A 457,169-nucleotide genomic window follows, 5' to 3' on the forward strand; every position below is an offset into this window, starting at 1 on the left:
AAAAATGTCTAGTGTTAGGTAGGTACCTATTTTAGAAGAACTGGATTACACGTTGCAATTCTTCACAGTAATCGTACACAGTACACACTATACCCATCAGTATGTCTATTAAGTATGTACATACATTGGTAATGACCTAATGACTAATGATCCTTTTCAACCTTTGGATACTGTATGCTGATTATCAGATATTTTCATAACAGTTTTTTAATCAAGTAACGCTGAGTTAGGACTGTAGCACTATCGCCTGTTTACAAAAGGCTCACTATTTCAGGAGGGGAAAGGAAATGTTACTTGACGACACTAACGCAATAAGCTAATGAACTGCCACGAAAAAAATTAAAACAGTCTCAGTTTGTTAGTCTTCTGTTCTCTGCATCTATTTTTCATTTATTACCTACGTGTTTTTTCAAACATGGTGAAAATGATTTGTTTTAATAATGGTATTGTGCGTGTTTTCACCTGTTTATTTTTATTATATCTTAATCCAAACTCCACAAGTAAGTTTTAAGACAATGTGACCTATACAGTATGACACAAAAGTAGTCCCCGGTGGCTTTTATTTCTAAGTGAAAAGAGCTAGAGAGATGAAGATGAATGAAGCGGCGTTGAGTATTGGGGAAAAATAAGGGCTTTCAAAAGCGACATTGAAAATTTCAGGCCCATGCACAGGGTGTCCACAAGTTAAAAAACCGGTTTGGTCAAAAAATTCAAATTGGTTTTTACTGGCGCGATGTATTCTACACATTGAGACGACAAAAACGTGATATGAATTTTTTGAAACCGGTTCATTAATTTGCAACCAGTTAACAAAAAATACCCAAAAATTGTAGATAGAGGAAAAAGTTTGAAACAAAAGTTGTACTTATAGAGCGTGAAAAATTACACAATTCTGTCTAATCACATTTTGAAACCGGTTCATTGGTTCGCATTTAGCAACCAGTTTTTGACAATCACCTATAAAAGTTGTAGATAGAGAAAAAAGCTTGAAACAAAAGTTGTGGGGCATGAAAAATTACACCATTCTGTTCAATCATATATTTTTAAACCGGTTCATTGGTTTGCATCTAGCAACCAGTTTTTGACAATCATGCACCTAAAAATTGAAGATAGAGAAAAAATCTTGAAACAAAAGTTGTAGCGCGTGAAAAATTGAACCATTTTTGCTGATCGGATTTTGAAAATGGCGAATTACCCTCCAACTAGGTAGGTAACTTTTGATGGCTTGCTGCGATTTAATGAACCGGTTTCAAAATCTGATCAGCAAAAATGGTTCAATTTTTCACGTGCTACAACTTTTGTTTTAAGCTTTTTCCTCTATTCAATTTGTAGGTGATTGTCAAAAACTGGCTGAGTGATAAATGCAAATTTAGAAAAATGATATATCTACTTTAATATTTTGGCATCAATTATTCAGACACCTGGTATACGAGTAATAACAATGGTTTCCGAAATTGATTGAATTTTTTTCATAAGTAGGTATCTATATTATCGACTCGAAAACCAAGATAGGTAAGTAGGTACCCTTATTAATGAGTTTTCTGCATTTTTTTGACCTCACGAAAACAAAATTTTCGCTATAAGTACCTACCTAAGATACAGCAGTGAGGTAGTTGTAAGACGAATTGACAGTGTATTGTGTATTTCAAAATTTTTTTATTTTGTACGACAAAACACTGAAAACAGTCATCGCAAGAATAGGAAAAAAACAAGAAATCATAGTCGAAAAAATTAATCATAGGAAAATGAGGTACCACACGAAGTCCGAGAAAACAGTATTTTTATTTTTCATGCTGGTGGTACAGGGAAAGATGAGTACAAGGGGAAACACTTTGGCATATATATCGAACTTCTTTTTCGTCTTGTTCTGCATTCCGAGAGATAGGTAATTTTGTGTGATGCAAAAAACAGCGTTGACACTTTTGATTATGTGAAAAAAATCATTTTCTGCTTGATTTTTGATGAAATTGTAGTTCATTCAACTGGAGAGTAAAAGTGATTTTTAACGAATTTTGAGGTTTACTGCGCGAGTGAAGCGAGGGAAGTAATTTAAAATCGTAAAAATCACTCTATACTCCCATGGTCGAATAAAATATTTTTCGTTATGAGGGAACGATCAGAAGCGGGAGCAAAAGTAACACTTTTTCTCCCTTATAACGTAAAATTGTATTAATGCTCTATTTGGAGGAACTTAGGTGTCACATTCCGATTTGAACGGGACGAAGCTTTTTGGAAAGAGCATAGTCTAAAACCCCCAAAACCAAATTTCCAGCTGCCCAAGTTCATTTTTCGATTTTTGGCGAATTTTTGAAAATTCAAAATTGACTGTTTTTGGCGATTTATGCTTTTTTTAAAAAAAAATTAGTACGTACTTGATCAGTAAAAATGGTCAAAATACGTCCCAAAACTAACACAAATTACCCAAATCCAAATTTTACCATTTCCCAGCCATTCTGGAGCCTCTAGCGCGATTTTTCAATTTCTCCAGAATTTTGAATTTGCTCCAGAAGGCGTGAATATGAAGTTGGTCAGCTAAAAATCGAGTTGTATATTACACTCGACCTGTTTAACGAGTTTATCTACATTTGAGTCGATTTCGAGAGTGACACCTCAAGAGTGGTTTTTTGACCAGCTTTTTTCAAAATTAAGAACTCTAAAAAATCAAAAGATAATCGTTTGTGAGGAAATTTTTTAAATTCACGCAAATCACTGTATTTTGTCCAAAACTAACCCCCCAAATCCAAATTTCACAATTGCTCGCCATTCTGGAGCCTCCAGCGCGATTTTTCAATTTCTCCAAAATTTTGAATTTTCTCCAGAAGGCGTGAATATGCAGTTGGGCAGCTAAAAATCGAGTTGTGTATTATACTCAACCTGTTTAACGAGTTTATCTGCATTTGAGTTGATTTCGGGAGTGACACCTCAAGAGTGGCTTTTTGACCAACTTTTTTCGAAATAAAAAAATCAAGAAAATCAAAAAATAACCGTTTGTGAGGAAATTTTTAAAATTTGCGTGAATCGTTGTATTTCATACGTAACTAACCCCACAAATCAAAATTTTACAATTTCCAGCCATTCTGGAGCCTCCAGCGCGATTTTCAATTTCTTCAGAATTTTGAATTTGCTCCAGAAAGCGTGAATATGAAGTTGGGCAGATAAAAATTGAGTTGTATATTACACTCGACCTGTTAACGAGTTTATCCACATTTGAGCCGATTTTGAGAGTGTCACCTCAAGAGTGGTTTTTTGAGGTGTCACTCTCGCTCCAAAACGGCTGGAAATGGTAGAATTTGCGCTCCGGGGGTTAGTCCTTGAAGAAATACAGCGATTTGCACAAATTTAAAAAATTCCCTCACAAACGGTTATCTTTTGATTTTTTGGATTTTTTAATTTTAAGAACCACCTTTGAGGGGTCACTCTCGAAATCGACTCAAATGTAGATAAACTCGTTAAACATTTTTAGCTGCCCAACTGCATATTCACGCCTTCTGGAGCAAATTCAAAATTCTGGAGAAATTGAAAATCGCGCTGGAGGCTCCAGAATGGCTTGGAAGTAGTAAAATTTGGATTTGGGTACCTAATTAATATTAGTTTTGGGATTTATTTTGACCATTTTTACTGATCAAGTACCTACGTACTTTTAAAAAAAAAGCATAGATCGCCAAAAACAGTCAATTTTGAAATTTCCAAAATTCGCCAAAAATCGAAAAATGAACTTGGGCAGCTGAAAATTTGGTTTTGGGAGTTTTAGAATATGCTCTTTCCAAAAATCGCCGTCCCGTTCAAATCGGAGTGTGACACCTCAAGAGGTTCCCTTGTTAGTTTACTTATCCCAATTTGTGGTTTTACAAACTCATGCTTATCAATTTTTCTTTTCAGTCTTGTGTGATGAAGCAAAAGAGCTAAAAAGTACACCGTAAGTAACAACTTGCAAATAAGTATTTACACACTTCTGAACATAGTACCTATAGCCTACCTACATACTAATATTCTTACTGAGGAAATATTCCAACAAGAACAAACATTTTTGGGCATGGCTGGACTGTTAGAGATTCGACCAAGTACTTAAGTACCTAGCTACTTGACAAGATTCGTGTAAATTTACCTAAAATTGAAACCATATCCATAATATCATAGTAAGCTAAACAATAGTTGACAAGGCTCAGTCTTCAACGGATTTTCGGATTCTCTATACGTAAAATCTGCTCGAGGTTGCACATTCCATTCAAATTCATCACCAATCTACTCGCGCGGGAGGTCGGAAATAGGGTACAAACCAACTTTCAGCTTTTTTCGGATCTACGACCTATCAAACATGTTGGAGTTTTTGAAATTGCGGCAATGGGGGTCAAAAAACCGGCATCACTGCATTCCAAAATATTCCCCTAATTTCTAAATGGCAAGTGTTCTTTGGTTTTCACGGAAATGGCCTAGATAGACGCAGAATCTCAAATACTTCTTTTGAAATTAAGCTCTTTCTACCAAAGCAGGATGGATATAGTTACCAGAGGAGAAAAATCACAATTTTTTTGAAAATGCCCTCTCTTTGAGGATCTATTATCTCTCCTCCAGGAGTACCACCGGATCTAAAACATTTTCTAGTCGACCTTCAAGTCAAAATGAAGGTCTCCCCTGAATTTGGCCAGAATCATCCTTCAAAATTTTGTTTTGCGATCCACCCTCATAAATAGCGTAATGTATTAAAAATATAAAATCATAATATACCTAAAATCTTGTGTTCTTACCTGCAGCAACATTTGTGTAGTGCCTACCCTATCACCCCATACAAATAGTACGTACAAATGTATCGGAAACATCAAGAATCAATCAAAATCTTGTGTTTCTAACGGAACAGTTTTCGAATCGACGGTGATAAAAATCACTTGCGATGCCGGTTATTCAGTTAATGGTGAAGATACGTCGGTATCGGTTTGCTATGATAACGAATGGGTTCCTCCCGTAAAAGGGTGCATTGCTAGTAAGTATAAGCATTATGTAGTTCCTTGAGTATTACATATGTAGTAAGATTCCTTCTTCATTTATCACACGTTCTATACCTATCTAGAGACAGTACATGTTAATTTCATTTATGGGCTACCCTCTCATAGATTGCGGCCAATTACCAAAAAACTCAGATGATCCACAAACCTCGGGCTTGCCATGGAATGTCGCAATTCTCCGATCAGATACAGGAAACATATGCTTCGGCACCATCATAAGTTCCAGAGTAATTCTAACCTGTAAGTTGAAACTACATAATAATATGTTCTAGACTTCTCAAGGAAATTGCGAATTTTGGTGGTAACATGTACCTAACTACTGGTCTCTTTTATTTGACTCTAGGGGGAATTTTCCCATCCCTTTGGATTGGTGCTTAAAATACCTACTAAGATTCGTATGTAATTTTTTCTTATTGTTCTTTACAGCTGAATTCTGCATGCTCACCAGCGTTTTTGCTATACCTGACTATGCATCTATGAGCAGAAACCCCTTGGATCCCACAATTTTCAAAGTAGTAATTGTGAACGATGAATTCAACCCTTTTAACAAAAATAAACATTCTACACCACTAATGGTAAGATATACCGCATTGTATTAGTACATAACTTTTAATCAAAATTCTCAAGATAATAAGTATACCCAGGCAAGAAGGCAAAAGCACGTTTGAATGCCTACATTGTTTCAGTGCATAAAATAAAAAATTTTCACTGAAAGGCATTATTTAGCCATAATTTTTCAACATCAAACAATGCTTCCCTCTGCACATAAATAAAAAATTTTCAAACAATTTCTATACAGACATCAAATTTATAATATTTTTTTTAATTCTTCCCAAAGATGAGGGGCTCCATGCAAGAGAGCCAAAATCATTTGGGGGTCCAACAATGGTTCTTTCTTGAAAAGGGGCTTATGTAGAACAATTCTAATGTGGAAATGAGATATTTTCATCAAATTTTCCATAACTTTGATTTATTATTATTTTTTGTGATTTTTTTCAACTTTGAGGGGCTCCTTACTAGGGGGCCAATATGGTTTGAAGGGCCTGGGAAATTTTTTTCTTAAAAAGCTGGGATTATTTAGAAACATTCTGGCGCAGAAACAAACAATTTTCATGAATGGAACTTTTTTTTTTGATTTTTTTGATTTTTCCCCACTTAGGGGGCTACCGGCACCACTTTTTTTTACAGATAGGGGAAAAATAAAAAATAGGGAATTATTTCTCACCAGAGGTCATGTTTTTGGGGGGTGGAAGCTACAAAATTCCAACTTTTCAAAATAAGGAGCACCCTAATAGGTACCTACCTTATATTTATATTCTTCCCTGTGGACATTTTAACAATCAATTTACTTGTAATGACCAATGTGTGGTTTCAAAATTTCTGATCAAATTGCTTCAGTACTTAGTCTTTAAATAAAAATCAATAATAGATAATATTTACCTACTTACTGTATTATACTCGTAATGTTATAGATTAAAGAATTTCGTTATTTCAAGCATGGAAATCAAGACAAATCCCTCCTTCATGATGTATTAATAGTAATTATGGAAAAAGGAATCAATTTCAACTCGCATGTTTACCCAGCTTGCGTTGAGTGGAAAAACCCCAAAAGACTAAATATTACTACTGGAATAGCAAAGGTAAAGTTCTTTAATAATTTTATACCTACCTATTCAAGTACATGATTACAACACATTCTTCTGGAATAAGATTGTGCAACATTATCTGTAGTGGCGACTCCAGACAATTACGGTTGGTTGTTAAAGTTGTAAAAAAGATACAGAATTCATCCAAAATTGTAAATTTTCCAGATATTTTGTCTCAAATTTAGTTCAAGAAAATACAGAAGTCCTCACTTCGCTTGGACTGCTTGTTTTTTTTCTTCAATTTTTTTAAAACGATTGTTCAAAAACAGTGAGATAGTTTTACAAAATCTTGAGTAAGGAAAAAAATTAAAATTTTGCAGGTCATTGCGCTGAATTTTTTTAATTCAAAGAACTAGTCCAAAAATCACAAAAATCATACATATTCGATTGTACCTATTTGTATTACCTACCTACAGTTCAATCACTATACCCAACTGTCTACCTACAGGGTGCCCAGAAATTTCGAGTACCCCCAAAGAAAGTTTTTCATTAAAAATATAGGTTGGCAACGTGAAATAGATGCATTTATGATTGATCTCCTTTCCACTGACCAAATCAAGAGGGTAGAAAAATTGACTTCTATTAAAAATAATTTCTCAGAAATTGCAAATTTTTGAAAGCTTTTGGCAAAATATGAAAATCAACTTTTGCATAAAAAATGACGTTGTTTTATGTTTTGAATTATAAATTTTTCACAGCTTTCGCCCTCGCTTTTATCGGACAGATTTGAATTCTACGGTAACAATTTTCAAACATTTTCTAGAATGGAAAAATCAACCCAAGAAATTCCGAATACATAATCCGATCGATGAAAAAATTTAAATCTTATTTATTCTTAATTTTGTTTTCAAGTTCCCTTTTTAAAAAATGGTTTGAACTTCGAACCATATCTATCGAATTAGAAGGACAAATGGGGGAGGGGGGAGGTCTGGAGTAAACAGTAGTCAAAATCTAGCGAGAAAAGTGGACAGAATTTAGTTTCACCCTCTCCCCCTCTCCCCCTCTCCCCTAACGACACATCGTTTCGTCACGTCTCGCCTCTGGCTTTATCATCTAATGAGCATGAGCATTGAGCACCACTCATTTGAAATTGGTCTTATTGCAGCTAAAAATTCGACGAGATTATAGTAACTATTAGCAGGTCTCTCAAATCCCAATAAATCATCCTTTATCCGGTTTGCCTTGATACTTTGAGGAATGCAACTTACTCATTTAACACCGTTTTTAATCTAATTTTTTCCATTTTTTTTTAGTATTTTTGTGATTGTGGTGACTACTGACTAACAGCAGGGATTTTTTTTGAGAATTAAAGATTTTTTGTATACAGCTTCAAAATTTTTATTTTTCAACAGTATTCCGCTTAGATTTTTTTGATAATTTGGTTTGAATTACTTTTAAAACGCATCTAACTGTTACAGTTTTAAAATTTAATTTGCATTTAATTTTTCCTTTTTGAAATTTGAGATGACAGTGGAGAATTTTTTCAGAAGTTCGAAAATGATGAACACTTTTTTTGGTTAAAAATATCTAAAATCATGCCCATAACATTCAGTTTTCATAGTGTGTTTTTTTTTTAAATTTGAACGACTGCGATGAATTTAAATATCTCAAGCAGAAACTACTCGAAACGTGGGATTTTCAACGAATATACTTTTCAAGAAATTCTATTGAGGAATACTATTTTGGTGTCAAATTACACGTTTTGTGTTCGTAAAAGAGAGTCTAAAATTTAAGTAGAGAAAAACAGGAATACCTGCATTTAATTGTGTCGAATAAGTTGCCTATGCCTATACTCTCAAGGCGCAGAAACTATGCAAAACATGGAGTTTTTCAACGATTATGAGTTTTGAGAGATTATAGTCGATTAGTTGAATGAAATGAATAAATTCGGAATTTCTATAAATTATGAATACGTGAGATAGTTTTATTTTTGTTGGCTTGTTGTACTAAATTTTACTCGTACGAATTTTGGAATTTTGTTTCTTCAATCGGTAGGTAGGCAGGTACATAGGTAGGTAGGTAGGTAGGTAGATGAGTAATTTTGTCGATGCAAGTAAGTATTCAAAAAAAATGTCGCAACAAATTGTTTTCTTAAGAATGTCATTACAATTATCTATGAGTAATTCAGAAGATACCTATTATGGTAAAATAGCAAGTCAGTTTGCCGGAATACATGAATACCTACTTTTTATGACTGCTATAAATGTAAATTTCAGGTTCAACAATTTATTTCATACAAAGGAGGATACCGTAACAAAAATTATTCTTTCTTGAGTCACGACGCCTGCCAAGAAAACCCAGCATATCCTTACTTGGTGTTCATCTGGGCAAATCTGATGTACGGTTATGATAAGACAAACGAAGCCCGCTATGATACTAAAATATTCAGAAAAAGCGATGAAAATGCACTTCACGAAGGAAAACTGTTTTGTCTAGAGCTGAAGCAAAACGAATTGAACGGTTCTCTAACTATAAGCGGTAGCGGTGTTGTGGTTGAAAAAGATTATCGCTATTATATTCGAGGAATTGCAGGAAAATCGCTCGTCAGAAATCAATCACACGATGATGCTCGTTTCAAAGATTTCATCAATATATTTCGTATCATTGCAAACACTTCATCATTTGAACACTTTTCAAATTATCCTAAATTTGTTGATCAAGCAGACTTCTTACTTGATTATAACTTTACAAGTCTTCTGCGAAATCATCTTAAACGAGGCGAAGCTGAGTTGGCGAATCACCTAGAACAGTTGATTCCTGTTACAGATATAGCTGACTATGTAGATTGGATCAAACATGTTGTAGCTGAAGTTGATCCATATTTTAATACTAGCACATAGAGAGCGAATGTTTTTTAATACCTGTTTAGATTTTTTAAGAAGCATAACTTTTTAAATTTTTTTCACATCAGTTGAGTCAAGTTACAAGTATACTTAAGTACTCATGTTGTAGAAATGGCTCCGGTGAATGTGAAAGTGTTGTAATCCAATTCGCCTTATAATCCATTAAAATTCTGAATTTCTGTTGTTTTAAATTCATTTCTGAGTAAAAATTATTGATTGGGTACAGGAATATTCATTACGCGAAAATCACCGCGCGAAATTCAAATACCTATTTCAACAAAAATGTCTTTTAACATTTTGGAAAAATTTTTAGCTCAAAAATGGGAAGATGATTTTTTGGAGAGTTTTTGAAAAAATTCATGTGTCACATCAAAGTTGGTTGAATGGTTGTAGTAATTTTGTAATAAATGCAAATATTTTGACGTAAGTACCTAAATATTCTTGAACAATTGTTGAGGAATTTGAGTTCAACATTGAGACAATATGATTATTGAGATTTCTGAAAAAGTGTCAACTGTCAAGTAACGTATCAAATTTTGTTAGAAATTCGAATATTTTAGCAAAAAAAAAAAATTGAAGTATTTTTGAGATTTTTGATGAAGATGTTATAGGTATACTTTTCCTATCAAAATGAATTAAAATTTCGGCGGAAAATCGGAGTTTTCTATCAAAACTCTTTTTGAGTAGTCCAAGCCCCGAGATACAGGGTGTTAATCAAGTTGCATGCCAATCTGGCAAAATGCAAGGCTTTATAGGACAACTTTTAAAAAACAATGAAACTTTTTGGTATTTTTGGCGGAAAAAAAAAATATTTTATCCTCCTAACAAACAAGATTTTTTGTCAATTTTTGGAAAAAAGCAAGATTTTGAAAATTTTATCACAAAAGGAGGATTTTTTTAGCAATTTGGTGAAAAAAAAAGATTTTAGATTTTGGCAATTTTAGCATTAAGAAGGATTTTTTTGGCAATTTCTGGCATAACGCGAAACTATAATTGGACAATTTTTGGAAAACAGTAAAACTTTTTGGTTATTATTGAGAAAAAAGTGGAATTTTCCAGCACTGTTACACAAAAGCGAGAATTTTTGTAATTTTTTTAGTTTTTAATTTTAATCAAGACCAACAATTTTAACATAAAGTAAGACTTTTTGACAAAATAATGAAATTTTTAGCAATAATTACATATTTTCCAAAAAACGAGATTTTGATAATTTTTGCATTACGAAAAAAGTTTTTGTCAATTTATGAAGAAAACGCGAGACTTCAGAATAATTTTTCAAAAAAAAAGTAAAATTTTTCAGTACTTTTGATAAAGAGCGAGAATGTTTGTCATTTTTTTTAAAGCAAAATTTCGACAACTAAGCAAAAATTAAGATTTTTTGACAATATCTGCAAAAAATACGAGATTTTAAGAAATCAAAATCTTGATAATTTTAACAAAACGCAGAATTCGCAACAAAACTATACATTTTTGTTGAAAAAATGAGTTTTGGATTGTTTTTGGAAGAAAGAAAATGTTTCAAATTTTCTGTACCTACTTGAAAGATTTTTGTCAATATTAGGAAATATTGGCAAAACAATGATACCAACTTTTAGCGATTTCTGGCATAAAAAAAAACAAGAATTTTGGGATTTAATCTCTTGCAAGAAAAATGTGACAATTTTAGCAGAAAAACAATAATTTTGGATGACAATTTGAGCAAGAAATACCTTATGCCTTTTTGGCAAATTATTGACAAAAAAATGTTTTTTGCAATTTTTTGTAGAAAGAAGATGAAAGACATAGAATGGGATTTTTGCCCAACTTTATGAGGATAGAGATAGAGAACGACTTTCAGGAAATTTCTAACAAAAAACGATACTATGGGGAAAAAATTTAAGATTTTTTGAAATTCTTTTCAAAAAAGAGACAAGTTTTTAGAAATATGTATGTATTTTTAACAAGATTTTTTTTTTTTGGCAATTTCGATAAAAAGTAAGATGTTTTCCTGGTTTCTTGCAGGAAGTGACACTTCGATAATTTTAGCAAAAAGCAGGGATTTTCAAATTGCAACCGTAAAGTTGAAAAGACAGTATAGCCAGGAGGAAAATAATAAAACAGCGAACACTTGTAAATTCTTCACTGTAAGCAAAAATTATTTTTCAACACTTGAGTACCCAACTTAATTGTAGTTATGCACTTGGAAACTAAAAATAAACCTAGTCCAAGCTCTGTCAAAGCAAACTTTTTTGATTTAGACAATTAAAATCTCACTTTCAACCTCGTATCAATTTTTTATACCCGAATTATTGAGAAAAGAAAAAAATGAAAAAGTCCAGTTTAAAAAAGAACAAACGATGAAAAATATATTCGCAAACAATAAAAAAAAATTAAAATTAAAAATACAACAAGCGAAAAACAAAAATAACACTAAAACAAAAAGATAATGAACGGGGAGATTTCACTGTTGTTTACATCCATCTTTGGGCTTAGCCTTTTTTTGTTTTTTCTCAACGGGCAAAGGCGGATTACGACGCTGTCCTTGGATTGGCATATAAGGTGGCGCCGTGTTATCTCCCTCTATTGAAAAGAAAAACAGCTCTTATTAGATTTCTCAATAATAAACCACACACTTAATTTCATTCAAATCCTCAAAGTGATCAATTTACCTTGAAAAATTAGCGAATTTGGCATACTAGACAATTGTTGGGATAAATACGTGGGGTCGATATGCATCGCAACGTTTTGTAATACTGGCGGGGTACGACTGGCAGCGTTCAACGAACGAAACTGCGGACGTTCTTCGACCGAAGATTGGTGTTGAAGTTGATGGCTTTCCGCATTTTCGTGAAGACTCGTACACGGAATTGGTTCAGTCGAAGAAGAACACGACGGCTGTTCTGATTCGTATTGAATTTCTGGCACTGGGCAAATTGGTTTGGCTGAGATTGCATTATTCGCGGTATCCGCATTCGGGGTATTTTGAGATTGCTTTTTTAGCAAAGCTCGTTGTCTAGCTCGTTCCTTGGCACGTTTCAATTTAGCTTTTTCCTGCAGAAAGAAGGTTGAAAATAAAGCGTGTTATTATGGCCAATTATAAAAACCAGGTAGGTGGGGTGGGAAGATAACGAAAACCTACTTTTTCGTAAAGTAGTTTTGCTAATTCTTTATCTTGGGCTTCGATGGCCATCAGTCTATCTCGATCGATTTCATCGTTAATAATTTCTTCTTCTTGTTTTTGCAACATTTTAGCGAACTCCTGTAAAATACAAAATACAACGAATTCTATTGTAATTAATGTTGAAATGACAACTTTATTCTCAAAGTATTTACCCAAATAAAAATCTACTACATTCTTAAAAAAATATAAAATTTTTTAAATTCTATTATCATTAATTTTACATTATTGAAGAGCAAAATTATCAAACATTTGAATAAATATTCAATCCCACAATTCAATGAGAGAAGTGATTTTGTAATTTATTCGATGTAATTTTATTGGTCTTAGGAAGTGAAAATTTTCTCTTCAATTTGTGATCAACACTGCTATTTTTCATAATTTTACAGTAATTTCGAAACAGATTAGTGCAATTTTTCAATACATATTATTTTTAAAATTTTTTCCAGTTTCTAAATTGAACTTTTTGTCAACTTTGTTGAATTTGATGAATTTTGACAAGTTTTTCGACTTTTTGCATATTTTTTGTTAAAATTTTTATATTCAATCATATTTCTTGTTTCAATTTTAAACGAATACTGCAACTTTATTTTCAACAATTTGAACAATTTTAAAATATTTTACAAATTGTTTCATAATTTTAAATGAATTTCTGTCAATTTCGTAATTATTTTGTCGGATTTCAACAGTTTATTTTTTAACTTCTCAAAAAATCTTTGCTTCATTTAAGTACATCAAGTATTTTGAGGATTTTATTTTCAATTTTTGTTCAATTATTTGAGATGAACAATGCCACTTTCATTTTGTACAGAATTTTAAAATATAAAAAAAGATCATAATTCGGACATTTTATGAATTTTTTGTCAATTTGCTCAAGTTTGACTGGATTTTAATGTTTTTCTTTTTTTTAAACTTCATGTTCAATTTTTATATTATTTTCACAAATGTTTAGATATTTTTTCAATTTTATCCAATTTTAAATAATTTTGAGCAATTTAAAAATATTTTTCAAATTTTTTCATAATTTTTAACGAATTTTTTGTCAATTCCACAAATTTTTTGCAAAATTTTGGGAGGAGTTTTGAATTTTTAGAGATTTTTTTTGCTTCGTTTCACATTCATTGGATATATATTTTTTCAATTTTCTCTTTAATTCACGATAAATACTCCTGCTTTTGATGATTTTTCAGTAATTTAAAAATATTTCGATAAATATTTGTACTTTGTTCAATATTTCATGCATTTTTACATCTTTCTGAATGATTTTTTTTTTGGCAATTTCGCTCAATGTTACCTGAATTTCAGCAGTTTTTTTTCAACTTTTTGTTCAATTTTCACATTATTTCACAATAGTTGGATATTTTTTCAATTTTATCCAATTGTAAATAATTTCGAGCAATTTTAAAATATTTTTCTATTGTCATAATTTTCAACGAATTTCTTGTCTATTTTCTATTTTGGGAGGTGTTTGAAATTTTTTTTGCTTTGTTTCATATTCATTAGGTAGTTATTTTTTAAATTTTCTCTTCAATTTGTAATAAATACTCCGGTTCTGATAATTTTTCAGTAATTTTAAAATATTTCGACAAATATTTGTTTGCACCTTTGTTCAATATTTATGTATCTAATACCTTGTGACTGTTTAAACAATGTAATAAAAAAAATATATGTATTTTATGAATTTTTACATCTTTCAAAATGAATTTCTCTTTCCAATTTCACTCTAATGTAGTCTGAATTTTAGCAGAAATTTCAGCTTCTTGCTCAATTAGTTCATTTTACAATATTTTGATATTTTTTTTCCAAGTCTGCAAATGTAAAATTATAGAATCTAATCAGCTCTGAATAGCTCTAATCCAATCAAAATTCTGATCTGATGAGATATAATTGAACGTGGGGAATGCTCGGATTTCATCAAATCAGTCAGATTTCTCTCATTGAATCCGATCATGACTGAACGGATCTAATCAGATCAACTCAAGTCAAATTAGATCCATGAAATGTTCAGATTTGATCAGAGATTCCATCATTTTCTGCTAGATTATTTTGATTTGAAGCAAATATAGCAACTTTTACAAATTTTCTACTGAAATGAACTTTGTCGACAATTTCAGCAATTTTTCAATATTTTTTTCGAATTGCTGCGAATATTTCCAATGAGTTTACAGTGAATTTTGCTAATTTTCCTCTAAATTTTGTAATTAAGGTATTTTTCATTTTTTGAAGTACCTACCCAGTTTTAGAATTATTATTTCAAGCGGTTTAATATTTTATTCATTTCCACTCAATTTTCAGCGAATAAATTCTGAAGTACAAAACTGTAAAAAAATCATTAAAACGTGTTTGGGTATTTTTTACATGAATTTATCTGGCTTTGAAATTCTATCAAATTTTACAAGAAAAAAATAATCGTGCAATTTCAACAATTTTCTGTCGATATTTTTATTACTATCTGGCAATCCACTCGATTTCAACGATTTTCAAGTCTTTTGTTGATATTTTGGTAATACTGTAGCAGTCTGCTTGAACTAGGTAGGGTAGAATCTAAATTAAAAATTCACCACTTTCCTATATCTATTCGAAGCAACAGTCTTGCCCTGAATTTTCGATATTTCAAAGGAACTGGATTCCTTTTTTCGAGCTCTGATTTCGAAATTTAATCACTAAAGTACATAAAATATTCTATTCTAACACGAGAATTATTTTTAAAAATACGGTACAATAATTATTCTGCATAGATTTCGTAGATCGTGTGATCGTATCTGACGAGTGTTACTCTAGTCACGTGATTATGAAAATTGAACCGTGCACTAAAATATCACTCGTCAAATATGGTATCACTGAATTGTCGTCGTACTCCATTATCCGTAGCCACGTTCGACTAATTAACTTACAATTACGTAGCACGTCCTCACATCGTCGACTCGTCGTAGTAGAGTAGAGTGAAATGAGTGTACGAGTACGAACATTGACATGTCAACCAGACAGTCTCGTACTCTACACATCAGAGAATTCTTTGCCATCTTCGTCCAAGTTCAATAATACACAATATAAACAATATTACAATCTTACTAAATAAATAATATAATTTTTTACACAAAAATACTTTAAAAACAACCCTTCTAACGCTAGACAAAAATAATCATCACCCCTACCTACCGCATCTTTCTCTTCTTGTAATCGTTTATTAGCTTCTTCCTGCAGATCGGCGTCCGTTAAAATTTCGTTCAAATCTTCCGGTAATAAGGTGGCCGGCGTGGGAGTCCGGTTCACACGTACTACGTTGCTGTTGTAGTTAGCAGAATAATTACTACCGCTCGAACATGACTCGACATTTTCCATTTCCGGCCCATGATTTCCGTTGCAGTCGTTCAGTCGGAGATTCCTATACACGCAAATACACTTCGATTACTACATAATACATACATACATACTCATAAAATATGGCCGAAAAAATATGTACAAATATAAACGTACAGTCGCGAACAGTTCGATAATTAGCTGTTGTTTTTTTTTCATTTTTTTTTATTCGTCGCATTGTTCGCGGTCTCTCTCGTTAATTGACGCAGCAGTCGACGAGCTCCTCGTTCGCGTCATCGTTAACTCTCTTCGCAACGCACACTTTTTTTATACGAGTATTTTTCAAACGAGTTTTCCACGACATAATAAATTTTCCATCTTCGCGACATCGACACCGAGTCGAGATTCTCCTTCTTAAAACCGTACTATCGATACCAGAATCGCGAATACACACACGCGGAGACAGACGTTAATCGTAAACATGTCCAAGTGCCAAATACGAACCTACTGCACGTATATATTTTTTTAAATAACAAACGTATTCCGGTGGTGTGGTGTAGGATTGGAGGTATTTAATTGATACCGCGATCTAAGACCTAACACAGAGAGAAGGGAGGGGCCTTCAACCAGCCAGGTGATTAGTGTAGCTACACCTGCCTCCTTTTCAACAGGAATTCCAAGTCATGGGAAGCTAGGCTAGTTTTTATACCTTTTTAAGGGTGCTCAGCGTGTCCCTTTTCTTTTGCTCAAGGGCTTCGGCAACCTGCGTCGAGATATAACGGTCGACGAGGTAGAGATCTAGTACATACAATGGGAACAGGGTTGCCCATTTTAAGCATTGGAATGCGTTCGGATATCAAAATCAGCTTTCTCGATCACATTTTCGTTTTGTTGGAATATTTTCGAAAAATTGAACCCAAAGGAGGGTGGAAGGGGAAGAGTATGGCAACATTTTTCAATTTTTTAGGGTTTTCAGCCAAATGATACATTGGGAATAATTTTTTCGATTCATTTGACCACACAATTTGGAAAAAAGGTCACTTTTCAAACTTTCAAGTCCACTCTTAACCCTGATTAAGCATTAACAGCAAAAATTGAACAAATTTTGGCTCCAGCAACACCTCGTCAATAATTCTACGAGAAATCGAAGGGGGGGAGCGTTGAAAAAAAATGAATTTTCTCTTCACACTCCTCAACCTTGCACATCCAGTTGTTCAATTTCATCCAATTGGACGCACAATTAAATTTATAAAAATATACAGAACACCAATAACAAAAAAAAACCGAACTAAAAATATAAGGGGAAACTAATCCGGTGGTTGCGATAAAAAAAACACACCCCTTTTTCGTCTCTTTCAATCATACGTACATTCGTGTAGATATTTCTACAAGCGAAGAGAATTTTCCATTGAAATAATAATCACGACAAAGAAGATTAGACCGAAAGCGGAATGGAACAGGCTTATGTGTTACGTATATCTCACCCTTATAAGCATTTTTAAAAGGTACCTTTGTTTAGAAAACTTCAACAAAGATTACCAAATTTTGAAGAATAAAATGGCGAATGAAAAGGGTAATCGATAGAGTGGGAAAGGGGAAGGGGAGCCATAACGTGTTTTTACTCAATTTTTTTATGCATTTTTCGAGAGGTACCGCGAGGTAAAAGTTTTCCATTGCTTAATATTCTTATAGAAGTTCAGATCTGAATAATTGTATGGCCGATATTTCGGTTTGAAATGTGGGGGGGGGGGCAGGAGGGAGGAGAGAAGAGAGCAGAATGTTGAAATTGAGCTCCAGTTCATCAGACAAAAAAGCCAAGGTTTTTTTCTAACTGATTTTAAATGGAATTGGTTGAAAACAGAAGAACGAAGTGTATACAAAGTCGGATTGAATTAATCGAAAATCGTTCAAAATCGATTTTCAGCACCCCCTTCCCCTCTTCTTCTGATAATAAAATTGAGAATACAGGAATTTTCAAAAATAGGAGAAAAATCAATGTTTTCGATAGTGAAATCGATAAATCGATTAATCGAATAATATTGTCTATCGATATCAATTCAACGTTAAATGAAAAATCGAAATCAAAAAATTGAATAATTCCCCCTAAAAAAATGAAAAAAAAATTCCGAAATTTTTATTACAGAATACATTTGATGAATGGGAAAATATCGATATTAATCGATTTTCATTCATTTTTTCTAAAATTATCGATTTTTGTGGACACAAAAAAATTTAAGAATTTCATGAAAAAAAAATCATAGAAAAATTAACAATAGCGATTCGATTTTACATACATATCGATTAATCGAAAATCAAATACCAGAAGTATCGATACCGATCTTGATGAACGAAAGGATGAGATTTTGTAGTGAACTGAGAAAAAAATTGTCAATTCTCGCTATTGTTGATTTTTCTGTGATTTTTTTTTCATGAAATTCTTGATTTTTTTGTGTCCACAAAAATCGATCATTTTAGAAAAAAATGAATGAAAATCGTTCAAGTAATATCGATATTTTTCATTTCGGATTTTCATTTTTTTCATTTTTTTTGGGGAGGGGAATCATTCAAGTTTTCAATTTTACATGTAAAGTTGAATTTATTAGAGTTGATTTTTTTTGATTTGAACATTTTTTACAGATGTTTAGAAAGTTCAAAGTTAAAAGACTAAAACAAATAGGCACGAAGATGTCTCTGCCTATTTATTTCAACCATATTATGTAATTTGTAGTTCACCAACCTAGACTGAAAATTTATATTTCTATTCAAAAATTAGTCAAACAGTTTTGTGATTTAACAAAAAAAAAATATCACAATTTCTTCAACTCAAGGTTCGTTTTTTCAACACGATTAGTCATTATTTACATTTTTAGCCTTGAGGGAAAGAGCGAACAGGCCCCCTCGCCCCTCGCTAGCAACGACCCCGGATGACATAATTGATCAATCGAAAATTAAATAACCGAAATGAACGATTTTAGCCATTAAAAAAATTAATTAGTCGACATGAAAAATTGAGAAAAATCAGACACAAAAAAAATGTTAGGTACAAAAGGGCTTTTAACAAAGTCTCAAATAAAGAAGGAAGACTCTGGAACGTCCATTAAAAAGTGACATTTTCAAAATGAAAAATGGGCCAATTTTACTCCCTTCTCTCCAAAAATCTCACGTTTACACATTTCTGCTATTTCAGGGTGTCAAAAAAAGTTTCCAGACAAAAAAATCATAACTTTTTCATGACCTATTTTTCACATTTTTACCGCATAGAAATACCCCCCCTCCCCAAAAAAATTAAATAACTTGAAACTGCGAATAATTTTTCCTCAATTTGTAGTTTTATTTTTCTGATGTTTTGAACAAATTTTCAATTTTTTCAATCTTTTTTTTCATTTTATAGGGTTTTAAAATTTTTTCAGGTGTGTTTCGAGCAAAATACATAACTTTTTCACGACTTATTTTACACATTTTTACCGCATAGAAATACTCCCCCCTCCTCCCAAAAATTAAATAACTTGAAACTGCGAATAATTTTTCCTGAATAAATTTGTAGTTTCATTTTTCTGATTTTTTGAACAAATTTTCAATTTTTTTATTCTTTTTTTTTCATTTTATGGGGTTTTAAAATTTTTTTAGGTGTGTTTCGAGCAAAATTCATGACTTTTCTATGACCGTTTGACACCCTGTATTTTAACGTTCAAAAAATGAAAAATTGAGATTTTCGTCGCTCAATTCTAACTGAAAATGACAATTTGTAAATTCGGAAAGAAATACTTTTTTTGACCTTTTTGAGACAGAAGGATTGTCGAACAAAAATCACTATTTTTTCTAACCGAAAGGACCACCTAGACACTCCTTAATCAGCTCTTAGAAGTTTTCAATCAAAAAGTCAACCAATTGAAAAAAAATATTCGATCCTATTTCAATATGATGAAATTTCTCAACCAATTTTGCGAATTTACTCATCTCTTCGTAGAATAAAACCGACATCTCATTCGAAATCACTCACTCAACTCCACAGTTCACACATTCCAACACACCGAGCAATCCATTTTATTCATCATCATTCGCATCGTACTATAAAAACTCAAACTAACGGCCAATTCACAGCAGCAGAGTTCATCGACAAGACGTTATGTTCACTCGACGACGACGACAACGACGTTAATTACGTAATTTCTACAACCACCAGTCACCACCCATCGGTTAAGTCGAGAAAAAAAAGAGCTTAATTTTGAGGTCACAAGTCAATTATACGAGATCCTACATTTATATACTCGTACTCGTACACTTAAATACACGTGCACTCTTCAATTCTAGTACACTCCGCGATAAAACATCTCAAAACACGACACACGCTCCGGAGATTATTGTAACGCAACGAGGAGCGTCGACCGTGGTCATTTGACCAACGTTTCGTCGGAATTGAAATAAAAAAAAAAAAAACATCTCATCGTATTTAAAAATCTAACTCTCAACGTACCACTACATATAGCTTTACACTTATACACATAAAAATGGGGAGTAAAAAAAAAGAGTAAAAAATTACCTCAAATTATGGGCGATTTTGACGCTCGCATGATGTCTTGCACCGGCAGATTCGTAATGCGCATCCTCAATTATAGGTAAACCGACTCTATTTACATCCGGTACGAATGGCGATGACGATGGCGTAGCGTTTATCAATGCGTTTCTATCGACATGCTGAGCGTGGTTATTTTTTACCATTTCGTAAGCCTAAAAAATTATTATGGTGGCAAAAAACGCCCGCATTTAGCAAACTAGGCTACTAAAAATGTCACGTTAATGGTCCTACATAAGTCTACGGGTAGGTAAAAAATATCGAGTAGACATACATACGCATGCATATCAAATTAAAATACAGAAAGATAAGCTAGACGAAGAGATCTCTCACCTGCATTTTTTTCGCCACGAATTGATCTCGTATTTCGGCTCTTCTTCTCTTTTCTACATCATCTTTTTCAATTTTTTCAGCCACTCTGCGAGCGTACATCGAATCGATCATCTCTCTGCAGAACAGACATCAACGTATCAAGACATTTGAAGCAATTTTGAAACCGAAGTAACGAGATGAAGTGTAAAGCTCTCTAGAATAGGTACTTACTGCTGCCTGACCATTTGTCTGTATTTCTCAGCCGCTTCGACGATCTCCTTCTCTTGTTCTTCTTTAGCTTTGGGAAAATCTTCTCGAACGCGTGCATTTCGCTCTTTGTTGCCTCCATAATGCTGTTCAACTGTCAACCATCACAAGGAAAGAACAAACATACTATAAGTACATGAAGAGCACAACTACGAGTAAGAACTAAGAAGCGAACATGAAGCTAGGCTACGCGAGGCGCGCACGTATATGGCGGCGGTCGCAGCGGCGCCGCCGCCATTCATCGTCTTTTTCTTGGCTGCTGCTGGCTTATTGCTGTGCTGCTGCTTCCCGGCGCGGCCAATAAGCCAGGCCAGTGTAGTACATAGGAGAAGAAAAAGACCAAGACAGACAGAGATAGAGGATACAGATAGGTAAAGGTAGGTACAATATACAGAGAGACGAGTATCTCTCATGTACGAGTACAACAAAGCGAAAACCAGTTTTAGGAAAAAGTCCGTCGACCGGCTAAAAATATTTATCGTCTATCAACCTTGAACCAACTCCTAATCGAGGACACACGATAAACCAAGCAAGACCCTCGCGGCCATACCTAACAAAAGAACGTATCTCGGTCAATTCTACGTACCTATATCTACAATACACACCACCATCTCACTGCCTCTACTCTATAGGTACTCTTGGAACAACAAGAAGAGAAGAAGAGAACGCTGAACGCTCCTCTTCGGTGCTCCTGCTCCATCGCCGAAGAGCTCGGCGATGGCGGCGAACCGGCGATCGTGTTGTTGTTGATTGCTACGCCGCCGCTGCCAACAAACACTAAATCTTCATCTTAAAGGTCATGTACATATTGTGAACGCGGCGGCGGCGGCGACGACGACGACGACGACGACGGGCGACGATGTGGAAGAGCAAGACACGCACTCGCAGCGCAGAAGAGAACAGAACAGAAAGAGGAGAGAAGACTGAAGATGAAGAGAGGAACACTCTCGGTAAAAGATTACTCGACAGAAACGACTTTAAAATTACCGTATAAATAACAAGTAGAGCACTACCAAGAGAAAAGTTAACGCATTTACAACATGAACACTGAACAGGGTCAACAAAGAACGGGTCATCGGTTCCGAAACAAGAACACCCATCTCTTCCAGTCTGTGGCTGGGCTGCAGTGGATAAAGGTTGCCCTGTCTCTAGATATCACTTCTTCTTCTTGGTGCAGCATCCACGACTGCAGTGCACGAGAATGAGATGAGGAAAAAAAACACAATCACGTATGTATCTTTATGAGTGTAGTTGAATTGGTTTTCTTTTTCTAGCTCTGGAACTAGCAACTAGCGTCTGGTCAGATCGTGGTTGTTGGCAATATCGAGATTTTTCAAAGCAGCTAAAGCCAGATCTACCATCATCTGACACTATTCAAGGCATCAAAAGAAATTTAGGTGAACTAAGAGGGTTGATTTTGCTGAGGAAACCTCCAGGTTCGAACTCAAAACTTGAGCCAAAAGGCAAGGTTGTCAGCATAGAATAAAAAATGTTAAATAACCCCAATACGAGTAAGTAACAAAAAAATGTAAAAAATATTCTGATTGGTTGGAAAATTGAACTTTACTAAGCTTTTGGATCGTAAACTGATTGCGTTTTCACCATTATGATGCTAAAATTCTTCAAAAAGGCTCAAAAAAGTTTTTTTTTTCATCCCTCCCCCCAAAAAATACCCATCATAATATTCTGGTTAAAAATTCAATTATTTGAATTCCTCGCGTAATTTTATTCAATTTTGATTAGATCACCTGACACTTTCTCAATTAACTCGAAATCACGACTCAATTTTGAGCTCAAAATTCCCCGGAAATGTTTAAAACATATTTTCATCAAAATACATATTTGAATTCCTCGCGTAATTTCGACTTATTTTAATAGATCACCTGACCCTTCCTAAATTATCTCAAAATCACGACTCAATTTTGAACTTGAAATTCTCCAGAAATGTTCAAAACATATTTTCATCAAAATACATATTTGAATTCCTCGCGTAATTTCGACTTATTTTGATAGATCACCAAACACTTTCTCAATTAAGTATCTCAAAATCATGACTCATTGAACTCAAAATTCTCCCAAAATGCTGAAAAAATACATTGGCAATTTCTTTTGCCATGACAAAAGGCGAACAAATGGCAAAGCTACAGCCAATGAGCGACGAGCACTTGAATTTTGCCTGTTCAATTGCCACAATGGCAAAAATTTCAGCCAATGAACAAAGAGACTGACAAAAAGTGAACAAATAGCAAAAAAATTGTAGTTTTCAAACTTTTTGGAGAACTCGAATTTTTCAACGGAGCGCAGGTATTTTACCAAAAAATTCTATTTTTGGACAATTTAAACAAGTGGAAGGGCTTTTGGTAAATTTTTTGGCAAAAAAGCAAACGTTTTGCTCAATTTTTGAGAAAACAATGAGAGTTTTTGGATTTTTTTTTCTTCAAAAAATAATCATTTTTAGCAACTTTTGAAAAAAAACGAGATTTTTTAGCTACTCAGACAAAAGTCAAGATTTTGCTATTTTTGACCGAAAGCGAGACTTTTAACAATACATAATTCTAGCAAAAGGCAACGCTTTTTAGCAACTTTGGGCGAAAACTTTTTGACAATTTTTGCATATTTTTGAAAAAGCCATAATTTTTGACAATCCTTGGTAAAAAGCAAAACTTTGACAATTTTGAGGATCGTTCTCAATTTTTTCCGAAAAAAGAGAAAAAGTCCGAAAAAGTAACCAAAAAGTGACTAAAAAACTAATAAAATGTCTGCAAAACATTCTACCCAATGCAGAAAAAAATCTCAAAAACGTTTTTAATTAAATTAAATTAATGAACTTATATAAAACATTTTTTTAAAATTGATTCTTAATAAAAATAAATTTAAAAAAAATCAAAATTTATTATTTAAAAAAAAACAAGCAAGGTCACAGGTGACCTGGCAACGGGTTCCCCTTAAAGTTGATACCATAAAACAAATTTTAAAACTCCTTTTTATTAATTACGACGAGTACTACTTTTTAAAATTAAAAAAACGATGAAATGTCAAATGAAAATTGAAAATGGTATTTCAAAAAAAAAAAAAAAAATTAAGTTATTAGGTATGTAGGTACCTCTTCTTAATAATAAATTAATAATTTCATTCGGGAATTAAAAATTAAAATTAATCGTAGTTCATAGTTGTATCTTGTATTGTCTCATTTCTGACTTCACCAATAGAAGGTGTTAATTTACATGAAAAATAATTCTATTTACGCGACACCAGACAGCGCTAGTCTACGTTACTGAAAACCTGATGAGCCGTAGCGATTCTAATAGGGTTTCCCGAGGCGGGGCTCGGGGAACCCTAAAAATTGATTTAATTTTTTTCAATTAGATAAATTAATTTGAAAGAAATTACGAAACAAAACGTTCCTATAAAAATCTGATGATGAAACTCAATCGAGATTTTGGCAGTTTTAGAAAAAATCAGGACTTTTTGACAAATACGAGTACGAGTGACAAAAAAAAAGAGTTACAGTTTTACAATGTTTCTCAAAAAATTGAGATTACTTCGCAACTTTTTGAAAAAAGGCAACATCATATTTTAAAATTTTTGATAGAAAAGTCAAACCTCTTGCAGTAAAAGACAATTTTAACAAAATGAAAGAATTTTTAGCCAGTTTTGGCAAAAAAACAAAGACATAAGAAATTTAATGAGGAAAATTGAAATTTTTCTCAATTTTTAATAAATAGGGAGACTTTTTAGCAATTTTGGTAAAAAAGAAAATGCTTCGAATTGTTGACAAAAAGCAGAACGTTTTGGCAATTATTGGGAAAAAATGTATGCTTTTTTGCAATTTTTGCCAAAAAAGCGAGATTTTTTCGTACAACTTTTTGTAAACAAACAAGATTTTTAAGCAGTTTTTAAATCTGAGATTTTTTTTGGAATTTTTTGGCAAATACGAAAGGAGAAACTTTTTTTTTGCAATTTTTGACAGAAAGCAAGACTCGAACAATATAAAATTTCGAACATTCTTTTAAAAAAAGTAACCTCTGAAACCGAAATCTAAAAAAAGTTGAGTAACCAAAAATTGCTGTTAGTAACATTTTTTGAGAAAAAGCGACACTTTTTTTTCTGCAAGAAACGAGACTTTTCAAGGCAGAAGCGTGACTATTTCATTGAAATTTCATCCTTTTATGACGATTCTCAGTGATTTTAATACTTTTAAGAGAGCTTTCATGTCATCTTAATAAGTTTTCAACGCTTTTTTCTTATGGATTTATGATAAGTTTTATTGGATTTTATTCATTTTTGACGATCTATGGTACCTTGTAAAGTTTTTACTCGAGTTTAAAAGAAGTTTCAACTATGTTTATGCAATATTCTTGTTCAATTTAAGTAGTTGAATTTTACTGAAATTTCATCCCTTTTTGGAAATGACGAATGTTCAGTGATCTTAATGCATTTTTGAAAGGTTTTTACCCTGATTTGAGACGTTTTCAACACTTTCGTTCACATTTTCAGGATTTTTACATCACTTCAAGATACTTTTACGACTGATATTTGACCATTTTACACACCAATTGTGAGTGTATGGAGCTCATAACACCTTACATTTTGATTTTGAGCTGAATTTCAACCATAATACAGTTATGTAGAACTTTAAGAGTTTGATGCTTGACCCGACGATCCTCCAAGTTTACCTGGCTCAAGTTCTAAGTCGAATTGCTACTCTATACTATATTGAACATGAAAGAACCTGAGAAAAACTGCTGATGAGGTGAGAGAAAGGAGAGGCAAAAAATTGAAACTTTCATAGACTACAACTTCTTCGCTGAAAATTGAGATTTTTCTGATATTTTCAATCACAATTTCAAATGTATTCAACTCGAGTGAATTTTTCCAATTTTTCACACGAAAAGACATATTTTTAGTAAATAGTAAATGTTACTAAACTGGAACCGAATTTTTTCAAACTTGAAAGCTATCAACACTGAGGAAGGAAAATGGCCTCTTTTGACCCTGGCTTGCAAAAAATACTACCCTTTTTCCTACAAAGGTGCCCAATTCCTCCACTCTCTCTAACGAATTTCACACACATTTTCAAAGAGGTTCCAAATTATGAAACGATAATGACTTCCACTGGAACTTCATCCTTACCCATTGTCACCTAAATTTTTCCCCAAACAAACACACAATATCTTCTTACTACGTATTTTTCACTATTAAATTTTCAAAACAGAACAAAAAAACTGCACGTAAATTCATTCCTCATCTTTATGCAGCGGCATGACTTGCACACAGCGAATGACGCATTATTCGAGGTAAATATTTGTCAGAAATTTTCACGAGAAGAAATCGTCACCACGAGGTAGGTATTTTTTCACAATTAGGTATTTATCTTCGATCGTGAATTCGTGATTCGTTTTAGGAAATCGAAAGGGAAACGCGTCACAGAAGTCTGCATCATTTCTTGCGGTTTTTTTTTTCTTACTCGTAATCCATTCGACGGTGGTCAGGAACCGGCGCGGTGGCGCGGCATCGTCGCACACTCTAAACCGGTGACCACCGTGACCGGTGACGTGGTATGGAAAATTTTGCCAAACGAAATGCGGCGCAAAGTAGATTTATTCGTCTGGACACTTTCACTACTCGTATCATCATTTTTCTTTTCACACTGCCGTATATTTTTAGAGAAAGGAATAGAGGTACCAGACAGACATCGATGCTTCGGATGCCGAAGGCCAAATACGAGTAGATTCCGCATCTTATTTGTGATGACGGTGATGACGATACGATCGATGCAATCGACCCGGTTACCTTATCGAAGATGTTTTTTTTTTCGTTATAGGTACTCGGTACTTTTACTTTTTTGCTTTTCTCGTGCTGAGAGAAAATGGCGAATTCAGATTTCTCTCTTTCATCGAAGTGCACGATTGTTTTTCAATTAGCAATTCGACGAAGAATGGACGAGAAACTTGGCAGAGAAATGAAAGGGCAGCTGGCAAAGTAAAAATGCAGCAGTGTTTTCGAAAAGATTATGTAATCAGAGAGTTTCAACTGAACTGATGATTGTTTTCCTCAAAATTGACTTGAAGCAAACCAATAGACCATTAAGGTGGAGTGGAACAGAAGTCCGAGGAAATAGCTTTCAGGAGAGCCTAAATTTTGATATTAACATTACTGATGCTAAAAAAAAATTGATCACACTGCAGCAGAAAATGAACAGATTTGACTAAAACCTTCAACCACACAAACCAAAACCGAACCCATGAATCATACAACCAGAAAAAAAAATGATTTCAAGAGTGATCTCTAGTCTGAAATAAACCACGAGGAAAAACCTCCAATTTCCATCTGCATGAAAAATCCATCCAAAATGGTAAAAATTTCTAAAAAAAATACCATAAATTTCCCATACAAAAAGAATCACGAATCAAAAAACCAGATTCAACCGCCATAAAACCACCAGAAAATTGGCAATCCTGGCTAAACTGGGCATTGACTTCTTCGATCGGATTCTATAAACTCTCACACGTCAAGTTTCATAGCAAGGTTCGTGAAAGCAAAGCAAAAAAAAAAAATACAAGATAACCTTGATGATGAGACGGTTTTTTTCTTCTAAAAAAAAAAAACTAGACGTTCTTTTCGATTTTATATAAGAACAAGTACCAAGTACCCACTCCACGTATGTAGTACTAAGGTACATGAAAATGAGTAAATAACACATCAAACGAAGGGGGTACAAGGGGGGCAAACACGCTCTAATCAAATATTATACAAACGAGATACCTGAACCTATTACCTAGGCACATATTTGGCAACGTGTAGTCGTAATAAAACGACCAGAACCATTTTTGCGAATCCGCACAACCGGCATCGGCACACAATGCGAAAAACCGGAGTGGTTTTGAATCTGAAGCGACGTTGCCAAATCACCCGGTCAGTAAATTTTTCGCTACCAAGTACCAGGATCGCGAAAAAATAACACATTGGGAAACACGACCGACGATCGTGTATGAAGTAGAAATTACGAAAGAAAAAAATAATTGCCAACGACTTGCGGAAAGAAGCGCGAAAAAAATCCAAGACTCCCACAATGTACCTTCGAATCGTGTAAATGGTAATTTTCCGAGTCATTATTTCAAGCTGCCGACTACCTGGCTACCTATCTCTCTACCTTACTTATACCTACACCTACAACAAGTACATTATTGTGTTTCTTTTTTTTTCACCATTTTATATAGGTAGGGGTACAACAATGAAACACCGGTTGGTATACCGGCTAGAAGCTATTACAATCGGATATGAAGTTAATAAACTATGAAATTTATTGTGTAACCAGGGATGATGTGGTTTTCAAGTTGGTTATATTTGAGAGGTACGAGAGGAGGAGATGACGAATAATTGAGCAGAAATACCGAGAAATGAATTTAAAGCATGTTGGACGAGTGGTTTTAAAATTGAGGGGTTCCGTGGAAAAAGGGCCTTAGTCATTTTTTTTTTTACTGATTTTTACATGTTCAAAAAGACTTGCAAATTTTTTTCTATAAGAAATTATTTTCCAATTCGTTTTTTTTTTCATGGAAGAACACTTAAATATCACTGAATGTGGTGAAATTAATTTAAAAAATTTTGTTTAATATATTCAAAATTGTAAAAATCAAAAAAACAAAAAAAAATGGCAAAGGCCCCTTTTCCAAGGAACCCCTTGAATGATTTATGAAAAAAACCAGAGCATGATGGCATTTTTTTAAGAACCAATTTTTATCAAAAAAATGTCCCTTTTTCATGCCCCTCAAATTATTTATAAAAAAAAACCAGAACACGATGGCATTTTTTTAGAACCAATTTTTATCAAAAAAATGTCACTCGAAAGTCAAATATTGGAAAAATTGATGAAATAATAATTAAAAACCGGGTTCATTGGAGAATAAAATAAACTTTTTGATTTTTTGTTCAAATTGCAGACAATTTTTTGGAAAAATTAAAGAAAATGAAACCAGAAAAAGAGTCGAAGAGGCAGATGCGATGAATAGTCGCGAAATTCAATATTTTTGAGGCAATTTACCAACAGGCAACGAATGTAATATTTTCCATCAAAATTCAGAATGAAAATTTGAACAAAAGAAAAAAATAATTTTTTGGATATTTTTTGAATAAAAAAATTGAAACAGCTCCACAAAAACATGAAAATTAAGTGGACTTCATTCGCGAAGATTTTTCTCTTTCTAATTTCCATTTTCAAAAATATTTCACTCAAAAAAGCTTCAATTTGATATTCTAATAAAAAAAAATCATTAAAAATTGTTCGAGATGCGTTGAAAAAATCACTACTCGATCAAATCCAAGAAAACCATCACTATCCTCTCTTCAACAACTCCAACTCGATAAAAAAAAAATCACCCTGCACATCCAGCAAAATCAACAGCCAGCAAACCACCAAAACACAGTTCGAAATTCAAGCTTTAAAATTAAAAAAAAAAATAATAATCATAAATACACCGCTTACCTTCTTGCTTCTGTAACTGATACGCGAGCGCTTCGTCTTCATGGACGACCCATTCACGACACACTGAAACATAGGAATTTTTGCAAAAATCAACTCTCGGTCGAATTCAAGCCAAGGTATAGAGGCTAAGCCAAGGGAAGGCACACAGTACTACAATCCACCTACACGACGACGACTTCGATATAGGTACTCGAACCTCTCAGAGAGATGGAATTTTTCGACTATAGATAAACGCTTTTGGACCACCCGCCAATTACCATTGTTTCCAGCATATACTTAGAAATGGGAATACGCATTTTAAAAGGTCTACACGACATTGACATGTTACCCACGGAGTCTGCGAACAATGCTGCCCATTTTTCAACTCTTTTAAATGTCCGCTATAGTAAGACTATTTAGGTAAAATGGCATAGAAAGAGACAGCCAGGGTCTATTATTTAGCGATGAAATTCGCAATAGCTTGACCATTCGAGGAGCCGGTTTAGGCTTTGGCTTTTGTATGGTGTTATAGAAATTCGCGGACTTTTTACTCGTACCTATTTGGCGCCTGAGTCTGTTCGATTCGTTTCCTCTTCGCAGGTTCTTTTCTTTAGGGGTATTATTTTTTTTTGGCGCGATAAACCTGGTGTGAGGATATGGGAACGGTTTCAGAAATACGAGTCGTAGATTGTGAAGATATTTTATCGACGTGAGGTATTCGAGGAATGGGGGGGGGGGAGAGATTTTCAATGTCGAAATTAGAGGAGTCAAAGGCTAGAATTATCGAGAGAGTAAACGGTTCCAGAAATAAAGAGTCGTCGATTGTGAAAATATTTTATCGACGTGAGGTATTCGAGGGTGGGTGGGAGGGGGGTGGGGTAATTTTCAATTTCGAAAGTAGAGGAGTCAAAGGCTAGAATTATCGAGAGAATAATAAATTTTGAACTTGATGATCATTTGGTGGATTCTGTAGTTTTAAAGCTGGATCATTTTTGTCTTTAGAAGTCACACCTAAATTGATGCTCAAAATGAACGAGAAAATAAATGATTTTGAAATCTTGGTATTTTATGAATTTTTTCAGATAATTTTTAGATAATTTTCAGCTCAACACTTCAATTTTGCAGATACACCATTTTGGCAAAAGACCATTTTTGTCGTCTCCAAAAATTATGCCAGAATTCATTTTAAAAGTTTTCATTTTTTTCCTATTTTGAAGCAACGACACCAACAACTTCAGAAAAAATCAATTATGGGATCATAAGGATCTGTTTGGGTTCGTGGCAAGAGGAAAATTTCGTTCTGATTGAGGATCATCAATTTTAATCGTTTTTTCGTGAAATTTGCTAAAAATATAGCCTCATTCAAATCGTTCATCTTCAAAAAAAAAATCACCAACTTCTTAATTTCAAATTAAGCAAATTTAAACCTCATCGATAGAACCTTATGTAGGCAAATTAACGATAAACTCTTCCGATCACTCGCTTGCGAATCAGTTTTTCCAATTCCCATTCAAGACTTTCAAGATTCAAGACGAGGCCGATTGTCGAATGAAAAATCACACCGTGCATATAGTTATATGTGTAGATAGTTATTCGTGTCCAAGGCCATCGTCAGCATGGACACGTGCAATCACGTAATCGAGTGTTCACATCGATGGTAATTATCAAGCAACATGTTGCCGGTATATTCGAAACGGCCGATTATAATTCGCGGAACTTATCCGGGTTAGTCAATTGCTGACTCGATAAAATCGCCTTCAAGGTTGACCATACAGGCATACACACACACGATGCGTAGAAAAACGTCATGACAAGAAAAAAAATTGAGTAAAAATGAGGAAAAATCATAATAATTCAATTCAACTCACCAGCTACGCAATCCAAATGAATGGGAAAATTGATGAGAATTTCCAACTAATACCAGCTAGTTCGCACAACCGACATAAAACCGTAAACGAAATCGAATAAATAACATGGTCGTCGTCAAAATGGACGCCAGCATCGGCTTTTCCATTCTCTCCTCCTTTTCACCACCTCTACCAGCAGCAGCATCGAAGCTAACATGAGAATAAGACGCGGCCACTGCCAGCGGCACGCCGACTCATAAAAGTACGCCGGACATAGCATCAACGGTCATTTTTCCCAACTCTGCGGCGTGGCGTCATAAGCCATCTTTTCCTCCTCATTTCCACCAAACCAAAACCAAAACCAAAGGAAACGCGAGCGTGTGTGTAAAAAAAGCCACACATGGATCGTGGACCGGATAGGACGCGCAGCGCCGGCGCGACGCAACCGCGAACGCGCATAAAAGATCGACGATAAACCGGTTCATGCGCGTTCGACGACTGCGCATCGCGTTTGCACCGTCCGCGTCATACGCTCATACCACAAGCTTTGTACTTATGTATATGCTGCGGTAAACCTGCGTGGCGTGGAATGCGGCTTTGTGTCGAGCACACCACACAGGTAAGATAGAACGGAAGACGGGTTACATCTATCTACCTATGATACGGAGAGAATAGGTAAAAAAAAAAGGAGAAGAAAAAAGATCAACAGGTAACCCAAGACTATATAAAGTGACTAAACCAAATAATACCCAGAAAAACGACGATGTATAGAAGTCTGCGTTGCCAAATCTCGAAAACGTCCTAAGAAACGATCGCGAATGCCAATTTTTTTACCTGCTCGAGATGAGATTGGTTGCAGCCCGCCCTGAGAGTGAGAGACCAGGGAAGCTGACGTCGATTGTCCCGAGTTCCATTTCCATCCCATACATACACATAATACGTATACTCAGCAGAGTCTACATATAACCGAATAATTTAGCGCTAAATATTCATTCCTTTCTTAACGAACCGATAATACCTTGAACTTGAACACGAGTACGAGTATTTTCGCGTCGATAGGTAAAAGTATAAGGTACGCGAACGTGTCCAGCAGCGAAATCATAACCGCGAAGTAAATAACGAAGCGTGCTTTTATCGCTTCTGTACGTATTTATATAAGAACAACTCTACGAATCGCGAGTAAGAAAACTACATATACGAGTATTTATTGAACAGAAATCATATTGTTGAGCTGAGCTTTTCTTTCTACTCGTAGTACAACGATCCGATGTCAAACACATCGTTTAATAATTTATTAATTTCGCCAATAAAAAACGTTCGTTAACGAGGTAACGAACCGTATTCGTTAATTGAGCGTTAAATATAGTTATTTATTTTTACGCGTTCGCATTTTTTTGATACGAATAAGTACACGAAGACATGCCTCACATAAATTTCCGTTCAACTAAACTCATCTGTTATTTCTAATAGGAGCGGGATGCATATTTACTTACTCCATCTTTAGAATCGAATTCAAGATGAAACTTTTACTCCATACAAACAGGAGAAGTTTTCTTCGAATAAAACACAGAACTTCAGTGTGCTTAAACCACATAAGTAAAAGAATTTACGATAAAAGACTTCGGAAAAGGATTCCCAGCAAAAATTTAGAATGGAATACATTCGTTCAGACCGGATCAAATTCGAAAATCCTCCAAATTTTGTTAGACCTGACCAAATCCAATCTGATCCAATCATTTTCCTCGGGGTTTTATCAAGTCTCAAGAATGGAACAAGAAAATCTGATCGATACAAATTGCAGACAGAAACAGAAGAGCTGAACACGAATATGACATTTGTTTTTTAATTGGGACATCAACACATCAATCATCATCTCGTAAAATTGAAATAATTTTATTTCAAATTTGATCGAAGGGGGAGGGAGGATATTCGTAATTGGCGCCCTCGAAAACGTACTTACTCCGGGGTGTCCACTCATTTCTGGAAATGATTTTCCCTGACTTTTCCAGGTTTTCCAGACCATTTTTAAAAATTTCTTATGCTTACTCATACGCTTCTCTTTGAACTGGATACTTCTTCGAATAAGTATAAAAAACAGCTAAACTGTGATTATTAACTTTTTAAATAAATAAATAAAACATGCATCAAGTTTGGCCAATTGATACAATATTCATATGAATGACTTATGAAAATTTTTCTTTTCTGTTTTGGATTTTTGGAGGTCTCAAAATGTGGAATTTGTTCATGTCAAAGAGAGGAACAAATTGACCTGAGCGAAGCGAGGGCGAAAGCTTCTGAAAATTTGCATTTCGTGAGGCATAAAAACGAGGTTTTTTTTATGTAAGGACGAGTAGATTTGGCTTTTACTTAAGATTTTAGAATTAAAATTTTTTTTTTGAAGGAATTTGATTTTGAAAAAGAAAACAGGCCAAAGTGAGGGCGAAAGCTTTTGTAAATTTGTATTTCGAGATGCATAAAAACAATATTGTTTTTTTTCGTGAGGAGTTCATTTATTGGCTTTAAAACGTGATCTAGAAATTTTCATCTTGCCTTTGAAAAAAAAAGAAAACAAGCCCGAGCGAAGCGAGGGCGAAAGCTTTTGAAAATTTGTGTTTCGAGAAGTAACAAATAATGGTTTCCTTTCATCACAGGTCCTTATCCAAATATTTGCAATTAATCGTTTTTTCAAAATTTCAGGGATTTTGCGTGAAAATTACAAAACTTCCTGACATTTCCAGACCGACCAAATTCATTGACTTTTCCAGGTTTTCCAGGCTTGTGGACACCCTGCTCTATCATGTGGCACGTTACTGGAACAATTTTTTTGGAATTTGATCCTTTTGGAGGTGCTGAAGAGCTTTTAGATCACGTCTAATCAAAAAACAAAATGCCAAATTTGTGTTCAGCACCTCCGAAAATATACCAATAAATATTACACGCTTTTTTATATTTTTTTTTGAAAATTTGACTCAAATTTGAGGAGGACATAGCTCCCCCTTGGCCCTTATCGAGAATATTAATTTTGAAAAAGCATAAAAATTTGAAAGTTCAACGTTCATCTTTTGAAAACTTTGATAAACGTTTTTGAATCTAATTTAAATGCTCTTTCGAATTGTGAAATCAGTTTCGAGACAAGTTCCATAGAGGCGAAGGTAATACACTCTTAAGCCTTTAAATTGGAGTATTTCGGGCTCGAGGAATTGCAAAAACAGAAAATGTCTTTCCCGTTCGTCCATCGAGGGGGCTGGGAACAAACTAATGGCGTTTATCTGAGTTGTTGGGAGGGTGGATTTGTGAGAAAATTAGAATAACATCAAAAAGACTTGAAATCAAAACCTTGGTTTAATTGACATGGAAAGACCCAAAACAAGTCACAAAAATATTTTGTTCAAACATTAAGACTGTGAAAAAAGAAAATTTTCAGTTTTTAGCAAAACCCCCAAAGAAAGGCTTTTTGCCAATTTTAGACAAAAACGTGAGATTTCAGGACACGATCATGCAAAAAAGTAAAACTTTTAGGAATTTTTTGCAAGCAACAATTTTTAGCAGTTTTGTTAAAAAAACAAAAATTTTTGACAAAAAGCAAAACTGACAATATTTTAGCAGAAAACAGGACTTTTTGGAAATTATCAATTTTTGGCAAAAAAGTGAGACTTTTGAAATTTTTTTTAGCAATTTTGCTGAAAAACCAGAACTTATGGGAAAAAGCAAAAATTCGAGGATTTCAACAAGAAGTTTTGGGAACTATTGGCAAAAAAATTGTTTATTTTTTCGCGATTAATTTTCAAAAAAGGAGACTTGTTTGGTAGTTTTTGGCAATTTCAGGTGAAAATAAAGTGAGAGGAAACTTTTGAATTCAGGGTGTCCGCTCATTAGTTGGGTTTTTGAGAACTCTAACCAAAAAGCTTATGGACATTAAAAAAAAAAATGATAATAATAATATTTCTAAGTTGAAAAAAAAAAACCAGAATTTATTGCAATTTCGGTGAAAAAGGAGATTTGTGTCAATTTTGATGACGATGATTCGTGTATTATTTTTCAAGTATCGAGATTTTTGACATTTGAGCGCGTCTAATTTTTCAAGAATTTTTCAAAGTGAAATTAATTTTCAAAACTCAAAATTTCTACTTACGTGTTTAAATTTGTTTTCTTTTCAACTTTGATAAATTAAAATTGCGAGAGAACGAGAGAGGGATCAAAATTTGTTTTCGATTGTTTTCTTTCAATTATGGCCCCTGCCCATCCCCAAAAAATTAAAGTTCCTAAAAAGGTGTAAAAAATGAATAGATAATATCAAAGTTGAGAAAAATGAAAAACTCAGAAATCACAGGTACTTTTTTCAAGAAAGAAAATGTAGAAAAATCGAAATTTTGAATGAAAATAGAGAAGGATAGTAAGTAATGAGAATGATGAATCTCAATGATTGAAAAATCTAAAAAAGAACAAGGTGTCTAAAAAGTGGGAAAATACGAAAAAACCAGGGATGGAAAGCTAGCTGAAAACTGAAAGCTGAGGAAGTTTGAGATTTTTGAAAGCTAAAAGCTTAAGCCAAAAGCTTCATTTATTCAGATTTTTTACAAATTTATTTGGTTCGTTCAGTTTCTGTTTGAGTTCTTTTTTGATTTTCACATTTTACTTATCTCAAGTTTCAGTTTTTTCGTTTTTCAACTTTTTTTTTTTTTTCGTTGTGGTTGAGAGTTCCCATTTTCCTTTTTATTCACCTCATTAAAAAAAATTTGAAAAGCTGACAAGCTAAAAGCTGAAAGCTGAGAAAGTTTGGGATTTTTGAAAGCTAAAAGCCAAAGCCAAAAGTTTGTTTTTTCAGCTTTCCATCCCTGGAAAAAACAGCACAAAAGCAGAACTTTTCATAAGGAATTCCCTTCAAATATTTCAATTTTTGTGCAATGGAAGGGGAGGGAGAAAGAAAAACAGCCATAAAAAATTATCAGATCTTAAAATATTGTAAAAAGTATACTTTATTGGAAATTTTGGCAAAAAAGTAGCACTATAGGAGCATCATAAATGGAAATAGTTGCGAAATAGCCAAAGAAATGAGTTTTATTGAAATCTTAGGACTGTTTCTCTAACCTTTTTTTTGATGAAAATAAGACCCAAAAATGAGAATTTTTGAGTTCATTTACAAAAACGTCCCAAGAACTTTCAAACAAGCATCCATCGAGTGTCGAGTGTTCAACTGTTTAGATTCATTTTCAGTCACTTTACAGCTAACATTTATCAAGGAACTCTACGATTACGATCAAAACAAATCGCGTATTTTAGCTCCCCCCTCCCTCGCAAAACCCCAAAATTCGGTCAGTCGATGAAAATGTTGAGTCACAAAGAACGAAAATTACACAGTAAAAATATTCGCAAACAATACCTCAATAATATTTTCTCGTTCACCGTTATGGTTATCATAGCTTGACATTCGTAGAAAATTTCACGAAAACACCTCACTTATTGACAAATTTTGATAGTTTTCCCCCGATAAAGACTTTTTCCACGCAACGCAATACAGTCATTCGATTTCACTATTTTCAACAAAATATTCAGCCCGATAATTCTTATCAAATAGAGAAAAAAACATTTTCTCTTTACGAGGTAGCTATTTTCAAGGCGACGAAAGTTGCTAAAAAAAAAACAGATACGTGAAATATCGAAAGTTTACAATGAGGGCTCAATCAGGCGATACATATTCATAAAAAAACATCTCTCTATAGCTGTAAAACAGCCTGTAATTCAATTTGTTGAGTAATTAAGTAGTCTATTGTAAAGAAAAAAAATGGCATTTTAACAATATCGCCTTGAAACCAGCTCAATAAATCATGGTCATTATCAACGCGACGAATACCTTAGATGGTGATCGAGCAAGGCACACTTGTGTGTTTTGAAATGAAAGTGCAACTACCGTTACAGAGTTGCATTTCCTGCGATAACATCGTACTATAAGAAAGCGAAGGCTGTATAGAAATTTCTAAGGCATTTCATAATTGGATACAATAATATGTAGGAAGTGTACACTGATACCTACAAGAATGTCAGCATGATTACACCAAAGGGTACAAAGTATACGTACTGTACATATTAATATAGTATATTATGGCAGATAGGTAGCTTCGGATTCTACCACACTGTGTGGAGTGTACAGCCTGCCTGAGTCAAACTTTTAAATACCGGATTGACACGTTTGCCTTCGAAAAGAAATTTACGTTTTAGTAAAATTGAAACAAAGGAATGTCAACGTGTGTTGTTAGTTTTACGACAGTGAATTTCTACGTAACTGCGTAAATACTCGAACAAAATACACAAAGTACTTTCGTTAAATGTACTGAAAATGAGATGATCTTACTCTTAGATAAAATATTATTGTAGGTGAATCGAGAGAAAGTAGGTAGGTACCTCGAAGATTTTGGATACTTTCAAATTGACTAATTGTACGAGTACTTTCTTCGTATAGTCATTAAGAAGAGTACATTCGTACATCAAAAAACCACTAAATAATATCGAAGACCAGAGAACTGGAGTCTTGAATTGCACCCAAGATTTCTCTTTTTTGGCAAAACTCGAGTCATTTGGTTAATTTGGCAACGTCGTCGTGTCGGGGAGGAAACAATCGAAAGGAAAAGAAGACGAGAGGATGGATTGGAATAATGATTATCGCGAGAATCAACTTCGCGTATCGGCGAGGGGTGTGCATAGAAACGGATGTCGGCCAGGTGTAATGCATGGGTGAGTCAAGATTACTCAACAGGTGTCCCTCATTTAGAACATCGAAAATACATAAGCATAATAAGAACCATGAAGAATAATAATACGTACAGGGATAGGATAATAACAATGATGGAATGTAGGGAAAAAAACCGCGTTCAACAGGCTGCCCATAAAATCTGTTCCTCTCTAACGAGCTCGAACAATAACTCAACCCCTTCATTTTCACTTCCCTTTTCGGATTCAGAATAAAATAAAATTTTTCAACCTTAAAACGTGGGAACGTCGTCTTCACATCGTCGTCGTGTTTTAACCGAAGCAAAACTTATCAATTTTTTCATTATCTTATACAATGGTGATTTGTAGCTTGGAATGTAACTATATCTTATTCAATTAAATATAAATCACCGAGTTCATTGTTATCGGTATTCGATTAAAGTAAAAATTTACACGCTTTAGCGTGCGTGTTGATAAAGCAAAATGAGAATTTTTAATTATTTTTCAACGATAATGATATCGAGTGAATTTGTATATTACAGCTATTGTGCTGTGTAGGAATTTTTCAACGTTAATCTCGAGATATCGAAGTATATCTGGTGAAAATAGCAACTACATATATCTAAATCTAAAACTAAAACATATATTTACATAAATGAAATTTAGGAATAAAAAATGAACGAATAATGCTTACCTTCGTTGACTCGACCTCTTTTGGGCAACGTGTCACTAACACGAGGGTTCGCATCAGACATTCCTCGTACTTCACACTGCATTTCTTCTACGAAGCTCGATTATTAAATATTTGGAAACTATGAACTTTTGATCATTTTCGATAATAATGTGAAATTCATATTTTCATAAAATAGAAAGATCACAGAAGAACCGGAGCACGTTGGAAACGAATAGCTGAAAGAATACGTTCCTAACTTAGGATTGATTGAACGGTATTGAGTAGAACATTTTACAAGTTATACCACAAAGTATACAGATTTTAAATCACTAACAATCCACTCCTAGAAACTAAATACTTTCACAAAGAAAATGTACATGCAATGTAATTATATATGTACATTCAAATACCGTTTGCCCACGAATAAAACAAAACAAGGCGTTACATGAACGTACGTTGCTATCAACAGTGCAAATGCAATAATCGTAAATTAGATCGTTGATTGGTTAAAAATCCATGATCGGAAGGAGGGACACATTCAGACGCTAGGAGCGCACGTGTTGTTTGTGTTTGGCGGTGGCCGTTATTCGAATATTTTCTGTAGTATTCATTCGCAGTTATAAATTTTATCAAGGTTTAGAGAATTTTCTACGCAGAAAAATAAATACGATATTGGGAAAAAAAGAGTTACTTTTGAATCAAGAAATTTTTTCAAGTTCTCATTTTATTTATGAATGAAAATGACGAACAGAACAGTGGAGAGTGATCCAGTCATTGATTGAGTTTGAACTTCGATTGATTTGATTGAATGAGTTCAGACTTCAGAGTTATGAATAACATTTCGATTTTTGTCCTTCTCGTAAATTTTGTCAAAGCCATAGATCTATTTTATTCATTTTTTTGAGCTTACAACGAAATTAAAAAAATAAAAATAAAAACGACTCGAGAGAATTTCACTTTGGGTCCACAGTACTGTACTCATTCATCTTGCCTACCTTAGTTCGAGTTTGGATTTCTGATATTAATCGAGATTAATCATCAGGACAATAAACATCTTGTTTCGTCAAAGTTTAAATCATGAATGGGGTGCAAAAGTAACAAAAGGCTAATTCAAATGACATGCAAGAATGGTCTACGAAATAAATTGACACTAAGCAAATACTCACTTACAAGCGCAGGATCTCTTGAAGTGCAATTTTTTTTACAATCTTCTTGAATAATGAAGTCATCGCTTTTCAATTTAAAAAGTTTCAGCTCGGAGATTACGGACATCGATGGATACGTGCTAGGAAATTGAATAACATAGTCATGAGTCACACGTCGTAAAATAAAGCAATATTCATAATGATTATGGATTGATCCAATAATACCAGAGAGAACTTTCCACCGATAAATTTCATGAATTTCAACTAGAAAAGTAGGACTGAACAATCAGATTGTGATATTAGGGGGGGGGGGGGGGGTGAATTTGAGTGATCACTTATTTCAGAAATTGAGGATTTTCCTCAACTTTCTTCAAAATATTATGTTAGTTTTAAAAGCCAAATTTAGATTGTTTGGCACAATTTTTTTTCAAGACCCACACAGGAAAAATTTAACTTACCAAAACACAAAATTTCAATCCCTTTTTCCAATACCTTCGACAGCTTTCAAGGAAAAAATTTTAGACCTTAACAAAATTGCAATAAATAAAATAGAACAAAACAACGTCTGTGTTTTCAATTTTGGTCAAATTTTGTTTCGGAATTTCATTTTCTTTTTTTTTTATTTAAAGTAAAAATTGGGAATTTTTAGAAAATTTATAAGAATTCAATTTCCAGCATAAATAATTCTCTCAAAATTTACGAAATGATTAACATAATGCACATAAAGATACATCTTGCTAAAACTTTAGCATTCAAAAAATGAAAACGTACCACATTCAAACTGAATTTCTATCAATGGAAAATCTAATTAGCACCTTTGGTTTGGTTTTCTTTTTGGAATCGGGTTGTTCTCAACGAGATAACTCGAGTTGGGCCTTTTCTGTGAATAAAAACATGAAGTTGATGAAGAAAGAAAAATTGCAGAGGAATTCTTTCATGTTAACTAACTGCTAGGTCCAATATTCTATTTCTGCTATACCTTCGATTAATTAGAAAATAGAAACAGTGAAATTTCAAACTAGTACCTGATCTTGAGGTAGACACAAGATTATTCATTGTTCTCCCTCTAACGTTTCCTTTCCTCAGACTTGCCTTGCTGTAAATTGAATCAATGCAGTTAAAAATCAAAGTAAAACAAATTTTATTACAGATCAAATTAGGTTGAAGATTTTTAGGGATTTTCTCATTTCTCTTTCAAAGGATTTGTTTCCTTTCTGTGGTCGAACCAGAACCTTACTTTGATAAAACGACGTTGGTTGTACATTCTTCTCAGATCCATTCTCTACTTAAGGAAGTTCAATATCTTCACCGGTATTTTTCATCTTTCTTCTCATCGTCGTCATTTTCGTTTTTTCACCATTCTTTCTGGTTTCATACGAGTGAAATAAGCTTCAGGAGTCGACCATCAATCAGAATCATCGATATCTTTCGCTGCATTACTACTGTCCTATAATATAAGATAGTTTTGAATTAAGGGCTGAAAATACAAGCGAGTGAACATTGAAACAAAATTACGAACTGATTTACCTCAGTTTTTAACAATAACGTTAGGAAAATATTGTCAATGAGAGCATTGGCCGAATCTAAACTCTGAAGCATTGGCTAACTCCGAAGATGAAGCGTGAAAACCCATTTCCATCAAAACGAAGGCGACTTGAGCTGTTCTGATGTGCCTTGATAATGAGATCACCCTCAGTCCTCAACATTCCTATTTTCAAATTTGATTTGTTAGCGGTGGGAAACAATAGTAATGATGTAAATTTCGTTCCGGCAAAACGTTGTATCATATGTACATTAACGCATACTTACTTTCGCAAACATCAAACGACTCAAACGAGTAAAAACTTCTGAGAAAAGAAAAATATGAAGAAAATCAAGCAGTTTGCAGAAAAACATGCGGCATGGCGGCATCCGGCGAAAAAACAATGTGATAAGAAGAGAGAAACTATAGCGATACTACCAGAAATTTTTCAAACTACATAAAAAAACAAAAAACTGATAAGATAAGAACTTGGTAGAATTTTTTAGAAAAATGTCTTCATTTTCGAAATTTTCTAAAATCCTTTTCAGTCTTTACTTTTAATAATTGGTGCACTTATTCATTGATGTAATTCGATATTGATTTCTGTATTGAATAAGTTTTTATCATAATGGTTTTCCATACTTTGGTTTTGGCTGGCAGGGCGTTTATAAGAAATCCGATACCGGGTCCAGATATATTTTGGAAACGCCGAAGAATATTTCGATTAACCAGCGTACGTTTTTATTATAATAATGCGTAATTTCAATACTCCTGTCAACTCGCTCGATACACTCAACTTATTTATATTTTATGTGAAAATTTCAGTACCTTTACGGACGAAGAAGAAATTGTTACCGTACTGCGATTCGGGCTCTACATCATGTTCTCGAGGATTGTACGAGAGGACGGCGTGTTAAAAAACAAGATATGGCTATTGTAAGCGTAATCATTGTTTTGGATCAACATCACTTTCTGGCATTTTTAAACCTTATATTAATTTACAGTTATGGGAAACGAGAATTGATAGTGCAGCTCGCGAACATGGCATATCTGGTTTAACTATGAGAGAAGCTTTGCCAAGATGCAATATATTTCTCGATAGAAAAACTCTCGCTGATTTAGCGATATGGGAACCCCGCACTTTCAAAGTTGGTTTAATTTTTTCGTACTTATATCGTTTATTTTCAAGGGTAGTGATAATTACTTAATGTGTGTTTTGTAGGCAGTGACCGATGTTGCTAAAGGCAGAGCTGCAAGTGATGAAGATTTGACTTACCCTACGAAAGATAAAGAAGATCTTAGTCATTTTGCCACCAAAGGCATGTTAAAAGATCCGAAATAGGACTAGCGTTGAATGTATTTTGTTGTCTTTAATATAGTGTTAATTTGTATCAACGGTTTCGTTTTACTTTTTTTACCTGCGCAAGTGTTTTCTTAATTTTCGAAGATAACATAATATAAGACGTAACTTGAAGATATTTCGAAAAATAAAATAAAGAAAAATCATTGAAAATAATACACACGTTCGTGTTAAGTTTATTACGCAACTACATCTCAGTACAAAAAAACAAGATTACAGAACATTCAGCAGATTTACAGTTGAATGCCAACAGAAAAATACCAATTACAAAAAAAGAAATGGAATAACATACAAAAACACCTCAAGAGTAAGTTCATCGATCTCATATTCGTTCTTCAAATAATACTACTCTACGGATTTTTCCCTTCGTAACGCCATCGAATTATTCTAATTTCGCCAATAAGTCGGTTTCACGGAATAAATGATATTCTTTTTCTTCTAATTCTACCTTGGTTCCACCGTATTCTGGTAGTAATACCTTATCACCGACTTTTAATGCGGGAGTAATGAATTCACCTTGCTGAAAACACACAATGTATTAATAATATGAAATCACACTTAGAAGACTCAGAACATCAGAACTTATTCTCATACCTTATTCCGAGGACCAGGACCAACGGCTACAACAGTTCCTTCCAATACTTTACCGACAGCTTTTTCAGGTAACATTATTCCACCTTTCGTGGTAGTTATTTTCTCAGCTTTCAATACCAAAACTCTGTCGAATAGAGGACGCAATCGTGATACTAGAGACTGAAACATAATGAATTACTTATTACTACTTCGAAGAACCATTTTATACATTGAGATTTCACGCAAAAATAAGGAAAGTCACTTGATATTGCACGTGAGAAACCGGCAACCGTCAAGTTCATAGGTATCACACGAAAGTTGCAATTGCTTACCATTTTTGCGATGAATTGATTTGAAATGAAGAGAAATTGGCAGTTGCTGTCCGCAAGGCACAAGTGAGCAGGAAAAAATTTATTCACCGGAGATCAAACGCAAAGAAAAGCTGTAAAATCGTAACACAGTGCACATCCAAAGTTCATAAAACACCACGAGCTTCCGAAAGTTTGGAAATTGATTACAATTTCAATGTTACCAACGTTCTTTGCAATGTTACCAAATAGCTTTTCGTTCAAATCTGAGATGAAGCAAAAAAGTCAAGTTTTGTGGAATTAATAGCATATTCTTCATTGAAACTTTGCCTCAAAAAGCAATAATTGTCATTCACCACAATAATGCAATAATTAGACGATTATTTCACTGATTCTGATTCTATATTATTGGAAAGCTGAGAAGGGAATTTGGGTGATAGATGTTGATAATGAAAAACCCTGAGAAATTTCATCATTCCGTTTTTTTGCACCAAATTTCTAGATTGTTCTACCTAATTAGTTATTTATTTTTCATTTTATTATACAATATTCTGAAAAGATGAGATGGTTTTTAGTTTATTCCGTCTCATTTACTACAAATTGAGATTTTTTCTATTTATTCTTTCAGAATCACGTAATTTTAATTCAAATTTTTCACTTTTTCAGTTATCTTTCCATTTTTTTTCACTGGTAAAAAAAATAAAAAATTCAAAAAGTTCTCAAAGGAGTGCTGGCTGAAAATCCTGCGTTCGATTTTTAAAAATTAAAAACGAAAAATTTTTAATTTTTTTTTCCAAAAAGTTTGAAAAGTTTTCCGCGCTTTTCTACTTTTTCTTTCATCACTTTTTTGCAATCTTGCATTATTTTGTAATACGAGTAGTTCTGTTCTTCAATTTGATGATAAATCGATCTGTTTTGAGTTCATTTTCCTAACTAACCTCTCATCAGTTATTTGAATACCTCACTATGGAACCCGAAGAAAGAATCGAAAAGCTAAAGTCACAAGTTCAGTTATCCCAAGTCGCTGGTAAGCAGAATTTTCGCTGATTTCTTTCTTCTCTTGTCAAGTTTTATATCAGTGTAATTAGATTATTGATATTTGTATTTTGTTCACATCTAGCTCAAAATACCGAACTAACTTCAGCGCACCTGAATAAGATAAAGAGTATCTGGGAAACGCAAGAGGATTTGAAAAGTCAAAATGAAAGAAGTGAGTGTTTTCTTGTGCATTTCTCACCTTTATCCAACCATTCATTATTATCGTATACTATACGTCTTTTTTACATTTCAGATATGACTATACAAGAGGTGCTGTTGGATTTGGAGGTATTGGAGACAACAGGCTCCACATTGGGGCATTACATCAAGACAGTGAAGGCAAACGTAAATACTTTTTCGTTGTCCGAATTCGCCGATAAATTGGTATATTTCTTCTACAATCCGTCTTCCATCAAACAAGTTGTTCTGGTTTTATTTTAAATATTTCATTTGCAGAACGCTAAATTCTTACAAAAAGGTAAACACAATTGGCTCAAGTCTTCTGAAAGAGCTATCCCAATCATCAATCGTTTACCTGGATTTCCTCTGCTTTTGGGAACTTTCAAACCAAACGCTCCTTTCGTGGTGCCGGAGAAAAAAAGGAAAGTTACCGTCCGACAAAAAGATGTACTCGCTGCTAAGCAAAAAGCAGAAAATGTTAGTTGATTTTGTAAACGATTATTTTACCAACACTTGAAATATTATCTTTATATGTTCTAATTATTACATTTCAGGTCGTGATGACAGAGAAAAATAACGATTCCATTGATGTGAAAGTCAATTTCGTTATTAAGAATTTGAAAAGATGTTTCAAAGAAAATGAAAAGCAACCTATTCCGTTGTATGATTTCATCATCCATCCGACCAACTTTACTACGACTGTCGAAAATATTTTTTACCTGTCTTTCGTTATTAGAGATGGATTGGCGTTAATTGGTAATGTGTTTCTGTTTCGTGTTTTCATTTTCAATCGATCGAATTTTTTACACGTGATTTTTTCTTTTTTTTGTAGAAGTGTTCGACGATGAACTATTCATTTCACCGATGGAACGCGAAGAACACGAGACCAAGAAAATATCTACGAAGAAACAGTTCATATTTAATATTACTATGCAACAGTGGATTGTAAACGTTCATTTTTAGTACATTGTAGAGTTGAAAAATTCCGGTGATTAATGTAGATTGTATTTCAGGACAAAATCAAAGAGAAGAATATTCAAGAACCAGCTATCGATTGGGGGCTCAATCAATACACTCCGAAGAATGTCTAATGCTTATGAATTAGATGTTATTCATTTTTGATACACGTGTGATTCTTTTGTTACATTTTATCCTTTATTATTGTTTTGTAAGATTAATTTGTAGGTTACCCAATCGTTTCAGTACCTCAAAGTGATTACTGTTCTTATTTCCAAGTTATAATCATGTTGCTTGTTATAAGTTTTTCTATGTATGTTAAGATTAAGACATGTAATTTTTTACGCAAAAGTCATTTTTGTATGAAGTAAAATTTGTTTTTTTTTTTAATCGGTTGCTTTTGTCATGAAGAAATCTGCTCCGGTTTTTTGCAGTTGGTCTACGGTATCATACTGCCACTGAACTTTCAAAATGATGCTTAACGGTGAAAAATGAGAGATGAAATATCTGACAATGAGATGTGAAAAAAAATGAAACTTGTAATAAATTGTTGATCGTAAAAAATCCCTTGATAGACTCGATGAAAATTATGAAAGCAATAAATGGAACATAATTTTTCAAACTCTTATGAAAAAAAATTTTTCCAAGTGGATTTTGATGTAACTTTTCATTTTGAAGACGACCAGCCAATGCTAAAAATTTTTAAAACTTTGGATTGATACACTGTAATTTTTTAAGGGAGCATCAATTTTTTTTAAATTATTTTGGGTTATTAAGTAGGTATTTGTTACAAAAGAAAGAATTTGATCAAAATCAGAAAAAATCAAATTTGAAAATATTTTGTTAACTGGGATTAGACACTTTGATTTTTTTCTATAATTTTTACTTGTCTGCAACTCGAATAATTTTTAAGGTAAATCATTTTGGTGAAGAGCTTTTCGCATCTGTTTTCAAAAATTATTACATGACTCATTTTTTTCGGTAGTTCAGCCCTTTTAAACTGCGACTGAGAAAAAACTTTCAGTTGGACACTAACACTCGACCCTCGAGGTTGGACGGAGAAGGAGGAAGGATACTTCAACAAACTAAATTTTTCTTTAACGTTTTTTTTCTTGTCTACTAAATTCTCAAATCTGATTCCTCAAATAACCATTCTCTCGGAAGAATTTCTTGCAATTTGAGTTGTTGAATATAGTGAGCCTTCTCTGCAATTTTGATGAGAAAAAAAAAATATTTTGCGCAAATCATGACGAGAAAAAAAACGGTCCCTCTGGGATTTTGACAAAATAACCAGACGTTCTGGAAACTTGACCAAAAAAACGTTTTTTTTTGGAGAAATTTTGACAAAAAATTGCTCTTTTTTACAGTTTTTACAAAAAAGTAGAATTTTCTGTAGTTTTGGCCAAAAAATAAAGTTTTTTTGGTGATTTGATAGAGAACTGTTTTTTTTGCAATATTGAAAAAGCAAGCGAGATGACTTCTTCGGAAATTTTTACTAAAAAAACGATGTTTTTTGTTGCGTTCTTTTGATCGTTATAATGTCTTGTTTATAAAAATAGGTACCGATACGATTCAGAGTTAAGGTTAACGAACTCTAAATATGAAAAATAGCTACGAAATTTCGTAACTATTTTTCATTTATTTTGTTCGAATTAATTTCGTTCAATTTTTAATAAAAACGTTAATTTTGGTATAATTTTTCCAAAATTTTGCCAAAAACCGGACTTTTTAGCAGTTTTGATTTTAAAAAAATCTTTTTTGAATTTTGATTCGACAACTTTTAAGGAACATGGCTCTATTTGTATTCTATAGTGTTTATTCTGACAGAAAAAAAACAGACTTTAAAGCAAAAAAGCAATATTTTCTGGAAATTTTAATCAAATAACAAAAGGGGTTTCCAGAAATTTTGCGAAAAAACAGGAATTTTTTGGCTATTTTTACCTGTAAAAGAGAAACAGTCTTGCCTCTGATAATTCTGACAACAAGCAGATTTTTTCTGGGCAATATTAATAGAAACCGAATGGTTTTTTCGTTGCAATTTAGGGAAAAAACCGAACTTTTACCCACGATTTTCAAAAAAGCGAAAAAATTGAATCGATACCTACCTATACTTGCATGAAGAAAACTTCATGAAAATCACTCAGATCGTTGAATTTCCATCCCTATTATCTATTTAATGCTCATTTTCCTTTCACTAAAAGCTGGGCGTTGAACAAATTTCATTGGTTACTTGTTAAGGGTAGCGTTGTAACAGCACCGCCCTTATTTACTCTTCATGATTCTCTCTGAAAAAAAAAGTGATAACGGTACATGACCCTTTTACCCTTATCATCACTATCAGTATGGTTAAATGCGCGCACGTGTATAAATCAGTAGTTTGGCCATCGTTAAGTACTCGACAATTCGTAAAAAATAAATTCAATTGCGTATGAATTTTTCATAGTATCAAGTGGTGTAACGTTGTAATATGGTAAGTTGTGATTTTCTGTTTTTTTTTCTTAATTTTTAGCCTATAATTTTCAATTGGTGGGTTAGGTTTAGCACAAAAGATAATTATTTTACCTAATTATAATGCTAATAATTGAGTAGGTACTTTTAATATTGATACTTCATCGATGGTTTTTTACACGAGAGAGATCATTTGGACTTACAAATTGAAGAAACTTTAATTTTTTTTAAAGTGTAAGCAGTAAGAGGTGTTCTCATTTTTTTTTCAACACAGAACCATCGATTTTTTAACTTTATAGGTACCTAAATGTTGTTTTTTTAATTTGCATTTTTTTTGAAAAAAAATACTTACCTAGTTACTGCAGTACCTAGATGCTTATTAGATTAGAATAGAAATTAAGATGGTCAAGTAGGTATCTAGATATTTAAGTACGAAAATTCCATCCAAGATTCCATAAAAATACACGATCCTTATGTTGAAATAAAATTCGTATTCTTTTCAAAGATAGAGCCCATTTGGAAAAATGTTTGAAACGGACGTCTTTGGATTTGAAGCAATGAACAGAAGATTCATGTACGAATTTTCTTCTTCAACTGCACTAAACGGTTTCATGTTAGGGGGCAACATCGGCGATCAAAACGTAACAACCGATTCGCTATTTTACGACGACAGTTTCGAAGACGCAGACGAAGACGATGGGTCTATTTCTGATTGTTCTACCAACTACAGCTATGGAAGTGATCCAGAAATAACTGGTGGGTTTTCACTTACCTCTTACCTATACAATTCCATTAATACCTACCTTCATCTTCTTGCAACTCACCCGATGATTCCCTTTTCAGGAAATGGTAAATTCAAAAGACATTGCCGCAAAAGCAAATGCCCTCAGCAGCAAATTCAGCAACGTCAAGCGGCCAATATGCGCGAAAGACGTCGTATGCAAAGTATAAACGATGCATTTGAAGGGCTCAGAGCTCACATACCTACTCTACCTTATGAAAAAAGATTATCCAAAGTAGATACGTTGAAATTAGCCATAGGATACATCAATTTTCTCAGCGAACTTTTAAAATCTGATAAAAACTCGTGTAATCCGGATGGATCCATCAAGATGCCTACCGTTAATGGAAGAATTTACAAACAGACACCTAAAGAAGAACCTAGGAAAATTATTGTCAGAGGTGAGTACCTACTTTGTTTCTATTATTTTTATCTACTGTGTAGCATCGTTTTGTAATTAGAAATTTCCTGGTATGAGGCATGAAGTAATTTTCTGCAAAGTAGACCAACTTACATACCTACTTATTCACGTATAGCCAGGTGTTAATTCTCTCACCCTCCGTGAACCCTCTTCTTTGATTAGGTCTATATATTATTTTGAAATGTGCAATTGAAAAATACTACTACTGTTTGTATGTGTAGTATATCTATGGTGTATGATTAATGAGTCTCATCCTTCGGTACCTACCTTAATGATGGAGAAAATTAAAAATACTTCGTAGGTGGATGTACGAGTGTAAATAAATTGTTTTATTCGAATTTCATACGTAGACAAGGGGCATATTGGTGGTGATAAAATGAGGTAGGTTGGTTTATTTTATTCAAAGTATAAAAATTCAATTAGAGTTTAGTACCAGGCACCAAAGATCCCTGAATTTCGATAGGTATAGGTGACAATTTAATTCTACCAAAAGTTCGATGTTCTTAATTGATTAGGACTGTGGAATCGCGAATCAGAATTTCAGCCAAATCGAAGGTGTTTCAAAAAAACTCAAGAATTCAAATTTTTTTAAGGTCCCAAACTTCTCAAAAAATTGTTATTCCTACAAAATTTCTAAAAATGAACAACAAAAATCTGTAATAAATTAATGCATTTTCAAAATTGATGGTGAACTAAAACAAAAAATTGATTGAAAAAGTTCCATTTAAAAATTGAAATAAAATTTGAAAAACCCGCTAATTTAATTTCTGTTCCTTTTTTAAGCTTAATCTGAATCAATATTAAAAATTTGATTTTTTGAAAACTTTTAGCGCCTTCAAATTAATGGAAATCAAAACTTCCATTAAAAAAAATTGGTGTTCAAAAAAAAAGTATTTTCAGACTTTCTCCAAAAAAAAAAAAAGTTGAATCTTTATAAACTTACCACAGGAAGAAGTCCAGATATACACTCCTTCGATTTGAATGGGATCATGATTCAGTCACCAAGAAACTTCAGTTGCCCAAATTGATTTCAGATGAATTTTTAAAAATCCTGAAATTGACCCATTTTAGTGACTCATGCTTTAAAAAAAAAAACATTAAAAATTTATTCATTTCAACAAAAATGATTACATTTACTAAATTTCACCATTTTGGGCCATTCTGGAGTCTCCAGCAAGATTTCTGATTTCTTCGGAAGACGCAGAAATTAATTTAGGCAGCTGAAAATCGAATTGTGGCTTATTCTTGACCTGCTTGAAGATTTTCTCCATATTTCAGCCGCTTTACAGACGAATATTTCCAGCGCTTCTTTGATCAGCATTTACGAGGAAAAAATTCCAAATAGGTATAAAAAAAACACACTCCAGATGTTCACCTAAAAATTGACCAAAATGCAGATAAACTCACCGAATAGGTCAAAAATAAGGCACAACTGGATTTTTAACTACCCAAATTAATCCCCTCCCCTCTCATCTGGAAAAATTTAAAAATTATGGAAAAATTGAAAAAAAAACGCACAGGGAGGCTCCAAAATAGTATATTGAAACAGTGAAATTTGAATCGTGATAGTTACGTTGAATAAATAAAATTGAAAAAAGCATAAATTGTCGAAAATGGTCAATTGGTATATTTAAAAATTCGTCAAAAATTCGTCAAAAATTCGTCAAAAATCGACAAATTCATTTGAGGAGCTGAAAATTTGGTTAGGGGTTTCAAACCACGTTCTTTCCAAAAATCGCAGTATACCGTTTAAATCGAAGGTGGACACCTCGTCAAGAGGTTTCTTTATTAGGTACCTACTTGTCAGTATTCTTGAAAAGTCAACAATGACTCGTCACAACTCATTTTTCATTTTTTTGGGAATATTTTTACCATGTTCAATTTGGTCATTAACATATTTAAGAGGAGAGGATTCAGAGAGGAAGGAAGAGGGATTTGAATACAACTGAACTAATATCCAAACTCAGCATCTTCAAATTACGAATAATTAGGTAGCATCTCTACCTATACTTACATTACTTTATATTTGGAATATTTTGAAATTTGGATCAAAACTGAAGGCTCTGAACCCTCTTCTCCCTTCCTCACACACAGTGGCGTAGCCAGGATTTTCTCAAGGAGGGGGCAAACCCAGATTTTTAGGCATAAAAAATCGAAATGAGGGGTAATTTTCTGGAAATCTATTGTAATGTGTGGTGATTTCATGAAAATGAAGGCTAAATTACTGCTCGAGCGAAGCGAGAGCGAAAATTTTCGAAAAAAATGGGTCCAAACAACGAAAAAACGTCCATTTTTGCATGTTTTCTTTCAAATTTTCGCTCTCAAGGGGGAGCATGGCCCCCTTCGCCCCCCCTTGGCTACGCCACTGCTCACACATTCCAGGTGTATTGAGGTACCAGTACCACATTTTGAAAATTATTCAGTTAAAAATAGGGCAAAGAAGAACTTAAAAAGTTGAGCTTTCACTTTAAAAAAAATATATCATTGTAATTTTAAGAAATATTCAAGCCAAAAAACGATCTTTTCACCCGAAAAAACACTTTTTTTTAACTTCTCGAAACAAAGCTTCTGACCTTGCTTCACTCATGGTCTGTTTGCTTTTTATTTTCAAAATTGAAATTTTCAAAAACTCATCATTAAATTCTAAAGTTTTGGATCAAAAGAAATAAACAAATTTTTAAAACATTGTTTTTTACCTCTCGAAATCCGAATTTTTGAAAGCTTTTGCCCTTGCTTCGGCCGAGCCAATTCATATAGGTATCTAAATTTAAAAAATCATTGCTTGAAACTTCCATAAATTCAAAAAGGAAAATAACAATTTTTTAAAGAAGGAGCTTTACTCGTCATTTTATTCGGCAAAAGTCGTAATTTTTCTTATAACAATCGACAAATTTTCAGCCACCCCCCCCTCCTTCCAGTTTTTTCTTGTCAAGTTGCCTTATTTTCGCGAAATTTGATGAAAAAGCAAAACAAATTTAACTGTACAACTCGCATTCAAGTATCAGAACTTGGAAAAAACGGTGGGGGGATTGAAATTTGGAGGGTCCCATTTAGTGCATCGGCCAGGAGCCCCCAGCCAACTCCTACTTAAAAATGATTTATTTTTGTAACTAAGGAATAAAGATAGTTCGTTTATTTTTTTTAAGGTGTAAAATTTGTCACGTTTAACAATTTTTTTTTCAAATTTTTCAAAATTTTAAAAGATGCGACGAGTAATCAAAAATCCAAAAATAAATACCTACCTATCTGCATTTAAAATTTTGGTTACAGGAGTTTTAAAATATTTTTTTCTGATCTAGCTTAGTCTCATTCAAATCGAAGTGTGCCAAAAATAAGATTTTTAAAAATAAATGAACATTTTTGCTTCTAACATTTCTTTAGGTAGGCACCTTCCTATATTAAAAATTACTATTTTCAAAATATCAAAACTGATGGAAATTTATTATCGTGAACAATTCGCTCCCTGATACTGCACCAACATATAGTATAACTATACTGAAAAATTTGCATAAAAACGTAAAATGACAAGTCATTGGTATGACAACCTTATATACAACACTTACATCATCACACCTCATACATCACAATACGTTCATTAAACTCTTCGACCTGTTTTTAATCGACATCCACACGAAAACTAAAACATAAAGATGAATTAGGTTTACTCAAATTTGAACCAAGGGTCAGAGCTGAAATGCAGCTGTGTGTAAGTTGATAGACCGTGACGCCAGTTCAACCCCTAAATTTAAAAATAAATGCGTTTGTTCAACCGCATTCGGGGGTGCAGAGTTTACCTAATAACCGCGACAACAATATAATGTACAAATCATTAATGGACTCCCTTACGCTATTAAACCTCACACGTAGTTTCTAGTGTATATCGTTTCGGTACCCTGGGTTAAATGAAGTGTGCCAAATTACCCAATAATTTTTACACAATACTTTCGTACTTGCATGATGGAGATGTAGTACTTGTACCATTGTAAGCCTACATGTAGAATTTTTTTTTGCAAATTTGCATCGAAACGAATATTGTAGGCCTGTATAATGTTATCTAAACGTAGGTGAATTGGTACATTGACACGTGATACTAGCTTCACCGCTGATCAGGTGTAACTGTAGATACCTAGGTAAAAAAAAATACAAGTTCGAATATGTTTTTAATTGTCCACAGGTGCTTATGGGTCTCCCTATGCGATACATTCTTTGTCGTGGTCACGCAATAAGGAAAATGTTGGAAATGGAGTGATGCACGCCAAAGTGTGGACACCTGAAACACCATCAGATGTGTCGCTTAATCATTCTCCTAATTATTCTGTAGATAGTCGTAGCAGTAGTTCGCAGTTTGAATAGATTACCTAATACCTACCGAATTGATCGCGAGTATTCGAAACGTCCATTTTAATTCCATGCAATTCTGCATAATGTATGTTTTGTGAAATGTCGATGAAAATGCCGAGCCTTTGAATAGGTACGTACCTTTCTACCTATAATACTTACGTAAGTATAGGTACTGTTGGCATTTTGTAGAGCTATAGGAACATGCATGTAGCTGTATGATGGAACGAGACAGATTCATCAAGATTTCTTGTAGGTACCTATGTTTTTTTTTCAATCAGAATTTTTTGTAACGATGTTTTTAAGAATATTTTATGATTAAACTATACGTAGAATTTTTCAAATAGGCAAACATCCTTCTATTTCTTTTCTAAAAAGGATATTTGAATGCTCGAAATAGAATTTGAAATTATTTATTTTGAAACGTACCTTCTAAAAAAAAATAACCTAAACCTACAAATTATAAATTACCTGCACTTGTGATTTCTCAAGCATTCACTTGTCTTAGCTTACCAAAAAATCAATCGATTCAAGGTGACATTTTACCCCAATTTTAACATGTTCAATAAGGCGGATCGGTGAAAATACAAGCGGAAAGATTTTTATCAAATGCAGTGGAGATCTTTATTTTGAGTTGAAAGATACTTGAGAAAAATTGTAGCTTCAAAGGTGCTCCTGTAGAAGAAATTTGAGGTATCAAAGAGAGGGGAATATTTTTGAATGGAAATCCTATTTTTTCGCTCCAGCCCCCCCACCCCACCCACCTAACCCGTTTTGGGAAAAATTGCCCAATTTCATGACATATGCATTTGAGATTCTATGTCGATTCAGACCATTGTAATCAAAATCCAAGACCACTTTTAAGGTTTTACCAACTTACTAAGTGGTTGAAAATTTGCAAGTCGCTTGTTTTTGGGTAAATTTGTGTTTTGAAAATTTCTTGATCTCAAAAATATTACTCATATAGTCATATTAATGATGACAAAACGTAAAAAGATATCATTTCTGAAACTGAGAGAATATTTTCTTAAATTTTTTGAAATACAATAGTGCCAATTTTTTGCTCACTGTTGCCAATTTCAAAAAAAATGAGAAAGACAGCTAAAAAAATTATAGGTAAAAGTATAAAATTTTTTCGAATTCTTGAAATTGACAATATAATGACCGAGAATTGCCACCACTGAATTCCAGAATATTTTCCCAATTGCAGAAATGGTATCTTCCATTCTTTTGGCATAATTCACGCTAATAATATTCGAGAAGAAATATTTTCAAAACACGATTTACCCAATAAGCGATTGGTAAATTTTTAGCCACTCACTATATTCAGTAGAACCCTAAAAGTGGTCTTGAATTTTGATGAGAATGTCTATATGATCGACTCAGAACCTCAAATCTTCTACCTTTTGTAATAGGTCCATTTTTTCGAAAAATAGGTTGGGTGGGGGCTTGAGCGAAAAAACCACGATTCTCTCGAAAATACTCGCCATTCTCAAAGGCCCATATCTCTTCTCTAAAGATAAATTGAAAGCTGAAATATTTTCTAGGTGACTGTTTTTTTTTCAAAATTGGGGTTCTCACTGAATTTAATAGTCAAAAATCTTCCGACATTTCCAACGTTTTTTTCGCGATACGTTTGATTTTTTTTACATTTCAGCAAAATGATTGAAACATTTCCAATTTTTATTTCTGGTTCTTTTTTAATTTTAAAAACAGTCGATGAATTGAAAAAAAAATACAAGAAAAATTCGATGGAGTGGAATTTTGAGAGAGAGGATGAATAGAAATTGGAGTTTTTGAGAAAAAAAAAATATATAATATTCAGAATGAAAATGATTTTTTGCTAAAATGTGCAAACTCAATTGACTTTCAGACTTAATTTCAACATTTAAGTATGTCAGGAAACGAAGTGAGTCCTATTTCCTCATGTCTTTTGTTACCAAATCATGCAAGTAAAAAATCGAATGGAAAAATAATAAAATTGAACCAACACGAAAATTTGTGTCACGACTTTTGCTAAATGGAAATTGGATTTTTTTATAAATAATGTTTTGTAGAAAGATAATATTTTTTTAAATGGGAGAAAATTTGAAAACAATAACGTCAGTTTGTGTGTTTTTTAGAATTAAACCTAAAAAAAATCATTTTTTCCAACTTTAACTTTCAACTTTTGAAATATTATTTCGCATTTACTTACTTCAGTTTTAAGACAAGTTAAACTGGATTTTAAAATGTTTGGGAATTTAATTTAAAAAACAAAATCATTGGAAAATTCCATTTCATTTGAGACTTTTTTCAAACCTAGATTAGATAATAGGCTACTTACCTAGGTAATTGAAATTGGATGTGTAATTGATTGGGTAGTTTGTACGAATAGATTCAATTTTCTGAATACTGATCTACCTACTCTAGAACACATTTTTGTGAATCCTGAACCAGTAATTACCTACCATTTTTCTGCCTGGTAACATTTTTGCCCCCCCCCACACCAAAAAAAACAGCGGATGAACTCTTTTTTGCACTTAATAGTCCTTAGACTATAGATGCGTTCTTTTTACACGGATTTTGGCAGATTTAGAATCCACGAGAATCCATTATAGTAAGTAGTAGGTTTTAAAAATGGATTTTGGATTTAGAAAAATAAGATTTTTAAGGTTTTGAAAGTTGGTGAATGGAATCTAAAAAGTGCTTAAAAAAGAGATTTTAAAACACGTCCAAAATCCTGATTCTCGAAAATCTGCCAAAATCTGTGTAAAAAAAAACACGTCTAATAACCTTTGTGTTATTTTTTCTGTCATGAATTTTTCAACTTTGGATATTCAAGCAGAGTCCTCTCTCCCTTGAATTTAAATCTGTCAGATTAAGGCAAGTTAAAAGTAGTAGTAGGTACCTACTTAATTTATATCACTTTTGATCTTTGAACGAAAATTACAATTAATTTCATACACATGGTTTTGTATACAATTTCGTTCTATTTCGTGCATCGAGATATGTTCTTCAATACAGTACTCTTTTTGATTACCTAATAGCTGCATAAATTTATATTCTTCAAATGTCAACTCGAAATTATTCTTTCAGGTGCCTAAAAATTATTAATCAGATAGCTAGTTTAACGTTTAGAATCTCATTTCTACGTCATATCTACATTTCAAAGACTCTTTATACAAATAGGCAACATATATTGTTGCAATATGTACCTATTTATTTATTTATTGTTTTGTAAAATAATTTATTTTTGGTTTTTGTATCTACCTTTTTTTTATCTTTAATTTTGCATCTAGTCTTATTTTTTAGAAAAAAGTTGTTACCGTTCAATTCTCATTTACCTATGATGTATTTAAATATTAATGACGTGCTCAGTATCAATGAATTTTTCAACGAAGGAATGTAAAATGTTCTTCTTGATGTATCAAATTTTTGGCCCATAAATGGCCATAAATATTTCGTCTATTGGTTCCATTTTATGGAATCCATCTTCTTTTTCTGTCCTGTTTATCATTTTATTTTTGCTTTTTAATTTTTTCCGTTTCTATTTGTAATTCTAAGGGCTTATTCAATGTTTGAATGCTTTCCTATGTTGCTTCATTACCTATTAAATTTTTTGAAAAACAATTTGTTTCATTTTATGGATTTTTCAACAGAAAAAAAAAACTGAAATAGTTAGAATAGATTTTCTCGAAGTAAATAGGTAGGTACCCAGGTATCTGTATATTTTATATTTATTTCAGTTTTTACACCAATTTAAAATGTATATATTCAAGCCAGCAAGGAAATAGAAGTTTTTAGTTACAAATGCACCAATCAATAAAAAATTACACCCTATTATCTTTCGACAAAAGAGGGCGGGAATTTGTCAGAAACGCGAAACGAGGGCAATACCATTCGGGCGTAAGTGTTGAAAAACATGCGCGGTATTTGTCTTGTGTACTCCGCTGCTAAACAGGTGTAGAATTTCCCAAAGGGACTGCGATCTCTGTGCAACACCGAAATGATTGATTTTTCTCAAGAAAAGCACCCAGAGCTCGACGTTGAACGTTTTGTCGTGAAAATTGCACTGTATAGGCCGTGTCGTCATTTGTAGTAATAATACGAGCAAAATGGCTGCAATTATTAGGCCTATTCTTGGTTTCTATGATGTAGAAAAATACTCTGGGGGTGTAAATTGAAAGCTATAAATGTGCTGAGGGTGAATTCTCGTTCGGTTCTATATGGTGAAGACCAATTTTTCGTACACCTATCGCTTATTGATTATTGACCAAAATTGTGAAATTTTTTTACCTCTCTGTGTTAGCTCGATGCTTGGGTAATTTTCCAACACGAATATATCGAACCCCTTAATAATTCGACTTCTGTGATTTTTCGTTAAAATAACAAAACGTGGCACACACACTTCGCAACGACACGTGACTATCACTTAGTCGCACGTGTCACCATTTAGTGTAAACAGGTAGCGAACAAAATTAAGTGTTATGTAACGTATGTCACACTTGTTTATAAACCACTTATCAACAATGTTGTTTTAAAAATTAGCATATTGCGTTCCCATCTCACACATACCATATACAGCGAATCATCAGCATCGAGACAGCTGATTCTTTTCCTGTTATCTGTCCTATTGTAAATAAACGCAAAAGCTGTGGCCTGTGTGCGAATGACGTTTACCTTCCTATATACCTACTCGAATACTTTCTGTCTTTGGTTTAGCTAAAATGGCGAATTTTTTGTGCGATTTAAAAACCTCCCTCCCTCGAGGATTGAAAATCTTGTAAACAATTGACTTCTGTTGCGTTGAAAATTAGCTATATCTTGATTAGGTACATCTCAATACATCGCTGCCTGATTCTAGTTCGAGGGATAGCTGAATAGGGACAGGGAAATATTTACTACGAAGCCCTAATACCACAATAATGTTATCTTAATCGCTGATCTATGGAGTTGAAGCGAATGTAGAGATTTTGTACAATGGTAAGGTGAATACTGCGGTCGATTGGATTAAAACTAGGCCTATATTATGTTTTCGATGATTCGGTAGTATGATTAGAATTGCGTATCATCTGCTCTCATGCTCTGACGTAAGACTATACACATATCACCTGTCTTGACAGTTAGTTAATCGAGTTAAAATGAACAAATATTTAAATTTTTCATCAGGTAGGTAGGTAGGTAGGTAGGTAGGTAGGTAGTAGGTACTTGGATACTTACTTCAATAGTCCTTATATACTCGTAGATGAAACTCGAACCAGGTAATCGATAAAATAAGTTGATAAGTAGGTATCCATTAATTCCATTATTATACGTAGGATTAAAAATTTACAGATACGTAGACATTTAGCTACTATTAAATTTTTATGATAATAGGTACCTATTGAATTACCCACGTATTTAATCAACTATTTTTGAAGACTTTTGTTGGAACTTTCAAACATGGGTAGGTATACGTTTTTCATTCAAAGTAAGTTCACTGTTTTGACTTACTTATCCAAGATTTAGAATAAAACAGGTACCTAGGCTTAGTATGAGTGTGTTTTTTGTATTTGTGCATTTTTTTTGGCATAAAATACCGAGGAGCTTATTTGAGAAGTCTTCAAAAAAATTTTCAATAGGCTCTGTAATTTTTGTTCAAAATACCTATACTCAAAAACAATGTTAGAAGAAAAACCAATCAAAACCCAAAAAATTTAGGATTATGTTCTGCAATTTTGTTGTTCTGTTCCATGATCTTGTAGGAAGCTTAATTTCTTTCAAAAATCAATTAAAACAGAAAAAATGAAAAACTCGTCAACTTTTTTTTTCAACAACTTCAAGTTGCACTTTAATTTTGCTTGAAATATCTTATTAAAAACAAAACAAAGTCTTTCTGGAAAAAGCTAACTGTACTCTTTAGTTTTTCTACGAGTACAAGAAAACCTATCAACTTTTAAAAATGTCTAATGCAGAGAAATTAAGGTCTTGTAAAAAAAAAAAATAATAATTTACCTACTCCTTGAATATTAAACATTTTCAAATACATTCAGGTTACGTCTCAAGTCACGTGACACTACTTGAAATGAAAATCCCACAAATCATGACCTAATTTTGTGCTTGAAATTCTTCAAAATTGCCCATAAAGCATTTTTCTCCAAATATTTGGATACCTATCTCGCAAATTTTCAACCAGTTTTCATAGGCGGTCTGACCATTTTTCAAAATTCGAAAGACCATGTCTCAATTTTGCGCTCTAAATTTTTCACAATTGCTCTAGAAACCTTTTTTTCTATAGGTAATATTTATTCGAATTTATCGCAAATTTTATAGCCATTTTGATTGGTCGCATATGACCCTTTTTCAAAATCCTAAACAAGTTGGACTTGAAGTTTTCAGGTGTCCCTTTCCTCCCCCATTTGGCATTTGTGAAAATCCAAAATGTGTATTGTTCGCCTGTTCGGCCTCAATTTAGACCCATAACTGGAGAATGCTGGCTGAATTTCTTACGCCGCAAATAATTCGGCCAAATTGGTCGTTAGAAGTGTTTTTCATCATGTTGCTGTTGGACGAAACAGAAACAGAGAAAAGGAATTCTGGGAAATTTGCAGCAACGACTGCAGTATCAGCTTATCTTATCTAGTACTTTCTCGTAAGTCGTACTCATAGATATGAACCCTTAAACAGGATCGGCCACTTACATTCAAAAAGTACAGGAAAAAGTGAAGCAAAAAAATCAACTAATCCCAAATCGAGTTGACCACGTGTTTTCCGGGAGGTGAAGGCTCTGAAGCTCTGATTGATCAGTTGCCGGGAGGTGAAAACTCTGATTGGTCGAATTTCTCCGGAGGTGAAGAATTTTTGCTTCACCCGCTTCCGATCCAGTTTAGGGTTCATATCTATGGTCGTACTGGAACCGAACCGAACCGAACCGAACCGCTGTTGAGGATTGTTGACGCCATGACGTCATAGTCTTCCTTCACATGGTCGATAGGGAATTATTCTTGATAAAAAAGATTAAGAATCAGTGCCCATCTATAGTTTGAACTTTGAAATCACTCACATTCACATCATGTCACATTCGCAGTCAATCAGTCATAGTGCTACTACTGGCTAGTGCTCCAGTGCAAATATGTACGTTATTAATCACATATCTCGTGTATCTTGTTAACTAGTTCTGTTGGTGATTGACGTATTTTCATTGTGGTATTTTTAAATCTTAAATCGGTGCATTTTAAATAAGTACAGACCTTTGTAGTAGGTACTTATCGTGTTCCGTGACTCCGTGTTGTTCCGATCTTATAAGTGGTTTGATATTTTCCTTTAAAATCGCCATCGTTAGTGCTCAGTGTTGGGTGCTGAGGTATGTACAAATATACGTAGTTATTAAAGTTATTAAGTATTTATATGTATTCTGTATGCATTAGAGTGTCCCGAAAAACGTGGCCAAGATTTGACGTAGGTATTTCTTTTAGAAACACTGAACACTGAAAATACTTTCATGTCAGTGTCACGAACAGGGCTGTAAGGGGTAATTTTAAGTTGGCAAATTGCAGCGGTATTTTACCGAAAGTTTATTACCGTAATTTACCAAAAAGCTTTTGCGTTGAATTATTCATCATAAAACTTGAAAGTTGAAACAATAAGTAGAAGTACATCATCTCAATAGCTGAAGAAAATTGACGTCAAAATTTACAAAGAATATGCTAGGTACCTACCTAAAATAAGTGAGGAGCTGAAAATCAAAACTCACATTTCGTCGCTGACATACTAATTCCACGTAAGTCCAAAAAGTGAAATTTTTCAGGAGACACAAAAAACTGTTTAAAACGTTCATTTTATAAAAATTCCAGCAACTTTTCAATTTTATGTTTTATGGCAATACCTGGATGGTATTCGTCACACATATCATTACTTCAACATCAGTTAATTCAATTTTATTTAATGAAATGTGGACATACGAGGTTTTCTTGTAACAAAAACCTCGTATGTCCATGGTAATTCATGGCAAAAACCTCGTAAGTCCAGAGGACTTACGAGGTTTTTGTCCTAAAAACTTTGGACATACGAGGTTTTGTTTATTTGAAATTTTAAAACGGTCCGGTAGGAGCGCTTGTGGGTTGTTTGGACTTACGAGGTTTTTTCCATTCGATTCCTCGTGTTTTTTCCTATAAGAATATACAAAAAAGTGATTTTCGGTAAAAGCTGGACTTACGAGGAATTAGTATGTCAACGACGATTTGCCAAAAAAAAAAAAATACCGTTTTATGGCAAATTTGGATGTACCGTTTTACATTCTAAGTATAATGTGACATATGCGGTTTTTTTTGGATCAAAGTCATTTTGGTGTGAAATTCACTTTCAAAACCAAAGTTTCGATGAAAACTTAGTTTTGTTTGCAAAATTCCACAGGGAAAAGTTTGATAACAAGCTGACTTTTGGTAGACGGGGTTTTTTTGATACGCTGAACACGAATTTGGGGTGTCCAGGTGAATCCGGTGTATGCTTCCCCCTTTTTTGTGGACCTTAAGCCCCCAAATTTGTTTTTATGCGTTCAGGTCCGAAAAATGCAATTTTATGCAAAATGCTTCTCATTGATTTCGTTTTACTATTCCACGTCGAATGAAGAGTCAGCGAAGTTTCCCACCCCAAAGGGGGTGGACCTATGGTCACTCAAAGTAGGGGTGCACAGTGGACTGTGAGCACCCTCAAAACGGGTGTAATTCAAAAACATACAATGAACCCTAAAAAAATGGTACAATGGTATCCTCCCTTATGTTTTTTGGGTTGCAGAATACGAATTTGACAATATTTTTTTTGTAGGGGTGGGGGATGAGGGGGTAAGGGGGGCGAGAAATTCAAAATTTGACTATAATGATGTGTGATATGTCGAAATGTATGTTTTTGAGGGTGTAGATCACGAATTTGACAATATTTTTTTCGTAGGGGGTCAATGGTGGGGGCTGAGGGGTGAAAATGGTTAAAAATTCAAAATTTGACTATAATGATGTTGTGTGATATGTCGAAATGTATGTTTTCGTGGTTGTAGATCACGAATTTGACAATATTTTTTTCGTAAGGGTTAATGGTGGGGGATGAAGGGGGTGAAAAATTCAAAATTTGACCATAATGATGTGTGATATGTCGAAATGTATGTTTTTGAGGGTGTAGATCACGAATTTGACAATATTTTTTTCGTATGGGTGAATTGTGGGGGATGAAAGATGTCATTTGCCATTTTTGCCCCCGAATGCCCCGGCGACCACAACAGTCAATTATAGTGAAAAATCATGGTGAATTTTGTTTAAATGTTACAAATATTTTCTTACCGGGACTTTGACGACTCCCCAACATAAAATTCTTCATCCCCCACCCTTCACCCTTCCTTAACCTTCGAAAACGTACATTTTGACATATCACACATCATTATGGTCAAATTTTGAATTTTTCACCGTTTTCACCCCCTTCATCCCCCACAATTCATCCCTACGAAAAAAATATTGTCAAATTCGTGATCTACACCCTCAAAAACATACATTTCGACATATCACACATCATTATAGTTAAATTTTGAATTTCTCGCCCCCCTCACCCCCTCATCCCCACCCCTACAAAAAAAATATTGTCAAATTCGTATTCTGCGACCCAAAAAACAGAAAATTGCATATTTTCGGACTTAAACGCAAAAAAACAAATTTGGGGGCTTAAGGTCCACAAAAAAGGGGGAAGCGTACACCGGATTCACCTGGACACTCCAAATTCGTGTTCAGCGTATCAAAAAACCCCCGAGTACCAAAATTCAGCTTGTTATCAAACTTTTCCCTATCGTCGTAATTAAAACAGTGAAAAAAAATTTGATCGCAAATCTTGGAGTCAAAACTCACATTTGCCATTTTTTGTCTGGATATTAAAGCAGAAGGGAGCTAGGTGAAAATCAGCCAACACACGGAATCGTGTGCTAGTAGCGCTATCTAATGATTCATTTTGGTATTATAAGTTTTTTCAACTGGCAACACTACTAACTCAGTTTTTCGCGTTTTTCTCAAAATCGTTTATGGTGGCAAATGTGAGTTTTGATTCTCAGCTCCTCAAGTACATTATACACTTTGACGTCAAAATTAAACATGAAAATACTTATGTACTTATGTATCTTTAAAATCATCACAAAATTTCCAGAAATTTCATCATAATTGGCAAAAATCAGAAAAAATAATTGCATGCATGTTGCGATAACAAGTTGAAAATTGCATTAAAATTTCCAAATTTAGTAAATTTTTGGCAATTTTAAATGATTTTAATGCTTGCTTTTCAGTTTTATACAAATTTTCTCAATATTTCGTCACTTTTTGGTAATTTTCAATGACTTCGATGCTTTTGAAGTGTTGTCACCTAATTTGATTTTTAACTTTTTCGTACATGTTTTCAAGCAGAACGTTACTTAACACGGTTTTACTCTAAACACGCTGATGTCAGCGTTTTTACGTAAAACGGCGGCGTGATCGTCTCAAGGCTCGAGCTCAGCATAAGCCATTTCCTTCCCATTTATCCGTTTATTTTTTTTTCTCAGAATGGAATTCGACTCGAGACTCGAGTCGAATGATGCGATTTCCATCGCCACATTTGTAGATACCTACATTAAAATTTCACTCATGTTTGATACCGCCGCCGTATTTTAATATCGAGTAGTAGGTAAATTACCTCAATTCAACAGCCCTGTTCACGAAACACTGCTAAAATCCTGAGCCAAATTCAATCTCAAAAGTGATCCAATTTAGGGTCCAAAATTTTTCAAAACTGCTTGAAAAACATTTTCGTTGAAATATTTGGTTTCCCACAAAATGTTTACCCATTGCACCCGGAGGTTTCCTCAGTGATGTCAGCTCTCAAGGCATACAGTAATTCTGTTTGTTTTTACCTACTATAGAAATTTTTATAATTTGCACGAATGTCTTCGTCTTGTATAAAATCAACCCCTATCCAAATTTTAACATCTCATAGTCACTCTGGAGTCTCCAGGGTGATTTTCAATTTCTCCAGAAGGCGAGGAAATGTGCATGCACATCGCCTGTTGGCTGTTTTTCTCTTGTAAACAATTCGATTAACACGTTTTCAGGTTCAAGACTTCAAATGAAAGTTGGACAACGCCATCGTCAAGGCCTAGAAATGACTGAAGCAACGCCAAAAGTATGTGTTGGTGTATATGATATTATTCATCCTAGTCCACCTTCTCTAAAAAACTTGTCAGTAATGGCAATTAATGTCGAATTATTGCGTGATAAAGTGAATCAATATCGCACGAGTCTGCAATTATTGGAAGAATTCAGAGTAAACGGTCGATTGGGAATAGAAAATACCCGGATAAAAAGTATACTTCTACCTTCCACGATATATGAGACGATCGACAATTTTTTTAGAAAATTTTCGAGTTCAGTCGACTTTTGGATAGATGAACATTATAAACGAGTATTCCATTGTTACCGTCACCAGAACTATATTTTACAATGTTTCGATGATTTTGTATGCGACCATGACGGCTCTGTTCATTACGCTAGGACAGCCGAACGCATGATGCGTTGTGTAGGATTCAATTCGGAGATAAAGTTTAAAATTGCCTGTTTGTATTTCTTCGAAGAGGATATCAGACTAATCTGGCCGAGTGTATCAAGACATTTGAGCGTGGAATTGATAAATTTTTACGAATCCCCACAACTGTATTACTGGATTTGCCGTCTAAGGAATGAATTAAACAAAATACCAACCAGGTGGGATGAAATTGTTGATGAAAGAATGTTTAAGGAGTCCATGCCTTATAATAGGCCTTCAGTGGAATATTTTTGGTATAAGATACCTCTCGAAAAACAAATGCTGAATACTGGTTACCTTCACGAGATGAATCTTCTTAGATTTATTTTACCAAAACTGAATGAACGGCAGCTCTATGAATTCGCAAATTTTACGGCTCGCGGAGGATTTTATGCGATGTTCCTTCATTTTTATTCACGTGAAGGGGTGACCATTTTAAGAACTTGGCAGTACATCAAAAACCTTATGAATGAACGTGCTTTTAAACTTCTTATCGTTAATTTGATAGAATTGGCTGGATACAATTGTGATTTTTGGATTGAATTATGGAACGATACTCCGCTCACTCTCACACAATCGGTGATTCGACTCATTTCATCCGAGAGTAAATGGTTGGATGATATGAAATTGAGTATCACCCTTGGTGGTGTTACAAATAATCTGATACACGGAAAGTTCCTACATCATATTCTTCAAGCTGCATCTGTCGTAGAAAGAAATTCATTCTGGCATAACTGCTGGGAAACTTTGATTGAAGCTCTTCGAACAAAAGATTTGCAACGAATAATGCAACTGTGCTTTGAAAACGAAGATGATATTACCCAGTTTAAACAAAACGTCATGGTTAATAGTCCAGTTGCTCTTCGAGTCTGCGTTTTACTATTGGAAGGAGCGAATTTCGACGAATTGAATGCCTTGGTGAGTTTTTTTCATCTCGAATCGCAAATAGAGACGCATTTTAAGCAACAAATATTGCAGTCAGCTTTTCACGATGAAGTTCTTAAATTCAGTCGACAGATTTTCTATTCAACCAAGAAATTTTATGACTTTGTTAAGGATATTTCCGCCGAGTTTAAAATTAATCTGCTCGTGTCGTCGCCTTCATTTTTGAAGCGTTTATCAATCTTTATTTGCGGTGGAGGTGGTATTTCTTTGAAAACGCTCACTGAATTTGTTGATACCTTTATTTCAACGGAAGTCTCGGAAGAAGATTTTACACTCATCAAAACAAAATTAATCCAATCCTTGAAAGATTATATAACTCTTGTTGTAACAACAGTAAGCGACCATGATGATTTATTTCGTATGCCTAAGTTCAACTCCATTTTATTATGGTGTTTGGGAACTAATGAGGCAGTTCAAGAATTCAAATTAACCTGTGTTTTTGGTTTATCTAGAATCTGAAAACTTATGTCATAGAATTCGTTACATTTAAAAAACAATTCAAGTTGGTGTACGTTAGGTGTTTGTTTTATTGTTATTTTCTGTCAATTCTTTATTCTTTAATAAAGTATAGGTACCTACCCAATGTACTCGTAATATAAATAGGTAAGCGTATCCTGAGTGGATTAGTAGATATTTGTTATGATTTATGATTATTCTTGTTGGCTGTATTTTTCATTAAAAATAGGATTCTTATCGTCATAATACGCTTGCGAATAAAATTACGCAAATACTAGTAGTCCGGCATATGACAATAGGAGTAATTGCACCCCCCGCCGATCCAACGGGACAACTTTTTTCTTAAAGGGGACATCCTAAGGAACATTTTAAAGCAAACTTGCCCAAAAAAAAGTTGGCCTTACTTACAAAATGGCCGCCATTTTGATTGACAGGTCAGCCGAAATCGTAGATTTTGCGTTTCAACATAGGACTTGCATGAAAATTTTCAAACTTTACAAAGGTAGATCGAAAGATCATTCAACAATTTATCACCTGTCAAAATTTCAAGTGCTAAAGTACGTTTTTTGATTTTTGGCGAATTTTTGAAAATCGAATTTAGGCCAAAAATGAGGGAAAAAATCAAAATTTTACCAAATTGACCAAGAAAGCTGAAATTTGGGATATACCCTATTTTCGACATGACAAATCGATTGGAAACAGTTTCAACCCGTTTTGAACAGTTCTGGAGCCTCCAGCAGATTTTTGAAATTCGAAATTCCCACAAAATTCCATAAAATTTAAGTTGTTACTTGTTAAGCTGAAATTTATTCTAAAAACTAATTTCAATACGCTACGAAGTACTGCAGGTGAATTTCAAGTCGTTTTGGAGCCTCCAGCAACTTTTCGAGAATTTGTAAAGCCTCCAGCATGTTTTTGAAATTTTAAATTTTCAAAAAATTTCATCAAATGGAGATGGAAAGCTGAAATTTACCCTACACTCCAATTTTAACACCCTCCGAAGACGACTTCAGGTAGGTTCAAGTCATTTTAGAGCCTCCAGCGACTTTTTTGAAAATTACTGGAGCCTCCAGCAGATTTTTGAAACTTTAAATTTCCCCAAAATTTCATCAAATGGAGATGGAAAGCTGAAATTTACTCTACACTCCAATTTTAACACCCTCTGAAGACGAATTCAGGTGGGTTCAAGTCATTTTAGAGCCTCCAGCGACTTTTTGAAATTTACTGGAGTCTTTAGTAGATGTTTGAAACTTGAAATTTCCCCAACGTTAATTTATCAAAATGGAGTTGGCAAGCTGAAATTTACTTCGCAGACTACATGGTGGTTTCAAATGGGTTTGAAGCTTCCAGCTACTTTTAGAAAATTTCAATTTTCCAAAAAAACGTCATACAAACCTTTCAAAAAGTCGCTGGAGGCTCCAAAATGACTTGAAATCTATCAGCAGTCAACTTCGTAGCGTATTGAAACTAGTTTGCAGAATGCATTTCGACTCTCCATCTCAGTTTGATGAAATTTTGGGGAAATTTAAAGTTTCAAAAATCTTTTGGACGCTCCAGTTATTTTCAAAAAAGTCGCTGGAGGCTCTAAAATGACTTGAACCCTCCTGAAGTCGTCTTCAGAGAGTGTTAAAACTGGAGCGTAGAGTAAATTTCAGCTTTCCATCTCCATTTGATGAAATTTTGTGTGAAAATTTAAAGTTGCAAACATCTGCTGGAGGCTTCAGGAATTTTCAAAAAGTTTCTGGAGGCTCCAAAACGACTTGAAATTCACCTGCAGTACTTCGTAACGTATTGAAATTAGTTTTTAGAATAAATTTCAGCTTTACAACTTCAATTTGATAAAATTTTGTGGGAATTTCGAGTTCTAAAAATCTGCTGGAGGCTCCAGAACTGCTCAAAACGGGTTGAAACCGTTTCCAATCGATTTGGCATGTCGAAAATAGGGTATATCCCAAATTTCAGATTTCATGGTCAATTTGGTAAAATTTTGATTTTTTCCCTTCATTTTTGGCCTAAATTCGGTTTTTAAAAATTCGCCAAAAATCGAAAAACGCACTTTAGCACTTGAAATTTTGACAGGTGATAAATTTTTGCATGATCATTCGATCTACCTTTGTAAAGTTTGAAAAATTTCGTGCAAGTCCTATTTTGAAAGGCAAAATCTACAATTTCGGCTGACCTGTCAATCAAAATGGCCGCCATTTTGTAAGTAAGGCCAACTTTTTTTTGGGCAAGTTTGCTTTAAAATGTTCCTTAGGATGTCCCCTTTAAGAAAAAAGTTGTCCCGGAGGATCGGCCGGAGGATCGGCCGGAGGGGAGGGGGGGGGGTGCAATTACTCCTATTGTCATATGCCGGACGATAGTATTTATGAAAATAGTGAAAAAAATTGCTCATGCTATCGCATATTTTGAAAAAACTCTGAAATTATGATACTTGGCTTAAATGTTGAATTGCAAACATTTCGAATTTAAATCAACCCAAATTTTTGAAAAAATTTTCAAAAAAATGCTACAATTATTTCTGGAATATTGTAGAGATGAATTTTGCTCGATTTTTAATTTAATTTTATCATCTATGATTTTTAATTCGATTTTCGCACCTTTTCAAGAAATTGTTTGTATTTTGGAGAACAATACCTTATGTATTTTTTAAATATTTTTTACAGTACTTTTTTATTTTATTTTAATTATTATTATTATTACAATTATTGTAAAAGGTTTGTAGCAATAAGTATTCAAATATTTTTCGTCCGAGTTTTTATATGTTCATTTCGGGTATTTCTATCTAATAGTTTTAAGAGATTCGAACGTTCATTCATGACAATATCAGCTGTTTTCAATAATTTTCACGATATTTTTTTGGTGTGTATTACTTTGAGCTATGGTGAGTGATTTCCGTCGAATTTGCACATTTTTTTCTCGCTGATTTTAGTAATGAAAGATAATTTATTATGTAATGTAACCTAATGCTTTGTGAATTTTTTATTATACTATGATAATTTCTTATCGTTTTTCCATACTAATCTACGAATTTCAATGACATGTCAACGATTTTTGTATCAATTATACCTTTTTTTTGAAGCATGAAGCGTAGTATTATTGTGGTACCTACCTACATGTGTTGAAAATTATCCATGTTACCTATTTGGCACTTCATTTATATTGATTCTATTCAAGTTTAATCTCGTCCTTGGGCGTGAAATTTAATCTCGTCTATTTGAATTTTTATTTTTTCTTATTTTCGACCCTAGACCTAAATTTAATTTTCAAAAAACCTAAAAATGCGCCTTGCGACTTGAAATTTTGAGTATTATGTTCTTTCCATTTAGCTTCGCCAGGTTCAAAAATTGTTGTCGTCAAATTATAAGCTACATACGTATGCATTAGAATCAACTTGAATCAAACCACCTATATAGTACAGTCCACGAACATCATCATCGAAGATTCCACATACATATGTCTTTTACTCTTTGCCTTATATTATGTAGCATAGTGCACGTTTAACAAACGATTAAATACTCTCTACGTGTATTAATTATATCATCAAACACGGTGTAAGATTAAAATCAACAATAACAGCTGAAATCGAACGACTTTTCAATATCGAATTAATATCCACTTATTCGCACAATGGTACTCTTTTTTTACGCCAAGTATTGCAAGGGTGTTAAGCCCTGTACGCGTATTTCCGTTTATCTATACTCTCTGTACCCGTACCCTCCCCCATCTGGTCGATGGTTGATGCGGTGTACATTCTATACGTAGATGATAATTCGACCTCAGTGTATATTTTTAAGTAGTATATAATCCATACCCTCTTTTTTCTATCGCGACGACAGATAGAGGATAGTCATTGCAGCACATTATCCGTAGTTGTATTTACAGCTGCCCTTTACCGACGGGCATATAGGCTACACTAAAACCTCCTCTAGCCAACTCCCTATCTATTTTCCCCCTTTTTCGTGACAAGTGCGACGAGTGAACACGGAAATTGTTGCAAATCTTCCTTAATTGATAGGTCAATGAAAACGCTTTCGTCAAAAACACAAATTATTTACATATATTTTTTCTTTTTTTTTTTTACTTTTACAATATTTTTTTCAAGTAACAAAAATAAATATTTCGAAACAAACATAATTTGGCGAAAAAATTAGTCTGTAATGAATATGAGAAAAATACATTCAAATTATATCGTGTATAGCGATGATTGGTACAGTCAACAGGCTTTATAGAGAGGAACTTTATTATACTGTCGATTAGCGAGGATGTATTTTTTCTTTCAAGTTTTTTATTTGGAAGGAATAGGTAATTGCAACTTTACGTGATTGCTGCCATTATACTGACCGTACCTACCGAATCTGAACATCAATAAAATATATCAAAACAAATGAAAGTTGAATTAATGAATATAGGTATAGGTAGTATTAATTACATTAAAATACAAGTACATCTTATTACAATAATTGGAAATTCAAACACATAATTGTCATTTTTTTTGGACTAGTGTGTCGTTCAAATAAAATGATCGCGGTATAAAAATTATAAAATAAAGATGTAGGTACGTAGTTGATGTGAAAAATATTCGTTTTTTATTGTGTTTTAATTTACCCCCCCCCCTCCTTTTATACTTCGATGAATGGAGTTATTTTCTCGTAATATTAAATGGAACGAACTTGTTTTTTTTTGTTTTTTTTTTCAAAGAATGGAAACAAATGAAGGAAATTTTGCCGATGTTGTTCTATGTAAATCACGTTAATGGCCCAAGGCTTTGAAACAGACTGAAAAAGATACCCCGCACGAATCAAGCATAGGAAATTTCAACAATACTTATCTACTTACATAGATCAAAATGTAAAACTCGATGCAATGTTGCCAAATGTACATGTATATAAATTTACGTGAAATTAAAATTCGTTCACTTCTTACAAGGGAACCTTTCAAAGTGTCCACCTCTAATTTGAATGAGACAGCAACTTTTGAAAAGATCATGGTCTGAAACCTCTATAACCAGTGTTGCAGCTACCCAAATAAATTTTTGAAAATTCAAAATTGGTTATTTTTGGGAGGTTGTGTTGTTTTTTTTTCTTTTAAAAAATTAGATTCAGTCAAAATGCTGGAAATTAATTCTGAAATTAATATCATCAACTCTTTCAAACAGAATTACATCGTTTTCGGTTATTCTAAAGCCTCCAGCATGATTTTTGATTCCTCCAGAAATTCAAAATTTCTCCAGATTGTATGAAAATTAATTTGAACAGCTAAAAATTGAGTTGTGGCTTATTTTAAAACTATTAGAAGTGTTTTTTCCTGATTTGAACCGATTTTTAAGTGAACAGTTGCGGGTGTTTATTGACCAGAACTCATAATTAAAAATATTTTGGTAAAAAACGCACTGGGGATGTCCGCCTGGAAATTGGGGCCAAATTCAAAATAATCTCGTTAGATAGCTCACGAATTAGCAGCAATCTCAATTTTTAGCTGTCGAAATTAATTTCCAAGCCTTCTGGAGAGATTTTCAAATTCTGGAGAAATCGAAAATCAGGCTGGAGGCTTCAGAAAGCCTTGAAATAGTGAAATTCGGATGAGGTAAGGGGGTGGGGGTAGTTTTAAATCAAGCACAGCCATTCGAGTAAATTTTAAAAACTTTCCTCAGATCATAAAATTTTTGAATTTTTGACCTTTTTCCTTAAAATATTCTGGTTAGAAAAAAAACTGGCTTGAAGCCTTCGCCTGGAAATCGGGCTAAATACGAATAAACATGTTAAATAGCTCACGAATAAGCAACAATCTAGATTTTTTAGCAACCAAAATGAATTTCCATCCCTCCTGGAGCAGTTTTATAATTCTGGAGAAATCGAAAATCGCGCTGGAGGCTTCAGAATGCCAAAAATAGTCAATTTTGAATTTTCAAAAATTCGTCAAAAATCAAAAAATCAATTTGAGCAGCTGAAATTTTAGGTATAGCACCTTCAGACTATGATCTTTTCAAAAATCACAGTCTCATTCAAATCAGAAGCAGACTCCTCTAGAAGTTCCCTAGTTAAAACTACTCCCCCCCTTTTTCATCTCACTATAATCGATACGAGAACATTTTTAAAAAAAAAGAATACTTTAAACATTCAACCACGAAAATATAACCAAACGAATTTTCACAAAAAGCTTCGAATAAATTAAAAAGGAATGTACATCGTTACATCAAAAGAAACAAACGAGTAATACCGCGAAAACAAACAGAAAAAAAAAGGTCATCAAAGATTATTAATAATCACACCACAGTAACTTCAGCCTTTCCATAATTCTTATTGTGCATATCGGCAGAATTAACCTTAAACATGACTATTTGCCTAAGCGAAGTACCAGACGTCAACCTGGATCTTTTCGAAGATTGCGTTATGGTCTCAGTCATAGTGGTACTATTTTCACCGTATCTCAAACAGCCTCGATTGAATCGTCTTTTCGATCCTTCAGCTAACCCCGGAAAGCAAGTTGACAGCCACGATACGATCCATTTGAATGGTGGTAATTTCCTAATAATTAAAAAAAAATCGTGTAAATTAAAAATGTACAGAAGGAGGCTACTTAGGTAGGTGTTTTTTGATAGGTAAGTAACAGAAATTCAAATTCATCATACCATAAAGTAGAACAAGTACGCGTTGAAAATAAACAATAGATTACTGGATTAGCTGCGGAATTTAATGGAGCTAGGCTCTGAATAAATGTAGCCAAAGCGTAAGTCGTCTGAGTCTCAGGTATGTAACCGTAGACTTGAAGGAGATCAAAAATGAAATACGGACTCCAGCAGATTATAAATACTGAAACAGATGAATCAGATCATATGTGAGTTACATTTATGCACTTTTTTTTTCATCAACTCAGTAAGTACATAGGTAGAAAATAGGTATGTAAGAAATCTATTAATAAACACACCGAATACTATGACGAAAGTCATCTTGATCGTTTTGACTTTGGCTCGTGGTATCAATCCTCTTGAACTGGCTCGTCGTGATTCGTAATCTTCTGGGTATTTACGTGGTCGTGGATGGATCATGGAACCTATTTTTAGGAATAAAAAAATAAATAAGTAAGTGTTGAAATTTAATTTGATTTTTCATTTTTAATGATATTTGATAAATTTTATTGATGTAGGTACCTACATTTTAATAATAATCTACGCAATGTTTTCAATATTATTTTAGTTCCATTTTCAACAAATTGCCTTTAAAATATTTTGTTCATTTTTTTTTGTTTTTTTACTAAAATTTCATCACAGTTTTGTTATTTTTATAACCTAAACACGTAAACAATATTTTAGTTCATTCTTGGCAACAGTGGCCAAACATCATCCTCGTATTTCCTAATTTTCATTCATGTTAATGTTTTCTATTTATTTGGTAAAATTCTTTCTTTTCACGATAATTCATGGAAATTTTTCTAAATTTCGACAAATTTTGCAGAAGTTTCTTCAGTTTTTGAGATTTTTAACCATATTTTATGAAGTTTTATCTTGACAAATTTTGCTTGAATATTAGGTAAATTTCATTAATTTGGTGAACTTTAATGATTTTATACTTAGATAGTTATTTTTACATGTTTTTGCAATTTTAAATACCTACGTGTTCATAATATTTCAAATGATTTTAATGATTTTTAAAATAGTACGATTTTTATACCTAGATACCATTTTGAACATATTTTCATGATGTTTGATGAACATTTTTCCTACTTTTGACAAATTTTCCTGAAGTTTCATCACTATTTTGGTAGTTTTGGACGATTTTAATTTTTAATGTTTTTTAAGTGTTGTATAATGTCAATTTTAATATTTTTCAAAACAATGCTTGTACGATTTTTATTACATTTGATTAAATTCTACCAAGTGTTTCATTTTATAAAACTGTTGAAAAAATTACAGGATTAAAATCATTCAAAATCAAAAAAATGATGAAGTTTCACTAAAAGTTGCTAGAATTTAGCAACATTTGCATAAAGTATCGTGAAAACATGTTGAAAATGACATAAAAACGCTAAAAAAAACAACATTTAAATAATTATAAAGATTATCAAACACCGATGAAATTTAGACAAATGTAGCAAAAATATCACAAAAGTCTGATATCTTGAAAATGAGTTTAATTTTGAATAATTTTTGCGTTCTAACGCCATATTTAACGTGTTTTTACGATACCTACTTTGTACGTAGAATTTTCACTACCAAAGTGTATTAAAATTTCATCGTTTTTTTAAAATTTTTAATAATTTTGATCTTTTCTTTATTTTTTTATTTTTTTGAACATATTTTCATAATGTTTTGAGGAAATTGTGCAAAATTTTGTTAAATTTTGTCATTTTTTGATAGTTTTGAATTACTTTAATGTTTTGATGTTCTTTAAAGTTTCATTCAATTTTCGTCATTTTAAAAAATTATTTCATAATTTTTTTGTAATTTAAGAATAATTTCAATGTGTTTTAAGAAGCACTTTAGTATCGTTTTCAACGATTATTATTTTTATGGCATTTTATGCAGTTTCTGTTGAACTTTGTCACTAAAAAATATATATTTTTTTCAAAAAAAAAAACTTGTGGTGGGTCGTGGTCAAAAATTAAAAAACGTACAGAGGGGGTAAAAATGGATTCTGGTGTAAATTATTGTTTTTGGTAAATGAGGTATCGTTTCCCACATGAATCGAACCTCCCGAACACGAATATGACGTCCAAATTTATGCTATCCTTAACCACACTCCTCCAGTGCCTCTGCCCCCACCTCAATTTTTACTATTATATTAAAAGTTGAGCTATATAATTATATTGGTGTCGTTTTCATACGAATCAAACACCCCGAACACGAATATGAAGTCAAATTTTATTCTACCCTCATCCACACTCCTCCAATGCCTCTGCACCCACTTCAATTTGTACTAATTGTACTTATTATATTTTAAAAGTTGTGATATTTTCATAATGTTGGTGTCGTTACCATATGAATCGAACCCTCCGAACACGAATATGAAGTCAAATTTTATGCTACCCTAAAAATTGAGGTGGGGGCAGAGGCATTGAAGAGGTGTGGTTGAGGGTAGCAACAAAATTGGACGTCATATTCGTGTTCGGGGGGCTCGATTCATATGGAAACGACATCTCGTTTACCAAAAACAATAATTTACACCAGAATCCATTTTTACCCCCTCTGTAAGTTTTTTCAATTTTTGACCACAACCCACCACAATTTTTTTTTTGAAAAAAATATATGTTTTTTAGGGGTCAAAAACACACTTGAAAATGCTATTCTCATTTTTGTGCCGAATCATGGTCATCACTAAAACAGGCAAACAAAGCTAAAAACCGCCATTTTGAGGGGAAAACATGGAGGAGGGAGGGGGTAAAAATTTTTGTGGGGATACCTCTTATGGATGTTTACAACATTAAAAAATCGGTTCACATGGGGCTGAGAAAATAATTTTTATTGTAATTTCAGAAAAGGGGGATTTCTCAAAAACGGGGGGGAGGGGGTCTGGGAGTCAGAAACTTTCGTTATTATGCTTTTTTATCATAATTTTTCAACTTCGTTCTATGAAATTTTGGGTATTTTGCCAAGGTTTTGATAGAATTTCGTCAGTTTTTGGCGAGTCCCAATCTTATAATAATGTTTTTGTATCATTTTATGTTTTTTTTTTCTTTTTTTTTGTAATCATGTGTTAAGAAATTTTTGTTGAATGTTGCCAAATTTCACTGGAAATTCCTTAGCTTTTCGTAATTTGAAATGGGTTTTCAAGTTTTCATAATTATTTTAATGTCATTTTAAGTACGTTTTAATAATATTTTGAGCAATTTTCGATGAATTTTTCCTAATTTTTTCAAAATACATATTATTGTTTTTTAGTGGTTATTTCGAGCGATTTTGTATCTTGTAAAATGTTTTTAAGCCATTTTCAAATGTTTTAACAACTTTCTATGTGATTTTATATAAATTTTGAAGAAGTTTCGTCAGTTTATGGCAATTTTCAATATTTTTAATGATATTTTCGTGTTGTTGCATCTCTTTAAATAAATTTTTAACCATATTAGCTGTCAAATTTTCATATTTTTCAGTTTTCTTTCACCAAAAATACATACTTAATGATAGGAATAACAATTTTTGGTGAATCTTATAATTTTTATACCGACCAAAAAAGCAATAATTTTTTTGATACCTACAAAACTGTAAGTACGTAATTTTTTCAACACTTCAAATTTTGGATTTCGAAATAATCTAAAATAAACTTCATACTTCATGATATCAAAACGAAATCTACGCGCCGTCAGTCACCTTCTTCACTACTAAGGGTGCTATCTACAGAACATAACTCCAACAAAATAACAAAAATATCGCCATCTGAAGAACATCGTGAGAAGTACTAGTTGATGAATGAACTTTTAGGGTGTTCCGCAGAGCCATAAGCGAAAAAGTTGTTTTACTATTCAAGTTGATAGTACATCCACATTCGCACAGAGTGATCCTGATCCTGTGTATGTTAAATTGATAAAATTTCCATCATCCTTCCTTTTCGTCCCTTAATTCAATCAAATTACATACAGTTAGGAAAGGTGGACTCATTCTATAGGTATTTCTAAGAATTTTGAAAATTACATCAAACAGAATTCAAAACCTGAGCCCACAGTTTGGTTGCTGAAAATTTAAAACCAATTAACCAGTGTAATTTACATTTTCCTGGAACGAATTACTATAATTGCTTTATGGCGTTATGGCTTTTCATCATAAAGTTTGAAAAATCAAGGCCTAAAACAAACGATAAAATTCACTTAATTTTTGCGAGCTGGTGAACTGATGAAAAATGAAAGATGAAGGACCGTTCTCTTATTACTCATACGGTAAACCCGCGTTAACGAGACAAATAACGATTGAAATTGAACCAGAAACATGTGGTAAATGAAATTTTTCAGCGGTATCACACACGTAATTGAATATGACATGCTTCAAACGGAACGGAACGGAGCGGAGCCTAAATAATTTTGAATTTTCCCTCAAGATTTTGCCGGTTAATTTGTAATTACATCGGATTACTAACCTCGGGTGCTTTTACGACGTTGCTGAGGATTTATAATAACTATGGTGCTGCTCTTACTCCATATAGTACATACGATAACCGTATAACAGATGATAATAATTAAAGCTGGTATTATGAAGACGGCGCAAGCTACCGATGTCATGTACACTTTCCACTGCCACTGTTGTGCGAAGTCTAGCCAACATTGTGTTCTGCCTGTAAAATTTGATAACCGTTAACGTAGTACATATTACACAATAATATTGAAAGGGTTTACTTTATATATTCATCGAGTACCATAATATAAGAAGTAAAATCATCCTTTATATGCGCCCACCTGAGAAGTGCACATAATGTCGCGTCTTGTTTACATTTTATAATAATATCTATGTACCTACTCGTAGAAGTGAAAAAAGGGAGTATGGTTTATGGAACAAAACTACAAGCTAGATGAAATTTAATCCCTAAAAAGGATCCTGTAATGGAGATAAGATTTTAACTCGACTGCATGGCGGTATATACGAGTAAAATAAAGTTGACGACTTTAATGTTTAAAAGCTATTCTTTATAGAAGTTTTTTTTTCTCGATGCGTTCTTTTGCTATATTCGATAAATCCAGGTGTTTCTTTTAATAAAAACAATTTTGAAAAAATTTGAATAATTAACGAATAACCATCTCGTTTGAGGTCGTTTACGCGTTCGTTCAGGTGTAAGTTATGCGAGAAAGTTTTCAACTCAAAATAAGTTTAAAGAAATTGCGTACAGAAAATACCTACCTACTCTTGTATTTTCTAACACTCCTTCGATTCATTTTCGTGGTTTAATTTCAAAGGAAACTTTCAACTATGAAAAAAAAAGTGTTGTGTTTCAATACTCAGGGATGTCAATTGACCCTTGAATTTTTTTGTGTGTGTTTTTAGACTTAGAGAGAAGAAAATGTTGAGATCCAGGTAATTTTTTTTGGAATGAAATTTGTATTTTGGCCAGCTAGTATATCAAAGAACGTTTATTAAACTCTCCCAGTTAATTAAGAAGGTTGCATTTTTTGTTTTAATAAGTTGTTTTAGACTTCAAGGGAAAAATATGAGATAGTAGAATTAAAAAAAAACAAAAAAAATAGCAGGTGTTTTTCTCCAGCTGGCGATTTTAATGCTTTATTGAAATGTTTTAGAATAATGGATTAGGCACGTATAGGCGATTATTTTTTTAAATCTCAATTTAATCGAAGTTGAAAGGGATTTTTGTACCTACCTAATCCTAAAACCGTCGTAGGTACACTTTTTTTGTTTAGCAAGAAGGAACTTGAAAATTTTGAAAAAAAGAAATACTAAGTTAGGGTATTACTTCAAACTATGAAACTTTCGCATTTAAAGTTCGATTTTAGACAATTTTTGGTTCATAAAAATACTTATGGCTAGCAATATTTCAAAATAAAATGCTCTCACAACCTTTTCTGATCTCTAAAATCTGATTCTGAAATTTTAAAAATGACTTTCACGAATTTCACTTTACAGGTCATAATTAGGTATTGGGTCATTCCATGCCAAATCGGCGGATTTTTGCACGAGGGGTCTTCGATTTTTTTCAAATTCAGATCATGTGTAGAGGTCATCAAATAATGACGTGACAAAAAGTTCGATTTTTCGTGCTGTAATTTTATTTTAAGAGCGGAATATCTGCATTTTTCGTCAATTTGTTGACAAATTGCGGAGGAGGGGGATTTTTTTCACAAATTCGTCTACACATTGGTAAAATATTTTAAAAGTGCAAAAATTTTCAATTTTTAGGTTTCTGATGGTACTTTAGCAACAATTGTAAAACTTGTAATTTTTTTTTCTCGAAAATGAAAAAAAAGGCCCCTCCAATTTTTTGATATGTTATTCTACTTGAAAAGGACTAAAACTGAGAATTTTTTCAGAATTTTTACTGGTGGACATCGTGGTTATATTAAAATTATAAGTTTTTAAATCGATTTTTTTAGGTTTTTGAAAGTGGCAACACTGATTTTGACATCATTCGTCGATTACCCTCTCAAAGTACTACAATTTGAAAAAAAGTTCAAAATTCTATACCACGTACAACCGGAGCAATTTGCAACTGAAATTTTCCATTTTCGGCCATTTTGCAGAACTTTGAAGCGCCACAGCTCCGTCAAAAAAAATCGAAAAAATGTCCGGTTTGCGTCATTCGTCATTATTTGATGACCTTTACACATGATCTGAATTTGAAAAAAATCGAAGACCCCTCGTGCAAAAATCCGCCGATTTGGCATGGAATGACCCATTGCAAAATTTTCATTTTTGCAAAATGTTTCTCGATCTGTTTTTCACCTTTCACTTTTCAGCCAAATTTCAGTTTTTTATTAGCTGTGAAATATATGTCTAAAGGATCATAAAAAAGTGAGTATTTTTATACGTAGGAATAATTTTTGGCCCCAAGAATGACCCTTTTTGGTTCATTTTTTTGACCGATAGACAATTTGATTCAGCCATTCAAATTATGAGAATAATTCCAATTTTTAATAAAATATTTGAATTCTTGTTTTAAACCCAAAATTTAAAATTTTAAAAATCTGATGAAAATAGTCAAACTTTGAACAATTGAACGAAGTAATTGCGAAAAACGAAGTAATTGCGAAAAGAGTCGATTTCATGGCAAATTAACCTCCTTTGCCATACATTTATTGCAATTGAGTAGGTACATACCTATTTTAAGAAATTTTCAACTTGAAACAAATTTTAGTGAATTCATTTCAAGAGACTTTTCATTTTTAGAAGAGGAAAAGAGATCGAAATTTGGTGAGCTATAAAAAATGTTCCCATTCGATTGAGTTGTGCAACTAAATAAATCTTACTAGGGAGGTATCCCAATCATCTGAAATGTTTATGAACTGGACAAAGCTGAGTTAAAAGAGTAGGCAAAAATACATATATCATCAGTCAAAATTTTAGGGGTTCGTTCGAGTGCATTTCTAGATTTTTAGCGAATTTTGAAAATTAAAATTATTGAGATCAACGAAAAAATGGAGGAAAATCAAAATTTCACCAAATTGATTTGTCAGGATAAAATTTGGTACATACTCTATTTTTGAATCCCCAAATCAATTGGAAATGGTTTTGAACCATTTTGAGCACTTCTGGAGCCTACAGCAGTTTTTTGAAAATTGAAGTAAGGTTCACCAAACCAAAAATCACATCATATAGAAAAAGTAGGAGAGAAGAAGTAGTGTCAACCAGATTACGAATTGGGCATACAGCTTACACCCATTCTCCTCTTTTCAAAAACAAGCAACTGGAACAATGTGACCCTTGTGGAGTGCCGATCACCATCATGCACTTAATAAATCAATGTAGCAAATATGAGAATGACAGAGAGCAGACCCTAGGAGAGCTTACCTACGAAGATGTGTACAAAGATGATGAAGATATTTGTCAGGCATTTTTCACTTTTTTGAAACATACTGGAATCTATGACCTTCTTTAAAACTTTATTTTTTCAATGTTACTTTATTTTTTACTTGTTATGTTATTTGTGCTTGATTCGTTTGTTTGTTTATTTGCCTTTTTAATTTATTGCCTGATGGCCCATATAGTGTAATGTATTGTGGACGCAAAAAAGCCTATGATGCTGAAGCGTCCTTAAATAAATTATTTCATTCATTCATTCAAAAACAAGCAGTGGCTCTATTTGAGAAATTTTATACACCAGGTAGCTTCTGGTGAATCTTGTTGATTGATTCACGAGAAGTCACCAGGATTCACCAGAACATAGAAAAGTCATATTTTATACACTGGTGACTTTTTGGTGGCAAATTCAACTGACACTGGCCATACACCTGGCGACTTCTGGTGAATCATGGTGACTGATTCACCAGAAGTCACCAGGATTCACCAGAACATAGAAAAGTCATATTTTATCCTCTGGTGACTTTTGGTGACAAATTCTACAGGCACTGACCATATTTGAGCGATTTTATACACCTGGTGACTTTGGGTGAATCCTGGTGACTGATTCACCAGAAGTCACCAGGATACACCAGAACATAGAAAAGTCATATTTTATCCTCTGGTGACTTTTGGTGACAAATTCAACAGGCACTGACCATATTTGAGCGATGTTATACACCTGGTGACTTTTGGTGAATCCTGGTGACTGATTCACCAGAAGTTACCAGGATTCACCAGAACATAGAAAAGTCATATTTTATCCTCTGGTGACTTTTGGTGACAAATTCAACAGGCACTGACCATATTTGAGCGATGTTATACACCTGGTGACTTTTGGTGAATCCTGGTGACTGATTCACCAGAAGTTACCAGGATTCACCAGAACATAGAAAAGTCATATTTTATCCTCTGGTGACTTTTGGTGACAAATTCAACAGGCACTGACCATATTTCAGCAATTTTGTACACCTGATGACTTCTGGTGAATCTTGGTGACTGATTCACCAGAAGTCACCAGGATTCATCAGAACACAGAAAAGTCATATTTTATACCCTGGTGACTTTTGGTGACAAATTCAACAAGTACTGGCCATATTTGAGCCATTTTGTACACCTGGTGACTTCATGGTGAATCTTGGTGGCTGATTCACCAGAAGTCACCAGGATTCACCAGAACATAGAATAGTCATATTTTATCCTCTGGTGACTTTTTGGTGACGAATTCAACAAGCACTGGCCATATTTGAGCCATTTTATACACCTGGTGACTTCTGGTGAATCCTGGTGACTGATTTACCGGAAGTCATCAGAATTTACCAGAACATAGAAAAGTCATATTTATCCTCTGGTGACTTTTTGGTGACAAATTCAACAAGCAGTGGCCATATATATTTGAGCGATTTTATGAACCTGGTGACTTCTGATGAATCTTGGTGACTGATTCACCAGAAGTCACCATGATTCACCAGAACATAGAAAAGTCATATTTTATACCCTGGTGACCCTTTGCTGACAGATCCACCAAGCAGTGACCATATTTGAGCGATTTTTACACCAGGTGACTTCTGGTGAGTCTTGGTGACTGATTCACCAGAACATAGAAAAGTCATATTTTATCCTCTGGTGACTTTTGGTGACAAATTCTACAGGCACTGACCATATTTGAGCCATTTTATACACCTGGTGACTTGTGGTGAATCTTGGTGACTGATTCATCAGAACTCACCAGGATTCACCAGAACATAGAAAAGTCGTATTTTATCCTCATGGTGACTTTCTGGTGACAAATTCAACAAGCACTGGCCATATTTGAGCCATTTTATGCACCTGGTGACTTCTGGTGAATCCTGGTGACTTCAGATTTACCAGAAGTCATCAGAATTCACCAGAACATAGAAAAGTCATATTTTATCCTCTGGTGACTTTTTGGTGAAAAATTCAACAAGCACTGGTCATATTGAGCGATTTTATACACCTGGTGACTTTTGGTGAATCTTGGTGACTGATTCTCCAGAAGTCAGAAATTTATTCTGACCATTATTTTTCTTGTACAAATTTATAAAAAATTCAAATTGCGCTAATAATCATTTTAAAAGAATTATTAAAAGGACCAATAAATCATTAAGGAGGGAGCGGGGCGTCGTGCGTTGTTATAAATCATTGCAAGTATGCAGGTGAACAATTTGCATCAACATTATCAGTAGGTAATGAGGTAATGACCAAAAACAACTAATAATTTTGGGATTTTCCACATGAAATACAAATTTCAGCGATTCTTGGATGCCAGCTTGGTTTCCATGGAGGGGGTATATAATCTTAATGAGAATTTATTTGACCCAATAAAAACTTTTTAAAAATAATAGAACTTAAACTTTTACAGTGTACATATTTGTATTTTTTTCAAATTTTTGAAAATAGAGGGACTCATTGCAGCCTGTTTTTTGAAAATGGAAAAAATAAAAAAAATAGAGAATTATTTTCTCACCAGAGGACACCACCGGGGGGGGGGGGGGGGTAGGGAGGGGGAACATTTTAACTTCGAAAATAAGGGCCACCCTATTGCACATGTGTTAAAAAATAAAACATATTTTTAAAAAATTTGGTTGAAAACTCTCAAAGATGGACATTTTTATCAGAAATGTGACAGACATTTTCGAACATTGTACCACGAACTTTATGTAATTTTCTGAAAGTTTCACTTCCCATGAGATTGTTTGCTGGACTGAAATACACACTCCCAGCCCATAAAACACAACACTTGAACAATACGTCATTCCCAACCTTATATTTTCAAAGTACGTAGGTGAATATTTATTTGTCAACATAGTTATATTGTACTTTTTTCCTTTATCGCGCCGTAATTGCAACTAGAACTTACCTCCGATTTCAGCTTCTTCGTATAAAATTGGAATGGGTATCGAGAACAGAGCACTGAGACCCCAAGCACTGCCTACCAAGAATTTCGCTCTTCGCCCTGTGAAAAGATATGAATGAGATATCGCATTATAACGGAGAGTATGATGATGAATGGATTTATTCTTACAGCTGCCAGAAAATTTCATCGGTCTTGTGATAGCGTCGTATCTGTCTATACTAAGAGCAACCAACACATATGTTGAAGAGAAGGTAACCAAGACCTGAAAATTTCAAATTCACCATTAGAAAAGAAACAAGAAGCAAACTTTTCTCATATGTAAAGTACAGGGTGTTCCAGAATAACCTTTCACATTTGTTTTTTTTATTACTCTGAGAGAAAAATGTTTACAAAAATTCTTTTACAACCAAAATGAAGTAGAAATATGCCGTTTTTAGACCGTATATTTGAGTTTTCATTAAAAATGAAGTTTTAAAAATTTTTCCATCGAGATATTTTCCTTCATTTTTGACACATTCAACCGAACATTTTTTCAAATTATTGAACACTTCTCTTCCAATCAGTTGCGACTCATGAACCTAGAAGCTGTTTCAGAGTCCTAGATTTATCTCGATACACTTTTGACTTGGAATAACTCCATAAAAAAAATCGCAGGCTGAAAAGTCAGGGGATCAAGGTGGCCATTAAATTTCTGGTTCAACACGTCGACCATAACAAAATTATTTGATGACTGAAGTGCTCACGCGCTAAACATATGTGTACATCCCTGGTAGTTCCAACATGTTGGAAGGAAGTAAGTAACTCTATTACGTCGCGTCTGTCTTTTAGTTCGGAACAAGAAACTCGTTTAACATTTTGCCTTACCCCTCACTGTTACTGTTTCATTAAACACACATGGTCCCACTATACCGAATTTAGCCACGCCCAACCAAACAGTCAACTTGGCGGAGGTTTAGATGTTTCTCAAGTATTATCAACTGATTCTTTGTACACTAGAAGCGCACATTCCAATTATTCACTTCACCATTTAGATAAAAATGAGCTTCGTTACTGATGAATAAGGAGTAAAGAGTTACAGGAACCTTTATTTTTAAAAAAGGCCTTCACAGTAAAAGCACACTGTACAGCCATCTACTTCTCCAGGGCAAAAAATAACTATTGAAACATAATTCGGCATGCTTTGGCTACCTAGAACCGCCTTTACCATTCCCCTAGCTCCACTTGAACACAGATCAGTGGTTACCAAAATGTGAAAGGTTATTCTGGAACACCCTGTATAATAGATTATTCACATGCAATGCATCCTTCGTATTCGCGATACTTTGACGAATGCAATAAAATCTCATTTCGTCGTTTTTCGCGCGACACATCCTCGCGATATAAAAATCCAAAAAAGCACAACGTATATAAGTACGTGGTACGTATCTTATTGTGTAAGGACGCGACGACTTACTCTAAACCCCCATTTGAAATAAGAGAACCGAAAGAAGACACAAAGAGAGGAGGAAAAAACGCCAAACTTTCTCAATATCCTTCGATATCTTATTTTTGCAAACGAGTCGATACAATTTATAAATATTTCGCCAAAGAAGAAATTTCATTTGACTCCGATACGTACAGAGGCTATTGATACGTCGCGAAAATTTAAATTATCTCATTTCGACGAAAAGATTTGACGAAAAGTTTTCATTTTTTTATACCAAACGCGTAACTCGATTCCCTTTTTTTTCCAGATTCATTAATGCGAGCTGAAAATTCCAAAAATGAATAGACCAAGAACAATGTAGAAAAGTTTGACGCGAAATGAGATAAGATAAAACGCGAGATGTCTACTTGAAAATTATTATTGCGAAGAAAAAGATCAAGTGAACGAATATCGCCCTTTTACAATTAGCTTTTGCGCGTTTAAACGTCGAAATGACTTCTCATTTACATCGGCGGTCAGGGTTATAGAGAGAAAAAAATTGAATTTTTGATAAGAACATGCCATATTTTAATGCGTTAAAAAGTTTCAAACATCGTCGTTGTGCTGCTTTTATACTAAAGAAAATCTTCCGTCATTATACCTAATAAAAACGATATCGTTCAAAGTGAAAAATTAGCTCTCGGCGATACCATAAGTAAGACTTTTCCATTTTATAATCATTCGTCGTTGATGAAGAAAACAACGCAATTTTAATGAATTTTTAATGAAACAATCCTCTATATACTACTCGCTATGTATAACAAACCATACTTTTAGAAATTAAATCCTCCAACAGCTAATGTAAGATTTTGGCTTTTTATATTTTACAAATGAGCTTAATTGCCCGTAAGTTACATATTTCTTCGACAATTCGGTTCGTCGAAGAAATCCGAATGTAAATCTTAAACCGTAAGATGGTTGTTTTTTGCCCGAAGGTCCTCCTCCCTATGGTTAGATTTCTGCTATACGAGTAGTTGTTAAATTTATATAGCTGTTTGGCTGCTAGTGCCAAATACGGCGAGTTATTTTCCCTTCCTCTCTCTTAGCAGTGGTCTGTTTAGAAAACTAGAATAATTACACTGTGTTTGTGAGAGAAAAGGTGAAGAATTAATCGAGTGTTTCCTTCCTGAAATATGTTTCTTATTTAGTTATTTGTTTAAAGTTGTTAGTCGTAATTTCTTTCCTGAGGTTTGCAAAAGAAAAAAAAGCCAGCTCGTAATGTTTATTTTATTTACCATAAACTGTCTCGAATTAAAGTATGCGCGTGTAAAGTGAAAAAATTGAATAATTTGCCTCGTTATTTTATGCTAAAAATCTCGTTCAAATTCATTGTTTTGAATTTTTAGCCTTGACCCAGCATTACTCGAAAAATTTGAAATAAAATGCTGAAAATGATGGGCATTTTTTGAAACTGACAATTCGATATGTAATTTTTCCACCTGCGACACTTTTAATTTCAGAATTACAGCGATTCAAAATTTAATTCTAAGATACGGAAAAAACGTAGACAAAATTTCGAAGTGTCTCGAAGTAATTCAAAAATTTTGGTGATGAATATCTATAAATTTTTTCAACCAAAAATTATGATTTCTTCCCAAAGGGACGAGAAGATAGGTGGGCAAAATTTGTACCTATAGCTCAATTTTTTGGCTCTTCCAAACACAAGTATCTTTTCAAATTAAAAAAAAAAGAAAATATTTTTCATGTGGCACAGCTTCTTCTCAATAAAATAAAATAAAAATCAAACAAAGAAATTATTTTCGAAATTTTTTTGGAAAAAATCAGGTAGGGGAAAGAAAACGTTCCATAAACTTTGAAATCTCTCCGTAAAAGAAAGTTTTTGGATCTTTCTGTGACAACTACGTATTTACGGCAAACTGGGTAGGCAATTTATTCAACATAATTTTTCCAGGATACTCCATATTTACGGCAAACCGGATAGGCAACTTATTTCACACATGTCCCACTCAGTATAATAATAAATACTTCAGTAGAGTACTTAACGATTTTTTTAATGTAATTTTTTTGAAAACTGTTTTTATTAAGTTGCAATTAAAGATTTAAGATCAAAGGTCACAGTTTTAATGAGTCGTTTACAAGTTTTTAATGATGCGATAAAATGGCAAAATTAATCCAAAAAACGTTCAAAATCACAAAAATTGCTAAAGTAAAATAGAAAAAAACGCTCACGCATTGAGCGTGAGAAGACCGACTTTTCGTAAAATAAAAATCTTTTACGAACGAATTGATCCACTTTTATTCAAACATTCATTCGCGAACGAACTGATTCGTACAAGTGACTCGTTCGCGAACGAATCGATTTGTACAAGTGACTCGTTCGCGAACGAATCGATTTGTACAAGTGACTCGTTCGTGAACGAATCGATTTGTACAAGTAAATCGTTCGCGAACGAATCGATTTGTACAAGTGACTCGTTCGCGAACGAATCGATTTGTACAAGTGACTCGTTCGCGAACGAATCGAAGCATACAAGTGACTCGTTCGCGAACGAATCGATTCGTACAAGTTAATCGTTCGCGAACGAATCGATTCGTACAAGTGAATCGTTCGCGAACGAATCGATTCGTACAAGTGAATCGTTCGCGAACGAATCGATTCGTACAAGTGAATCGTTCGCGAACGAATCGATTCGTACAAGTGAATCGTTCGCGAACGAATCGATTCGTACAAGTGAATCGTTCGCGAACGAATCGATTCGTACAAGTGAATCGTTCGCGAACGAATCGATTCGTACAAGTGAATCGTTCGCGAACGAATCGATTTGTACAAGTGAATCATTCGTGAACGAATTAATTCATACAAGTGAATCGTTCGCGAACGAATCGTTTCATACACGTGATTCGTTCGCGAACGAATTGATTCATTTACTCAATTTTCGATGAATCATTCACGAACGAATTGAATTATTTTTTCTGAATCATTCGAGAACGAATTGATTCGTATTAGTAATTCATTCGCGAAATACAAATCTATTTTTAAAAAATCGAGTTGATTCGTTTGCGAACGATTTGATCAGATACGATAAATGATTCGAGAACAACTGAATCAATAGGAAATCTAAATCAAATACACGACAATGACCAGACAAAACGAAACATTGTTCATTCACCAGAAAAAAATTGTGAATGATTCGTTCGCGAACGATTTTCTCAGAAATGAGAACGTAAAATCATTCGCAAATGAACGAATCACTTAAAAATAAAATTAGGTATAGATAACATGACAAAACTCGACAGTTTCGATTAATTATCAGAAACTGCACTCAAGTCGTTCGCGAACGATTCGTTCAGAATCAACAATAAAATTCCAAACAAAATTCATTTTAAAAAGTTTATAAAAAATTCTAATGATGATTTTATTCTATTTTTTTTCATTTTATAAACGTTGTTTTCAGATTTGTTGAAGTTCATTCAATTTTTTTCTGATGACTTGAAAATTCTGCCTTTCTTTTGATTCACGAATTGAATTAATTCTTGTTTACCTACGTAAGCTGATATTTTTTGATTGAGCACTTTAAAAAAATGTCAAGTTTTGTAAAATAAAAAATAAAAATCTACTTTTTGGTCAACTTTTTTTACCACCAGAAAATGCTTTAATTTTTTTGAAAATTTTTAAAGAAAATCATTGTTTTACTTTTTTTTATAAATTTACATCTTTCTTTTTTTTATGTTTTTTAAAGTCATTTTTTGATACGTTTGTTTGTGAAAATATCTAGGAATTTTATTAGTAGGCACCAAATTTAGGTACCTGCATCCCATATAAAGTACATTAAAAAAGTCGTAGCAGTCTGCCGCTACGTAAGAGCCAAATTTTTGTGCCAGAAATATTGAGGGCTCTTGAACTACTCGCACCCTCGCTTCGCTCCTGTGCTTCGCCTGTGGTAGGGGGGACATGTCCCCCCTGTCCCCTGGGCTTCGCCCAATTACCTCCAGCAGATGTCTTTTTTTCATGTTCTATGCTTCATAGTGATGGCAAACTATCGATAGTTTTTCAATAGTATCGATAGTTTTTTTTAACTATCGATAGTTTGACCGATAGTTTTTTTTAAAAGTATTGAAAAAACTATCGATAGTTTTTGGATGCTATCGAACTATCGAAAATCCAATGTTTTATTGAATTTTTAACCAAATTTTTGTAAAAAAGGATCGCTATTGTTCATGTTTTCAATAAAAAAAAGTATTGTTTCTTTTTTTCTCTCTCAAAATGATGTCCCTTGATTTTTTCAGATAAAAAACGTAATAATGAACCTCCAAACTCGTGGAATCACATCCATTATCAGTTTTTAATGAAAATTGAAAACTATCGAAAAAACTATCGATAGTATCAATAGTTTTTGTTACTACCGAAAAAACTATCGATAGTAAAAACTATTGAAATTTTCACTCGAAAACACTATCGATAGTGAAAACTATCGATCGTTGCCATCACTAAATTGCTTCAGTTGAACTACTCGCACCCTCGCGCCCTCGCTTCGCTCCTGTGCTTCGCCCTTGGGCTTTGCCCAACTCTCTCCTTTCACTGTTCCCTTCTTATATTCGCGGGGGACTCCGTCCCCCCTGCGCCCCCTTGGGCTTCGCCCAACTCTCTTCTTCCTCCTTCAAAAAATGTGGTAACAAACCTGTCTTGACCCTGAAACAGGTCAAATGGGGTTGGAAGGTTTGAACCGGCAAAAGGCACTTCCGGTACATTCTCCCAATGCACTGTGAAAATTTGGACCCTCTAGGTCAATTTAGAGGGGCTGTAGGCTTGGCTAAACTTCAAAATTTTCAAAAAACCCGTATAATTGATGAAAAACTCCACTTTTTTGACCCTGGAGAGGGGTCTAATGAGGTTGGAAGGTTGAAACCTACAAAAGGCACTTCGGGTACATCCTCCCAATGTACTGTGAAAATTTGGACCCTCTAGGTCAATTTGGAGGGGCTGTAGGCTTGGCTAAATGTCAAAAAACACGCAAAAATCTATTTTTTTGACCCTGGAGAGGGGTCAAATAGGGTTGGAAGGTTGAAACCTGCAAAAAGCACTCAAGGGGCACCCTCTCATTTTATGCTTAAAATTTGGACTCCTAAGGTCAATTTTAGGGGTGAGGGGGTCAAAAATAGGGGTCAAATGTGGTTTTCCCCACCTTAATCAGAGTGTGGATGACCTAGGAAACTGAAATTTGGATATGTTGATCACAATAAGAGTACTGACCAATGGTATAATTTTGGACTCTTTTCACCTTTTTGGGGTCATATTATGCCCCTCCAAAAAAATGACCTTTCTGTAAAAATGGGGTTGGAAGGTTTAAACATGCAAAAGGCACTTCGGGTACTTCCTCCCATTGTACTGTGAAAATTTGGACCCTCTAGGTCAATTTGGAGGGGCTGTAGGCTTGGCTAAATGTTGAAATTTTCAAAAAAACACGTTAAATGGATGAAAAAATCAACTTTTTTGACCCTGGAGAGGGGTCAAATGAGGTTGGAAGGTTGAAACCTGCAAAAGGCACTTCGGGTACATCCTCCCAATGTACTGTGAAAATTTGGACCCTCTAGGTCAATTTGGAGGGGCTGTAGGCTTGGCTAAACGTCAAAAAACACGCAAAAATCCACTTTTTTGACCCTGGAGAGGGGTCAAATGGGGTTGGAAGGTTGAAACCTACAAAAAGAACTCAAGGGGCACCCTCTCATTGTATGCTGAAAATTTGGACTCCTAAGGTCAATTTTAGGGGTGAGGGGGTCAAAAATAGGGGTAAAATGTAGTTTTTCTCACTTAAAATGGGGTGGGGATGACCTAGGAAGCTGAAATTTGGATATGTTGATCATAATAGAGGTACTGACCTATGGTATGATTTTGGACCTTTTTGGTTCATTTGGGGCCATATTATGCCCCTCCAAAAAAATGACCTTTCTGTAATTTTCAACTTTGACCCTCCCCACTGCAGGGGTCAACTCTAACTCCCAAAAGAACCCTATTCTCCAAGTTTTATTTCATTTCATTCATTAGAACGTCTCTTGATTGAAAAAGTAAAAAATTCAATTTTCGGTGAAACTTCTATATAAACATATAAATACAGATACGCTACAGCTTATACAGGCCCGTTTCTGGAAGTGACATCGACTATCCGAGACCCGAAGCGACGTTCCGAGGCCCGTTAGCGGGTCTCGGAACGTTTCTCAATTAAAAACTATATTTTTATGATGTACGCACCTTAGGGATGCTATAGACAAATTTTTGTCTGGGACTCACAAAGTAGGTATAATATGTACCTACAGTATATACAGCTTACCTTACTTCACCCCACACAGAAACTTCACACTCGCGCCATTCGTATAAAAATCACTCGTTAGAGATCGCACCAACGGCTCTAGGCTCGGCTTATCAGCCGCTATCAAGGCGCATGCGCGAACGAATTTACCAGGCACTCTTTAAAATTTTTCTAAGTGTCAAAGACGCGGGCCTCGGATCGTCAGTACGATGTACCGGGTCTCGGATAGTAAGCAAGCTCCATATATATATATATATATAAAAACTGACACACCGGGAATCGTCTAGTCTGAGCTCAAAACGTCGAGAACTATCAAAATTTTTGACCCCCGACCTTTTTATCCAAAGTTGGGCCTACCGCAATAGCCATCATTTTTTACAAAAATTTGGCTAAAAATTATCGCTCATAACTAAGAAAATTACCTGCAAATATCGAATTAATTTGCATCCAAAATTTCCAGCATGCCATGTGATAGTGATTCTCCACATTATATCCACTAATACGTTCACCAATCCGACTAATAAATCTGAAATGAAAAAATAAATAAAATGCAATTTGATTAAAGTAAAATAATCTTATAAACTCTCAAAGTAAATTTTTTATAAAATGTATGTATCTATGCATTTGACCAAACACCAATAAATTCATTTTTTTTCACCCTAAAAACTGGAAATTGAACTTCCAAAAACACACGCTTTTATACATCCTAAAGATATTACCTACGTCCTATACGTGGGCGTCTAAAAATATAGGCAAAAAATTCATATAATTTCCTAAAAATCAAACGCTTCAATCTGAAAAATATTTCGACGATTTTTTTCCCTGCGAAAGTATCCTTTGAATGGCTCAGACAGGTAGGTATAAGTATTACAAATGGCAGTATCAAGAAACTTATAACTTAAACGTGAACCATGCTCATAAAAAACCCACTTTAATCGAACATCATTTTTGAACGTTGTACTGTGTAAAAATGAAATTGTAGGTAACCTTACATGAAAAAAAGTTTCCAAGTTGTTGTAGGTAGAGGTTCACTGCACAGCACCTTTAAAATAACATTTTTTCGCCAAGAGCACAGATTAGATTTCTTTTCAATTCAACATCAAATTAAACGAAAGGTGGTTTTTTTCACTCGCAGTTCTTCTTCCATTCTCCCTTCACCCAATTTATATATTTTTTCATGGTATAACTGGACGTTTTACTCGAGTAATTGACAAGATAGAAACGTAGAAAAATTTGCAATAAGTTCTCCAACAACTCGAGGTATTTATAAGGAGGGGGGGGGGCGTTGGGTTCATTGAAACATTGAGAGAGCTGCAATATTATTACGACTTTTTTAAAATATCATTTGGCAAAAAAAATTTGCAACTGAAAAAATCATTCCACTCACTGAACGTTCTGCAGTTGAAAATCACGCTTATATTTTCATTATGGTTCCAAAAATTGAAGTAAAAAAAAATCATTCAAAAAGTTACTTTTGCGAGAGAACCTTTGAACAGGCACTCTTCGATTTAAACAGAACCAAGCTAGATCAAAAGACGATATCCTAAAATCCTCGTAACCAAAATTTCAAATGCTAAAGTTCATTTTTGAATTTTTAAACAATTTTTAAAATTCGCTAAAAATCCAAAAATAAACTTGATAATTTTAAATTTTGATTATTTTTTGATTTTGGGACATTCTCTTTCGAAAGTCTTTCAGTACTTACCAGAACTTCATTTGTTAGAAACTTTACAAAAATTTAAATCTCGTAAAAGAAAAGGAAACAATTTTGAAAAAAAATCAATAATTTTCATACGAGTATTCGTATTTAAAAAAGTCAACAATTTCAAAATTCGTTTTTTTTCTATCTTTCAGGAAATTTTTAGTCCACTTTATCGTTTTGATCACCCCTCATCATTCGATCACTTTTTGAACATACTAAATATTCACTCAAAGTCGAACCGAACTCGACTCAATAACTCTTTTATTATTTTTTGCGTTTATTGAAACACCCATATTAGAAACCCAATCAAGGTGTAAAAGAGCTCAGCTTTCGATATGTATAATGTACAAAGCGTAGCAGTCTACATCTTAATTACACCCTCAAAAAGAAAATTACGACTGGAAATTTCCATCATAAAGCTATATTAATTTTGAAAATTAGCGAAATATTTTGTTTTTTGGAAAATCAACCCTTCACCGACAACATCGTCGAGCAGTTAGTTACACAGGTAGGTACCTCAATAACAAAATATTAACAATAATGAGAAAAAGTTGTACAGTGTAGAATTGTAATTCTCAACTATAAAAGTAGGTACTCGCAAAAACCGAACAAAAAACCCCATTTACGAGGAATAATTTCACAGCTAGTCTTTTCTGAACCGTGATAACCACCAATCACGCTGAAATTAAAATATTAGCTAGGTACCGAGATGTTATTTTCATTCAAAAGAATACTACTCCAGACGTGCTAACGAACGTCTCGAAAGTAAAAAAAAAAAAAAACTTTAATTACGTAGTGAAAAATCATCATCGTGGCACTGTTATACAAAAGCTACCGATCTTTTTTCCAATTACCAAATCCATTAGGAAGACGTAGGTAGGTAAACCGCTCGTACACTTGGAAAAATCTCATCCCATCCTCGGACGCCTCCTGCAGCAGAAATTCCAAACCAGTCGACACTCCAATATTTCATCAAAAAGCACCTGTTGCGCGACACCTTAATTAACCAATAACTGCGCTCTATTTTTTATAACCGCGTAGACTTTTTACTACCTACTAATATTCAACCGTCAATGTATAAGTATAAGTATTCAACTTATAGAATCAATCGTTCGCAGACAAACGTGAAGCTATTTTTAAAATCATCGAAGAAATGTGAAAACGGTCGAAAAATCGTTCTTTCGAGACGTTTGAAATAGGTATGCGGCGGCTAAAAAATTCGTCACTCGTGATGAAAATAATTCACGTCGACAAATTAATTACGTAACGTCTGGACTAATATTTTCAAAATTAATCAACGCCTTAGTTTAATGTTTTGTAATTTGTAAATAACATTATATTTTAATAATACTCGCTATTTAATATTTTTCGTAACCATGGTTACCTATTTGTACCTGTTCGCCTGCATGCACATAGGTAAGTATAACGTACGTAAGCTTTAAATAAGAATTACTCCAGCATGCTGGGTAAAAAACGACACCCACGGCGCTAATTTGCACCGAGCTTGCATTGTTATTTTGATTTTGTTCCAAATCGTAGATACGTGTAAACGTATGTGTGTAATTGTATATGCCATTCGGATTCGCGTAGAAAAAGATTAATTCATTTCCAAAAATATACCAACGAAATACAAATAGTATTGCGTATTGTTTACAACGATTGTAATTTATTTCTTGCATCGTGTTCAGGTTAAAGGTTACAATAGAGTACGTAGACGTAGAACGATACAAATTCAAAACAAAAACAAACACATTGTAAGGAAGAAAAACGTAACAGGTATGTATTTTCAATGTACATATTTTACGTTGAAAATTAGTGATCAAGGGAGGGGGGATGTGTATACGTTCTGAGGTAATGTCAGGAGCTGTTGAACCTGCATGAGAAATTTTTTAACCGCAGACTTGGGCTTTTCGTCACTCAAATGGGGCTCGAAGAATTGAAATTGAAAAATAATGCATCGTAAAATTGAGAAGAAGGCAATGTTGAAAGTGTCTGTTGTGGGTCCCTCCTCGCCCGTCCCTCAATTTTTTTGAATTGAGATAGGACCTGAAAAGGCACTGATGGATTAAATTCAAAAAATACTCAAATTTTGGATTTCTGCTTGAAATTTTTATTTCAGTTTTCAGTTTAATTTTCAGAGTTTTTGTTTTTACTTTTGCTTTTTGATTTCGTTTCGAATTTTTCAAACTTCAAACACCTAATTTTCAGAATTTTCAATTTATATATTTCTAGTTTTTAATTTTATGAGCAGTTTCCGATTTTATTTTCAATTTTGAATTTGAATTTTATTTTTTTATTTGATTTTATTTTCAGAGACTTACACTTTGGGCATTTTCAGGGTTTTATGTTCCATTCTTGGAGTTTTCAACTTTATGCTAGGTATTTAATTCATTTTCAGAATTTTCAATTTCATTTGCAGTTTTTGATTCTATTTGCAAAGCAATCAATTTTATATTTGATGGATATACATATTTTCAGAATATTCATATTCATTCAACATTATTTTAAGGTTACTGATTTTTCCGTGTTAGGTACTTTCAGTTTTTGATTTCATGTAATCACGAATGTATTTTTATGTGTGCTTAGTTTTTCACTCGATTTTATGTTTTTGATTCAATGTTCAGGATTTTCAATTTTATTGCCAAATTTTGATTTGTTTTCTTTTTGTTCCGGATTTTCAATTTGATTTTCGATTTTCAACTTTTTTTTCAGCTTCAAGTTTTCTCATGAAATCATTTTCAGAGTTTTCAATTTTATTTTATCTTGCCAATTTTTGTTTGGAATTTTCAATTTCCTTTTCAGCTCGTTTTCAATTTTATTGCCAGTTGTAGGTTTTATTCCATGTTTTTAGTTTAAATGTTCGGGGCAGTTTTCGATTTAATTTCTAGTTTTCAACTTTATTTATAGGTACCTAGACCTACCATCGAGTTATTAATTTCATTTTCATTTTTTTTTTCATCTTTTACAATTTAATTTACCCACCTTTTTCGTTTTGTCTTCTGATATTGATTTCATATCCACAGATATCAATTTTATTTTATCTTTTCAATCAACTCGTATTCTCAGAACATCCTAATTTATTTTCAGTTTTTAATTCAATTTTTTTATTTCGCTTACATTCGGGTTTCTATTATATTTTTGGAATTTCAAGTTTCATTTTATGTTTTTTATTCAATGTTCAGAATTTTCAACCTTGTTTTTTTGATTTCAAGAATTTTTTATTTCATTTTCAGCTTTTTTAAAGTTTTTGCGTTTATTTTTGGCTTTTTAAGGTCATTGACTCGTCTGTCTGGCTGTTGAAGGATGTCTGGAAACCTTTCTAGCTTCCGAGGTCAGTGAACTGTCTGTTAGGCATGTGAAGGACGTCTGGCTTCCAGTCGGGGCTCCTAAGGTGACTGACCTGTCTGTCTGGCAGGTCATTGACTTGCCTGGTGGACTGTTGAAAGCCGACTGGCTTCCTGTCTGGCCTCTCAAGGTCATTGACCTGTCTGTCTGACTTCTAGAGACCGTCGTCTGTCCTCCTAAGGTCATTGACCTGTCTGGCTGGCTTTTGAAGACTACGTGGCTTGTAATCTGACCTCTGAAAATCCTTGAACTGTCTGTGAGGCTTGTGATGGCCATCTGACTTCTAGGCTGGTCTCTGAAGGTCATTGACCTGTCTAGTCTGAATTCTGAAGCGAAGGTCACCAAGAGTCCTGTTTGAGTTTCAACTTTATTTCATAGTTTGGATTCAATCTTCATAATTTTCAACTCTATTTTCAGTTATCAATTTCATTTTCAGTTTTCGATTTCATGTTCCGAATTTTTAATTTCAATTTCTGTTTTCAACATTATTATGTTTTTGATTTCATTTTCAATTTTTCATTAAATTTTAAAAAATTTAAATTTTACTTTCAATTTTTACTTTTATGCTTAGCTTTTAATTTCATTTTATTCTCAATAATGTTCAGAAATCCATATTTCCAATTTCATGGTCATTTTCAGTTTCATTTTCAATTTCAGTTCTGAATTTTGATACGTATTTAGGATTTTTTGTTTTGTTTTCAGTTTTTAGTACTTGACTCTATTTTCTGTTTTCAATTTTTTTTTCAATTTCATTTTCCGGTTTGGATTTTATTTTCAGTGTTTTCAACTTCACTTTAATATGCTTTTAGTTCAAAGTTCAGATTTTTCAATTTCGTTTCAAGTGTTCAATATTCTTCAGTTTTAATAGCAGGTTTTCATTCAGTTTTCAGGACTTCTGATTTCATTTTCAGTTATTATCAAGTTTTGAGTTTATTCAGAGTTTTCAATTTCATTTTTGGTTTTTGATTCGATTAACACATTTTTCAATTTTTAATTTTCACTTATTAATTTTGCTTTGTGTTTTTGATTCAATGCTCGAAATTTCCAATTTAATTTTCAGTTTCAATTTTATTGGTTTTTGATTGTGTATTTCAGTGTTTTTCATGCAATTCTCAGGATTTTAAATTTTATTCTCAGTATTTACCCTTCAAGATTTCTGGTTCATTTTCAGAGTTTTGAAATCTTTCAGGTTTTTAATTCGATGTTTACAACAAATTTTCAGTCTTATAGTCGGTTCTTAGCTTGGTTTAATTTTCAGCTTTTCATTCGGTAATCTGGATTTTTTAGTTCCGTTTTCAGTTTTTAGTTTTTTTTTCAGTTTTCAATAGGTATTTCATTTTGGGACTTCAAATTTAATGTTCAGAATTTTCAATTTCGTTTTTAGTATTTCAATGTTGAAGGCCAGTTTTTAATTCCATTTTTATTTTAGATTTTCTAACAATTCAATCTTCTGGATTTTCAATTTCATAGCCAGTTTTTGATTTTGTTTTAAGAGTTGTCATTTTCAATTCATATCTACTTATTTTCAAATTTAATGATCATAATTTTCAATCTCAATTTCCAATTCTATCGTCCAATTTTCAGCTTATTTTCAATTTTTTATTAAATTTTCTCGATTTCAATTTCCATATATTTTGAAGAAATTTCGCATTAGAGACTCTAGAATGACTGGAAACAGTGAAATTCGGTTCGGAGGAGTTGATATTGCTAAAAATGATCAATTTTAAATATTCAAAAATGAAAATTTGGCTTTGGGAGTTTCAGGTTATGCGTTTTCCCGAAATCACAGTTCTGTTCAAATCGAAGTCGAATACTTCTGGAAATTTCCTCGTTGGTTTGTAAAATTTTAAAACTTACAGGCATCGAATTGAAAAAGTGAGCAGAAATTCAACCCTTTCCTACAAACAATCATTCACTCTAGTTCCATTAACCTTTTCCATCTGAAAAAGAGTTTTAAAAAAAAATTGTAATCGAGTTCCTTCGTTCGATTTTGTTCTTTGAATTTCTCGCGGTTATTTTCATCGCAAGAATAGGACGGAGTGTGATTGCGATTTTGCCTAAAATAACATATCCTCAAGAATAACACTTGGCGGTATTGTCTTTCTTTCGTATCGGACCGAGAGAGAGCAAGTAAGTACGAGTATATAGTAAGAAAGTTGAAAAGCGAAATAAAATTCGTCTCGAGACACGCCTGGCAGCAATCAAAGCGCGCTTCCGGTTGTTTGTTTTATGACGGCGTTTGCAACATGGAGCAGCAAAAATCGAGAAAAAACCATATCTTTGAGAAGAACCAACTACTATATAGCGAGCAAGGGTGAGTTGTGATGGGAAAAGGAAAACCGTTCTCGTAAAGAATTTCTTTACCACACAATTCTCACGAAAATGGGAACATAGTTCGGCTATTAGGCGAATTTTACACGACCAATGAAAAGTAAAAAAAAAAAAATCCGGCCGACGCACCCGTACCCGGCGCCCTGCACTTCTTCCTTTGTCAGACCCTTCGAGCTACCATCATCGCCGTGATTTTCTCTACATGGAATATACGACTATTGTTTTCTTTTCAAACGCACGTGTTTTTCGGTACAATAAAAGGCATATAAGGCTACTTTTACACATTTCTTAGGCAACCATCATATTAACAAAAATAAAAGCCTTGTAAGATTTTCAACAATACGTCATCTCTTTTTTTCACCCTTCTACGCTGCTCTTTTTCTATCGCAACTCGTTTCTCTTTTTCTTTTTTCGCTTTTTCGTCCAAATATTACCTAATCCGCGTATAAAAAACTTGTTCTTTGATGATGGGTTTCAAGAGTGTGTATTTTTTCTGCTCGAAATAACAATAGAATAAAGGTAGGTAGATACTAGATAGGTTATCAAATTAAAAACTTGTTTAAATCAAGCCAATCGATAGTACTCGTACTCGTCCGTAAAATGAATTTCATTTAACATTAGGGGTACCTACTTTCTGCTTGCCTTTTCAAATCTCGATTCTTACCCCCTCAAAAAAACTACGTTCCTGGTGTTCGGAATCTGACATCGAGTCTTGTTTCTTGGATATTATCCAATTAAAAAACACGTACTACAAATGCGTTACGTCCTTTCAACATGTTTATGTTTCGGTTATTCGTTGTTTTCGTTTTAATTTGCGAGTGCATTTCAATCCGACATTAACGAGAGGAAATAAATTTGGAAAATTAAAATACCCCGATTGTCGCGCTACGATACACTCGACCAATAAAAGGGTGTCTAATTTTTCGCGAATGATTTCTATTTTAATGATATATTCATTTTTGATGAGCTTCGCGGTGTGTAGTATTTTATACTTTATTAAATTCTTTCCAGTATACGCGTCATTTTTTTTCTATTTTACCCACATTACGAGACGAGGCGAATTTCAATTCCGCATCTTCTACACGTTGAGTTTTTTTCATTGCGAGATATTTCAGCTCGATTTGAATTTCGCTACGGAGTATTTTGTTTTAATAAAATGATGCGGATGGAACCTTCAAACGTTCGTATATTTTCATACTTATTATTTGTAGGATACGAGTACCTACCTGTGCATGGTGGTTTATATCGAAATCAATTCAAATTCTGCGTAGTAGCCTTCGAGCAAGGTGAACTAAATGCAATTGCTTCCTTCATTGATACCTATCTAATATTTTGATTCTCCATGAAATGTTGAGAGGAGGGGGAGAGGGATTCAAAGCGAGAAGTTCCCTGGCCTCGTAGGTATACAAATTTTTCAAATTTATTGTTTGATTAATGACTCAATGTGAATTGAATTTCAATTGTTTTCAAGCGAATCGAATCGAATCATTCACAAACGATTGGTATTTTAACAAATTCATTGATTTCTAGGTAAATCATTTGCGAACGAATTGAATAATTTTTTAGTGAATCATTCGCGAACGAAGTAATCAATTTTTGAGGGATCATCCACAAACAAATTGATTGATTTCCAAGTGAATCATTCGCGAACGATTGTTTAATTGTTGGCGAATCACTCGTGAACGAATTGAATAATTTTTTGGTGAATCATTGGCGAACGAATTGATTAATTGTTACTTTATTGGTGAATCATTCGCTAACGAAATATTCAACTTTTAGCGAATCGTCCACGAACGAATTGATTAATTGTTGGTGAATCATTCGTGAACGAATTGAATAATTCTTTGCTGAATTATTCGCGAACGAAATGATTAATTGTTGGTGAATCATTCGTGAACGAAATGATCAATTTTTAGTGAATCATTCGCGAACGAATTGAATAATTTTTTGTTGAATTATTCGCGAACGAAATGATTAATTGTTGGTGAATCATTCACTAACGAATTGAATAGTTTGAAATAATTAATTTTCATTGAATCATTCGGGAACGAAATAATCAATTTTAGTGAATCATTCACGAACGAATTGATTAATTGTTGGCGAATCACTCGTGAACGAGTTGAATAATTTTTTGGTGAACCATTTGCGAATGAAATAATCAATTTTTTGGTGAATCATTCGCGAACGAAATAATCAATTTCTAGTGAGTCGTTTGCGAACGAATTCTTTAATTGTTGGTGAATCATTCGCTAAATAAATGATTAATTGTTGGTGAATCATTCGCGAACGAAATAATCAATTTTTAGTGAATTATCCACGAACGAATTGATTGATTGTTGGTGAATCATTCACGAACGAATTGAAAAATTTTTTGGTGAATCATTCGTGAACGAATTGAATAATTTTTTTCTGAATCATTCGCGAACAAAATGATTAATTATTGGTGAATCCTTCGCGAGCGAATTGAACAATTTTTTGGTGAATCATTCGCGAACGAAATAATCAATTTCTAGTGAATCGTTTGCGAACGAATTCTTTAATTATTGCTGGTGATTCATCCACGAACGAATTGATTGATTGTTGGTGAATCATTCGCGAACGAAATTATCAATTTTTAGTGAATCATCCGCGAACGAATTGATTGATTGTTGGTGAATCATTCACGAACGAATTGAATAACTTTTTGGTGAATCATTCGCGAACAAAATTATTAATTGTTGGTGAATCTTTCGCGAACGAATTGAATAGTTTTTTGGTGAATCATTCGCGAACGAATTGAACAATTTTTTGGTGAATCATTCGCGAACGAATTGAATTATTTTTTTCTGAATTATTCGCGAACAAAATGATTAATTGTTGGTGAATCTTTCGCGAACGAATTGAACAATTTTTTGGTGAATCATTCGCGAACGAAATAATCAATTTCTAGTGAATCGTTTGCGAACGAATTCTTTAATTGCTGGTGATTCATCCATGAACGAATTGAATAATTTTTTAGTGAATCATTCGCGAACGAAATAATCAATTTTTGATGGATCATCCACAAACAAATTGATTGATTTCTAAGTGAATCATTCACGAACGAATTGAATAATTTTGTTTCTGAATCATTCGCGAACAAAATGATTAATTGTTGGTGAATCTTTCGCGAACGAATTGAATAGTTTTTTGGTGAATCATTCGTGAACGAATTGAATATTTTTTGGTGAATCATTCGCGAACGAAGTAATCAATTTTTGATGGATCATCCACAAACAAATTGATTGATTTCCAAGTGAATCATTCACGAACGAATTGAATAATTTTGTTTCTGAATCATTCGCGAACAAAATGATTAATTGTTGGTGAATCTTTCGCGAACGAATTGAATAGTTTTTTGGTGAATCATTCGTGAACGAATTGAATATTTTTTGGTGAATCATTCGCGAACGAATTGAACAATTTTTTGGTGAATCATTCGCGAACGAATTTAATAATTTTTTGCTGAATAATTCGTGAACGAAATAAATAATTTTTAGTGAATCATTCGCGAACGAAATGATCAATTTTTAGTAAATCATTCACCTTCACGAATGAATTGATTAATTGTTGGTGAATCATTCGCGAACGAATTGAATAATTTTTTGGTGAATCATTCGCAAACGAATTGAATACGTTTTTGGTAAATAGAAAAGTAGGTAAAATGATGAAATCTCATTCAAGGCCGTCTAAGGACAATGCCTTTTAACACACACGATTCGTTATCTTTTGATATGTACTTAGACTTACGTTCCATGCACATGCCTAAGCTCACATTTGCTTAATAAAAAGATTCGAAACTAACTCGTGTCCAAATTACGAGTATCTCCATTTGAAAATTACTTTTCACAGAAGATGAAACCAAACACGCGAGAGACTTTAAGTACATCGTTGGCTGGTGAATTGATGGATACGCTATAGGTACCTGATGCTATAGTAAAGCAAAAAAATAATCCCAAGCCGCTTAACTCGATGACACGCGTCTATCCTTATTGCTCTTCCAATACACCTAAAGCTTAAGGGAAAAACATGGTGATTTGTCCTAGACGATAAATTTTTCGGCCGTTAGTCGTATTTCCACCGTATACCAGAATTTTATAACTATTAGGGTGATTGTCCGTTCGGTCGTAAAGGAAAAACTTTTCATTTGGCAGTTGGTTCGCGATAATGATGTTATCGTGTTCTTCGGTCTGTCGCCAAAATTCACTAGGTACGTGCATTTGGCGTACCGTATTCAAAAGTAGTAGCTCTAGCTTCATCGACGTTTAGTTTTTTTTTCCCTTTGAAATACAATTCGACGAACGATGATTCTCTATGTATCTGAGTTAGGTATATCATATAAGCTCGTGTTACGAAGAGAAATTTATTTTGTATTTTTGTAGTTACACAAATGTTATTTTCAATGGTTTGAAAGCTTGTGAAAAAAACACACACTCGACTTCAACGCTGCATGAATATTCAAAGTATCAGTCGCAGCTTATCACGTTATGTCTGCTGCTAATGCAGCAATTCAAACCGTACAAGTGTAAGTAGGCTCGTCGATGTTGAGATTTGAAGGGAGAATTCGATTCAATATCAAACTCTTTTCTTTCGTATGACGACGCAGCTTTTTCAATAAAATGGTAGGTATTTTTTTTTTTTTTGCATTATTACCACTTATTTCTCTACCTACAAAACGTTACTGCAAAAAGAATCATATTTCGTTTAAAATTACAATTGGAGAAGCCAGAAAAGCTTACACCTACCTAAAAATTTACTCAATCTGGTGAGTATAAAGTTGCTTCTTATTTTGCTGTAAGAGGAATGAGAGGAGCGGAAAAATTTCGATATTTGAGACAGTGAGACAATCCTAAGAACTTTGAAATTAAAAAACATTTATTCACGTATGTCGTATACTAACAAAGAAACCAATCTAACCCTACACCCCAGATTTGATAAATTCTTAGATGTTTAAAAAGAGCACGTCAGGAAATCTTCAAATCCAAAATTTCAGCTGCTCAGCTCAATTTAATTTGTCAATTTTTAGCACATTTTTGAAAATAACAAAATAGGTAATTCAAAATTATCTAAATTGTAACATAATTGAATTTCAAAGCTGAAGTTTTATAAATTCAAGTACCCAGGACATGAAAAATTGAAAAAAATTCATGCCTATTGATAATCTTGATTTTGAAGTTTTTTTTCATTTTATGTGAGAATATTCCTCTATTTGTTTGAAAAATTTCCTCCAAGTCCATAATAAGACATAATATTATATGATATGTAATAAAAAAAACTATCCTAAGTTGAAAAAAAAAATCAAAAGATATAACGAATCTTTTTTTATTTTTTATCACGAATGTTTTTTTCTCAAAAAATGGAAGGAAGGGGGTCTGCTCGAAATTTTTATAACGCCAATCCGCGTCACATTGACTTAATTTTGAAATATTGGAGAAAACTTTGTTGAATTCTTCTTACAATATTATTATTTCAGATTTTTCAAAACTTGGGAAAAAATGGGCTAATTTCTAACACTTGAAGTAAGTATTTGTATTTGATCTAATTTTACGAAATGACTCCGTTCATGAATTTTTGATAATTTTTCGCGAATTACAAGTTATTAGTTGTTTTTGTACTTCTATTGTCGAGGGGGGGGGGAGGGAGGGCGCTAAATTGAAGTTGCAAGTCCCCAATTTTCATACCCCCCTGCCACTGTGTTTTGAGAAAAAATCAAAGCACCTAGCTTATTAATTTTTTTTTGGAAGTATAAAAAAGTAACTTTCGTTTTAATTTAAGTGCAAATCTTCATCAAATTTTCGTCGTAATTCTAATCTTGTTTTCGATAATTCAAAAATTTCAGTGTTGCAACCTTAATAGATTTTATATTTGGGTAATTTTGACCAAAAAAAAAATTCAAAATTTTTTGAAATAGGTAATTACCAAAATTTATTTATTTATTCATATTTTTTTTCTAATTCTTTCATTTTTTTTTAGTTTTTATGGTAATTTTTTGATTATTTCAAACTTTCCTTTGAGAAGACTGCGTCCCCCCGCGCCCCCCACACAAATTTCCTGCACGTAAGTAATTATTGATAAATTGAAACTTTTTGGTGAACTACTATATCCAAGTAATTTCTGGAACTCATATGGTGATTGTTGGTAATTTACTGGTTACTGGTAATAATTGGAAAATTACTAGTAATTTTAGATAAAATACCACCTGCAAGCAGACAGCCTTGAGAGGCCAGACAGCAAGACAGACGGCCTTGAGAAGTCAGACAGACAGGTCAGTGACCTTCAGGGGCCGTACAGGCAGATATACGACCTTGAGACGCAAGATAGATGACCTTCAGAAGGTAGACAGACGAGTCAATAACCTTGAGATGTCAGACAGGCAAGAAGACGACCTTGGGAAGTCAGACAAACAGGTAAGTGACCTTGAGAGACCGTACAGGCAGACAGACGACCTTGAGAGGCAAGATAGATGACCTTGAGAGGTTATAAACAGACGAGTCAATGACCTTGAGACGCAAAGAAGGCAGGAAGACGACCTTGGGGAATCAGACAGACAGGAAAGTGACCTTGAGAGGCCAGACAGACACATAAGAGTTGACCTTGAGAGAACAGAGACAGACGACCTTGAGAAACTAGAAAGACAAGTCAATAGACTGAAAACCCGGTCCGGATGATCATGTCTGATTTTATTTATTTTGTAAATTACTTATTGATAATTCTGGCCATTTTCTTAGATAAATTACTATACTTATAGTAATCTTTTGCCAATTATTAGGTATTAATTATTTTTTGGTGAATTACCAAATAATCTTTAGTAAGTTATCAGTCATTTTTCGAGGTAAAAGTTGTTGAATTCTTAATAATGCCTAGCTTTTGAAAATTTTGGAGAAAATTCATGTTTTGAGTACAGACGATGATACAATTTTTTGCCTGCATCAAGAACTCTGATAAAAATATGACCAACTGCTGACTCCTCAAGTTACAATGGAATAAACTTTCAGATTATAGAGCTTGATTTTTGTGAGCTTGAAAAAAAAATCAATTATTTGTTAAGATTATGTCAAGCTCTCAAAAATTTATTTCTGACATTTTGTCAGGCTCAGGCTTTTAATTTTCTTAACGTACCTACAAATGCGTTGAGGTTTGATTTTATAAAATGAATAAAATAAAGAAAAATCGCTGAAAATTTAAGTGAAAAATTCAATGTACAAAATAATTTTCGCAATTAAAAAACCATCTCATTAAATACAAACAAAATACCTACGTACAAAGAATGCACATTAAGAATACTGCTTACATAATGTAATACTCACCAGCAAATGCCAAGTGCATAATGAAAAAATTCATTCGGGATTTCCTTCCCTTATGTTTAAGCAAAGCTATCAACACGGACGAGTTTCCAACCACAATTAAAATAAATAAGACCCATAAAACGATGAATTGAGGAGTCTGAAACAAACAAACAAAACGCATAAAATTGTTAAATTATTCCAAAAAATTTACAACACGGTTTATCGCCGTATAACGTCACTCCATTTATACTTATGCAAACTTTTCGCCATTTTTTACTACCCTGGTGCGTTCCATTGTAACAATACACCACACACATATGCACACATATACGAGTATCTCACAAAATATCCAGAGTTATTCGCAGTATACTCGTATGTATATCTCAAGTACGCAGCAATGATGTACGTATAGAAAAATATCAAGAAGTTGTAGAGAAACCCTAGACGAAGAAGAAATAGAAAAGGTTTTATATTTTTGTTTAACTTGACTTTGATTGATGCTTTTTGAAATCCGAGTGTATTTTTATCCCATATCTATAAGATTATCATGCATGTTGGTGTACCTACTTTTATATGTGTACCAAACGTGAAACGAGATGATGTAAATTTGATGAGTTTTCCAATACAAAGTAAAACTTTCGAACCTATTCGAATATTAATTGAAGTCGTGTGAAAAAATTCCTACTGGTTAGGCTCACCATCGCAGTTTGAATGGAACTTCATGTTTAACGTGTAAAGTTTACGTGACAGGTCGACATTCCTGTTTTCGTATTCGTACTCCGAGAATGGCGGTAAATCATCTCGTGTTTGTGACTGTTGCGATGTTCATCGAAGGTGTTTTTCTACCCCTTGGCCCCTCTCGTATGAGGGCTAGGTATAGGTATTAGTTTTGTTTACGATTGAAGTCTCATTTGAGAGATATCCTAAGTGACGTTATGGACGTACAAACAACTCCTAATGTAGTCCTTCTGTTTGTGTATCTATCAAGTAATGTTGTGTAAGATGTAATATACAAGGTGTCCTATCAAATACGAGATGTTATACTTCATATTTGGATACGTCCAATTAGACAAAGAAAATCATTTTCCCTCTTTCAGCAAAATTAATCGTTGGTTTTGAAATTTTCTGAATTTCAAATTCTTTCGCAAAATCACAAAATAGGTACCGAATATAATGAAAATAAAATGAAAAATTGGCAAATTTTGCCAAAAAAATCTAAAACATCAAAAAATGTAATTATTCAGGTGGTTTTTAAAAAATAATTCAGATTATCGAAGGGACACCCTGTATACCTACATGTGCTCATCTCATAGGTATCTCAACTTACTAATAGCCAAAAACTATTCTAATTTAGTGATAGATTAATTAAAACCGGAGAATAAACGTTTGGAGTATAAAGTTTCACCCAAACTATTTTAGATTAAAATTCACGTAGAAAATTAAAAGTCGAAAGCTTTCGTTATTGATGAATTTAACTCGCGGCTACAGGCTTGGAAAAAAACGAGCGATATTTTACCAAACATGAATCTCAAACTTGACTCCAAATTTTCGAACACGTGAATATCGCAGATTTACTTACACAGAAAGGTACGAGTAATTGGTATAGGTACATCTACCTTCATTTGATTCGCGTGTATGTAGGTTCGATTCTAAGAAACCTACTTACACGATCGAGAAACTCGAAAGCATTGGAAATAATTCATCATTACTCGACGGAGGGAATCATAATTTGAGGAAAATTGCGACAACGTTTCATTAGCGACGAGAAACGACTGATGATTTTAAAGGTAGAGAATTTTTTCCCTGCTGAGTTCTTCGTCTCTCGCTTTAATTGCGAATGAAATCGTCGCCGCTTGAAAACTGCTTTTGTTGTGCTCAAACTTTGGAAACGTTTTCTGAAGTTTATTGTTTGTTTAGTTCGAGTTTTATAGATTAATGGATATTCGAGGCGGATTTGTCATCTCTTCTTAGACGATGTCTCGTTAGCGCGTTTTATAAAATTGCCGCGTGTTCTTCGCACTCGTCGTCGCAAAATTATCGAACAAGATGTGTATACGAGTACCTCCGGTGTTGATTAAATTATATACGTACGCGAGAATGAGAAATTTTTCACTTCTGACGTGAATTATTCATCTCGAAAGGTTTTAAAATATCGACATGTTACGATATAGAGCATGTATGTAGGTACTAGGTAGGTATAAAAGTCGATGGTTTTCATAGGCTTAAATACTGGTACCTATCTAACATCATCTTTCAATTTAGTCAATTTTTTTCTCTTCATTTTTTTCAGACATCGAATTTAGCTGAAAAAGAAGTGTTGGCGTATTAATTTTACAAGGAAGATAATTCCATGACAATTTTTAGTTTAAAAATCTAAAACACGTGCCAGGAGATCTGGGAAGGTAGAGTTTTCAAAATTGAAGTAAAATATAGAAAATAAGTTGTCAATTCATAAAATTATGATCTCATTACTTGTTTTGTGACCGTAAAACTTTAACATTTTAAAATCAACATCGAGACAATGATTTTGAGCTTATGGGAGAGTCTATTTGAGGAATTTCATGATGAACAGCATTTTTTAAAATATTGTTCGGGTACTTTTTTTAAATATAAATAACATGTTTGGCTCGTTTTGTGTAATTTACCAACATTTTTCACCAAATTCAGTACCCACCTATTTATCTCGTACAACATTGAAAATTTTTCGTACTCTTTGATAACGTTTGAGTCAATTTTAGCAAATAGCTGTCAATTTTATATATTTGGTGCACAGACGTATTGCCTAAATTTTGATTAGGTAAGCACATTTTCAATAATTTTCATGATTTACCAAACATTAAAAATCATCATACTCATCAAAAGTATTAAGTGTAAGGTGGCGCTTATTCTGTGAACATTTTTTCAATTAATTTTTTTTCTCATTTCCTAAGTTACAGGCTTTTTTGAATAAAAACGATTTGGTTCTGTAAATTATGACTGCCAACAGTAAATTAAGTTGTGTCAGGAGCTCTCACTGCTCCAACTAGAAAAAAGATCAAAAAATTGTACGCTATATAAAATTTTTGTGAGGTATAAATTTTCAACTTATGCATCACAACTTTTCTAAATAAGCCCGCCTCCCATTTTCAAGAAAAAAGCACCATTGTTCTGCTAGCAATGTTGACCCCTGTCACAAAGTCATCTCCAAAATTGAAAACCAAAAAAAAAAATTAAACATCTCAAAAAAACTGGTGAAAGTTTTAAATTTCTGCGTCAAAATTCCTTTAAATAAACGCAGCTATCTTCCATTTGGAGAAAACCCCTTCCAGGGGTTCCAAGTGATTTTGCTCCTTGATGGTCATACTTACCTTCCTAAAGTTGATGAAAAAAATCAAAAAAATAAAATAGGTAGAAATTTCAAAAAATGAACAAGAAACCTGACGCCACATTCTGGCCTAAATCAAACAATCAGAATTAAAAAAAAAACTGTGGTTGACACAGAAAGTGTTTCAATCAGTGGGTGTTTTCAGACCCAAGGAAGGACCTGTGTTTGGAACAGACACTGTTTCAATCAGTTGGTTGGTTTTTTGAAACTACAGTAAAGGTCGCTTAATGTTACCTATAACGTTTGTCCCAACCCAATTTAATAACATTATCCGACTTATAACACAAACCGATAAAAAAGTAATTTTTTTGCCAAAAATTTTTATATGGTCAATTTTTTACCAAATACGTAGGTAGTCATTGAACTGAAATTTTGCAAAAATTGTGAGAAAAAGTGTTGAAAATAGGTTGAAACTTCAAAAAGTTATGAAAAAAGTATTAAAATGATGCCAATCAGAAAAAAGTCTGAAATTTTAGAAAACTTAGGCAGAAACTGGGTGAAAAAGTGTTAAAAACATTTTAAAATTAGGTACATAAAAATGCAAAAAACGCTTAAAAATCACTTAAAAATTATAACATTATCCAATGTTCTAATTACAATAACCGATGAAATTTCAATGTAATGAGATATACAAGATCAGGACCAAACAGTTTTAATAACATGAAAAGCGATTTATAACATTAACCGTTATAATAATAAGCGATTTTTTACTGTATTGGTATTTTTTTACATGGGCATCTTTCTCTCTTTTCCTCTTTCTGTCATTTTGTCTTCTTGTTGTTTTGTCTTTTTTTCTTTTTGTCTTTTCATCTTCTCGTCTCAACGTTTTGCGCACTTTTCACAACATTTCATTAGGTAAAATTCCATCAGTTCTTGGTATTTTTCAACATATTTATATTCCATTTTAAAGAGGTTTAAATGACATTCTATTCAATTTTTTGTGATTTCATTCATTGTAAAATTATGATAAAATTCCATTACTTAGATTTTGGTAGGTATGGTTTGGTCAATTTTGATTGGTATTTTTTTCTCTCAACATATCATAAAATTTGCCCAACTGCACCATCACCCCGAATTTGGATGGAATAAGACTATGGCCAATTCTGGAAAATAGAAGGCTGAGATACCAGACCACCAATTTGGATTTTGTTTGAAACACAATACTATTCAGTAAGTACATTTCATCTCATCAAAAAAATTAACAACTCTCTTGAAGATAAAAAAATTTGCGCTGCAGCTTTCATCGATGTAAGCCCAGCTTTCGATTGCATATGGCATGCTGGTCTCTCAAATCTCAATGAAACTTGAAAACCATCTTCCAGACATAAGATGGCTTGGTTTAAATAGCACGTAAGTCCAGATTTTTTGAAAATGCTTTTTTTTGTGGTTTCTTTAGTAAAAAAATTGAGGAATCTAAATTTAAAAACTTTGTAAGTTGAAAATGCACCCTAGCGCTGTAAACGGTGAGAATCTAAGATTGAAAAACACGTAAGTCTGACATACGAGGTTTCTATTATAAATGAAAAATATGTCCCAGTAGGTAAAACAGAATTTTTCAGACAGTGCACAATGACTGTGGATCTGACTGGATAGCAGTCAGAATGTATTTTCTGACTGCCAAAACGGCAATATCTGACTGTGCTTCTGTGTTGTGATTGGTTGATTGTAGTCAGACTGCGAATCTGACTGTCAAAACGGCAATTTCTGACTGCATAAATGAGCAGTCAGCTGGGTAAGTCCGACATACGAGGTTTCTATTATAAAAACCACATAACTACAAGAATTTCATCAATTTTAAATTTGAAAACCTCGTAAGTCCTTGTTAAAAACCATTTAAGTCCTATGTAAGTACTAGAGCTGAAAACGGTACTCGCTGACAGCGGGTAACTACTGTACCCGTACTGTAAATTCTCGCTTCTTGCTAGTAGCAGGTAGTGAGTTGAAAAAATTTCACACCAGTTCACATTATAACTAGTAGTGAGTTGAATGCGTTGCTGGTGTGCCGGCATGATGTCATCATTGTCATCAAACACTGTCAAACGTCAATCACACATATGAACGACATGTGTCGAAGTGTAACTCCAAATTTCATCTTTGAGGGTCAATTTGATGAAATGTCGATTTTTTTCTATTTTTGATAAAATAATTGATTTTTAAGAATTCGCCAAAAATTTAAAAATGCACTTCAGATTTTGAAAAAAAAGATGTTTAAAATTGAGCTAAATTATTATGAAAATAGTGAAAATCAGGTTGATTTGACCATCCGAATACAAATAAAAGGAATGGCGATGAAAAAATGTTTCGACCAAGTGGGACTGTTGAGATATTGATTTGGACCGATTTGAACATAAGTGTATTTATCAATTCTGCTGTTACTACCTACAAAACACATTCCCCTTTATTCCGAAGTTCAACTGAAGCCAATTTATGCCATCGTTTTCACTTAAGATATACATACATTTTTTTCCCACCAACGTCGTCACAACTTATTAAAACGTCTAGAATCTTATCCATGGCTTCAGACATTGAACACCTCATCTGTAAAATTTGTCTGAGAATTTTAATACTCGAATTGGCAGATAACAATAGTCATAAAAGCCAAAAAAAAAGAAAGAGTATAGGTACATCGTGAACCTTCTCCACCATTAAAAAGGCTTTCTTTCTATTCATTAAAAATATTCCAAGATGAAAAATTCATCTCGTGAAATAAAATAGCTTTACTTACTATTTTTGCACGAGTAAAAAGCCGATAAATCAAGCTAAAAAGATCACCTATAAAGGTGTATTTTGAAATTAACTCTTCAGCGTACAACTCGTGCCTCGTTACGACATTTTCTCTTTATCAAAAGACTGCGAGAGGGAAAAAAAGGCTCTTCTATACAAATGTCGTACAGTGTGAAAGATTTATCGAGTTTTTGAATAGTACACTAGAATTTGCCATATACTTTGTCATTTCTTGTTAAAGCCATTCATACGTTTACAGAACAACGAATACGACACGAGAAAAAAAAATTACGCGAACGTTTTAGGATACCGTGTGTGTGCCCGTCCTCCTTCCCTCTGCTACACCACTTCGTCATTTATAACCGAGTTACGCGTGTTTGTATGTTAGGTATCAAACATCCTACATGGTATACTATAGAGTTGTCTGAAAAAGTGACAATGTGATGTTCAAGGTGTACTACCTACTGTGATACAGTGTTGCCAATGCCATATTGAAAAATCCCGCCAGATTGATCCTAAAAAACCGCTAAAAACCGCTAAATTCCCTATAGCAAAATCGCTAGACTTCCCGCTAGATTTTCATAATTTTTTTAAAACCTCAAGTCATGTAAAAAATACAAAACTGATGAAGATTCAATTTGTTGAAATTTTAAAACTGTACAAAAATAACTAAAAATTAAAAAGCAGTGAAATCATTCAAAAATTACCACAGAATTGATGAAATTGAGTGGATGGCTTTTACAAAAATTGAATTTCATTGATTTTTTTTTTTTGAAAATTCAATATTTTTTAGCTGAAATGCTGAATTTGTGAGTTAAAATGGTAAAAGTGGCCATGAAGTCAAAAACGCTAGACTTCCCGCTAGCCGCTAGATCGACAATTTTTGGCGGTTTTCTATGTTCAAAATCGCTAGGAATGGCGGGAAAATCGCTAAATTGGCAACACTGCTGTGATATTTCAGATTTGAGATTTTTTTCTCGCCTCAACGACCAGACCGCCGCTGTTGCTTTTGATACTGTATCGAAACGTACGCTGGAGTAGGAGAATTTCCCCTTCGTTGTGTGAAAACTGAAAAGTGTCGTTCAAAAGACGACGAGCTTGATGATGTGACACGATGGTAACGAGCAGGGTAGCGAGATTTTTTTGCCACCGATGTGGTAACAGATGATAACAATATGGGGTTTGTTACCTACTCGTATTTATTCCGAGACTTCGTCGCCTGTGACCTGAGTGTAAATAATCTTTCGTAATTATGCTGGATTAAAATATAGACTAGCAACTTACGGATCGTGTAGCAGAAAATAAAGAAGCGAAGGTAAATTGGCATTGTTCGAAATGTAATGAAACTCTAGAAGAGACGATGTGTCACTTATGTCTTTAAAATTAAAAGAGTATGGATTCGAAAAGTTGCGCCATTGTTCGCGATGAAGGATTTTAGTCTGGAATGAAGAACTAATAAGAGTTGTTATGTCGTCGGCTCGACTTTCAAGAGCTGTAAGTTGAAAATTAGGTTCTATTCTGCGATGAAGAAATATGTAGAGATGGATATTAACGTAATATCTAGGCGCCTATTTACTTTTAAAGAAACACAGCAGCACATATAAACGTTTCTTTTTACGAGTAAAATGAAATATGTAGTATCAAGCTGGCAGGTGACAATGAAATTAGTTCTTTTGAAATTGACGTGACTCAATTTGAAAATTTTAAACTACCCGAACGAAAAATTGAGAATTCATTCAACTTGTTTTGATGAATCGCATTCAAAACCACGACTCAAGTTTTGGATCAAAATTCTTCAAAAGTGCTCAAAGAACGTTTTGACAGAACTTTTTGATCTCGTGCAAAAATTTCAACCTGTTTTGATAAATTGTATGACACCTTCAAGAAAAATTTCACAAAATTATTTGGGCTCAAAAACTTCAAAAGTGCTCATTTTTGAATTTCTGCTGAAATTTTTACCTTTTTTGATAAATATTGGAAGGGACCTTTTTCAGAAATCTTTGCAATCGTCCAAATTTGAGCTGAAAATTTTTCAAAAGTGCTCAAAAAAAGTTTTGATTTTCCACTGAAGGAGATTCCACGCATTTTTATAGATCGAATACCTTTCTTAAAAATTCTAAAAGTAATAACTCAATTTTTAGCTCGAAATTTTTCAAAAATTCTCAAAAAGCATTTTTGTCAAAATATGCATTTTGAATTTCTTCATGATAAAAAACAAAATGCTAATTCTTTTTATTTTTCTCATTTTTAAACAATATGTTCTTCGATAACTCACTTCGAACTGTGCTTTTTTGGGCATCGAGTAAACCCCATACATTTCTGCATTTCACGTAAAATCCTCGCGCGATTAATTCTTCCCTACTTATCACTCAAGTACACAATACGCCGTGCAAAAAAAAAAAAGGCCAAAAGCGCGCGATCTTAACAATACAAAATATTTCACGTTTTGAAAACACGCTTCTCGATTCTAAAACCAACTCTAATCGAAATTTTGGTGAATTGAAAATTCGACTGGAATTAATGAAAATATGTACGTATGAAGGTATAAGGTATAGCGATAGGTATTCTCGCATTCATATCAATTTCTTTGTGCTTTTGTTAGCATAAGCAAATGCCAGAGCGATTCTCAAACCTGCCTACGCATTTTATCATCCGACAGAAGACGCCATGCCACGTCGGAGAGTGAGCCTCGACTAGTATTTTTCACGGTCAATATTCATCTTATTATGTTTATTGAGCCGGCAAATGTGTATTTCAAAGACGAGAATTTTTCTAATTTTGGAATCTTCAATCATATTCTGGAGAATCTTGGGTCTTAGGAATTTTCTTTTTTGCTCAGTCAAAAATATATAATATAATCGCAATTGCTGTCTACCTATATACCTATAATATTTTGCGTTCAATTTTTTTTAGGTATTTCTTGTTTTTGAAAACATTTGATGAAAAATTTTGCCACAGGTATTTCTTAGAAGTGAAAAAGAAATTCATCGTAAAAGAAGGATAAAAAAAAGCTAGGTACATTGTCGACTCGAATAAAAATTATTTTTCGTTAACATTAAAATCTGCTGGGTTCAAACAATAATAAGAAACCCGTGTTACAGATAAGACGCGAAGAATGGTCAAAAATTCTCATTACTTTAAATTTGTTTCTAAATCTGGTATTATGAACGAATCCAACCACATAATGAAAAATACAAAAAAAATAGAATAAAAATTTCCCTCGCTAAATTCGCCTGCCAGAGTAAGTAAATAAAAGAGTTTAAGAGATTTTATATACGTTCATAAAATACAAAATATTTTCAAGTACTTAATTTAGTTAGTACGAAGAAAAGTAAAATTTTATTGCATTTCAGACGCGAGAGTTCGTTAATGGCAGATACGACGTAGACGTAGGTGAATTACGCGGCTCTATGAGCTTATACTTTTCATCCTGTCACAAACGAAACGAATCTAAACAACGAAAAAAAAAAGAGTAGCGCAGAAAAATAACGAAATTTCAACTCACGTGGCTGACGTTCCTCGTCATTCGAATACTAAATCGTCGACTAGTAGCATAACTATAGGTACCTAGCTGAAAATATAAAAATGATTCGCTAGGGTATCGATTTTAAATTATGCAGTCAAATTGTGGAGATTGTTTTCGCTAAGCAATATCATAGTCGACCGTGAAATCGCGTTCTATGAGCAGAATCGAATCCAACATGAATTTCATTTCAAGTGCTGCATTATAAATTTGTTGAACTCTTAACCTTTCACCATTAACGAGAATGTTAAACCTTCTACAGATTTATTTCATAACTCGAAATATCGAATTTCTTATATCACTGTGAGGAAAAAAATATTGAAATTTCATTTTTAGTTTTTTTTTTCTCCATCTAATCTCGTGTTTCAAAATCTAATAATAAGCTTAACGATTCGTAGAGTGGTAAGATTTACGAGCGAAATTAGAAAATCGAGCAATTTGAGTATAGGAGTTGACTTATCTTACGTCAGATGCGAGTATCAACGAGTAAAAAATATATATATATGCGTCTTCGACTAATGTGTTATACGCCTTTATTACCAACAAAAAGCACAAAAATATCTCATTGTGAAAATAACTAAGTAGATACAGATAATAGATTTCACCTATTTATGTCTGGATAGGATTTTCTTCAGTTGATGAAAATTCAACGTACCTAGATCTCATTATAAGCGAAGACTTACAGTAAATTGCATATCGAAATAGAAACACATCCAAACAGATTTCTTGAGTACTTTTTGTCATTTTGTAATAGTCTATTATAGCATTACATACGCCAGATGTGTATTATATACGTACAATTCACGTACTTAATCCTCTCTAATGCTTTATTTGTTTTTGTATTTATACCTACTTACTCAGAAAGAATAATTCTATAAGTTCATATCTCAGATACTAATCCATTAAAATCGAGTAAAAATGGTGAAAAAAAATTGAAAAATAATGTAATCATCGTGACTTATTACCTACAAATAGAGAGTTATTAATGTTTCGTGTATGAGTTATTGGTCTCTTATGGTCAACTTCGAGGGGACTTGGATAGAAAAGATTTATTTTTTGTTTCGAGTTGAATAGCGTTACCTATCTCGTTTAAAAGCTCGTCTAGACTTCGAAACAAATTTTACACGAGTTCTTTCTCTCCCTCCCTCTTCCCAACTCAGTTTACAAACACAAATCATCTCTTAGATTTCTCAAATCCACGATATGAGGACATTTTTTCGATTGACGTTTTAATTTTTCAAGAATTCTCTTCTTCAGAATATGATCACTCCATGTAAGATGGTTACCTATCAAGATGTATAATCCTAGATATTTGACGACGTTTGTTGATTCTACTCTTCTTCTGGTAAATACATACATAGGACATAGCTCAATTTTTCGCCATTGATTTTGATTCTCCAAGTTTGACACCATTCATGTATTGTATTTAAGTTGTTTTGTAATTTGTCCATTGCAACATCTGGATCAAAATCTTGTGTGGTAATTGCAGTGTCTTCAGCAAATGTCGCCATTGTGATGTCGCTTGTTAAAGGGATGTCACCCATGTAGAGAAGATATAATATTGGGCTCAATGCACTTCCTTGTGGTACTCCTGCTTGGATTGTTCTGTGTCAGAGAAAGCATCATCGTATTTGACGACGAATTTTCTATCACTTAGATAGTGAGCCAGAAGATTGTGTAGCTTGTTGATGGCTTGGTTTAAATAGCATGCAAGTACAAAATTGTAAATTTTTCAGGAGAGCAAAAACATGTTTAAAATATTCAGATGTATTTAAGGGGTCTTAACGGTATGGCCTGATGATATTTTATAGGTTGATTAATGTAAATAGTAAATTAAAGCGCTTTGAAAGGACATACAAGGTTTCTAAAGATGACATACCAGGTTTTCATTGTGCTTACTAGAGCTGAAAATGGTTATGCTACCCGCTAACCGGTATCTGGTGAAAATACCGGCTAAGTATCGAGTTGATTTGGGTGTAGATAGTAGTGTATAGCAAGCACAACCCGATTGATTTTGAACTTAGTCTGCGCACGCACCCCAAAACTTGATAATGCGTAAGTGGGAGGAACCGATTTACTGTACTTTTGCCCCCTCCCCCTCCAGCCACGATTTGATTATGAAATTGCTTCGGACCGTTTTAAGAAGTTCAACATCTTCAAGTAGGTACCTAAACTTTTTTCATTTTTTGCCCAAATTTTACCCCATTTTGGTGAATTGCATGACACCTTTCAGGAAAATCTCAAAAATCGTGGCACAAGTTTGCGCTTTAAATTTTTCAAAAATGCTCAAAAAAAGTTCAGATGGAAAATTTGATTTCTTGCCAAAACTTTAACCAAATCTGATTAATTGCAAGACATTTTTTTAAAAAATTCAAAAATCAAGACCCATTGGCAATAAAATACGTACTAGAGCTGAAAATGGTACTTGCTAACTGCGGGTAACTACTGTACCCATACTGTAAATTCTTGCTACTTGCCAGTAGCTGGTATCGAGTTGAAAAAATGTCACACCGTCACACCAGTTCACATTGTAACTGGTAGCGTGTTGTATGCATAGTGGTTGTACCAGCATTACATCATCGTTGCCAACAATCACTGTCAGACATCAATCACACATACAAACGACAGGTATCGAAGCGTAACTCCTCCCACTTACATATTATCAAATTTTGGGGTGTGTGCGCAGACTAAGTGCGAAAACGATCGGGCTGTGCTCGCTATATGCTACTATCTGTACCTGAATCCACTCGATACATCCACTAGCTGGTTTAGCCGGTATTTTAACCAGATACCAATAAGTAGGTAGCGTAACTGTTTTCAGCTCTGATACGTACAATTAGCAATTTGGAATGGCTTGTTGTAAGCTAGTGCTGACACCGCTAGTGAAATGACGTACAATGTCAGACATCCAGAAAAGGTCTGCTTTTCCCTACCAATCGGCTTCGGCAGTTGGCACTCTGCTGTACATCGTCAGAAGTACCCGATTAGATATTTCATATGCAGTCAGCATATTATCAAGATCTCTGGAAAATCCAACACCCTAAGACATTGGATGTTTGAAATGAAACATGTGATTTGTTACTTGAGCGGTACAATCAAGTTTAAGTTGGTTTATGTATAAACAAGATCCAAATGTCAAACAGCTTGAATGTTACAGTGTCTCAGATTTTACCGGCTGTCCTTTTATATCTCGATTGACAACACTGGTATTCTGATTGAATATGTTATAATGCTGACTCAGTGATATCCTGGATCAGTAAACAACAGCAGTTGGTAACTGACTTGAGTTGTGAAGCCGAACTTATCACCTCTAACAAAGCCTTGAAGGAAGCCATCTGAATATCAAAATTGTTTTGAGAGTTGGTCAATTTAACTGAAATTCCAGTTTTTTTAGTGGGTAAGGTGTACCGGGGTAAGTCCGAATTCCTGCGCTAGCGCCTAGAGGTTTGCACATTCCGAAGCACTATCCATCAGTGCCTTGAGGGTACTACCCCTTCTTTTCCATGACATAAAAATTTTTGAAATTCAGTTCAATTTAAGATGTTTTTGATTCAATTGTACATATTTTGTTGTTGTTTTGAATTTATTTTGAATTTGCTTTCAAATACAGATTTTCTATCTTTTAGTTTTTTGCATATTATACTGGACGAACCGTACACAAAGCCTTTACTGTGTCCGAGATCATCAATTTCATGAGAGCAATCTGGACTGATGTCATTGATATAAGACTTAGATATTGCTGTATATTTAATTCTTGAATTTAGGGAAAGTGTTAAAAATAATGAAATATTGCGTCATTATAGGTACCTACCTAATCATTTATTTCGTTTGTAATTACCTGTAAATTGTAATTCTTCGAACTATTGAGATTGTATGGTATGTACATATTCATGAAGTCAATTAAAATTGAACATGACTTTGTAATATTTTTACTTGGGATCTACGTATACTTACCTATTTTTAATTTGCTAATTATTACTAGTCTTATTCATAGCCTACTCGCTAACGTTCGCTAATTATGCGGTTTTCACATATATTTTTCAACAGTTTGGCCTTAAAATTCTTTAAAAATTCCTTTAGAAAAAGTTTAGACAGTACACGTTTAGATTTCATACAAAAATTTCGCACTGTTCTGATGAATCACACGACACCTTTTTTAAAAAACCTTAAAACCGTGGCACAATTTTGAGCTCAAAATTATTCAAAAGAGCTCAAAAAGAGATTTGATTGAAATAATTTATTTTCTGAAGAAATTTCAATCTATTTTGATGAATTGCATGATGCCTTTTTCAGAAATCATGGAAATTAAGGTCCTACTATAAACTCAAAATTCGTCAAAAGTGCTCAAATCTTTTTTCGTCAAAATATTTGATTTTCTCGCAAAATTTCAACCCATTTTGATAGCTTACATGATATCTCTTTCAAAAATTCCCAAAATCATGACCCATTTTTGGGCTCAAAATTCTTTAAAAATACTTAAAAACATTTCCGTTGAAATATTCGAGTTTCTCGCGCAGTTCTAACTCATTTTATCAGCTCGCAAGATCACTTCACCGTAGACCACCTTGTCAGTCGAATTTTCAATCCCAAAATATTATTTACCAGACAAAATCATTATCTAGCAATTTTCATATTTTCTTGTACAAAATAAAGAAGCCCACTCCTACCTACCAAATAATGAAAAACACACAAACAAAAAATTGCCCAAAGTAGCTCCAATTCACGATAATTGTCAAAATATAAAAATAAATTGAATAAAAAACGAACAGTAAGTAAATATTTACATCATTTCTCGTTCACTACCTACTACCTACATTTTCTTCCAGGAAGTTCTCCCGAATGAAACCATATCGAAAGGTAAAGCGGCGAAATAAGCAAAAAAAAAAAAAGAAGATAGAAGCAAACGACACAAATATAACAAATTGAAATTGATCTCGCCTAACCTATAATTGATCATGGCAATGGCATTGAAATTCATACCTAAAGGGAAAAACAAACAATGTCTTTATGGTTGAGAAATCTCGAAGCGTGAAAAGTATATTATAAATAGTGTTTCAAAGAAAGGCCAAACAAATATAAAAATAATCGCGTAGGTTTTTGAATTTAGAAAAAAATTTCCTCTCGTTGCTGAGGGCGCGCGAGAAGAAAAATAAATATATGATAAACCGAAAAAACCTTTGATTTCTTCTGTGGAAGCGTAAAACTGTGTAATTCGTGTTACGCCTCCGAGTATTGTTTAGAAAACCGTGAGATTGCGCTTCTATACGGTGAAAATTTCGGACGAGTTGTCAAAATGAAAACGGAACATGGTTGGTGTTATTGCATTTATTAATTTTATTCTCACAAAAAAAGAGGGTATAAAAGTTGGGAATAAAAGAAAGATGTTCTTTTTAATAATATTTTTTTAATATATTATTTTACTCCTGAAAAGATAAAAGTAGGTAGTTAAAGAACGGTTTCGAGAACAGTTTGAGAAAAAGTTTTGAGAAACTGGCTAATTTAAAAATCAACATGGTGCAGATTTCTTGGATGAAAAAAGTTAAAGGTGAGATTAGAACAGAAATGGCTTGGGAAAAAAATAAACAGCAGTTCAATCTGCGGAGACGTACATTGAAGTTTTCAAGATTTATTTATTTATAATAATTCCGTACCTACAGGGTGAAAAGTGACGAATTGAAATCATTTTTTTCAACTGAAAAGAAAAAAGATACCTAAGAGAATTATTTTTGTTTAAATCTGAAATGAATCAAAGAAATTTAGCAACCCCATCAAAATATCAACAAAAAAAAACTAAAAATTGAATCATTTTTATAATTTTATTATTTTTTATTGATTTTCATTTTCATAACAATGTAGGTGGAAAATTGGGGGAGGGGCGAAATGAAATATTTTTCAAAAAAAAAAAAAAAAAAAAACTTGGACATAACTTAAGATCCTCGTGTTTGCACATAAAAATAAACAATATAGGAGGTTTCAAACGATATCTATTATCTTCTATAAACGAGTTATAAGTATCATCAATTCAATTTTGACAAGTAATCGTTTTTTTTCAATTTTTTATAGCATAACGATTGACCTTTCGTCATACACTCGGCAGTGAGAAAAACGACACCAGAAGAATGTTTCAGAATGGGTTCGATAAATGACAGTTATATGTTGCTTATTATGAAAATTTTAGGATTATATCGCGTTCAACGAAAAAAAAGAACGAAATTAGCGGCAATTTATCTCGCGATGTGTTTTTGTCTATGTATAATTTGCGTGTATCATGGTTGGACTTGGTCGATCAATTTTAACGATTACTCGTTTCATTTACGTAATCTATTCGCATTAGTCCACATGGGTATTTTTTTCATCAATCCTTTTGTCAATTTAATCCAGTTCGGTTTAATCAATAAGTTCGATTTCACCTCGTGGCATAAGGACATGATTAACAATTTGCTAAGAATGAGAATCCGCGTTCGCTGCGAAACTTTCTACGAAAGGACGTTTGGTTATTTTTGTATTATTTTGACGATTTTAATTAACGAAATTATTTTGTATTTTTTGCATATAGAGCACATATACGACTATTTTCCGATACTTTTCATCGAATTATGGGCCCTGGTACCGGTTCTGGATTATGTTAGGATTGTATTCGCGATTTTGAAACTACACGAGACTGTGTTGAGAAGGATACTGTTGACTAAACGAATTTCGTTGGCTTATGGAAGCCATAATAAACGACGCTTGCCTGTGTACTTTCGAGGGTATTGTTCAACGAGTGGCAGAAGTTTGAAAAAATTGAAAAAAATTCATAAAGTTATTTTGAACGTTTGTTACGATGTGATTCCGTACGAGTACGGGTTTAGTATTATGTTTTTAATCGTTTCGTATGTTTTGAGTTTTTTACACGATGTTGTTACCTTTTTACCAGTTATGTTCGAAATTAAGATAGCTGCTTCGTTTACTACTAGAACGATTTTTAAATTCATATTTTTGATCATTTTTTTCACCATTGGAGAAACTAGCACGAAGAAGGTTTGTATGAATATTTTTCGGTTTGTTATTTTTGATTTTTAATTTTGTAGTGTGTAATATGTTTGTGTTCGTAGTGTTTAATACCCTCCCCCCCATCACTCATCTTTTTTTTTTAATTTGAAGAGTTCGAAAACAATTTCAATCAAAATTTTTTGGTTTTGAACTCTTCTTCTGGCATAACTTTTGAAGATGAAAAAAAATCAATACCTAACAAAATGATTTATTTTTAAAACTGTGGAATCTGCAGGCATATGAAATCATTGTATTTTGCGGCTCAATTAGAAAATCGAGATTTCTTTCTTAATTTCATAAATTTTGAATACAACCAAGTATTCTTTTAGACTTGATTTTATTACATTCAGTGGTGATCCTTTTTGACCAGTTCTTCGTAAGCATAAAAAATGATTTGAGTAAAATGAAACATTGGTCATTTAAAATTTGAAAAAAAAATGGTCAAAAAATGTTCGAGGATTTTGGCCAAATTCAGTAGAGACTTCATTTTCAGTCGAAAGTCTCCCATACAAAGTTTTAGCTCCGGAGATACCCCTTCAAGGGAGATGTGGGTCCTTAAAGAGGGGACATTTTGGAAAAAAATCGTGTTTTTTTCGCTCCAGCCCTTACCCAACCTGTCTTGAAAAATGATGACCTTGTTGGTTATACTTTTCTCAATTTTCTAAAATTTGCAATAATGATCGAAAAATTGGCACCACTGCATTCCAAAATATTTCCCCAGGTTCAGAAACCAATTATATTTCGATGTTTTGATTTAATTGATGCGAAATATTCGAAGATAAAATTTTCAAAGCACGAATTCACCCAAAAATAAGTAATTTGCAAGTTTTCAACCTTTCACAAGAACCTGAAGTAGTCTTGGATTTCGATGGCAATGATCTAGATCAGTGCATAATCTCAAACACCATCTTCTAGAACTGGACCATTTTTCTAAAACAGGTTGAATAGGCACTGGAGCGAAAAAAACAAGACTTTCTCTATAATGGACCCACTTTGAGAACCCATATCACTCTTCCAGAGGTACCTCCGAAGCTAAAATTGTTTCTGAGAGAGTTCACTCAAAATGAGGATTTCTGAATCGGATTGAGAAGGTAAGTCAATATTTGAATTCAACACCTTTAATCAAGTATCTAACAATCGATGACCAAAATCTGGGGACTTTGAGTCCAACAGGGATGTTTTCAACTCCTCTTGAAAATTAATTTGAGACGAAGGAGATTGAATTTACCTTTTTGGTAGTTTTTTCACATTTTTAGACGAGAATCTTCAACTTTTGTACCTACTCATCATGAAAAGGTGTGCTTCCATTTCCAAAGTTCAAATTTGAACTTTTCCGGTTTTAATGGCGAAGTTTTCCTTTAAAATTTATTCCAATATTTCTCAAACAGATTTGTTTCAAGTACGAGTACAACTAGTTTTGAGGAACGAACCTTCGAAGTTTGGCAGTTTCACCGAACCTACGTACGTTAAAATTATGAGATCCACGCTCAATGGGGGGGGGAGGGGGTTAAAATCAAAATAGGAATAATAATTTTTACTTTACTAAGTCATCAAAGGGAACTCGTGAAAGAAATCGAGCGAAATCGAAGGACCAGACTCTTCATTCTACGTAATTATGTTCGAGTTGGTGTGAAATTAGCCTGTATTAAAACATGTTAATTAAATTGCATACTCGGTTCGCCGTAAATACGTCTTCAAACATGAGACTTAATTTTCATCGATTCGAACGAAAAAAGGTGCTTTGATTTCGTCCTATTTTTTTTCAGGTTCTTCCTGATGGTTTGATAAGATATTCTGCGTACCCACAGGTAACGAGGGGGGAGGGGAAGTCTCGTAATTTTTAGGATTTACGAGTTTTGGCGAAACTCCCTTTTGTGTTTCATTCATGCAAAAATTTAAAAAGTTTACAGCAATAATACTCGTACGTTTTTTTTTTTGCAACAATCTAATAATTTTAATAATGAAATTTCAAAATCTCCATCAGAGGCACAAAGGCCCTTAATTTTGACCAAAGTTGAAGAAAAAAAAATGAAAAGGTACATCGATTTTTTTTCAATTTAAAGACATTATGTTCGGATATGGGCTCATTTTTTAAAATTTGGTCCCTCGGATCCCTTCTTCCTCCTCTTTTATTAGAGCCCTCAAATATAGTCAAAATTGCAGAGTTACAAATATTAATGGTCTCATCACAAGATAAACTTTCATCTGTCAACAGTTATTTTGACTCAACATTACTTTTGCATCATGCTGTACATTCACTATTTACCAACCCTGGAGCAAAAAATACTCATCATTGGAATTTTTCATGATCTCAAATGCTTCGACATCTTTATTTCGCGAAAAAAAAATGATGATGACGTTCAAGATTCCAAATGCGAAAGTTTTCTTCATATTCTAAATTCGTCATTGATTTTCATACCATTATAGAGGTAGAAAATTAAAAAGAGAAAAAGAACGAATATTTTTCAAAAAGCAACGTATACCTAACTTAAGTCTTCGTGTTTACACGCAAAATAAATAATGGAAGATTTCAAAAGATAGCGATCATCTTTCATAAACGAATGAGAAGTATCATCAATTCCGTTTGACAAGTAATCGTTTTTTTTACTTTCATTTTTTTGTCGCATATAACGTTTGACCTTTCGTTACCTATCCTATACCTACCTATACTTCAACAGTGAAAAAATAACATTTTATGAGAAATGACGGCTATATACCTACCTAGATAAATATGTTACTTATTATGCGGATTTTGGGATTATATCGCGTTCGAAGAAAAAAAATACCAAAATTAGCGGTTATTTATTTCGCGATATGTTTTTGTCTAAGTTTAATTTGCGTATACCACGGTTGGATTTGGTCAGCCCATTTCGACGACTATTCGTTTCAATTGCGTAATTTATTCGCATTAGTGCACTTGGGTGTTTTTTTCATCAATCCTTTGGCCAATTTAGTCCAGTTCGGTTTTGTTAACAAGTTCGACTTCGCCTCCTGGCATAAAAGCGTGATTAACAAGCTGGTGAAAATGAGAATTCGTGTCGACTGCGAAACATTCTGCGAATGGATGTTCGGCTACTCGTGTATTATTTTAACCATCGTTATTAACCAGACTATCTTGTACATTATGAATATAAGGAACATATACGACTATTTTCCTTTAATTTTGGTCGAATTATGGGCTCTAGTACCGGTCCTGGATTATATTAAAATCATATTCGCGATTTTAAAACTACACCGGACAGTTCTAAGAAGGATATTGTTGGCTAAACGAATATCATTGGTTTATGGAAGTCGCAAACGACATCAGCCTGTGTACCTTCGTGGGTGTAGTTCATCAACCAATGTCAAAAGTTTGAAAAAATTGAAAAAAATTCATAAAATTATTTTGAACGTTTGTTACGATGTGATTCCGTACGAGTATGGGATTAGTATTGTACTGCTGATCGTGACGTATGTTTTGAGTTTTTTACACGATGTTGTTACTTTTTTACCCGTTATGTTTGGAATACAAATTGTTGCATCTTATACTGCTAGAACTATTTTTAAATTTGTATTTTTGATTATTTTGTTTACCATTGGAGAAACTAGCGCGAAAAAGGTTTGTATACATAATTATTATTTTTTAGATAGGTACCTATTATTATGTTCTGGAATCACAGTGTGCTGTCATGGCTTTGTACATATAAGTGTTGTACCTACTCACTTATTTCAAATAGACCAGCACACCCATTCACGCATTTATTAGGTACCTGGTACCTACTAAGTATAAGAAGACACAGCACGAGCACAGTCAAACTTCTGGATCTGAAGAGATCTCTTTTTTTTTGTTGACTTTTTGTAGGTGTTATTTTCTTATCTCCTGACTTGGCCAGTTCATGGATTCATGGAAGATTACTAATCTCCCAACAAACTCTATGTCCTCAAAAAATCACAAATAATTTCTTATTGATTTAGAACTGACAAGGGAGGTGCCCCAGGTGACATGCATCGATTTTAATGATTCTTGCACCATTGAATAGAGGACATCGAACATAGTCTACCACAAAATTTTCAGCTGCTGAAGTTGATATTTGAGCCTTCCAGGGTGATTTTTCTATTTTCTCATGGGAATTTTGAAAAATTGGCCAAAAATAGTCGGCGGAGGTCGCATACCGAAACCTCTCATATTATTTTGGCATTTCAATACATATGATGAGACTAGCCCATGGTGAAATTTTCAGCTGCTGAAGTTGATATTTCAGCATCCCAGGACGATTTTTCGATTTTATCAAAATTGCTATATGTGAAAATCGAAAAATTGCTCTGAAAATTCGAAATATCAACTTCAGCAGCTGAAAATTTTATGGTAGACTATGTTCGATGTCCTCTATCCAATAGTGCAAGAATCATTTAAATCGGTGCATGTCACCTGGGGCACCTCCCTTGTGAGTTTGAATATCGGCTAATATTGTTTTAATCTTTCTTGTTCTGACCCACCTCTCCGGATACCTACCAAAAATTTAAGAATTTGTTTGATTTGACCCCAACCCTCAGGTTTCCTTATGCATCCATCTAAGGATGGAATCAACTTAAGAAATTGGGAAAATGACTGCTGCCAATCTTAGGAAAATGACTGGTAATTGTTTGGTAAATACTGGCAATTTTTTGGTAAATTACATGTAATTTTTTGGTAAATTACTGGTAATTTCTTGGTAAGTTATTGGTAATTTTTTGGTAAATTACTTGTAATTTCTTGGTAAATTGGTGGTAAATTACTGGTAATTTCCTGCTGAATTGTTGATGAATTCCTGGTAATTTCTGGTAAACTGTAGGTAATTTTCTGGTAAATTCCTGGTAATTTCCTGGTGAATCACTGATAATTTTTTGGTAAATTACTGGTATTTGTTTGGTATGTTTGGTAAATTACTGATGATTTTCAAAAAAAAAAACTAGTCAAGAAAATTATTGGTAATTGTTTGGTAAATTACTGACAATTTTTTGGTAAATTACAGGTAGTTTCTTGGTAAGTAACTGGTAATTGTTTGGTAAATTACAGGTAACTTTTTGGTAAATTACAGGTCATTTTTTGGTAAATTACAGGTAATTTGTTGGTAATTATCTGGTGAATTACTGATAATTTTTTGGTAAATTACAGGTAACTTTTTGGTAAATTACTTGTAATTTTTTGGTAAATTACTTGTAATTTCTTGGTAAATTACTTGTAATTTCTTGGTAAATTACTTGTAATTTCTTGGGAAATTACTTGTAATTTCTTGGTAAATTACTTGTAATTTCTTGGTGAATTACTTGTAATTTCTTGGTAAATTACTTGTAATTTCTTGGTAAATTACTTGTAATTTCTGTAATTTCTTGTTGAATTGGTGGTAAATTACTGGTAATTTCCTGCTGAATTGTTGATGAATTCCTGGTAATTTTCGGGTAATTTCCTGGTAAATTCCTAATAATTTCCTGGTAAAATCCTGGTAATTTTCTGGCGAATCACTGATAATTTTTTGGTAAATTACTGGTATTTGTTTGGTATGTTTGGTAAATTACTGATGATTTTCAAAAAAAAAAACGAGTCAAGAAAATTATTGGTAATTGTTTGGTAAATTACTGACAATTTTTTGGTAAATTACAGGTAGTTTCTTGGTAAGTAACTGGTAATTGTTTGGTAAAGTGCTGGTAATTTTTTGGTAAATTACAGGTAATTTTTTGGTAAATTACTAATTACTGGTAATTTTTAATATATCACTGGTAAATTCTGAGTATTTTCTGGTAGAATATACTATAGTGAAAGTATCTGGAAACTACTGATGTCCTTTGTGCTCTTTACTTCACATGGATGAATGGAAACTTTTTGGTAAATTACAACAACTTTTCATTTTTGTCAAGTGAGTGGTCAACATTTTTAAATTACAATTTTGTAAAGACTTTTAGAATTTTTAAAAAAATTACCATAGTAACTCTGACTTTTGAGAACTTGAAAAAAGTTATCAGTGAATTGCTAAAATTATGTCAGACTCCCAATATTAGGTCTACTTTCTAACATTCTATTAGGCTTATGAAAACTTGGAAACAATTTTGTGAAGTTCCCATCAAAGACATTTCATAATAAAGTTTCAATAAAGAAATATAAATTCACCTATGATATAAAACTTTCCTTTCTGAGGAGACTTTACTCACTTGATGAGGGGGAAATCTTGAAATCAATGCTCTGTTCATGAGGAAGTAGATTTTGATTTCGTCAAGAACTGAAACAAGTTACAAGGTAAAGCAATTACCATTTTGGCTTCCCTCCTCTCCCCTCCCTGCTAAAAAAATTACAAAGTTCTAATTTTCTAAATCAATTTTTTCGTTAAAAAAATCCTAATTGAAAATTTCCCATCAACTTGGAAAGTTAAACGTTTGGGTAGGTACCTATTTGATTTGTAACTCATGTTTCCATTATAAAGGCTTGACCTTGATCAATAAGCAAACAATTTCTCACAGCTGTATGGTTCATTTCAGTCACTAAATTTTTGGATACATATTATTTCTGAAAAATTATGTATTATTTTACTCAAAAAAATTATGACACCTAAATTCGTCATTGAATTTTATGATATGTACTTGAGGTGAAAAATTGAAAAAAAAAAATAATTGAAGTCCTTCTATTTACACACGAAAGTAAATAAGTAATGGAAGATTTCAATGAATAAGAAGTATCATCAACTTTTTTTGACAAGTAATAGTGTGTTTTTTTGTCGAATGTATAACTTTTGACCTTTCTTAACACACTCAGCAGTGAGAAAATGACATTATAGATGGGCGTTTTATGGAAATAAGCTCGATGTATGTCGGTTATATGTTGCCTATGATGAAAATTCTAGGATTATATCGCGTTCGACGTAAGAAAATGACAAAATTAGCAGACGTTTATTTCGCGATGTGCGTTTGCCTAAGTTTAATTTGCATATATCACGGTTGGATTTGGTCACCCCATTTTGACGACTATTCGTTGCAATTACGTAATGTGTTCGCCTTTGTCCACATGGGTGTTTTTTTAATCAACCCTTTGGCCAATTTGATCCAATTCGGTTTAATCAATAAGTTCGATTTCACGTTGTGGCATAAGTGTATGATTAACAACTTACTAAGAATTAGAATTCGAGTTCAATACGATACATTTTATCAATGGGTATTTTCCTATTTATCAATCACTTTGATAATTTTAATCAGCCACAATGTTTTGTATGTTAACAATATAAACAAAATTTACGATTATTTTCCTTTAGCTTTTTTGGAATTATGGGCTTTAGTACCAATTTTGGAATACATTAGAATTGTGTTCGCGATTTTGAAATTACACGAGACTGTCCTCAGAAGGATATTAATGACTAAACGAATACCATGGGCTCGTGGAAATCGTAAACGACGACGTTGGCCAGTGTATTTTCGTGTATACAGTTCAACTAATAATGGTAGAAGTTTGAAAAAATTGAAAAAAATGCATAAAGTTATTTTGAATGTTTGTTACGACGTGATTCCGTACGAGTACGGGTTTAGTATTATGTTTTTGGTCATTTCGTATTTTTTGAGTTTTTTACACGATGTTGCGATATTTGTACCCGCTGCGTTGGAGATAAAGATAGCTGCCTCGTTTTTTTCTAGAACCGTTTTCAAATTTGTATTTTTGATTATTTTTTTCACAATTGGAGAAACTAGCACGAAGAAGGTGTGTATGATTATTTTTGGACTTGATGTACGTTTTAGAAACGTTTTTCTATGTAGTTTTTTATGCACCTGTAGTAATTTAGATGGGTTGGTGATTGTCTCTTAATGTTCTGAACGATTTGCAAATTTTCGACCACTGAGTAGAGCTCCAAAACTAGTCTTAGATTTAGACAGAAATAGCCCAGATCGACGTATGAATCTCAAACACTGGGGGGTTAGTGTCTACTTATATGGTAAAGATTCCGGATAGGTAAAGGGATTTCTTCATTTTCTGAATTCATCATCGATTTTTATGCTACTTGAGGATGCAATAAAAAAAAGTATTTTTACACTCTAAAATGGGTAAATATAAACTCTGAAGAAAAATTACAAAAGGTCGCCCCATCTTGAATAAACAAAATGGAAAGTACCTATCGTCAATTCCATTTGACAAATTATCGTTTTTCCTTTCATTTTTTTTATCGTGACCTTTCGTTATATGCTCAGAATTGTAAGACAGATGTTTCAGGATGGACTTGATGAATACCGATTATGTGTTGCTTACCATGAAGACTTTAGGGTTATATCGCGTTCGTCGAAAAAAACACACAAAATTGGCATCTATTTATTTCGCGATGTGTATTTGCCTAAGTTTATTTTGTTTACATCGCGTTTGGTTTTTCTCGGCTCATTTGGACGATTATACATTTCGATTACAAAATCTATTCGCACTGCTGCACTTGGGTGTTTTTTTAACCAACCCTTTCGTCAATTTGATCCAGTTCGGTTTAATCAATAAGTTCGATTTCATCTTATGGCATAACTGTATGATTAACAAGTTACTAGGAATGAGAATTCACATTCGATGCGAAACACTCTGCGAACGGATCTTTTGTTATTTTTCCATCACATGGATAACTTCAATTAGCCTCGTAACATTGTACTTAATGAATATTATAACCAACATTTACGACTACTTTCCCTTAACTTTGTTCGAATTATGGGCTTTGACACCAGTTTTGGATTATATTACAATCATATCGGCGATTTTAAAGCTACACGAGACTGTTCTGAATAAAATATTGTCGACTAAACGAATACCATGGGCTCATGGAAATCATAAACGGCGCTATTGGCCTAAATGCATTCGTAGGTACAGTTCGACAAATAATGGTCGAACTTTGAAAAAATTGAAAAAAATGCACAAGGTTATTTTGAGCGTTTGTTACGACGTGGTTCCTTACGAATATGGATTCAGTATTGTGTTTTTGATCGTTTCGTATTTTTTGAGCATTTTACACGATGTTGCGTTGTTTTTGCCTTTTGTGTTCGAAATAAAGATAGCTGCCTCGTATTCTTCCAGAACCGTTTTCAAATTTATATTTCTAGTTATTTTTTTCACCATTGGAGAAATTAACACGAAGAAGGTGTGTATGGTTATTTTGCATTTGTTGTTTTAGAATCGATATAGGTATGTAAGTATAATGGGTACCTAAACCTTTGTAAGTCTAGGTAGTTTTATACGCACCTGTAGCAATTTAGATTGATTCGTGATTGTCCTTCATTCCTGATATCTCGTTTAGTTTTTGACTTTTAGTGAATTGCACACTTTTTTGAAGTGGACATTCCCTCTCTCAATGACCACTTCTATCAATCTTTTGGTTTATTAGGACTATTCGGCAAAATGAAATCTCCCATACTTACGTATCTGGTGGCAGGAGTAGGTATACTTACACAGAAAATAGGAAATAAACAACTAGGAAAGTTCTAAATCACTCTGTCACTGATTTTGATCATTTGTATAGCTGAAACATCGGAAATTGGGAACCCTTGGGATTAAGAACTTGAAAAAAAAATTGAGCAGCCAAATCGGAAAATTGAGGCTCTTAAGGGGGTTTGAATTTTCCAAAATGGTTCAAAAATGCATGAATTCGTGAAAAAATATTTGTTAGAAAATCAAATCTATTATAGTGACATATTTGAATTACAATTATCTACGTTAGAGGCTCAATTTTGATGTAAGTGGCAATATTAGTATTTTTTGAAGACTCGCAATTGAAAAAAAAATCCAAAAATGAGCGATTGGGCGACTGGACAGTTACAATCCGAGGGATCTCGTTTCTAACTCATATTCCAACATTCAACGCGTGTTGAGGACCAATTTGAACATCAAAGAAAAATTTTTATTTTTGATTCCAAATTTTCTTTTTTAGAAAATGCCCCAGCTGAAATCTGAAAACAGGCGTTCTGAATCTACAACTTTTTAAATCTTTCATAAAGGTCATATTCCAATCACCAACGCGTTTTGAGAGTAAATGAGTGAAAAAGACTGTATTTTTGGGTCCAATTTTTTCAAAAAAAAGAAAAAAAAATCCGAAACGTGGATTGAACAGTAAAAACGTGGGAAATTACTTTTTATAGCCGTAACTTTTCCATTCACCAGGGGTTTTGAGGGAGCTGAGTGAAGAAAGTTTATTTTTTGGTATAATTTTGTAGAAAAATGTCCCTTTTCTCGGTGGGGAAACATGAGTAAAGAGAGGTATTTCTCGGTTCAATTTTTTTAAAAAGAAATCCTAAAATCTTGAAATGTGAGAGAGACTGGGCAGCTACACAATATATAATTCTATCAATGTCCGTTTCCAGATCATAGTCCAATTGATAACTCGTTTTGAGAGAGAATGAGTGAGAAAAAATGTATTTTTTTTACCCAATCTGTTTCAAGAAAGTGTCCAAAAATCTACAAATTTACAATTGGGAAGCTATTATGCCCCCATCTGGAAATCTCCTTTTTACGTACCTAAAATTCTAACCACCAATGTGTTTCTAGAAAATATGAGTAAAAAAAAAAAGTATTTTTGAGTCAATTTTTTTTTTTAAAATGTTCTAAAAATGTCGAAATGTGTCATTAGACAGCTACAATTCTGGTAATTTTCCTTCTGAGCCATATGTATTTTAAGCCACCAGCGCGCCCTGAGAGAGTGGAAGTATTTTTTGGGCTTGATTTTTTTCCAAAAAATTCTGTCAAGACTCGAAAAGTGCAATTGAGCTCTGGGAATCGCCATTCTAAGTCATATTTCAATCACTAACACGTCTTGAGGGAACCATGAAATTTTTTTAAATTTCAAAATGTGCTATTGGGTAGTTACAACTCTAGAAATCTCTTTTTTAGGCCAATTCCAATCATAGGAGAGTTTTGAAAGAACACGCGTGTGAAAAAGTGTATATTTTTGAATCCACAACTCTGAAAATGTTCTTTGTAGGTTATGTTCCAATTACCAGCAGGTTTTGAAAAAATACGAGTAAAAAAAAATTGTATTTTTGGGTACTATTTTTAGGAAAATGCTCCAAAAAATCTCGGAACATGCGGTTGGGTAGCTACGAATTCAAAGAATCTCCAAATTAATGTCCATGCTTTGATTTGAAAAAATGAGTAAAATCAGCCACTGAGTGATCCATAAATTCCCTTGTACAGTACCACAATCCCTCATAATATATTTTTTTCTCATAAGGAGGTAGGTACATATTTAGGTGTAAGTTGACGAAAATTATGAATCAAAAAACCATAATGTAGGTACTTATATGTGCGGCTATGCTGAACACTCTGAATGAGAAGTTTTCTTTATTTTCTAAACTTCATCCTTGACTTTAATAAATACGTGAAAGAAAATTACAAAACATGGCCATCATCTTGTACAAACATGAGAAGTACCTTCCATCAATTTCCATTTGACATTTCCCTTTCATTACTTTTTTTATCGTGACCTTTCACTATTCACTCAGCATTGTCAGTCTGATGTTTCAGGATGAGCTCGATGAAAGCCAGTTACATGTTGCTCATCATGATGATTTTAGGATTACATCGCGTTCGCCGAAAAAAACATACAAAATTGGCAGCTATTTATTTCGCGATGTGTATTTGCCTAAATTTAATTTGTGTGTATCATGGTTGGATTTTGTTTGCCCATTTCGACGACTATTCATTTCGATTGCGTAACGTATGCGCATTGCTGCATATTGGTGTTTTTTTATTCACTCCTTTGGTCAATTTGATCCGATTCGGTTTAATCAATAAGTTCGATTTCACCTCGTGGCAAAAGTGTATTATTGACACGTTATTAAGAATGAGAATTCGCGTTCGACGTGAAACCTTCTGCGAACGGATCTTTTGTTATTTGTCTATGACGCTGATAACTTCAATTAACGTTGTTGCATTGTATATTATGAATCTACCCAACATTTACGACTATGTTCCTTTACTTTTATTCGAATTATGGGCTTTGACACCGGTTTTAAATTATATTACAATTATATCCGATATTTTAAAACTACACGAGACTGTTTTGAGAAGTATACTGTTGACTAAACGAATATCATGGGCTTTTGGAAAGGGTAATCGACGTTACCCTTTGTGCTTTCGTATGTACAGTCCAACCAATGGTACAACTTTGAAAAAATTGAAAAAAATGCACAAGGTTATTTTGAACGTTTGTTACGATGTGATTCCTTACGAATACGAATTTAGCATTGTGTGTTTGATCGTTTCGTATGTTACGAGCTTTTTACACGATGTTGCGTTAATTGTACGAGTACCTGTTATGTTCGATATAAGGATAGCTGCATTGTCTCTTTCTAGAACCGTTTTCCAATTTACATTTCTGATTATTTTTTTCACAATTGGTGAAATTAACACGAAGAAGGTGTGTATGGTTTTTTTTGGATTTGTTGTTTCAGAATTTATAAGTATATTTATGCTCTTAGGCATTTATTTACATATGTAGGTAATTTAGGTAGATGTTTACTTATGTAAGTAGTTTTTTATGCACCTGTAGCAATTTATATTGATTCGTGATTGTCTTTCATTCTTGATATTTCATCTAGTTTTGACTTTGAGTGAATCTTTCCATATCTGGAAGCTGGAGTAGGTACAAAATAGGAAATAAACAACTAGGAAAATTCTAAGTCACTCGGTCACTGATTTATGATCATTTGTTTAGCTGAAACATCGGGAATGGGGAACCCTTGGGATAGAAACTCTGAAAAAAAACTTGTGCAGCCCGATCGGAAAATTGAGGCTTGATCTAAGGGGTTTTGAATTTTCCAAAATAGTTCATAAACGCATAAATTCGTGAAAAAATGTTTGTTATGCTATAAAATCTCATTTATTATAGTCACATTTGAATTACAATCATCGTTTAGAGGCTCAGTTTTCATGTAAGTGACGATTGATGTTTTTTGAAGACTTTGCGTTTTCAGAACCAATTTGAACTTCAAAGAAAAAATTTTTGGTGCCAAATTTTTCCCTTGAGAAAATGCCCTAAAATCTAAAAATGTGCGTTCAGAATCTGCAACCTCTGAAATCCTTTACGAAGGTCATATTTTAATAACCAACGCGGTTTGAGAGTAAATGAGTGAGAAAAGCAGTATTTTTGGGAATCAATTTTTTCAAAAAAAAAAAAAAAAAAGTACAAAAATATTAAAAATAATGATTGGAGAATAAAAACTCTGAAAATTACCTTTTTTTTTAGGTCGTGTTCCACCCATAAACGTATTTTCAGGAAACTCAACAAATAATGTTTTTTTTTGCAAGGACTAATTTTTTTTTTTTCAAAAAAAGTCCTAAAATCTTGAAATGTGAGATTGAGTAGCTATAATTCTATCAATATCTTTTTCGAGATCAATATATTCCAATTACTAACTCATTTTGAGAGAACATGAGTGAGAAAAAGGGTATTTTTGGACCCAATCTGTCTCAAAAAAAGTGCCCTGAAATCTAAAAATTTGCAATTGGGAAGCTACATCAAGGAATCTCTTTCTCATGTCAAATTCCAAGCACCAACAACCAACATATTGTTTCGAGAAAATATGAGAGAAAAAAGTGTATTTTTGAGGTGATTTTTTTCTTCAAAAAATGTTCTTAAAATGTCGAAATGTGTCATTTGACTTGCAATTTTGTTAACATTTTTTCTGAGCAATATTTTAGCTATACCAACGCGTCTTGAGAGAGTGGAAGTATTTTTTGGGCTTGTTTTTTTTTTCTAAAAAATTTTGTCAAGTCTCAAAATATACAATTGAGCTCTGGGAATTGCCATTTTGGGTCATTCCAATTACCAACACGTCTTGAGGAAACCACGAGTAAGACACCTAAAGTGTATTTTTGGGGCCAATTTACTTTTAAACTAGGTAATTTTTTGGAATTCCAAATTTTGCGATTGGGTAGTTACAACTCTGGAAATCTTATTTTTCAGGCCAATTCTAATCATTGACGAGTTTTGAAGGAACACTGAGAAGTAGTGTATTTTTGGGTTCAATTTTTTTTTTTTTAATTTCGAAATGAGTGATTGCATCAACACGTTTTGAAGAAATTTGAATGAAAAAAGTGGATTTTTGAGCCTAACTTTTTTCAAAAAAAATTTCCAAAGTTTTGAAATGCGTGATTCGAGCAGCTACAACTCTGAGAATGTTCTTTGTAGGTCATACTCCAATTATCAGCACGTTTTGAAAGAACACAAGTAAAAAAATTATATATGTGGGTCCAATTTTCAGGAAAATGCTCCAAAAAATCTTAGAACATGCGGTTGGGCAGCTACAAACTCAGAGAATCTCCTTTCTACATTTTCAACTACATTAGGAACATGTTTTGAAGACCACTTTCGATACGATAAGAAAAAGTGTACTTTTCAATATTTTTTCACATTTTCTAAAAAATGTGGGCTCCCCAAAAAAACATTATCTATTTCCTCTACCCCCATCAAAATTTTCCGTTTAAATATGATTGTAATTCAAGTCTGGCTAGGAATAATGTTAGTGACCTTTCTAGGGATTACAATATTGACCAATCAATTTTTTTTTTATCAGAGTATGCAATTTTTGGATAAACTTTGCAGAAACCTTAATTTTCTGCGTATGAAAGCTGAATTTTTTTTGAAAGCTAACAAATTAATGTCCATGCTTTGATTTAAAAAATGAGTAAAATCAGCCACTGGGTGACCCAAAAATTCTCTTGTACAGTACCACAATCACTCACATATTGTGGGGTAAGTTAACGGAAACCATGAATCAAAAAACCATAATGTACGTACTTATGTGTAGGTAGGTACTTATGCTGAACGCTCCAAATGAGGAGTTTTCTTTATTTTCTAAAATTCATCCTTGACTTTAAATAAATACGTGAAGGAAAATTACAATAGATAGCCATCATCTTATACAAACATGAGAAGTACCTTTCATCAATTTTCAATTTGACATTTCCCTTTCATTTTTGTTTTTTGTCGTGACCTTTCACTATTCACTAGCATTGTCAGTCTGATGTTTCAGGATGAGCTCGATGAAAGTCAGTTATGTTGCTCATCATGATGATTTTAGGATTATATCGCGTTCGCCGAAAAAAACATACAAAACTGGCAGCTATTTATTTCGCGATGTGTATTTGCCTAAGTTTAATTTGTGTATACCATGGTTGGATTTGGTCGGCCCATTTCGACGACTATTCATTTCGAATACGTAATGTATGCGCATTGCTGCACTTTGGTGTTTTTTTATTCACTCCTTTGGTCAATTTGATCCAATTCGGTTTAATTAACAAGTTCGATTTCACCTCGTGGCATGAGTGTATGATTAACACGTTATTAAGAATGAAAATTCGCGTTCGCTGCGAAACCTTCTGCGAACGGATCTTTTGTTATTTGTCTATGACGCTGATAACTTTAATTAGCCTCGTTATATTGTACGTTATGAATATAACCAACATTTACGACTTCTTTCCTTTAGTTTTATTCGAATTATGGGCTTTGACACCAGTGTTAGACTATATTACAATTATATCGGCGATTTTAAAACTACACCAGACTGTTTTGAGAAATATACTATTGACTAAACGAATATCATGGGCTTATGGAAATCGTAAACGACGTTACCCTTTGTGCTTTCATAGGTACAGTCCAACCAATGGTAGAACTTTGAAAAAATTGAAAAAAATGCACAAGGTTATTTTGAACGTTTGTTACGATGTGATTCCTTACGAATACGAGTTTAGTATTGTGTGTTTGATCGTTTCGTACGTTACGAGCTTTTTACACGATATTGCCTTAATTGTACCTCTTTTGTTCGATATAAAGATAGCTGCCTCGTATTTATCTAGAACGGTTTTCAAATTTACATTTCTGATTATTTTTTTCACCATTGGAGAAACCAGCAGGAAAAAGGTTTGTGCGATTATTTTTATTTGGTAAAAAAATAATGTTCCATCAATGTTCAATCCTTCCTCTAGATCCCCCCTCCCTCTTGTCTGATCCACATCCATCGTAAACAGGAGCATCTACTTACATTTTATGCTTCCTTCGATTCGAAATATACTATTAAAAATTACTCAAATTTGTTTACGACTTGTTTGGCGAGACGATACGAAGCTATACAAGTACCGCTGTATTTATAAAGACCCCTTTTTGAATTCTAAATTTTTTTTTGGTCGCTTAAAATGATACGAAAAGAAAAAAGATGTGTACATATCAAAAGAAATATGTTAAAAATTTCAATTTCGCGACTCGTAGATATACTCATATCTGTGGCTTATACTTACGTCATGTTTTTTAGAAAGAGAAATACAAGCAAATTCGATTTCACTTTGTTTCGTAGAAATAGTGGTATGCTTGTAAACATTGTATAAAAAAGGAATATGAAATGTAATAATATCGTTTATAAGCATTCCATATGACCTTGAATTTCCTTTTTTATTTTGCGGTGGCGTTATTTGGTGAAATGAAATTATGAATAAAATCGAGTGGCCGTGACGATAGGCTAAGAATGAGCTCTGAAGTGTGCGGAGGTCGGTGTTTTTCTTTTAACAGTGGCTTTTTAAAAAAAATAGACGCATATCGGGTGCTTCTGCTTAGATCGTGAAATTAATTTAAACGTAATTTAATCGAGGGATTGCTTTATATGCTTGCAGATTAGAAATGGTATTAAAGATATTCACAAGGCGATTATCGTCGAGACTACGTTCCCGATTGATTATCAGGTAAATACGCTCTGTACACTATATCTATGTACCTCTAATACCTACATAGTGTATGGTTTATTTTTCAGCTTAAAATGGAAATCTTTTAACGCGGTGACTTAAATTAATTTGTTTCTGTTGCAGTTGAAAAATGTATCTTTGATTTATTTACCTCGTGATTTAACTTTTAGAGCTGGCTCATTAATGCGGATTAGCTGCGAACATTATTTATCGGTGAGATTTTCAATCGAGTAAAAGTCTTACGTAGTATACAAAGTGTTTTAGGTGTAGATTGATGCAATCGTTTCGAAAATACGAGTACAAGCTCGAAAAAAATCTTGCTTGAAGTAATCCTCAGTCAGTAGTTGGCTAATCACCGATTGATCAACTCGTCGTAAATTTTGATGTGCGGTTTTTTTATTTGAAAAAAGAGAAACAAAAAAAACTAGTTGAGAGCTCATTTTAAAAAAAAATACTCTATAACAAAGGCGTTGGATAGGCACGAAAAGTATGCATGTACTTATACTTATTTAACACGTTTTCTCTTATTTTAGAAAGGACTGTGTTTGCTCAAGTGCCACTTCTATCATTTATGTGAATAAAACGTTGTTAGGAAAATTATTTCATTTGATTTTATCGTATTTCTAGATCATTTCCATATTGACTGGATACGTGATTTTGCAAATTCAAGCTCAATTGTAAGATTTTCCAAGTTGTAAATTGGTAATTTTAGTATTTAGTATGATTTTTAAGTGAGACTTATAACGTGTGTTTTATTTACCAGGGTTTGGCATTATGATTTTTAATGAAAACGTCCAAACAAGCTAATGGTCTCTAGATTTCAGAATTCAAACAAGAACAAAGCAGAGGAAGAGACAGTGAGAATTTATCCAGAGACAGTAAAGTTTTTATTAATAGGTACATATTCTGTAATATTTTATATTGATATTTCAAACTTGTTCCTAATTTGTGACAATACTTAATATTTTTACTTAAATAGAATAATAGTGTTGAATTTTTTTTTGTAAACAGTTAGATTTTTCGCTGGTATCTTGAAAAAAATCGACAAATTTTTCAGCAGAATATATCGGTAAAATTTGCTTGAAATTATCAGAAAATTATCACATAAAAATAGTAAAGAAATAAGGGAAAGTAGATAATCACAATTAGGTACTTAAGATTGACTGAAATGTTAAGCTCGCAAAATTGATAAAATAAACTTAAAATTATGCGATGTGATTGTAAAGCTTTTCCAAATCTGATGAAAAATGAACTTCAAGTATTTGAAAATGATTAAACATGATGTAAGAATTCATAAAAATTTCAAAAGATGTTCAGAATATCAAAAAAATTAGCTTAGTAATAAGAAAAATTGTCGCGAAAATTTGCTAAAAATTGCATGAAATAAAATTAGCAACATTTCCACAAAAATCTGCTAAAAATTGGCTGAAATTATCAGAAAAAAAGAAAATTGACATGAAATGTCGAAAAATGAAGAAAAAGTCCATCGAATATGAACAAAATAATGCAAAACAATAGGTAAGTAGGTAATAAAAGTCCATACAAAATTAGCTCTATCTACACGGAAAGTATTGAAAATGAAGTGTAAATTTTTTCAAAATGTAAAATATCAAAAATTTATTCAAAAAGAAAAAAAACAGCGAGTAATTGGCCTAGTCCAAAAAATGTTTGAAAATCAAGAAAAAGAGTTGGAGTAATCTAAATCAAATCTTGTTTTCATGAAAAATAAGTAAATTCATAAAAAATTCATTCAAAATAAAACGAAAATTTGCGAGAAATAATTCAAAACAAAAATCAAAATTTGCCTAAAATATGGCACAATAATTATTCTAAACTCAACAGCAAATTAAGAAAAATCGTCGGGAAAAGAAGAGAAAAATATCAGAATATCGATGCTTAAATTTGCTGAAAATTGTGTTAAAAATTGCCCAAGATAGATACAGAAAAATCACTCGAAATTGCTAAAAAATTATCTAACAAAATTTATGAAAAAATGATATCACCCATACCTTCAAGTCCCTTAGGAGGGGGAGAGGGCGAGGAGGGTTCAGAGGGGTACGATCGAAAAAATGAGCCAGAATTGGAACTGAGAGCCTTCATATGTATCAATAACAAAAAATATGCATCTTGATTTTTGATTTTTTTTTGACAAGACCATATCTCATTCCAAAAATTAGTTGGTGGTAAAAAAATGAAAATTTGTTGCCTGCTCTGTTGTAGGTAATTTTTTCAAATTTTTAAATGGTTGCTTTAGTATGTACGGTCTATGTACTCATTACAAAGAGTTACGCTTCATCTTAAAAGTTATATTCGAGCTTTTCAAACTTCAGAGACTAACTTAGACTTTCCCATGTATTCTCTTCAAAATCATGTAAACTGACAAGCTCCAATAATTCAACCAGTCCTCGATTTTTAGCTGAAATTGACGAAAAATACCAAATCTGTTCCAAACGCGTATTTACGGCGAACCGAGTATGCAATTTTATTAACGCGTTAATAAAATTGCATACTCGGTCCGCCGAAAATGCGCTTTCACGAACATAGTGATTTTTGTGAGTTGGAAAATCTGCTCGCGAACCCTTTAAATTGATTTTCTTATTTTACTCGCCAATTCACCTTCACATTTTCGAAAAAAAAAAACAAAAGAAAAAATTAAACTCGAGAGAATAAAACGCAATAGCGAACCGATCTCGTGAAAAATCTACCTCATATCCGCGAAAAAACAAAACCTTCTCATCGACATTCACGAACACGAGTCATGAAATCTTCATCGAGAAAGTCGCTATTCGAGATTCAAGATTCAAGTATCAAAAATATTTTCCGAAGAATTACGTCTTCCGTTCATTTTGCATTGAGCTAGCGAAATAAATAAAAATACACCCGATGTGATTATTTATTATATACGCTTTCCTAAAAAGCTATTTGAAAATTTCAATACGTAAATGAATATTTTTTTCGTAGGTGCTCATATTTCGCTACCTCATTGCACAATATGATGAGAATATTATAAACGTACCTATTTGTAGTTATATGAGCGTATATTACGTATAAGCGACCATGTTGCGAGGTAGATTCATTCCCCAAACTCTATAGTTATGGCACACTTTATAAAGTTGAAATCGTTAAAGAAAAAAAAACCATCACGTATAAAGTTTATTAAGAACGAAAACACCATGAATTGTGAAATCTTTCCGCGTTATTGCTTCATATACAAAGTAAATCGAGTACGATGCTTATGCAAGTAAACTTTAATGGAAATGCATTTCGCATTATTCCTCTCTTCTTTACGAAAACGTACGTGTATCAGAAATCTTCGGTCAATAGCTCGACGATACATAAGTTGGAAATTTCTTCGTGAAAGAAACATCGCGTATGGTTTTTAAATTTATCGAAGAAAAGCAATCAGGTCTCAAGAAGAAGGTACCTAGACCTACATATTCTATTTGTGAAAATCCATACAAATATAATGACCTGGAATTATAAAAATTGTTGGTCAATAAATAAGTACAACTTACTACATAGCTTGCATTTTACAATATAGTACGTTGATAAATGAAATTAAGTATAAAAATTTAACCCCCCCCCCCCAAAAAAAACAGAAAAATTGATTGAAAAATATGGGATAAGATTTTGAAAATTGATTTTTGTTTTCAAGATACAGAAAATGGGTGCTATTTTTGAAAAATTTCCATTTACCCTACTTCAACTGCATTCTGGGCTAACTGTTTTTTGCTACCCCCCCCCCCCCACCATCACAAAAAAGTATCCCTATAACAACAAAAAGGTCGTGAAGAGCAAACAAATATATACACAAACAAATGGCATTTATGATGGAGAGTAGCAGGTTCAGTGCGTGGCTCATTAATGCGGTGGTTCTATATTCAAAGCATTTTTGTGTGTAGTTCTTTTTTGGTATTGGTACAAAATTTACTGTTTGGAAGTCCTTAGGCAGTGTACCTTCATCATATATTTTGTTTATTATCTTCAACAGCTCCTTTTCATACTCTGGTGTTAGATGTTTATCAAGCCCTTACAACAATGACCATGCTAATTTTGATGTGAATGTCGACCCATCCACATCCGTCACTTTTGGATGCCGCATGTCGACATAAATTTCGACTCTGTGTCGAGCCAATTGCTGATGTAATCAGGGATGCTAACCTTAATTATTTTAATTATGATTATGGTTTCACTCCAATTTTTCCGTGAAATTTTTTGGTTTTCAGTTTGGTTTTGAAATTCAAAATTTCGGTTTTTGGGTTCGGTTTTGATCTTATTTACAAAAATTTTGGTTTCAGTTTCAGTTTTTGGTTTCTTTCGGTTTTACATAATTTTTTTTTTTTTCAAATATCTTCAATTCAAAATCTCTCAATTTCAGGAAACAAAGTAGGTAAGTATAGTAATTTCATAATAATTTTAAAAAAGTAAGTATATTATATTTTTCAAGAACAATAATTATATAATTTTTTTAATACATAAATTTGTAATCAAATGTCAAAAAAGTGAAAAAATCGCAAAAAATGAATGGCAAAAAAATGTACCTAATAAAAAAAACTGAAAAAACCCAAACCAAAAACCGAAATAATGCTTGTTATGGTTTTTTACTGTTTTTAAAAAACCTATGAATGACACAGGGGCGAAATTTACATTGATATGTGGGACCAAATGTGACATTTCTTGGCACTTCTGCTCATACCACTTGTTTTTGGCCATTCTACACATTCCCATGATCTCATTATTTAGCACCGTGTACTCACTACTAGGTCTGATTGCTTTTCTTCATTCTTCCATCAAATCCAGTATCTCTCGAGTCATCCATGGTTTGTGTTTTCTACTTTTCTGCTGCTGTTTCAACCTTTCACTTCCATGCTTGCCACTTCTCCTCAATACCTTGTTCTTCTTCCAACTTGTCTTCCTTTTGCTTTCCCAGTTCTTCTCAGAATTTCTTTTGTACATCTTTTGATTTGATTTATGCAATGTCAAGTTGTTGTGTAAGAGGGTAAAATGGCTTAAAGACAGTGATAGGAAGGTACCTATAATCCGTTGTGTTGTTTCCTGGAAATATCCCTTGGAGCATTTTTCTTCTAAATACTCACCAGAATACCTCACATGCTCGGCTAGGGTGTGAGTAGGAAAGGTTGCTTTTACACTCTTAACAGATGTTCACACACACCATAAATAACAACAAGAAATACATGATGAAATAATATAATGAGTGTGATATTAACAACACTGTTACATGAGCTATCTAATTACATACTTAGATGTATTCGGATAGGTTAACATGACACTTTTCTTAACCTAATTATACACTCAACGGTGTAGGTGGCAGTAAGGTATCCTTCAACGAGGAGTCCCGATAATGTTCAATGACATATTCTAACCGTGATGGCGACGAGTAGATCACTAATCCTTCTCGCCTACTCGCCTCAAACCTAATCTCAGCGCATCGATCCTTGATAATAACTAAACACTAACTAGAAATAACTGAAGAATTAATACTAACACTTGACACTCGAGAGTAATACTTATACTTAAATGACTGCATTAACCGATTAACTGTGAATAACATACCCTTGTGCACTCGGATACGTTACTGGTGTTCTGTACTCTCGTCGCTTGGCTCATATGGCTAGCTGACGAGAATACAACGCAGTGTTGCCTCCGTGCAACGCAGTGTTACCATGTGGGCGCGCCCTAAACATACCACGTACGGCATAGTAGTATATCACAGTTGGTATTGTTCTTTGCTATTCTTCTGGCTCTTTATTTTGCAGCCAATAGTTTGTGGTCAGAGTTGCAGTCAGATCTTTCTTTTATAAGCATAAGTATACTTAGTCTATCTGGTTTCTGACTCGATCTCAGAAAGTATCCGCTTTTGAGATGTGGTGCTATGGAAGGCTACTATGGATCTCATGGAAGGACTTCATTACCAACAAGGAAGTATTAGCAAGAATAGAAGAGGAGCAGAAAGTCGTAGGTAGTTGAAGGTATCAAAAACAGAACGCTAAAGTATTTAGCTCATAAAATACAAGAAAACGGTATTTTCATGCTAGCAGTACAGGGAAAAATCCAAGGAAGAATGATGAGAGGGAGGAAACGATCGGAGCTGTTAACACAAAAAACTCACCGGCCAACTCTCCCTGTAAGACCCTGAAATAAACGATCAGATACGCTAGATACCAGCTAATATATAGATGGAAATAGTATACGCTGCATGAGAAATCGCAAATGTGTATGTACAATTTCCAGTCTACCAATTCATTTAACAAATTTTAGAAATCTTGATCAAATACTCATCTTGAACAAGTTTTTCATTTTTCAACAGTAAATTGCGTATTTTATTTGATGGGTAGGTGCGACACATTCATTGTTCATCCCACGTTTTGTCTTTTTTCAACCATACCCAGTCTCGATTGTACTCAAATCTCCTGGCCAGTCTTCCTCTTATACCAGACACTCGTACTGAAAAACAAAAACTACTACCGTTTCGATTGTTTTTACATTCATTAAGCATTTCAAGTAGGTACGTTATGGATATATTTTGACCTTATAACATACGTCATATCATATATTATACTTTTCTTCCTTTGTTAAACTAATTGTTTTGACTTTCAAAGCGCAAGATAATTACGGTCAAAAAAGTTTCTCTATTTATAATCAACTTGAAAGTCATTACGTCGATATTGGGAATACTTTTTTAGAAATTAAAACGAACACCTCGGAAATTGATGCTCAATACTCGGTATGTTTAGTAATAAACGAATATATTTCGCGAAAAAAACATAAAACTGATCCTACTTACGCGTAAAATGAAAACTTTTTTCAAAAAATTCTACAATAAATTTCGCAAAAGTAACGTAACATTTTCACAATGCATTAAACCGGTTCATTATTTATTCAAAATGTTCGGAATGTCGTACATCGAATACAACGGTTGGATTCAATTCATACTGGAAATAATCTACATTATCATCCAATACTCGATGTACTTAGCATTTGTGTACAATTACGAAGTATGGTATTTGCAACATTATCCGAAATTTTTCAAACTCGAGGTCCTCATCACGTTAACAGCGTTCCAAATGTCGCTCATTGTACCGGCGATATGTTTCATTAAAATGAAACTCAAGAATAAAGAAATCAAAAGCATGATCGTCGAATTGGAAAGTATTTGCGTTAATGATACGATTTTGAAGAATATCGAATTTTTTACCATCGGTGTCGTAGGCTTCGCTGGTATAGCACTATGTATGAGTATCTGGATGTATTTTCAAATATCGTATATTTTAAATTACAGCGAGAATTTGGAGATTTCGCTAAAACACACGGTTAGAATTTTATTAGATTTTTGGATTTTCTCTCCTATGGTACAGTTCGTCTGTTGGACTATGTTGATTCGAGTGCTGTATGCTAAAGTTGCGAATCAGATGAACGAAGATATTGTTTTGTGGTCCTGTTTGACCAAACGTGTCAGCAGCCAGGAAGATATGCAGCTTAAACGCTACATACGTACTTTGAAACGTTTACTGTTATTCAAGTCGCGATTAACCGATACGTACGGATTATGTGTGGCTTTGTTTATATTCAACTCGACGATTTTCATGGTCTACGGTGTGCTGGTGGCGGTATTTAGGTTCTATAAGCCGCAATATTATTTGACTTTTGCCAAGTACCTGACTTTTCTCGGATGCACACTGGTGGGCTTGTTCTGGAGCGCTAATTCGTTCACTTTGAGAGTAAGTACAGTTTATTTTCTTCAAATTGTACTGGGCTTGATACGTTGATCTAATTTCATTTTATATAAATTCAAATTCTACTTTCAACTGTTTTATTCATGGCCTAGAATTCTAACAAAAGTGCGAAGGAAGATGAAAACATATACGAGATACCTACTAATTTTATTTATATCCAACTCAAATTTGAATAGTAAAGGGCCAAGAGTCAAAATATACTTAAGACCGTCTGAGCCATTTCAATTCAATACCACCCACTTAATTCTGAAAATCTCAAGCCTGTTGCTACACATCGAAAAGTGATCTAATTATACAATGACCAAGTTCGCCCTTATCTTACATTTCCATTACCTATTATGTACTGTACTTACTTGCCTCGAAAAAGAAAGAATAAAAATAGGTAAGTAATTCTATCCTTTGACGTAGGTTGGTTTTTTCACACGTGATATTTTCTCGCATTCAAGGTTAAATAGAATAGAACTTTCGGTTCAATTCACCGAAAATATAACGAAAAATTAAAAACTTTTGGCGAAAATGTGCGTGAAAGGGAATTTAATACGATATTTTTCCAGCATCATTCATAACTTGGACAGCTTTCAAAATGTTAATCGAGACCAGCCATCGATGTATGTATTTTTTTCTAAAGAAATTTTCAAAATTATATAGGTAGGTAGGTAGGTAGGTAGGTAGGTAGGTAATAGCAACTTATAGCCATAACTTGAGAAGTTGAGATCGATTCGAGAGGGTAAAATTTGATTTTCATTTGAGTCGATAGATATGTATATCTTCATTGTCAAGGTCAGATTTCAGCTCCGATGTGGAGAGCCAAGTTTTGCTTCCAACAAATGCGAACCTCAGAAATGTAGAATTATTAGAACTTGTATTTTAGAGGGGGGGGATCGTAAAATATAGTTCAATTGCGAGGAAACTGAATTTTCGAAGATTTTAAAACAGAGAACCTCCAAAAAATACATGACAATTTCTTTGAAAAAATAGCAATTTGTTTCCTTAAGTATGAACAATATACACAGGGACGAAGCGACGGGGAGGGGGGCAGAAAGATTCTACCATCTGGGCATACTAAAAGTTGGAAAAAGTTGGCAATTTTGAGTGACAAGTTAGCAAGTTGGTCATTTTGAATGTTCAATGATGAACTGACAATTCTAAAATTTGTAAATTGTGCCTAAAATTGTTAAAAACCACTATTTTTTAAGCGTTATTCCTCAAATTACTGATGATTTTTGGAAAAATTTGAAATTACAGGTATTTTTTGGTAAATTACCGGTATTTTTGCATAATTTACCGTCAATTATTTGGCAAATTATCGGTATTTCCTTTCGGTAAGTTACCAGTAACTTTTTAAAATAAATTACCGGTAATTCTTGGGTAATTTACCGGTAATTCTTGTGTAATTTACCGTAATTTTTGGGTAAATTACTGGTAATTCAAGAGTAAATTGGTCGTAATTTCTGAGTAAATTAATTTTACTGGTAATTTCTGAGTCAATTACTTTTACTGGTAATTTCTCATGGTAAATTACTGGTAATTTCTCATGGTAAATTACTGGTAATTTCTCATGATAAATTACTGGTAATTTCCGAGTAAATTTCTGGTAATTTCCGAGTAAATTACTGGTAATTTCCGAGTAAATTTCTGGTAATTTCCGAGTAAATTACTGGTAATTTCTGAGTAAATTACAGGTAATACAAATTCAAATTGATTTCAATTTCATATTAATATTTCACAGCAACGTATATGCACTACAAAAATTAACGACACCCCTATGCCAAGGGCGAGCGGGAGCGGGTAAAAAAATAGATAAGCAAAGATAACAAAAACAAAAAACAAAAAAAAAATCAAAAAAAAATTAAAGAAAATACAGTTGAGTAAATTATTCTGATAATTTCTGAGTAAATTATTCTGATGATTTCTGAGTAAATTATTCTGATAATTTCTGAGTAAATTATGTACTTTTACTGGTAATTTTTGAGTAAATTACCGGTAATTTTCAAATAAAAGACTAGTTAATTAAATTCCTGGTTCCTGGTAATTTTTGCATCGAGTACTGTCAGTTTTTGCGTAAATCACTGGTAATTTTAGGTAAGTTATTGGCATTTTTTGTGGGTTGACTACTGGTTATTTTTGGTAAATTTTCCCATTTTGTTTCGAATCTTGAAAAAGGAGTCTTCCCTGCAATTTTGGTATAAAAAGACGATTTTTTGCCATTTTGACCAACAAAAAGTCGGTGAGAATTTTCTAGGCAAATCTTGACCAGAAAAAAACAAATAAGTCTTTTTGGAAATTTGGTAAAACAAACCAAAAGACTTTCTGGAAATTTTGACAAAAATTGGGTTTTTTCGCAATTTTAACAAAAAAGGGAGCCTTTTTTATAATTTTTACCAAAAATTAGCATTGTTTTTAGAAAATGTACCAAAAAAGTGAAATTTTTTGGTAACTTTGATAAAAACTGTGATTTTTTTGCGATTGAACTGAAAAAGATTTCTTGGCACAAAAAAGCAAGATTGTCTGAAAATGTTGACCAAAAAAAGGTTTTTCTGGTATTTTGGCAAAAAAGACGTTTTGGCAATTTTTTGATTTTAAAAAAAGGATTTTTTGTAATTCTGACAAAAAACAAGACGTTTTGAGAATTTTGACCAGGAAAAAACGGAATTTTTCTATGTACAATTCTGAGAAATGTCCGGATCTGATCGGATCTGATCATATTCATCGTCAGATCTGATCACTGATCAAGTGATCGTGCAGTGATCAGGTCTGAATAGAAATTAGAAGTACTTCGATCAAAATTTTGGATCAGGTTAAATCTGGCCAGGTCAAATTGAATCCATGGAATGTCCAGATCTGATCGTGAATCCAATCATTTTAGATATTTTTTTTGAAGACTCTGATTGTAATTTTCAAATTTGTTTATGACTTTGAAGCCAATAAGAAGCTCCCTCGAACGAGCTACACATAGACAGTGACTAGAGCCATATCTTGAAAAAAGTCGATGTGGGTGTCAAAATCCAGTACAAATTTCTGACCTGGAGGAACAAGTCTATTCTAATGCTGCTATTCTCTCATTAAAATCAAAGCTGAACGCCTCTGAAGCTGTATTACAAAAAATGGAATAAATGTTTAGGAATTTAACACCTTCGAGAAGCCCGATTTTCAGTCTGTGATCAAACAGTTTTCAAAATCAGAATCAGTGCATTTGAAAATCTACAACTTGATAGCAATTTTTTTGAGTATGGAAATTTTAAATGGTTTCTATTCTTTCAATTTTTTTCTCCCTTTCTCTAGGAACAATTTTTCGAAAATATTAAAAAAAAAATACCTAACAAAATAAAATAAAGTTCCTTTCAGTTTTGTATTTCTGATTTCTGGAAAAACATGCAAATCTGCTTACGGAACTTTGAAGAAAATGAATACCATACTTCACCATGACAACGTTTACAGTCGTAATAATTTGTCATTTCGTTGCAGTTTGCCTTTCTATTGCGAGGCTTAAGCAGTTCACGATTTACTCGAGATAAAACCATCGCAAACGTGCACAACTTGATCAAAAATAGCTCTAGGTACCCACCATGGGGAAATTCTCGTCGACGTTGACCATATTGTACATTTATAATCCACGGATTTCATTTCTATATGATTAGGGAATATAGTGTAGGTAGATGGATAAATGGTGTTATGTGTGTGTGTATGTTTGAGTTGAAAATTAAATATTTAATCGTTTCTGCATATAGAGCGTATTTTTTCATTACTTTAGTTGGTGGCATTAGGGGATATGGAGAGCTTATAATGGTACAAAGTGATGGTATTTTTTGCGAGGAAACATATCGTATGTAGAAATGTACAAAACGAGGTCATTTTTAATGATGTGGTAATACCTTACCTACCTACGCGGATTAAATTCATTTCTTAGCCACATCATCGTACCTACATAATATTTTCAAATGATAATTAAAGAGATTGGTTTTTATAAAATTGGGGCGGAAAATTGAACGTCAAGTGTCACTTTTCGAATACTTATTTGCCATATACTTTAAAATAATAAACTCAAAGACGTTTGCTTTTTATCGAATCAGTTATCGAATTACGTAATTCCGCGAACGAGGATGAAAAATGGACGCTCGGTTGAATTCATCAATGAGTTTTTCGCGCGCACAACTAACAATAATAATACTCGTACCATTTCATTCTCACAGAGCATTAAACCGTTGCATTATTTCTTCAAAATTTTCGGCTTATCTTATACAGATTGCAGCACAAGAAAACGACGAATATTCGAAATATTTTACAATTCTATTCTACTCTCGATGTATTCGCTTTCGATGTCTTTTTCAGAAACGTTTAATTATAAAAGAGCCACGATGGTGTTCAGTTTGAGATTTTTAATTATTTCTGTATCCTTTCAAATGGCTCTAGGAATGCCTTTGATATGTTTCGCTAAAATGAAAATAATGAGTAGAAAATTAAAAAATATTATCTCAGATGTGGATATTTTTTGCAATATGAACGATTCGTTGAAAAGTATTAAATTTTCAATAATTACAACGCGAGTTTTTGTATCGGTGATCGCGTACGCTGCATTGTGGACATTTCTATTCGGTTCTTACGCTTATTACGAAAGTCGCCGAGGAGAACCTTTTCGTATACGAATATTTCATTTAATTTACGAATTTTGGATTTTTTTCCCAGTCGTACAATTTGTCTGCTGGGTGCAGCTGTTTAGATTCATGTATGGTAAAATACTGCGAGAGATGGAGTACCAGATGAATCCTACATTGGTGATTTTCATCTCGAAACGAAATACTCGTAGGCCCACTTCTTTAAAAAGTGCGCTGTTTTTGAGCCAGTTACAGATGTTGAAACGTTTGTTGAAATTCAAAACGAGAATAATCAACATGTACGGAATGTTTGTCGTGTTATTCATGTACAAGAGTACTATTTTCGCCATTTATATACTCGTGAAATTGATTAGGATGAACTCGTACGAAATCAGGCGGGTTGTAAATTGCGTTCAGATGCTCGTGTTTTATACCGTTTCGATGACGGCTGTATTTTGGAGCACTGATAGCTGCAGTGTGCAAGTAAGATGCATAAATTACTGGGTAGATATTTGTTTAAGATTTTGAATCGTATTGCGGATGTATTATTCTAATTGTTAAAGAAACATTGCCTAGGCTATAGGTAGGTAGTTATTTATTCGTGAGTTTTGACTCTCCACGTGACATTTTCGTGTTCAATAGAAAAATTGGTAACACTGTAATTCTGGTTGTACCAGGGTCCCATAGAAGGGTGATTTCAAATTTAGAGAGTACATACTCGAATGAACCTCCCCCCCCAATCATAATGTGTAGGGGGACCAAAAAAAAAAAATCGTATGAACAGATAAAAGTAAAAATTGCCAACAATTATTCTCACAAGGGAACCTCACGAAGTGCAATCTCATGATTCGAATCATTTTTCAGACATGATTCAAGATTTACAATAAACAAATTGAATTCAAGATCTATGATTCGAATCAGTTTTTTAGACATAGGTCTATTTTGGTGTTCATTTTCTCTAATAAACGACAATACTTCTGATTTTTGCAAAATTTTCACTCAAATTTTGAGACATTTAGGCTTTTTTAAAATCAACTTCGAATGATGCTTCAAGCAATTATTGCAAAATTGATCTCAATTTTACTGAAATCTTATCAATTTTTGGTGATTTTCACACATTTTCATGTCTATTTTTGATACCTACCTACTTCACGTAATTTCTGCTAAATTTTATTCCACTTTGATGATGTTTGATTAATTTTATTGGTAGGTGTACCTGATAATTCACAGTGGGTATAGGTACTTACGCAATTTTCATCAAATTTTGCGAAAATATTGAGATATTCGACAAATTTTTGATCACTCATTTGTAATTATTGTTTTTATGTGATTTAAACAAGTTTATACCCATTTGTCTAAATTCATCACTTTTTAATTAGGTACGTCTGTAATTTTCAGCTTTTTTTTGTGCAAATTTTACAGTTTTTTCTGAGATCCTTTTCAGACATTTTTTTTTTTTTACAAAATTTCAATTAATTTTGACTTGTATTTCATCAATTTTTTGTCATTTTCAACAATTTGTCTGATATTTGAGAATTTTGGCTACATTTTTTTTAAAACCAAATATTTGATTAAATTTCAGTAATTTTCAAATCATTTCTATGACATTATTTCAAGTAAATTTTGAAGCAATTTTTGCCCAATTCAGCTGATTTTCAATCATGCAATTTATGGTATCTACTTAATTTTCAGTAATTGAAAAAGTGATAACAATACTTAACATTCTCTACAATTTTGACAAAATATCACTCAATATTGAGAGAACAGAATACATTTTAAACAGGTAATCCAAATTGACTTTTGTCAAGATTTTCCACTTCAAGGTTGTGGCATTTTATGACATTTTAGTAATTTTAAGATGATCTCATGCCGATCAAACAAACTTTTCTGCCAACGTATGAAAAAAATGAGCTTTCACCAATTTTAATTAGGTATAGGTACTTAAGGATTTTGATTCTTTTATTAATTTTCTTCATCTTCAAAGTGTTATTCAACCAAACTTGAAATATGGAGCCTTCAAAGTTTGGAAATTTTGCCAGACTTTATGCAACTTTCCGAGAATTACATTGCCCCAACATTAATGAGTAAAAATAATAAAAATATACCAAATTGACACATAAATATTCTCAACTGCTAGGAAAATGACAACGTAGTCTAATTAATAATTATGAATCAAGTCAATAGCATTGCCAAAAAATTATCATCAAGTCGTAAATTAAAAGCAGTCATAATTACTAAAAATTGATGGAATATTGAAAAACGAGCAAAAGTACTACAACTTGATGAAATACATAATATGCCAAAACACGAGAAAAGTTATTGTAAAATGCAATAAGATGTATTAAAATACTGTCAAAATGAAAATAAAAATTCCAAAATTAGCATTAAAATTATCCAAAAATAAAGGGTAAGAAATTGCCAAAAGTTGAGAAAACATCTCAAACTTGGACGAAATTTCCCATAAAATGCTCAGATTATTAAAAATTACCAAAAATAATCAAATACATAAGTACCTATGTAAGTATTTAAAAAATTGAATAATAACTTATCAAAAAGCATAAGTACACAATAAAAATTGTTTAATTGAGCTCCCAGTAAATGAAAATGGCCATAAATGGAAAAAATGAGCATAATTCAGCAAAATTTTGTTAAAATGTCATCAAAATAGTTGAAATTAGGCAACTGAATATCAATGAAACATCGCGAAAATTGAGCACAGTATTTCAAAAGTGCTGAAATATGAAAAAAATTATTGAAAATTATGGAAAGATCAACCAAATATTATTTACATATCTAATCGGAATGAACTATGAAAAAGTATCATTTAAGTCTTATAATATGTATAAACTATAGAATTGTTGTACAAATAGGGAGATATAATACTTGAATGTTTGCAGAAATTGCGTAAAACTGGGCAAAAATAGTATGTATATAAGATCATTTAAACTTGTTTGATTGGTATAAAAATATTTTTAGAAATTTTAAAATTTTAGTAAAATCTTATTGTAAAAGGCATCTAAGATTATTGAAACTTGGGAAATTCAATATTCTCAAAATCGCATAGAAATTCGTCGAAATTGTAGAACGTACCTATCATAAAATTTGCCAAACTCACTCGTTAGTTTTTAAAAATTTATATAAAATGAAAAATTAAAAAATATTTAATTTTTCGAAAATCTGTTTAAATCTCATGGAAATAGTTGAAATTGAGGATCAAGTGAGTCGAGATGGGGGGGGGGAGGGGAGAGTGGGAAAAGAAATTTATTAATTTGAAAATTTTTAGCTGAAAATTCCTGTTTTGAAAAAGAAATAGGAAAGGGGTTGATATGCCCATCAGGAGGTCTAAAAAAAAAATCGTTTTGTAAAATCGAGCTTTTCGAAGCTTACAAAAAGTACATCAGAAAAGTTCTCAAAACAAAAACAATCAAACGAAAAGCTTTCAAGTAGCAAATTTTTGATCACTTATGCTCCGCAATTTTGTTGCTTTTTATTTTTATAGATACGTATTTTATTTAATTTTTATTGCTGAGTGCCCTTGGTTTTTTGAAAAAAAAACAAGTATCTTAGAGAGCAAAAAATTGGGAAAATTTAAAAAAAATTAATAGGATCAAAATTGTGCAGCTTGAAATTTTCCATCGGTGGTTTTTTGTGCAATAGACTTTGTTTTTGAGATATTTTTTTAGAAAAAGTTGAAAAGCTCTAGTAGAATATTTCATGAGGCTGTTTTGAGGGGACACTTCTCGTGAGAACTTCGCTTTACTAGCTGATTTTTGGAATTCAACTTCAACGATTCTTGCTACGAGTAGAAATATTTTAAGCATAGATTTATCATGAACAACTGGATAACTTACACATTATCATATTCGCCAACTCTATTGACAAAAATTGGCACTCACCTAAAACAAAAAACAAAACAAACAGTCGATTAGTGGATGGTCAATGACCTTATAGAGAACAGACATTGAAAAAAAAATCCAAAATACATCAACTAGAAGCCCCTCCAGTCACTGCTCTACTTGATCCAGATTTTAAAATTTGGATTCAAGTTGTGATTGAACTCATTCGATTCGTTACAATGTCTCCATTTCACCCCTCAATCGGAAACAGGGTTAGGTACCGAGCAATCCTCTTAAGAGATGGTAATCGAAGCGAAGTATCGTTCTTAAAACCTAATTTAATAAGCTACAAATTTCGGCGTTTTATTTTCCAGAAATGAATGAATGATGTATTCGTTACGTCATAAATTTTCATTTCTCAACACTTTTCTGGTCTCGTTTTCAACCGAAATGGCCGTGAAATTTCAGCCTTGAATGAATTCTGTGAGAAGGGTAGCCTACTTAAGGTCATTCGTTATACTTACCCGTAGGTAGAAATTATCGTCGAACAACAGGTGCTTATTACGTCAATGCCGAAAACTTGGAAATATCAGCAAACGTCGCGTCGTCAGTTGTTGGTAAAAATTTATAAATGAAATTACCACCCGAATGGGGAATTTTTCGAGCTAATGCCGACAATGAGTTTGCTCTGGAATAGATTATCATCATCAAATCGTGATTCGAGTTTTTTACAAAGTGTCAAACCTTTAATTTATTTTTTCAAAATTTTCGGCTTATGCTACGTGGAATATGTAAATTGTATACAATTCGCAGTCGAACTGATTCTGGCATTTGTGCTATATTCGTTTTACGCTTACTTCGTATACGATTACGTAGTATGGAATTTCAAAACATACGAAAAGTTTTACTCCCTCAAACGTATGGTAATCTCGATAACGCATTCGTTATCTTTGCTTATACCCGGAATTTGCTCGGTCAAATTGAGGCTGAAAAATGGCGAACTGAGAAGTCTGATTTTCACCATTGAGGAAATATGCGAAACCAGAAGATTATTACGAGATATTAATTTCTCATTCGTCGCGAATTGGACTCTTATGGCTATTTTATTATACGGTTGTGCGTGGGCTTGTATCGTTATCATTTTCATAAGTCATTATTGTTGTAGTGTGGGGCTTTTTTTAAAACACTCGTTTCATATAATAATGGACTTATGGGTATACTTTCCAACGATGCAGTTTGTCTGCTGCTCTATATTGTTTCGTTTCTTGTGGGAAAAAGTTATCGACGAGATGGCTTACGAAGTTGTACCTGGCGTGTTACGTAGTAGAAGATTAGATACCAGGCAATTTCGTCGAAACATTCGAACACTCAGACAAATACTGAAACTGAAATCTCGTTTGACTCGTGTTTATGGTTGCTGCGTCATAATGTTCATTTGCTATTGCGTGATTTACTCGGTGTACACGGTTTTGTCGGTGGTGTTCCAGAGTTACAAGTCGACTCCGTTACATGATAGTATTAGGACTTTTGCGTTCTTGCAGTTCTCTATGGGGATCACATTTTGGGCGACTAACTCTTTCAGTGTTCGAGTAAGATTTGTATTTCTTTTATTTTGACGTGAATTTCATTCGGGGTTTATTTATGTATTTGGAAACCACCTGGGGTGGGGGGAAAGGTTTTTTTGGCGAATATTGTCTAGGGTGGTGCGGTGAACAACATACTAAAATCCTCCGCCCCTACCTTAGCAGCTAAACCCCCCCCCCGGGACAGCGGATTAATGTCCCCACCCCTAAAATAAGTTTTTTTTGGTCAAAAACTTGGAAAATATCAACTTTTGAGTAAAATGAGCTCAGTGGTGATTTGATTTCCTCTCAAATACCTATCAAATGAGCTAACGAGCAACTTCTTAGTTCCAAGGGGGTGGCGCTATGACCCCTCAAAGAAACGTGATTTTAATAATCTTACATTTTATGACTTGGGACTTGTAACCTGTTCTAATTGATCGAATAAAGTCAAACTTGGGGAATGGAATTGTTTTGGGACCTATAGTTGACCCCTGGAGTGGGGATGGTCAAAGTTGGAAATTACAAAAAGGTCATTTTTTCGGAAGGGAATATAATAATGGCCCTAAATGGATGAAAAGGGCCCAAAATCATACCATTGGTCAGCACTCGAATTGTGATCAACATATCCAAATTTCAGTTTCCTAGGTCATCCCCACTCCTTTCAAGGTGAAAAACCCCGAAAGTAGAGGTAAAATAAGGTTTTATTTCCACTTTAAAAGGATTATGTCATCAAGAGCAATTCAAAATTGTTGAAGAATTGGGGGGGGGGGGGGTGGGGTGGGGGTGGGGAAGTTCCAGATTGGTTTGAAAGTGAAAGGTTATTTATGCAAAATATGAACTTCAGATCATGACGCTCCAATTTCCTCGAGCTTCTTCTTCATTGTATTCTTCCACAATTTAGTTGAAACCTTCATAATGATGAATGAGAATTTTTATTGAACAATAAATCTAGCTCTCTTAAGTAAATTGTGATATTATAGGTATGTATTCACATTCCTAATTTTCTAAATTTTGATGCACACTAAGTTGTACCTAATTATTTCAAGTTTTAAATTGAATTGCAACTTTAGGTTAAAATCAGAAACAATTCAGAGCCAATGATTCCAAAGGTAATCAAATCTAAACTTTTGAATTTTGAAAAACCTAAAAAATGATAAAAATATTAAGAATGGGAACCTACCTACTTATTTTAATTTACAAAATCCATGTATGAGAATGAGCGATGTGTGTCAAGTTCTAATTTTTCTAAAAAGCTTTCAACCTCAATGACACTCAGGAAAAATGACAAATTCTTAGGTAAATTCCCAGCCTCCTCTCATCTGCGAAAATTCAAAGTTTGAATAAATTTTGAAGTTTCATGTACTAAAAAATTTTTTTTCTATTTATTTCCTAAATTAAGGGTTTTATGAAAGTACTGAAAGCATACCCACTTGACAAGAGATTTGCTGTTTAAGCCGAAATGCTGGTTGATTTTTGTAAATTTTCCGTTTAATAGGCCGCACGCAAAAATGACAGTAAATTTGCCGTAGAAAAAACACCGGTTAGAAAAAGCTACTTTTTATAAAAACAGCCATTTAAACAGCCGTTTTTGACCAGCGAATGGCAGAATTTTTTATTTGCCGAACTGCCGGTTCTCACAAATCAGCTGTTTTTTATTCACCGATTATAGTGCACATGCGCAATGGGTATTCACAACTTCTTTTTGAAACATTGAATAAAAGTATGAAGTGCGGTAAGTACATGTATACCACTTGAAAACAGAAATATTCACCTTGCAATGATAGCTGCGTGGTTAGAGCATTGGATCGTCAAGCGGGAGTCCTGGGTTTGATCCCCACTTGGGCTAGAAATTTTTTGTAGATTTCAGGTTTTTATTCAGCGATTTAATATATTAGGTATTTAAACAGTTGATTTTTTCCTGGCGTTTTTTTAATGGCAAATATACTGTCATGTTTGAGCCGGCTTTTTTTTATCGGCGAATCTATTGTCAAGTGGGTAAGCAAAAATCCAGATTAAAAAAAAAGGAACATTTCAGTTGGTATTGAAGGTCTAAGGTGCACCGGGGCAAGTCAGAATGATTTTTTGCAATTTCAACTTTGACCCGCTGTTACACCCCTTCTAATGAACCAATATGGATCAAATTTATTATGTAGGTTCCCATAAGGGTTCTTAACCTATGGTAAAAATTTGAGCGCGATTGACACAGTAGCTTTCGCTCAGTGGAATTGTAAGGTACAGGTATGGCCCAACCGCGTAAGGGGAAATTGCTAGAAGCTTCTCCATACCGGTTCTAATGTATTCTTCTCGAGAGAGGAGAAATAAGATCCACCTCTTTATGGTCAAGGTCTACGTGTTAACTCCAACGATGATCCGGGCGAGCGCCTCGACGGATCATCGGATGAGAAAGAAAAGAGAGTTCGTTCAAGTCTTCCGAAGTGGTAACATCTTCTTAAGAGCCTTCTCACGTCGTCGTTATGCACCGGACCAGAGGTCCAGTGTGGTGTCGCGGTTGTCGAATCTCCATCTTAACAGACAAAGTTCTTATTATTCGCGATGATAGGATCTAGTCAAGTGACATTCAACCCATCTAATTTAGGTTATGCCGTATGTTCCTCCCCCGTTGTAACCCCCTTGAGGGTTGATATAATCGTTATTAACTTGGTCCCCCGTTATGTCGTTGTGGGAACGAGGTATCTTCGACTCGCAGCTAATGATTCCGGACATTATGCCGCGTGATCCGGTGACAGTGCAGAGTAGGATATGTACACACCAATAAGGCCTAGTATTAGTGAGCCGTTCAGTAGGGGTGTGAAAGTGTACAGTGTTTTGCCGTAATTATCGCAAGGTAATTGCCGCCCATTCTTTTCTGGGTTTTATGACGTGATCGTCATAAAATCATGTGCAGTAAGCCTAAACAGCTTACACAGACGCAAGGACTGATTTATCGCTCCTTCATTAGGGTAAGTATATAAATATTCTTACGCACCAGGCCTTACGCCTCTCGAGTGACATAATGTAGCTATTTCTCTAACACTAGTGTATTAATAATTGCCTAGTTGTACGAAGTACGTTAAATAGCTTGTAAAAATATAACTCTTTGAGTATAAATTTGTATAATATGTAAAAATTAGAATAAACCGAATGTACATATTATATCGGAGGTATTTCTTTATTTCAACCTCTTCTTTTAATGATGAATAGTCAATTTAGGAACGATAGACACTCATTCTCTAGAGCTAGCAACGACCAGGGAAAATCTCCTTTCCCTGGAAGTGATTTTAAACGTATTCCCACGAACATATTAGTCTATCCAACACCATTAATGTTTTATCCCACTACTACATTATATGGCCAGTCATTCTTAATGTCACTATTACATTATTTGGCGCCTAACTCGGTGGGGCCTATCTCAGTTTATTCGATGTAGTGATGACTATTAACCCAGGGTGTTCCATGAAAAACTGGAACATTAACGAATCCATGTCTTTGGAACATTAAGGTTCGATTAGAAGTCTCATTTATGGTGGCTTGACCGCCTACTTGTGATGGAAAATCGTCCTTAATTAACTCCATTGTGGCGGTGGATTTGATTGTTTAACCGCCCCGTAAAGTAAAGGTCCGCCAGATCTGTAGAGTGGCTTGCCCGCTTACGATAGATCGTACATGGTCCTTCTTTCACGAAGGGGTTAAGCACTAAATTTGCATAAAACATACCTCAAGGCTTCTTTGACCGAGGGTGGCGGGATTTGATTGCCTGAACACGCCTGGAAGTTACCTTGACTCAACTCAGGACTCACGTAACACGAGGCGATGAAAAAGTAGTCTCATTTATGGTGGCTTGACCGCCTACTTGAAACGAAAAAGTAGTCAAATTGATTTACGTGTGTCGTGTGTATAATTTGCCTTCTCTCACTTTCGAGTGAGGGAATTTAGGGAAATTCTCCAATTGCTTGAAACACAAGGAGTAGAGGATCCTCATGGTGGCTTGAGGGACCTCGAAAGGGAGTAAAATTCTTCTCCTTAATGCGATGGCAATTGGACATAAGGATCTACTTAAGCGATTGATGTTAACGTACCTCTTTCGTGTAGATCACCGCATTGATTCTTACCATACGCTGCTTCGGTGGTAGGTAAGAATCTTTGGTTTGGCCTTATGTAGGGAGACCTACCTTAACGATTGATGTTGTAATTCCCATCTTTCGGGTAGGTCGCACTCTCATTGATTCTCCTCATGGCTGCTTCGGTACCAGATGAGAATCTTTGGTAAGCCTGGATTTCGACCTGATTGAAACACTACAGAGATACGAACTGATACTGATAGGTCCGACGAAGATCCCATCCTAAATTCCATATTAACAAAGTCTTTCCTATTGAAAGTCTTTCCTTAATCCAAAATTAATCTAATACAGAATCTATTCAAATCTGGACATAAAAGCTCCTTCAGAGCACCGTCCAGAACAAAAATATACAACTAAATTCGTTCGTATATAGGCGAGAAAGTTCCTTTCGAACATGACCTATAACGAAAGCCTGAAATTTATCTCTAAATTTAATATCTAAAGCTCGAATACGAGCACGTTTCGATTCAAACTTTACGAAAGTAGGTTTTCTCTCAGTCATTTGAACTCAAAAAGCTTCAAAAATAAGCACTGTTCAAATCTAATTTACTCTAAGATACAGTAATTTACCTTAGATTAGCTTTGCTTTACTAATCTCATGACCAGTTAAGTTAGAGGATCGTAATTTTGGTACCCTTACTGTGACGTATTTGACATTATTTCTTCAAGGTACATAGGAGTAGAGACAATATCTTACCTGTGACTGAATATACATAGGTGAATGAAGGGGGCTAGGGGGCTACTTTTCGGAAAACTAGGTGAATTCGGAAGACCTCCTGTAGCTTATTCTTGGCAACAAGAGTGGCAATATAGCGAGACATTCTTTTGATTACCGAGTGCCGAAGGGGGCCCATTGGCATCTGGAATTCGCTGACGTGAATTTAGAAAGATCAGGGAAGGATGTTTCGAAAATATGTAAATTTGGGGAGAGCCATACCTGTAACCATGTCTTGCTTAGATAGGACAACGGAATATTGGCTCAACTCTCTCCAAAAACCATGTGATAAAAGAGAAGGTAACCCTTCTCCGGAAGCATGAGTGTACTTATCCTCAACATCACATAAGGACCGAAAAACGCGATCCTAACAACCCCCCTACTTTCGAAAATGCATGTAGATCTTATCAGACCGCATTCCTTCCATCAAACGAAAGAATTTGCACCTGCTGAGCTCGCAAAATTTAATCCCTTATCTGTAATCCGCCACCTGCTGTTAACTGCACCTGCACTTTTATAAAATGCACCGCATCTAACACTTGCCTGCCTTTTGTAGTCAGGGATCGCTTTGGTTTCGTAAAAAGTGATACCACTGAATACAAATAGCCCTAAAGTTAATTACACTTACGATACATTATATGTTCTAAGCTCACTGACAAAATACCTCTCATCTCTGTCCAAAGCACAGAGCTTGGAGGCTAATTATGTTAATTTACTCAGTGTCCTCCTTTCTCCATACGAAAATGTACCATTATAGGTTGTATTCTAATGAGAGGTCTCGAATAGTTTACCCTTAGCTCAGACTCAAATTTCTCCCTTGAAAACGCATCCATCTTTCGAAAATTTTCCCCTCAGGCAAAATTCAAGAGTCAAAAATCTATATACCATGAGGATTTTAGAATCGAAATTCATGAAAACGTGCTTCTCTGGAACAGAAAAATATCCCATTTTTGGCCTCCCAAACCACGTTTTCGTCTTCAGAACGTATTCTTTCGAGGTAGAAAATCACGCCACATTCGTATCTCCGGATGCGAGCGAGGTCATTTCGAACTGCGCAAATCACTTCAAGGATAAATTTTCGGCATCTCAAAAGGAAAGAGCCTATTAGCATAAATTTTACGACTTATTTTACGAGTTAGAATAATATTCTCGCTAATTTAATCAGTTTCAAGGTAAAATTTATCCTCTCAAACAGATCCAAGGTTACATTTTCGGCATCTAGTAAGGAAAAAATCTATTTTAAGATCTTTTACGACTTGATTTTCATGCTAAAAAAGTGACTGTCGCCATTTATGACAGCTCAGAGCAATAAATTTGTCTAGCTCTTACGAATTTTACGACTTTGCCCTTGAGTTAGAGAAGAATAATGCGCAAATTATTGACAGTTCAAATCGGATAATTTACGGCTCTCTCTTGATGTTCTATTCATCTGAGACCTTGAGCCCACCAGCTCACTAAAATTCTGTCACATAAATTTTAGAATTCGTACCTCAAATGGCCTCGAATCTAAAATCTCAAAGAAGACCGCCAAGCCTTGGCAAAATATTCTCTCTCTCTAACCCATAAATTTAGTCGTAAGAATACAATGTCTGACAGTTTACAGTCATAAAATTATTAATTTTGTGCAAAACTGACCAGTCATTAAAATTCGGATGTATTTTCCAAGGATTTTCTTTCCCAATACGTAGTTGATTCTCGTCAGGCATACATATTCGCAGTAGTTATTGCGCAATAGATGCCTCTACTAAGATCAAAGGAGATAGGATGCCGACCCCCGCTTCCCCACCTCTACCCATCATATTAATTACGTATTTTTTGAGTTTTATGATCGCAGCTTCTAGAAACCAATAGCTTCAAGGTAAAACAGCTTTGAAAAACGCCGAGATGGACCAACTACAACCTTGAAGAGCTTGCTTCGAGATTCACCACGTTTATAGCAAGGACACCCGGCTCATCTTCCCGCCATTTTCATGATCAAAAATCGCATCAGATCCTGGACTTGGAATCATTTATGGCAAAGCGCTCGTACACAGCAGAACGTTCTTCGTGACTTTTTATGTATACTCCGCCAGCTTTAAATACTCGCAGTCGGGTAAGTCAACGTACTAACAACTCTTCAAAGATTGATAGACCTGGTCGATCTTTATCCTGCGATCCCCAATTAACACCAAATATGGATAAGAATACCCAAACCAATACACCCGAATCCGACATCTCCTCGATTAGCGATAATTCCAACGTCCATGACAAGGAAAGTGCATCGGAAGATGACACTCCCTTAACAGACGAAGGAATCGCTACCCAAGACTTTGTGTCCCCAATCGATATAGAAAACCTTCGCGATACTCTCGACGATGAAGTATACAAAATTTTTCGGAAAACTTGGGATTGGAACAAAAATCTACAAAAAGAAGTAAAAACCAATCACCAAGTCCTTAAAAATGAAATTTTGAAAGCAAATCAAATGGCTTCAGAAGCCAAAAATTTCACGAACCGCCTAAATTCAAAAGTTTTGGAACTCGAAATTAAAAACGATATTGATTCAAAAAATACTAAAGCGTGGTATGACGACCTAGCTGAAAAATTGAACGCGACCCACATTTCGATTTCGGAAACTAATAATAAACTTTTTGAAAACAAAACTGATATAAAAACCCTTTCTGATACGATAATAGAAATTCAAAATGAAACGAAAAAACGTGATGAGGGATGTGCCCAATTTGTTCAGGAAATCAACAGAATTAAGGAAACCCTACGTAGAAACCCTTACTCACATTCCCCAAATGGAAAAGTTAAGACCCTTGCGATCGACGCCGGTTCCATTAAAAATGCAGGAATCGCGTTTACCAACGATCAACTTCATTTCCCCCACAAATTTTTGGAACAATTTGATAGTTATTTCGCCCATGCAAATGCGGTAGAAATGCACAAAATTCTAGCGTTCAAGGGCACCATTTGTACTTCAAATCGAGACGCATTTTTAGAAACCGTTCGAAATATTTCCGATTACGCGAGTTTAAAACGTAGTTTTCTCGATTTCTATTGGGACCGCAGAGCTCAAAACGAAGCTATGAAATTCTGTAAATATTCTTTTAACTCCGCAGCAGACGCTAAAGATATGGCTTTTCAAATGACTCGATGGGCTAGATCGTTAAGACACCATCGACATGGTAATGAACAGGAAGTTATCGAAATGTTAATAGGAAAAGCCCCCGAAGAATATTAAGCCAGACTCATACAAAGAAACCAAAGTTTAGACGACTTTATTTTTAAATTAGCCCAACTTACGAATATTCAACGTGACCCCGATAATGAGGTACCGATCGTATTCTGTCGTGGTCAAAAACGTACTTATGACGATAATTTCAAAAATTACAACAAAGCTCCCCCCAATTATAATTTATCCCCTAAACAAATGGTCGATTTATACAAAATTTTATCAGAAAAATATGCAGGTGAAAGTAAATTCAATAGTACCCCAAATCAGGCAGAGAAACCTTCCACCAACTACCCTTCAAGAAATAAACCTGACCCGAAAGAACCAGTTCAAAACCCCACTCAACAGCCCAAACCTCCTGCTACCAACCAAGGTGCCACTCAGTACCCGAAACAATTCAACATCGATAAGAATGGCAATTTCGTAATGAGAAAACCCATTTTGAAAAACCCAAACCCCACGACTCTGCAAGTGCCTCCAGTACAAACGGTAGAATTCGACCAGGAATCGGACCAATACGTCATCGTTCCAACGGCTCCAGAAGACCTGGCAGATACTGTATCTACATGTAATTTGTTGAATGCGTTATTTCCGCCTGAAATACCAGAAGAAAATAATGAGCAAACAATAACTGCAGCACTCCAGATGATTAAGGCATCCATCCAAGAAGCTATCGACGATGAAGATTTCATTTCGGGAAACGAGAGTCACTAGGCAGCCGAGGGGCAACTCCTAGTGTACTGAAGGCCCCAGAGGAACAAGCTTTGAGCAAATACACATGGGTAGGCGATGGATTGAGCCATTATCTCGCAAGAGGCGAAGTTTCAATCAATACTCAACTCCCCGACTACCTTCGTGATCAAATAGCATTGGAAGAACTCGATTATCGATTGTCCAAAACAGAATTCCCAGAAAATCTAAATTTTATTCTTTCGGCCGGTCAACTTGAAATTAATTACTCAAGAAAACCCTACCACGTAATTGAACGACAACTTCGAGCAGTCATAGCGACTCTAATGAAAAAAGGAGCAGCTAGCATCATTCTGCTTTTCCCTCTCATCAAACCTCGTTGTCAAAACGATCCAGAAATCAAACTACACCGATATATAGACTTCAAAAACCTATACATTCGTGTAGCCCGACACACTAAAATCACCCTATGGCGAAATCCTTCATTGAAATTCCTGGAAACGGAACTGTCTCAAAAGGACGGAAGAACTTACATAAGACCAAAAGTAAGCAAATACAATGACGTCGTCCCCATTTTGCGAAAATTCCACTATATTCCAGCCATCCAGAGATACTTCCCATCGATCACCGAATATCGAGATCTACGCAATTACATGATAACAGCGGCGGAAGGTCTCGACCAATTCAATACAAAATCCGAAACAGAAAAAGTCACAATACTCAAAAGAGAGAAAAACAACATACATGATGCAGACTCGATAGCTGAAGACTTTGAGACCCTCAACATAGCTCAAATTCCAGAAGTCTACGAAGTCCCACACGTTCAATTACGCAACCCAATTCAAAAAGTTAAACAAGCTCTTCAGGAAATCAAAAATGACCCATTATTAGAATCAGATTCACCATCTCATCAAAATTTAAGCAAATCTTTGATCCTAAAAATGAACGAAATGAAAAGAAAACATTTTTTGACCAGAAAACAACTAAAACGCGAAAATCAGAAAATTCGGAAATCTAAGAAAAACAATAAAGTAGAATTCATCGATGCTATCGATAATGCATCTATTGAAATCACAGACCCCGACTTTTCGACATCTTTGCAACTTGTTACTGAAAAAACTGATGACCCTGCGTGTGTTATACCTGTCATTATTGGCTCACGCAAGTTTGCAATGCAATTAGATTCTGGAGCTCTCCCTAATGTTCTTACGAAACTCATGGTTAAAACTTTTCTTGAAGAGGCACCTGGCTGGATAAAATTCATAAAGTTGAAACGGAAAGTCCAACTCAAATTAGCCAATAACGCACTAGTCCCAGCCTCCACTCATATCGTAGAGCTCCAAATGATTCTAGGTCCCAAGGCCATTAAAAGTCCCTTTTACATCTTAGACGCTCCTGATCAAACTTTCATCATGGGCCGAATTTCAATGGACTATCTACGAATGACCTTAAACATACACCAACGAATAGCAGAATGTGAACCTGTATCATACGATAAATTTACCATCCCATTCATGCACCCTGACGAATTCCAAAGTGCCCTAAATGTCTTCTCAGTCTCGATCGACAGCGATGACGAAAGCTCGTATAATGACATATCTGAAGATATGTCAGAAACAAAATATACGATTGCAGAGCAAGAAATTTATGAAGAAAGAAAGCTTGCCCATAAGACCTTTAGAGATAACTTAAGGAATGACCTTCAGGAAGCTTTGGATAAGGATTGTATCTCAGAAGAACAGGCTAATAAAGCTTTTGATAGGCTCTCACTTTTCGAAGATATTTTTGACCTAAACCCCGGAAAATATAGCGGAGAAACGGTAAAGTTCACCTTTGAAAACAATGACCATCTAAACCCCTGGAGAGGCGAAAAATTTCGTCCCAGCAAGAAACTATTACCCGCCCTCCGCAAGGCTATCACTAAAATGCTCACATTAAACATCATCCGTTATTCCCATTCATGTTACATCAATACCCTTGCACCAGTAGTTAAGAAGAACGGAGACATTCGTCTCTGTCTTGATGCAGATGAATTGAACAAATTTCTGACTAACGTCCTCACTGAACCCAATACTATCTCGAGTATGCTTTACGATAATGCAGGAGACAAGTACTTTTGCACGCTGGATTTCACAGCAGGATTCTGGCAGCTAGTACTTGACCCAGAATCGCGAAAGTTCACTGCCTTTCAAGTCGAGGGGCAAGTTTACGAATTCAATCGGTTACCATATGGACTTAAAATCTCATCTGGCGAATTTGTCCACATGATAAATCAAGTAATCGATAATGAGGACGGTATAACGAAATATGTCGATGACATCAAAATTTCAGGAACCACTTTTGAGGAAACTATTTCTCGTCTTGAAAAAGTCTTTAATCTGATCCGCAAATATGGCCTGAAACTAAATCCCACAAAAACCCAATTCTTTAAAAACTGTGCAGACCACCTGGGATTCATAATCTCTGATGGTGGTATCGGTAAACAGAGTGATAAAATAAGGAAATTACACGAATTCGAGAAAAAGCATACGAAACGCGGTAAATTTTCACTTTCAAAAAAGAACGATATCTTAGCACTTGTTGGCAACACTGGTCTCTATCGCGACTTTATCCCCTATTATTCCCAGATCGTAAACCCCATCTACGAGCTTACAAAAGGCGATGTCCCGGTAGAATGGACTGAGGTCCAACAAAAAGCTTTCGAAAAACTTAAATCGGAATACTGTAAGGATTTTAAACTACAACAAGCGCCAAAGGAAGGTGACCTTTATTTAAATACCAAACTATCCGAAAACTCCATGAACGGAGTATTATTCTACATGGAAGGCGAACACAAACGAATCATCATGTTCGTCTCAATTGCCTTTAAGGACCATCAGTTAAATTTTACCCTTTTCGATCGCGAAATCATGTGCCTTGTAAAATGTATCCAAAAACTTCAGATCTGGTTACATGCTCGTCGCGTTCATGTGAGATCCAATCTTTTACCTATCGTGAATCGTTTCCGAGAAATCGCGCAAACGCACCGCAAGGCAGCTCATTGGATCACAGTATTGAACTGCTATGACCTTATTTACGATATGCATCATTCCAATAATGCGTTATACAACATCAAAGCGCCCGAATTGGAAGTGCATTCGTTTAGCACCCAGTCCACCTCAAAAAATAATTCTTCTGGTATAAAAATTTCATACCATGGTCACCTCAGGACCATTACTTCTAATTCTGAGGATTCCATCTTATTAGACACCCCACCAGAAGAACCCACTTCAGATTTACCCAATCCCGATCCATTATCGGATGAAAACCCATTCCAAACAGCTATGCCTCCCCTCGTCGTAAAATTCATAGCTGAAAACATTTCTGAACTTCACCATCGTCTGCGCAATATCGCATTTTATCAAAAATCAGACGATATGTGCAGTCGACTTTTCGAAATTCTTGAGGAAAAAGTCCCTGCTAATAACAAAAAACAGAGAGACATTCAAAAACTAAAATCTACTAAATTCGAAATTATTTACACTCCCAATAAAGAAAAAATTCTGTACAAAAAACTCGAAAATGGCTATAAAGTTCCTTGCCTCCCCAACGAGTTATTTTTTGATACAGTCGACTACCTGCATTGTGCTTATGGACATGTAGGTGCCGCTAAATTAGACGTCATCTTTCGACGCATTTTTTATCATAATAATTCTCTTGCCTACATTCGCGATATTTGCAATATGTGCATTGTCTGCAAGGTGAATAAAAATTATGCTAACCACAAAACAATCGAATATGCGCAAATAGAAGCCTACTCCCTCGCGGATGTGCTTTCGGTTGACCTTTTTGGACCTTTACCAGCCCTCAAAAATGATCCCAAATACCTTTTAGTCGTGAAGGACGTCTTTACAAACCGCACTTGGCTTCGAACCCTTTTTAACATCAAAAAGCGATCAGTGTGTCAACAAATGTTAACTGTCATCCATGATATCGAAAACCATAAAGTGAAAATTAAGAAAATTATTACCGATAATGGTTCACAGTTCATGTCAGACACGTGGAACGATCTTCTCGAGGCCAATAACATCAAAATAGCCCATACGAACGCTTACAATCCTCAATCTTCCTCGGTAGAAAGAACCATGCGATGCATTGGTGACAAGCTACGAGTAAAAATCAATAAAACATTTGACCCTCATCGTGTCCATAAAGATTGGCAAGACTTAATAATTGAGATTGAGGACGAACTCAATAATACCCCGACTTCTTTCGGATTCAAACCCAATGAGGCCTGGGGCATTTCTGATACAATCAGTCTTCAATTACCATATTCTCACGTTAAATTCAATTTCCCTTCCGAACTCAAGAAGATTCGCGAAATTATGTCTCGACGCGACATTCCATCAGTCACTTCGCAGCAATGCCTAGAAGAACGTTTGAACCCAGATATCGATTTAATTTTCGACACAGACGGTTACGTACGTGTTACGGCTGACGGAGCTTGTTCAAAGAACGGCGACGCAGACGCTATAGCAGGTATAGGAATCTGTTTTGCACCCGATTCGGTCCTTAACATCTCGGAACGAATAACGCATGCCCAATACCCCATTTCGAATAATCTCACTGAACTGATAGCCATTAAAACTGCCCTCGAAATTCTTAAAGAAAACGAAATTCAAAAAGTCAAACTTTTGAGCGATTCAAATTACGCCATCAAAGCTTTGAACAACACCTGCTCATTCTGGCAGTCAAACAACTGGAAAAACTCCCGTAATAAGCCTGTACATCATGAGCATCTCTTTAAAGAAATCCTAAAATTGCGCAAAGAATTTGAAAATGTTGAATTTATTCATGTTTTCGCAAGAAAGCATGAATTTACGAATATCATTGCAGATTCTTTGGCAAAGAAAGCGGTCTATACTGTTGAACAGAGCGAAACGCGAATCGATGACATGACTCCACGTCAAGCTATCGAAACATTTATCAGAGAAAAACGGAGACTGAAAAAGATCAATGACGAATATGCCTTTAACAAATGTCACCCCGATCCCACCTTTTTCCAACCAGGCGATTGGGTGTTGATGGCAAATCATAAACAGTCGTCTTATGATAAGTATACCTCGGGTAAACTTTATCAAAAGAAAACCGGTCCCTTCGTCGTAATCCAACGCAACGGTCATAATTGTTATTTATTAGAACCGACTAATGACGACGAAGAAGAAAATAGAGTCGCAAACATTCGGCAGTTAACGCTTTTTATTACTAAAGAGAACCTGGAAAAATTAAAGAAAGAAGTTTGCTTGAAGTCCAGTATTGACTCGCGTTCCCTCGAACAGCGAATCAAAGAATTCCTCACTGATTATCAAAACATCCCCGATGATGAAACGGATAATGACGAATCTCAATATGATTCTGACCAGGACAACCCTCCAGAAATCATAATCAGTAGACGAGACTTCACACAGGCTTCCCAGGCTGTTCTTAAGGAGATTTCGAAATCCGCACGTGAACAACGATTCGCTACGCGAAATGAAAAAAGAGATTCTCAAGATCATGACTCGGAACCACCGGATGAACCAGACAATCCACCTACCCCTTCAGACCCTTCTACATCAGCTGGGGCACAAATCACCTCTCAGATTACGAAGAAGAAAAGGGGCAGGCCACGAAAAACTCAATCCGAAATTCATAACCCAGACACTCCGTTAACCGACCTGGACTCTCCCGATTCAACTCAAAACATTCACGAAACCCCTTCAGGAACCCAAAATTCACAAAGCCTACTACAGGATTCAGGTATTGATTCTCTGTTACAAAATTCTCAACCAATAGATTCACAACCCATAGATTCTCAGGAGTTAATTGTCATAAAACCAACCAGAACTGGGGCAAAAGTTCAACGTCCTACTTCTTTACCTACCCGAAAACGTTCCGAAAGGATTCAAGCACGCTCATCGCAAATTGGTCTTGTTACTTTGGCTACAAAACAAACCAAACTGAAATCTATAAACAACACCTCCGATGAAGACTGAGAACCATCCCATTGATTTTATGACACAAACCCTGATAAGAATCCGCTAAACTAGTCATTCTATTTTGTAGAAATCGTCCATTCAAATGATTCTTAGTATCACCCCACCTCACTCCACACTCTTTTTATTCTTTTACGTTTGATTATGATACTAAGAACAAACCAAAAAATGATTCGATCAGGCATACATTACTCAAACACCGTACGTTATGCTCTAAAAAAAAAAAAATCGGATAGAATCAACCAAACATTCTTGAAAACAAATTTCTTCTAATGTCATTAAGCATTCAACCCTTACGTTATGCCCCCTAGTATAACAATATTAATGACACTAGAAGAAAAGTCAACTCTCTTGAAACCGAAATACCTTTTCCTGATGTCATTAGACATTCAATTACCTTACGTTATGCCCCCCAGTATAACAGTCTGGTGACATTGGAAGAAAGATAATTCCTGAGTGTATGACCACCTATCAAAATTTTCAACAAAAGTCGTTTATAGTTTGGTAATTTGAAAAATGGTTTGATATTCATAATACTATACCTGTGATGCCCTAAAATAGACATAATAAGTTTCGTTAAAATATCTCGTAAAAATGGTTACTTCTCATCGCAGATTTGAACCGAAATAGGTGAACAAACTCGTAATCGGTACATTACCCCTTGTAAAGTATTCGTGTCGACAACCCTAAACTCGTAAGATGCACCGACCGTCGCAGCACGCGACCTTGATACAGATTCAGTCATACACGACATACCGTTACAAGGAAATCGTCGCGCGCCGCCGCATTCCAATCCCTCACGTGGATAACCGAGTATCAGACTGCGCGTCGTCGATCTAAAATCACCTTTTCGTACCTATTTTTCGTTCAAATATACTTTATCCCATGAATGTTCATAGGAACACAATACTCAGCTAAGAAATTCGTCCATTTTTATAAAGGACAACTTTACGAAAAAATTTGTAGCAATACGATAAAAATAACGACTAAAAGACAAATGCTTTCAGTTCGATAAAAAAAAAAGAGTACAAAAATACAAAATAAAAAATATACCAGATCGTCTGTAACCTAGCTAAAACTGTCAATGTATGACGACGTAAATAGGAAAAGAATAAATTTTCTTGGTTGAACGATGATCCACATCGATAATTCTCAGGATCAAAAGATATCTTACGTGCCAAAATTGATCAAGAAATTGGTCTGGCGCCTGACGTGGTATAACCCCCTTTCGGCTTTCTCATGCACTGTCAGGTATCTTCGGATCGTTATTATGCTCTTAGTGAGAATCGAAATCCGAGTCTCAGTAACCATAATTCGCGTAATTATTTCGGTCGAATGCTAGTCCACCGACTCAGTATTGTCTTCTCTCTCTTGCCTATTACGTTCACATATACACGACACATGTATATCACCACACGCCTGTGGAGATCTTCGTCACTCATCTACGCATTCGTACTAGCGGTATCCTCGTTCGAGACCGCGAGCTATCTCTCTCATACACATGGCCAGCCGTGGTATCAGATTACAACGCCGCTACTCTCGATTCTAACGCCCGCTATAAAACAAAACAGACCTTTTTGGCCGAAAATACGAATGTAAACAATTCGATATGCTCGTAAAATCTTTGATAATTATTCAACGAACTCTGGTACTTCTCAGATCTATGCCTATTCGTCGCGAGAATCGTCAACTATGTACTCGAGTATGTAAAAATACACTCGATGCATTGTATAAAATGCACCTTTTTGCAATTCAAATATCTATAGAATCGAATGTAAATTTCTCGGGTATTCACCTACAATTTTCTCCGTTCAAAAATCGGTCAAATACATGACGACATCGATAGGAATGGACACCTACTCGACGGATTCGTTAAGTAGGTATCGTTTGTAGTTTGTCAGATCTTTCGAAATCATTGCGTTCAAGTGACAGTTATGGGCATAAATCTCTAAGAAAATTTTCTCGCTCGTTTTAATTACTCTCACGCACACGAATACGACTATTTCCAAAAACTAACCACTTCCCCTCCCGCCTACTAACTCGCCGATGTCCCAACATATCGCTGCGTAGTTCACATGAAAAAGGTAGCGACAATATTTTCTTCTCGCTCCTTTTTGTACGTCTTCTCTCTCACTCGTCGTAAAATTCTCTCTGGAAATCAGAGCTGGATATTCGACTTGGTACGAACCTCTAGTTATTCTATAAGTGACCGAGCTTCGAGTAGGATCTCTCCAGCCCAGGCTAAGGATACTGTATGATAACCAGATCTATAGGGTAAGTGAAGTGTTAAATAATCGTAATTCGCGTTCTTTAATCTGCTTAATATTTGTATATTTCGAATATCTATTGACACTGATCGAGCAAAACTTCAGTGGTCAATATTCAAAATCGCTATTTTCACTGAAATGGAATCTCGTAATATCACCATATCAAAAATAACATGTGAACATCGATTCGAGCATTCATCCATCAGATGAAACAGACTCAATCGACATCAATAGCTACAGACATTTTACGCGTATACATTTTTCTCTGTAACCTCGTCCTCGTACTATAGCAATGGTAATGTGCATCGCATGCTGACATCGCCGCCTACGCTGCTGCGTATTTCTTTTCTTTAGCCAGTTCCTCGAATCCATCAATATGCCAGCCTTTGAATGTTCACACCTCACCCTGTATTACACCATCGTCGTCTTCACGCTCCTTTTTTACCGTTACTTTCTTTCCTTTCTCTTACGTAAACGCTACAACACATTCCTATACAACGAATTAGTTGTTATAGTTTCGTTCTCGTGTACACATCCACGAAGGTACATTATGCAACTCCAGCCTAGCCTCAATTTTCCTTAATCCGCGTTGTCCGTTCGACACTACATCTGAATTCGGGATGGAGGGACGTATTGCAAATTGTCATTAATGTGTAATTCACCATCTGTTAGTAGCACAATGTTATCAACATCGATAAATCTTTCGAACACGACTTGGATAGAAATGATGGAGAAAATGGTTTTGTTTAGTGACGACACAAAAGCAGGACGAACCGTATATTTCAAAGGAGCTGGAAAAGATGGAATTCTCAAGTTCGATGTGTCATTATATTTATCTTTAACTAGCTATATCATAACCGTGCATGATGCTTTTACTAACATTGTTCAATCAGATACGTACAACCGAATCGTACGTTTTCTGACGTAATTTTGCAACTTACTAATGTCTCATTTCGACAGTACGTGTCTAGTAATTGCGGAACATGTGGGAAATGATATTAATGGAATTGATACGTAGTAATACTGATCCACAAGCTACACCTACGATCACGACGAGATTACGACGAATCAACATCCATCGACCAACGTAAAAACACCAACAAATCGACACATCACTGTAAAAAGTTGTATATTTCACACAGACCTACTTCATAAATTCGTGCATTATGTTTTGTATATACTGTAAAATTGCATTTATTACCTTTGCTCAGTTCATTCCAAATGAACACAGAGGCATTTATATGTAACATGTAAACCCCATGCCTAAAATATGCCAAATTTTAAAGAGAAACTTACCAATCTATAGAATAGTACGATCGAAACTTTATGATATACGTAGGAAATTTCGTGAAATCGTTTTAATTACAATTAAAGAAAACTTACTAAATTAAAAACTATAACCGATCGAGTTCGGATCGAAATTATCAGGGCAATATCTGCTCGAAAAATGTTATCATTTTTTCTAATTATTACTATAAGATCGAAACTTCTGTGATATTATTTTAAATCAAGAGTCAATGTAAGTGCGTGGAATGTTTATATACTGTCTAAATTTTAAAGACACTGTGCAATTTTTCACTCCTAATTTCAAAAGTAAGGCCCAGGATGACGTAAAATTTTCGATTTCTTCAAACCTTTCTTTTGGTTGTAAACGCGTCACCTGAAAAACCATAGTTAAACGAAATAATCAAAAAGCTAGTGATATGACCTGACACAAAAGTCATAAAAAATAGACAAAAGAGCTCAATTTCAAGAAAATTTTCGATTCAAAAGAATCCGGAACACTCTGATGTCATATCACAGCACAATGTGAGAAAGAGGCACACCTAATAACAAAAATTTATTTTCATCCAAATCTTAGGCTAAATTTCATGTACTTGACGACAATCTTACTTTGCGTTTTCGTAATTTCTCATTGACGTAACCCTGACCATTCCCCAATCTACCATCCGTAAAGCGCTACATCGATAGGGGATAGTCCCTTAAGTTTTCGTCACAGTAAAATGTAGTACTTAGCTAAAAGAACACAAAAAATTAATTTTTTTTTTGAACAGATAGGAATTTTCATTGCTAAAAATGGTATTATTAATTTTTCATATTTCATCAAGGAATAATGTGCGTAAACACACACATATCCTCAAAATGATAGGATCTCATAGGTGTAGGGAACCTATCAACCAAAACAAAAGATTACTTACTTTCATTTTCTAGTTAGTATTTTACCAAACAAATGGTTATCCTTCGCAAAAATGTACCTGCCTTTCACCACCAACCAAAATATCTAAAGAGTGGTTAAGTCTCGATTAATTTTTCAATGAGTTTTAATTTCTTTCGAAAGTTGTACATCGTGATCGCTTTATCGTGAATTTTCGAATAAAAAATACATAATATTGCTTTGAGTAGGGTACACGAGTTAACTAACTCGTTATAATGTGCTTTCAAATCCGAACATAATACACCCGATTCGTTTATTAGCTTTGACCACAGGTTCTGCGTTTAGAATGCTTTGAACACGACGCTTCTTAGCAGATATGACGTGATTTTCGCTAAACATACACAGATAATGTAAAATTTTGTAATTAAAACACTGTCCCAGTTTAAATAGACAACAGAAAATATGTAAATTTTAAAATGCCAATATAACAGGACAGTTTAAACAGTAAAAGCAAAATATGTGTAAACGATATTAAACGATTATGGAGTAGCAAATGTTTTGGATTTTGAGCATATTTTGACTTAATGATAACTTATATAGCCGACGTGCCTTCGCATGCTTATAAAGCCTCTTACAGGCACGCTGTCCAATCTTATATATATAAAAACACAGACAATTTAAACATTAACAGTGCCTTACCAATTGGACAGCACAACGTAAGATTTATTGGATTTGAAATCTGTTCCTGGTAGTAATAACAAAACTTAATCCACACTTAGTATGCTAAAGAATTTCTTATTAAAACATACTTAAAACAACACACAGTACTACCAGGTAATACAATAACCCATCAGGCTATTGTACCAAAATCATGTGGAAAGTCCAACTTATTGTCGTTATACAAGTTTAATCCGATTATTGTTTTCTTGATTGACTAATTCAGATTGAGGTTCTCTTTCGCCAGTAGCTTGATAGTCGTTGTTCCACTTTTCCATGAGATCCGCTGTCTTTTGCAACCAATCACTTTATTATACGCTTTTCATTTCAAAAATACGCACAAGACAGAGGAACTATTTGAAAAATGAGAACAAATACCAAGCATTAAGCAATTTTCTCGCGCCATAATTTCACAATGAATGTTTACCATTTACATCGCATTTTTCATTAGTCAAATAAAAAAGGATACGTTACCAAGCAATTAAATCTCAAACCCCAACAAATTACTTTACAAACCTCAATTTGTTAGTTTCTTTCTTATCTAGTAGAATATGAATACGGCATAGCACCCATCCTTTTCACGGCCTTGTTACACATCACTTGGATACGGATCACTTGATTCGTCTTCACGTTCATCTCCAGCGGCTATACATGGTGTCTGCATCGTCTCCATACATATATTTAAATTTCTATTTCATTTTTTACTTAAAAATTACAACTCTTATGGAAGACATATGTGCACCACCATCATGCTTTAAATCAGTTTTAACACTGAGAGCACACAAATACGCTACAGAATATTACTTAAACAATTAAATACACTGCTGGAGATTTCTACCAAGTGAGTGTACAAAATTAAATATGATAGGGCTATGCCAAAAAAAGTTATTATACATTGCTTAAATCAGGAAATCCTGAAAATTGCTTACTCAGTTATTACAAACCTATACAGACATGGTTTGTACATGAACTGGCCATTTTCTCGAAAGCCTCGTTCATTTCTTTTCCGTCTTCGTTCTCTAATGTTAATGGTAGGAAGACATTGATGGCTATAGCTTTTCTTTCGATTGTCTATCTCCATTTTAGGCTATAAGCATTGATCGCATATAATCATTTTCATTTTCATAATATTGTACATACACATGTAATAATACCGTTCTTTTCGGTGTATTGTGCTATCGCTATCTTACGGCTTAGAGCCAATTCTTGATTTTTGGTATTACTCTCTCTGAAAACGCATTCTTGCCCGATGATTTTCTCTCCGAAATTGTGGGCGAATGCCTCTGGTACTTTTCTTATGTAGGACCTGAGCCGTCAAAAGTCGATATGACACACCAAGGTCACGAGCGCAATACCATCGTTACTTAACATAGCTAAAAAAAAAAAAATACTTAATTATTCTCCTGACTGACTGATAGGTCTTTCATCTCTTGATTGTGACTGTGGTACCCCAGAACTTGTCTCAAGTTGTGCACCCAGTCACGTTAAAACATTACATTACTACAAAATCTTTATTTTTTTTTTTATATATATATATAAATATTATCTCTCTTTTTATTTCTCATTTATTAACCTTTGGCCAGGTCAGTGTCGCTCTTAGCGCACAAGTCCGGTGGGGCAGAGGCTCCCCTTAGGGGATGAATACATTAGATAGCCGGGGAAGAGGGGGTACATTAGCATACCTGTATCTTCTTAAAAATTTATCCGCACTTGTCCCAAAGAGTGCCCTTTTTGACCCAAAGTCCGAAGGGGCATAATGTAAGGTACAGGTATGGCCCAACCGCGTAAGGGGAAATTGCTAGAAGCTTCTCCATACCGGTTCTAATGTATTCTTCTCGAGAGAGGAGAAATAAGATCCACCTCTTTATGGTCAAGGTCTACGTGTTAACTCCAACGATGATCCGGGCGAGCGCCTCGACGGATCATCGGATGAGAAAGAAAAGAGAGTTCGTTCAAGTCTTCCGAAGTGGTAACATCTTCTTAAGAGCCTTCTCACGTCGTCGTTATGCACCGGACCAGAGGTCCAGTGTGGTGTCGCGGTTGTCGAATCTCCATCTTAACAGACAAAGTTCTTATTATTCGCGATGATAGGATCTAGTCAAGTGACATTCAACCCATCTAATTTAGGTTATGCCGTATGTTCCTCCCCCGTTGTAACCCCCTTGAGGGTTGATATAATCGTTATTAACTTGGTCCCCCGTTATGTCGTTGTGGGAACGAGGTATCTTCGACTCGCAGCTAATGATTCCGGACATTATGCCGCGTGATCCGGTAAAAGTGCAGAGTAGGATATGTACACACCAATAAGGCCTAGTATTAGTGAGCCGTTCAGTAGGGGTGTGAAAGTGTACAGTGTTTTGCCGTAATTATTGCAAGGTAATTGCCGCCCATTCTTTTCTGGGTTTTATGACGTGATCGTCATAAAATCATGTGCAGTAAGCCTAAACAGCTTACACAGACGCAAGGACTGATTTATCGCTCCTTCATTAGGGTAAGTATATAAATATTCTTACGCACCAGGCCTTACGCCTCTCGAGTGACATAATGTAGCTATTTCTCTAACACTAGTGTATTAATAATTGCCTAGTTGTACGAAGTACGTTAAATAGCTTGTAAAAATATAACTCTTTGAGTATAAATTTGTATAATATGTAAAAATTAGAATAAACCGAATGTACATATTATATCGGAGGTATTTCTTTATTTCAACCTCTTCTTTTAATGATGAATAGTCAATTTAGGAACGATAGACACTCATTCTCTAGAGCTAGCAACGACCAGGGAAAATCTCCTTTCCCTGGAAGTGATTTTAAACGTATTCCCACGAACATATTAGTCTATCCAACACCATTAATGTTTTATCCCACTACTACATTATATGGCCAGTCATTCTTAATGTCACTATTACAGAATAAAATATAAACTGTCCTGACTTACCCCAATTGGGGGAAGTCAGAACAGGCTAAACTTTGCAGAGGCGTAGATCACAAACCGAGCGTCCTAGAAAAATTGCATAGAAACAAAATTGTAGAAAATTTAATTCTCTTTGAGATCACTTTCATCAGATTTTCACTAGGACGCACGGTTTGTCCGCTATATGCGAAAACCCAAGATATAGAAAGTCTGTATTTTAGACCAAATTCAAAATAAGTTCAAAACAACAACAAAATACAATTGAACCAAAGACATCTAAAATGAAACTGAATCGCAAAAATTTTTATGCCGTGATGAAGTAGGGGTAGTACCCTCAAGTCACCTTTAGTACCTCTAAGCGCTAGAGCAAGTTTTCTAACTTACCCCGAATTCCTTATATGATCGAAAACATCACAAACTGTACCAAAGAGGTCTTTTGGTTCTTTTTTATAGGTTTTTTTTTGTTGGAAATTTAGGGAGTTAGAGGGAGGAGGGAAACATTTATATCTAAGAATTAAGTTGCTAATCATTGAAAAAGTCCTACAGATAGAAGAGGATGTAGAAATAGGAGTGGGTATGCCTGAAAACTATTGTACAGAGAGCAGCAGAGGAGGCACTAGGAAAAAGATCAAGTAGACAAAACCACAAAATGCTGAAAATCTGGAACAACAAACTATCAAGAGAAGTGAAGAGGAAACAAAACCTTTTCCGGAAGTGGATGAGTTCAAAGAATGAATAAGACAAAGGAAGCCACAAAGAACAGTGCTGCAAGATAAGAAAGATGATAAGAGAAACACATCAGACACAATACAAAAGGTTTGTGGCCAACATGGGGAGGGATACATATAAACTGAAACCAAAAGTGTACACAGTAATCAAAAGGATATCGGAAAATGAGGTACACAGAGCCATACATTGCCCCACCAGATTGTAAAAAATGGTAGAATACTACACAAACCTTTATGGAGTGATCCCAACAATGAAGTCAAAGCAGCAAACCATGAGGAGTACAAGTATGAGCCATTCTTTTGGGAAGAGCTAGATGGAGCCTTGAAAAGCTACAGAAATGGAAAAGCCCTAGGCAGTGATAAGTTTACTAACAGACTTATTCAAGAATGCCACCATAACCATTAAGAAGAAACTACTAGCTTTCTACAATAAAATACTAACTATTAGGTGCTACCATACCCGAAGACTTCCATACTGCAATTGTAATACCCATTTTCACAAAAGGAGACCAAAATGACCCAGGAAACTACCATGGAATTAGCCTATTAAAGGCTTGTTCATATTGGCCACAGCCTGGGTTGTGGATTGACATTGCGGAAAGTAAATACCATGTGTTGTAAGCAGGCAGTTCATAATGTCTGCTGCTTTTTCCCTGATTTTTTATCTGGAAAGTAGACAATTTTCTACTTTCTGGGAACAATCCGCGGACATTATGAACAAACCTTAAATGCTGCTTACAAAATACTTGCAAAGATGCTAGTGAGAAGAATTGAGAGCCATGCGGAGCCAATAATATTGGTATGCCAAAATGGATTTCAAAAGGGAAGATCATGCATAGATGGGGTATACACAACAAAGCTGCTGATGGAGAAGACACAAGAATATAACCTAGAACCACACATGTACTTTGTTGATCTGGAGAAGGCGTATGATTGAGTACAAAGGAAGAAGTTGTTTGAAATCGTCAGGAAAATCAAAGTGAACAAACAAATAGTACGCTTAATTGAAGAAATATACACAGATAATGTAACAAGAGTAAGATCAGGAAACATGTCGGAAGCAAAGAAGAAAGGAAGAGGAGTAAGACAGGGATGCCCAATGTCATGTAGTCTGTTCAACATCTACTTCAATGACATGATTAAAGAATCGCTGAAAACCAAGCCAAAAGGGCTAGACATCAATGACACCCATGTCAATACCCTGCTATTTGCTGATGACCAGGTGGTCTTTGCTGACAACGAAGATGACTTGCAGAGAGCAACGCACAACCTTCAGAAAGTAGCTGATAAATACAGAATGAGAATCTCGTCGTCAAAAACAAAAGTGATAGCCTATGAGGGGGAAGAGCCAATACGCAGTCAATTTTCCATTCGTTTTTATACAAATACAAAGGAACGACATCCAATCCAATTACATTTTGTAAAATAAACAGATATATCCAGTAACAATGTACCCATGTAAGAAAATTTCGTTCATTCATCCAACGTGCGATATGCGTTTTGAAAAGAGCAGGTTAATTTACTGCAAGAATAGGTTACACTTTGCGTGTAAACCAAGAGTTGAAGCAATTCTATTTTCTGAAGCAGATACGAGTAGTTTTTGGTCTTTGTCATTTTTTCTTTTCTTCAAAAAAAAAATCCACAAAGTACTTTTTATGGCGAGAAAAATTGCGCAGTTGTTCATCTCGTTGTTCCGACGTCATTAAGTAGGTACCTACACATTTTTATGAAATAGGTATGTTTCATGGAGTTTGATCATGCTAAGATCCTCCCTCCTATTCCAGAACTTTCTGACATCGCTGAAAATATTCCTGACTCGTTAGAAGTCAAATCTAAACCATTCGATTTTTATTTTATTCCTGCTTAAGGTTTTATACGTAGTTTTGTGAACAAAAGATTTCTTTTTTGACGAGGCCAAAGTAGGACCTATAGGACATTATTTAACGAATAATATAAGACAATAAAACTGGCCTAAAAGTTTATACAGTTTTTTTTTGTCCTTCTTTTTCCAAGTTGTTCGTTACGTATTTTAAAAGAACGCGATTACCAGTACTAAGTAATTATAATAATGAATTTAGAGTGTTTTAAGAAGGAACTTTTAGTTGCATATCTAATGCTTGTCTCGCTTAAATCTCGTTGATGGGGCATGATGTTACAAAACGCGCGTAATAATCTGCGTGTTTAAGGAGATTTTAACGAAAACTCAACTTTTAATTAGCATACCTACTTACCTATACTTGGAAATTAAGAAAACTGAAAACTTCGTACTGTATACGTATTTTTGAAAATAACGCGTTGCTTATTTCGAAAATTTTTCAAGTGGAGTGTAATGTGTAAAATATGAATTCTACTGACAGAGATTTTGATTTTCGCAGATGGGAGAAAATTTTTTCAAAAGTTATTTCAAAATTTTGAATATGTACTTCATCAACAAAGTTATAATTTTTCATTTGAAAAAAATGCAGAAAATATCACATTTTTATTTTCCCCTCCTCCCCATCTCAGTTCAAAAGAAATAAACTACTTTACTGGAAAAATGTGAAAAAATTTAATTCCTAATACTAATTACGTAATTACGATTCCTTTTCAATAAAAATAAAATATTAATGAAAATACAAAGTACCTATTTTTAATTTTTTTAAAACAATTTTTATTCTACTTATTACCTGTAGACATCTTTAATCTGATTTGAAATTTTTTCATTTTCACTCAGATGGGGGTAAGAAGTAGGACAGGGTAAATTTTAACAAAAATATTTCCTCGTAATTAATATTCAAGGTTATTGTAATTTAATGAAGGTTGAAAATAAAATTAAACCGTCACTTGATAAGTTTCTTATTAAAATTAACAACTTGAAATAATTGCAGCAGAAAAGAAAAAAAAAACTGAAAAAATTCTCACTTTAACAATTTTGAAGTCGTTAAGATCAATCTTCAAATTAGACCAAAGTATTTTCACTTAGGTATATCGAGTGTTTTATTTTTAGAATGAAATTAGTAATAATTTTATTTCAATGTGGGCTATTATCAAGTTGTAGAAAGACAGGAGTTCAAAAAAAATTTCAAGTATTTGGGCAATATATAAATTCATTGTCGTTATTATTATTATTTTTTAATCTCAGTAAAATGTGTTTTTGATAAATTGGCATTTTTAATCGATTTGCGAGGAAAACGATAACACAGTTTGATATTTTACGTGATGATAGTTTGCCCTGATTATTTTTCTAATTATCGATGGAATCTGATTTTTTGGTTTCGATCAAATGGTTCCGTTGTTTTTTCAAATTATTCGCGTTTTCGTATTTCGCGTCATTCAAACGATCAATCTCAGACATCGTGGAAGTTATTTACATTACAATTAATTTACTATTCATGATACTTTTATTGTTAAATTTTATGTTTTATTCGTGGCAAAGGCAGACTACTTTTTCCTTAAATGGTTCAATTCTGGTTGGTTCGTTCCAAATATACATAATTTTGCCGCCAACTTCTGCCTTATACTTCAGATACCGCACGAACGGTTTAAAAAATTTGATCGAAAACGTGAACAATAAATTAGCCAATGAGGAATGTTTCAAAAATGTGGATATTTTGTTACTTTGTCGTCGCGGGTTATTCGGTATAATATTATTTTTGACTATTTGGTTACTCATTAGACTATATTACATGAGACAAATGGTTCGAAGAACGAAGAATTACTCGTTTGGAATTTTTGTTTTGATGAACGATCTGTGGATTATTCTACCGGTGATACAGTTCGTATGTTGGATAATACTGATTAGGATAATGTCGCGTAAAATAATAGAAAACGTGGTGAATCTGGTGGCTCGCGATTTGTCGACAGTATGTGACAAAGAAATCGCGTGCTTTTTGACGGTGTTAAGTCGATTGTTGAAAGTGAAAAATAGCATTGTCGAAGTGTACGGGGAATGTGTTACGATTTTCGTGTACCATGTTACGATTTCAATTGGGTATAGAGTTTATGTTCTGATACGTGAAGATTTCCGCCATTTGAGGATCGAGTGTTCGTTTCAACTTGGATATTTTGTTTTCAATTTTGACGTTGTTTTGGAACGCTCAGTATACTTCGGATGTTGTAAGAATGTTATTTAATAATTCAAACTATTTTTAAAGGATTTTAGAACTGACGTTTTTTTTGCAAAACATTTCATTTCCTTGAAAAAGACGAAAAACATCATAAAAAAATGCTCTTTTTTAAAAACAATTTTTTGATCCAATTTTGGGCACAAAAATGGACGATTTTCTGCAGTAGGAAGCGCTATGCTAGAAATCTGACACAGGAAACGAATTCTCCATGCTGAAAAACCCCGCCCTGAATTGAATTTCGGTTCGATTCGTTCTTGTAAACGAGGTTTCTATTTTACTAAAAATATGCACATCGTATTTACGGCAAACTGGTTATGCAATTTTATTACCACATCTGTCGTACATCCAGTGATCGTTTCAGAAGTAATTTCTTTTCCCGTTTCAGATGGTGATTTCCGACTAATTCGGGGTCGCCAAGTTCGAATCCGGTGTCAGTTTTTCTTAAAAGGTTGCTCCGTCATAGGAAAATTTTCATTCAATTCCGAAAAATTGCAAATTTTTCACAAAAATATTCAATTATTATTCGAAGTAATTCGATACCTCTTGAAAAATTTTCTGTTTTCTCCTGCACACAATTTAGACGTCATTTTTGTGCTCAGTGACCTTAAGTCAGTCAGAAATCATCGTGCAAAATGCAAAATTTGATGACTTATTTTTTGACCAATTTTGGGCCTCAAAGTGGGTCATTTCTGAAGAAAGGGAGTTTTCTGGTGAGAATCCGAAGTAGAAAATTAATTCCAACGTTTCAAAAATCCCCCACCCCAAATTTGGACTTGATTCGTGACCAAAAGTTTTCACCTCCAAAAAATCCACGAACTAGGTTTATGAGAATCATTTTGTTTTGAAAATTTTTCACGATGAATTTATTTCTAAACATGTGAGCGTTTAAATTTCCTAAAAGTACACTCTTTTGAATCAGGCACTAAATTAGAGAGTCGAATGATATAATTATGTATTGGATAACGAGATTTTTGGTCACTAGACTGGCCAGAAAAAGCCTTCGGAGAATGATGAAGCATTAAAACTCATTCGTGCAACAAATGTCTATTTTTTATAAAATGCGCAAGAATGGGAAGACAATTTTTCATGGAAACTTTTAGGTGTAGATACCATTTCCGCATACTGACCAAAATGTTGTGAAAATTGCTCAAAAAATTGTTAAGAATGTCACGAAATTGTTGGAAATGTCGAAAAGTTGACAAAATATGTTGAAAAATAGGTACATTTGCAGAGAATGTGTAAGATAACAGAAAATTTTTGGAAACCACCAATAAGGGTATGAAGTATTTTAATTGTCAAAGTTTTGAATTTATTTTAAATTTCAAGTCATACAAAATGTCAGGAAATTATTTTTTGACAGAATTTCGGCAATTCAATAATTGTTTTTTTCAAGCTGTTAAAAACTGGACTTCGTATCTAAAAGTCCACTTTAATGTAACTTTAATTGACAAAATTGATCGTTAAAAAAAACACTCACGTATTAAGCGTGAGAAGACCAATTTTTCTTCAAATACAAATCTTTTACGAACAAATTGAGTCACTTTTTTGAAACATTTGTAAAGCAATTGATGATTAATTTCTAGGTGAATCACTCGAGAACGAATTGATTAATAATTGACGAATCATTCACGAACGAATATAATTTTTTAGTGAATCATTCGCGAACGAATTGATTCGTATAAGTGACTCGTTCACGAACGAATTGATTCATTTACTCAATTTTTTCCAGTGAATCATTCGCGAACGAATTGAATAATTTTTTGTGAATCATTCGCGAACGAATTGATTCATAAGTAATTGGAGAACTGATAAATTCGTTCGCGAATGGTTCTTTCAAGTTCGCGAATGATTCATTGGAAAAAATTGAGTAAATGAATCAATTCGTTCGTGAACGAGTCACTTATACGAATCAATTCGTTCGCGAATGATTCACTAAAAAATTATATTCGTTCGCGAATGATTCGACAAATTGATTAATTTCTAGGTGAATCACTCGAGAACGAATTGATTAATAATTGACGAATCATTCACGAACGAATATAATTTTTTAGTGAATCATTCGCGAACGAATTGATTCGTATAAGTGACTCGTTCACGAACGAATTGATTCATTTACTCAATTTTTTCCAGTGAATCATTCGCGAACGAATTGAATAATTTTTGGTGAATCATTCGCGAACGAATTGATTCATAAGTAATTGAAGAACTGATAAATTCGTTCGCGAATGGTTCTTTCAAAAAATTAATCAATTCGTTCATGAATGATTCCCTTAAATGAATTAATACTCTCACGAACAGTTCACTCAGAATTGAATCAATTTAATACGTAAACAATTCGTTTGAAAACAGATTCACTTGTTAATAACTCGAAAGCTGCGAACGTTAGGACCGTGCTGATTGTGTTCTCTAGTAGGAATGGTGGAGGCCAAGTGAGATTTCAAGTTTCATCGATAAAAATTGCCTGTTTGTTAAAATGCCATGAAAATAGTTGGAAAGTGCCTGAAATTAAAAAAATATCGGTGGGAAATACTTAACAGAAAATTGGTCAAATAATACTTAATTGAATGAAAAGTAGCAAAAAATGCATGAAGTATCATAGTATAAAATTATAAAATTCGCCACAAAGAAACTATCAAATTCAGTTCCTTTTGCATCGATCAAGTTGACGAGAAGTGATCTGAAAAGAATGATGAATTTGAACTAAGTATACCTACCTAATTCAATATGACTTTTTAAAATTGTGACCTGGACTACGCTAGGGTACCCGACGTCCGAAACGTAAATTCCGAGAAATACGCGCTTGAAGTTTACGTACCCGTTTTGCGCGTGCGTTCGAATTCTCACATGCTTTTTCATCCTGTTTCTTACTTCTCTTTGCTCTCTACCTCTCTTTAGACCTCCCACTATGCAGGGTTGCTTTTTCAAGAAATATTTCATCACTTTTTTCAAAAGAATTTTATAATAAACAGCTGATTTTTCGCGCTATTTGCATGTGTGCGCGCGTTTGTACGAGGGGAATAATTTCCATCGTTGTTTGGCAACATTGGCAACTTGTATACTGTTCGATATCGCTGGAATAGAGTATTGCAGTGCTAGCCGCGAGGCACAGAACATGGCTTCTCACGCGGGAAGTACCCGGTTCGAATCCCTCCACCGACGAATCTTTTTAAAAATTTTTTTTCTTCATTTTTATTTTTACGAGTTATTTTCGACAGAAATCGTAATTTAATTCATTTTTTTCACTTTTGAACATGAATATCGAATTTTTATACAGAATTTAAATTATCAAAATGATTTGATTTTTTTTTTCAATTTAACAAATTTCACTGTTTTTCAAAACGCTGCTACAGCTATACCGCTAGAAATTTTGAAAAAAAAATTATTGTAGGTGAAAGCCCTATCCTCTAAGAAAATTTTGATGTGTTGGAACCAAAAAAAAAAAGTTTTTTAAAGCTCACAAAAGCTGACTGAAAAAAACATGAGAAAACTCACAGTGTTTTAGTTTTACGCATTTACCGGACGAACTGTGCGTCCTAGTGAAAATCTGATGATTAATATGCTGAAAGAGAATTAATTTCTCTACAATTTCGTCCACGAGAAATTTTCGTAAGACGCTTAGTTTCCAAATGACGCGTATTTGAAGTTGAAGTGACGAAAAATTGAAATTTTGAAATTCGAGTTATGAAAAGTTGCAAAATTCAAAGACGCGTCATTTTGAAACTAAGCGTCCTACGAAAATTTCACGTAAACAAAATTGTAGAGAATTTAATTCTCTTTCAGCATAATCTCATCAGATTTTCGCTAGGACGCACAGTTTTTCCGCTAAATGCGGAAAACTAAAAGACTGGAAATTTTCTCATGGTTTTTTCAGTCAGCTTTTGTGAGCTTTTGAGAGGTATTAAAAAAAATTTTTTTTTGGTTCAAACACACCAAAATTCTCCTAAAGGATAGGGCTTCCACCCACAATATTTTTTTTTTTTTAATTTTTAGCGGTATAGCTGTAGCGACGTTTTGAAAAACAGTGAAATTTTGCGATTTTTGCTGTTGTACCACAATAATTTGCCCCCTACACACTCTCGTTTTCGCGATTTTTGAAGATGTAAGGAAAATGTCTGCGATTTGCGGTCTGCCTCATTGGAAAGAGCGTTAAATTTCATATAAAAATAGCCAATAAAACGAAAAACGATTTTTCGGACGTCAGGTACCTTTCCATAGACCAGGGCACAATGATTAAATACACTTCGACCTTTTCACGTCTTGATGAAAACGTTTCAAAAACAAACAATTATTTCTTCCATCTTTTCTAAATGCTGACAGTAATGTTTAAGGAGATGAAATCTCGCATTACGGAAATAAGTACACTTGGTTTCATGTAAATCGAATGATAAATGCATTATTATGGCATGACAATACATTATACTTATTTTGTGCAATTGTGCATGGGTAATATAAGGCGTTGGTTACAGTGTTTCAATTTTAATGAGCAGATACGTAGAGAGTAGATACCTAGATGCATTATGGGAGATTTGATTACCTCAATGTCTCATTTACAACTCGTTATACTGATGAGTGATGATCTACAATTTCCCATGCTTACATATTTGACGTAGGATATCAATTTTCTTCATTTTATGGAAAATAATTGCAAATTTGCGATTTGCAGTTATTAGATGATGCAGTATGATACGATGACGATGCACTAGGTACCTATTACTCGTACCTTGTATGCATTCATATACGAAAGGTGTTCGTTTTAAATTACAATTGATTGATTATTGTTTCGTTTTGTGTGATACTGGATGAAAAGTGTCAATATAAAACTTGAATTTTACTGATCGTCAACTAGTTACTGACAATGTTATTAGATAGATCGAAGGTTAGCTATACAATTTTATAAACATACTTTACCTACGAAATCTTGGATGGACGACTGAGAAACCTAATTTTAGATTACCTTTCGTTACCGCCATCCAGTAATTAGCTTAATTTAAAATACCAGCTCACTTGACTTATTCTCACCGTACCTATTAAAGATAAATTCAAATTTATTATTAAACTTCGAGTACATAGGTACTTCCACTTCACTTCAAAAATGAAAATTTTCTATCTCTTATACATACAAAGAGCAGAGACATTGTACTTAGGTACAGGTCCTTCATTAAAGAACGTGATATTAATTTACGTACACTTGTGTAGGTAGCTAACTGCGAAGGAAATTAAAAATAATTTTTTTTACAATTTTCTAGCAGGCTAATATCGAAGTGTATTCGTTCGCGTATTTTTTTCTAGTGATTGTTGCTTCAAGATGTGAAATTTGTTGTATGTATCTTGCCTTGACTTTCCATAAAGCATGCGTGAATTACGTTATCTGTATGCAATTTTTGGGATTTCATACGAGACTAGTTCAACTTTACCTAATAGATTCGTATGGAAAACGTGTTACAACACTTTTATTTTTTCGGCTCAATTAATAAACGTGATCTACTTTGATATAACAATTCTGCAAAAACAAAATTTCCGCTTTTATCGCATTGATAATTTAATTTTAACAATTTTTGTACAATTTTATCTCAACATGGGATGGATGTCTTGGTTGATATTGAAATACAGAACTAATAAGATCAGACAGTTGCACGACAGACTTGATCACTTGTGTAATAACGAGTACTTCAGTGAGCTAAAATTTAACGTAATCAATTTTAATATATTTCTTGTAATAATTTCGTATTCGGCGATATACGCGACTGTACGATTATCATTCATGATTTGGTTGAATGGATTCGAGAAACACCTAATATTTCTGATTATACTTGATCAGTGGGCTGTGTTATCCGTGAGTCAATTTTTACATGGCATATTCTTGGTGAAAATTATGTTCACCGAAGTGACCAGTGAGTTCAAAACGTACTTCGATAGAATGAAAGAACTCGAAATTTGGACTAATGGTGTAAATAAAGAAGAAGATACGAAAAAATTATTTCGATTGGTCAGGCTTATGATTGGTATCAAGAAGGTTATCGTGAAATTGTACGATTTCAGCGTGCTGACATTTCTGGTGTACTTTATGTCTGGAGCCGGAGGTCGACTGTATGATATGATTTACATTCGACCGTATTATCTGTTCTCTTGGGATCAGGTGGTATTCGTGTTTCAAAGTGTTAGCGTTTTCGTGTTTTTCAGCATCGTCGAAAATGCAAGTTTGACTTTTTATTTACTTTTTTTAGATTATGTATCTAAGTACTCATTTTGAACTTTGCAAAACTTTATGTTGCTGATAGCTTTGATAAGAAAGAAATTCCGCGGGATTTCTCAAAGTATTGAGTCTGTCAAAACGTCTGGAAGTTTTTTTTGAGAGTTATTTTGGTATCATTTTAGCAATTCACTGATTATTTTCCAAGTTTAGATGGTCATTAGGCCCACCCATGAAATAGTTTACTTCAATGCAACTCGGTTCTTGAAAGTGTTTGAAATAATTGACACAAAATGTTAGAAAAAGGCGCCATTTTTAAAAAAATAAGTAGTAGATCAGATATATTTCAATATGCAATACCTATAACATTAGGGTGGATCACGAAAAAAAAAAAACAGTCGGCGGATCTTGACCAAATTCAGCAGGAATCTTTATTTTGAGTTGAAAGTTGATGAAAAAAAATTATAGTTCCAGGGGTGACCCTGGAGGGAAGATGTGAGCTCTCAAAGAAGGGACATTTCCGAAAAAATTGTGGTTTTTTCGCTCTAGCCCTTACCTAACCTGTTTTTGGAAAAATGGCGCAACCCATGAGAAAGTATTTGAGAATATGCTTCGATCTATGCTGTTGCCTTAAAAATCGTAGACTACTTTTAAAGTTCTACAGAACGGTTGAAAATTTGCAAATCACTGATTGGATAGATTTGTGTTTTCAAAATTGTTTTCTTGCAATATTTCACATTACCTATGTAATTACACCTACATATAAACATTGAAAAATATCATTCCTGAAAGTGGGGAAATTTTTTGAAACGCTGAAATGCTGAATTTTTGGTCGAACATTAAGTATTGCCTATTTCAAAAAATCGAAAAAATAGCTAAAAACATAAATTTTAAATTACCAGTAATTTATAAAAAAACTGCCACTAATTTACCAAAAATTACCAGTAATATACCAGAAATTACCAGTAATTTACCAAAAATTACCAGTAATTTACCAGAAATTACCAGTAATTTACCAGAAATTACCAGTAATTTACCAGAAATTACCAGTAATTTACCAAAAATTACCAGTAATTCACCAAAAATTACTAGTGATTTACCAAAAAATACCAGTGATTTAATAAAAATTACCAGTAATTTTCCAGAAAATTTACCATTGGTTTTCCAGAAAAATCTCCAGAAGTTTACCAAAAATTACAAGTAATTTACCAAGAATTACCACATTATCAGTAATTAATCAAAAATTTCCAGAAATTTACCAGTAATTTTTACAGAAAAATTACTAGTAATTTACCAAAAAATTTCCAATTTTTAACCAACAAATTTCGCGAAATTTACCAAAAAATTACCAAAATTGCCAGTTATTGTGGTAGTTGCACTTCTTTATACAGGAGATAGTGTATACCTATACTTCTATCTGTATTAGTCGGTTTCTAGTGTATCTGATAGTTTCTTTCAGGGTCTTGCAAGGAGAGTTTGCCAGTGAGTTTGTTGTTAGCAGCTCCGATCATTTCCTCCCTCTTGTCGTTCTTCCTTGAATTTTCCCCTGTACCTCTAGCATGAAAATACCGTTTTCTTGTATTTTATGTGCTAAATATTTTAGCTATCTGTTCTTAATATCTTCTACTACAACTTTCTGCTCCTCTCCTATTCTTGCTAATACTTCCTTGATGGTAATGAAGTCCTTTCATGTGATCCTTAGTAGCCTTCAATAGCACCACATCTCAAAAGCAGATATGTACTTTCTTCTTACATTCTGCACTCATGGTCCATGTTTCACAGGAATACTTCAGAATGGTCCATACATAGCATCGCATAATTCTCTTTCTCAGACCTAGACTCATTGTTTGTTTTCCCGGCACATTGGCTAGGTTATTGAAAGCACTTTTTTCCATTCCAATCTGTGATTTAATTTCTTTACAATCTCTACCATCATTGTTAATCAGCGCTCCAAGGTATCTGAATTGATTTACATTTTCAATTTCTTGAGTTCTGATGTTGATTTTGACCTCTTTATTGCCTACTTTTGTAAATCTCATAACCTTGGTCTTGCCTGCGTTTATTTTCATTCCATATTTTAATTCAGCACTGTTAATTCAGTCGATCATTTCCAGGATCTGCACTTCTGTCCATGCAAGGATCACTTTGTTGTCTGCGTAACTTATTTTATTTATTCTCTTGCCGTTGATCTTCAATCTCATTTGTTCAATTCTCGCTTCTCTCATTATTTCTTCTGCGTACATGTTGAACAACCTAGATGAGAGGAGGCATCCTTGCCTCACACCTCTCTTTATACCACGTCAGTTCTCTGAGTACTCAGTTCTAATCAGGCTTGTAGGACCGCTCAGGTTTTGCATTTGCTCCAAAATCAAGGCCCCAGTTTAGAGCTTTCAAACAGTCTGGTCGGGCCATTTTGGTTCTGCATTTTTTGTCTTTGTAGGTCGGTCCAGTGTGGTCCTGACCAGAAATTTTCATCATGGTCATGGGTCAGCCCAGGTCCAAAAAACGGTCTTCATTTTTCAGAAAGAAAAAAGCTTCCTAACACATAAGATGAGTTGAAAAATGGGATTTTTACTTTCAAAACATTGAAACTTCAAAAGAAATTGAATCACAATGGAAATTTATTTGAAATAGGCATCTAAAATGGCATTATAAATTTGAAAAATTGGACATAACTGAGGTCCAAACCGTGGTCATTGGTCTGATTTTTTAGAAAGGTCTTCGGTCTCGGTCTTTCCCTGTTATTTTTTCTGAAAAGTGTCATCTGTTCAGTTTATATTTACATAATTTTTTTTAGAGGTCTAAGGTCTAGTCCAGGCCAGTTCACTCGGTCTTGTGTGCATTTTTGGGTTTGGTTGCGGTCATCGGTCCAGTTTTTTGGTCTGGTCCAACAAGCCTGGTTCGAATCTTAATGTTTTGCACTCTACTCCCAGTACAGGTTCTTCATTATTCCCAGTTTGCCAGAAACTACCAAAAATTTTCAGAAAAATTACCAGAACTTTTTTTGAAAAATGATCAGAAGTTTACCTAAAATTACAAGTAATTTATAAAAAATTTTAGAAGTTCACCAAAAATTACCAGAAGTTTACCAAAAATTACTAGTAATTTATTAAATAATTTTCAGGAATTTACCAAAAAATGACCAGTAATTTATCAAAAATGACCAGTAATTTACCAAACAAATTACCAGTAGTTTACTCAAAAATCACCAGTAATTTATTCACTCATATAGTGGGTATAGTAACTTATCAATTTGTGAACAATTTGAACAAAATTCAGGATTTTTGTAGAGAGTGGAGCATCATGGATCTTTTTGCAAGTGATTGAGACCAAATTTTGTCAGACCAACAAAAAATCTCAATAAGTTGTTATTAAGTAGGTAGGTATGTAAATACAGGGTGCCCAGAAATATCGTAAACGCCTAAAAAAGTTTTCTGCCAAATGTTTCAGTTGATCACACTGAATGATAATAATGATAGCACATGATTGTTCGTTAGACTGAGGTGATAACATTCCACCAATCATATGCATCTACTTCACCTTGCCAACCTATATTTTTAATAAAAAACTTTCTTTGGAGTTCACGATATTTCTGGGCACACTGTATCTAACGACCAATAATTTCAAACTGATACATATGTAATCGCCTTCTTTGCCTACCTATTAAATTCTCAAATTCTCAGAATTTCCACTTCATTTGAAAAATGAAATTTCCTAATTTTTCATATGAAGTGGTGAAACACGTGCACCCATCCTAGACCCTTCATTGAAGAGCATGTTAATAATTCGGTTGTGACGTAGTTTCCAATGAATAAATACTTTTATGAAGATGAATTTTTTCCTCATAATTTTTCAGTTCTCGATACCTACTTATCGAAGTGCGCTTGCTTTATGTAATATTTTACCAATAAACGTTTTTTTAAATTATGAAATGGACTTACAAGTGTTCAATGTTGATGAATTATGCGCGAATTATGTTATTTTTATGCAATTTTTGGACTTTCTTACGGAACTAGTTCGAATCTACCAATATTTATATTGAAAAAGTGTTATAATATCTTCATCTTTTCGGGGCAGATAATAAATGTGATATATTTCGATGTGATAGTAGTGAAAAAAAATAATTTTCGTTTCTATCGGCTCGATAATCTAATTTTAACAATTTTCGCACAATTCTATCTCCACATGGGATGGATATCTTGGCTCATACTAAAAAACAGAAGCGATAAAATCAGACATTTGCATTACAAACTCAACCATTTGTACAACAACGAGTACTTCAGCGAAGTAAAGTTTAACGTAATTAACCTCTACATATTGGTGGTAATAATTTTATACTCCGCGGCATATGCCACTATACGACTTTCATATATGGTTTGGTTGAATAGATCTTTCGAGACACACATAGTATTTATGATTTTACTCGATCAGTGGGCTGTGTTATCAGTGAGCCAATTTCTGCGCGTGATAGTCATCGTGAAAATCATGTTTAAAGAAGCCATCAGAGAGCTTCAAATGCGAACAGTTGGAATAAACGCGCTTGATATTTGGACTAGTTCTGTGAATGTTATTCAGAGTAGGGAAGATGCGAGAAAATTATTTCGATTGCTCAGACTGTTAATTGGTATCAAGAAACGAATCGTCAAATTATACGATTTCAGTTTGTTGACATTTCTGATGTATTTTATGTCTGGAACTGGAGGTCGAGTGTACGATATGATTTTTCTGCGACCAGTAACTCATCTGTTTACTTTGGATCAGGCGTTATTCGTGTTTCAATGTGTCAGCCTGTGCGTGTTTTTCGGCATCGTCGAAAATGCAAGTTTGATTTTTCATATATTTTTATTCTTTTAAAATAGGCAATTTATAATCATTAGTATAGGTAAGTCTAATTTTGGGCAAAACGAATGGGAGGCAGCCCAATCCTGAATTTTTGCATCAAATCCCTCAAAACCCTCAACCCTCTCCTAAAGACGACCACCCGAATCGATTGTCATCAATTTTGAGTCGATCTGGAGCCTCCAGAAAATCAATATACCAACAGACTTTTTTGGCCATTTTCAAAAATTCGCCTAAAATCGAAAAATCAACTTTAAGAGCTCAAATTTGGTTCTAATGAGATTTTGGGTAGCAGGCTCTTTCAGTGAGCCAAATTTTAGCTCAATTGGAGTTGATTAGTTGTAAAAGTTCTCTCGTTAGTGATATTGCGTCAAAATTTTCAGTTTGGTCTCATTTCCTGGACACTTCGTATACAACACGTGTTTGTCAATAGAGCACTTGATAAAAAGCCACAATTAGGCATGTTGACTCTTAAACTTCAAGTGGAAAACTCATTAAAATTATAAACTGTATAGTATCCTATAAACTTTTTTCAGTTTACGTCGATGAGATGTGGAAACGATCGCGTTTGCGTGTAATTTTAGGCTTAGTATGAAATGAAAATAGGATTTTTGCGAAGCATGAGAACATTGATTTATATTTACGAAATTTTTGGACTTTGGTACATACCTGCCTCGACTTTGGCGAAATTTGTATTGAAAACTGTGTACAATTTCGGTTTGTCTTTGTTACAATTCACGAATACACTTTTATTCGAATTTGTAATCATGCAGAAGCCACGTCATTACCATTTATTCAGTATCGATACGTTGATTTTAACTGTTTTAACGCAGTTTTACATCAACATGGGATTAATTTCTTGGTTGATATTGAAATACAGAGGTACGCAAATCAAACAATTGTTTTACAAACTGGATTCGTTGTATCACAATAACGATTGCTTGAAGGAATTGGAATTCGATGTGATAAATCGTAAAGCTCTAATGGTGGTGATCACTTATTCGTCGTGTTACGCGATTTTGAGACTTTCATTTTACATCTCGATGAATGGACGTAATTTCGAGATTCATTTACTGTATTTAATAATACTGGATTTTTGGTGCGTATTGGCTATTAGTCAGTTTCTCCATATACTGGTTGTTTTGAAACTTATGATTAAAAAAGTAAACATCGCGTTCGAAATATGGCTGAATAGAATGACTATATGTGAATTGAAAATGTCGGCGAATCCTTTAGAAAATGTGCTCAATAAAAGCTGCCAGTCTCAGAACTACTTTCGCTTGTTCAGAAGCATCTTGAAGACTGAGAAACACGCTGTTAAATTGTACGGATGCAGCGTGTTGACTTTTTTATTCTATTTTATGGCCGGTGCAGCGTGCAGAGTTTACGAAATCGCGTATTATTTTAGACCTTTCATGTTGTTCTCGTCCAGTCATCTCGTGCTCATGTTTCAAGCTGCCAGCATTGTTGTGTTTTTCTGGATCGTTGAAAATGCAAGTTTGATTCGATTTTTTTTTCTTTTTCAATTTGATATTTTGTTCTGTTTTGTGTGTAGGCATATTTTGAAGAAAAATGTGCTTATTTATTTGTGTGATAACTATGACTGAATTTTTTATTGCGATTTTTTTGGTCATAGTTACCCACTTGAAAATCATTTTTGAGTGTTCAACCAATGGAGTTCGATACCTACTAGCTATTAGGAATCCACTATTCCAACATTTTGATGATTTAATGACGTATTTTACTTCTTGAAAATGAAGTACCTACCTTAAATAGGTAAGTACCTACTTATTTGACCAAACAAAAAAAAAATTTACTCTCAAGAGTCATTTTAAGTAGGTACCTTTCGTGCAAACAAAATATTTTATATCACATGTATGTGTAGCCATGAACTAAAATTTATAGTCGTTTGACGTAAATATGTACTCAATTTTTTTTTTAAATTTCAAGTTGATGACGATTTTGAATTTGATATAATGAGAACATCATCGAGGGTTTATCAAGATATTTTGCATTATTTGGGGTGCCCATAATATTTTCAAGTTGTGACTAAGCTGTTATTTCCTTTATGGTCTGTTTATGACGGATGATTTAGTAATATTTACCTACTCACGAGAAATGTATCCTAATCTACAAAAAAATAAATAAATAAAAAGTCAATACACATGAAGTATTTAGTAAATTTTTCAAAAATTGAAATCTGGTTCATGAAAAATGAAAAATTTGATCTAAATGAAAACTATTTAGCTTAGCTGCAAACAAGTTTATAGCTTCAACTCAATTTATCCAACCAAAATGAACAGAAATAAATAAATTGGAATCGACTCCTCTCCCCCCCCCCCCCAAATCAGAAATCAACACTAAGAAATCCCATTTGAAGTCATCCTTAAAACATTCATACATATGTAAAACAAATACCTTGAAATTTCATCAAAAAATTTGAAAATGTGAAGAAATTGTACAGTGAATAAAAAATGAACTGAAAATTGACCAAAAAAATGCTTTAAGAAGTATTATGAAAAAGTTCCAAACCAAATAGCCACCGAAAAATTTATTTCAAATCAATACGAAAAAATGTATTTAAAAACACCAAAAATTCATTGGTGAACGATTCAAAAAAGTTCATTATTCAACACCAAAAAAAAACTAATTTGAAATCAACACGTACGAAAACAAAATCAATTTGAAAACATGAAAAAAATACAATCATTTAAAATCACCGTAGAAAACGTCCTTATTAATCGAAAATCGAATTCAAAATCACTGCCAAAAACTTCTGCCCAAACCCTCGAAAAATGTAGGTACGTTAAAAATCAAGAAAATTGTTACGAAAAGATTCATTTTAAATCACGAAAAAATTCCCAATTGAAATTGCCAAAAACTTCTCCCAAAACCCTCGAAAAATGTATGTTAATAATCAAGAAAATTTTTTTTTTTTTTGGGTGTTTATAATTACAAGATTATTACACTCGTAAGGGGGGGGGGGTAGATTTGGTTTCTGAGGTTGATGTTTTTTATTAGGGAGATGAATTTTTGAATTTCTGAGGGTTCGTCAGGGATAGTAGGTGGGTTTTCTTTTATCTGTAGTGTAAGTCTGTTTTGTTTTAGTTGGGGACAGTTGAAAAGTATGTGTTGGATGGATGTGGGTTCGTTTCTGTTACGAAAAGATTCATTTTGAATCACGAAAAAATTCCCAATTGAAATTGCCATTGAAAAATGTATGTACATTCTAAATCACCACGAAAAAATGTATTAGAAATCATCACGAGAAAATTCATTAATGAAGTATACGTTTGCAAAACGCACCAAGTCCATTTTCAAAGATTCTGAGGTTGCAAGGCCATTTAGCATAAAGTTGCGGCCCAAAATGGCTGATTTTTTGATATGTTGTGCCCAAGGGTCTTGGCTACAACATATCAAAAAATCAGCCAATCTGGGCCATTTCTACGTTTCCAAATTGTACTAAGTACCATGAATTTTTTATCAATATTTTTTTGGACTTGATGGAAAAATTTAATCTATTCAACTGCAAAAAATTAATTCGAAATCATGCAGAAAATCCATTCGATATCCCTTTAAAAATTCTTTATCGTTGAATCGAAAATCGAATTCTAAATTTCCATAAAAAAATTAATTTCAAATCATCACCGAAAAAAAGTTTTTCAAAATTGCCATCAAATAAAATGCATTTGAAATCATTTCACGAAAAATTCATTAAAAATTATAGCGAAAAATTCGGCGAGAAAGGAATGATCTTCCAAATTTTTCAATCATTGGCTATCTGTTTTTTTGTGAGGGAATTTTAGAATTTGATACGACTCGATTCAGATAAAACATTTTGTCTTAAGTGGTTTATTTTGGGTGAAAAATCCACTCAGTTTCAGTTTAAAATAAAAATTTGCCTCAAACTTTGGTTGAAATATGATTTGATCGAAACAGAGTCATCTAAAAACTGCCACAAATTCCACTTGAATACTCGCAGAAAAATTAACAATTTAAAATTTTTATTGATTATTTTTTTTCAAATTTTTGTCAATTTATTTTGAAAGTTTTGCTCTAATGCCACTTAATTGTCTAAGAAATCTACCTCATTTTTTGAGACACGATTAAATCGACTCAGGGGTTAATTTTCACCCATTTTTTCTCCCCTCTACTTTCTCTATTGACTAAACAGGATTTCAAATGAAAATTCATCCCCACTTAATTGTGTAGAAATTCGATTTTGTAACTTTATCAAAGTATAAAAATTTTCTGCAGACATTAGAATGGATCAAAAGCACCCTAATCACTTCGAAAGGTTGAAATCAGCTACCTACCTTAATTTAACTGACATTTGAGTATTTCAAGGAAAATGGGCTGGATGGAAATTTTCTAAAAATGCATCAAAATGGAATATATCTAAGATACTTTGCAGGATTTTTCATTAAATTTCGAACGTCAGAAAAACGTTAAAAAATCTTTTTTGAAAGTTTGACATAATTTTGGTATCTATTTCATTGTTTTTTTTTCAAGTTCCTAAAAGTTAAACTTATGAGAAATCCAGTTCAATGTTACTCGAGATGTCAGAAATCATTAATTTCGTTAATAGTTTTCAAAAGACTCACATGATGTCGAGTTTATCGCAATTTTTTTCACGTTCTCAGAATTTAGACAATAAGGTATGTAGGTATTGTAAAATTAGATATTATCAATACTCTTAAGTTAATTGTAAAATTTATCAAATTTTTTTCAAATTTTCAAGAGTTGGGAATTTATGTTTTTTTTCACTATCTTCTTTTCACTCTACAATATATTGCAGTAAAACCTAATTCAAAACAATCGATTTGTTTATTTCGCACCACACTAAATCTTTCAAGTCAAGTGTCGAAACATACGTTAAGCGTAAGCACCTACACTTTTAGACCCTTCATTGAAGGGCATGTCAATAATTCAGTGTGACAATATAGTTTTGAATGAATAGGTCTGAATATTTTTACGAAGATGGAATTTTTTCTCGTAACCTTTTCAGTACATTTGGAGCCTAATATCGAAATGTGTTCATTTACGTTTTTAAAGATCTTATGAAATTACAAGTGTTTAATATAGACGAATTATGCGCGATTTATGTTATTTATATGCAATTTTTGGACTTTCTTACGCGACTAGTTCAACTCTTCCCATATTTATATTGAAAACGTGTTATAACATCTGCATCTTTTCGACGCAGATATTAAATGTGATATATTTTAATTTAGCAGTAGTGAAAAAAAATAATTTTCGTTTCTCTCGGCTCGATAATCTAGTTTTAACCGTTTTCGCACAATTCTATCTCAACATGGGATGGATATCCTGGCTTATACTAAAATACAGAAGTGATAAAATTAGACTTTTTCATCACAAACTCGACCATTTGTGCAACAACGAGTACTTCAATGAACTGAATTTTAACGTAATTAATCTCAATATATTTGTCGCGATAATTTTATACTCTGCAGCATATGCCACTATAAGACTTTCGTATATGGTTCGATTGAATGGATCCTTCGAGAAACACTTATTACTTTTGATTATGCTCGATATGTGGACGGTGTTATCCGTGAGTCAATTTTTGCGAGGCATATTCATCGCGAAAATCATGTTCAGAGAAGCCATGAGAGAGCTTCATATGCGCACAGTTGAAGTAAATAAGCTTGACATTGGGAGAGTTATTCAGAGAAGGGAAGATACGAGAAAATTATTTCGTCTGCTCAGACTGTTGATTGGTATCGAGAAACGTATCGTGAAGTTATACGATTTCAGCATCGTGACATTTCTGTTGTATTTTATGTCTGGAACTGGAGGTCGAGTGTACGATATGATTTTTCTGCGACCAGTGACTCATCTGTTTACTCTGGATCAGGCGTTATTCGTGTATCAATGTGTCACGATCTGCGTGTTTTTTTACATCGTTGAAAATGCAAGTTTGATTTTTTATTTTACTTTTGAAATAGGTACATACTTGATAATCATAATCGAAAATAGGCTCAATAGTAGGCAAAATGAACGAGGTATCAGGCTCTCTATCTGCAAAAAAATACTAGGTATTTTGAATCGAATTTATTTTAGTGTTTTGATATAAAATGTTTCAGTTTCATAATTTTTATTAAAATAGTTTTTAGAGACGGTATTGAAGTGTATTAGAAACCATTTTTGAACCAATTGTGTTTCAAATCATTCCAAAATATGGTTCAAATTCAAAAACAATGAGTTCATTTATTACAGGTACCTACCGATACTACTCGAATAATATTATTATGATTTGATGACGTATGAATTACTTTTTTTAAATGAAGTACCAGGGTACCTTCTACATATATTGACCACGACAAAAAACACGTACTCTCAAGAGCTATACTGAGTATCTTGACACAAACAAAATATTTCGTATCACGTGTGAGTATGTGTAACCTTGAACTGAAAGTTGTTCCTACTCGTAGTAGGCACCTAGTTTGACGTAAACATGTACCTACTTCAACTTTTTTGTTGTTGAGAATTTAAAGTTGACAATTCTGATGTAATGTGAAAAACACAATTTTAATGGTTCAAGATAGGTACCTATATAATTGTAGATAATTTATATTACTTGGGGAATTTTTTCGAGCAGAGAGCTAGCTGTTAATCCCTTTCAGAAGTAGTTTAAAAACATTTATTTATATGCAAAAAGAAAAAAAATTACCATACCACGATCATGCAAAATTTTTCATACGGTTTTGAAATATCAAACCTGGTTCATTGAAAAATACAAAAATTGATCTATCTCTCAAATTAATGAATGAGGCCCACGAAATGTTCTAGCACCTTCAGCAAAACGACATTTTTTTTTTTCGTTAAAAATTTACAATGTTTAAATTAGTCAAAGGGTTCACGATGGTAATTGCTTTGAATTTACAGACTAAAAGAAACACACGAACCTACTTAAAAATAACTTGTAGACTTCAGAATCATTTCAAATAAGGATTTGAATGTTGGAATACGTACTAGAAGTAAGAAATGACTGGTAAATCAATTTTTTACTTTCCAATACCTTTACTCCATCACATTTCACATTCATAAATTTTTGATGAAACCAGTAGGTGAAAAAAAAAACTTCAAACTTGATTCCAATTTCAACTTTTTATAAGTAGGTAGGTAGGTAGGTACGAATTGCTTGCTATTTGGTTCATAAAGTTGATAGAGTGAGATCTGGCGTAATTGGGATAGAGGGAAATTACCATTATTCCTATTTATGTGGTTGAGTCAATAAATATTCCCTTACGTAGTGAATATTTACCTTGCCATGGATAGCTCAGATCATAGGAGAGGTTTCAATCAATACCATCTACTCTTCACATTAATCATTCTAGGATTATTTTATAATAGATACAAGCTCTGGCTTCTACCTTACGACTCGCGTAATTTACTAGAATAATATTAATAATAATGAAAAAGTGTTATTATTAATTAGCAATGAAATAAAATTATAGATATACTTTAATGGGTCGTAGGGGGTAATTACTTACCCTTGAAACTGTACGCATTTTCTGTCTCTTTCGGTGGCTGTACCCCAATAATAGTCAGCATCAACAGAAATGTATTACATGAAGCACCTTTTCAGACGAGAAGTATTTCCAATGGCTAGCAGGATTGGAGAAATACCCAATGGTACCGCGATTTATCAAGTACTTTTATTTAAATCACAATATAAATTCAAATTAACCACTTTAATGTAGTGGGCAACATCGGTAAAAAATGGGAAGAGGCACCCAAAAAGGGGTCCTCTTCTGCCTATCACATCTAATAGATTTCATAATGCTACATATTTACAGAGAACCAGCCTTCGCGATGGCTGAAACTAAGTGAAGTTGCTGGTAAAAGGTCCGATGCACGAGCCTTTGAGCTCTGTGCTGCGGATGACTACGTCATTGAAATGTCATAGATGTGTTATAGAAGTTCTCACATTACTGTACTTGCAGTCTTAGGGAGATATTAATTTAATCATCGCTAAGGCAATGAAGGCATATTTCCTCATATCAAAGTACCCTATTGACCAAAATTATGCATACAACATGCTGAAATGCATGCTTTTTTGCATATCACACGCATGGGTGAATTTGTACTTTTTCAAAAAATCACATGCTATTCAGCCAGTGAATAGCATGCTTAAAAGTAAACCAAAAGTATGTACAAAAAGTGCGGAAATTTTAGCAGAAAAATTGCTCAAATTCACAGGCAATACTATCTACCGATTGATTGTGAATTTTGAGACATTCTAATAAATAATTTTTTCAAAAAAATTTGAAAAAAATTGAAAAATTTCCGGCGCATGCGGGGATCGATCCCAGGTTCCTGCTATGTGCGACTGTTTAACTCACTCAGCCACCTCACAGCCTAATAGATTAGAGGTTATTTTTGCATAAATGTTATCAATTTTTGGACTTGGAAACAATTTTACTCACTGGTGCATTTTAGAAAATATACTTAGTTGCCAGATTGCTTCTGTTTAGCATGTGAAAATGTACATTTTTAACGCGATAATGCACGCTTTTACACCAGTCCAAAATCACGCACTGTTATGCATGCTTTTCAGCACAATTTTGTCAATAGAGTAAACTACAATTTCGTCAAAAGAATAACCAACTGGAGCCAAAACGTGTTTGCAAGAAATGCTATTTTGATCCAGGGCAAGGTGTTCTCCCCCCTCCACCGAACAGAACTGACATTCAAGATACGAGTTAATATAACCACTATTTTTCAAACAAAATTCCACAAAAAATGTTTGCCTTCGCTCTGATTGGGCAATACTTTGGGCTTTTCTTAATATTTCTGAATTTCAAACAACTCTTCAAATTAAAATTAGCCTAATTACTCATTTTTCAGCCATATTTTTCAATTTTTTGAGCTTCTTACTTTTTCGCCCCTTCACAGTATCATGTTGGGAAAGCATCACAAAATCCAGGGTTTATCTAATAATAATAAAAGTAGTAACATAGCTTAATTGTCGGAAAATTTGCGATTTCGTAGTTGGTATTTTCAAGATCCCCCTTTAGTAAAATTCGCTTGCTTCGCTCCTGTTCTGATCGTATTCTATAGAAAAATCAGCTCGTGAAAAAATAACTAAGTTACTCCTTTTCACGTACTGTTGTTGTTGTTGTTTTTCAATGAAACCAAAAGCTTTCCATTTTAGGTCATTTTGAAATTTTTTATCATTTTATTCATCTGTATAAATGTAGTACCTCATTTTTCAGGGTTCAAAAAAAATCCGCCATTTGTTCTCCTTTCTCATTATGCTTTAACAAAATTAAAAATAGAAATTAATTTTCAATTTGTAGAAGTTTGATTTGGTTCATTTTTCAAAAAAAAAAAAAAAAAAAATGGGCCATTTTAAAATTTTGCAGTTGGTTTATAAATATTTTTAAAAACCAACAAAAATGGCAAACAAACAAAAATTTTGAAAATTTGTGCTTAAATCAATAGAAGAGGTCACATAGATATTTGTATGTATAGTATAATATCTAAGCTAGAAATAGCAGATAAATTCAAGGTTTCATCATACAGGTTGCCCTACTTGAGAGTAACATTCTTTCACTAGTAGCATAGGCAATTCGTCTTGAATTCATGTTTGAATGTTTGCCTATTCCCGAGCTTGCAGGTACTGAGGTGTACTTTGATTAATTTTATTTTTTCTCATTGTTGCCACTAAATATGTACTACAAAAAATTAAAAAACTGTCTAAATACAATTTATAGAGTATACCTAAGTAAGTATTAAAAATATTGACTGACCAATTAACTAATTGAAATTAAAAAATGGATGAGTACTCAAAAAAACGAGTAAGTTTTTACGCAAAACCAACGTACGAAACGTCAAGAGCCATCTGGAAGATGATAATTTTAGTAATTTTTTCGTTTCAGTTCAGAACCAAAAATATCAGTAATGGATTCGGATTTCACGCGTTCCATCAAACCGTTACATTATTATTTCAAAATTTTCGGAATTTCGTACATCGAATGCAAAAACGTGCTGCAGTTGACAAGTGATTTAACGTATTTATCGACGTTTTACGGATACCTAGTCTACATAAGTGTCAAAATCCAGCTACGGTTTCTCGTCTATCCGAGTACCTATTTCGATATAAGAACGCTTGTTTTAGCCATTTGCCATCAACTGTACGCGTTGTTGCCACTTTTCACCGTGTTTTGGTTCGTATGTCAGAATAAAAAGATGAAAGTGATATTACGCGAGTTCGGTGAAATTTGCGAATCTGAGAAATACTGCGAGAAATTGAATCTTTCCAAGAAATGTGTTCTATTTTGTAATTTAATAGTGCTCGTGACGATGATTTGGATTTCACATACGGTCACTTATTTGAATTACGTTTGGAGTGTAAAATTCGATAAGTTTGATTACTATATTTATCTGTATCTAGTAGTGCTGAGGATATGGATTCTGTGTCCGATGATTCAGTTCTCTTGTTGGACTTTATTGCTCCGTGCTTCATTTAGAATCACTGCTGAAGATTTCATCGATCATTGGATGTTCGCGATTGCCAATGAAAGCGTTGTTACGTATGATTTTCGAAATCGTTCTCGAACTATAGTGAAAGTCATGAAAAACTTATTGAAGCTGAAATACGTGTACATGGAAACGTACGGTTTAAATGTGATTTGTTCGTTATTCTGCGAGATGATCGCTATGGTACATGCGCTCTATAGGATGTTCATATCGAGTACCTATAATCACTTTGAATGGTTCATTTCGACATTGGTGATGAATATCGCGACTGTTGTTGGATTTTTTTATGTATCAGAAAACTCCACGAATAATGTACGTACCTTAAAGTAGGTATATATGTATATCTCTCCACTAAAAAGTCTGCACGGAATTATTATTATTTTTTTCTAGAGATATGAGTTTTACCAACTCATCTCGGTGTCAGCAGGCTTTCGAACTGGTTATGATTTTTTTGAATCTATCAATAGATGGGGTGCGTTTCTCTTTTAACACTTTCTGGCAGTTCCTTTGCAAATTGCTTCAAAGTTCAATGATATAAGGCGCTAAATTAAGCAGATTAAAAATGTATAGGTCTATGGTCTAACACGAGAAACATTTGTAGGTGTACCTACCTATCTACATACTACAAGGACACCTACAACATCAAGTGGCCTACACTGAATAAATGGGTAGGTACTTAAGAAACGAACCAATTACTCTAATGACAGGCGTAGGTACCTAATTATCAAAACGAAAATTTTATTTGTCATTTTCTTCTTCCAGTAGGTAGTTTCAAACTACCATACGTATCAAATGGATTCGGATTTCCTCCGTTCAGTGAAACCTTTACATTATTATTTTAAAATTTTCGGTATGTCTTATCTCGAAAACAGAAACGTGTTGCAGTCCGCATGTGATTTCGGTTATATATCAATACTATATGGTTTATATTTTTTCTTAACTGTTGTTGTTGAAATGGCATTTTTCTCGGGTAACACTCTGTATTTTAATATTAAATCGCTGATCTTATTAATTTGCCACGTAATCGCCACATCATTGCCGATTTTTGCCACATTTTGGTACTTCTGTCAAAACGAAAAATTGAAAGTGATGCTACGCGAGTTCGGCGACATTTATAAATCCGAGGGATACAGCCATAAGTTAAACCTCTCTAAAAATTGTTATTTAATGTTTAACGCGATCGTGATCTATTCGATAATTTGGATCGTTCACACCGTTTTATATTTATATAAAGGGTGGGGATTAACACTTAGATTAAATTATCATATCTTTATATGGTTATTAATGATGAAAATGTGGGTTTTATGCCCCATGATGCAGTTTTTTTGCTGGACTTTGTTACTCCGTGCTTCGTTTAGAATCAGTATTGAAGATTTGATCGATCACTATAGAAATGCGATTAATAATAAAGATATTGTTATGTGGGATTTTCAAAATCGTTCTCGAACCATAGTGAAAGTGGTGAAAGAATTATTGAAAATGAAGCAAGTGTATATGGAAACGTATGGATTAAATGTGATATCTTCATTGCTGTGTATATTGGTCGCCATGATACATGCACTGTATAGAATTCTGGTACCGGATTATGGTAAACGATTTCAATGGTTCTTTTCTGCGTTGTTATTGAATGGCTCGGTTATTGGAGTATTTTTCTATTTATCGGAAAATTCTACCAGACATGTATGTAAAATGTATCTAACTACCTATGATTTAAATAATACCATAAAATCTTATGATTTATAGTTTTGGTACATTTTTGGCAATTTTGGTACTTTACTGATAATTATTAGGTATATTACTAGTAATTTTTGGTAAATTACTGGTAATTTTTGGTAAATTACTGGTAATTGTTGGTCAATTAGGTACTTACAAGTTATTTTTGGTAATTTATTTGCTGTTTTTGGTAAACCAACAACTAATCAGTAATTTTTCATGATTCAACTACGTATTGTCAAATGTCATAACCTGTGTAGCACAATCAAAGACCAGAAGCTGAAAAATAAAGCTAAGCTTTTCGCTTTTAGTTTCTGATAAAATCATAAAGCTTTTTGCTGGCATCTGCTTTTAAATGTATGAAGCTTAGTTTTCTATTAGCATCCAAGAATTTTGAAAATACATATTATTGGGATTTAAAACCAAAGTGGCTGACATCTGTTGGCCAAAGGTAGAACTAATGAAACCATGATGATGGTTACATTTTAAATGCGTTCTTATGAGAAATTTCACAACAAATTCACCAAATCAGCTAGTGATGTTTTTAGTGTGCGTAGCACACTATTGGTTTTGCTTTGAGAAATTGAAATTTCAATTACAATGAATGTTCTCTTAAGCTATCCAACCGTTTTTTGTACCTATTGGACACCATTTGAGAATCATTAAGGCGGAGGGTATAGATTTATTTTCATTCAATTCGGATGGGTAATTGCTGAGTAATTGCAATTTTAGTTCATTATTTTAATGCATTAAATCCTAAAAAAAGGGAAAAGGGGACTTGTAGAACACCTGCCGCTCATTGTACCCTGCTATACCCCAGTCTATTCCATTACCAGCTGTGTTTCATTGTACCCTGTTACACCCCTGGTCTGTTAGCTGTAAATTCCAAGTGGGAGTGGTTTGGTGGGGCGTTTACTAAACAAATATATTATTTTAATGCCCTAACCCTCGTAGTGAATTCGTGGCTGAGTGGTTAGGGCATGTAGGTAGGAATAGGAAATTTAGGGACCCAGGTTCGAATCCCCGTGAGGTAAGTAGGTAGGTGACAGATTTTTCGTAGGAAAATTGGATAGGTAAATGCTTTGGAGTTACCTATGTAGTACATGATAATGGGGCAAAGATAATGCTGAAATTGAGTTATGAATTATGATATCATTTGCTAACTAAAAATTCATTTCATTAATTTTTTGTCTACCTATAGCCATAAGTATACGCTCAGTAAGTTTGATCACGTGACTCCCACGTTTTGGAGCTATTCTCGTGATAATGATTGCAAGGAAACAGGAATTTTGCCCGTTTCCCTGCAAATGACCAAGTTTCGACTACAATTATGAACGATCTACGGTGAATTTTTTTAGTGTCGAAGTTTCAAATTGTTATTTGTGTTGTCCTGAAGAACAATGAACTGAATTGAACAAGCTAAGTACTTACAGACGGATTTTACGATCGTTTTAGTCATTTTAGTGTCTCTGAGAGGTCGAAATTTGGTAAAAACTCTCCAAATAACAGCGCAAATGCTTCATTTCTTGTGATATTGAATCCTTTCGTTTCAGAAAACATAATTTTAAAACACGAGTTCACAAAAGTCGATCAATTGCAAAAATTAAGCTCAAATTCACTCGTAAAATACGAGTTCCCGTTTGCCTGTTATCATTATCACGAGAATAGCTCCAAAACCTGGGAGTCACGTGATCAAACTTACTGAGCGTATAATAAGAATTACCTTGACATGAATAATTTTTAACTTTTTACTTATAATTTAAAAATTACTTCAAAATGAGTAATTAAACTAATTTTTGTACAATTGAAACATGTAATTTTTATTATCATGATTTAGTAAAAATTATTAAAACAAAATGATTTTTACTATTGGTACCTGTAGCAAAATTTATTAAAATGATAATTTTTACTATACGATTACAGTAAAAATTATTGAATGGGATCTGGTACTTAATTGTGCTAAATACCAGTACCTATTTAGTTGAATTTTTTTGTAAAAATTACCCATATTTTTTTCGTGTAATTTAGAGGCAATTCAAATTCTTAACATGTTTTATAAGATTTAATTCTTAATTTAGAATAAAAAGCAAGTTCTGAAAATTGGTTTGAAAATTTATAAATTTGAAGACAATGGAAATTCTAAAAAAAATAATATGAAAATTTGTATTTAGAGACGCTGAGAATTCCAAAAATTGATTAAAAGTTCTGTAAGTTGCAGATAATGTGAACTTGAAAATTATATGAAATAAGTATTGTAATATTTATGAAGATGAGAATTCTGAAAAATTGGAGGCATTGTAAATTCCAAAAATTGAGTAAACGTTTTACAATTTGTGGACAATATGAACTTGAAAATTGAATTTGAAATTTTTTAATTTAAAGACAATAAGAATTCTGAAAAATTATTCAAAATTTGACTATTTAGAGGCAATGTGAATTCTAAAAATTGATTGCAAATTTCCTAACTCAGCAGCAATGCAAAATTCTGAAAATTTATTGAAAACTTTATGAAATTGTAGCGATGGGGAATTCGGGAAATTGATTTGAAATTTTGTAAATTTTAAAACAATGCAAACTATGAAAAACAACTAGAAATTTCTTAATTTAGAAGCAATACAAGCTTATAAATTATTCTGAAATACCTATTGTAATTTGGAAAATATGAAAACACTGAAAAACAATTATTATTTTGTAGCAGTAAGAGTTTCAAAAATTCTCATTACTGTGACATGGTTGATTTACTTATGCACTACCTAGATGTAATAAAATAACGGTTATAGCTGTAGAAAAGGCAGCTAGCTACACACACTTTGCAGCTAAGCTTTGCTTAGCTGTCTAGTTTTTTTGTTTCAAATGAAAAAGGTGTTTCTTCTATTTTTAGGAATGAACTTCTACTTCTCACAATCAGATTAACTCATTTTTAAATACCTAAAAACCGCATTATTCAAGCCACCTTTTTCAATGTAAATATCCCATAAGTGGGAAGCAGAATAGTAGGCATCATAACCATGTTTCCAGTAAAAAACTTATCTATGATTCAAAAGTCTACTAATTTTTGCATTTATTAAGATCTTTCTATGCCTCGTGACTTCTATTTTGCCAAGTGTACTTTTTTGAAGGCAGTGAAATTATCATATTACCTACTGATAAAATAGCTCATCAAAAAGCCTGCAATGAAAGACATAAGCAGCCAGTGGCGAAGCGTGAAAAAGTTGGCATGTAAGCTACAGAAGTATCAATAACTACCCCCTAAAAATATGATACCCATAATACTCTAATTTGTAACAATCAGCATTATCCTAAAAACATTTGTACATAATTAAAAAACAGTCGCATTTGATTTCACAGCTTTGTTTTGCATTGAATTTTGAATTAAAATTAAGCTGATAGTGACATCACAAACATGCATTCTTTCCTCTCTACAGGCCTTCAAAGTTGGAAAATGGGACTAAGAACTCAACTTGTGAAAATTCATCATGAAGAATGAAAATGAAATACGATTCATTCAATTTTGAAAAATTATTTACGTTTTTTTCCCTTTTAAAAAACTAGAAAAAACGAAATTATTTCAAAAGAAAATTGATGTTGAAAAAAAGTTTTGAAGAATCTAGGAAAAAAAATTTACCCAGACGTTTTTGGTACAAAATAATCGAAGTATTTTCAATAATGTTAAAAAATACGAAAGAAGCGAGCTTGAAGCCGGCTTCACCAACGCGGTCAACGACAACTCTTTCCCTTCACCCTTCACTACCGCTTAGGACTAAATGCGCATGCGTCAGAACGACTCAACCAGCCACTGCTGAAGCCGAACGGATAGGGCTTCAAGCAGAACAAGTTGCCTACCCCAACTCCACGTTTCAGTAGATAAATAATTAATTCTTTCATTTCGCGAGTTGAGGTTTTAAATTTTCTGTACAATTTCTGTACCTACTGACATCGAATTTTCTTTTCTCTTTTTTTTCTTTTTCTCATGTAAGCCCGGCTTACTGGCTTACACGCACGCTTCGCCCCTGTAAGCAGCTGAACCTCACTCACCCACGTTTCTCTTCAAATTAAATTTCTTAATTAGGTACTAACACGAGAAAGAAAATATTATCCATTAACATCATTTTTTTTTCAAGTATCGTTAAAAAATTAAAAAAGACCAACTCGAGCCAGCACTTCAGGTTTTAATACATGAACTTACGTAGGTGGGGTTTTTAATCAAATAGATACCTATTTTGTGTGTTCACTACTACCTACGAGTATATCACTAGTGACTTTCGATGATTGCTTATTCAACATCTAATGACTTCAGATTTCGAGCAATCTTTAAAACATTTGCATTACTTTTTCAAAATATTCGGTATGTCGTACGTGAACAACGCGAGTACAGTGAAATTCAAACTGGAGATAGTGTATTTAACGATAATGTATTATTTCATTTTTATCGGGCTAGTCGGCGTAGAAAGAATCATTTTAATGAGTCGCGAATATTTCTCCCTTGAAAACCTGATCGTAACGTTTTCATCTCAAATCTACGTAATCTCGCCGATTATCTCTTTAATATGGTATCAATCGAATAATAAAAAATCGAAACTTGTCGCTCGCGCGTTTAAACTAATGAACCAGTTATTCAATACGAGCGATTCCATCCTGAATCTCGCCAAATTTACTCAATTCGCGTTCCTATACGTCGTATCGTTTTGCTTCTTATCCGTAAGCTCGAGAATGTTTTACTATATTTTTCTATTGAAACCGCATAGTTTCTTCATCGTGCATTTATACATGTTCTTGGTAGAAGTTTGGATGCTAGTGCCGTTGCTACAAGTCGGATTTTGGATTTCGATTTTCAGTGTTGTTGTTGAAAACGCAGTCGATGAGTTGACCGGTGCGCGGACTTGCAAAAATATAAACAGTGGTTTTTGGGTGATTTCAGTCATTCCGTCTTCTTTTCATAAACATACTAAAAATGTATCGAAGATATTTAGGAATTTAATCAAGATTAAATTATTGCTCGGCGAAATCTACGGAGTAGGATTGGTGTGCTCGTTGTTGAATTTCGTGGTTTCCATTATACATAAAATTTTCAAATTATTGGATATTACCAGCAGTGGATGGCGTCAACCGCAATTGCTAGTGTTGGTTGTTCATTCTGTTATTGTTTTGGGATTTTTTATCGTGATCGAAAATTCTATGCTGAGGGTAAGTTGTTATACCTGGCTGGTGGTTTTAATCGTTTGAATATTTTTCAGCAACATGTTCGAAATTATTGTGAAAGGAAGTTTTAGAGTGCAATGTTATCTACAATTTCATATTCTATCAAAAAAAAAATCAATATTCGAAATTGATGAATTCAGATAGATATTAACAATCAATAGACCATGCTTCAATTTTCTAAATACCTGCCTATATTCTGGAGCTGGTTCCTACATCGTCAAGTTAGGCTATACAATTCCCACGTGTTAGTAGAATTGCATACTCAGTTTGCCGTAAATACGATATAAATTTTATTTTATTTTTTTCAAAACTTGAGTGAGTCCAGCACCAGCTGTGCAAGGGAGGAGAGTTGTGTTTAAAGTTACAACTTTTTCATCTTCATATTTGCAACAAACCAAATTTTTAAAATAGGGCTTTCAATGCCTTGAAGGTCACAAGAGCTTCAAATTTTGATCCAAAAACAAAGAAATTTAAAATACTGGAAGTGATTCCTCAATTTTATTGTTAATGATACCTAATTATGAAGTCGTTAACTTCGAATGTGACCTTATGTTTTCAATTGAACTCATTCGATATTTCGCCCCCCCCCACCCAGAAACGCCCTTTAGCATGGTTAGAAATGCCAAAAATTGAAAATAATTTGTTAGGGTTTTAAGGACTTTGAGTTCAAATATTCACTTATTTTTTGCATGCAACCCTTCAATAGCCTACCATTCCAGATTCTGATTTTAAAACAAAATTTCGGGTATAATTTTTTTCAAAAAAATGTTCGAAACGACAAGAAATCATAGAATATTTTTAAAAAGTTTTATAAAATACTTTCATTGAAAATATTGAAAAAATCAGCTGATTTTTTTTTTTAAAGTAGTAAAATTGGCTTATAATGATTGAAAATTTAGAAACATGCGACAAAAAAAATGAGATATTAAAAAATGGTCGAAAGTCACAAAAATGTTTAAACCACCTAAACAAAAAAATGGGCGAAAATTTTTAAAAATTGCAACAGAAGTCGTTAAAAATTACAAAAAAATGGCTGAATAATACCAAAGTGAAGCAAACTCATCAGTAAGTCAGTCAAATTGAAGTGAAAATAGTTGAGAATCAAGGAAAAATTGACGAAATATTCTCAAAAACCGTTTCTTTTAATAATGTTTGAGGAACGAAAAAGCTTTTCATTTTTTTCTTATGAATTGACCACCTGTATTTAATCAAAAAATTTTTTAGAGGGGCCTCAGACTGCCAATTTGGTAATGTTTTGTCACGAAAAATATTTTCAGCCAGCATTTTCAAAACTTCCCGTCGGTATTTTTACCATCCACCCCCCCCCCTCTATCCCCTTTCATAAATCAGTTCGAATCATCTTCGCATTTTCAAATTAATAGATTGAGAATTAAGTAAATGAATCAACAATAAATCAGACCAGATCAAAGATAAGGTTTAGGTACTATTAAACTGGACATACTAGTTTATCACCAAAAATCCAAGTTAATTCGTTCGAGAATGATTTGCTCAGAAACGATGAATCATTCAAGAACGACTAAATCATTTTAAAATTAAATAACAAAATATTGTTTAATCTCTATCAATAAAAAATTGTCAATGATTTGTTCGCGAACGATTTTATAAACGGCGAAAAATCGTTCGTGAACGAGTGAATCACTAAAAAAATCAATATTTTAGATCTGGCCCAGACGACATTACAGATCCTGTAATTTGTTCGTGAACGATTTTCTCAAAATCGAGAAATCATTGGAAACGACTGAATCATCCTCCATCACTAAATCAAATCGAATGAAAGAGAACCCAGCAAAATTTAGACTTCTTCAAATTCATCAATTGAGTTGAAGATAATTTTTTCGTGAATTATTTTATACTCAGACCCTCAGGGGTCTAAAGAAATCGTTCGCGAATGAATGGATCTGTCACGTAAATCAAATCATGTGAAGAATGGAGATGCCATGGCGAAGCTGGACTTGAATTTTCAAATCAATTTCAAGCAAATTCATTCGTGTTTTTCATTATTTTACAACATTTCAAAAACTTGAAATTTTTTTTTAACTCTCATTTCATTCGAAATATTCAACAATTGAAGGGTTAAATTCCAAGTCGGCCTAAGTCCATTTTTTCCGTTTCGAGAAAAACACTTATTTGTGTTTTTCTCGCCCTTCCGCTTCAATAATAAATGATGTGATTATATGGTTGTGAAGCTTGATCTTTCTGCTTTAAAGTACCGTATTGGTATTTTTTTAATTTTGCGTATTTTCAGCTCCAGAGCGCGTCAAACAGTCAGAAAAAGTGGACTTAGGCCCATTTGGAATTATCTGATGTTAAAAATTTCGAAAAAGAGCTGAAAAACGCGTTTTTTCAAAAAAAAATTCACGAATCATTAATTTAATACATTTCTGAAACAATTTCATTCGAAGCACCTTCAAATTTCGTCTCTCGAAAATCGTTGAAAAACTTGAAAAAAAACCGACACAACCGCACTTGTATACAAATTCTTAAAAAATGTATGATCTAGGCCACTTTGGAATAATCAGCTGTTTTTTCGAGCCGGCAAAACAGCGCTCCTGAGCGAAAAAAGTAACGCCAGGTGTTGGGACAAGGTGATAAAGGTGTTAACCGACCTGTACCACCAGATGGCGCTGCTAACTCAAAAATGATAAAAATGGACTTAGGCCGACTTGGAATTTAACCCTTCAATTCAACTTGAAAAAATCCAGCCAAGTTCCTAAAATTATGTCAGAATTTTGAAAACTTGAAGAAATTCTGTTAGAGTTTTTGAAATCATGTTGGATATTTTGTTCGACTATTAAAAATTTGGAAAACAAAAAAGCATAAATCCATGATTTAAAAATTCCCTCAAAAAGGAGACTTCACCCCCCCCCCCCCCCTCATTTGTTTTTTAGACGATGAGTCTGAAAACCAATGCACATTTTTCACCAAAAACCTATATTTTTTTACAGTAAGTAAAACAAACAGTTAATTTTTTTCACCGAATGAGTAGGTAAGCGTTGCCAAAAAAAAATTAAAATTCAGCTCGAGATAAACTTTCAACGCAGTCATAAGGCGCCGTAATGTTTACCATTCGGATAATTTATAAAATAGGTACCTAAACATTCATAAAGGTCCCTATATGCTTCGGTATGTCGCATGTCAAGACTATCAGTATATCTGTGATTAGTAGAGCTCGGATTTTTATGATTTGTCATATTTTCATTCATCGCAGAAGATCGCGCATATCCTATGGATTTTTGCGAATCATACAATTCTGAGTAAAATGAGTCCAACTTGTTAGTGCATATTTTGCATATTTTGGGTATAAATGCATATAAATGCATATTTTAGCCATTTTTAGCGCATATTCGTCATATTTTGGCAATTTTTTCCATTTTTTAGTCATATTTTGGAAATTTTGGCCAAAACATCGTTTTTTGGTAGTATTTTTCATTAAAAATCGAAAAACTCGGGGGAAAAAATTGAAAAAATGATTTTTTAATTTCTTTTTACCACGTTGAGGCGATTTGTATGTTGACCTAAAATTGATTATTCATAGTAAAATTGAAGACTTACCTAGACCTATTTTTCTCTTCACCTTTAAAATGAAAAATCCTTTCTATAGATACCCATATTGATGTTGCATAAAAGTGCATATTTTGTCATAATTTGATCAAAATAGGTGCATATTTTATGCGCATAAAATGATTTTTTAAGCGCATAAAAATCCGAGCCCTAGTGATTAGTATACACGTAAACTGGTGTCGGAAAACACAGAAAATTTACGCATCCGACTGTTTTATTTAGCGAGAGTTACGCTTGACAGTGCGGATTTACGTGTAAAGATGATTTATTTGTATTTTTAAACACGAGGTTTTATTTGCAAAAGTGCCTATCTACGTTTAATTGTTGTATTAAAAATACATAAAATATATGAATAGGTAGATGTAACTTGGAAAATTCAGCTGGAGAAACACGACGAGTTTCCTTACTCGTCGTTATTTCTTCTCATAGACTTCATTCATTTCCAGCTATACTGGAGTACCTCGAGTATAAGAATTTGCTTTCTAGCAGAATTTCACGATTATTCGCACACACGAATCGTTTTAATACGAATTTACACCTTATTAAATTGAGTTCTCAAATACTTAATACTTGTTCCTGAAAATAAAATGCTCATATAGACGATTCAAACGGGACTTTATTTTTAATTGATTTCTCAAGTACTCGACTAAATGAAAAACCTCATTAGGAAATGAAATGAATACAAGAAGGTGTTGGTCGATTACAAGTGCAACTTATCTGCCTGTTCAACTGGCAGCTAACACTTCATAAAATTATTGAATTCGTTATTATAGGACTTTACATGTAAAGGTACAAAGTAGAATCAAGTGTAATAAAAGTTATCAAGAAATTTTTGTGTAGGAGGAACAAACAGTACCTTGAAAAATTGACGAGTAAAGAGTATAACGAATATTTTGAGATAAATTTACGTCACTTTATAAAAAATTGAGGAAATTGTAGAAAACTGTTAGGTACGTTATAGTGGGTGAGTTCAATGAATTTTCTGAAACAAAAACGATTAAAATACATAAATAATAATGAATTTAGCACTAGCAGGCAGTACCTACTGAACTCTTCAAAAAACACTAAGTCTACCTTTATCTACCCAGTATCAAACAAGTTCATCCACCGAATCGTTGTCTTATAGACTACACCTACGCAGCTATACCTACTTACGAGTATTATTGAAATGTCAATTCGCGAAAACAAGACAACTATCGTTTGTACAAAGTCTCTATTATGATCTATGGAAAATTTTGTTCACTTAATAAGTGTCTGAATTTAGAAGGGAAGTTTACTTCGCGTGTCTAAAACGTCTCTCGAGCCGATTCGAGAAAATATTAAACGTTGGAGCATCTCGCACGTGCAACTTCTCGGTGGTATATAGACAAATGCTTTAATGAAATTGAAATGCCTTATTTTCCAGATATACGTAGTACATACGAACAAGCTTCAACATAGCGTAAAGTTTTTGTAAATTTTAAATTATTCTAAAATAATGCTCCTCGGGCTAAATAACGTATAAATTTTCTCGAGATTGGAATACGTTAAAATGTAATTTATTGGCTGAGTTTTTTTCCCTCTCTTTATTAACGACGCGACGTCTGTACCATGATAGAGAAAGAGAAGGTGTTTTTTAATTATTTTCCAACGTGTTAAACGTAGGTACTTAGTTACACACTTAGAGGTGTTTATTTTATTTTCGTTGTAATATTTTTAAAAGTACCTACAAAGTAACTATGTATCTGAAAACTGGTTAAAATATATGAATAGATTAATGGAATTTGATTGCGGTGACTGGTGAGGGGTTAATGCGAGTATTATTAATGCGATATGTTTATTGTTACAGGTTAAAAAGTCGCTCAACATGGTGCATAATTTAGTAGTCACTCATCAGTGGTCGTTACGAGATAAACGAGTAAGTTGAGTTGTAGGATAGAAATTCATTGGAAAACACTTTTTTACTGTAGGTATAAGATAACTCAAGTCTAAAATCTTTCTTTTTTGATTTCAGCTGCGTAATTTTTCAATGAGTTTCCTCCACGAAGATTTAACTTTCCGAGTATGCGATTTGGTTGATTTAACTTATAAACAATTGTTATCGGTAAGATAATGTGATTCATAATGAGTCTTTCTCATTTAGACTCTGTAGTAATTTAACATCACTTTATGGATCATGTTATTTTGTCGCAGATAACTTCGATAGCTGTTGCTTTCCTCGTCATTCAGTTGCAGTTGCAGATGTAAATTGAATACCTATTCAAACGTGAATGATGAAAGTAGATTTGAAAATTTTTATTTTAGACATAAATATTGATTTGATTTGATTACTCATCTATTTTTGTCAAAAATGCAAATTTTATGTAGTCTATACTTACTTACGTATTTTGACTACCTTATTTTAAAATTTGGGTAACAAATTCAGTAAGCTACCTAAGTACCTATTCATGTTTTTTCCCTCTTTGGTATGTATTACAACTTACTACGTAATTTTGTAAATAATTTTAGTGTAAAATTTTATCATTGTATTTTTTTTAAAAATAAAATTTTGGTTTTTGGTTATTAACGATTATAGGGATAAAAATCATATCCACAGTTTTCAATATTCCCTTACAGTGAGAAAAATCAGGAGAAGAGAGGGGACTCATTCACAGATATTAGTTGGGAATCCAAGTTTACCTACAGATTAGAAATGATTCTTTCAATTGAACTCGCTGTGGAGATGAGCAAAATTTCCAACAGTTTTCATTTCTAGACTCTGAATTTTCTTTATTTGGAATAGGAATCAGTTTTAAACATTTTTTCTTCTTTTTCAACCATTTGTTATGTCAATTCGTCTTATTTTGGCTCATATTTTTTAAATTAAAACTTGGATTTGTTCAAATCTTACTCAAGTGCTTGTGTAATTTTTTGGCAAATTACCGGTAATTTCAGGAAAATTACCCATAATTTCAGGAAAATTACCCGTAATTTCCGGTAATTACCCGCAATTTTTATTAGCAAAATACTGGCAATCTTTTGTTTAAATTACTGATAATTTTTTGGTAAATTGGTCATTTTTCGTAAATTACTGGTAATTTTTTGGTAAATTACTGGTAACTTTTTGGTAAATTACTGGTAATTTTTTGGTAAATTACTGGTAATTTTTTGGTAAATCACTGGTATTTTTTTTGGTAAATTCCTGGTAATTTTTTGGTAAATTACTGGTAATTTTTTGGTAAATCACTGGTATTTTTTTTGGTAAATTCCTGGTAATTTTTTTGTAAATTAGTGGTAATTTTTTTGTAAATTAGTGGTAATTTTTTTGTAAATTACTGGTAATTTTTTTGTAAATTAGGTACTGGTAATTTTTTTGTAAATTACTGGTAATTTTTTTGTAAATTACTGGTAATTTTTTTGTAAATTACTGGTAATTCTTTGGTAAATTACTGGTAATTCTTTGGTTAATCACTGGTAATTCTTTGGTTAATCACTGGTAATTTTTTAGTACCTAATTTAAAGTTCTCATCAGTGAAATTTTCCATAATCTTTTTGAAAAATTTGTGTAGGTATCATTTTGGCATTTCCAACATTTTTCAGAGCAGTTCTGCCAACTTTCAAGTTTCAGCTAGTCAAGTGCATCAAGTTTGCTCTATTTTTGCAGGTACCTACTACCTACTCAGAACTTTTTTTTTTGGAATTTTTCATGCATAAGGTAAATCATAAAAATCAACTTACTACTGTCATGAAAACGATTTTTACTCACCTGAAACAAACAAATAAAATGAAGTGTTAATAAAATTTATGGTTTCATTGCCAATCATCTTACTTATACGAGTAACTCGCATAATTTAAAAGAATTGAAATTACATCTAATTAATTCAATTTACCTAAGCCCTTTTCCTTCACATGCCATCAAAAAAAAAAAAAAAAAACACTCAGGACCAATTTGGGAAGATATGTGGTATTTGTAGTGAATCCAAGTCCATTCAACTTGAATTGAGCTTCAACGGCGATGAAAAAATTTTGGATTTGGTCTTTAATCAGTTATGACTTCTGAACAAAAGTATAGGTAAATCCAGTAAATGCTCAAAAAAGCTGGGAAGAGAGGAACAATTATGCACCTCGACAACATCGAACAGGACAAAGCAAAGTCACAAAAGGCTTCCTATAAGAACATCATAATATGAAAAAATTTCAGGTGCTGAGTTCCATTTCTCGACTTTAAATAAATGTTTCAAAATTTCAAAATTTTATAAAATTTATGGAGGAAAATTTAGTTTAAATCCCATTTTTGAACTCTCGAATCGATAGGTGGTGATTTCGAACCGTTCTGAAACCTTCGGTGGATTTTTGGATTTTCCAGTGTTGAAAACTTTGCTGCAAAGGAAACAAAAATGCTTAAAATTCAAGCACTTATAAGGTCAGGTTTATCGTATTTGTGTGAACTTTTCATCAATTCATAGCAGAAAATTTAAAATCTGTGCCTGCTGCTTCAGATCTGAAATTTTCTCTATTGACCATTTTTGAAAAAACGTAAAAATTAATAAAAAGGTAGTTGAAAAATTGTATACTTGTCATTTTTAAATCACTCTTGAGTCTTCAGCGGATTTTTGGAATTCACGGAAAAGAAAATGTTCTTTGGAGCTTCAAAACGGCTCAAAACCACTTCCAACTCATTCCAGAGATTAAAAATGGCATATAAACCAAAAGTCAGCTTTCTACCTCAATTCAATCAAATTAAATGCATGTAAGTAGGTACTTTTTTAAAGGAAAGTAAGCCTTACCCAAAGTCGAAAAATGCGTTACCTAGCATCAGAAATGGTGACGTGTAGTAAATACTTTTCAATGATTTTTTTCAATTTTTCTGTATACTTATTTCTCTTGTTAGTTACAGTAGAGATTTTAAAAGGTCATCAATTTCTTTTCGCTGTAATGAATCCAATTAGTTAATACAAGTACATATCCATAACCTAATCCATTTGGATGCATGTAAAGTACATTGAAAAATAGCAGCCAGGTACGTAGGTAGGTACCTATGTAGGATGACGATCCATTTAATTATCGTGGCTTTCAGAATCACTTTAACGTGTGCACTCATAGGTAGGTACCAGGTATGTGGTTTTAATTCAATTTACAATGATACTGTCGGATAGCTACATCTTCTAATGAATTTAGGGATACCTACTCTGGAAGAGTCTATCAAATAAACGATAATCGAGTTGCAGATTCGCTATAACTCAATATAATTACCTATTGCATTATTTTGTACCAATTTGCGATAATTCATTTTGCATTGCTATACCAGGCTATAAGATTAAGTGGTAGGTACATACATAGTTGACTGAAATATAGCAAATTTTACTTCCGTAAATATTTATTGTTTACGTTTCGTCGAGGAAGTATTTTGCGATCTTTTGATTTTCACTCGTCTGTCTATAATGTAAAGCATACATATATTTCAGCCTTAGGGTGAAAACTGATTACTAAAAGCACTCGTCTCATGTTGTACCTATACCTACCCTAGATGTAAATCTCGAACTGCATCGTATATTATACCAAGTGGATAAGTATAATAAGGAATTTCCGCAACAACAAAGGAGAAAAAAAAGTAAATAAAACTCCAGTGTATCATAAACGAACGACGAATCTTCTTATGGTAAAAAATCTCCTCACAGAGCTTACATCTTCTAGTCTATAAAGTTGCAATTCTGATCAACTCGTTCATCCAATTGGCCTGATTTTACTGCGGAAACACATCAATACTTGAATGATAGTATTTCTATTACAATGATATGGCGAAACAAAACGCGCTTCGACGAATTCGCGCTGGAAAAAAATCCAAACAGTAGAAAAAATTGTAGCGGAAATAAAGCGAACTTTAACTGGGTTAAACGTTTTCCGGTAAATTGCTTTGAAATTCGTGTCACTTTATGTACATACTACTACTTGGTCTAATGTGAATAATAATAATACAGAGACGGGTTTGTAATGTGTGACGATGAAGTGCAGAAAGCAAAATATATCTACACATTGTGTGGTCGTGTTGTTGTTGTTGTGGCAAAACAACGCTGCATATTTTCGATGAATGGTGAATGGTGAGTTGACAATTCGAACCGTAGAGAATTTATTGCTATAGAGACTTTTCCTCGTCTTCGTCGTCTCATCCCTTTCTTTCTATAGCGATGATATCTTAACCATATCGTCTCGTGGAAATCGCATCTTTTTTTTCCCTCGAAAAACGCAAGACAAATAACAAACACAGAAGTGGATTGCGCAATAATCCAACAAACAACAACACGTTGGGATGATGATAAAAGAATTATTATTCATTGAAGTGTTACTGTTAACAGATACCGGGTGGATTTTTTTATTGACTCTGCACTCGAATACTGGTCAATTGATAAAGAAAACTATCGTATTTTGAATCACTGGCTGGCTTCGAATAAATCTCGATGTAATCTTTTCCATCCCGAGTGGGTATGTTTTTTCAAAGGATTAGGTATTCTGGTGTGTTTATTCGACTGTCCGTATACCTATTGAATAAGTGGATTTAACCTTTGACTGACACGAGCCAATACTATCCAAGTCTAATGTCTAGATAGGTACCTTTACCTATCAAATGGTAATTTATACGTTGACAAAAGGTTAATTAAAATTTGATCTGTATTTGGGTCAATTTCTGTTCCATTTTCAGCAGTATAAATTTTCTCCATCGGTGCTTTCTTGGTACCTATTTTTCTAATATTAACTCGACTTTCACCCTCGCAGTGTGTTGGCTGTAATTGTGACGATTTTTCAAGGAAAAGATAGTCAAGTTGTTATGCGTGAGGGACCCTCTATTTTCTACTCTTCTCACTATCACTAGACCCATATGCACTTTAAAATGGTAGGTAATTCCGAGATCAAGTACAAAAATTTGGAAATTTCCTCATTTGTACAAATTGAATTTAGATATGCTTACTATGATATTAGAATGTCCCCCAAAATATTTTAGACCACCGGGTGAAAGGTGGCAAAGCCAGTGAACGAACATGAAAATGTTATCATAACAAATTGCCCATCTTCAAAACTGAAGGACCAACTTGATTCAAAATTTTCAAATTTTAAGGATTTAAAATTTGAGAATTGTGTTTATGCCTTCAATATCTTGAAGAAGACTAATTTTTCACAATAACGTTTTTAGTTCGTCCATGGGTTATTGAAGTCATTTTAATGATGCAGACATTTTCTTACTATGTAAGTAGGTATATGAGTACTTTAGAGTCAAACCCAGAATTCTCCACTTTTCACCATTTTGAGAAAAACGCAAAAAACTGATGAAAGGTGGGAATCAGTAGTAGCAGGTTTCTGATCTCGTCTATATATAGTGCTTCGGGTAACAATCGAATTGACAAAAAAAATTTTTTTTCAAGTCTTTCCATAGCAGTAATTCACGATACCATTTTGGAGAATTCTGGTTTTGACTCCAAGTCTGTAAAAAATATCGAAAATACACGAAAATGCATGATAAAATGAGGGATAATTCTAGATTCAAGTCCGTTGAAAGTATCTCAAGGTTGTTTATAGTCGACTAGAATAAAAAAAAATTTTTTTTTGAAGTATTTTTTTCAAAGTTTGACTCGAACCCGGTACTTTGGATCCCCTAACCATCATGGTATCGAATGGGGTAAAATGTTGAATGGCAATTGATGCGTACCTACTAACTGTACCCAAAACGACCATAATCTCATTTTTGAAAATTTTGGACATTTTAAGGAATTTGACTCTGACCCAGTACTTTGGACCCCCCTGACTGCGTCATTGTGTCAGATAGGTAAAAACGGAGAATGGCAATCGATGCGTACCTACTAACTGTACCCAAAACGATCATAACCTCATTTTTGAAAAATTTGGAGAATTCTGGGTTTGACTCTAAGGTACTCATATCTATTTCGAAAAATTTGCCAAAAATGAGAAATGTTTGAATCATTTAAGTGACTTTACCAACTCATAGTATTTGAGTGAACAAACAAAAAAAGTCATCATAACAAATTTGCAAACACATTTTGAAAATTTGAGATTATCAAAATCTAGTGCACAACAAATTTGGAAATGTTCAATCAACCTATGCCCCTTCAATTTTGAACATAGGCAATTTGTCATAATACCACTTTTTGTATTCAAATTATTCAAACTCATTCTTATTTTCAATGATTTTTTTACCAAAATTAGCAAATTTTGACTTTTGGGGAGCATGTATACCTCCTTCAATTTACAAAATAGGCAACCAGTCATGATAACGTTTTTAGTTCAAGAGCTGCAGAACACCAAAACCTCACTCGTTCCAGCCCCAGGGAAGTGCAGAGCTTCAGAGCGAGAAGATGAATACCAGCGCGCAGCGCCTAAAAACTGGCAGATTCGGCTAAGGGAGTAAACCCCAACAGAAAATCATGATGGAAGGCAATGGGAAACCACCACCATTACATTTTCCTAGAATTATATGGACATCAATTCAGCAATGGCCCTAAGTCTCCGTCAGACTGATCCTTATCTGCCAAGACAGCCAGATTTGGTGTGAAGGATGTGCGGAGTCATGGTGGAAGTTGAGAAACAAAATGTTTAGCAAACAATGTTTGAAACATGATTGATTTACACCAAATTTTGAAACAGCAACATTTTTATCAGCATTTCTCTTCATGATTTTCTGATTAATTAATTCTCTTCATATTGAATAGTTTAACTTTCTAATTTAAATCCTATGCAATGCCATCTGTTCACTCATCTCTTTCTGGTACAGTAGACTTCTGCTTATCCAGACTAACTGGGGAATTTGGTGGTCCAGATAAGCAAAAATCCAGATAATACGGCTTATTATTTTTTTGGTGGAATTTTTGGTAGAAAATGACTGTTTTTTGGATAATGATGATGTATTTTTGTTATTTTTGATAAAAAGTGATAAGAATAAATCTTATTTGTTCACAGAATAGAGAAAAACAAATTAAAAATAAAGATTACAAAAATTTTTGACCATGTACTCGTCAGTAATTCGTGAATGCTTGTCCGGATAATAAGGAGAATTTATTTTCGTCCGGATAAGCGGAAGCCGGATAAGTGGAAGTCTACTGTACTTATAACTTATATCAAAAATTGCGTTTTGTTTGTTCGTTATATGCTTATCAGTAACCATCACAAAAAAAATGAACTCAAATGATATTGCTGCAGTATCAAGTAGATAAGTAGCATTAGAAGCATTGCTGACACGATTTTTCAGCTTTTTAATGAAAAATAATACACCTTACAATAAGAAATATAAGGAAAACACTCCTAAATTACTGTTCATCTTCCATACCAACACCCTTAACCATAAATGTTCTGAAACATTGTTTCAAGTCGCCAGAAATTTCAGCAACCTGGAACATTGTTTACAACATGTTATAAACACAGGTTTTGAAACTTTTGGTGTAAACAAAAAACTGAAACATGGTTGCAAACATGAATTTGTTTCTGAAAAATTGATTGCGACCGCGGTGTAAACCCACCATCAAAACAAGGTGGAACAACATCAACGTCACAACTTGAAATAAGTATAAGAACTTTGTATCAAATTGGAAAACTAGCTCATGTAATTACAGAAGCCAGGAGATTACAAATTGATGTATTAGGAATAAGCAAGACGCAATGGACTGGAAATGGTAGAAACTGGGCAGATAAAGACTATGATATGATTTATGCTGGGAGACACATGCAAACTAGGCATGGGTATACTCGTATTAACACATAGGTACTAAAGCCTGGAACGATGTCGTTAGCTGTTACAATGACATCGCTTAAAAGTTGTTAACGATACTGTTAATAACAGGTTTTTCTTATCAGCATATTATTCACATCATTTTCTAACAAGTTTATTTGAAGCGATCTGATGTCGTTAATATGTAAAACTGTAGGTATCACTATTGCTTTTGGATACTGACTCACACACACACATCCCCATACTCTCATATAAGCTTGCATAACCATTCATGTATTCATACAACAGATAAGGATTTCTTTGCCAATCGTCAACCATATACTCGTATAATGGACAAATATTTCAAATCAGCATATATGAAGCTGACCTTTTGGATGCAGAATCCAGGAAACATTCCGAGCATGTGCCACTTTACAGGTTGTTTACTAGAGTTGGTTGTGTTAGGAGTGACGTCAACTGTTATCAACTGCAACACTGAACCAATGAACCATCCCTCTCTCCCCCTGCACCATAAGCATCATGTTTGGCGCATGAGCAAAAAGTTTCCTGGATTCTGCATCTAAAAAGTCGGCTTCAATTTCGACGTTTTTTTATGTTGAAATATTCGTCCATTATATATGGTCGATGTTGCTGATGCATAAGCGAATGAGATACTGAAATAATTGTTTTATAAAAACCGATTGTAACAACTAACAGGTTTGGGTTTCATTTTATTGCGATACCGATTACCAACAGGTATCGCTTTTAAGTGATGCAATAATTGTTATAACTACATCACTAATGACATCATTCCGGGCTTTGATAGGTACCAGAACCAACAATAAAATCAGTGCCATAATTCCAACATCAGAGAGGATACTACTCCTGAGATTGGAGGTCAAGCCAAAACCAATCGTGATAATTCAAGTTTGAGATGATCGACCAAATTAACAGTGCTATGGATTAAAATATGGAATGAAAATAAACCCAGGCAAGACCAAGGTGATGAAATTTACAAAATGAGACAATAAAGAGGTCAAAATCAACATTGGAATGCAAGAAATTGAAAATGTAAACTAATTCAGATAAATGTATCTTGGAGGGCTGAACAGAATAAAATTTTTGCGGAAAGTTCCCCTTCTGTGTCTAAAGCCATTGAAGACAAAAATGCATAATTAAGAAATGATAAGACAAATCTCTTTTAGATTGGGAGGGGGGAGGTCGAAAGCTGTACAATCATACTGTGTCACCCATAATGAAATAAGATAATTTTTTTTGTTTTTTGTTTTTAAAAAAAATTAGTTCTTTTTATGTTTTAAAGATAGGTATTTCTTATAAGATATGGGAGTGAAGGAAAAATTTCCTAAAGGAATTTAGAATTTAGAAAAAACTGGCAAAATCCTAAGATTTTTCGGCGTTTTTTTTTTTCATTGGAAGAATAAAAGGTAAGCATAAGTAAGTGGAGCCTAAGTAGGTACTGATTTTTCACATATTTAATCCAGTTTTTCAACCTTTTTTTTTTCAACATTTTTCCAGTTAAAATTGAGTTTTTTGAATAAGTATAAAATACGTTGTGGAAAAACTGCCTTAATGTTAATGAAACAAAATTCGTAAGTTTCATTCTGATTGGTTCAATAGATAGATAAGTAACTCAATTTTTTTCAAAAAATTTCAAAATCCGGAAACTACACTGAGAAAAATGTATAGTATAAATTACAATAAATTTATAGTAAACGTGCTCCAGTTTTGGAATTATAGTCGAAATTACTATAACTATAGTAAATGAAATACTATAATTATAATAAAAAATACTATAATATAGTATTTAATTTACTATAGTTATAGTAATTTCGACTATAATGCCAAAAGTGGAGCACGTTTACTACCTATAAATTATGATAATTTATACTAAAAAAATTTTTCTCAGTGTACCATTTCTCAGATAAAATTTAAAGGTACTATCCTTAAAACGTGTAGTCGATCGGTAAAATCTTCAAAATTTCGATTTTTGTTCTCAAATTAATTTATTTCAACATCCAAAATTTTGTTGTTTTTTCTATAAATTTATTACAATTCCTTTACTAATATTCAACCATTCTTTTATCTCATTTTGTTTTCGTGGTCGAGTAACCTACTAAATAAAACTATTTTTCTTTTGCTCACTGGTTTTTTGTTCTGTAAAAATGTTCCATGAGTGTCGAGTAAGTAAATATGCATCAATCAGTGGCGTAGCCAAGGGGGGCGAAGGGGGCCATGGCCTCCCCCTTGCGAGCGAAAATTTGAAAGAAAACATGCAAAAATGGACGTTTTTTCGTTGTTCGGGCCTATTTTTTCTAAAAATTTTCGCTCTCGCTTCGCTGGAGCAGTAATTTTTCCTTCATTTTCATGAAATCACCACACATCACGATAGATTTCCAGAAAATTACCCCTCATTTCGATTTTTCATGCCTAAAAATCTGGTTTTGCCCCCTCCTTGAGAAAATCCTGGCTACGCCACTGGCATCAATCATCAACTCGGTATTTCCTCTTAAAATAGAATCCATCTAAAGAGCATTCTGAAAAAAAATTGAAATTTTTTTCTCAAATTTAGCATCCTGCTGATCAGAAGTAATTAAAAAGTAATCTTCTACCCGAATCAAATTTATCGAGGCAATAAAAACATTCGATTGTGCATATGTGGAACTTTTTACGAAGGGTTTCTGTTAGTTACAGTAACGTACGTGTTTTTTTTTTATACAGAAGTAAAATAAAATCGATCAATGTTCGCCCTTATTCGGGTATAACTTTCCTTAACGTCATCTGACAATGATAAAACAATTTCTCGGCAACTAGACCACGAAAAAAGCCAACGTAAAAAATTCATTTAAAAATACAACGCGAGCTATAAAAACGGCAAGCAGCAAAAACGCCAACAGATTAGAATTTTTATCAACGCGGTTAGTACGTTACGCTGCGCTGGGGAAAAACTCCAACTCGACGAACACAATGTGCACCGAAGTTTTAATTTTCCGACTCCTTCCATCCTTCCTCATCACCACCACAGTGTACCCGAATCGAAGCGAATTCCTCCTTATCACGAAGAAACTACATAGAAAGATGCGATTGCACAATTAAACCAACACGATTGCACGTCGGTCAACAAGCTGGAAATGTCACCCTGATTCGTTTATTTTTTTATTTTCGTGGGTATATGGTACTCGTAATACAAAACCCTCATCTTGCAAACGCGTGAGAGGGATGAAGACTGCACGAAGATGAGCTTCGCGTGCCGCGCACTTTTATATACAGAAAATATAAGTAATAGTTTTCAGCCACCGTGTACTTCTTGACTAATAGTTTTGCGTCTGCGACCTATATTATCTCTCACGAACCTACTTTAAATTGACTTTAAACGTGCAGAAGTGTATACGTGAGATGGTAAAACATTTTAATGTCTGTCTTGGCGCCATACTCAGCTCGTAAAATACTATTCGAGTTATTTCAATATTTCTTTTAATTCATCCCTCAATACGAAATTATACGACATTCTTTAAGTATACATACGAGTGTTTCCACAAGTTAGTATGTGGATGCGATTAAGTGCCGCGCGTTTTTGATATACGATATGCCCTATCTCGTGGAAAAACTCCCCAATCGTTGAGTCGTCCGTTGCCACGATTGGTGGAAATGGAAAATGCGAAAAACGTTGTCAGTGGTTTTACCATCGTACCGCCAAAATCCTGCGAAAACCTTACGCAGGCAGCCAAATGTTGACCGTAGTAGACTAGACCATTACGAGTAGATGGTGTATCGATATTAGCGCAAGACGAAGTGTGTTTTTAATCCGAATAACAACGTTCTAGTCTTCGGGCTGGTTTTCCTGATATCTCTAAATCTGCTCTAATGTTTTCGAGCCAAAATCTAATCGAAAATCTATTTTTAAATTATACGTAGCTTTTATTTTAATTTGCGATGAATTTTGTTGCTTTCTATAGTTTTCGAAATTCTCCAAACGAATCCAACATCTTTTTCAACGTAGGTAACATTTTGTAAATTTGAAAAAAATATATTTTTCATTGAGATACCGAGTCTTTGAAAATTCACACCTTCAACCACTTTAACAAACAGGCACCTACCTATTTAATTTATTGAAAACGTAAAACAAAATTGCAAATACCATTTTCTTTCCACAATTCGTCCATTCAATTTGCTTAAAAAAATACTCCTCTCATTACTCACTTTAAGTCAGGTCCGAAATGTTTTTCATCTCGAACCCAAACATAAGTAACCTATTTATTTGAGTTTTTCAAACCACTGAGCCTTTCTTCAAACGTCAAACCATTTAAATAGGGTAAAATAGATAACTTGAAATCAATTCGAATTACCATGAAATGAAAAACCAACACCATGATTCCAATTGCAAAACGTTTTAGGTTATAGAATTCAAAACCTTCGCTTAATAAAGAGGGACGACCGAGGAATTCTTCAATTTTCAAATTACCTAATGATTTAATCGTTCGACCAATTAGTAAATTGAATATGTAGTGATTTCAAAACCCAGAACAAGAGATTTCTTATCAAAACACAAGCACACAGATTTCATCCGAGCAATGAACGTAATTACTTTTCAAAGTACACAAAATTGGTATATCTAGGTAAAAGCAAAAAATGCTATTTAGATACCTGTCAACCTAGAATTTCTCCAAAATACATTAATCGTACGAATTGAAATAATGTCTCGATTTCGTTCGCAAAATGTCCAAAAATGGTAGAAATGAGAAGAAGAAAAAAACACTATTTTGCGATCTGTCTCATCGCTATAAAGTCTACGTATACCAATTACCAAGAAGCAGTATTTCCAACACGTTCGGTGTGATTGAACCCATTAATTTAAATACAAAGAAACGTTGATAAATGTGCGAGAATTTCGGTTTACGACGTCGTCGGTTCTTGTTGCACAATGAAGGTAAAGGTAGGCTGTAAGCTTATAGGTACACGAGCGAGTTTGAGCTTTGTATGTATGTACAGGGTGTTCTGTAACAGGTGTCGAGTAATTCTCTTGGTAATACTGCAATCTGAATTACACAAGTGTAAATTCGTTCGTCGATTTGGATATTGAAGGGGCTAAGTAAACATTGTTTATTTTTCAAGATTGCATTATCTTTAAAATGGTCTTTAAATAATTATGAAATGCAGCTGGACTCTCCCCAGACTGGCTCTCACGAGCTGAAGTTGATCAGGACCGTTTTTATAGCACTTTTTAGAAATCTGGAGTTTCAAAAATATCGCTGAAGGCTCCAGAACCGCTTGAAACCACATTTAATCTACTCAGCATCTTTAAATTAGGGTCGCCAACTTCATTGGGTAAAATTCTATGAAGATTTCCATTTTTTAAAAATCTGCTGGAGGCTCTAGAACTGTTCAAAATGGTTCGAACCCTCTTCCAATCGATTTGTGGGTTCCAAAATAAAGCACATGCCAAATTTCAGTTTCCCAGGTCAATTTGGTGAAATTTTGATTTTTTTGCGTTATTGACCTAAAATCTGATTTTCAAAAATTCTCCAAGAATCGAAAAATACTCATCAGCACCTGAAATTTTGGTTGATGGTGCATTTTTGAAGACGTCCTTTGATTTAGCATTCATCAGTGCCGCAGAAAGCCGATGTGGGCTTGGGGCAGAAAAAATGAAGGCCTCCTAAAAAATTTTCACACCTCCTCCCTCTCCTTTAAAACAAGGCGTCAGTTCTTTTTTCAAACTCAAGGTGAAAAATTAGAGTCGTTTGTACTTCTTACTAAAAAATGAAGCTTTTATTTTTGACAGTTGAAGTTAAGAACCTGTTTTGCGAGAAAACAATTTTTGGGGAGAAGTTTTTTTTTGATAGCGTTTTCCGGAAGAGACTTATTTTCAAAAGCAACTTTTAAAATGTGTAGCTTTTGCCCCACAAAATTTACGTTTTCGGAGTTTCCTTCAAAAATAAAATTTTCGGACTTCTACATTGGCAGCAAAAATTTATGTGTTAGAATTATTTAGAGTAGCTAACTTTTTTTTCACATTTTTTATGGCCATTTCAGTAAGAATTTGTCTTCGGTTAGCTTTATAGAAACAAAGGCAAACAAATTGCTGTCTCTAAGTAGGTATATCTACGTAAGATGAGGTAAAAAAAATGGCAGACAATTTTCCAAAAGTACACCAAAAATTATCAAAAAATCAATATTATGAAAACTCAATTTGGTTATCTTGATCTATTGAAATTGTCGAAAGCGATTTTCAATATTTTGGCCTATTTTTAGGGATTTTTAAATATCACCTACGAGGAGACCAGAAGAGGTAGCTCCGATGAGTCCACATTGTAGGAGTAATCTGCTTAAAAACACAATTTTTTGCAATTTCCCCCCTTACAAAAAAACATTTTTTGCTCCCTTTTCCTCAAAAAAGATTTGTTTTGGGGGTTTTTGATTCTTCCTTCCCTGATTGTACAAAGGGATCCTCCGAGACCACTTTTAAGGTGAGAAGCAAGGGCTGAAAAGTTGCAAATCGCAAAAAAATAAGTACATAAATATTTTCCTAGTTTAAAAAATAATTTTTCATCAGAAGAAAAATTGAAGTTTTTAACAAAAAAAAAAAATTTGAAATAAAAAAAAATTTGGTTCACCTGATCAAAATTTTCCAATACGTTTTCTCTCCCCCCACCTTCCTATCATACAGATAAAATATAGGGTAGTTGGTCAAGTAAATGTAAAATTCTCAAAATTTCGTCGAGCATTCAACCTACTCAAAAAACGGTAATTTTCCATAAAAATTTGAACAATTTACAGATTTACAAACTTTTAATGTTTTATGGCCTCTTCGATTCCGTAGAATATATAAATGACAATTTTTTCGCAATGAAAATTTATGGAGTTTCAAGGTTGATAAATTTCTCAAGCTTTATAACTTTTTCAAATTGAAACTAGGACAAAACACGATTTTTAAAATTTCACTGTGTAGTTATAGGTTATAGACCTTTCCTTCTTCGACGATTATAAGTAGATATTTGGTAAAAAAAAAAAAAAAGTTTGTTCAAAATATTCACGAGTATAAAAATATCCACTCAATCACTTTCATTTTCTGGCAATAAAATCCATATAGAAAGTTTACAGTATCAAATCACCATAACATCTTTTTTATCAAGTTTAAGAAATTAAGTTGATTTAATTAGCGAACAAAAAAAATATCAATAAGGAAACTTTGCCCATCATTGTAATATGATACCGTAAAAACCCAATCCGATCGATTTCAATACTAAAAAAATTAATTAAAAATAGAACAAACTTGCTAGGTACGTGAAGAATGAAACAACAATCGTGTCATCTCGAACGTACCTAATTATTTTGAAACTGATTTGACAACATTTGACCCAATTTTTGACTCATTTTATGGACTTTATTTACATCGATATTTTTCTCTCACGTTAATTACTCGATATTTTACTCCAAAAGTTGCAACTTTTATGCATGATCAAGTTTTGAAATGACCAAAAAATAAAAATTAACGACAACGAATTATGAAATTTTACAATCTGCTTAGAAAGATTAATTCAAACGATGAAAAATATCTACGAGTATTACGCTGATTGGTGCATTTTGTCGTATTCTTTCTTCAAACGAAACACTTCCCCGGTAAAAAATTAATTACATAACTTTCGAATTTTTTTCGCTCCAAATCTGCGCTAAAAAGAGTAAAGAAATCTTTATTCTTTTCAATTATTATTCCTACGTAAAGCGGAAGTTGAACTTGTTCGACAATGAAGATCAACGATAGGTGAAATTTTTTTTATAAAACTCATTCGAGTATTTGCTAATTCTTTGCAGAGAAAACTTTTCGACTTCTTGGTTAGTACGTAAATTGAATTCAAAGGTGAAGTAAACTGCTGCCATCAGTTAGGCAAATTTATTAACAATGCTGCGCTGGTTGACTATATAGTGGTTTTATGAGGCGCGAAGTTTGTGTACGAGTATTCTTAACTTCTCGTACAAGCGGTTGTTAGGAAACCGCGGGGCAAACTGTTGGCATGAATGAAAATGAAAAAAAAAAAGGCCCATATAAATCGCGTATAGTGAATAGAGAGAAAAGTACATTGCAGCGTGGCTTTTTATACACGTTTGAGTTAGCGAAATGAACAATTGGTAGTTAAACTGACATTATAGGAGAGAATCGGTTACAGAAACATTTACTCTTTAATATTTATGACGGTCCATTTTTACGACCATTATAATGGATTTGTAAGTAGAAAATAAATCAAATTCGCCATTTTTTTTTCTCGCGAGTAAAATAAGCCATCAAGGGCGAAAAATTTTTCAACGTATAAACGCGAAATAAATTCACTTTAATGCGATCTCGTTCTCGTACGTTCCCTCTCGACTGAAATTTTGGCCAATTTTCTCGTCTAATTTATGCATCGAAGATTTGTCGACGCGAAAAAGACCTAAAACTCGAAATGTTTTTTATTAATTAACCGCCCTAACCTCGGATGTTGTTTTTAGACGTTTTATTAATTAATTTCGCGCTGCGTGAATTTATACGTACTTAAATCCGTGTGGTAGAAAGTTTCGTCAGCTGGAGAGACTAGTACGTGTGTGATCGTAGGTAGGTATACTTTCGTAGGTTGTTGATAGGATAGGTAGCTTACCTTTTGCCACGATTTTGTGGGCGAGAAAAAAGCTGGTAGGTACTATGCAGACAAGTTATGAATGAAAATTGTGTCTCAATAATGGATTATGATTCGCTGAAACCTTCGTCATCATGTCTCTTGTACACAATTTACTAGGTACGTAATCGGAAACCTTTACCGATTAATGGACACATTATATGTGTAATGAGATGACGTACGCAGTAAATAATACGAGCGAATATTTTCGTAATTTAATTTTCAACTAATCATTTTCAACGAGGATGTAATTTTCCGATTTTATTCATCTTTTCTGATTCTCTTGGAAAATTCAGTTCTGTTTTTTGAATGAACGAAATCGTTTTTCAATTGGTTACAATGCAAAATAGGTATAGTCAAAGTCTACCTTTTTGACCAAGGTAATAAAATCACTTGACATGATTTTTAAAGGGAGAAAAACAGTGCTGCCTATTGGTATTGGCACGTGAACAATTACATTGATCAAAAAGTCGTAAAATTTATAACAAGAGATCTATTTGTTATATTTTTTACCAATTGTCCATTTTGCAGATGTTTGTGGTTGCCTAAAGTAAAATTTTATAGCTAACGGAAAAATCAAAGGAAGCCTAAATTTCCAAACAGCCTCGTTTCTTGCCAAACATTGTCACTTTTCCTCAAAAAAAAAATCATGACATATCCATTCCCCTCGCTAACAATTACATAAAAATTCCATTTCTACAAATGGTCATTTTTTCAAAAAATTTTGAATTTTTACTTTAAAAAAAAAATTGTCTAAGTAAATGTTTTGCTTTTTTACCAGAAACTGTCAGAAAACCACTCCTTTTGTTGAAATTATCAGTCTCGTTTTGTTCTTCCAAAACATTCCTTTTTCGTCAAAAGTTGACAAAATTTTACTTTGCTACCAAAAAGTTGTCAAAAAGACAAGTCTCGATTTTTCATTAAAAAAGTGTCAAAATATGTAGTTCAAATTTTCAAAATTTAATATATTTTTCAATTTGTAATATGTATCTACTTATTCTGTTTTTTTTAAAATAATTTTTTTCAGTTACAAAATTACTTTATGGAGGGAATAATTGAATACAAACCTGCTTTTGCTCCACTAGGATCTGTTTAGTTTTCATTTTCAAAATTAAAATTTTTAAAAACTCATTCAAATTCAAAAATGTTGCTGATGGAGAAGAGACGAGAGTATAACCTAGAAACCCACATGTGCTTTGTTGATTTGGAGAAGGCGTACAATCAAGTACAAAGGAAGAAGCTGTTTGAAATCCGGAGGAAAATCAAAGTAAACAAACAAATAGTACGATTATCTAATTGAAGAAATATACACAGATAATATAATAAGAGTAAGATCCGGAAACATGTCTGAAGCAAAGAAGATAGGAAGAGGAGTAAGACAGGGATGCCCAATATCGTGTAGTAGGGTGAGTCAGCTTTATATGGGATTTTTTTTTCACTTTTTCAAAGTCTTACCCCCTAAAAGTGTTCATAGACATCATATGAAATTTCAGCTAAAAAAAATAATATTTACTGGTGGCGCAGAAGAGTTGAATGTTGAGAAGGTACGAGCGCATTAAGCGAAAACTTACCACAGTTGTGCACTGGGAAATGTAGCATTGCATTTCCTAGTTGGACCAAAGCAGTCTTACAAAACATTACCTCATCTATGATGCATGATAAGTAAGTCTAGTCCCTGGTGGGGTTTTCTAGATGTTATTAATAAAGATTCAACAACAATTTTTCAATTCCAAAGCTCATTGAAGGTGGAAATATGAAAGATTTGAAAAGTAAAGAAAAGTGTGAATTTGAGGCTGTAATCTATTCTACTTACTCAGCAACTGTAGGAAAAAATGTAGTTAATGTAGGCATAGGATAAATTTGCTTTGACATATGACTGTTCTATATGATTCAGCTCTTCAAGTTGATGTTTTATAACTTCTATTAATTGTAAAGCTGTTACTTAGTGAAAATGGAATGTTTCGATTTCTAAATTCCACAATAATTCAGGTTCAAATGAATTCTACATCCAAAAAATCATAATCAATACTTGGTTATGGTTGTTTTAAAAATTCAAGAAAAATTAGTATCACTTGATAAGTTGTAGTGGGGATGACACTCTCATTATAGTAGTGCAGAATGAACCCCGTCAAACTTTGTTGCGTTTCCCACGGTGCTGTTGTGGGAAGTCCTCTCAACATTCAACGCTTGTGCGCCACCTCTAAATATTAATATTTTTCAATAAAAATTTAAGGGGTTCCATTTGAACCAAAAATGAACATTTTAAGCGGGTAAGACTTCAATATTTCAAAAAAATGCAACCCAACTCACCCTATCATGTAGCCTATTCAACATCTACTTCAACAACATGATTAAAGAATGGCAGAAAACCAAGCAAAAAGGGCTAGACATCAATAACACTCATGTCAATACCCTGTTATTCGCTGATGATCAGGTGGTCTTTGCTGACAATGAAGATGACTTGCAGAGAGTGGTGTACAACCTTCAGAAAGTAGCAGATGAATATGGAATGAGAATCTAGTCATCAAAAACAAAGGTGATGGCCTTTGAGGGAAAAGACCCAATACACAGTAGAATTGATGTAAATGGACTGCCAGTGGAACAAGTCAGAATAAGCTTTAAAAATCTCGGGTGAAAGCTATCTTATGAAGGAGAGGTCGACGCACAACTTAAGATCAACAAATTCCTGAGAGTAAGTGGGGTGATAAACTGAGCTATCCTTCCAAGAAGAGTCAGAGCAGAAACTAATAAGAATCTACAATATGCTGGTAAGACCAATGCTGTTGTATGGAAGACATAGACGATGAGAAAGAATATTAAAAGCTGAGTAACTGCAGTGGAAATGAGATTCACGTGAGCCATGGCAGGATATATACGAGACACGATAGGAAAAGGAATGAAGACATCCTGAACCCTATTGACAAAATTATGCTGAAAAGCATGCATAACAGTGTGTGATTTTGAACTGGTGTAAAAGCGTGCATTATCGCGTTAAAAATGTACATTTTCGCATGCTAAACAGAAGCAATCTAGCAACCAAGTATTTTCTAAAATGCACTAGTGAGTAAAAATTTTTCTAAGTCCAGAGATTGATAACATTTATGCAAAAATAACCTCTAATTTATTAAGCTGCGAGGTGGCAGAGTGAATTAAGCGGCCACACATCGCTGGAACCTGGGATCAATCCCCACACCCGCCGGAAATTTTAAAATTTTTTTTTCAACTTTTTTGAAAAAATTATCTATTAGAATGTCTTAAAATTCACAATTAATCGGTAGATAGTATTGCCAGTGAGTTTGAGCAATTTTTCTGCTAAAATTTCTGCACTTTTTGTACATACTTTTGGTTTACTTTTAAGCATGCTATTCACTGGCTGAATAGCCTGCAATTTTTTGAAAAAGTCTAAATCCCCAAAAAATTCTCCGAAAAAGAATCATACACCCCGCCCTTATTAGGGGAGAGAATGTGAAGATGCTGTAAGTACCTAAGTAGATCAGTTACCTTAAGTACCTTTGATTTGAAGTTAAACGTATTTCCTAGGAAACCAAATTATTCAAAAATTTTAGTAATAAAATGTACTGATATCACTTTGAAAACCGCCCTTCAGTTTAACCAAATTTTTAAGGCTTTTCCTCCGAAGTCAAAATAATAAGTTGGTTCTGAGACACATTTTTAACATAATTTTTAATCAAAATAAGTTCCAATTATTAATACAAAATCATCAAGTGTGTGAGTTCAACAACATAAAAATTTGTAAAAAAAAATTCGGACAGACACAGAGTTTAGAAGAAGTTTGTTAATCTAACCTGAATTTTGAACTGTGTCCGCCCCAATTTTTTTTTACAAATTTTTATGTTGTTGAACTCACACACTTGATGATTTTGTATTAATAATTGGAACTTATTTTGATTAAAAATTATGTTAAAAATGTGTCTCAGAACCAACTTATTATTTTGACTTCGGAGGAAAAGCCTTAAAAATTTGGTTAAACTGAAGGGCGGTTTTCAAAGTGATATCAGTACATTTTATTACTAAAATTTTTGAATAATTTGGTTTCCTAGGAAATACGTTTAACTTCAAATCAAAGGTACTTAAGGTAACTGATCTACTTAGGTACTTACAGCATCTTCACATTCTCTCCCCTAATAAGGGCGGGGTGTATGATTCTTTTTCGGAGAATTTTTTGGGGATATCAGTAGTTTTTCTTACGTAGTGTGTGTACCAATTTTTTTCAAGTTTTTAAAAGTTTGACAGAAGTTTGGCAATTTATGATTTTTTTTGTTTTCAAAAGACAGAAGGAGTTCAATGTCTCTTAAAGTGTCGAGAAGTTGTAATTTTTTTCAAAATTTTGACGTGTCAGAAATTGGGAAAAAAAATTTTTTTTATTCATAAATGTTAGACAATGTATTGCAAAGTCAGATACACATACCTAATTATACTTCTTCTAAATTTTGGAAATATTGGTACAATTTTTCAATTTTTTAAAAGTCTATTAATTTAGAATGTTGAAAAATGTACAATTGTACACAATAATCATGTTTAGGTTTGCAATTCCTAAAACGAGAAAAAATTCAAAAAATGATTTTGAAAATAATTATCAAATTTTTAAAACTTGCCCAGATTTTTTTTTTTAGTAAAAATTTTCCAAGTCTAATGGCAGGAATACATTAAGTACTTACAGTTACAGCCTTAAAACTAGAGGCATAGGATAAAATGAATAGGTACTAGTTTTTTCATTTTTCTTGGAAATGAAGGGAGTTGAAAAAATTTTTGTTTGGGCATAAATTAATGAAAATAGAATTATTCCTATTGATTGATAAATTTTTTTTTCAATTTTGTACACAAAATAGTGATTTTTTTATAACTTTGAGCTTGAATAAGTCTTGAACGGTAAGTGCTGGTGCTTTGGTTATAAAAACCCTTTTGAAGAGGATAAAATTCTGCACATTTCAGTTCATTAAAATACCTACTTGTGTGTTTGAAAAAAATTTCGCGTAATTTCAATTCAAAGTTGGTATGCTCATAAAAATCTGACCATTAAAATAGATGTTAAAATCATAATTTCTGTACAAAATTGAAAAAAAATTCTTATCCATCAACAGCAAATTCCATTTTCTTTAATTTATGTCGAAACAAAAAATTTTCCAACCTCCTTCATTAATTCAAGGAAAAATGGAAAAAATGCATTTATTCTATTTCTATGGCTCATGGCTGTATTCATTTGTAAAGGTAAAACCCTAACTTTCTCTTAAGAGTCCTCAGACTACTTGTACCATCTGGCTCTGAGGGCTCTTACTCGATAAGGCCGTTTAGACCAAAAGTCACCAAGGTATAGAAATACCTATCTCAGTTCTACCATACACTACAGTACTATCATAAATACCAAAACGCAATAAATGGCCAAAGCAATTTACTCTGAATATTTATTCAAGCACATGAAAGATTATAGTACATGTTGCTACAATGTACAATCATTACCATTCATATAACAACGAAAGATTCTGCTTAAAGGCATGAACGTTCTCCAAGCTAGCGTAAAAGCTCTATCTTGCTCGTTAGAAGAAGATTGGAAAACTGCGAAGCAACTCTGTAACTTACTCTCGGCCGTCAGCTTCCCTGAACCAGTCCACCAGATGGCGTTGCACCTGGTTCAGTGCAGCCTCCGACCTGGGCATCAAATTACCACTGTAGAGTGGTAACATGGAGTCCCAAGTACCCTCTACATAATGCCCCGGCTGGGTATAGCTCGGGGGCCCGTCTGGATACGCAGCCTAAAAGAGGCCTACTCAGCGTCTCGTAGAGTACTTGGGCTCCCCCTGCCCCGCTTCGTATGCCAGATGTGGCCTGCTCGTTATATGGCCCTACATCCCTATCTGGCTACTCTTGCAGAATCTTTGTACAATTTCGCGATCTTAAGATTAACATATCTAAACATTTGTATTAATAATAATATTACAATCGAATTTTATCACTATGTTAATCTTATGCATCATACCATTGTCTGGACCGGAACTTGGCTGGAACTCTGGAACTTCTTCTTGACTCGAACCCTGTGAAACTACTCAGGTGAGCTACTCAAATAATTCAACTCTTTTCTTTCTCTCTGTTCCAGGTTTTTCACTGGAGTTCAACTCGTTGTTTCACTGCTTCCAGACTCAGGTAACTACTCTTTCACTACTCATAGTCCACCTCCAAATATTAACACTCTGTTTTTCACAGGTGCTGAAATCTCAACACATCTGGACCAGTTCACGCACGCTAACTCCAGCTACTCGGGTTGTTTACGCAGCTTACTCGTTGATACCTGTCACGGGACGTAATATTTTTACTTTTCTTTTACCCCTTTTTCTAAAAAGCTTTGTACTTTGTTCTTTTCTTACTTCTTTTCACAGGTATCTCGTTGATGTTCAAAGCTACTCGTTATTACCATGCCAGTTCAAACACGTTGGTTCGCGAAATGAAAACTTCAGTATTCGTCACGTAAGTCTTTATTCCATTTTACATTTTTTCACCTCGTATTTGGCTACTCTTTGAAATAAATCATTTTGGAAAAAAAAAACAAAATTCAAAATCTCTACTTTCCTTACGCAACTACTCGTTTGCCTATTTTACGATTACATTGCACAAGATTCACAATGATGGAACACAACAACAAATAACAACAAATTCACCAACAAACAACATTTGGCACACCTTCTCTTTATTCGGTATACCTTTATAAACAATAAAAAGAAATACAAAAAAAAACAAACTAAACACAACAAGTTCCATCTACTCGTAAAAAACAATAAAAAGAACCCATTCTTCTTTTGGCTCCTCTTTTGGCAAACGAAAACAAAAACAACTATAAACTAACAACATTCTCGAAAAATTATAAAAATAACAAAATTTACAGTCTTCTACTCTTTTTGACTCAACTAGGAACTATATCAGACGAATTTTAAACCATTTCCGGTAGCTACTCTTCGAAATTTTATCTTTATTTACATCATGTATTCACGTACCGCGCTGCTCTTTATCAACGGTGATTTTCCGGATTCTGGTTATTTTGTCGCTGAGCCATCTCAGCATCTCGTCGTCTGATTTCTCTTCTTTCGGCCAGCCGTCCTCTCCCAAGACCAACGCCAATCGCTGGAGCTACCACTGGTTGCGGCATTCGGTTCTCTGGCTGCTGCTCGGGGATCTGACGCTGCTGCTCGGGTACGTTTTGTCGACTCGGTTGTTGCGCGATGGCCTGAATACGCTCACCGCGAGCTGCTCGCTGTTCTTGGGCCGCTGGTCTGTCCGGCGCTGCCTGCTGCCACCTTCGATCTTCCCGAGCTACTCGTGGCCTCGGTGCCGGTTCAAATTCTCGGACGTTCATGTTCGGCTCCGGCAGCGGTCTCCGATTCGGGTTTCGATACTCTTGCGCCTGCACTCTGTCTATGAGATCTCTCTCATGGACTTCATGCGCCAATCTCTCCATTACCGCGTTTCTGTCCACGTGTTCGCGCGCTTCTCGGTCGTGTCGTCGTAATTCATGACTTCTATCAATTTGATATTGACGCTGCTCGTCCGTAGGTCGCGGTGGATCGCGCTCCCTTGCCAAGTGGCCGTAAGCGTGCCTTCTTTCTATACTGGCATATTCGAAAACTCGCACGAGCGCCTCGCTTACTTGGTGCTCATTTAGATATGGAGTCGGTCCACGGAACACTGTCGGAGGGACTCGATTTATCACCTCTTCGAGACCTTCGAGGTAAACGTACCTGCCTGGGAAATAATCACCAGGGCTTTCTCGTAGGAATTGTCTCAACTCGTTCCTCCTTTCCGGACACTGCGGCCACGTTACCGGCGGTACCATCAAGATGTGGCGAGTTCCATGTCTAAACATGGTTTGCCACAGCTCTCTGATGCGTTTCTTGATCTCTTCAAGCTTCTCTTTTTCTGTCTCGTACTGACCAATGGACATAATCACCCTTTGAGGCGACCGCAGCACGAATCTCCGAAGATTTTTCCTTATCGTCGTAATCGGTATTCGAGATCCAGACATGGGGTGGATTTTCCATGCCTCCTTCTCTTCACGGTTCTGGAAGATGATTTCACTGATGAGCGCGTGCGCCAAGCTATCCCCGATGACTATAAACGAATTAATACCATAAAACGCCACTCCTTCGCGCCAGTATCGTCCGATCAGGCCCGCTGCTCCGTCTCGTTCATAAAATGAATCATCCCGCGTCGTAAGGTTATCATCTAAAATGATTCCCCTGCTCTGCATGGCCAATTGCAGGGTATCACGAGTGACCGGGAACCATACGTTACGATAATATCGCTGCCCGTCCGGTTCCACCTGAAAGCTAGCCAAAATCCACACTGGGGCGGGATGTGGCGGTCGCTGCTCGGCCGGTACGAAGCACTCTTCTACCGGCAGTGGCTCCAAGTAGCCCGCTTGCGCGTTCGCCTCTTGTTGATCAAGCTCGCACAGCATCTCTTCGATATTGCGGCGGTATTGCGCCTCTCGCTCAATCAGTTCTAGTCGCGCTCGTTCTTGCGCGTTTACTTGGGCAATACCCGGTGGCTGTTCTTGTAACACCGGACTCGGCGGTGGCGGTGGCTGACTCGGGGCCGGGTCGCTTGGCGGTGGCGGTGGCGTACTCGCCGCGAGCTCCTCTACCCCGTTCGAACTCGCTGCCAGCTCGAGCACCTCTTGGCTCGACTGAGTAATTTCTCCCTCTTCTACCGACTTTGATTCGCTGCGCGTCTTACTCCTCGTTTGGACTCCTTCAGCTGCTCGTTCGGGGGTTGTTTCTTTTTCTACAGAGGGCTCCTCTTTCGTCGAAGGTTTCCCTTTCGTCATTCTCTTTCGTGCCGGGGCCTTCTTCTTCGCAGCCGGTTTCTTCTTCGGCGGCGTCGGCTTTTTCTTTTTTGACACTGATTTCTTCTTTGCCGGAGCTTCTCTTTTTGCTGCGGCTTTACGCCGAGGTCTTTTCGGGGGTGACGAGCTTGAAGAACTGGAATCGGAGCTACTCGACGAACTACTCCTTGATCTGCCTCGTTTAATCGATTCGACACCAGAAACGCCCAATTTCGACGTATTTGACTCTATGGATTTCTTTGACGACGAACCTTCAGTAGTCGTATCCTTTCGGCTCCAACGAGACTCACTTTTTCTTGTGCTGCTGTCAGCGTCTGACGCTGGCGTACCCGTCACGACGTCCACTGGTCGCTTCTCTGTCTTCGGTGTCGACTCTTGCTTCTTTACTTTCGCTTCGAGCAGAGTTTTCCGAATCAGGTTTTCTGTCTCATCGGAGTTCGGTTTTGCGTCATTTTCGGCATCTCCTCGCATGTCTAACAGCCTTTGAATTTCGCCACGTAAATCGTCTCTACTTGCTCTTTCTAAACACAGTTTTAAAGACGCAATTAGTACCCCATCGGGAATGTCACTATTACGAGATATTTTGGACGCAGAGCTCTCAGCCGACGTACTCTCACTCGTTCTCTTTCGTGTAACACGTCTCGACACTCTTTCGTCAGCTCGAGGGCTTACTTCGCTATTCTTACCCGAGTCAGACGATACCGACGCTTCGACGCTTTCGTAACTTAACGAGGCTCCTCTGTTAACACTCGAAATAACCTCGGGCGAAAGGACCGGAATAACAACACTTGGCGTCGGTGGCTTCTTGTTTTCTATCGGCTGCTCCACCGCTTCTATCTTTATCGCTTCGGGCTGCTCGTTGGTCACAGGCACCCCGCTCGAAGATGGCTTCGCATTCGCCTGTCTCAACGATCGTCTCGCGGTGATTCGTGCTCGTTCGGTCTCGTCGCCCAACAGCTCGAAGATGTCTTCATAACTTATTGACAGCTCCTCTAAGCGACTGTTAAGCCCGATCATTTGCATAGCAACCGGCAGCTCGACACCTATTTAATAACATACACAAGAAAAGACACGACTCGTTTACTACTCGTTTCATTACCCAAAACTAAAACCATATTTGCGGACGCTCACCTCCTAACACCGGCGCAATGTCCAAACCATCGAGTATTTCAGTCAAGGTAATCTCGCGCTCCTCTGCTTGGCGATCTAGGTCCAACAGCATCATGACGCGGTGATCTTCAATATGATTGAAGCTGCGCGCTCGACTTATTGCGCTTAATGCCCGTTTGAAACTCGTGTCGTTCTCGCGTAACGCTTCTTCGAACTGTTGGTAACGCCTATCTCGAATTGCTCTGTTTTCTAAATGACATAAAATACACAACACATAAGCTTACTCTTTCGAAACAACTACGATGCCCAGCTGTACCGCAACTTACCAGCATCGAATCGCACGTCGAAATCTCTTTTTTCTTTCTCCATCGCAAATGCATCTTCGACCAGCTCCTCTGGCGTCGGCTCTTTTTTGCCTTCGTGCGTTAGCAGGAGAATACGATTTTGGTCAGCTAGTGTGGTAGCGGTATCCTGCAGCTCGTCTAATTCTTTACGTAAACGTGATATGGGAAGGATTGCCCTACACGCTCAGCTAGTGATTCGTAGCAGCCTTTCTTAGGAAAGAGCCGCGAGATACGTACACTAGCGAGGTGTACACTTTGTAGTACACTTTTCTTACTCCCTAATACCGGAAGGTATGGTAATGTGGTCGCTGCTAGATTAGGTATATGATCGTCTGTTAATTAGATCAACGTGTGTCTGTGTGAGTACCCACCCACACATACACACGCAAAGACGATCATTTTCTGTATTTAATGATTGACGTATAGGTGTCACTAATACTTAGACACGTAAAGACGATTCTTAAGTGTTTTGTAGGGGAACTGTCAATCAAACTACCTGTTAGGTCTACGTCATGCGAGGGTGTTGATCGTTTACACACACACATTCGACTAACTAATGTGTTTTATAGGGGAAAGGATAAGGTTGAATCGTCTGTGTACGCATACACGCACACGGACGATCGTCCGAGTGTATTTTATACAAACATAATCGATATTAATCGGTTATATTCGGCTGACCAGCGCGCGCATCATAAATAAGGGTTGTACTTACCTAATTTCACCCCCGTCTAAGACAATGATCTATAAATAGCGATGCACACGAATAAATCAAGTGTTCTTGGATGCTTCTCTTGATGTAGAAAAAGTCGGATGTTAGTTCGTCTTTGATCTTACAATTTCGCGATAGTAAGTTCTCGTTCATACCCGGAAGGGTAGCGCTTCGGCGTTATGCCTAATTTGACGATCGCTTGAACATCTTGTTCAAGTCATCCCTTTTTATGTCTAAACCACTTCTAGCGTGGAAATATCGGTTTACGCGATTGATTCTATCTTTTTCGTTTAACCCTTTTTGGGATTAATCTCCGATATTCCGGACATTGGGGATTAATCCAGTTTAATATCGCGAATGTAGCTTAAATCAGTTTAATTTGTTGTACAAACTTGCTTTCGAAAATAACTCTAAAAATAACGCTAAAAATGACACATTCAATGCCCGCTATTAGTTCAACATACGCGAATGTAGTTTTCATAAATCGATTTGGTCATGTTGATATGAGTGACCGAAATACCTCCGGAGTCTGTAAGTAGTTTGCATTTAAATCCCTAGGCATGCGTTCGCCTATCCAGATTAATTAAACTTAACGTAAATTTAATGTAATTGTGTCGAAACGTATGACGTCGCGTTTTTATATTGTTGTATTATTTTACACCCCTAATATCCTAATCGCGAATTAATGTAGTTTTAGTTTATCCATCTATGTCTTTATGTACGAGCATGTGCTCGTAAATAAGATTAGGTTACTGAAATGTCTCTATTACCTGTGCTATCTTTTAATAAAAATGTCATTGAAAGGCGTTTAAAGATGTTTTTATTCAAGATAGGATCAGGAATAAATACTGTTGTGGTCGAGTGAGAAATGCTAAACTCTCCCTTAATGAGCTAGTCAGGGATGTGATTCATTCGGAAATTATTCCCCACTAAAGGAATAATTCTAAGTCGCAATGATAGAGGATAAATTCGAACCCTATTCTTTATCTAAACTATTCTTATCCGTCCCACAACATATTTATTTGGCGCCCTAAGCGTAAGGCAACTTCTAGTTTTGCATGAAACTAGTAGAAAAGTCTAAGCTCTAACCCACTCATTAGTAAGGTAAAATTCTCATATTTTTCAAAAATCGAAAAATATGAAAATTTTTCAGAGTCTTTTTCATGCACGATACATGAAAAAGCGAATAGAAATAGTTTCCAAATTTTTAGTAGTGTCTTAATTAGGTCAATCTTGCGATCACGTAATATTTCTTGGACTTCGAATGATTGTCAAAGTACAGAGAAATATTACGCTGATTAGGGAAAAAATCACTTTTAGGTCTATTTTTTCTGTCTTCTTTTCGAAAAATGTTGACTATTTTGTGAAGTACAAAGTGCGATCTTGGATTGTATTTTATTCTGGTTACGACATACCAACACCTCTTTGAGGAATGCATGGCTAGGTCAACAACTGGAATTTTTTGCAACTCCATTTTTTGCATTTTTTCACAGATGAAATTGACACTTGAGAAAAATCTTGTGATTCGCAATAAAAATACGTAACAAAATTCTATCTCATAAATTGACTCATAATTGGTACCTTCAAAACCTTTCGTGAAAATCATCTTATCCAACAGAGAAACAGGGCACTCTCCCTGGCTGACCTGAAGTAATGGTCTATCTCTTAATGTGGATTTTTTATAATCACGAAAGTCCTTTTGCTGGCTATCAATTCGAGTCAAAATAAATTTAATCAAATTTCTTTCGGTTCTCGGATGCAATAAAAAAATGCCTCTTGGAAAAATCATTTTATTCACAGAGAAACAGGGCACTCTCCCTGGCTGACCTGAAGTAATGGTCTATCTCTTAATGTGAATAATTTATTATTACAAGAGTCGTTAGTTTTTTCCTCGGAAAAAATGTAAAATTGCTTATGATCACCGAAATATTGATTAAAGAGAAACGAAGGTTGAAAAATCTAAGTTTCTAGGGTACTGAATTAGGAAAGTATTCGTTGCGAATTACATCAATCTTACCATCAAGATAGAAAAATAGTTAGAAATTAGGCTCACTTAGGAACTACAGTCTTGTAGCTATTTCAACTGGAAAGATTTGAACCATTAGTGTCTTTTTTCACGAGTCATTAATAAGTTAGGTTCGATCTAAATTTTATGTCAAGTTTATTCTTTCCTTAAATCCTTTCGTTAAGTCGAAAATCTCCATTTATGGTGGCTTGACCGCCTACTTGGAGTAATTTTCGACTATCTTTATCTTGCCTCTCAGAAAAATCATTTAATCCAACAGAGAAACAGGGCACTCTCCCTGGCTGACCTGAAGTAATGGTCTATCTCTTAATGTGGATTCTTTATTATTCTGAGAGTCTATGTCTTTTCCTTGTTGAAAACCTTCATTTATGGTGGCCTGACCGCCTACTTGGAGTACTTTTCGACTAACTTTCTTGGTCAGAAAACTCTCATTTATGGTGGCTTGCCCGCCTACTTGAGTAAGTTTTTTGGCTACTTATCCCGAAAACCCTCATTTATGGTGGCCTGCCCGCCTACTTGAGCAAGTTTTCGAAAAATAACCTCTTTCCAAAAATCTCAATTAAGTATGTAAATAGTTAGATTAGTTAGAAAAATGACTCGTGACTTAATTCGTAAACCAATCTCGTAATTATAGCCGCCTAACTAAAATTCAAACAGAATATTTTTAGATAGCAAAAATCTACATAAAAATAGGATGGTTCAAAGTCGTAGGCCAACGCTTTAAACAAATCTTATACAAAAAAAAAATAAGGTCTAAAAATAGTCTCTAACCAACAAAAAAAAAGGTGAGCCAGGTATCTCTCTGTTTAATGGATTTCATACACGAAGTCCAGAGGATTAGAAAGGTGTCGGTAACCACTTAATAAAACTCAGGTAAAAATCGCTGGTCTCTTAATAGGTTCGAGGGTGACGATCCGACGATCTGTTGGTGACAGTAGAATTATCTAGAAAGGTTAGAAAAACATGTGTCGTGTATATTTTCGCGCCTATGCTCGGAAATATATTACGATCATGTAATTAGTTAGGTCAATTAGGATTAAGATAGCTCAACGAAGCATAAGTAAAAACCAAAATTGTGATAGAAAACAAACTATTCCAAAGAAGCTATTAGATAGGAAAAATTTCCATACGTCATTATACTTTGTTAAGATCTGTAGAAAAATTAATATAAGAAAAACCCCATAAAAATCGAAAAATTACAAAAATTACAAAAAAAAAAAATCACTAGACTAATAATTAGATCACGAATTAGTTTAAGTTCAGAAATCAGTTTTAAAACTATCATTTTGGATGTTTGCCTAAGATGATTATTTGTAAGTCTTTGCATCGAATTATTTATGTACATTTCCTATGAGCAAATACTCGTAAGAGATGGAAAAATAATTCAATTTAGTCCTATCTCATTTCCAAAATTTTCGTCTTTTAATTTCCAAAATTTTAAATACTCACATGCCAATAGTTTGGAACGCCTACAAGCTACTTGGTCTTTTCAAAATGCTCCGATCATTTTTAGTTACGTTCAATAGGTATTACTTTCTTTTTGATTTCATGATCTTGAATCGAATTTATTCCTTGCTTTTCGAGATATTCTTTCGATTTTATCATCGTCCACATTTTTTATGGTGATGGAACGTCATAATTTTGAAATCTTGAACGCATGTGAGAAAATGAGATTTGGTTTCTCAACAAACCATCACCTCTTGGCGTATGTGTGGTTTGAGGAATTAAAGTTTCATCAGATCTCATAAGATTCAAATTGACAGTTTTGTCATCATAAATTATAAAACAGACGAATAATAATTTTCGGTCTAAATCTTAGTTTGCGAAAACGAAGGGTTTAGAGAATTATGGAAACGCATTAGTGGATAATTTATTCATAGAAAATCAATTAGAAAAGGTACCTTTGTCGCGTATTTTTGCGAGGCAGGTATAAGAAATAGGAACCCTGTAGTGAGACAGTGGCGTCTAAGTACAGATTCTCTATCTCTCTCTTGTCCGTTTTTTCTATCTCTCTCCTACAACCACTAAACATCTCGTGTGTGTATTTTTTTCCTTCTTTTCTTTCGGTATATTTTTCTTTTATATACACACACTCTCAAAAATCAATTAATTTTTTTTTTTTTTGATACACTTAGCCCTGTCTTATAACCATTCCCGAGCTCTAGTTATAATTCGGAGTCGCAAAGTTTATTCAACCCTAAATTAGCCGTTTAATTTCCTTTTAATAAAACCAAAATAGGACTAATAATTTCGTCAAAAGAGGTGAAAAATATGTCACAGTACATATTTTTAAAGAGCTGAGAATTCGGTACACCGCGATATCGTAACCGCCGCTTCCCCACCTCCACCCCTGCAAATTAGACTTACAGATTTTTATTTTCACTTGTCTCTCCCCTTCAAAGATTTTTTTTTACATAGAAAAAAGATAGGGAATTCGCGAAGCGAAATCGAGTACAGGTATATTAAAATTTCGTGATCAAGATAGAAATAGGTACATACGAATGTGTACCTATTAACTATAAAATTATCCCTTTGAAGTATTAGTAATTCGTAAGATAAAATTAGTTAATTTTAAGTTTTTCGAAATAGGATTTTTTTTAGTGTTAGAAAAATATGTACACGTACTCGCCGTGTACATATTAGCCGCATCGTTCAGTTAAACACTCGCGTCTTTAGGACCACACCCCATACCTAGGATCGCTGTAAAGGGTTAAAAAATCATCCCCGCCCACTCGATAGTCAGATCAGAGGCACGAGCCAAATCAAATCATAATCGAAAATTATTTCTTGACTGGCTCTTGAGCTCTTCAGACCTTACCTTTCGAGTTCTCTTAAATTGCGTTAGCTATTAGGAACTTAGTATTTCCTCTCGTGTTTGATAATTTTTTTTTTGAAAACTCACCTTTTTAAATTCGAATTCGCATCTTCGAACTCGCATCGCTATCTAAGATCAAGCCTAATTGTGCGTTCGTGCATTTTTTTTAAATTCGAATCGAGTATTTTGCTGATTGTGCGTTCGTGAAATTTTTTCCTAAAAAATCCGCAACTTCAACACTTCGTAATTTTTTATTTAAATTTCCGTATTCGTATTCTGCGAACTCGTGAAAATTTAATAAAAATTCTTCAACATTGTGTCTGTGGCTTATCAAATACCGAATTCGTGTGTGGCAAAAATCGTGAATATTTGCGCCAGTACCGTTGAAGTTAGGGCAAATCGGTAACTCATCAAATATCCGAATTTTTGTACGAAATCGTGTAATTTGCGCCAGTATCGTGCATATCCGTGACTTATCAAATACCGAATTCGTTTCTGACAAAAATCGCGATTATTTGCGCCAGTACCGTTGAAGTTCGAATCCGCATTCGCAAACTCGTAATTTGTGCCTACTGACTCGTGCAAATTTTTCAAAATTCGCAAATTTGTGTCCGCCTCTCACTCACGCTACTTCGATATTGTTCCGGTTCAATCCGATCCAGTAACGTTCCAGTCCGATTCGATCCAAATAAACAGTGCAGTTCGATCCATGGACACCCCAGCTTTAGGTACACGCAGTAAAGTGAGTAAAAAATTATCTAAACGCCAACCCGTAGATTGTGATAGATCAGTTCACAAATCTACACCCCCTGTTAACGTAAAAATGGCGGATTTAAATCAAAATATTAATAACCCCAGTGATCCCAGTGCTCCTAATGACCCCAGTGTGTCCAACCCCCCTACCGAGTCGAATGTTCCCAATGTCTCCACTGATAAAGAAACACAAGCCACAGGTTCTGAACACTCATTCTTTAGTGATCATACTCAAATATTTGCGAGAGAACAATCTTCCGATGATGAGATATATTTAATGCCAAGTGACGAAGGAATAGGGACCCAAGAGTCAGGTGCCCGAGAGAATTTATATCCGTTTGACCCTGAAGTATTTAGAGATACCACCAACGATAAAGTCTATGAAATTTTTAGAAATACTTGGAATTGGAATGAGATGATTCAGACTGAAGTGAGACAGAATCTTGCAAATCAGAAAAAGGAATTGGCTTTATTAACAAAATTCGTAACTAAGGCAAATGAGACTGCCATCTACGTCAATAATAAAGTATCGAACGTAGCAGTGGAATCACATAAGAACTTGATGAAAGTAGGAGGATGGATAGATGAAGTGACTGATAAATTGAAGGCAACCCACATTGCATTGGATGAGACAACGGACGTAACGAAAGAAAATGCAACGGAAATTAAGAAAATTACAAAGACTATAGACAAAATTCACCATGATAATGGAAAACGTGATGATGGAAGTATGAGATTAGTGCGAGAAATAAATGCCATCAAGGAAAATATGCGTAACATTCCACACGCTTCAGGAGTGAAGTCGAAATCGCTCGCAATTGACGCAGGATCGGTAAAGAATGCAGGAATTTCATTTACTGACGATCAATTACATTTTCCTCACGAATTTCTGGATGAATTTGATAACTATTTTATGGAAACAAACGCCCTTGAAGGCCATAAGATCCTTGCTTTTAAGGGAGTGATCCAAACGAAAACGAGAAATTCTTTCCTTGAAACAGTCCGAAACGTCCAATCTTATCTCGAGTTAAAAAGCAAATTTTTGGATTTCTATTGGGATCGTAGAGCTCAGAATGAGGCACTGAAGGCATGTCGTTATGAATTTGTATATAGTGAAGATCTCAAGGATATGGCGAATAAGATGGCGAGATGGGCCAGATCTCTCATACATCACCGCCATATGGATGAAGAAGAGATTATTGATTTATTGATAGGCAAAGCTCCAGAGGATTACCAAGTTAGATTGACTCGGGACGGTCAATCAATGGAGGAATTCTTAGAGAAATTAGCCAAATTGACTAAGATTCAACGTGACCCGGATAATGAAGTACCGATAGTATTTCGACGTCAGTTTAAACGCAGATACGAAGACCAGGTTGTTCCTCAAGGTGTGCGATATGTAAACAAATCGACTCAGACACCCCAAACTCAGGCTGTAACACCAACGCCAAGAACAACAAACCCAAATTTGCCTATTCCACCGAATGATCAGTTAATCACCTTATGGAATCTCATAAAAACAGCACAACCTAATTTGAAAACTTTCAATCGTACCCCTGCGCAAACTGAAACATCGAACTATGTCTCACCAACAAAAATTGCACCGACATATCCTCCAACGGAAAAACCGGAACAGAAAACGATACTTCAAAATCCACAACATCCAAAACCAACGACGACCTTCACACCTCCCAATACGAATCCAAAGCTCTTTAATATCGATAAAAGCGGCAATGTAACCATGAACAAGTTTAGACCAAAGACTCCTACAACGACTCCAGCAGCTCCTGTCCAAACCGTACAATTTGATCCAGAATCAAATGAATATGTTGTCATCGATACTCAACAGGATGATCTAACTGACCAAGTAGCAATGTGTAATTTACTCAACACCATATTCGAAGACACGGAATCAGAAATAGAAAGAGAAAGTTTCACAGCTGCACTCCAATCGTTAATGATGAACATACCATCAGAATCTGACGAAGCCCAATGCTCAACAGCGGGAAACGACAGCCACTAGGTAGCCAAGGGGCAACTCCTAGTGACTTCAGAGCCCCGATTGAAAAATTAACGAAGACATACATCTGGGTCGGCGACGGATTATCCCATTATATGGCAAAAGGCGAGATAACCCCAGATACGGAACTTCCAGAATACTTACGAGACCAACTTTCCTTAGAGGAACTCATCATTAGGATTGGAAGAGCGAAATTCCCAAGAAATTCGAATTACATCTTATCAGCAGGAATGTTAGAATTCAACTATTCACGGAAGCCGTATGCAGTAATTGAACACCAACTACACACAATAGTAGATGCACTACTTGACAAAGATACAGAAAGTATCATACTACTATTTCCTGTAATGAAACCACGGATAGAAGGAGAGCTAGACATAAAGTTGAACCGATACAAGGATATCAAGAACATATACATACGCGTGGCCAATAGTCCGAGAGTTACGTTTCTGAAAAACCCAGCAATGAGATTCTTATACACGGAAACCGTTCTGATAGGAGATAAGACCGTAATAAGACCCACGATTGGGGCACATCAAGAACTCCGACCAATTGAGCAAAAGTTCCACCTCAATACGGCAATGAACAGATATTTCATAGCAAACGCTGAGTATTACGATACACGAGAAAAGATCTTCTCAGAAATTGCCAAGGTCGAACTCGCGAAACGAAAACTCAGGACACCACAATTGGCACATATCAAGACTATCAACTTTCAGTCTGAAGAAGACATCAAATGTTTTCAAGCAATAGTAACCAATAATATCCCTGATGAAGCAGACGGTGATACACTTCAATGTAAAGAAATCAAATCAGCATCAGAATTATCACCACAGGACCTTGGTGAAATATTGATTGAAAGGATTAATCAATGGCCACAACTGCACATCAACTACGACTCCGAAAAAATACAAAAACCCAAAAATAAAGGACTCGAGTCGATTGATGCAATTGATAATACCTACTTCAGTAGCGAAGAACCTGCTGACCCTTCAACCACAGCCCAAATAGTGACCCAGAAAACCAATGATCCAACTTGTGCGATACTTATAATGGTTGGAAATAGGAGAGTCGCACTACAATTGGATTCTGGGGCACTTCCTAACGTCCTCTCTCGAGCACTGATAAAGACTTTCCTCGAAGAGGCACCACAATGGGTAAAATTCATCAAGTTGAAGAAAAAGGTCACGCTCAAATTAGCCGACAATTCGCTGATCCAATCAACGACCCACATTGTCGAAATTCGAATGCTAATTGGGACACAACAGATCAAAGTCCCCTTCTACATCATCGATGCTCCTGGACAAACCTTCATCATGGGAAGAATCTCCATGGATTACCTACGAATGACGTTAGAGATACATAACCGACTTGCAAGATGCGAACCACCATTTTGCAATAGCTTCGTAGTTCCATTCCTACATCCTGACGAGTTCCAAAGTGCACTAACGGTATTTGCGATGGATTGCGAAGATGGAGATTATGATTTTGATACCTACTATGACAATCCATCAGAGACCGTATATTCCTTAACTGAGCAAGAAATACATGATGAACGACAATTTGCCAAGAATACGTACTTAGAAAATCTGCAGAAAGACCTAGAAGAGGCAATTGCAAACGGATTCATCACAGAATGGCAAATGTGTCTAGCAAAAGCAGAATTAACTCGGTTCTGGGATATTTTCGACATGAATCCTGGAAAATATACCGGACACCAAGTTCATTTCAACTTTATTGAAGGAGACGAACACCAAAAGAAATGGAGAGGTGAAAAATTTCGTCCTAGTAAAAAGCTTTTGCCTGCAATAAGAAAAGCGATTACGAAAATGCTCATGTTAGGAATCATCCGTTATTCGCACTCATGCTACATTAACACCATAGCACCCGTCATTAAGAAAAATGGAGATATAAGATTATGCCTTGACGCTGACGAACTTAACAAATTCCTCATGAATGTCCTCACTGAACCAAATACCATCTCTAGTATGTTGTATGATAACCCTGGAGACAAATTCTTTTGCACTCTTGATTTTACTGCTGGGTTCTGGCAACTTGAACTTGACGAAGAATCGCGAAAGTACACCGCCTTCCAAGTCGAGGGGCAAGTTTACGAATTTACTCGGCTACCATATGGTTTAAAGATATCATCAGGAGAGTTCGTGAACATGATTAATCAAGTGATTGGCAATGAGGATGGTATTACGAAGTATGTAGATGACATTAAAATATCTGGAACGACATTTGAAGAGACTCTAGCGAGAATTATAAAGGTTTTCACGTTGATAAGAGCACACGGGTTGAAGTTAAATCCAACTAAGACGCAGTTTTTCAAAAACCGCGCAGATCATCTTGGCTTTGTGATTTCTGATAAAGGGATTGGAAAACAGAGCGATAAGATTAGGAAACTCGAAGAATTCGAGAAAAAGCATACAAAGCGTGGAAAATTCTCGTTGTCCAAGAAGAATGATATATTAGCGTTAGTAGGTAACACCGGACTGTATAGAGACTTCATTCCAGAGTATTCTCAAATTGTCAACCCGATATATGAATTGACCAAAGGTGACGTACCTGTTGAATGGACGGAAATACAACAGCGTGCTTTTGAGAAATTGAAAGAGGAATTTAGGAAAGATTTTAAGTTACAACAGGCCCCGAAAGAAGGCGATCTTTACTTAGACACACAACTTTCCCCAGATGCAATGAATGGAGTTCTATTCCATATGGTTAATGAGGAAAAACGAATCATCATGTTCATTTCGATTGCGTTTAAGGAACATCAGAAAAATTTCACACTTTTCAATCGTGAAATTATGTGTTTAGTTAAGTGTGTACAAAAGCTACAGATGTGGCTACATGGACGACTCACCCATGTAAGATCGAACCTTCTACCAATAGTCAACCGATTCCGTGAAATCGCTCAAACTCACCGAAAAGCGGCACATTGGATCACAGTATTGAACTGTTATGATTTACGATATGATATGAGTTTCTCCAATAAGGCACTATACAAAGTGAAAGCTCCTGAATTAGAAATACAGAATGTAGAATTGCTTGAAGATCCAAAGCCCCCGGTACTTAAGCCAGACATAGATGAATTTAAGACCAACATTGAACCATTTGAAGTCAAATTCTTAGATGAAAACATCCCAGAGCTATATCACCGTCTTCAGAATATTTCACAATATCAGAGGAAAGACGAGACGTGCATGAAGCTCATTGAGGTTCTCGAGGAACAAATCCCCGCGAATAGTAAAAAACAAAGGGATGCTCAGAAGAATAAAATGACGAAGTTTGAGTTATTTAAGGATAAGAAAGGAGAAAAGATCCTCCTCAGAAAATTGGAAAATGGTTCAAAAGTGACATGTCTACCAGATGAGCTATTTTACGACACTGTAGATTTTTTGCATTGCGCATATGGGCACGTTGGGTCCAACAAACTTGATGTAATATTTCGACGAATGTTTTATCATAACAACTCTCTGGCGTACATCCGCGAAATATGTAACATATGCATTATATGCAAAGTCAACAAAAATTATGCAAATCACAAAACCATTGAATACGCGCATATAGAGGCATACTCACTCGGTGACGTACTATCAGCAGATTTGTATGGACCTCTACCTGCGTTAAGAAAGGACCATAAATACCTACTAGTCGTAAAAGATGTCTTCACGGGTCGAACATGGTTAAGAACCTTACTGGATATTCAAATGAAATCGGTATGCCAGCAAATGATGACTATAATTCATAACATCGAGAGTCATAAAGTCCGAATAAAGAAGATCATTACGGACAACGGTGCCCAATTCATCTCCAATTCTTGGTACACATTGCTCGATACTCACCATATCCAAGCGGCCCACACCAGCCCGCACAATCCACAATCTTCATCCGTGGAGCGCACAATGCGTTGTATTGGTGATAAAATCCGAGTAAAAATCAATGAAACATACGATCCATCGCGCTCACATCTTGGATGGCAAGACGTAATCTACGACATTGAAAATGAACTGAACAACACACCAACATCATTTGGATTCAAACCCAATGAGGCATGGGGCATAGCTGACTCCATCAGCTTACAAGTTCCTACCGAATGCACAAAGTTCAATTTCAAGAAAGAACTCAAGAAACTTCGCGAAAAGATGGCGAAATGCGAACTTCCGTCCGTCACTACACAAAGATGCCTGGAACAAGAACTAAACCCAGACATTGACCTCATTTTTGACACTGATGGTTATGTACGTGTCACGGCAGACGGCGCATGCTCCAAGAATGGTGACCCCAACGCAATCGCAGGAATTGGCATATGTTTTGCACCCGAATCGATCTTAAACATCTCTGAACGTATCACAAGCGCGGAATATACAATCTCAAACAACTTGGCGGAGCTAATCGCAATTAAAACTGCATTGGAAGTCCTCAAGGAAAATGATATTAAGAAAGTCAAATTACTCAGTGACTCAAATTATGCGATAACATCACTCAACAATTCATGCTCGATCTGGAAGGCAAATAATTGGAAAAATTCACGAAATAAGCCTGTCCACCATGAACATCTATTCAAGGAAATCCTCGAATTGCAAAAAGAATTCGAAAAGGTGGAATTTATTCACGTATTCGCAAGAAAACATGAATTTACAAATATCATTGCGGATTCCTTGGCAAAAAAGGCAGTATACACAGTCGAGCAGAATGCGTTAAAAATTGAGGAAATGACATCGCGACAACTTATTGAAACGTTCATCAGAGAAAAACGTAGACTCAAAAGAATTGAAGAAGAACACGCCTTCAATAAATCACACCCAGATCCAACATTCTTCAAACCAGGAGACTGGGTCCTAATGACGAATCACAAACTATCGTCAGCTGTAAAGAAAACCTCAGGAAAACTATATCAGAAGAAAACAGGACCCTTTATCGTAGTCCAACGAAACGGTCACAACTGTTACTTACTGAAGCCAACCGACGATTCCGATATCGACAGAGTAGCCAATATTCGTCAATTAACCCTATTTATCACACAAGATAACTTGGAAAAACTACGAGATGAAACCTGCCTCAAGTCCAGTCTTGATCCACGTACACTCGAACAACGAATAAAGGAATTTCTCACTGACGAACAAGACGACTTTGAAAACGAGGAAATCGGAACCGATGAGCCACCTGATTCTGATCCAGACAATGATCTAGAGATAGTAATCAACCGAAATGATTTTAAGAAAGCATCTCAGGCAGTTTTTAAGGAAGTAACGAAGTCGGCGCGAGATTAGCGTGCTGCTGCACGGGCAGAGCACAATGAACGTACGTTACTCGACAACCGTATTGAACAAGGCTCGACACTCACAAGACCCTTAGCATCCACATCAGCTGGGGCACAGGATGACACAAATCCTAAGGAACCATTAAGAAGATCTACAAGAAAGAAAGTCACTCTAGAGTCTCAGGATTCCCAAGAGACGACCTATACTCTTGAAGATAACGAAGATCTATATGATGACATATTTTTCGACACACCCGACTCGTTCAGAGAACACGTAATTCCTGAAAACTCACCTGAAAATGAACACCAAAATGCTCAAAATCAATTCGATACTCCACCTGACTCAGGACTCGTTGATACGCAACAAACATCTCAATCAAGAGAATTAGAAGTACGAAGGACCGGGGCAAGAATTCAGCGTCCCACCTCCCTACCAACAGGGAAACGATCTGACCGTGTCTCAGCCAGATCAGGGCCTTCTACACGTTCTCAGTCATATGATACAAATGCGTTAGGTTTCATGCCAAACATCTATAAAACACCGGTTGTGCAACTACATAGATTAACACCTGAGGAGATAGAAAAATTGAAAAATGACGTTAATGCCGCATCTTGCGACATAACGGAACTTTAATTTTGACATAAAAACTCACAGTAGGACGATATGTAAATGAAAGACTGTCCCATCATATTGTGCTACGCAGTGAGAGAATCATCAATATTAAGCAGGGTAAAAATTTAAACAAAAACAAAAACAAAAAAAAAAGTACTGTCTAATATTGAAAGAAGTCACATAGGAAATTAGGTTCAAAAAGGGATAGTATGCACACTTCAAGGTAATATAAGTACTTCAAGTGTTGGTCAATTTGTCAGTTATGCTGTATGAAAGATATGACAAATAAATCACATCGCTTGTTGCGTGTGTTTTATACCACACATACGTAGAATAATCACTATAAAATACGACCCTTCCTACACCTAAGACCGCATGAGAATTTATACTAGAAAATAAAAAGGTTTTTGCTTCAACACTCGTGAATGAGTGTATCCTTTCACGGTATGACAAAAGGAATCCCGCTGTCTGATAAGTATCTGACCTACTCCCGCGATTCGACACGCATAAACGCACGACACGCGGAAAGATTGTTAAAGATAGGCCACAATGATACACGTTACCGCGTCACGACTGTCAAAACAACCCATCCTTACCTGTATAACAAATAGGCGATTTCTTTTTGTCAAATATTGACAAATTTTCCGGATCATGGCACATAATTCATTATTTCAAACCCATGAAAACAACCCTTTCCTAAGTTATCAGAATCATATCGATTAATACAAAAATATTGTATCGTCGTAACTCATCTGTTAATGCAAACCCATAACATTGCCCCCAAGTAATGTTTAGGTAGAAACGCGGCGATACAATAAAAAAAAAAAACTTTCAAGTTTCCAAAAATTTTTTTTTTAATCGATATGAAAAACTCCACATTCATATCGTCGTAATCTTTGATCATTCTTCAAACCCATAGCATTGCCCCACGATGCTTAGATTAAAATACGACGATATGATCCAAAATTTCCCAACTTCAAATCTTTTTTGTCGTCATAATAATCAAGTAATTCTTTAGGCCCATAAGCATTGTCCCAATAGGCAAAAATTATGGCGACAATTTAGATAAAATTCTTTCTTCTCAATACACAAAATTATGTCGTCATAGCATTCTATGCACCCATGAAGTTAGATTTAGGCAAAAACATGACGATATAAAACCAAAATTTCTAACCTTCAAATCGTGATATTTAAGCTAGCATAAAAATCACGATCATATTTTTCAATTAGGCAATTTTATACACAGACTGACAAATCAAGCAAGTACTTGACACGTCAGTTTAGGTATTAAAATTGAAAATTCCATACTCGAATGCATAACTTGTTCGTAAATCGCATTCAAAACCATCCCTTAAGCAATCTTCAGCTTAACAGGTATGTGATCTGTTTTTCTACAAACAACACATAAAAATCCAAAACACCCTATACACCTCGCATCGCATACACGATATAGGTATACGGCGATATGAGACAGCCTCATCTTCCCTCTCTTTTCACCAGTCATTTTCTATCTCTCTCTTTCCCATGTGTACACCATCCGCACATTCGAGATGGTAGCCGAATTATATTACTTCACATCGCAAAAAAGTTATACAAACTTTGCGACATTGATGAAGTACATATTAAACAAAATTTTAGTCAACGATTTCTTAAGCTCTTTGATAGCCGGAGACGCGCGGACGCGATGTCAATCATCTGTGGCCGTTCTAGACCAGTCTTTTCGTTGGTACAGGAAAAAGAGAGACAGTAGTCGGTAACTAATTACCTGCGCAGACACGATACATTGTATGTCAACTTAAAGGAAAGACCGCGTCTATAACAACTGGGCTCGCAGATTTTTTTTTTTTGATTTTTTTTTACGTAGTTAAGTGAGCGCCCGTCTGGAATATAACCACAGGTAATACAATGTAACACGCTTACGGATGACCGCATTAGCGATTCAGTCGTAAGAGGGTGGCGCAGGTGGCGTTAGCGGACTGACCTGTCAATCACTAATACAGACAAGATGTGTGTATTAAGCGAATTGACTCGCGGTTTTATTAAAGGTATAATGGTGACGTGAATAAGGAACTGATAATAAATTAACTTACAGGTTAATTTAATGCTGACAGATGTCGACCCTTCAAGACCGAACAATTTGGCTAGATTTCTTTTTTAGTAAGATTCTTAGAATATTGTCGGCGGCATTTCTTGTGTATAGGATTTTTTTTAAGTGCTTTCTCTATCTCTTTACACCGATCCCTCTGGTCCAGGCACCTGTGTGTAGAGAAAAGAAAGTCCAGCCTCTTTTAGGGCATTTCATCACCAATACACCTCCGAGAGCCAATAATTGACTCGTAATTTACATCACACACGTTTCACCTCTCTTGTCACAGCCCACTTAGTTAGAAAAATTTCCTCACCCCCTACATCAATATACAAATGTTCGCGAAAAAACACATGATCTATACCTAAGTAGTGGGGACTACCCCCGAGTATCATCTTAGCTAAAGCACCAGCTAAGGGTATCGATCGTCTTAAAATAGAACTTATTTACAAAGTTGGCGTGATTGACGAATGCTGTTCCAGACCAAGTCCTCTGATCAAGGGTAAGTTTGCGATTGCGCTCGTTTATTAAGTAAACTTGTAATCCAGGTGTTAACGTAAATAAAAATTAATGACACATATTTGTGTGTCATTAATACGAATTATTTATTGATTTTCTATTTTTCTTTCTCGCGTAATATTTGAATTGAATTTCCGTCACTGTGTCTCTGAATTGTCTTCGAATTAGGATGTAGATGAGTTTGGATATCATATGTGAGAGCTGTAAACTCCCAGTTTTACGAGATGGTCCTCATAAGTTCACGATAAGTGATGATCCACACGTAACTTCGTGTGGACACTTATACCATTATGGTTGCATTTTTTCTCTTCGGATGGAGTCGAAAAAGGTTAATAGAGACAATTTACGAGTTGCTAGTTGCGTGAAAGAAGGATGTAAGGAGAATATTAAAGCGCTAGACTATAATGAGGTAAAGTATACGTTGAGAGAATTTCCTACGAATTACGATGAGAGATTGAATGAAATTAGGAACCAACTAATCGTGCAGCAAGATTACACAACCAGAATGGAGAACACGCTAATGTATGAAAATAAAGTATTAAGAAATCAATTGGAAGTATTACGACGCGAAAACGCCAACCTCCAGGCGAGATATAGTATGACTTTGAACAACTCCATTCACTCTTCCTTGAATAATTCCAGAATCCAAAATAATAACCAAAATTCCAAAACCATTCATCATCAGCCGCATTTGGTACCTGTGTATCAAATGCAGCCGTTGATGAAAAACCCAATTCCTAATCCTTCCGTAAAAGCTCCCATCCCAATTTTACCTCGTCCTGTTCAATATACTACTCCAATCCAAGTAAATCCACCTCGTCTATTCCCTGCCTATCCAAACCCAAATGCGAGTGCTTTTAAACCCGTTCAAATCAGTACCGAATCAAATAGGCCCGAACCACCGGTAACTCCAGCTCCATTAGCGATTAACTCAATTCAGGTAGTAGAAGACCATTCACCTGCAAACACGAGTGAAAGGATAAATGAGAAGAAAAGGTCGTACGAAAAGATGAATGAGAACGAGGTATCGGAGAATGAGATTAAGATCTGGAATCCCGCGTGCAGTGCGCGGGAGACAGAGTCTGAAGATAAAAATCACGAACAGGAAGCTAAGAAAGTGAAAGTAGCAAAGGTCGCACCGATAAAACCCCGGTCTCTGGTGGAAAAAGGTGCATATCACCGCCGTTTTCATGCACGCTATGGAACAAGTTCAACAGAACTCAGCCCATTTTTTCCGACTAATTCTTACCCTTTTAGTTATCTTGCGGCTAGTTATGAAGCGAGAAAAGGACATTATGTAATAGCATTCTTCGCTTATAATATCTTAATACTAGGTGACGGCCACGCAGACGCAATTTCTCGTATCTTGTGCTCTGGTAGACGTTACACCAGTTTAGTTGACCCAAACTTATATCGTCCCAATTTACGGCTGGCTGAGTTAATTTGCCATCTTAGTACTCTTCATACGTTGCCCAAAAGAATAATGTTATCAATAGGAAACTTTGATGCAATAAATGGTACATCTGAGGAACGTTTTAAGATTGATTTTGAGGAACTATGCTATTTGTTTAACAAACATGGCGTGGAAGAAGTAATTCTTCTACCTCTTATTCCATATGTAGAAGCAAATCGAGAAAACTTGATCCGAATTTCACGAGTACTGTATCAGGATTGGAGCGAGATACTTAAGGCGCGTATGACGAGAATCCCCGAATGTTTCCATGCGGTAAGCCCGAGTGCTATTCGCTGGGGAACATATGGACCGTATCTAATCGCAGCCGAATATGGGCCAATTATTGAAGCAATAAAGCGTCGCTTCATACCAGTAGTACCCAAGCACAAGAAAACTCGTAGATCAATAAAAGCAAAGGAAGCTAGGAATGTTTCATCTAATTCGAATGAAGGAATCCGTACCCCCATCCCGAAAATCATAATCAAGGTCGATAACTCGTCCTCAGAGGACAGTGAAGGCACTTCATATTCTAGCCCAAGGTATAGAATTGAGGAAGTGAGCTCGATGCCCACTCCCCTTAACCTTACAAATGATCTAAATGAAACTCAGGAAAAGATTGATTACAAAAAGATTGGAAAATTTAGCATTTTACAAAGAGTACTTGAGGTTACAAATCCAGAGTCGAAAGATGAAACTGAAAAAATAGTACAACCGACTGAAGAGACGAATGAAATTGTAGGCGATCTAGATGCTACACCCTCGACATCTCAGGATGTACCGAATGAAGCATCCACTTCCGAAAAAGTATCGAATAATTGTTCGATACAACCATTTTCTGTTCAAGTTCATGAGGTTTGCACGAAAGAATGCGAGAAAAAGATTCCAACGGCAAATCGTCTGCCAACCTTCAAAAAATGGACAGACGAAGTAGAAAGAGACGCTCAATTCGTTAAGAATCTTCGAAGTCGTATTGTAGAAGGAAAAATTGAAGCGAGAAAATAATGAGCCTTTGACACAAACATGTATTCGTGCCAAAAAACTTATTTTTGAATTTCTTCAATTTTGACATATTGTAAATAAAATCCACTGAGCCTTTCAAACTAATTTTAAGGATAATTTCTAATATTCCTATTTTTTAGCATAAAATATCGAGTGAAAATTCACCTGTGTCATGTACTTGATTAGAATTTTAATTCGAATTTTATTTTGTTTTAGAAGCAAAAGCGAGTGCAAATCGTTCAAAGTTAGTCAATCTCGACGAACATCAACGATTAAACAAATTTTTCGTTACGGCAATAATAATTAATTTTCTCTAATTTTTTTTTTTGTAGTTTTCTGTACCTTTTTTCAACAGCCATAATCAAAATTTTTTTTACAGCAATAATCAATTTTCTTTTCAATTTTGTAAATTCTGTTTTCAGCATCATGGACCCTTTAATTTCAGAAATGATTAATCTTATTTCAGCAATTATTGACCTCCTTGAGTCGCAAAAACATATGAATATAACGTTAATGCAATTTATTTCAGAAATCGTCCAAAACAATAGATGCAAATGCCCACCAAAAGAGTAAAAAATGTGCTAATGATTTCACAGCCACAGTAGAAATGAATCGTCGATAAAAGTCTCAAAAGATATGTTACCTGTCCAAATTGACGATTCACTTCGTCTGGCGCCTGACGTGGGATACAAACTTTTCGGCAAAGAGATATACATGTCACATATCTTCGGAGCTCCCGGATGCAATTCCAGATCGATTCACAATACCACCAATACATCCCGAGCACAGACTCTGGACATACTGTTGATAATGAGATCATTCTTTCATTTTTTCTAACAATAGTTTTGTAAAAACCTTACTAATAATTTCCTCTCCACAGTGTATAAAAATCATCTCTAAACACTTCAAAACATCGCAGTCAAGAAGATGTCGGAAGGTCCCGTGGTACCGAGAGGTTTCCACCTCCCCCACGACGCTCCTGAGCATATACTCTGGATATACATCGTAGATATCTCATCTCACATGACATTCCTGAGCATAAACTCGAGAGATACATTATGAACGACGAAATTATTTTTTATCCAAATACTTCAATATTTCAACTTGTAAATTTTTTTTTTCTCTCCATAATTTTTCTTTTGTAATAATTTGAACTGATTTTGCATTTTTGTACTCGTATGCATTTATTATTTATAATTTGTTAACTGTAAGATGTAAATACGTTGACCTAGACTTATGCAAAATTTCAAACGACACAATTAAGACTTTGGCTTCACTAGAATTAAGAAAACCCACAAAAACATGATAAAAGAGTGACAATTTTATGGATGTAATTTTTAAGACACATAAGCGTTTCAAATTTGCAATTATTTTTTTTTTTTTAAAGTCACTCACAATTTAACGTAACGTAATATTTTCTTCCTTCAAAATTTTGGTATGACACACGAAACGCAAAAAACTTAGTTTTAATTAGATTTAGAAGAACGCACCCAAAATTTCTTTTTTCTCGCGATTAAAACAAAAGACACCGGAATTCTTGGCCGTCATACCCTCAAAAATTGAACTTCGAACATAAAAATTTCGAATTCTCAGATAGGCTAAATTGGACGTATGGACGACGAATCAACATCACTTAACGAATACACACATCTGTGTGTACTCAATCAAAATTATTAGGTTGATAGGTCGATGTCTGTTAGGTTCAACCCCCATACTCACGTATCATTTGGCTATTCACAAAATTTTAGAATTTTTTTTTTACTCTACACTATCACGATTTCTAAATTTATTTAAAAAACTATTTCCCTAAAAATCATTACCTTCTCGAACCTGTAAACTGCTGCTATCATAGACGACACATCTTACAGGTATTGACCAGACATTTAGTCTCCAATATCTTCAGAAATTGGTCACTAGTGCGCTGGTTGGTATCTCTAAATGTGAAAGTGCTGGTAGTGACAATCTTCATCTCAAAATTTCACGCCTCCGACCCCATCTTTGGAATTGTTCAAATAAGTATGTTCATGCATATTTGTGGCTAAATTAGTCTGCAGATAACGCAGCAAAGTACGGAGGGGCAGTGGATCCCTTCCGGTCTGTAGGGCTCGCAAGGGGGGAAGAGAGGGAGTAGAGGTGTAGGTCAATGACCTTTTTTGGTCTTCCCATTTTTTATGATCCGTGCTTTTCTGAGTGATCTTTGGCTCTCTAAATCAAAGCCACGAAGGGGCAATGATATGGGAAGGATTGCCCTACACGCTCAGCTAGTGATTCGTAGCAGCCTTTCTTAGGAAAGAGCCGCGAGATACGTACACTAGCGAGGTGTACACTTTGTAGTACACTTTTCTTACTCCCTAATACCGGAAGGTATGGTAATGTGGTCGCTGCTAGATTAGGTATATGATCGTCTGTTAATTAGATCAACGTGTGTCTGTGTGAGTACCCACCCACACATACACACGCAAAGACGATCATTTTCTGTATTTAATGATTGACGTATAGGTGTCACTAATACTTAGACACGTAAAGACGATTCTTAAGTGTTTTGTAGGGGAACTGTCAATCAAACTACCTGTTAGGTCTACGTCATGCGAGGGCGTTGATCGTTTACACACACACATTCGACTAACTAATGTGTTTTATAGGGGAAAGGATAAGGTTGAATCGTCTGTGTACGCATACACGCACACGGACGATCGTCCGAGTGTATTTTATACAAACATAATCGATATTAATCGGTTATATTCGGCTGACCAGCGCGCGCATCATAAATAAGGGTTGTACTTACCTAATTTCACCCCCGTCTAAGACAATGATCTATAAATAGCGATGCACGCGAATAAATCAAGTGTTCTTGGATGCTTCTCTTGATGTAGAAAAAGTCGGATGTTAGTTCGTCTTTGATCTTACGATTTCGCGATAGTAAGTTCTCGTCCATACCCGGAAGGGTAGCGCTTCGGCGTTATGCCTAATTTGACGATCGCTTGAACATCTTGTTCAAGTCATCCCTTTTTATGTCTAAACCACTTCTAGCGTGGAAATATCGGTTTACGCGATTGATTCTATCTTTTTCGTTTAACCCTTTTTGGGATTAATCTCCGATATTCCGGACATTGGGGATTAATCCAGTTTAATATCGCGAATGTAGCTTAAATCAGTTTAATTTGTTGTACAAACTTGCTTTCGAAAATAACTCTAAAAATAACGCTAAAAATGACACATTCAATGCCCGCTATTAGTTCAACATACGCGAATGTAGTTTTCATAAATCGATTTGGTCATGTTGATATGAGTGACCGAAATACCTCCGGAGTCTGTAAGTAGTTTGCATTTAAATCCCTAGGCATGCGTTCGCCTATCCAGATTAATTAAACTTAACGTAAATTTAATGTAATTGTGTCGAAACGTATGACGTCGCGTTTTTATATTGTTGTATTATTTTACACCCCTAATATCCTAATCGCGAATTAATGTAGTTTTAGTTTATCCATCTATGTCTTTATGTACGAGCATGTGCTCGTAAATAAGATTAGGTTACTGAAATGTCTCTATTACCTGTGCTATCTTTTAATAAAAATGTCATTGAAAGGTGTTTAAAGATGTTTTTATTCAAGATAGGATCAGGAATAAATACTGTTGTGGTCGAGTGAGAAATGCTAAACTCTCCCTTAATGAGCTAGTCAGGGATGTGATTCATTCGGAAATTATTCCCCACTAAAGGAATAATTCTAAGTCGCAATGATAGAGGATAAATTCGAACCCTATTCTTTATCTAAACTATTCTTATCCGTCCCACAACAAACGCACCGCTTCGTCAATCGCAATTTTCAACTCGCGTTCTCGTAACTCCATTTCAGTTCTCGGCGTATTTCTCATGAGCGACTCGTTTTGCTCAATTAGCGATTGTACCTGCCGTTCTGCATCCCGTAACCTTTCCCGTAGCAAATCGTTATCTTCGTTGGCACGTCTCGAGATCTCTGTCGTGCCACCCCTTAGCTTGATCCAAGTAGCCTGATCTATTTTACCGGATTTTTTACACCGGACCACTGGGCAATCGCCAGGCACTTTCACGTTGTGCTTCTTTAGGCATTTCTTGTGGAATTGATGCCCACAAGGCAAGGCGAGGGCTCTGGAATTCGACTTTTTACTTTTCGACCCTTCGCCGATGGCTTGACCACATAACTGGCAGCGGAAGACGCGATAATGCGTCGTGTCATCTTCCGATTCGCTAAATTTAAACAACAATTGCAACGTACTCTGTTAACTATCGATGCTACTCGAGAATAATCTAATTTTTACTTTATTTTACAGGTATCAAAGATCTTTACCTTTCGGAAGTGCTGCTGCTACTGTCATCCCAAACAAATTCACGTCTCGGTCGGTCTTCTCTTTCGTTATTGTCATTCATTTTACGTCAAAAGCTGCGACATATCAACGAACAACGGTAAGTACAAATGCATTTTTCGTATTTTACTCGTAATCTACTCTATTTATCCTAATTACCTCTGTCTAACTAAAATAAACTTCCAGCTTCTCGAATCGATTTACTGCGATCCAATACGTCTTATTACTGAAAGCATCGACAGGTAATTAATTTTCGTATTATCTTACTTTGTTTGTAGGTACGTGTAAGCTACTCGTAGGTACTTCTAATCCAGCTTACCTAATCTCAGCGTCGATAGAATTCTCGTCAAACGAATATTTACCACTCAAACATCCAACTAATCAGCTGAAACAGGTAATAAACATCTCAATACGCTACTCGTAGTTCATTTTTTAATTACACGTACTTCCAATTAGCACTACGTTCAAATATACGATAATTTACTCTGTGCATTTCGCTTACCTTTTGTAATGAAACAAAACTTCGTCGAAAAATTTCATGCCACAACTTGACTACTATCGTTCTTCCAACTCGTTGAAATATGAGAAAAAACCACGTCGCTTCTCGTGTAGCCGGTAGCTTTTTCGGCTGTGTGCAAAAATACCACACTAAATTAATAATCTTTCATTAATTAAGCATGTCGCGCCATGTAACACAATGAAATTAATTGCACACGAGGCTAAACAAATTCAACTTACCCAATCGAATTACACGAGGAGCTACTCTTTTACTGGAATTTTTCTTCTAATCAACACGTTTCGAATTTTTATTCGCTTTTCTAACGGAAAAATACAACACGAGCGAATTAAAAACCATATTCAATAGACTTACGCCATTTTGATTTTAGGCTTCTTTGTTAGACCTTACCGAAACAAACATGCAGCAAACTGCTCACTTCTCGAATAAATTACCCGATTTTTTTTTTACTTTTTTACGCCAAATTATACGATATTCGCACATACACACGCGTACGTGAGCTTTTACGATCACCAATTAGCGCAAAATTTACCACAAAAGCATCAATATGCCGAATTCTACGAATACGCACTTCACTACAAACTTTCAACAAACATTCACGTTATTACATAACACGCATCAATAATACATCAAAACTGCAACGTCCTTGGCATTACTTTTCTCGTTCGTTGGTTCGTTTCAACCGATCTAGTTTTATCAGCTGATGCGTGCGACTCTTTACCACCCCCCGCCTACTCGCTAACGTGCAGACTACTCTCTGCTTCGTAACTACAGGTTGCGGGGAGCCGCTCGTTTTCGTTCTCGTTGCGTTCGTTCCATTCTACCCCCCGCTTACTCGCTAGTACTACTTCTCTTCATACAGCTCGTATGCTATTCGGATAGAACTTGCTTTTACTTTCGATGGCTTGCTCTTTTTGGTTTTTTAAAACTAGGTTAAAATATTGCTACGAGTAATTTGAATAAAATAAATTTAAAACTAAAACACAATTATTTACAGATTACAATTTAGGCACCAACCAGTACCTCGAATTCCAGCTACTCTTTTTTTTTTTCTATTTCAACACGTCCTCGTAATTCATGTACAACTCTACAAACATCACTCGATGATGTGATTCTAATTTTTCCAGAGCAATAAAATTTACCGTTTTCTTTTTCCTTCTCTTTGTGCTTGTAGGTGGTACATAATCCGGATCGTCTGACCCAGGTGCTTTTTCACCTGGCTTCAATTTTTTCGTTCTTTTTCTATCTTTATCTTTCTTTTCCGCGTTCGCAAGTATTTCTCCAGCCTTCGTTGTCAAACCAACGGCTTTTTTAATGCACGTAGCAATCTTCTCGTTTTCTTTATCATCTAACTTGCGTCTCGCATGCTTTTTGAGTTTCTGGAATTCTTGCAGTTTCTTTCCTCTTTTTTCTTCAGCTTGTTCTAGCTCTTTCTTTCACAATTCTCTAGCCAACAGCCTAGCTGCTCTTTCTGCTATTTGATCGTGTATTTTAGGGTCAATGACCTCCTCTTCGACCTCCTCATCAATTTCTGACCTTTCTATCTCTTTTGGCGTTACTTTCTCTTTAATTTTTTCAATTAAGGGCCTTGAGTCTGTCTTTGATTTTAATTTCGGATCATTTTTGAGCTTCTCTTGTTGTTCCAAATTCAAATAAATTGTCATTTGTCTAGCGTTGACAATTTGCTCATCTGACTCGTTAGCTATGCTTCTTACTCTGTATGCATTATCTCCGACATGCTTCATGACCATGTAAGGCCCGAAACGCTTAGGAAACAATTTTTTCGAGACTCCTTTATCATATGAGCTCTGTCTGTGTTCAGTAAGCATAACTAATTCCCCCTCCTCGTAACAAATGGGATCTCCCTTAATTTTATAAAATGCTACTTCATCTCTTGACCTTTGTAGCTTTCTCTTTTCTCGAATAAATGAAATTAACGCCTGCTGCTCGGTCATCTCCTCAACTCGCAGGTCTACCAACTCTTGTGTATACACTGCCTTACGCGCAAGCTTATCAGCAGCGTGGTTGTTACGATCAAAGCTTCTCGCAGGTGTGTGCTTTAACTCAAATTTCTCAAATTTTTCTTTCAACTCTAAAATTTCTTGAAAAATTTCTCGGTGCACAACTGGCTTTTTGCTAGCATTTTTCCAGTTATTAATTTTCCATTTCTCTACGTTATAATTTATTGCTGTTGTTAAATAGCATGAATCCGAAAATATTTTTCCTCTTTTTGCACCTAATTTGAGCATCATTTTCATAGCTTTACACAGAGCTATCGCCTCGGCCAAATTATTGGTATTTCGGTACCTAGGGTGGTCTACTCGTTCGGAAATGTTGAATTCTCCAGTAGGAGTCCAAGCCACCCCTATACCTGCTATGGCATCACTGGAACCGTTGTTTGAGCAAGCTCCATCAACGGCTGCCCAGTAATAACCATCTTCGTCACGTATCAGGTTTGAGAGCTCCATAGGCTTTTCCATGAGCGTCTCGGTAGTCACAGATTTAGGATTTTTCTCGATTTGGTCCTGCTGCAGCTTCTTGAGCAGGTACTTAGAATTTAACTTAGCCAATTTGGTTGGCATGTTGGCAGAAAACTCATCTTCGATGCCCCATACCTCATTCGGTTTTATGCCAAATTCAGTAGGGGTATTATTTATTTCAGACTCTATTTTCTTAACATGCACGTGCCAACCGTGGTGAGTATACTCGTCATTCTCGGGCTCATCGTTCAATTTTGCTCTCAGCCTATCTCCAATTATGCGCATCGTGCGCTCAACCAGAGAAGACTGAGGGTTGTAAGTTGTAGTATGGCCTATTTTTATACCATTTGCGGTGAGCATCTCGTTCCACGCCTCACTCCTAAATTGGCTACCATTGTCTGTAATTACTTTGCGAACCTTGTGGCCCAGCTTCTCTATATCGTTGAGCACCGTCTCCATCGCGTGCACTACTGTCTCAGCTGGAATTGACTCCAGTGGAATAATCCACACTTTCGAAGTAAAAACGCACTTTGCGACAAACATATACTTAGGCTCTCCGTGCTCGTTCGCTATTGGTCCACACAGGTCCGCGGAAATGACATCCGCTATGTTAAACGCTTCTATTTGGGAAAATTGCAGGCGTTTCTTCTCGCTATAACCTTTGGTCTTTCTACAGGTGATACACTCGCTTGTAATGATTCGCGTAGTTTTCACTATGTTTGGCGAATAATATAATCTTTTAAAGACCGCTTCTAGTTTATGCGCTCCAATATGGCCATACATCTCGTGTAAGTAAAAGATGGTATCCCTAAACAACTCGTCAGGCATCACTGGAATTCTTGAGCCATCTTTGAATTTTCTGAATAGCAACTCTTTGTCTTTCTCTTTGATCACCGCATATTTAGCTTGCATTCTTCTCTTTGATTCTAACTGTTTTGCAGTCATATCAAGCTCTGAGGCGTTCAGTTTGCGCACTATTTTGGTACACATCCTGTCACGACTCTGGAAGATGTCTAAGCGTCTCAGGTGATCCAAGACCTCATCTTTTACCAATTCTACAAATGACACATCTAATGGCACCATGTTTGTCCAATTTGTATCGTAAACTGTCAACTCAGGCGCCTGAATTCCATACCATTGGCCTCTTACTTTATGTTTCAAATCGTACACGAGATCGTAACAATTCAACTCTGTGATCCAGCCAGCCGCTTTTCTATGCACCTTAGCCAGAGTTGTAAACTTGTGCACGACTGACTGGAGGTCACCTCTCACGTGTATCCGCCTACCATGGAGCCAAAGCTGAAGCTTATTTATTACTCTTACCAAAGCAAACATTTCGCGCTCAATTAACGTATAATTTTGCTGGTGTTGTTTAAATGCGCTACTCACGAACATTACTACTTTGTCTTCACCTTTGATGTTTTGGTACAAGACGCCATTGAGCGAATGCTCAGTAGACACTGTATCTAGGTATAAATCTTCTCCGTCAACTGGTGACATCAGCTCAAACTCTTTCGTAAATTCCACTGTGAGCTTCTCTACTGCCTCCTCTTGAGCGGTGCCCCATACAAATGGTACACCTTTACGAGTCAAATCGTAGAGTGGCTTCACAATATCTTGGTAATTAGGGATGAAGCGACTATATATACCAGTTAATCCTATTAAAGTTAACACATCTCTTACGTTACCTAATTTAACTTTACCAGTTCTCTTCAACGTTTTCTTTTGTATATACTCTAAATAGCCTTCAATTTTCTTACTCTGTTTTTTTATGCTTCTAGTTGAAATATTGAAGCCAAGATGATCGGTGGAACTGGCAAAGAATTTACACTTATTCGGGTTAAGTTTGAGCCCATGCTCACGCAACAACTCAAGTACTTTTTTCAACAGCCTCAGCATCTCTGAGAAGGTGAGTGACCTTAGCAACAAATCATCCACGTATTTCGTAACTCCAGGCATATCCGGTATTACTTCATTAATTACTTTTACAAATTCCGCAGATGAAATTTTCAAGCCATACGGGAGTCTTATCATTTGGTAGACTCTACCATCAACCTTGAAACCAGTATACTTGCGCGACTCTGGATCCAGTACCAACTGCCAAAAGGCTGTCGTGAAATCTAACGTTGTGAAGAAACGGGCTTCTCCATCTGAGGTAATTATTCTATCCAATAGGCCCGCCTCGTTGTAATTAGTTTGTAATATAGGGTTCAACTCTACTGGATTTAAACACAGTCTTACGCTTCCATCTTTCTTCTCGTTGGGCACTAAGGGGTTTATGTAAGTCGTATCAGACGGCTCTGCTACCTCTTGCTCAACCATATCAGCCAACGCTCGTCTAATTTTGTCAAGTTGTTTGTTTGACGGATTATACTTAGGCCCTACGAAGTTCGGAATTTTGTTAGGATCTACAAACTTCAATTTCACCATGGCTCCTTTGTATTTACCCGGGAATCTACTAAACACATCTCTGAATTTGAGCAGCTCCTCGAGTGCTTCCTCAGACTCGGCTTTCGTAATCCTTCCTTCACGAACTGCTTCACCTAGGTACCTTCTCAGGTTTCTTTCAAAGATTTCAGGCCCATCGTCTTTAGGCCTTCCATCCTTTCTAAAAAAACTATGTAAATCAGCTCGTGAAACTATTTCTACAGTCTCTTTTTGGTACTCTTCTTCAAGTTGTATTTGGTTGGTATACATGTCTTCAACTCGATATTCGCTCCTCTTCGCAAATACAACCTCTTCAGCTCTGTGAGTGCCAGGTGGCCTACACGTAGCAGTACCTTTTTTTACATCTGTTTTTATGTCTAACTTCTCGATCGATTTCGTGCCAATCAGTAACAACTTGTTGTCACCAGGCATCACAAAAAATGGCACCTTAATCTTATGCTTGCCAAATTTCAATGGCACTACTATTGCCTTTTTCCACGTTCTTACCACTTGGTTGTTAGCCAATCTACATTGAAGTACTCGTTTTAAATAAATAAATTCAATTTTCTCTTTATAATTATTTATTAAGTTATTGGCACAAGTTTCCGACATGATATTGGGCGTAGCGCCAGAATCTAACTGAGTAAATAAAGTTAAGTCCGCGAACCGCAGCGGTACCACACAGGTTTTAGCCTGATCGAAATTCTGTATCTGGCTTCTCACTAACGGCTCAACAGTGTTTGGATCGGTCCGCTTCTCATCAATGACGTCACTCTCTGGTGTGCTACTCTGATCTGCAGCTGCCTGATTGACCGCAACTTCATGATGATTGGCTGGTGCCCCATCGCTCGATTTCGTTGTTTCTTCATCGCTTGAGGTTTCTTCCATAGGCTGACCTTGCTTGTTCTTCCACGCTTTACAGACCATTTTGACTTTTTTCTGCCAATCCGGAGACAGCTTCACTTCCATCTTGGTTAAGTCTTCAATGATTTGAGCTATCGGCCTGCTACTCTCTGGCATTTTCGCTTTCGTTTTTTCAATTGACTCTTTGGTGGTGACTAAATAATCGCCATCCGACTCGGTGACAACTTCAGCAGACAAGTTCGTACTCGTTTCAACACATAAGTTTTGCGAATTAAACACTGAATTTTTTGGTTTAAACTTATGGTTATAGCATTTTTTCATTTCAAAAAGCAACTCTTTTTCGCCTGCTTCGTTTGGCACGTAGCCACTCGTTTTCTTTTGCAGCCTATTGTCTCTTGGAATGACCTTGCCGGTTTTGTCAGGTTGAAACCTCAACCTTCCATCTTCCAACCTGATCAACCTGATAAATACTGCTGCTGGCGACCACCACAGAGTAACGGACTCGTTATCACATACTTCTTCGAATATTCTTCTCCAAGCATAATATCTTTTAGCTGTAACTCCTCGGTCATTTTTTCCAGCTGGAAAAATCATTGGAAACAAAATTTTAATGTCTTCGACACCTTTCTCTTTAAGTAATCCGACTATTTCACGTAGGAGGCGTCTCATATGGCTATCTCGAATGTTGCCATAATTCAACTCGTAAGTGCCAAGAGAGAGAATGACTTTCTTTTTTTCAAATTCTCTTTTTCTAACATGTTCCCTAATGGTTGCCATGGAGCACTTTTTTGCGATTTTTTCAACGTCTTTTTTGCCTTCTTTTTTGGCATCATCTCCGCTACCGTTCTCTTTAGCTTTTGACTCGATAATTTTACTTAAAATTTGAGCGAAAGCGTCGCCAACTAAGTCATATTGCTCGTAGGGGAGATCTGGCTCGGGCATGAGGGCTGTGGCTTGTTTGTTTAAGCCTGCGTCTGGTCGTCGTTTAAAGACGACGTATCAGACCTTACCGACCCTTCTTCCTCTGATCCCAACGACTCCTCAGGATCTATTTCTCTATAGTCTCCTTCAGCTTCGTTGGCTGTACCGCCATCTCTAGTCCTACGATCGCGATCGCGTCTCTGATCACTATCACCTTTGTTAGCACCGCTCTTATTCGCATCAGTGTCACGTTTGCGCGAATCTCCTCTTTTATCGCGATTGTCTCTCGAATCTCGCGCATCTCTATCGTCACGATTGCACGTATCTCTGGTGTCACGATTGCGCGTGTCTCTATCATCACGATTGCGCGTATCTCGGTCGCGGTTGGTATTGCGATTGTCTCGATTGTCGCGTGTGTCGCGATTGTTGTGCGTATCACGAGTGTCTCGGGTGTCAGACCTATTTCTATCATCTCTTCGATCATTAGATCTATAATTATCGCGCCTGTTATTCGAATTTGTGCGCCTATCATCGAACGTTACTCTTCCACCATTGTTGTTGTTGGTGTTTCTTTGCCAGTTGTCATTGGCTTGATTCCTACGTCTCGTTTGGTTCTGACCCTGACTCTGATTTTGCGCATTATCCAAAAACTCCTCGTTTTTAGTCATTTCCAGCAAGCGTCTCGCAAACAGCACAATATCGTTGCGCTCCTCAGTTGACACTCTTACTCTCAACAACCTATCAAGTCTCGGATATATCGCGTTTATCATTTGCCACTCGTTAATTTGCACGTTCGAGACCACTCTTAACCAGCGCAGTGCTGTATTAGCCATGTCCGTTGATGACGTGTTCGGAAGTGTCAACGTTCTGACATGATTTAAGGCATTCTCTTGGCGCTGCTCATTCCACATAGTCTGCAAAAACGACTGTCTCAGGGCTGTGTACGATGTCTGCGTGCTGGTATTTGCATTCCAGGTTTGCGCCGCAGGATGTTCAACCAACTGTTTGAACATGCTTATGTAAATTTCTTCAGTTGCGAACATGCTCTTCATCGCACTTTCAAATTGACGTACGAAAAGGTGCGGCTCGTATTCGTTCTCGGTCGTATACGTCACTTTCAATATTTGCAACGTGTTCAGTTTGGCCACGCTATTTCCTGCACCGTAGTTGATGTTGTCATTCAGAGGCTCATACGCGATTCTCAAGCCCAACTCAGCACACTCAGCAGCTCTAAGCAATTCAGCTTCACTTCTCTGATTTTGCACTTGTACTTGAGGTCTCTCTTGAATATTACTCATGTGTCCAAGTGACGCGCCTCTGCTTGTAGGTCTATCGAATCGTACATCTTGACTTGAACCCTGAGGTGGTCTAAAAGCAGGTCCTTGCTGCCATCTTTCCGGCACGTCCTGCCACTGAAAATGGTTGTCGAATCCGAATCTACGACCATCCGGTGGCACTGGGTCACTTTGGGGTATATTCGAGCTTTCTTGAGCTTGTGAGCGTGGCCTCCCGCCTCGCGACGCCTCAGCCTGACGCTCGTTCTCAAGATCGACTACTCTTTGATTTAACATACGAATTAAACCAGCATCTCTTTGGTGAGCTTCTCTTTCGACACGTATCTCATTTGCTAATTCCGTGACCGCATCCATTGTCTGTGTTACACGTAGGCCTTCATTGTTAATTTGGTCGCCAATTCTATTTATCAAACCAGTGTGGCAGGTACCCCACATTTCAGCCATTCGGCGCATTCTAGCGGTACTTGCTTCATCTCTTTCGGTGATATTCGCTTGAACTTCTCGGTAAATGCGTTCCAAATCGCCTCGCGTGCGAGATAGGCCACTTTCGATACATTCGGCTCTATGGTTTAAAATATCGCAATTATCACGCAAATTGGACACCTGCGCGTCGACATACACGTCCAAAGAGGCTTCCGGCTGCCTATTTTCAATTCGTACGAGCTGGTGCTCAACACCGAGCTCAACTGATCTAAAATCGTACCTCCGCGCGGCCACGTTCACACTTGGACGTGGCATCGTAGCTGCGCCTGTTGTCATGTTATTTATTTCTCTAATAAATTCCGAGCTTGGGTTTTGAGGTTGCCTAGCAGTGCCTACCGGTTGTTGAGCATTCGCACGCGGGTCCCTGACTGAATAGGGAGGAGGTGCGTTGGGGTCTCTGGGCCTACGATCGGATGGCAAAAAACCTCCAAACAACACCTCTTGAGGTCTAGCTCGAGTATTGTCCATTCTCAATTCGCTAAATCTCTGTGCCATTTGCTCTTGAGCTTCAGTTTCGATGTCAACACTGACATCTTCGATCGTCACGTTGGAACGTGGTTCACTATTAGCTCTACATAGGCCTCGATCCTGCCCCCTGGCTACCGCCAGACACACGTCTTAACTCGATTTCCTCAACTGTTGTTTCAACGCGAACAGTTTCTCTAGAACTCAAGCTTCTCGGATTACTCGACACGTTCGGTATTGCGCCACTTTGCAAATTTTGACCAGTGGCTAAGTTTTCATTACTCGGGATTCGTCATAAAATATTCGGGTTTGCCGCAATAGCATCTAGTTCGTCCAACAATTGCTGCATAGGATTAGCATCGACATTCGCACTCGGCACTGGAGGTTCAGACTTGTTTTGCATACCTTGAGCAGGTTCGTTTGTGCTCAAGGCTGCCAGATTCGAAATAGCTTGCTGCATGTTTAGGCTTGCTTGCTCGCCTATTTCTACTCTGTTTTGAGCCACTTCCTCGTCGTCATTTAGCCTAGCCTGTTTCCTAGGGACCTCCGAACTCGTGTTGTTATTTTCGTTCCTGCGCCTCGGAAAAGTCTCGTGGATTCTCTGAGTGCAGGCAACGGCAGCATCTCTTGGCTGTCTTTGAGGTATCTGAGACGCCCTAGGACTACTTTGTTGACCACTAGCAGAATTGGACCCTATATTTCGCCTGTAGTCTTCTAACGACTCTAAATTGTTCCCAGAACCAGAATTACTCCTGTTCAAAGAACTCGAAGAGCCTCGACCACCTCGGCTACCACGATTAGAACTCATTTTAAAACAACTCTTGTATATAAATCTAATTTATACACGAAAAATCCGGCTCAGCTTACGTCTGCTCGTTTGTGTTTCAGTTTCGGACGTGAACGGAAACCAAGCAGGAAAAATTTTGCACAGGTATGCGCTTTTTTACACAATTTTACACTCGCGGATACGATTCAACGCGAATAACGAAATAAAATAACGAGATTAAAGCGAGATAAATACACTTATACACTAACCTGTTGCGCGCTGGTTCTTGTCCGATCGTTGGTTGGGAGCTGCACGTTTACACAGAGCTACTCGTTTAACTACTCGGAAGAAGACCACGCATAGGCGCCAATGTAAAGGTAAAACCCTAACTTTCTCTTAAGAGTCCTCAGACTACTTGTACCATCTGGCTCTGAGGGCTCTTACTCGATAAGGCCGTTTAGACCAAAAGTCACCAAGGTATAGAAATACCTATCTCAGTTCTACCATACACTACAGTACTATCATAAATACCAAAACGCAATAAATGGCCAAAGCAATTTACTCTGAATATTTATTCAAGCACATGAAAGATTATAGTACATGTTGCTACAATGTACAATCATTACCATTCATATAACAACGAAAGATTCTGCTTAAAGGCATGAACGTTCTCCAAGCTAGCGTAAAAGCTCTATCTTGCTCGTTAGAAGAAGATTGGAAAACTGCGAAGCAACTCTGTAACTTACTCTCGGCCATCAGCTTCCCTGAACCAGTCCACCAGATGGCGTTGCACCTGGTTCAGTGCAGCCTCCGACCTGGGCATCAAATTACCACTGTAGAGTGGTAACATGGAGTCCCAAGTACCCTCTACACATTCCTTCCTTGGACTTGGAGAATTTTTACTCAAAAAAAAATCAGACAAGTTCCAGAACTAATGCTTCGTTGGAAAAGTTTTGATCCAAACTGAATTTTTAAAAAAAATTTCATGACCTGAGTGGGATTCGAACCATGCACCTCTTGCAGTATAACCAAGGCAAAACTCAACGAGCCACGACGAGTACATTGGAACTCGCCGCTTTCAACGTTATACATGCGAGATCGGTACAACATGCACGTAAATGTGTAAATGTTTCAAATGTAACGGTTGCTGACATTACATGCACTTTTAAATTTTTAATCAAAGCTACAGAACTTATTCAGAAACGAAATACGTTGAAATTTTGTACATGGGTTCTTCAAACATGAGAAGAATTTCCTTTCCTATTCGCTTTTTAAAAGGAGTTGCCTTTTCTCCGTATTTCACATTTGAAAATAAGTGAAATCTCAGAATCATTGCAACTTTGAAAACTCATAAGCTTTCAATTGATGTTAGATTTCGCTCAAAATTCTCAATATAAGTTTTTTCAAACTCAAAAAATACATTTTAAAAATAAAAATCAATTAATTTCGAAAAATGACCGTTATTTTAAACTTTTCAAACTCAACTAATACTGGAAAACTTTAATCAAAGCTACAGAGCTTTTTCGGAAACGAAATACGTTGAAATTTTGTATATGAGTTCTTCAAACATGAGAAGAATTTCCTTTCCTATTTGCATTTTGAAATGAGTTGCCCTTTTTTAGTATTATCCATTTGAAAATAGGCGAAATCTCAAAATTATTGCAACTTTGAAAGCTCATGGAGCTTTTAGTTGATGTTTGATTTCGCTCAGAATTGGCATATAGGTTTTTTCGAACTCAAAAAATATATTTTTGAAATAAAATTCAATTTTTTCAAAATTTTGGGGCCCCAAATGGGAGGGCAAAAGGTCAAATTTCAAAATTTTCGAAATTTGACTTCACTAGTCCGTAATGGTTGATAAAAAGAACCCAATTCCAAAATTTCGCAAAAATCCACTCAGCCGTTTTCTCTGTATAGTGTTTGAAGATGGCGAAGAATTTTACAAAAATGACAAAATAGAGCCTAATTGTAGTTTCGCGAATTTTCATCGTACGAACTTCGTTTTAGTCTCAAATGAAAGCGCGTGAAAAATTAGAAAATTTGCTTCTTTGAAATTTTTTAATTTAATGCATGCTTTCATAGCAAAATGAGTTGGCGGCATGCGCGCTATCAAAGGCGAGTTGGTTTCAGAATATCAGTGTCACGCTTGTTTTCGTCCGTTCGTTCTCGTTGGTATTCGTGTTTCGGGAGGGCGGGGTGGGGCACGAGCGTGCCCCTGGATTCAGGCATGTGTGTGATATGCAAAAAAGCATGCATTTCAGCATGTTGTACACACAATTGTTATCAATAGGGTAGTAAATGAAATGCTATAAGTATGGTAATATTTACTATATTAGAGTATTTTTTACTATAATTATAGTATTTCATTTACTATTGTTATAGTAATTTTGACTATAATACCAAAACTGGAGCACATTTACTATAAATTTATTGTAATTTATACTACACATTTTTCTCAGTGCATCAGTGAGCAATTCTTCTACAGTTTCCCAGATGGGCTGAACAGCTCATTGGGTCAATGTTCAATGATGATGATGATGATGATGATGATATTGATGATCAAAAGAAATAAACAATTTTTTTCAAACATTGTTTTTACCTCTTGAATCCCGAATTTTTGAAAGCTTTTGCCCTTGCTTCGCCCGGGTCCATTCTCATCACTAAACTAAAAAAAATCCTAGTTTGAAACCCTCTTCCTCACTCCACTCCCCCCTAAAAGTCCAGTTTTCTTCTTGTCAGATCGACTTATTCTCGCAAAATTGAATAAAAAAAATGCAAAAAACAATTATACAATTCGCATTCAAGTATCCCAACTTGAGAAAAAAACAGTAATAGAAAGATAGGGGGGGCTCAAATTTTTAGGGTCCCAATCCGAGCATTCGTCAGGTGCCTCCAACCGATCCAATTCGCGCCTGATCCAACTTGTCTCAAAACCGTAGGAGGGCGAAAAAGCGTCATCACGAAAACGAACGTGGAATTTTTCCTAAGAAACCCACCACCCACCCTTGAAAAGAAAAAATATCCCAACACGATGACTCAGAAGGTACACAAGTTACGTATAAATAATTTCAAAACATCTCGCTTAATCCTTTCGTGTGGATAAGAACGTGGTATGGCGAAAGCGTAGGCCATCCAAATGATGAACGCGGATATCCTATAAAAACATACGGGGTAATTTCATCTCCGCTAGTTTACAAGTGGACTGCTGAGATCGGCTGTAAATTCACATAACTTTATAATACCGTCCATACATACTGGCTATAAGAAAGATAAATTATTCGTCGAAATTTATGGGTCAATGTATCTCGCCGTATAAGAAAGCATCGGAAACACAAAAACTTCACAGACGGTTTAACACGCGTAGTTAGCGACGTGTTAAATATTCAAAATTTAACTTACGTACGTAAATTCCTGCGAGCGCGACTTTGTCGTACTCGGGTGCTTTACTTCGACGATGAGAGACGACAAAAGAGAGGCAAAAATTTGTGGACGTGTTTGATAATATTTTGTCGCGAGGGTGTCTCGGAAAGCTTCGGGTACGTGTGTGGCATGTCATGTCGTATGTGTGTGCGTGTGTGAATTCGTAGTACTAGTATGTATACGTACTACGGATAGACTGCAGACGGCAATATTTGGAAAATTTATTCGAATCATCGTCGAAAAGATTATTACGTACAAGTTGGATGTAGTCGTAATTCATGCTCCGGAGAGTTTTCGTTTTGGTTTTAATGCAACGTGCTTGGTATGTTAAATACTGCTAAATAGTCGATACTTCGTATAATTAATTTAACCGGAGTATATTTTGAGGAATTTTTTTCAGAAATACATGTACTCGAGTATTTTGAAGATTGAATTTTGAGGCGGAGAGAAGGACGGAGAAGAGTTTTCGTTTGATTTTTTTGCAAGGCTGGGATGTAGAGAATGAGGAAACCAGGTTCGAAGGGTTCTGATTTCTTTACCAGCAGCTTAGATTCGAAATTTTAAAATGTTGAAAAATGGGGTGAGGGGGTGAAAACATGTGGTAGTTGAAATGTTCAGTTTACAGGGTGTCCGGAGAGTGAAAGATCGAACTTGAAATTAGGATGTACAGTAGACTTCCGATTATCCGGACTAATTGGGGAATTTGGTTGTCCGGATAAGCAAAAATCCGGATAATGCGGATTCATGTTTTTTTGATTGAATTTTGGTAGAAAATGACTGTTTTTTTTATGATGATGGGATATTTTTGCAAATTTTAATAAGAAGTGCAAGGAATAAATTTTATTTTTTCAAAAAATAGAGAAAAACAAATTAAAAACAAAGATTACAATTTTTTTTTACTATGTATTTGTAAGTAATTCGCGTATGCTTGTCCGGATAATACGGATTTTGTCCGGATAATCGAGAAGTCCGGATAATAGGGAGAATTTTTTTTCGTCCGGATAATACGGCTGTCCGGATAAGCGGAAGCTGGATAAGCGGAAGTCTACTGTAATTGGATTAGATACTGAAGAGAAAAAATGTTGGAAGAGTTGCCTACGTTCAAAATTGAAGGAGCAGATGTCACTTGATCTATCTATTTGGGTAACTATAAGAGTGATTATTTTACGCCCATTTTACCGTTTTTTTATGAAACTTTATGCATTAGAATCTATTTTTTGCACTTTATTGATTCATAAATACGAAGCTGAAAGACTAGATCTGTGTAGACCGGATCAGATCCGATAGGGAAGGCATGATTTGATCAGACCATAGATCTAAATAATATATCTGATCAGACCTGATCAGGAAACATATTCCCTGGATCCAATCAACTCTGACTGAATCTAATCAAGTTCTGGTTAGATCAAAGTTCTGATTAGACTGGATTTTATTCAAACCTGATCAGATCCTGTGGAAGAAACCGGATTGGATCTGACCAAAATCTGATCACACCTAATCGTATCGGAACATTCACAGGATTCAATTAGATCTAGTTAAATCAAAGTTCTGATTTGAATAAATCTGATCAGACTTGCTCAAATCCAGACATTATTCTTCGATTCAAACCGGATTTGGACCAATCCTTTTCCGCTCGAAAATTGAATCAAAACTAATTCGAAAATTGTCTGATGTGAACCATTTTTCAGATTAAATTATTCGTGATTCTCAGTTATGAATCAGTGAATCACTAATCATTAATTTGTGAAAATGACTCGAATCATTTTTTTTGAGCAGTGATTTGTGATCTGTGACTCGAATCATATTTTTCTTGATTTCACCCAACATTGATTTTACTGTGATCTCAAGAGAGAGATAGAGAGTGAGTTTCTCATTAATTTTGTCATAAATTCAGAAAGGTTGATAACATTGTCAAATGAACCTTCCAGTTTGTTTAAAAATTATCGTAGTTGAAAGAAATTTTGCGAAAATTACTTACAAATTTGTTTAAAATGTCACTAAGTAGTAGAAATTGACCAAAATCGTTAAAATATTGCAAAAATTGAGTAAAATAGGTACATATTGCAAAAATGCCAAATTCTTTCATTTAAATGTTTAGAAAAAATATTCGTTAAATTCCCGTCACCATTGTGTTGAACTTCTAAAACAAAAAAGACCAATTTTTGGCACTTTGATATCACATGTATTTTCGGACATTTTAATTTATTTTATATCTGACTTTTAAGAACTTGGAAAAAATGTCATTCAATTCCAGGCATTATTCTAAAACTTGAATTACTAGAATGGACTTATATATATTATGTAGGTACTTAGATATACACAAAGTTCGACTTATACATACGAACTTGAAACAAAATTATTAAATTGATGAGAAGCCCGACATGTAGACAGACGACCTTGAGAGCCCATGCAGACGGGTCAATGACCTTAAGAGGCTAGACAAGAACGCAGAAAACCTCGAAAGGCCAGGCAGACCGATAGATGACCACGAAAAGCTAGACATGTAGGTTAGTTACTTTGAGAGGCCAGACAGGCAGGTCAATGACCTTAAGAATCCGGATAAACGGGTCAATGACCTCAAGAGACCAGCCAGACAGACAGACGACCATGAGAGGCTAATCAGGTGCACAGATGACCTTGAGAAGTCATACAGACGGGTTAATGACTTTAAAAGACTAGGCATGTATGCGACCATAGTAAGCTGGGAATGTAGGTCAGTGACCTTGAACGTCAGAGAGGCTTGGAAAGCCCGACCGTCAAGTGAATGACCTCAAGAGCGAGATATAGGCAGATAGACGACCATGAATGGCTAGACAGGTAGGTCAGTGAACGTAAGAGCCAGACAGGCTGACAGACTACTTTAGGAAACCATACTTGTGGGTCAACGACCTTGAGAAAGTTGTACAGTCGGGTCAATGACCTTAAGAGGTCGACCAGAAAAAAAAAACTGAAAATAACAATCTAGTCTGTTTTCAGGTAAAATTCTAAAATTCAACGCAACTAAGCAAACTTTTCAAAAATGGCTCAATTTATTTAAATTTTATAAAAATAGTTGGAAATAGGTGACTTAATTGAGTAAAATTCCGCAAGGATTCCCAAACATCAAGCAAATTGCAGAAATAAACTACGAAAAATTGATGAAATAACGAAAGTCGACAAAAATGTCACAAAAGAGCGTCAAAACTTGTTGAAATGGGCTAAAAAAAAAAAAGGGGGGATTAAAGGAGCACAGAAAGTAATTAAATAGGTATCTCAGAATTGTAAAAATTATAAATGTGCGTAAAATAACAGAAAATTGCCAAAAAATGATGAAATCTTAGTCAAATTGAGGCGAACTTGGCAACAACTACTTAGGTACTTGAAACATTATTTTTAAATTGAAAGTAGGTAAATCAATCCATCTCAAAATTGTATAGTGAAACGTTGCATACTCACCAGTACCTAGTACAGCAAGAAGGATTCGTTAAGACGATTCATGGCTCATTTAATAGATATGAATCACGAATCACGTTGAAAAAAATGATTCGAATCACATCATGAATCATGTCTAAAAAAAATTACGAATCAAATCATGACATTTCTGATTCAAATCGTCTCCAACCATATACCTATTACATAAAATGAATATTCGATCAATAAAATAGTAATTTGTCATGCCAATCTTGCTCCTTGCTTCATCCATTGTGATTTTATTCATGTTTCTCCAACTAACAATCAAATTATGTTCTCAGATCTTTCCATTGATGTTCAAACTGCTCAATATTATGGTCAGAATCAAACAGTTAAGGTATTCCTTCGACAACGCTAGCAAAAAAATAGCTCCAAAAGGAGTCCTTTCTCGTATACTAAAACGCTACCCAGGCAATAAAACTTACACAAACAAGATACCTATAAGTACCATTATCAGTATCAGTATCGCTTACCTTGTAAAAATAAAACGGATCCGGTGGCTTTAAAGTCGACGTTAAGGTGAAATTGAACTCGGTCGCGTTATTAAACGATGTATATTCGGCGATGGTCGTATCGGCAATGGGAAACGGCATGCCGTCCATGTAGCTCGTAACAGATGGTTCGAAAAACGAATTACTAATTTTCGAATCGTTATGGTACGCCATCTACGAGTAATTCGCGATTAACGTCGACTAATTATTCATTGTTTAACTCTCGTTTAAAAGTTACAGCATGCACGTTCGGCCGATAGTCATCCATTTTCCACGTCGGATACATGGCCCGAGTGCCGAGATTTCGCTCGTTCGCGATTACGAGTACAACAAACAGCGCGGTTTGATTATAATCCTCAACGCCGGAATGGCAATGTTCTTTCGACCAAAGGCAAAGGGATACTCGATACGTCGCTGATGGAAACGTGATACTGCATACGAATTCGTCTTAACGTGTACAGCATTCCTGCAAAAAACCGAATATTAAACGCGTAAGTATTAATCGTCAATTATAAAATGGTCAGTTGGCTCAATCCAGCCATTACAAAAGGTAGGTAAATTATCGTATATACATATAGCGGATGGTAAGAATTAATTCGATGGACGGCTAAGTTGTAGCAAGTCGGGTACGTTGGCCTGACGATGCATGAGCTGTGCCTTTATTTCTAAAGCTCTTGAACCTTTGCTCAGTGTGAAGAAAATATATGATTTGATATGCAATTTTGCCAATTTTTGACAATGAGGAGGAATTTATACAAAAAACTGCACAAATTCAAGTCTATCTGTTTGAATGCCTATCTCACTCAGTTAATGCAGGAACTCAAGTTTCATAAGTGCGTGTTAGGTTTTCGACCCTAAAAACTGAAGGAGCAAAATTATAAGCTATTTCAATTTTAAGAGCAGGACAAATGAGTTCTTTCCAATTATTCTAACCTGCCTTGAAAAAACGGCCATAAAAACCAAAAAATAAAAAAAAAATGAAATAAAATTTATGTCTATTCAACACTGAAGAAGTGCATCAAGGTGCTGGGCTCTGCCTCCTTTATTCAATTCAGGGAAAAAAATTTCTAGGACTGTTTCTGTCCAAAATTTACTTCATTTGATTGAATTACATGTTTTGAGTTTTTCATTTTGGAAAAATGAGCCGAATCTGAATAAATCAAAAATTTCAAAAATTGAAAAATGAAATTCAGCGTCTAAAATTTTCAATCTTGATGTATTTTTTGATGATCTTTCATTTTTTTTTTTTTTTTTGTGTACCATAGTCCAACATTTTTTGTCAGAAAAGTTGATTAAATGTCAGTGAAAGTGAACAAAATTTGAGCATATTGAGCAGAAAGTAACTTGGACAGTAGGTGACCACGTGGCAATGGCACAAAATCGTCACTTGAAAATGACCAAAGTTGAAAATCACTTGAATTGTCAGAAGTGTATGAAATATTAATCAAATTGAGCGAATAAATTTGTCAAAATGAATCATGAAAATATTGCAAAAATTGCATCGATTGTTGCATGTTATCAAGAACTAATCAAACAACTATCAAAATTGATTGAAGAATTGCCATAAGTTCATAAAATTATATCAGATTAGTAGAGCGAATAAATCAAAAAATTATCGCAAATTATCAAAATCAACCCCACTGACGGCATGGAGTAGAACTTGACAAAAATTGTTCAAAATATTTCCAAAAATGATTGTAAAATATTATCAAAACTTCACTAAGAATTATTTTGAATTTTTGATAAATCATTCACGAACGAATTGATTCGTATAAGTGACTCGTCAGTGAATCATTCACGAACGAATTGAATAATTTATTCGCGAATGAATTGAATAATTTTATTGAATCATTCGCGAACGAATTGGTTCGTATAAGTGACTCGTTCGCGAACGAATCAATTCATTCAATTAATTTTTGGTGAATCATTCACGAACGAATTGAATAGATTTTAGTGAATCATTCGCGAACGAATTGGTTTGTATAAGTAACTCGTTCGCGAACGAATCGATTCACTTGACCAATTTTTAGTGAATCATTCACGAACGAATTGAATAATTTATTCGCGAATGAATTGAATAATTTTTAGTGAATCATTCGCGAACGAATTGGTTCGTATAGGTGACCCGTTCGCGAACGAATCAATTCATTCAAATAATTTTTGGTGAATCATTCACGAACGAATTGAATAGACTTTAGTGAATCGTTCGCGAACGAATCGATTCATTTAATTAATTTTTTGTGAATTATTCACGAACGAATTGAAATAATTTTTAGTGAATCATTCGCGAACGAATTGGTTCGTATAAGTGACTCGTTCGCGAACGAATCGATTCATTTAATTAATTTTTTGTGAATTATTCACGAACGAATTGAAATAATTTTTAGTGAATCATTCGCGAACGAATTGATTCATTTAATTAATTTGGAAAGGCAATACAATTTTATTAAAAAATGAGAAAAATTCTGCGAAAGTTGCATAAAACGTCATTCAAACTCATTATTAAAATTGCTTCACACCCATCAACTAAAAATGACCAAAAAATAAAATATTTTGAAATTTGAGAAAAGAAATTGAATAGAAATTCTCAAAAACCGAAAAAAATTTTATCAAATAGCATGAAGATCATAAAAATTTCATAACTGGCATGAGCAGTAAACTGAAAATGACCATAAAATTGTTAAAAAGCTGCATGATTGATGAAAATGTTGACAAAAATTGCTCAAAAATTTATAAAGATATCGTAAAAATAGATAAGAAGAGCTAAAAATTTGCTACTACAAAATCTAAGAAAAATTCACAATCACATCAAATTTCTTAAAAATTGCATGAAATATCATAAAACTTTGCTAATTAACACAGAAATCACCGAAGATTGTAAAAAATTGGTAAAATACTTACGTAAAATTGAGCCCAACTTCGTACAATTTCTACTAAAGCACTTAAATTTCAAAATAACTAAAAATTCGATCAACATTTTCGTAAAAAGTAAAAAAAAAAAATCAGAAAAATTGAGTTAATTTTGGCCAAAGTTGCTAAGAAATTTATTAATGCGATCAAAGTTATTAAAAATTGTCAAAATTCTGAGTGAAATTGCAAAGTTTAACCAAAACCTTGTAAAAAGAATCCGATCTATCCAAAAAGAAATGTTGAAAATTTCGACTGATACTGTTGGCTTTTTCAAAAACAAACGAATAAATTCACCTCTGTTAAAAAAAAAATTCAACGTGGATAGTTTCACTTCATTGATTAAAATTTTAATTAGATGCAAAGACGAAAGCGTCTTGATAACTTTAATCTATTCGATTAGAAGATTTGAAATATTCAAAGTGTCGACAAGCTTCCAACCTGGAGTTAAACCAACAAACCCTCTTAATAAAGAGATTACGCACATTCGATGGCTAAAAAAAAAACAAACTTCGCAACTATGACGCGAATTGACGAAAAGATGGAAACGAATTGATGTGACCAAAAAAGAACGAGGAAATAAAAAAAAGTATACATAAGACGATGAAATTCACGAAAGCGAGAAAGAATTTCCGGAATACGAAATTCGTTGGTAAGAAGAGCCGAAAGTATCCTGTTTCTTTTACACTTCGTACCCTATAATTTTATTTATCAGAGTAAATTCGATTTTAAAAGTCAATTCCATTGGCTCGGCGATTTTATAATTTTACAGCTTTGAAAGCTCGTAATGCGTAGGAGTCAACTACACATATAAGATGATACAATTTAGATGAAAAAAAAAAAAAAAATTACCCAACGTGTACTTAGAGAGACTCATACATCCTACTTCGTGCTTTGTTACCTATACCTATTTATAAAGATGTTACACGACGATGCGACGACGTGACAAGTTGGTAATTTTTTTTACCCTTTTTTCAAATTCCGCCAACGTATGTATAGTGTTTCATTTTACCTTTGTAATTGAAAACCAAGACATGACGAGGGTTTATCATCTCGCAACAGATATCCGTATTGTTTCTCGCTGCTCAGCACGTTTATACATAGATTAATTTTTTAAATTGTAAAATCGATAGCTGTACGCCGTCGACGATGTACTATTATTGGTTAAAGGCTAATTTAAAAGCAATTAATCATTTAATGTAAACAATTGTATTCTATTATTATATCGACGTGCGAGTATTATCTACTTTAATTGTTTTAAATATTCGTCGAATAAAGGTACCTGCCTCTGTATAGCCAATGTTGGCCAAAGTTGAAAAACTTACGAAGGTTGAACTGGTCCGAATGAGGGTTTTGTGGTTCACCTTAGAGGTTATTTTACCTACTCTGCGTAGGCAAAAATATGTATTTCCGAGTTATAATAAATTTTGTAATTTTCAAGATGTGGTTGTGCTCGAATATGAGCCAAAAAAAAAAGGGCACTGGTTGGACGATACCTTCGTGAATTACTTAGGTTGAGTTCCTACGTCAGAATAAAATAGTATTACAGCCTTCTACTGCGAGGTTATGCAACAAATAATGATTTCAAGTTATGGAAGTAAGAGTAAATTGCATTGAATGGAATTGAGAATTATTCGTTAAATTATTTTTATTTTGAGTTAATCTCAAAGATAAAATTTTTTAAAAGAATGTCGGTAGGTATTTCGCTAATTCACCCCTTCCCCCCTGTTTTCCAAAAAACCCCTGTATCTTATTCAATTCCAAAAGCAAGTCTTACTGCCACTCAAAGTATACCTAATACGACAAAATATGCAGCAGAATAACAAATTCAATTAGGTATATTTAATAAAATCTTGAGGAATAAAACCATCATTTTTTTATGTCCTTGGAAATGACAACCATTTGAAAAATTTTTATTGAGAAAAAAATGGGTAGCCTTGCACAAAAATGGTTAATGTATGTAATGAGTAGGCTTATATAAGTAGGTACTTTGAAAATTTAAAATTCGTAATTTTCTCCACAATATAGTCCAAAATGGCTCAAAAGTAGCATGCATTTTATTTTCCCGCTCATTTTTTTCGAAATAAGCCGGAAGCAATAAAATTTTAGTACAATTTAGAAAACATTTTAAAATCATAAACTCGACGTCGTGGTTTTCTTTCATATCTACGTTAAGCTAAACGTATATATAATAAAAAAAAAATAAGCGATAAAATTTTATTTCTTAAAAGACGCGACCCTGTATTGAAATTGTGAAAAAATCTCAAAGGCGTAAGCTACGAGGCGGGGTAGATTATTTTTAAATGTATCAAAAAATCTAAACACATTGAATGTATACTTCACTGTTGTATTTCCTATACGAGTCCGGATAATTGTTCTTTTTTTTTTGAAAAAAGGTTCAACGACTCGTATTTCTTTTCTTTTTTTATACGAGGAGGAGGATTAAAAAATCGACTTGTAGAGTTGCGAATGTTTTTATTTTTGTATAAGAGAGATTGCTACTAGAAAAAAAAAACACTCCTACGAGTTTTGAGTTGGTACCTACTCGAAGAGCATATACTTTTTTCTGGTGTTCTTGAATGAACAAAAATGTTAAAATGATGTTTCTTTATGCAACTTGTAGCCACTTTTGCTGTTTAGTGTAAGTATTAAACTTTGGTAAACTTTTATTTGATTCCTGCGAAATTTGACGAGAAGAAATTTTAATCTCCATGAATAAGTATGAATGAATGATTCTGGCAAAGAAAAAGAAAACGGCGAATGTACTGAATGAATTCTACGAAACTGAATTTATTTTCTTATGATCTATATATAGAATCGATAATGCGATATTATGAACGAAATTTAACGAGGGGAGGCAGAAATTTTAAAACGATGGTGAGGAGGAGGAGGAGGAGTGGTGCTAATTAGGTAGACTTGACCTAAAAATGTGCTTCTATGTATATGACGAATTCGTATTCGTGGCAGCCGGAGCTACTCATTGAGAAGTAAATAGATATACATACATAATTAGATACAGTGTACCATGGGGGGATGAAAATGTTTAAATTTTTCAAGTTGCGATAGACAGTGAAGAAATATTAGCTCACAAATGAATGCAGAAATCGGTAAACATCGTTTTTTACAGGCAATCGAAGTTCAAAAAGAAAAGAAAATTATAGGAAATTTGATTACCAAAATTCTACAATAATACATAAATATTGCTATTCAATTAAATATTTTTTCAACTTTCGTCGAACGCCATACCACTTTTTCCAATTCATATCGTATTCGTGTGACTTATAAAAATTTTCATTTTCCGTTTTGGATTCATAGGGTCTAAATGTAAGTAAATTTTTTAAATTTTAAAACAAGTTTTTAAAAATTTGATTTTGAGAGCCCTAAAATCGTGTTTTTTTTTGAAAAATTGTATTTTGGAAGAACTGAAAAAGATGTGTTTTATGCAAAGAGTTTATTTTATGGCTTTGTAAAAATAAAGATCAAATGGCTCGACTTCACCTATCAAAACTTTTTTCATGTTTGAAATAAAAAATTGCATTTTTCGCAAACTTTTCAATTTTTTAAAATCGACTTTATGAAATAATTTCATCACAAATTTTTTAATGTTGTTCAGCATGAAAAGTTGTCCATAATAAGATTTCTTTCAGAATTTTTGAGAGTCAAAATAATATGAAAACTACGTTTTGAAACTTTTCGAGATAAGTTTTTGTGTGAAAAAAAGTGGCAACACTGATTTTTATGAGATCAGCAGATCACCTATCACCAAAAAGCCTTTCAAAACCTATAACTATTGAAAAATTTCCATTTTGTTGGGTATTGCAGTTATTGAGTAATCCACTGCTAAAATACGTACCTATGTCCTATATCATATTTTAAGTTCACTGAAAATTTTGACAACCCCTATCATCCTTTAAAACAGGGCTAGAGGGATGCGATTTGCGCCATTGGTCGTCCTTTTGGAAGGTCTTTCCACAGGAAAATTTTTTAAAAAATCACCGACACCTCCCTCACCACCTTCCTAGTCAAATTGACGTGGAGTGACTCAGGTATCAAGAGTGATTTGAAAATTCCAACAATTTGCGGTTGAAATTTGAATCAGCTTCCTCGTGATGTTGAGACCAGACTCATCTCCTCTGCTGCAGAAGTAATGAGAAAAAGCATGGGAAATATGGCTTTAACAGCGGTCGAGTCCAATGGTCTACTCACGCTGGAGGAAGCCAACAGACATATTTCTATAAGGGCCCTCCCTCCTTTGCACTGGGACACTGTGTCAGCCAAGACCTCAGACTGTCTGCTAGTATAGCGAGGGACTTCATCCACCACTTTGGAGGTAGAGAGATGCTGCTGACCCAACCACACAATGTGGGGGAAGTGGCAACTCTAAAGTTTAGTATAAAATTGAAGGAAGAGTGAGCCAGAGTCATTACATACTTAATATTCTACATCATTACAAAAATCAACTACAGCGACAAACGAACATATAAGAACTTCTCCCTTGGCATCCTAAACCTTGCCAGGGAATGTACTAGTAGAAAAATTAAAAAACTTCCTATCCCACGGATTGGACAGGGGCGCGGCAAAGCGTGCGTGTAAGCCGATAAGCCGGGCTTACACGAGAAAAAGATAGAAAAGAAAAAAGAAAATATTATTTTAGTAGGTACAGAAATTGTACAGAAAATTTAAAATCTCAAATCGCAAAATGAAAGAATCAAAATTATCTATCAAAATGTGGGGTTGCAGTAGGCAACTTTTCTGCTGGAAGTCCTATTTGTTCGCCTTCAACTGAGGCTGGTTGAGTCGTTCTGACGCATGCGCATATAGTCCTAAGTGGTAGTGAAGGGTGAAGGGAAAGAGTTGTTGTTACATGCCGCGTTGGTGAAGCCGGCTTCCAGCTCGCTTTTTTTCGCATTTTTAAACATTGTTGAATTGCTCCAATTGTTTTGTACCAAAAACGTTTGAGTAAAACTATTTTTCCCAGGTTGTTTAAATTTTTTTTTCAACACCAGCAATTTTTTTTTCATGTTAGTTTTTTCTAGCCTTTTCCAAGAGAAAAAAACCGTAATTAATCTGTCAAAATTGAATGAATTATATTTTCTTTGCATTCTTCAAGATGAATTTCGAACATTTCAGTTCCTAGTCTTGATTCTCAATTTTAAAGGCCCGACTCAGCTTAATTTTAAATCAAAATTCAATGCAAAAAGTAACAACAGGCTGTGAAATCAAAATTTTTTTGCAACACTGTTTTTAAATTGCAAATGTTGTTTGGATTGGTTCATAATTGTTATAAATCAAACTATAATGGGTATCATATTTTTAGAGGTCATTTGTTTCAAATGAAATAATTATTGATACTTTTAATTTTGCAATTATTGATACTTCTGTAGCTTTCTAGCTTACATGCCAACTTTTTCACGCTTCGCCACTGGGATTGGATGTGGGCTGGACCAGCTTGACTGGGGCTAGGTACGGTCAATCACTGTGAGAGAATTCATGGAAATACCTATCAACATCAAGGTGTGTAATTGGACCTCCCCCAACACCCGCTCTAAAACTAATTAATATCACTTGTAAATAGCTACCTATACATAATAGTGTAACAAATTATCAAAATATTCTCCCCAAATAAAACTTATTTTATGTAATTTAATTTACATAATACAATGGATGTACCTATATTATAGCACTACCCTAAGCTGAAGGACGGAAGAAACCTATGGTAAGTGTCCATCCTCAGCATTAAAAATTATTCTAACTCTATCCATTATGTAAGGTGGGGCCGAGTGTTCCCATTTTCACACATATGAAATCACCCGACGGTGCCAAAAACGAAATTTTATGGCACTCTAGGCTCATAAAAGTGACATAATTCTGCCATTTCATGACTCTACATTAATATGCTCTAAAAAGTGCACAAGGTATGAAAGGTGCACCGGGCAAATCAGAATGATTTTTCGCAATTTCAACTTTGACCAGCTGTTACTCCCCTTCTAATGAACCAATATGGATCAAATTTATTATGTAGGTTCCCATAAGGGTTCTTAACCTATGGTAAAAATTTGAGCGCGATTGACACAGTAGCTTTCGCTCAGTGAAATAAAATATAAACTGTCCTGACTTACCCCAATTGGGGGAAGTCAGAACAGGCTAAACTTTGCAGAGGCGTAGATCACAAACCGAGCGTCCTAGAAAAATTGCACAAAAACAAAATTGTAGAGAATTTAATTCTCTTTGAGATTACTCTCATCAGATTTTCACTAGGACGCACGGTTTGTCTGCTATATGCAAAAAACTAAGAAATAGAAAGTCTGTATTTCAGACCAAATTCAAAATAAGTTCAAAACAAAACAACAACAAAATACAATTGAACCAAAGACATCTAAAATGAAACTGAATCGCAAAAATTTTTATGCCGTGATGAAGTAGGGGTAGTACCCTCAAGTCACCTTTAGTGGCACTTTGCCAGATATAAACCTCTAGGCGCTAGAGCAAGTTTTCTAACTTACCCCGAATTCCAACTTCCCCCAGTGCACCTTAACAGAAAAATGTTACAATTATGTCATGCCATTAAAATTGTGCTTCAATTGTAACAAATCAAACCATATTCTAGTGGCATGAATGTGATTTTAAAAGGTCACATTTCAATACCATTTTTAGTGGATCAAAATGTGACTTGAAAATGGCATGGCATGAATTGTGTCATTTTATTGTTACCAATATGAGCAATCATCTTAGTACTCATAATGCCCCCTACAAATGTGTCATTATAGATTTTCATCTAATGCTATATTATGGGCCATAATAATAGCACATGAAAAACTACCTGAAATGGTTCAGAAATGTGACATTATCATGTCATGCAGCAAATCATGTGGTTCAACGTCACATTAATGTCACAATTTATGTTCACATATAAGGGACTTTGATCTATCCCATAATTGCACTCCATATAAGATAACATAAAGCTACCTTACAGCAGTATATAAAATTGCTCTAAAAAAGTAACATGTATGTCATATCAGCAAATTACAAAACAATGCCAATTGTAATGGCTTTGAAAAAATATCATTTCAGAGTGAAATTAAAGTGCTTGCAGTATGACAAACACAGTTCTGCAGGAAGTTGTGTGCCTTAATGCACATAAAGGACAAATTTTTAGTTGTTATTGATGTCACACCTTTATGCCTCATAATTTTCATTCTTTTATTGTATCATAAAAATGCCAGAAGCAAGTGCATAAAATTGAACTCATAAAAGAAACATTAGTGTCTCATCAGCAAACCATAAAATGACACATAAGAAATTTTTCAGTTTTACAGCACACAAAGACCACATTTTCAGCTTTCATGAATGTTTCTCTTTCATGTCCCATCATGTTCACTGTTTTATTGTATCATAAAAGTGCCAGAATCAAGTGCATAAAATTGCACTTGCCAAAAAAATATTTATGTCCAATCAACATGCCTTACCCCCATTGGGTGAAAATCTGCCCATCCGCTGAAAAAGACGCCAAAACCAGCTGGTTTATTGACGTATTCTGAATATACGCATGAAAAAGCGTTGTTCAGAAAGCGAATTGGTGCACTGAAAGAAAAATCTGCCAAAAAATACGCTACATGAATATTTCGTAGCGTATTTTTCTCGTGTAAGGCCACAACGCGTTCAAATTACGGGCGTCTTTTTCGCGTTGAAAAAAACCAACTACAAAATACGCTACGAGTATGTTTTTTGGCGTAATTCTTTCGCGTATTTAATAAACACAAGCGTAAATGCGGTATTTTACGCGTGTGTTTTCGCGTAGTATAGGAATATTTGCATTCAATTAAATACATGCTGTGGTGGTCAGGTTAGTAGAGAAGTCACCCACCGATCCGGAGACCCAAGATCGATCCCCGACAGTGCCAAAAAATTTTTCGTGAATATTGAACATTGGCAGAATTTATCGCGTAAAAAAATACGCGCGCGGATTAATCAGCAGAAAACTATTGGCGGAAAGTGTTGCGATTCCTGCCGCGTTTTTTTGTCGCGTATGATCGGCAGATTTTCACCCAATGGGGACAATGACTCTTTGGAAATAGTGAATTTTTTATGACATATTAAGGTCAAATTTTCAGTTCTTACCAACATTTCTCTTTTATCTCTCATAACTTTCATTCTTTTATTGTATCATAAAAGTGCCAGAAGCAAGTGTATGACATTGCACTTGCAGAAGAAACGTTAGTGTCTCATCAGCAAACCATAAAATGACACATAAGAAATTTTTCAGTTTTACAGCACACAAAGACCACATTTTCAGCTTTCATGAATGTTTCTCTTTCATGTCCCATCATTTACACTGTTTTATTGTATCATAAAAGTTCCAGAATCAAGTGCATAAAATTGCACTTGCAACAAAAACTTCAATGTCCAATCAACATACCATACAATGACTCTTTGGAAATTGTGCAGTTTTTATACTCAACACATACATTAAGATCAAATTTTCAGTTTTCATCTACTATGTTCCTCTTTTATTGCTTTTTTATGGTATCAATAAAGTGCCATAAGCAAGTGCTTATAATGGCACTTCCAAAAAAAACATTTATGTGCTATCAGTAAACCATCAAAATAATCTGCAGGAAATTGTTCAACTTTGCAGAAAATTTAAACCAAATAAAATTACATTTTTATGTCCCATAATTTCAATTTTTATATTGTATCATAAAAGTGCTTTAAAAAAGCTCATAAAAATATACCCCACAAAGTGATAAGTATATCATTTCAGCAAGTCATTACAGGACACTTATTTATGCCATGATGAAAATAATATCAACAGTATGATAAAATCACCATAAATCCCTTAAAATTAAGTGAAAAGGAAAATTGTGGCATTAATGGAATATATGTGATCTGTCACGAGAAAACCAACTTAGTGTCCAAAAAATCGATATCTTTTTTATGGTGGATATTAGTAGTACTTAGGGTGCTGAATCCGACTGTGGGGGTTGAAACGTTTCGCGAACGATTCTCTTGACCCTAAATCTGAGGTCAAAAAATAGAGCAACTACAATAAAAGTTGGAAAAAATTTTTTTTTTTTGATTTTCTTGAAAGGTATGTTCTGGGGAGTCAAAATACAGATTTTTACAACAATCGGCCCACATTTGGAGGATTTGTGCCATATTTTGGAATTTGAGTAAGGCTTGAGCTGGAAAAATCAACTCTTTTCACATTGAACAAATTTGTTACAAAACGTGATAAATTTAATAATAATAACTTATTTTTCATTAATAATTCATACTCGGGTAGTTTTTGAAACATTTTTGGTGAAAAATTCAAAAAAATCGAAAAAATCGATTTCGGGAAATTTCGATTATTGGACTTGGGCAACCTTGAATGCGATGATTTTGAAAAAAAAAATATCGGGTTATGTTGGCGCTCATGGGGGCCAAAAGTGGTGCAAGTTTCATGGACCTACAAAGTTTAGATCGCCTGATACATAGACTCAAAACTTCAAATGCCCTTCCTGTAAAATTTACGTTTTGGACACTAGGTTGGTTTTCTCGTGACAGATCACATGTGATCTGTCACGAGAAAACCAACTTAGTGTCCAAAAAATCGATATTTTTTTTATGGTGGATATTGATAGTACTCACTACTCAGGGTGCTGAATCTGCCTGCGGTGCTAAAAACGTTCGCGAACGATTCTTTTGGCCCTAAATTTAAGGTCAAAAAAATTGAGCAACTACAAAAAAATGAAAAAAAAAAATTTTTTTTCATTTTCTCGAAATGTATGTCCGGAAGAGTCAACATGCAAATTTTTGTGGATATCGGCTCACATTTGTAGGATTTAGGCCGTTTTTTTGAAATTTGAATGAGGTTCACTCTGGAAAAATCAACTCTTTTCACCTTGAACAAATTTGTTAAGAAACGTGATAAATTTAATAATAATAACTTATTCTTCATTAATAATTCATACTCGGGTAGTTTTTGCAACATTTTTGGCAAAAAATTCAAAAAAATCGAAAAAATCGATTTTGGGAAATTTCGATTATTGGACTTGGCAACCTTGAATGTGATGATTCTGAAAAAAAAAATATCGGGTAATGTTGGCACTCATGGGGGCCAAAAGTGGTGCAAGTTTCACGGATCTACAAATTTTAGATCGCCTGATACATAGACTCAAAACTTCAAATGCCCTTCCTGTAAAATTTACGTTTTGGACACTAGGTTGGTTTTCTCGTGACAGATCACATATATGTAACAAATTATGAGGACAGTAACAATTATATTCCACTTTTGTCCTTATATGAAATATTCACAGGGTGGCTAGCTGCACTAATTTGTGCTCAGTAATCCAGAGGTCCCAGGTTCGAATCCTCCGTCCAGCAGAAAATTTATTAAAAATTGAAGCATGTTCCAGAAAAGTATCTCATAAATAAATATGTTAAGAATGGTAATACAGCTATAAATGATGAAAAAACTTCAATTAATAATTAATAAAAATAGTTAATTAATAAATACTGCTAAAATTAATAAAGTGCCATAAATGTGACATTAATGTGACTTCGGTATGATACCTTGATGAATAATCTGTGATTTAAATATGGTGCACTAGGCACTTTGAATGCCCCACATATGTGACATTAGATCAGATTGGAAATGTACCATAGCTAATGGCACATAATAGAGCATATAAATTTCGTTTTTCATGCAACATTTTTGTCACCTGGAAAGTACACAATTTATGTGACATGAGATCAGGCCAGAAATGTACCATAGCTGATGGCACATAATAGAGCATATAAATTTCGTTTATCATGCAACATTTATGTCACTTGGGAGGGATAAAATTTATGTAACATGAAATTGTACTTAGAAAGTGCCATGGCACATGTCACATAATACAGCCTATAAATTTCGTTTTTCATGTGCCATTTATGAAACTTTAACATGATGCAGAAATGTATCATAGATATGCCAATGAAAAAGGCCTCTGCTCATGTTACATTAATGTTGCATGATAAACGAAATTTATATGCTCTATTATGTGACATGTGGCATGGCACATTTATGGCAAATACTTGGCACCGTCGGGATATCCTTTCGGATAATCCTGCTCTAGGAGACCTCTTTCTAAAGTAGTTGAGGGTACAGTGGTGCCCAGAGACCTCTTAGGCCTACCCCTAAAATGGGAGATGAGTCGGGGGTCGCTCCAAATCTGTGGAAGGGGGAATGGGCTACATCCTAAGGTGACCACTCCCTCAACCCAGAAGTGGTGGGAGCGATTCTGGAATATTGCCTAGGAGCTCCGGGCCTTTGGCTTGTTGCTGAAGGGGTGGGGGGTCAGCAGTCCCAACCAAAACTGGATCCCCACTCACTGCGGCTCCAGGACCACTGGGTGGCCAAACTGTCCCCCCTCCTAATTTTAAGCAAAATTGAAACACTCTCAATCTTGGCTTAGCTTAAGTTGTACATAGTTTTTATAGCTAAATTTTAGAATTAAGTTTGTCATTTAGTAGGTAGGTATTAGAATTATCATCACCCTCCCCCCTAAATTTAAGATTGTACTGGTATTATACCTGCAGAACGAATTGAAAATCTCAAACAATGAAAAATTCCCAAATTGCCCATTTTTGTATACCTAGCTGATTCACCTTTCTAGACGTTTGAAAATCCTCGACGTTTTCTAGAAGGTCTAGAGGTGTCTTTAAAAAAGTCACCAAAAATCGATAAGTCAACTTCGATCGCTTAAAATTTCGTTTTGAGATGCGATTGACATACTCTTCGGGAGATCTGAATTTTAGCCCAGTCGTAGTTTCGAAGTCAAAATCACTTCTAAAATGAACGAGGATACGTATACTTTCAACCTTCTTCCCTCTTTTGTGTCATCGTTTCATGAGGATTATTGTCTAAAAAATTATTTTTGGATTTCTCCTTTTTTTTCTGAAAACATTGACTTAGGTACGAATAGAATTTCACAGCTTGAAAAATTTTGAAAACAACAGGGCACGTCAAAATTCCACAAATTGAGCAGTTGTCCCATTGACAATCTACACCGAACGAAAATTTTACCAGGTTCATTATACTCTTCATCCTTTACATGCAATCGATCTCATCCGTATCATTTGACCAAGTCCAAAGTTGAGAATACAGCTCTCTGTAAAACATAAACCATGAAATCTGACGATGCAATAAAACGTCCGACAATTTGAAAGGAAAAACCCCAACTATTCTATTGGCCAAGCTGTTGGAAAACTTTAACGCGTATTTTCCAATATCTCTGTGCACAATTCATGGTAATCCTTCTACATAAACCGAAAAACTACACGTAAGGACGAACTTACATTCCCATACACAAAGTTTTCTATTATCGCACCACCACTGGCGTAATAAAAAAGTTCACATGAAGGTATTATCCGAGTGGTTTGCACTTTGCAAACGGAATAAGACGATCGTTCGTCGTATTAAGAATAAAATTCCGTTGGCAGTAATTATACCATACTCGATATACGAATAAGCAGCATTTATTGAAATAGAATCGCGATCAAGGTTATAGGTGAAATTTTCCCCAATTCAATTAAACTTTATGTGAAATTTTTCCGCACTTTCGATATACACATAGGTACGTATTCTCTGGTAATAGGTATTAGATAGGTATATAATAGTGTAAACTATCCGACACCTAAAGGTAGGCAAACTATATAATCACGATAACTATATTCTTTCAATGAAGTAACGAAAGGTACTAATTGATTCAATCTGCTGTCGTATATCATTACAACGGTTAAACCTATATGTGCCTATGTGCTCGACTATATCGTGGTAATAATTATGTTAATTCTAGTTACATTATTACCTACACATTACGTACCGTTTACATGCCCCACACATGTTCACCCACAAAAAGTGTACAATTTTAAAGTTGTTTTTACACCGCTTTCCAGCCTTATTGATACGTTTATCCGACAAATTAATAATTCAGATAAACACGAACGAAGGCATCTCAAACCGCGAATAGGTACGCTTAATATTTTTCTATAAACACTGCGAGTTGAATTTTACGCAATTCAGATGTCTCCTAGCTATTGTGTTCTTTCACCTCGAATGCATCTAATTCATCGAGGTGCATTCCGAAGATATTTCCCAACGCTTCTGTAGCCCATTCCATCGCGATGCATCCTATACCTATAACCAGTTACTAATTTTAACATCTTATTTTGAGCATTTTGCCACACACCAAAGGGGCCATCTAATCTGTATAATTTTTAACCAATGAGATTATAGGCACCTATCCCAAACTTCAAAAAATTTTCAGCCAATTTGAGGCAGAAAAAAAACGCGCACCGATGTAGCTCGAGTTTGAAAATGATAATTATTATAATCAATATACCAATTCTTACGCCGCCGACCGCAAGATCCAATTTGTAATTCAAATACATTTAAGGTCTATACACCCGAGATACCAAAATACTCTGCCATCGAATGCGTTTTGGCTTCGGGCGACTTGACCGAGCATCACGCTATGCACATCCGTGTTCTCACGCCGGCCGCCGAAACTCTCGTAAGTAGGTACCCTTTACTCATAAAGTACTTAAATGTCAAATTAAAAATTAATGACAAAACTACCATATACTAAAACACACCTTCGAGGTGTTAAGTCACGTGCCACCGAAAAAAGCAATTCGTTTGAGTTATGCGGATATTTTGGTAATTTCCAATCGCCTTCTTTCACAATTTCTCACCTTTTCAATCGATTTATCTCTTCACGCTTACTGTGCTTGTGCATAAGTAATATACCTTCCGGATATGGCCGGCTAATTGAAAAAAAAAAAGTTATAGAAAAATGGAACTCGTAAACTTGCATCAGAGTCTATAAGTATATTTATAATACGCGGTTAATGGAGTTTTCTCTGTCTGAATGCATTTTGTTACTTTGGTAATTAGCATGGTAGGTGGCGAAGTATAAGGTAATGTCTGTTTGACCCTATCCTTCTGCGTGTATCTCCTTTTTAAAATAATCTAGAGCAGTTACGAAGCTCCAAATGAGATGGAAAGTTAGATAAACTTGGGTATAGGTACCTATCATAAAGAGTAGGAATATTTCCAGTAGACTTTGATTTTGTAGCAAATTTGTCTAAAAAATAAATCGCGTGGATTTTGTGCAGAAATAAAATCAGACAAAGGGCCAAAAAAGGATTGATTCAAATGCCATTTATGCCAGAACCCGCAATTAATCTATACGGAAAATAAACTCGTAGAAAAATTTTAAAGCCTGGTCAATTACTTATTCAGAGGGAACATTTTCAATATGAGCTTAGCATCAGAATCGCTAATTATAATTTTTTTCGAACGCCTAGATTTTTCAAACACTGCAGGAAATTCAGAGCCTCAAAACAAACCATCACTTTGCTTTCTTCTCAAAAGTCCTGTCACGAGTACCTACCTAGACCTACACCCTTATCTAAGTTGACTACAATTAGGAATCAAATCAAAAATATTTATTAACAAGGAAACTTCTCAGTTTAGCAGTAAAATTTCGTTCATTTTCTCATTCCAGCATCAGAATTAAAGTGGCCTTCTATCTTCAATGTTCGCATTCTATTGCTCCCATTAGCTTAGTAATAGTCAGGGAGCCCACATAAGGATCTATTGCACCCCCCTCCAGTCAAACCTCCGGGACAACTTTTTTCTTAAATAGAGAGTCCTAAGAAACATTTCTAACCCTTGTCCTCAAAAAAAAAGTGGCCCTACTTACAAAATGGTGGCCATTTTGATTGACAGGTCAGACGAAATCGCAGATTTTGCGTTCCAACATAGGACTTGCGCAAAATTGTTTAAACCGTACAAAGATAGATCGAACGCTAGATCAGGCAAAAATTTATCACTTGTCAAAATTTCAAGGGCCAAAGTGCCTTTTTCGATTTTTGGTGAATTTTTGAACATCAAATTTAGGCCAAAAATGAGGGGAAAAAATCAAAATTTTACCAAATTGACCAAGAAAGCTGAAATTTGGGATGTATCCTATTTTTGACACACCAAATTGATTGAAAACTGTTTCAAACCGTTTTGAACAGTTTTGGAGCCTCCATCAGATTTTTAAATCTCGAAATTTCCTAAAATTTCATCAAATGGAGTTGGAAAGCCGAAATTTATTCTGCAAACTAATTTCAATACGCTACGAAGTCAGCTGCGGGTAGATTTCAAGTCGTTTTGGAGGTTCCAGCGACTTTTTGAAAATTACTGGAGCCTCTAATACATTTTTGAAACTTGAAATTTCCCCAAATTTCATCAAACAGGGATAGAAAGCCGAAATTTACTCCGCACTCCAATTTTAACACCCTCTGAAGACGACTTGGGGTTGGTTCAAGTCGTTTTGGAGCATCGAGTGACTTTTTGAAAATTACTGGAGCCTCCAGTAGGTTTTTGAAACTTGAAATTCCCACAAGATTTTATCAAATGGAGTTAGCAAGCTGAAATTTACTTTGCAAACTAATTTCAATACGATATGAAATCGATTGCATGGTGGTTTCAAATGGTTTTGAAGCTTCCAGCTACTTTTTGTAAATTTCGATTTTCCAAAAAATGTCATAGGCCTACAACCTTTCAAAAAGTCGCTGGAGGCTCCAAAAAGACTTGAAATCCACCTGCAGCTATAGACTTTGTAGCGTATTGAAATTAGTTTGCAGAATAAATTTCGGCTTTCCAACTCCATTTTGATGAAATTTTGTGGGAATTTCGAGTTTCAAAAATCTGCTGGAGGCTCCAAAACTGCATGTCGAAAATAGTGTATATCCCAAATTTCAGCTTTCTTGGTAAATTTAGTAAAATTTTAATTTTTCCCCTCATTTTTGGCCTAAATTTGATTTTCGAAAATTCTCCAAAAATCGAAAAAGGTACTTTAGCACTTTAAATTTTGACAAGTGATAAATTTTTGCCTGATCTTTCGATCTATCTTTGTACGTTTTAAAAAATTTTGCGCAAGTCCTATGTTAGAACGCAAAATTTGCGATTTCGGCTGACCTGTCAATCAAAATGGCCACCATTTTGTAAGTAGGACCACTTTTTTTTTTAGGACAAGGGCTAGAAATGTTCCTTAGGATTCCCCCTTTAAGAAAATAATTGTCCCGGAGGATCAACCGGGGGGGGGGGGGTGCAATAGATCCTTATGCTGGCTTCCGACTATTATCGATTCATTTCCAATAATAAATGAAATCCTGATTTCACAAGTTTCTCTAATTCGCCCAAAAAGAAGCTCGACTGTCATTTTGTTATGCAAAAATGCTCGGGCACTTGTTGATATGAAAGAAATCGCCGACATCCAAGTGAAAAAAACTTGGCAATTTGACATGAAATCACCCTACTGTTATTTTTCACATTTTTGAATGGTAGTTTTAAATTTTTGTACCATGGTCAGTTTTTTTTTTTACTGAACTACAAAACAGTAGTGTCCAAGGGGTTCTCAAAATGATAAAATACCTACATATTCTTTGCTTCTCGGTTAGCTCTCTAATTCGTTGATATCCTCTATTTTTTTCTTTTTCAAAATACCGAGCAAAATACCGAACGAATGCGATGACACGTGTAATTCCGATACCCTCGTGTACGAACAAATACCTACTAGTACGTAAGACGGCGCAGACAGTAAAATCCTCACAATTCTTTTAAGAACACACGAGAGTACAACGAACTTGAAAAAGATGCAATGAGAAAAACAACCATACAAATGAAAATGTTATTCAAATTCTCAAAACACCACTCGCTCTTCGATAAACTCGAACGTTAAATAAATTGAAAAAACGCATTCTTCTTTTCATAGCGTTGATTCGATGGCACTTTAGCATTCAAACAAAATCTATTATGCCCATCAAAAACACACTCACAATGAAGCAAAAACTTTGAAGTACGAGTATTTAGATATACACCGAACCCACTTATTACTTATATGATGGGTATTGGGTATAGTTCCAGTACCTACATAAATGTACGAGTAGAAACCAAAAACCAAACATTGTGGTTGAATTCGAGAAAAACATCCACTGTCGGTTGATCTTCATCCTCGCAAACCGACATTACAGCGTAATTTAGTACGTTTCGAATAAAACATTCAACTAGAATGTATCTAGATAGGTTGTAGTTTATGAAACCTAGATGGATGTTTAACCATAGACGGCTCTTCAATTATCCAAGCAAAAGTTAATTCGTCGACAGTTTACACGGTAAGTATCTCTGTTCGGTTTGAATAATTGAAAAACTCGCTGAAATTTCATCCCAGTTACAGCTACGGCTACGGCGATATACTCATATTTACGCAGTCGAGTCAAAAATACCGACAACGTACTACTCGATAAGCCCGAATTAATTAATCAGCAACGTTCTACCAATTTAGCAAAGATATAAAGAAACCCCCTCGACTATATTTTACCTCACAATTATCTCGCATTTAAAAAAAACCGCCGCATAGATGATTAAATAATGTATGCGGTATTTTCAAAGGTTTCATCCATCCATTTAATAGTACTAGATACGTAGGTAAGGTAGGTACCCAAAGAGAGAGGAAAATGCTGCATTAATGTACTCGCCAGAGAAAGAGTCAAGACGCCATTTCAAGGCTTCCTATGGTTATAAAAGTAAAAGAAAAAAAATCACCTATTGCGTTGGTTGAATTCCAGTTTCCCTTTTAATTGTTACTTTGCGCTTTTAAACAACGCGAAGGCAACTTTTTTAAATTTAATTACGCGGTCGCGCGTTTAGGTTTTGATATTCTCAAAACAGATTGCACGGCGCGGCCCGGTGCTGGCCTAAGTGGAAAGTTTTCAATACGAAAACAAATCAAAGCATTAAAAAGAACTGTGACAATTTGCCGCAGATTTTTATTCCTTTCACATAGCTCCGTTAGCAATTTCATTCGGCTAATGGATCTTTCGTAACTTCCAACCGTGGTGTTTCCTTGTCAAAAAAAAAAATCCTTTATATTAATTCGTTTGTACGAATTATTCGTTCGTGCGGACATAGGACGTATTACATGACAGTTTAACTGTATTATTCTGCAGTATTTTGATGGGTTTAGTAAAAATGTGACTATAAGGTGGTACGATTAATTTTATTTGGGGGAGAGTGGAACTACATACATCTTGAGACTCTCTGGAGCAGAAATTTGCAATTTTTCGCAAGAAGATATGGATACGTATTCAAAAATATGAGTGAGCATGGGGGCAAATGCAGACTCGATTTTAGAGTAAAATTAATTTCAGTATCGGAATCAGCGTCTTCAAAATTTCGTGTCAAAAGACCAAAAAAACGAGCTAAGGCTGTAAGGAATCAACGTTCTAAACCCTTCTTGGTTCTTATTATTTCTTAAAATGATTATTTTGTATTTTTTTATTAAAATCTCGTTCGCGAACGAATTGATTCATTTTTTGTGAATCTCATTCGCGAACCAATTGATTTATTTTTTGTGAATCATTCGCGAACGAATTGGTTCATTTTTTGTGAATCTCGTTCGCGAAGGAATTGATTCATTTTTTTGCGAATCTGATTCCCGAACGAATTGGTTCATTTTTTGTGAATCTCGTTCGCGAACAAATTGGTTCATTTTTTTGCGAATCTTATTCCCGAACGAATTGATTCATTTTTAGTGAATCGTTCGCGAACGAAATCAACGAAATGTTCAGTTTTAGTGAATCATTCGCAAACGAAATCATTCATTTCAAGTGAATCATTCGCGAACGAATTTATTTATGTTCAGTGATCAGTGAATCATTTGCGAACGAAATGATTCATTTTTAGTGAATCATTCACGAACGAAACGATTCATTTTTAGTGAATCATTCATGAACGAGTTGATTTATTTTCAGTGAATCATTCGCGAACGAAATGATTTATTCTTAGTGAATCATTCGCGAACGAAATGATTCATTTTTTGTGAATCTCGTTCGCGAACGAATTGGTTCATTTTTTTGCGAATCTTATTCCCGAACGAATTGGTTCATTTTTTGTGAATCTCGTTCGCGAACGAAATCAACGAAATGGTTCAGTTTTAGTGAATCATTCGCGAACGAAATGATTCATTTCAAGTGAATCATTCGCGAACGAATTTATTTATTTTCAGTGATCAGTGAATCATTTGCGAACGAAATGATTCATTTTTAGTGAATCATTCACGAACGAAACGATTCATTTTTAGGGAATCATTCACGAACGAGTTGATTTATTTTCAGTGAATCATTCGCGAACGAAATGATTCATTTTTAGTGAATCATTCGCGAACATAATGATTCATTTTTAGTGAATCACGAACGAAATGATTCATTTTTAGTGAATCATTCACGAACGAAATGATTCATTTTTAGTGAATCATTCACGAACGAGTTGATTTATTTTCAGTGAATCATTCGCGAACGAAATGATTCATTTTTAGTGAATCATTCGCGAACGAAATGATTCATTTTTAGTGAATCATTCGCGAACGAAATGATTCATTTTTAGTTAATCATTCGCGAACGAATTGATTCATATCTAATGAATTATTCCCAAACGAATTCATCAATTTTCTTTTGATATTTTGATTCAGTTCGGTGAATCGTTCACGAACGATTAAAAAAATTAATCAATTTGTTTCTAAATGATCCTTCCCTTATAGTTATTAGATTCCGGCATATGACAATAGAAGTAATTGCACCCCCCCCCCCCCGCTGATCCCCCGGGACAACTTTTTTCTTAAAGAGGACATCCTAAGGAACAATTTAAAGCAAACTTGCCCAAAAAAAAGTTGGCCTTACTTACGAAATGGCGGCCATTTGGATTGACAGGTCAGCCGAAATCGCAGATTTTGCGTTTCAAAATAGGACTTGCACGAAATTTTTCAAACTTTACGAAGGTAGATCGAAAGATCATGCAAAAATTTATCACCTGTCAAAATTTTAAGTGCTAAAGTGCGTTTTTCGATTTTTGGTGAATTTTTGAAAACCGAATTTAGGCCAAAAATGAGGGAAAAAATCAAAATTTTACCAAATTGACCAAGAAATCTGAAATTTGGGATATACCCTATTTTCGACATGCCAAATCGATTGGAAACGGTTTCAACCCGTTTTGAGCAGTTCTGGAGCCTCCAGCAGATTTTTGAAACTCGAAATTCCCACAAAATTCCATCAAATTAAAGTTGTAAGGCTGAAATTTATTCTAAAAACTAATTTCAATACGTTACGAAGTACTGCAGCTAAATTTCAAGTTGTTTTGGAGTCTCCAGCGACTTTTTTGAAAATTACTGGAACCTCCAGTAGATTTTTGAAACTTGAAATTTCCCCCACATTAATTTATCAAATGGAGTTGGCAAGTTAAAATTTACTTTGCTGAATACATAGTGGTTTCAAATGGTTTTGAAGCTTCCAGCTACTTTTAGGAAACTTCAATTTTCCAAAAAAAACGTCATACAGCTTTCAAAAAGTCGCTGGAGGCTCCAAAACTACCTGAAATCCACCAGCAGTAAACTTCGAAGCGTATTGAAATTAGTTTGCAGAATAAACTTCGACTCTCCATCTCAGTTTGATGAAATTTTGGGGAAATTTAAAGTTTCAAAAATCTACTGGAGGCTCCAGTAATTTTCAAAAAAGTCGCTGGAGGCTCTAAAATGATTTGAACCCACCTAAGTGGTCTTCAGAGGGTGTTAAAATTGAAGTGTAGAGTAAATTTCAGCTTTCCATCTCCATTTTGATGAACTTTTGTGAAAATTTAAAGTTTCAAACATCTGCTGGAGGCTTTAGGAATTTTCAAAAAGTCGCTGGAGGCTCCAAAATGACTTGAAATTCACCTGCAGTACTTCGTAGCGTATTAAAATTAGTTTTTGGAATAAATTTCAGCCTTACAACATTAATTTGATGGAATTTTGTGGGAATTTCGAGTTTCAAAAATCTGCTGGAGGCTCCAGAACTGCTCAAAACGGGTTGAAACCGTTTCCAATCGATTTGGCATGTCAAAAATAGGGTATATCCCAAATTTCAGATTTCTTGGTCAATTTGGTAAAATTTTGATTTTTTCCCTTCATTTTTGGCCTAAATTCGGTTTTTAAAAATTCGCCAAAAATCGAAAAACGCACTTTAGCACTTGAAATTTTGACAGGTGATAAATTTTTGCATGATCATTCGATCTACCTTTGTAAAGTTTGAAAAATTTCGTGCAAGTCCTATTTTGAAAGGCAAAATCTGCGATTTCGGCTGACCTGTCAATCAAAATGGCCGCCATTTCGTAAGTAAGGCCAACTTTTTTTTGGGCAAGTTTGCTTTAAAATGTTCCTTAGGATGTCCCCTTTAAGAAAAAAGTTGTCCCGGAGGATCGGCGGGGGGGGGGGGTGCAATTACTCCTATTGTCGTATCCCGGACTATTAGGAGCACCTCTCCATCCTACACAACATATTTATGAAAAAAATTTATGAAAAAATCATGTTTGGATTTTTTGCACAAAATTCCAAAAAAAAAATGCGAGATTCCATTGAGCGAGATATACACCACATTTGTAATCAAAAACCTTTCCCATCCTCTCCACACCAACAATCACGACTAATTTCGTGACACCTATATAGCTGACATCTTCTCATCCCAAACAAAAATCCAGCTTTAAAAGTGAGAAAATGTAAATAATCGTCTCGCATTAACCATCAACAGACGTTTAGTCGAAAGGTAATGAGCTGTACGATGGATATGACGCAGCAACACGATGACATAAGAACTCGGTGCTTCAATTCGACATCTATTTTTACTCTTCTTGTCGGCATCGGGCAATTCCTTCATCAATTAATTCAACGCAATAAGCCATATTTTTCAAACACCATTAGACACCACGCTGCTGCGGTAGAATGGGCCTATTTTCGAGGATGGCACGTTGTAAATTACACCGCAGACTACAGCATTCTCAAATCCCAGCAACCACTTCGCGTGTACAGGGCCGACAAAGTGATCAGTGACGGGCCGCATTACCAAACAACGTTGGGTTTGAAAGAATGTAAATGTACGATGATTTGACACGTGTGTCAAAAAGTACACACAAAAGTGTACACAAAAACAACAAAAAAGTACTGCTTTTTAGGTTCTATCTAATCGTATTTGTATATTGAAGTTGGCGGAGTACATGATGATGCTGATGTAACGTGTGTGAAATATTTATTCCATGGTTGAAATAGTAAAAATGTGTGTTGGGGGGAGGGGAGGTCAGTGGGAATCAGCGCACACGTTCACCATCTAGTGTACCTAGGCTGCTATAAATCTTTCGTCGATATTTATTTTGACAAAAACCAGAGCTTTGTAATTTTTTACCGAATTCCACATGGACACCGGAGAGTAAAACCTGTCAGGATTTACTTGTTGATTAACTCTCTCTCAAAAAAAGGGTTTTATTCAAACACCTGCAGAAAGGAAAGTATAATGCACACGATACACACAAGGGTAGATATATATCTCGAGCTATATGGTTAGGTAGCTAACTATAGGTATGTAAAAGATGCGGATAATATACTACAAAATATAGTATACGAATTATGACGAAGATGTGCTAATATTTATGCAGAACCGTTTTCTGATTAGTATTTCGGGCGTTAAATTTCATTTCCGGTGGCCCTTTTGTTAATTTAATATTCGTAATGAAGACGCGTAGTAGTACTAAAATATAGGGTAGTGTTTTGCGAAATTTTCATCGCCAAACATAGGACATTTAGTCGGACTAATTAACACGGTTATATGCAAAAACCAGAGGTAACGAAAAAGGATGCTATCGTGTTGTAAGTTTCACCTTCGCCATCGCCTTCGACGATGGTACTGCAGAGGTGAGGTACCTACACCTAACATTACCTACATAAAAGAAGCAATATTCTAGATGGAAAACGTGTATATATAGAAACGCGTCAAGTTTAAACGTTGCTTGTAGATTTTCAAAGGTAAATAATTCTTTGATCAAATTAACAAAGTTCGTCGGGAATAAATTTGATCGTATTAAATAATTTAAGCTGCGTTGATAATCGAAATTTTCGGTCCTCGGCGGTGATTTGAAATTTATGTTGTACTTTTTACCTAGGTAAATGATAGTTTGGTATGAAAATTACTTTTTAAAATTCCCCTCGAGCGGTGTTTAGTCAAAGAGGTATTCGTGTCGAAAGTTAAAAGGGTTGTTTTTTATGGCGAAAAACATTTCTAACGAGAGTTTCACTATAACGAAAAGTAGGTAGATAACATTCTTTGAGAAAAAGCGCCCCCGTCTTTTAACCCATCAAATCGCAGCTTACAAGTTGGATATATAAATAGGTACTACTAAGTTAAGATGGCGAGAAGAACTGTTGAGAGAATTTTAATATTAATTTGTTCTAGGTATTTGTTTTTAGTTTTGTTATAAATAAAATATACTCGAGATTGGATTGGCGCGGATCATGTTGGCGGAAGTTTTGACGCCTTTAAGTGATTTTAAACTATGGGATATGAATGGTTCATAGGCGTACATTTGTAGCGCATATTTTTATCCGAATATTTCAAATATTTAGGGTAAAAATAAGAAGGTACTTTACGGGAAAATATTTCTCGAATCAAAAATTTTTTGACAGCTTTATGACGGGTTATGGAAAATTGAATAAGATGCCAAGAATGAAAAATCTTGTCGATTTTTCAAATTCACATATTTAAAATATTTATGTTAGCCCATGACTCTATTTCTTGCACTAACAAAGAATAATTGAACGTGAGATGACAGGTTGGCAAAATAATATCGACAATTTTTCATAAAAATTGTTAATTAATGTCGGGAAAATCATTAAATGTTGTTCAAATTTTCCGAAAATGCGTTAGAATGTGATTGAAACTGCATAACAATTTTGTATTCGACCAATATCTTCGCGCAGAACCATCGTAGCTCAAAAATAACGCCAGATTCAGAATCAGCATCTTCGAAAACCTAACAATCGATATGCATGACGATTTTTTATCATTTTTTCATCATTGACCCCCCACCCCCTCCCTTATCAGACCCTCAACTTCTCAAAACCAAACTGTAGGAGAGATTCAAAGTTGAACATAAGAGCAGTAAGTGCTCGGATGAAAAGAGATTTGAATCCCAACTTTACAGGTTTTGCTACGTTGTGTTCTGGATTGTCTTTGCAAAGTTGGGATGAGGGGGCAAAAGGGTCAGGAGAAAGGGGGTTGAAAGAAAATTATGATAAAAAGTCGTCCCGCATATCGATTTCTAGGTATTTGAGGATTCTGAATTCAGATCTGAGGTCATTTTTTTATTTGCAGATGGAGTTTTGATGTTTTGAGAGGTATATTGCTATTAAATCTGCGATTTTCATAGCAAATATTCTAAGATTTTTTAGACATAAGCGAAGAGAAGCTTTACGAAGAGGAGAAATTCTAAATGAACATGCTGAAGAATCAAAATGCAAAATAAATCAAGACTTGGTGAGGAATTGAGGATTTTATAAACTATCAATCAAAATCCCACATTCGCAGGAAAAGGCAATTGAGAAAGAATATTCAAAAAATATGATGCAAAGTAGAAATACAAGTACATTGCGGATAGCCATTTCAGCAAAATTAGACATTTCTGATTTCTTTGCAATTTTATCCATATGGAATAAATTTTTCCAAGTTGGCAATAATGAGAGAAAATCAGAATATTGCAATACTTCATATTGTGTTTTGGGTTTATATTCTAATGTAGAATTCAAATTTCAAGTCGTTGAGCCATCCAAAGGAGGTGGGAAGGAGAGTTCAGAGATTTGGGAGTTCCAATCAGAGTCAGGAATGTGCAAACTTTTCAAAAAAAAAAAGAATCAGGAGTTGAACTTTTTTTAAAACTCTCACCTCAGAAGAATGAGGAACTCTTCTTCAAAAAGAGGTGAAACTCTTTTATAACTCTTTTCCCATCAAAAGAGATCAAACTCTTTTCAACTCACATGAAAGAATTTGAATTCCTTTCAACTCTTTTTCATTTTTTTATCGCTTCTTTGAGTAAAAAAATATTAAAATCGTGATCGAATCATGCTTAAGGTACCAACATCACAATCAGAACTTGCAAATTTTCTGAACATTTTTGAAATTTTGAAAACTTTCCTTCAACAAATAAAGACGAATGAAATTGACGTCAAAAAAGAGTTCTCAGAAAAGTTTTGAAACTCTTCAGAATGATTCTGGGACAATATCGCCCAAATACTGAATTTTCGAATCCAATTTTCCGAATTAATTCTCCATGAACAATAATTCTTCCGAATAAATTTCCCCAAAAAACTTGATTCCCAAATGAACGAATTTTTTACAACTTTGGAGACAAAACAAAATTTTTGAGCAATTTACAGTGCAATTTTGATTTACAAAATTGAATTTTTTGCAATTTTCACCCATAAAAAGTATCTACCAACCTAGAATTTTAGGCAAATTATGACAAGAAAAAATATGTCTTTAAAATTTTGGGAATAATAAAATAGATTTTCTGGTTTTGACAAAAAACTAGTCTTTTTAAAATTTTTACATTTTTGATAAAATAGGTAGGTACAGATTTTTTTTGTTGGAAATTTTAGCAAAAAAAGAAATACAGATACTTGAGTATTTTTTCGACTGATAAGCCAGACTTTTTAGAAATTTTGTCCCAAAAAAAGGATATTTTCTACAATTTAGGAAAAAACAAGACTTATCGGCAATTTCAAGATGAAAAAAAACGGTCATTTTGATAATATTCTGACAACAAACAAATTTTTCTTGACCAAAGTTCGAACTCTCTGACTATTTCCAACTCTTTATGAAAAGAAAGAAACTCTGTTGTGGGGGGGGGGGGGGTCATGAAAGATTCATTTTTTTGCATTTTTGAAAGTCTTGGGCCCATAGGAGTGAAATTTCTGAAAAAATATAATATGATCTTGACGCATCTGAATGAGATTGGACCACAAGAACCAACTTTTCTTGATTAATTTTAAAATCACATTTATGAGCAGATTTACTACGTATTATTAACTTACCATGTTCTTTTTTATCTTTAAAAAACACAAAAGAAAAATAGAAATAATAAGTAACTAAAGCTCGATCATTATGGTAATAGAAATAAATTGACTTATTTGGAAAAAACCCACAAATTTTTCATTTAAAAAAAAAAAAAAAAAATTTGATCGAAGCAAGACCCTTTTAAAATTTTAACAGAATATATGAATCATTCGAGTGTATCTCTTCTTTGTTCTCTGTAATTTCCTGGGGAATGTAATTTGAGAGAAATGCATATTTTGAAAAATTGAACTCAACAATCACTCGATTGTAAAAAATTTTAAATTTAAAAGAAAAAGTTCAATCTTTTCAATCTTGCCCCACAATACGGTAAATATCTCGTTTATTGTACCTCCACTTGAAAATATTGTAACATTATATAATAAGAAATTATTTTGGAATTGGCAGACAGTACCAGGGTGGACATAGATTGGCGCATAAAACACATTTATTTTCGCATAATGAATTGACAGGTAGCTGCTATCCGCAGCTATTGGATAGAAAATAGAACAATTTTGCTTGCTGTTCGGCTACTACACGTATAATTTAATAAAGGTGTCTGCCTGTCACTATAGTAAAAGGTACTACGTATTCTCTGTTCGTTTATACGTAGTTTATACAAAACAGAATGCGATTGCAAATATTCCTCTTCACGTCGGAATTTGTCTATACGATTTCGCTTTTGAAACAAGCTCATTCGTCGTGTTTTGCGACTATAATTACGTAACACTCATTAATTAATAAGATTTCAACAAAAGAGTATCTATATTAACATAGGCATTATGGTCAGAATTATTAAATGCCCAGGTAAGGTAGTTGGAAAACTTTTCGAGTTAACTGAAAGATACTCGTGTAAAAAGTTGATATTATAAATTATGGTACAGCGATATACGAGTATGTAAGTTAGTCGAGACGAACGAGTTATATCGTGGAAAAATATTTCATCTATGACGAAAATAAACTGTGTAAAAAAGTTTATGAAAAATTGCACCCCGTAAAAATTTCCAGAAAAATATTTTCAAAAACAAAGAAAAAACTACGATTGAAATCGTTCCGCTGGATAAACTTACAATGAAAGTTTTCCTGTTAGCTGCAGTATCTAACTAAGGAAAAAGATTTCTTCGAGTTATGAAATTACCTACAGAGGATTAACATACTCGTAATATCGAGAATTCAACGTGGGTGGGATTGGCTTTGGCTTGGCATTGTAAACAATTATACGAGTAGAATACCAAAATAAAATTTCGAATCGGTTCGGTGCCTATAGTTTTTGAAAAAATTTGGGTAATTATTTGATGGAAATGTTGTGTTGCGGTTTAGAAGATGAAACAAACGTCGATACGATTTGGGTTGGTTGGGGTTTTACTCGTGAGCGAAAATATGCCTGAAATGGTTGTTTTGTGGCGTTTTCTGCCTATGTCTACGCGTTTATAAGTTTCCAAGTTCAACACGATGTCTTGTAGCGTTACATGAAAAGGAAACGACCGTATCTTTTTGTTTTGAAACTTTTCAAGACTGTAGAGCTCGGCTAGGTAGGTAACATAACTACGAAATACGAATGTTCTTACGAGTTTTTCCGAGGAAATTGAAAGGATATTGGCGTAGTATACGGGTTTTCATCTCTTCATGCGTATTGATAATTTTGTTCATGATAGCGGGGGGGGGATGAGACACCCCCCTCTTCCCACCACAGAAAATTTGTTGCAAAAAGTTGGGATTCTTGGGAAATTTCATCAATTAGAACAGGTTGCAAGGGACAATTTGTGGGGGCTGCAGGCTTTACTTGAATTTTTTTCAACAGTTGATATAAATTAGCATTTATGACTCTACTTGTTAAAACTTCTGAAAAAATAAAGGTCGCGACTTCAGAATTGAGACTTTTTAAAAATTTCTGTAAAAAAAATGAGGACTTCTCCCAATCTACCATTCTGACTAAAAAACTAGTACCTTTTTCAAATTTCTGATAAAAATTTAGAACTTTTAAAAATTTTCTGGGAAAAATTAGAACTTTTAATCTCTTGCTTAAAAAGCAAAATTTTCTACAAATTTCTGGCAAAAACTGGAATTTTCAAAAAAGGTGTTTCTCAGCTAGAATCAGGACTTTTATCAATTTCTGGCGAAAAAATCAGGACTTTTTTTGAACCTGGCTGAAAAATCGAGTTTTTTTCCTCACAAAAATCATGACTCCTTTGAAATTCTGAAAAACAATCATAACTTTTCTTGCCTCTTGCAAAAAACCGGTGCTCTTTTAATGTTCTGGCAAAAATCGGAACTTTTTTTGAAATCCTACAAAAATCAGTATAGGTGTACATATTTTTCAAAAATTTTGATCTTCGTGCCTCTCTTCTACAACCTCTCGCTCATTTTCAAAAGATCGATCATTTCTCAAGATCAAAATGAAAATTTTCAATCGATCAAATAAAAAAAATGTTCATTAAAAATTTTACAAAAATCCAAAAATAAACTTTAGGATCTGAAAATTGTACCAGAAGTATTTTAAGACGATGCTTTGATGGTCTAGCTTGGTTTTGTTCAAATTGGGAGTGGGATTTTAAAAGGTTTCCTCGTTAATAATAATGTTTTTCGAACGTTTGTATGAAGGAAGTACCTAGGTACTTAACACGTGGGAATTATTCAGGTAGGGACATTGGGCCAAAAATACACGTAAAATGAATCTACTGCACACAAAACTTATTCGCATACACTTCAAGCTAATGTGTACTGTGTACGTAGCTTTATTCATGTTGAGAAAAACCCACGTCTACATCAATGTCCTCTTCTCTCCTCTGGTATTTCGTATGAAGTCGTAGGTCGTAGATAATTTTTAAAAAATTATCTCCCCTTTCGTTTCAACTTCACCAAAAAATAAGACTTAGTGAATGAAAAATTATAATAAATAAAACAAAAACAAACTATGTCAATTCAAAAACTTCGACTTCTATAAGAAAAGCTCAGTACCTACCTACCTACCTACCTATTATTTTCTCTAAATTGAAGAAGATATTCTTACTGAAATATATTGGCAGGTGAAGGCAAAGGCCTCTGCGATTAATCATGTTGAAATTTTTGTTCCTTTTAAGCATTGACGTTTTGATGTCGACGGTTTTTAATAAAATTCATTGTACTTTCAGCATCTCAATACTACATACATGGTGTCCCAGTAAACGCAATCTTACGAACACATTTTCGTTACTTTGGTATTGATTTTGAAGAATAAGTAGGTACTTACCTATCCAATTGTTTATTACATATTTTGAAACGAACAACCAAACATAGGAATTTTTACAAAAAATATTTCAAATCGTAAATATTTTCCTCGAGATTTTTATATTTTAGAAAATAAACTCGAAAGAATTTTTACGATACGTTAATTAAAATATTTAAACATGTATACTTATCCTACCCAAGTTACCTATAAAAAAATGACTAGGTGTATTTTATTTCTGTTTTCCCTCCCCCAAATCCCATCATTTAGACGATAAACACAAAATAAGCTTTCCTACACGATCGTACCTATTGTTTTATAGAACCTCATAATCACATTTTTTGTATACAGTAAAATTTACCAGTCGATAAATTTGCCTTTAAATGAACTTTCAAGTGAATCAAAAGCTAACAAAAAGAACACAACGACGACGATTCATATAGGTATTAAAATATGACCAGAATTTATTTCATCGTTGATTCGACGAATCAAAAGGGGGAAAAATTAATTCAAAACTTCAATTTAGTTGATGAAAATATCACAGAAAGAGTGAGTTCGTTATCCGCAGTAATTCAAGTTAAAAGTACCTTCGGTAAACTTTTTCCATTTTCAGAAAACATTAGATAGAGGATTGTCATCCCTTCACCCCTACTTTACACTTGGCAGGGAAAAAACAAAATTAATGCCGATTACTAAGACTTTATACTTATTTTTAAAATACAACGAACAGGAAAAAAAATACAGTTTTTTATTTCGTTTAAACCCAGTTGCGATATAAAAACGTCGAACCTTTTGAATAGCAGGGCGAGAAAAACACAAACGTCAATATCGTATATACGAAAATTGAGTATTATTCTCGAAATAAATCAAATTTATGCGCGAATTTCCGTTTGAAAATTCTTTTCATGTATCGCCATCGATATTCTCCAAATGTATAAGATCGCAGTACGTAATCAGATACACGAGCCATATCATTTGAACAATGCTATCATTCGTTTTATGGATGGAAATTTCATACATTATATAGGATCGAGTGTAAAATTCAAAGTTAACCTAGAATTGGACCGAGCTTTTGAGAAAAAAATTTCCCCACGTTGGAGTGAAATTTTAATTGGATAGCGGTATGATTATGGGCAAGTAAATACGATGAGGGGAGGGGGCAAAAACACCAAACTATAGAGGTACCTACCTAGACCTAGGTTTATATTACGGAACTTCTGAGCCTGTGGTTATATTTGTAAATAACGTAACAAATTATCTGACGTCTCGAATCGCGATATAATAACGAAAAAATTATTATTTCCATGAAACCAGCACACGTCGGCATCTAGTGTAATATTTTCGATAATTGAAAATTGGCAACACATCATTACCGTCCAATTGGATGCCACATTTAACTGATATCTGATGCTAAATAAATCGTACTAGGTGCAAATTATAGTATACCATGTTCGCCAAACATACAGTTGAATATTACTCAAGTTCGAATGTGCAAAAAAAAAAGAAAAAACCACGGGGAGAGAAAGAAAGAAAAAAAGTAGTCTACGCGGTAGGTATAGATAATAAATATCTAACGAAATTATAATCTCTATAAATTATGACGAATTAATGTGTTCGCGAAGAAATTACAATTTTATGGATAGTCATTTTGAATAATAAAAACTAGTTTGTGTAACACGATTAGATTGTTTAAAAGTAATTATTGTGGTTACATATCGATCAACGATAGTGTTATTTGCCAAACCCTCGGAACCACGATGTAGGAATTTACCCGAGTAGCTTGACGCTTCTTTTATCCTGTAGGTAGTTGTGAATACGAAGAGGAGCTGACTAATTGCTTTCAAAATTGAGATGTAAAATTTCTACATTTTTCATCCTCGTTTCAATCGTGTGTCTGCCAGTTTGTGTGTAGCGATGGCGTGTGCTGTGCGCTTGAAATGCTCGTATAAATGTTTATCTGCTCACGCTAGGTGACTCCTTTTTTTGTACAGGGTGTCACATCAATGTCTGATTTACATCCGATTTTGGTATACGTAATTTGAGTTCACTAATGAGTATTTTTTTTGCAATTCTTTTCTAATTCCGTCAAAGTCAGTTGAGCCTTTTAGATGATAAAGGTAGATGTGGTTTAAGATAAACCTACTCTAATGAGGGAAGTATCTAAACTGGTACAAAAAATTTAAATAACTTGAGGTTTGCTGGTGATGTAGTCCTGGTGGCCAAAAACCCTGAGGAATTTTAAAAAATCATCTCAGAGCTGCAATCGGCATGCCAAAAGGCAATACTGAAAATGAATGCTTTCCAAAACCAAGATTTTGCTCAAAAGTTTGAAAATGGATGAAATTACTCTCAACAAAGAGTGCTTCAAAAAGGACACAGAAACAAAATTGTATGTATTTGGGCCAAATAGTCCAGAAAAATTAGCCAAAAAAGAGGGTTCATTGAGAAAAGTGAGATAGAAAGCTGAATTTTGGTATACTGGTCCATTTACATGTTCTGAACACGAATCTAAGGTGTCCCTTCGCATCCCTGATGAGCGTTTTCCCCCAGTGCGGATCTAAGCCTCCAAATTTGGTTTTTCAGAAACCTACTGTAGTATTCGTGAATCCCCCACCTATTCTATTCCTATCTACTTATAGGTAGCAACATTGGAGTTACCAAAATGAAGCAACTTGCCAGGAAATATCTACATATATTGGAAGAACATAGATATAAGGATATCTAGCGTGTGATGAGAGATTGCGAAAAACGTGCCGCAGTTCAGAAAAGTCCTGCAAGAGATCCTCTACACCCATGGGATGAGCCTAGCAGCAACTGGCAGCACATTCATATTGACTATGCCGGCCCATTTCAAGGGTATTATTTTCACGTTGTTGTCGATGTGATGTCAAAATGGATGGAGGTATGCTTCCAGAGAAATGCGCCCTCTTCCAAATCTATGTATTATCGAGATATTGAATTTGGTATTTGCTCGAACTGGATTTCCCAAAATAACCTGTACAACAATGACCATGCTAATTTCGATGTGAATGTCGACCCATCCACATCCGTCACTTTTGGATGCCACATGTCGATGTGAATTTCGACCCTGTGTCGAGCTAATTGTCGATGTAATTGTCGACTGATGTTGATCTACATTCGTGTCGACAATTGGCTCCACATAGGGTCAAAATTCACATCGACATGGGGCATCCAAAAGTGACGGATATGGATGGATCGACATTCACATCGAAATTTATGTTGACCTCCTGCTTCGTTAAGCTATAGAATTTGAGTTTAAAAATTTTTAATTTTTTTCCCAAAAATTATTTCCTCTGATGTGGCTATTTCTAGTGCTGAAAACAGCATCGATGCAAAGTCCACTTCCGAAGAAGTACAGACGAAAAGTCTGTATAATCAAGAAGTTCAACAGAAATCCCTTATATCAAAGATGGTGCAATACTTTATCTGCGAGTACTAAACTAAGTAATCCATTTTCATGTCGACATGTCGATGTTAATGTTGATGTGAAATTCGACATCAACAAATACATCCACAATATCAACATCATATCATCTACATCTCCAAACTGCGGAAAAGTGAATAATTTCATCAATTCCCTAAAAAATTTGTTTTCCACATTGAACAAGATCATATTTTTGAATGTTTACTAAAATTTTAAACACTAAAACAGAAATTTTAATTATAAAAAATTGGTCGACATAGTTGTAGATGTAAATTTCGAGCATCGAATTTTACATCTACATGTCGAGATGGCATGTCGATGTATCAGAAATAATGAGAAAATTTCGAAAATTTTCATTTACCTGGCTTTTGTATGGACAGAAGATTCCTACTAAATAATTAATTGATCACTTTTCCATCATATGTTGGAAAAAAACGTAGTCGATGTAAATGTCGATGTCTACAATATTGTTGTGAGGGAATCGTTTCAGACAACGCGACTATTTTTACCAGCAAAAACTTCTCAGCGTATTGTAAAAATAAAAATATTTCTCAGAAATTCATCCCGGCTGGTCACCCTGCTACCAATGGGCTAGCAGAGAGGAATATTCAAACACTGAAGAAGCGTTTATCTTCAGCAGACAACTTGTAGCTGATGAGTGAAAAGTTACAACAGATTTTAATGCGTTATTGAGTAACACTGCTGAGAAATGGAAAATCTCCTGCGGAATTATATCTAAATCAAAAATTACGTATCCAATTAGACGCTCAATATCAATCTCCTGTGCCATTCAAACAATGTAGAGAGGTTCATCGGAAGTGCTCATTAAGTGTATTTTTTGCATACCTAACAACGATAAGAAGCCCTACTTTCTTGTCAAAATTGAAAACAAAGTCCTGATTTTTTGCCCAAAGTAATGATTTTTTTTTCAAAATTTCAAAAAAAGGCTTGGTTTTTGCATGATTTAAGAAAATATTACAGAATTTAAAACTTCTTCTTCCTACTCCTCCTCCTCCTCCTCCTCCTACGGAGTTTTTAGATCCTATAGTAATCAGAAAATGACTCATGACTCATTTTGAGTTTTTGGATTCGATGATCATCAAAAATAGGATCATTGTAAACTCATTTTAATCCAAACATTCTGTTTTTAGCCAAATTTTTATGAAAAAAATCAACATTTTATGACTTGGAACCTGTTCTAATTGATCAAATTAAGTCAAACTTGAGGAATAGGGTTTTCTCAAAAATCATATTTGACCCCTGGAGTGGGGAGAGTCAAAATTGAAAATTACAGAAGGGTCATTTTTGGAGGGACATATTTTGGCTTTCAATGGATGAAAAGGGTCCAAAATCATATGTACCATACCATTGGTTACTACTGCCCCTGCAATCAACATATCCAAATTTCAGCTTCCTAGCTAGGCCACCCCCACCCCATTTAAGGTGGAATTAAGGTGGAAAAAATCTTATTTTACCCCTATTATTGACCCCCCTACCCCTTAAATTGACCTAAGGGGCGCAAATGTTCATCATACAATAGGAGAATACCACTTGAGTGCTTTTCGCAGTTTTAATAAACCTTCCAACCCCAATTAACCCTTTTCAGGACCAAAAAAGTGGATTTTTGGAAAATTTGACAGGTTTTTCGACTTTCGGGAAATTCTGCAGCCCCTCCAAATTGATCTAGAGGGTCTAAAATTTTTACAGTACAATGAGAGAATGTGCCTGAAATGCCTTTTGCAGGTTTCGACTTTCCAACCCCATTTGACCGCTCTCCAGGGTGAAAAAGTGGATTTTTGTACTATTTTACGTGTTTTTGACGTTTACAAAAACCTGCATCAGCCCTTCCAAATTGACCTGGAGGGTCCAAAATTTTTACAGTACAATGAGAGGACGTACTTGAAGTGCTTTTTGTAGGTTTCAACCGTCTGACCCTACTTGACCCCTCTGTAGGGTCAAAGAAAGTGCATTTTCAGGCTATTTTACCAATTTTATGTGTTACATGATCTTTAGGACAGCCTGTCGCTCTCCCAAAGCGACCTGTGCCGTTTAAGTTTTCACAGTACAATGGTGGGGGGGGGGGGTCGCTGGAGTGCCATTTGAAGGTTTCAACCTTCCTGATATAATTTTAATTTTTCAATTAATAAACACCATCATCGTGTTTGAAAAGCCCACAAAGTGTGCTACGACTTTTATTAAAAAATTAATTTAAGATTTGAAATTTCAATTTGGCGATTCCCCTTCAGGAGCACGTTTGAGGTTTTTGGGTGAATGATCATTCAAAATTTGTAATCACTGGCATTAAAAACCCAAATTTTTGTATTAATATATAATTTTTTTTAATTTTCCATTTGGCATCTCTCCCTCAAAGGCATGTTCTTGATTTTGGGTTAAATAGACATCGAAAATGAAACCAGTGCTACCCTACCGAAAACTCACATTTTTTGAATACCAATACCTAATTCATTTTTTAAGAATTTCCAAATTCGATACCTTGGAGGAGGAGGTGCAAGGGGTGCAAAAAATGAAAGTTGTTGAAAATTATGCCATCATTCTGATGAACTATTATTTTCTAACCAACACTTTCAATATCTTCGACTGGGTTTTGCTTGCAAAAGACCACTCTGATTCGATGTTGATACCCTACCTCTGGTTCATCCAATTCACCGGGTAGCAATAAACTAACGCCAGTTGAACTTTTTGACCGCGGTAATGCTATAGATGGCTTGCTGCGGAGTGATTTCATACTCGATGGAGGATGGAAGATTCGCAATTATAGTCTCGTTTCAGGGTCATCGTAAAAGTCAAGGGAGGTTTGAACGCGTTAAAATTAAATCGTAGCGAACGCCTCGCGGGGTAACGATTGGTAATAAAATTTTACGACCTCATAGGCTTCCATCAGGATGACGTGCAAGCGCTATCCTATCCTACAGTGTTGAATGGAATTTCACTTATAGCGATTTTTTTCTACTTTATCGCGATCTATGATTAATTTTTCAATTTAAATTATTACCCTTTTTAATGTCAACAAACCGTGTTAGTGATGAATTTATGAGATTTATTAATTTGTTGTTAACAAAGTTGAGTGCTGTGAGAGACAAGTCGAACCAGTGGATTGCATGTTTTTGAGGTGTTGAAGAATTCATTAACGTTAGGTTAGGTTATAGATTGAAAATTCCGATTGAAGAACCTGTAAGATCCAGTTACCTACTTGTCGAGTCGTTGTCTCATTTTATTTTCTCGATGAGCATGAAAAAAAATGCAAATTTTCTATTTTATTTTTATTAAAGAATTTTAAAAACTTGTTCAATTTTTTCCATATATATAATTACTCGAGTACGAGTAGGGTAAATGTGCCTAAGTTTGCGCACCTAATTTTCAAACAGTCACTACTTTTTATGAAAAGGAGCTAGAATATTGAAATTTGTACAGAAGGTTCTTCAAACATTTGGCTATGATTTGCGCCAGAAATAAAATTTTTAATCGATTTAGTTTTTGATATTTTGACCAAAAACTAAAAAAAGTCAAATGCGCAAACTTAGGAATATGCCTTCCTAAGATTGCGCATTCACCTTCCCAAGATTGTGCACCAGTGAAAAACATAGAAATTCGTCAATATTGTTCAATTTATGATGAAAGCAAACCAAATGTCTCACATGAACGTGGATTTGAAACTTCTGAGTGAACCGCACTGGAAATGCCCTCATATCTGGAATTTCCAGCATTAGACCCATTTCTCCCTAGCTTTTGACAAGGAGTAAACTCGATATACGTATATAAGGTGTCATTTCATTCAAATGAATTGAATTCTTAATGAAAATTTCAAAAAGTATCATTATTAGTCTAGAAAAGTAGCAAAAAATAAAAATCGCAATCTTAGGCACAGGGGTGTTTTTTTAAAAATTGAAAAATTGAAACCTAATTAAAGCAGAAAACACTTGAAATATGTGCTTGTTATAATCCCCAGACAATGACGAATCTAAAAATAGCTTATTTAGATTTCTACTGCCATTTCCATAAAAATTGTCGCGTGCCACTTTTATTGGAAAAATTATAAAAAATTTTGAAAAAAAAGTTTTTTGCTCATCAGTTGGCAACAATTGGTGCTACCATCACCAAAAATCGTTAGGTATGGTCAATTTGATTTTTCTTTCAAGTAAAGGCGGTATCAAATGTTGTAACTCTCACTGGTTCTGAGAAATCGTCACTGCGCAATCTTAGGAAGCGCGCAAACTTAGGCACATTTACCCTATAAGTATTGCTATTTCAGCGATCTATTTTCTCACATGGATATAAGATTCAGTTTTGGGATACATTCTGCAATATTGTCAAAAAAAAAAAAAATAGCTCCAAAAATATCTACCGTACCTAATTTTTTCATGAAAAAAAGTAGCTATTTAATTACGAATAAAAATATCTTCTCTTTGTAATCCCTGGCCCTGATCTGGTAAAGTTGTAAAATACACACCAAAAAAAAAAAAAGCACAGACACTACAATCCTTTATTTAAGTAAAAGCTGAAAAATATCCATAATTTTACAAAAATACCGTTGTCTCGCGAATTCTTCCCCAACCTAGGAAAATTATACGTTCGAGGTTGTGTTTCACGTATCTTTATGTATAATAACCCTTACATCTACCTACATTTGTTTTTAGTTTTTATTAATTTTAGTCCGTATTTTGATAATTGATGACGACGTTTATTCGAATGTACCTACGTTGTTTAGGTAGGTATACCTAGTTGCAAAATTAAATTTTTAATCGGCGTAAAACTAGCTCTTAAAGGGAATAATTATACAGGTGGATACCTAATTTTTGATTATTTAACTTTACAATACTAATCCGAAATACTTTTCGAATAAAAAGGAATATTTTTTGAGAGAGAAACGTGGATAATTGGGCAGGATTTAGTGGAAAGATGGATGCAATTTTCATTTTTTTTTTTTTTTTTTACGATGAAGTTTGATAATTTTTATTCCAAACAAGATGATGGAAAATCACCAAAAATTAATCAAATATCCTAAAAACTGAATATTTTCCTGAAATGTCAGGATTGCATTTTTGAATGGTTAGAATTTCTCATTTCTGCCCCTTCGTGAAAAAATTTATCTTATAATTTTTTATTTTTTTTTAAGAAGACGAATTTAATTACCACGCGATTATATTACAATCAGATCTCATTTTTTTCAGCACATTGTGAAAATTTCTCCATAAATTATAAACCTCCTTAAAACATGGTCGACAAAAAGTTATGCCTACGCCCATTCCAGCACGATGGATGGAACATCCGCAGCACAAATTATATTGTACTCGAGCAACTGCGTAACGATAAAATAAATGATCAAATTTTCAAACTCACCCCTAAACCTTCTCCCGTTAATGGCATACCCATTATGAAATAATACAAAAAAAATGTATATATATTTCCTAAATTTCATTATATATTATATAAAATAAGAAAAGACTCTGTGCTGCTTTCATTATGTACGAGTTTTTTTCTTCTTTGGCCGTGAAACGAGAAATCATGTTATAGTACTGCGTGTTTAGGGATGGATTAGGTGCACGCACTGGCTGGAAAAATTATCTCGAAAATAGGGTAACAATTTTCAAGGTTGTACAGAGATAAAGAAGAAAAACTCGTGCTGACGCATTATAATTTTAATATATTCGCTTAGATGCTTTTTCTTGTCTTTTTGGTGTATGTATACGAAACATACTACCTACTGTGTTTGCTTTGAAGGAGAAAAAATAGAACTTTAGGCGTAAATTCGAACCCGTAGTCTAAATTTAAGCTAGATCCGTAAATAGCTTCAGACTTCAGACAGGAAGGTAAACACAGTATACACAGATTCCATCGAAATACCTACTTTAATGTTGAGATGAAAAGAGGACATATGTAAGACCTTGTGAGAAAATCTTTCTTCCTTGTGTTGAAAGAGAATTCCAGAACTGTGAGTGAATATGGAAATAATTTTGGTGTGAGCTCAGAGCTGACTATTTTCAATTTCATTTCACGACTGGAATTTTGGAGTTTTATGCTGATCCTACTCTCACAAGGGAGCTGAAGACTCCGTCAACAAGTTGAGACATTTTTGAACGGAGCTAATAGATAAATCAAGAAGAGTAGGTATCCAAAAATATACCTATAAAAATTCAATTTGCTTCAAAAAAGTGAAATGATTAAAATTTCACTTCATGGGGCATTGAAAGCTGAAATCTCATACGTACCCTATTTTTCGACCATTTGAATCGATTAGATACGGTTTTGAACCGTTTTGATCAATTCTGCAGCCCCCAGCAGTTTACTGAAAATTGAGATTTCTACAAAAGGTCGTCTGATGCGTCTGCACGATCACCAGACTCAAAAACAATCCTAATTTGACCTTTTTGAAGCCTCCAGCGAGTTTTCAAATTTCTGCAGGAATTGCAAATCGCTCAAAAAGGCCCAATAATAAACGTTAACACCTAGGTGCTTATTGAGCACCCTATCTGCCGTTTTCATTACATACCTTTTTTGAAAATTTGATTTCTTTCACTTTTTCTGGATCAAATATTATCCTAAAATGGTCTAGAAAGTGCTCAATAAACATTGAAGAAAACTAGGGGTGCCAAAGTTCACTTTGGTCCCTACAGCGTAATAAGAAACTTTTGGAGAAAAAGAGAAAATTAAGCAAAAATTTCATGGCCAGGTTAGAATTTATTTTTTGATTTTTGGCGAATTCTTAAAAATTCAAAGACCCATTTTTCATTTAAAAAAAAAATCAACATTTGATCAAATTAACGTAAAAAGCTGAAATTAAATTTGTTCTCCATTTTCAACTTTTTGAGTCAATTAGTGGTAGTTTTTAACTGTTCTGAAGCCTTCATTAGGTTTTCAGGCTCTCCAGTTTTCGAAAAAAACACGCTGTAAATACATAGAGTGACTACCTGCTTGAGATGTGACACCAGAGAAGCCGAAGATACTCCTCACATTGTGTGGAGATGTCCCAGACATAACGAAGCTCGAGAGCAGCTCAAGCAGTCCCTAATGTTGTTGGATGAATGGGCCTGCAAACTGCTTGGTCAAGGAGGAAACCAGCAAAGCATTAACTGTGAAGACACACCAGCAAAGTGAAAGCGATGCTGCATGATCAAGTATCCGAACCCAGCAGGAGCTATTAGTGAGATCTGGCCTATTGGCTGTGAGACGGATACATAGAGCGCGCTGCTACGCGCCAAAACGTAAAGTTGAAAACGGGTCCAGTTGTACAGAGAGCATAGAGAGAAATCACGTTTTTTAATTTTTACGCAAAAATAGTAGGGTTTTTTGCTATTATGTATAAAACATTATTTTCAGAGAATTTAATGTCCGATTTTTTGGTGTAAAAAAAATTGAATTTTGATAATTTCTTTCACCCGCTTTCAGCATTTCACAACTTTTTAATTGAATTTCTCCGCAAGTATTGAAGCTAAAAATCTGGTGATTATATTAATGTAAAGAGGATAAAATGCTGATTACTGAGAACATTAAAAAAATTGGGATTTACGGATATATGTTTTTGTGAAATTCTGAAAACGGGTGAGAATTGTCACATAAAAACTGAATTTGTCACATTGTAAATCGTTGAAGTTCATTTTTTTTATACCAAAAAATCGGAAATTGAATTCCCTTTAAATAATGCCCTATACAATTGGTAAAAAAACCCTACTGTTTTTGCATAAAAATCAAAAAACGCGATTTCTCCCTATGCTCTCTGTACAACTGGACCCGTTTTCAGCATTTTGAGCGTTCGCCACTGATGTCAGCCACTTTGCGTCGCAGTGCCAATCAAGGACACATAGTGTCTATAGGTGCGTGTGCCAGGCATGCTCCTCTGAATTGCAAATCATCGCACCATCGTAGAAGAACCCAGCAGTGGAGCGGACTAAGAGGAAGACACGCAGTAGGAGCTAGCTAGTAGTGAGATCTGGCCTATCAAGGACATATAGTGTCTATAGGTGTGTGGGCTAGGCATGGTACACCTGACTTGCAAATCATGGCATCATTGAAGAAGAACCGAGCAGCGAAGCGGATGAAGATGAAGCTGAGCTTGCAAAACTGAACTAGTACAATCACCACCCATCAAAGCAGATCCAAGCAGCAAAGTGGACAGAGAGGAAACCGAGCTGCTAACCACCAGAAAGTAAAAGAAGCTACTTACATATTTTTGTTAAAGTCATGAAGAAGATTGTATTTTTGATTTTGTTAGAATTAAGTTGAAGTTAATTACAGGTGACCAGCAATGATCCACAGTTAATGATTGAAAATAAAACAAGGTGCGTCACTATGGTGAGCCATAAAAAAAACGTGAAATTCAGCTGTAGGTAAACTCGGATTTTACCATCTTTGTGGCCCTTTGATCGATTTAGACGTTTTCAAGATTTATTTGAGCAGATTCAAATCCAAAATATTTTGCATTGATGGGGTAAAGTATTTTTGAAAAAAAAGAAAGAAAAATTCAGCAGTCAACTCAAAAGGTTGAAAATAGGGTAAAAACCAAATTTAAGCGTTTTATGTCAATTTGACCAAATTTTGTTATTTTTTTCAAGAAAAATAGGCCAAATTTGAATTTTGAAAAATCCTCCAAAAATTGAAAAATGGATTTCAGCACATGAAATTACTCTCCTGTTGGCGTATTTTGCATTTTTTATGATTTCACACTTTTTATTTGAAAACTGGCAAAAACTTATAAAAAAGTTCACACTTTTTTTTCACAAAATTCATGAAAATCTGATAATTCAAACTTCACTACTGCCTTAACTTCAAAAGTCCCTTTCTCCATCATTAGCAAAAACAAAAAACTGGTTTTGATCTGCATTCAATTTTGATTGGGTTCTAGAATTCGTCCTGTTTATTTATGTCTTAATTATTATTTTCATTTTCACTACTAGGTATACCCTGCACCATGCTAGATTAATTGTCCAAGATTTGAAGAAGAGATGAAAATGAAAGGTTGATAACTTGATAATAGAAATTAGGTATTTACTGAAATGTGTTGTGACGATTACCCTTATTCAATCGCTAAAAGCAAAATTAAAAAAAAAAAAAAATTTGCAAATTTTCGAAAATATTCCCTGTTTTGTTCGATTAGTTTTAGTTTCTGTTCAAATTCTAACGTATTTCGCCGACTCACTACGATACAAAGCATCGTACGAGTACATCCAACCCACTCGGATATTAGCATAATAATAAGTTGCGAAAATTCGATAATTAATAATAACTAAGTATAAAAGACTTCCACGTATAAACTCAACTTTAAAACTACATATACGTTGTGCGTTCACTCTCACCATATCAGAATTTTAGACAATTTTGGATTTTAAGTAAACATTTATACACGAGTGCGTTATTGGTCAGTACGATAATTAATAGCCATGTTGGAGGTTTATTATTATTAGGGTCACACAAGATTAACTGTTTGACAAGATGTCGAGGATTTTTGGCGAATATTGCCAACGTACGATATAGGTAAGTACCACGAGATAATTATGCCAACTGTCAAAATGGCGCGAACGCCCGCCTGTCAAAATTTCTAATACATTAGTAAATTTGACGAATGGTATAGGAAATGTTTGATCTGTCATGTGAAACCATAATTATTAAATAGTCGCGTCCAGTTTCGTGTAAATTGCTGCAGGTATCGTAGATACAAATAATACATAGTCTGTAATTATACAAACGTATGTTTATAATGTTTATTATACATTTTTCTTTTTTTACACTCGCACCTATCTTTATTCTTAGGTAGTGTTTACACGAATGTTTGAGAAAATTTAATTTTTTCCTTCTCTTAATATAACGGTTAGAAATTTTGCACCGAGTTGCCTGAGTAAAAACGATGATGGCCTTCTAAATTTGACAAATGCTGTAAAGTTTTTCTTAACATTGTAAGTTATTTTATACCATTATAACCAAGTTTCTCGACTAAAAAATGTCAATCTAACGAAAGTCAAAGCTGTTTGAGAATTTTTTATCGATTCTTTGTTGTCTTGTTCATTCCGAAAACTTTAAAGCGATGAAGTGTGCTCGTCGAAAAGGCAACCATTATAATTGGCATTTCAACAGGTGGCGACTCGTGCGAAGTTTTTTTCTCACATATTGCACAGATGGAAATTTCATCGGTACCTATCGTTTCAAAAGATGATGATCATTTTGGTTAAATTCAAAATGTACGTATGTTTGTACGATGAGAAAAAGGGAGCGAATTTAAACATCATCTCGAGTGCTCTCATCGCATACGTATAATACAAGTATTTATCCCAGAAGTTTCCCAACTTGTATAAAATATCTTCAGTGTACGAGGAATCGTTTTGCATAATTCTTAATACCGGTGCAATTCACTCTCGAGTAATTAAGTTTATCTTCCCGTAATATTTTTCAACACAAGTTTTGCCTATTTAGCATTTTTATGAAAAACTAAACCGCACACAGAAACGAAAGTCGACAAGCTTGTTGAAAGTTTATTGTGTCAATTGAGAGACGAATATGTCAACAGTGCTGCAAAAGCTTCCCTTTTTGATTTTTTTTTCTTCTTCATCGTCTCGCACAAGACGTCTGTTTTCGCGGATGACGTGCTTTTCAACGACGTAGGCTAATTAAAAATGATAAGGCATATTGTAAGCGTGCTATTTTCAGACAACATGTTTATTTCGTATAGGATAAGTAAACCTTTTCTTTTCAACGATTCGAGATTTTTTTGAGTAGGTGCGATGAGGTTACCACCGAACTCGTATGGAATTTTTCATCGTCGTATATAGACGGAGAGGAAAAATAATGAGCCTCTGTCAAATGCTTAAAGGTAAATTGATAAAAATGATGTTTACAATTTGATCTAGACGAATGAACCGTTTAAAAGTCACGTTTATTCAATTTGAAACGCAGGAAAAAAATCTTTCTAACGTTTGAAATCAGTTTATTGAACTTGCGACATTCTGATGCAATAATAAAAAAAAACACCAACTTTAAAAAGAAACGTTCGGATATAATTACTGTTCTCGAATGGCCCAGCCTTATATATTCCTAAAAGATATTTAATTATTTAAACATCGAATTGCTTTGTCTTTAGAACCAAACAATTGAAGATTTTTTTTTTCGTCGTTCAATTCGAAAATTTAATTTCTAGCTGACTGAATTTTTAGAAAATTGTTCTCTCGAGAGTTTTCTCTCATCGTATATTTTTTTTCTCAATCAGAATTTGTTAAAATTGAAAATTTTGACACGCTGACGTTTTTTGATAAAAACCAAATGGGTATTTTTTTATCTGTATTTATTGGCTTGCGTGGTTTTGATTTATTTCGTATTAAAAATGGGTAAAAAAGGTTAGCCAAATGATGGAAATAATAGGTAAACGTAACCAAATAATATTATACTTGAATAGGTACTCACTTAACGAAACGTCTTTAATTTCAGGTATCTAACTATACAGCTAGGTAGTTTTCAAGTATCTCGATTTCTGAATCCTGCGAACAAAGAAGAAGAGTTTAAAATTAGCTCGAAAATAGAATGACCAAAAGGTCGAATAATTATCCGAGCAATTACGTAGAATACCAAGGTCAGCTGTTAAAGGGTTTCGATGAGAATACCAAACGGTATCACTCTCGTTTCATTAGTGGCCAAACTCTCGCAATCTTCTCTCTTACTACATTATCGATAACTTTTGCAGCACCACGAAGACGATATCGAATACCTTATACCAAGGTATATAGGGCTAATAATATATAACGAAACCCCAGCAAGCTGGGAAATATTTTTTAAATTGCCATTTTTTTTCTCACTCTCCCATCATGAATGGTAATTACCTGCGAAAAGAATATTCGTGAATTTTTCATTAGAAAAACTCGACGCGTTGTATAATGGATGAAAAATTTATCAAAGTTGTTTGAAAGTTGTTTTGAAAATGTTTCGAGCACCTAGATAAGATTGTTTGCAGCGTCACCATTGTAAAATTATTCTTAAGAAAATGTGAATTTTTCAACAAACTTTAACAGCTCTAATTGAGATTTGATTAGGCTGTCGCGTCGAGCGACGCGAGTTCAAATTGAAATTTAAGTTTTCAACTTTTATTTTAGCCAGGGTGTTTTTTTGTTTATTTTCCAAGTTGATGTTTTTCCACGTGAATTTCGCGGTCACGATGAGCGAACCTTTACGACGTGACAGTTTGTATTCCAATGAAAACAAGTGAGATCGTAAGATCGTGTCCAAAGTTTGATAAGAAAAAATAATCATAATATACTCCTGGACACTGAAAAAACTCTCATGTATGATCTCCCTCCCTCTCCTCTTAAGCTTGGTTATTCCTACTTTATATACTTACCTATTAGGGCTTTTAATAATTGTGTACAATCTATGGAAGGGAGTGAAAAAATCAGTCAGGTTTTGGCCATGAGAGTATAATGAACCTTCCAATCCAACTGTTGATTTTAACGACGACGACGTCGAATTCGAGAAACAACCAACCATCACATGTGAAAGCAAAAAGGAAAAAAAATCGAAAGTTGTAAGCCCTGTTGTTTCCTTCACAAATGTTTAGAATAACGAAACACTATCAGCTCACTTTTCGAGAATGAGTATTAGCTATATAAGGGTGTACCGAAGAATCGTAGTTTTAGGAGTGATTTATGATAGTTTCTTAATATCCCGGTATGGATGAAGTCTATTCGCATTTTTGGCAAGTGACACAGAGCTTTTTAAATTGGAAAGGCGCGATTATTTATTCAGATAGTACGATATGAAAATACCATGCAATTGCTTCAGAGTAGAATGTAGAATAACGAAGGTATAAAGTGTTGATTATTTGAGATACCTACACAATTTATTCGGCGTAATTCTTTTTTAAACGAAAATGTCAACGGTTCTAATTTAAATTTATTAAACGAAATATTCTTTCAAATGTAAATACATTCGAGTACCTACGAGAGTACGTTTTCGTTGAAAAAGTTACAAAAGCAGATTTGGTTTTAATTAAATTTTTTCTCCGGCTAAAATTAAATCATTTATGTTTTTTAAACCCCTGAGCTGAGATTTACACGGTGTATGGCGTTGTGCTTTTTCATTTTTCTGTTCAGACCCCCCGAAGTGATTCGGATTAGTTGCGAGATCGTTTGACGTAATAAACTTCACGTTTATTGGTGAACTGATTTGGAAAATTTTTTCATCTTGACGAATAATACCTATATACTTGGGGTTTTCAACGTTGTCCATATAAATAATGAAATCGACATTCGACTCGAGAGGGTTGCTGGGTATTAGAACGATTGCTCGTGTTGACAGATTAAATACTTAGCAGTAGATATAGCTGGATGCCGGATATATTTACAATAATATAATAATCCGAATTTAAATTATTAATTAGCATTCGTATCAATATTTATACGAGAGAAATATTTGGGCATTTTGAAGTTTGTACATAACACAGTTCAACGTGGTTGTTTCTCAAAAACGAAACGAGGCAGAAATACATAGAAGGGGGATGACGCAAATATAAACAAAATATGTAGGTAATACACTTGGAAGTTGGAACGTACGTAAATAACCCCAAGATTTTATTCTTTTTAAGTCGTATATGTACATGGGCCTGTGAGATTGTATACCTACGTTAGTATTTGGCATTGGGCCTTTTTGCTTTTTAATCAACATTATGCTCATAAACTATGTAATCTACGTATATATTCTGGCATGGCTGTTTAATTTAAATATTTGCTGCTCTTCATTAGGGAATTTCATCAAAGCATACCGTGTGCCTGAATAAGTACATCGACATGCTCTGGATACGTGACTTTAGAAACCTACCACTCGTATTCGTATTTCGAAATACGAGTATAGGTATTAGGTACCTAGACCTACATTGCGCGTGCAAGATATTCGTCAATCGCGCAATCGTTGGTTTGGAATTTGACAATTTGACGAACTTATCTGGGTTTCGTTCTACTATGTAGTAATTACGATTTTAAAATTTTGAAAAAAAAAAATAGAGAATGTATCTACAACTTTACATAATACGTGAATGTACCAAATTTCGGTTCCTCGAAAAGTGTACACTCCTCTGAATACCTATACAGGTTAAAATTTAAAAAATGAAAAAATAAGGCCATTAACTCCAAATAGTGAAAGTTGATCTTTTTTTTAGGTGAATTTATGATTAAGCCATCACCAGAATGTTCACATGGCCCTGGAAAACGTGCTTGAATGTCAAACGACACCTTGGTAAATTCTGTCGACTTCTTGGTTCTTGGTGACAGATTCACCCAAAGTCACCAAGTCAGTTTTTATCTTCTTTTAGGTGAACTTATGATGAAGAAATCACCAGAATGTTCTAATGGCCCTGGAAAACTTTCGTGAACGTCAGGTGACACCTTGATGAATTCTGGTCATTTCTTGGTGACAGATTCACCAGAAGTCACCAAGTGGGTTTTTGACTTTTCGTTAGGTGAATTTATGCTGAAGAAAATCACCACAATGTCCTCATGACCCTAGATATTTTATTGAATGCCTGGTGACTCCTTGATGGATTCTGGTGAGTTCGGGTGACCGATTCACCGGAAGTCATCAAGTGAGTTTTTGACTTTTCGTTAGGTGAATTTATGCTGAAGAAAATCACCACAATGTCCTCATGACCCTAGATATTTTATTGAATTCCTGGTGATTCCTTGGTGGATTCTGGTGAGTTCGGGTGACCGATTCACCAGAAGTCATCAAGTGAGTTTTAGATTTTTTTAGGCGGATTTATGATGAAAAAATAACGAGGAATATTCTCAGAGCCGTTGAAAATTTTTTTGAACGCCTGGTGACTCATTGATGGATTTTGGTGAATTCTGGTGACAGATTCACCAGGAGTCACCAAAAGGGTTCTTGACTATTTTTGAGGTGTTTTTATGATGGAAAATCACAATGAAGTCCTCAGACAATTTGAAAATTTTTCTGAATGCCTGGTGACTCATTGACGGATTCTAGTGAATTCTGGTGACCAATTCTCCAGGAGTCACCAATTGCGTTTTTGACAATTTTTGAGATGTTTTTATGGTTAAAAAATCTCAAGGATGTCCGCTGAACCTTTGTAAATTTTGTTGAATGCCTGGTGACCCCCCATTGATGGATTCTGGTGAATTCTGGTAACAGATTCACCAGGAGTCACCAGGTGGGTTTTTAACTATTTTTGAGGTGTTTTTATGGTGAAGAAAATCATCTGAATGTCCTCATGGCCCTACACATTTTATTGAATGCCTGGTGACTCCTCGGTGGATTCTGGTGAGTTCGGGTGACCGATTCACCAGAAGTCATCAAGTGAGTTTTAGAATTTTTTTAGGCGGATTTATGATGAAAAAATAACGAGGAATATTCTCAGAGCCTTTGAAAATTTTTTTGAACGCCTGGTGACTCATTGATGGATTCTGGTGAATTCTGGTGACTGCAGATTCACCAGGAGTCACCAAATGGGATTTTGACTATTTTTTAGGTGTTTATATATGATGAAAAAATCACGGGGATGTACTCAGAGCGTTTAAAAATTTTTTTGAATGCCTGCTGACTCCTTGGTGGATTCTGGTGAATTCTGGTGACCAATTCTCCAGGAGTCACCAAATGGGTTTTTGACCATTTTTGAGGTGTTTTTATGGTGAAGAAAATCACCTGAATGTCCTCATGACCCTACACATTTTTTTGAACGCCTGGTGACTCATTAATGGATTCTGGTGAATTCTGGTGACTGATTCACCAGGAGTCACCAAATGGGTTTTGGACTATTTTTTAGGTGTTTTTATAATGAAAAATCACGGGGATGTCCTCAGTGACTTTAAAATTTTTTTTGAATGTCTGCTGACTCCTTGGTGGATTTTGGTGACTTTTGGTGACTGATTCTCCAGGAGTCACCAAATGGGTTTTCGACCATTTTCCAAGTGTTTTTATGCTGAAGAAAATCACCAAAATGTCCTCATGAGTCATGACCCTACACATTTTTTTGAATGCCTAGTGACTCATTGATGGATTCTGGTGAATTCTGGTGACAGATTCATAAGGAGTCACCAAGTGGGTTTTTGACTATTTTTGAGGTGTTTTTGTGATGAAAAATCACAAGGATGTCTTCAGAGCCTTTGAAAATTTTTCTGAATGCCTGGTGACTCCTTGCTGGATTCTGGTGGAGTTCTGGTGACAGATTCACCAGAAGGCACCAAGTATTTTTTTGAATTTTTTTGAGGTGTTTCTATGATGAAAAATTACAAACATGTCCTCAGAGACTTTGAAAATGTTTCTGAATGCCTGGTGACTCCTTGGTGGATTCTGGTGACTTCTGGTGACTGATTCATCAGGAGTCACCAAATCGGGTTTCGACTACTTTTTAGGTGTTTTTATGCTGATGAAAATCACCAGAATGTCCTCATGACCCTACACATTTTTTTGAATGCCTGGTAGCTCCTTGGTGGATTCTGGTGACTTCTGGTGACTTCTGGTGACTGATTCACCAGTAGTCACCAAGTGGGTTTTGACTTTGATTTTAGATGTTTTTATGATGAAAAAACCACGCTGATGTTCTCAGAGCTCTTGAAAATTTTTTGAATCCCTGGTGACTCCTTGCTGGATTCTGGTGGAGTTCTGGTGACAGATTCGCCAGGAGTCACCAGGTGGGTTTTTGACTATTTTTAAGGTGTTTTTATGATAAAAAACCCACAAGGATTTTCTCAGAGCCTTTTAAAATTTTTTTGAATTTTTTTGAGGTGTTTCTATGATGAAAAATTACAAACATGTCCTCAGAGACTTTGAAAATGTTTCTGAATGCCTGGTGACTCCTTGGTGGATTCTGGTGACTTCTGGTGACTGATTCATCAGGAGTCACCAAATCGGGTTTCGACTACTTTTTAGGTGTTTTTATGCTGATGAAAATCACCAGAATGTCCTCATGACCCTACACATTTTTTTGAATGCCTGGTAGCTCCTTGGTGGATTCTGGTGACTTCTGGTGACTTCTGGTGACTGATTCACCAGTAGTCACCAAGTGGGTTTTGACTTTGATTTTAGATGTTTTTATGATGAAAAAACCACGCTGATGTTCTCAGAGCTCTTGAAAATTTTTTGAATCCCTGGTGACTCCTTGCTGGATTCTGGTGGAGTTCTGGTGACAGATTCGCCAGGAGTCACCAGGTGGGTTTTTGACTATTTTTAAGGTGTTTTTATGATAAAAAACCCACAAGGATTTTCTCAGAGCCTTTTAAAATTTTTTTGAATGCCTAGTGACTTCTTGGTGGATTTTGGTGACTTTTTGGTGACAGATTCACCAGAAGTCACCAATTGGGTTTATTGTCTTTTGTATGGTGAATTGCAGGAGAAAAAAACACCCTAATGTTCTCATGGCCTTTGAAATTTTTTTGAACGTGTGGTTACTCTTCGGTGAATTGTGGTACTTCTTGGTGGCAGATTCACCAATAGTCATCAAGTGAGTTTTTTACTTTTTTTATGTGATGTCTTGACTATTTATTCGGCATAAAAAGACGAAAAACCGACTTGGTGACTTCTGGTGAATTTTGTCACTAGCAAGTCACCAGGATTTACCAAAATAATTTTCTCCATCTGTTCCCTAAAATTTCAACTTGACAGATTTCAATTTTTATGAATTATAAATAGACTTGGAAGATTTTTTTAAACGAGAAAAAAGACATTAAGTAGGTACTCAAAATTTGAGAATCTTGGAATTTGAGCATAATGTAATATATTATCTTGCACAAAGTGAATCGAATATACCCACACATACATTAATTCCATCCTTATAAAAGTGGATACAACGTATGATACTGATCTTCACAAAATTTTTACTATGTATTGTCATATTTAGGTAAGTAACCTATAGATACATTTTTATTCTCTAACGACCAACGTCGACATTAAATAATCAAGTTACTTGAAATTTCGGTCAGATCGACTGTAAAAACTGAGCTACTATAGAATAAGTACGTGAAAATGATGAGAAATTTCTCACCACGGTCCACCTTATTGAATTTCCATTTACGATTATACCGCAAGGTATACGCGCTGCAGGCATTTGGAAAACTTGGCAAACTACGTGAAAAATTGCTCGTTGCAAATTTCAAAGTAGGTACACTGCGTGAATTCGCACGAAAGTAAAGGCCGAGCCTAGCACAATACAAATTTTTAAACGGACCATATATCTTTATGTATAGTAATGTGTGTTGTAGAAGCAGGCTCGTTAAAATTTATACAAACAATAATACGGCCATAGTGTAATAGAAGATAATATTTAACAAGCGTGTAGAGCGAGTTCACTATTATGAATGAAAAGGGAAAACACAACAACACCTACATATGTAATTTTAGTGAGAAATTTTCCATCGTTTGCGTTTTCGTCATTTTAAACACGACAACGACTAGAGTATGTCGACAACAGTACCCCTAATAAAGTTAGACATACCTCAGCAATAGGAATACTCGTATATGGCATGTGTGTTTTGTCAATGAAAGATCAATGTTATTCTGAAAAATAAAATTAGCTCATCTAATTCAAATGCAAGTAAGTACCTATCGTGATGTTTTAAATCAAATTTTTTTTAAAAAAAGGTAAATGAATCGAAATGAAAAAATAGTTCCAACACGTGTTTAATTTTTGGTGTTTTGACGTTTAAGATAGCTTGTAATTTAACCATTAATAGTTAATAACACGAATTTCTTGTAAAGGTGCCAAAGCAATGAGTGTACACTTGGAAATAAAATACTTTTGACGCTACCCTTTCCCCCTTTTTTTTCTTCTAGGTGGGTACTTTTACGATTAACTGCGAATAATTTTTTCAAATCGAGTTGGTTGTCCACATGGTTCTCGTACAGTAGGTTTAAAGGAGATACGGCTGTATACGTTTCTCTTTCCACCAAGTTAACGTTACCTACGTTTGGTGGTGAATTAATTGTATGGGTCGTGCGACATACCTACTCGTAAACGTTGTCAATGGGCCAATTTCAGAGCAACGGAGCCGGAAATTCAGGGTTGGTCGGCGAGATTTTTCATTAAAATACGACCATATTAAAACGATGAAATGAATGATTCGTTCAAAGGATCACTTTTTTTTACAGCTTTTATCAAACGAAAAGGGTTCGCTGCTCGAGTTAATTTCATGTCAAATGAATTATGTGCCATTTGTCGTTAAGGGAAAAAAACGTGATTTTTTTCAATTTTAACTCGTCGTCTACGTGTACGCAAATCAAGGATTAAATTTCAACAACTGGTCGAATAGTGACCTTTTTTTTTGCATCGGTTGTCATTATTTTTGCATGGTGAGTAATTTTTTCAAATCTTGGGGATTGGCGTGATCTTTCATTGGAATTAATTTTTTTTCATCGGTTGTCAATTTCATCAATTTTCAGCATATTTAATGTAATTTTAATGTAAATTTTACAGTTTTGAAAGTTTTTTATGTGGTTTTTTCGTTATTTTATTTCCTTAAATTTTGATACTTAACATTTGTTCGATTTTTCAATTTTTTTTTTCAAATTTGAGTAAGTATTTTTACAATATTTTGCTCAATTTTTTCAATGTTCCATCAATTTGTTTTCAAGTTTTAACTATTCTTATGACATTTTTGCTCAATTAAATTCGTCAAAATTTCATCTCTTTTCGGGGGAGAGGGAGGCAAATTTCATTCTTATTTTACTCAATTATTAATTTACGCCAGATTTGATTAAATTTTGGTGATATTTGGTCAATTTTTCTGCAATTGTTCAGTCTCCATCATTTCTTTAAAAATTGTGCATTTTTGCAAAATTTTACTCCAAATTCACAATTTCACTAAATTAATTGGCTCGACTCGAAAGTGCTGATTTTTCATCAATTTATAGTAACAATTGTGAAGCGAGTTTTACAAGTTTTATGATACTTTCTACAACTTTGAAGAATTTCTATGAAAATGATACTTCTTCATGATTTTATAGGCTAGAAGCAAATTTACGTGGAAATCTGTTGTGGACAAAACCACGATGGCAAACCGGAGAAAATTTTCTTTCAATGAGAGCCTAGAGGTGGGCTGTAAACGTAAATTTTTGGCAACATTGCCCACAGTTCACCATGTTTTTCTGTTGTTAGCACTGCGATTCCTATAAAGTTACGAGACGAAAGCAACTGTCTACTCGTATAGCCTATAGTGCTGCAATTGTTAAGGGTGTAGATTTGTTAGCTGTCGAAATCATCTCCGCGACGAGTATCCTTTTGGTGTATTAGAAGGGTAGAGGAAACTCATTGAAAAGCCCAAACACATTTAACCAAAACGATAAATTTTCTAACAGAAAGTTTTAAATTTAATGAACTACATAAACTTGACCACAAACCTAGGGGAAAAGTGCTTCCTTTTTAAACACACTACTGCCCTTTAGTAAAAGAGTGTAATTCGAAACAATAAAATTTTTTGCACTCTTTCGTTCCCAAAGTAAGATACATCTACCTATATAGTATGCTTAGTATCATCAAAATCGAACAGATACGAGTAAGGTATTTAATCCGTGTAATTTATACGCTACACAGGGGTTATTTTCGTGTACGAAAATCACTATACTGATATGGAAATTCTCATTCAGCGATGGAAAAAGGTGGTGGGGAAATTAAATCGTGGAATACGAGTAGAGAATAGAAGCTTCAATATCTTTTACAGTACATATAGAGTGGAAAAGATATACTAAATCGTTTTTCAGACTTGTCAACTCAAAGAACCAAGATTTTAAATTTTCTCACACAAAGCAACAAAAGTGAAGCGAGAAAATTCGCGTGCTGTTTCAAAGAATTTCAAAAAGATTCCCCACACGGATAACGACGAGACGAACAATTGCGCTGCTACCGATGCCACGGTTTCTCGTCACAGCTCTTCTTGACCTTTCGAGTCATCAAACCGAATACCTACTATCTTTTGGAAAATCGGTACCTATTTTATCCTTTTCATTATTTTCGACATTGAATTGGCCAATGCTAAAGACGTACTCGAACTATGTATATTTACAGGAGTACGTATAGTCGGGGCTGCCGAGAGGGGGGCAAAGAGACCAGTTTGCCCCCGCGCTTTCTGGAGGGCCCAGCAACAGAACGGCCTTTGATGAAAGAAAAATCTGTTTTTCGTTTTTTTTTATTTCTCAAAACACAAATTTTCTAAAGCTTTTGCCTTTCCATTCTCAGAATTGGAATTTCTAAAGAAAAATATCATTCAACTTTTGGAGTTCTGCAGTGAAAACTTCTCGTATAAAAAGTAACATTTTATGCCTCTCCAAATTAAAATTACCAAGAGCTTTGGCCCTCACTAGGGCCTGTTCGCTTTCTTTTTTTCAAAATCCACATCCTAAAAAAAATCTTTCAAATTCTAAAATTTTTAAAGCCAAACAATAAACTCCTTGCATGAGAAGGTTCGTTTTTAATTCTCTCAAAATACAAATTTTCAAAAATGTTCGTCATCTTTTTTTCAAAAATCAACTTTTTTTAAAAAAAACATTGTTTTTAGGTCCCTTGAAATCAAATTTTCAAAAACGTTTGCCCTTGTTTCGCTCAGGCCCATTTGTTTCTTGTTTCAAAATTTAAAAATTCAGATTTGGGTTCGTAAAAATCCAAAACAAAAAACGAAAATTTTTATAAGTTGTATATGGTAATCTCCTGGCTTCCATAATTACATTAGCAAGTTTTCCAATTTGATACAAAGTTCTTACATTCCAGGTTGTGACGTTTATGTTGTTCCACCTTGTTTTGACTCCCCATATTATTCTTCGCACTGGCCATCCGGCTGCCTTGGTGGATGAGGATCAGCCTGACGGAGACTTAGGGCCATTGCTAAATTGATGTCCATATAATTCTAGGAAAATGTAATGGTGTTGGTTTCCCACTGCCTTCCACCGTGATTTTCTGTTGTGGTTTACTCCTTTAGCCGAATTTGACAGTTTTTAGGCGCTGGTGTTCACCTTCTCACTCTAAAGCTCCACGCTTACATGAGGCTAGAATGAGTGAGTTGTTGGTGTTCTGCAGCTCTTATGCATTCTTGTTTGTAATCCGTATTTATGTAGAGGGTTGGCCCTCAGCTTGCCCTCACGGAAAAATACTACTAGTATTTGCAAAAACTACTAGTATACTTGTAATTCACTAGTAGTATTTCAAAAATACTACTAGTAAATTACTTCACTTGTAGTATTTGGCAAAAACTACTAGTTTAAATTCATGTTCACTAGTAGTATTTTAGAAGTACTAGTAGTAAGTGAAATCACTTTTATTTTACTAGTAGTATTTCGCAAAAACTACAAGTATAAATTGAAGGGTTCCTTTCCAAGTCGGCCTAAGTCCATTTTTTTCGTTTCGAGAAAAACACAAATAAGTGTTTTTCTCGCCCTTCCGCTTCAATAATAAATGATGTGATTATATGGTTGTGAAGCTTGATCTTTCTGCTTTAAAGTACCGTATTGGTATTTTTTTAATTTTGCGTATTTTCAGCTCCAGAGCGCGTCAAACAGTCAGAAAAAGTGGACTTAGGCCCATTTGGAATTATCTGATGTTAAAAATTTCGAAAAAGAGCTGAAAAACGCGTTTTTTCAAAAAAAAATTCACGAATCATTAATTTAATACATTTCTGAAACAATTTCATTCGAAGCACCTTCAAATTTCGTCTCTCGAAAATCGTTGAAAAACTTGAAAAAAAACCGGCACAACCGCACTTGTATACAAATTCTTAAAAAATGTATGATTTAGGCCACTTTGGAATAATCAGCTGTTTTTTCGAGCCGGCAAAACAGCGCTCCTGAGCGAAAAAAGTAACGCCAGGTGTTGGGACAAGGTGATAAAGGTGTTAACCAACCTGTACCAGCAGATGGCGCTGCTAACTCAAAAATGATAAAAATGGACTTAGGCCGACTTGGAAAGGAACCCTTCAATTTATGTTCACTAGTAGTATTTTGGAAGTACTAGTAGTAAGTAAAATCACTTTTATTTCACTAGTAGAATTCTGCAAAAACTACAAGTTCAAATTCAAATTTACTAGTAGTTATTAGAAGTACTAATAGTATTCGAAAAACCAACTAGTTTTCTGGGAGCAAAAATTTGTCAATTTTGTTTGAAAAGCTAAAAAACCACAGGTCAAAAAATTATAAATGTGGAAACACTGTACCTATTGAAATTTTTTTTTATTATTATTCTATCACATAATATGTAGATAGGTAGATACCTATTTTACTGAACTTTTTAAAAATTGTTATTCAAGTCACCCATTTTTAAAATTTCAAATGTCTTCGATCTTTCTTTTTTTCTTTTTTTTGATTTGGACAGGTCTGATTTTTTTGATGATACTAGGTATAGCTTTTACTTTTTAAATATGTACCTACCTATTGGGCTATTACAAAAATTTCAATTGTGGTCCTGTCAGAATTATCTAGTTATGGGTAATGATTGAAATCAATCTGAAAATTGATTACAACTTCATTTCTGGGAGCTCAATAAATACAAAAAATAATGAATAAATAAGTAAGTAAACAAATGACAATGAGTAGGTAAAAAAAAATTCGAGGCACCAGCCCCCTCCGAGGGGGAGGGGAGAGAAGAAGACCGGAAAAAAGTTCATTTTTAAGAATAAAACTCAAATTCCAGTTGAAAAATGAAAAAAAAATTTCGAGGCACCAGCCCCCTCCGAGGGGGAGGGGAGGGGAGAGGAACGGAAAAAAATGAGTACTTAATAGAAAAAAAATCGCTTTGCGAATTGTTATTTAGAAAAATTTTAATTTTCATAACCAAGTATGAAATTAGTTACAATCAAAGTTTGGGTAATCATGAGTAAAATATTATTAATTTATTAGCCTATGCACTAAATTTGAGAAAAATTGAAAAAACTCATTTAAAAAAATGAAAAACATTAATAAATCATCGTTTTTGTTTATTCCTGTTCAAATACATTGCAAAAAAATTTTAAAAATTGAAAAAAAATTTTTTTGATCAACCTTAATATTTTACTTCAAACCCGTAGTAGTCAACCATGAGTGGTGGCGTGCTCCTCTAATCCTTGAAATAAACTACTAGTGTGATATATGATGATACTACTAGTGACAATACTAGTAGTACATGTATGTACTAGTAGTAATTTTTACTAGTATGTATTTTCGTATTACTAGTTTTCTACTACTAGTTGGAAACTACTAGTACTACTAGTGGTTTAACTAGTAGTAGAAAACTAGTAATACGAAAATACATACTAGTGAAAAAAAAACTAGTAGTATTTTTCTGTGAGGGTGCCACTCCTCCCTGTTGTTTCACCAACTGGAGAATTCTGCTTTTGCCATGTTTATTGATTCCAAGCCCATTGAATAGCACATGTTGTATGGAGATGATATCAATTCGTCGTCGTGGTTCCTTATCCTTTACAGGACATTGGAAATCGCATTTTTGTGATACCCTAACAGGGTGAGGCAAATGCCTATGCCACTGCGAATATTCTAGGGAATCGACGTTGCTTTGAGCTTTCACGTAGTAGTTTACTGTTGCTTTCTACGCTATCTACAAAGTAGCTCCCCGATTGGCACATTTCTGGTGATGTCTGACTAATCATTTCTGCAGTCAGAAATTGCCGTTTTGACAGTCAGATTCGCAGTCTGACTACAATCAACCAATCAGAAACAAGTATTTTTTTGAAATTCCAAGATGGCGGTGACTCGTCAGAAGACTGAGTGGAGATCTGAGCGTGGATCTGACTAGTCAGATCCACACTCAGAACCACAGTCAGATATTGCCGTTTTGGCAGTCAGAAAATACATTCTGACTGATATGTAGTCAGATCCCTATTCAGATGCACTGTCTAAAAAATGCCGTTTTGCCAACCGGGTCATACATCACTAGCCTGGTTTTTACAACCCTGAGTTCCATAATCATCACTACCTATAGTTGCTCAAACCAGTTATAGCTTTTTGATACCGGCAACAGATTGCGTGCATTTCTGTTGCCCCTGCTGTTCTGGTGCTCGGAGCTTAATGTGTAATAGATGTTAAATGCACTACAATGTATACATTACACGTTAACGCCTGCGTCTCTAGTGGGATTTGAACCCACAACCTCTTGTTCAGAATGCTGTGGCTCAACCCACTACACCACCGAGCATCGATATCAATTGGCAAAATTAATATTTTCCCCCTGTATCAGTCCATAAATTTCAAATATCTTCCTCCTCCCCTCTCAAAAAACGATTATTCAGTTTTGTCCCAAAAAATGATTTACCCCCAGGCAAATTACATTTACCCCAGCCCGCATTGGCTCTCAACTGCCCACAGTGGTATGAAATGAAAAAGTAGCAGCCAAAAATCTAATTCTAAAGAAAACCCTGTAAAATTTTGGATATGGGGATTTTTGAGGTCACTGGTGTTGATTTTGACATTTATTTTCCTCTTCACCTCAAAATGAGCCCTCAAGAGAGGAGGGAGGCGGGTGCAAAGCATGCAATTTTTCAAAAAATTTGACAAGAGTATCGAAATTGTTTTTTTTTCAAGTCATTGAAGTTGATTTTTGCATTCATATACCCTTTAACCGCGAAATGAGCCTTCAAGGGGGGGGGGGGTTTGCAAAACATGAAATTCAAAAAATTCGTCATGGGAATCGTAATGGGGATTTTTGGGGCCGCTGAAGTAGATTTTAGTATGAATATTCAGTATTCACCTTGACTTTGAAATGAGCCCTCCAAAAGGATGGAGGGGGGGGGTGCAAAACATGAAATTTCAAAAAATTCAACATAGTATCAATGTATAGCTTTTTTAGGACGCTGAATTGAATTTTCTGGTTGGTTAGATTCATATAGCTTGCATATATTCTGAAGAGAAATATATGAAATTAAAAATTTTATAAAAGGGTGAAAGTGGAGGCAAATTTTTTTTGAATATTTTTATTTTCAAGCCAAGGTACTAAGAACACGTGGTATTTTCCTATTCTCGTGCATTTTTCATTTTACTTAAAAGTTTTTACGTTGAAAATATCAAAAAAAAAAAAAAATGAAAAAAACAGTTATGCAACTTTGCATGAAATTTTTTCAAATAAAGCAAGTTGAGGCAGAAAATTTTTTATTGGATATTTTTCCTTACATACCATAATAGTACGAGTACTTCCGGAAAGTGATATTTTCAAATGCTCTTGAATGCGTTTTTTTAAATAAAAACTTTTACCTCAATGATACCAAAAAATGAGTTTTTTTTGTGATGAGCAGGTTAAAACCAAAATATTTTTGAAAAAATGGAATCAATGATTTTTATACTCGAAAATATCGAAGATGGATAGGTTTTCAGAATTTAGAAAGGAAAGGCCAAATCGAAATGCAATCCAAAAATGGAAAATCGATTAACGAAAACAGATTCAACATCGATTATCATCTAATGAAGTACATAACTGCCAAACTACCTACCTAATACGAATAGAATTCATACACGTTCCTTTTCCAGCTCTCTGTCTCTATGCACTTGTTGCGATGAAAACACAACGAAATATAATATTTTTGATTAATCTGCGTACTTCATCACTTCGTTTAAAACGAACATCGCCGCATTGGCTTTACCTCTGAGCTATATACAATGTAGTGCGCGTACCAAACTATGTGTTTAAACTTTTCAATGATGACACCTCTATCAATCTTATCTTCGAATGATCCACTTGTATGTACATTCTTGAAACAAGTAATCCCTTACAAAATACCGTTTACAAGACATAACATCCAGCGGTGTCAAGTACTGATTGATATTTTCTTCTGCTCCTGTTCTTCGCGAGCATTCTAAATGCAAACGGTCATTTACATTTTAACGCGGTAATTACGATAAACACAAGATGGCGGTGTACTACAGCTACCTACTAGACGTAAGATTTTCCAACATTTTTCTCTATTATTGCCACACAATGTACTATACTCGTACATAAGATAAAAAGCACGAAAAAAAAAACTCCCCAATGTATAAAATCACTCATCGTAGCGACGAAAATTTACGACTTAGGTTGTACTATATTATGTACGATAGAGTAGGTAGGTATACGTAGTAAATGTATATTGTACAGCGTATGGATGGTTTGTATAGTATTTCCTCGATCATTCGATTTGTTTAACTTATAGCAAGTTCCCATTATACCGGCGCATTTCAACTTTTCCAAACTATAAACTCTATTGTGACATAAGTGGCTGTATGACGAAACATACCAACTCGCTAACTTCTTAGGTACCTAGCTATACATATCTCGTTTTGAAATATATGGGATATTTTAGGTGCTAGGGTATATCTGCTTGCTATACTATGTGTATGTTGTATAAGAATAAAAACTTGCGACATAGTTGGTAATATTATCGACGTAATGCTGGCTAAACTTTTGCTCCATTTTATTCGACGATGATTAAAATACATGTGAAAATTGTCACGAAAGCGATCGTCCCGTATCCTATATACTTACCTCGAAAAATAACGCATACAGATGATTTTTCGTACACTACATACAGGGTGTATCGTAACGAATGACCCATTGAACCTCCTTCGAGAACTGGTGAGTTAGGCAACTCATCCTACGTACAGCGAAATCAAAAAAAATCATACTACGAGCATTAATTGAGCCCCTTCAAATCGTAGGTTGGGCAAACATACGTACTTGCACTCGGAATAAGTTGCCTACTCATCCGTTTGTAGGAGAGCTTATTCTTACAGTACACCCTGTATAAATATGTGGTTAAAACGTAACATACTGTATAGCGAATCTATAAATAAAAATCACACCGCGATGCGCTGCAGTTTGCTGTTCTCAAGGGGAAAATTTCGCCAAAAGTCGTATTCAAGAGGTACCCTAGTTGTATTTTTATGTTGAAAAAAACAGCTCGTTTTTATTTATCATTACATATATATCTAAACATTTATTATTTTTAACGAAATAGAAAAATTATTTTTCTTTTTTTTTTCTTCTTCATTCTTCAGCGTGTGTAAGATGAGCTGAGAGATTGTGATAAATTCCAAAAATGGTTATTGATTTTAAAACGCGTTATCTAGGTTGTCTCTAATAAGTACTGTACTTGGAATGTCCAAGAAGTTATCAACTTTCGATGACTTCAAAAAGTCATCCTAAACGTTTTGGTTCTGATTCAAAAAATTTTAGTATTTGGGAAGGGGGTGTTGAAAAGTTATTTAATTCTAATGTCAAATTGACCCATTCCATGAATTTCAGCTGGTCCCTTCACTTAGAGCAATATTTTAAAAATTGACTAGATACGAGTATTTAGAGAAACAGTTGAAAGTGTTGTTAGATGGATAGATTAGGTACCTATGATCGGTGGACAGCTCAATTAAGCGGTTTTTTGACCAGAAGGAGGAGTCCCGATATAAGGCCGTTTTTTGGACCTCGCAAAGTTATTGACTCGACTACTCTTAAAATGTTGTAATAAATGTCCGAAATACGAATCCATGGTTAGTTAACCCAAAATGACCATTTTTTTGTCTCCAGGGGTTCCCAAAGTTGTGAATAAGAAAAGAACTTTGGGAACCATTGATAATTATTTTCAAAAACTTTTTTATCGTAAAATATCTGTTTGAACCCAATAAACGTTATGCGAGGTGATTCTTTTATTTTCGACCCTCGGGAGCAGAAATTGGGGGGTTTTGATTTGGAAAATTTTGGAACCACCATTTTGAACTTACCCCTTTGAACCCCGCTAAAAAGCTTTCTACAGGTTATTAGTATCTGAAAGACCTCCATCCTACCAAATTTTGAGCTCAATAAAATTTTCCGCTGGTACTCAAAAATCCAATTTTCGAATTTTTGGTAATTTCAATATTTTGGGAGCCCCTGGAAAGCTGAAAATCTGCGATTTGCGCCAAACGTAATGTTTTAAGGTATATATTCCATTATCTAGATGAAAAAGTTCAATTGAGCTCCCTTTATATTTGTAACTTTGAACCCCTTTTTTAGAGGCCCCCACTTTAGGCACCCCTAAAAAAGGTGTTTACGCATATTTTTTCAAATAAATTGAAGAATTTAAGTTTGAAACACACTAGGAAGAGATCGATAATTTTTCATTCGATTTTATCTGTAACTTTCAAAATTTATCTTTTTTGGGCCAAATTCTGAGATTTTACTTCGTTGCGAAATCGTGAAAACGTGATTTAAACGTTTTTTCGAAGAGAAAAATCTCAGAATTTGGCCCAAAAAAGCTCAATTTTGAAAGTTACAGACGAAATCAAATGAAAAATTATCGATCTCTTCCTAGTGTGTTTCAAACTTAAATTCTTCAATTTATTTGAAAAAATATGCGTAAACACCTTTTTTAGGGGTGCCTAAAGTGGGGGCCTCTAAAAAAGGGGTTCAAAGTTACAAATATAAAGGGAGCTCAATTGAACTTTTTCATCTAGATAATGGAATATATACCTTAAAACATTACGTTTGGCGCAAATCGCAGATTTTCAGCTTTCCAGGGGCTCCCAAAATATTGAAATTACCAAAAATTCGAAAATTGGATTTTTGAGTACCAGCGGAAAATTTTATTGAGCTCAAAATTTGGAAGGATGGAGGTCCTTCAGATACTAATAAACTGTAGAAAGCTTTTTAGCGGGGTTCAAAGAGGTTGGTTCAAAATAGTGGTTCCAAAATTTTCCAAAAATCAAAACCCCCAATTTCTGCTCCCGAGGGTCGAAAATAAAAGAATCACATCGCATAAAGTTTATTGGGTTCAAACAGATATTTTACGCTTATAAAAGTTTTGAAAATAATACTCAGTGGTTCCTAATATTATTTTTTTATTCACAACTTTGGGAACCCCTGGAGCCCAAAAAATGGTCATTTTGGGTTAACTAATTACGGATTCGTATTTGGGACATTTATTACAACATTTTAAGAGTAGACGAGTCAATAACTTTGCGGGGTCCAAAAAGTGGCCTCATCGGGACTCCTCCTTTGTAAGGAAAATTTTCAAGAAAAGTTGCATGTACAGAGAGTTGGATTTATAGTTCAGCTGGAAAAAAAAGAAAAGTGCAGCAGAAACAGTCAAACTTACATCGAGTCGTTTCAAAATTTAGACACATCCTGTACCAAATACCTACTTCTCGGAGAACGGTTGAAATAGTCAGACTGAGTTGATGTTTAAAAAATGTCACAAATACGTATTTATACCTAGGGCTTCTGTTCTTAAGATTAAAAAAACAACATAACAAAATAAAAATAATGATTCAATATTTAAAAACGTTGAACATTATTTTGCCAAAGAGAGTACTTGAAGAGTAGGAACTTTCATCACATCGTTTGGAGTTCACTTTAGAACAATTTTTTGGATATTCCATGCAGAATATTCATCGATTTGGGACTCCTGGGATCCCAAAACGAATTTTGTGATTGATTCCAACCTCAATCCCGGAATCACGATGGGCTGTAGGTATAAGCCTTATTTTTCCTTTGTTCTAAGAAAAGTCAGGCTAAAAAAATGAAAGTGCGAGACCTACAAATAGTCGCAAATTATACATCCAACTGATTGTTTTTCTGATTTCTAACATAATTCAAATATGTACATACAACTTTTGAAGACGAATTTTTAAAAAATCTACACCAAAATAACCCGTTCTCAAAATCAAGGAAGCTACCGCAGCTGCGATAAAAAAAAAACAGATATCGAAATTTGTCATTCTCGTCTAAATCTGCGAGAAATTTACTTTAACTCGTAACGTTTGAAAAATTTAATTCGCTCGCTATAAAAGTTTGTTTTCAGGATGAATGATAACCAGAAAAGAAAAATACTGACACCGACACCTTTTCTGCACTTCTGCCAAAACATCATCGAAGAATATTTGCGCGCAACTTAACAATTATTCATGCTTATGTAAATTGCTCGCATACGTGTTTGATCGTCGCATTCGCACGCGTCTCGTCGTCACGATGACGACTCGTAGCACGCCTACAACTGACACCTCCGAACGAAAAAATTCGCACAGTTTTCTTCGTATATATCGTTGACGAATTAATAACAATTTCTAGCGACTTGCATGAATACATGTTAATGAACCTACAAGGTCTTTAATATCATTTCGCGATTAAGACATACTATTTTTACGGATGGGATGGAGCCGACTGCCGCTGCCGAGCACCGAGCACGCGAAACACTCATCTTGAAAATCTCTTCAGTACGAATTTCGATTAACGCCAAACGAAATTCTACTCCTTTCGAGCGCAATCTAAATTAATTAACGACGACGCTTTCGTCGTCGCGGAGGTCTATATTTTCCTTCGTTAATTGACTATTTCGCGGCGAATTTTTTTGGCTATAATTCTTCAACTCCATCCATAAGCGAAGTGAAACTCGGCTAAAAGCTTATTTCCGGCCATAGGTTCCTTGAATGGGGGTTCATTATTTTAAATGGTGACTTTTTAATTTCCCCTTATAGTATATAGGACAGACTACAGAGTGTATCTACGCAATACGAAGTCGAATCAAAGCTGAAAGATTTCATCGAGTCGATGCGACTAGATATAGCTGCCATTGCCACGAGCGAGTCACCCACCCTTTTGTTAGCTCGACGCGAGTTCATTAGTCGACAAAATTACCAAAATTATTTTTTCCAAACGAGAATATAAACACCTCTTTTACCTAATTACTAATTTATGTTGCCTTTTTTTTTTTTTTTTACAAATCCTTTTAGCTTATTTTATATTATACCCTAATGAGAGCGATAGTTATACGCGTTATACGTAAAGCGGAGTGCTTGACTTGACAAGTTTCTTATTTCCCGGAAAACATTTTAATTTCCTTTTCGTTTTAATAGAAGATCGTTTCTAAAAACAAACGAATTAAAGGAGGTTTTCGAAGAAACATTAGTTCGGGCCCCTATTTAAATATACATTTTTTTTCATCGTTGAAAAAACGTAGCTGCAGTGTGAAAAGAACATCCTAAGGCGGTCGATAGGGTTACTCATAAGTAGTAAAACACCAAGCAAAATTATACATACTCGAATGTTGTACTCAAGTTCATTTTTGCCCATTTCAAAGCAATCGAAATTTTTGGAGAAAATTTAAACTTGCTGGGGGCTCCATAATGACCGAAACTTGAGTCAATATTCGTGGATGTTTAAACTTTTGGGATGAGGTAAAGAGGGATGAAAAATTCAAACTAAAAACCAATCAATAGAAAATCAAAAGTTGTAGGCCTAGGTATGATATATTATATAATTATATTATGTATATCCGAAAATCAGCCTCGTAGAGCAATTTGAAAGGGAGAAAACCGGATTTTTTTGTATTTTTTTTGACCTTGAAAAATCTTATGTCACGCCCCCTCACATATTCAAATTTATCTAGGAGGCTGAAATTTGGCATGTACATCAAAGGGGTAACTCAGATGTGCCTTTTGAGGAGTATTGACTTCTCAGCCTCTCCTCACCCCTTTGCAGCTGCTAAAAGGCGCAGGAGGCTGGAATTTGGTGCAGTGTATATATGTATATCCACGAAGTGCCCTAAAAGTTCCTTTTGGAGGTTTCGACTATTCAACCCTTCCCCATCCCTTTTCAACTACACAAAAAAGAGATGTTCGTGCCTTTTGGATTCTGTGTCATCGCTGGAGCCATGAAATGAGCGATTTTATGATATTTTGTTTTAGTGAAGTCTTCACAAGCTTTAACGATGTTTCAATCAATTTTCATTAAATTGTGCCTAATTTCACTCAATTTTTTTTTTGCAATTTACACTGATTTTTTTTCGTTGATTTGCAGTATTTTTATGATAAGTACATACTTAGAGCAATTCTTTCAAATTTAATACCATTTCTTTTTTTCCAATTTATGGCAATTTTTATTTGATGAGGTGTCACTTATTTTATAATTTTTATGATAGTTTATGCAATTTTGACAGATTTTGTTCAAATTTTGAGTGATTTTATGATTTTTGGTTCCAATGAAGTCTTTACAAGTTTCAACGATGTTATAAGCAATTTCTATCAAATTTTGCTTAATTTCAAATTTCACAACTTTTTCGCAATTTAAACTGATTTTTTTGGTTATTTTGCAGTGTTTTCGAAAATTGTCATACCATTTTACATGATATTTTATCAACTTTTTAGATTTTTTTTTGAAATAGGTAGACAGGTATTTATTAGGTAGATGCTCTTTGCAAAATTTTGTAATTTTATGCAGAAATTGAGTCATTAGTATCCAAGTAAGTGCCTATATTCTTATGTACTTTAGTAAATTTTTAAACAATTTTTGTGAAATTTGGATCAGGTTTGCTTATTTTTCATCATTTTACAGCAATTTTCATCAACTTTATCTGATAATTTTGATAATAATTTATGAAATCCCGAAGAAATTTTCATTCAGTTTTGATCATTTTTGACCAATATTATTCGTAGCCAATTTTTAAAGGGGTGATTTTTTTAAATTTGTCTCCAATTTTGGGATATTTTATTAGATATTTTTTGGCCATTTTTAATTGATTAATTGTAAGTCTTGTATAGTTTTAAGGACGTACTATGCAATGTTTGTAAAATTTTGTTCAATTTTGCTGAAATTTGGCCGATTTTTAGACACCGTTGATAATTTAGGTGATTTTTGCAAAATTTGTTCACAAAAAGTTGCGGTACATATTTTATCATGAATTTTATCCACTTTCCATTGTTTCAATGTAATTTTAAGAATGTTTAGCGTTACGTAGTATCAATTTTTCGTCATTTTCTTTGATTTTTATGATGATTTCATTGTTTTTACAATTCTATATGAGATTTAAAAAAATCAAATTTCGATAATAATTTGAAAAAAATGGAGTTGATTTCAGACAAGGCAAAGCCATTCGTTCAAATTTCAGAAATTTGTCCACAAACGGAAAATTTTGGATTTTTTTGTATAAATTTCTGGTCTAAAAAACTCACTTGCGACTTTTACCTTGAAATCGACCCAAACTGAGATAAACTTGTTTAATAAGTCGAAAATAAGCCACAGTTTCATTTTTAGTTGCCCAAATCAATTTTCACGCCTTCTTGAGAAATTTTAAACTTCTAGAGAAATCGAAAATCGCGCTGGAGCCTCCAGAATGACCGAAAATGTTGAAATTTGGTTCGAGATAGTTTATATTTGATTCAGGTCTTCATAATTTTCATCAAGGATAAATTTTCGAAAATAGTTTATTTTGAAATTTCAAAAATCCGCCAATAATTAATATAGGCAGATAAAATTTTAGTCATGAAGATTTAAAATCAAGCCCTTTCCAAGAATCGCAATATCCTCTTCAAATCGGATGCGAACACCTCCAAAGGTTTTTTGTTGGTATTGGAAAAATGATCCCAAAATTGCAATTTTCCATTCGCAAATTTTGGTACTTTGCACAATTTTATTTTGGATTGTGGTTCCTAAAAAATAATTCACTTTTTCTCACTCAATTTCACTATTTTTGAGATTTTATGACATTTAAAAAAAAATTGAACCTTCAAAAAAAACTGTAAGATCCTCAATTTTTCGATTAAGCAATTGAATTTTTTGTCAACCATCTCATGGACCTCCAAATTTTTCCATGTACTGATGAATACTCATTTCAGGCATCATAAGTAAAAAATTGACAATTTTGCCATTTGTTCTAATAATTCACCACAGTAGATTCAACCCTATTATATCCTGGAAAATCTTTAAAATCGGGTAATCATCTGCGGAGAATAAAAAATCTCATCCGTAAGTATGAATCATTTCGTCATAGCTTGGTCATTATTTAAAACGTTATTTATTACATTTAGGTAGTTGACGCGGTCAGCTCGATCATTAATCACGTTCATTGAACACATTATCAGTACAGAATCATCGGTTACTGCAGTCGGTAGTACGAGTATACGAGAGCAACAGAGAAAAAATACACCTATACACAAGAAAATCGCTCAAATGCCAAAATAAATTTCCTTTCTGTTAAAAAATGGTATTTTTTTCCTCCAAACGAAACCTCTTCTTTAGTTGAAAATCTACGTTAAAGAGTTTAAATTTCGCACTAAATCGAATGAATGTATTGGTGACAAAATTTTAGCCCATAAAAAACTTCTCTTTTCTTTTTTCACTTCGCACGTGACAATTTTTTTTCTTTGATGGAAACGAATGAGAAAAATATTTTAGCAAAGCGCCTAAAATTATTTTGCATACCTATACAGCTACAATATTTTGAATTAGGTGCTCGAAAGACTCGACGCTTTAAAAAAATATAAAAAATAAAATAAGTCTATCAGAAGATTAAATTTTTCCAAACACGTTTTAAAAGATTTTTTCACTGCTGGAATAATTTTTTTTCTAACCGACGATGGTGCTCGATGAGACATAAACAAGCGTCTGCATTAATTTAAACGAGCTGAAAATTGAACTTAATTTCATTAATGAAACGCCAAGTCCGACTAATTTCTTATTAGTGAAAGCAGATTTGCCCAGAAGGGGTAAAAAAAAAAATGCAATCAGACCGAGTAGAAATACTTCGAATGGTGTGTTTTTCCTTCTTCGGTGCTTTTTATTATGAAAAACTTTTCTCGAGTTTTTAATTCGCAGCAGGTAGGCTAGTTCTCGTTCGATAGGCGTTTTTTATTTTATTTTATTGGCAAATGGAAAAATTTCCGTTCGGTGGCTTTTTTTTAAAACTGCAAATCGCTAACACAGTAATTTTAATCGATGAAATTTTCGCGTATCGTGTATAGTTAGTAATTTCAATTACGAGATTAATTTTCGAATAAAACTCGTTGGAAATTTCGTCGGTGGTGAGTTAAATGAACGTACCCCAAATTGGACGTTAAATAGTGGAAAAGAGAAACGTAAGTAACACGCCAATCAAATTGATCTTTTGGAAATTGAAAAAGAAAACACGACTGGGCTTTTGGCTTATCGTCGTGTACCCAGCGTATTTTTGATGTTAACGTTTTAAGAGGTTTTTTGGACTTTTTTTTCCACCCAACTGCGGCGTGTTCGATGTGCACATTTATACTACAGAAGATGTTATCAAGTATAAAACTAATCTCATTTGAGCGCAGCAGAATTTCAAGTATTTCGTCATTTCACCCTTGGGCTCGATTTGTCGGCCAGATATGGGGCTAAGGGGGGAAAACCATGGTACGAATATGTCTGCGTGAAATAGCATCCTCGTGTAGGTACTTTTCTGGCTTAGATTCCTTTGAACTGCGGTACAACGCCCGCGGAGATCTATCGATTCGGCAGAGCGAGAAAACCGGAAATGCATCTTTTTCCCACCTTTCCAATAAGTAACAAATTTATAATGACTAGGATTAGGTATAGCCAGGGAGACGAGCATATAGGTAATCTCGAATATTAAAATAAACAAGTTTTAAGCCCCCTGTTCTGTTTTGTTTTTTTTTTTCGCCATGGCAATTTGATTTGAGTAGCGAATTTCGTCGAACAGGCTCGAGTCGAGTTGCCGGGTTTTAATTTAAATTACCGCGTAATTTTCCAAACTACATAATAGTAGGTTAATAATAAAGATACAAAGGGCGGGTTTGATTGCACAGAACAGGAAATCTTCGTGTCGCGAAAAATTAAACAAATATTAGTCAGAAGCTTAAGGCGTGCGAAATATTCTCATCGTATATGTAAGAGTAAGTTGTAATAAAATATTCATTTTTGCCAACCTGCCTTCTCATCTTATAATAATGTTTTAATACGCTTGTAAACGGTTCATTATATACTACACGTTGATCTAGCTATGTAAATATTTACCCATATTTAGGTATTCTCTACTCTCTTACTAGGTATACACTATAATAACTAAATTTTCGTTCAGTTTTACAAAACGCGATCGCGATCGTTTGTTTTTAAATGTTTTCTGTACGATTTCTCAAGAGAGACAGAGAGAGACAGCCCTCTCTATTCGTCGTCGACGAGTCAAAAAATGACGTCGACGCTTTATTTAAACCTATATAATAAATATATAGGACAATAGGAGCGAATGATTTTGATACCATATTAACTGGAATTTTCAATTTAATGTTATTTTCAGACTTGGTTAGATATTCTTGAAATATGATAGCCGCCTTCTGATGTTTCATCTTTGATAAAAACCAACGCGACGAAGGAAAAAAAAATACTCCGTTTTGAAAATTCAATTATCTAGTTTTTCAACTCGAGAGAAAATCTTAATGTACATTTAATGGCAGATCGCGAGTCAACAGAAAAGAAGGATTTTCTATACGTAAAAATGTGAGATGATTTTTTTTTTTTTTTGCTTTTAATAGCCAGCTTGAAAAATTGTTTTTAAAAGCTTCGTGTGTCTCGATCTCTCGATGAATATAAGTTCGTGTTTTATTTCTGTGAGTAAAAATACGAGTCCTATAGGTAGTTGTAGGTGTTTATTTTCGTGATAGGGATTGTTTGTGTTGGAGAATACCTGTAATTAAATTAAATTGAAAACAAATCCTTTTTTACCCATAGATTAAATTTACCAATTGAGTGAGTTTTTTACAAGTATGGGCTCCATAAATGGGCTAATTCGACTTTGAACGAGAAATTCTGCATGGAAATCATCGACGAGATGGTAAAAGAATTACACGTATTTCTACAATAATAAAAATCGAATAAAAAGTTGGAATAATGATTGTAAAAGTTTATTTTCCTATCGAGTCATTTAAAAACGAATTTTCCACAATAAGTAAGTGTACTTTGTACTAGTTGAAAATTTACATAAACTTGAAAAATTTTCCATCGTTTTCTTTTGCTATTATCTGAACCTTTATCGAATCGTATTTTTTTTCTGTTTCAAGAACAAAAGATGAAAAAAATTTTAAATGTTGAAAATTTCGCGATGATTTTGACTTTGGTTCAACTTTTTAAACTTTTTATTGATATTCGTGTATTTTTGTCTATTTTTTCAACAGTTTTCGTCTGTTTGTACTCGCGATATTCGTCGCTTTGTGATTTTAAACAGAAGAAAATTTAAATTCGGCGCGTAATGAGATGCATTTTTCGAATCGAAGCAATTTGGAGGAGTTTTTTTTGCCTTATTGGGGAGATTAATTTCGAGCAATTTTTGCAAAATAAGTAGTTGATATATTTTTGAGAGTTGATTTCAAAGGAGGTGGTATTTCACCCCCCCCCCCCTCCTCTCACATAATCAATAATCATCAGTACCTGGGATTCAAAAATCATTTTTTGTGCCTTTTTTAGCATTTGGATTTCGTCGATTTGTGTATATCAGAAAAGCACTAAGTATTTGATATGTAGTTTTGTACTCCCTTAATTCATTGACGAAAAAATAGAGTTTAGACACCCCTCCCTTTCCTCATTCTCCACCCGGCCTCCTTCTCAAAAAATGAGAAAAAAATGAAATGTTTATACGTTTGTATGTTCATCAATTTCTAATCCTTAAATTTAGTCCATTTTTATCCTACGTGTTGGGTTTAACAAAAGCGTTTATTTCGGGAGTGTGAAAAATTCTGTTATGATGAAAATTTTCAAATTAATTATTTGGAGTTTGTTGAGACGCATAATTCCACGGATTCCACCCCTCTCTTTCATAAAATGGTTCAAAGTTCTGTTGGATAGTAAAAATATAGGTAGCATATTGTGAAAGATAGTATATTAGTCGTAAATGAGTGATTTCAAAAACTATGAAAAAAGGATTCAAAAATTTGAAAAATTTTGAATTTTGTGACATTTTTACCTCTCAATGGAACCGAACTGTTTGAAATTTTAGATTTGGAGTTTAAATGTGATTTTCAAAAAAAAATTGAATTCTGATTTTTTGGCACCTCCCCATAAAATTTGGTCCCGCAAAACGTGATTTTCAAAAAAAAAAAAAACACTTGGAATTCTGATTTTTTAGCACCCGCTCAGTGCTCTCCATGAAATTTGGCTCTCCAAATTCTAAAAGTCTATTAAAATGGGATTTTCAAAAAAAAAAACTGATTCTGATTTTTTGGCACCTCCCCATGAAATTTGGTGCCCCAAAAGTCCAAAATAAACGTGATTTTCAAACAAAAAACACTTGGAATTCTGATTTTTTTGGCACCTCCCCATGAAATTTGGTCCCTCAAAAGTCCAAAAGTGATTTTCAAAAAAAAAAAACGGAATTCTGATTTGTTGGCACCTTCCCATGAAATTTGGTCCCCCAAAAGTTCAAATGTGATTTTTTTAAAAAAATAGTGAATTCTGATTTTTTGGCACCGCATTCTGAAAAAAAATGGAAAAATGAAGGAAAATTAAATTTTTTACGTTTGTACCCTCTAATCCTGGAATTTTGCCCATTTTCATCAAAAAATTCCTCCCATAGGGATTTGACAAGACAACTGTCGCGCTCTAGGAAATTATAGTAAAAAACACCGGAACTAACGAAAGGTCCCGTTGTTATCAGCAATTTTCAACAATTTTCCTTCAATTTTCACAACAATACATTCCAATGTTTATTCGGGGACCTTTCATCAGCCAATCAGAAACAAGGCGACACTAGCGCGGCGCACCTCTGTCAAGTTCCTATGATAAAAGAATAGAACATTCAGCCCCTCAAAAAAAATGAAAAAAGTTCATTTTCATAAAAAAAAATGCACTATTTAGGTAGCTTTGATTACCCTTTTCCCTTAATGATGAAAAAGTGGGGAAATTTTCAAAAATTGTTTAATTAACGGACTTGGATTTTAATTTTTTGCTGGGGGGGGGGGACTTGATACAAAGGAGGTTCAACATTGTTTGGCAGATCGGCGATTTTTTTGGGGGGAGGGGGGAATCAGTTATTTAGACAAATTCTGACATAGAAATGTAATTTTTTTTTAAAAACATGTTACCAACACTATTTTTTTTCAAATTGTACAAGAAAATTAAAATGTTTTGGTGCACTAAGGGAGGTTCTTATTCTTGCAAATGAAAAAGAATCCTGACGCAGAAAAAAACTTCTCAGATGAATTACATTTTTTTTCATTTTGATTTTTTTAATTAGGTTAGGGCTCTCGTAACAACTTTTTTGGATTTTGAGGGAAAATAAAAAAATTGGAAATTATTTTCTCATAAAATTGAACAACTTCAGAAGTGGAACTATAAAAAGACGAAACTTCAAAGTAAGAGCCATCTTATATCGCATATAATAAAATATATTATCCGGATGAGAAAAAAAGTTTCCACTTGACTGTCTGACAGTCATGTTTTAACTTTAAGCATAAGTTTAAAATACATATCTAACCTTTTTTTGTATTCCTTAGAGAATGATGGACTTCCACTAAGTGTAGTCGAGTAAATAGGTAAGACAAACAGGAAGAGGAATAGAGGAAGTGAAATTACGCCACATAACTTGAGACAGATATATGATCGAAAATGCATGAAAATAAAATATTATGTTGATCTACTTCTCTTGATTACCCAAAAGACCAGCGTCAAGTGCTTTTGTGGAGTGCTGAGAAGCAATATTTTTAAATAATAATTTTTAAATGTAGGTAACTAGATAGGTACCTATCATAATTGTCCATTGAAAAAGGAAAAAATGAAGCTACATAATATATTACACTGATACAAAATATACTTTACAGAGGTATTCCTATGAAGACGATCCTTTGGAGCAGAGGGGAAGTCAACCTGGCAGGTAAAGTTTGAACTAAAGATATTTCAGGTTTGCTAAAATTTTAAACTACTTATGGCATGGGTCAACATTGATTTGGGAAGCTACCATTTTTACTACGAGTACGTTCATTTGAGACCAAATTACAACTTTCATGAAGCCAAATATTTCAAAATTTGGAAAAATGGAAAAAAAGACTACATTTTTTCATCAACTTTACTTATTTCAATACGCATTACCACAAATTTGTGAGTTTTCAACGAAGCTGCCAGAATTGCCACCATCAGATTCAGCATTAAATTTTTTGCTCTAAAACCCAGCTAAGGATCGTCTGAATAATTTAATTTCGAAAATCTCACACTGAAGCTGTAATCTTTCTGGGCAGTTTTCAATCTACGCTTCAACTTTGGAATTTTTTCATATTAATGATTAGGTAGATATAAAACTATTTTAAGTGATACCACGACTACTTGTATGTTGAAATTTGGTAAAGTAAGGTAGGTATTAATAAAAAATCATTTCTTTCATCCGTACCTCAAATTCACACTTCGATTTATAAACGTCGTCGCTCATCTTCCAAAGTTGTTAATTTTGATGAGAAAATAATGCTCGTGTTGCTGTAAATTTTTTCATCATCAAAGTCAAGGTCAACTTTTGCAAAACAGTCGACGTTCATTAAAATTTTCAGATGGTCAACAGAGGAAATACCCTTCTTGAAACATTTTAGATTCCTTGATTGCAAAATAAGAAACGTCTCGTCAGGTCGATTTCAAATTTCCAAGCAATCAAAAAACAATAATAATTGAAAATAACAAATTTATGGTAGAAAATTATTCTGTAAACAACTCTGTTCCACCAGCTTAAAGAATTTTTTTTTATTTTTTACGAAAAAGTAAAGTAATGACAAATTATGAATTTTCAACCTTCTGCTCTCTCAGAGCCTATTTTCTTTTCAATTATTGAAAATTTGAAATTTCAGCCAATTTGAAGAAAGACTGGGCTACAATTGAAAAATTAAAATGAAAAGAAATTGCAAATTTTTTTAGGGAAGATGGGTGTCTATTACAGGTAGATAGGTAAGTAAACTTGAGGGGGGGGGGTTGTAGGTAACCCTGTAAACTTGGTACATATTTATTCCATGAATTTGGTGGAAACAATTTCCTAAAATTTTTCCCCACAAAATCCAACATTTCAAGAGATCAGAGCCTATAGAAAAAATGGCAACCACAGGTCAGCTATTGATGCTAATTTTCCTCCACACATCTACATCAACTTTCCAATTCATCAATTTCATTCTTCTAATTTCCTGTAATCTTATGGTGTCTAAATTTAGATACTATTATCCAAGATAATTACACTTTTATACTTCGCCCGAAGCCTAAATCTTTATTTTTAGCGATCATTTATCAAAATAAATCCCACCTCACGATCCATGAAAAATGAGCAAGAGCAAGGGCAATGGAAACTCCCAGACTTCCAGTACCTACATATTTTCAACATCTTGAAATAAATTTATTTTAAATTTTTTTCTGTAGCTGTAATATCCAGTACATTTTATTAAAATGTTACATAGATATGCAATTTCTTTATTTTCATTCTTCCGAAAGAATGTTATTTTTCACAATATATTTCATTAGGTTTGTCACTCGTTCATTATACGCTTGAAATGAGAACCAAGTACTCGTATATAAGATAAACGTACTTTTTGCTACACTTATTTCGAGATTGAAGAAAATTAAACTCTTATGGAATGTCAACTGATATATCAGTTGATGATCACGATGATAACGATGTTACGAAAAATTACATTCACGAAAACTGCATCGTGGTAAAAAGCATTTCTAAACTAAGCGAAAAAAAACTGGACAAATTGGTCGAGTAATCGATTATAGTTTCGAGTACCTACAATTTAACGTATGGTGAAAAAAATTACAGAGGGTAATCTCATTACCTACCATTTCGCTGTCGTGCTTCGTGTGAGTAATTTTTCATCTCTATAAACGTTCGCTAATTTGGTTGAATTTTCAACCACATGATTTCCATCTTCGGTAAATCATACGAAATAATCCATTTTTAGCAATTATCAGCGCACTTACCTGAAAAAAAATGAAAAATTGTTCAATTCTCGAGATGCTTCGTATTCGTAATAGGAGAGAATTCACAATTGATAAGAGAGCCTGGAGAACCGGTTCGACGGTTCATCTTGTATACAGCAACGATAACAAATCGTAGGTAATTCGATGACCTTGAACGAGAAAATAACTTATCAAGTACCTAGCACGATAATTTTTTAAGAAATGATCTGAAAAAACGAAAAAAATGAATTTTTTGTTGCTGTGCTTGGGTTTTAAAAACATCAGCTTGATTATCAAGATTTTTTTTCATATTGCTTTGTCTCAATCTTTTTAAATAAAATGTATTTTGATAGCAATCAATTCTCAGTAGAAAAATTTGCCAAAATTTTTTCAAAATGATTGATTTTTGCATCAATTAATTCTTCATGTAGTACCTAAAATAAACGAAGACTATAGACAATTTTCTCAGGAATTAATTCACCTGAATATACCTACCAATGTAAAATTACTCGCACGTAATCGGAATAAATTCGTGAAGATGATTTATTGCAATGCTAATTTCGAATGCATTCCACGTTGAATTAACAAGACGAAAAAAAATCGAACCAATTTTCACGTAAATTTTCATCATCGTTCGAGATTATCATAATTATACACTTTACACATTTCATGTTCTCGAGGTAAAAATTCTAATCTTAAAAATCAATTCCAAGTTTGATAAAAAAATTACCTGTTTAAGACATTACAAAGATAATTTTTTATTCAACGGGTAATTTATTCGAAAAAAAAAATCACCAGATAATTTCCTCGTAAAATAACTTAATATAATTTCAAAATGTGATGAAAAATAAGGCGCGAAATTAGATGTATGGAAAAAACACGTCGTAATAATTACTCGTACATTTAAAATTGAAAAAAAAATTAAAATTAAAAATACGTAGAAATTTGTGTGATAAAAAAATCCGTAATGTTGACCATTGAATTTCCACGTGACGTAAACATTTTCGCGGTATTTTTCGAACTATTATGGGGCATGTTGGCTACGCTCGCGATACTTTTTCGGATGCTGGTAGAATCACGACTGAGATGAAAACCGTCACAGACGTTTTACTATAGTTTACCGATGTTAACGCCTTTTACTCTTAGATTCCGAGTGTTATAAAATCCCATCCACCCTTCATTCAATATTATACGGAAATTGCGGTGTTTTTATTTGGTATTTTTTTTTTTTTTTTTTACTTCTTTACCATCGTGTGCGTTATATTCTTGATCGTTTCGAATGTTTTCGTTTATTAAGTTTGGTTACATTTCGTATGAGTTGCCAGTACAGTACCTAAACTGTATACGCGAGTAAGTATTTGCAACGGGTGCGCAGGTTAATTGGTCTCTCGAGGATAGTTTCGCGTTTATTGGAATTTTTTCCTATAGAAATTTCCAGTGTAGGTAATTTCATCTACGAATTCGATTCGACGACGAAAAAAAATAAAATAAAATAAGAAAAAAAAAACGAATTTTGTAGGCTTTCATCTTTAAAATTTAAAAAAAGTTGGATGAAAAAAAAAACAAAAGTTTTTTAATATTGTCTTATCCGATGATGTTGAAACGAAATTAATGTTGCTTTTTTACGTGAAATTTGATTTTTAAAAATAATTACGAGAATGAAATGTACTTAATTAGATTTTAGGCCTGTTTGGATTACGTAAGTATAAGATTTTTTGACGTCCAGAATCAATGTTATACGTAGACCTACGCAGGTATTTTTGTAACTTTGTTCAATGCTATAGATAAGTTTTCCACTTCGTCGCGAATTTTCCGCGTGCTGTTTTCTTTCGCTCGTCAAAAATTAGATAAATTAAATTTGTTTCGGGTAAATTTCATTATGTTGAAGAATGATTACAGCTGTTTTAAATGCTTGATGGAAATTCCTGGTACAGAAATGTTATTTTAGATTTTGTATTTTAGTTGTAGAAATAAAAAGTTTTACCTATAGTAATAATACAAAGCGAACTTTTTACTTTTAAAAGGATGAGTCTTAAAAATGATAATATCTACCTAAATCAGGATGGAGTGTGAAATAAAATATTGGAGGATTTTAGGCTAACCAAATTCTGTGGAGTCCTTCATTTTAAGATGTACATAAGTCATTCAGAAAAAATTTTAGTTCCGGAGGTGTTCCTAGAAAGAGGAGATATTGCCATGGGTCCTCAAAGATGACGGGGAATTTTCCAAAGATCGTGTTTTTTTCGCTCTAGCATCTACCTAACCAGTTTTGGGAAAAATGGCCTAGCTTCAAAAGATGATCCAATTCCACTTTCAGGGTTCTACTGAACGGTTAGAAATTTGTGTTTTGAAAATGTTTTCTTCTCAAATCTTTTCCCATTAATTATGGCAAAACACCTCTGAAACTGAGAAAATATTTTGGAATACAGTTATGACAATTTTTTGGTCATAATACATAATTACCAGTTTCGAAAAAATGAAAAAATTGATGTACCTAAGTACATAAATGTAGATAAGTACCTAGTATGTAAGTAAGTTTCTGACTATTTCTCTCAATTTTTTGTAAATGGCAATAGTGATAAAAAAAAATTTCAAAAACGCAAATTCACTAACAAGCGATTTGCAAATTTTCAACCGATCAGTAGCATCTTAAAAGTGGTATTGTATTTTGATGGCAAAAATTGGCAATGGTCTAGATCGACTCAAAATCTTCTCAAATATTATTTCTTGGAACTGAGTCATTTTTTTCAAAACAAGTTGAATTATAGGAGCTAGAGCGCAAAAAACCACGATATTTTTGAAAATACTCCTCTTCGAGGATCCATATCTTCTATCTAAGGGCATCTTTGGAGCTAAAAATATTGCTGGGTGCGACTTTCAACTAACTCAAACAGAAGATCCTCCGACACCCCCCCCCCTCCGGATCTACCCTAACCTAGAGATCTTATATACACAACACAATTACCTACTGCACTTCCGAGTTTTCTGCTAGAATTTTCAATTCAGGTAAATGAATGTATGCCAGAGTAGCTATTTATCTTCTACCTCACACCTCCAAAGCAGAAGTTCTATTTTTTTAGTCGGTTTTTGGAGAATTTTCGATGGATTTCGTAGTGGTTACAATTTTCTGACAATTTTTTCCAACACAATAGATTTTTAAACAAATTAATGAACAATTTTAAATGTACCTATTGGATTGTTCAACGATTGATGGACGATTTCTCTGTTTGTAGAAGGGCAATCGTAGACAACCCCCTCCTCCTCTCCCTCCTTCAAAAAGAAACACCGTACGTTTCTGAAATAAAGCCTTCTAGATAAACCTTATACATTCCTCTGGATAGGAATTTTAATCTTCATGGGTTTGCTCCTTTTCATTAGGTTGTTCATTGCCCAGGATTAGGGATGCTAACTGAGAAATGAAAAAAATATCGGTTATTTTTTTTCAAAATTATTGATTAAGGTTATGGTTATGACCAAAAAAATAAAGGTTACGGTTCTTCCTCAATTCCTCCATTAAGGAAATGCAAAAGTTATGAAAACCACCAGAAAGAAATAAAATATTTGGGAAATTTGCAAAAATTGCATTAAAAAATGTTGAAAACCAGTGAAATTTAACAAAAAAAAGATCATAAAATGATTGATATGACTAAAAATTAGGTACCTTTTTCAAGTTAATGAAATTTTGGTGAAATTTGCCAAAAAGTACTAGAAAAAGTGTTGAAAGCCAGGTAAAAACGCTCAAAAAAGCCTATAAAATCAAAATTACTCAAATCACTAAAAGAGTGATGATAACTTTGTATAATTTAACAGGATTGAACGTCTAATTGAAGTCGAGAGTTGAAAAATATTTCTGAAGATACTTAATCAAAAAAAGATGAAATTTTCATAGAAGTTGTCAAAATTTTACCTAAATTATATAAAACACCATTAAAGTTGCTTAAAAACGTACATACAGTGCCAAAATTGATCAAAGCTCATAATTTTCATAAACTTTCACAAAAATTACTTACAAATTAACCGTAATCAAAATAAAATGAATCATGTTACAGTTACGGTTAAAAAATTTTAAAACAATAATTTTGGTTTTTTGGTTACGGTAATGGTTAAAAAATTCTAAATTATTGATAATTTCAGTCATGGTTCTTGGTTGATCATTTTAGTGGTTAAAATTCATTTCGGTTAATAATAACGGTTACGGTTATGGTCAGAGTTGGAAAAAAAACGAATAAAACGTTTTTTTTTTGTTTTAAACAGTTTTTGTTTTAAACAAATGTTAAAAACAGTTCCATCGATTCCTTGTTTAAAACAGTGTTTAAAACATGTTTAAAACACGTTTTAAACAAAATTTTGAATAAATAAGCAAAATGAATAGGTAGTCAAAACTCAAATCTCAAAAGTCTTACTTTTGTTGTTTAAATTTTATTCATCATGTAGTGTTCTTTCTGCCAACGATTGAAATTTCTGTTTATTATTTTTATATTGGTTATCAAATGATTTTTAAATGTGACTGTGATTGTAAAAAATTGAGAATTTCATGAGAAAAATAGAAAAAAAACAGTAAAAACACGTTTTTTTTCCATTTCAAAAAAAACAACGTTTAAAACGTTTTAAACACTTTCCTTGTTTTAAACACTTCAATTTTTTGGGGCTGTTTAAAACACTGTTTAAAACACTGTTTTAAACATGTCTGGTTTTTTTGCCAACCCTGGTTATGGTTAACATCCCTATAACGGTCGGGAATCGGGATTCTTCGTTTTTATTTTTTATTTTTATCAAAATTGGATGGCTGAGAAGTGAGAACTTGAGAAGTGAAAACTGAAAATTGAATTTTTCATAACTGAAAAAAAATGAAGAAAATCTATTTCTGAGAAAAATCAAGGGCCTTATTAAAAAAGAAAGAAAAAAGAAAAACAACGAAATTGTAAGACATATGAAATTTCCTACCTGTAGAATGGTACATAATAGGTATTTGTTTTTTTAAAGGAGGTTTTATCTTGAAGATAAGGTATACTTTGAAGTTGAGGAATAATTATAAACTTAGAAAGCTCAACTTTGCTGAACAATATTGAAGCATACGTTTCTAAAACGCAGTATTCAAGTCCCATTTTCAAAGATTCTGAGGTTGCAAGGCCATCTAGCAGAAAGTTGCGGCCCAAAATGGCTGATTTCTACGTTTCCAAATTGTACTAAGTATTATGAATTTCTTATCAATATTTTTTTGGACTTGATGCGTTTTGGAAACGTATGCTTCAATCAGATAAGTACATCTCCTTAGGTGGATTTTTAACAAATTTTAGGTGAATTTCAATGTATGTTTGAGGTAAGCGTTTTTTTTCACAATTTGATGATCACTGATGAGATTAAATTTGGAGAATAGTGAAGTGATACATTTTTCAAATCATTTAAAATAAGATTGTACTTAGATTGTACTTAAGTATCTAGTTTTCTACAAAACGATTTTCCCATTTCAATTCATTCGAGATACTTACATAGATTGAAAATCACAGCTCGTTAGTTATACCTCAGTCAGTGTAAAGTATACTATCTATTAATGATCAAAAGATATTTCAATTTTACTCACCTTTAAGAAATCCTTCCTGTTTTGATTTTCCCGGTATCGTTGCTTGAAAAATGAAACTAAACAGTCATGAAATACACGTATGAAAAGCACTTGAGCACTGCACTGAACACTACACACTTCAACACCTTGACCCGATAATTTTAGAAAATCTGAGCGAAAATTACTAACAACAAGTTGGACTGGGTAAATCGCACTACATCGTGTATTTCCACGCACATGTACAAGTGTAACATCACAAATTTATGTAAATTTTCATTTTCATAAAATATTTAACGCGTTGAATGTTGACACGATGACAAAATCGGATCAGACAATGGTGCATTTAGATGGCCAGGTTTAGCCATGGGTTTAGCTGCACGTTGCCCTTATCAGTACTATTAGTAAGGCTACTATTAGGGCAAGGTGGTAGGAATTTTGTACGATGGCGAGAGCTTCCAGCTAGAAGATGACGTAATATCTTATCTGTTATCGTTATCGACTATTGTGTGTTTCAATGGGTACAATAAAAAAACTACTTCGAGTATTCGACTTGAATTTTGTTATTTATTCTCAAATTTTGATGATTGTTGAGTTCTGGATAAAATAAAAATACTGTAAATCAGTCCCCTCGAACCTCTTACCTCAATTTCATTTGCCTTTCTTAGAATGTCGGAATTCAAGTTTTGAAGAACAAATTTTGGAAACTGAAAATGTGTGTTTTAAAAATTATTGGATAGTCATCCATTTCACTAACGCAAAATTGATTCATTACGTAACATTCGGTGCAAATTGCAAAGTGCAACGTCACTCTAAACATAAGTATGTATTCAGTTGAGATTCGTGGAAAAATTCTCTGGAAGGACGAATTTTCCCCTAATGAACGTGAAAAGTAAGCGAACCCCTATTTTTACTCCTTCTAATCGAATTTTTATTTTTTAGTTTTTTACATACTTATTCGAGAGGATGGAAGTGAAATTTGAAAATAATGAACACGAAAGAAAATTTTCTAAATGTTGTAGATTGGGTGAAAGCTGCGAAATGGCAGTTTTAAAATCTCGATATATTTTTTTTGTTAAGCTATTTGATTGAAAAAGTAGTTTTCCACGAATCAATTTCATTTTGAGTTTGTGGAGGAGAGGAGAGGAAATGGTAATTATTTTGGGCTTGTTATTGAGACTCTTGATGGCCCTGAATTTCTACTGAAATATTGGATTTTTGGAAATCAGTGGTAGAGCAGCTCATAATCAATTTAGCCTAATCTGTTGGAGAAAAAGTTGGGGGATTTTAACAAAATTCAGTAGTGATCTTATTTTGAGTTCAAAGTTATTGCTCTGAAACATTGCTTAGCTGAGGGGGTGCCTTTTGAGGGGAGATATGGGTCTTTGAAAAAGAGGATTTTTTTAAAACAGTGGTTTTTTCGCTCTAATCCCCCCTACAACTTCTTAAAATCTGATACTGATTAAATTTGATTAGTGATGAAATAGGAGAGGGGGGGGGGTAATCAAATTGCCAAATGGTAACATAAACCCTAAACTGAGCTGAAAATTCCTCATCCTCAAAAATATTTTTGTAGAAAACATATTTTCAAATACTCGTAGACTTACTTTTTTCGTACCTATTTTTCAAATTCTTGAACTTTGTGTTAGCTTAGCAAAATGGTATATTAATTGTTAATTTCTGAAATTCACTTTTTGCAGACCTCTAACCATATAATTAAAAATCATTCCATCCATGCAGCGATGACGTCTCATATGCAAGCCACAAAATTAAGTACCTACGTAAATGGGAAAGCAGAAGACACAAATAGGTACCTATTTAATAACGAAATTCCAAGTCGAGAACTCGTTTATCGGCCAATATAGCTCTCTTAATTAATGAATTTTGTAGTTTTTGATTTAAATTAACTTTAAATCACTTTTCGTGCTTGGCCAAACGAAGAGAATCAGTTAAGGAACGAAACTCACTGCGCTGAATTTATTTACCCAATGGTCATCAACTACTTACATAAGCGAGGTAAGTAAGTCGTATCCTTTGAGAATAACCTCTTGGTCAGCGCTCGTAATAAAGACGGACGCAGGAAAACGAATATTATACCATTGTTTTTGTTTATCAAGTGTTTGATGAAACTTTACTCGTTTGTATTCGTCAAACTAATTCTAACTTGAACTGCGCTTCACCTGTGAGAAGGTAGAAGGTACATAAGCTATTATTCTTCATGAAGAATAGCCAGAGACATGAAAAAAACAACTATACTTTAGCTGGGTAGGTTAGTTTGGTACCTAGCTGTATTATTTTGTGCATCGAAGAGTATACATGTACTTACAACACATACAGAAGGCGGTGTAGATGTAGTAGGTATTGTATAGTACATATAAAGATGAAGATACGCCATTTGGGTTCCGATGTGATAAAAAAAATTGTTGCCAAACTGTAAGCTGCAGGGTATACCAGATACTATGCTGGCTAATAAAAAAACACGCATGAGAAAAAAAATTCGCTCGAAGAGTGTGGGGCGGTGCGTAGGTCGTTGGAAAAAAGTATCAATCATTAAATATAGGGCAACTCGTTATAAAACAAATTCAAACCATTTCTTCGCAATATTTTGGTCGAATTTTATGTAAAAAATTCTATTTAGACAGGCCATTCGCCAGAAATTTGGCCAAATTGTCGTCTTAATGTATTTATTTATTTTTTTCCGGAGTAATTAAACGACCATAGACATCGGCTTTAATTGCTACGATGATTCAGTTATTCATATATGTAGTACGCGTACGAATACCCGGACGGGTTATTAATTTCAAAATTCAATGAAGAGAAATTTTCGTTGCAATAGAAGGATTTTCGAAACGGTGAGGCGAAAATCTCTCGAAAGAAGATGGTTTATTTTAGAATATTCTATATCGAGACTGACGTGTGTGTGAGATCGAGAAACGTGGAGTTTACATTAGAAACGAATTTAATAACTCAAACTTCAACTTATTACATTTGAAGAATGCTTATTGCGCTATATGCCTAAGAATAAGACAAATATTTTCAGCCACGAGGAATACAAAACGTCAAATATGTAAGTATTCGACGAGTTGTATATATAGGCAAGGCACCTACCTAGGTAGGTAGGTATATAGTGTAAGAAAATGTTTGAAATAGTTAACAAACTCGTCTTATACAGATATTCCAAGTTTTGTCAGCTTTGAAAGTTGCAGTAGGGGTAGGGGAAAAAAGGTCCAGGAATTCGCTAAAATCTTATTAATAGAAATGTACAATATTCTCTGGTGAAGTTTCCGTTTTTTTATACACAATGTAGATATAAACCCCTAACTGATTTTTTTCCTTTATCGAAGTAAACATACAGCGAAAGAAAAGGAAAAACTCGGGGTATTTATACTGGAAACATATTGAAAAAAGTCATCATTCAAAGTCCATCAATATAAATGTAAAAATTTCCCGTAAAATGCCAATTGGAAATCACAACTTTTGGCCATACGCCAAATAAAGTGATATTTCGTTTGGGAAGTGCAGCTTTTCTTTAACTTTTATACGCTTCCTATGACTCGATAAAAAATCCACCATGTTAAAGTTCGTCGTACTGTGTAGGAATCTACGATGTCCGAGTCGACTAACTTTGATGGTTTTTTCTCCCTCTCGTATTGCGTTGCTTTTTGTGTAACAGTGTCAGTGGAACAATTTGTATTTCCTTGTATTTCGAATTTTATTTCCGTATAGGGGAGTGAAGATCGTATAAATGTCACGTGCTGGTATATTTAAAGAAGTCGAACGTGTCGATTGAGTAGACTGTACCAAAAAGGGTTTTCTTTTTTTGAGCGTACGTATACTTACTTACTATATGTAGTCAGATGTAGAAGTAATGTTTGAAAGGGTTATTATTCGGATGCCAGAAAATCTAGACTAATGTCCGATGATAGTGGAGAAATATGAGTTCAAATTTCGGGCTATAGACGGTCAAATTGTGTTTGGATGTTTGCTTGGTTGAAAGGAAATGGAAAAACGAAAAAGTGATATATTTTTCGATTTGGGATATTGATAAGTGTCATTGCCTCGTTTTCTTGTTGAATTGTTTTTGATTTAATGAAAAAATATGTGTCGATGCTGCTACCTTCATGTACAGATGATGATCATTTGTATGAAATTTTGAAGAGGCATCGTCTTTTTATTCAGACGTGTTGTGATTTTTTGTGTTTTCTAGTTTTTAGTGTGGGAAGAAGATGAAGGAACGAGGGAAAGAGAGATGGGTATTTTAATCCGGCCCTTTCAAGTTGAATATTAATAATTTTAACAATTTCCTTCCAACTGCAAAAAAGTAAAAAAAAAAATATATTTCTTGATTAAGAAATATGAAGTTTCAGACTCGTGGAAAAAATGACTTTTTAAATGTTTTTAATAAGTTTTTAATTTTTACCTGTTATCTGTTGGTTGGTCACTGTGCTGTGTACAGCTACTAGGCTAGAGGCACGGGTTATAAAAAAAAATAAAAATAGGTTGGATTTTTGAAGGGAGGAGAGTAAAACTGAAGGGGTTTGAGCTATTTCTGGTAGAGGGTTTTAGGAAGGTTTAGTGACCTTGAATTGGTATGATCTTGATAGGTGAGCAGGATGTGGGAGATAGTGAGTTGGACTTGACATGTACAGCATATTGGAGGGATTCTTTTTTGAAGAGATAAGTGTGGGTGAAGAGGGTATGGCTTATGTGTACACTGTAGTGGTTTGCACCAGCTGGCCCAAAAGCCCAAAACGAACCTGTATGCAACACTATGCTGAGAGTGACTTGTGTGATCTTTACATTCGTGTTGTGCGCTAAAGAAACCGAGCCTAACCCAACACAAATGTAGTGAGCACCCAAGTCACTCTCAAGTAAGTATCAGCATAGCTTTGCATATGGGCCTGTTTTTGACTTTTGGACTAGTCCATGCAGACCTCTAGTACACAGTATAAGGCAATAGCCTACTTTCTAGACAAGTCTTGAAGGTTGGAGATGTGACTTTAAGCTCCAAATGCTGCAAATTAACCACAAACGACCTCTATGGTTTCCATCACATCAGATACAGGGATAGGGGTTTCTAGTACAGGTGAAATCTTTAGTAACTGCTTTGCTGGTATTCATTTCCCAGAATTCCTGAGTCGGGTGGAATCCAGGCTATTGTAACATCCATGTCACATTAGAGAGATGAGATTTCTAAGACAATTGGATGTTGCTTAGATTTAGATCTTAGTTGAGAAATGGAATTCAGTGAATCTGTGATTACAGGCTTCTGAGAACCTCTCAGGTTTTGCGGTCTCTCCAAAATCAAGGCCTTTGTTTAGATTTGAAGCTTTCAAATGGCCCAGTCATTCTGTTCAACTTTTTTTGTCTTTGTAGGTCAGTTTGGTCCAGTCCTGACTGGAAATTTTCGTCCTGGTCATACTTCAGACAGGTCCAAAAAATAGGTCTTCATTTTTCAGAAAGAGAAAATCTTCCAACACATTAGACAAGTTGAAAATAATACTTGACATTAAAAATTTGAAAAATTTGACGTTCTAACCTGGCATGAAAAATTTGAAAAATTTGACGTTACTGGGATCCAAACATCAACCTTTTATTCTCCTCATCTGGACCACTATTCCAATGGTACATTTTGATGCAAACCTCCCAAATTGAGTATGTAAAGAATGCTTCTGCGCATTGAGCGATATTCCAAAATGCCCTACCTATGTCCATTTTTAATAATTTCATTTTTAATCTGGTACATTGGCTATTTAGGCGAGTTTAAAACTTTATTTGGGTGGATTTATGAAGTAGGAGGGACCGCTAAAAAAAATCAATAAAAATGGACAAAATGCGTTTTGAAACACTTTTTATTTTTTAAAAACGCAATTCAAAAAAATGGACCAAGGGTGTTTTGGAATATTGCTCCTCATACCGTCAGGCGGGGTCGCTTTGATTTCGCAAGGTGACTTTGATAGCGCTTATTTTTCTGCACATTTTGATCTGTGGAGCGAGTAAAACATCGAATTACATTTTTTTTTTCGAGCAAACTGGTTACTCTGATGGTGAATAAAGCTCTTTAATACAAGTATGGAAATAGATTATGCTATTAAGAAAGTCTTAGCATTTTGCGTAAGTTTTATGTACTGCGCACGCACAAATCTGTTCACATTGTACAACGTTGCACCCCATTGATTGCTCCAACGCGTGACGACACCAACCTGCCATGCGCAGTACGTAACACATACGTAAAATGCTATGACTTTCTTGAGAGTATAATCTATTTCCATACTTGTATTAAAGAGCTTTAATGGTGAATTGATACGATAACAGTGTTGAGTTGGTAAATAATTATTTTTGTCCCTGCTTTTAATCGAGTTTTTTAAAAGTGGTAATTTTTCAAGATTTTTCAACACTTAACAAAAGTTGATGTTATATGTAGTATTTTCAGATATGTACATAGGTTGGCCGAATACAACTACGACAGGTTTCATAATTCCTGAACCCTTTCACCTAGCGACTTGAATAAAAAACCATTCGAAAGCTCATTCAATTTTGTACAACATACTAAACTTTCAAGTTCGTAGCGCGTGTGAAAAAAAGATATGGTGAATCCCGCGCGACGTGTTTGTTTACCCCCGTAGGTTTTTGTGATGAAAAAATGACAAAAATTTTCGTGAACAAAAAAGTTTATTTATAGGTCAGTTACAGTTTTTCAAAGTATCTACCCTCGTTGAGGATACACTCATCACATCTCTCCACCCATTTTTCATAAGTTTTACCAAAATCGGAGGAGGGGGTGTCGTTGAAAACTTTTTGAGCAGCTTGCAGCACTTCTTCATTTGTCTCGAACTGAATTCCGCAGAGATGTTGTTTCAACATCGGGAAAAGCCAGAAATCGCATGGCGCGAGGTCCGGGGAATATGGTGGATGCGGCATGAGCGTAATTTTCCATTTTTTCACAAATTCTTGAGTGAATTTTGCGGTGTGGGGTCGAGCATTGTCATGATGAAGAACCCACGAAGACTTCAACTCCGGTCGTTTTTGAGTGACACGCTTTCTCAATGTTGTCAAAACCTCACAGTAGTATGCAGCATTAATGGTTTGTTGAGGAGGGACAGCGTGCTGGTAGATTACTCCTTTATGATCAAAAAATACAATCAACATGACTTTTCCAACGGATTTTGCTTGGCGAACTTTTTTTTTTCGTGGTGAGTTTTTCTTTTTCCAATGGGCAGTTTCAATTTTTGTTGAAGGGTCATAGTGATATGCCCACGTTTCATTGCAAGTAATAACACGTGATAAATAATCTGGATCATCTTGTAAAAGTTTTTTCCATTCAAGACACACACATAACCGAGTTTGCAACTGCTCTGTTGTGAGGTGATGGGGGACCCAGCAACAAGAAACGCGCCGCATCTGAAGGTGATCTTTAAGGATGTCTTCAACGGATGTTTTCGATATATTCATGATCTCAGCGATCTTACGACATGAGAGAAATCGATCTTCTAATACTAGGTATCGAATAGTGTTGATGTTTATCTCTGTGGATGCTGTACGGGGTCTTCCCCCATGTGGAATCAATTCAATAGATTCTCGGCCACCTTGCAACAGCGCATGCCAACGGAAGATCGTAGCTCGATTCATTGTATTTTCACCATAAGCAAGACGAATTGAATCATATGTGTGTGTTGCAGTATACCAGAGTAGATAACAAAACTGTACATTCGCTCTTTGATTGCGTTTCTGCTCGGAAGGGTTCATTGTGTCACATAACAATAGAAACTCGCCGGCGTTAAGAGAGGGTTGCACTACTACCCTGTCGCACATACACATCTAACCACCAAACCAGTTATAATAGCACTGCAGCCTTGAAATTTTAGTATGTGGTAGCTGAAGATCTGCTCTTCAATTTTGTTTAAAAAATAATTTGATAGAGTGCGTGGTTTAGGAATTATAACGGGTTGAAAAAACCTACCGGGGGTAAACAAACACGTTGCGCGGGATTCGCCGTATCTTTTTTTTCACGCGCGCTATGAACTTGAAAGTTTAGTATGTTGTACAAAATTGAATGAGCTTTCGAATGGTTTTTTATTCAAGTCGCTAGGTGAAAGGGTTCAGGAATTACGAAACCTGTTGTAGTTGTATTCGGCCAACCTATGTAATAGAACATTGGCTGATAGTCTATTGTAAAGCTACACTCCTTGGGAAATATCTCCAAAAATTTCGAGTTTCTATGTTGAGGTGCCTCCGATCCTTGGCCAATTGTTCTCAGTGGGGATGTTATCGATTTTTCATTTTTGAGGCTAAAAATTCAAGTTTTGAGACTAAAGTGAAAATCGATGCCATTTTCGGATTCAGCGTGAAATTTGATCCCATTTTGATAGGTCGCAAAGGTATTTTATTAAATATCTAAAAATTTTGTTAAAAAACTGAATTTTATAAAAAAAATTGAGGAAATACGGGGGCTTTTATCGCTTTTTCAATAATATGATGACTTCCTCTCGGCCAAAATTGATGAAATTTTGTATGGTAGATCTACTTAAAGGTGATGAGAAATCATTTTTTGAAAAAAAAGTACCCCTACCAAAGTGGCCCCATGTTGTGGGTGACTTTGATACGGCCTTTGAGGGCAATTTTGAGGCACAAAAAAACAAAAAGGTCATTCGGTGCGTTTTGATGTACTTTACACACTGAGTGGTGCAATTTTTTCGAAAATATCTTTCTACGCCGTACAGAACAGAAAACATTTTTTTTTTTATCAAAGCGACCCCTCCTGACAGTATGTATAATGTTTACAAGTAGTTACCAAGAGTCTGTCACTTTTTTACCTAAAATTGCCAAAAATTTACAAAGTAAAAAATTCACTTTTCGAAAAAAATTACGAAAAAATTCAATTTCTTTGTCAATAATTCCTAAAAATTGCTAATTTTTGATAAAATTGTCAAATTTTTGCTAAAAATATGTAGCTTTGCTTAGGTAAATAGGTATACGTATGTATTTGTAAGAAATTACCAAACAGCATCACTTTTTCACCTATTTAGTATTTACCAAAGTTTTTTGAAATTAAAACCTTGTGTAATCTTATGGTCAATCTTACCCAATTTTATTCCAATTCTGTTGTGATGTGAAACTTTTTCCATGTAGCTGTTGAAGTTGTTTAAAAAAAAAGAATCAAATGTTACGTTTGAAGTTTTCTTCTGTCAGTCCTAAAAAGATTTAAGACTAGAAAATTGAAAACATATTGAGATGATAAAATTTTAATAGCAAATTTTCATAAACTTTACTTGGTGTTTTTGTTTGCATCATACCTAGGTAGATAATTCGTTTTGAAGCTACATAAAATTTCAAAAAATTTCATCTATCAGTGTTAAAGTGATACACAGATGAAATAACAAACTTTCAATTCAGGTACCTAGTATAAATGATTGCTATATCATCTACTGACGGATTAACTTAGGTAATGTCGAAATATGTAGGTGCTTGGAAAATTTGTGAAAAGTTATGTGCATTATTATCCGCAATTGAATTAGATTAATTATACAGTAGGTAGAAGGTCTATGCGTTCTGAGTGTAGGCTCGAAAAACGTTCACTGTTGAATTGATAACGTTGCAAAATCGAAGAAATGTTGCCAGTGTCAATGGATAAACACTGAGGGCGACAGGATTGATTGGTGCTTGCGCCTCGCACAGAAATATATAAACGTCCTTCCGAATGTTTTTGGACCAATACCATGGTGTAGAGTAAACCGCATAGGATAAATCTGATGTCTGTGTGAATGTAAAATAATACCTATAAGTTGATGAAGCATTAGAAGGGCCAGTACGTTGCTATTGATTGATGGAAATTTACCATGTCTTCAAGCGTAGCTCCCACCCAACAGATCATGTATACTTCTAGAATAGTTGAGATGAAGACACAGAATTCTTTCATTCTCACCATGATTGGAGTACCTGGCTAGTGTATGTCCAATGTCCATGTCCATGTCCATATCCATGTGGGACGAGAAATTAATTATTCAATCAAAGGATTAATTGGTTACAAAAGTCAGCATACAGATTTCTACGAGTAAATTAAATTTACATATTACATTTCAAAACTTACCAAAATGAAAACCAAAGCGTGGGTAACTTCAACATATAATATAACTGGAAGTATGATACCAGCTGTGGCTTCCAGATAGCCTCGAAAAATTGAAATGAATCTGTAACAGGTAGTGAGAAGTTTTGTTAGTCCTTTTTTGTCATGGTCTAAAATCGCTTTCTTAATTTATTAGGATTTTTACTTGACTGAGTAGAAACTTAAAAAGTCTAAAGTACCCTCAATTTACAAGGCTTTACAGGCTGATCAGTTCACAGCATAATTCGTTTTGATTTATGAAACTATGGCCACTGAAAGAGCATGTCATCCACATCTTATGGAAACAAATTTTGGGCAGCTGATGTTAAAGTTAGTCATAGAGAGTTCATCAGGAGAATTGCAAAATAAAAATAAAATCCAGTGCGGCTAAAGCAAATTATAAAAAAACTTGGTTGACCTTCCGAATTGAATTTAAATATTTTCGAGCCGACCTGAGGCCTCCAGCAAAAGCTGACATTCCTTTATCATTTTTAAATTGTTTCACAAGGCACTGTAATCAACCGGATAGTAGAAACTTTTAATAAACGCTTCAGCTCGACCTTATTCGAAACTGATCTGAAGCGTTTATTAAAAGTTTCTACTATCCGGTTGATTACAGTGCCTTGTGAAACAATTTAAAAATGATGAAGGAATGTCAGCTTTTGCTGGAGGCCTCAGGTCGGCTCGAAAATATTTAAATTCAATTCGGAAGGTCAACCAAGTTTTTTCATAATTTGCTTTATCCGCACTGGATTTTAGTTTTATTTTGAAATTCTCCTGATGAATTCTCTATATGACTAACTTTAACATCAGCTGCTCAAGTGCTCAAAATTTGGTTCCATAAGATGTGGATGACATGCTCTTTCAGTGGCCATAGTTTCATCTTGATTGGAGTGGATGGGTTGTAAATGATCTTTTGTCAATCCTCCTGATAATATTGATAAATGGATACCTGACTGATGTAATTGGTATAGGTACAAAAGGAAATCACCTTCTGAGATTGTTTGTATCTTGTATACAGTTTTTCAAGACATTCTTGAATTTAGGTTCCATACTTTTGTAATTATCGATATTTATATCAACATCTTTGCTTAATGTATTCAATTCGTTGATGATGTGTTGAGTCTCATTATGACAAACAACAATCCAGGGTATTGTCAAAATTCGATTAGCTGAGCAAACAATAAAAAAAAAGAATCCCTGCCAAACGGTCATAATGGTAATCAATGAATAAAGTCCCAGCGATCCGTGATGTTCAAGACCAGAAAAAGGTATCACGTAATACTTATAATTATGTACTTTTTCTTCCTCATAAAATAACGCCATGTCCAGCACCGTAATTAAAACGTATGGTATAAGTGGTATCAAATATGCCATTAGAGCATTTATCACTGTATGTTTTACTTCGATTTCGTTTTCAAATTTACTTGTTTTTTTCATCAGTATTCGATCAGCCGCCAAAATCATTCGTTCTATTTCATTTCTATATAAGAATACGATTGCCGGTTTCACAATTAATTCATTTACAGCAAAAATGGTTGCAAATCCGGTGTAAATGAGTAGCACAAGATCCCCAGTCTGTCTGCCGTAGATTAGGTATGATATTATGGACACAACGATTTGTATAAATACTGAGTAAGTGCTACAAAACCAAAACACCTTCGTTTTCTTGTGTATTTTATCAGTATAATATATATTACCCATCATGCAGTAAATTAAATAAAGCTGATTAGCTAAGGTCGTCTCGAACCCGAACATATTCTCTTTTCCGAATGCTTGGAGCACTATTTTTTTAACATCTCTTATAACTTCCATGATGAGAAAATTTTCAATCACAATTACTGTATTCATGTAGATGTACTGTTTGATGTTCTATTCAAAAACTGACTAACTATAAGCAACGACTGTCGACTAACTCCGAACAGATATCTTAATAAAATGTGCATAATAATATAATGTTTACAAGTACGTAGTTACCAAGAGTCTGTAAGTCTGTATGTTGAAGTGTATACAATCGGCGGTGTTCAATTATGCACTATCGAGTGAGTAGGTAATAGGTAAATATATATTTATGAAATAATTTATTAGGAAACCTACATTATATTGCCTACTTGCAACTAATGAAACTGCTGGACGACTTTGTTAAATTATACCTACACCTTGTTCGCTTCATTAAATAATTTATCGAGGATATTCTTCCCTAACTTTCAGTTAGGTAATCTAGAAAATCAATTCTTTTACCCACTTACATTATGCATTTTGACACTATTTTTGTTGATGATTTCCAAAACAGAGTGAAGCTGTGAGGTATGTATCTCACCTACACCTACACGATTCAAAAAACAAACCAGTTTCGTTTGCTCACCGGCGAGACCGAGAGGTAGCTCTTGAATAAGTGGTATTGGTGGTACCTCTACCTATCTAATTATAATCTATGTAATATTTTGAAAATTATTGATTTTTAATTGCCGTAGAGTCATTCCACGCTAAATCGGCAGATTTTTGCATGAGTCTTCGATAGGTATTTTTCAAAATCAGATAATGTTTAGAGGTCATCAAACGATGACAAATGAGTAATGACGCAAACTGGACATTTTTTCGATTTTTTGGGGGGAGCTGTGGGCCTTCAAAGTTCTTCAAATTGGCCGAAAATGGACAATTTCAGTTGCAAATTGCTCCGGTTGTACGTGGTATAGGATTTTGAACTTCTTTTTCAAATTGTAAGTAGTACTTTGATAGGGTAATCTTAATCTACAAGATGATGTCAAAATCAGTGTTGCCACTTTCAAAAATCTAAAAAAATCGATTTAAAAACTTATAATTTAGATACAATAACCACGATTTCCATGAGTAAAAATTCTGAAAAAATTCTCAGTTTTAGTCCTTTTCATGTGGAATAATGTATTCAAAAGATTGGACTGGCATTTTTTTCATTTTCAAGAAAAAAAATACAAGTTTGGCACTTATTGCAAAAATACCATCAGAAACCTAAAAAATGAAAATTTTTGCATTTTTGAGATATTTCACCAATGTGTAGAGGTAGGCGAACATTTGAAAAAAATTTCTGTCCCTCGCAGTTTGTCAACGAATTGACGATGAATTTTCATGCTGAAATTTCCGTTGACAAGGCTGCAGCCAGCCTCGTCAAATGAATTGATTTACTTGAGATTTTGCACAGTAATAGCAAATATGATGTAAATGACCCTTCTCTATGGTTATGGTTAGGTACACACAACGAAAAATTGTTATTTTGGGAGGGTTTCAAGGGGTAAAGAAATTTTCAAATTAAGAAAAAGGAGGTCACATGTGATTTTTTTGAAAAATGGAATTATGTAGTCCAGTACTCTTGGATAAAGTTCTGCACCTTCTCAATATAAGGAGTTCATGTTCAACTTATTCTTATTTTGTACAGACTTCAGAGGTGGCCTCCTCGTTGATGCTGCTATTAGCACGAGCAATGGACACCTTTGAGAAAATCATTTTTGGAAATATTTCCATTATTGAAATTAATTTTTCAACTTTTTTGTAGTAGAGTATTGACGAACATGTCGATGCAAAAGTCGATCCATCCACATCCATCACATTTGGATCCCACATGTTGATTCAAATTTCAACCCTATGTCAGACCAATGCCGATCAACATTGGTCGACAATTACATCGACAGTTGGATCGAAGTAGTGTCAAAATTCACATTGACATGTGGTATCCAAAAGTGGTAAATGTGGATGGATCAACATTTATATCGAAATGAGCATGGTCATTGTTGAACATGATGTTGCTTAGATTTAGATCTTAGTTGGGAGATGGAATTCAGTGAATCTGTGATTACAGGCTTCTAGGACTACTCAGGTTTGGCTGTTGCTACAAAATCAAGGTCTTTGTTTGGATTTGGAGCTTTCAAATGGCCCGGTCTGGTCATTCTGTTTCTACTTTTTTTTGTCTTTGTAGGTTGCTCTGGTCTGGACCTGACTGGAAATTTTATCCTGGTCATGAGTCAGCCACCTGTGTGAAATGAAATGAAATCATTACAGGGTGCCCAGAAATAATTGTGAACCCCTAAAAAAGTTTTCTGCTAAATGTTTTGGTTGATCACACTGAATTCATATAATGATGATTGTTCAGTTTTCTAAGCAGGGCAGGCAGGTGAATTTTATTTTCTATTATGCCCTCGCTGCCTTTTGTGGTGAGAATTTATCTCTATTGTTATCTTTCCGATCTGTGTACATTTTATACCTGACTCTTACCCCCTGCTGGTTTAGGGTAAAAACACAAAATGTGCCAGCTGCAAATTTAAGGGTGTGGAAATGGCAGAGTAGGGCTGCCACTCCCACAACCCTTGCTAACTTCCAGATGTTCATTCCAAATTTGAGTTTATGTGCTTTTGACCGTCTTGGAGTGAACATCTAGTTGAAAGCACGTCCCTTCTCGAACATTGCCTTTGCAATTATAACTACCTACTTGAAGTAGTATACCTACTGCATAGTACTACTAGCAGTAGCCATTCATTAGCATAGCTAATTAAATTTAATCAAATAAAGGTAAATAAATTTAAAACAATAGAAACGAATTTAATTTCGTTCAATGATAGCACATGATTGGTTGTTAAGACTGAGGTGATAACATTCCACCAATCTTATGCATCTATTTCACGTTCCCAACCTATATTTTTGATAAAAAACTTTCTTTAGGGTTCAGGATATTTCTGGGCACCCTTATATGTAGGCCTACTGAGCAATAAAGTCATTGGTGACTTGAGTGTCAAGTTGAGAGCAGTGTTGAAAAAAAAACGTTTTTTTTAAAAAAGACAAAACAAACGTTTTTTTTGTTTAAAACGTTTTTTTGTTTAAAACAGGGTTTTAAACTGCTGGATTCTCATGTGTTTTAAACGTGTTTTAAACATGTTTAAAATGTGTTTTAAACACGTTTTCAACAGAAATTCATTTTTTTGGATTCAGTTTTTCAAATTTACGTTATCCAGTCATCAACTTTTAAGATGCGACGTCATAAAATAGCTATAAGGCTCAAGAAATATTGAAAAATTGAAATCAAAAAACAAAATTTGCCTTTAAAAAAAAGTATAGGAAGAAGAATGAAAATCTAAAAATTCAGTTTCTTCAATTTCACTACTTTTTCAACGAGAAATTGAAAAAAAACGTGTTTTTTTTAAGAAATTGGAGTTGAAAAAAAATGTTTAAAACAAAAAAAAAACATTTTAAACAGAATTTTGTTTTAAACACTGTCTGTTTTTTCTCGACGTTTAAAACAGTGTTTTAAACGTTTTAAACATACAGTGCTGTTTTGAACTGACAACACTGGTTGAGAGTATTCAGATAATAATATCAAATGAGAGAAAATTTTTCTTAGTTTTTACATGATTTTTTGGATAGAATGGGGGAAGAGGATATAGCTGAATGGAGTGTAGAATGGAAGAGACTTTTTTCTTTAGTCTTTAAAAGATTTTTTCACGAGAAAATTGCTTCTTTTTTTTAAAATAGGTATTTTAAGAAGATATATGTACTTACCTACTCATTTTTTTGAGTAGGTACCTAATTAATTTTCGGTTTTCTCGTTTTTGAGCTTTTATTGGAACTTTTTTTTAAAAATTTGGGTGCATAGCACACATTAGCTTATTGTCCTTAGTATGAGAAAAATAATTTTTTTGCAGACAAATGTTCTTATTTAGAAAATTTGAAAATTTTGGCTCAAAAATTTGTCTGAATATGAGAAATTGTCGAGATGGCAAAGGAACATGACCTTATTTCTTTAAAATTTCGAATTAAGAAGTGAATGGGACCTGTTTTTTTCCACAATTTTAGCAAAACCCAGACTTTTTTTCAATTTTTATTTTGAAATTCTTTCCAAAAGTGGGATTCTTCCTGAAAATCACATTCCTGATACTCTTTCTAAATCACATTCCTGTTGAAATTGGTGATTGACACTTGACACTTTCAGTGCCTGGTTCCCTCATCCGGTGGATTCGCCTGTACGTATCTTATCCTGCTGGCTCCTACTTGCTACCTGCAGCGTGGAGTCTTTCTTTAGAATAGGTATCTGGACAACTACCTATGCTCCTAAACCAAAATACATATGCAAAAGCTTAACTATTATAGGCATCAAATACGGAAGTCCATTAATTTTAATCGAATAAAAAGATAAATAGGTAGGTACTAACTCGTATTCCCTACTCTAGACTCATTACTTATTAAAACAGATCTGCAAAATTATACTTAAGCCTATTTTTCATCTTCATCGCCATCATTAGGTATTATCATCATATTCATCATCGTCATCGTTATCGTCTTCAAAAAGAGCACTCCACCTTGTTGTATACTACTTATAGTTAAATAAACACCAGCATGAACTATACCGGCCAATAACCCACGAAAAGTTATAGCCAGCGTTAAAATTCACTATGCCAGTAAAAAAATTTTAAAGCAATGAACTCCGTGTGAGATCCTCGAAGTGTTAACGGTTCTAACAAAGGTGTATATGCAAAGTATCGCATTGCAAAAAAAAAATTAGTCCAAGTGATCTTGACGGAAAACACCTCCCAAGGAGGAGTCAAATGGACATCACGAAGGCCACGCGTATAATCTCCATATTCGTGGTAAATTTAATAGGTGTACTCGAGAGAGAGAGATATCAGATAAGCGCCGTATAAACTTCTTTGTATGTATTTTATTTGCAACCTCCACCTCTGGTGGCCGATAGAAAAACAACAGCATGGTAAATTGTATTTGTATCACCTTTTAATACGTATAAAGATGTCGATTAAATCGAACATCCACATACGAGGCGCGCGTATCAACTATCAACTCTGCTGTTAGAAAGTCAATAAAAATAAACGACGTTCGCGAGCAGCCTTTTTACACTCATTAATAAACGATGCGCGCCGTTCTTAATGAACGAGGAAAAAAGTTGTACGATTCGTTCGACTTCGAATGTATTAAAAAATGAATTATTTTTACACTCGTGTTTTACATTTTTATTACAAGATCAAGAACCTCCGCGCGAGATACGTACAAGAAATTACTTAGTTATTAGCGATGAACGTTTAATTATCATCACGATATAAACAATAGACAGATAAGACAGCTCAGCCGCGGTGTGGAAGTAGTTCAAAATGTAGTAACGTTATAATATACTCAAATCTTCATCACCATTGATCTGATCCGCGTGTAATATTTCGGCACCGCCTTCAATACCGCGTAGAGTTTTGATTTATGCATTTTTAAACGTACTACAGCGAAATTTTAAGCATATTTTTCATTTGCTCGGTTTCTTCTCATATAAGGTAAGGTTAAGGACGTGTTTGGAAGAGTAGAAACCGAGTTCACAAAGATACGTCTGTCAACTTCGGAGTAATTAGGTACCTTGATCGGTAGAGATTGCATTTCGAATGCTATTCAAGTAGCCGTCGCCGATTCCAAGCAGAGATAAATCATTGAAACGAGCTAGAGTGGTTTTAAAGTTGCCTATTTGCACGCACCAAGGGGTGTATATCGTCGAAATGTCAGCCAACGAGTTGAATTTTTTCGATGTTGGTTTTTCTTCGTAGTGTGTATGTATAGGTATAATGGTTACGGATTTTAATTACTTTTTGGGAAACCGAACCTTCGAACGATTTCAATTAAACGTCGACAGCTGAGAGAGAAAAATGAAAATCGAACGTTTAATCTATTTGAAAAGAAAAGCTTTAACGTGGCGCGGTGCACGATTAATAACGTCGTTTGGTACGAATTGCATAAACCTCGTACCGCAGCATTTTCAAGTAGGTGCCTTTTTGCTTCGCAGATTTGCGGAATGAGAAATTTTCTCTTAATTTAAACGAATGTACCAACAAACATACTCGATGGTTTTAGAATGTGATGAAAATGAATACATTTCATTACCGAGCACTACGTATAATGCCCAGTTACGAATTGTTGAAGTTCATTGATGCACTTTTTGACGAAATCAATAACAATTTTTTTGTACGAGTACAAAAAAATCTCGATTTTGAAAAAAAAACTCATGGTTTGTACGAAAATTGCAAAAATTCTAGTTCTTTTGCCAAAACTTTGAAAAACAGCATCACTAAGCATATTTGCAAAAATTTTGCTTTTTGTTGACAAAAATGACCAAAAAAATGCCAATTTTAAATTGCAAAAAAAAATCAACTTTTGCAATAATGGCAAAAAGTTTACGTTTTTTATCAAAATTTCATGAAACGAGTCACCCTGCTGAGCATATTTGTAAAAAACTTTGTTTTTTGCAAAAATTGCCCCAAAAAATCATTTTAGTCAAAAAGCCTTGTTTTATTGAAAAGTTTTGGGATTTTTGCCAAAATTGCTCACAGAAGTCTTTAATTTTTTGCCTAATTTGCAGAAAAAAATGCTCTACCTACGTACAGTTTGAGATGGTTGCAAAAATTCTGTTTTTTGTGGTCAAAATGACTAACAAAAGTGATTATTCTGCATCTGTAAAAAATTGGTTTTTGCAAAAACAGCAAAATGTTTTATTTTTTTGCCAAAATTGCAAAAAACTCCTCTCACTTCTTTTTTTTTTGGGGGGGGGGTGTTTAATTACAAGATTATTACACCCGTAAGGAGGGGGGGGTTAGATTTGGTTTGTGAAGTTGATGTTTTTTTTTAGGGAGATGAATTTTTGAATTTCTGAGGGTTCGTCAGGGATAGTAGGTGGGTTTTCTTTCATCTGTAGTGTAAGTCTGTTTTGTTTTAGTTGGGGACAGTTGAAAAGTATGTGTTGGATGGATGTGGGTTCGTTTCTGCAAAATTGGCATGAGGGTTTTGGTTCTTTTTGGTATAAGTGGTTATGAGTAATTTTTGTGTGGCCTATTCTTAGTCTAGTAATCAGGATTTCTTCTTTTCTGTTCAGGTGGCCTAGATTTTTCCAGGGGAGGGTAGTTTTTTTATGTTGGAAGAGTTTGTTTGAAGTTTGTTGTGACCAAAAGTTCTGCCAGTTAATAAGTGTGTTGTGAGTGATTAGAGATTTAATGTCATCAGGAGTGAGAGAGGTAAGAGGGGAGGGGGCAGCGGCTGGTTTTGCTAATCTATCAACAGTTTCGTTTCCAGTGATACCTATGTGGCTGGGAACATACATGAAGCTAATTGAGTAATCATAGTATTGGAGGTTAAAAAGGGACTTATGTATGTCTTGGACTATGGGATGGTCAAAAAAAATGTTTTGAATGGATAGCAGTGAACTTAGTGAGTCGCTTTGGATTAAGAATTTTTTATTTTCTGATCGAATGGAAATTATATCTATTAAGCAATGTTTTATGGCAGTGAGTTCAGCAGTAAAAATTGAGGCACAGTTGTGAATTTTGAAACTGAGAACTTTGTCATTAATTGAGTAAGCATAACCAGTATGAATGTTAGAAATTTTTGAACCATCTGTGAAGCATAAGTTATATTCAGTATAGTTTGATAACAGTTCTAAGTAATGACTCTTGATTAATAATGGGGAGTGATCATGTTTTGGGTAGTTTCTTAAGTAAAATTCCATCTGTATAGGTTTGAGAGACCAAGGGGGATAAGATATTGGTTTATGTATTAGGTTTTTTAGGTCAATTTGTAGGTTGTTCATATTTTTGATAAATTCTGGGATTGGACCTGAAGTATGGAGGAAATGCTGAGAGCTATAGACATTGAGTGACCTTTAAAGAGGGTGAGATGGATTATTTGCAACAGTTGTCAAGAATTTGTTAGTCATGAGAATTTTCCTAAAATCAGGAGGAAGCTCTGCAGCTTCACAATAAATGCTATCAATTGGAGACGAATAGGGATTTGACAAGACAACTGTCACGCTCTAGGAAATGGTAGTCAAAAACACCGGAACTAACGACATCAATTAGGAGTATAAATAGTATGGTGCTAAGCACAGAGCCTTGAGGCACTCCATTTTCAACATCAAAAAGTTCAGAGTATGTATTTTCAATTCTGACTCTAAATAAGATACGATTTGATAAAAAGTTTTGAATAAAGTAAGCTAAATGCCCTCGAATCCCTATAGGTAGAATGTATTTTTTGAAGTATTTTGTATCTCCATGCTTTGTCAAAAGCTTTTTCAAGATCAAAGAAGACTGAGAGTACAAATTCTTTATTTTGAAATTTCCTGTGTAAGACTAAAAAGATGGTCCAGAGTAGATCTTTTTTTCCGAAAGCCACTTTGAAAAGAACTGAGGGAATTTGTATAGGCATATTTATGAGAATCGTTCTGTCAAAATACCAAGATAAAGACTCGACTTCGCAAAAATTGCCAAAAACCCTCATTTTCTTGCTTAAACCTAACAAAAAGAAGTCCTGATTTTAAAAAATGTCTTATTTTGGCTTACAAGGGAGGTGTCCCAGGTGACATTCGCCAATTTTAATGATTTTTGCACCATTGAATAGAGGACATCGAATATATAGCCTAAGCTCAAATTTTCAGTTCGATTTTTTAGAGGGATTTTTCGATTATCACGTGGCAATCTTGAAAAATTGGGCAAAAATAGGTTGTCGGCGCGCAGGTAGCATACCTAAACAATATCTCGTATTATTTGGGCATTTGAATACGTATTGTGAGACTGGCTAGCCCATACTGAAGTTGATATTTTGGCTGTTCATGGCGATTTTTTAATTTTTTTCGTAGCACTTTTTCAAAATTTTTATGGGAAAATCGAAAAATTGTTATTTTTTGTGAAAATGACCAAAAACAGATTCTAAATTTGCCAAATTTGCAAAAAAGCTAAAAGATTTTGTTTTTTTTTTACCAAAATTGTCAAAAAATTGCCTACTTATCATTTTGTTTTCTGATTTGCAAAAAAGAAATGTCCCACATTTTTACAGAACTTCAAAAACTTTGTTTATTTTTTTGTAAAAATTATCAAAAGAATTTCTGATACATATTTTGCAAAAAATTTAAACAGGATTCAAACAGTCCTTAATTTTTTTGTGATTTTTCGAAATTTTGGGCCCTATTTTGGGAGCACTGCGGGACATTGAGGGGTTGGAAATGAAAAATGAGTTCATATTCGTACTCAGCGACCTCAAAAACGTACCATTCGATATATCACTCGACTTTTCACGATTTTTCAAAATTTTGACCCCTTTTGGGACTCACAAGGGAGCTACCCAAGGTCTGACACGCGGATCGAAAAAATTTTTTCACAGGCGGATAGAGCATCAAAAAATATGCTATGAGCCAAAATTTTAGCTGCTGAAGTTGACAGGGGGAGAAACCACGGGGGTTTGAATATCGAAAAATCGCAAAAATACGCAAAAATATGCTGAAAAAAGTATAAAAATTGAAATCATTCGGCACCCTGTTCGCTTCAGCAGCTAATTTTTTGGCCACGATCTACCATCGATATATGACGACTTATGGTGGACAAGTCGCCGCGATCTGCGTGTCAGACCTTGGGTAGCTCCCTTGTCAGAAGGGCTTTGAGGGGTTGGACCCAGAAAATAAGTTCATATTCGTATTCAGCGACCTCGAAAACATACTATTCGATATATTGCACGTCCAGATTCGTTTTTCAAATTGTACATGATTCAGTTGTGTGTTACTCGAAAAATCAAGCACCCCCCCCCCCCCCCACCAACCCCTGAGGATGGTTGAAGACCAATCAACGGTGGTTTGATTAGTAGTTGGGTGAGTAGAGTTTGTAAAAAAAATTTGAGCGAGGACGAATGATATTAGGTAAGTAGTAACTTTGATTAGTTTATTGGGCTGGCCTTTTTTGAATCACCGGCTCTTTCTACCCCTTTTTTATACACCCCCTTTGGGGGATGGGTATCGAGCGTAGTATAAAATTGTCGAGAATTTGAAGGGGAACATTTTTCGTCATGGTAGTTTTCCTCGTAAATATAATACTTGCGGAGTAAATCGCAAAAAACGTAAATCGGAACCGGTTTTAGCCCTCTAAAAAATTTTCCTCCAGAGGTAGGAGGGCCGGTTTTTTTCTGGTAGTTCAGAGGGTCCATCTGAACACATTCCCGGAGAAAAAATTGATGTGCCAATTTTTTCTTTATAAAACCGCTATTTGCTCGCTCTACAACATTGCAAGATAGAAAAAAAAAGAATCGATTTGCAAATGTTGTGAAAATGATCAAGTCCTCACTTTTTTACCAATCTGCAAAAAATTCCTCACATCTTTGCAAAACTGTCAATATTTCGTCATTACTCATTTGTACTTTTGCGGAATATTTACAGCTTTTTGACATAAAAATGATCAAAAATAGTCCTAAAAAACTTGCAAAAAAAATTGTTTGGTTGCCAAAATTGCAAAAAAATTTCTATCTTCAAGTGTCAGATTTTTTTGAAACTGAGAACATTTTATTTTGAATGAATTTTGACACTCCCCCATCCCCCTCTCTCTTTTCAAATTGACAAAATTTCCTGCTAAGAATCCATGATTTTTGTTTAGTAAAATGTTCACAAATTGATTGAATTTCTCGGCAGTTCAACTCACTGAATACGAAGTCAGGACTGATCTACTTTTTGGTCGAAAAAATAAGTTTTCGATTTTTGTTCATGAATAATGTAGGCGCCAATGCCAAACATGTTTTGGGGGGACAGGGGACACCTTGTATGTATATATGCACAATGAAAACTTTTATAACAAATTCTCAATAATATTTCACTTTAAAAAAAATATGTTATAATTTCATTTTTTTTTCACTGGAAAACTTTTCAACCACAGAATACAAGTAGGTACTCGTACATAGAATTTTACGTTCTAAATCGAAAAAATTCTTTAAAAATATGTGTTTAAATTTCTTACGAGTGTGTCGTATTGTTCGAGTAGACTGTAGATGATTCAGTTTACGATCGAGTAAAATAGGTGGGTACCATTTTCTCGTTACGAAGTGTGCAAAAAATTCGTTCCAAGGGTGCTTATATTATAAAAGGAAAATCTACGAGTACTTATCAATAGAGAAATAGGTACGTTTTCTTTACTATGTATATGTGCTTTCTAATTTACATTATTTTCATTTTATACTTTTGCCCTGTTTAATTAAATTTTTTTTCTTAGAGCTTAACGACAAAAAAAATTTCCCCAAAATGTACGCAATAGGGTACATTGGCGAAGTACCTAAATTTTTTTACCAACGTGAGAAGCTATTTGGGCGGAAATTTTGTTTCTAATGGGCTGGCTTAGATAGGATATACCTTTTTTAAAGCACAAAAAAATGAAAGTAGAAAAAATGTTCGTAATTTGGATGAGCCAAATGCATATTTCAAAACCGTTGCGACCTTAAGTATTGACCTACTTTTAGTTCTATACAACGATCGACTTGAGTAAATAGAATGAGGTTTGAGTGACTGTCTCGAGAAGAAATGTTTTCAAGCAAAGTGAGGTCTGTTTATACTGTTATTATTATTATTTTTCGTAGACTGAATTGAAATTTGGTAAATATGCTTACGTTAAATGGGTATGTGGTGTGCCTGTGTACCCTAAATAAACTAGTTTGCATTAATGTGTGTATTTATATTTGAATTTCAGCGAGAAATTAATCAATCCTCGAATCTAAGTTATGGTAATTTTACGTTTGTAAATTTTCAGATCTTTCATGAAACAGAGGCTCCTTCTAAGAGGTTTGACAGGAGATGACTTTGAACCAAAATTTGCGTACCTATTTCCGTATTTTTAGAAGGGAGGTTGAGGGAGTTCATTGGTTCAATGAATCGTATCTTAAAAGTTTATTTCACCTATCGAATAACTACAGGTCCCTGCAGGTAAATTGTACCACAACTCTCACCATAGCCAAACTTCCCCTAAAAATATTTTCTAATTCTTATTTTTCAATAACAAATGAAACAATAATTTTAATTCGCCTTCATTTTTTTATTTCAAAGAAACAAATTTCATTATTCATTATTCATATTTTTTTATTCATGTACCTATACCAAATGTTTTTTTTTTTTTTTTTTGGTTGAAAAAAACTAAACTCAACCTATTAAAAAAATTTCCACGCAATGAATACACGCAGAATGTTTTTAAACCACGTGCCATAACTTTTTCCATAAGTTTCTCCAAAGATTCCAACAAATTACGGCCATTTTTTCGCATATATTTTTAGTAACACTCGTCTCGGCTGGTGCAATTAACGCGAAACACGCGCCTTTACCTAATATTTTCGCGACACGATGTGTAGGTTGCCTCGCTATAATTCCAAATATACGAACCTAGAGTCCAGAGTCGGGGTGTGAAAATTCTAAAAATGTGAATTTAGTAAAACCAACGTTAGAATGGAAACAAAAAAACACACGATTAATTTGATGTCGACTATTTAAAGATTCAACTCGAGATACTCGATAATTAAAATGTTCATTTTGAAAATTAAAATCAAATTTTTGGAAGCCTAAAAAATGTTAATTATCGTTTCGTTCGAATTCTTTTATACTTTATTCTGTGTTTTCTATTAAGTATATTGTGTATGTGACGTGGGCTTAAAAACAAACCACTCGTATCAAGTATTTGTGATTTTTCTTTGAATTTTTTTTTTTCATTTTTATTAATTCTCGAATAATGTGAAAATGATCGAAGCAAATTTACTTTTTATCACATTTCAGAAGTCTTCGAACTGTTCTTTTTCAATTAAGTATGTAGGTTGCTTGCGACTTTCCAGAATTTTCCTTCTGCTTTTATCTCCACGAACGATTTCATCGAGATACATAAGTACATACAAAAATTAATCCTGATGTGACAATTTCAACTCGAAACTTATTTTCCTGGATGTGGGAGTAATGTCTTTTTAATTTGACATTCTCGTTTCCTCAACTCAAAACCCACACACCAGATTTTTTTTAAATAAAGAAGATTTTTTTAAAATAATTTTTTGTGAAAATTATAATGTAGGGCTAGGTACTTTTACCTGCCTATTTACTTCGCATAATATTAAGTATTCAATGTTTCGCCATAATATTGAAATCGAACATAGTTTATTACGCCAAAAAATGATTAAGCTATCCTTCCTACGAGCTTCGATTTTGTCAAATGGTGAAAAATTAACGAGAAATTTACGATAATTTAAAATTTTCGTCAACTTGTCACGACTACTGTTCTCTCTATCAGACAAAATATTGAATCGCTATACCCTTGGAGTTGGTAATGACTACAGGAAAAGGGAATATTTTCGCGTGTTTTATCAACCATTCTTCTCGAATGAATAATTTAAATCTAAAAAAATATTACGAAATCGAAATTCCATTTGTTATAAATCTCGTTTATGAGACGAAGACAAGCAGGGGGTCGATTTATTATACTTACCGTCGTTTCACGAAGTCTATTATTTTTGTAAACGAACGAAAGAGCGCAAAAAATGATTATTTTTGGATGTTGGGGGTAATTTAAAAATACGTGGAATCGAATTGGTTCAGGTACCTACTCGTAACTTGGCATGAATCGAAAGAAAATTACTGAAGGTGTAGAACGTGAAAATCAAGTATGACTTTTGGTTTTTAACTTGGAATGCATTTTTTAATTTTTTTCGAAATTCCACCGATCAATGTGCAAATTTTTGAGAGTTTAGTTGAAAATCGAAGATCTCCTCTTTAAAATATAAGGGATTAAAAATTGGAAATAGGACGTGTAATCAGTCAAATACTCGTAGTCCACTAAAAAGCTGCAATGATTTAGTTAATTTAAACTGTTATTATGGCACTTTTTTGAAAATCTGGAGTTTTTAAAATATAGCTGGAGGCTCCAGAACGGCTTAAAATCACTTCCAATGGACTCAGCATGTTGAAATTAGGGTAGGATAGAGTGAATTTTGGCTTTATAACTTCATTGGGTAAAATTTTGTAAAAATTTCAAGATTCAAAAATTTGCTGGAGGCTCCAGAACTGCTCAAAAAGGTTCAAAACCTATTCTAAACGATTTGAAAAGTTCAAAATAGGATGCATACCAAATTTCAACTTTCCACGTCAGTTTGGTAAAATTTTAGTTGTTTTCCATTTTAAATCCAAATTTTCATCAACCTACTCTTAAAATTCACCAAAAATTATAAAAAACTCTTGAGCACCTGAAACTTTGGATACCTATTCATTTATTTTTGCATGCTCCTCCAATCAAGTGTCCTCCAGTTCAAAGAATTTGTCTGCCAGTTGCAAGACTTCCCTGGTCAGTGTTTTTAATTTTTTTTTTTTTTTTTTTTTTTTTTTTCAATAAAATGATAAAGACCAAAATGTTACTTATTTTAAAATATTTTATTTTTTAAATATGTTTATTTACACCATAATTTATAGTAAAAGTGCAGAAGTGATAGCTTGTAAATATCGTATAATTTACTCTTAGCACTCGAAAATAATTAGATATTACGCTATTTTAAAAGATATCATGTGATAAGTAAAACTTTCACGTGAAATACTGGTAAAAATATGCAGATATGTTGTACGGTGATGATGAGATTCTTGAATCCGATAAAAATGCATGACAAATTTTACTCGATTTATTTAGCTGCATAATGTTTGATGAATCTAGCCGAAGGATCTTGAACATCGGTCCACTTGGGCATCCAATAATAAGGCACCAACTTGTTAGCCTGGCCCGGATAATGTTTCTCGAATACTTCTCTGTAATATAAACGAAATGAAAATTTTAAAAATACTCTTGTAAAAATAATACCCTATATAAAAATAGGCATTTGACGCATTGACTCGAGGACGATCGACGCTGCCTACGCAACAGTCTTGTTTACCTGTAGTAATACGACTCCTTAGTTTTGGGTGGAAGATGAGGATATTTAATAGGAGCGTTTGCTAAAGCTTCATCCGATACTTTATCTTCGACCCAATCTTGAATTATTTTGAATAGAGATCTTTTAACGTCAGCTACGCCGTCACTATAAAATTAGATACAGAAAATTTTTAACGTGTCATCAATAGGTAGGTACCTATGTACGTCGAGCTAGTAGGTCTAAATAAATGTAAATTTGCAAGCTTAGGTAGTAGGTACTGTGTAATAGTATTGGAATTAATTTCGGTATTGTGTGTTTGGAATACTCGTAGGTATAATATAAGGTTAGGTTATATCAAACCAGCGTGTTTTACCAGCTAGGTTTACCGCAATGATAAATAACTGCGAGTTAGTGGCAGATAAAATGAGACACGTATGGTTACACCACGAGAAAGGGATGTTATGTACTAGCTGCGAACACGAAAAACATCAAAGTAAACATCGCAACTTACTGTTTGGATACCTACACATTTTAAAGACAAATGGAATCTTAATCTGAGATAAGTTTCGGATTTACGGCTCGAATATTCGCTAAGTAATGATGTTTAAATTCCGCAGATAAGTTGTAGAAAATTTGTCGCTTCGCTTTTTGTATTTAATCGTGTCGCTGGTGGTTTCATGTACCTACTGCCTTGCCACAATTTGTTGCATGTAACGATGTCGAGCCGATTTTCAACTTACAATTTTCAATTTTGTTGAAGACGTGACAAATTGACTATAATAATAAGTAGATCGGATGAGGTTGTGTGAAAGGTCGTGTTGTAAACTAAATAAGTGGGTTTGATTACTGAGATCTTTTTACTCAGACATTAATTTAAAAATCCAAAATTATTTTTCTACCTATCGTAATTTACAGCAGAATCCATCGTTTATATATTGCTTATGCTTATACCTCCTTACATTTAAATTTTGAAAAAAGTTTTCAAAAGGTTTATTCATATTATGAACCTTAAAGAAAAATGTTTTTAAAACGAAAAAGTTGACATTACAATCATACATACTTAGAATGGAGTAATTTCCATTTTTTTTTTTTTTTTTTTTTTTTTTTTTGGAAATATGTAGGTATTTGAATATTTTTAAAGCTTTCGCCGAAGAGAGAGCATTGACCTAAAAATTACAAATTTTGCCGACGTCTTGATGCGGTCACTATAGGTTATGATTTTTTTATTAACAAATTGTTGGTAGAGGTTGATTTGATTTTGCAAAATATTAGGCAATAATATTATCCATGTACTCACCTACCTATTCGATGTTGAGTTTTTTTTTTTTTTTTTTTTAATGAGACTTTTGATACGTAATTACACCTAGTTTAAAAATTCAGTAAAATCACACTCAGGTATACGATTTTTGGCTAATTGAATAAGTACATAAGTACTAGATACATTTTTACATGAAAATTAGTACTTACTTGAAAATTTAGTTATTAGACCAATTTCGAATTTATTTTACTTTTTTTTAATTTTTGTAATTGGTATTTTTTAGGATATTTTATTCATATTTTTTTGTTTAAAGACTGTTTTTTTCTTCATTTTTTTTGACCAGGATGTTTCAATGAATAAAAAATGAAAATGAAAGATTTGAAATTTTTCCATTTAAAAAAAGGTTGATTCATTTTCCTCACTCTCCTCTCAAACAGAAAAATGTGCTCGAGAGTCGAGACACATCTTGAGGTAGGTACCTAGGTAATTTCGTTGATTTTAAAATCATTTTGACCGATTTTAAAAATGTACTGAATTTTAATCAGTCTTAATAATTGATGGGCTCCGAGTAAAAACGAGTCAGCTGCATTTTTCATTTTTTATGGGAAATACAGCTGACTCGTTTTTACCTCAAGTTCTTCAATTTTCATAATTCTACTAAATATTTTCGCCCTCGTGAATTAAAACAGTTCATTGGAAGCAATTTTTCAAGCATTTTCAAAGCACTTTCATAAACTATGGCTTTTAGAGATTTAGACAGTTTCAAATTTTATTATTTGTAGATCATTTTAATGACAATTTCACAAATTTTTTAAATGTCTTTTACTCATTTTTCCGAGAATTTCAAGCATATTATTTACAGTGATGTGATTGTGGTGAAATTTCCAGAAATTTGACAAGAATTATATGAAAATTTACGAAATTCAAATATGCAAAAATACAATTTCCCAAAAATATGCAAAAAAAGCACTAAATTCAGGAAAACTGACCAATTCAACTCACCAATCTTTGAAAATAATGTAATAAAAATGCATAAACCACGACACAAAAAAAATGGGCAAAATTAGATACGTAAAATTACCAAAATGCCAACTAAACTGTTGTAAAAATTGTAAAAAAAAAAATGAGAAAAATATTGAAAAAATATGAAAATTTGTGCAAAAATTGTCATAAATTTTGAAAAATCTGTTGGTTTCCAAAAAAAATTGCTTAAGAAAAAGTACAAAAAAATACTGGAAAAGGCAATCCAAAAAATAATATCAAAAAACGACAAAACTGCACAAAATAAAAATTGAAAAAAACCAACAACAATGACTTGAAAGTCTTGAAAATGATGAACGAAATTTTATAGGAAAAAAGTCAAAATTGATACAAAAGTCGTAGAAAGTGTCAGAACATTCGATGAAATGTGTTCAAAATTGAGCAAAATTTTCGTAAAATGAAAAATTTCTTCAAAATATTTGTAAATTGTTAAAAAACATTAAAAAACTGATGAAAAATTATAAAAATTGATAAAACAGATATTAAAATCGTTGTTAATGAAAAAAATATAAAAAATTGAGATCAGTGTTATGCTAAAATGGATTTGTAAAAATGGTTGAAAAGCGTAGAAATTATTGAAAAAATGCATTAAACGTGATTATCTGTGCAAAATTCAGAATTTTTCACCAATTTAAAGTTTCAAAATCCAAAACTCAAAACCGTGTTACGAATTAAAAGCATTTTCCTAATTATTCGTGAGTTTTTTTTTTCAAATTCTGAAGCTTTAATCTTCAAAGTAGGTGAGTATATTGAGAGGCATGAATGGGAAGGTTAAGAGTATCTAAGTCAATTAAAAAAAAAAAAAAAAAAAAAACTATCGGTAATTACAATTCACTAAAATAAATCCAACTGGTTCATAATGCAAATACAAAAACTTTCCTATCTCTGCATAATTTCTTCTGAACAATAATTTATTCATCATTCATCGTTTTTTTTTATTGATAATAAAATTTTCCAAGACTAAGTATTTATTTATGTTCGGTTTTTAGCCAAATAAAATAAAAATAAAAAAACACTGATAAATCGAAAAACGATTAATTCAAGTAGGAAAATTTTCACCGACCTTGTCCTTGAATTCTAATTTTTTTCCCCGATTATAAAGTACCTATTTTTATCTTTCATAGTGTACTATACGTCCTTGATGAAGAAAATCGAACAAAAAATAACGTACCCAATCTAATAATAAATTATTCTAAAATTATTTGCATTCGATGAGAAAAAGTATCCTGCCAAGTAAACCTGTTCTTACATTGTAAACTTTACACAAATTATACAAGACAGCACGAGAAAATTAATTGAAAGAAAAAGTAGAATAAAAAAAAATTAAAGTGATTTTATACTCTTTTTTTTTTCAATTTCATGCAGAAAAGCAAGCAGGTAGTCTGTGCTCTGTACACTTTAAGTATTGGGTATTGGATTATTTGACAAGTTTTTTTTTTCGATATTTGAAAGGTACGCACGTTAATGATACACGAATAGCATCTTATAAATAATGTAAGAAGGCGCTAAAGCTCATAATTACAGAGCGAGCCGTGGACCGTCAAGATATAACAGCTAAAGCTGTCAAATGGGTAGGTAAATATGTACTGTTTTCCAAGCGTGTCAATATTGCATGCGAAAAAAAAACACGTTGAAAAAATTCCAAGGCGTTATTGTTACCGATTCGAGGGATTTAAATTTATAGCGTTTACACCTAGAGTAAGAGTACCTAACTAAACGTAATTAAATAGGATTATAAATTCACACCTGAAAGCTTCCTTATGCCTCCATAGGATATTATCAGGTAATAATTTGGTATTGTCGAATGCTGATCTAATTAAATACTTTTCGACGCCTTTCTGTGGCTGTCTCAGCTCGACTGGCAAACTGAGAATATAATTGGTGAAATGTTGATCGAGGAATGGTACTCGTAGTTCCAAACTGTAAAAACATATGAAAAAATTATCTGATTAGTGATTAGATTATAGGAACGAGTTAAATATCGAGTGCTTTTCGTGATATTTGTTGAGTTACCACAACAGGTAGACAAAATAATGCATCTTAGAGTTAGACCTTGATTACAGACTTGACCTAAGGCCTTATTACTCTTATCTCGTTGTTTCAATTAGAACAACAGTGGTACTTAATGTTTATCGAAGCACCTACCCAAATGCTTACCAGTTATACGCGTTATCAATCAAATATTTTTTCCCCTCGGTATTATTAAAAATTTACTCTAAGTCTAACCTATGCGCTGCGGTAGTTCGATCAGCTCTGAGACCATCATACAGGTAGATATCGTTTAATAATCGGTGGCTTTCTTCGTCTCCGTGTTTCGAAGTCGGTGCATCTCTGAAGTAAATGTACCCTTGGGCTAATTCGTCTGCTCCTTCTCCGCTAAATATAACCGTAGTATCGGTATTCTGTTTGATAAATCGCGATATCAAATACATTCCTGCGAATAAAATGTACAATTAGGGTGTGCAGGTAAGTATAGTATGGATGAAGCAGAGAGGCAGGGGGCCACGTACCGATAGACGCTCTAATTGTGGTTATATCGGCTGTCTCTAGATGATAAATAACGTCGTCTAGTACGCTAATGACGTCTTCCTCGGTGAAAATAATTTCGTAATGTTCGGTATCGATGTACTCGGATACTTGTCTGGCTGCCTGGATATCTGGACTGTCACCCATACCGATGGCAAAAGACTGTAAAGTCGAGTTTTCAAATCACAAATTGTGGGGTAAGGTCGACTACCTATTATAGATGGGTGTTTTGTGGGAAGTTTTCGAATAAGTAAGTAGGTATAGGTACCTGTACTTTATACGGTAGTTTATACTCTTTGGAGAGTTTTACTAGTAGAGCTGATATTAAACTGGAATCAAGGCCTCCTGACAGTAAGCATCCTATTCGACGATCGGACATTAGACGTTTGTCTACAGCTGCGGTCAAAAGTCGTCGTATGTTTTCGTGGATATTTTCGGATAAATCTGCAAAAAAAAATACACGATTAGACAACATGGTACTCAAGTATTTTGGATTCATACTCATTGAAGAAATTATAAATTTGTCTGAAGAGTGTCCTAAAACCACAGTCAATTGGTCAATTTAAAAATTCTAACGAAATATTGTCACAATTAGATTGGTTCTATTTCATGGGAATTGGGAACTGGCACTTCCTCAAAATGGATCTACTGTGCGTGGGCTCGTTACTTTCCCACGAGCGACGTTACCGAGGAAAACTCAACGCACCAGTTCGTGAAATGTACGATCGTTATCAGAAGGTCATTCGATGCGAACCACGATATACAAAATGAAATAATCTCAAGCTTTGAAGAGCATTCTATTAAGTATAAGCTTTTAAAACTTGAATTATATTTCCTGAACTTGATTAGGTACAATGAAGCATACACTGAGTGGTAAGATTTTGAAGAACTTGATCATAACTCCAGGCTTACCAAGTGCTTCATCTTCAACCAATTCTTCGTCCTCCCCCCCCCCCCAAAAAAAGGTGAAATGAAACCACGATAACCAACCTCATTAAATTTGGTTTTTGCGAAATTCCCATAAATTCTTACGATTTGTAACAATTTTACTTAATTGTCTACATCAATTGAAAATTATAAATAGGTAACCAAATCGATAAGTTCCATGACTAAAATTATGGTAAGGAGAGGAGATGAATAGGATACTTTTTAGGTAAGATATGACACAAATAAATTCAATTTCACCCCAGAAAAAAAATTGCAATAGAACCTTCAGAAAATCCGGACATCAAAACCAAATTTTGAGCTGCTGAAATTGATTTTTCGATTTTTATCGAATTTTTGAAATGGCGGAAATGGCCTAATGGTGAGTAAGGGTAAGGGCACCAATTATGGACCAGTCCGCAATATGGACCAGCGCCTGTTCTCGTTGGTAATTAGCACAATCTGTCAGGAAAAAATGTATTCCTATGTATTTTTCGCCAAAAAAACGAATGAGAAAAAAATTACAACTGTAAAGTCAAAACTCGCAGAGAAATTTACAAAAAACTGTTTTGAGACATTGAAAAAAATTTTTGGTGTGTTTTTCAACTTTTATTAAAATATAGGGTATATGTGGTGTAATTTTCTAAATTTCATTGATGTTTATAATATCAAAAAAGAACATAGTTTCTGCTGGAGTGATTAGTTTTTGCTAAAAATGAGGGTATGTGCAGAAATTTTTGGTGCAAAGTTTTTTTTTATTGGGTGCGCTAATATGGACCACCTGTGATATTAAATTTTTTACTCATTTTTTACAGCCACTGAAAAGGGAAATGCTTGAAATACTTTTTTTGTTCATTTCTACAAATAAATATGATGTTTTGAAATGTAAAAATATGTTTAAGTATTTTGAAATTCTTTAGGTGGTCCATATTAGGCGTCCAAAATTTTGAACTGTCATTTTGACACTCGTCATTCAACAATTTAAGAAAAAATATTCAAAATTAACCTGAACTGCTTAGAATACGTTTTTTTGTTCATTTCTACAAAAAATATGACCTTTTGAAAAATGTGAAAGCATGTTTATTTTAAAATTTTATAAGTGGTCCATATTAGGCGTCCAAAATTTTGAACTGTCATTTTGACACTCATCATTCAACAATAAAAAAAACATACTCAAAGTTGACCTTCACTCCTGAAGTTTTGTACAGTGTTAGTGGAAGGATGGAACTTCATTATAAGCCTTTGTGGAGGTTTATACATCTTATACTGTTTTCAAGTGGCAATCCTCAAAAAAAAAAAGTGGTCCATATTTGGTGCCTCTACCCTTATGAAATATTAATTTTCTCCAAAAATAGTGCATAGAGTGATAAAATCTAGAAATCGGTACATATAGTAAGAATACAAAAGTCGATCCCCCTTCATCGATTCTGGACCATTCTCAAGCCAATCTGAAGTCTCCATCAAAAGTTAACTTTTCTCCAAGTAATTTCAAATTGCTCCAGAAGGTGTTCTAATCAACTTTGACAGCTGAAAAATATGTGATCCTGTCATAAATTCGATGTTCCGAATCGATTTAGGCAGCTGAGTTGTAAATCCGAGGAGACTGGTTGAAAAGTGTAGGGCTTTAAAAAAAAGTTGAAAATGTCAAATGAAAAAAAAAATCAAAATTGTCAAATTTTGCAACAAAGTGCTCAAAACCTCTTCCAAGTACCTACCCACCGAATCAATTGCCACCATTTTTAAGCTGATCTGGAGCCTCCAGTGAAAGTTGACTATATACTTTTCACCTCATCACCTCGAATTCGCAATTCTCCAGCTTTAATCGATTCAGAAAGTCGAATTTATAACAGAATTAAATTTTCAACTGTCAAAAAGGATTACTGCACCTTCTAGAGCAATTTCAAGATGACTGGAGAAAAGTCTACCTTTGCTGGAGGCTCCAGTTCGACTCGAAAAATGTAGTAATCAACTCAGATTTTCATTTTTATATTTTTACTTTTTTACTAGAAGATTAAAAGACCAAATTGACTATTTCTGCCATTTTCAAAAATTCACTAAGAATCTAAAAATCAACTTCGACAGCTGAAAATTTGGTTCTTAGATCTGGGTGACATGCTCTTTCAGTGAGTCAAATTACTTTTCCAATTCGTTCACACATTTTATCTTTTTAAAAAAATCTGAAAACAGCTTGACTCATTTTTTACAAATGCATATGATTAGGTAATGCCTTGTAGATTTGCATAAATTAATGGTGCTAAAAAAAATTGTACTCAATATCTCTTCATTGAGTCCTGAAGACTTTTTGTAACATAATATTCCTTGGGTCTTTGAAATTGAGCACTATTTTCCCTTCCAAGTAGGCTTTTGTATGTAAAGATTAAGTTATACAATATTATTTTTGCAAATTAAAAAAAAAATCAAGTTGATAAAAAAAAATGCTAAAATTACTATCTAAATGTACCTATTTTCTTGAAACGTATTTGTGACAAGAATTCTTGTACAGTACCTACCTATCTAAGTAGGTAGGTACTCATATTTCAAATAGGTGGCATAATTTTTAAATGACTCTCATTCGTAGTTTGAAAATTTCATACAGGAATATTCACATCGAATTTTCGATCGTCAACAATGAATAAATTCGAATAAAATATGTACTTATGTAGGTAGGTACTTATTTACTTGAAAACGTTTTTATGAAGCACAAACCTTTCACTTTATTTCCTAAAACTGCTTTTTATGACAATAATTTTTTTATTTAAAAAAAAAAATAGTTACGTGCTCATCGTTAGAATGAAAATTTTTAGAAATAAAACTCTGGAGGTTTAAAAAATTCACATTATCTAATTTTTGCAGAATTCCATCACTTTTTCCCATTTTTAGCAATTCAACCCCCCCCCCTCCTTCAGAAAATATAATAATTTTGAAAGAAAATACATTTGATTTCATGTACTCAACGTTTTTTGTTTTTTTTTTCACTTAAATATCGTGAAAAGTTAATTCCAGACTACCTTATGATCGTTTTCCGGACACCTTGTATAACTATACAATAAGAATATGGGTAATGCTTTCCTAGCTCTAATAATGAACATAAATAATACCTTCATAATTGGCCCAAGGAGTGAATTTTGGCCGACAACCAATCTGGTAGTAACGTTTTTCTTCAACCAGTTTCACTTTAAAATCATCACCGATTTGGTATTTTGAATAGTGTCCAGGAGGATATGGTTCGATGTACCATTTCGTACCATTGAAATCGTGAGTAAGTCCAATCAACGCTTTAGAACAAAAACAACGACGAAGATTAGTATGCTTAATTTCGAAACTTCAAATACTTAGGAAGTAAAATAAATATTGTTAAAAAATAAGTAGGTACCTTTGGCTTCAGAAGCAATACCAACGATTCCATTATTGGTAACAAGTCTGAAGAGAGGTCGTACCCCAAATGGATCTCGAGCCACATAAAAGCACCTGTTGGTTATATCCAGTACACAAAATGCAAATACACCGTCCAGTTGCTGGGCGCATTTTTCAATTCCGAATTTACTGAATAAGTGTAGAATGCTTTCAACATCAGATCCGGTCTCGTATTTGAAATCGAATTCTTTGCCGAGCTAAAATTTTCAACAAAAAAAGTTTCAATTAGCTAAATGTCTTTCTAGTTGAATTATTTTTTGAAATGTGCACCACCAGTTGCAGTGATGAGTAAAGTTTGGAGGTAGCCTACTTTTAAAATAGGTAAGTAAATAGGTAAATATTTAAATTTTTAAAAATATTCACTGCTGATTTTTTGCCAGAAAAACTTTTTTTCTCAAGATAACCGATCCCCCTCCCCCCCCCCCCCCCCACCAAAAAATACTAAAAAACAAGAAATCATATTTTTTGTTTTAAAAATCTTCTATTTCATTTTTTTCATTTTTTTTTACCTATTAGGTAAGAAATTGTTTAACAATTTTGTTACCTACGTTTTCGTAACGTGTTTCTTCGCACTATTCGAGTACACCTTCTATCACCTACCTTTTTGCAATTGTATATTTCACCATTACACAATAAATGAGTTTCTGGAAACTGATACAGGCGCATAGGTTGTATTCCGAAAGGTGTTTTTACAATAGAAAGCCGATGAAATCCCAAGAATGCATTCTGTGAAATAAACGTACAAAGATTAGATTCAAAGGTTATAAACAAGCATAATAATATTTTTTATTAAATGTAATCACCGATGTCTATACCAGACGGTTGGAAAATGAATTACATGAGAGTACATTACGTATTCAAATGAGAGAGAGAGAGAAAGACGTCGAGGGTTTATCAACTCGTAATACGAGGTTCAATGAAAAACGATTAATATGAAACGCTAAATTGAATACTTTTTCAATTCTATTTTCTTTCATCGATCACTGCGTGATTATTAATGACTTAATGAGTGGGTAATTAAAATTTGGGAAGGTAACGAGAAGGAAAATTGGTTCCTTATAATGAAACCTATTCATTAAAAAAAAAATAATAATCTAGAAGTAGGTAGAAAGGAAAAATTATGATCGATTGAAGGATTAATGATGGAATAACATGAATAAATTCATTATTTTCAATGAATCAAGTACAAGAAAAAAGGCCTGTGGCAGGTTTTTGGAAATAATTTGATCAGATTCGATCCTTTATTGTCTTACCATGTCCTTCACTTTTTTAAAATGGAGAATTGAGGCGAAAATTAGGAGAATATTGCGATACACATTTTTTATCTTTTTTTCAATATTTTGGCCATGTTGATGAAAGCTTATAAAGAAAAAGAATCTGAGGGATAGGATCGAAAAAATGAGCCAATATTCGAACCCAGTACATTCAAATTATTAAAAATCAATAATCACGTTATCTTTGATTTTTTTTTTTAATTTTGACCGAAATTGGTGGCTCTTGTGAACCCAAGGGATGTTGAAATCCCATTTAGAAAATGGATTTGTTACAAAGAGATTAAATAAATATCTTCGTTATACGTATAATTTATTCAAATTTTTAAATATAGTAGCTTTCTACTTTTGTCTTCATAATAGCCTTCTTGATATCAGTTTTTCTCTAGTTTGTATTGTTTTTTGTTTTCTCTCTTGATTCATCATCATTCTATTAGGTAATGTTTACTTAATAATATCTTTTTTGTATTTTTTTGTATTTTTTCCCCTGCAGTTTCAGAACAGAGTTTGGTTTTTATCCCCCCTTAGTTATAAGTGGTCTCTCCTGTCATTAGCTCCCAGCTGTTGGAGAGACTTGAATTGTTAAAATAAAATGAAATAAATAAAATAAAAATATTTTACTTGAAAAAAAAAAAAAAAAAAAAAAAAGTAAAAAATCACAATAATGCTTGAAAATTACGAGCCCTCTCCCCTGCCCACTCAACCCATCCCAAATAAACTTTACAAAACCATCAAAGGAATTGGCAAAACTAGAGAACACGAGTTTCATTTCAGTTCAAAGTTGATATGAATTAACCTATTTCAAATTTAATAACTTTTCCTTAATATTTTTAATGAGATGAAAATTGAATTAATTTTTTTTTTAAGTCAGTACCTAACTAAATGATGCAGAAAAATTTGCAGATATTTAAAGAGGAATAAATTAGGAAGTAATAATTAAATAAATGACGAGTAATTTCTACGAATCAAATGAAAATATTATCAATACCGTCAACCGTATCTATTTATCAATAATTTTCATATTAGATACCAATACCTAACTAGGTACGTAAATCAATAATTTTTTTCTTTTTTTTTTTTTAAATCAAAAACCATTAAAACTCACCTTAACATCAGCTTCATACTGGAACCGTAAAGCATCCGGTCCTCGATGTCGAATTTTACCGAAAGAACATTCGCATTTACGAAAATAATCTTCGTCGATACCAAAAATTGCCCAAATTCCGCACATGATTATCACAACTAGAAGAGGACCACCGGGTAACGAGAACTATAACAAAACTGACGGTATTAACCGAGTTTAAATAGTATTCGATTAAGATGATTAAAAAAAACACACACGTACACAAATACAAGTACGTAAAAAAAATTACGTCGATGTGAAAATATTTTTTCCCCAACTTTTCGTCAATTACTACATCATCATACACTTACGTTTGGTAGGTATCGCAAATGATAACCGGTCAGGTGATTAGAGAACTTATCGTTTATCAAAAGCCTAGATAATAAATATACTCGTATAATGGACAACTTTTTTGGCTCGATTGTCTATAGAGAATATACTCGCAGATGCATTTTATATGCAAATTCATCGACACGAGGTTTTTTTGCACGTGTTCTTTTTTGGCAGTGGCAAGAAACACGATGTAGAATATTATGGAAATTGAAACCAGATCGTGGTAATATTATAATGTACGAGGATAAATTACGATACCTATTTGACATTATATTAAATAATTTTAAGAATTTGGAGATAATTTATAATGAGTTTTATCTCCGTATACAAGTACAAAGTAATCGTGAATAAGTTTTGGTTCAGCGAATAGGTGCAAGAAAATTTTCTATAGTTTACTTACATTTCACTCTTACATCATTTTTAATAGAATGATAAGTACGAATTCGTCAAAGGTCGCCGTCTCAGGGAGAAGGTAGAAGGTACATAGTGCAATTATTATATTAATATATAATTTTATTACATAAGAAATTTACTTGTATCGGTGAAATTTTCATGTACCTATAGATGTAACCAAAGGGAAAGAATAGATAGGTAAGCAGATGTATTGTATTAGTAATACTCGTATACTTATGAGAAATATTTTTCCAAAATACCTACCTTTTTCTTGTTACGTATGAAAAAAAATGACGGTCAAGGCTGCGTTAATGATGGCCCTGACACTGACGATATGAACTGCAAAAATACCCATCAACGGTAACGTTTACGTAACGTATACGTCTTCGTTGCAGAAAATACATACGTACGTAGGTATATTTTGAGGATACGCAAACATTACATCAATATGACGTGTTTGAAAAAAAAAAAGGAATAATAAAAGTATTTTTTTTACTTTCTAATGGCCCTGTAGAGGTAGGTACTTCGTCGTGTAAATGGGTGAAAATATAATGCGAAAATTGTTATCCCAGCGATGTGAGGGTAAACAATACGTAGTCTTTTCAGTTTTATACGATGTTATGACAACCAGCTTACAAGTGTGTCAGTTTTGTCAGCATTTTTGACGGTATGGAAATACTTATTATTTTGCGAGTCGTTAATTCACTAAGTAAGTTTTATTTTTGGATGTTGTGTATGTATTTTGTATTGTTCAGCTACTTCATCGATTGAATGTTTTTTTTTCGTGCAAATTTGAGACGCTCAATTTACCTAGTAAATTTTAACGAATGACACTGGTACGATTTTCAAGGAGAATTTTTAATGGGTATTTGTACAAGGTGGATGCGAAATTATTGTCAATTTTTTCCACCTTGGCTGCCCCTCTTCTTTCCTCTCCTACTACATTAGGAAAAAATTGGAAATTTCGATTTCACTACCACTGATCTAAATGGTGTCTGTCACTACCACTAGTTTTTTTACTGGGGTTTGAACACACACAGTGATTTAAAATGGTGTCAGTCTCTACCACTGGTTTTCACTTTGGTTTGAACACTACCACTGATTCAAATGGTGCCTGTCACTACCACTGGTTTTTTACTTGGGTTTGAACACTACTACTGATTTAAATGGCGCCTGTCACTACCACTGGTTACTACCTGGGTTTGAACACTACCACTGATTTAAACGGTGTCTGTCACTACAACTAGTTTTTTACTTGGGTTTGAACACTACTACTGATTTAAATGGTGTCAGTCACTACCACTGGTTTTATACCTGTGTTTGAACACACCCACTGATTTAAATGGTGCCTGTCACTACTACTGGTTTTTTTACTGGGGTTTGAACACACACCTACAGATTTAGTCTCTACCACTAGTTTTCACTTGGGTTGGAACACTACCACTGATTTAAATGGTGTCTGTCACTGCCACTGGTTTTTACTGGAGTTTGAACACACACCCACTGATTTAAATGGTGTGAGAGGTGTGAGTCTCTACCACTGGTTTTTCACCTGGGTTTGAACACTACTACTGATTTAAATGGTGTCTGTCACTACCACTGGTTTCTTACCTGGGGTTGAACACACCCACTGATAAATGGTGCCTGCCACTACTACAGGTTTTTTTACTGGGGTTTGAACACACACAGTGATTTAAAATGGTGTCAGTCTCTACCACTGGTTTTCACTTTGGTTTGAACACTACCACTGATTCAAATGGTGTCTGTCACTACCACTGGTTTTTTACTTGGGTTTGAACACTACTACTGATTTAAATGGCGTCTGTCACTACCACTGATTTAAACGGTGTCTGTCACTACAACTAGTTTTTTACTTGGGTTTGAACACTACTAGGTACTGATTTAAATGGTGTCTGTCACTACCACTGGTTTTTTACCTGGGTTTGAACACACCCACTGATTTAAATGGTGCCTGTCACTACTACTGGTTTTTTTACTGGGGTTTGAACACTACCACTGATTCAAATGGTGTCTGTCACTACCACTGGTTTTTTACTTGGGTTTGAACACTACTACTGATTTAAATGGTGCCTGTCACTTCTACTGGTTTCTTTACTGAGGTTTGAACACACACCTACTGATTTAAAAAAATGGTGTCGGTCTCTACCACGGGTTTTCACTTTGGTTTGAACACTACCACTGATTCAAATGGTGTCTGTCACTACCACTGGTTTTTTACTTGGGTTTGAACACACACCCACTGATTTAAATGATGTCTGTCACTGCCCCTGTTTTTTTTTTACCTGGGTTTGAACACACCCACTGATTTAAATGGTGCCTGTCACTAATACTGTTTTTTTTTACTGAGGTTTGAACACACCCTATTGACAAAATTATGCATAAAAGCAGGTGTGTAGATGCGTAATGCGTGAATTTGGACTTTTTTCATTAAAAAAACATGTGATTCAGCCTGAGAATAGCATGTGTAAAAGTAATGTTAAAGCATGTAAAATAAAAGAAAAATTTAAAAAAATGTCCGCCCTGGGTGGGAATTGAACCTGGGACCTGCGGGTTTCTATTTTCCTGTGTCAACTAGCCCACTCGGCCACTTCACCGCTTGTGAAGAGTGAAGTTATTTTCACGTAAATGCTTGTGCATTGTGAACTTATTAAATTTTTAAATTTTTCTCTGAGTCCAAAAAGTGCAAACATTTATGGGGAAATTACTCCACTCTTTGCAAGCAGCGAAGTGGCCAAGTGGGTTATAGGTAACACAGAAAACTAGAAACTGCAAGTCCTGGGTTTGGTCCTCACCCAGGGCAAATTTTTTTCAATTTTTATTCCATTTTACATGCTTTAACATTGCCTTTAAGCATGATTTTCGCAGGCTGAATTGCATGCTTTTTTTGAAAAAAGTCCAAATTCACGCGTGCTTGTGCTATGCATAAAAGCATGCGTTTTAGCATGCTATTGAATAATTTTTGTCAATAGGGCACACAAACTGATTTAAAATGGTGTCAGTCTCTACCACGGGTTTTCACTTGGGTTTGAACACTACCACTGATTTTAAAGGTGTCTGTCAGTACCATTGGTTTTTTACTTAAGTTTTAACACACATCCACTGATTTAAATGGTGTGGGAGGTCAGAGGTGTGAGTCTCTACCACTAGTTTTTATTTGGGTTTGAACAATGCCACTGATTTTAATGGTGTCTGTCACTACCACTGGTTTTTTACTTGGGTTTGAACACTACCACTGATTTAAAATAGTGTCTGTCACTACCACTGGTTTTTTACTTGGGCTAGAATACACACCCACTGATTTAAAATGGTGTCAGTCTCTACCACTGGTTTTCTCTTGGGTTTGAACACTACCACTGATTTAAAATGGTGTCTGTCACTACCACTGGTTTTTTACGAGTTTGAACACACACCCACTGATTTAAAACGGTGTCTGTCACTACCACTGGTTTTTTACTTGGGTTTGAACATTACCACTGATTTAAATGGTGTGCGTCTCTACCACTGGTTTTTATTTGGGTTTGAACACTACCACTGATTTAAATGGTGTCTGTCACTACCACTGGAACAACACACACAAATTATTCAACTTTTTTCATATTTGGAGCCTTATAGTGGGAGCTTGGAGGCTTGTATGAAAAAAGCAAGTTGAAATTCAAAGTCAGTACTGTCGAAAATAACTTACCTACCTACTTGAGTAAATTAATTAAAAATTGGTAAACGTTTTTTTTTTTCATTTTTTCATCAAAATTGAGAAGATTGTTTCCTTTTAGAATACCAAAATCTTAAAATAATAATAATAAAAAAATAAACGCACTGAATTTTTTCCAAATTCATTGATAATTTTGATCATCAATTTTCAAGAACTTATGAAGATTTTAATGTTTTTTTATAGTGCTTTTACATCATTTTTAAATTGTTTCTGAATGTTTTATGCAAATTTTACTACACTTGGCCAAATTTCAACATTTTTTGATAACTTTTTGATGGGTTTAATATCTTTTTTTTAAAGTGTTTTTTATGTCATTTCAATATGTTGTAATGTAACAATTTTATATGCCATTTTCTGCAAATTTTTTCATGTTTAGAAAAAAAAAATCATTTTTCGATACTTAATTTTAAAATTGTAGTTTTGAAATTTCTCAACCATTTTTATGCAATTATTCTTGATAAATTTTGTCAAAATGTCGTGATATTTTGTCGTTCTTTATGCCATTTTAGCATGTTTTACCAACGTTCTGTGCAATTTTTTGTGAATTGTATAAAGTTTTGAGAAAATGTTTTCAATTCTCGGTACTTAGTTTTAAAAAAATTTGAAATTATTTAAGCAGTTGTCTACAATTTTTATTGGATTTTGGTGAAGTTTTATGCAACTTTTGCTCATTGAATTTTGTCAAAATTTCGCAATAATTTGGCAGTGAAATCATTACGAATAATATATAATGAGGTAGTTTAGATTTTTTTAATGCTATTTTAATATGTTTTATCAACGTTTTGTGCAATTTTTTGTGAATTTGCAAAGTTTTGAAAATGTTTTCAGTTCTCGATAGTTTTAAATAATTTTGAAACTTTTAAACATTTGTATGCAATTTTTATCAGGTTTTAATGCAGTTTTATGCAACTATTGCTCATCGAATTTTGTCAAAATTTCTCAATAATTTGGCAGCGTATCTAATCATTATAGATAATTTTATTAGTTTCGATTTTTTTTAATGCTATTTTAACATGTTTTACCGACATTCCATACAATTTATATCATTTTAATAGGTCATTAATACCTATGTTTTAAGCAATTTTTTGCCAAATTTTTCGAAAATTTCACCAAAAGGTCTCAGTTTTCATTATTTTAAATGGATGCTTCAAAAGTGTTTTTATGTCATTTTAACAATTTTTCACAATGCTTAATGCAATTTTTTACTGAATTTTGTAGAAATTTCATCAGTTTTCGTAGTTCAAATTGCACTTGTTCAACAATTATTAGGTAGGTACTTATCCATCAAAATGTTATACATTTCTGATTATTTTCGGAGGGTCAAAAACACACATATTTCAAGTGCATAAAACTCGTCGACTCCTTTGATCCTGGAACTAGGCATACAAAAATACACGAACCCAAGACGAGTTGCCTATGTCACTGATGAAAAATGGCTACTTGAATTATATCAAATCACAAATGATGTTTTCTGCGAAGGCACACCCTGCATATAATAGATTTACTTGATTTTGAAGTTATATTTTAAAGGAATGGAACCTACCAATATTTCAAAAAATATAATTCGAGTTTAAATCTCACACCAACCAACTTTAATTTTAATTGAATAAGTAATTCATTTTCTCCCTCAAAATCTGAAAAGTAGGATAGATAGTGTTGTCCACTGTCCTAATTTCGGACACTTTTTCAACGTTTTTCAAAGATTGCTTCGAAGTAAGCGATTCAATGGAATAGAACGTCATCATGAGAAACATATTTGAGCATCAAGTTGTAAATTTTAAGCGATTTAAGATTTAATTCCTACGAATCAGAAAATGTTCGAATAAAGCTCCCGTAGGTGACCTAATTTCGGTAACTTTTTTTTTAAAGTAAAAAAGGTAAAAATTATAAGATGGTAGTTGTATTTGAAAATTTTTGCATCAAGGAGAAAGCTCATGATCCAAGCTACATACCAGAAAACGTGTTCGATTTTAATTTCATGTATTACTTTCTAATACACATTTCAATTCCCTGTTTCACATTTTTTCAATTTTTTTTTTTTTTTTTTTTCATTTTCTTAGAAGGCTATTTTAATTTAACTCGATTATATGTAATCATGTTGAGAAGAATCTGACAATCAATTTCCACATCTTATTGAACCAGTATTTTTAACAGCATTTTAACGATACAAGACTTTCATTTTTCAGAGAAAATTTCACGCTTTTTTATTTTTTTGTAAATTGACTTTTAACTTGGCCATGTTTTTTCACAGAAATGGAAAAAGAATATCCATTTACAAAATGAACCAAATTATTATGCAATATTTTTATCTCTATTTATAAACAATAAACCTACTCATAAGATAATCGAATTAATCTTCTATCTTCAATTAGAAAATCCGAAATCGCAGACATGTTTTCGAGTATAACTTTTTATTTAAAAAAAAAATATTTCTCAATTTCTCTTGATATTCCCTATACATATTTTTTCTCAACTATGCGTCATTAGCAGTCATTTTTGTTGGATAAAAAATTCGTAGATTTTTTTTTTTGAACCAAATATTGAAAGTCATATTGGAGAAAATGAAAATTGAAAATAGTTGAACCAATAAACACGCACTTTTTCATCAAGGTTTAGCGATTTTCAATAATTCGTTGACGTTTAAGATACGTATCTTTTCAACACTGCTTAATACTCGTGCTCGCAAAAGAGAAAACAATATTTCCTACACCCACAACACTTTTTGGCCATTCAAGTTCAAGTTCAATGTAAACACAAAAGCAGCTTTTATATCGGCTGCTTTTCCTTCTTGTTCATACGTTTCCGCGTAACCATAAAGCCTACGTTTTCTTTCGGAAAATTTCATTCAACATGGGAAAATGGAAAATTTCCGACGAAACTGCTCCTATCTAATAATAAAATAACCTTGAATCGGCGAATTCTGCATGTAAAAATATCGATTAAAAAGATCACCTAGACATGCCTGCAAATAATTGCTTCCTTTTTCAAAATGTAAGTAAATATTCTCTCTTATCGTTTCGCATTTTCAATGATCCCTATCCGAGAACCAATTAAAAGTATGCGAAAGATAACACGCGATTAATCACGAGGAAAAATTATAAAAGAAGTAAAGTCGATAAAGATTTTCATTGGTGCGCGGAAAGAAATCGTTTAACTAGAAATACATTTTTAAAACGTGTTTTAAATAAGGCAATTAAATCACGTTACGAAGTTTTCTTTGCTCTGCTCCACGATAGGGTAGTTGGAAATTTAAAATCGATAATTTTAAAAGACCGAAAAATCATACACCGTATTACAGATACTTTCATTTCAAATCACGTGTAATATAATGTAGATAGGAATATGAATCAAATTATCTAATTACGCGTATTCGTATCTACGAGTATTTAAATTACTTATACTTACGTAGGTATTGTATGGGCAGGTTCGAATACGATTTTAGGTATAGTTCCGATGATTCAGTCGCTCAAATGATGATTCCTGATATCATTTTCTAATACGTATCTCGCATAAAATGTAAAATGACTGATTTCTATTTATCTAGATGTTATATCTAGGTGTACTCGTGAACTGAAAAAAAAAATGTTGCACACTTGATTCACATTACATTTGATATTACGTATGGCACACGATACCAGCCGGTGTCACATGGCGTACTGAAATGAAATGCGGAATTATACAGTACCTAACGTAATACCATGAGGAGATTTTCACTATGGTCAACACATTTTCAATTCTGCGTGATAGGGAACATCGTTCGTCGCCAAGTTATGCTTACATCCTCGAAGCTTGCGGCGATTACGTCATATTATGTCGAATTTCATTCAGTGGGGTGAAGCTTCAGCTTTTTAGGAACGAGGAAATTAGAATGGTTTTGTACAAGTCTAAACATATGGTGTTTACTTGAAATAATTTGCTACTTGAAAACGACAATTGAGACGATTTACCGTGAATTTTACACGAAATGGTAAATTTTTTCTCCTTCATGGTTGATTTAGATTCGTTTTTGTGAAATCATGATTGGTATTTTGCAAATTATCTGCATTGTTGAAAATGAATGTCGAGGAGAGAAATACCTAATAGGATGGAAATACGATCTAACAAACCGACAATGTACCTACCTTACCTACATTAGGTGCCTTCGATTCCAATAAAATTATACTTAGGTACCTATGAGAAAACTTTTCCATTAAAAGTGTCTTGCATAAAATTTAAGCTTCCTTTTTCAAAGAAGGATGGAGCTGTAATTCCTCAATAATTATAAATTATAATTATCATATTTGAAGAATGGAAAATTGAAATTGCATGAAACGTTTTTGAACAATTGCAACAAAAAAATACAGTCTTCATGATTGGAAAATCTTCAGCTTTGAGATAATGAAGAAAAAGTGAGAGATTCAAGTTCAAAAATAATTTGTATAAAAAAACTTCATTAAAAGCTTTTACAAATAATTTTAAAAAAATAAAAAAAACTCATCAAAAAAATGAAAAAATTACCTGGACAATTAATTCCTTTGATTTCAAAAGTAGGCAACATGTTTATCCTATTCAAAGAAGCTGAGTTTGAACATCTCATTTTTAACACGATCAAATTTTTTTTTTTTAATTTCAAATGATGAGAGGCACGAAAAATAAGTAAATATTTCAACTTAAAATCTACGAAATCTTTAACGAATGACATGCCACAAGTCATTTCCAATCTTTCGATGATTCCATTCCATTATGTTTAAGGACAGATGAGGGATGAATTCGAAAAAATGAATCAATATTCAAATTTATCCATTCTAATAATTACCAACTTCAATATTACATGCTCTTAATTTTTTATTATTTTTTTTTTCAATTTTAAAAATATAGTTTCATGAGGGTTGAAAAAAATACTCACAGTATAGTTTTATCAATTTTTGAGAGCGTTTTTCACGAGAGACTTTTTTCAGTGAAAAAGTTTTATGGATTTTGTTGCATGAAGTTTCTATTTTCTCTTTAAAAATGAAGTTTTTAGTTTATCTTCAAAATTTTCTGTTCAAAAATGAAGTTTTTACGTATTTATTTACTTTGTTTTTGAAAATTAATTTTCTCTCCAAAAATAAAGTTTGCATACCTACTCTATTCAAAAACGAAATATAGTTTTCATTTTATATTTAAAAATAAAAGTTTAATTTTCTGTTCAGAAATGAAGCTTTTATTTCATGTTCAAAAATAAAGTAGGAATTTACCTATTTATTTTATTTTCAAAAATGTGCACTGCACTTCTCTTCTGAAAAATGTGAAGTTTACAATTTTTTTTTTTTAAATACAGACTGGGGACCAATTTCCCCTCTTGCTCCCTCCTTGCTGGTGGCACTGCTAAAAATTGATTTTTTCGCCCAAAATTCAAAAAAAAAGTTGTAAAATACTTGTTTTTTGAAAAATTTTGAAATCAATAGCTGATTGTGTCATGGGAGGGGAATTGTTTCACAAACTTACGCAAAAAAGCCAAATTTTTTCATCTTTAGGACGAATCATCTATTTTAATCATTTTCAGAACCTCGTATTTTTTTTTGCATTTATCAAAAAGTTATGCTTCAAAGATTTATAGATGGCAAAAGGATTCTTAAAATTCACGAAAAAATTAAATATCTCGTAATAAGCACAAAATGATTTTAAATTTTGATGCTTTGTTGGTGACCGGGGGGAGGGGGGGGGGGTTGACATCACTCGTTGAAGAAATATTCGTTATTTATTATAATTGTTTTTCAAATAAAAAAACACGATCATCAAGTATTTCAAGAAGATGAATTTTTCACTACCTAATGAAAATAAATTTTCGATTTGTCAAAAATGAATTTAAAGTAGGTAAAATTTTGTTTATGAGACATCTGACATCTCTTCATAACACTTGACACCAAATGTAGGTAAATATTAACTTTTTTACATCCAGTGCTTCAGCCTCTTCTGTACATATTTCAAAATTTTAATTTCAAAATTCATCAAAACCAGAAAAAATCGCTCTGATGTAGCAAAAAAATTTGTTTATTTTTTTCAAAAATTCAAATTTTGTTAAAATTGGTATCGAACACTTTAACCCAACTAGTCCCATAATTCTCTCTCAATTTTAAAACCTCTCCTCCTTCTTCGTCACCCCTCTTAGAAAATTTTTGACTATAAATCTCTATTCCTTTTTAAGTCGATGAATGAATGACTCAAAATAATGTAGGTACAGTATACATATATTCAAAAACGAATTTAAGCATACATTTTTTTTCCAAGTCATTTTTCGATTGCCATACAAATTTGATAGGGCAATGATGCAGATATGTTCTCGTGCACAATGTCATCTGTTACAATATAAATCATTTAAAAAAATAATAATCGAATGATTGAATTTTTATTTCAAACATAAATAATCGTTGGAAATTCTTATCAAACTGAAAATTCTGATCACATTTCAAATTGTTTTTCTCACCAGCGATACACTCAAGAAATATTTTGATATTTTGACATTGAATTCTATCATATGACATGGTATTGATTACTCTCGCAATTTTTCATTTTTTTTCTATTTTTTTTTTTTTTTAAAGACACAGTGTTTACAATACTAACGAACCATTCTTGTGGATAATCAATATTGAAACAACTATTATTTGCATACTACTGATTTATTTCTCAATGGGAAAGAAAACATTAAAATTACGCTTATATGTAGGTAACTTGGTTAATTATTTGAAAATGTATTCAAGACTAATTCTCAGGACGTAAAACGTGACGCAAGATAAAGCACGAATAATTGAAACGGGAGTGTAATTGCAACAAAAATTCATCCGAAAAAAGGTATTAAAAAAATGCTCCAATATTGTACGTGGTTATATGTATAATAGAGTCAAAAACTGACGCTTAAATTACCCGCATAGGTACACATGTTCGATGAAATTCACGGCCATATGAATTAGCAAAATAAAAACTATTGATAACTTCGTGATTTCCTTTTTAATTTACTCACAGGCCCTCATGAATTCACTCAAATGAACGCAAACTAATAAAATTCAAGTATCTTTGCAAATGAGTCAGCTGAAAAGTGCTCAGGGTAAAATTGAAACTCTTCACATTGGATAACCACATATGCAAACGGAAGGTGGAAGGTGCATAAATGAAGTCATTAAAAAAAATGCAATTACACACCTCGAAAAAGTTGTAAATTACTTTAATTTTACGAACAGTAAATAAATACAAAAGATGAAATAACACTAAAATATATTTCACAAAATAAATAAAAATATAAAAAATACATCACAGAAATTAAAACAAAAAAAAGTTTTAAAAAATAGTCAATTATTCGTTTCATTTTTCTTATCCACGGGGAAAAAAGCATAAGAATTCGTCGATTCGTAATATAAATGCCGTAAAATGGCACACTCGTTAAAGAAGAAAAAAAATTAACGTATGTGATTAGGAAATTTTGGAAAGTTATAAAACACCATGATGAGCTGAATGGTTCGATGAAATCGTTGTTTTTGGCAGTATGAAGTTTACAAACTTAAAAACATAATAAATAAATTTATTGTCATTTTAAAAAGTGTTCTTAATTATAGAAGAATATCACATACAAGTTATTTAATTCGCCGATCGAATCCTGTACAAAAATTTTTCCTACTTATTTATTATACAAAGTTCATAAAATTCTGAAGTCTATTTCTGGATGTAATAAATACCAAAATTTCGTCGAGTAAACAATCTAAATACGAGACTTCAGAGTGTGACGCTATGTAAATAGATACACATACCTATCTACTTATAGTTTATCCTATATATGTGACGACTTGATCTGTACAGCTTTTCAGCGTATTTTACAGGGACAATTTTTCATTGACTGGGTTGAAATTCAAGGGTAAGTACATAGTAAGTACACAGACAGGTAATCACTCGCATACCCATGGATTATTTGACACCTTGACAGCATTTTGACTAAAATATCATATCGAGTCGAGTAAAAGAGTTTTTGTAAAGATCTAAAAAAAGAAACCGTGGTTCAAACAGTTAAAATAATGCTGATAGACAAGACGTGTACGGAACGTAATGCAAATTACGTTAACGCAAACAATGCATTTTTCAATGTGACATTTCAATTTGTTAATTTTTGTTGACATTTCGTTTTAGATCGTCGAATATTTTTTAAAATTATCGTCATTCGATTTTTGTTTTCATTTTGGGTAATTTTTGAGTGATTCATCTCTTTCATAGGTACACGAGTGAACTGTTTAGGAACTCCTGGTTCCTGGACTCTCTATTATTCATACTTATATTCTGATAAACAAAGATGATGGAATACTTTTCCAATAAATTATCGTAATATCGAGTAACGGATAAAAATCCCTGATTTTTACACATTTTAAATACTGAAAACAACTTACAATTGAGTTATAACTACACTTTTATGAATTATAGGAACACCTCCTTCCTTCGATGCACCAATAGGAGACAATTCTGAAGCATCGGAAACCAGCCAAGGTGAAATATGACTCAGCTGTGCTGGGTCGGGCTGAAAAAAAAACCTCAATTAGAAGAATAAATTATCGTCAAAATCAATGCAAATATTTTCTAATGCTTCATGAGTATCGTATAATTTCACGAAACTCATCTACTGGTTTTAAATCTCGGAAACGTGAATAGGTAGGTACCTACTTCACATAAAGTGTAAGTTATATATTCGACATTCGACAATACGTAATCAAGCACAAAAGCAAAGGTGTAAAATAACTCACCTGATTTTTATTAATTTTATTAGCCAATTTAGGCGACACAACTACGTCATTACGTGGAAATTTAGGAGACACGAGTTTATCACTTTTGGCAGCTAAGCGAGGAGAAGTTACGAGTATTTTATCAAATTTTTCGAGTAGTTTGGGCGAAACCATTTCGACAGGAGTATCTTTAACAACCGATTTAGATTCCAGTATCTCCGAGTCTTCATTTTCCTTATCGTTTGTCTTGGAAAATGAAGTAGTAGAAATGAAAGGATTCGTTGAAACAATCTCGTTAGATACTTTAATCGGCAGTGATGTCATGAAAGGATTATTAGTCGAGTCATCTACGGGTTGAGGAGTAAGAGGAGGTGGAGTAACAACGCGTTCTAATTTCCCAGAGCCGTTTCTCTGGAAATGAGTGACGGTGATAGGTGTAATGCAACGTTTCTCTTTTATCTCTACAGGTTCCGATTCGGTTGCATCAGTAAGCGAGGTTGAATCACATACATCAGAAGCGCTATCGAGTTCGCTGACGACATCAGGGACTGTTGATTTATCAACCTAATGCACACAGATAACACAAATCAAGCGTAAAACAGTGACACGGAAGCTTAGGTTAGGTACGTGATGTTAAGCGTAATACGATGACATGTAAACATTTTCGTTTGAATTGCAAAACAGTCAAAATAACAACCAACAAACGGTGACGAAATGAAAAACATCCATTTTACTTACAGTGATGATCGCAGATGTATCTGTATCGAGGGGCGTTGTACCGTCGTTATCTTCGGGTATATCGGCCGTTTTTGGACTCCTGAGAAAAAATTTAGACGATATTAGAGAGGGCTTTTTACTCGAAGAAAATCATTTACTAAAATATACGTACCTTTGTTTTTCTCTCAAGACGTGTGATTGTCTTCGAGCGAATTTTTGGCTCGGACGTCTTTCAAACTGTACTGTTCTTCGGGCTCTGCTTTGCTGAGTAGTTTGGAATTCTGTTTTTCCACTGAAACGGAAAATGAAAAATTAGGGATCATTTTGCTGGCTCGAGTTCAGAGTTGAGAGGCAATGACCTTTACCTGTATCTAAATCGAGACCCAATTCGGAAAAAGTTTTGCTTGGCTGAATTTCCCTTGACTGGAGCTCTGAGTCGGAAAAATGCGTGATGTTCGACAGCACATTTCCATAAATGCTTGCAGGCTTTTTCGTTTTCCAATCTGTAATAATCAAATACAAAATGAATAAAATTCGGAATCAAGATCCAAGAGATGTATTCAAAGAATAGCATACTTGAAAACGAAAGTATGCTCTTGTTCTACTCCTTGATCATCGTCTTCGACAACAATCAGCGTCAATTTCTTCTTTTTGAAATCTAATCGGCTTATTTTTGGCCTGTAATTCAAAGAAGCGAATTATTAATCACGATTATTCGAATTGATGATTCATTGTAATCCATTCGATTATTCGTATACTGACCAGAAAAATAATCCGATTTTTTGGCAGCCTTCGAAAACCAAAATTCCCGTAGGTGTCAGACCCAAAGAATACTCGCATCCATCTTTTCCCTGAATTGGAAAAAAAATTGTTATTCTGATGATTTAAAGATGACTTTGGTTACAATGGAAACTCACCATAACTATGTGATTATCCACTCCGTACATTTCCAACCACTTGGCTTTATTTAAATACTTCATTTCTGATTGAGCTGGAGTTAAACCCCTGAAAGAAAAACATATCTTTATCTAGTACCATTCTAGGATCTGAGAAAAATCAAATTGAAAGGATATTCTACCTGCAATTTTTATATTCCTCCAATATTTGAATTTCCATTTCCTCAGTTTGATTAGGAACGAAACGAAATTCTGAAATAAATGCCGGAGTATGCTTTTCTTCTTCATAATCACCCAATTCGGCTACAAATGAGAAAACGATACAAATAATTAAACACTAATTCAGCAAAGATCAGGGCAAACATCATGCATCAACTCTTGTTTTCTCTCAATAAACTACCAAAAACACTACGAAGCCTTATTGATTCGCAACACACAAAAAAAAAAACAATACAGGCGTGAACTGAAGATCAAAAAGCAGAGAAAAACAATCACAAAGTGACCAAATTGTACCGTTATTTTTGTAAGGATTCTATTTCCTTATAAGGCAACATGGTGCTTATTTGAACGAGACGAATAACTGAAAATTGATTACAGGTGAAATACATTTTGTTTAGATAAGTGATGCTTCGAAACAGTATAAACGATTTGTAAAGGTACATATATCGAGTGTATTGGACTTACATTGTAAGACCAAGGCAGCTAATTCGATCATTGTGTTCTCAGGACATTCGAGACGTCCTTCTAGAATATCTTGCTTCAGTTGCAAAAAGAACTGGTATCTGGTCAATTCTTCACGTAGAAGATTCGGCTCGGATGAATAAAACTTCACTTTGAGACGTAAAGTATAAGGAGGACCAACTGTAATGCACACATAAGAAATGTTAATTGTGGAAATACGAGTATGTGTTTCTAACAAATAAAACACATGTATACTGCTTACTTCGAACTTGTTTCTTGACCGATTTCGTAGGATCTAGCCAGTGCTGAAACAGAAAATGGAATACAATTCAAACACTCGTCGGATTAACGGTTCGAAATCGAATCCAAGCTCGCTGATACATACCTGTACATTATTCGCATCGGTGAATTGTAGACCGAAGTAATCTTTTTCGATCAAATCCAATGAATAAAACACTTGCTCGTATAGATCATTTCCTAGTGCTTTTTTCTGCAAAATGTAAAACGAAAGATAAGTAAGACAATAAAATGTAACATAGGTCAATTTACACAGGTATGAAGATACTCACAGATAAGTCAACTGATACATCTGTACCGTCCAACAAGATGATTCTGCATTGCAGTAAATGTTTATTCGGTCCATAATTCTGGATATTTGTTTTGGAAAAATTATACGATTTTGGGTCAACTCGAGCCCTTTTTTTGCTAAGGAATCTTAACATTTTAACACTTGAATTTCACCAAATGAAAACCGTATTACATTATAGTTGTTTATCGAGAAATAAAATCGCGAAAGACTCGGAAATAATCGATAAAATTAACTTAATTAATCACCAAATAAAAATAAACCTAATTATTATCTCATCATCAGCTTCAGCTTCCTTACAATTTTTTTTACGAGTTAACACTCAGGCTGGGTTTCCGAAAAATACAAAATGTAATCGTGGAAGAGATTTTTTTCGCTAAAATAGCAAACCTGTTAAAAAAATTTTCAAAAGAACGAGATTGACCAGAACGTATGATTCGTTCAGTTGTGATCAAATGAACTATTTTTCAATTTTGTGTACGAAAATGTTGTGAAATAAGCACACCGTGAGTGTTTTTATCGCCTACATCTTTTATCAGTTATAGACGATTAAATTTTTAATTTTTTTGAAACAAATTTGCGAAAATTTTAATAATTTTAATTTCCTGTGCATGTGCAAGTGTTGTGCGAACATTAAGTTCTTTTTCGTTGCCAATTTCTATCTCAGTTGATGTAATATCGATCAACGTTTACGTAACGTTTTGCCTTTGGAATGAAAAATAATCCGTTTTTATCCTCGCTTGTAAGCATGTTTTGTTTTTCGTATACGTCAGTAATTTTTCGATTTTTGTCTATTTTTCATATAAATGTCTTAATTCCGAATAAGTCTCGTAGAATGAATATAAATTACTGCACCGCAATAAGAATTAAATCCGATTCCCACGTGCTTTGAATGATGGGAAACTTTCTTGTGTTTTGGCTCATTTTAAAATGAATGTATTTTGATTTAAATGTCGATAATGAAGATACATAAGATATTACCTAATCGATGCATTCTCACAGTAACATTTACAGACATATTAATGATGATTAGCTAACTTTTATTAATTTAAAAATATCAAGAAAGTAACAGTACCTATCACTTGACTGGTGAATGTTTGTTTATGTCTAATTTATGAAGATTATGAACTTTGCTATATGAATCGATAAGTGTAATTACTCTAGTGCGTAATTTATAGAGCTTATACGACCGGCTCAATAGTTAAGAATCGTGTTAGCTTTAGTTTCAAAGTAGATTACCTCTCGTAGAGTGGATTTTATTGATTATCTGTGTAGAAATTGATGAAACTCGTGTGTTATGTCACCTCAGTATGTATAATGGCTACGTTAAATTTGTTATTTCTAGTGCAATACATGATGCTTTTGAATGGCTAATCCGAGGTGGGCGGAAAGTTCTGTGCCTAGGTATTTACCAGATCGCGTGGCTCAGATTTATTACGCTCATGGATTATTCTGCTCCAGTCATCCGGTGTTTGTTATCATCTTGACGAGTATTATCATCCTTCTGAGCAGGTATTTATACCTAAATAGATTAATTTTTACGTATTGACATTGAAAATTAATTCAAGTTTACTCTGCGTGGTTTAGTTTTCCACTGACATATTTACCATTACCGGGAAATGTACCTCAAAGTTTCTCTACTCATGCTTCACGAGTCAACGTTACAACACCAAGATGGTTCAACGGACCATCGAAGTACTACATTCAACAGGTAAGTGCATATCGTTCGTGCAAAGGGTTAATAAACAAGCACGATGTAATTAAATATTAATTTTGTACACGTAGGTGATACTGAAGAGCACGGTATCTCCGTGGACCGAAGATCTCCTGTTGACTGATGCATTTAGAAGTCCTTTAGCCGAATCGTTTAAACTCACTGAAATAATACGAAATTACCAACTCAACAATCAGTGAGTTCATTTTTTTTATTATCTGCCTAGACTAGACGGTGATATCACCTCAAGTTCAAATACGTAGTTTACCATGCGCTTTGCAGATATAAAAATAAACGTGTTTTTATCATTTTTTTTCTGTTATTTTTATAGCTCATTATCTTTAGACAAAATATGTTTGCACATTGAAAATATAAGAAGAAAAACAAACAAGATGACCTCCGTTTTACCGGAATATAATTGTTTGGTTCTCTCACCTGGTAATCTTTGGACGCAGGATATTAATAAATTTCAATTGGATGCCAATTTAATCAATACCGTTTACAATTATCAAGTACGTGAGGACAGTAAGCGATTAGATATTGAATCAAGCATGATAGATATTTCATGAAGTATTTTATTACAGAATTATGGTAAAGGAAAAATCAGTATTTCCGAAATGTGTTTCGGATTACCTCTTAAAGAAGCTGGAATAAAACGTTACCCTTTAAGAAACAAACAACGTGTGATTCAGTTCGCTGTGACTATATTTATAACTCAGCACCATACAGTGTAAATATTTAAACGAAAACCTGTATTAATTCATGTGTCCCTCGTACACTCGTTTTTAATTACCTGATTGTTTTGGTTTCAGATTTATCGAAGATTTACGAACTTACTTGAAGAAATTTTATCCACTTTCCGAGTCGTTGACTTTAAGTAGCAATAATAGTAGTCAGAGTTCCATCCATATTTATTATCCCGAGGATGTTAATTATGGAGAACTTATACCATTATCGTTAACCTATCTTATGCTGTTCTTGTATATATATTTTTTGGTCCGGAAAATGGATTTTATAAAATACAAAGTGAGTATCGAGGAGAGATTTGTATTCTTCGAGGTGTCAAAATTGATTCTTTGGAAGATGGATTCAAATTTCGTTTTTTTTTTTCAGATGTGCATGGCGTTTAGTGTTGTTCTAACTGTATTAGCCTCTTTATCCGTTACCATCGGTATTTGTTTCTTCTTTGGATTAGAATTTAGTGGCAAAGAACGAGGCAAACAGGTACATTCATTTCGCTGCGACAATATCTGTAATCTAAAGAAATTATTTTCATGTAATTTGATCTTTCAGGTATTTCCTTATCTAGTCATTATCGTCGGGTTGGAAAACGTATTGGTACTGATGAAGTCAGTAGTTTCGACAACTTCCCATCTCGACGTAAAAATACGAGTTGCTCAAGGATTAAGTAAAGAAGGTTGGAACATCACCAAGATCTTTTTGATCGAAGTTACTATATTAACCGCTGGATTATTGACTTTCGTACCTGCGATACAGGTGAGAAAAATATTCTGTAAATTATCCCTTCTTGCAATATGATCTGAAACGGTTTCATTTTTTTTATTTTTTAGGAGTTCTGCATATTTGCTATTGTCGGATTATTATCAGATCTGTTTTTACAAACAGTATTCTTCGTAACAATTCTGTCATTGAATATTAAGAGCACCGAGCAATCAACGTATCCTAACTACGCGTATCACTCATTAAATACTAATAATCCGATGGGTAAAAATAATTACGTGAATTACGGCCAGAATTTAGAGGATAGCAGGAAGTTATCGAGATCGAGATCTCATCCGAGATTAACTGGACAGAATGTAGTGGCGCCGTTACGTAATCATAAAGCTTTGGCTAATCAGCACGTACCAAAACGAATGAAAGTGGTACATTTTTGGGCTCGAACGCGATTCGTTCAGAGGAGTTTTATGGTCGGAATGGTGCTGTGGATTGGTGTGATTATATACAATGCTGATACCATTCAAAATTTCATCAAGAGATCTGCTGACACCGAGGTATGATTTAGTAAAATTTTGTAGGCTTCATTTTTTTTTTTTTTTTTTTACGATTAAATAATTCAATTCGAATATTAGGTTACTGAAATCAGCCCCGATGAAGATTTTAGAAACTCCAACGAACCGGTTACTTGGAAAAATGAACACGTTTCGATGTTAAATTCGGATAAACTTCAGAAAGGTGACGAAGAAGCTAAAAAATTAAAACTAAAAGAGGTGAGATTTAGCCAAAAAAAGTAAAAATTTTGAACATGATCGGATTTTTAATTTTCAATTTTAATTTTAGGAATTGCGACAAAATGATAATATTTCCGAAGAATTCTATTGGGTAAAAAAAGTGGATTACGATACTCGACGGAGACTTTCGCTGTATCATTGGCCATCCATTCTGTCGCTCTACAATGTATCTCTCAGTGGTTCCTACATCACATTGTTACCGCCAATTACTCTTATACACAGTATATCATCTGAATCGGCGGTATCGATGAGAAATCCGGATGAAAAAGGAATTAAATTCAGATGGCAATCCTTGGCAGCTGCTCTCGATCCGATTGATTTCCCAGGTGAATTTTTTATCTGTCGTATGAATCTTTTCAACCCTAAGGTCAACTAAAATGACTTGGATTTTTTTTATTCAGATGTTGAAAGTACCATGAGAAGTACGATACCAGATAGCGAAGAACGTGTTAGACCATTCATACCATCCTCACCGATGGAAATATTCATGACAGCTTTATTATGTATAGTCAGCGTATTCGTGGTAGCTTACACTTTCGTGGTCTTGTATCGTTGTATGTGTACGAGAAATTACGCCGAATGGAGGTCCAGTTGGGCAAGCTCGTCTAATGATGAGTCATCTTCGCCTACCCAGGTTCGTTTTTCAAATCCGGAGTTGATTTCATATTTTTTTGCTCGATAAATGAACATCGTCTCGATCGTTTTCGCAGGTGGTCTTGGAAGCATTACCTATTACTATTGAAGGACATGCTCATCTAATAGAATGCGTCTCATCTGATAACAATGTAATCGTAAGCACGTGCTTAGGAGGTTTTGTCAAAGTTTGGGATGCTTTCACCGGTGAACTTGTCGCTGACATAGAACGTAAAAGGTAACTACTGCTGGTTCATTGAAATAACTCATTCCGCTCTCGAACATCATTGAAAATGTCTCACTTTTTCAGACCTACATTCAACAATCAACTAGTCAACGCTAAACGCGTAAACGATTCGATAAATATGTTACCGTCGTTGAATCGTAGTAACGAACAATTGTACAGTTACTCGAATAATGTGGCGAGATCTCCGATTCAAAGCTCAAATTTACATTTCAATGCTCAAGTATTAGATAGAAGGAAAGATGAAAATGTATATTCATTCACTGCAAATCATATTACAAACGATCGTTCTGCAACTGTTACGAATTCATCGAGAAATGTTCCGATTTGGTGTATCGATTGTAAAGACAATATCGTCGTTTTGGGCTGCGTTGACGGATGTTTGGAATTTTGGGAATGCTCTACCGGTATAATGAAGGTAACTTGAGGCATAATCACGATCGTGTTGGGTATATTTATCGAAATACTCATTTTGGATATTTTTTGCAGTGTATTTACGTCGACGACAGAATCAGCATCACTTCGGTGAAGCTCGTCGGTTATCTTGTGATAGTTGCCAAGTTGAATGGCACGATATCTTTCTACAAACTGGAAGTAGTTCCGTCGTATAATGTTCCTGAGGCTGCTAATGGCCCTATGAAGCATCGTAAATGTCACGTACGATCCGGTAGTGTTGATTCTGTGTACAATTGGCAGCTAGGAGAGTCCGAACAATTGCGATGTTACCGAATCGATACGGTGAAAGCGCATACCAAACCGATTACAGTATTAGAGTGCGAGGGAAATAAAATCATTAGTGGTAGCGAAGATCGCACGTTGAAAGTGAGTGCAGTCGATTCGAGTGACTCTATAAATAATTAAACTTGGTTAAATTTATGCATTTTTTTCAATCAGGTGTTCCTGTTAGAAAACCAAGTTCTGCTTTATACTCTTCATGGTCATTATGGACCTGTATCGTGCGTATTCATAGATAGATTTAATCCATCGATGGCAGGATCTGGCAGTCAAGATGGATTATTGTGTGTTTGGGATCTTCATACAGGTAATGAGAACGTGAAATAAGAATTTAATACTTTGTACTGAAGATTTGGAACCTACTACTTGTGTTTTTTTTTTTTTTTTAGGAGCATGCATGTACAGTATACAAGCTCACGATGGTATGATAACAGCGTTGACATATTCTGCTAGCTACGTCATAAGTTTGGGACAGGATGAAAAGCTATGCGTATGGGATCGATTTCAAGGACATCTTTTAAACACAATTCCATTAGTGAGTTGAAAAGTTCATTTATTCTATTGCTACCAATTTATAAATCTTATAACTGCGATATATTTTTATAGATGGATTCGTTTTGTACTTCGCTTTGTATGCTGACGCATAATCTTTTGATTACATCGAAACAAGTACGTCATTGTTGCACACGTTTCATTCTTCTAATGTAAATATCGTTAATTGACGTTGAATTTGTTTCGTTACAGGGTTGTTTAGCAGTGCTCGACGTAGGCACTGGCGAAACGATTCGTTTAGTAAAACTAGGACCAACCGATGCTTGCGTATTTATCCGACATATTATAAGCGTTGGTGATGGAATAATATGCGATTATGGAGATCAACTTCGTTTAGTTCGATTTCCATTTGTATGCGATAAGAACGATTAGATTTAACGATGTAAGCAAACAGGTTGAAACTTTTTAAAAACCCAAGTGTTGTTGCTGGTTTTTTTCTATTTGATGACAGGTCGGTTCATGATGGAGTTTTTTTTTTTACGAGGAGTCATTATAATATTGAGAAATGCCGAGTTAGCATTTGGATTTATAATGATGTGATATAGACGAAAGAATTTTTATTTTATGATGGTTGTATGAACCTAAACTTTGTCAATTTTTGAAGGAAAAATTAACTTTTCTAAAGTATGGTTTGTTTTCTCAATACCTTTTATGTTTACTTTGATGCATTTGTGATAATTTTAAAACGAGTACTTCCTAAAATAGGAATTAGTTTAGTTGAAATAATATACGCACGTTTTTGTCGTGTAATTATGTGTAATTTTTAAAACCTATCGTAATTTTTTTTCTTTTTTCTAAAATCGGTGTGTTTTTTTTAGTGATAAGTTTTTGTATTTTTTATTTTATACGAACGAATTGTAATTTTGAATTATGTTGTTACCCTTTCCTTTTCTTTTTATATTTTATTTGTGAGTAGGAATTTAATTTATAGTGTAGATCGTAGATTTAAACAAAAATAAATCTCAAGTGTCCTTTTTTAAAGAGCTTAGTTCGTATTTTGTAACTTTATTTTTACTTGTGATCAGTATCACGATTTAAGATATATGGTAGGTATTTTTGAGAATTCCTCACTTCAGTTCAATATTGTTATCGAGTTTTTTATAGTGATTATATCGAAAATTGTCAAGTTTACTTCCCACATTGGTATTTCGATTAGGTATTCAATTCATTGTGCTTTCTGTATCTAAATGTTATTACCGAAGATGAGTCAACTAACTGATTTTTGTAAGCATTGTTGCATAATGTCGGCACTACCTACTTTGGTCCACAGTATTATTTACGATATTGTGAAGGTAGCACTACGCTAGAGACAAACGAAAGGCAGCCAACCATCCAGCTACGAGGAGGGAATAAATTCCCTCGGAAAGGTTTTCAGCCAGTTTGTGCTTTCTGCTCGTCTTTTTAAAAATCCCTTGTACATTAAACTGGTTATTTGTTTTGAGAGTGTGGCCTGACATGCACTGGTGAAGCAGGTATTCGTTCCTATTCTGTTTCATTTATTGTTCTCTCTCTTTATATTAAAATATTCGCAGTAACCAAGAGAACATCTTTTTTTTTTATTGTGTAAATGTATACTACCTAGGGTTATTGTGAAGTTGTACTGCTGACTGCAGCAGTGCAGCATATGTATAGCATTGGTATGCAACTTTATTCATCCCTTAACCATCCCTTACACCCTCTATCTAAGCTGTAATGCGCCCAGCTGATTGATGAGTGTCTGCCAAGGCAGTCTCTATTTGGTGCCAAATACACATGTGAGTCTTAAGATGGGTAGCCTACTGAAATACGTATTTGTAGGAGTAGGTACGTATGAAACACTGAAAAGAATTTCAACAGTACCTACAGAATTTTTACTGGAAGAAATTTGTTAATTTGAATAGATTAGATAGGTAGGTATTTTATAAAATTGATAAACTTTGCTAAATTATCAACTTCAAAGTTCAAACTAATTAAAAGTATATACCTATCTACTATTAAATTTTGGATTTTTTGTACAAAATGAGAGATCCTAGTGGAAAAAATTGGATCTGAACAAATCAAGACAAATCTAATTCGATTATGAACTCAAATCTGATCACATTCAATTATTTTCCATGCACTAAGCATTCCCAAATTGAAGAAAATTCATTATTCGATGTCTATAAAATCATAGAACAAAAAAGCATACTATACCTATCTGTATATTTATTCGTACCTCTTCAACCCTAATTCTCAAATTTGAAATGGTTTTCCGAAGAGTACGGCCACAGATAATTATCTTCAGTAAAAATTCTAGCTTTCTAATCGCAGATTTCAGAGCCTTTGAAGTCAATGAACTTTTCAAAATAAGATTCAAAAAATTTAAAATAAATAAATTGAAAAGATCGTTTGAGCAGCTGAGATTTTACAGATGAATTTTTTCGGAAAGGGCAAAGCAAGAGAGGTTTTTTTTCCAACTCAAATCCAACTTTGAGTAGCTTCTTTCAACTCTTTTTTTTCGTATTCGTGTTTTTGCAGTGCTGACTGAAAAGTTGATTCATTTTCTTTCAAAAATAAAAAAAAAACGAGTTATATGAGCCAGGCCTATTTTGTAGGTACGAAATTGAGCTTCAATCGGTTGTTTGTGAAGGAAAAGAAACAACTTTTAATTTATTCATCATAAAATTCATAAATTTTTGCAAAAAAAATTGGAAAAAAATACAATGTTTATCGTTGTACAAAGATTTTCAGGTGTACTTCATTGACCAAACCCTTCTCTCCTTCCATTCCCTACCCCACCCTGGATCTATTGAAGCATTTATAAAGGGTAGAGGCTTGGAGTAAGAATTATTAATTGGTACCTACTGATCACGCAAAACAAGGTGAAATATTTCAGAAAAGTTTCCATTTTTTTGAAAAGATATACATTTTGCAAATTTATTGCGAGTTTTATGAAAATGTTGAGATAATTTACGATCATTTTGAGACCTAGGTACCAAAATTTTAGTTTCTTTAGTCTTTTTTTTTTTATTATCAATTTTTACAAAACGATCGATGTCAAACCCTTTGCTTTCTCTCTATACCTAGGTATCTTCTCAAGTACCTATCTATCGATAAAATCAGTATTTTCTTTCGATGCTCATCGCTCCTTCAGACGAAGAAAAGAAAATTAATACTCATTCGAACCGAATTTGAACCCATTCAGAGTCAACAATTCTTCCCTTACTTGTCCATCAGAAAGGTTTGTATACCTAAATATATGATCCAAACCAAACCATCGATATTGATGTATGAAAAAAGTAGACTCAAAATAATGTAAATCAAATTATTCGAAAAAATATTAAATAAGTAACTAAGACGATTTATAATAAACTATAGAAACTCAACACCACATCCAAAAATATAAATGAGCATAATTTATATTCTACTTCCAAACTAATCAGAAAATTCATATCACCAAAACGAAACGAATACTACATAATTATCCTAAGCTGGAAAAATCGCCAGACTGAACAAAATCTTTTCAGTCAGACAGACGTATCGGCAAAGTTTACTACTAAAGCAGGTGAAATTTCTGGGAAATGGTCTTTCCGATGAATATTGTTGAGGCGAGAATTCGTCGTTACAATAAGAAATGCAAACAAATTGCGCGATTTTATACATGTGTAATGATAATACAATTTAATTTAAAATGAAACAGGAATAATATTTAATGTTCGAATTGAACGTAATTTTTCGTACTAGAAAATTCGAATAATGATATTTACAATTTTCGCAAATAATTTAATTTAAAATAGGACAAGAATAATTTTAATGTTCGAATTGAACGTAATTTTTCGTACTAGAAAATTGGAATATATATGAATAATAATTAATTTCAATTTCAATTAAATTTAAATTTTTGATAGAACGAAGAAGAATCATAAAAAAATGAATAGTTTTTTACTGCGATACAAAGAATTTTCATTTACCCGATTTCTTATGTTTTTTCTTCTTTTTATTCTTCTTTAATCTCTTCATCATCTTCTTATCCGCCTTTCTCTGAAAAAAAAAAATGAAACCAAACGTAAGTGTCCATACCTACTTAGAATATGAATACCATTTAGAGAAATTTAGGAATTGACCTACCTCTTTCATAAGCGAAACTTTGTACTCAGAGTCTCTTGTCATACTTCTGAAAAATCCTCCACTATCCTTGCAGTTTGTATTTGAATTTGAAAATCGACGCTCATAAATCTCTGTATTATATCCGGCCGATTTAATTCGATTAGCTTAGAGAGCGTTTGAATCAGTCTATTATAAGCCAAATGAGCTTCTTTAGGGTTGCCGGCGTGACAAATGCGATTTCTCAACTTTCGTAACACTTGTAATGTATTCCGGTACAGAACATCGTGTGATATCGTCTGGGCAGATGGCGGATCTTTTCCTCTTGTTGGAATATTACTTCTTTTATTATTCTTCTCTTCGGGTTCTTCTTCTGAAGACGTCGACGACGATTCCGATGATGAATTTAACGGTTTGTCGCCCAGAATGTTGGAGGCTACTTCGCCCAAAACGACCAATGATGTTTGAAGCCGGTAATATAACAGCTGGATATTATCAGGCTGAAAAAACAACTCTATGAGTACATGTATTTGTAGTATAATTAATAAGTAGTCTAAAAAAATACAAGTTATTCACTTCATCATCGATCACCGGAAAATCATCGTTTACCGGACTAAGTCTTGAAGATGATACTGCAGATATGCCACTAGGGCCGGGTACAGAATGGCAATCGAAATCTTCTCCGTTAGTGAGATAAAGGGCCTGTTCGTTGCTGTAAAATTGATATTAAAAATACATATATTATTACACTCGCTAGATTGAGTACCGTATGCAAAAATTACCTCTTTGTACATATTATAAAGCAAATACCATGTTAAATTCAGAATGTTGCTTCACTTACTCTATCTGATCTTCGTGATGGATCTCCTCGCCGCTGATCCTAAACAGCCTTATGGCATTAACACCAAATTCGGCCGATATTGCAGACAGCAACTGGGCAAATGTTTCAAACGAAATAATCTGTAATAATACATATATAAGATTAAGAATAAAGATCCTTACGAGGTGTCCGAACAATTGGGAGCTGAGAGGAAAACTAGGAAGAATTCGCAAAGTTTGGTGGATAAAATAATAACATAAGTCAATTACCTTTGTTATATCGTAATGTGTACCCCTCCGGATAACGCAAGCAGTTTTACGAGTCATCTTAGTAAAGAGTACGATCTTGTCTGATATAAGCAGCACCTAAAACTGTCATTAGTATTTATAATTAAGATCATTTGTTGTAGACTGATATAATATTTTAAATTAAATTGCAAATTGGATAAATTTTAAATGGACATGCAAAGAGTTACACCATATTACGACATATGTCACAGATGTGACTGCAGATGGACTGCAGTACAAGAGGTTTGCTTTCAGCTTTCAATATTCATCTCACCTGCTTCGGTAGATGAGACCAAAAACAGTTAAAAACCGAAACAAAAGTAAATTTTACATTTTTCTTACAAACGGAAACGGCATCACAATTTCAAAACGAATTTATTGTCAACAATTTGACAATAAATAGACAAAAAAAACAAACACATGAAAATTCGCTCGCTCGGTGACGTCAGACGTGATAAGAAGGCGAACGCGGCCAACAGCCACCAGCCAATGCCAGCACACACCACACACACACACACTCGAAAAATAAAATCTTTTTAATTTTTACTTCGTAATTATATACGTTATTTCTCGTAAAACTTCCTTTGCTTTGCCCCTCTTGTTCCCTATTTTCCACCAACAACCGCCAACGCCGAACGCGCCTCGCGCCAACAACACAACACTCAACATCACGTTGAGACTTTCCGCTGATTGGATAATATGTCTATCACGTGACTGACGTATTTTCTGTCTTTGTATGTGTGTTAGTTGGGCATGTGTTATGTGTAATTGTGTATCTTGTATCTTTGTTCTGCCATATTGGTGTGAAAATAGTTTTTTGTTGTCCTATTTTATTTATTTTGCGAGGTATTTAATTTAATAAAATTTCTTTAAATAGTAATTGTAATATTAATCAAATATTATTAAAAATCGAATGCATGCGCGGTGTACGATCGGTGCGGTGAAGCGTATCCATTGGGCATCTCAACCCGATATTTGCATTTCGGTATTTTATTCGGTCACAATATACGTACCGATTTGATCTTTTTTCATACGTATGATAAAACGTATACACTTTTCCGTATATTTCAATCGCTAAAAGTTCGTAAACGCGAATAGTATCGGCGTACAATTGAAATCAGATCACACCGTCCTCAAAATTTCACCGATTTTCATTGGTGGTATTGATTACTACGTTGTAAATTTACGTACACGTTGATTTGAGTTTTGTTCATTCGATTGGACAGGTAAATCTATGTGTTTGATGTAAATTTGGGTGAAAGGTGATCCGAGAGATGAAAATCTCTCCAATTTGGGCTATCTTGCCCAATCGCACATGGCAGTATCGGTTTTGTTTGTTAATCTCAGCGATTCTGCTGTGATACGTGTGTGCTTATGTGCCGATTAGCGCGTATTCTACATTTGTTTTGATTTTCATACGTAAACGTAGTCTAATTAGTTGGTAAGATCAACTTATACCTTCAATTGGCTAAAATCTGTGTTTTCTCTCGGTTTCAGGTGATATTGAGAATATACATAAAAAATGACTGATTCGATGCAATTTGGTCCTGAATGGTAAATTTTTGCTCATTTTTGATTGAAACATGCGTTTATTTGATTTTTCGTTCGAATGCTTTTGATTTCAATCGAATACCCGTGCAACTAAAATGACGTAAGATGATTTTTGATCTAATCTTATCCATTCGGTATTAAATCGACGAATGTGGTACGTGCCACATCGGCTATTTTATGGAAATGCTAACCCGTTGTTTTTCTCACTGAGAGAATATCCAATCAACGAGACGAATAAATGGGAATTGTTGATGAAAAAAAAATCGTTAAAGCAGTTATCTGCTGTTGGTGAACGTTATCAGCGTTGCTTTTAGGTTATCACGATTTGAAACGTCATCTAACTTTGCGCAGTTATTCAAGTATTTCCGATTTAAAGTTACTTGCACGTGGTAATTAACATAATTCGTTGCTAACGTGTAAAGATGACGCGTGTTGAGATGCTTTTACCTTCTTCCGTCGTTAATTCGTTGTATTTTCTCGTCTAATGTTCGCAACTATGTTGAAAGCACGTGGCTCTAATTGATTTCTTTCTGCCGAATGCTCAGGTTACGTAACTTATCACAACACGAAAACGATAATACAATGGTAATGCCAAAATATCAGTTAGCCGAACATCGTTATGGACGAGAAGAAATGTTAGCTTTATTTGATAAATCCGTCGCTGCTCCGGAGCCATTACGATCTATTTCCGGGTTGTACGTGGAGAAAATCCAGTTACCTTTGGCATTAATCCAAATGTCTGAAGAAGAAACGGTTAGTTATTTTTCGAACTGGTTGACGACTGATAATTCAACGCTCGTGTACGATCAATAATGTGATTGTGTTTTCGATTATTTTACAGCGAGTATGGAACAGTAGCTCTACTCACGATACAAATCTGCGTGGATTAAATAAATCTGTACCTGGTACTTTGACAAACATAAATCCAATGGGAGGAGGTCCAGGATTAGCTAGAGGTCGAGGCACTTCCGTTGATAGGGGAAGAGGTCGAGGCACAAGAGGCCCCTATCATTATAACAATAGAAATTATTCGGAAGATAATACCGATAGTTCACATGCCAACACCACCTTCGGTAGACCAAGAATTTTCGATAGAAGTCAAGTATGTTTACGATCCATTTCCATAATATCGTATCATTTTTAATCTTATTTCATGGATTAATGTTCTATCGGTGTCATGTACAGAGTCATACCAGCGAACGAAACTGGACAGAACGTAATGGAAACGTAGAATACAATGATTGGAATGGTTACACTAATAATGTCGAAAATGGTTTATCTACCAGTCCTAGAAAAGATTTTGGTTCCACTATGAGAACAACTACGTCTAGAGAAGATACAAATTGGCGTAGAAGACCTGCTAAAGAAGATGACGATACTTGGAGATCTACTAGGCATGGTAGAGGTAAGCATTATTAGTGGTTATTATAATATCAATATCACAACGCAACATGATGAATTTACCTATTAGAGTATTTGCTACTCTTGATGTTCAAAAATGATGACGAAATGAACCTGATGCGTGTTTTAAAACTTGCGTGTTAATTTTATTTTACCTTCATCTTGTCAGAAATCCTTGTACTGTGACGTCAATGTTGAATAAGTTTACTAATTGTTGAAAACTTGTGAACGTTGTTTCATGTTTCGTGGCTCTTGTGAAAATGATTGAATTATAAAAAAGTATTAGGCATTTTTACAGTATGATTATTATAATCAAGTTTGAATATTTGTATCGTCGTCACTAATCCAAACTGCTTCGTATTTCTCTTTCCAGAAGTCTACTTGCAAAGTTGAAAATTATTTAAATGTGATATAATGATGATTGTTTTACTAATTTAGAGTATTTGCTACTCTTGATTCATTAATGATGACAAATTACTCTGAATACGTCAACTTGTTTCCATTTTTCTAACTTGTAGAAATTTCATTTACGGAATAATGATGATCATGTTTTAATTTTTGAGTATTCCCCTACTCCAGGGGCGGATTGTACGACTCTCGGTCAAGAAGTTGAACTCAGTTTAACTCGTCAAAAACAATGAGTTAAACTCGATTCAGAATTTGAATGAGAGTCGTGCAAGTAGCCCTTGATTCATTTATGATGACACATTTCTCTGAATACGTCAACTTGTTTCCATTTTTCTAACTTGAAGAAATTTAATTTACGGAATAATGATGATCTTGTTTTAATTTTTGAGTATTCCCCTACTCCAGGGGCGGATTGTACGACTCTCGGTCAAGAAGTCGAACTCAGTTTAACTCGTCAAAAACAATGAGTTAAACTTGATTCAGAATTTGAATGAGAGTCGTGCAAGTAGCCCTTGATTCATTTATGATGACACATTTCTCTGAATACGTCAACTTGTTTCCATTTTTCTAACTTGAAGAAATTTAATTTACGGAATAATGATGATCTTGTTTTAATTTTTGAGTATTCCCCTACTCCAGGGGCGGATTGTACGACTCTCGGTCAAGAAGTTGAACTCAGTTCAACTCGTCAAAAACGATGAGTTAAACTTGATTCAGAATTTGAATGAGAGTCGTGCAAGTAGCCCTTGATTCATTTATGATGACACATTTCTCTGAATACGTCAACTTGTTTTCATTTTTCTAACTTGAAGAAATTTAATTTACGGAATAATGATGATCTTGTTTTAATTTTTGAGTATTCCCCTACTCCAGGGGCGGATTGTACGACTCTCGGTCAAGAAGTTGAACTCAGTTTAACTCGTCAAAAACGATGAGTTAAACTTGATTCAGAATTTGAATGAGAGTCGTGCAAGTAGCCCTTGATTCATTTATGATGACACATTTCTCTGAATACGTCGACTTTTCTCAATTTTTTTAATTAAGAAAATTTTATTTACCAAATAATGATGATCTTGATCAAAGTTTTTGAGTATTTGCTACTCTTGATTCATTAATGATGACAAATTACTCTGAATACGTCAACTTGTTTCCATTTTTCTAACTTGAAGAAATTTCATTCGCGGAATAATGATGACCTTGTTTTAATTTTTGAGTATTTGCTACTCTTGATGACACATTTCTCTGAATACGTCAACTTGTTTCCATTTTTCAAACTTGAAGAAATTTAATTTACGGAATAATGATGATTTGTTTTAATTTTTGAGTATTTGCTACTCTTGATGACAAATTTCTCTGAATACGACGACTTTTTTCAATTTTTTTAATTGAGAAAATTTTATTTACCAAATAATGATGATCTTGATCAAAGTTTTTGAGTATTTGCTACTCTTGATTTATTAATGATGATGATTTTTTCTGAATTATTTTTTTTCTTGATTTTTTTTTTAATGATGACTTAGTTGTATTGTATTTGCTACTTATGACGAGGTAAAATGATTGTAATATACTTTCTGATTGAAACGTGTGAGGACATGCGTCGAAACATGTTACGACTCGCATAGAATAGCCCCCCCCCTTCCTTCCCTCACCCCCTCCCCCATCACCCGAAAAGTTTTCTATGATGACTCAGTTTTATTGTATTTGCTACTTATGATGTGGTAATGATTGTAAATGACTTTCTGATGGAAACTTTATACTCGACTCGACACCCCCCCCCCTAATCATCGTCAGAAAACGATTATCCGCAGATTGAATAATTCTTGATGTAATTCTGTCGTAGGCTATACCAATTGGAGGGAAAGTGGAGAAAGAGACCGAGAAAAAGAGAAAGATCAAGATGGACCAGAACCAGGTAAAGATCGTAGATGGATGTCACGTGTCGTCAGCATGCACGTATCGGGTGGCCATCCAAATAGAAGAAATTCCGAATGTAGAGAAGATAGCTTACCGGAATGGGCTACCGAAAGTCCAAGCGAAGGTGGTGGTTCATTTGATTCATCCGGAGCATTCCATGGATCAAATTCCGACGACGAAGAACACGTTAGTGTTTCGATATTCGTGGTTCTGTGTGGGAATTTGAATGGTGTACTGATACTTGTTATATTTTCATTGCAGGATAGAAAAGAAAAACCTATTAACGATTTGGATAAAATATCAAATAAAAGAGACGATCGTAGACTGGATGAAAATCGCGTAATTAGGGCAGAACAGAAATTCTTGAATGACCAGAAGAAAAATAAAAGTATGAGAATTGTGAAACTACGACGTGTTTCTCGACTATTTTATATATTGAAGTGAATTAATTTATCGTTGATTTTCGTTCGAAAACAGTTAGAGAAAAATCTCATTCTCCGGCCATGAACGAGAGTGCCAAATCTAAAGATCAAGACGCCTGTAAGGTGAATTCGACTCCATCGCCTCCTGCTTCGAGTTCGTTGATTCGTGGCGAATCGCCTAATCTGAACAATTCTTCGAGTTTATCGCAACATATGCCTAAATCTATGATGACGTCACAATCTCCGGCGCCTCCGTCGACTGATATTTATACCACTTTACAACATCATGTAAATGCATCCAAAGAAATACCGCCTTCGCCTGTCGATCCGCATAAATCTAGTCAAACGCAGAAACTCCAACATGACATGTCTCATGGTATCGATATGATGAATAGTTCCAATAGCGGATATGATTCCAGTGAGTAGAGATTGCACTAGTGAAACTCTTTTTGTGAAATTGTGTATTTTTATAAATAATTTTCCTCTCTTTTTTTGTGTGTATGCATAGATTTCTCCATGAATCATAACGAAAATAATCCTATGTTGTCGATGAATGTTTCAAACTATCAGAATCTCCCCAACTCGAACGTTAATAATTTAGAGAATAAATTACTCATGTCGCAGGCGGATATCAACAATACCATTACAATGATGAATTCTAAAGATAACTTCGAACTTGGCAAATCAGCTTCCATTGTTAATCCACTTAATGCCTTACACGGTATGATTTTCCTCGAAAGCTAGTATTGTATTTAGTTGTGAAACATATTTTTCAATGACTCGAATACGTACAGGTTTCAACATGGCATCGCCAAATATGCGCATGAAAGGTAAAGAAGAAGAAATGGATGGTATTGTGGTCGACGTTGTATCTAAAATTATGGAAGAAGAAGGAAACGTCGACGCGTTAAAAAGACTCGAGAATATCAACAAATGGTTCTACAGAGATCCTCAAGGTGTTGTGCAAGGTATGTGATCGGCTATTATGTACTTTTCTCGATCAATCAATGGACGAAATAATTCATCGTGTTGATATTCAGGTCCATTTTCGAGCATCGAAATGGCAGAATGGTACAGATTAGGGTATTTCCACGATAAAACTTTGATGGTCCGAAGAGCGTGTGAAAGTCACTATTATTCCCTTCATGAGCTTGTCGTTTTATATAATGGTTCACCGTTCGATATCATCACTTTGCAGAATCTTAGCGTAAGTGAACCAACATGATAGTTGATTTTGTTAATTTCAAGAATGAAAACGGATTGACGATTGAATAAGAATGGTATTGATTGAGTATGTAATTTATTCGATTTCAGAATTACCGCCAACCTCCTCCAGCGGCAACTGCTGCCCCTTCAATGAACATGCCACAAGATGATTTACTATTCTACCAGCAACAGCTTCAATTCCGTACCCTTATCGCTCGGTAAGATGGACTTCGAATCATCTCCTGCGGCTAGTTCGTGATGAAAGATCGAAATTCACCGAACCACTTTTTTTTTTGCAGACAACAGCAAGATATAGCCGTCCAAAATGCTGTCCGTCAATTGTCGCAGTCTGATCGTTGGAAAACATTGACTCCTCATGAGCAGCAAAGGGTATGTTATTATTGTATTGGAATTTTCTACCCTACGAGACGAGATGGATATTTTAATAGTTTATTTTTCAGCTCATCGTGCAACACGTTTATAATAATCCGGACGTGAGTTCCGCTGCAATACCGCAAGTCTCCGCCCCTCAACCTTCTGTACCGTTGATTCCTAACTACGTGCATCCGCAAATGCAGCAAAATGTTCCCAATAGCAATCCAGCTTTAGTAGTGTTACTTTCTCAAATGCAACAGCAGCAGCAACAGCAACAACAACAGCAACAGCAGCAGCAGCATCAACAACAACAGCAGCAGCAACAACAACAACAACAGCAAAATCAAAACCATGTTTTACAACAACAATTACACTTGCAGCAATTTCAACATCAGCATCAGCAACAACAACAGCAAAAACATCAGGTTCAATCGCAAGCTAATCAGGTTCGTTGATGGATTCAACGAGATTCTGTCTGAAAGGTTTTGATTACTTCATTGATTTCGATTTTTTTCTATTTATTGTACAGGAAATCAAACAAGATAGATTGCCGACAAACTTACTGCATCAGTTAGACCCTTTACAACAACTTGTCGTGAAGATGAATTTGCAAAATTCTAATCAGAATTCGGTGGTTCAACCTCAAGGCGGAAACGTCCAACAAGTACCTTTATCGTCGAACTCAGTTTCACAATCGATGACGGCTCAGAATGCGGTTAACGAAGATACTCAGCCTAATAATCCAATTCATAACTTACTTAAGCAACTGGGAGTCTCGACTGAGAAACCAGCCAAGGTAAGAAAAGCTCCTGAGCCTTGTGTGTTTCTTATGAAACATTCTGTATTTTAAATTTTGAAAATTTGTCTCTTAGGTTGATTCTGTTTGGGGACCTAGTACTTCGACTATGCCATCGGCTGCACCATTATTGAATAATAATAACGCTTTCAATCCACAACACTGGTTGTCGCAAGTGGGACGTATTGGACCTGCGAATACTACAGTTAATAACGGACTATGGCCTGCTGAAGGAATCCCTCCGATGAAAACCGAACAACAGATAATTGTGAGCTGATTTTGCGAATTGGTCTTGACTAATTTTGCTTGTATGATTTCTACGATTAATTATCCTCGATTTTGTTTCAGGAATCATTGATGAAAGATAAAAAGCAAGAAGATCTTAGGAAAGATATTGATACCGCAAAACTAATAGAAATGAAGTTAGTATCAAATTTTTTAAAAGAGTAGGGTGTGTTTGTAGCAACCTTCGTAGTTGTCTTCGTTTTTTTCATATTATGGTGGCGATTGTCAGTTTCAAATTCTAATCGATTTTTTTTCGTCGTTTAGAAAACAAGAAGAAAGACTGCAGCAAGAAGAGCTTCGAAAAAATGCCGAAGAGAAAAAGAAAAAATTAGAAGAAAAGAAACAAAAAGAGGAGGAGAAACGTTTGAAACAAGCTCAAGAAGAAGAAAGACTCAAGAAGTTGGAAGAAGAGAAAAGAAAAAAGGCTGTCGAGGTAATGTGACGTGATATTTTATCGAGCGCTGCAACGAAGCGGTAACTATAATGGAAACATTTATCGTAGGATGCTAAAAGAAAAGAAGAAGAACGCCGTCGTAAAGAAGAAGAAAAACGTAGAAAAGACGAAGAAAAAGATAAAAAGAAAGTAGACGATGATAAGAAAAAGTAAGCGTTGTGTGTAGTTTTATCATCTTTTACATTTATGTTTTCTCGGCGTTGTTTTCATTTTATTTCTTTTTTCGCTTCAGGCAAGAACAAAAACGCAAAGAAACCGAAGAACTGCAACGTAAACAAGCGGAATCGCTGCGTCGTCTGAAAGAACAACAATTGCACGCTTCCGGTGGTAATAAACTGTCGTTGAAATCCATTCCGTCAACCAACGATCAAGATCAAAGCAGATCAATCGATTCGATGCCTAAGATAACGAAACAAAATACTACCTTAACTAATAAAAACGCCAAATCGCAATCCGACGAAAATAAAAAACAAAACGCGGAAGCGAATCGCTCGACTGAACAGACTGGTAATAAGCAGATTTCCAAATCTAAATCCACTCCCTCGGTTCCTACGCAACAAAATCAAAAAAGCGGCGAACCCGAGAAAAAGGTTGGTAACGCGATTGGTGCAGATGTTCGCTCGCAAATTCTTGAATAATTGAATTTTTCTTTCTGTTAGGAAAAGAAAAAGAAGGAGAAAGCTCCCGTTAGCGCCTGGGCTGACCAGAAGCAAGTACCAAAGGTCAAATCTCTCGCCGAAATTCAAGCTGAAGAGCAAAAGCAATTGGCTAAAGTAATGTTTTTTAAATTTTTATCGAAATCGAGATCGACGATGAAACGAAATGTGTTAATTTTTGCGTTCGTATGTGCAGCAAATCGAACGTGAGAAAGCCGAACGATTATTACAGCAGCAACAAGCCGCAGCTGCGGCGGCTCTCGCTGCTAAAGAAAATGCCACCGGTAATATCTGGAATTCGCAATCTGTGCCTTGGAAAAATTCACCCACTTGGGCATCACCTTCCTCACCAGCTCCAACAGGTTTGTTCGAGTCAATGATCGAGGTGAATCTGCGCCAATTTCATTTTTCACTCGTTTTCATTTATTTTCTTTTAATGTAGGTCTAGCCAATAGTCGAAGTGAGCAATCGGTACCTTCGAAAGCGTGGAATGAACCATCGCGCGCTGCTTCGAATATTGCGTCGAATACCGTTGGGGCGAAATCCAACACTGCCAGTACCTCTAATACTAACCGATCTGCAACTAATAGTATTAATTCGTCTACGCAAAAAGCAACGGCCGCGTCGGCGAATGTTTCAAAAACCAAGCCGAAAAAAGAAGACGTTAAGAAAGCTGCACCTGCGATTACCGTTGCTACCAAAAACGATGAATTATCTAAATGGGGAATTAAAGCGCTTACCGCTCTCAAGCCGGCTGTGGATGGTGAGTTGAAAATCAGATCTAGATTAATGGTGGATGAGAGGAAAAATGTGGTGTGAGCTTCCTCTTTGCACGTGTCATTGAAGGATTTTGTTTTTATATCTGAATGAATAAAAGAGGAGAGGACGAAAAATAATTAGCACCTTTCTTCCACCTCGTACTTCTTCGTTGATATTATTTTAATCCCAATTTTATTTTTTTCTTCCAGTTCCGACCTTCATCACGTTCTTACGCGACGTCGAATCACCCAGCGATGTCATGGAATACGTGACCGATTACCTGGGCGATGGAAAAGAAGCGAAGAGCTTCGTCAAACAGTTTCTAGAAAGACGTTCGGTGCTGGTATCCGGATCTTCGGGTTCGATGATAATGTCAAGCACCTCGTTTACGACGACAGTCTCATCGTCGGCCAGCGCCGGTGCCAAGAAAGCTAAAAAGAAACCCGACGAAAACGGCTCGTCCGCTAGTAAAACTACATCCACTAAACAGCCAGCTAGTAAGCAAAATTCTATGGAATTTACCGAAGTAAAGGTTTGTAAATTTTTTTGTAGGGTGGAATTTTAAAAATCGCCTATACTAACTTCCCGTTTACGGCTATTCTAATTATCTCTACTTGCGAAGACGTATCGTCGTTCAAATTAACGAAATGATCGTCTGCCAAGTTCTCATCATCGCGTATTGGCAAATTCATCTCGTACGCGTGCCATCTTACCGCATTCTAGGCGTATAACTGTTAGATTTTTTCGGTCGCGATTGGTTCTACGAAATGAATATTTTTTAGTCTCGTACGAACCTCGTCATGGGTTTGCTTTTGCGGGTTTTCAAACGTAACGAACCTTCACGTGACTGGTATTCTAAAGAATTGTTTTCTGTTTTGTTCTGCTTGTTACAGGGAAAGGTGAAAAAAGGAAAGAAAAAGGCAACAATGCGAGTAGATAACGCGTTACTAGGATTCAACGTAACCGCTGCTCCTGATCGTATCAATATCGGAGATCTAGACTACGGAGATGTATATTAAACTGAGCTGGCCCCAACGTATGTACCATGGAAGCGACGAGCATATACGTAATAATAATCTATTTAAGAAAACGAATAAAAATTGATAGGGAAATACAACCGGAAAAAAAGTTAATTTATCAAATTACCTACAAAACTGGCATCGCTATTTTTTCTCAATGTATTTTCCCCCTACGAAGCTTATACGAGTTAATATTATTATTGAACTACGTATATAATTCGAACCCGCCGATGCAGAAGTTGTATCGGGTGTGTTCCTTATAGAACGGGAGAGGAACGTTTTTTACTACCTTGTTGTACACTGTTAATTTACGCAATAGCATAGGTGTTGATTTTTTTTTTCATTTTTTAATACACCAGATAAACGATGATTTTTTTTCAGATTTTAGCATTTATTATTTTTTCGTTTGTCGCGTGTTTTATTATTAAATTTTTTTTCCTTTGCGTAGAAATACTATACCCTTTTTATTTTGTATTGTAATACGAAAAAGTATTGTACAGAATTTTTATATATTTGTTGTGTAAAATTATCTGTGATAAGAAAGTACTAAAATTAACGTATACTATGTCACGTTTGGAAGAATTTTAAAGTTGAAAAAAGAAAGAAGGTTTTTTCTCGTTATATAATAGTTAATGTTTGAAAAATATTGTTGAAACGTTTCATTGTTATTTTACATGTGTTTTGTTTCGTTTTTCTTTTTCTTTTTTTTTATTACCCCATTTTTTTTTTTTTAATCGATCGTATTGACAACGCGATAAAAAGCAACGATAAAACGTGTCAGAATATTCACGCCTGATTTGTTTAGTGTCGTCTTGAAAGAAGCCTCGTCGCTCGTTGTGATTCTTGTTCAAATGAAATATTTTTTTGATACATTTCGTACGTAGAATTAAATTAAAGAAGGGAAGTTCGTGTCTTGTAAAGTGAATCGATACTAGTTCTTTCACTTATTCGGCTCATTCAAATAATAATATTCTGCGAAATATTTTTTATAACATTTTTTAAACCGCTGTTTTTTCATCTTTTTATTATTATTTCGTGAGAGTAGAAATCCAGTAGCTGACAAGGGAAGGTCAAGAAGTTCTCTCCGCTGATTTGAACGATGTAGTGACTCGAAGGGGCAATCTGCGCTTGATTCTCGATATTTTTGAAATGTGTCCACTTTGAAAATTCCAGGAGAAGGTTCCCAAAATTTTGAATTTCTGACCACAATTTCTGGTGTAACTTTTCGAGACGAGCAAAAAATGTTATTTTGAGAAGGCCACTTTGTAAAATAACCTTTTTTGTTCGCCTCAAAAAGCTGAACCAGAAATTATGATCAAAAATTTGGTTTTTGGTAGTTCATAAACTCTCGCCCTTTCAATTTTTGAATTAGGCACGTTTTAGAAAAATCAAATATAAAGTGTAAATTATCTCTCCGAGTATTCTATGCTGGCATAATGTCGTTCGAATGGGAGAAGGGGTATTTCTGGACCTTCCCTTGTAAGACACGAACTTCATTTACGTAATGGTTGTATGTAATTTCGTGGGCTTGTCGAAAGGTACTCGTATCGATGTATGCTGCAAAAACAAAAGAACAGAAACTTGTTTGTCTAAGTTTGTGGTATTGTAACTTAGTTGAAAAAAGTGTGCGATAATAATGAAATACGCTTAACCGTTGAAAAACCTATGTTTGGAAATGTTACGTTTGATTCTTCAAAGTCGTCTCTCATCTTATTGGATTCGTTTTTTAAAGCGATGCCTTGTTTTTTTTATCAATAACGGTTCCTCGCCCGGTGAATTTGAGTTTTTCCTCTTGAACATTATTTTCATTTGTGTATAAAAAAATTTGTATGATTATTATTTAAATCATTTTTTTTTGTATTATACGCCCCTTTTTTTTCTTACTTATTGTTTCCATGTAAAGAAAAAAAAATCCATCTCGATGTAATTGTAAACAAGAATAAAATGAACTTTTTAAGTTTACGATTTTGTAAATGGAGCTTTTATTCATCGAAGTATTCCTACTATTTCAACGAATAAAACTCGCGAAGGTATTGGAGCTAAGAGATTTATATCGATGTAACTTTCATGTTCGCAGATTGGAACTTGGAAGGAAAATGCGAAGGGTTTACTCGATAAGTTTTAATAACGAACGTGTTTGGAAGGATTGTACCGAGGGTTTCAGTAATAATTGAACGTGTGAAATTGATTCTCTATAGTTTCATCGAGAAAGATTAGATGAGATTTAAACCAAGATGAATCAAAGAGGTAGATATTTTGATTCGAAAACTACTCACGTTATCGTTATGCTTTCTAGATAGGTTAAGATGAAGTTTCATAAGAGCTGAAGATGTTAAATAATTCATTATGATGCGAGAATTTATATCGCCGAGAAAGAAATGTTCCATATACTTGAGAATGTATTACGTGATGTGTAAAAGCTGCCAGGGCAAAATTTGCGTGTTTTTGTTCTGCTTACTTAATGGGATTTGAAGTAATTAGTTTCGCTTTTTAGCTGAGTTGCAAAATAACTTTGTGAAAAACAACAGTTTTTAGCTGGAAAGTTTTTTGCTTGTCTATCACATGAGTTGATGATTTTGAAAGCTGAATGCTGATTCATGTCGCTTGAAACAATTAAACCGTACAAGATTTAGTTTAGGGTGAAGATGAGTGGTTTCAGATGTGTATTCTTCATTTGGACTAGAATGTTTTGAATTTTTCAAGATCGTATACCGTCAATTTTGGGAGATCGAGCTGCCCGTTTCAACCTCTTCTTCGTCCAGTTTACTCGATCATTTTCGTTGTGCATGTGTTTTTTATTGAAAAATTATTTTCAATCTCAATATGAATCTATTTTCATTAATATTCAATTATCAATTGAGTTGGAGATCGTAGATTGAGTTCTGAGTCGAGTCACATTTTTCCATAATTTTGGCATAAAAAATGATTGAATTTGAAAATTCGCCAAAGTGAAGACTAAATGCTTCACTGTTTTCATACTTTTTTTCATTTCTTATCCAGTAAGAAAGAAAAATAATTCAAAACCATCACTAAACCATTTCTCAATTCTTATTCAAAATGATCTGCTGAAGTTCTGAAAAAAAGGCCATCAACAAAAATTTTTTCACACAGTATTTTTTGTAAAGACCAATTGACAACACTGAATTTGCACATTGCGATTTTTTTTTGTCTGGAGGAATTCTTGGAATTCTGGATTATTTATCATAATCAATCATTCTCAGGAGTCAGAATTTTGATTGCTCTTGTTCATTCATTCATCATTGTTCGTCGCAAAACTTGAATTTCTCGGTACTATTGTTGAATTTTGTGATTGGAGTTCATTGTATTCATGCTGATAATCTTGTGATTCGTCGAAATCGTCGATATAATGAGTAATATTTCAAAAAACACCTTCATCCAATCTGTTGAGATACCTGTGTTGTGTAAGTTTCATTCCTTTGTTCATCAGTTCATTTCTCGTTTTTCAGAACTGTACCAGTTGTTCGAGATTCGAATTCTGCAATACTCGCGTATCTCACGAGCGTTAAAATCACAATGTTTCAGAGAAGAATTACGGTTTATGAAAATGTTTAAATAATTGGCAATCTTCCAAACTCGCAGTGTTTCAAGTTCGTGAATTTCAGTTTTGACTTGACAGACACAATAATTAAATGGTAAGTAGAACTGTCGCGATTGGTGCTTTAGCTCTTCCTCTCCCTCAACTTACGCCGCCGGAATGAAATTTGGCAAGAGAAACGTTCACGTGTAATCTTAAACCCTAAGTTACTTTTTAATTCCTACATGGTTCGTTTCAAGCATCGAGTTTTATTGTTGTTCGAAAACTACTGAGACTTTTTCTTTATGGTAGAATGTGGGTATTTGAACTCGACTGTGATTCTGTTCCAGGCTCGAAAAGTATTTCAATGAATTGAGTTTATTGAGCTTTTCACGACGATAATATGACATAGTATAGTTGCAGAAGATGCTTCAAAATGTATTGTCGTATCTCCTGGCTGCTGCTCTGCGTAAAACATCAACCAAAGTAAGTAGGTAACTTTCGTCGTTAGTTCATTCATACGTCGGTGTGAGTGAAAAATTCCACATAATCAGACAACACAAGGAGTCTGAGAAACTGAAGTTAGGTTACCGATAGATAACGTGTAATACGTTTCATTACGAGAGAGTGATTTCTCATAATGATATTCAGCAACTACGACTACCTATAGATGTACCTAGAGAATAAGATTATACGATGGCGAATGCAGTACAACGAAAATTATACGCCAGCAGTTTTATTACAAAATTAGGTTCCATTCATTTCGAGCAAACTGTTGGAAAAAGCTATTACGAAATTATACATGTAGTACATGGTTTCTGTATAAAGGCAAAAGCAAAATGTATGTGAGCCAAGAAATCTTTTCGTACCTCACTCACCTATATAATAGTGTGTTTTTATATGCGCGTGGTCAAAAGAGAATAATTACGATGGTACCTTATATACAGTTGCTCGCCACCTTTGTATAATGTACCTACGTGTAGGTATAAAAGCTGTAGGGAATAAATAGCCGACATCGAATAGAGGAAACTTACAGTTATATAGCCATATGCTTTTTATATGTACTCGTACTGCTGAACCTTGGAAAACTTGCCTTTCGTAAAACTAATAAAAATGAAATTTCGTTCTCTCTTTTTTTTTCCTCTTTTAAACGAAATTTTCCAAGTTTTGTATCGAGATTTCGGCTCTTAACGTAATACCAGTTTTGGTGAAAACGTTGTAGAAATTTTCACGTATTCGAAATACCTACTCGGCGTGCAGTTATCTATCGCTCAGCATTCGTTATAGTTTTACCCTTTTTCCACACGTTGGACTGCCTTATTCCGGTTGACAAGGGAAAATACAATTATTGCTGGGATATAAATGTCAACGAAAGGCTGAGATTTAAACGAGAGCTTTTTTTGGGTTAGTTTTTGACTGTGTAGGCTGAAATTATTGGTGGACATGGTTTGCTTACGAGTTGATTTTTTGAATTATCTGCGTGTTTGGGAATAAGGTCAGGATTTTTTTTCAATGAAGTGCCTGCAATGTGTGGGGGTAAGGTGTGAAATGTAATCTGGTTGCATTGGTGATCGATTTTAAATAATTTGAAGTAATTTATACTTGAATAAAATGATACGTTTTGTGTCCAGTGCGATCCGTTGATTAATTTTGATTTCTTTTTTTTTAGAATTGCTCCTTTCTTGCTCACATTTCAAAAAATGGATAAATGCCCGTAATCGGATTGCCATTGTTGCATAAGCGTACGAAATGAAATGCTGCTAATGCTGTCGATCGAAAAACTGGCTAAATATGGTAAGTGATTACTTCTTCATTTTAGAATTTTTTTTCAACTACATACATAGGTACCTACCTACCTTGGTACTTTTTTGGTAGGTAATTTTAGAACAAAGATGGATTAATGGATTAAGAAACCACCCCATGAAGTGGGATTTTATTTGCTTACACTTCGTAATTCAAAATTTTGATCAATTTCGATCGCAAATTTCTCGAATTAGGCGTAACGTTCGCCTCGTCATTATGTAGTACACATCTGATTGGAAATGTTTACTTGAGCATTTGTGTATCTTCAAATCCCTTTCGCATTCCATAAGGTATTTTCCAGGGAAAAGACTTGAATAGCTTCTATTGAGATGATCTAGGTATCATGAAGAATTTCACTTTTGATGAAAATGTGATGAATTGATGATAATGAGATACAGTCGATACAGAAAGAAAAAAAATGCTAATGAAAGAATTAATGCTGGAGGAAAGAGGATCTTTGCGTATATGCGCCTTTACTCTTGAGTTAGTAGTTTGTGGATTGTAATGCTAGAAACCGCGATTGATGGTGGCTGGAAATGAAAATATGTACCTGTTTCAACTTTCCTATTAAGTATCGTAGACCACGATTTATTTTCACTTTATGATATTATGGACATTAATTAAGGGTAGTTTTTGAAAAATAATGTTAGTTGGAGAATCTTAATTTTTTTCTCTCAATTTCTGATCTCATATTTTACCTACTTTCAGTTGTTTTCAATTGATTGCGTATAATATCGTTTTTATGAATTTCAACTACGTTTCATGAATTTTTGCAAATTCTCAAGTTTCGTTCCTTTCATTCCAATTAGAGAAAATCTGATCAGGTTTTGGTGATTATTAATAATTTTTTCGGTATTTTCCCTATTTTTTGAAAAGTTTTACTCAAATTTTACAATGTTGGCTTGTTGGGTATATCAATTTTCAGTCGTTTTCAATTCTTATGATGGCGTTTTCGCAAGTTTTAACAGTTTATGTAACTTTAGCAAAACTTTGCACTGTTTTGCTGAAATTTTCTCATAATTGGCAATTTTTATGATTTTGTGTCAATTTTACAATTTTTTTGCATTAGGTATATCTTCACCTTGCAAAACGTTTATCCAATAAATGATGAAATTTGATGAAATTTTGAAATTTCAGGCTTTTTGACGAGGTTTTTCTCAAGTTTTGTAAAGTTTTATCAATTTTTGGTCATCAATTTTTGGTTATTTTTGGTGACATTAAACCAATTTTACAGTGTTTTTACACTATGTTGTCATTTTTTGCAAAGTTTTATTTCATTTTGATAAAATTTGATCAACTTTTTGAAATTGTAGGCGTTTCTACAAGGTTTTACTTCAATTTTGCATCGTTACATCAATTTTTAATCGTCTTCAAGTTCAATTGTTACACTTAATGTCATTTTCACAAGTTTTAACAGTTTTTTTAAACGTAATTTTTGCAAAATTTTGCGCAGTTTTACTGAAATTTCATAAATTTTTATCAATTTTCGATGATTTACTTATGCCAAAGTTGTTTTTTTTTTTTGCAAAATTGTTCCATTTTGAGTAAATTATTTGATCATTTTTTTGAAATTTTGGCAATTTTTGGCAACATTTTGTGACGTAACATCAACTCTTAGACGTTCTTGGTCATCACTTTAATATCACTTTCGTAAGTTTCAATCATATTCCAAAATTTTGTTAGAATTTTATCAATTTTTTACCATTTTCAGTGATTTTATGCTCATTTTAATGTTTTTTCATGATACTCACTTCGTCATTTTTGTAAATTTTCATTTTATTTGGATAAAAATTGACCAATCTTTCGTAAGTATTTTTTGAAAAATTTACGATTTTACATCAAATTTTTGTCGTTTTCTAATGATTATGTCATGTCACTTTCACTCGTCTACTCGTCTTGATGGTGTTTCTACAACTTTAGCTTAATTTTGCTCAATTTTGCATAAAGTTTGTTCTTTTTTGATGTTTTCTGTAATTTGATGCCAAGTTTGCAGTTTTTTGATGATTTTAGTACTTTTTGATAAATTGCAGTCCCATTGGATAAGATTTGATAAAAATTTCGTTTACTTTCAGTCATTTTCAACGTTTCAGAAAATTTTCCATCATTTTTGAAAACTTTCTCAATAATTTTGTTGTTTTTTCCTTTTTTTATGACAGTTTTCCATAACAAATGTGATCAGTTTAACAATTGTTCAGAGTTCAGATACCTGCTTGAAGCAATTTTGACGAATTTTCATTCAAATTTTGATAATAGTTATTTGATCAATTTCTGATGACGATTTTCAATACCTAATGTACAAGTAGGTGTTTTTTTTTCAAGATTTTGCTCAAATTTTGCGACGTTTCGTCATCTTTTAGGGGCCTTGAATTGTTTTTAATGTCGTTTTAACGAATTTTTACAACATCTTGAACAAATTTTTATAAAGTTTTCCTTCATTTTTATTAAAATTTTATCTGGGTACCTATTTTAATCAATTTTTGCCAGTTTTCATGACGATTTTGTAGTTTTTATGCTACTTTATACATTTTTTCAATAAGATGCAATTTTTGCGAAATATTACTAAAATTTCAAAACAGGTATGTATGTATTTTACGAGTATCAAATTTATGTATTTTGATTTAAAGCAGGATGATTATTCAAGTTTTATAAAATTAAATTTTATGATGATTTCAAATTTTGAAAAATTGAAAACATTTCATTGTTGCGTGAAAGTTTAACTTAAATGTTGAGTGGAAGCTCGAGTTTTTTTTTGCAATTTCTGAAACTTTCTCTCATAAGTTCAGTTTAAGCACTAAAATCTATATCCCAGCATTATTTATTTCTGAAATTAATTTTGTATATTTAGTGTACCATTTTATTCCAAAATATTGTTTCTATTTTGGAAATGCAAATTTTTTTTGTTGATTTACAAAAATTGCTGTTGTTTTGCAAAATTTTTTCTTCTAAATATTTTTAAATTTTGAAACGAAATGATTGAAAGTTGAAAGTCCAATTGAGGTACTTCTGGTATTATGACCGACATGGGAGAAATGACGGACCGTTGAGTGGACAGAAAAATTTACCTAAGGATCTGGTTATCTAGAGTGTCTTGGGAATGTCTAAAAAGTGAAAATCTGAAATAAATATTGAATAAAGTGAATTAATTCTAGAAATTCGTATTTGATTTCACAAAGTTCATTGAAAAAAAATCTAATTTTCATGTTGTTTTAAAATGAACAATATTGATGTTTAATGTGGTTTTATTTTTTTATAAACGGGGCCAAATGAAATTTGTTTTTGGCGATTTTTTTTTTTCAATAAAATGTGTAAAATTTGTTCAGAATTACGTTCTAGAATAATCATAGATTGAGTCTTTGAGATACTGTATGCTCCAGACTCTTCTGAAATTTCTGAAAGATCCAACATTTTGATTTGTAAATTTTATCAGGTAGATACCTGACCTACCCTGCTTTTCGAAAAATGGTATAGAAAGTATTCGTAACATTGCTTTTTGTTTCATTATTGACGATTCGAAGCAGAAAAATTTTGATTGACTTAAGCCACCCTCAAGAAATCACATTGGCGTTTTGCTTCTTTACCCCTTCAGTTTCCAGATTCGGCAAACCAATTCACACACTAGTAATTAATTTAACCACTTTACCAGCTGCAGGATTACTCTGAACTACGGAACCACCACCGAAACACCCTGCACAAAAGTTGCATTGCATGTTCGAATCATTCAGGATCGTCGTAATCGATGTTGGTCTCGCATGAAGCAACAATGTGACCCATTTTTGCATACAGACGAGAATCTTGACAAGACGAAAGCAACTACGTCGGTCGGTTGTCCTTGTACAGTACCTATCCTAGTACAATACCGTACCAGGGCTTAAATGCAGCATTGTATACTTGTATGGCGGCGCAGGTAAACTACCGGCAATGACACTACAGGGATACCTTTACCTATACCGTTGACAACGCGGGCGAAAACCAGAAAAAACGTGAAATTTATGAACTGGAGCAAAAGCCGGAGCGGTAATAAGAGAGCCGGGAACGTACTAATGTTAAATTGGTGAACGACTTCATCGTTTGCGAGCAATACTGTTGCCAAAACCGAAACCACACAGCAGAA

The 457,169-nt window shown here is 34.3% G+C and overlaps 14 protein-coding genes and 1 long non-coding RNA gene across 32 annotated transcripts; 8 read left to right on the forward strand and 7 right to left on the reverse strand.

Annotated features, from left to right (window-relative positions):
* Positions 1-327: 327 nt before the first annotated feature.
* On the forward strand, positions 328-9,668 carry LOC135843992 (uncharacterized). Its single transcript, XM_065362065.1, has 7 exons — positions 328-500; positions 3,880-3,916; positions 4,752-4,978; positions 5,109-5,240; positions 5,427-5,575; positions 6,473-6,640; positions 8,863-9,668. Exons 1-7 carry the CDS (start codon positions 416-418, stop codon positions 9,484-9,486), a joined length of 1,422 nt encoding a protein of 473 aa, XP_065218137.1. The 5' UTR covers positions 328-415; the 3' UTR covers positions 9,487-9,668.
* A 2,139-nt stretch (positions 9,669-11,807) lies between these two features.
* LOC135844986 (uncharacterized) lies at positions 11,808-41,635 on the reverse strand. Of its 3 annotated transcripts, XM_065363410.1 has the most exons (14): positions 41,460-41,635; positions 41,170-41,379; positions 40,958-41,028; positions 40,704-40,812; positions 39,954-40,072; positions 38,809-39,023; positions 29,584-29,646; positions 21,063-21,192; positions 20,853-20,967; positions 20,487-20,674; positions 15,806-16,031; positions 12,608-12,727; positions 12,138-12,519; positions 11,808-12,048 (listed from the first exon to the last, which is right to left on the reverse strand). In XM_065363410.1, the coding sequence occupies exons 6-14, from the start codon at positions 38,888-38,890 to the stop codon at positions 11,930-11,932; spliced, it is 1,425 nt and encodes a 474-aa protein (XP_065219482.1). In that variant the 5' UTR covers positions 38,891-39,023; positions 39,954-40,072; positions 40,704-40,812; positions 40,958-41,028; positions 41,170-41,379; positions 41,460-41,635; the 3' UTR covers positions 11,808-11,929. The 3 variants fall into 3 exon arrangements, with proteins under 3 accessions (XP_065219482.1, XP_065219481.1, XP_065219483.1); XM_065363409.1 differs by lacking the exons at positions 39,954-40,072; positions 40,704-40,812; positions 40,958-41,028; positions 41,170-41,379; positions 41,460-41,635 and having other exon boundaries at positions 38,809-39,256; XM_065363411.1 differs by lacking the exons at positions 38,809-39,023; positions 39,954-40,072; positions 40,704-40,812; ... (1 more) ...; positions 41,170-41,379; positions 41,460-41,635 and adding an exon at positions 31,431-31,855.
* Positions 41,636-41,938: 303 nt separating this feature from the next.
* On the forward strand, positions 41,939-42,849 carry mRpL20 (mitochondrial ribosomal protein L20). Its single transcript, XM_065363414.1, has 4 exons — positions 41,939-42,187; positions 42,280-42,390; positions 42,459-42,602; positions 42,677-42,849. The coding sequence occupies exons 1-4, from the start codon at positions 42,083-42,085 to the stop codon at positions 42,794-42,796; spliced, it is 480 nt and encodes a 159-aa protein (XP_065219486.1). The 5' UTR covers positions 41,939-42,082; the 3' UTR covers positions 42,797-42,849.
* Positions 42,850-42,960: 111 nt separating this feature from the next.
* LOC135844989 (10 kDa heat shock protein, mitochondrial) lies at positions 42,961-43,906 on the reverse strand. 2 transcript variants are annotated; one of them, XM_065363416.1, is made up of 3 exons: positions 43,720-43,906; positions 43,409-43,567; positions 42,961-43,334 (listed from the first exon to the last, which is right to left on the reverse strand). In XM_065363416.1, exons 1-3 carry the CDS (start codon positions 43,720-43,722, stop codon positions 43,197-43,199), a joined length of 300 nt encoding a protein of 99 aa, XP_065219488.1. In that variant the 5' UTR covers positions 43,723-43,906; the 3' UTR covers positions 42,961-43,196. The 2 variants fall into 2 exon arrangements, with proteins under 2 accessions (XP_065219488.1, XP_065219487.1); XM_065363415.1 differs by lacking the exon at positions 43,720-43,906 and having other exon boundaries at positions 43,409-43,576.
* A 581-nt stretch (positions 43,907-44,487) lies between these two features.
* LOC135844987 (non-structural maintenance of chromosomes element 4 homolog A-like) lies at positions 44,488-46,260 on the forward strand. Its single transcript, XM_065363412.1, has 7 exons — positions 44,488-44,722; positions 44,816-44,905; positions 44,987-45,117; positions 45,190-45,390; positions 45,468-45,669; positions 45,746-45,858; positions 45,927-46,260. The coding sequence occupies exons 1-7, from the start codon at positions 44,662-44,664 to the stop codon at positions 46,002-46,004; spliced, it is 876 nt and encodes a 291-aa protein (XP_065219484.1). The 5' UTR covers positions 44,488-44,661; the 3' UTR covers positions 46,005-46,260.
* A 1,924-nt stretch (positions 46,261-48,184) lies between these two features.
* On the forward strand, positions 48,185-57,403 carry LOC135843924 (pancreas transcription factor 1 subunit alpha-like). The gene is made up of 4 exons (XM_065361976.1): positions 48,185-48,340; positions 48,824-49,074; positions 49,162-49,500; positions 53,695-57,403. The coding sequence occupies exons 2-4, from the start codon at positions 48,843-48,845 to the stop codon at positions 53,871-53,873; spliced, it is 750 nt and encodes a 249-aa protein (XP_065218048.1). The 5' UTR covers positions 48,185-48,340; positions 48,824-48,842; the 3' UTR covers positions 53,874-57,403.
* Positions 57,404-60,833: 3,430 nt separating this feature from the next.
* LOC135844918 (uncharacterized) lies at positions 60,834-69,885 on the forward strand. The gene is made up of 2 exons (XM_065363312.1): positions 60,834-61,182; positions 64,933-69,885. The coding sequence occupies exon 2, from the start codon at positions 64,947-64,949 to the stop codon at positions 66,804-66,806; it is 1,860 nt and encodes a 619-aa protein (XP_065219384.1). The 5' UTR covers positions 60,834-61,182; positions 64,933-64,946; the 3' UTR covers positions 66,807-69,885.
* Positions 69,886-70,835: 950 nt separating this feature from the next.
* LOC135844985 (cardioacceleratory peptide receptor-like) lies at positions 70,836-366,343 on the reverse strand. 4 transcript variants are annotated; one of them, XM_065363408.1, is made up of 11 exons: positions 365,975-366,342; positions 334,086-334,159; positions 287,131-287,614; positions 106,601-106,736; positions 92,320-92,423; positions 84,335-84,428; positions 84,170-84,265; positions 77,867-78,061; positions 73,731-73,856; positions 73,435-73,615; positions 70,836-73,330 (listed from the first exon to the last, which is right to left on the reverse strand). In XM_065363408.1, the coding sequence occupies exons 3-11, from the start codon at positions 287,320-287,322 to the stop codon at positions 73,069-73,071; spliced, it is 1,386 nt and encodes a 461-aa protein (XP_065219480.1). In that variant the 5' UTR covers positions 287,323-287,614; positions 334,086-334,159; positions 365,975-366,342; the 3' UTR covers positions 70,836-73,068. The 4 variants fall into 4 exon arrangements, with proteins under 4 accessions (XP_065219480.1, XP_065219477.1, XP_065219478.1 ...); XM_065363405.1 differs by having other exon boundaries at positions 84,170-84,428; positions 365,975-366,343; XM_065363406.1 differs by lacking the exon at positions 365,975-366,342 and adding an exon at positions 365,740-365,963 and having other exon boundaries at positions 84,170-84,428.
* LOC135844995 (uncharacterized) lies at positions 139,756-140,800 on the forward strand. The gene is made up of 4 exons (XR_010558688.1): positions 139,756-139,909; positions 140,033-140,122; positions 140,537-140,586; positions 140,673-140,800. It is a non-coding gene; the product is annotated as an uncharacterized LOC135844995 (long non-coding RNA).
* Positions 366,344-380,027: 13,684 nt separating the features above from the next.
* LOC135844595 (uncharacterized) lies at positions 380,028-382,980 on the reverse strand. Of its 2 annotated transcripts, none has more exons than XR_010558576.1 (4): positions 382,604-382,961; positions 380,889-380,988; positions 380,637-380,741; positions 380,028-380,554 (listed from the first exon to the last, which is right to left on the reverse strand). XR_010558576.1 is itself a non-coding variant. In XM_065362827.1 (4 exons), exons 1-4 carry the CDS (start codon positions 382,752-382,754, stop codon positions 380,342-380,344), a joined length of 1,278 nt encoding a protein of 425 aa, XP_065218899.1. In that variant the 5' UTR covers positions 382,755-382,980; the 3' UTR covers positions 380,028-380,341. The 2 variants fall into 2 exon arrangements, 1 of the variants encoding a protein (XP_065218899.1); XM_065362827.1 differs by having other exon boundaries at positions 381,895-382,980.
* A 14,037-nt stretch (positions 382,981-397,017) lies between these two features.
* Positions 397,018-417,243, reverse strand: AsnS (asparagine synthetase). Of its 4 annotated transcripts, none has more exons than XM_065364981.1 (11): positions 416,987-417,243; positions 409,108-409,272; positions 407,332-407,457; positions 406,691-406,928; positions 406,416-406,592; positions 402,662-402,837; positions 402,378-402,555; positions 402,094-402,301; positions 401,614-401,787; positions 397,590-397,733; positions 397,018-397,464 (listed from the first exon to the last, which is right to left on the reverse strand). In XM_065364981.1, the coding sequence occupies exons 2-11, from the start codon at positions 409,231-409,233 to the stop codon at positions 397,341-397,343; spliced, it is 1,671 nt and encodes a 556-aa protein (XP_065221053.1). In that variant the 5' UTR covers positions 409,234-409,272; positions 416,987-417,243; the 3' UTR covers positions 397,018-397,340. The 4 variants fall into 4 exon arrangements, with proteins under 4 accessions (XP_065221053.1, XP_065221052.1, XP_065221055.1 ...); XM_065364980.1 differs by having other exon boundaries at positions 409,108-409,283; XM_065364983.1 differs by lacking the exon at positions 416,987-417,243 and adding an exon at positions 409,437-409,706.
* Positions 417,244-420,742: 3,499 nt separating this feature from the next.
* LOC135842541 (band 4.1-like protein 5) lies at positions 420,743-425,522 on the reverse strand. 2 transcript variants are annotated; one of them, XM_065360046.1, is made up of 13 exons: positions 425,162-425,522; positions 424,978-425,082; positions 424,855-424,897; positions 424,596-424,772; positions 424,094-424,214; positions 423,933-424,020; positions 423,778-423,866; positions 423,592-423,693; positions 423,381-423,518; positions 423,188-423,307; positions 423,037-423,115; positions 422,320-422,862; positions 420,743-422,096 (listed from the first exon to the last, which is right to left on the reverse strand). In XM_065360046.1, exons 1-13 carry the CDS (start codon positions 425,312-425,314, stop codon positions 421,965-421,967), a joined length of 1,890 nt encoding a protein of 629 aa, XP_065216118.1. In that variant the 5' UTR covers positions 425,315-425,522; the 3' UTR covers positions 420,743-421,964. The 2 variants fall into 2 exon arrangements, with proteins under 2 accessions (XP_065216118.1, XP_065216119.1); XM_065360047.1 differs by lacking the exon at positions 422,320-422,862.
* A 239-nt stretch (positions 425,523-425,761) lies between these two features.
* Positions 425,762-432,289, forward strand: SCAP (SREBP cleavage activating protein). 2 transcript variants are annotated; one of them, XM_065360044.1, is made up of 20 exons: positions 425,762-425,920; positions 426,524-426,690; positions 426,766-426,889; positions 426,964-427,088; positions 427,224-427,404; positions 427,477-427,622; positions 427,705-427,918; positions 428,006-428,116; positions 428,186-428,389; positions 428,464-428,904; positions 428,983-429,120; positions 429,191-429,467; positions 429,543-429,775; positions 429,852-430,012; positions 430,085-430,436; positions 430,508-430,840; positions 430,913-431,060; positions 431,143-431,288; positions 431,360-431,422; positions 431,498-432,289. In XM_065360044.1, exons 2-20 carry the CDS (start codon positions 426,545-426,547, stop codon positions 431,675-431,677), a joined length of 3,723 nt encoding a protein of 1,240 aa, XP_065216116.1. In that variant the 5' UTR covers positions 425,762-425,920; positions 426,524-426,544; the 3' UTR covers positions 431,678-432,289. The 2 variants fall into 2 exon arrangements, with proteins under 2 accessions (XP_065216116.1, XP_065216117.1); XM_065360045.1 differs by lacking the exon at positions 425,762-425,920 and having other exon boundaries at positions 426,300-426,690.
* Positions 432,290-434,908: 2,619 nt separating this feature from the next.
* Positions 434,909-436,980, reverse strand: LOC135842544 (uncharacterized). 3 transcript variants are annotated; one of them, XM_065360051.1, is made up of 6 exons: positions 436,749-436,980; positions 436,457-436,558; positions 436,209-436,327; positions 435,977-436,079; positions 435,392-435,867; positions 434,909-435,304 (listed from the first exon to the last, which is right to left on the reverse strand). In XM_065360051.1, exons 2-5 carry the CDS (start codon positions 436,511-436,513, stop codon positions 435,430-435,432), a joined length of 717 nt encoding a protein of 238 aa, XP_065216123.1. In that variant the 5' UTR covers positions 436,514-436,558; positions 436,749-436,980; the 3' UTR covers positions 434,909-435,304; positions 435,392-435,429. The 3 variants fall into 3 exon arrangements, with proteins under 3 accessions (XP_065216123.1, XP_065216122.1, XP_065216121.1); XM_065360050.1 differs by having other exon boundaries at positions 435,944-436,079; positions 436,457-436,552; positions 436,749-436,977; XM_065360049.1 differs by having other exon boundaries at positions 435,944-436,079; positions 436,749-436,977.
* Positions 436,981-437,173: 193 nt separating this feature from the next.
* On the forward strand, positions 437,174-449,682 carry Gyf (GIGYF family protein Gyf). Of its 4 annotated transcripts, none has more exons than XM_065360040.1 (25): positions 437,174-437,320; positions 437,972-438,028; positions 438,571-438,778; positions 438,867-439,127; positions 439,211-439,430; positions 441,675-441,934; positions 442,010-442,136; positions 442,226-442,588; positions 442,679-442,891; positions 442,965-443,138; positions 443,211-443,377; positions 443,485-443,594; positions 443,676-443,766; positions 443,838-444,197; positions 444,281-444,547; positions 444,624-444,815; positions 444,896-444,969; positions 445,097-445,265; positions 445,335-445,435; positions 445,519-445,876; positions 445,946-446,059; positions 446,139-446,304; positions 446,385-446,705; positions 446,911-447,233; positions 447,595-449,682. In XM_065360040.1, the coding sequence occupies exons 2-25, from the start codon at positions 437,997-437,999 to the stop codon at positions 447,718-447,720; spliced, it is 4,797 nt and encodes a 1,598-aa protein (XP_065216112.1). In that variant the 5' UTR covers positions 437,174-437,320; positions 437,972-437,996; the 3' UTR covers positions 447,721-449,682. The 4 variants fall into 4 exon arrangements, with proteins under 4 accessions (XP_065216112.1, XP_065216113.1, XP_065216114.1 ...); XM_065360041.1 differs by lacking the exon at positions 437,174-437,320 and adding an exon at positions 437,409-437,700; XM_065360042.1 differs by lacking the exon at positions 437,174-437,320 and having other exon boundaries at positions 437,988-438,125.
* The last annotated feature ends 7,487 nt before the right edge of the window (positions 449,683-457,169 follow it).

The sequence above is a fragment of the Planococcus citri genome, chromosome 4 (assembly GCF_950023065.1).
Source record: "Planococcus citri chromosome 4, ihPlaCitr1.1, whole genome shotgun sequence".
NCBI lineage: Eukaryota > Metazoa > Arthropoda > Insecta > Hemiptera > Pseudococcidae > Planococcus > Planococcus citri.

Excerpts from the sequence above, each read along its gene's own strand:
- LOC135843992 (XM_065362065.1), top strand. The coding sequence starts at position 416 with ATGGTGAAAATGATTTGTTTTAATAATGGTATTGTGCGTGTTTTCACC. Across the intron at positions 3,917-4,751 it reads AAAGAGCTAAAAAGTACACC|CAACATTTGTGTAGTGCCTA; the intron begins GTAAGTAACAAC and ends TCTTACCTGCAG. Across the intron at positions 6,641-8,862 it reads TTACTACTGGAATAGCAAAG|GTTCAACAATTTATTTCATA; the intron begins GTAAAGTTCTTT and ends TGTAAATTTCAG.
- LOC135844986 (XM_065363410.1), bottom strand. The coding sequence starts at position 38,890 with ATGCAGTGTGAAGTACGAGGAATGTCTGATGCGAACCCTCGTGTTAGT. Across the intron at positions 21,193-29,583 it reads TCAGTTACAGAAGCAAGAAG|TTGAACAGCATTATGGAGGC; the intron begins GTAAGCGGTGTA and ends GATGGTTGACAG. Across the intron at positions 12,049-12,137 it reads AAATTCGCTAATTTTTCAAG|AGGGAGATAACACGGCGCCA; the intron begins GTAAATTGATCA and ends TCTTTTCAATAG.
- mRpL20 (XM_065363414.1), top strand. The coding sequence starts at position 42,083 with ATGGTTTTCCATACTTTGGTTTTGGCTGGCAGGGCGTTTATAAGAAAT. Across the intron at positions 42,188-42,279 it reads GAATATTTCGATTAACCAGC|TACCTTTACGGACGAAGAAG; the intron begins GTACGTTTTTAT and ends TGAAAATTTCAG. Across the intron at positions 42,603-42,676 it reads GGGAACCCCGCACTTTCAAA|GCAGTGACCGATGTTGCTAA; the intron begins GTTGGTTTAATT and ends TGTGTTTTGTAG.
- LOC135844989 (XM_065363415.1), bottom strand. The coding sequence starts at position 43,576 with ATGTTTCAGTCTCTAGTATCACGATTGCGTCCTCTATTCGACAGAGTT. Across the intron at positions 43,335-43,408 it reads GTCCTGGTCCTCGGAATAAG|CAAGGTGAATTCATTACTCC; the intron begins GTATGAGAATAA and ends GTGTGTTTTCAG.
- LOC135844987 (XM_065363412.1), top strand. The coding sequence starts at position 44,662 with ATGGAACCCGAAGAAAGAATCGAAAAGCTAAAGTCACAAGTTCAGTTA. Across the intron at positions 44,906-44,986 it reads GAAAAGTCAAAATGAAAGAA|ATATGACTATACAAGAGGTG; the intron begins GTGAGTGTTTTC and ends TTTACATTTCAG. Across the intron at positions 45,391-45,467 it reads CTAAGCAAAAAGCAGAAAAT|GTCGTGATGACAGAGAAAAA; the intron begins GTTAGTTGATTT and ends ATTACATTTCAG.
- LOC135843924 (XM_065361976.1), top strand. The coding sequence starts at position 48,843 with ATGTTTGAAACGGACGTCTTTGGATTTGAAGCAATGAACAGAAGATTC. Across the intron at positions 49,075-49,161 it reads AAGTGATCCAGAAATAACTG|GAAATGGTAAATTCAAAAGA; the intron begins GTGGGTTTTCAC and ends TTCCCTTTTCAG. Across the intron at positions 49,501-53,694 it reads TAGGAAAATTATTGTCAGAG|GTGCTTATGGGTCTCCCTAT; the intron begins GTGAGTACCTAC and ends AATTGTCCACAG.
- LOC135844918 (XM_065363312.1), top strand. The coding sequence starts at position 64,947 with ATGAAAGTTGGACAACGCCATCGTCAAGGCCTAGAAATGACTGAAGCA.
- LOC135844985 (XM_065363405.1), bottom strand. The coding sequence starts at position 287,322 with ATGGCGTACCATAACGATTCGAAAATTAGTAATTCGTTTTTCGAACCA. Across the intron at positions 106,737-287,130 it reads ATCCGTTTTATTTTTACAAG|ACTCCTCAATTCATCGTTTT; the intron begins GTAAGCGATACT and ends TGTTTGTTTCAG. Across the intron at positions 73,331-73,434 it reads CGTACTTGTTCTACTTTATG|GAAATTACCACCATTCAAAT; the intron begins GTATGATGAATT and ends TTTAATTATTAG.
- LOC135844595 (XM_065362827.1), bottom strand. The coding sequence starts at position 382,754 with ATGAATACAGTAATTGTGATTGAAAATTTTCTCATCATGGAAGTTATA. Across the intron at positions 380,742-380,888 it reads ACGCTTTGGTTTTCATTTTG|CCAGGTACTCCAATCATGGT; the intron begins GTAAGTTTTGAA and ends GACATACACTAG. Across the intron at positions 380,555-380,636 it reads GAGCTACGCTTGAAGACATG|ACATCAGATTTATCCTATGC; the intron begins GTAAATTTCCAT and ends ACATTCACACAG.
- AsnS (XM_065364981.1), bottom strand. The coding sequence starts at position 409,233 with ATGTGCGGAATTTGGGCAATTTTTGGTATCGACGAAGATTATTTTCGT. Across the intron at positions 407,458-409,107 it reads AGTATGAAGCTGATGTTAAG|AATGCATTCTTGGGATTTCA; the intron begins GTGAGTTTTAAT and ends TTTATTTCACAG. Across the intron at positions 397,465-397,589 it reads AAGGAGTCGTATTACTACAG|AGAAGTATTCGAGAAACATT; the intron begins GTAAACAAGACT and ends TTTATATTACAG.
- LOC135842541 (XM_065360046.1), bottom strand. The coding sequence starts at position 425,314 with ATGTTAAGATTCCTTAGCAAAAAAAGGGCTCGAGTTGACCCAAAATCG. Across the intron at positions 423,694-423,777 it reads AAAATCGGATTATTTTTCTG|GCCAAAAATAAGCCGATTAG; the intron begins GTCAGTATACGA and ends TTTGAATTACAG. Across the intron at positions 423,308-423,380 it reads GGGTCTCGATTTAGATACAG|TGGAAAAACAGAATTCCAAA; the intron begins GTAAAGGTCATT and ends TTTCCGTTTCAG.
- SCAP (XM_065360044.1), top strand. The coding sequence starts at position 426,545 with ATGGCTAATCCGAGGTGGGCGGAAAGTTCTGTGCCTAGGTATTTACCA. Across the intron at positions 430,437-430,507 it reads GCTCTACCGGTATAATGAAG|TGTATTTACGTCGACGACAG; the intron begins GTAACTTGAGGC and ends TATTTTTTGCAG. Across the intron at positions 431,423-431,497 it reads TTTTGATTACATCGAAACAA|GGTTGTTTAGCAGTGCTCGA; the intron begins GTACGTCATTGT and ends GTTTCGTTACAG.
- LOC135842544 (XM_065360050.1), bottom strand. The coding sequence starts at position 436,513 with ATGACTCGTAAAACTGCTTGCGTTATCCGGAGGGGTACACATTACGAT. Across the intron at positions 436,080-436,208 it reads CATCACGAAGATCAGATAGA|CAACGAACAGGCCCTTTATC; the intron begins GTAAGTGAAGCA and ends TCAATTTTACAG. Across the intron at positions 435,868-435,943 it reads TTCCGGTGATCGATGATGAA|CCTGATAATATCCAGCTGTT; the intron begins GTGAATAACTTG and ends TTGTTTTTTCAG.
- Gyf (XM_065360040.1), top strand. The coding sequence starts at position 437,997 with ATGACTGATTCGATGCAATTTGGTCCTGAATG. Across the intron at positions 442,137-442,225 it reads TGACCAGAAGAAAAATAAAA|TTAGAGAAAAATCTCATTCT; the intron begins GTATGAGAATTG and ends GTTCGAAAACAG. Across the intron at positions 445,877-445,945 it reads GCGGCGAACCCGAGAAAAAG|GAAAAGAAAAAGAAGGAGAA; the intron begins GTTGGTAACGCG and ends TCTTTCTGTTAG.